The sequence below is a fragment of the Homalodisca vitripennis genome, chromosome 1 (assembly GCF_021130785.1).
Source record: "Homalodisca vitripennis isolate AUS2020 chromosome 1, UT_GWSS_2.1, whole genome shotgun sequence".
NCBI lineage: Eukaryota > Metazoa > Arthropoda > Insecta > Hemiptera > Cicadellidae > Homalodisca > Homalodisca vitripennis.
The window spans coordinates 81778252-82354967 of record NC_060207.1 but is presented as its reverse complement, the minus strand read 5'-3'; the positions used below and the strand labels follow the sequence as shown (position 1 = coordinate 82354967).

Sequence of the window (576716 nt, the reverse complement as noted above, 5' to 3'; positions counted from 1 at the left end):
GTTAGAGTTATAACTAAGAAATAATATGGAATCACCTAAATCCAATACAGGAAATGTATTTAAAATAATGGTATTGAATTTAAGAAACTGGAAGTCAAGTTCAAGTTCAAATCTGAAATGTATAGCTTTGGCATATAGCACATTATTTTAAAGCTCCATTTGGCAGAGGCTTTATAATGAGATGTTCAAAACTGTTTATCGTTTCAAAATGGCAGACCAAAACATAGCAAAATGAGGGTTTTATTCAAAACCCGGTGTGTTTTAACAAATTTATAAATAAAATAGTAAATTCTTAATCTGAAATGAATACCCTTTACAATGACATGTTGCTCGAATATATATATACTTACATTTACCCAGCCCCATTATTTATTTTGAAAAAGTTAAAATGGACCTAACTTGTGTTTATAGTTTTTCAAAAAGACACAATTTTCCAAATATGTTACATGAAAACTATAGCAACATGAAAACACTAAATTAGTTTCTCAGGAAATAGAACCTTTCAGTGGCGCTACTATTCTACAAAAAAATAATAAACTTTATGGTCAACAGAGCCGTAAATCTTTTTAAACTTTTACAAATTATTTTAGTTTTTCTTTTATTATTTATTTCCAAATAAAGAATGTCCAGTTATGTTTTATGCACGAAAATGAAAGTTTAAATGTCATCTTTTCATTCATGTATGCTACATTGAGGTGCATCGTAATGTGAAACATCAAATCATGACAAAGTAAAATAGAACAAAATCATAGGAAATCTAAAAGCTGGCACTTCATTTTTTTAGTTCTCACTAAAAAAAACCGACAGACAGACACTTGGTTCGAATGAGAAGACCCCTTTTTAATCATGTTTGAAATGAGAAACAGTATAATGAAATGTTCAATTTTTTTAATAATGCCATTTTTATGTATTTAAAACCCTCCAACTGTTGTTTATCAAAATTTTGATAAACATAACCCTTAGCGGATTGTTGTTCGTCAAAATTTTGATAAACAAACATTCCCTTGCATAATCACTCATAACAGTATATTCCGGCAACGTATCGATTCGATTCATGCACCATTGGATTCGGGGAAAAAAGCCTAAGGAATAATATAGTTTTATTCCTCTTTATATTGTAGTTGCAACGTACCAAGTTCGTAGTTTGGAACGTAAAAGATGTGACCGCCATGTTGTCGATGCCGTCTGAGTTGTTGATGTGACGAGTCGTGTTTATTAGTAAGTTTTAGTAGGTTTATTTGTGTTTTAGTGTTGTGTTTAGTGTGTGGTGAATTGTTAAATATTGCAGTAGTGCAAATAAATATATTTTAGAATAAATAAATTTCTCGAAAATTTTTTCGCAAAATTTTTGAGTAATGACAAAATGAAACTTTTTTTCGACTCTTCAAAAAAAAGTTATGGAATTTATTTTACTACTGCTGTATAGTTTACTTCATTCTGAGTAATAAAATATGCAATATAACATGTATAGAAGTAAAACTGTATTAGTAAAACTTGTATTAGCAAACTCTTACATATACACCCTATTTTCACAATTTATGCGCATCGCTGCTTTTTGTTATATAGTGTTATTATAGTTTCATAAATTTTGTATAATGCTTATGTGTTTCTGAAACTAGAATAAATTTGACACACAATGGTACTCTCACTTTTATAGTTTTCTTACTATAACTTGGTTTGCTAGGTATGGTCCCCCCCCAATAAAAAAAAAAAAATGTAAATTTTAAATTTCATGGAAAACAAATTTTAGTAAACATTTTTTTAAGGCCAAATTTAAATACTAATATTATTATATGTTTAATTCTGAACACAAAAATATATACTTCTATATATATTACTTTTAATTTATATTTTTAATAAATTTTTTAAAAAACCCTTGCACGAGGCTCGAAAACATGCCGCCACTACAGGAAAAAATGACTGCCAGTTGGAGGGTTAATATTTATTTGTGGGGGGGCAAAGTCATGGTTTTATAAAATTATTCAATAAATTCAACTAAGCAAGTGGAGTTACAGGGTTTTTAGCACTTTATTTCAGTAAACAAACAAATTAGTAACATTTACTCCTTTATCGTAATCTACCCTAAATGAATAACGAGATGTATAATTTAAATTTGTACAGATCATCATTAAATGTTACAAATAGTTATTTTAGACTGAATATAAAATTTACAATGACGGAAAAATATTGATAGATAACCTTCTATGTAACATATTGTGTCATGCTTTCCATCATATGTTTCATGTTTATAAAATTGTTATAATGTTAAAACAGAATCGTAACAGTGCTAGAATTATTATCAAATGTGGTGTTAGAAATATTTCAATGATACTAATATTATAATAGTATTATTTGAAATTAGTTTACACAAATGTAACTTAAACTAATTGTTTAATTATCAGACAATTGTGTGACAGGTTTCGATGTGGTGGAAATAACAACACAATTACTCACTGAATACTGTTGTAAATCATTTGTAAACTTCAAATCAAATGTTCAAATTGGTAGCCATTGCTTTTCAAGCTAAATTAACCTATTTTCAATTTCGTGCCTAACCTTTCTAAAAGTTTCTCTGGTTAAGCGTCTGCACTCAGCAGTGATCCTGTTTTTCATGTTTTGGACACCAGTGGGATGTGTTTTAAAAACTACTGATTTCAAGTGACCCCACAAAAACGTCTAAGGGTGTTTTAAGTCTGGAGACCTTTGCCGACCACTCAATTGATCGTCTTCTACCGATCCAGTGATCCGGGTAGAGTGCATCTAACCATTGTCGCACAGTAAGAGCATAATGTGGAGGAGCTCCATCTTTTTGAAAATAAAGGTATGTTTTATAGTAGTAGTACAGTAGTTTGTAGACTAATATAATTTTTGTGTATGAAATTACATTATTGGCTGCTGATAGCAAACGGCTTGGCCGATTTCATTTTTTTTCTACCAAAATACAGCATTATTTATATGAGCTTCAATTTGAGGTGTCACAAGGTATTAGTTGCCATTTCCAACTTTTGACTTTGGGTATGTGGGGGGCATGAGGGTGAGCACTCCCATTTTTAAAATACTTTTTTGTTTCCCAATTAGTACTATACACTCCGGTTTACAGAATTTATACTTGGGCTATAACACGAGTTTGAAGTTTTCAAATTAACACCCTGTATTTACACCACATCTAAACCTGTCACACAATTGTTTGATAATTAAACAATTAGTTTAAGTTACACGCATAAACTAATTTTAAATAATACTATTATAATATTAATATAATTTAAATATTTCTAACCCCAAATTTTTAGATAGTAATGTGTTTTTAAAAACTACTGATTTCAAGTGACCCCACAAGCACTGTTCCTTCAGATTCTATTTTAACATTATTTTATATAAATAAAATCTTATATTATAAACACGAAACATACGATAAGAAAATTTAGAAAGCATGACACAATTCGTTGCACAGAAGGTTATATATCAATATTTTTTCGTCATTGTAAATTTTAAATTCAGTCAGTTATTTGTAACATTCAATGATGATCTGTACATATTATAATATCATATTATATATCTCGTTATTAAGTTTTGGTAGATTACATTAAAGGTGTAAATGTTACTAATTTGTTTGTTTACTGAAATAAAGTCCTAGAAACCATGGAACTGCTTAGTTGACTTGATTGAATAATTTTATCATTTAAGTCTGTTCAACACACAAGGCTACAGTGGTTTTGTTTTATGATGGCAAAGCATAATATCAACTACAGAAATAGATTGATAATGTTGTGCCAAACTACTGTCACAATACACATATGATATACATTTTGTAGTTCTAAATCCTATCTTTGGGACCAAGTCAGTCCTGCCAGTGGGCGGTCACTTGATACATAATACTTCTTGTGAAGGAAAAAGGATTTCCAGACATTTTACATCGTTCAGTGATACAAAAAATCAGTAACACTACGTTTCGAGATCTTTGCAGATCTGATCTCTTCTTCAGGTAAATAACTAACCTAACACATAATTACAAACTAGGGTTAAAATTAACAAGTCAAACCAGGGCGTTATTACATGCGTAAGACAGGAATGACATGACCAAGAAAATATGTTGAAAAGAATTTATAGTCATTTTAATTTACTCCGGTCTTACTATTTTTTTCCAAAGCTGATTTTGCTTCTCTCCCGAGAAAATATATATCTCTGAGAAGCCTACTTTTGTCAATCAACAACTTAGATAGGTTTCATAACTCTCTTTAAATTTATAGTAAACGTTAAACTACATTGTCTCTACCAAGACGAACCATCCTGATCAAGAAAATATATATCACAGATCAGAAAAGCCTACTTCTGTCAAAAGAGAAATAATATGAGTTTTGTATGAGTCTTTAAGTTTATAGCAAAAGTTTTTTTTTTCTTTTAGAATATTTAAATCTGGAATTAGTAGATTAATTCAAAAGAACAATCCAGCGAAATTGCATCTAGCATAGTTCTGGTCAATTGCTTCAAAGATAATTTGGACTTTAGAGTCAAATTCTAACCTTCTTATGTTTTAGGACATTTTATAAGGTAGATTAGAACTTACCTAATCTCTGAAATCTAAAACTGAAAAATTATGGGTTCTCTTTAGACAATTTACTTACTATAAGTATAACATGAGATGCCCCAGGGCATTGCTGGACGACCTGTTCAGTTAAAAAGTACATGTTCATGTAAAATTTCAGTACAGTCTGTTGAGTAGTTTACGCGTGAAATAAAAGCAAACAAACAAAGGCTCTTTTACAATTATTAGGATTAAGATAGGATTATTTTTAAACCAAACAATTTTTTAAATCTCAAACTACAGTATTAAACCTCAATTTAGTATTCACATACCAGCTTCATGTCTGCGATTTCGTGTGCTGTTTTAAACCCTCCTTAAATGTCAAGGTCTAAAAGGGTAAGTAAATACTTCCAAAAAAGACTCCAAACTATCTAATGTATATACTCCAACTATTTCCTCATTTTCATGAACCCTAACTGAGATTGAAACATGCCAAACCTTTTAAAACTGAGTTGGCTTTATCTTCTGAGTTATTTTTTCTGTTGGCGTTTAAATAAAGGAATGAGTTAACACAGTACGACGCATCAAAGCTTTAACTTCTTTTACAAATATTTAAAAACATTTTGATGCTTAATTTTGTTGTCAAGAAAATATGGAAGGTCATTTATTTCAATAATGGATATAATAAAATTATTCTATAATGCTATAAGAATAAAACTTATGAAGTCTAGAAAGAGTCTTAGAAAAAAACGCGTCTTAATTTTATAACACATTACAATGACAGAATAAAATTACGAAGAATCAGACAGACCGCGGGGAAACGTGCATCCCCGCGACACGAAGACCCACTCCACAGCGCTGGAGGATCAGATCTCTGGTGAAAATTCGCAATCATGTTCCAAATTGAAGGGTTCCCGATTGAATTTAGCCGATCGTCAATTAATTGTAAATTAATTCTTGCGGGGTGGCTAGGTCCAGGTGGTTCAAAGATATATGGGTTGACACCGTATCATTACTGTTAATTGAGCGCAGGACTATCCGTCAGAGAGGTCCGCCTAATCTTCCTGCATCCGTCAGTCGAACACCTTACAAACGAGCAGCTCCCGCGGACCCGCCCTAATTTGATTTAAGATATGATATTTTCATTAAACGGACACATCAAGTTTAATTATTCCTCGTCCTCGCAGATTGGACGGAAGTGTCGGTCATGCTTTGAGCTACCGCCGCGCCACCCTCCGCCTACACAGTCTTCACAGTCCAGCTCGCTCAATGCACATACTGATGGATAGCGCTTTTAAATCTCAATGTAGAGTGGATTTTTTACTGAAAACAGGAAAGCTTTATGGATTTTTTTTAATCAATCTTATTAAATTAAGCTTATTGATCTTTAAGCTTACTATTATTATCAATCTTAAAGATTAATATAAGTTAGATGATAAGTACTGTAAGTGCATACATTATACTAACATTTGGAACCAATAAATATGTTTTATAAGACTTTGTAAAATCACGTCGTTGTCTGCCTGTAAGTCTAATAACTCTTGACAGAAGGGTGCTTGAGACTCGAACTTTGGTACATTGGCCTTATTCAAAGAGAAAATTATGTTTATTTTTTGGTGGAAAGGTCAAAGGGCGGCAAAACTGCTAAAAATTCCGTAAATAATTCAGTGAAGGTTACGTTCTGTCAGTAATGTACCTTTGATACTCCACTGTATCGGTTTATTTTATTACGATGCACCCATTAATATGTGTCTCGCAGTTTGAATTAATTTTCATTAAAGTTTTGATAGATAATTAGATATTTGTGTACGAGTGGTTCACAGAAAGAGTTAGCCGTTTGAAGCTTCCATCCTCTTCCTATCCAATTGCTATTACTCAAAACCGTATTCCAGCACCAAGAAAGAATCTTGGTCTAATTTGAAATTTTAAGCAAACAAACAAAGTTCTTACAGCATAATTTTGTATAATATCAGAACGTATCATTCACATCTCGGTTGGCTATGGAAGTTCTTTAGTAATGGAAATAATAAGTATCTAAAGTTCCAGTTATTACGCAAGGATCATTAAGTTTACCCATGTACATTATCCCCTTTATTGCCCTATTAAAGGGAGCAGAACGGGTAAATAGCGATTGTAATAACGTTATTTATACCCCACAGGGCCTCCAAAATCTCTGGCCATGCTTTGAAGATCTCTCAAATGTACCGTGGCTGTTTTCCAAATGTCTGTCATTACGTGGTATTAGTTAAAGAGACAGGTAAAAGAAACACATATAAATTATCGGTTTGTCAAAATCAAAGAGCGTATAAACTGACGAGCTGCAGAAGAGCTCAATCTGGCTGCCGACAGCCTCTTCGTCAAGTCAGCAAGCTCCTCATCTCCAGCGACACGACTTACATCCAAAGTACCTGTTTAGAACTGCCCACGTACACTGGTACCTCACATTGATGTACTTCTACCACTCTTGGTACTACCCAACGTTCCTCACTGTACCACGTGTACTAAAAACATCATTTATGTCTTCTTTACTATACATTCCTTAACTAAACAATTTCATTTACTGCCTCCCTTACAGAAACAAGATATGATTCTGTTTTTGACAAGGATACATATTGTTACTCAATGAAATGCCAAAATTAGTTCTCATTGTCCATTCTCTGAACATGATAACACAGCAGACAACACATGTCCAGTTTTGTATTACAATGTTTATCAGACGGACTACAGCATCTCGGAAGGAACACTAAGTGAGATTCATCATTTTCCAAGATCTGGTACTACAGGCATACCAATTGTATTCAAAAAAGCTATTTTATGTTTTAAAACGACTGCCCATGAATGTACCTTACTTGAATCATATATCGTCAGGAGGGTTCACTTCTGGATAGTTAGATTTCTATCAATAATTATAATAATAATAACCTATATTGCTAAATCCAATTAACAATAGCATTGCATACATCAACAGAGTAAAATAAGGAAATACATAAACAACATAAACCGGTACAAATCCTGTTCTATATCAGAACCAGGGTGTTTAATGGTTGATATAACGATTTCACAATTTCAAGAATTTTCATCCTAGCAGCTTATCATGAACTCATCAACAGAGTAAAACGCCTTTGACATCAACAGTTATTTCAAACAATCTTTGAATTTTTTTGGTGATTGAGTTGTATGAAATCATCATTGAGCCTATTTATTAGTCTGACACTACCTTGAGACGGCGAACGTTCAAAAGCGTCGTTCTTTGTTGTTTGATTCTAATGTTGTCCCTGGGTCTTGTTCTGTACTTATGCATATCCCTCCTCTGTACCAACTCATATATGTTTTGACAGAACAGGACAACCTCGAGAGTGTAGAGGTAGGGTAAAGTCAGTCATCCAAGCTCTCTTAAGGCTTATTTGCACTACTCTATGGAATACAATTTAGTATAATTCTGAAATAGGTTTTTGAAATTTAATAACTCTTTCAAGTTTGTATTTAGAACTACTAGTCCATAATTTTAAGCTATAAAACAGATGTGGTTGTATCATACCGTAATAGACCGTTTATATGATTTACATAGTTTTAAAGTTGTGTACAGTACAAAAATTATTTGAATTTCCTCTATAAAATATCTAAACTGGAATAGACAGCTTTTAGACAATGGTTTTCATCATGTATACACATTGTATTTTAACGAGAATGATTTCCTGGTTGTCATTTAGAAAAATATTGTTTCAACCGTACATTTCCTGTTATACTGTTTTTCACTATTAAATTTTTAATAGACCAATCTGTATAAATACTTCCAGCATTTTTTCCTTAGCGAACTATTTTATCATGGAGCGTGAAAAAATAGCACAAGACCATATCATTTTACAGTTCGGCTTCTGGATTTTAGAAACAAATTTTTATAAAAATAACACATTTGTACTATGTGACATAAAAAGTTATGGTAACAAACAAAAAGTGCAATGTAATACTACCGGTGATAACATTAACTATCAAATACTGTTGAGTTGTTTGTCATATACTGTATTCGTTATAAAAATACCTAATATACATTTCTCTAATCTTCAATAAATTGAAAGTAACGTAAACGTCTACTATATTCTCTTACGATAGAAGAAAGAATCGCGTAGGGTGAGTGTTGGATACCATTAAGAGGCAGTGCATTATGGTGGCCCAATCGGTTTTTTTGTTAGGATGATTTTTGTATTTTTTATATAGTATTTCTTTAAAATAACAAAAACCCAAAACAAGGGATAAAAACTTTTTATCGCTCCGCGAGGAACTACAGACATTTAAAGTAGGAAATATTGTAATCAGGGGTGAAGATTTGTTTTAATGAAATTTTTACTGGTGCATGAAATCAATGATGGAACTGTTTGTATTCATTTGCTTCGGTTTACGACCACAAAGAAGTTTGTGTTTTCAATTTAATATAATTTATGATAGTGTCACATTTTGCTAATGATTCTTGTATATTTATTTGGACCAGAAGTCTTCCCTCGTAGGTATATGTATGTGATAATAAGAACACATTTATTATTCACTAAAACATATTCTATTGGACGGTCTTACTTCAGAAAAGAATTTTTAAGGGATGTTTATGGGGATGTGAAGACAACCATGATAACTACGCCAATACGCCTGTCTTTTAATAGGGCAGAAAGTGCTAAAAAGTGCCTTAAACAATCAATTTTGTCACTTTTGCTGCAGTTCACTTTATTTCTCAAAAAATTATTTTATACCTTAATAATTATTTAGGAAGCTTTTAGTGTGGAATATTCCATATATTTAGATCCCATGTATGGAATGTTAGACCTGATCTAACATCCTCACAGAGATAGGTTTTGACTGTGATTCTCAAAAAACTTAAGACTTCTTGAAATACTACTCATACCTTCTCGAACCTTTTGAAAATTTACTGTACAAAACAATGACAACTCTTTTGCCGCTTTGAACTTCCAGTCTAATTTGAAACGAAGAAACAAGTCAATAATCATTCCAAGAACATTACGTACCACCTACTGTGTCACATAAAACCCCAATTACAAAAGCGCGGGATGAGATACAGATCTCAAATTAATGTGATTCAGCTTTTTATCGACCAGAAGTACGGATCATCAGAGAGTCGAATACGGTTTCAATGAAAAATTAAATAGTGTTTTTGACCAAACCAAATATGCCGTATCTGATGAGAAAGTTGTAATGCGTGGTCGAGTAGCGACGAACTCCCCAGTGGGGAACGGACAAAGAAGTCCACTGGATCTATCAGTCATCGTGGTGCAATTTATGGAGAGGTGGCTCGTTTAAAATTCGGCACACGGCATCCATCGGGCGGCGCTTCTAGTCCCTAAAATCATGGGCTTCGGGCGCATTGTCTCTGGTTGATTAAAGCCGTTACCGAGTGTTCCACATATCGCTGCCACCCAGTAGACTTCGCCGGTCACACTCCCGCCAATCTGCACAAATCACCGGAATGTCCAGCACCGACTTTTTAACGGATCATAACCGATAAAGAGATCGCTTTTTGTCGCATTGTATTTTGATTTATCCGCGTACAAAAACCGGAATGTCCTGCCACTGTGTTTTTACAAAAGGTCAAACCGGACCTGGAAGAGGATTCTTCGATTCGTGATCGTTGTATAAGAGTGTGCCTGATGCACTTTGTTTTACGAGTTTTTCTTGTGTTATAAAAAGCTCGTCGATGATAAAAGGCATGTCCGAATCACAAGTAGCTTCGTGAGCCAATTTTTGCAGACGTTGCTCCTAACGCCAAAGCATCGCCGCAAAGCTTTGTAAGAATAAAACATTTGGGGTCAACATAGATAACTTTGAATTAGCGAGTTTTATTAGTAAAGTAATTAAGTCTTTTCCTTGGTGTCAGGGACAGAGAGAATATGCTTACCCAGTTCGATTTAGAATGTCAAAATACAAACGCCAAATATAAATTATTTCCGATCCAGTTTTAGAAGTTAGGAAGCAAAATGTGTATCACGTCTAGAAACGGTACGGAGCTTACTCTCAATTTTTATAAGTATTGAATTATAATAACATATTTTCCTTTGTATATTCTATCTGAATCATTTAACTTACATAAATCACGCAGAGCACTACTTCAATCACACATCAACAGTTACACATCATTAAATCATTTATCCTTGAAACCAGGCTCAAAATATCTTACGAATTCAATTACAATTCAAATTATAATTCTTACAATTCAAAACAATAAAATTACAAGTTTGATCTTAGGTATTGAAACAAGTAGGTAGAGGTTGAACAACATTAAGGTAGAGGTTGAAGTTTTAAGTAGGGTTAGATTCAAGATATAAAATCTTCGCTACACCACTTATTGTACTTAAATTGTTAATGATGTTCTTTTTTTTTTTTCAAAACAATCAGGGGACAAAATTGGGTCATTCGATAAGAACTTCATAGTTTCTTAAAAAAAAAAACAATCTTTACATTTCGTGAAGTGACGTTACAGTTAGTGAAATTCATGTTGCAACTAATGGCAGAAACTGCTCGAGGGAGGAGAAAACAGTGTGGCCATCCTCTGTTTAGCTGCCACGGTTATCAGAGTAGTTTCTAGGGAGTGGCGAGTGTCTGGGTTTTGAACTCATGAAGTAATGGACAACGATTTGAAAATTATCTGCAGGAAACTTGAAGCAAATAAGTTGAATCTACCCGCCTTGAAATCGTTTATTTGAGCCAACTTGAAGCAAGACAATGCTTGTGACCATCACTGGAAAGTTCGATAGCTCTGTTCAGAGAGTTGAGTTCAGAATATCTTTATAATCAAACCCTTTCTTTTACTAACTCTCTTTGTCTCTAGTCTCCACGCGTGAACATACACATACTTAGATGGTAACATTGATTTTTTGTACAAAGTATGTCAATGTGAATGCGTTTCTTCTTAATAGCCACCCTATTAAAATATGCATACGGGAGGACAGTGTAATCGGCGCATGCCATAAACGTTTAGTTTCTTGGAATGAATTAAAAAATTGTGGAAATGGTTATTTTATAATTCATTACTATTGGTATATTGTTATCCCGTTGTTAAACTAGATAGTTTATTCGTGTTAACATTTTATCTATTAGTTCATTTATTACTCTTGTCACAATCTCGAGAACGAATTGATTTATCTACATACTCGTATATAGACTTTAGATTTTGCACTTTAAAGCTTCGTTTTCATATTAAGTTCAAAGATGGTCATGTCATTCCATGGGATTTAGCTGATCGTTAGTAAATATTTTCACATTCTTCTCATGTGTAACCGTGATGGAAACGAGGACATCGCAGAATAAATATATATATTTTTTTAATGAATACAATCATATGACATTTGTATATTTAATATAGTAACGTACACGGGTATAGACTTGAAATTTTACGTACAACCTCATTGAAACCTAATACGAGATACATGGTGTGGTATAATCTCACCTTTATATACAGTATTAGCGTCATATATCACTTTCATTCTACTAATAGCTAAACCGCTGGGAAACAAATTGCTAAGTTGCTCTAAAATAGGCATGACTAGCTTCTGTGTCTTTTCGTTTGTTTTCTTGTTTGTTTTTTTAGCGTAGAGCTCCTATTGGACAAGTTGCAACAAGCGTCACGTGACACGATGACTATGTTGTGTCTGAATTTTATTAAACTGTGAGATGCCACAGGAGGGTATGATGATGTAAACAAGGATAAAGATTGTCGTTTGCCTGATCGGGTCTGAATAAAAGGTGATAGTTTTAAGACTTTAAGTCAAGTGTTTAATTAAGTTCCCATATTGAGGATTTCATACACCACGGAAGTGGCCAAGTATCAGAAGAACCTTGATTGTCATTGATACAGATTCCGTTTCAAAAGAACTTGTAGTGGTGAAATTCGGTCTAAGACGATTCAGTCTTCAATTCTCGGCCCCTTCGGAAATCATGACTGGAGTTCTTAGAGTTAATTATATTGAATTTCTTTTGTTCTCTAAGCTGAAGAAATCTTGACTTTGCTTAACCTTAAAGGGTCCTATATGGATTCCAGTAGAGATAGGATAGTCAGCATGAGGGACTTTGACCAGTGGCTATGAATGATCCCATACACGTAATATAGGGAGGAAGGATAGTGGACTCTATCTCAACCATACCTACTAGAAAATAGGAATACTCTATTCCAGCCTTTACCAACCGTCAAGGCGGTTAGGGTAGGATTCTCTCTCAATTTTAGGCTTGCTGAAGGCTAATGTACAGCTATAATATAATGAAGATTGAAATAGCTGTACATAAAATAACCGAAAATAATAACATTCCTGAAAAAATATTTATTTTCCAAAAACCAATCTTCACTCATCGTAAATGGTGAAAAAGGATACACGGTGTCTTATTTCACTAGGATAAGTCGGGGCTAAGAAGCTCTTCTCTGACCTTAACCTGGGGACCAATGGTCTAAAGGTACTTTCGACCATCGTAAATCGTAGATCACCTTTTGTTTTTTTATTAAAGTCATTTTGCTAAAGACTCGATCTCCTGGTGCCACTAAAAGGAAGTGTACATCCTAGAGCTTGAGTCAAACACAAAATCTCTTTTTGAAATCTAGTTCAGCTTAGTGACAGCAGAATTGATTCCTCCCTTTCCTTCAAACCTCAACAAGGAACTTTTCAACATTATAAAATAGATATTCACTTATAGTAAACAATGCTTTATGAAATCGTTTCGGTATATCATTTCAATTCGTTATAAAAATTTGTTATAGAGTCTCGGTCAACTTATGTAGGAGGAGAAATCATGGGAAAAGATACAAAGCCTATCGGCCAGATCTAAATTTTACTTTGATAATAAATCAAGAGTGCTTACTTACCTAAAACGCCTTTACTTTGAATCGAGATTAGTTTGAATTTGAAATGTGTTCTTCTCTTGGTCGAAGAACATTTTTTTCTCTCTTTTACTTGTTTGCATTGAGGTTCATACCTTACTATTACAATACTAAAAATAACAGGACAGACCAGCCATTTATAATGTTTTCAACGTCAGGAATTGTAGCTTTGTGGTATTTTGTTATTTTGTCAAGAAATTTAAACCAGATTTGAAGTGAGAAAGATGAACTCAAATAATTTAAGCCATTGGTATGGTAGATTTCGTATTGGCTAATCTCTGGTGGAATATTAAGTTATTCTTGTATTTTGTATGAGGCTTCAAATGTTTTAAGACATTTCTTAGTAGTAGGGCGTATAGCATCGACTCTTGCACTGTATCTCATGTTCAAATAGAATGTAAAGATAGATTAACTGTTTCTTGCAAACGAGATGGGCCGACACTGAAGAGCTTATACAATTTTGTACGTTTCCAAAGTATGACTTCCCTCTTATTTTAGTTTCAAGAGCACCTACTCTACAAAGATTGAATGAATGAGATTCGCTCAATAAGGTGCACAGAAGGCACCTTATTGAGCGTAAAATGGTGCCTAAGGCACCAAGTTGATGTAAAATGTTTAGATTTTACACCTTTCAATGATACACATATTATATGTATTAACTTATACTTGGCCTCTCCATCAATGCAAATCTAACAGTTACAATTCTCCACCATCGCAGTTTCTTAGTACAATTGTGATTTTTTCTGCAATCGCCTGACCTGTCTTTTTGTCATAATCACACAGCTGAAAGAGTCTTTAACTTACACCCCAGGTTTCGTCTTTCTTTGCAATATATCTTTAATGAAAACAAAAGTCTGTAATATGAGGACCCTTTAACCTCATTGAGTATGATGGTATCACGTATTTTTTCCCCCACAACCTATAAATTCATTTTTTGGTTTGCCAAGACAGATAGTGTACTGGCATACTTTTGCCGTCAACCCTTAGCCTGGCTCTAGATGATATCGAACTTTAGTATTGTATTGTATACTTTGTATTGTATATTTATATCAAGCTTTAAGGTTGATATAAAAAGCTCACATTTATAACGAGGTCCATAATAGAATGGCCTCCCTGAAAGGAAGATTTCTCTCAGTCTAAAATAAAACCACTGTTCTAAGAAATTGTCTTCCATGTAGGTTCTTCCAATTTAATAGATTTCTGCAATGCAAATCAATAGCATTACTCTGACCTTTTAAAGTGCTCAGGAGATCTTTCCATTTTATGTAATTTGAAATGTGGCTTGTACTGAACTCATAATATTTTTACTTTTTCCAATATTCACAGTGACAAATTTATAGTGGTGGCTATTTTAGTCTCAAAATGATAATATGGAAGGCAAAATTGTTGTCCCAGCGGAGTCAGCGGTGTCTATTGACCGTCACAGAGAACGTTACAGGAGTTTAAGGTCCTAATTTAAATCAAACTTACTTTGTAAGTACCTCTGCTAAAGAATTTCAGCAATACTAATAAAATAAAAGAATGTAGTAATACTAACATTTTTACGTTGAGGAAGCCCATGGAACTTTAACACTTTTCTTAGGTTCAATGGGGCTCCTGTGGGGCTCCCTTTTGGCGACCCTGTTTTAAACTAGACCTAGCGATTACGTCATCTCTTTACACCAATATCTCCACATTTGCGGTTAATGATGAGCAACTCCTGGACTTCATTGGGTTGCCTATATGTAACAGTGACAATACCGTTTATTACCCAGTGAAGTTATACTGACAGATACAAACAAGCTAGAAGAGAACTCTGAAACAGTACGTCTATCATGCATGTGAAAGGTAAGCGAATTTAAAGGGTCATAATTAATAGGTAACAGCACAGTTCCACCATGATTTCTCTCCTCAATATGTATTACTCATGCATACTTGTTTTTGTTACAGGTATAATTTTGAACAAATTATTCGGTACAATCAACACCACTATAACATTAATAAAACCATGACTATTTATTGTTATTTTTATTTTTGTGACAAATATTCTTATTCTGTGGTGAGTTTATGAGTAGCGGTTTTACATTAGTGCGAAATCATTCACGTAGACTCCATTTTGTTTGTGGAATGGTCTAGGAATGTCCGGTACTTGGTAGTGTGAAGATATTCCATCTATTTCCATCCATGAAGAACTTCCATCTCTCTGTTGTTTTAGCTCAACATACTGCGACTTTCTTACGTTTCTGTTGAGTATTGGATAAATGTAACATACCAGTAAAGGTTGGTTAGATCAATAAATTGCACTGTTGTAGAATTTTACGTCCCGGTTTTTTTACATGGACAATGTGACTTATAATTAACTGGTGAACAGATTAAAAGAAAAAAGTTAAGTAATATTTTTACTTCATTACTTTTTGAAGAAAATTAAGAAAAATGCAGTTTATATTATATATGTTATATTTGGCATTAATCGAATAATAGACCTTTGGTTATCAAATATCTATTATATTATCTATGGTAATTATTTTAGCTAGATCAAGCTTATGTTATACTTTGCACTGGTAGAACTAAATATCATTTTACTGGCTGCTTAATGTATATATTAATTTTATATATATATATATATATATATATATATATATATATATATATATATATGTTTAAGGGTCCCCTTCATTTTTTCAAGTTAATCAATAGAAAAGTGAGTTATTTTATAAATCTTAGATTTCAATTTTGAAGAACTCCTTAATCTAAATAGAAAGTTTCTTTATTAATCTAGACTTGCATGAAGCCTTCTAGACAATTACGAAGGTCAGAACGAAGACATGGATATTCAACTATTATAACATTCACATAGGTATATGTAAAATACAAGCTGTAACCAAGAAATTATCATAATAGTACAGGAAACAGACCAATTGTGTCTTAATGTAATTGTAGTGTCAATTCAGAACGTTTTTGTGAGAGCGGACCGCCAAGAATTATCAGATAATGGGGTAATTATATGTTAGGGCACCATGACTGCTTCTTGTTTTTTACGGCAACGCTTGGTCCTATTGACGTCTCGGTTCCATTCTCCTACTGTGAATAGTCAATAAAACATTACATAGGAATTGTGTAGTGAATATCAAAAAATTAAAATTCTAATGAACCATGGCAGGTTGTTTTCTTGATCGTTTAGCGATGTATTCTGGTTCGTGAAAAAAATCGTTTCACACCTTACTAAATCATTCCTGCGACCACCAACTGCTGGTTCATCAACTACTGAAATGTCTCTTTCACCAGCAATAAAACTGTTTAACAAGCCATAACTCCTGATAATGACCAGGCAATCAGGAGAGTCTGGTAATTTGCCAAACGCCAGGGGGGCAACTTTTTAGTGCAGTAACGGAAAGTCGTAATCAATATCTTTCGGTTTTAGTGTCGGAAAATGTATAAAAGCGGGTTATATTTTGAGATGATAATTCATCACGATGTGTACAATCGAGCCGATCGAGGCAGTGATTACATCTGTCGTGGATGTGTGCCGTGGCCGCGGGCTCTGGAATGAACCACTATGTTATTACCGATACCCATTAAGATTTCCCTCTTGACACTAAGATGGACGCGGTGGTATCTGTAATCGGGCTGGTTTTTTGGTCAGAAAGCGCCCAAAAGGCGGGAGTGGGAGAGGCGATTAACATTCCGGACCGGCTTCGGCTCCAAGATGCTGTTCGAATGTGGAGCGAGTCGAGTGGACGAGTGCGGAGTCCCCCAAGTCGCCTTTCTGGAGCCGCTGCTCTTACTGCAGTAAGTACCCCCTCCACTAGCTAATCCTCTGTCTATAACGTAGTCTCCGTGCCCGTGACGGACCAGTGATTGTTTATGCAACAATTTCCCGCGGCCACTTGCAGTTTATGCCTCAATTTATCCTTTAATTCATTTATCGTGGGGCATAACTCCAGTCGTGTTCGACGAGTTTCCCCATTACCGGCATACACCTTCTTGGTTTAGGTATTAACCGAGTAATACCCGACCGTCTAGAATTATTTTAGTTTTAGGAATAACATTATACAAAATGTTAGTTTTTACTTAGCCTTTGTTAATATATTTACCACCGACTCTAAGTACATAAAGCTGCGAGTCCCGCATAACAGAGCTGCCATAACATTATTTTAAAGTACTGAGAATGAGACATATAAAGAACGTAGACAATAGCTGGTGCGGGGAAAATATTAAACTACTTTGCGTTGGTGTAATATGTTGGTTTTGTAAACCAAGATACGCGTTGTTTTAGGCGATATTACACGCCACGTTTTATAACAAATGGCGTTCACCGTAAACTTCTCCTTGGAAACTTTGAATAAATTATCAAGACCTGCTAAACTTGTATGGTATGGTATACGATCCTTTTATACTCCGTGTAAACGTAATAATGCATAATAAATCAAATAATTATGTTATATACGTATTTATAGCTTTCATATATAAAAAATATACTTTCCAAATTTCTACATTAACAATTTAAACAATCATAAGGTTTTTTTAATATAATGGTAAGGATAAGGCCATACAATGTGCAATGGTTCTATCAGTGTTATAATTCTTTTTACTTTCGTGTTATGATTAAACGTATAACCAAATACAAATAAAGATTACTCAAATTTGGCCACAACATTCATATTTTGAAGCATTACTGTATATAAATGCTTTTGTGAAATTCATTGTAATTGTGAAGTGTTAATTGAAAAATTATAATTGACGCAAGTACTGAACATATTTAAAGTTTTTAAGTAAATGTAACTTTATTTATTAACCCAACTGAATTCTAAATTTTAAATCATATATGGAGTTAACATATAGTGTACTTGTACGAAAATGAAATACCACATTTTAATAACGGCATTGTATGTAAAGTCAAAATACTAAGTGAGATGATGATGTAAAAATATAAGGAAGTAACCCTACTATTTTTGTGTAAGTTCTGCTTGAACTTTCACAATCTAGTTTTGGAATTCATGTAATCAAATATAAATGGCATACAAAATATGTTACGGTTTATTTTGGATGTAAATTTTACCTTATTAAAATACTGTTATAAAATAATGTAACTTTTTAGTGTCCAATAAAATTACTGTAATTTCCCTTCTGATCCCAGTATTAATTAAATATACGTACACAATGGCATGGTCATTTAATTGTGGTTACTGTACAATCATACTAGTTTAATCTTACTTGCAGATTTTGGTACTTTGTTTACAATAAAGCCGTACAAGTGTAATACCCTAAAGTTTTAATACTATATATTAGACGTTCTGGTACGTTTAAATGCCAGTTATCTACTACTTCAAATACTTACTAATTCTACCACTAACTGGTTGGGAAAATTTCCAGAAATTAGTTCAAAATACAGTAAACCCATATGATTTTGTTGGGTAAACTGTTTATTGCATTCCTCTTACGGGAAAAGGGAATATCATTTAGTATTACATAATACTTTTTTAATTTCAATAAACATTAAATCGCAAAAAGTACTTGCTCCGCCGGGAGTCGAACCCGGATCTCTCACTTGCAGGGTGAATGTGCTACCATTACACCACAGAGCGCTTACTTTTTCCGATTCAATTATTTTGTATTTGGCCGTATCTGTCACATATGCGTTTAAATAAGCAAACTAACATATGATCGGAAGACCAAATACCTGTCAAACGACTTTTATTTACATTAAATTGTATAAATGGCAATAGCCTTATTTAATTTCAATAAACATTGAATCGCAAAAAGTAATCGGCAAGTGAGAGATCCGGGTTCGACTCCCGGCGGAGCAAGTACTTTTTGCGATTCAATGTTTATTGAAATTAAATAAGGCTATTGCCATTTATATAATATTTTTTTATTAATATATATTCGTAAAACATTTTTACAAATTGGTTTCCTTTGTTTCAATATTGTAAAATCATTTTAAAAGAACCTTAATTACATTTTTCAGGAATATAAGTATGTATAATTTTAAAATACTTAAAATAAGTTTCATTATTTTGTGCTTAGTTTTAAAATGCTACATATATGAGTGGGAAGCACGTGTTAAAGAACATTTCTTTATCCCAATGGAAATTTAAACATAGAAGTCTACATATAAGAATGGATTTTAAAAAGGCAGTGTGATAAGTAGGCATTAAAAATCAAATATTTAATTTATAACATATTTCGTCGTTTGGTTGAGTTTATTAAAAGCAACTATATATTACATTTCACAACTGTGGTAACTTTCCTCCATTGTTAAATAAATATCGTTCCGAAATCTATGTCCAGTAAGGTGATGGTGTATTGCACTTTCACGTATTTCTGGAAAGAAAGTATAAACAATAAGGTATTAATGGGGCCTGATATTGATGTCCTATAAATAAATCGATATCGTTGAATAAAGTAATTGCACGGCACAATGAAAGAGTATAAAGTTTAATGGTATACTGGCGGGCGAGCACCGGGTATGTAGGCCGTGTGAGTGCGGTGTGTGGAGCACGGCACAGAGTTTAGAGGTCCCAGACACGCAGACAGAACTGAACCTAACGCGCTTAACTATCGTGTATTATGTTGACAGGCCTATCTTTATGGTGGAAACACGACCTTGTTAAAACGGCCGAATAAGTTTTCGTAATTTATTTCACTTACATGTCGATGAAAATCGCTAGTTGGTATCAGCCGATGATTGGAATAGATAAGTTGTTTGAGTTTAACCGTTATATTTGTCCATATTTGTGTATCGTTAACGGATGTAGTAATGATTGGTTCTTAAAATAATCCATCACAACGTCCACCACGATTCTATTCAGGATATTTGTTTTCTTATAATATCTTTGAAACTTGTCTTGTTAATTTAAGACACTTACGAATCCACTAACTTACAGTTATATATTTATAAGTGTTTGCTTTGAACCTAATACTTTTTGGGTGAAGATAGGCACTGAAATACAACTTTCATTGGAATGTCAGATCAAAAACTGTTTAACTAAATTCAAACTAAACTTAAGGCAAGTTTCACATTTAAATCTAAAACTCAATACATGTACTACAATTATATAAATTTGCTTGCTTAAGGGTTATTTTAAACGAGTCGAGATGTGTACTATTAATATAAGCTTTATGGCTGAATAAAGAACAGGATTCAACAAAATTTCCTGTGCACAAATTTCTTGAATGTTTTGTTCAATCTAAAGCACATCTATGGCAATGTTCCACAGTAATATTTATTTTTTCAACCACCTGTAACTGGCAAATCAGACCGTGTTAGTTAATCAACAAAAGATCGTGTTTTATGGTAAAGCCGTACCAAATGAACTAAAAGAATTGAAATATTCAATTTATATAGTTTTAATTAATTCTGTTATTGGTTAAACTATTTTAGACAAGTTTATTTAGATTAGAGGGGCTAGTTTTACCTTAGCACAACGGGGTAAACCCATTGTAATCCTTTTTGCCTCTCTTTAAAGATAAGAAGCCATATGTTAGAGTCAATCGAATATTTAAAGGGTTCTTTTAATATGTAGTTACTGTTTCAACAAACGAACAAGACTCCAGCTAATATATTTCCTAAAACGAAGGCCAGGAATGTGCATAGTGGGGGCTTGCTATTAGTTATTCATATACTTAAAACTTTACTATCTCAAAAACAAATATTAATTTCAAATATAAATTTTAAATATTAAATCAAAAGACATAATTTATTAACTCCTTCACTATGCAAGACCTTCTGGGTAGAGTATATTTCATTCATAGTTTATAAGCGACCTTTGTTTATTACATGTATGGACACTGAACTATCAGGTTCCTGAAAACCTTTGAGTGTACACCTCCGAGGGAAACCCAACCTCTAGCGGCTTCTAGTCACAGGAAACACTTTCTACGTAGATACCTCCAGCATTAAGCATAATAGACCACTACTGTAACCTTCAACTCACTGGAACTCTAGGATCCTCCACTATAGCTTCCAAATGTAGCTCCTGTTTCTTGCTCAAAGCTTCTAATCTTTAGTTTATCTCCACCTTACGGGTCTCTTGCATCTCCCAGGCTATAAGAGTTTCCGATAGGTGGTTTCCGATAAGTTCATGATCTCTGGAATCATCCGGAAAATAGGAGTTTTGGTCTCTTGGACCTCACAGCTTCTTAAAATTCCCATCATCTTACAGCTTTCACCTTCAACAAGCTTTCGGAGGATAAGACCTCCCTATCTACAAGAGCTCAAGTCTTTAAAAGCTGACTGCTTTTTTTGTGTGGGATTAAGAGGTTCTCAAAATCATTGACTTTCTACCCATCTACCGACTGTAGCAAGATTTCAATGGGCTTATACATCTTAAACAGTACTACTGCTAGGTTTTTAATACCATTGGACATAGTAGTTATCATAAATATAACAAGAAAGAAACTCATTGTGGTACGCAATACTATTTCGTAATGTTTGAATTATATCCTTAATGTATCAAGGATTAGGTACATCCTGTTGACTGACAACCACTAAATACGTACGTATTTATTTTTGTATCATATGTATCAACTTACAGCGAAATTCTTCTCTAGGTGCAGTTTGTACTCTCTAATAACTAACTATATTAAAACTATTTCGATTTTGATACAAGTGTTCGAGTATAATACATGTTCACTGTAGTCTTTGTTAAAAAAACAAAAAAAATCACTAATCGCCGGATATAGGTACCACTTTTACTTAATTCTTTCTGGTCATTATTAAATAATAAAGAAATCCTTTTCGACAACCATTAACATAAAAATATATAATGAAACTGTATTAATAATGATGGAATAGGATTGAAATGGTATTAATTGGACTGAAAATATAAGCATTAATAACACTACTAAAATGTAATTAAACCACACCCATTTTAGACCTAACGTTTCCAAAGTCAGTTTGAGTTTGAGGATTGTGTATCTGCGTTGGTGCGTCATACCAACCGTACATGCTGTGACAAAGCAAATTACATTATATTCACTGCAATGCAAAACTTCTCTCTCTAGTTACAGAGTAAATTCTCCTAGTGATTCTTAATTCTACAGGACTCAAAGACTTCAAGTGCACCAAATGTTGTTATTTGTTATTACCGTATCTGGTCATTTATTCTTTAAATCCATTATTTCCTTCTTACGACACCATTGGACGTCAGTTTAGTTTAGAGAAACGTAATCCATTATCAATTGATCTGTCTTTTTTGAAGAAAATGGTTCTGTTAATGATTATAAACAGTTTTATCTTGCATGATTTCAAACTATTTTTTCCGCTCTTTGCTATTACGATAGGAAAAGGATTTTTTTATTTTGTGCTATAACTTTAAAAAATGTGTTTTTTCTCCTTGCTGGAGTTACTCTCTTTCGTCTTGTTAAATAATTATTGGCTTGGAAATATTTTATATCCATGTTTATCCTTTAAGACTCCATTAGATGTTTACTCGAGTTTTTGAATCCAGTAGTAATAGCACAGTATCATCTACGTGAATTTGTATGGAGGTGGATCAATACTTTAACATCAGCACTTTTACAAGTTATTCAGTAAAAGCACTGATAAAAATCATAAATAGAAAGAGGTCAAATACCAATCCTTGCGTAACATCTCTTTTAAATAATGGAGGTTTATAAATTGTCTTTAGATCTGGTTTTTATACTCCTATTAGTCTACTCAAATGCAACAAAAAGAGCGGTTTCTGAAATTTGGTTCACTTCAAAACTTGGTCAACTATTTTCAAACTGAGTCAAACTGTAAATTGTTATGGTTTACCTCATAATGTTACTTTTCCCTTTGAAGGTAATTAATTAATATTATTAATTGGCCATTAACCGTTTATATTTGTGCGAAGTTATCGTAAAACTTAATAGCCCTATCTAATATCCCACTGTTCCCTACAATCGTATACTTCTTCTTTAGTTATGGTCATTCACTGTTTTAGTCTCAATTAACCTACCGTGATTAACTATATGTAACAAAATTATAAACATCGTATCTCCACAATATCGATTTGAAACGCACTTAACTAATTTGGAAAAAAGATAATTTCAAATCATAGGGTTTATAAAGACTGTACTTATGTCCCTCGTTTTAAAATCAGCAATCCTACGAATAACGGGGTTTGTTGCGTTCATTAGTTGATGTGGGTTTCAAAAATTCCAGTTCACCATTCAATTTCATATATCTAATTAAATTTAATCATTAACTTTCAAAAATAAATTTAATTTGATATTTTAAGGTACCAAAAAAGTGGGGTTCTTTAAATAATATTTTATCGTCGGCACAACAGGGAATATTGGGGTGACTGTTGTGTACCGAAAGAATTGAAACTATTGCCGGTAACAACTGCACCGCTAGTTACTAGCGAGTACACTAGGTAGCAGCACGTACCGGCAGCGCTAACAGCAATTTGTCCCGGTTTATGGCCTTCAACATGTGTTCTGCTACAATCCCGCCAATCGTTAACCTATAAAACAGCTGATACTGTACATTGTACAACCTAACCTAACACTTCTTGTAGTTTACAGCCGATATACCAATTCCAGTTCAACTATGCCGAGTGCCACTAAAGAAGTCCTTTGAGTAATACTTAGCCAATAGCAGAGTAGCACATGGTTGCCACATCGAACAGTTGGTGACTATTGTCAAAATATCGCAACAATTAATTTGGACACAATATATTTCAGAATACGAGGGCTTGAGTGCTGGATTCAGCTAAAGTCAAGCAGTGGTTTGTCTGTACATTGGGGTCAGAATGTTGCTATCGTTATATCATATTCGATAATAATAAACTTTAAATATTTATAAATTCAATTCAACATGTTACGCTAACGACTACAATCTAAATTCTCCGGTTTGCATAGCGTTAAAGCATTTATTACTAACTCAAGTCCAATATTGAGATATTTTAATTGTGTTTATTTATTTATTTATCAACGGTAATACACCATTTTACAGATAAGGATATCAAGATGACAATACAAATTATAGAAAAACAATACAAAGGTATCAACAAAGAACAAAACAATAAAATATTGCAAGCACGTCAACCAACAACAAGCTAAATCAATAAACAAACTTAATAAACTAAAACAACAATTCAATAACCAAGCAATCTTTTTTTTTTTTTTTTTTTTTTTTTTTTTTTTTTTTTTTTTTTTTTGTCAACCAACAATAAGCTAATTCAATAGGCAAACTAATAAACTAAATCAACAATTCAATAAATAGAGGTAATACGAGGAAAGCAGTATAAATAATAACAATAACAGTTTAACAATAATAGCAATAGCTAACATAACAATGACAAGAAACAACGATAACATACATAAACATAAAACAATAAGTAAGCTCGAGATATAATATATTTATTTATATAGGAGAACTCCATTCCGGAAAACAAACATTCACCGGGGAACCCGACTCTGGAAGACTCCTCTGATCACAGATTGGCTGTTATCACAACCAGCCTTAAAGCTTGTTAGCTACCTTTAAACCAGCTACCACGCGGTGTAAACCAGAAAAATTACATGATAGTTATGAGAACGGTCTTGTGAGTCTTAGATCTTGGAGACAACACTAAAGTGTAGTGAAGATTGATTGTTTGCCAATTTCCTTGAGTTTTTACAGCATATCATGAAGTTAGGTTATTTCGTTAAAATCGCTACCGTACCTTAACGATTAAATTATAAATCACTTATTTGTACTTTATTGAGACAAGCTTAAGAGTTGCGGGTACATAAGAGATTTTAAAATAACTATTTCTATTATTAGGCCTATATTTGATACATTATGTTCCTTGTTGATAATTAGGCCTATCCTTAAAAATTACATTATAATATTATTTTATGTATAGTAAAGTAAAAAATAAGGGGATATTGAGTAATTAAAAATGTTGTAATGGTATTTTCTATGTATGTTATGATATCACTTCATAACAGTTACAGTGTATTCCGTCCTCATCATCGTGGTAATATATGAAAGAAGTCATACTCTTTGTCAGTGGTAGTTACATACTTATTCCTCTTTGTTATGCAAACACGTGTAATCAGAAACTATCTGTTGCTCAACATCAATAATTTTACATGGTTTTTATATTTTATGTTTACATTTACCATAGGCTGTCTCAAAATATTTATTAATGATATTCAAAATGTTTTAAAGGTGACAATCGCGTACTGTTCTCAATGACTTCTGTCAAACTGCCAAATATAAGAATGTTGTTTGGCCACTTATGATCAATTAAAATAACAAACATATTTGTTAGTGTATGTGTCTGGGTGGACACTCAGGCCTCATATTCTACTAAGACTTGATAATTATTGACATTGCCTCAGAACTAGGACACAACTTGGCAACACCGCGTGATGTTATTGGTTAGTTGAAGACACGTCACCGATAGGCTTGTCATTCAATGGACTTCTTTGCTGGCGCTTTCTGTACTCTACATAATGTAAATGATTCTGGCTGTTTTACGTCTTTGCTGTCACCACATTTCCATGTTTGGTAATCGGGTGAAAATACCAGAATTTTCTGTAAAACTTAAATATTGCGCCCCCATTCCCCACATCATTTTACACCTCCTCGTGACTTATGGCAGTGTTACACTTTTAAACCGTGAGTACATTATGCCTGAACATTAGATACAGGAATGCATAAACAAAGATATTTGCAGAATATAATCACTGTTGTAAATACATTGAACATTTGAGATATTTAAAGTAATTAAAACATTTAAAGAATGTAATCGGTATGTAAACAAGTACAGAACGTATCCGAATCCATGCATGGAATATGTACAGTAAGGTTTCGAACTGTAGGGGAGTCCTATCAATATTTTAAGGAAAACTACACTATGACCAATTCGTATTTCCTTATTATAGTTATCCTTGTCTCCCATCCCCTCCTGAGGTCGTTATGCAAGGAACTCTCGGCTGCGGAATTATAACTCTGAAAGAATATTATTTTAGAACTCAGTTTAAATACATTCATGACCTGATTTTAAAATTTAAATTCGAAAAGAAACGTCATCCAAGAATTTCTATTTCATTAGGTTAGGTTTCATGACATGAAAAGGTTATTGAGTTATAGTGTTTCTCAAAACTGTGAGAAAATTATTAAAAGTCATAAAATGGATGTTTTAAAAAGTGTTTTGTGAACAATGATTCAAAAATAAATAAAAAAAACCTTTTGATTATTTTCTTACCATAGTAAAGAATGTTGTGGTTTGGTTATACATAGCTTTTGTGTTGTTATGTTATTGAATTTCGCACATATTTATGTTAATTCAAATAAACTAAACTTAAAACACTAAATTTTGATAAAACCTTTGACTATGTATCTATTCAAAAATAATAATAATCAGTTAAATAAAAAAACCTTATGAACTTTGACTGAAAGATATAAAGAGAAAACGCTTATTTTCATACTTAATAGTAACATTTGAATCGCGTGTGGAAAAGTTTGAAAAACCCTTGTGATTTGCTTTTGAGTATGCAAATAAAATATATTTACTACTTAATGTAGGGTAACTGTGGTTCTATTTTATCTTTGGTTATTACCTTTATTTTGATTGATAACTGTAAGCTGTGGCATCTCCGTACGGGTGTTAGCTCATAATACGTTTATATAGAAAGTGCATATACTCCGCCTAGTCATGTAACTGTCGATGAATTCTAAGAAAGACATTTATTATTCTGGACTATAAAACTCACCCTTTGTAACTTTAATTAAAGAAGTATAACGTCATGTACTCAACTGTGTGCGTGAACAAAATCATCAACAATTTGAGGTAATTTTACGACATTTTATTACTGATTAAATATGGAATCACACTATAATTGTGGAGTGAAATGAGGTTTAGTGTGATAAAGGAAAGTCCATTCTTAGGGAAAGACGAGTTTATTGGTCTGAGGGTTAGTTTGAGTCCAGGGAAAGTTGGCCCTGAACTTGTTAGTGTAGATAGAAGAGGTAGGGATAGCCTATTATTATGATGATAAGTGAGGGTTCGTCTGAGAGAGAAACGAAGAGTGGGCGAGAGGTTGATACAAATATACAAATATAATGCACAAAACTCAATGGATGATAATGTAATATTCTAAAAAAGTGTATTAATTATTTTCTTTGCAATTTACTTACTTATAAAATGATTTACTTTTTATGAACTTCTAACGAATATCATTAGCGCCTCACGTTTGCTATACTGATTCCACTACACAATTCATCCAAGGAAATCGTACAACCTCTCTTTACTAGGACGAGGTCCCTTCCCTTTGAGATGGAAAAATAATTGAGACCGTTCCAGAAGTGGAGTGCAGTTCTGTGTAGTGGGAGCCGTGTTCTTGTTCCAGTTTTGTTAACACTCCAGAACTACATTTGTCGGCTATTGTTGGCAGAAACCTCTGTAAGTGTGTTTTGTTGTAACACGGCTGTTACGCTCGCGGCAGGGTCCGTGTCGTTGCCGCCTCGAGGCTCAATCAATCGCGTATCCATTCCGGCGTTCCCCGTCCCGATCGCGTATCTTACAGTTCATTCTGCTCTCTTTACAAGCCTCAGATTTCGGTTATTTATAAGCTATGATATTTGGAAGGTCAGTCGAATTATGAATTTCGAACTGCGAATTTTGATAACGCAAATAAAAAAGTGACGTTTACACCATTGTATTTAACAAATTTTACAGTGACATATGGTTTAGTTAAAATAGGTTTTATTAATATATATCAAAGTAAAATTAGTTTCAAGGTTCGTTTAAGATTATTTTAATGTTTGTATTTTAATTAGTTTAAGTAAATGATAAATTAAACATGAACATCTTCAATGATAGCCCAGAAAAACTAAAAATAACCAGAGTGGAAAGTTTACATGGAATTCGGCTTCCATGCACTGTCAAGGTGTTGGTTGCACCCTCCAGTGCTCATCGTTAGCTGGAGGAGCTGTTTCTAGCAACTCCTCGGCGCAAAATTCGTACATATTAGTGCTATATCGATGCTACTAAAAATGATTTATTCTGCTAACTTAATGTTTATACTTCACTTCATTTACTCTTATATTTATATTACAATGTGATTAATTTCAATGCATTGTCAATTGTGCCAGTAAAATTAGGAACACACAATACGTGTAAACTAAACACATAATTCCAAACACATTAAAATCAAATCAAATCATTTCTTTATTGCTTTTTAGACAATATATAACATTGTATAGCAGTCGTCATATATTCAAACAGCAAATACTCTACACACTCACCACACAGTCAGACTTACATTTCACTCACTCACACTAATTCACACTATCTTTGGATCCAGATTTTAAATTTTGGGTAATTTAAGATATTTTTAGATATCCCAGCGACTCATCATAAACTCCTCTAGCGAATAAAATGCTTTTGACACCAACAGGCATTTGAGACGAGTTTTGAATTGGATTTGATTAGTTGCATTTTTTTACACTTTCAGGGAGCTTGTTGATTAAGCCGACGCCAACCTGATGCGGTAAATGCTGAGATACCGCCAGTCTATGACTATGGACTCTAAAGTTGTCCCTGGCTCTAGTCCTCATACTGATGAAAGTCCCTGCCCCGGACTAAAGTGCACTTCGATTGACAGTACAGGATCACATGAAACATATAGAGACAGGGCAATGTCAGCAAACCCAGCTCCCTAAAAGAGTCCCTACACGACTCTCTGTAATTCAATTTTGCAATAATTCTAATTGCCTTTTTTTTGAAGCCTGAAAACGCGTTCCATCTTGTGTTTGGCACAGCCCCCCCACAGTCTCAAGCCATACGCAAAGTGCGGATATATGAGGACCGAAATATGCCGTCATTAAGACTTCAGGGGAACAGTATTTAGCTAGGCTTCGCAAGGCAAATATGCCAGAAGTAATTCTAGCACATATATTGTTAACGTGGTCGTCCCAGGTCAGACCTTGATCAATGTACATCCCCAGGAATTTCGTGGATCCAGTTTCCTCTAAAAGGACATCGTCCACAAATACAGCAGGTTTGCCTTGCAAATTCCCTTGGTCTTAGGCAGAAATTGATGACATTTGATTTTGATTGGTTTTGTTTTCAATTCCTGTCAGTAAAATACTGAATGCATGAAGTCAGTTCCACAAATGACGTGATTTCCAAATCTTGTGTAGTTTTTCCCTTTGAAGCAAAGAGTCGTGTCGTCGGCATACTGAATCAGATCACCATGCTGGGATCACTGAGTTAAGTCTACAGACGTAAACTAAAAAAAGAATAGGCCCAAGAATAGAACCCTGAGGGACACTCAGGGAGATGACATTCGAAATCTTGCACGCATTGATCTCGATTCTTAAGATAAGAAGCAAGCCACGCGTTTTGGCAGACCCCGAACGCCACATTTTTTGTATCTGGTGCAACAGTGTTTCATGATGCACACAGTCAAATGCTTTTGGATAGGTCAAGAAATATGCTGAGACACTTGTTCTCGCCTTTCCAAGCCATCAACAACATTGTTCAAAAGACTGTTTACAGCGTCAACTGTTGATCTTTTTTTCCTGAAGCCAAATTGATCAGGATTTAGAATTTCATTGCTTTCTAGAAAGCTTTCAAGTCTTTCACAGAAAACCTTTTCAAAAATTTTGCTGAATACTGGAAGAATTGAAATTGGACGATAATTGCTGGTTTTGCAAGGATCGTCTTTTTTTAAAATCGGTATAACTTTAGCTGTTTTCAGTAGACATGGAAAAGTTGCAGATTCAAATGAAAAATTTAATCAATTTTGTGAGTGGCCTCAAAATGTACCTAAAGCAACGTTTGAGTAACCAAACTGACATCCCGTTAGCGTCACACAACGATTTCTTTGAATGTAACCCCTGTATACGACACGAGCTAACTCCTCCACACACACAGGGGCCAGAGCCATGGATGCAACCGGTTCCCTAACACCAATTTCATGATATCGAGGTTCTGAAATTGACGAATCAGTTGACGCCACAGAAGAAAAAATAATTATTAAACTCGTTGGCAACCTGCAACTGATCATCAATTACGCGTTCATTAATTTTTGATTGATATAGACTCAAGGTTTCGGTCCAAGTTTGATTTTTGTGCCGATTCATTGATTATTTTCCATGCAGTTTTTAGAAAAGTTTTCACAATTTCTCAGGGCTCTATTAACGTCATGAGCTTTAGCAGCTTGAATGACTTTTCTATAGACCCTTCGATATGATCTGTAAAATGTTTTAAAAATTTTCGTTTTGTGTTTGGACAAATATTGAGTGAAAAAAATTTGAGTTTATCTCTGGAAATGAGAATCCCTTTAGTTAACCAGGAATTATTTTTGGGTTTGAAATTGTTTTTGATTTTTTTAAAAGGACACGAAACGTCTAAATAATAAATGAAACGGTCATTGAAAGCTTGATACATGTCATTGACATTCTCAAAGCTGTTCAAAAAGCTCCAGGTTTCGTTTTTTAATAAATTGTTCAAATTGGAAATGTTTTGAAAATTGAAAGCTCTTTTAATTTTAAAAGATGATTTTTGAGTTTTTATTTTACATCCATGTATCACAAACCTCCTGCGCAAAGTGATCGGAGACAGCCGTATTCAAAACAGAGAGACCGTGACGTTAGGAATGTTTGTAATGACGTTGTCGATGGCAGTACTCGTCATAGCAGTCACTCGTGTTGGGGAGTTCACGGACCAATTTAGATTAAATGAGCTTAAAACATCCCGCAGCCGCTTGGGTCAGGGGGTCGGTGGGATCCAAAACGTTGATATTTTAGATCGCCAATTGTATAAATTTCGATGAGTTTAAGAAAAGACAATTTATAAGATTTTCGAGGTTTGTAAAAAAAGATTCGGCACATCCATTGGGTGATCTATACAACCCTACGATTGATATTTTTCCAAGAGTGTTAGATATGATCTTAACACCACTTGGCCTCAAAGTTTAGATCGGTAATGTGATTAATTTTGAAATTTTCAAACTTAAATAAACCATTATTACAGAAAAAGGACGATGTTAATGAAAATGAAAATGAAATTAGACGCGTGGTTAGCGTCTCAGCTTTTTATCCCGGAGACAAGGGTTCGAATCCCTGTACGGGCATGACATTTTCCTAATTATCTGACCTACCCTGGAATAACGTGACACACAACTTCGGGCCTGAGCTTCGGTTCATCTATACAAGAAAATAAAAATAGCAAAAAATACAATACTAGTTAAACCGTCAGAAATGTAAGTACGTAAAGGTGGTACTTACAATTAACAGATTATGGTGCAGACAATCAAACACTTGCTTGATGATATCTTGCTTGCCTAGTGATGCTTTCGGTGTAATACACGACAATAGCAATAACCGGAAAAGGAAACTCCTTGGCATAGCATAGCCATTTGTAATATTAATTATGTCTGTCAAACACTTTACTGCAACTAAACTATTATGAAAGTCTTCCTATAACCTATAAAACCTATAATTTTATATTACATAAGTTATTACAATCCTAATCGGTAACATTGTTGGAATGCAGACAGTTATGCATGTTAAGATATGGCTTGGAACAGAATTAGGCTGACTTATCCAATAATCAATATAGAAACGTGTATCTCCCTACACGGCAGAGTAAAATTTCGAATCTGTAATTGATAGTTTTTATAAGGATAACAGCCATACTATACAGTCAAAATCAGGATAGTAGAAATCTCTACTAATTTGAATAAATTAGTTTTAAAGTACTTACGTTTAACTTTAGTCTTAACTCCATCTTTGCCAGTGGTTGCATCATACTTGTGAGTGATAGAGTTGCTTTCATAAACGAAAATAAAATAGCTTAACATTTTAGTGTGGATGAAAGTGACATCCACATATTGTCACGCTAAATAAGCCACAGATATGAATTGCAGGCTACTACTTTTAATAGCATCCGTTGTTTATAGAATATTATTTATTTCGAATAATTCGTATCCGTAGATTTTAAATATATTTACATTATAACTGGTACTGCTTTAATAGAATAACTGTAATGCTAGTATCCGGTAGTAGTATATGTTTATTAATCGATGGCCATTTTTAACTTATACTTGGGTCATTTATATTATTATTATTATTTTATTTATCAATACTGATTGTTATTTTAAATCTAAAATATTTTTGTTACTATACTCTTGACATCTATCAGCATTATAAGCTTCTTTACTGAACCCGACGCCTTCAAATTGTGTCGTTATCTGCCGGACTGTTTGTCTGTCCATGTTACTCTTGATAGAAAAATCCTTCAAACTTGTACCTATCTTCCTGTCAGTTCAAGGAAGAACTGTATTGATTTTGGGTCAAAATGTAAAAATTAAAAGTTAAATATAAAACTCTAACACAAACAAATTGTAAACAATATGTACAATTATTATTACATTTTATCATGTGATATAATAGCACATGTGATGAAGCTTATTTAGTTGCTATAACGTTTTTCGTTACCGAGTCCTTCGATACTACTTTGAACAGATCAATTAATTCTTCTTTTTATTACATGTTCGGTGGCATTATTTTGTAATATAATATTAACACACTGTTAAAGTTCCTCCTTTCCACTCCCACCGGACATTTTATTCCATATTTTGAAATAAATTTGAAAACCGTTCAGCTTGTTCTATAGGTATGAAAGTGAGTGCGTTTGTCTCAATAAGGTTCCAGTCCAACATTTATATGTGTGTGTGTGTGTGTGTTAATATTGATAAATTGTTTTCTTTTCTCTAAATAAAAACTTTTTTATGTCATAACAGAACGTACGAAATTACAATCCAAAGTTATATCATGACATTTTCATAATTAGTTACGAGAATTTTTATAATCACGTAAGAAATATTTTTGTACGTTTTTTAATAACAGATAGATCATTTTACATATTGCTATTTAATATGAGTAAAACACCAAGTATTCATTGTAGTATTTTAAAAGAGAATTCGCTTTATATTATCAGAAAATAACTCTATTTATCTATTAATTTCGGTTGAATAGAGACAACTGAACACCTCTTGTGTTGATTGTCACACCAACCCCCTATCTATTTAACATTAACAGATAAATTGCTAATAAAGGCAGTGAACGGCTGACACAATACGCGCATTGTAGTGGTGGTCGACATTGTGGGGAACCGCGTGTGCGTTCATGTACAACACCGGGTAACATAACATGCGGGTAGCCATAAATGTGTTCTACAACTTCTCGGACACATATGTAAGTAGTCTATTGTATTGTACAAGTAGCGACGAGCTACTAGCATTCTCCGTCTATAAATCTTCTAAGGGCGACTACGTCAGAGTGGTTTCGTCAACTGGTGACTTTAAAAGTACGAGGTCAAAAACACTTACATTTCTGAGCTAAAATAACCTATTAAAATATTAAGCAATTTCTCTTTAATTTTTTGTTAAAGTTGAAAAGTGTATACAATTTTAAAATCAAGATTATCATTGTAGATTTTCAGGAGTAAAACTGCAAAGCCATTAATGCAGAATTATTTGATTGGATTCTACGATGTTATAAAAATATTTTTGAAATTATATGAATAAATAGATATATATTAATAACGTAAGAACATAAAGATTGCAACGGTCTATCTACGATTTTTTCTCGAATATAAACAACATCAAAACAACAAAGATTGTTGTCACATGACTACGTCGAAAAGCTCATTCATATCGAATGTTAAGTTCATCACATTATTGCGTATCTAGATTACATTTAATTCTTTAGTCTAGGTGTGTCTGATGTTGAAACAGTGCAAAGCTTCTTCTTGTTTGAACCTCTTTAGCCGGATATTAACTCCAGACTCCAGGAGTCAAGTCTGTGACAGCATCAGATTTAAGATGCAGTAAGTAGAAGGTGAAATTAATGGAGCCGAACTCAACATTTTCAGAGGTTATTAAGTTGTAAAACATTAATTAATTGTATAATGTTAAAGTCAATATTGTGTATTGTATAATTTTAAATACTTTTTTACTCTTTTGTACGAAGTTAAACTGCGAGCCATTAATGCAAAATATTATGTGATTTTGTGCATTCCTCTTACTGAAATAACCTAAAACTAAGGACGAAAATTGAAAACAGTTTTTTCTGGGATAATTTCACTTTATAAGTACCGAAATCTCGACGATTAACAACTCCTGCAGTTATGACTGTCATCTTATTTCTTCTACGTACCAAATTCTTCACATTATTGTCCATAAGCACTTTATTTTGATTTCTGTGTCAACGAATGAATACGCTTCTTATTAAGAATAAGAATTCCAGGTTCTACGCTACACGCTATATGTTCGTGGACGAAGAAGACATGGTTTAATAACCAAATTCAAAATAATATCTCTGTCAACTTGAGACATGTCTCCAAATAACTGCTTATATAGCATCTCAGGGACATTTTGTTATTTTCAGAACCAACTTAATCCAAAATATTATTTCCTTAAATACGAAATATTCTCCTCTCGACCAAAAATCTCCAAATTATGATAATTCCTCCTGTACGTGTAAGTTAATGTTAATCGCGTTAATGGCGCATCACCGTCAGCCATCTAGAATAGCCGTGTCCTTAACATCAATAGACTTTATTGCCGACCTAATGAAGTCATTTAATGAATATTTAGCGAGCCCAAGGTGTTATTAGGAAGAATAAAACTCCGGCGGGACATAAATCCTCGCCCGTGCTACGTCTACATCCATCCCCGCGGACAAATTAACTATTACCTCACTCCGTGTTATACATTTTAATTATTTTTTAATTATTCTTCGATTTCTCGCCACGATATGTCGCTTTATGACCCCTTAATTGTAGCACCCTATGCCTCATGTAGCATGGCAAATGGCGCGAACGGTTTATTCTCCTATAAATTGTTTCCTGTACCGATTTCGACACTTCCTTTTATCCAAGATTATGCTGCTTTTATGTTTTAAGCATTCTTGATGAGTTCATGTAAAGTAATAATTTGTTAATTTTTTCAATTTGAAACATTAAAATTTTCTGATCCTCCTTATGTTTTATGTATGATTTTGTTCGTAACTGAACACCATTCTTATACTTGTGTGCACGAGAGGTACAACTGAACTAAGTATCTCAACACAGAGACGTTTGATGACATTTCCACGATGTTTTGGCTAGGATCAGTTATTATACGGTTATACAGTTAGATTCAATAGTTAAATATATATGGAGAACGTTTAGAAGCATGTGTATTCGTTCGTTAGTCCTGGATTTGTGTTTGTTTAAAACAAAAGCGCAGAGAAGGATATAGGAGATAAGTTACTTGAGGAAAACTAACACTCATTAATAAAGAATATAAAACAAATATTATGGTTTACTGTATTGATTACATGATTACACTTCAGTGATAACAGGATAACAATATTTCGGAAATTTGCCATCGTCTTATGCTACAAAATAGCATCCTAAATTTCAAGGTTTGGAATCTATTTTCTTCTTTAAGTGCAAAAAATTATAAAGTTGTATACAGTTAAACAAGTAAAACAGTTTTTTATAGAAGTATGAGGTGAACAAAGACAAAGTTCATAAATCATTTTAACTATTATTATATGCATCAACTGTGTCCTTACTTGGCATTGTATATTTGCCAGCGTTCAAAGATTTCGTGGAAACGTTACTGACTTTAGTACCACAGATATTTTAATATGTAAATGTGTCTTTCCCAAAGAACGACAAAGCCATGAATTTCATCTTATTTGAGGCAAGAATTTTGTTTACTAACAAACCAGGCTGACGATGAAACAGGCCACCCTGTTCCTTATATAATTGCAAAACAGCCGACTCAATTCCAGCAACTAATTCGAGAACTGTTACTGATTTTTGCTAAAGAATAAAATAGATTACAATCCTCGAAACGTAGTGTTTTATTTTTAAATAACAACAAAGCAAGCCGTGGTATCTGTTATACTGTCTTATTAATAAGCGTTACTTTTCTTTAAGTTACAACTTCCTTTATCCTTCCCTACGCCTTTTTTTCAAAAAAACAAATCGAGGACTAACAAAGTAATACACATGCTTATAAACGGTTTCCTAATATATTATCAATTATACTTTCAAATTATCCAACTTAAAAAAGTGACTTTAAACAAAGAATATATTGTAAGCACGGTTATTATATATTCGAGTTCGTATGATCGTGTTCGTAACTTAATATTAAGATATACAATTCTATTATTGCTCCGATCATTATCTAAATGCTTCACATCATAATCATAATCACATAAACAATTCAAATTTCAAGTCTCTTGCAGCATTAATTTCATCATTACTACCGTACGGCTCATAAAAGATACAATTTTAATTAATTTCGCCAAATTTTAATGCTATAATGAACGTAATTACAGCTCAAGCCAAACACAATTTGGACAGATTACAAACTAGGTAAGATGTTATTAGATGTTACTGCAGCACTGACAAGGAATCTACAGTACTGTATGGGTGGTTTATCTGATTAATGAATTAATGAAGATAATTTGTGTTTACTTACAAGAACTTCAGACCATGAAGTAGGCAGGAGTGTGGCTATAATGGTCCACCTCACGAGCTACCAGTACGAGGCCTACGACCTCTAAATAACTCGTAAGCGGTCTTTAGAAATTGTTAAAGACAATAAAGCGATTTCTTTTTTTTCAAACCAAATTGAACTGGTCTTGTTCCGATTTTACCATGTAAGAGCAAATGCAGTTTGAACTATTAGTGGAATTTGTGTAAAAATGTGAGGATAAATTCAGTTAACAAAATAATTTAATGAATCTGCCCGTAATTAAGGGACATTCAAATGTTGGTTATTGCTTTAATGTAATGTGTTAACGAAGCTACACAATATAAGGCAGAATACAAAGCATTTACTTTTTCAGGATAGTTGCGAATGTGCAATCTCATTAAGACTGCAAAATTCAAGGAACAAGAGGCATAACAAATTTGTAACATTATAACTCTTCATAAAACACCAAACCGTTTACATGTTTAGGCCGATACTATTACTTACTAACAAACATTATTATGGCATCCGGTTTTAAGAGAGATGTTTATAAACTAACTAGCTGTTACCCGCAGCTTCGCACACAATCTTTAGAAAAGTCTTTATATTACTTATTAAAAGCAATTATGCGCGATTAGCCGCGGGTAACAGCTAGTTTCGTCAATACATTCATAGTATTTTATAATGAACACTCTTGATTTTCAATAAAATACCAATTACAAACCAGATACCCAGTTACCCACGGCTTCGCACGCAATTTCCTGCAGAAAAATTGGGACAATAGGAGGCATATTTCTTTTGAACGTCCTTATTACCCTTCTGAATAAATAGTCACTGAAAGATACTCCAAGCTCATGAACTATTTAAGATTTAAATTTTAAAAACAGTCTCAATATGCACTTGTGAAATAACTGGAATTTTTCTCTAATATTCTATGATTCTTGTACACAATTGAACTATATTAGCCCAGCGTGGACAGGAGTCAAAAGTCGAATTCATTTGCACAAATACGAATGTAATAAATGATGGCGCTCAATGTAATTTTTGAAACGAAAATAGGCATATATTAGGTACATATTATTACAGTCTAATGATTATGAACTCCAGATGTTAAACGAAATTGCGTATGGTTTTTATTTTATTGAAACAAAATTTGCTGATCTCTTAAGCTTACTCTATGCTTTCAAACTATAAGTGTAAAGAAATTTAAAATAATAATTAAATTATAAAAAACATATATTTCTTTGGTCGCATGATATATGTTTTACAAAGAACAGCTGATTAAATTTGAAAAAGCTCTTTCACTTAATAACATATGTTTGCAGCAATGCATTTCTTACAGGTATTTCTGTAACTTTTTAGAGACCAGTGGGGCGGAATCCTGAATCGGGAACGGGATAAAAAAAAAGCTGTTTAGCTGTTTTATTAAAATATTTGATTTGAGAAACAAAATAATTTCTATTTAAAACATATGTTTTTAACAATGTAACATTGTTTATAATAATTTAAATAAACATTACAAGCAGCTATTTTTCCATTGCTCATTAAGTGCGTGTGTTGATCTGTACTTTAATACAAGTTAGTGCGAGTGCCGTTGAAGTTAATTTTTGATAGCTAATAATATCTTATTCATGATGGCAGGTAATATGAATATTATGTACACTAATGGTGAAATGGCAGACATGCATTTAATGTACGGTCTTGCACATTGCAACAGTCGTCAGGCTAGACGACTCTATCAGGAACATTTTCCTCATAGACAGTTACCGACTCATAAAATGTTTTTTCTTCCATTCATAGAAGGCTAAGCGAGACGGGAACCTTTAAATCTGGAAAAGTTGGTAGATCAGGACGGCCACGTACAACGTGTACAGCTGAATTGGAGGAGGGCGTGTTGGGACGAAATAGAAAATCATCCTGGAAGAAGTACTAGAGAACTAGCCTTGGATTTCGGTGTTAGTAATTCAATTGTCTGGAAGATTTTACACGAGCAGCAGTTTGCATTCTTATCGCTATCAAAGGGTCCAGGCTCTTTTGCCTCGAGATTACTTTCCTCGTGTTCAGCTATGCCAATGGCTTATCCAAAAGGTGCAGAAAATCCACATTTTTTAAATTACATTATCTTTACTGATGAAGCAAAATTGTTCAAGAATGGCTATTCTTAACACCCACAATACTCACATGTGGGCAATTGAAAATCCACGTGCTATTTCAGAGAACCGTCACCAATATCAGTTTTCTATAAACGTATGGGCTGCTATTCTGGGTGATAAAATTTTTAATTAGTTTTTTACCTGATACGCTCAATGGTGAAAATTATTTACATTTCTTGACGACTAATCTGAATGAGTTACTCGAAGATGTGCCACTATACACACGCAACAACATGTGGTTCATGCAGGAATGGAGCTCCAGCTCATTACACATTACAAGTAAGAGAATTTTTAAATGAAGCATATCCAAACAGATGAATTGGTCGAGGAGCCCCAGTAGCATGGCCTGCAAGGTCACCTGACCTCAATCCTCTAGACTTTTTCTTATGTGGGGACATTTAAAGACGCTTGTCTACGACTCGCCTGTGGATACCATATAAGAGTTGCGAATAAGGATTGTTTAACGGGATTCAAAGGATACGTGAGACACCTGGGATCTTCGAAAAGAGTTCGGCAGTCTATGAGAAAGACGGCTGGATGCTTGTATTTTGAATGAGGGGAAACATTTTGAACATCTACTGTGACGTGGTATAGTTTTTTTTAGGACAAGTGTAACTTTTTTGTTGAATGATAATTCAGATAACTTTTTTTATGTATGATAATGTATGATTGTTAAAAAATATTTACTTGATAAAAAATAATAGTAACTCATTAATTTGTTTTAATAAAACAGCTGTTTTAATTTCAATATTACATTTGTAGAGAGCTTAACAGATTTTGTCTATTTTTCATGCGTTTTTGTATGTAATTAAGGATTATTTTTTTAAAGTTTGCGTTTGTCTATTATAGACTTATTTTATTACATCTTTCTCTTCGAAATTAAATTTTCTACAAGTACCGTGAAAAAATATTTTGTGTTTATTGTACATTTAACATAGTAAATCTGCTTCAAACCTAAATGTAACTTGTTTTTTTTCGGGGGACCAAGTTTTCGCGTATTTCGTCACATATCTTAAAAATTACTACTGTAGCTACAGGTTCTGGAAACGGTTTTATTCAATTTTTCAGTTCATTTACATAATGTATACGCTAAATTGTACATCTTAATTAACAGCCAACAAATACCCGTAGGGCTTCGTTGCAGCAGGGGAACTGAAATTCAGACGAAATCTTTCAACCCAGTATAACTTAGTAACTAAGCATTTTCGGACCTATGTTAATTAGACCTTTTTTTCTTATTTTGATGTGAGGAATCACGCCCTGACTTATGGGCACCTTTTTTTTCAGAACACCCTATATAGATGTAAAAAATTGTCTTCATCTCCCCGAGAAAGAACCCATAACACTTTGGTTAAAGAGGTTACGTGCCTCTAGGATCATGTGAATGTTGTATTAGGAACACATTAAATTAATAAAACGGAGAAGAAATATCAAAAATGAGTATCTAGAAAATATGTCAATGTACGTCTCTTTGGAAGTTTTCCCAATAATTATTTCTCATCTTCAACTTTAAAATAGAAAAAATTCTGCTTATATGACATACATCAATACGCTTCGTACTAAAACACAAGGAATGCCAGCTCGAATCTCGTGAATTTAACAACTTTCTCCGCCAGTTAACGCCATAAATTTACTGAAGAAATTGAATTATGCAGAATAAGGCGAGGGTTAAAAAAGTGTAAAAGCTGAAAGACTAACATTGCAAATACAAATCCTCCATATTCATCGGATGTCCATACAGTTTGGCTGGAGAAGGTCTTTACAACTTCAGGATGAACTTTTTCCTGAAACTGTCCGTCATTTAAGGGAAAATGCCACGTTAATTAGTAGACACAAAAACTCAAAGAGTTTGACAATACGTTTTAATTGCCTAACCTGCTGGTGGTCTTCAACCAATTCACCAATTAACGAGTTAACGTTTCTTTTGTGTCTTTTTTAATGTACAGAATTATTTACACAATTATCCCTAATACTGAAGGATAAGGCATAGTTTTATAGAGAGTGTATACAGCAGATTTTTTAGTTAATAAACATTGTGTTAGTTGTACTTCAGACCTGTATAACACCACGATGATTAGGAGTGCAACTGGTTTATACAATAAGTTACATTACAACATTGTTTTATTGCAAATCGTGCATGGTGGTAACTGTGTTTTTAAAGTGTAATTGTCATGGTTTGATTGATAGGCCCACATCTATTTTCCAAAATACTTACCCTTATTAGGGTTTTACAGCGTTTCATAGAACCAACGCCAATATTTTAATAGCCCGTAACAACACTTTAACCAAATTATTCTACTGGTAAAATAATATATCACACCTATTATAGGACATCCCTGTACCTTTTACTAAGTTCCTATAGTCATATAACAGTCTCAATAACCAATCTTACGTCTTAAAACTTTTTGACGCCTGAAGAAGAGAATAGATCGCAATCCTTGAAACGTTGTGTTCTATTCTTGTAACATATAACTATGGCAAATGTCAAAAATCGTGTTATGATTTTAATAATACCAAGACTACCTTTCGCTATTCAGAGTGCGTCAATGTATTGCTAATCAAATAGCCTACTTAGAAATAGACCTTGAGTTTATTCGGGGTCGTCAATGAAGAAATGTTAAATAAGCTGAGCAAATAAAATCTACCTAAAATGAAACTGGCGGGCTTCTTCGGAAATACCCAGACAAAGTATAATCTTTAGAAATATAATAGAACTCTAATCCTAAACACGTTCAAGATATATTAACCAAACAAACAATTGATTTAAAGAGATCTAAGCGAACGATAATTTTATTTCCAAACTTAATGTTTAATTTATTACACTAGCACATTCGCCACGACTAGACCTATGGTCCTTAGAGAAATTCGTGTGGGCCGTAAGGCTGGCTGAACATAACCCTATCACCCATTTCTAAATCAGCATACTTGTTTAGCTGAGTGTCAAAATCGTATGGAAGTGGACGAATATTACATTTATCATTATACGTATAATATTGACTGAAAATATTCGTATAGTGTAATATTCTTCAAAAATGATTCGAGGAAGAGAGTCCCACCCCTTGTGTCTTGCCCTGAGTATCGGATATAGGGGCACGACTCCATCGAGTCTCGTGTAACGACCTAGGACTCGTACTGACAGATGTCGTCGTTTTTCCACAGATGTGGAAACCTCAGGATGCGGGAAGCGGGCGACCCTTAGTTTTGTCCGGTTATTCTACAACCAATTACCTGTTTTTATCCAGTTATTTGAGTTAGAAACCTATAATTCATACTAAATAATTAAATAATAGGCCTGTTATAAATATTGAAACAAGTTGGATACTAACGTTGAGCGTTCACTCAGAATAATGTGTTGTAATTGAATTAATAAAGGTTAATTTATAAAATGAGCACTTACTATTACTGTTAATATAATATCCTTATATAGGACACCTTCAAAGGTATTTTTGTATTATTTAATTGATTCGTCCAATTTTAAATACTGTACCTACCCTATGCCTACACTATTAATGTAAGCTTAACATTTACTAAACAAATGACTACCTCTGTCCGCAGGGGTTTATTGCATGGTAACATGACCTTTATGCTTTTATAATGGGTAAAATGAGAAGGCTTATCATGACTTACAGTATATTGGCATGTTTGTAGTGTATTGCTTTAACGATAATTTGCCTTGGACATGTTAAAGTCATATTAATTTTACGTTGACTGTATCTAAAAGTTTTGAAACAAGCTTAATGTGTAGAGATAGAGATTGCAAAGTAAAATTATAGATTTATTCACAATTTGGTATATTTTATTGGCAGTCAATGAGCTGTGGCGATGATATGATATAGATTTTAAGGCAAGAGTTTGTGAATTTGGAAACTCAAAAACAGATCCACGACTTATTAGAGGATTCGTTTTACTTACAATTCAAATATTTCAGTTATACGCAATATTCTTATTCTACTGATATGGAAGAAAAGGATTGTTATATATATATATATATATATATATATATATATATATATATATGTGTGTGTGTGTGTGTGTGTGTGTGTGTGTGTGTGTGTGTGTAAATTTAAAATAACAAAATATTCCTAGGAATGATACTGACCAAAATTCCAGTACTATGGTCAGTTTGAAAGAAATCTATGAATAGAGTTGTAAAGTAACATAGTTCAGAATTTCTCAGTTTATTGGTCAACATGCTTCACTCCTTGACGTCTGCACCAATAGTTACAATCATAATTAATCATACTACAATATATATATATATATATATATATATATATATATATATATATATATATATATATATAAACGTATGACCACACTTTGTTTCATCTTATCAAGGAAGATTCCAATTTGTATGCTTATAAATTAATTATGAAACTTAAAATTCCCGAAATATAATGTGCAATATCTTTCATAAGTGTTGCATTAGAATAGAATCAAAGCCTTAAGATCGTTTATTTATCAATTGCTTTAGCTGACTCAACACATCAGCTACACTTGTAGGATCAGTGTAAAATGAATGAACTGTTGAAGTGTGTGTGAGTATAAGAGGCTTGCTTGGTACCCGTGTGACTGTGTGGTGGATTGACCTTGATTGTCAGCGCTCGTATCAGCTGACTGCACTACCATCAAATGTTTGTTTCCTCAACAAGACTTCCGTCAGATAACCTCACTTTTCCTATTACGGTATTTGTGTTCCTTCCTAGAAGATTGTTAATTATCTTCCACTGTTGAGCATTGATACCATTATATTCAGCAAACTAAAGTGAATAAAATTGGTTTTCCAAGCCACGGTAATATGAGGAAAACGTTAAGAAGGTTCAGTCAAATAACGCTAATATGAGAAAAACTTAAACAATGTGCGGTTAAATGAGGGCCTTTTTAAGAAATGCATAGAAAATAATAAGTATACTCTGAAAAAGACGAAAATGACAAGAGTACATTAGTAAAATTACTGAAACGAATACTACGTGGTGTACAAATATCAGGAATGTGTATTCAAACAACAAGAATAATAATTTTTTGAATTCCAAAAATGAACACACTAAGGGCATCATTGACAACTTTAGGAATGTCTGCTGAGGAAGGTGTGTAACGTCATTCAGCATCTTGAAGTTAGGTTATTATACGTCGGGCACCAATATTTCACCAGAGCAGCTCCTCATACTCATCGTACTTGTGTAGTACATGGGGATGACAGTAGGGAGGGGGCAGAGCCCAGGCACTGACCGCTTCATCCCACACCTGCCAGGGTACACGATTCCTTTCCCTCCCAAATTGGATAATTCACGCGGTCCTGCGATAAATACATGTTGACAGAAAGGGTATCATTAGTAGTGACGTGATAGTGACGGACTATACCGGCTGTTACCACTGCACCCCTCCCCTACCCCCAACATCAACCATGAGCTTAGACCAGCTAGTAAACATTACATAGTTAACGTTTATACACGTGAAGTCCCCAGTTGAGGAGAATCGTCTATTGATCTAACCGCTCATGACGTAACTGGTTTGAAATATACGACCTGCAAGACGGTTTTCCCAAGGGTCATGAGAGTTCAGAACACCATTCAGGATAATGACATAAAGGTCTTTGATTTTACAAGAGAAATATACTCGTACATCGCACCCATTATGAGGCTGAAACACCGCGAGTTAATAACAGTTATGTAAGGAGTTTCGTAGATCATGCTAAAAAGTTTGCTAGAGGTTTTATCCCATTTGCACTTTAAGTATCTACCTCAGTTTGCAAAAATATAAGTGATCTCCAACCCGCGAAATCCCTCCGATAATTTAGTAAGAATCTTCTGAAGGCACATGAAAAGCGACTCGAAACAGAGCATCAACGTCTGCACAGGTAGATGTTTTGCTGAGAGAAGCTTTTAATTAGTTGTGAAGGTCTTTTGTCATTTTCATCTTAGATCAAACACGAACAATAAGCTAATCTAATCCATCAAACATATGATTGTTTAGCTACATAACATCAATCACACAGATGATGTTTAGCTAAATAAAACATCCATCACACATATTATTGTTTACCTACATAACAAATCCAATTTTGAAGAGCTTTTTTTGAATTCAAGAAACTTAGTTCCTATGGAAGAAGCAACCTGAAAGTTATGAGAAATTGTTAAACAATCATGTGTTTAACAATTACTGTATAACTTTTAAGGGGAGATGTACGCCTATATTGTAAAAAAAAAATCAATATTTTTTTTTTTTTATATTTTTATCTTAAAGTATAGATTTTTCTGAGTTTCAGTGATATATAATACATATATATTTGGGTTATATTTATATGCTAAAAAAAAAATTATAAACATGCTAGTCGGCGCACGGATCCGTGGTCAGACGTATCGAAAACGTTCTGAACGATAGGATATTGTTTTGAGCATTTTAATATACATAACTTGCACTTTTTAATATTACTCTTTTTCTTTTTACTCTTTGGTTTAGTTTACTTCTTATATTTGTTGGCTTTGGGTAGCTTGTTAGTTGTTTGTAACCTTTAGTGTGTTTTGTCAGCTGGTATTTGTTTTGTTTAGTGTTTGTTTACATTTGAAATAGATCTCAGTTATTGATACCATTTGTGTTTTAGAATAACAAATATGCCTCGATCAACTAAGATAACAAAGAAAAAACATTTCCGGGGTAATCAGTATGCTCGGATATCGTCAGGTAATGTAAATAGTTCAGCTGCAGTTAGTGAATTACGTGAAAGTGTTGGAAGTGCCTCGTCCTACTCCTTTTTTCTGCCTCAAGAAGGAAAATATAGTACCGGTATATTACCAAACACTTTAGACACAGTTGGTCACAATAATGTAATTGTAAGTATGAATATTTTGTGTCAAGCTTTGGTTCATGCTACTGTGTGTAAATATTGTAAAGTAGAAAAATTCTTTGAGCTTGAAAGAAGACGAAGCTGCAAGAGAAGGCCTAGCTTGCAAACTATTTGTTGAATGTAGTAACTGTAATAATAAGTATTATTTTTTGGTCATCAGAAAAAAACTAATGGCTTTTATGACGTGAACGTCAGATCAGTATATGGTCTGAGATCAATAGGGAAAGGATCAATATCCGGAAAACCACTTTTCGGTATCCTTGATTTACCTAACCCTCCTAAGAGATTTGAACGCTACAATCCTTTGTTTATTAGGTCAGTAGAGAAAGTAGCAACACAATCAATGATTGATGCTACAGAAGAGGCAGTGGCATTGAATGAGTCTGAAGATGGTAGTGTGAGCAGAGACATAAGTGTTGGTTTAGACGGTACATGGCAAAGACGTGGGTTTTCGTCTTTGAACGGTGTAGTGTCGGTTTCAAGTTTTGACTGTAGTAAAATTTTAGATACAGAAGTACTTACCAAATACTGCCATACATGCAAATCAATCAAAAACCCAAAACCTCATTTTTGTGATAAGAATTTTGACGGGTCAAGTGGAGCTATGGAAGTTGCAGGAGCTAAGGCTGTGTTTGCTCGTTCAGAAATGACTAGAAAAGTAAGATACAAATATTACCTGGGAGATGGTGATTCCAAAGGGTTTCAAAACAGTAGTAAATTCTGAACCATATGGCCCAAATTTTCATATTGAAAAACTGGAATGTGTTGGGCACGTTCAGAAAAGAATGGGGGGGTCGACTTAGAAAGTTACGGAGAGAAATGAAGGGGAAAGTATTGAGAGTGATGGATTGAAAATTGGTGGAAAGAAAGGAAGATTGACTGATGCAGCTATAGACTCCCTCCAAAATTATTATGGCCTAGCAATAAGAAGAAATACAGACAATTTAGAGAAGATGAAAAAAGATATATGGGCCATATACTTTCACAAATTGGTCAACTGACGAGAATCCACAACATAATCTCTGCGATGACTCGTGGTGTAAATATAAGAAATGCATAAAAGAAAATGAAACTTATGAGCATAAAAATTCATTAGATAAAGCTGTGATGGATGCATCAAACCAACTTTCCAAGCATTGGCTTCACCAGACCTGCTTAAAAAATGTCTCCATGGTCAAACACAGAATTGTAAACGAAAGTTTTAATTCTGTGTTGTGGAGCGTATACCTAAATTAAATTTTGTAGGCCTGCAAACACTAAGATTTGGTGTTTTTGACAGTATTATTACTTTTAATGAAGGAAGTCAAGGCAGAAATATATAGAATATATAGAGAATATATATATAGAAAGACCAGAATATATAGGCAGAATTATAAAGTGGATATTATATCAGTAATTGGTAATCATCCATTAATACATTAATAACACTGTAGGATTGGAAGGAAATTTGAAAAACAGTACAGGACATTGTCAAAAGGACTATGCATCCTGTTTTTGAAGCTCTACATAGATGGTGAAATGTGTAAAAATCATGTCATAAAGGTCTTGGAAATTGCAATTTTAAGACAAAAACAGCCAAACATCGTAATTAATAATGGTCCTGTAACATATTTTGTTAAATATTAAGTGATTGTGTAATAAATATAAAAATGTATAGGTATTATATTTTCTGGATGTATTTGTTATAAGTATACATTTGACCCAAAAGGAGATTAACCTCGTCAGTGATATGACAAAGGCTAAAAAGTCGAAGGCATCATCTAGCTTTTGTTGCTCTACGTAGTGTTCAAACTTCAAATAAAACAGTATTAGTTGAGAAACAGAGTATAAAATGTGATTTTCTCAAACCGTTGCTCGAACCGTTTAAAAAACTTCTGCTCATCGGCGATAATGCCAGTTTAAGTTGATCCTTATGACTGAGGGTTAATTTTCCACTAGATTAGGCCTGTTTGATCAAGGGACCCAATCATTTGAAATTTAGCAGCGTAAAGAAAGAGTTTATCGAGGGCCAACGTTCTCCCTTCTTTCTCATTAACAGAATAAATTGGCTTAGAGGAATACACATTTCAGACACAGCGCAACGCCGGGTTTTCTTTCGAAACTAACTCCTGTTGTTTATGCTTATTGAACACATTTTAATAGATTATTGCTTATCAATTGGAGAATATTTTACTGTAGAAAATGTCCCACGCAATGTTAATTTATAATTTGTGTGAATTGATTAATATCTATTGGTCTTTTTTACGAGTATCTGTTATGCATCTTCATATAATAATTAGTATCATGGAATTTCCAGCCTCAAACTAAGTTTGAAAGTAGATTTGTGTTAATATAATTTTGGAGTTAAAATTTAAGAAGGCTGGATTTTTAAATACATATATTTTACTATCTTCGTATAACCTTAGGAATTACAACATTGCTTCTAAAAAAATAACAATGATAAATTTTATTTATTGACCCTTGACGGTGATCAATAAATAAAAAATGTATCGATCACCTTTTGTATTTCCTGCCCTTCACTACTACACGCTTACCTTGATGTTATGCCTATATGAATACGATATTAAAGTAGTCAAACCGGAAATCATATTTATTTAAACATTTTAAAATTCCACTAACTAAATTGACGTTCTCAAAATAATAAAACCATATTAATTTAGAACAGCACGTACTTTTTATGTGTGATAAACAAAAGTCTGCTTACTTTACGGTCGTAGTTGATATTACTTTTTACAACAATTTTGCTTTTAAAATCGTAAATTTGTTATATTCAATGTTTAAAATGCTATTTTGTAACTCCCTTGCTTTTTAAAGGTCATTATTCAGAGTGTCCCAGAACTATCTACCGTCCTCTACCAATACATGAGATTATTCCTAGAACTTGCGAAAACTCAATAATAACCCTATATTATGACCACAGTTCAACAATGTAATGTTATAATCAGCTGATTAGTGCAGGTAACATTAAAACGGTTGATTGTTATGACTCACAAAAAATTAAAGCATATTGACAGTGTCGATATAATTTATTTGTCGGCTTTCAGAAACGATTTGTAATTCAATTGCATAAACTAAACTGTAATAACTGCGATTGTTCATCATATGCTTTTTTAAAGATATTTACGCATACAGACTTTAAGAAGTCATCATTTTGAAAATAGATGGAATATTATTATTTTCTATAATTAGGCATTTACTTTACAAAGGTATGTATCAAATTTTTAAATTATTACAACATGCCATTCTCAAATAAAAATAGTGAAGTGAAAAAAGGTAAATAGGTGTTGTTCGGATAATTATTGATATTTCGAAAGTTTTTAATATGATTTTTTTGTTTACCCTATCTGTAGTGCAGGAAATAATACCTGCAAAAGTTGGTAGAGAGCTCTGGGACACCCTGTGTGTTTTATAATATATGAAAAATAGACTAACATTTTTTAAATAATTCTTGTGTTATAGGTATCTGATGAAGATTTATTCACGCAATGGCAGCACACCAGATCTTCAATTCATTAATGAAGATCATCAACATGCCGCTATGCCGCCATCCTGTTCTAACAAGTGACCTTATAAAAGCCTTATGTCAAGGATTTGAGGTAACATATAATTTATTAGCATGATTGTTAATTTACGTTCACGTCAAAATATTCAAGGATGTTTGCGAAGATAGAATTTCGCTCTAATTTTATTTTCACAGACCAGTACAAGAAAATTATATATACTTTAAAAAGAATTCTATAAATAAATAACATTACAGACCTTACCACTTGGCCTTATTTTAATCATTGTATTTTAAATAAACTACGTTTGAACCTTTTACATAATTCTAATATATGAGGAGCTAAAGGATTCCTGAACGACACATTTTCAGGAGGGATAGGCTACCGGTACACAAAAATTGTAGTTGGAAACCTATAGTTCAAACTAATATCTACCATAACATAAAATGTGAAATGGAATGATCCCGATCGATATATTTAATAAAACTATGTTTATTGGATATTTCTGAGGGTCGCCATCATTGTTTGGACTTTTACTAAATATCCCTTTTTCTCCTTGAAAGTGATTAGTTATTAGTTTACGAAATAATTTCAAACGTTTAATTAATGACATAAGTAGTGATTCGTCACTGGTCCGAAATCTACACATTTTGTAACCATTTGTAATCCAGATTTTTAATTAGAATATTCAGCAAGAATTGTGATTAAGTGTAAAATTAACTTTTAAACACACAACCTTAAAATACCCAGAATCTCTTAAACATTTTGTAATTAGACTGCACATGGCTTCAGATTCGAAAAATATAGCGCTAACATGTTAGAAGTGGATTTTCAAAACAAGGTGTAATGTTCCTCAATTCAATATTTAGTTTCTTTTGGAAAATGTAATTTGAAGAGGTGAAGTTTTTCCGTAAAGCAGAGCTCTGAGAAACAAATTTCATACTCAACATCCTCTTGTCTCAACATTGCTCCGAGGAAGTAACATCTACGATTACATCAAGCATTCCAGTTTAAACCACGAATCAATAACGAATAGGAATGTCGTAAATTACAGTAGCTGTTGTCGTACCATCTCACCGATGTCGTCGCAATCACGCAAGCCAGATCTGCACGGTACATGGACGTCCGGTAACTCGACGCTATCAGTTTACCGCATCTGCCCGCCACTAGGCGACCGGAAACCCCCGGTTTTTCTCATATTTGTAAACTCGGTGTAGGACACCACCGGAGAATAATTAGGTGGGGCAGCATAATCGAGCAGGCACAGCAACATGGCGGACCTCAAACATGGTTGACACCCGATCTTATCTCCTAATAACGTGTTCCAGCCCGGCGAACATTTCTGTGCCAACGGACTACCCCCGGAAGACTACAGTGTGTCTGCTATAGGAACGAATTCACTCGCTCGAAAACTACAAAATTTGTGAAATAAATTTTTCGAAAATGTCATACTTTACAATTAGCTTAATTGGTTCCTATTTGTGCCCCCCGTAATGAGAGAGTCCCGATAAACCTCGGATTCCAGAGACCTGGTTCCATCCTTCCCCAGATAAGGTGTAGGTTTGATAAGAAGGCGTCGCGTGCGCCACGCTATGGGCGGGGTCTGGACTCGGCGATTGTTGTACCCAAGGGGCCGCCGCGCCGGCACGGTGTGGGCCTCGCTACTGTACGGCACGGCGCGGTGACGGTGAATTGTCACAAAGTAATTATTGTTTGCTCTTTAACTGGTCAGATCTGATTTCATGTTTTATACCTAACAGCAAGGATTCTTTCTTTTTATATAGTAGGTTTTGTGTAAAAGTTGGAATTATTTCAATATTATTTGATTGTTTATTTAATGTTTGTAAATGTCAAATGTATGTTATAATACAATAAACGGACATTTTTATTTGGATTTTTTCGTCCTTCTAGACTGTTTACTTGATGTTATCAGTATATTAGGTAATGAATTACAAATCTATTGGTTAAAATTGTATTTGCCTTCTTTTAAAAAACTCGAATTTCTTCTAGATCCATCTGAACAATTCCAGTCTCAGAATTCTATTGAAAAAAATATTTTTTAAATAAAAAGCTAAATTATTAATCATCAAACTTAGTTTAAATATTTTTAGGGGTCTAAACTATTACGTTTTAATGTTTGGTTCCCAAAATAATAAAATTTTGATATTTTCTTAGATAAATTGTTCTTATAATAAGTCTTTTGAGTAATTAAGTTGGGAACTAAATGCGAGATAAAGAAACCAATGTAATATGCCACATGGGTTTTAAGGAAATTAGAAATAATTTAAAGACGATATAGGCTACAGTATTTTATTTAGTTAATTATATAACTACACATCGTTCAGTGAAACAAGAAATCAGTAACACTACGTTTCGAGATCTGCAATCTGATCTCTTCTGCAGGTAAAGAACTAACCTAATACATAATTACAAACTAGATTAAAATAAGCAAATCTTACCAAAGCGTTGTGGCACGCCTAGGTCAGGAATCACATTGTGAATCACACACATGTGGCCACATATAAGGGTAATATTTATAATATGGTTTTAGGCTCCACTCAATGTTTCCAATGTATTTGTTGGGAAAGCAGCACTCTTTACCTGGAGATTACCTTGTCTGAGAAATCTCCAGTATGATATACCGTAGGCTAGAGAGGACACTTGATAACTCTGTTTCATCAAAACATGAGCTTTCGCAAATGCAACATACGTAGTTCAACATCTCAAACCATAAATGCAACACTTAATATTAACTATTGTACAAATACGACACACGTGACTATTTAATTTTTTATTATTTTGAACATTAATTTCCAAATTGAACGTCCACAACTTGTACAACATTAAACCTTTTATTTTTCATTACAGATATAAAAATTAGTTTTAATGTTAGAGCTAACGCCTAGGATCGAGAAATATGTAAAATAGTTTATTTATTATTTAGTTATTGTGTATTATTAGCCTGCAATACGATATATTTCATCAGAAAGTCCAGCAATAAACTGAAAAAAAACATATTTATCATTCAATACTGAAGAATTATTGTTCCAATAAATTCAAACGAGTGCAAAGGATGTTTGCTTGAAAATATTTTTAATTTTTATTTAAAAGATCCACTCTGTGTTTTAAAATGCATTATTTATTCATTATAACTAAATAGAATAATAATTTTAAAGAATGTCTAATAAAACAATCTTTATCGACATTCTTTCTTATGCGATTGTCAAAACAAACTTTTCCGAAAACATCCAGAGACATGTAAATATTGCAAGAAAACAAAATCGATGGACTCCGACTCAACAACCACGACAGCTTCTATAACTTGTCAAATAAATCTGGTGTTGTTTATAGTTACAAGCGATTCTGTCAAAACTTTGGCGGAACACAATTTCCCCGAGTGGTCCAACGCCGCTTGCCGGACTTCCGCCGCGCCCGAGTGACTCATCACACGGCCCGTCTCCTACAAGTTCACGTGTTTACTAAGTCCTCTTTCAAGAAATCCTTTTTTGATGTCCTTAAATCGCTAGTAGTGATCAGTGGTGCCTCTACACCGAAAATCTCACCGTTGTAAAGTATGTTAAGATCGTGCAATGGATGTCTGATTTTGGTGATGTTTTTTAACTATGGTTCATATTAAATAAAAAAACATTTTTCCTAAACAATACAAGCGATTCTGTCAAAACTTTGGCGGAACACAATTTCCCCGAGTGGCCCACCGCCGCTTGCCGGACTTCCTTTAAATCTTTTTTTAAATTCCATGATTTTGTTGGGATTAAAAGTAGTACGTATCTTATAATAAGGCCCACAGAAAAACTGTTGAATACAAGAGTATGAAATATTTATAGTATCTATATGAAAGATGACAGAAGGTTACATGCGTAATCATATAGTAAATAATTACCGTAGGTTGTAGTTTATTAAAACAATAATTTACTTAAATTTCATTTCTACATTATTTTTATTAAAGAAAAAACGTATAAATTATTAAAACATGTATTCTAAAAAATGCCTTATATAAAACGTGGAAAAATGCGTTTTTTCCAGTTATTTTCCTTGGGCCTGGTTACATATTTACTACGCCTTAAGTTCTATAGGAGTGGTAAAAACGTTTAAAATATTTTTCTGTTTCCAGTGAAGTATTACAGAGAATTGAGTCAGAAATTTAAAAAATATTAGTCCAACCAAATTATGATTCCGTCACATTTATGTGTGTTCCTGAGTCTTCTCTCCTGTTCTATTCCTGTTCCATTTGTTAAGAATATTTGTCAGAAGGCATATACAGTATATAATTGTATACTGTATATATGTGTATTACTAATATTACACTACCGTAGTTATTCATCAGAGGATAAGTGATTAATGTGACCAATGACGATAAACCGATACAAGAGAGTGTCAGAAAGTGCGTGCTGCCCTTTCAGCTTTTGATCCCAAAATCAATAGAATTGTTTCTTGGCCCAAGAGGAACCTATGTACCAAATTTCAGGTCTCTAGTACCTTTCTGTCAAGAGTTATCGTTCAGACGGACATACAACGACATGAGTTTAAGGACGATCTGTCGGAATATTGATAAAAATAGGGAAATTGTCGCATTTAGAATTTTATCCTGTAGGCAGCAATTCACGATTGCATATGCCAGGTTCTCTAGTTTTAATTTGTACTCAAAACTTCCAAAAGCTGTGTCTCTAACAGGAAGTGATGGTACAGTGAAGGATGTCCGTCACACGAGAGAGCAGAGCATCGATATGCGCTGGCGACGTCCCTCAGGAGCAGGGAACAGGCAAATAGGACATTATGGGTAGACGCGCACTTAGGCTGCATTAACATGTCAAGGAAAGAAGGAATAATACTCGTGCTCTCCTGGGAGCTCCACGCCAACCCCTTCTTACTGCCAGCCCGGCCTCGTGCTGTCATGTAGGGGAAACAGAAACATTACCGAACGTACATTCGAGATTGTAATAAACAGAGTTCACGACATGTATATAAAACATTAACGAATTGGGGAGAAAACAAAAATATGTGAAACTCTCGACATTTTGTTCGAATTCGCAGTATTTAAAGAAATTCCAACTATCTGGCAGTTTATGAAGTTACTAGAACTCTTTATAAATATTTATTACAACTTTCTGTGAAGGTTCATTTAGAATCGGTACCGTCAAGATTTCAAAATCTACACCATTATAATATATAATGATACTGTTTAATGCAATGAACATTCTATGTAATATACGATATTAAAATAATACTTATTTATCCACACCAAATGAATAGAAAATACTTACAGATTAGTGTTAATATCAACTTCAGCGATTCTTAACTATAGTTACAGTGACTTAAAAGCAACGTCTATTTCTAAAAGAACAGTTAAATTTCCGAGTTAGCAATTTAGTCACTTGTCAGTAGAATTTAGGTAGCTATCGACAGAGCTCTAATAAATATAAAAATAGTCAATCTCCTATTAGACTATACGCTCCAAGATTTGCTTGTTAGGCTGAACGAAGATTCAGTTTTCAATCACACCTTTCCCTTAGAACCAATCCATAAAATCACTATCAAATATAATAAATAACCTTTTACTAACAAAGCTTTCAGAAAAATGTTGTTGTTGCCTTTTCTCTGGGGCTCTGCCTTTTCGACTTTAAAGTGTTCAGCACCATGTTTACGGCAACAGCGATTGAATATCCATATCAAATTTGGATAAGATTGGTCCAATAATATAAGGCTCTGATAACTCGCTTGGTTCACCGTATCCATCCCACTACTTTACCCACATTGGACATATTTTACCTTGGGATCGATCCGTACAGTAATTAGTTAAAAAAAACGTGTTTCCTGACATTTAATTTTGCCTTCTCTCTCAATATATCATAACGTCAGTGACATTTATAAACCCATAATTGGATGCACACACCTGGAACTAATAGTATAAGCACAATTTGGTATCTTCTTATTTCAACACCCTCATTCTAATTGTTATGTTTAGCACAAAAATTGCACAGTATTTCACAGGCAACAGAACACGATACAAATTAAAAATGTAAGATAAGGTTAGGGCATAAGTGACTAAAAGAGAATTTGTATTCAACTTATGCATGTGATGGTGTACAGACTATGTTTGTCGTTCACGACAAAACAACTAATTAACTCAGAGCTCGAGTACGTAAAGGTACTCCAATTGTAAAGCATTAACAGGAAATACTTCCTTAAAAGCACAGCCAGCAGGTTGTTGTGACCTAAGAGGTATTTTGAGAATTATTTTACTTCGTACTGCGATTCTTAAGAGAATACGACGCCGCATGTCAAATTAAATTGGAAGAAACAAGTCTCTCGTGTAACCTTAATTATTATAACCGTCGTACAGCAAAACAGAATTGTAATTTAATCTGCCAAAGTAAAGTAATCCCCGTGGTGAAAACCGCTCTTAAGTAACCTCAAAAAGGAGGAGCGAGTGTGTAACGCGGAATTTCAAAGGGTTTAAGTTCTCGTCGGTCGGATCGAGCGGGTGGGGCGGGAGTTGTTTACATGACGGGGTTAAGAACGCGCTACAAGATGAACAAGTGAACACGGTCCCGGTTTCTCAAGTAGCAAAAATTACACATCATTGTTATATTTTAACAAGGTTTCCGCCCCCGGCGGTAGCGGTACAAGAGGCTTCTTGAAGGGAAACATCCGCCCCAGGCCTCCCCCGTACACGCGGAGTCGGCTCTAATTATTCCTGCTACCTTAAGAACGCCGTGTTGTAATGCGGACAGATAGACAGACGACCGGACGGTTTGTACAGTTCTCTCTCTGAGAGGTCAGTGACGATCCCCGAGGCTGTCGATCTATTATACCCTTTGTCAACAGCAAAGGGAGCTCGGGTTTGTGAATAAAACACGTCTCAACTTGGATCCCGGTTTTTGTCCGCAGAAAACAACACAAAGCTGTATCGAGGACGAATCATTCGTCCTTTTCTCCTTGTCGATCCCGAGTACCTTTGTTTTATCCGGAACTTTTTTCTAATCGCGTGTAAAGCTGGTGGTTTTGCTTCCTTTATTCCTCAGGATAAAATGTATAAATAATTCAGAATATTTTTTGCTATGCTCAAACAGCTTTTATACATTTGAATGAATAAATAATTTTATTTTGACATACGAAAACATGTCTAAAATAACTAAGTAGTTGGAAATTTAAATTGTTAGACTATGTTTGAAAAGTATTTCTTTAAATATTAAAATATACGAAGCCCTTAAACCAGCATATATTTTTTACTATCAACGTTTTACAAACAAATACAATTCCCATATAAAAAAATTTATTTTGATAGATTTGTATCCGTGGTTTAGGACAAAACAAAATATAGAATCTAGTACAAATTTCAATAACTTATATTGTTGTCAATCTAGTGTTTTTGCTGAAGATACAGAGTGGCCTGTAAATCCAATATTCATTGTGCAGCCATACAGAAAAAGGCATCCCAGATAACATCTTTTAATTATTAATAATTAACAATTACCATTGCAATAAGTGCCCAAATTACCACAGATTTATAATAACTGGCATGTAATGATAATAATAAACTACGGTATAATAAGTGTAATTGATAACAACTAAGTTAAGAACTTTCTACTATCGCATTTCAAAACACTGTATTTTGTCATGGGGTTTTAGGTAATTACATTTAAACAGTGACATATTTTTCAACTCTCATTTAATCATTAAATGGATTCAAAATACACAAATGAAATGTATATTTTAGTCCGTATGCAATATTGTAAGCAGGAGACACGACGGCTTATAACAAGAGTACAACAAGCTGTGAAATATACACATCCTTATTTTAATTTGGATTCTGCTTTGGACAGTTTTGTCTATACTCCGTGTATGGCCCTCTATCTTTTTTACTTTTAAATGTTTTTGTGATAAAAACATTTACGTTTGGTGAATGTTTTTTGGGCCTAAATTAACATTGTTTGCGGAATAATTGTCCACCTATCTAAGAGGGGAACGCGGAGCGACCTAAAATAAGAAGAAGAAGGGTTAAAATTAATGATTTCTATGTCAAACATATTTAAAATGGCAATATATTTGAGTGCACTTCAAAAATATGGTCAAACATTTTACTCCACTAATTATGAACAAATTTGTGTTCAAAGAATTCGAAGACCAGCATAGTTCTTTTAGATTTTGGACCTATTTTAACCATCCAAAAATTAAACTAGAGAAAATATTTTTATTTCAGTAACATAATTTAAACACCCCTATTTAGCTCCTGCCCTGTATTTGATAATAGTGTAGCATAAATACAGTTGAGAACTGTAGGTATTTTGTGTTATCTTGAAATGCGTCCAAAGAACAAACGTTGAATATAGTATGTACATGAAATATTATTGCACGTTAATATATTTTTATATTCATATGAAAAACGATTTACTTATTGTTAATTATTTACAATTTACATATAAAACATTCATGTTAAGTTACAATTCATATAAAATTTTATTTCCGTCAGCCATAATCCGTTAAAAATATACATACGGTAAAAAGTTAATGTTATTCCTTCAGCTTAGAAGCAAAATGACTAGTTTTATCTATCGTTTTAAATTATTAGTGAATCTGCAAGTTTTAAAAGTATATGAACTAAACCAAACACTGTTTTTAACACTGTATCCAAAGCACTGATCCATTACCACTCATACGATTCACATCCTTCCTACCAGTTCCACATCCCCAACCATTCCTGAGGTAACCATCTACGAATCTTAAGATGAATCTAATCTCTACACCTCATCCCGTCTCGCTTGAACACTTCCGGAAATTTAGGATCACCAAAAGGCATTACATCGCACCCTTACCTGGACCATAGCTGCTGTATTAGTTAAGATTTTTCAAGGATTTGAGGAATACATTTGTCTACGTTGTGTAATTAGTTGTTATTGGCCTAACGTCAGACAGACAGATTCACATAATATATACGAAAGCCTGTCAGTTAGGTAAACGGGATGGACAGCGGTGGGTTATATCTAAAACATTTCAATGCAAGATTCATTTTTAAGATGTTTTTCTACTTTTATAATACCAACTAAACTGAACTACCAAATTCATTGTTTGTACGATCTTGTTACTAATACTTGTGGTGTAGACGTGCCTGGCTCACGTAGTTCCCGCAGATCTGGTAGTCTTCTTGTTAGACCCAATCGAGTTCACAATGTTGTCTCCGTGAACGACAAAAAACGTTAGGACCAAAGTGATAAGGAAGTATTCACTCTGAGACAACCGGTTTCCGAACCTATAGAGACGGTTCACAACGAACGAAAAGACATTTTAGCCCTTGATTCAGAGACAGTGGGATTATGTAGCTTGCAAACAATTTAACGCTTCTCTGCCCACTCTTTGTTTGGTTGTCAATCATTAACACACAGCCCTTCTGTTCTTCTGCAGCCCACATCAGATTTACGGCGTCCGTTGCCAGCGGTGAACAACCACTCTTCTGTGGAAGTCCAGAAAATATCCAGATAAATGATGTCATCTCGCATGAAACAATTGTTTGCGATCACCGAGTATTCTGTGACAGACACAGAAAGTTATGGGAACAACAGATTAGAGTGCGGTTCGACGGCTAAGTCTAGTATCACCTACATGATGTCACAATATTACTAGACAAGTTAATTAACTCGAATATTCAAAAGGTAAACAATTTTAGTACTATTATCACCCACTCCCAGCAACCACGGAAAAAATAGAAACAGAAGTGTTAATGGAACCATGCTATGCGATTGTCAGTCCTAGTATCACGTTCATGAACACAAACGGAACACTAGCGAACTCTGCTGACTGGCCCTAGTTTCAGTGGGACGTCTAGGTTTGGATTGTCTTTGGCACGTGGAAACAACCGTGGCACTGTACTTACAAGGAAGAAAACTCAAATGTCGAGGTTTTAATTTATAATATAGTACATTAACTCCAGATCACAATGTAAACCGAGTATTAAAAAGGGTAATTAGTCAGTTCGGGTAAGGTGGCCGAAACATTGTAATGTGCTGCGTGATTTATCACCAAGAGAATGTTTTGTGGGCGCAAAAATGGCGCGGTAAAAGTGATCAACAAAGATGTAAGACAATCTATCATGGCGCTGTTTTACCCGGCAAAAACGTTAGGCAAAGTTGTCCCCCGCTTTTTGTTGCACAATGCTTATAAGGGCATGCAAAAAGCGTCACTGCGACATCCATTAAAAGTAAACCGAGTCGTCCATAATTAATGGGGTAATGGATGATCTATCAATCATGTCATTAACAGACTAAGGGTCGCCCGATCCCTCCCTCCTGCCATCCCTCGGCCGCCGCCCGTCTCGCACTTTTAACAATATCCTCTATTGTCACCAACTTTTCTCCACTCTGGGATTTTAACTGCATGTTTATTCTCTCGCTTCCCTTGAGCTTTATGTAATGACTTGTGTTATTATTAAAACAAATCCGTAAGGTCTCTGATGTAATTTTGGTTTTAAGTGTATTCTGCCGTTCAGATGTGAACATATACTGTTACTGTAGACTGTAATTATTTGAATATTATTATACGTTTTATTCATAGAAACGCCAATTTAAAGGAGACCTCAATTACTGTTACTCAAACGGAAGTTAAAGATTCAGTAGGCCATAATTTAATATAATATGTAAATGTCTACAAAGTTATACCAATATATAATATGTGATAATTGCATGTAAACAAACAGAAAAATAAGAATCCTTTGTGAAATCTGTCAGGCTACACCTGATTTAAGCGTTCTTCAGGTGAGTTCAATTTGTGCAAAATATTTTTTGGATATTATGTATTTTTACCGAGCCTTCTAATTTCTTTTATGAATTCCAACTGTAAATGCATAATTTATTTTAAGGCACTCATCAAACTGCAAATAAAATTCTCAAACTATGTTAAAATACCATTCTAATGAAGTTATGGAAATACGTAGTCTATCAGCGTAAGAAGAACGTTCTATAAAGTTTTCTTTCCGTAATGTTATGTAACGAAGGAACACTGTCGGAAGTCTTCAAGAAATAAAATATCTCTTTAACAGATTCCTCTGTATACTCCGTGGTAAACTACTTTCCTATGTGACGTGCTAGTTGGGATAATTGACTTGCTCACCTTTCCTCGGATACATGGCGTCGTGCTGTTCCTTAACTCATTAGAAAGGGCCTTTAATTTTATTAAACACCTTTAGTGTCAAAAGGAATAGTAAAAACTCTCTTCGGCACCTTTGCTCTGTCCAAAAGTGTCCCTAATTGAATAACAAAAACCTCAACAAACTGGACGATCGCCGGGTGGTATGGAGGGCAGGTGGCAGCGGCAGTCTTGGCAGTAATCCACCGGTGCAGCTGACGGTGCGGGAGTGCTCACCGGTAGCACCGGTCACCGGGCAATTAACCGGTGCGGGATTAATGAGAGGCTGATAACACTGATAAGGTGCGTGTGGAGCAATTAACACGTGGAGTGGTGCCATTCATTCAGCCTCCAGCGGCCACCAATGAAGGCGAGCTACTGCCAGCGCTCCGGCAAAAAAAGTCCCAAGTCTCGCTTGTCTTGTAAATAAAATTGTGTACTTTCCTAATTTGGTAACTTTTGGCAAGCCTTTTCTCTCTGGAGACATTAATCTTCAAAACCATTAATTATTCAACAAGGAACAAGATACGTCACTTTTTGGAATTGTAATTTCAAAATAATTCTAATCTTGGAATATCGTGGTCTTAAGTGGTACTTTCCTGAGCCAATTTAACCTTAACTACCTAACAATCGTTCATTTCATCCAAATTTATTTCATGTGAATTTCTACCTATAAAATATATGGTTTGTCTGTTAGATTTGGAAGTAGTTTTCTACACGCAAAAACTATTGGTATATCAACAATATCCGAAAATTAACAATCATGGTGTTTAATTGCCTCTTACATTTTTTTATATTTTTTTGATAGGACTAATCCTTCAATACTGCAGAAATCTGGCACAAAACCTGCACGTTTTCCAAAGTAAACTTCATCCACAAACTTCCTTTCAGGCTTCCTTCCTGTTTACCTTTAGAGACTCGGGTATTGTTAAGGTTTGAATGACATTTGAATTTCTATCACTGACGCAGCACACACTCCGTCATCCTGGGGTGATGTTCAGGTTCCAGATATTCCAAGGAAGCCTTTTGTCCGCTCGATATTCGAAACAATAATTTCCAAAAGGTATTGAAATATCTGAATGTAACTCGGTGTACCTCAGCGTGGTATTTCGGGCAAGAAGCCACTCCGGAATCCAGCCGGGAGCAACTGTCTTTTGGAACAAGATTATTGTGGGACTTCGATGACTACAGTAACCCACAACAAAGAAAGGAATTGCAGCTAATAGCCATTCAGCTGCTGAATTACAGCCTAATTAAAACAATTCTACTCTCTCTTTCTCTCTCTTCCCATCTTCCTCGGCATTGTTCGCCGCGACGTGACGCCACACGGAGTTGCAGTGCAACTGGAGCCTTTTAATTAGCGTTGTATCAAAAATCAGTGGTTTGACATTTCTATAGGCGGTGTCTGCGGCTTTGTCTGTCGGGACGGGCCTGGCCAGGGTAGTCGAGAACTAGTCGGCAGGTGCTGGGCAGCTGCCGGGGTCGTCACTTCATCAGTCAAACTACGTCAAAACAAATCCTCCAGCTCACGCCTCAAAGTCCTTCCTAACTTCCTTTCACCTCTTCTGTTTACAGACATACAGACAATGGGGTCTGAAATTTGGGTCAATCCAAAAGGGTTGTAGCAGATTATCGTAATCTCTTACAACCTTTATAGTATAAGTTGATCCACGGATCTTTCTAAACCAACGAAATTCGACGATAAAGACGTTCTTTTAGTATTCACATACGAACTTTTTATTTCTGGGTGGTTATGAAGTAGGCTGAACAATTATTTGAAGAAAGTTGATAAATCAATCTATACAGGGTGTATTAGACCTTTGCCACTACGTATATCGGTCAAGCGAATTGAAAAATAAACTTTGTCTAACCGTAACCCCATACTTTTATCCCCATAGCAATTAGAAATTGTATATCTTTCATATTCATATTGAAACACTTTACAAAATGGGAATAAAAGAATTTTACTCGAGAAATGTTAGAAGTGAGGTGTCACTTGAGCATCTTGTTGCTCAACTCTTTCTTTCCTCATATTTCTCTAATTTTTTTAAGATTCTAAAGAATCCTTTTATATGTTAATATTGTTGGTATTCGAGTACCTTCCGCTTTTTTTCAGTGATGGAATATAAATAATGCTTTAGTCATTTGAAACAAATTACTTACTACAAAAATCGAATTGAAACTAATTTTCTAACGATTTAGTAACGTGTTAACAGCGCCACGACTTGGGCATTCACGTCTACATTTCATCGAAATAACTATAAATATGAATTGCAAAACATAGAAAAAAGGCATTCAATAGATCTGCATGAGCAATCATAAACTTTAATGCTGTAAGGTCAAATTAATTAAGTGCGTCAATATTGTATTTCTTTTCAATTTTTCTTTGCCTTATCTCTAGCCAACCCGTGTCCTGGTTTGTTCCTTTCCAGTGTTTTTCCTTACCTGCGCTCCTGATATTGTAGGCATACCTACCCACCCTTATTGCACCCCCTATTTTATTGCCTGTGCCTACCCTTAAAATGTCATTCTGCTTATTAAGGGATTACAACTTGTATAAAGCTTGCATTTCCATCTGGATCCAATCTTATCACAATTTAATGAACTAATCATAGTGCCAAAGTACAATTTAAATTACTAAACAAATTGCTCTTTTACTTTTTCGCAACTAAAGAGAATAACGTGCTCATTTTCAATTAATACAAAAATATCAATCCCGTTTTTTTTTTCAAAATTTGGTCATTTAAATTTTAAACAAGTAACTTAGGTATCTGTTTTGAAACTGTGAATAGTTAAATTACTTTTTTTTAAACCACAACTATCTTTAATGACCTCAATTACAATAGAATGTCGGTAACTTCCAGCCACAAAATGGCGGGAGTGCCGACAGATGTTTATTCACACGGGTAAATAAAAGTAAATCGTATTTTGTATCGCAACAAAAACAAAAGTTTGTCGCCAGTTCCAGTTGTCAGCTGCTTGGCCAAGTGAGAGAACAAGCTTCTCAATCCGATAGGAACACTCTGGGCTCTCTTTGTTTTGTCTCTTGTCTCACGAATTTTCTGTCGATCATAATATGAGTATTGGCAGACTTCTCTGCTTAAAATCGTTCTGTTGTCTGTATAGTTCCAAAGGAATTTAAAATAAAGCTTGTGAATTTATTCAGTCTTGGTACTCTAATAGAGTTGAAGCTTTAATTGGAATGATGGATGATAAATTACAATTAATAAATAATTATACAAGTTTCAGAATTCTCACTAAATAGCTTCCAATTGCCATTTACTAATAGACAGAATAGCCCAAATACAAATGGAGCCAGTGGAAAAAATTAACGACTGTGTTTTCAGCTGAAAGGTGTGTATTGGATGCAACTATTAAAATTCAGTTTTATTTAAAGATATGGGCTCTATCAAAATATTTGAAACATGGTATTTTGCAGCATTTCAACGTGAACGTTGCAAATTTTAGGAGAAACGTTTTCAGGTGTCTCTCTTTAGTAGAAAACATGTTTTACTTGTATTTTTTTATCAGGATACGCTACATTGTATTCATAAAATTTGATAAGATCAAACAAGTTTGTATGATACATTATTAGAAACAAAAATACAAACTAAGCAAAAGTGTAATCATTATTTAGTTGTTTTGAGTAGTACCTATCAACGGTTGAATGAACATAAAAATGTGTATATGTCCATAGTAGTTTGCATATCAATAACAACTGTTAAACACAATATTAGATTTAAAATGCTATAGACTACATACAACATTTTTTAACCTCTGTATTAATGTTTGTTACGTTTCATTTAATTAGATTTTACATTTGAATAGCACCTAATTTAACAACATAAAAATGTAGTGTTAAATTTGCTCCATTCAGTAGGACAAATTTTTGTTTAAAATGTATATTGCAAAGAGGATTCAGTCTGTATGATTTCTGTCGTATATTTAAAACCTATAATTTTTATTTGGACGCGATCAAAATAGTAATATTCACATCAGCAACACAGCGTCTGTCATTGTAATTTATGACAAATGTTTGTTCACAATGTTATGAACAAAGTAGTGACATAATATAACACACTGAATGGACAGAGAGATGGGCGAGTCCTGCGCCTGTACCTCTCAGATATTATTCTGCACTTCCAGGTTTGATTCAGTAAGCTGAGCTCGAATCTGCAGAGACCCAGGCGTGGCGTGACGCTGCGCGCACCTCATGCCTCCTCTAATGATACAGGCCTCCCATAAATCGAAACAATTTGCCCCGAGCTCCTGTAAGTGGTGCTTACGGATGTTTTATATTCGGTGAACGTCCATATAAATAGCTCGGCAAGCGTTAAAGGTGAAGCCTGTTACAAGTATGTCGCCGTAAATTTCGCAAATGGCTTTATAAATGGTTCTCAATTTCAATTTACCCCGGAATATTCCCTACATTCTGTACACATAAATGAGTAGGTTAACACAGTACGTTATGCCCCCCGCACGTTTCCGCGCTTAGCGCCTGAAGTATTGCCTCATACCTTCGCTCCTAAGCTTTGATACAGCGCAGCGCAGCGCCCGACGTGTTCAGTGTTGCTGTCTGTACTCGTGCGACCGCCCTTTCCACTCCACACAAGCTTTCTCCTACAAACTAATGCTTTCCATTCCATAATAATCACGGTTTGAACTATGATGGGTAACAAGTTTAAAATTCAGGAAGGTGATGCTCCAACATAAAATAATTGTCATTCCTGCATATTAAAAGTTTAACTATAACTATTTTTCCATGTGAAGCTAATGCTCTTTTAATTACATCTGTAATTAAAATTTTATATAATACCTTAGAGAATAGAAATAAATCCGAGTCATATCCGGTGTAACTAACGATTCTAGTGGCATCAAGTCGTAGTTACCTTTCATAACCTATGAAGACTGACTATAATGCGACCTTTCTTCTGCTAGACGAACCTACTCGGCCGAGACTAGAAAGTGATCCGGCCTAGAGCACTGTTTGCTGTACGTTCCAATGTGTTATATCTTATCAGCTTCATCTTGTATTCTCTCTCTGAATTCTTTAAGGTCTCAAACTCAGGTTTCTTATTTCTTATATCAATCTATGTAAAATCATTAGCCTTTGTATAAACTTAGACCTATGTTCCAGTATCACAATGACTGCGATGGACCCAGCTTACTGTTATTCCGGTTGTCTTCAGGTTGGTACATGGCTAGAGTCGCAGTGAAGGTGGTATACTACTAGTTGTAATGCAGAGTTAGGCCTACATGTTTGTGAATATTTACTTTTATCTCTTTGAACTCCAATGTTATATTAATAGACGTCCAAATTTTCCCCCTAAAACGCCAGTGACCTATTTTTAAGATTTATAAAAATCATTCGTTTTCAAGAAAAAAAATCACACTTTTTTTTAAATAAGACTTGGTTTGTAGTGCTCGTTGGGCAGTTATATTTATAATGTCGTTTTTCTCCTCTTATAAGCCTCAGCTTAGCTGTGTCGGCTTCGATGTACAATCGTTTATTTTTTAAGTACACACACACTGTTTCGTGTCCCTCCCCGGGATTTGAACCCGTGATCTCTCAGTTAGAGAGCCGAGACTATAACCATTAGTCTACGGAGGAGGACCAAATCGTTCTTATGGTTATACATTTTTTGACTGAGCATTAGGGACGCTCATCACTTAAAAAGCAGGAAACGTTTCATTTTTATCTGCTTTATACCTCGAGAACGATCTGGCATTCGACTTTATATGAAGCTTCATTTTGATATAAGCAACATCGAGTTCGATGATGGTGCATTTCAGTCTATGGTATTTGGCTGAGTATTTGCAAATATTTTTACATTGGCCTTATGAGTAACAATGAGGGCAACGAGAAAATTGCAGAATGTATAAGTTGGTAATACAATCACATGACATTGTAATATGTGCCACATGCAGCCTAACTATCCGAAAAATATCTCCAAAAATGTTTAACTGGCAAAATTCCTTTTTTGTCAGTCAAAGGAAATACAAATTTATGTTTTTTGTTGTGGGTTTCTACATGTCCATCTGTCTGTTCCGAGCACATGAATAACTTGAATGTATGAAATTACTTGAAATGTTGGATGCAACCTCAACGGAGCCCGTAACGCTTGTAATGTACACCTATTTACACTTTAGTTATAGGCTCTATTAAACATCAACCCATTTATGAAATATATATTTATTGTGTTCTTATCGTAAAATTCACACAGCATTAAACAATTGCTTAAAAGTTTTAAGTTCTTTTGGCTTTTAAAATATTTAAATAACTCAAATATAAGTTTATACATTGTATAATCGTACGCTTTCTGAACATAAGCATGAAAAATTACAACTATATACTTCGCGCTTCTTAAGAGGGCGTCCGCCCAAATGTATGTATCTTTTGTTTAAATTGCGTGCAACCATTAATTATGAATGAAAAGTCATCATGTAGCTAAATGTACAACCTTTAAGGAAAACTCAATTAATATTTTTCGTTTTAGAAGAAAATGTAGTTCAGTGGTATTGAGTACCATTGACCTGAGACAGAGCCATTGAACTCCCTGTTAAGTAAAACTTGTTGATTAAATTTAAAACCTGCTACTGGAGACAATGGTATGTCGAATTTCTTCCGTGGGGTGGGAGACCAAATAAATTATTCAATTTAGCCAAAGAAGGCTTGCGAAGGGTTGTCGCTGGTGGTGTAATACCAGGAGTGGTGGAGGGTTGGTGGTAGCCAAGGGCGGCAGAGCAAAGGACAAAAGTAATCTGTTAATTGGGAGTCTGGGCAGGGCCGTCCGTCCGTCTGTCTGTGGCGCGTCGGAGCAGAAAATTAAAAAGCTGACAGGGCTGCAGGACTTGTGGGCCACTGATAACAGGATTGTAAGGACACCGACACAGGACACGTCGTGTATTGTTGCTGCTCTCCCCTCCTGCTTGTACCGTACACGGGGTGACGGAAAATAACACAATGTCACTCAAGAAATGTTTTTAATTTGACAGGGAAACTTGTATTGTAACTCTCGAAAGTTAGTTATGTACTACCGATACAAGGGCAAGATTGAAACGGTTAAACAACTATAATTAATTTTGTCAAATCTTCTTTTCTTACTGTATATATAATTATTCAAATTACGTAAATTTTGTGTATACCTTACCAAGTAACTTTTTAGCAGTTAAATCTACATATTGAATTATAATGTATTTAAAATAATATATTATCTCAATTTTACAACCATTCTAAGATTTTAAATGAGTTATTTTAAATCTAGATTTGAATTAAAATACTTGTGCGATTTCGATTCATTCTCCTGATTCTTTACTTCCTATATTTTAAAATGTTTAGTTATTAGTCCAAACACGCGGATGCATAATATAAACCCAATGAACAGAAGGACCCGAGAGAACGATGAGCAATCCAGCAAAGTACCAATGTGTCACATGTGTTGGTAACCTACTGAAAAATATCATATGATTGTATTTAATTTGTTTATTCCGCATTTTATCGTAGTCTTCATCGTTTCCACAAGGCCAACGTAACAATGTTTGAATTTTATGTTTTCCCCAATAACTTTGACTTCTTCACCCCAATATCAATTTCTCTTTGGAATAAAAAGAACTTACTGTAGGCACACAGTTTCAAATCTCTAGGAACTTTCTGTCACGGACGAACAGCTGACAACGACACCATTTTAAGAAGCACCTGTCGGAACCTTAAATACTTAAGCTTGTTTCAACGAAAGTCTGAATATTGTGGATAGCACGTAATTAAATTAAATGTAACAAGTTAATTTTTTAACAACATTTTATTTTCTATCTTAAATATAAAGACATTTTCGTAATTACAATATCCTAATAATACTGTTTAGGGTGAACAAGAGTGCTTGTTAGATACGACTCGTCATGTACTGTACACCGTGCGTGTTATCCATGCAAATGAACATGTGCGCGATAGTATAACAATAATTACTAGCACCGTATCAGCAGCCGGACAGGGTAGTAGATTGTAATGTACTCGTAGCACTGTAATAGGGGCAGACAATTGTAATAAAGTGTAACTACGACACAGATCACTGATATTACACACAACGACGGGTCGTCCTGTTGGTTTTCCTGACCGGCCTACATGATTATGTCTACCGCGCGCCGTGGCCACCAATTCACAGGATGATTATCAAATTATCGGTCCTCAGACTAACAGTGGCCGGTAGACCCCGTGTACTTGTACCCCTCGGGCACTCGTCTCGTTAACATGCAATAATATGGAAATAGTATTATGTAAGTACAAGATAAAAGAAGTGCGTTAGGACTCAGCTGTAGTGAAACTTCTCTGAGCTTCAGCCGATAACAACTTCAAACTCTTATACGCATCTATTTTTAGTATTGGAACTAGGGAGAATGTCTCGTTTCAAATATACAATTAACATGCATCAAAACTCTTTATTATTTTTCTTGTAAATCGTATATTTTTTAATATTTGAGCAACTTAGTTCAAAAATTATAAAATGATCTTTCTGAATAACTATAAAAATTATTGAAAACCCAAAAATTATCTTGATACGTATTAATTATATTTCTAAAATAAGACATCTACTACAATTGGGATAAATATAAGATCGTAAAACTATTGGAGTTTAACACTGTTTTTATGATGCTAAAATCAGGATTTCCACCAGTACAGCCAGCTATGAAATAATCTTTTATATACAGATTCAAACTTAAAAAAAATTGTTTGAGTGACAAATAAAACCAAACATTTCATAGACACGTCGTTGACAGTAAAATACTCAATTCAAAGAACACTAATCATAAGTAGGCCTACTTACAAATCTCACATTTATCTGAACTTTTTATAGTTTTTCTAATTTAAAAACCGATCTTTGAAGCGAGGGTCTTTATCCACATTTTTTTAATATTTGAAAACGTATTGAAATATGTAATCTCTGCGTTGAATCCGAATTAGAACTGAATCTCCAGACATCTATTTTAAAGAAGAGGATATCGCTAATATTGTTTTCACTCAAATGCTTTCATCATAAATTATTCTTATTGCAGTTCTTGTAATAATGAGTAATACCACGAGCAACAATGCGATATCCATCATTTGTATGCTTACACTCTACCCTAACGCTGACAGGCGATGTATCTATTCAATGATATGATATTGATGTTTTATTATCAATTCATGTCGCGGGCGGGGGGGGGAGGGCTCTAAACTTTTTTATCCATCCGTTTTAGTATTTTAAATTTGCATCGATCACAAACACCCCTTCTTCTAGTTAACCCTAGTTAATCGCCTTTTGTGATTGGAATTTTGAAATTTAAAGTTAAATTTAGCAATTTCTTATAATCAGTCTAGAAAACTGTTGTGCGATAAGGAAAAATTACTTTTTACTGTATCTATATGAAAATGAGAGAAGGGAAAATGAACATGGTTTGTCTGTAGAAAAAAACGTAATTTTAATGAGTATTTGTTTTTGACAATGGAAGGATTGTGAAGGAAACAGGATTTTCCTGAAATTTGCCATCGTTTAGTGATACAAACTTTTCAGTGATAGAATGTGTATCACTGAACGAAGGCAAGTGTCCGGAAAAAATCCTGTTTCCTTCACAAGTCTAGTACATACTGCAAAACATGAAACTTTCTTACATTATATTGTATTAAATACATATTATTTCCTTAACTTATTAACCATTAAAATATGTCCTTTACGGAAACTATAATTCATACCCATGCTGTAAATTGCAGCAGATTTTATGTAGGTTTGGTTACATAATTGCTCAAATGTCCTACTTTAAATACCTATTATTCCTCTAAGAGTGATCGAAACTCTTTCAAAACGTTCAGACAAATCTTAAAGGACTGCCATTTGGATATAACAAATATCCTAATCAAAAACATATCGCACATTTTAAAACCTATATACGAGTATAGCTCAGACCACATAGTCACAACGTGGGAGGGAAAACAAAAAACATGTCCTCTAGTCTAGAAAGTCTTCAAATCCGATTAATTAAAACAGATCAAAGTTTCGAAAAACCTAATCAGCTCTGGTGGCAATCAATTAATCTTGATCAATGCTTGACAGACTTATTCTAATGGTTTTATCTATTTTGCTAATGTTACGTCTACACAATATCTCGTTAAAACATTAAGTTTTGATCAAACTTTTAATATTTGTTTGCATATTTTTGAGGAAGTGGTACATAATATTGTTAACTCTCTGAATAGTGTCGCCAAAGAATAACCTATATTAGTCTAGGGTTAATATAGTTATATTCAATAATTCTCAAACATTAAAACCTAAAAATACAATATTATGTTATATTAATAACTAAAAATGTTTTGTTAATTAAGCAAACATCACGCAATTATTTAACAAGATCATTTATTTTTTTTATATAAAATACTGTAGCCTACATTAGATATAACTAATTCTATATTAACTTATATACCCGACATATTTAATTGTGTAACATATTTATCTCAAGAAACTGTGTAATTTATGCCTCCAAAGCAATATTAAATGTTGAACATTTTAATATATTTGATATGCAGAGCAAATCTCTATCCTCGTGTTAAAATAACAAATAAAATCTTATTTGACACTTAAAGATAGATTACGAAAGGATTAAAATTTCACAATAGCGAATTTATTAATTTAGGTCAACACATAATATAAAAGTAGGCGAACATATTAAATTGACGTACACATTTTTAATTTGGAGTTTGAATACTGTGGTGCACGATCTAAAATAACGCAAGATAAAAATAACGAAAATGTAAAAATAAGTTACATATGGTTACATACACATATTAATAACAAACCTTAACAGGAATGTAATTTACGAACAGTTGAACTGAGAAGAAGAAAATGTTGGGAATAAAATTAATTTTATTTCATTAACAAGATTTAAAGTGCATGTTCGAAACTTTTAATTCTGTAGAAGTTGTAGTAAAAAGTCCAAAATAAGTGAATTATACATTGGAAAGACTTCTACTCGAAGATATCTACAACAGTAATGAGTTCTGGTGGGTAACATTCGATTGCTGAGCATTTTCTAAACCTCTAAATCCTCCTCGCCCCAAATCCTCGACGATGGAAGACCTCTCTGTCACCTGGCTGCAGACAGATCTCCTGCCGGACCAGAACTTGTTAATGGCTCAGAGACAATCGCATCAATCTCCTCTCTCATTATTCCCGCTTCACATTTCAGCGTTATCAGATTCAATTTCCTTTCTTCACCAACTCCAGATTCTCATTTACACTCTCGTCCCCGATTTATTCACTCCGATGAATTACATTCAATTTATCCGCTCGCCTTCCAGAACCCGTCTATGAATGTTTCAATTATCCCTGTTTCTTCGCTTGTTTATTGTTTTCCTCCTGACAGGCCAGCGTCAGTTCGTACATCTGTTCGCAGATTTGCCGACTCGCAAACCTCTATATATGTTCGGAGATCGCTTTGTTGAGTTAATTTGTTTATTTATAAAATATTACTTTAGTGTTTGTCCAATATTCTAGTACACAAATTGTCATGTTGTCATATTACGCTGGAAGCTGAGGTACTAATAAGTTAATTTAGATTAATAGTACAAATTCATGTTTTAGAATGAAATTTTGAACGGGTCTAATACATAGAAAAGTGTTCTACTATTATGTGTATTTAAATTCATTGAGTACAAAAACACTATCATTGTCATATCTATATAAACTCTTAGGGCATATAGTACAGGAGCCACAACCAATTTGCATTAAATAACTGCTAGTTTTTCGCGTAATCAATACTTGAATCTTCTCCCAGAAAGAAATCGAGCGTTTTGACGGGAGGTGGTATCAGAGTGTATCAAAAGGGCTAAAAATATATAATATAACAAGATTTTTTTCAGCTCACATTTTTAAGCTTGACATTCTTTAAAGTTATAACCAGCTATAAGTAAATAAAATTAGGATATCGATATTTAATCGTATGAATATCGAATAATTGACTGAAAAATAAGAATTTTTCATTGCCTTAAATTGTTTTTTGAAGCTTGGTATCAAGCTGAAATTTAAGGCCCAAAAATCAATTACCTATTTATATTTTTTTACTTTTTCGATACGTTTGAACTATTTCTTTTACCGTTTACATTAAAGGACTGTTAAGTACCGCTTTCAATTATTATTGGCAATTCATTTATGTTATATCTAATTTGTGCCGAATATGTATTGTGCATATTTATTTTATTAGTAGTTATATACTTATATCTACTAGTATTATACTTACATTTGCAACCTCATTCATAAAGCTTGTCTCCGTATTCTTTGTGTAACTGTTAAAAATAATTCTACGTGATAAAGAAGTAACGCGGCCAGTGAGGACGAGAGGGGACTTGGACCCCGTGAGCTATCGGCCAACAAGCAGGGCCGCTTCGGCAAATTATTGTTAAGTACCAGTATTTTATCAGCAGGCCCGCGCGGACTTATTAACTACAGGAAACCGCCCTAGAAAAAACCTGATTTGTGTTCGTTCCATACATTTCCATAATTATGACAAACAAACATAGCTGGATAATTACGCCAACGACACGACGTTATATCACCCAATCTGGGAGACTCGGACCCCCATCCTGTTAGGTGCCATTTTGTTTTAATTACTGGGTGATAAAAAGTGATAATTTGGAGAACGGACAGTTCCAAAATCTCCAGCATCTTGATTACAAATTAACTGACAACAATATTTTATTTCTTAAACTTCTACATTTCCTACTTGAGCTGCCAGTTATCCTTACGCCTCACCGATCCTGTCACTGTCTATAGTCAATTGTACATCGCTCGCTTCCACATGCCCCTACAGCATTAATCCGCAGGTGAGACACAGTTAATCAAGCCATAATAAGCCGTCATCAGAAACGGAATAAAGCAGTATTAAACTAGAGACCTCAAAACACCAATACTTTAGGCTAATTTGTATCAGGTGTAATCAGTATGAATAATCCATGTCAATTATTCCTGAAGGTAAATTTAAGGAATTTCGAGGAGCAGACCTCTTTTAGTATGATACGACCCAACATGATGGCAGGGCCATCTTGCCTACCGCCTCCCGAGCACAAAGAAAATTATAAAACGTTGAAGTTTGATGTGTTTCTTTTCAAATTGAGCCTAGTGACTGGTAGAAATCTCAAAGATTCAAAAGTTCGAATGTAACATTGGCTGTTGTCTGAAATTTAAGCTTAGTGTGAAACATCAACACGGTTACAGTTGACACGCCATTTTCATGTTGATACAAACTGTCCAAAGTAATTATCGAAAATAGCCAACATGCAAGTGGAATGCCTGGATCTCCACACAGGCTTTAATGAGAGCCTCGTAAGATCTTATTCTCTTCAAGTTTTCGGATTTATAACAATATTTCAATCCAAGCAAGCCTGTTTCAATACCATCATTCACCTCTTAGACCACATTCCAAACTCTAGGAAGCTTTTCTAATAATCTTAGCTTAGTGATATAACTTTGGACTCGTTTGACGGACCAAACATTTTAGAAGTTGGCCCAACGTTCTAAAGAACGTTTTAGAAGACCCTCCCTAGTAGGGAACTGGTTTTACTTAACTATGTCTGCACATGTTTTTTATGCATCTATTGGATATTGGAACTAGGCTTCAGCAGTAGATCACTTTTGCGATTATGGAGCAGCCAGGACTCCATCTATGATGATGAATCATTATGAATAAGTTTCCATTGCGATCTTTTCGTGAAAGAATAACATGATTTAATTTTAGTTCTTAGCCTTACGTATAAGCCTTACGTCTTAGCCTTATCATAACAACAAAACAACGCTTATTCAATTAAATTCTCAAAATACTCCGACCTTGTTGTGAAGAGCCATTTTCATTTAACAGATCCATTTTCATCTGCTCATACATATCGGCTTATACACGTGATAAGAGCCCCTCCTTAACACACCTGTATAAAGTGATATGTATTACTAGTAGTTTCGGTTTAAGTTCTGTTAAGAGACAATGCCATTTCACAATTTATAGAGGTGAATTAGCCTAATAGCAAGAATTATTTTATGTAAGCTTAATTTTGGCTGTATTTGAGTGAACCTTAAATATTAGAATTTAATATTAGAATTTAATTCTATACATAAACATGCACTAGTATTATTGTGTAGCTGATATTACATAATGTGATATCTAGACTACTTGCATCATATAAACTTCTCTAATCCATGTAGTCTACCTTGGAATTGATCTAGACCCAATTATTCTAGCTAAATAATCGTGTAAGAAATTAATTTAGTCCTTACGCGATCGGTGCAACTACTTCGCCTTATACTCGGTAACACGGCGCGTCAAAACTTTGTTACCACAATTACATTCTTGACATATTCTTGAAGTTCTTGTATGCAGAGGTTAATAAGAGTAATCATAAAAATAACCAAGAAACATTCAACAATGAAGGCAACGTGTATTGTTGGCAATTTATGCTTTAAACCTGTTGATGACTTGGATATGGCTTTTCACATCAAGGCCGAAATATTAAAAAAAATACATTAATTATGGTAACAATGTTTTGACACGGTGTGAAAATAGAGACGAAAATGGCAGTCATGTATGAAATTAGATAAATCTGTAATTGTCTTAAGGATACCCTGAACCACTTGTAACGACAATGTTAACTTTCTGTCACATTACGTTGTAACCAAAGCACTTAGAGCCCTATTTTTAAATTTTAATTTTCAGTTATTATTTAGTTCCGAGTAAAATATTGCAATATAAAGGTGAAAACAATAATGTTTATATTTTCTAAACTGCATACAAAAAAAAACTAAAATATTTTTTATATAATATGTTTATTAATAAATGTTTATGAGACTCATCCAGAACCTCATATTAACTACCTAAAACTATGTAAAATTTGGGGCTTCTAGCATTTATAGTTTCTGAGAAATTTGACATCATACGCTAAAAAAAAACTCCGGGAAATAGCAAAAAACCGAAAACAACTCTTAAACACTGAAAGTAACTTACAGTTAGTGTTCTCCAAGAAGACATGATGGGTTGTCTGGTTTCTCTCCTTCCTCATACAGGTCTTAAAGTCTTCCCATTTTGTTCTTAAAGTACGTAGCTGCCTTTTCGGCTTTCCAAATACGCTCACAGTCTAATCGAAGTATGGGGTGTCCTACTTTGAACCCTAAACATTCTAAAACTGCATTTATTAGAGTAGCCTTCATTAAAAGATAAAATAGCATCCTATACCCCAAACTGCAACGTAGGTTAGGAAAAAATGTCTTTTTGGGACTGGAGAATAAATAACTTTATTCAGGCTCTCGTTATGGTTCTGTGACTTTCCTTTTAGGCATTTACTTAGAAGTTCAGGATTAGCAGGACTTCTTCTGAAAATGGGTTTTATTTTCAGTATGACCATGTTCTAGATAGAAGTATCTTTGTAGTCATATGATTTCTTTTCTATTATATAAAATGGCTCTGTTGCACTTACACCACGTCGAATTATCTTTAGGGCACAACTGATGCATGGGGTCTTTGTAATTCGACAATACGTGTTAATAAGTGGGCTAAAACGCCTTTTTCATGTCAGATAAGCTGTGAGTATTCCTTCGAATTGCCAAACCATAGAGGATTATGTACAGCAGTGTTTATCAATCGTTACCATTTCTTCAATTTTGGCTGCTCTTACAATACTACAAATTCGGATACATTTTTATAAATTGTACATTCGTGGGTAGTTGAAACACTTCTATATTTCTTTGTAAAATCATTCAATCATACAATTTCTTCATTTATCAACTTTATAAAAAATCAGAAATTCGAAGACCTAAACTTTGTGGTAGCTTTGCACAAACGCTGGTACGTCATAGGTTTTTTTGAAAGAGAGAGAAACTGTCTATCAATAGTAACAACTATTGTCAGATAACGATCAGTAGTAACGCATGTAGCAATAAATACAGCAGACTTTTTTAATGACCGGTAGCAAAAAGCTACCAACAACTTGTTCTACCACTTACTGACTAGAAACGTTTTCTCGGTAGTAAGATACGCTGTTGAAACATTTAAGTACAGGTTGTATAAAATAAATCCATCAAGTTTAAGAAAAGTACATGAATATTTAATATTTTGTACAAATTTAACTTCACGTTTTTATATCATTGCCGTAGTGTTAATTTATTGATACAAAGTTCGATTTATTCACTGAGTTTTGATAAATTATTTGAAATTGCACGAAGGTTTGTCATTAAAATTCTTCCTCTATCTTATTTAAATGTTTAGGATTCTCTAACGATGGTGCAGTAAAGCACAAAATATTTAGAATCCCGTCAAAATGGAACAATAGTTTACACTCACTAACTAATTTACAATAATAATACTGCTACTGTATATTATCGTTGCTTTAGATCCTAAAAACTTACTGAGCACCTTACATGACGTTTGGGTTCATATAAGTTGCAAATCTATAACCATAACTTTAAATACAGATTTTAATATTTTTCTTCTTCATCTTACGTATTTTTACTTTGTACAACTCGATCGTTTTACAAAGTTTTTTCCAAATATTGTCATGACCAAATAGACACAATAACCATATTTACTGGTCGAAGAGAGCTAAAATTGCCACAAGACCACTGACCACTGACACGTATACAATACAATGTGTACAATAAACTGTACTGACATATATGTAGTACATTGTACACTTTTTTATAATTTAGTAGATAAACTTTTTGTTTATCTTAAGTGAAAACCTCTGATTCTTGCGACCCACTTGCGGCACAATTGTGGTAGCATCTGTTAATCAAATTTACCTGTCTTAGCCACGGAGCCAGATTTCCGCGATCTGTGTCTGTACGTATTAATCTTAGACTTTTATTAATTAACTAAGTTAAATATTAGTTAGTAAGCCAAGAACTTCTTGTTAATATTAAAATTAACGTATTATAAAGTAAATGATATAAGTAATTAAGTTATTACCTTCTTTTTTATTGTTAAAACCAATAATGAAATTGCACGTGCTTTAACCCTCTTCGTGAAACGGTTTTTATTTTACTAATTAATGTCTCGGATTAAAGCTAATTAGTTTGGGGTTGTTTTAGGCGGGCTCGTGATCAAGGATTTTATGGTGAACATTCGTGGCCTCATGACTTCATGCTATGGTCTTCCTTATTTTGAGACGCCAACAAGTATTTTTATTAAGAAAACTGGGAATGTTGAGTTATTAGTTATTAGTAAACAAAGTTTTCAGGGCGTAGGACTTTGAAGGGTATGCACGTATGTAAAGTCAGTCAGCTATATTAGTTCCAGACATTATGTCAGCACACAACAGAGTATTATGATTATTATCAGCTCTGAAGGTTAAGATTTATTTATTAGTGTACACCCTCTGTTCTTTGGTATAAGACTTTGTGTCTCGTAAGGATATATTGTATTTTAAACCACACGTTTGGTCAACCTGTCTTATAAATCAAGAACTAATAGTGAATAATAAATGTCAATCATGGTGTGAGAGTCCACGTTAAAAGCCAGTTTCACAATTTGATCATCGCGCGCTTTCATATTGAGTCCCCTTCCTTGGCGTAAGGTCCTAGTATACGTAATGTAATAGATTGTTTTGTTAGTGGGTAATTGTCTTTGAATGTACGTTTATTCATCCTTGGCCAACTAATTTACCAGTTTAAATTTGTGTTAGCTGGATAAAAATATAAGTCAACAAGAATAAACTTTTATTCAAATAAAGTTACTAAACGTAATATTGACACTTTATCAAGTATACGCGATCGCGAATAAATAGCAAGTGAATTAACAACACGTGTTGTTATCTTTGATAAATTTACTATCGGGGTATGTAATACTTAATCAAAATTAATGCATTTATGCACGTGAATTAAGTTTATAATCAATACACCGGTCAGGAATGAAATAAGAAGGTTATACATTATTTATACCTTACATCTGATGAGTTTCATCTGAGACGACAATCAAACAAAGCAATCATCAACATACAGGCTATTAACGTAATGAAACCATTGTTTAGCGAGGAAATAAATAAGAGCAGGTAGCTTTTAATTCAAATCATCTTGAGAACTGAATAATATTAATAATTGCTGCTACAGGTTATGTAAAACATCTAGAATCGTTTCCCTGGACAAACTTAGCTTGGAGTATAGTCGCTTTTATACATTATGGTGTAGAAATGCAAATTCATTTAAATATCATAATATATTTTCGCACATAGTTATTAAGAACCTGGATAGCTCCTTCGTCAAATCGTGTCATTGTCTGTTAACTTATTGTCTGTCCGTGTGATAACTGTTGATAGAAGAATCCTAAAGCCTTTAAAACTTGGTACACATGTTCCTTTTGGCCTAAGGAAGATTCGGCGATAAAATGTCAAATTTTAAGGTAAAAATAAAATTCTGTTATTTTAACTTTGAGCTTATTAGTAACCATGATTGCAGCGAGAAATTCTGAGAATAAACTAATATGTAAAAAATTGGGATAGTTGCATGACAATTTCCAGCGCATTTTACATTTTCCAGTAGTTTACCATACTAAACATATTACTTTATTGGATAATTACTGACAAGTCCTTCAATACTCCATGTAATGGGCTATTCTCATATCTACCACTTCAGATTTAGGAATGAGAATGCTGTAAGGATAGCAGCGAATTAAAGTAATGAACAAGTTAAAGAGGGTTACAGTGCAATACTTAAGGTAATGATTCGAATAATTTCCATACATTTCTGCATAAACAATCTCCTGGATATTCTATAGCGATCTTTTAGTTCAGCTCAAAATAGTAGAGTCAGCGTTATTTTTGTAACTAACCGTTAAAGGTAGATTAACTTCCTCAAAGGATACGACAAGAGAATTCTGTTTCAGAAAAATTACCTGAACTTGTAACAGAAGCCCGTTTAGTTGTCAAAAACGTTGCGTTTCCAGTCAGCTCGAGTGAGTTGGAAAAGTAAATTAACAATTTTGTGAAACACGAGTCTCAAGACGGTACCAGGTCTCCAATTTGGAGGACGACACTTGCGTGTGGCGACCGAGCTCGCGGTGGAGACATCAGCGAGAGTTTGAGGTCTCATGACGGGGCAACGCTGGAAAATGGCGATACAAAAAGTCAATAGTAGCGAGCGGGGACAATCTTATTAACCAGCCCTCCTTACTAACTTCATGGATTAAAACACGGAATAAAAGTTGACTCTGTTCGCGAAATTGCACAGAGTAAGCCGTTTTCTTTGTACTCGTTCCCCTATCTTATGTCGACAGACACAACAAACCAATTTACTCGACTGCACAACTTTGTTCAGCTTATATTACATATATTGAGACAGCCTGCTTTGCGCTCCCTGGGTTGATGATTTTCTTGCCTTTATGTTGGCGTTACTGCACTTTTATCCCGTCTGCAACACATTTTAATTAGAAAGGAAAAGTTTACCTTTAATTCTTGCAAATACTAAATACAGCCGTATGACACCTCTTAATATAGAAAGAGTAAACAAGTTTTTAGGACTTCATGTGAAATTCGAGGCGTTTAAAGTAGGAATTTAGTCAATTTTGTAATCTGATCCAAATGAAACCTGCTGAAGATACAATTTGAAATTCGTACATTGTGTAAATGAATGATAGCTTCAGAGATTGAATTGCTTTATCCATTTATAACTAAAGGAAACTGTAGTATATACATGCACCTGAATCATGGGTGTAAAAATAGATTAAATACTCGTATATCGACTGTCTGAATCCCCCTCTAAACCCCTCGCAAATATTTTTCGACAGATACATCTCAACATCTGTTACAATAAACAAACATAATCAGTGTTATTTAAACAAATATACACGTTCTTGATTTGATTGATTTGTTTTGCATACAATACGGTACGTAAATGAAGCATAGCAGGAACAGCTGGTGGTCAGCGACGATATGACAACACATCAAATGTCATTGAACTATTTATAGTAACTATTTCATGTAAATAACTCGCAGGTTAAAACAGCAAATGCTATAATGTTATATACGGAATCATCAAGAATAACTTTATATATATATATATATATATATATATATATATATATATATATATATATATACATATATGTATATATATTATATTATATATAATATTCGCTTTTATAATTTGTAAAAATTTTCTGTACTCAACATTAATAAGATGTTTCGGGCTTCTTTATTGGCCAGCATATGCCTTAAAAAAAGGATAAGAATTATGATAAAAACCACATTTTTCATATGTGTTTCAAAATTAATTTATTTAAAAATGTTTATAAGACCTTTTCTTAATGGTTATACGAGGGTAATAAAAGGTACCATAGTATTTCAATTTTAATTAATTTTTGATAATGTCAAATATATTTTAATAGAGTCTGACTTCAGGCACAGAGTAATAAGGTATATATACCTTATTACTCTGTGCTTCAGGTTTCTAAAAAGAAAAAATGAGTTATTAATTAGTTACTTTAAACATTTTAATATTTAAAATAAATAATTAACATCATTATTAGTAAATTATTCAGTTAAATATATTTATACACAACGTGTTGTAATGAGGATTTTCTATTATCTTGTATTTCGAATATGCGCGTTACAAATTCCAATTTATATAATAAGGTCTAGTATCATGAAATGCATGGAAACTGAATAAATTTAGTTACAAAGTGAAGGGTAAGGCAAGTAATTTAACCAAACTACCCAAAATGGAAACTTGTTATTATTTAGTGAGAAGTAAACGTCAGCGTGGTTATATGAAAATAAAACACCCAATAAGTCAGACAGACATAAAATTGTGAATTCCAACTTGAATGAACAAAGATAAGGAGGCCTTTAGAGGATAAAGAGACATAATTCTGCGGTGAAACGCCTTGTTTATTTAAGCCAGACATCCCCAAGCCTACACCATTTCACGCTCTTCAATTCTTGGGGAATAATCTTTCACATTTCCTTCCCTAACCGCTGCTTTGGTGGCGAATTTAAAAAGGCGCAATGGAAAATAAGAAAGCTACAAGGAAATGAAAGGGTCTTCGGGAGGGTGCGTTTGAGTGAGTGCGGAAAGATTTTTATGGGGCGTTGAAACGGTTATAAATTAACTAGGTCCCGATAATGGACAAGGAGGGTATGGGCTTGATGATGAATTAAGTGTTTTTACAGGGGGGTTTGGCGCGGGAAAATCTGCAACAGATCTCACATTGTTTTTGGACTACTGGTTTGAGCGGATTAGTGAATCCTAATCCAAATACAGATTGCCTCATCTCTCCACACTTCCCATAGTAGTGTAAATTGTTGTTTCATTTGTTTATCAACGGTTTTTATTAAATGTTTGTTTTGAAACTATTTTCTAACAAATATTCGTCATATACTTGCAACATACACGAGCTATAGATAATTAATAGAAATCGTTTACGGATAATAATGTATTTAGAAGTAGGATTTCATTGCTATAACTGTACAAATATAAAAATCACAAGTACTGACGTTCAGTTATTTAATATTTCATTAATTATAACAAATTAAACAAAATGAGCTGAAATTGGGATGATCAAAGTTTTAAGTTCTAAAATATCGTGTTTTAGTTATTTCAGTCCTTACTTTGTAAGTTTATATTATCTTGAATTAACTTACTTATTCAGCAAGTAAGTATTTGTAAGGTAAGAAACGCCAATCACAATAATATTAAATAACTTTCGTAAACCTCTATTCACTGTTACTGGATTTGCCTTTTCATTGTTCCAAACGACAATACATGTTTGATCCACAGGTAACAACGAAATTGTCGCACAAGGCTCCGAGGCGGCTGCCAGAGACTCGCGGACCTCAGGAGGAATGTCCGCCAGAATGTGCGCGGAATGTCTGCGGAATGCCGTGGAATGTCGTCAGCAACAGAGGACACGAAGACATTCGTACCTAATCACGTCTAAGAGGAGGTAATTAATTGGAAACAGACGTACAAGAATTCTTATTCCAGGAGAGCAGGGTATTCACGATTATCTGTGTGTTTACTTAGCGGATTGTCTGACTTGGAAGGAAAATCTCGATTCTAGAACTGTGGGTAAACGGCAAGCTGTACTGTAAAACCACCGTAACTGGCTCCCGTCCGAGTCGTCAAAAAGGATTCCACTCCAGAGTAACCAGTTGCATACACCGCTAAACTTAGTGATAATAAAACCCTTGGAATGAAACCAAAGAGCTACCAAGTACCTCTTGATAGGTACAAAGATACTCTAGATCTTTATATCTCCCATATTAAGTTAAGTACAGTCAACATCGGGATCATGTACTCGCTCTACACCTTTTCCAATTTAGGAAACCATGGCTGTATGTTTAAGTGGGTTCTTTATACGCCAATAGTACGAGTATTCTAATCCAGACTGTGTAAACCATTGCGAATTTGCATTTGCCTCTCTCGAACCTGTGACCTTTCGGTTAGAGAGCCACCACGTCATCCCTCCGCTATGTTGGTAATTTTCCATAAATAGCAGGATTCGCCATGTACACTTTTTATACGACCAAGACACAAATGAAGTAGGTTTTTTCACTCCAGCGTGTAGCCATACTTATAATTAGGCATTACTCAGGTTTGTGCTTTAAAAAATTACTAGAAAAAGTTAGTTTATGTAAAAAACAGAATTTCTTGTTTTACCAGGAGAAGTTAGAACTAAGATGTCCTCTCTAACACAACCCGGAGACAATCAGTCTGTGGAATTGACTGTGCCTATGATAAAACAGGTTTTAGTTTATAGATGTTTTAATCAATATGTTGAAGTGACGCTTGCAATGCGTCTTAATTTTGTTCATTGTTTTACTGCAATAAAGAATTACTATTATTACCAACAGCTTAAAGGTGACCCGAGCCACCATTCCTGTAGTTTAATTGGCTCTGAACAAGTAGGTCAACGTTTTTTAGTCGCAGTGTAGTAGACACACGCATATGAATATGTTACATAATAATGCATAACAAATTAATAATGATTTGAATTGAAACACTTCAAATATCATCTTTTTTTAAACTTTATGAAAACGGTTCATTACTTTGATTATTACAAATAACCGATTCATCGTAATACTGTTTTCCAAACAATACACAATTAGACATTTATAAAATTATTATTTAATTTACATGTAAACTGTAAAGTTGGAAGCTGGAATTAAGAGCCGGCTGTAGTTAAACGACCTTGATCCCTTCCTCTCCACACGAACCTTTAAAAACTACACGCCTTTCACACACAGATCACAGAATTATGGGAGATGTATCATTTTAAAGATACGATATAATACGAACTAACTTATTAAAACGTATTTTAGGTAAAGTGCATACTCTTTTATTATTTACAATACAGAAAGGATTTTTTATGCACTATAAAAAAAACCGAAAAACTAAAAAACGATTGAATGCGTATAAATTATATTTTAAATATCAGACATCCTAATAATATTATATATGCCAAAGTGCATTGTTTGTTTGCTTTGTTTTCACTTGTAAACTACTCAACCGACCGAACTTGGAGATTCCTAGGTTCCCTAGGATGAACATAGACCTATTTTTATTTCGTAAACCCTTCTACGCCACACCCCGCTGGTCTTTAAGGCGACAGAATATGCGATCTTGGTTTCTAAAATTGTGTAATAATAATTGAATGAGCCTGTTAAATGTAATTTTTATACTTATAGTGAGTAAATTACCTAAAGAGTAGATGTGTTGTTAAGAATTTAGACTTCAGCTATTAGGTAGGTACTAATCTACCTTATAAAATGTCCTAAAGCATGAGAAGGTTACAATTTAACTCCGAATACTCGCTTTAAAGCAGTCGAAAAGATCTGTGTTTGATGAAATTTTGCTGGACAGTTCTTTTGACGTATATACCAATTCCAGCTCTAAGTTTTCTAAAATATTAACAAACTTTTACTATAAATTTAAAGACTGATAAAAAACCCAACTTAGTTCCAATTTGACATAGGTTGGCTTATCTGATCTGTGATATACATTTACTTAACACAAAAAATCAACAAAAATGAACAAGACATACAAAGAACGAAGTAAATTACAAAGGCCTTAAATACAACTGTTTGGCGTATTTTCATAATCAGGCAACAACATGGCCATAATTATAAACTGTTTCACATATTTTATTTTGGCAACAAGGTAAATTCATCATTGGCGTCGGAAACTAACACTGGTCATTAATGTGCAATGCCTACTAAATTGTGTGCTTTTGCACTTTTGTGCGGGTAACTTTTCCTGTACATTTAAGGACCTATCTAAGTTGTCTTTTGACAAAAGTAGGTTTCACAGAATGTATATATATTTTCTAGATTGGGAAAAAGGCAACACCAGTTTTAGAGCCAAAAATACTAAGACCGGAGTAAATTAATATTAACTGTTTAGCATATTTTCTTGATTGTGAGAAGAAGGCAAACTCAACATTGGTTTCGGAAATATAATTGTCTTGAATCAGAACTGCTCATACAGGTGCAAAACCTATGAAATTGCGTGCGAAACCGCGGGTAACTGTTGATCTCTCATGGAGTGTTCTATAACGTTAAGTGTATAAATTTTAGCATTGTTCTTATTGGATTAAAAACAAGATTGTCGTTAGTATGTAAGACATGAATGAAAATATTCTTTGTTCTTTATTGGCCGATTACTTTCATAACGAGGGGGCTCTATTATATTCGCTAGCTCTACTATATTCGTAAGTTTGTTGTAAGAGACAAACCGTGGTTTAACATTTTCATGTATTTATGCATTTTCCTTTTCTATAATTGACACAGAACTTCAATAAATTATTTGTATTTGTAAATACAAGTTGACTTACCTCCCCAGATGATGGATTGCCACAGGATGTAATATTCCTGGCGGGACTGTCGTTAATGAATTCCCAGTCTGTGCTGTCATCCGTTTATGGTATATTGAGAACAAATCAAACAAGATGTTTTCACCGTCTTGTCTTTTTGTTGTCAAATTTGTTGTCCTCCCGCAGTATCCGCATATATCCCGGATCGTCTCCGGTCTACTTTCAATTGAGTTTCGACTCAGCCGGTAATCTCGGACAAAAAGCCATCCCACTTCTTGTCTGTCTCTGTCAGGTCGGACAAGTTATAAATAATGTCTGTCAGAACGTCTCCGGCGCGACGTTTTCATGCGATTTCTCCTCGGTCGATTTATTGATCGTATTCAGTTCGGACAACGGTGACACACTGTTACTTCCTGCGGTCACATGCGTTTTCCACAGACTTCAGTCTAACCCATACTTCACTCACGATGAATCGATCGTATTCAGTTCGGACAACGGCGACACACTGTTACTTCCTGCGGTCACATGCGTTTTCCACAGACTTCAGTCTAACCCATACTTCACTCACGATGACAGCTTGTTATTTATTTGGTGAAATAAGATGGTGGAATTATTATATACATGTTATCTTAGTGATATAAATACTTTGTTTTAGTAGCTCTCTGAATGCGATTATGGACACCGAGTGATGTCGCAAACAGTTGGCATGAAACTTTTTTATAGGATTAGAAGGATTACATTAGTAAAATAGAATAATATTTTTATAGTTCGCACTGATAACTGAAATTTAAATTGGAGTTTATATTTAGTCGTATATTCGACTAGCTGAGACTATCCCTCAATACACCTTGATTCGATAAATTCAAGAGTTAATCAAATTTGGATTTAGGTCTTTCTTACAGTTTATTTGATAAGTATGACCTCAATCTAACTTACTTCTGTACACTGTGGTTGATTTTCCACTGTTTCCGAGATATTTTGAAATAAGACTTTCAAAAGATTAAATTCCCCTTCCCTCGCAAATAAACCATAGTCAAACGTTTAGGTATATTTTATTTTTATCTGAAACATAATTTATAACACGATATGTAAGTTAAATTTTTATTGGGTGTTTCGCTTTTTATGGGAATTAGTTTGACGTCTCACGTCCAAGTTCTTAAATCACAAAAGTGGGTAATGTATGATTTTTTAGGCATCTCCATGTTTAGATCTAACATCATGTACTTGTGATAATTACCATTCTTCCTTCATGGTAACTGAACAATGAGTTCAGTCAGGTCACTGTGAAATGTCTTTTGCTTACACCTTACCGACACACCCCAAATATAGGAAAAGTTGAGGTTTATTAATATTAACAGGATAGTAAAACACATCATTTTGAAGTGCTAAAAGTAAAAAAACCGTGAAAATTAGAAGTCTAGGATAACTCTATCCAACATAATGACCAATCGGAGAGAACTACTACCTGACTACCTGCCAACTCGCGGCTTTATCACGAACTCTTCAATCGAATAGAATACCTCTGACACTATCAGATATTTTATCCGAGATTTTAATGATTGTTTTTTATTTATTGCTCGTTAGGTATTCAGGCAGCTTATAATCAATGTGACACCGACCTAGGGCGGCAAACGTTTGAAAGCTCTCGTTTGCGCTGCTTTACATGCAAGTTGTCCCTCCTTCTAGTTTCCTACTGTTGGACTGGTTCTTTCTCAAAGCGCACTGTGATTGGCAATATAAAGTCACCTTCAACATACGAATAAAGGCATGCCAGAGTCAGTAATCCCTACTCTGTAAAAACACTTCTACACGACTCTACAAGAAATTATTCTAATAGCTCTTTTTTCGTGTAAACTGGTTGGATGGATTATTCATATGCTTTGATAAGCTAATGTCTTAATCCATATGATGTAGGGTGTATTTAGGCGTATAGCAGACTTGGGTACAAATAGATTTCACACTACTGAAAGATTTCTTTAGTAATCGTTTTGGCAAGGTTCCTTAGGAGCAAATGAATCGTTTGGATGTAGATTTTTAACGTGAACGTCCTGAAACGTAGGCGGTTTTTAGGATAGCTTGAAATAATAAAAAATCAGTTTCTTCCATTAGATTATCATCCTTGATAATCTTGAGAATAGTAGTTTAAGGCTTTTTTGTTTAGCTCATTGACCTACTCCATTCAGAATCAGTAAATTTGTGAATTTTTTGTCATTGACTATAAAGAGGCTAAGACGGGTACCTGTGGATATTTGTTATCCTGCTAACTTTCTATTGCTAATATTCACTTGCTGATATAATATGTCTTGGAGGTAAGATAACAACCATTCATGTGACACACCACTAATTTCTAACAGTTTCTTGATGCACCCAGATGAATAGTTGGATGGGTTAAGAAAAATATAAGAAGCATACGATATTTGGCATATTTATGTGTTTTTGCGTTTTCTAATTCCAAATTTTTCCAAACAAAAATACAATGTCTCTCCAGGAAAGTAATAAGCCTCTCTTGAATGGCTTTTTCGCTGAGAAAAGACAAATATTGAATGTTAATTACTCATTTTGTGGGGGTCATACGTTTTATACATTTCAACTTGCCATCTATCTCAAAAATCTTTCGATACTATGAACTTGATTGATTTGTGTCAAAATAAGTTTGAAGCATTATTGAACAGCTATATTGACATCCGCCTGCATCACAAGTCCTCATTAAGTGATTTAACACCCCTATCAACCCCCTCCTCACTAAAAGAACTTTCTAAAAAGAAGTGGTGTCCTTTGAAAATGAATTCTGATGAAGGTACAAAAGAAGAGCATTGTTTAAGTGGTGTTAAACTTATTCCATCTTGTAAGTACCCCTAAATGAGTATATTGTTTCTAATTAAATCTACTAAAGAACCATTACCAGATCCTTTAACAACGGTTGGTTATTTTCAAGCTCTTTTTAAATATTACTACAAGTACTTTTAGCTTCGTTAGACTTTTGTACTTCATGACCTTTTTCTAATTGTTTATATTTGTTTTCAAAATGTTTCACCTTAGAATTTCAAAATTACTCATTTGTTGAATCTTTCACTCAAGATTTTAACAAGACACTATAACTCGTGTTATCAAATTATTTTTTAGACAGGCATATTTTATTGGGCGCTAGAGAATCCTATCACTCGTGGAGCTGGACAGATTTTATTTCTGTCTGCCTGTATGTTTGTCTGGACGATATTTCGAAAATGAACTGATCTGTAAGCTTAAAACTTTCCACGGAGCTTTAAATATCAAAAATGAATTCGATGATGGCTGATAATGGTTGAGTTCGATTGATGTCACTTCACGGGATTTAGCTGAACGTTATTAAATAATTTTACATTGGTTTTATGAGTAACCACGATGGCAACGAGAAAATGGTAGAATCAATAAATGTGTAAACAAGTTGAGTACAAGCATATGAGATTTTAAAATTTGACATAATTATCAAATGTAGATTATTTATAAAGTAAACAATTTTTAAAAATACAGAGTAAAAGTCAATTATGAAAGTTGATGACAAAAGCTGATGTCAGCGCACTCTTGTGCTGTACCACCCTAACTATCTTACCGGAACTTTTATTATTTAAACACTGCTATGAAACCTGACTCAATTACCTAAAATGTGAATGTATCATGTGACGAAATATCTTGAAAAAAATACATCTGCAGGCTTAAATCTTGCGTGAACCTTTATTTCTGCATAGTAAGAAATAAGTTCTATTATAGTGCCTCGAGTCACATTAGTTAAAATCAACATCACTTACAGTTTGGATATACTCGTATTAGTTATGAGGGCGAAACGAGGCCGAAGTTAATTGATAGGCCCACATTCAGGCGCCAGAGCTGAGATCGACGTTGAGATATAATTATGTAAAAAACGACGTGGAGGCAATACTAACGCACCTCTTCTGTCAACATGGAATTAAATCGACATGGAGGCCCCTACACCTGAGTAAGTTATATACGGGTAATTTGGATAACCTAAATAACAATCAACAACGTGTTTTGTGGGACAGGTGTGTGTGTATTAATGGCGTTCTGCTGGGACTGAAACATTGTTATGCTAATAATGTGTGGGACATTGAACTGTTTTAGTTGTTCAAGTAATACTAAACTGTTTCAGAATTAGTATAAATCTTAGACCTCTGCCCTCAGATTGCCACTATTGATAGACTATCTGTACGATTTCAGGTCTGAATGCTGATCGATGTTTAGAAAGTCACCAAGGATGTATTATCAGCCTGGCCGGTAACAGTGGCGTAGTCTGTGATCAGACTACTATGACGCCAGGTGCATGGATCCTCTCACAAGGTACTGTTTCCCATGACAGTTACGTGTGTCTATGTAAACCGTATAGTCTTTGTAGTACTGACAATTTTATCCAATATTGCTTAGAGGAATTTCACAAACTCTACAACCTGTGCCAATCTACTCGTAGTTACGACGACGCGACGTACGCAAGTGGGACTTCTGTACTCGCAATAACCCCTGGATGGCATAGATTATTAGGAATGTGCCGATAAATGGGAGTTTTTGGGTTGTGAGTGCAGTTTGGAATCAGAAAAGTGTAGTCATATCATTCGGAACCCTGCATTAAACTATAATAACAGTGGCTTTTATTGTTCAATTTCAGTTTTATGAACACTTTATCGATTTTAACAAGTAAGAAAATCAAACAATCAATACTTGTTATACTTACCGTTCATTCATTTTTCTCACTGAATACGTACTGCGTGTTACAACTTTGAACTATCGCTATTAGAAGTAGACAGTTTTATTTGTTAATAGTTAAACATATAAATCTCACTGATTTAACAGGTGAATATGTAAAAATTTACTTGACATATACAGTTTCTGCTCGGTAAATTTGCTAAAAGAATCTACATTTTTCACATTTAAGAAGTTATTGATGGTTTTATATATATATATATATATATATATATATATATATATATATATATATATATATATATATATATATATATATTCAAAATTGTCAAATTGAGGAGACAACTTAAAATCTGTTTTGTTTGCTATTATTGCTTCATTTGTTTTTAGAATGGCAGAGGAGTTATTTGGTTGTGAAATTAAACATTTTCTCAATACTTGTATAAAAAAAATTAAATCTACCATTTTTGTAAAATTTATATTGTGTATTTAGTGAGGTATGTATAATATCCTTAATGTATGTATTTTATGTCGTATATTTTATGGCAGAATAATTACAATTATAGTTAGTGACAAAATTACAGGGATTTAAAGTAAATTTGTATGTTTAAAGTAGCTTTAATCCCAATTAACAGTTACATTGATAAAAATACCTAGAAAATATATTTAAAACTGAATATTTATAAAGAGCTTAAAAATACAAATCGAATACAAAAGTAAACACTGTAGTTTAATTTCTACTAGTAATGTGTGTGTGTGTGTGTGTGTGTGTGTGTGTGTGTGTGTGTGAGCGCGCGCGCGCGCGCGCTTATTCCTTTTCTTTCAGACCTCAACTGTAAATTTGAAATACACCCTGGCTACCTTATAGGCTTTTGGCGTCACACAAACATTTAAAATAAATTATTCTGATTTAAATTCTTATTACGTTCTTCTATAGTCACTTTACATTCTCCACAGATTTGAGACTCAAAATTGTATATAAGAAATGTACAAGAACCATACATTGATTAGTATAAATAACTAATTATTTTATCCGAGCTAAAACAAGTCTATCAAAATTAAAATCGTTAAATAGTTAGTTTCTAATTTTATTTAGTTACTATGGATTAAATTAACCACAATTATAACAATTTAAAAAAAAGCTGACTATTGTAAACAATTTGAAAGTGAAAAATTGAATTAGTCCATTCACATCGAATACCGTTATCTAATAGCCAAATCAAGTTGAAATAATTTTGTAATCATACAATTGTGTTATAGATTTTTTTTTTAATTGATAAAGATAATAGTTATAGATAATCTACTATAATTATATGTAACCAAAATACAACACTAGGTTTTAATGGAATCTTTAATCTTCTTCAGGTGTCAAAAACTCTTATGCAGTCGCTGTCTCACCTTCCCTGATCCTCGCAACATACATTGTGTAACTGTGTAGAGCTCTGGGTTCCGTGTTGTGACTGTTAGTGTTCATTCTCACAATCTGAATGTAGAGGTATGTCCTTGGATTTGTTGCCGTACATGTTTGATTATCAAGTTTGACTCTTGTTGGTGAGTTCTTTGCTAGACATGTAGTATTTAATTATTTCTGCATGCTTAACTTTACGTCTTAAGGTACAGCTGAATAAGAGGATAGATTTCAATCCTCGAAACGTGGTTTTCTATTTTTATAACATATACCGTTGCTAAATGTTCGAAATCCGGTTTTTTTTTTCAAATAATCTGTAGGCAATATCTAACTTTAAATAGTAGTTTTAAACTTGCTACGGTGTGTGCTTGCAAAGATGCTGACTTGATGATAAAATTAGCATTCTGGCTTCCGATTTGTAATGTAACTATAACCGCAGTGTGTAGGCTGATAGGGGCCAGTGAAACTTTTACTCTTCATCCCTTAGTGAAACAAACATCTCCTGGCTTTAAACAAACTAAGAATAGCTTTAATGATCTAATGAACGTAGAAACATTTACAACTGTTTAGTACGAAATAACTCAACGATAAAACTCAAAATATGTATCTTTCCTTGATATAAGTGAATTATGAGAAACATAAAACATAAGCTCCTTCAATCCTGGCTGAAAGAATGTAGTTAGGCAAAGACAAACCCTTTACCATCAAAATAATAACAGCATTTTAGGTACACTTCATAGAAATTTGTTCATTGCAATCGAGAATGATTTATATTTTTCTCTCCCAAAACTGGAAACCGCCACAATTTGAACTTGGCTTTGCAATATAACGCAAATTCGTTAACACTATGACGTATTTGTGACGTATTTTGAATAAATCCAGACCAAACTTGTTACATAGATAGTATTTGCAGATAGCTTGGATGGGTTCGTTAGTTAATCTTAACCAATAAATTGTTTAAGACGGTGGAAATTATACAAAGTTTTGAGTAGCGTACAAAGTGGAAATAATGGTACAAGACTTAACTGCAATAATTTCTAACCGATTCAGGCCAAATTTGGGTACTCAGACGGTATTTATACATTGCTTGAATAAGTTTTCTATCTCGACTTAACCAATAAAGGATTCGAGATGAAGGCCTTCATATTTACGCAACATTTTTATTTCACAATACAAGTTAAATGTAGTTGTCAAACAAACTCCATGCAACTAGTATTCCCACTTATTGTTTGATAACGTTTAAGGTTTCATGGTGGCAATTCAAAAGTTTTATAAGTATGAAAAAATGTTAAGTTGTTATAAGGGAAGTTTCCAAGGATAATTATGAATTGATTGTACTTAATCATGTCCATGTTTTACAAATAAATGTATGTCCTTTTATATACTTAGGTCTTGTTAAATATGATAATGAAAGATTTTGAAATATTTAAAATTTTGTTCTTCTTCTATCATTTCAGAATACTTGATTTATACATTAGGTGTAAGTATAGACACCAAGAATAAAAACTAACATTTGAAAGTGATTTCAAAATATAGCCCCTTGAAATGTTTCCAAGTACCATTGTTTATGGGACATTCTTACAATTATTGTCAACTTACTATGAAATGCACCTAAAGTTATGAATGGTTCTGACAATTCATTTCTTGGTCCTCTCTATTTTAGATTTATTTCTGAGATAATGTTGTTATAAATTAATCTAATGAACCCGACGTCCTAAATATTACATATAGACAATTTGTTCAGGATTCTTCAAACTTAACTTTTGTAATAGCCTAGTTGTTATTGTATAATTTTGAATTATATAAACATATGCTTAAATTGACCGTTTTCCACTATATTTATAAGAACCCTCACGAGGCGAAGAAATTTATTACATTTAGGTCTGAATAAATTGTGATACACAGAACTACGGTAAGTGTTTTAAAAATTTAATAATATAAGTAATTACAGCTAAAATAGAGGTTTTCTTTTATTTTTAATGCAGTTTAATATATTTGAAATTCACTTGGTTATTGTAATGAAGGTTTAATTCGTTTCCCAATTTTAGAATTAATATAATTATTCCACTCTACCAATGGGTACGTATTTAATTGGTTATAGTATAATCATTGAATATATTATGTTTATTTTTGTTGAAAAGCTTGCAAAGCTAAACTAATAACTAATTGCTAAAGCAATAGTTTGATGAATTTTTTTCAATATTACCTTTAATCTTTTAATGTACGAATCTTGAGCGACTAAAATGCGATGAAGAGAGCATTTACATATTTGTACGCTCGGTACATCTCTCCTTCATGATATTGGGTCTGTATCCACTGTTATATTCAGAAATATTACATTTCACCACCTTTAAATTTGAAGACTGGAGGTTTTGCTTGAATTTATTATTGCTTTAAGTAGAATCGGGGATGGCTAAGAAGTATGATTTTAATAGGAAAATAAATGGTTATGAAAGAAACATCATTTACCCCATTAATTCCCCAACTCCCGCACAACGATGTGCAGGTAGAACATTTCATCCTACACAGCTCTCGCATCACTGATGGTCATTCTGTAATTCCTAGTAAGGTTCATCGTTGCCACGAATACTTCTTACCATGATCCACTACTCAGAGTTCATGTAAGGCCCAAGCTTACAAGAACTCCACACTCTGAGATAGCTAGGTGTTTAGCCTGGAATGAGGCCACTCAACACAGGTACTTAACGTTTTAGTTCACTTAGAACAAGTAGCTGAGGAAATTCTTCATTGCACTTAGCGCTTGCTTGCAGAGTGATAGGACTTTCATGAATGGGTTAGATTGGTGGTAGAGGCCTCCTCCTATCGAGATCTCATGAGGAGGGATAGCGGGCTCTATATCCTAGTCATAACTCCGTAATTGAAGGGAAGGCTATCGCTCCAGCCTCCTACAGTCAAAGCGGGTAGAGGAAGATAATCTTTCATGTCTAGACTAGCAACAGGCTATAACACTATGGGAGCTCCACTCACTCCAACGGTCATCCTTGCAGTATACTAAACCTATCGTTCCACCCTGTTACACCAATACATGTACATTTGCGTAGTGATGTACCGCTCTTGGACATCCATAAGGTTGCCCAGATGAAAGTGACATGTCGCGTTTTGCTGTACACAGTGTAGGTTCAATTGGAAGGAATAATCAGCCAGAAGTGAACCCTGCTGGGGAAGACACGGTACTTAACTTACTATCTGAGTGTGAATGACAGACAGGTAATTAATACCCAATCTGTTCTATCCATAACGGGTTTATGATGTCTATCGTTAGTGTAGATATGTTGCAACTGTACCACTGTCCAAGCCGTATCCACCGTATCGCATCGAGAGCATTACGATACGGTTTGTACAAATGGCAGGAAAGGGTTCCGACATAATTGGTCTAACTGTGACTGAAGGCGTGAAAGAGATCGCCGCCAAAGCAGGACAACACAAACAAGCTTTGTGGTAAAAGCTTTTCCTTGATTAGCGTGGTTCGCTGAGTAAACAGGAATAAGGAGGTGGAGAAAAAGAAGAAGGCGTAGCCAGTACGACGTCGAGTGCGTGTTAACATTGTAGCACTATCATCGAAGGCAGTCACTAAGTCAGCTGACAGAGCGTGACGCCACCATGACGTCACGGTCACGTGACTCCCAGCCAATCAGCTGGCCGCAACTACGCCGCCATGTTTGTATCGCATTACACGCGCCAAATTGTCCTGCTACCGTGCTAATTGGTTAGGTTAGTCCGGTCTTGCAGAACTAATTGAGACTAAAACCGGTAGCTCATTACACTAACCGAGGGCCATTATTTTGATTGGAACATCGTATTAGTTGGCTTCCGTATGTTGGGAGTAGTGTGTAATTTCCGGTACATCAACTTAATGTCGGTTGTTAAGAATAGTGTTCTATGAGAAAGCGATGAATAAGTGCCATGAAGGATTTCTGGAATTAGAAAAGATCATGACGCAGGAGACGCATGGCGGGTAGGTTACTAACCTATCTTGAAAGTGGGTAGGTATCTTGAAAGACTGTGTGTATCATGCGACACTGTTGCACCAGTTGTGAACATGTGGTATTCGGAGTTTGGCGCATGATTAACTCTCATCGTATCTTACATACAAATAGCATGTGTGCAGATTGTGAATGCAATATCAGGCACAGTGAAAGTGCTCCAAGGTGTCCCTAAGGGATAATTACTAGGGCCAGTACTTTTCCACAGTTATGTCAACAGGTTGAATACTTCAATCCAGAATGGAAAGATGATTCAATATACTGACGACACGACTCTCTGTATTAGATCAAAAACAAAACACGATCTTGAAATGAAGTCGTTCATTGGTATTCAAACATTGAGCATTTCTCAAGAATACATTTGAAAACAAACCGTACAAAACCAAACGTATGAGTTTCTGCCTTACGCAACTGGAGCAAGAGTATATTACACGCCTGTTATAGTGGATGTGAATCTCTTGCTTGGAAGAAGCTGAATCCACCAAGTTTCTTGGTTTATGCTTTGATCAAGGGTTGACATGAGACTCTCATATCGAAACTTTCTTCTCAAACGTTACTTCCGGGATTTATGTCCTGTACAAACTTGCAAATATGTTTTCTATGGATGTATTGAAAACGGTCTATTATTGTTTGATACACCTATATTTATCTTACTGTTTTTATTATGGGGTAGCTGTTCTAAATACAAATTTGAAAGTGTATTTAGAGCACAAAAGAAAGCTGTCAGAATTCTTTTAAAATGAATTCTTGAGAGTCGTGCAAAGATGTCTTAAAAGAGCTTGAAGTGTTAACGCCCTGTCTATAATCTCGAGGTCAATTCTGAATTGTCAGTTCAAATTGCGAATTGATCCAAGGCAGGTACATCCACCAGTACGAGACGAGAGGCAGGGTCAACTTCAGAAATGAACGACAGCGTTTTAACACTTGCAAATTAGCGTGAGACTGATCAATAAGTGTTCTGAGAATATAAAACATATAAATAACCTCAAACAATTAAAACCTTGATTGAAACCCCTACTGGTGTCAAAGGAGTGTTACTCCGTTGAAGAGTTCAATATGGGCTGCAGGGAGGAAAATATTTAAATATTATAATTTATAGTGAAAGTGAAATTCCAGTTCTGATATCGAAAGCGATGCCCAAAGCCTTATTATTTGAGTTGTAATATTAGTATTATAGTTATATTTATAGTAGTATTGACGCAGGCTATACAATTGTATGATTGTTTACGCAATATGTGATATTATTATCATTATAAAATATCTTTGCTTACAGTATTGAAAATAGTTTAATAATATTAATTAGTCTCCGCAAGGCGGGCGTACATGTTATAAAGGTGAGCTACAAATACGGCTAATTTGCTCTTATTGTGCAAACATTTTCTGCAAGTTACTTGCAAATAGAGCAAATCGGTGTCTCAGAGTGCAGCTTTATTTATAAAATTCGCATTCATTCTACAGACTTGAGTGATACCTGTTAATGGCTAGACTCATTTATAACCCAAGACATAAAATGGTACGAAAAGGTAAAGTGTGTCTAAAGTATCGTAGCTCGAAATATTCCGATTTGTCTCAAAAAGTAATTGAAATTCGGTCAGTGTAGGTGAATATTGTGCGGGTGCCATGCCTTGAAATTTACATTTTAGTGGAATCCTAGAATAGCTTATAGATTTTGTTTTTGATTAATCGTCGACAAAACTGGCGGCAATTGGATAATATATATATATATATATATATATAGTCTTATTGGAATTTACAAACACGTTCCACATTTCACAGTTAATGGTAACATCATTGCAAGTGTATTTGACATTCGGAACTCTTTTCAATGAAGTGGGAGAAGTGTATTTTAAACATAAAAAGAACCGTATCAAAGTAAAATCTAAATGTTAAACATACTGCCAACTTCCCAGTATTTTACAGTTCTGCGGCTTATCGGCTCCATCAGAATTTTAAGTCTCTCAATTTAATTAGCACTGAAATGTTTCACTCCGGACTAGCTGGCGCTGGCGGTCAGTTTACGAACTGGGAACTCAGTTTTACCGCCTGTGATGAAGGCTGCGGGCCATAGCTGCCAATCACATGCAAATGTCTTGACGAGATATCATCCACCTGTCTAACGTCTCCGAGACTGTCCCCGCGGCCTCTCCCCAACAAATTAACATGCTCATCGCGTCATGGCTATTCTACCCAAATTTCTTATTCAAGAACCGGAACCACAAAAAACTGGTTTGTTGCCTCTAAATGTTGTCGGTATGCAGTATCCGTGACTAATTATTGATATAATGGATGAAGTTGGGTAAAACTGCCCTACTTTTTCCTTGGGAGACGATTGAGAGATAATTATTTACTGGCCAATAAAAATTGTACTCGTAGTCACTGCTATTTATCATAATTATTATTAAACCAGCAATAATTTTCAAATGATCTTTTTCACCATACGTATTTATGCTGCTTTTGTAAGGGATTAATTTTTAGTCTTGAACGTTCTGAACACTTCATCCTCATTTCCAACAAACATATCTTTTTAAACGACGACGGCCTCGAGGTTATCATATGCACTCCCTTCTACACTCAATCGTCAAGGTAAATTTTCTTAGTTACCCGTCCGACGACCCTTATACCTTCATACCCGATATCAGTAGACGACCCTCGTAAAGAGGAGCTTCTCCCTTTACTATTTCCAATCACCGTCCATCAGTTTTCAACAGGCTGTTCACAATTCAAGCTTTCCGTTTGTGGAATTCGCTCTATGACTATTAGAGGTACTAAGAACCGTGTTTCACTCGGTCAAGGACTTGTGCGGGCAGTGTAGGGGTGGTTGGTGGCGCCTGCTCAGTGGTGTGCTGCGGTTGACCAAAATAGTTGAGTTAGTGGGTTTGTACATTATTGCGTAGTGTATAATTAGTGTTAGTGTATCAATTTTATTTATGAACTGAATATATTTAAGTGTTTAAAATATTTCATATTATGTTAACGATGATTCAGTATAGCTTGGTTTAAAAAGTGTTCCCGTCTGTTTAGTATGTTCTGTAATTCGAAAGGTTGAAAGTTTCTTCATATTATTTTGAGGTTATATAGAAGAATGCGCCGAAAATCATAAGAGTTCAGGAATTGATAACCCGTTTGCATTATATCGGAAACACACAATCCAGTTTTTCCTTATATCAATAGAGAAAATTCTCACATGAAAGAAATCGATCGTCAACCGCTCTAGTTTTGGAGTAAATCGAAATGGGAGGGTATTAAAATGGTTAAAAACATGAAATTGCGTTTTCGTCCAACCATATTTTTACGTTCTTAAATCAGCGTCGGCCATCCTGGACCTTAATGAGGAGACTATCAGTCTCTTTACCCATTCGATTACAAATGTTAATTTTCCAAATTTGTGAAATGAAACAAGTCAACAGTGTTATGTGTATTGAACTATTTAGCGTACTTAAACCTAATTTTACTAAAATATTATACACATCAATTCAGCAAGCAGGAGGAGGAAACAAAAATGTTTTAATATTATAAAACACTGCAGATTTTTACTAATTTTCTCATGTCCTTTGGAATAAAACATATGGTTGGTTGCAGTATTTTTTGGTTAGGCAGTTGACTGGCAGTCATCTTGATTTTAGAACACATAAACAATTGCATAAAGTTTTTACGCCCATATTTTAGTCAAAGAATTATAGATGCCTAATTTTTAAAATATAATAAAAACACATCTAATGATTTTAGGGGTTTCAAAATTTTTATTGATTATAAAGAAATCAATCTCAAACTTGCTGCATTTTTTTTTTTGTTTAAATGTTAAGAAACTATACTTGTTATAAGAAAAAAAAAACAGTGTTTGGGTGCGTATTTATGAAAGAGATACCTTTCATGATTCTAAGACCGAAAATAAGGGTGTAAAAATGTAAGAGGGTGTGTAATGTGAAAATGGGCGTAAGGCTAAGTTTAACACTGTTCTTAAGCGGTAAAACTGAAGGTGGTTTTTTACACAAGACGAATGAAACCGTTCTAATGGCAGAGCTAGAAACTCCACTTTGATGATAATAGACCGCTAGCGACGGGCAACTCCAGCACCGCACGTTGGAACCTGTTGACAAGAGCGCCAACATATGACCAGTATATTTCCATTATCCGGGAACACTGGGCGATAAGGCGTTCCTCGAGTATTTATCATCACTTAGAGACGATTTACAATACAAACAGTACACCCATAATCACCTGTGGCATCCCCTACATAAATCCACATTTACAAGGACTATCGCAGATATCGTAGATATGCGAGATAACTCGCACAATGCGGGCTCGGAACGAGTTAATCAGGCGATCAGCGTTGATAACGCGTGGCTCTCGCATTCTCCGATATCTGCTTTGTTGACCAGCTGATAAGAGGTCGGCGGTCCAGGACATATCCATTACACGATAGCATCGCCGAGGAGTCATACATATACATGCGTGGCGTGCATTGTCCGAGCCGTAGGCGTCAGTGAATAGGAAGTCGTAACCTTTGTCAGCCCTAACTAACGCAGTGACACAGCCGTGTTTCTCTGAAATACAATAATCAACGGTTTTCAGTGCCAAAGTATGTGTACCAGTACCCTGACCAATCCCAACAAAATTGGAGGTCGGGCATTCGAAAAAATAATAGAAAACAAACATGGGAGTCTTTCCTCACCCGTATTTCAAAATAATTCATACAATATAACTTTATGAAGGCTAAGCTCAACACGAGTTTGTGTGCGAAAGTGGTTGTGTGGTTTAAACTCTTTGGTAAAAATTACGATTCAATACACGATTCTCTTGAATAAGACGAGTACACTTAGTTTTACTAGGATACCAGTCGATATGTTTGCTGAGATCGTTCAGGATGAAATGAATCACGCTCAATAATTAACATAGTATGAGGATAAAATTTAGATGGCAAGACAGCGGCCTATATCCAAAGTTGCCGCAGAATGCGTGGTGCTGGTCATAGTATCATGATGCTAGTTGTTATGTTGCTGCCACTTAGAAGAGATGTATGGTCTAATCAAGTGGTGATGATCACTTGTTGCCTCGCAGATTGTAATAAAGATGTATGAGTGTAATAGTTTACAAGCAGCAAATGTGACCAAATATTGAGATGCCCAGTGTTTGACGGTAGTTTTTTCTCATGAGTAAATTGTTCTAACCAGAGCCATCTTCTTGTCGCGCACGATCACTTGGGGAGGATATGAGTGTCTCATACAATAAGATTTGTAGTCAAAGTTATCGAATGTTTTATCTTATTCAATTTGATGCGATGTTTATATATTCCTACTAAAAATAAAAAAAGAGTAATACTACAAAATACCCAAAAATAAACGTTTACCTTTATACTACATTTCTTGTATATGTCACAAGTAGCCTACTCCAGGATCTGTGCATGATCAAAAGTTCTATCCTCCCATCACATATTTAAGTAGTGGGCATTGCGGAAACCAATGCTCTCCTCGTTTTTTTTTTTTTTTTTTTTACTTTATATCATTTTCCTCCATCGTTCCGCTACTATTAGAAATGTCATAAAAAGTTTATAGATCCTGTTCGACATTATATAAATATATAAGAGCGGGAGAGAGAGAGAAAAAAATATGGACTACATTATCAAATCCATTACAACGATCAAACTAAATTGTATTTTTTACAAAATTATGGATTAAGAAATTGTATTACACCTATCAAAAGCATAACAAGCAAACGTTGGAATGAATTCTTTTCCCATGGAGACCCTTTTCTTTGATGAAGAATACTTCCTTGACGGCCTCTGCACAGAAGGGAGGGAGAGATTCGGCCGGTTGGAAGACCGACCGCTCGCCTTCTCTCCTCCAAACTCAAATACAACTTTCTGGTTGAATGAGTTACCGTACATGACTACTGTACTTTCAGAACTCTGATATAATGTAGATGTTTTAAACATCATCCTGTTATTTCATAAAAGAATGAATATAAAAAGAATAGTTTTAATTTACAATTTCCGACAGACAGTTCATTTATTTGCGCCCAGCGGCTGCTAAAAGTAATGAAACAAATTGGTTAAAGCCGAATCAAAGACAACAAACCAACTCCGTCTGTTTGTCTCCTCCAATCACAGAAAAGTAAACCCTCCAACTCTGATTTTAATAAATCAAAATAATAACCGACTCGAAAATAAACAGCGAAAGCTGGAGTCGGGCATTTTATTAATGAGTTAGCGATGTCAAACAGAAGGCTAAAGTTTAGTTCGGAGGGAATCCACCAGATTGAGTCAGCGTTTTGAAAAATATGCAGATAGAATAGGAGACAGAAAGGCTAATTATGTTGATTTAATGCAAAGAAAAGCGTCTTCTTTCGTCCGTTATTATTCTTTCCATCACTAATTAGGGCCGTCTTTGTCTTCGCCCCCCCCTCACCATCACCACCACCGGGGACTTGTCAAGATGGCGGAATATTTTAGCTTGATTAAAATCCTTTAATTATTGTTATTATTGTAGCGGAATACAATGCAGCCAAGTGCTCTAATGGAATACAATATTACACCCGACTCAATTATCAGCGCCTTGGAATTAAAACGGATTCTGCTAATTTGATTATAATTCGTTAATTGAAATCGCAGCAGCTCGTCCGGACAGTGATAACAGTGTCTTAATTAGTTCGCCTCCCGAGTATTTATAAACCGAACACTCCCATGCCGGGGATTATTGGATTTCAAATTTTACTTCCTTTTCTTAAGAGGGGCGTCCCTTTCGCGACGTAATATCTAATTTTGTAGCAGACAACTTCAAGCAATAATTTCTAAAGTACAAATTTTAAAACACCATCCTTTTAAGATTTGAAATAGTAAAATAAAATCAAAAGCTTTCGAGGATGCCCATCAGACATGTTTAAGTTTATTTTTGGTATTTTTAAATATTACTCTTTTTAAATGTTTATTAGAAATAGCAAAAGCTTTCTTTATCGGTAATCCTTATGTTGAGTCGCATCAAATAAAATAAGATAAAATATTATATACCTTTTACAACAAATCTTATATTGTGTCCGTATACATAATAGTCAAATCATAGTTGTTGAAGTTTGAATTAAATATCTTTTGAATAATCATTATACGACTACATTTTGAGCTAAAATAAGTTTCACCTTCTTAATACGGAATATTATTGTTTTATTACATATTAAAATATAATACTACACTATTTAGTTGAATACTCACCATATCTTACTTAACCAAGGTTAAACTATTTTGCATGTAGTTTTGTAAACACAGTAGTTGTTAATGCACTTTATGCCAAGAAATTTAAAAGAAATAAACAAAATAAATAAATAAGTTCCCAAACTTCTAGTTGATTTATAGAGATATCCCAATACCTATTGCTTTATTAGTCTAACAGTAATTACAAAAATAATATTTTTATCGCGTTAGTTTCGTTTTTGTGTTCTTTTAAAGTGCAAAATTGTTTAAAGTTACCTATAAGTTTTAATTTTACTTTCTTAATTGGATATTTAATGGATTTGATTTGTATTTCTGTCATTACACTATAAAAGTAATTCTGTAAACTTTGTTGTTTATAACTAGAGATTACAGCTCTACACCAGAAATTCTGATCAAATTTGTGATCATAATCTTGCATGTTTCATGTTTGTAACTGTATGTATAGATGTAAGTAATGTTACGTTGTGATCTGACCAAATGGCAGTTTGAAAGAAGTCCATTCACTAAATGTGTCTTTGTATTCCTGAATATCGTAGATATCTCTCACGCCCTCTCGTATAGTGCTTGTTGAGTGTTGTTGATAAACTATTTTCGTGATTTTCACTGAATATTTTAGTATTATAGTATTCTTGATATATTCTGCATGAGTCACGGGTATCCTGTAGATACGTTGACGCAATGTTGAATTATATTTTTAATTTATTGTTGATGATTGACAATATTACAAATCAGAACATTCGTTTCGAAGTTTGAAATTTCCGACACTTCTTTAGGTGTCATTCACTACTGACTGGTCTCACCTCAGCTTCTATGTTCAGTTCGTTTGTGTAGTGACAAGGTTTGCGATTAGTGTAACAATTCTGGACCATCAGGTACAACTTGTTCTGTTGTTAAATATCAATACGACGAGTTCATCGCCACATATTAATTAGTTTTTAAAGTTCGGTGTGTGCCTTAAGGTTTTTTAACAGCTGATGAAAAGGATAGGTTCCAATCCAAGAAATATCTACTGACCGTGCTTCAAATATGCTCGTGTACATGTGGATATTAAGTACAGAAACAATTAAAATGGGAACGATGGAAGAAATATCTACTGACCGTGCGTCAAATATGCTCGTGTACATGTGGATATTAAGTACAGAAACAATTACAATGGGATCGATGGAAGAAATATCTACTGACCGTGCGTCAAACATGCTCGTGTACATGTGGATATTAAGTACAGAAACAATTACAATGGGAACGATGGAAGAAGAATCTACAGACCGTGCCTGTAATCCCCGTCCAGTCCAGCTACTTGAGGGGATTGTATCGGACCAAATCCCCGGAAGGGAAGGGGAGCGATGCCGACTCATCACTACATAAGCCACACATAAAACTGCGATTGTCAAAACCGGCCATGTCCCTGCCTCCCGACTCCTGACATCTGCTCCGCTGTTCTTTCACAGATTCTATCTTTCTCTTCATCACTCACTGATTTGGCCATGGAGTTTTGCGTGTTTTATAACTGATTTTAGGATATACATAATGTATATGAGTGAGGTAGTATGACCTCAGAACAACTTTCCCAAAATTTATTAATTTTTTTAATAAGTCTGACATTGGCGTATAAAACCTATTTGTAAGTCCTTCATGATCAGTAGCGTACACTTTGGATCGCTTTCCATACCTTAATGGGCAACACTCTGACCGCCACTATTTTGTTTGATTTTCTTTGGAACAAACCAAGCAAGTAAGTTATTTTATTGAGTAACTAAAACGAGTAGTAGAATTATGAACTAGAACCTCGTGTTTCCGGTAAGGTAGAGAGGGTGACACAACACGAGAGTGCGTTTTAATCAAACGTTCTTTGTATTCTTTACTCTATGGCAATTTGTTTTAAAGTGTTACATACAACGCCATTAAGAAAGCATATGCTCATTGGCTGTCTTGTAAAATATCTGTTAGTAACGCAAAGCTGCATTGCTTGCAAAATTAAATTCTTGAAATATTTCGCCCTCGCGGAAAGCCATCTTCAGTCAATAGATGTTAAACCGGAACTGTTTCGATGCGGCGTGAACCGGAAAACTCAGATATTAGTCATGACATCTAAGGCTAAGAACTGACTAGCAGAATATGTATACTTATAAACAGAACCACAACACATACTATGATGAAAGTATGATGATACTATGAGGAAAATTAGAAATAATCGAGAAATGAAATGCTACTTCATCAAAGAAGGTAGCATTAAAATAAATGTTAAATTGTATTAACAATTGTTCGACACACTTTTACGTAAAAAAATGCAATCTAAATCATATATGAACACTTAGCGTTTAAAAATATTTGATTAATATTTCTTTCATTGATTTTATACAATATTATATTTGGTATGAGTTCAAAAACAAAATAACTACTGTACGATTATTTTTATATTTTGCAGTCTACATTATTTATTTTAAAAGTATTACAATTAAGAAGCATTTTCATAATCTGGGGATTATGCTTTACTTCTCATTTACAAAATATTATAAGCCAAATAACCAACTAACTAGCCTTTCCATCGTATTTTCGATTGCTCTTCAACTAATGTAGAACATGCTTTTTATCTCGAAACAGTTTTTAAAATGAATAGACTTACAGTAGGAATTGATTAGGAGTGTTCAGTGTACTTGTAACAAACTAGTCGTCGTCGCCAGTCGCAACTCTCAACCAAGTTCTCTGTGTAAAGCAAGTGTATAATTTATTGCCGAGATCCGAGAACGAAGCGCGGAACAAAACATGATTAAAAAGTTGGACAACGGAGTTTGTAACAAATCCGAGGAGTCGTTTAACAAAACAATTGTAGTCAGCTGATGTTGAGACGCCTGCAGACTTAACTTGTTCTTATCAAGCGACTCGGAGCTGAGCAGTGAAGTGCTCACTCTCAACATTGAGTTAACAACATAATCATCTTATCACCTGCTTCTGGAATAATCCTACAGAGCGTCATTCCGAGACGAGTCAAATGCGATCTTACATTCATAGCAATTTCTCGCATTTATATAAGATCATTATACGATTTAAGATTCAAGTATTATGCCACTATGTGAGTCTTTTCTGGCCACTTATCTCCCTGCAAGTCTTAGGATAATGTATAAATATTTTAAATAAAATTGGATTTATTTAACAAAATTACATTTTCCGATCTAGTAACTATGACATGAATGTAAATAGACTTTTACTGTCGAATATATCAATCAATCAATCAATCAATGTTTGTTACAGAGAAATGATTTTCAGGTATAGCAAACGTCAAATATAGTCTCACCTCATCAGGATCACAGTCAAACGTACAATTCAACAGTCATGCATCTTCCATTTACTGCAAATATTCCACCTATAACGCCGAATGGCAACCTCCTGATGGAGTAATCTCCCATTAAAATACCAAAAACTCGGTAACATAAAATGCTTGTTGTATTAAAAGGCGTTTCAAACCAGTTTTGAGCACTCTTTAATCTTTAGCTTGTTAATGTGAACAACTGCCTGTTAGGGAATGAATAGGTTTAACAATATTATTTTTATAATAACATTAGTGTTCATCACAGTTTCAAGTTTCCTGTTCATACCGTGTTAAAATATTATTTAAAAAATTTAAATATTTCGCCGTCGCTGTGGCGATGTATCTTTGTCAATGTTAAATCGAAACTGCCAATAATAATATCCCCTAATACAAGTGATTTGAGGGGGCGAACTGTATCTTGATTGGCTTAAGTTTAACCAATCAACTATCAATATGAAAGAAAACTATTAACATGGCATATTTAATGCAGGCCACTAGCGTTTTGATAATTTTAAGCTATATTTTTTGTGAAAGCTACTTTCTTTCTTAATTATTTCGATGATTTGTTTTTTATCCTGCTATTATTGAAGTTACATACTAATTAAGTCACTAATAATTAAAGACCTTACACATCAGTTTTCAATTGAATGATATAATATTGAATCAAATATTGTATATTTATTGTATTATACAGTTAAAATGGAAAAAGGTTTTTGTTCCAACGCTTACAATGTTTTAATACATGATCGAAATACGGTTAATACAGTTTACATTCCTAATCGGAACACAAGAAATTTAGTACATACAAATTAACGGTCGCTACTGTTTACAATATACATTTTTAAGAGATAGCCACATTATTAAAATGTTATTCTTTTTACTTTTAATGTACCTCCTGTTTTAAATTCATTGCTTCCTTGACTAAATCCGTTAATCCATAAAGAACACAACTTGCTAATCAGAACTAACATAAATAGACCAATTTTGATTGTTTTGAATTTCATATATAATAATACTCATATAATATAATATAATATATTTCATATAATATAATAATAATATATAATATTTACTTATCAATCCTCATCAATTCGTCATGAATTTGGTAATTATGACTTCTTAATCTTATTTTAATCTATTTAGATAGAATTCAGTAGTTTAAACCATTATGCTGCATGCCACCACCATTAATAAGCCTCTTTAGCAAATTTATACAATGTGCGTAAAAATATTTAAATTCCATTTCTTCGATCATGAAATGTAGTTACTTTTGATATTGGGATGTAATGAAACATCATCAGAGAGTTTATACCAAATGAACTCTTTTTGGGTTTGAAAGAACAGGCTAAAGCAAAACTCCGCCTCAAACTGTATGAAGATTGACTCTTTCGTTGAAAACGGTGACTTTCAATATTTTTATCTTGTTGGCTGATTATAACTACTTCAGTTTCTCTAAAATAACTAATAGTTGTAACTTGATAGTTTCTCTGGTTATAGCTAATATTTACGTGACTGGTGGTTGGTTTAAAATCTATGCAGGTAAAAAATATAACCTGAGTAAAAATATCATGTAACATTTATAACCCTTTCGATGTCCTTCTGTCTCGACCCCGTCAAAATAGTAACCGAGGTAGTAACAAAAGGTAATAACCGAGTTCTGTTAAAGTTTTTAATTATTATTATGTGTTGTATTATAATTTTTATTTTTTTCTCGTGTTGTAATAGAAACAGTTAATTTTTACTCAGCCTATAATGCCTATAATGATTTTGTAATTGAGTTTCTTCGTATACGTACTTATATATTTTATTGTAAATTATTATTATTAACTTGTATTGTCAATATAGCTGTTTTGGGATAATATTCCTGTAGATATTGTACAAAATTAAATAAAAACTAGTGCGGTGACGGTCGATTTCTTTCCCAGAGGAAAGTCCTCTAATATCTTTCCCTGCAAAAACTAGGTTGTGTGTTGGTAAATACAAACTGGTTCTCGGCTGCTGGATTATATTTGCAGCAGCCAACTGATAAGGATGCGTGCGTCAGCGAAGGGGCGTTTAAACCCGACAGACTCATCATGGTAAGCAATTTACCTGTTACCTGAACATTTCTAATGTTCCACTATTTTAAATCATACTATACACATACATAACAGATAAACCGCTGTACTCGTGGTCGAGTATGACTAAAGGAAGACAACAAGGGAAACGTGAAGAAGCCCATTCATCACGCCCGAGTGTGAATTAATTTAACTCTGGAGAAGAAGACTCGACAATACAGTTGTCAGCAGCTGTGTAATCAATCCGAGCACAGCTCACGGAACGGCGTCAAATTGACTGGATGGATCTTGTTCGGTGAAATATGGAGGAAAACTTAAACATCTGCAGAGAGGGAATAAGTTTTTAATAAAGCCAGTCAGTCTACGCGAGAGGCGCGGTGCTGCGGCGGATTAATATTAATGGACTGAAGAGTTCCGAAGGAACCGCTCTCCCCGGATTACTTATACATGCAAATTAGGACAGAGTTTTCATTTTTCTCGCACACGTCGGGTTGACTCCGCAACACTTCGCGACAACCTGTCAACACTGCGCGAGACATTCATCGGTGAGGCGGAACTTGGGGGGGGGGGGGTAGGGGCTGTCACTGTCATGTGTGAGGGGTAACCCCCTGCTTGTGTACCGTAGTGTGGGTTCTATTGTGTAGAACTGAATATAGCCCAGCCAGATTTGTGTTTCCAAGTCAAACTTTGTTTTTAGTGGACACCTCTCTCTCTCTCTCTCTCTCTCTCTCTCTCTCTCTCTCTCTCTCTCTCTCTCTCTCTCTCTCTCTCTCTCTCTCTCTCTCTCTCTCTCTCTCTCTCTCTCTCTCTCTCTCCATATATCAATTAAATTTGTACTGGTGGAATTTGTGCTCGAAATAAACCAGTATTACTGTGACTGACACAGATGACATGAGAAACTCAAGCTATCGTTTTATTTAGTATGAGTAGAGCTATAATCTGCCAGAGCTTTTCACTCCTTTTAACTCGATTACAAGGAGTGTGTATGTCTGTGTGTTTTTCAATTATGGGTTAACTCGTTGTACATTGGCTCGGAGTGTTGGCATGAATGTTTTTTTTAGAACGGTCGAATACTCAAATAATCCATATTTTTGTTCATTACAATTTACATGCATATGTTTCAACAACTTTAACATAGTACTGTTCAAAATACATTAATCTGTTTGTCTAAAATAGCCTCCGTTTTTAATGGTTCAAGGTGGTTTAATCGACTAACGTTATATTTTCTAGTTTTGACACTTTTTAGTTACAACCATTTAAAACCCCCTATAAGAATATATGCAAATAGACAAATCATGGTAATTCCACAAGCATTGGTAAGCATTTAAAGCAGTATTTTGTGATGAGGCGCGAAGAAAAATTGCATAGGATAAGGTAAAATCTTTCCTGGATGTATAAGAAAGATGGTTTTAAAGAGAGTGACACTTCCTTGGATCTATTTTAATAAATTTATTGTTTGATTAAAAAGATGTAATGTAAATAATTGAATTTATTTTTAAAATTTAATTTCCTCAGAACGTTTCTAAAATGTCATTATCTTAATTAATTCATAGTTCATATTGTAAACTACAACCTATAACTTATCCAAATCTACGTACGTTTATTGGGCCTTATTGAAAATTTATATAGATAATTATTATGACAATCATATGAATGCAATACGTACTATATAAATATATGTAGTATTTAGACAAGAAGTAAATGAAGTTTATATATATATATATATAATATAATTTCATTTACTTCTTTTCTAAGGTAAGTTGCATAGTTCATTATAGTTTGCCTTTTTATCCCGTTAAAGAATATATATTAACTTGCAACTGACAAGTTACTTTGGTCAAAAACAGTTATATCCGTTTAAATTCACTTCCGGCACAATTGGTTTACGGTTTATAATTGATATTGGCCTGACCAAGAAAATATGAATATACGTATATTGGTTTTCAACACATACTTGAGTAAAAAAGCGTTACTAACAGCCCTTTAACGTACTTCTGGTCTAAGACATAGTGCCATTTAATTAGTCATTCTATACATTTTATTAATATAATTTAACTGATCATATTATTAGTAGTGTTTAATGAAATATCCTACATTTTGAAACTGTAACTCATCATCATCATCATCAGACGTTTCCGTTATCACGGGTCGTCGTACACAGCCTCCTCCACTTTTGTCTATCATTCCAGGTCTCCTCTTCCTCCACCTGTATTTTCTGTAGTCCCCTTCTCTCTATGTCTTTCCACACTTGGTCCTCCCATCTTCCTCTCGGTCTTCCTCTTGGTCTTCTTCCTCCTTCCTCCTTCTCCAGTGCTATTCTAGGCATTCTATTATCTCCCATCCTCTTCACATGCCCCATCCACTGTATTCTTCTTCCTTCCATTGTCTCTTGCAGTGAAACTACCTTCAATCTTTCTCTGGTTATTTCGTTCCTTATTCTATCTCTTCTTGTAGTCTTCTCTATCCCTCTTAAAAATCTCATTTCTGCAGCTTGCAATCTGCTTAAATCATTTTTAGCCCACGTCCACGTCTCTGCTCCATATAATAAAATTGGTTGGAAATAAGATTTATACATCAATACTTTTGATTCTTTCCCAATGTTCCAACTCCACACAATCTTCTTCACCATATTGAAAAACTTTCCACTCTTCCATATTCTGTTTCCTATCTCTTCTCTTATTGTGCCCCTAACTGTTATGATACTTCCTAAATAACAGAATTCCTTCACCTTTTCAAGTCTTTTTCCTTCAACTAACACGTCTTTGTTATTTCCTTCCCTTCTCTCTATTTTCATTACTTTACATTTTTGTATGTTCATCTCTAAACCATATTTCTTCGCCACTTTTGCCCATTTGTTCAACTCTCGTTCTAACTCTTCTTCCCTATTTTCCCATATCATTATGTCATCCGCATATGCTATTGTCTTAAGTTCTTCTGCTCCTCTGTTTCCTTGTACTTCTGTAAACTGTAACTAACGTAGGAAATTAATTTTTAATCAACTTTCACTAAACTTTAGTGTAGTATCGAACATCTCAAGCTCACATGACCGTTGCCATGACTACCATTTCATTTAAGGTAACTAACTCAATTAAAATATATGAAAATTTTGTTTGAGTTAGTAATACTTTAACGCTGTGTAAGCCGGGAAACTTTAATGATAGTTGTTGGCGTAACACATTTCATTAAATTTATAAATATACAACGTTCTTTATTATTGAGCAAGATATAATTATTGCAACACAATGCCCAATGTGCAGAACAAAACAGCTTGATTGAACTTAGCTAAGTTGAGCACTGAGGCCTTATATTCTGATAGGTATTGTGTCAAATATTGTTTTTAACATATTTTTAAAGTAGACACCAGCTGTTTGATGTGGTAACCATGTACTACTCTACAGTTGCCTATTAGCCTATTAGGTCAAAGGGCTTCTTTGGTGGCACTTGATACAATAACTATTTATATGTTCAGGATGTACAAGCTGTTAAACCTCTCGGCACGTAACTAAACCTACTACGCACTAACAAATACGCATAAATGTTTTAAAATTAATAGAGATCTATATAAAATAAATCACCGGTCTGTGCAGCCTACCTATGGCCGCCTTGTCACGATCATTGTCATTTAACTTGTGGTTGTGGAGCGAACCAATCAAGTGGTCAAGGACACGGCCCCATTGATTGCAGTCAGTGATAGTGTTATCTATTATCTGTTTTGCCGTGTTGTTGCGATCGGTTTTTACTCGCATTTTTTAGTTTTGTAGTTGCAGAGGAGGCTGATATCCATAATAAACGTCACATTACGTCGTTAAAGTAGTCATTCTGGCAATTTTTCTAATAAGGCTCGAGAAAAATGACTGAATTTTCAAGAATGTAATGTTTATATCTGCCTTTTAAATCAATTGTCGCTTGAGAAAATCGCATATTTGACTGAAATAAGACCAAAGGCGATGACGATTTTAATGAATTTAAATTAAGAAAATTTACAAGATTTTTAATAAAATATAAATTAAGGAAATTGCATCTTTTGTATAATATAAAATTTGGAGTAAAGTTCATATTTTTAGTTTCGGTAGTTTTAATCCATGAATCTGATTACAAAGTTGACTAAAACGGCTAGTTAATAAAAAAAAATACAATTACACGTGCAGTGATAAAACTCGGTGTTTATTGTCCTGTCGAAAAGAAAGACCTTTTTGTAAGATTTAAAATTTATAGCATTTATTACATATAACTTTATATAAGAAAACCTTATTGGCTAAATTCTATTCCTTGCCAAGAAGAAACTTACGTTATATGGCCTATTTTCGTTTCACGTTGACATATGTAATAATGGGTTGAACCGAAGATTTTTGGTTTTTATTTCATGTTTCATGATTACATTGCATATTTCACTTGGTTAATTACCACGCTTAGTTCTTGGTATTATTAAATGTGCGATAAAATGTTTGAGGCCAAAGTTGTGTTGATGTTTATGTATAGTGTAATTGCTAAAATCCGTTTTCTATATATTTTAATTCTAGGTATATATCAATCTTTTTCATTTGTATTGAAGACAAAATTTCTGGTCTTCATCTGTTTCATACCAATATTTAAGGCTGTTGTTGATATGTTATTACGATTGAAACCATCAAAGAGACTTGCCGTTATTTTACATTTATTATAACAAACACGTTATTTACCTCGATATGATATGTGTTTATTTTTTGTTGTGTCGTTCTCTGTTTAGAATACATTTTATGTAGTTTTAGAAATACCTCGGCAAGAAGTTCTGACAAAAGTCCGCTATTAGATAAAACGTCTTTTTGTTGTGTTTTTCCATTCAAATCAAAAGTTTTAGTCGAGTACCAATTTCCAAGAAAGATTTCATTTATTGTGCTTTTACGTAGTTCATGGATATTGCTTCTAAGATTCCTTATGAGTAACATGCCTAATTAAATATGTTAGGCGTTTAATATGTTTTAATTAAACCATATCTGAATGATGTTATTGAATTACAGCTTAATATTTCTGTATGTGAGTGCCAACGTGCAACAATAGCTGGCCCCAATAACCCAGTCCGACGAACTATATTAAAGGTTAACTTTTAAATATAAACTTTGATGACAACTTCACAATTTTGTATGTGTGAGAAATGACGTGATTTTTCATGCGCTACAAGGAATATTCTGTTCAATGTCACAGAGTTCTGTGTCATTAGATTAGTATTTGACAGTTTCCTCATTATATGTCTTACTTTCTCCTTCACAGTGTAAGTCCTTCGCAGATCTTTTTTTTCCTTCATAGAATGTCCTCATCCAGATATTATATTAATCAAATCAGGTCTAATAAATAATATTTTGTACTTCTGGAACGCCCAGTCGTATCAGTTATTGGTTTTTCATTGTATTTTTTTGTAGGTACAATTTCAACTACAAAATGTATTTGTTTCTCAACGGACGTCACGTCAGAATTTTGACGTATCCATCTATTTTCATTTGTTCCCAGTATTAGAGATTCGTCTTTGTTTTCTTCCATCATTTGGCAATCATCATTTATTTCTTCCGGTAATAAAACACCTTTATATGCGGATTATAATTATCGCCTGTTACAGGACGCATTCGAATACAAGAAACTACGTAAAAATCAGAGAGCGTTTTCAAAACTCGGTTTGCTGTTGACATATGTAATAATGGGTTGAACCGAAGATTTTTGGTTTTTATTTTTGGTTAATGATCGAGTGTTATTAATCACTCGATCATTGACTGATTGGTAAGCTTTAAAAGGAAATGAAGCTATGATAACTAGATGGATACTTCTTGAGCTTACTAATACAGCTACGTTTCACTGCTGCAGTCTTGTAAAGAAAACATTGATAAGTATTCCTGTCGTTCTGTTACCCTTGTAGTTAAAAACTTTACAACTCAACGAATGCGGAAGTAAGCAATACTTCTAGTGTAACTACGTTAGTGACAGCAAGTAGGAGGTTTGTAAGGCAGTGATGTGATCGGAGCGATGTTGAGGTTATGTCCGCCATAAACACGATGTAGTTACACGCAGTGCCGTTTACTGCCGACACTAGCGCTCCTCGTGCTGCACCCTGCTAATTAACACCGTGTTCCCGTCAACCTGCCAGCCCGGCTGACATGATACCTTACCTGACCTGACAACAACTTACTCAACAACTGCTACTTATAGTAGTACTGTAATGAATATGTTGGAGGGAGGGATCGATCCGATCTGACCCGGCACGGGTCGGATGTGTTAAACGCCCCTGATTAGTACCGCGTCTAATTTTAGGTTAAAGTTTTTTCCTTCATGATATTCTCTGTTGAGGTTAGACTATGCTTTTCGTAAATACAGTTATCTAGCATGAACAAGTATTAATCTTATAATTTCGACAAAAAAAAAGAAATAAAAACTTCGGGAGAGCTCAAGCCCGAACTTCTCGGGCATAAAAATGTTATGTTCATTTCTGATTTCATGAAATATTGGTTAAGGTTTTCAACCTCGAATGATGTGCTATTTCACACAAGAACAAAAATGTGGCATTTGTAGACATCCAGTGCGTGCCTGACTATTCACCAATGTCTGCTGCATACACCATGACTCATGATGGTACGTTTTGTTCGCGCGCTTGTTGAATTCACAAGCACCGTAAAGATTAGGTAAGTGCCCATTAATGAAACACAACAGTTGGTTATCAGTTAGGGCATACTATCGCAATCGTAGGTAATCACCAAGATTACCACAAAAACCATAATTATCTAAAATATGTGTACAAAAATTCATCGATTTTATTACCGGTATAGATAAAGTCGCAGACAGAATCTAGAATGCAATTTAAATAAATATTAAATACTGACTCATTTCTGACTTGTGAAAAGGTAATATTTATGAATTTGAATAGGGCATCCCTGTTGTCTCATAATGTTATTGAATTGTTGTTCTAAGTTCGCCATGTCATTGAAATGAGTTGAACTGGGTGAGAGCTGGAGAAGCTGTTCTTTGATGTTCTTCAAGAAGTTAACATAGACTCCAAGTTATGAAAATAACTATATGGGTGATGTTATACAAAATATGGAGATGAGAGATAATTGGTCGTAGAGACTTAATTTGCCTACAAATTAAGGGTTCAGGTCAGTAAACTATCCCGCCTCATCTTTGTACACGATCACTGCGAGATCAGCGCTAATAGGCTGTTATTCAAATCATTCTTAAGCTGACCTTACATCATTTTTGTTCAACATTTATTGTTTCTCCCTTCGTTAATTTTCCTAGTTTTTATAAAAACACTTATGGAAAAGAAAGACAAAGGAACATTCTATACCTTATTCTTGTAACAATCATTTAAATAATGTCTTAATATGTAAGAGATATTGGAGTGGATGCAACAAGTTTATTTGCATGAACGGTACACACCGTAGGTAAACTATTCAGTATATCCATTTATAGCCTGGATTTTTTTAATTACCCACTGTGCGTTACAAAATATACGTGTAAAATAACAACTTTGTAAACTATCTTAGAAAAATTGTGATTTTTTCTAAATTGTAGTTGTTGAGAGCACTAACGATTGATATAATATCACCATCACATAATTGTGAAACTTAAATTAGAAGTATGAAATAATTAAATCTATATCTGCATGCAAATTTTCTTTTAAAACGAGATTTAATTTTTATTATTTACAAAGATAGAAAATAATACATAGAAACACTTTTCGAGGAGAAAGAATACCAATTCTAATATCATGAAGGAAAAGGGATTAACATAAAAAGAAGTCTACAAACCTAACGAAGGCCTTTAGAATTCCCCTAGTGGTGTATAAAAGGTGAAATACAATGTCTAGCATGTAAAGGGAAATTGTTATTGCCCCTGTTTATTATAAAATAAGCAATATAACCTTAAATACGTATATTATAAAGTTTTTAAATCTACCGAATGCAAACATTGAAAATGTAATTGAAATTTCATAGACCAATTTTTAATGTTTCAGGTTCATCTTCTGAGTTTTGGAACGGTTGAGCAAATCGAATGAAAACCACTTCTGAGATTAATGGTCATTATAAAGCATCGTGTTAACTGCATTGCTCAATGCGGTGATACCACGATCAATTGTGGAGAGAAGAAATCTTCAGAGAAAACCATGTCATTTTCTTTGTAGAAAATTGTATCTGGAATGTTTAATTAAATGAATTAACTTAATTCCCTACCTTTTAAACAAATCTTACAATTGCGTGTATTTTATGTGTAACTGTCGTTAATAAGGATTACTTCAGTTTGAAGAAATAGTACAACATATAAAAACAAAATCTTTGGGAGATGTCACCTCTAAGAACGTACAGAGTGAAGGAAGCTGTAAGCAATAATAATAAAACAAATATATAGACCTAGATTTATCGTTATGACCCAAACCCACCTAAATTCCTGTTAGTGTGAAATAGTAGCTAAGAACATTTGCCGCCCTTGCAGTATCGTCACATAACCCTAAATTTAGAGCAGAGACAGCTAGGCCGGAACCGCACTAACTGGCCGGGTGGGCTCTGTTATTGAATCAGATGAGAGGTCGACGCAGTGATCGCCGATCGAAGGGTGAGTGCCCCGCGGCCAGTTCCGTTTCCGCAACCGCAGAATCAACACGCGGGCAAATGCATTTCCGGCAAGTAATGGCGTACGTCCGCCTGGTTTACACATTTTATCTGCTCCTTCCTTGTCCTTGGCGAGCCGTATATATAGCCCAGTGACAACTAGAATAAATTGACTCTCGTGGTCGTTGTAAAACCGGAAATGATTCAGTTTTTACAAAACCTTTATTGAATTTGGGGTTAGTACTTTTATTGTCCGATTTAGTGCACTTATTGTCAATAGTACATCGAGGGATGAGATCAGAGCCGCAGCTAGATGGTGGCAAAAATACAGAAGATCGAGTCGTTGTGTCACAACTGTTTGTTTACCCGTATTTTTCTGTCATCACATGAATCGCTTTACACGAGGATCTAAAACTATAAATACCTGAGTTTGAACGTTAACCACAGGCTAAGTAATAGAACTACAATAACGATAGTCATATTGAAAGGTACCTACCTTGTTTATTTCAACGTTTAGACGTATAAAAACCTATCACAGGACGTCGTGAGCCACTTAAAACAGTGACGGACGCCCAACTCACATTTTATGTCTCACGAAAACAAAAGTCTGTCCATACGCATATTAACCATATATTAACGCATATTAGGTTTGGCATATTAACCAAACCTTACCTTAGTTGCGTGGTCTATGTTTGTTTGTGTTTCGTGTCACATGTTCCTTTCAAAATGTTGTAAGTTATTGATGAACTGGTATATGTGGATATGTGGACAAACCTTTGGTTATGGTAGAGGCAAGGCTATACGACATTACTAGTAAAGATCATCACAACCAGGATGAAACAAATCCAACTACAAAAAATACCTGTTAAATAAGTCAACTTGGAAAATAAATCAAATTATATATATATATATATTATATAATTTTGTTATATATGTTAGTTTGCTTATTTAAACACATATGTGACAGATAAGGCCAAATACAAAATAATTGAATCGGAAAAAGTAAGCGCTCTGTGGTGTAATGGTAGCACATTCACCCGACAAGTGAGAGATCCGGGTTCGACTCCCGGCGGAGCAAGTACTTTTTGCGATTCAATGTTTATTGAAATTAAATAAGGCTATTGCCATTTATACTATTTAACGTAAATAAAAGTCGTTTGACAGGTATTTGGTCTTCCGATCATATGTTAGTTTGCTTATTTAAACACATATGTGACAGATAAGGCCAAATACAAAATAATTGAATCGGAAAAAGTAAGCGCTCTGTGGTGTAATGGTAGCACATTCACCCGGCAAGTGAGAGATCCGGGTTCGACTCCCGGCGGAGCAAGTACTTTTTGCGTTTCAATGTTTATTGAAATTATATATATTATATATATACCGGGTGTCCCAAAAGTCCCATCCCCCTTCTAACTTTTGAATGGAATTAAACAAACCAATATCCTTTGGGGGGTAGTTATATAATGACAAATGATGATTTTTGTGCTACATGAGAACTTAGCCCCTCAACCCAAAATGGGGGGTTGGGGTGTCAAGTCAAAATTTTTAAATGCAAACCCCCATCAAATGACACTTCATTTTAAAGGTCTTTATAAAAGAAGAACAATGCCACAGACTAGAGGTCTCTATCTCAATCCAGTACGAAACAACGGCTTGTCGCTTATTATATTGCAATTTCAATTCACTAGTAAAGTTCCTAGATACCGCTCATGACTTCACTGCCAGAATCACTGTATGCTGAGTTCGAGTCACTACCCAGGGATAAGACAAATGAGTTCACAAGATGTTGCCTACTTTGATAAGATATGTGTCCTCGACCTTCTTAACATGTGTACATTTGTTTACCCAATCAAGAATTCCCATGCTGGACATTTTCTCTTCTACAATTTTCTCAACTTGGGAAAAAATTACAGTTTATGTTTCTGAAGGCAACATGACCTTTAATGTCAACCTATATCAACTCGAAAGGATTAAGTTCGGGATGATAGAGGGTAGTCTTAGAACAGTATCTCCCTTTTGATATGGGAACACAGATTTTTTTTTATTTGACTAGTGAGACCAGGATTGGATTTTAAGGTGGGTGAAAAGAATGTACGTTTCGTGTACATAGATAATACATCAGCATTTATCTCGAAAACGCTTAATTCTGCAGAATTAATCTAATTTTGATTAATTTTAGTTTAAGAAAATAAGCAATTCTTCTCTCACATATTTCTGATTTTTCAATAAAAACATTTCTATCATTTTGTGTTTAACCCTCACTTATATTCAAAATCTTTTAAAACTACTTTTCTTCCTCAAAAGAACTTTCAAGCAGTTAATTTAAACATGGATCATGGGAAAAGCCAAAATGAAGGGCTCTAAGGGAAAGCCCAATGTTCTTGGAAAAGACGCCCTCTCTCCCACCCACTCATCAGATGGCCAGCCAGCCCTTGTGCACAGATCGTTTGGCCCATCTGTACCTTGTGGAGGTGGGGGGCACATGGTAACTAATATAACCACCAGTAAGCAGAGACTTCTATTTCCTATCCCATTTCTATTATAAGCTGTCAGAAATTATCTCAATATAACACTGGGGGGGGGGGGTCCCTGCTTTTAATGAATTTATTGCACTGTGCCAGAATACGTCTTTATTGGAAAGCCTGTCTCTAGAATATTTCTCCTGTACACCTCCCGAGTTCCACTAAGTTTCAGTTGACCTTAAACATTTGAGTTAACATATGGATGTTCAATAGTCATTTAGTGAGATTTCCCCACCCGTTCATGTTATAGTGTAACGTTTTTGTTTGTGGACTGGTTTCCATGGCTTGCTATTTTAAGTTAACAAGAAATTAAAATAATAAGAAACTCGTATTAGAAATTTAATTAAAGAATGAAAGTGCAGGAGAAGTTTTTGACGTTGAGGAATATTAAAGACACGAGAGAATTCCACCTGTGCGTTTTTTGCGTTACTAATCATAACATAGAATGACATGGCAAGTTAATTTACTTTATTTCATAATTTTACTTTCTTTAATAACTACATTAGATGTATGAATGCATAAACCATAGTGTAATACTCGTAGTAGTTTATTTTACTACTCAATAAACCTTTATTTTTAAAAAGCACGAAACAAAAACTGAAAGAGTGAGATCCCCAATGCACGTACCAAACGTTACTACTTATTATTACACATGTTACAGAGTGTAACCTTGCATATTTAAGAAAACCGTAAAACTTTTAGACCATGTTATACAGTTTTGAGACGAGGTATCAATTAAAGTTTTGTAAACCTTAGGCTATTAGATGATTGTTAAAAAAGATTTTGTAAAACTTCAAATTCAACCAGGGAGGATATAAAAAACCTATGAAGTGTGAAAGTACCAAATTCTTGTTCAATGCTGTCAGTGGAGACTTGCAACCTTGATTATGCATAAGCATTGAGCTCAATATTTCCTAAAAGACAGAGCTGTAACCAAGACAGGCACTAATGAACCAAGCACAACCAAAGTTAAAAAGTCAAACCTTAATTTCAATAAATTACAGAAATATTTTCCCCTGTATAGAAACTATTGCACAAGCATACATTGCACCTGTTAATTTGTGAAAATTAGTCAACCTACTGCTAGAGTTTGTCAACCGACTCACCAAATATGCTCAAGTCCCATTGTCTTTCTGTTTATTATTGATTCTAAACAAATTTTTCTACATTGTTACCACATATAAATAATATCCTCATTTGAGTCCATATTACTTTTTTCACAGAAGGTTACAAATACTACATCCAAAGTTTTATTCCGTTTCAATAGTTCTTTTTATTCACTTAGAAAACTAATTACTTCAATAATTTTACAATTCCTCACTATATTCTGAGTTTTTGTTTAATGAATTATATTTTTCATAATGCAAGATCAGCATTAGAAGAATTACTTTTACTATTTTCCTGATAGCAACAGTTTGAATTCATTTAACACCTTGTCTATTTATCTTGAGCAAAGTTTAATTTATATTAATAAAATCTAATTTACTGTTCCATATTTAAATGAAAATATTAAATACCAACTGAGTATACATATTATGATATATACAACCAATCTACACATTTATATTTTTAAAGTGAATATCTGAATACTGTATTTTTAAAGTACATACCTCTTTGCTTCAAGTTGTTTACACAGAAGTCACATTTTTCTGCTTATAATAATTATCCTGCTACAAGCATTCTTCACTTATTGGTTTCTCCTCCTTAGATATAATAGTCAATGCTCAAACTTTTCCAAGTCCCTCACAAATGTTTCATGTTTATTGTCAATACAAGAACATAATATTTACCATGAGTTTGAAGCAAGATACAACCTGCACCGATATCGATAGTTTGCAGGGTTGTGCAAGGCTGCAAAAGTTACTAGCAAAGAATCCCATCTCGCCGCTTGGTAGTCTCAAGGACGATCAAGGTGTTTACATTACTGAACCGGAAGGAGTTCTAAAAGTTATGATGGGAACACACTTCCCGGACTGTATTGTTCATGAGGGTAATCAACCACCCGACAGTGAGGGGAGACATGCGGGCCGTGCCACCCATTTGCAGTGGAGTCTGGCGCACCGTATTGTGACCTTCAAGAAGGACTGAATGGGCGATCAACTCCTTCAGTCCTTACAAAGCTCCTGGGGGTGAGACCGGTTTGCTTGCAGCGGGGGTTGGATATTCTCCTTCCCCAGCTGTGCAGACTGTTCAGAGCCTCCGTGGCTCTCAGGTACATCCCACTATCCTGGAGAGTGTCCAGAGTGGTGTTCATACCGAAGCAGGGGAGGGCGGGCATGGATCGGCCGAAGTCTTTCAGGCCGATATGCCTGTCCTCCTTCCTTCTCAAAACCATGGAGAAAATGGTTGCCAGGTTTGTTTGGGAGGGGGCTCTTTTGGAGCAACCTCTACATCCTAACCAGCATGCCTACACTCCAGGAAGGTCATGCGACTCGGCCCTGCATCAATTGGTATGCAGGATTGAGAGGACGCTGGCGGCGAAAGAGGTGGCCATAGGAGTCTTTTTGGACATTGAAGGAGCCTTTGACAATACAGCCACTCAGGCGATTATCAATGCGGTCTCAAGACGTGGTGTTGATGGTCAGGTGTGTGACTGGATAGGGGCCTTGCTCACGGACAGGGTTGTTGTTACAACCCTCATGGGAGCAAGTGTTAGTGCGAAGACTACGAGGGGCTGTCCGCAAGGCGGCGTCCTCTCTAGTCTTCTGTGGAACCTGGTTGTGGATGACCTGCTAAATTCTTTGAATAGCAGCGGTGTCTTTGCACAAGGGTACGCAGATGATATTGTGATTCTTGTGAGTGGCAAGTTCAACACAACAATCACGGAACTGACCAATGATGCTCTGAACATGGTGGGAAATTGGTGCGATGAGGTTGGCCTCACTGTCAACCCCACCAAGGCTGCTGTGGTTGCCTTTACCAGGAGGCGACAGATGGAGGGCATTGGTCCCTTTCTATTCAAAGGCTCTCCTGTTGAGCTGAAGTCTGAGGTCAAGTACCTGGGCGTGATCCTAGATAGGGTTCTAAACTGGGGACCTCATCTAGAAAGGGTCATTGCCAGGGGGAAATGGTCTCTAATGCAATACAGACGTGTGATAGGTGGGCCCTGGGGACTGAAGCCAAGGCTCTTGTACTGGCTTTATGTTTCCATGGTCAGACCAGCACTAATGTACGGAGCTGTCGTCTGGTGGCCAAAAACGGAGGCCTAGACAGTGGTAGCTCGTCTGGCGGGTATCCAAAGGATGGCCTGCCTTGCTATCACTAGGGCTTTTCCTAGTGCGCCAGGCGCAGCTCTGGACTGTTGTCTTAACCTCGCCCCTCTGGACATTGTCATTCGGGCTATGGCCAGGAGGAGTGCCTACTGTCTTAGCAGATGGGACTCTGGTCGGGCTGCAGCGGTGGTAACTGCAGAATTGGCACCCTGATACAGGAGGATGCTCTGCACATGATCTCTGATCAGATGCCACAAAAGTTTTCCTTTGACAAACCCTTTAGTATTATTGTACCCTCTAGGGATGATTGGTCAGAGGGAAGGAAACCTCTTCTACCAGCGGAGCTCAAATGGTTCACAGACGGCTCTAGAACAAAAAGCGGCACAGGCGCTGGAATTCTGGGAGTGAGACCATGTAGGGAGCTGGTGTATCCGACAGTCTTTCAAGCGGAGGTCGCAGCTATTATGGAATGTGCTCGTGAGAATCTTCGTCTGCGATATAGGAGCAAGACGATTAATATTTTCACGGAGAGTCAGGCAGCGCTGACGGCGCTGGGACTCTTGCGTGATCAAATCCAAACTGGTTTGGGGTTGCTATCAGGCCGTTTCCTCCCTTGCCAGAATCAACAATGTAACCCTTTGTTGGGTTCCTGGTCATGAGGGGATTCTTGGGAATGAAAGAGCTGATGCCCTGGCCAACCAGGGCTCAGCGACAATTATGACGGGCCCTCAACCGTTCTGCGGTGTTCCAAGGTGTGAATCCTCTAGGGTTGTCTTGAAATGGATTCGCGCGGAGCAAGAGAGAAGGTGGAGGTTGCATCCGGGTTTGAGAATGAGTAGAATGGTATTACAGTCACCTTCCTCCAGGGTGGCTTCGGACCTTCTCTCATTAAACAGATCAATGTCTTCTCAGGTTATTGGTCTCATTACGGGGCATGGTCACCTCAGGAAGCATCTTCACAGAGTCGGCATCCGTCAGGAGGATCCGCTCTGTAGAAGGTGTAATGAGCAGGAGTAAACTGCTGAGCACCTGCTCTTTGATTGCCCCGCAATAGCAAGAGAGCGGTATGCCATCTTTGGTAGTTTGGACAGGGGTGGTGAATTTTCCCAGGAGGACTTGATAGGTTGTTTTCGGCGGTTTGTGGAACTGCTGGAATTGTAGACTGGTGGGCCTCATGGTGTGTTTCCGGGGTGCACAAAAAGGCCTTGAGGCTTAAGTGCGTAGCAGTAGGCCGCTCCAAGGGGGAAAAAAAAGATACAACATTTAGAAACTTAACATTCCATGGCAAGAAATAATCTGGTGTTTCCCATATGGGTATATAACTATATAGTAGTAACTATATAGTTACTACTAGGCTATAAGGTACCAGTGACAATTAGATACATTTCAAAATACTTCTCCTGATTTACCTAAAGCAGATAACTTAACAAAACAAAAGTTGTTGTGAAGCAAAAAAATAAGGAGAATATTAAGTACTAGCGGGCCCGGCGCGCTTTGCTGCGCATTTCAATAATTTTTTGCAAAAGTTGCCCGCGGCTTCGCACGCAATTTCCCGTTGAAAACAGTACACTATATTCACTTATTCTTTTTCTATCACATTCTAAACATTGCTGAGATAATTGATAGTCGTTCCATCGTGAGCCTCTTGGGCGTATTATGAAGGTATGTACCATATTCCTGCCTCTATCTAGCTGTTACCCACGGCTTCGCACGCAAATCTTAAGAACCGAAGTCCTTATATTACTTAGTAAATTTTTTTTTTACTATAATAAATTTTAGATTAAATTAGTTATATCTCCGATGCCACGATTGAGCTTGCTTTGTTGTCTCGATCGAGAGAATATGTACACACGGAGTTTTGAGAACCATACTTCTGTCAAAAAAAACAACTAAGGTTGATTTTATAACATTCTTTATATTTGTAGCCAACGTAAGATAGTAATTATGATATCTGCATTACTCTTCTGATCAAGCATGAGCATGGTTTATATTAAATAAATATTGCAGTTAAAGGTGAATTTTTACGTCAAATTTGAATTGTATTATCTGGATAGTAAAAGTCTATGTTTAACAGTGATTGCAAAAACAGTTTAAACAAAATTTGTCGTTTCTCTTAAGCTTACTCTATGCTTTAAAACTATAAGTGTAATATATGTTTACAAAGAACAGCTGATTAAAAATTTGAAAAGACGTTAACATATGTTTGCTGCAATGCATTTCTTATGGGTATTTCTGTAACCAGTGGGGCGGAATCCTGAATCGGGAAAGGGATGGGCATAGCTTATAAACCTTCTCCGTGGAAAAATACATACACGTACAAATTTTCATCATGATCGGTCCAATAGTTCACGATTCCATAAAGGACAAACATACAAACATTCATTTTTATATATATAGATGTAAAAAAGAAATCCAACTGTCAAATTTATGATTTCATAATGTTACAATTGTGAATAAACTGAATATAAAATAATCTCACCATTACATGTAATAATATTTTTGTTCAATGTTTTTGAAAATGGATAACTACTGGATTCTCTAACCAACTATTTAATGGTTAAAAGGAATAAAAATAATGTTATGTATTAGATGAAAACTAATATCAGTGTATAGACTTGAAATGAAGAAGGATTACTCGGAACTAAACTCAAGGCAATCAAGGGTTACTGCACTCTCTTCACCTGCAAAGCACTGTGGTACCTCAACAACACCAAGGAAAACTGAAGACCTGTATTTTAGCCTTCCATTAATAAACTGTTAGTAAGTAACTATCAAACTTGATGGTTGGTACAAAACATAAAAATATTAATGCATTAAAAACTTCAACTTTATTGGTGTCAACAATAACACAAATGCTATATTAAAAAATAAGTATTTACACAAAAATTACAACATTCATTGTTGGCTCATTCTTACAACTTTACTACTTTTGACTGACTTAAATTCTCATATATTCAATATATATTAATATATTATTGTTGGTGGTAAGAAAAGGGTGGGGGAAATTGTTAAGTTTTGCTAAAGTTATGTTAAATGATTTATAAAAATAGAAACCATAATGACAATGACCATTATAATTTTAGTTTTGTCTAACAAGAAATTGGACTTGAAATATATCCTAACATAGCATTAAATCTATAACAAATGATTCCAGCATATATTTAATTACAGAGTAAGTTTTATCACACATTTCAAACAAAAATTTACATCATTTATGACATTTATCTCTCTTAGGTTTCAGTGTTATTCATACATACTACAGAAGATTCAAATCAGTCTTCGAAATTTTAAAATCATACCTGATTATATGACTATTTATGTGATATATAAATAAAACGTGTACGTGTTCATAGCTTGTCAATGTAATAAACATCATCAATTAATCAAAGTGAATTCCAGAATTTTTATTATAATGCAGATTAATTGAGTTCAACGATTACACTTTTTTTAAAGGCACATACTTAGTCATAAAGATCTGGTTAATGAATTGTTAATGAATATTCCAAATACAGTACTTACAATTTAGTGACTTACACTATACATTAAAGAAAACTGTATAACCTTACAAACATTGATAGTAAAAGAATCATAATTAATAAATATATTACAAATAAACTTAAAACTATGAGTTTTATATCTAAATGAAGTTGGTTGAAAATAAATAGTCAACTTTAAAATAACAGGAAATGATTCTAGCTGCTGGGAACAGTAGAGGTGTGTGTGACAACCCATTCGTGAGTGATAACTTTAGCAATGGGCAGCCGTTTCTGTGAGTCAACTACAAGAAGCTGGAACAGATATAATTTTATTTCAAATAAATTATAAAACAAACAGCTTTTAAGGTTTTTGAAAGTATTCAATGAAAAGAAATACATTCCATTTTTATTATATGTGAGATTGTCTACAAAGTACCTGCCCTGCAGATTCATCTCGTAGTTGGAGGAAGTGATTGTCCCAAACAAGTACTTACAGTGAAAGGGAACTCTTCCCACCACGCAGTGTCAGCATTCCATGCAGTATGCTGTCTCATTTTTCTGCATATGTTAAATGTTGTGTTCCACCAGGACAGAACATTTATATCAAAGAATTTGCATCAAGATAATACTCTGACTGCAGCGAGTGCCTTATGGCACAGAATATGATTGAGGTAGCCAAGATTACTCAGTATAAACAGTGAAGGTGTTAAGATGGCCGCTTTTTATGAATGGTTCATGTTCTGGCAACCCTGACATCATACAAATATCCAAATGTGTTTATTCAGAAATAAAGAAAATGTATCACTCCACTGATTCAAAACTAGACAAAGAACTAGGAATAAAAAGAAATTTGAAAAATTAAATTATTAGTCAAGACACAGTGCAATGAAAATGGCCTCAACTGTGGTAAAGTTGTGACCAAATTCTTTACCATGACTACAAATGGCCAACTAAATGTCCAACCAATTTAACATTCCTCAATTAAACATGACATAAAACAACTTTTTAACCTCGTTATAGTAATGTAAAAGGTCCTTGTAAATTTAGTTTAATTTTTACAAAAACCCTTCTAAAAGAAACAAGATTTGCACATTTGCAACAAAATGCATACAATGAACAACAATAATCACGTCACACTAGTCCATGTTTTGCCAAAACTTAATAAATTGCAAGTAGACATGTAATCACAATGGTAAAGACCATAAAGAAAAAACATATCAACATTACGACTCGCAAAATTGCTTCTTCGCATAATTCTTGGATTAAACTTTTTCCAGAACTGCCTTGAAATACACAAACTTCACTTTTATTATTAAAGCTACTTTACTTTAGTTCAACTAGTATAAGGAGTAGCATAAATAAACCCATAATAAGCTAAGAGCTTATACTAAAATGTAAATTATAGTTGAAGTTGTCAGTACCAGTGAAGCAACAAATGATATTATGACAAATGTTGTCTTACTTCAACTTACATAACATCAACTTCAGATATAGGTTTCAAGATTCAAAATGGTACATAATACATGTTGAATGTGTGGGAGATGAGAAGAAAAGAATTACAGCAAATAGATCCATATCAATCTAGCTGAAACAAGATGGAACTTAATTCAGGAGGTTGTAAGAACTATCCGATGGCAACGTTTCCCCTGAAACTTGTTTGCATGTTCATACATGTTCTGCTCAACGAAAAATGATATTAATTTTAAACAATAATTCATATACCTGTATCCAAATTTAGCTGTTTAAACCAAAATTTTTGTATATCAATTTTGGAACACAAGGGAATAATTTTTTAGAATTTATAGAAAAACACAAAAGAATTGGAAAGAATAGGTTGAATTTAAGGTTTTTATGATTACAGAAAGCATAAAGCCAGGTTTTAACATAAGAGTGTTGATAAAGTAAGAAGAGCAGGCAATATTGTAGCGGCCAAATGTTTCTTTCTATCCAATATTTCAGTTCATTTAAAAAAATTGCAATTTTTTTTAAATTACACACAACACAAATAAAATGAACTAAATGTGTTGCTAGGAAGGTTGGAGCAATAATGTCTAGGAATGCAACTCGCACCTAACTGTAGCCCAAACATCAGCTTACAGACCTTGTTGGGGCCTTGTACGAAAGACCTTATTCAATAGTGTATGGAGAATCATTGACCAAACATTTGTGCATCCCAACTTAAAGCAAACCGGTTCTGTCAGAACAGAGGTTCGGCCAACTTGATACAGTTTATGCATCATCACACACTATCAAAACCCTTCAGCCCAAAACTGTCTACCATTCTACCAAGATGAAAGAAACAACAAACCAAGTTAAATAATATCCTACTTTGTAGATTTTAATATACCCTTCTTTTCTACCAATTCTCAAAAATAAATCCTCACTCTTCCAAAATCAATCCCCAAAACATTTGAGTTAATTGAGTTAGCTATTAAACCAAGAATTACTAAGTAATGAACTTAAAAATTGAAATAATATATATTCGTACATCTTGACTGACAGCTTTGATATATTTGTCAAAAAATGATACACCTTTATACATAAATGTTCTGTTGATTGTCGTGTTACCTTGCTTATGAGGTCCCTCGCAAGCCCTGAGACATAGGGTGGAAAGGTGTACAGGGCTCTCTGGATGCGGTAATAAGTGTCGTCATAGGTGGCAGCCTCAAATGGCGGTTTGCCTGTGATGAGTTCAAAACACAGCACTCCTAAACTCCAAATGTCCACTGTTGCATCGTGAGGGTGACCTGACACCATTTCCGGGGGCAGGTAGTCAAGGGTACCACAAAGAGTGTCTCTTCTACAACACAATAATAGTTATTAAGTCTAGCTTATATACTCAAATTCTAAAATAATTATTTAAAATATTATTTTAGATATGATCCTCCAAACGAAACGAGCACAAGATGCTAATGTCAAGAACTGCAATTGGTCCAAAGGTAGTAATACCTCCCAAAGCCCACGAGCAAGCTCAAACAGAACAAAAGTGCTGGTAGTGAGGGTTCTTCTAGCCATGTGGGCAGGATTGGTAAAATATAGAAGCAGCAGTGTCAAACTGCTCAGTATAGTGGTGAAAAGTTGTTTACTGATTCCAATAATTATATCTAAAGACCTACACAAATTTATTTAAAAGAAAAATGTTGTAAATTTTATCATCTAAAAATGTAATTATGCAAACTTAAAAATTTGGTCCAGAATAAAATGTTGCATTTAGCAATAAAGAACAGAACATAATATGAAATTTCCTGGTTGGAAAAGCAAAAAGACCACAAGCTCTCTGAAACAAAAAGAGCACAAACAATAGTTTTGACTTACATGTTTTATATATATACTTAAGCGTAATACATAGGTGTTAAAGAAATAGATTTCTGAAGTTCCTGTCTATGACTAGGGTCAATATAGTTGTTAACTTCCACCAAATAGGAGATACAGATAAGCAAATGTTTAGGCAAAACTGGCCTACATTCAGACCACAGGAACAGAAGCTATTACATGTTCAGTCTCACAAAAAACTTGAGTACACAAACAGATTATCAACAAGATTCTCAAGTTCCAGTGTTAATTGTACTCCATTTATTAGAGTTCATATGAGAGAAATTATTAGGTTTTCCCTAATCAATCAAATTTCCAAACTTTTCCAAGTCAATAAAAAGTGCTCTGTAAAAGTCAATAAAATACATCTGTGCTCTGTTTAACCAAAGTCTAGATTAAAGTATACCAATTAAATTACTGACTACACAACACTGACCATTCCACCTTCAATGAGTCCTTGGTCAAACTGATAATTTTCTTATTTTACAAGCCATCAATAACACACCACTTGCATTTATTATTAAAGACACTCAACACCACCACATATTTTTGGAGTACGTTGTGATTTTGGTGTTACTCATGTATTATACTTATCTATACAAACTTGTAAATCCCTTGTAATAAAATGTGTTGAGATGCTTTTAAAAGGAAACTAAAAAAATATGGCAGACCTGGAGGAGGGAGCGTGGACTGACCAGCCGAAGTCAGCTATCTTCAGCTCTCCCTTGCCACCCAGCAACAGATTCTCTGGCTTGATGTCTCTATGTATGACGTTCTTAGCGTGGCAATAGTGCAATGCATTCGCTAACTGGAGAACTAATGATGCAGCCCTGGAACAAATTCAAGAGTACCAAAAATGAATATTTTTATGAAATCTGAGACTATCAACAATCACTCAACACCAACTGTCTCAAAAAGTGAGTTCAGCAACAACAGTGCCATTTACCCACTATCTCATCGATATTTTAATTATGATTCATAAGTTATGGTCAAATCCAGAATTTTTAAACCTCACAACTGTTTTGAATCTATAAAAATCAATTTGGATTTTAAAATTTCAAATTCTAGTAATTTTTTTATATAGAATCTTTACTAAACCAATGTCTTCCATTCTTAATATATGCAGACATTACAGTGTGTGCCCTACCACTGGGAAAACCCGAGACTGAAAGGCAGACAAACTGCGTCCTCTGTTCTACATTTAGAAATAACTATTGTATTTATTGACATTCACACTAGAATGCATCTGGACGCTCTTAGTTAGGTTTGGTACTTCAATAATACAATAACATCTTGTAGAATGAGCTTAGGTGTTCTGTTACATTACATTTGTTATTTGTAAAGAAACATTTTTGCAAAAGCAATACCTATCATTGCTACCAAACTAGATTTTTTTATTACTTAAACTTACCATCCACCAAACTTCAAAAAGTTTTAAAGAGCCATAGTTATGTTCAAATTAAGACGTTTAATGCCTTACCTTCATATATGAAAGAACTACAACTGTCAAGAAAAGATTAACTAAATTTTTAATTATAACTGTACATTATTCTGTATGCAAGTAGGTAATATCATTTAAATTGTTTTACATTATCTTATATTAGCTGATGTTATTTATTAAACCGAAATGACAACACTTATTGCTTTCGTATATTAATGGTTAATAAATGATTTCATTAATTTTATTTAAGTTTTATTTGTAAACAGCAGTTAGTTGTGTGTTTTGTAAAGTTCAAAGCTTGAAAAAATGTGAATAAAATATTTTGGTTTCCTATTTATTAGCTCATATTTATTTATATAAGAAATGTATAAACAATGTATATTATAATAATATTCTTAGAATAGCATTTCAGATCCGCACATATTCTGTCACTGCCGCTCCATTGTCACTGCAAATTCAAGCAGCTTCAGCTGCCAGGTGTCACACTCGCAATGAGCTAACCCTTCGAAGACACCCGATAACAAAAAAAGCAATCCAAGAATACCCCTCTATGTTAAAGGGCTTTGCAGAGGTTCAATGAAATAGCCCTATTTTAGAACTAAATCATATCCTTTACCTTACATTTTTCATATGGTAGGTTATAAAATGGGCTTCTATAATTTATGTCTTTTATCAGCAACAGTATGGACATGTACGTATTACTTATAAAACATATTCTAAACTTAAAACTTTTTAATATCAATATATGCCCCTGAGCAATGACAAAAATATTTAGATGCAAACATACATAGGCCCTACTATATTTTGCAGAGGAAATTTATACAACTACAAAAATAGCCAAACCAACAAAAATTAACAACCATCTGTTGTAAAACAACGATTATTCAATAATTTGATTATCTATGTACACTTTTTATACACAAAGTAAAACAAAAATATGCTCTAGTAATCAGTTACTTGTGTATTGCTGATCTGTTGTCATCAGCGAATAAACACCGCAGACTCGAAGTAATGCATAAACACAAATAAATATGGAAATTACTTAATATTATTTACATAACTACAACAATTTATTAAATGAATTATTAGTATATAGTTTTTCCAAACTCAAAGTATGAAAATAACATGTAGTAGCAATCAGTAATTTATACTGTCATGTATTTATCTGTTGTCAGCAAATAGACACACTAGATTCACAACAATACATATACATAAACATAAAAAATACAAACTTTAAGCAAAACTACTATTAAAAAATTACTAGCATTTGCTAATTAAGTTATCTACCTACAGAGTTGTCATACATAAAGTACATAAAAATAAAAAAATCACATTTTAGCGATCAGTAATTTACATACGGTAATCAGCTGAATCCGTGAAAATATGTTAGTGATCACTAATTTGTATAATGCTGATCAAACGATAATTGCAAATCTCTGCAAATTCGAATATTAAAATTCATCCAGAAATAATTAAGAAACAAATTTATTTGTGAATTATTATTTTATAAAGAAAATTAAATACTAAGTTTTAACAACTAGAAAACAAGTTATAATACCAACACATCTAGAGAAAAAATTACAAATAATTTTATTCCAATTTGCATTACTTATAGTGCATGAAATATTTGACAATTGTGTAAACTCCATTTCTCAATAAGCTTTTACATAAAATGTAAATAAAATCAGAATGTCATAAGAAATGTCTGATTATAAAAATGTAATATAGTATTCTAATCTATAAATATATCCAGGTGTTAAACTTCAGTTAAATAATAATTTTTTACCTTAAAACCTTAACTTTTCTAAAAAAACTTTATACTATGCAATTAGTGATTTTTAAGTTTTTCATCATTTAACACATCAAGCAAATTAAAAATATATTTAATTTTGCCACATTAAATAGTCTAAAACACCTTATCAGCATAACAAATTCAGTTCAAAAATTTGTTATTTGGATTTTGTTTTAAAATGCAAATAAAATCACGGTTTCCTCAATAATTTACTAATACTTTTTCTATAACTATCTCTTAGTACAGGACTGACTCATAATCATTACTTGGCTCAGTTCAAGAGTATTCTTATATTAGTGGGGTGGAGGGAAAGAGCAGGCTTAACTTCGATGTTAAGAAGAAACCTTAGAGAAAGAGAAGATGATAAAAAAACAATTACTTCATTCTATTTTATGTCTACATGTGTTTATTCTTCCTCCGGATTACAAATATTCAAATTTGGATAAGCTAAGAATTCCTGTTGTAAGCTGTCTCTGGATAGTTCTTGTACTTCTAAGATGATACTGTAATTTAATTTGAGCTAAAAGCTAAATTATATACACACTATTAAATAACAAGCAGAAAAAGTAAAAGAAAGATAAGATATCTTTGTTATAACTAACAATGTTACCTGGGTTCTGTAAATCTCTTTTCAGGCTGTGACTGCAGTTCTTTGTACAATTCTCCCTTTGGCGCATATTCCAGGATCATGTAAACCCGGGTCTCATCGTGGAAATATCCGTACAGTTTAAGGATGTTTGGATGCCTGTAAACATGGTCATTTTCACTGCACTTTTTAACAATTTTTACTTCAGTGTGTTTACAGTGTTGTATTTCCTTTTGTGATTTTCCCAGGAAAAATACAGTTTCTATTGAAAATTACATAATCCATACATTTTCAGCTAAACATTAACGCTTATCTACAAAATTTGTAATTTAGGTATCTCTGTGCAAAGTTAAGGCTGAGTGCAATCTTTCTCAACTCAATCTTTGAGGTAACTCGAAGTGAAGAGACAACCAACTAGAATGTTCTCTACAGGCTGAGAAAGACTACAGTGAAATCTAAAATTTCTAATTATGTGTTCAATATGTGTACTTTTATGTGTTCTTTCAATCAGTGAACCCTAGAAGATAGTTTTCAATGTAAATCTGCTGATTTTCCTATCAACTAGGGACAATCCCTGACTTTCAGCCCAATTAATTCAAACCTAACTAAACAGATAGTTAGTTCTGCTGTGATAAAAAAATGTTCAAACAGAACAGTTGATTACCTTTAAAAGGCTCTTTCAGTTAATAATATTTGTTTTTCGTAATGCAATTTAGAGACAAAGATGGGATTTTCCATAACTTTAGTGGGTGTAGCCCAAAGGAATATTCAAAATAAAAATAGGCTTATTTGTTAACCAAGGACCCCAAAAATTTCCATGTAAGATATTACAGTATAATCGAACCAGTCGTTTTTACGTGATTGAATAATATATAAACAAACACATAGACAGACACCATTAGATTTATATAATAGTATAGATATGTGATAAGTAAAGTTGATTGTGACTTTGTTAACTTCAGTGCTGAAGATTATCAATTGTCTTAGACAGGACTGTTAAGTGCCACAACTGCTTTAATATAGCTTGAGACAGTGAATTATATTTAATAGAGATTTGATCCATCAATGTCTTTATCCAGCTCACAGGCAACATTATAAACAGGCTTACTAAAAGTAAACTCCTTAAAAATTTTGAGATTTCTAAAAGCTGACTTCAGTTAAAGTTGAATAAAAGAAACTTGGATTTAATACTGACAATCCTAGAAAGCATAAAGTTATTCACTTCTCCAACCCGAACAGCTTTATGAATAACTTACACAACGACTAAGTGGTAATCAGTTTCAAATTATAATCAATTGAATAAGTGTTCTCACCTTAAATGTGATTGTATTTCAATTTCTCGCCTCAGTTGATGTTCCACTCCAGCTTTCTGGATCTGAGACTTGAACAATACTTTTAAAGCTACTATGAATTTAGATTGTTTCTCTCTTGCTAGGTAGACATTTCCAAACTTTCCTTTTCCTAGGGCTCTACCAATATCAAAGTCTGGCAAAGTCCACTTCCTTCTGTAAAAAATAAACAAATTATTATTTGTAAAACTTCTAAAGACACAATGAAATACTAGTGCCAGTTATGCTCAAGAATGAGATTTGAATGTGATTTGTATTGATTAAATACTAAATGCTAATACAAATTTATTTAATCCACACTTTTGTGTGTATCCAGCAGAACTCCACTTATCCAAAATCTGTTTTATCTTAATCAATTTTATTAGACAATAGACAAATATTTATTGTACAATACGTTTTCTGGTATCACAATGTAATAAAAACTGGTACATAGTCAATGATTAAAAACTACATAACTAAACTTATTCTAAAACATTACTTTCATACTTATAAAAAATAACTTTTGACACATTGATCTATAAAACATAAAAAAACATTGATTAAATCTAAGGCTAAACCCATTGTAGATATTTTTAAAGATATATTTTTACTATTCGTTATCATCATAAACTATCTTCAAAGAATTCATTTATACTATAATATGTTTTTTGACAAAGTACTTCTTTTAATTTTTTTGTAAATGTAGATAAGGGAAGTTTTTTATATGCCTGTGGAATATTATTATATAATTTCAAACCTAGATAAAGAGGACTAGTTTCAAATTTTTTTAGTTTATGTGCCGGATATTGAAACAAATTACAATTTCTTGTGTGATATCTATGATTAAATTTGTATTTTTCAAATTGATCAGGATTCTTATGTACTAATTTAAGCATTTCCAAAATGTATATACATGGCAAAGTAAGGATGTTACATTTTTAAATAACGGTTTACATGTTGTTCTTGAGTTGCAATGACCTATTGTTCTAATAATTGACTTTTGACTAATAATGAGTTTTTTCACATCTGAGCAGTTACCCCACAAAGTAATTCCATAACTCAACATCGAGTATACATGGGCATAATATACAGTTAAACCAACTTCCAAAGATGTTATTCGAACTAGTATACTCAAAGCATATCTGGTTGAATTAAGTTTCTTATTTAACATATTGATATGGTCAGAAAAATGTAATTTAGTGTCTAAATGTATGCCTAAAAATTTTACTACGTGTGTATTATTACTAAACCCTTTACAAAAATTATCATTTCTTAATTTAAAGCGTAATGTATTAGTCTTGTCTCGATTTAACAACAGACCGTGAGTAAGGAAAATTTTGTGAAGTTTGTCAATGACATCTTTGGTGTCAAGTTCTAAGTCACTCAACATTTTCCGTCTAATTAGAGCAGTTGTATCATCTGCATATAAAAAGAGGGTACAAACTTCTTTAGGGAGGTAATTTGGCAGATCATTGACATAGATAATGAATAACAATGGGCCTAATATTGACCCTTGGGGTACACTATGTTTTACATCTGCCCAATTAGAATAATATTTTCCTGATTTATTAGTAATAACTGTCCTCTGTTTACGGTTAAATAAATAAGAATGTAATAGTGTAAGAGCTGTGCCTTTGACACCCATTCTTCTTAACTTTGTCAGCAAAAGTGTGTGGTTTACACAATCAAAAGCCTTAGATCAGTCACAGAAAACTCCTGCAGTGTAACTTGACTCATCCAAGGCTTCAATGGTACTGTTTACGAAAGAGCTGCTTGTGTACTAGAATTTTTTCTAAAGCCATACTGCTCTTTACATAATTTGTTATTAGATTCTAAAAAGTCTGCTATGGATAATTTTTTCATAAATTTTTGAAATCGAACTTAGAAGAGAAATTGGTCTATAACTGTTTATTTCACTACGTGAACCCTTTTTATGTATTGGGTGAATTTCTGATAACTTCAATAGTTCAGGAAAAATTCCTTCACATAAGGACTTATTTATAAGTCCACTTAGAACATCAGAGATTGTATCAACAGACCATCTAAGTATCTTATTAGGGATCTCATCCCATCCACTTGAACTACTGTTGCTCAGATTTAAAATTATATTTTTGACCTCAGTTTTGTTAGTGGGTGAAATAACTTGCAACTCAATGTCATTTTGTTCACATGTAAGATAATGAAGGGAGTAATGTGACAGGAACTTTTGGAACTTTTAATATCTCTACTATATTTGTATATTGATTGTTGAAAAGTTTAGCTACAGATATCGGGTCATCTATCTCCTTATCATTAATCTTTAATTTAATGTCATTTTTAGTGATTTTATTAAGACCTAGTTCATCTTTAATTACATTCCACATTGCCTTAGTTTTGTTTTTAGAATCTATTATATAAGAACTATTACACGATTTCTTCGCTTCCACAACAACCTTATTGAACATTTTTTTTTTATTTTTTGACATAACTTAGAAATAAAGGATCTGTACAGTACTTTGATTGAATATGAAGCCTTCTTTTATGTTCAGAGGATTTTATGATTCCCTGAGTAATCCATTTCTTTGGTTTTCTCCTTTGCTTGGAAGAGATAGCATTGGCAGGAAAAATTTCATCAAGAGACAGCTTGATTATAGATCTTTTATAACTCTAATCAACAGACTTGTCAAGAATAAAGTATTCCATATAACAGGATAGTCTATCCACAAATAAGGGAACTTTTTTTATTGGAAATAATTGTTTTTAAAGATGTAAGAGTTATTTTTATTTCTGATATTTTTGCCTTTAGGCAGCTGAACAAGTAAAGCATTATGATCAGACAAACCTAGGTCAATATTTATATAGACGTTTTGTACATAATTAACACTTGTTAAAATATTGTCAATACATGTTTTAGAGGTCTTAGTAGTTCTTGAAGGTTGCCTTACATTTAGTGAGAAACCTGAACTAATGATTAGGTTCTCAAAGTACTTGACGGTAGAGTCATCCACCAACACATTTATATTGAAATCTGCTGCAATAATTACTTGTTTTTTTAGAGTTTCCTTTTGTAAACAATTTAAAAGGGCCCTGAATTTAATTAAAAACAATTTAGTGACGCAAATTCCAGGGATTCTATATATAGAAACTACTAGTAGATTTAAACATTCTATTTCTACAAACGATCCTTCAAAACATAGTTCTTCATTAAAAATATTTAAATCATTCCTTACTTTTATAAGAGGGAAAGATTCATGGACGAGAATGCAAGAACCACCCCTTGATGCATTTAAAAAAAAACCATCCGCTAATCTAAAGTTGGGTATTTTGTTTAAAACACATTTATTTTCCTCATCAACATTATGCTCATTCAAGCAAATAATTTGGATTAAATTGAAACTTTTAATTATTATTTCCAAACTTTCAAACTTACTTTTAATACTTTGAATGTTACAATGCAGTAAAAATCCGTCCTTTGACTGTGTTAGTACTTTGTGAATATTTTTGTCTAAGTTAAAAAGGTTGTTGCGGAATTGATTCAGTTTTTGAAACATTAATTTTACGACAACTATTTACAGGAGTAGAAAAACCAAGAAATACTGATCCATCCCTATCACTATTGGTACTATTACAAGGAGATAATACAGAAATGTTACAATCTTCATCATAACTATCATTTACACAGTAAGCTGTTGAGAGATCTAGTGCTTCAACAACACTTGGACCATTAATCCCTAACCCATTTGAGAGCAAAGACTGACTTTCAACACTGACACTGGACACTTGGGGTAATTGTAAAGTTAAATCATCTTGAGTTGAACTGCCATCTGCTGCTGTCTCCTCCATTTGAACTCTTCTAAAGTTTTTAGCTATAGGTAGTGGAGGAAATTCACTCATCTGTTCAAAGTCCTGAGCATTATTTTCCGAACTAAAACTACCAATATTGAATTGTGAGTAGCTCATACCATTACGTAGTATTTTTGTAGATCTTTCATCATGAGTAATAATGATAACTGAAGCTTTGGTGTTGCGTTGAAATCTTACAATGTTTTCAGCAAAACCCTCAGTAGGAATCATATCTCGGACACATCCCATCGGTGTGCATATGAGTACTTTAAACTTTCTTGCCTTGAAGTCATCTGTCAGCTGTATAAAGGCCTCATTATAAGCAGTTTTTGATGGTTTACTGTAGTAATTAGGCTTAGTTACAAGACCATGAACAGTAGCCCTGTCCACAGAAGCCTGGTATGTCAAGTTTTCACGGAGTAGGTCCGAAGAACACGGTCTACCAAAATGATTTCTGAACAAGACAGCAACTCCAGCACTCATGTTTTTATCATTATTAAAGTCTCTGGATATACAGTGAGAAAAAGCGTGAAACTCGTTATGTTTTAAATTGGTAATAACATAGTCCATATTCCCCTCAACAATATTGATACAGTTTTGAGAATGACCTATAAGCCTATCAAAGTTTAAAGGTTGCATCCTACATTTTTCATGTTTGGAATTTGTAGTCGTAATCTTTTCTAAATTTCCAGATTTGTTCCTAGACTGCCACCAGGAAAGAGCATTTAAAATTACATAAGCTAATTTTGATTTACCTCTGTTGTTTAAGTGGAGGCCGTGAGCGGTATAATGAAACCTCTTGAAACCACTCAAATTAATTAGGAAGACATCATCCAGCCTGTTTGTTAACTCAGTAATGTAGCTATTGACAAGTCTCAAATCATTGTTTTCTACACTGCTTAAACCTTTGTCATATCTAATTGGAACTGTAGTAATAAAGACAGGCCTGGGCTTACTAAGATGATGGAGTTTTAATTCCAAATTAGAATAAATATTCTGAAAATTTCCATTTAGACTATCATTACTTCCTCCTAAGAGGATGACTGAACTAGTATCATCCCATAAAGAAGCAGAGTCAGCCACTTGAGTCAGAGTAGTGTTAGCTCGCACATACCCAAAGCAGTTCACTTTGCCATTACTTAGCTCCTCCAATTTTGATGACAAAAGTGAACCTTGACTATCTGAACAAAGGTTCACTTTCATTTTAAACTGAAATTTAAATGTTGTGCCCTTCATACCAGTTTTACTTTTCCCACTGTAAGATTTATCAGTACCAATATAATTTTTCTTAATATGGTTCTTAATGCAATGATTTTTATCATATGATTCATTTTCTTTTGTACAAATTTCTGAGAGTCTATCTAAAATGCTGTACTTATTTGCAGTAACAGTCTGTGAGGTTGTATTATCCTGCATCAAAGAACACCGATGGTTAAAGCGTCCCTGCCCACTTTTCCTTTTCAGCACTGACCACTTCTCCATACCAGAAATAAGACTTAAAGAATCTTCAAATTCCTGTTGACACTTTGTATTTTTTGCAGCTGATACTTGCATGTAATCTTGCATGTCTCATGTGATGGCTGTCTTTCATGAATCTTTATTTTCTCTTTGGACTGGTTTGTTTCAAGATCTCCTTTGCCAGATATGTTAAATATTAGTTCTTTAGCAATTTCTTCTTTCAACTCCTTGTATTGTTTATTATATGTTAAGTACGTCATAATAGCACGCTTCCGAATTATATCTGAATCCCTGACTTCAAGATCACCAAAGCATGCCTCAACATCAAAGGTCTCATATTCTGTCTGAGCCGATATTCCCCTCACCAACCACTCCACAAAAATAAGCAAATATATATACCACATTCAATGCCATTTCTCTGCTGTACAGAGTTCACTACATTGAAAGAACATGGTCCCAATGAGCACATATAAGGCTCCAGCTTTGTGAATACAACTTGAGCATAACTCAGATCATAATTCTTGATTGAATCAATATAATAAAATGTTTCATCTGCCCTGCTATAAAACAGTAAGCTCCAATGAGAACCATTGACCTCCATTCCTCCTTTAGAATCGTTAATTTGAATGAAAATGTAAGATTTACTAATCATTTCAGGTTCCAAAAAAACAGTCAATATCGTTAGTACACTTAATACCTTAGCTTATATTTGAATTCATGTAATAGACATTTTTCATTACATTGCTTTGAAGCAGGAAATCGAAGTACAATGAAATTGTGTCATCTAGAATCCATTCATTTGCCAAGAGTATATTGCATAAATTAAAATTTACATCATTTTCATGTAGGCCTATGTTGTAGTTTTTGTTATTAACATTTTTGTTAGGATTATTTAGTTGTTGTTCAAATTGTGTTATTTGCAGTTTTAGGGCAGTTTCCAAGGACTTAAAGTTATTTATTTCACTCGAAAAATTGATTTTTTCTTTGTCTGCAATTTCTTTTAGTTAATCAATCCTGTTGTTAAGAATACAATTTTCCTTCCTTAATTGGCTTACTTCACTGTTTAAAGTAGTTATACTGTCATTGAGTTCATTGATTGTATTATTTTTATGTTTAACATCTTCAATATAACTTGATAAATCCTAAGTTTATGCCTTAATAATGTCCTTGTGTTTTTTACATCCATCTCAACATCTGCCTCTAGACAGACAGACAGTTCAAGCTCCTCTAACCGCAGTGATTTTTCTTTTTGTAAGGCCTTTTCGATGTCAGTACATTTAGTTTCTAATTCTTCATTCTGTGCTTTTAATAAATTATTTGTTATTACTGTGTCATTGTATTCTTCAAGAATGTTAGTAGTCACTTGCAAAATATTTATAAAGTCATTAGATCCGTATCTGTCAATCAACTGCCCATACATCTATGCAACTCACAAGCATGCTCAGCCACTTTTTCCTCCAGCTGACTGTTTACCAAATCATTCTTATCGTCAATGAAAAGCTCCATCTCACAATTTAAGTGGTTTTCATTGGGGTATTCAACTATGGATTGTTCAATTTCCTGCAGTGCTTTATTAAATTTAAAATTTTTTGTTTTGGGTTTACCATACAGCTTTATTTTTTAAATAAAAACAAAAGTCAGATGATTTTAGTTTTGCCGACTCATGAGTGCCATAAAATTCAACATTGTAAAACGTATTTTTATCTTCGTCTACAATGTCTGTGATTCTAGCAGGCCAAGGTGGAAACCCCTTTACTTTTGCAAATACCCTGTCTCCAGCAGCAAAAGCGATTCCATCATCATTTTTCATTTTTAATGTGAATTTCAGTGGATTTTTTTTATTATTACAAAAAAGAATTAAATAAAGCACTCCAAGTTTGAAATATGCATTAAAAATGGCTTTATATATATATATATATATATATATATATATATATATATTGTATTTATTTCTTTTTGTTTATTTAATTTTTTTATTTATAACTTATGCAAAAAGTTATTGCTCTCTCTGAGGATTGAACCGGGGATCCCAGTAACAGCAAATATGCACTCAACCTGTTCATCTGTCACACTGATGATATGAGATAAGAAATGAGATTGTTCTTGAGCTCAACCTTGTCTGTTCATGTATATAGTGTCAGCTTGTACTCCCACAATGAAATTTACTAAATTATTGTTGTAAACTTTCAAAAAATAATGGATCCAGTAAGATCACTTTTTTACAAAACAGTTATGTGGAGTTGTGGATAATATTTTGAATAGCAACATTCAAAAGACTCAGTATAATGTAAGTAGGCCTATGTTTCCACTCACTTAGTTTAAAACAGTTTATTTTTAAATATGTGGCACTTTGAGAACTTACTATCTCATTGTATGTGATTGAGTTTTTAAAGGAAGGGAAAGTTAAATCTTATGCATAATTAAATATTATTAAAAATTAATTACTTCAGAGTCTATGTTTGTTTATATTTAGGTTAAGACTACTCCTTTGTACTCCTTTGTAATTTTATCTAAATATTTTATAATTAAATTGTGAAAAACTGTTATTTAACCACTGAGTCTTCTCAGTATTGCCTTAATGAAATCATAATAATAAAACTATGGTCACCACTTTCAACAATCCATTTAAAAACATCCAAAAAACAGCACCAACACACTTTTGTACATCTCCACCTTGTCCATTCAAAAGAATTTTCTTCTCATCAGTGTTTTCACCATCCATTTTTGAACAGAAATAGTTTTTTTCATTTATTTTTTAAGATTACATTTTAAAGGGTAATTTATAAATAGCTTATTTTTTATAACTAAACTAAAACTCATTAATAGGATAACAGCCATAGTTTAGAACTTTGTTACATTGATTTGTTTTCTGATCGTAACCAAATTTTTTAAGAAATCCATAACGTTACAGCCATATTATCCAAGCCAGTTCCTACTGGCTGCCTTCTGAAGAATTACTGGAGATTTCCACGTCAAATACAATAATATAAATTAAAATGCAGTTAATTCACAATAAATATTGGGTCATAAATTGTAAAAACTTCAAAACAATAAGAACAGTAAAAAAATGTTTAAAACTCAATGCGACATTTTAAGACTCCATCGACATAGTTTTTCAAATTGTTGTTTGATGAAAAATGTTCTGTTGTTTTTTTCCCAAAATAATTCAACATACAATTTTTAATATTAATGTTAAAACTACTTAACAACTGTTGACTAACTTGGAATCTGATGTTAAGCCCATCCGTTTGTCTGACTCCGCTTGGTCAGTGGGAGGGTTGGGTTCACTGGGCTGAGGCTCAGTCACTGCCGGCTGCTCCTGGCTCGGCTGCGGAGCCTGGCTGACAGTAGGTTGTGGAGGTTTGGTGATCGGCTGTGGAGGTCGGAACACTGGTCTAGGATGGATGGTGCCAGCTGCTGGTTTGGCCGCCCCAGACACACCATTGCCAGTTTTCTGTTGGCTTCCGTTTTGAGTCGCTTGACTGGATTTGATTGGCATATTTGGTTTGGATCTAAACAATCACAAATAAAGTCTATTTTACTATAAATTTCCATTCAATTTAATTTTACACTAGGTTACACAGCAATAGAACATAACATTTAATATGAATTGAGGTTAAATTCTTATATTACATTGTTTAATTTTCTATCAAAGTTCATACCAATATCCTCAGATTAGATGAGTTAGTATATGTTTTTCAGAATATATGGGTGTAATCCATTGTCCTTGAAGTAGCATCTGAACTTACAGAACAGATATTAACAACAATAATACCTTTATCAGGTATGAGCTGTATGCAATCATTTACAGAAACATTTTTTTGTAAATAAATCATTAAACTGACCACAAAATAAGAACAAACAATATTTCTTTCTGTATTTCTGGAAATTAATAAAACTACTTTATTTGGCAGGCCAATTGCACCATTGGTAAAATAAATTATATATTTGGGGATTTTTTCAGCTTGATGAGCCTGAAGTTTGAACTAAACTAAAGTTTTGATGCACATTTTTATTTTATTTTCTATATCCATTATATTGGATTTAGGTACATAAAATATGTTTATTAGGTGAACTATAAGATATGCTTTATGTCTAGGTTTGTTAGTGTTAATAGAAATATATCATTTACTCCTATTACACTAAGAGGATTCAGAAATGATGTATTTATTGTTAGAGTAAATGTTTTAACATATCTTAAATGATTCATTGAATTTAAATTGAAGAAGTGGAATTCTTTTAGAAAGTTTACCCAGATTTTGAACCTTCTCCACCACAGGTAACACCTGGTACACATTGGAATAATTATTTGCTGTTCACAGTATAATAATTGCACGAGACCCAGAATGTTTACACAATCATCAATATCTGTCACGTAACAACAAAAATTCATTAACTGACTATGACAGTACTTACAATTTGCTCGCAGTCAGACTTGGCTTGGCGGCAGGGTTAGTGATAACTCTGTTTCTCTGACTGAGCACTCCTCGCCCAGCCACCTGAGTGGTACTACTTGAGGTTGTGGAGGTCGACTGAGACACAGAATGTGATGTTGGAACTAAGTCAGGTTTGACACTGTGCGTTGAAGGTTTGAATCCAACTGGCCTCGAGATAACATCTGGTTTGTTTCCTACAAACATTCAGACAATCCGGATAACATCTACTAACTTTAAATCGTTTCAGACAAAAACAATTAAAACTAAGTTATCGGGAGGAATGAGGAGCACAGTTAAGCTTCACTGCATGTTACGATAATGAGAAATGATTTTGTTATATTCAGAGTATTTTACTAGAAATAAAGGAGGTGGAACTTTCTGTAACCTCTAAGATACATCCCAGCAGAAAGGGGGATCGGGGTGATCTCAACTTTTATAATATGAGATCTAAAAACAATAAACACAACATTGTAAAAGTAATGGGACTTTAGTAAGTACAAGTTATCATTCTTCAAATATGAAAAATGCATGCAGTGGCAATTCAAACATGGTTAAACCAGTTTTACTTAACATTTTCCACATAAATATTCAGTCTATAAGGACTAAGACAGATGAACTTGAATCATTAATTTTAAACATGAATATTTATATCCAGATGTTATCTGCAAATTCAAACAATATAACTGCAAATTCAACACAAGTTATCTTTGATAAAATGGAATGCGAATTAAATGCCCTGAGTAAGAACAGACCAGTCTGTATCACAACAATTCCTCCTAGATATGATGTCCAGCCAGACCATATGATACATTACAACATAGCTCTGGCAAACAACTATATTAGGGAACTAGTTCTTAGAATGAACAACGTTAGTCTTATCGATCTCGACTCTTTTCAGAGATTTCACTTCTCCCGAAAAGGCATTCATTTAAATCACAGTGGAAAGAAGAAACTTGCATCAATGATTGTTGACTATATTCTGAAATTAAATACACAACCAAACAATAGTATAACAACATACAGAATCCCAAATAAATTGTAATACCATCAATGTTACTGAAACACCTATGAGAGATGTTATTAAACGCTTTCGATATGACAAAACTGTCGGATTCGCACACACAGCATTTCCGGGGGGACTTGGATGACCCTCGTCACATGTCAGCTGGTGTGGCTGTCGTCTTCAAACAGGAATTTGGCCAGCCTAAACTATCACAATTGCGTAAACACGCCATCTGGCTCTACAAGATAATGCAAACAGTGCAACAGTGTATAGTCTTATAACTAAGGATAAATATTATGGCAAACCAAGTAAACAGGACTATGACACTGCTTTTTCTGACCTGTCTCAAAATTTTAAAAGGAGGGATCTGAAGCACTTGATATGCTCCCCAATGGGCTGCGTACGTGATAGGGGTCAGTTTGACACTCTTTCTAGACAATGTTAATAAAATTTCAACAATGCACAGGAGCCACTGTTACCATTGTCTCATATTTTCAAAAATCATTTCGATCACTAAGGAATGGTTTTATCTCATGAAGATTTTAACAGGGAACTGAAGAACCTTATTGAGGAGAAAACAAAGACTGCTCCCACCTTACCAGCTCTTAACCACCCATCAGAAATCATCAATCTTGAGTCACATCAACCAGCAGCAGTGAGGTCTCCAGTGAGTTTGGTGACGCTATCCAGGAATCAGCAAGAATCACAGGATCGGGCTAGTGATGTGTTTGTGGCACCGGGCGACCTCACATTTTCTGAGGCGCTAAAGCAGAGTAATGGTGTTTGTGGTGAATCATTAAATCAGGCAGTACCTGCCTCAGTTTTGCTCTTTGAATGCTACACCTCAAAAAAAAACTGTCTTCCTCCTGTGCACAGGAGCGTCACCTAGGTAGTAGTTACAATTTAAATTATGTTTCAGACAGTACTTACAATAATCCATGTACTGTCATTAAAGATAAGCCATGTGACTTTGGAAGCTTTGTAAGCAATAGCACATTTGGGTTGTTCCATCAAAATATTAGAGGATTACAATCATCCTTAGAATCTTTAGAAATTACGTTGAGTGAAATAAACCCTAATATAGTGATTTTAACTGAGCATAAAATGACCAAGATGATGCTTCAAAGGTTAAATATTAATGGTTATGTCTTAAACTCTAGCTATGCAAGAGAAAGCTGCAGAGGAGGAGGTGTAGTAATTTTATCCAAAACAAGTGTGATTTGGAAAGAAATTAAAATTCCAGACATTGGATATTTATTGAAGGATGAAATATTTGAATGTTGCATGGTTGAAATAAAAAAATATTTTTCTCGAAAAAACAGTCTAAATTATTAGTGGTGGCTTGTACAGAAATCCCATAACAAAAAATGAACCAGAATTCTTAAAAAGTATGGAAGTTTTATTGGAACATGTAGACAAAAAGATATAAGCACATTTTAATAGCGGGGGATATAAACATTGATATGATGGGACAATCCAACAGTGCATTGAAACTGAACAACTTGTTAGTTTCTAATGGAATGTGCTCTTTAGTAAAATTTCCAACTAGAATTACGGAGTCATCAGCCACAACTATAGACAACATTTTCACCAACATTAATATGAATTTTATCAAACTAATTGGAATTAATACTCAACTCTCAGACCATGATGGGCAGTTCTTAGCATTATTACATACCCCTATTAAACATAAAAAGTAAAATTACTGTTCATCCCAATGAATCCATTCAAATGTATACTAGAAAGTTCTCAGATTTGAACACACATTCATTTTTGTATTCATTGCAACAAGAATCATGGACAGACTTATATTTAGCTCCTGTTACTTCAAAATATGATGTTTTTCATAGTATTTTATTGTTCTACTTTAACCTCCATTTTCCTAAAACCTTAAGTCGAAAACAGTTGAATAAAAATATGTGGTTAACAGATGAGCTCAGATTAGAAAAGCTAGTAATTATTGAATTAAGTAGCCTAGCTAGAGAACTTCAAAGCCCACTTGTTTATAGTGAGGTAAAATCAAGAAACAAATTATTTAAGACAAATATTCTGCATCAAAAGAAACAATATCTTAATAGTCAGTTGGAAAAGTCTGTGAATGTTAATGCCACTGTCTGGAGGATGATTAATAGGGAAGTTGGTGTAAACAACAATAGTAATAAAAATATAGAGCTTAAGGTTAGAAATCAACTTTGTACAGACCCTGGTAACTTAAGCGAATTTTATAAACAGATATTTCTCAGATCTAGTAGATAAATCTATACTGCCTAATTTGTCAAGCTCCACAGGACCTTCAGTTCAACAACAACCTATTTTGTAATTTTTCTAGATTTAGACTAGAGCCAGTCACAGAAGAAGATATAGAGAAAATTATGATCAGTCTAAAAAAACAAGCTTAGTGCTGGATTATGACGACATTCCTGTTGTTCTCATTAAGAAAGCCAGGAAATCGCTAATAAAACCTATCACTCACTTAATAAATTCTTCTTTTATTTCAGGAATATTTCCAGAAAAATTGAAAATTGCAAAGATTAAACCTCTATTTAAAAAAGGGAACAGAACCCACGTAGAAAATTATCGTCCCATTGCTTTGCTTCCATCAATCTCCAAAAATCTTTGAACGTGCTTTTTACAATCAATTTAAAATTTATTTGGAAAAAAACAATATAATTAACAGCAATCAACATGGTTTCCAAAAGGGAAAATCTGTTTTAAAACCGCAGCCACAGAATTTCTTGAATCAGTTATTGACTCCATAGATAATCATGAAAAGGTAATTGGAGTTTTTCATGGATCTGAGCAAAGCTTTTGATTCAATTTCTCATGTTTTGTTGTTGTCCTAAATTAAAACAAATTGGCGTAGAAGGTAAAGCTTTTGAATGGTTAAACTCATATCTGAATAATAGAAAAACAATTTGTCGAATTGGAATATTTCTCCCACAACAAAGGGACAATGTATAAACAACTTTACAAATCCTCGATTTCCAGATGTGAAGCATGGGTTCCTCAAGGTTCCATACTGGGACCTTTACTTTTCATTTGTTATATCAATGATGTACCTAAAAATCAGGCAACCTGGAAAACTTTGTTTTTATATGCCGACGACGCAAACCTAAAAATTTCTGCACCTTCAATAAAGGGAGTGGAGGAGTCATCCAGCACTAACTTATCACTTTTGGCTCAATTTTTTGAAGCAAATCAATTACTTTTGAATGTTGATAAGACAAAACTTTATAGTATTTTAACCACAAACAAATGAAAAAAATAATCAAGCCAACAGTAAACAATAAATAAAGATAGCCATATTTTCCAAGTAGGCAAATTCAAAATTTTTAGGATTATCGATTGACGAGAACCCTGGACTGGAGCTCTCACATTGAAAGTGTTCTTGCAAGGGCAGCTTCAGGCGTCTATGCTTTAAATAGATTAAGAAATTTTTGTGATGTCAAAACTCTAAGAACAGTCTATTTTTCTTATATTCATTCCGTTATTTCCTTTGGATTTCAATATATGGTGCCACAACAGTTAGAAATTTAGACTCAATTTTAAAAATCCAAAAGAGAGCAGTAAGATCAATTTTTAAACTTAAACCAGGCACATCGTCAAAAGAACATTTTTGTTTCATTAGGTATAATGACCGTGTATGGTATGTATATTTATGAAACAATATTATCGGTAAAGCTCAGATTTTCCAATTTGCCACAGCTTGGTACACTTCACCAATACAATACCAGGCATCAAAATGACCTTGCCATTCCCACACATCATTTAGAATTTTTTCCGCAAAAAAACCTCAATATATGGGCACAATATTTTATAATAAATTACCTCAATATTTAAAGTCAGAAAATGTTTTAATCAACTTTCAAATCAAAAATTAAAATATTTTCTCATTGACAAGGCTCTTTATAGTTTTAACGAATTTTAAATACAGAACATGTCAAATTATATAGTTAATAATAATACTTTAGATGTACAATGCTATTGATGACACCATTCAGTGTACAATGTTGTGCCAATGAATAAAGAAATTTTTGATTTGATTTGATCTCTATAAATGAACATTGGTTAATGGAAGCAGAAATTCGTCTCTTTATACCAAGTGGGTATAAATTTGCAAGTTTTGTTTATGTAGAACCATGTTTGGACACGGTGGTGTCTATTTTTGTTAAGTTGAATTTTCTCTTTAATTTTAATGTTCTGGACTTTTTTTGCACAGAAAAACTTTTTGGGGTAACTGCAACAGACATTCCAAAGTTAAATACAATTATAGTTTCAGTTTACTGCACACCAGATACCTGTTCCAATGTATTTTCAGACACAATGATTGATCTTACTATATATTTCCTTAAATTACCTAAGTGAAGTGCTCGAAAAATTTTTATCTGTGGAGACTTAGATATCAATATATTAGAGAGTGAAAAATAAAACATAACAATATTTTTTAAATTCTATGAGATCAATTGACTTCATTTGTTTACATGACAAGCCTACAAGAAGGCCTACTTGCATTGATAACATATTAAATAATATGTGAGACATGCGTACACTTGTTGAAGTAGTAAAATCCCTTCTCTTGGATCATGTGTGAACTAAAAGTGTGAATTCTTATAAAATTTAAACATTGATTATGATTTATCTACTATTATTAGTGACCTGTGATGGATTTGTTTGATAGTAAAAAAAATAGCAATGCCAGCTGTTTTAACCTGTTTTTATTGAACGATTGATGGTGATAACTGAGTATACTTCTTTATTAGACAATAATGATTGTGTGAATGAAACCTTCTCTTATAGGCTACTGAATGATGGCTGTTAAGTTAATCAGGTTCAACAAGCTACATACTATTTTATTAGTATAGTAACTGATAATTTTAATGAGTTTGGTCCAATATTAACTAAATTTAGAAACCATAATGATCAACATGTATTAATTAATAAATTTAATCCTTTCCTTGGTCATGTAAGAATTTTAGTTCTACTGCTTTATGATAAACCCAGAGAAGACATTACATATAAATTAAAGTATAATACACTAAAAACTTATTATAAACAGCAAATAAAATTAGCTAAATTTCAAGCCAATGAAAAATTTATGATGGAGGCTAATAACAAAATGTAAAGCAGCCTGGAGTATCATAAACTGTGAATGTGGTCGCAAAAGTAAACCTCCTAAAGAAGTTCCTCTGTCACCAGAAACACTAATAAATATTTTGTAAATATATGGAGTAATAACTTAAATTTAAGCAAAAGTGATATAAATACTATTTAAATCAAATAAAACCTAATTTAAGTCATATAGATGTGTTTACTTTCCGTTATGTAGATGCATCCCCCCACATGAGGTTTTTTAAAGTATTTTATACAGTTAAGTAATTCTTAGTCTGAAGATATTTACAGCATATCCAACTATGTAATTAAGTTTTTAACTGATGTACTTCAGGTCCCTCTAGCCTATCTGTTTAATAAAATGTGTAATGAGGGCATCTGTCCTAACTGTCTGAACACTTTTGTAGTTGTGCTTATCCATAAAAAGGGTGATGACATGTTAAACCAAAAGCACTTATTTTAAATGTAAACCTAAATAAAATTAAATGTCTGCTAATAACTTTTACACCAGATAATGAGATAAAAATGCAAACACGGATCTTGCATTTCTGTGTGAAGTTGCTGATGGTATAATTGAATGCTTTGATTGGTGTAAGTAATTAGGAATAACAATTATCATTTTTGAAAGATTTTCAAATGCAAAGGAGGTCAAGCCATACCTTATTTTAAACCTCTCATATTCACCAATCATTTTGAAGAACATTTAAATTTATTTTGCTTCTTGTATACAGAGTGATTCAAAATGTTAAAGTTGAACAGTTTCACTGTTTTATTACTGTTAACCTCGTTAACAATTTTTACCAAATCCAAAATTGTATTTCAGGTTGCCAAAGAAGTAATCTTTCTAAAAAAATGTTACAGTTTGTACTTTTTAGGACACTTAAAAATTTTTTAAAAATAGTTCAAATGTAGGATATTTCAAACTCACAAAACCTAAACAATTCAAATAGCAAGGTATGACTTTCATTACACCTATCTATAGCTTTCTCAAAAAATAAAATTGTTTGTATGTTAAGTTTGGATTTATCTTGGATGGTTGAGAAATGCTAATTTTTACAACGTTTTGTTGTATTTAGTACACCATGTTAGTTCTCCTACCTTTGCCTTAAGGTATTCTAAATGTCTACCACTAGTTTTTAGAATATTTTCTATATTATAAGAGGTACTGTAAACTAAAAGTGTGAATTCTTATAAAATTTAAACATTGATTATGATTTATCTACTATTATTAGTGACCTGTGATGGATTTGTTTGATAGTAAAAAAAATAGCAATGCCAGCTGTTTTAACCTGTTTTTATTGAACCGAAACATGTGATTATACATTCAGTTACTTTCTACCGGTGTTTGAGAAGCAAATCTTCAATAATTACTAAACCTTTTTGAACAAGTTTTGGATAAATGATAGGAGATAATAATAATATCTTTAACAGCATACCATACCGCCACGGGCCACCTCTAAGTGCAGTGACTTACTAAGAACTGGGCACACTTTTGCTCCATGGAATCAACTCCTGCTTGTGGTGGGGTCAAACTTGACCCCAGGCGACAATATACTATATACACGAAGAGCAGAACTCAGCGCGTCTCAGTCACTGACATTACACAGACATACGTCAAGCCATGACTGCACTCTCGTGAGAAAGATAAACTAAAGGACTACCTTGGTTGTATTATAGAAGTCGAATACCTTAGGGAGTTTGTCATCAAGATTTATCATGATAGATTTTTCATGGAGCCTTAAGAAAATCATGACTACGGATCTGTTATACTATGCTGTATAAGAAAATAAAATTTTGTTAGAGTTGAAAGCAAATTGAGAAGATAAACTGTCTTGTTCTTATAAGATAGAAATGTTTCCGGAATTTCCAGTTTGTGTTTCTTTAGTGTTCCAATATTATAGGTGGAGCCATTTTGGTCAAGGTCATCCACAAGTTATATTGATGAAAAATAGTTATCCCTTATGACTTTGCAATTTGATTGAACTATCAGCTCATAAGATGATTCAGGTTGACCTTTTTCGCACTCATCTTCAATGCAAAAATCACTGTCGTCGATTTTTGATCACGTGGCCACCTTCACATAACATGACAGGACATCAGAAATTTTTGAAATGACTTCGATGTAAGAAATATCATCCAGCTTACGATAAATTTCATTGTATCTTAGTTCTGCTATGATATTAAGTACAGGACAATCCACACACTTCAAAAAACTTATACATAAATACAAATTTCACACACACACACACAAAAGGCTACACAACTGCCTGGGGTAGGGTCAAACTTTATATATATATATATATATATATATATATATATATATATATACCATATACCCCAGGTGACAATACACCATATACACGAATAGCGCAGGAAGTAACAAAGAGCAGAACTCAGCGTGTCTTGGTTACTGACATTACACAGACATGTCAAGCCATGACTGCACCCTAGCTGTTGAAAGATAACTACAGACATGTGAGACAGGTATAGACCCCAACAAGGCTGTCAAGGGTTAATCCTTTAAGTGCCATGGCATAAATGGTAAAAACCTTGTAAATTGCTAGCGACAATCTGTATTTAGATGATATTTAATCAAGTATACATGATATATCTGAGTAACCATATAACTGCATTCAATGTATTGATTAATGCCCTTTTTTATTTTTTTCCCTCATAAGTCTTTGGAATGATAATTAACTATGATATACAAGGCATAAGAGTTCTGTATTAATTGATCATAATAGGTTAACCAAAATACAAAATAGTCACTCATTATCAGTTCATAAGTATGATCAAAAAGGTTTTCTAAGAAATATTATTTATGGCTTTTGGACAATCCTTTCTATTCGCTGGAAGAATTTGTTTGCATGAAATCTATAACATTCTAGATAATTTAAAAATTATACTCTTTTTGATCAACTAATGAGACTTTCTATACATTAATCCATACATCATTAAACATATTTTCATTTTCTTGTTTTATAACCAGCATGTTAGCATTCTAATTTATGTGTTAACATAAGGATGGACGTGGCTGTCACTAGGCTCCATTTTATGACTTTGTCAATGATCCTTGTGATTTTTATGACAAGAAAAATGATTTTGATTTGAATCGATTTTGATGTTACAGTCTTTTAGACGATTAATTAGTGAGATGCAAATTACACGTTTAGCTAGCAGCATTGTTTACTTCTCCCTGTAACAGTGATTTGATGTACCAACAAATCATAAAGCAGTATACATTTATCAGTGTAATAATATCAATATTGTTATTTTGATGTATCTTAGGCATCAAGTTTTTGTTTGTTTTATTGTTTCCAGTACTGCTGCCCAGTGTTTTTGTGCTTTTTTTGACAATCTAATGTTGGCATAATTTATTGTGGAAAAATATAATATTATATATGAATTTTGTTTATAATTTCATGGCCTTTCACATGGTATTGCTAAATAAATCTTACAAAATAGTACGTTGATGGATAATTTTGAATCAAACTCAAAAGTTTCTAAATATTTTAAACATTTTGTACTAACACATATTAAAAATATATTGTATTTTATTACTGCCAGAAAATGTTTCTTAACCTATATCCTTCATTTATTGCAATAAAACATAGATTATAAAAATCTGTCAACAATTTTTTCCAATAAGCTTGCAAATATATAAAAATAAGGCTGCCAATAAAGAGAGGGTAACATAACGAAATAGCTATGCCACTCAAAGTTTTGATATATATATATATATATATATATATAGTTTCCCGTAACTCTCTGGAGAAAAATATAACACACTATTTCTCAGATCAAGACAAACACATTTCACCATATGAACATGGGTCTTTGGTGCTTACTTTCAAAACTGTCTGTCTATTGTGTTTTTTTTTATAAAATATTAATATCTAAAAAACCAGTCATTTAAATCATACCGGATTTGGGTCAAATATTTATAGTAAAAAGGCCAATTACTGCAAAAGTAATTATGATTATCTTTAATAATTTGAAAATGACGTCTATTAAAACTGTTAAACTTTGAATATCTTAAAAACCAACAATTTTACTTTTATCAACCACAAAATATTAAAGTGTTATATAATGCTCAAAAAATAAAAATACCCTCATTTTAGATATTCAATTTAGTTTTCTATCCCACTAATATTATAAAGGCGAAAGTTTTAATGTTTGGATATTTGGAGATTTGTCCTCGAATCACACTGAAACTGCTATACGGACTGTGCTGAAATTTGGAACAGGTATAGCTTTTGGCCTGAATTAACATTTAGAGTGCTTTTTACCACCCATAACACATTCATTTCACCAAATAAAGTTGAATTCAAATTGAAAAATTAGTTTGTTTACATTCCAATGTTATGATAAGAACGAAACGTATTTTAACAGCTGTTGACAGCTATAGTTCGACAAACTTTCTGAAATATCTGTTTACATTTGAATTTTATCAATAATAAGTAAACAGTGCTTGATTGGTAGTGTAATGCAGATAGTAAATAAAACATTAACACATAAATTTTACTCCAAATTGCGCCAGTGATGAATTAAAATCATCTAATGCATTAAATACTGTTATAAAACTAACCTTAATGAACAAAGTTATGAATGTTTTCACATAAGTTACTTTAAACTGGCGGGCTTCCTTGACATTATGATATTACATTTTAACAATGGCTAATGGAAAAAACAGAGAAATGAATACTAACATGCCTCAATGATTCATTCTTTCTCTGGCTACAGTCCCAAAAACAAGTGTAACGCAAAATTTTAATAACGATTATTTTGGAAAGTTGCAAAACCTTAATAAGAATTTCCCTCTTATACAGAAAGTTTTTTTTTTTTTAAAGGAGAGGCCGATCCCCTTTTAAGCCTTATTCTGTCTGCCCTCATGGGCCACTGGCCTGTGCGAGGATCTTATCAAACAGAATAAGGGGGAGTGCCGATACAGTACAAGGTCAATGGTACTGATAAAAAGTGCAATGGTCACAGACAGGATTTGAACCTGCGTTATCTCTAACTCAGACCTAAAGTCCAACGACTTAGACCGCTAGGCCATCGGCACTCCCCATAAAAAGTAAATAGTAAGTAGGTAGGACTCTCCCCTAGGTCGTAATAGGCTTTTCAGTCCTAATTATGTGTGCATTTTCTTCATCAGGACAAGGTAAACTCAACTATGTCAATACGATTTTGACCAAAGTAGATTTCTGAGAACTAGATAATCGAACGTATATAAAATTTGATCGAGGCAATATGGCAAGCTAAACTGTGACATAATAGGTAAGTGAATTTATTTAACCGAAGTAGGCATCTCGGTCCTACGTAAGTGTATATATATATATATATATATATATATATATATATAATTTTAATAAACATTGAATCGCAAAAAGTACTTGCTCCACCGGGACTCGAACCTGGATCTCTCACTTGCCGGGTGTATATAAGGCTATTGCCATTTATACAATTTAATGTATATATATATATATATATATATATATATATATATATATATATATATATATATATATATACAGGGTGGTTATAAATTATTGGAATCAACTTAAAAACATGGAAATTGTTTTATTAAATAGCAAATTTAAAACAGTTTTATTACCAATGAAGGACAAAAAGATTACTGCTATTCATACTTTTACAAGGAAACTAAACTAATTCCACGTGCTCTCCGAGGTTTGCACGCAAAGTTTGTAGTCTAAATTCAACCTCACACCATGTGTTTCTGAGCATTGCTGGAGTTATGCTTCCAATAACCTCTCGAACTCTATTCTTGAGTTCCTCAATATCTTTAACTTTTTTGGCGAAGACTCTGTCCTTGACATAGCCCCACAAAAAAAAGTCTAAGGGTGTAATGTCTGGGGAACGTGGAGGCCAAGGAATTGGACCATCCCGTCCAATCCAACGACCAGGAAACGTGTCATTTAGGTAGTCACGTACTATCTTACCCCAGTGTGGAGGGGCACCATCTTGCTGCCAGTAAACAGTTGGTTGTCTATGCTCAATTTGCGGTATTGCAAAAAGTTCAAGCATGTCGAGGTATACCTCTTTAGTGACTGTCGGTTCTGCGAAGAAAAAGGGTCCTATCACTTCATCTATAGCCAATGCATACCAAACGTTTATTTTAGGGAGCCTGTCTCTTTCTTGTTCTCGAACATTATGAGGATTTTCAGTACCCCAAATCCTACAATTGTGTCTATTCACCTTACCAGAAACATGAAAGATTGCTTCATCAGAAAAAATTACTTTTTTCAAGAAATTGCTTTCTCCAATGTTTATTGTTTATTCTTCGAGGTCAAGTAATCTAACAGTAAAATCGTAGCGTCGAGGTTTATCGTTAGGTTTTAGTTCATGTAATAACTGAATTTTGTATGGATGGAGCTTAAGGTGTTTGTGCAAAATTTTTAAGACTGTTGATCGAGGTAATCCTAATTCCAAACTTGCACGCCGAGTAGACTTACCAGGGCTCCTCGTAAACAATTCTCTTACTTGATCAACAATAGCTTCAGAAACTGGAGGTCTACCAGCACCTTTTCTATGTTGGACACTTCCCGTCTGTTCAAACTGCCTATACCAGCGTTTTATAGAATTGTTACTCGGAGGATTGCGGCCATACTCTAAACGAAACCTTCTTTGAACAGTTATTACAGATCTGTTTTCATGAAACCAAAGAACACACCTTGCTTTTTCTTGCACACTAGCCATTTTGATACTGAGGTTAGTTTAGCGTTTGTTTAGTCAACTGTAATTAACAGCTGGTGTGGAAAGATCCATTGTTGACCAGCTGACTATGTCACAACACAAGTCATTAAGAAGAATCATACCTTACACCCACAGTTTAAGTGACATTTTTACTTTCTTTTTATAACTACTTTTTATAATTATTGTAATGTGTACAATTATTAATTTTCAGTCAGTATATAAAACTGTTTTAAATTTACAATTTAATAAAACAATTCCCATGTTTTTAAGTTGATTCGTTATTTATTTATTCAATATTAAAATGTGTACAATAATTTATAACCACCCTGTATATTTCTTCTTCATCATAACAACAAGGCAAACTCTGCTATAGTACTGGAAATATCTTAGACCTGAAATATATGACAAGGACTGGAAATATACGCTTTTTGACCGAAGTAAGTTTCTGAGACCTGTGTGATCTGAGATTTGTGTTTTCTTGATCGGGATGACAAGGCAGATTCAGCTGTGACATTATGTATATAATTAATTAGATCCAGAAATGCTCCTACACGTGCCAAACATGATATAATAATTAAGTTAAACTCTGATACTATTTACCACGAACTTAAATAATATTTACCTGATATATGCCTACTTACGTTTTAAAATTTGTATAGGACTCCCATCATATTACATCATAATTGCTTTTACTAAGTGATATAAGGACTTTGGTTCTAAGATTGCGTGTGAAGTCGCAGGTAACAGCTAGTGTATTCATAAAGCCAGTTAGTTAAACACTTTCACTGCCGACAACGTAATTTGACGTCGCGCAAGGAGTTCTATAGACTGCCGACAACGTCATTTGACGGCGCCGACTTTTACAGTAATAAAAACTCATTTAAACGACTATGAAATTCGGCATTGATAGTCATTCGCTAATTCGATGTTTTTGTTTCTTACTCTATGTATTATAATCTATGAAATGTTGTTGGCAGTCATCTGTAACATCGGAAAAAAAGTGGTTTGTTTACCGCTTCGCGTCGGGCGTCGGCTATTTGTTGTCGTTCTGCTACCGTAGTTCGTCGTCTGCGTCGTTATTGTTTTGCTTGCTATTACGTTTGTTTATGATTGTTTTGTGAGTAAATACAATGAATCGTAACAGTATTGAAGACAATCAAGTTCTAGAAGAGTTACTCAGATGTTCAAGTGACAGTGAAAGTGATGATTTATTCCAAGATGACACAGATAATGATCCCGATTTTACTACTGATGGACTTCTTGGAGATGCAAGTAAGTTTGTTGACATTGTATTTTTACTCAAATAACAAATATAAGCAAATTAGTAATAAAAACATTTATTCTTGTGTTTTGTAAATAATTGGTTTATTACAGAATTTTACAGTTTATTGTTTATTTTATTTTATTTATTTTTTATTTTTTATTTTTTATTATTCAAGACTTTCCACACTAAAAAAAAATATTTCAGCATAAGTAAATTTTAATTGTAAACATGTGTAGCTATAGTGTTAGTAATGACAATTCTAAATACAGAAAAAAAATAATAAAAAATATATTATGCTACAGACTAGTACATGGTGATGTTTTTTGGTCAACTTTTTATTTTTTACAAAAAACGTTATGTTTTTAAGTTTTCAACCAAGACTTTCTGTTTGAAAATATTTATGCATGAGCATCTGTGTAGAAAGAGGAAGAACTTAGCTTTAAAAAAATGTAAGTCCTATGGTTTTCTTATAATTAGTTAAAAAATTATATATATTTAAAAATCGTTAAAAATGGGCGGCAGTGTAAGAAAGTTGTCAAAATTAGGAGGCGGCAGTGAAAGTGTTAACACAGTCACTTAATTCATTAATAATTACTAATATATTATTTTTTTAATAAATTGTATAATTGGTTAGTAAGAATTCATTTTATTCTGATGATTAACTCTTAGACAGCTTTACTACTTATTACTGAAAATGTGTAAAAAAGTTCAAAAGTAAATAAATAAATGTTGTTCTTTAGTTACATATAATTATGATAAATTTCTGCTTACTCTAATTTTTTATTTGCAGATCTTACAGTTATAACAGAAATAATTTGAAGATAGGTTCCAATTGGTTCAAGGAAAAACCATATTGATCTGGGGGTTAGAAGGTTAAAGGGCAGTCCACCCGTCTGTGATTATCATTATCACCAGGTCCTTCGATTCTCTGTTATATTGTTTTATTGCAGTCAGTAATTATTGTAAAATTATAGTCAAAAATACTGATTTTAAACCAGGATTCTGTTTTTGTTAAATAATATTTAAAAGTAGAGATGTATATAAAAGTAACAAACCGTTTTATAAAATATTTTAATAATAAATTACCCTATGAAACCTTACTTTTGGGTAGAAAAATAGGTAAAACAGACTGTGTTTTAATTGGAGAAAGTGTTTAAATGATTAAAACTGAAAATTTGTTATTTAAAAAAAAGTTGAAATGAAGTAAATACAACATTTGATTTAAATGTACATAGCACAATTTCATTCAGACTATGTATTCAGCCTATACTTTATGCCGATCAGTTATTAAGACAACTAAATCCATGATTTTAGTGTGATTGCTATCCTACCATTTTACTGTAGGTTTTATTTTACAATTGTTAAAGGGAACAAGGGATAGCAGGGATAAGGAAGGTCAGATTATCTTATTTCCATTGGTATTTAATAAGCTACTTTCGTTTGTTTAAGTTTAAATGTTAGTTATAACATTCTTTAAATCATGAATTGAATAAGGTACAAGTTATGACAATGCATAAACTTGTATATTGAAATAAAAAGTTCTAGTGCTTACTGGATTATATAAGATAGTTATTTATATTAATATAGTAAAAATGAAAAAAATGTACAACTGGCAAACAACTAAAGTAGGAATTTTAAATAGATTGTGCAGTTATAATATAAAGGACCTACTAACACAGAAATAAAATATTTTCAATCTCTACCAGGAATAATTATTGAACAAAAACTGTGGGTTATCTTTTTTCTTTGGTACCATTTATTATCATGAGCTGGGATTAAATTGTTGTTTTTCCTTGTCGCTGTGCAAGATTGTTTAAAAAGATGATATCAATTTCAGAATGTTTATTTCTAAAAGCATGTGATAAGCCCCTGTTGATGGTGCCATAGTGCTGGTTGAAAAGGTTATAATCATTTGTTAAGATTGTTTTCCAAAACGGGACATTATTACAGCCTAATACAGTTTAAAATTTAATTTATGTTAGAAAGTTATAAATGGACAAAACAAATATTAAAGTTTGTAAAAATATAAAATTAAAAACATCACACTGAATAGTGAGTTTTTATGATTCTGCGACATGTTAGACAGCGTTCTATACTAAAAAATTGTGCAGTTAAAAACATAAATAACATTTTGAAAATCTTGCTAAACTCAATTTTCCAATTACTTACCAATTGTGCTAATTAAATGCATATACATAACTTAAAATAGTCCAACTTTCCTGAGTCAATTCTTTCATTTTAATAGTCTTTCCAAGAAGAAATCAACTAAGAGTTTCAAAACAGCATAACTTTACAGTACATGGAAATTAATATATTACTAATAATTTGTTTCTTACTCATTTTTGGATTATTTGTACTAAATGTAAGAAATACTTTTTGATGTATTGAAAAAATAAACAAAATCTTAATCTCAGCATGGTTTAATTTGCATCCTATATTTCATTTTTTTAATGGCTCAAAAAGTGCTGATGCCAATTTTGTAAGAGATTGCCTTAGTTGGCTACAATATATTAAGCGACCGCCATGACAATCGAATCAGCAACACAAATTATCAATTACATACATCTAAACTATTGTATTCAAAAATATTCTGAAAATTACAGTTATTTACTATTAATCATTGCCAGAGTTTTATAACATGTATTAAATAACAATGTCGTTTAAAATTGATTAAATCAAAGTAAAATCATTTGTGTGGTAACCAACGTAAAACTGGCCATAGATTCCATCCATAAAAAGAACGAGTACCAGGAACTAGTTCCTAACTGAATCCTAACCTAGTTCAACTCACACCTTACAAAATATATATACATATAAGATTTTAAATGAACAAACACTACTTTTATAATAATCTCCATTTATAGTGGCCATTTTCAGTACTATAATCATTTAACAAGGCAAGTTCTGAGAAACCCTACTAATGGTCCCGTACCTCAAAAACGTACGAACCAATTTTGATAAAACTTTCTATACACATTCACTACATGATCTACTACACTAAAATATAAGCCTCATTCTTAGGCCGCACCTTTTTTCGGAGCCACACCGATTTTAAAGGCTAAGTGCTGGCAAAAACAATCTATATGAAAGTCCGTACCTCAAAAACGTACGAGCCAAATTTTATAAAACTTTCTATACATATGTTTTTCCAGAATGTGACACGTAAAATCGATATATCTCCGAAAATAGGTGCAGCTTAAGAATGAGGCATGTGTTGGAGTACAGTAGACCAAGTACTGAATGTATTTACAAATTTTTATCAAAATTAGCTCGTACGTTTTTGAGGTACGGCTATCCATAGATTTTGTTTTTCAGTGTTTGATACATAAAATCGTTAAATCTCCGAAAATAGGCGAGGCCTAAGAATGAGGGTAGTAATATAATACAGTAGACCATGTATTCAAAGTAATGTATTAAATATATTCTATAGATCTTTTGTATTTGTTCTTTTTATTTTTAAATTATAAAATTTATTAAGTTTTATTAACTGAACTGGTTCAGGATCTAAGTTAGTTGTAGTTCAGGAACTAGGTCAGGAGTAGTTCATGAACCAGGTTAGGATTCGTGTCAGAGGATTAGTTCTTTTTATGGATGGAATCTATGGGCAGTTTCACACTGCTTTTTTTCTCTCTTAGGACAAGAAGCTTATAAATTGCACTTAGTCCTATAAGAACCTTTGCGCTGGTTCCGGAGTGATAGGATATTCAGGATGGGTTAAAGTTAGGGAGTAGGGGCCGCCTCCTACTGAGATCCATGAGGAAGAATTAGGGCACTACATCTCAAAGTCATCCCAGAAGAAGGGGAGGCCAGCTCTGAACCAGCCTCTCCAGTCAAAGTAGGCAGGGGGTGGCACACCCTTGTTGAGGTTAACAAGAGCCTCTGAGGTAAGAGAACAAACCCCACCAACTCCAATAGTCATCTTCCACAGTAGACTAGACCTATCGAATTGCCCATGAACCCCAGAATCTCAAGTTAGTGATGTGCCGCTACTGGACATCCATAAGGTTGCCCAGATTGAAGTGGCACATCGGTTTTTGCTGTGCCCAGTGGTGGGTTCAACTGGTAGGTATAAACCAGCCAGAAGTGATCCCTGCTGGGTATTCACACTGCTTGTGTGGTATTCGAGTAACGGCCATAAGTACAATTACAATGAACATAGTTATTTGTGTCACAAGCTATCGGACACGTTAAGCTTATCATTCATAATAGTAACATAAGAAAGTTGTACACTGCTTTGTTTGTTACATTTAATAAATACACACTAGATAGTTTTTTAATTAGTCATTAAATTATTACTTTTCTAGATATAATAGCGTAGCTGCTGAACTATAGTATAGTATATACCTAATTTGAAATCAGTTCAAAATGTATGATGTAATTCGGTTCAACATTTTTATTTTGTATTCTTTAGTAGTTTAGATAATTACAAATATTAATAATTCAATTACCATGTTGACCGCTTATTATACTGAAACCCCTAACATTGGCTATTCTTTATAGTAGTCTAGCTAAAATAGTGAAAAAATCTACATGAGTTACCTCTGGTGATTCCAGATGATATTGATTTGGTAACTGGCTTCAGATTGAGTGATCTACGCATCTGAGTTGGTTGATGGTCTTGGACCCCAGATACTCCAAAATTAGCAACAGATCTCCGTGGAACTGTTGAAGTCATACTGGACGATCTGGACCTTTGCGCCAAGTTTTCTTTGCCAGAGGATGCCATCTTATAATTAGAAACCTGCAAATCAAGTTTTCAATTATTTTTGTTGTATCTAACTTAATTACTATTTTTCAAAATGGACATGATTTCCTCCTCTTTTATTGCAAAGCACATGGTTTTTAAGTCTACTGAGCTCTCAAAAACGTGAAATTAAGCCCTGGAAATTTACAGATTTCTGCACTCTTACAAAACACAGTCCTTTTTGAAGAAACTTATTAAAGTTCCTGAAGATGGTAAAATGGTTCTTAACTATAGCACAGGACAGTCAAAAAGACAATGTTCTCCAGATTTGTTCATTGCATAGCCTACAGAATGTATTAGTCCTAGAGTTATATGACTACTTTGTTATATGATTTCTCCGATATCCATGCTGTTAGATTAGGCCCACTATTCAAAATGAACATCTTTACCTATGAAAATGACATGCAACACTATGGAAATATAGCTTGAATTAGTAGACCTACTTATCCATAAGCCTGGCACCATTCTTCATCTTATAAGAAAAATAAATATGAACTAGGAATACCTTTCGTAAAGAATTAATCAATTAAACTTGAGAACAAAAGAAAAATTCCTTGTGGCTGACAAATGTCCTCCTTAAAAGATTACTGAAATTACCAGTAAAGCTATGTAAGAAAATTAAAAATATTCAGTTTCGTAATTTTACCACCACTAAAAACAGAGATTACATATTTTAAAGAGGCGAAATTAACTCACGTAAAACTGAGTTTTGTCTAAGCAGCCAAAATCAACCAGACTATTAATTTAACAACACTGTCTAGCTGTAGACTGACAAATAATTTTAAAACCTTAGTAAAACCGTCATAAACTTGTTAAACAATTATAAATATGGCACACGATCATAAATAAAAATTATTATCACTAAATTATTAAACTTTTTACTATTTACTCATGAAACGACTTGAACTTAAAAAGGCGGCCGTTACTTCAAGTTTGAGGTTTAGATTTTGAAAACCTCTATGTTGTACGTCCATGACAATTCTTCTGAGCCAATGGAATTTCACATGTTCTCAGCCTTTACGATAGTGTGTCATAACTCAGAATTTCGTAAATACGTTTCAGTGTTATTTCCATTGATGCTCTTTATTTTTCTGAACAAATTATAAAATTATTCATGAAAATACAACATTACTTTAGTTTATTGTAAAATAAATAAATATTTTGATTACTTATTTTGAGATTTTTTTGGTACTTTGGGATTATACCGACCACACCCAGACATGAATCGTTATTTCACATTTCGTTTCTACTGATTACTAGATTAGCGTAGAACAATATTTCGTCAATATAAAACAGGAATTGTCTTATCGCAAACCCCTCCCCATCCTCAGACAGAGGTCAAAGTCGAGCGTCTAGTAGATAACGTGATTGCAGAGTCTCGCCGCCCGTTCAGCTGGTGCATCGCTTTGTTGTACTTCCGTGTTTTACCTCTACATTTCTCCAAACACAAAAATTCAACAAAAAACAAACATTTACCAAACTAAACTCTTTATTAAAAAAAACACTAAAAACTTGTTTTTATTCTTGATCACATTCCGCCACCCAAAATGCGAGTGCCTCCGGCCATCAGCGCGGGCTTTGGCAGCACCTTCGGTGCTGCCCCCGCGCTGATGTCGACGAAAGAAAAACATCCCTCGAGATAGTACCTATCAGTAAAATATCAAATTCTAGAGGGGCTAATCAGAAATATAAATTGAATTGTAATGGAAAGGCAATTATGTACCGTGCAAATCACGTGATGCCGCGCGGTCTGCCGTAATCAGGATTCTCGAGAAAGATAAGATAACAGCGACAACAATAACGATCACAATACCTGGAAATGCTTGTAAGTTTGTAATTTTGTAATTGAAGAGTTGTTTTTTCGTTCTATCATGTTTGTTTCTATAAATTTCTATTTTTGTGTTCTTCATACTAGTGTGGTCGGTATAATCCCAAAGTACCATTTTTTTTACTTAAAACGGATATATAACATTGCCCATTATACAATCTTATTTAGATGACTATACAACAATACATTTTAACATTATATTAAAATATAATTTCATATTTAGGGACAATGATTAATAAAAACAAATTACAAACATTTAATACAGGTAAAAGACTGAAAAAGATCTATACTTATGAAGCATAATGGCCAGGAACACAACAAAAAATATAATACAATAATATACCTACGCTAAACATGTAATGGAGCATCACCTTTGACTCCCAAAGGCCAAATTCATTAATTTAAATTTTATTATATTTTTACATTTTTCTAAATTTACTAAACCGTTCCTTAATATTAATAAATAACATATCTAACATAAGAATTTGTTTACCTGTCAAAACTGAGTAAATACTTATTCGGATGTTAAAAGGTACTTGATTTTGCTTCCTAAAAGAAAACTATGTACACTCTGTCCCTATCTACTTCTTGTAATTACGTGACATAAATAGGTTTAAATTAGGTTACAATATTAGCCTCATACAAATATCTGCAAGGAAATTGGCATCAAGAAATGGAGTTGTTAAGGATTTATGGGTGTTTTAGTCTGGTTTTGGCTTTACATAACACATTGATTTCATATATAAGAAAACCAACAAAACTCTGAGATTCATAACTAGAACCACAAGCAAGAGGAATGATGAATCTGGTATCCCTGACATGATTGCACCCTAGTCAGACAATCATTGGAGTACGGCAGTCAGGATTGGTTACCCTACACTGTTTGTGCTGTAGACAAAATTGAGGCAGTTCAAAGAAGGTTCATCAGGCTTCTGAGTGTTCGACTAGGATTTCCATATCTCGAAGTTCTATTCACGACTTGGAACTGGACGTCAATTGCTTCCCATGAGCCAAAGAAGAAGCATAGTGGATATCATGTTTCTCTACAAATTACAAATTACGACCTCTCAGTCGTCGCTATTTACCTACATCCCATGACTACAATAATCCTTTTGCAATGATTCTTCGCTCTGGTAACCAACTGACTAGGGGGACAGACTTCTTCTCTTATAGCATCATGAGCATCCGGAGTCTGGCTGCTATCTTGGCTCAAGCCTGCTGAATCATACTAACTACAACTTGTAGTTATGTAGTAATTATAAGTCAATTAAAAAGTGATAAAACGAGTTTTAAAAGTTTGAAACAGTGTACGTTCTTAGTTGTAATGAAATTAGCACAAAATTTATTTTTTTAATAAATTATAACTTATTATTAATCAAACTAACAAGCGATACTTGTAAATTAATACAATTATCTTAATACACTTCTTTTGAGGTAAGAACGATGAGAGTCATTGGTTTTTTGGGAAAGAATGATGAGAGTCAAGCGAAGAAGTGTCGTTATCATAATAATTTTTTGTGCATATTTGATACTAAACTAATATGTTTTACAGAGTTTGATTATACTAATACTAAATACTATTTCATCAATTAGTTTGTTTCTGTGCTGTTTTTTTTTTTTTTTTTAATCCTTGATAATTTTATTAACTTTTTTGAAGATGCTCTTCTATTATCTGGAAAGACACAAAATTACAGTAGATATCTCCTTAGCAATGACATGGAATTTTCTGTTTCATAATATTCCAATAACATATTAGACGTTGGGAAAAATGAAAGATACAAATAAAATTCCACAACTTACCCAACAGTTACATCTCCATCGTCATCTGTGTTGTTTCCATCTTTAAATGTAAGTCCCTAGTAAAAAAGTTGTGCCTCTCGAGGTAAGAACTTCTTGAGATCTTGTAGGTCATTAAACTTAGCTTTTGATATTTGGATTGCCTTATTGTACAAAGGATATGGAAGAAGATTAAGGCCACGCTTCATCTCAATCACATCTTTTTGGTTTTCTAAAAGCCTTTGTTTCTTCTGTGTCTTAGTGGACTTCCGAGTCATACTGTAGGTCATGAATGTTACATTGCATGAGCCTCGCACCTGAATCATTGTAGGCTTCATAATGTCAATTTCCATTTCCCTAACAGGACGTGACTGAAAGGGACACTTTTGTTGGAAATTCAATCCGTCAAAGAAATTTGTCCACCCCATAAAAAGGGATTGGTCACATTTTACAACAATGAAAGATGTAGGTTTTACCCTAGCATTTGCAATCACGCTGATCCAGTCGTCCGGGACCTCGCTGTAAGATTTCGTGTGGACTAGGGCCATGTTTCGGTCACACTCCATGTACGAGTGACCTCGAATAGGAAATAACACTTTTAGGCTATCAAGTTTACCAATCACGTGAACAACAAAGTAAGCAAAACGGAATAGAGTGAAATTTTTATTTTGTCCTGCACAAGAATCACAGAAAATAGTTAGATGTTGTGGATTCAAGAAGTTACAAATGAAATCGTACAGCATGGATGTTACTTCATCGGAGCCTTTTTTACCTACCGTCTCATTATATGTATAGAATATGCTTTCCTGGGTTGATAAGACATGGATGTTAAAAAGATAATAAGAAAGCTGGCGCTTATAATAAATGTCGTTTGTTAAAATATTGGGAACACTCAGATTTTTTTGAAAATCCATACAAATGGCTTCTACTTCAATGCTTTTTTGAGCTGCTTTCCTAGCAGTTCTTTTTCTTTCATAAAATGTATCAGCTTTTCTGAGGTGAACTTCATGGTCAATATTAAGTTTTTTCAGTTGTTCTTGGAGGTTGTTGCTATCAACACTGTTATTGCGGATTTGGAGCTCAAGGTCACGAACACGAGCTTTAAATTGGTCACAACAACTACAAGTCTCGCTCCTTGGGTAGCCAAAACCAATATTATACTTGGTATTAAAAATGTTCCTGTACGAATCATACGACACAGGGAAGTTAGGGTAGGCCTCCTTATACAGATCATGTAGTTTTTTAATATCTAGTGTATCGGGTAAATAAATATTTTTTGAGTCCTGTCTACTATAATGAGACCTGCGACCTTTAAGAGACTGTATATGCTCATGAACCTTATGTATAGTATCTTCGTTAAGTTTATGGGGACGATTGTTGTGGCTTCCACGAGCATCTTTGGTGATTTCCCCATTATTCATAAGCTTAGACTGAAGCGTCTTACTCTCCTTGGTGTTATACCGCGAAGTGAAATGAATGCTTTATAGCACACAGGTATTTCGACCAGATTGTCATTTTTCAAAAGCCTAACTTTGTAACTGTGAGAGTAGGAATGGCTTGCAGGTTCATCTGTTCTAGGTCTTCGTTGTTTAATTAAACAACTAGAAATCAACCCACCCAAGTACAAATTCTGCTCATTGTAATCAGTCATTGCATTGAACTTATTTATTATCGGTTTTCTATCATTAATATCCACAGTCTCAAAACATTTTAACCTAGAGCAGTGACAGCTTGGGCCTACCTAATGACTTTGTGTCAATAGTTTTTTCTTGACATCAGATAATCTGCCTAACTTGGGTTTCTTCTTTGGTGTTGGATCAACTTCCCCCACTGACTCCATACTTGCAAAAACTCAAAATAACTGAGAAATCAATAAAAACTAACCATTAACACAAATCACATTGACTAGTTAAATCATAGACAGCACACCATCAACATCAGTATAACCTCAAAAGAAAGAGCGGGAAACAGCTGTGGCTATCTCCAACACAACAAACATCCAATTGTTGACTCTCATCGTCTTTCCCTTTGACCCGACTGACTCTCATCGTTTTTCCCCCGAGGTGTTCTACTGAAAAAAACTTACTGCTTTATTCTACAAGAAAACGTCAAAACCCGAATTTTACTAATTTATTGACTCTCATCGTTTTTTTCGATGACCCTTCATATATATATATATATATATATATATATATATATATATATATATATATATATATATATATATATATATATATATAATTTGTATAAATGGCAATAGCCTTATTTAATTTCAATAAACATTGAATCGCAAAAAGTACTTGTACCGGAACTCGAACCCGAATCTCGCACTGTGTATTTGACATTAGAGGTAAGTATTGACAATACTTACATTACTGGTAAGTATTTTTTTATTTACCATTAAGTAAAAAAATACTACTCAAAACTATATTTAAGCTTAGCCTCATTGAAGAGATTGAGCAAAAATCGATTTTTGTTACAAAAGATTTAGTTTGATACAAGTTGTTGTGCCCAAGTAAATCTTATTCCTTTAAAATATGCTCCATACTTGCAGTATGTTTTGGTTATTAGAATCATCGAATGAGCTAGAAGTTTGAGTAAACGAGGGTGGTCTTAATTGCACAGTACTTCACTCATTTAATACAAATCAGATTCGTATACATATACTCTTTATTCTCTTTGATATTGTACAAACGTAACACCTGAGTAGGCCGATTGAACAAGCAAAAGTATGTCTGTACTCTGTGTCCGTAGACTGAGTGATTGTAGTGATTGTATTGTTATTGTTTTAAATTTTTACTGCTTTTGAAAATCCGTAAAGTGTAGAGCACAGGGTAAGCGGACCCGTTTTTTATATCGCTTATTACAACCATCGATACTTTATATATCGAATAACATAACTATTAACCCATATCAACATAATAATAAATACTAAATTAAAGTCACAGGTTTCCAATTATAAATTTAAATAGTTTAAACAATTACGTAAAGTCATAAGTGATAATAAACTACAACCATTAATCAAACGAAGAATTAAGACAAATGACAGGAACAATGTCATTTAAATAATAAAGGAAACGTAACAACAAAACTAACATCTTTATACCGAGAAAGATACTTCTAAATGTAAACAGTCTGTTTTTATAAAAAAGGTTACTTATAGAACAAATTGCTTTTAGAATATGAAAATGTTTGCAATGATGTAAATGATGTAGTTATTGTTCAAACTAATTACTATTGTTTGATTATATTGATGTTTATAATAATTAAATATCGTTTGATCATTTCGATATAAAAAACCGGGTCCGCCTATCGAATCTACCAAACTTTTTTTTTAAGTTTTTTTAACGTTTAGGCTTTAATATCTCTCAAACTCTCAGTCTCAACACACTCATGACTCAACACTCAACAGTGCCAAGTGTTTGTAGTTGTAGTAAAGGAGTGCTGGATAAGGGATTTCTTTGGGGTATATGATGTGCAAGAAGGCTAATATTAGTTTGTGACGATTCTATCAGTTTTTCACTTAATTTTTATGTATGTTATATAGTATTTTATGTTATAATTATAAATGGTAGAGGAATGTAAGGAGAAAAATTATTATCATTTGGAAATGTAACAAAAATATACCTCACAACATAACCTCAAAACCAAAACTAACCTCTTGCCATTGTTAATGTTTTTGGGGGTTTCTTTATACTTTAACCCTATAACTGGTGGTCATTTCTTAGGTAGGGTACGATAAGCGGACCCGGTTTTTTATATCGAAGAATGTAATCATCGATACCTAATATTCGCATCTCAAATCCTAGACTGTCAATCGATATAAAAATATCTATAGTACTCAATAACAATCTTATGTTTTAAATAAAATATGAATTTAATATTTACAGTGATCAAACTAATTATTATAACCAAAATAAGGAAAACTGAAGACGACCATATTTGCTCCTCTCACAGTTACAGTTGTTTCTTTCCCACAAATTCCACATAGTGGGTTTTTTCGGTATGAGTCCAACATGTTGAAGTCTCGACAAATATGTCTTATCATCTTTCAAAGCAATGTCGTGTAGTTTTCTAAAATTGACTGCCATTTTTAATAATCAAATGTTACTTAGGAAAATTAAATTTAATTGTATTACAATACAAGTATTATTTAAAAGTGTTTACAGCTGTTGATATAGATTATTTAAGTTAATTGTTCAAAATAATTCATCAGTATTGATTGATTATATCGTTGGTTATGATTAACTAATATCGTTTGCTAATTTCGATATAAACAACCGGGTCCGCTTATCGTACCCTACCTCATTTCTTCCTATAGTGTCGGCCTGTTTTTGAACTTCATGCAAGGTTTAAAAAAATGTTGCAATATATATATATATATATATTTTGGTACTTTGGGATTATACCGACCACACCCAGACATGAATAGTTATTTGACATTTTGCTTCTACTGATTACTAGATTAGCGTAGAACAATATTTCGTCAATATAAAACAGGAATTGTCTTATCGCAAACCCCTCCCCACCCTCAGACAGAGGTCAAAGTCGAGCGGTCTAGTAGATAACGTGATTGCAGATTCTCGCAGCCCATTCAGCTGGTACGTCGCTTTGTTGTACTTCCGTGTTTTACCTGTACATTTCTCCAAACACAAAAAATCAACAAAAACAAACATTACCAAACTAAAACTAAACTCTTTATTGAAAAAACACTCAAAACTTGTTTTTATTCTTGATCACACTCCGCCACCCAAAATGCGAGTGCCTCCGGCCATCAGCGCGGGCTTCGGCTGCCCCGCGCTGATGTCGACGAAAGAAAAACATCCCTCGAGATAGTACCTATCAGTAAAATATCAAATTCTAGAGGGGCTGATCAGAAATATAAATTGAATTGTAATGGAAAGGCAATTATGTACTGTGCAAATGATGTGATGCAGCGCCCTGCCCTAATCGGGATTCTCGAGAAAGATAAGATAACAGCGACAACAATACCAATCACAATACCTGGGAATGCTTGTAATTTTGTAATTAAACAATTGTTTTTTCGTTCTATCATGTTTGTTTCTATAAATTTATATTTTTGTGTTCTTCATACTGGTGTGGTCGGTATAATCCCAAAGTACCTATATTTTTTTTTCCTCGGAATTAAACAAAGAATAATATTTGCATTTAAAGGAGGTCATAAAAATATTCTATTTTACATTTGGGTAGAGTACGATCACCTGGACCTGGTTTTTTATATTGAAACTATCAAAGGATAGCTATGTAATTATTATACCTATTGATATAATCAACCAATAGTAATTAATTAGAAAAATAACTACAGCATCTGCACCACACATTTTCATATTCTAAACAGAATTGGTTCTGTACATAACTTCTTTTAAATCAAGTAATATAGTTTTAGAAAATACACAAAATAACACTAAAATATTATTTACTGTGCCTTTCTTTCTGTCAAGATGTTTGTTATGTTGTTAAGTTATTTTTATTATTCAAATGACATTTTCCTGATCATCTGTCTTTTTTGTTTGTTTTATAATTGGTTGTGTGTTCTTTTATTATTTATGGCATTACGTGTTGTTTAACCTATTTCTTCAATTTGAAACATGTGATTTTAGTTTAATATTTTATATACGTTGATAACGATTGATGGTTCTGTTATTCAATATATAAAGTATCACTGATTTCAATAAGCGATGTAAAAACTGGGTCCGCTTATTGTACTCTACCCCTATTTTCTTGTTGCTGTATAGTCCATATTCTTTAGAGTAAGAAAATATGCATATAACATAAATTCATGTACAATTGTATTAGCAGAACTTGTAATACCAAACTCTTGTATATAGACCTTTTTTGGGTAGGGTACGATAAGCAGAACCTGGTTTTTCATATCGATATTGGCAAACAATATTAGTTAATTATAACTATCAATAACCCCAACCGATACCAATTTTTGAACAATAACTAACTTGTATAAACTTGAAAACTTTTATATATAATAAATGTATTGTCTCTTATAGACAATAACAGACAGTCGAAAGCTCATGAAGAACCTTGAAATGAAGTTTGAAAAGTGGGATATCAGCCGACCTGCTTGCAAATATTCTCTGTGAGTATTTGTAACGAAGAGAAGTATGGTTTTCTAGAGAGGATGTTTTCATCAACTTCCTTAAAGCGGCATTGCTATTTAGGAAATAACATATAAATAGTTATGCTTATTTTGTAGTTTTTGTTATAAATGTTTGTTATATTGATATTATTTATGAGTATTTCCTATTTCCAGTTCTAATTGTTTGATAATTATAGCTTCCTTTTTATTTGTGAGATTTTCACAACATGTATTATATTAAGTATTTTAATTTCAAACATGATTATTATTATGAATAGGTTATAGATATGTTCATATGATTGATAGACTCCTATGCGATATACGAATATTAAGTATAGATAATTATAGTAATGGATACTGTACTCTACCAAGAAATAAATTCCGTAACTCATGTTTTTAAAAGTATACAAAAGTTACTTTTTGTCATTATTCAAAAATTTTACAACAAATTTTCATCTAGCAAAGTATTGGATACAGTAGACGCCCTCTTAATCGGCCTCAGGTCAACCGGTCGCCACTTTAACCGGCCACAAAGCAAACAATCAGTCATCGACGGTCACAACTCGAACGGCTATTTTGGGACAGTTTAGATAATGCCTGTTCAGTTGAGCAGGTGGTTCCGAACGTGATACATACAGTTAGTTGACAGTTTTAAGTTGTGCAGTTTAGTGTTGTGTTGTAGTGTTTTTAGGTGTGCAGTTTTTATTAAATGAACTAACAGTTTATAACGACTTGGATTGTAGACATTAATATTCCAGAGTATTAATATTTAAATTATCAATGAGACATCCAAGACGATATAAAATATTTTTTGATTAGTAAGCTCCGAGTGAATATTCAGTACAATTTATTACTAAATTGTTAACTATTAAATATTAACTGGTTTGTCTAAAATAAAAATCACAGTTCTAAATTAAAATAATGGATTTATTTTACACTGGCAAATTAATAAGTTCAAAGTTTCAGAATTTTTATCACTCTATTTTCCACAAAGAATTGACAAACCGTTTAGTAAATTTAAAAGGTCGTTTGGCAAGAAATAAAAATATTAATCAAATATATCAAACTAAAAATCAGAGCACTCTTCTAATATAAAATAATAAAGTTTTCAAATAAAAATCAAATACCACTTGAAAGTAACTAAAATTAAAAAGTTCACTCAAAATTCAAAATAATAAATCAAACTTCTCTTTCCACTAATTGTACGTTAACTTTCAAGTCTTTGCAAATTAGATACAACTCTCTCAAACAATAATTAATGTTCAATTAATTTCCAATTAATAATTCACAATAAAACAGTTCCAATTAAATATTAATAAATTACTAAATTACCAAATCTCAATTAAAGTTCAATTTTAATTCACCTTTCTTGCAAGTATGAACCAAATGTAACTTGTATGATTCTATTGTGCTCTATTGTTCATCGAGAATCAGTTATTCAGAATGCTCTGAATTTCTATGAATTTTTTCCTATAAAAAAGACAACAAAATTAATTTAATATCAGATCTGGTAGAATATTTCAATAAAACGTACAATAAATTTGGTGCTTACCTCAAAATCCCTTGCAGAAAAAATTTTAGAAACACTGTGCACAGTAATCAACTGAATTCACGAAAATTACCAAAAGAAGGGCAAAAATTATGAGCTGGCGCTTATATACTTCCCCCTTCCAACCAATTCTGATGGACATCCGCGGTGTTCTCTCATTGGTCCAGCTGTATCAAATTAGGAGAACAATAGCCGTAACAAGACAAGTTCTGATCAATTCAAGGCAGTGAACCGCCTTCCTAACAATTTAAAACTACCAATACTAACTTGCCAAAGGATTACATATTCGTTTTTACCCTAACTTCTCACAATCTAATTTAAAATTAAATCCCAATATTTCATTCCCAAAATATTCATTTTATTTAAGTTTTAATTTTAAAAAATAAACCAATGTAGATTTAAAAACGCTACACAGTTTTAATGATTAAATACTTTTATTTAGTTTAAAAAATAAGTGAAAGAAAATGCAAAGGAAATGTTTTAACTGTAAAAGAAAAACTCGATGCGATCCTGCGAATTGACAAAGGCAAATCAATGAAAAAGATATGTGACGGACTTAACGTCAGGAAAAGCACTGTCAATGATTGGCGACGTAATCGCAAATCCTTACAGGATTTTTTCACTAGTGTCGAAACAGAAAAGGTGTTAACGAATCGACGAACATTAAAAAAACCAACAAATGAGATGGTTGACGATGTGTTATGGCTTTGGTTTATGCAGGAGCGGCGAAGAGGAACTCCGATAACTGGACCACTTTACAAAAAAAGGCAATGTTTTTTCATTTGAAACTAGAAAAACAAAATAACACAGAGTTTTCAGCCTGTGGTGGATGGTTAGGAAAATGGAAGAAGCGACATGGAGTAAATTTTGTAAACATTTATGGGGAAAAGATGTCCGCAGATATCGTTGCAGCAAACTAGTTTGTAATCAAACTAGAAAAGATAATAGACGAAGAAAATCTTTCACCAGAACAGGTTTACAACGTTGACGAGAGTGGTCTAAACTTTAAACGTCTACCAAAAAAAACATTTTCTCTTGGGAATGAAAGTCCAGCTCCTGGATTTAAACTTAACAAAGAACGGGTTACACTCGTCATATGCACAAATGCTGCAGGATCACACAAGCTCCCACTTTTGGTCATTGGGAAATCCCAGAAACCACGAGTGTTTAAAAATGTAAATGTTTCATCGCTTCCTGTGTTTTATCGTGCCCAGAAGGCAGCATGGATGGATGCCACAATCTTTAAAGACTGGTTCGTAAATGAGTTTGTTCCAAAAGTAAAAAAATATTCAAAGGAACGTAAGTTACCTGAAAAGGCCATTCTAATCTTAGAAAATTCCGGCACACACCCACCTGATCTTGAATGTGAAGAAGCGCCTAGTATAAAATTGGTTATCCTTACAGTGAATGTCACAAGTCTCATTCAACCTATGGACCAAGGAGTCATAGAATGCTTAAAGAGACATTATCGGCGCAAACTGCTTTCAGAACTTTTGGGGAAGATGGACTCGGGAATGGAACTTATATCAGCTGTTAAGCACTTAAATATTAAGGATGTTATCTACATGGTCGCAAAGGCGTATGAAGAAATGCCTGGAACAACGTTCATTAAATATTGGTGAAAAGCCTGGTCAGACATAGAAAACATGGTTGCTGAACCCAGCTGAAGATGAAAATGAACAGCCCATTTTAATAGTTGAAGAAGATAACAACACAGCTCTACTTAACGACTTATGAACATTGAGTTCTAGTGATGATCATCTTGAAGAGGTAAATGAATGGGTGACAGGTAATGACGACCTTGAAAAAGATTTTTTTAGTCACGATCAAATCGTAGAAAAAGTCGTTGAGGAGGCAAGTGAACAAGGCATTCCAGAGGACTCAGACGAAGACTATCAAGCAGAAAAAAGTCAGTCACGAAGAGGGGAAAAAAGCACTTCAGTTGGCCGTAATGTATATTGAACAGCAAGACCTGTCGACAGCTGTAGATGTGATGTTCATAAAAAAGTGGAGAGACTATGTCTTCATAAAGACGATGGAGAAGAAAACACAAAAGAAAATAACAGATTCCTTTTAGTATTTACCAGATATTTAATGTACTGTTCTGTTTCTGTGTCTAAAATTACCATACTTCGGAAACAAAATTTTACTTTTATATTTTTCTTATACAATGTATTACTCTATTGTTATTACTATGTATTCTATATGCCACTGTTTTCTTAAAATATTAAAAGTAATTATGTTTTCAGTAAAATAACCTTTGAATTGAATACATATTTGTTTTTTTTTACCGGTACAGTATTACTTAGTACCCCGCTTTCCGGCCGGGGGTTCGGTCCTGTAATGGCCGGTTAAGAGGGCTTCCACGGTACTTTTAAAAGTTTGTACTACATCAAAATTTATGGTTTATAATTGATAGGAAACGTTTTAGCTTTAGAAAACCATAAACTCTATATATACAAGGTCTGTACAAAAAGTATCTGACCGCCGACCAGTAGGCCACGTCGTAACCGACCGGCTCGAACTGGTTATTGGAGGGGAGGGGCGAGCCTACTCCTTCCCATACTAGGCATTGAATACGATCCGGTCACTCAGTGAGTCGCAGCGCTCTGTTCCGTACAGTACTGCTGTGTGTGTGCGTCGCATTTCAATATGACTGAACGTGTTGAGCAGCACATTTGCATTAAATTTTGCCAAAAACTTGGCCATTCAGCATCAGAGACGATTACTATGATACGGAAAGTTTATGACGTGTCTATGGGCGATATACAAATAAGAGTGGTTTAGGCAGTTTAAAAATGGCCGCATATCAGTGGAGAGTGATGACTGATCTGGCAGGCCTTCAACGGCCAGAAACGCTGAAAATGTTGGACGTGTTCGTGCAGCAAGTAATGAAAACCGTCGATTGACTGTCCGAGAGCTGGAAGAAGATTTAGGAATACCAAAATCGTCAGTTTGTAACATTTTACACGAAGATTTACAAATGAACCGTGTTTTGGCAAAATTTGTTCCTCGGCTGCTGACAGAAGACCAAAAGAACTGTCGACTTGAAATCGCACAGGACAATCTGGATTTGATAAAAAGTGACCCAGAGCTATTTAAAAAAATTATTACTGGTGATGAGTCATGGGTTTAAGGCTACGACCCTGAAACAAAGACTCAATCTTCACAGTGGAAAACTCGTGAAGAGCAACGGCCGAAACAAGCAAGACAAAGTCGAAGCAATGTCAAGACAATGCTGACAGTTCTTTTTTTTACCAGGACGGCGTTGTTCATCACGAATATGCTCCAAGAGGCCAGACAGTGAATAAGGAGTATTATCTTGAGGTCCTAAGGCGGCTACGAGATGCAGTGCGAAAGAATCAACCTGAACTGTGGACAAGCCGTGACTGGATCCCTGCACCACGACAATGTGCCAACTCATTTCTCAAATCTTATTCAGTGTTTTTTGGTCAAACACAACATCAACCAACTACGACAGCCTCCCTACAGTCCTGACAAAGCTCCTTGTGACTTCTGGCTATTTTCGAAATTAAAAATTCCTTTGGAAGGAAAAAGATTTGACGATGTTGAACAAATAAAACAAAATGCGACGAAGGACCTGTTAACCATTCCACAAAATGAATTTAAGGAGTGTTTCCGGAAGTGGGAGGAGTATTGGAATAAGGTAGTGGCTTGTGGAGGGGAGTACTTTGAAGGGGACCAGATTGCCGTTGCTGCTGAGTAACGTCAGTTCATGCCAGACATCAAGGTCGGATAGTTTTTGGACACACCTTGTGTATATATATATATATATATATATAATTTTAAATAAACATTGAATCGCAAAAAGTACTTGCTCCGCCGGGAGCAAGTACTTTTTGCGATTCAATGTTTATTTAAAATTAAATAAGGCTATTGCCATTTATACAATTTAATGTATATATATATATATATATATATATATATATATATATATATGTATATATATGAAATAATACCAAATTTACAGAACAAAATACCATAATGTGCACTAGTTACAACAAATTCAAATCCACAACATTAATAATGTTACTAATTACCTAATCTTTACTTACATCAGATTGAACATTGCTGAATTAGACTGAATAATAATATAATCGTGAATAATTTAAAGTTAAAAACAAGAACAAACTATGTGAAATGAATAATAGCCAAACAAACTCCAATAACCTACTCAGGGCCAATAATTTATATGATTTCAGTAAAAAGATATTTCTTTATTCTAAAACATATTTATTTGCACTATTACAATACCCAAGAACACACTACACATTTAATACGACACTAAAACATAAATAAAATTACTAAACTAATACATGGCTCAGTACAGACGTAAAAGTTAACAACACCAGCAAAACAGCGTTCATAACAAACAGCTGATGTTTTCATTTATGTTTGGAATTATCAACTTGTTACATCACAACTGTAATAACAAAGAGGGTAAAAATTTAGTTTTCATTAGCATTTTTCCTTCCGAATCCAATGGTACATGAATGAAATTGGTACGTTACTGCATAATTGAACCCATAGCCTCTCTGTTAGAGAGCTGCAGCCTTACCCCTTTGCCATAGTGAATGTCAATTACAGTAAAAGTGCTCTATTACAAAAGTTTAATCATTAATTTCTAAACACAGTGTTAAAGACAACCCTATTATATACGAAAATGGGAGGATATTTTCATGAAATTATTAATTTTATTGGTTCATCTCAACAGCTCATTATAAACTCTTCAATTGAGTAGAACGCCATAGAAACTAAAAGTTTTCTTAACCTCTTCATGCATGACGATGTCTAAATCATTTGACATCACTAAATAAATAAATATATATAAAATGTAAGATGTACTCCAAACTGTCTCTATCTCATGTAGTTCACTCAAGGGTTCATAGGTACTAGCAAAAGCCACCCTACAGCACAATGGAAGCAACAGTTTGTTTTCCCTCCATTTTTATTCAGTCCAGCATTGTTGTTATTAGTGAGAGGTTATTTTGGCAGTTTCATAATATTTTCCTGATTAATGAGGAATTTTTATCAGTTAAGAAAAATTATTTTCTGTTTTTAGGTATTATATACTAACATATTTACTAAACATATTTTTGAAATTGCTAATATAATAAAAATTAGCCACAAATTATTGATGAGTATAGTTTCACTTATTTTTTTTCTTCTTCGTAGGTGTAAGAAAACATGGATACTTCTGTTTTGGATGATAGTGATATTGCTAAATACTTGGGATTACATAGTGAGAATATTATTCCATCTGGGTCAGAGGATGAGGAGTGTAGTTTATCAGGTGATGAACTATTTGAAGTTGATGTTGCCCAACAGAAATTTCAAAAGTTATTGAAATACCAGAATAAATTTGCACAGATTTTCAAAATTTTTAGTCAATACAGGAAAACCAAAGAAGTTATAACGATCACTCGCCCTCATGCTATATCCGAGTACAACACCTTCATGGGAGGAGTTGACATGGCGGACAGAATGATAGCACATTACCCTCATGGCATCAAGTCTAAGAAGTGGTACCTTAGAGTATTTTTTCACCTCTTAAATGTGTCCCTAGTGAATGCCTGGTTGTGCTACACGAAATCGGTTGATGGAAAAATGGACTTGTTGTCTTTCAAATCATCTGTAACCAATACCCTCATTGCGAAAGGGTTATATGACACGAAGAAGAGATGAAGGCCTTCATCAATGTCTCCTAACAACACTCCAACTCTTAAAAAAAAAGAAACCAGTAAACATAATTCCGGAACTGAGATACGACAAAGTTGACCACTGGCCATCGAAAGTCGAAAACGTCAGGGAGCAGCGATGCCGTTTTGAACACTGCAAGAAAAAAAACCAGATTCCAGTGTAAAACATTTGTGGTTTACATGTATGTCCACACTGTATGGAAGCTTTCCATAGTAAATAGGATGTTCTTATATGGATATTTCAATAAATAAATTGATTTTAGTTTTGAAATTTAATTTTTTTTAAATAAACATTTTTTTAAATTTACAAAATGTGACAATATTTAATGTTAAGAGATTAAATACATTTTTATACATTTATAACTTAAACATAGTACTTATTTAATGCACATGTACCAGAAAATAAAACAAATTATAAAAAAGGTAACATTCATTTTTGTTTCCTTATTGCATGGTGGTTGTCATATGACGTCAGGTCCGCCATTTTTTAACTAAGACGCAAAAAAATTTGAAAAAATTATTTTTGTTATTAAACAAGCCTATTTAACAAGAAAAGCAAGTAAAAAATTTTTCTTTAATTATTTAATAATTCATGCATGAAGAGGTTAACTGAGTTTAGAATTTATTTGTTTTAAAGTCTTCAGGGAGCCAATTGATTATACAGTATTTACACCAACTTGGGAAGGCAAATGTTCAAAATCTGCTGCTCTCTGTTGTTGAATGCACAAGTTATCAATCCCTCTATACTGTAACGATGTTCTCACTTCTGGGCTACGGTGAAGATTATGTTCCAAAAACTATGTTAATTTATTTTATGTTTTGTATGTCCAACTTTTTTTAACTTTGGTTGATCCACTGAATATCCAAGAATATTGGGCTGTTAATAAACATCTTTAACTTACATAACCAAAAACTAAATAGTTGCCAAAATTAGAGTTAAGATTTTAATATGCAGATACTTGATGCAGGAGTTTGCATTTTTGGAAAATATTTGGAAAAACATATTGAGATGAAAAGGCATAAACGGTAAGGATTATTATGTACAAATTTTACTATCTATGTATTTGTTTCTAGGTTATAATTGCGTCAGTCAGTGTAATTAACTATCACTATGAAAGATCTTAAAAAATCAAGCTACTCTCAAGATACCAGAAAAATCCGCAAAATACTAAATGAGGAGGTAAGGAATTATTTTTAATGCTCACATACAAATATAAACCCATATATTATCTGGCTGCACTCAGTGAATGATGATGTTAAAAATGACCATTAGATAGTTTTGTAACAAGTTATTCCAGAAGAATTTCTGGCTTTTTGTTTTGCCCATGGTTACATGCAGGGTGATCCAAATTCCTGCCTCTCAAAGTTAAAGTATCTGTATTTATATATTTCTGATAATATTTTGAAAATTGCAGAGAGGACTGACTTTTTGGTATTCAGGACTTTGGGGACCAAAATGTTATCATGTAGTACCATGAATAGATTGCATGAAATTTATACTATTAAAACCAAAATATACAAATTAAAAAAAATCTAGCTTCTATACACAGATTTGCAGGAGAGCCAGACAAAACTGTATATGTCAACCTCAAAGAACTCTCTTATTGAATAAACAAGGTTTAACTTTGCAAGGTGAGCCTTTTTGTATTTGAAAGGTGCATTACTTTATGGTAGTAGTGAGAGCACAACAGATACCACAACTTTTGTATTTAATAATTAATAACAAACGTGTAATACCAAATTTGGAGTTTATACTTGAAGGATGTTTAAGGTTCAAAATCACTTCCAATTACATAATGCATCACTACTTACCATAATATAAAAGATGAGGGAATTTAACAGCATGAATGAATGTTGTCTAAATATGATTCAAGGGTTTCTACTTCGAATTTCTTTTTTATAACTGGCTTGAAACCAAAGGTTTGGTTGCATTCAACAAAGGAATGTCCTCACACACGGAAAACATCATTGAATAATTTTAAGATGAAAGATATAGACATGCCATGATCAAAATCTTAACGTGTATTCATTTTTATTTTGGCATCCAGCTACATCAGATAGGACTATTTACTATTTGTGTAGCATTGGAAAAGTTTTCTTTACTTTTCAGAAAACAATCATACAGGAAATTCACTACAGAGTCAGACCCTTTCTTTCCCTGGCCTTCCAAAACTATGTAGTAGTATTATGAATCACCATTTTGTAGGCTACGTGTATGTTGAAAACGTACAACCAAAGATGATAGTTGTAGAATTGTTTGGTTATGTTTAGTTTGGGTAAAAGGCAGGTTCTGGTAATAATCAAACTCAAGACCAACTAGTATTTTATCATGTTCTTTTACATTTCTTTATGTACTCTTTTTGAAAGTATTCTGTTTCTAAATTTTCTTTTTATACACATTGTGCCACAAAAGGCATTTATCTTGAGGATTAATGGTCAATATTTCATTACACTCTGTATAAAATTTACAAAAGTCTGTTTTTACTTGGGATACAGTAAAGTTTGTACTGAATGAACTTTAAAGTTTGAATTGCTAAGTTATTTGTTTTGGATCACTGTGAATATTTTTCTGAGATTTGAAATACTGTTGGTAAAGAATTACGGCAAACATCAGTGATCATTACGTCAGCCTTAAAAATGTAATTCCAAGAGTTTACTTCTCGGGTTCAAGAATTTTATTACAACCTAGGCTATAAGTTTTGGCTATGCTAGTGCAATTGCCTATGATTGTATCTTGAGTAGTTATAATTATAGCATAAATAATGTCAAAGTTACATCTTTGGATGGTACACTTTTAAAGCAGTTCTGTAAACAATCCAGAATATTGTGATTGATTTCCATTCAATCACAATATCCAGTCTATCTAGTAAACGCACAATTGAATGTTGAACATACTGTTTTTGTTGTTGAACAATATTTAAAAAAAATTATTACTTTATTACAGTGCATTGACTTTTCTGCCAACATTTCAATGTTGCATATGATAAACCAATTCCTGATTACACTATTTTATTAGGTGATAGGATCAGTTGTGTAGGAAATAAGAAAATAACAAAAATTATAAGTAACAACATAAACAAATTTTGTAATGGTTTATGTTTTACAAGGTAGGAATACGCCACTCTATGAGTCACATAACAAGATTTGCTAAGGTAGCCTTTTGGTCATTCACCATCATAGAACTCATTCTCGTCTATTTAGAAATGAAGTTTCATGCACAATTAAAAGCCTGCAGATGATCTTTAGTGAGATATTTTGCAATACGATACATTCACATTTTTGTTCATTGGGTTAGGTTTTATAGCAGTATTTAAATAATAAAAGTTTCGGTAATTAGGGAAGGTACTATAACGTAAGAGAGCTCTGAAATCATATCTTGTAACTAACATTGACTTTTACTTGAGTTTTTCTTTTTTCTCTCTCTGCTATTTTAAACTATTCTTTACGTGGAAGAAGAATGTTATTACTGCTTATAGCCAATGTAATTAACCGTGAACAATATTATGTTTAAATCTGTCAAAATGTGGGGTCATTAAAATAATGTATAGTTAAATACTATTCCAAATCTCTATGATTGTAGATTTAATGTGAATGTACACAAATGATTACAGTAATTTATAGAATTAATTGGTGTTACAGGCAAGACTGGGTATCAGTGCTGACAGTGACTCAGAAAATGAAGAGGTTGACTTGAGTAAGGAACTGCACCCTCTCAGCCATTACTTAAACAACAGAGAGGAGATGATTGAGCAGATGTTTTCAATCATTAAGGGAGCTAAACTGAAGAAAATGTTGCCTCCTATACTGAAGGTAAACTGTTTTCATAAAAAAAGGAATATCTGAACGGCAATGTACTACCTGATGGGTTAGTGACAAAACTACTAGAAGTGTAAAAATATAAGCAGCTGATAAAAATCAGGGTTGAGGCAACAGTATTTCAGCTCATACAACTGTTACATTAATTCAGTTTGTACTAACTGCTTTAAAACATTTCAAATTCAAGCTTAAAGTAGTGATGGGAAAATTGAATACCGGTACTTAGCACTTTGACTAGTAATCCTGCAACCAATTCGGGAGCGCCCTATGTGTCGCCTGCAGTAATCCCGTTAGCTGTGTGGGAAGCGCTGTGATGCTAAACAGTTTTCATAATGTTTCATAATGAATAATCTCTCGCTTGAATGCGAATGCGATCAAGCGGAATAAATAAGAAACAGTTTCAAGTAGTTTTTTTTGTTCCCACAAGATTGCAGTTGTTCTTTTATTTCTTTCTTTCAGACTCAATTGACTGTATTCAGACTATATGACAGTATTTAATCAGTTGTTCCAAGTAATCAGCTGATTCTATTTCTGTTTGTGTAGTTAATCCAGGTTGTAACCTCACTTCTACATTACCTGTTGCCCTGATTGTAAATTTTTTGTTGTGTTTACTGTGAGTAAATAAACATGGCTGTTTGTGTAATTACTGATTATGTAAAATGGCGCAATAAAGACCTACAGATGAATTTTTGGCTAAGATGCTGCCCTGAGACTTACTGCTCAGCATTTTGCCACCACTATCCCTGCTACAGATATGAAGGACAAGCCGAAGAGAGCATGCCACTTGTGCAGATAGACCAGCGTCAGTGAGCAGCGGTACCGGGGTTGCAACGTTCTGCTTTGTGTGTTTGACTGTTTTCGGGATTTTCATACCATCAAAGATTTCTGAGGAGTCTTGTGTACTGTTACTATTGTACCTAACCTGTGTGTTTATAATAAAATGCTTGTATTTTATTTGATTTTCATATTTTGTAAATATAATAACTTCTGTGCATAATTAGATTAATTTCTGTATAAATACTAAAAAAGATTCTAAAACGTTTAATTGAATGTATTTCATAACACATCTACTGCAGTAAATCCAAATCATATAAAAAAAAATAGAAAGAACTTTTTAGGGCACTCTAACTGAGAAAAAAACCCACCAGTCAAAGGGTTAAAAGAATTGATTATGTTGTATTCAAAAGCATCCTTGTATTCAAATACTTTATCTGCATTGACTATGTCTAGACTTGTCTTATCTCCTTCCCATAATCCATTGTTTCCTGGTTAATTGGAATTGCCCTGCCAAAAAGGTGGGAAAATCCTTTGCCTTTTTGTGCCTCCTTCAAACATGTCTTCATATCCCACCTCTTTAACCCTAGAACTGGCGGTCATTTCATCCTGTAGTGTCGGGCTGTTTTGGAGCTTCGCGCAAGGTTTTTTTAAAAAAATTATTAAAAATATAAAATAAAAGCAATATAAATAAGAGTATATATTTTTGTGTTCAGAATTAAACGTAGAATTGCACTATATTGTAAAATTAACCATCAAAAATTTTCTAATAAACACTTTTTTTAATCAAATATAAAATTTACGAAAAATATTTCTTAAATTTGGGGGGGACCATACCTAGCAAATGAAGTTATAGTGAGAAATATTTATAAGTGAGATAGCCATTCTGTGTCAAATTTTATCTAGTTTCAGAAAAACATAAACATTATACACATTTATGAAAGCATCATAAAGCTATAGAACAAAAAGCAGCGATGCGTATAAATTCTGAAAATCGGGTGTACACGTAAGACTTTGGTAAAACAAGTTTTGCTAATACATTTATCTATGAATACATGTTATTTTGCATATTTTATTACTTAGAATAAAATAGAATATAAGGTAGTAATGAAATAATTACCATAAATTATTTTTTGAAAAGTAAAAAAAGTTAAATTTTGCCATTATTCAAAAATTTTGCGAAAAATTTTCATTCAGCAAAATATAAAATAGTTTTCTAAAGCTTGTACTATATCAAAATTTATAAATTTATGGTTTATAAGTAATAGGAAATATTATGTAGTTAGAAAACTATAAATATAACTAAAGATATTGAAAAAATATAGAATAACCCAAACAGTTATTATATATAACCAAAGAAATTACAGGAAATATATATTTTATTGTGAAAACTATCTATTTACCAAAAATAAATAGTTACTTCAGAGTTAAAAGAGTGCTATAAATAACGTTTAGTAAGTGAAAACAATAACAAACTATGTGAAATGAATTTTAGCCAAGTCATTTTGCCATAGCCTACACAAAGCCGGTAATTTCTCAAACATATTTCAGTAAATAGAAATTGATTTATTCTAAAATATATATGTTTACACTACTACGACATCAAACAACACACTACACATTAAATACGACACTAAAACACGTGTAAAACTATTAAAACTTACAAATATCCACAGCTCGGCACGAAAGTGATACAGAACGGCAGCAGCGGCAATATGGCGGTCACAACAAACGGCGTCGCGTTTTCTTTTACGTTCAAAATAACAAGCTTGCTACGTCATAACCATAATACAAAGAGGAATAAAACTCATCTGTTCCTTAGCATTTTTCTTCCCGAATCCAATGGTGCATGAATTATATCGATACGTTACCGGAGTATATTATAAAAAATAATTATACGAGGGAATGTTTGATCGACAAAATATTGACGGTTAACACCACAAAAGCGGCATTAACCGACATAATTATGTCGATTAACAGTTCTAGGGTTAATAAAGGCATTTTTCATAAACTTAATAAAAAATATATTTGTTTACTCACTACTTTTGTCCCGTCTGAAAGATTGTTTTCTACTGCAGATTTCATCACCAATTATCGTAGAAATAGATTGAAGCAAAAAAACCTCAATCATATTTTGTTTTTATAGAAGAACATGAAATAAAAATTCATTTTTTCTTTATTTTTTGCAGATGTATTTATTAATTAAATATTTGGACAATTATACATTAGGTCAAGTTTGAAAAATTTTAATTACTTATTGCAAATGATGAATCTCCCCTTTATTATTCTTTTCATAGTCTAGATGACTATGAAAAGAATATTAGATATTATATATATATATATAAAAAAAATCATCTAAAACCCTCCAATGAATACTTGTATATGAATACAACTCTTGAATATTTTATTCGAATACTGTTAGTCCAAACGAATGAATATGTGAATACCCGGGCTATATTCCAATGCCATTCGATTCTCCCAACACTAGCTGAAAGCTGTAGTACAGTTAACAATGTCGTAATTTTTTCCATTGAAATTATTAAGCAAATTGTCAAATTTATACGCTGAATCAAAAATCAAGAATTTTATTCTCAATGTATACAACCAAAAAAGTCAAAAGAATACAAATTCTTAAAAAAAGTGCCGTTGAAATATAATGTTGATTAAAAATATATTAAACTTTTATGAATAATTAATTATAAACTATGATTTGAAAAGAGTAAAATAAGTACAATGACATGTAGAATATAGCTCAACTGGATACAAAATAATGCAATAAATGAACACATAATCATAACACATTAATTAACCTTATAAGTACTGACCATATTCACCTGTATTGAGTGCTACACGTTTTTTAGGAGTTCTACAATCATATGTTGAAAGTAAATAATCTTTATATGTATATTTCTTGTGTTCGTGTGTATGTGACTGAACTCCTCCTAAACGACTGGACCGATTTTGATGAACTTTTGTGTGTGTTTTCAATGGAATTCGAGAATGGTTTAATTTTTCATTTGTAAGTAGTTGTTGATTTTGGAGTGTTTTACATTGGATCCGGCAGACTGCACTACAACATGTAATGCAAAGTGAACTGATTTTTAACAGCTGTTAACACTTTCGGCTGAAGTTCATCAAAAAGGCAGAGACATTTGTTTACATTTAAAATTTAGAAAGTTATTATTGTAAAGTGCTTGATCAGTAGTGTAGTGCAGATTGCATAGAAAAAGTTATTACCTAATTTTAAATTTAGATTGCACCAATGATCAATAAACTATCTAAAAAAAGACTATTAAACGCTGGTATAAAAACCACCTCATTTTACAAAGCCGTGAATGTTTGCACATAAGGTAATCGAATTTGGTTAGATCAGAGGTAAATGAAAAGATCCAAAAGAAGACGCTTTATGATAGAAATTGGTTTTCGTTGATAAATTTTATTGATCGGAGCACAAGGCAAACTCCACAATAATACTGGAAATATCTTAGTCAAAAAATTAATTTTAACAGACCGAACTTGATTCTTTATAACCAAATTAGTTTATCGAGATTCATCCATATATATAATTGTACTGAATAACTTACCAACACCTAGCAAAAACCACGAAAGATTGAGGCAGGAAATTTGGTACATACCTTCATATTGCGCCCAAGAGGCTCACAAAGAAACAACTATCAATTATCTCAGGAGTGTTTAGAATGTGATAAAAAAAGAATACGTGAATATAGTATATTGTTTTTCAACAGGAAATTGTGTGCGAAGCCATGGGCAACTGCTAGTAAATCCATAAAAATTAACAAAGTGCAACATATTATATATCATTTTTCTAGTGAAAGCTACAGAATAAGAAAATAATAATTACAATTATTTACTGTTGTTGTTAAAAAGTTATTAACTGGTACTTTTAGAAAATATTTTTTGTTGACTTATTTCACATTTTGCACAGTTTAGCACTTTACCAAACTCACTCAAATAAAAATCCAACATATGTATAATAAACACAGTTTATAATAAATACAAACATATATACAACTTGCACATTTTCCAGAATAGTCACTTTGAATGATATAAATTCACTTTCAATTATTTTGCTTCTCTAAAATTAAAAAAAAAGAAATTACCTAAAAACAATGTTTCTCTTAAATTTCATGGTTTGTGTACAAATTACTAAATAAGTCTGAAAGAATGCTATGAGAGCAAACACCTCTGTAGAGTAATTACCTCCTCTGTAAAAATCCATGTTTGGTTTCTTTCTTTATGGCCTACTAAAGAAACATGTACTGTTAAGTGATTAATATAATATGAAGTTTATAGCATAGTTTTGAAAATTATAAATTGAAAACGTCCTTGCCATATTTGAGGGAATTTATTATTAAGTAGTTTTTTGTCACCAATATAGAAGTGATAAATATGTGTTCACCAGTTTAAGAGTTCAAAAACAAAGTATGTAATAGTTTTTAACTTCATGATACCCATATTAACTCTAGTTTCAAATACATTAAAATCTCATATTTATTTCACCCAGATCTGATTTAAATGCATGCAAAATGCTAAAAAATGTAACATCTGTAGTCATGGACATACTGCTTTTTTCCACTTTCACATGCTGAAAATGTTTGATTTGTTTGTCTATATTTACACTCAAAAACAACACTTTTATTTATACTTCTTCATAGTATGATATTTCTTGAAACAATAACCTGGGTGCAAACTCCTTGATTCACTGTCACTACTATCAAGAGGATTTTCATCAAATATTTGCATCTTCATTGCTAAATTTACTGTCACTGTCACTATGAAACAAAACATCTTTGATGGCATTGTCTGACACATGAGAACTGATTCCATTTTAGCAGCCGACTCAGCTGAAGCAGCAGACTTTGTTAACAAAGAGTGAAATAAAATGTCGAGTCACAACAATCATGACGTTATACAACTAAAAATACCTACAGTTGCAAGAAAAAGAAGCTGTGTATGTATTCTAGTGGTAAAATAACAAACCACATCGGAAATCAGATAAATACAAGTACAGTAGAGTCCCGCCGATCCGAACCCCGCCAATCCGAAAATCCGCCTAATCCGAACACGGCTAGGAGAAAATATAAAATTGCTAAAAAGGCAGGAAAATAAATTAAAACCAGTTATTATAGTAAAACGTAAGTTTTATTTCTCAAAGCATTTACTTACTGACATATAGAAACTGAAATTACATTTGAAACGTTAGATGATACATACATGTACGGAATTTATACTGTTAATAAATGAAAACATAGTACTGTACTGTACTGTATTTATAATGTACAAACCCCTAACGCAAGGCTTAGCAAATAATTTGTACTTTAACTTGGACACAATAAGGGATAAAAACGTAAAACAAAACACTGCAAAACCCAACACTTTCTTAAGACCTAAAGTCAGTGATCTTCTTTTGACGCAACACACTAAAACGACTGGACGATGCAATGTTTCGCCAACGCCGAATGAACATTACGTCATTGGGAGTAGCAGCGGCATGTTGCTCGACGTAGCGTAGAGCGAGGTCAAAGGCACTTGCAGCTGCGCTGTGTGGAACAATATCGGTAGTTTGGGCGTCTCCCTCATCCTCACTGCTAACATGAGTCATCAGCTGGGACTCACCTTGCACCTGTGCCACGATGTCTTCGTCTGTGTACTCCTCGAAGCCTTTGTCATCTACAGCCGTCCACTCATCAACACACTCCTTCTCTACATTTTCGCATCGCGGTATTTTTTTTTACAAGAGGAAGAAGTTCGCATTCATTTACCGGTGGAACAACCTCTTCAACAAACTGCAGATCAGGCCAAAGATTTGTCCAAGATTTTCTGCAGAGCTCCTACGCTTGTGTTCTCCCAAGCCTCTGCCACCCAGAAAATTACATCTTTGATCGTGATTTTCTTAAGCTTTTGGAGAATTGTGAGGTCTTCATTTTTCCCTCAAGCAGGCTTCGGAGCAGCTTTTTTCCGATAATTTTGCTTCAACGCTTGTAGAACTCCTTGGTCCCATTGGTTGTATGATCGAAGTAACGTTCGGTGGTAGAAAAATGGCTTTTATATCACCAATAACCAGCTCTAAGTCATCCGGATGGGACGGAGCATTATCTATGAGTAACAACGCTCTATCAGGCAGTCCATTTTTCTTCATTGTAGGCTCTCACGTTGGGCACAAATTGTTTCTCAAACCATTCTTGAAACAAAGCACGATCCATCCAAGCTTTCTTTTGGTTTTTATAGTAAACCGGCAGAGCGTTCATATTCATGTTTTTAAAACATCGAGGTTTTTTGGATTTAACCGATAACCATCAAAGGTATCTTTATTGGTGGCGGAAGCGTTGCTGCATGCTAATAACGGTTAGTCGTTGCTTATCCATTTTAAATCCTGGAGCGGACTTTTCTTCTCTTGAAGCTAGGCTCTTTGTTGGCAACGCTTTGAAATTTAGCCCCGTTTCATCAGCGTTGTACACTTGCTGGGGGTGAGTAGGAGATGTAATTTCTTTGAACTCCTGAAGATACTCTGGCGGCTGCGTTGCTGTCTGCAGACATCTTTTCGCCAGTTACAGTCAGTTGCCTGATACCGTGCCTTTTTTTCCACCGATCTAAAAAACCGCAACTAGCCGAAAATGACGGATCGTCTCCCATAAGGATGTTTAGTAGAAGCGCCTTTTCTTTAATAAGAGGGCCGGTAATGGGAATGCCTTTTTGTCTCTCTTGAGAAAACCACAAGTAAAGTGCTTCATCGAGTTTGTCATACGATGACACAGTAGTAGTTTGAGACGTTTTTTCTAGAGTGTTTTCACTTGTAACAGAGCAAAATTGTTCGATTTTTTTGCCCGCTTCTTTTTCCAGTCACTGATCGTACGCTTTACCGACACCAAATTCAATTGAAAGTTGAGTAGTACTTTCACCATTGTCTAGTCTTTTGAGAACTTCGAGTTTTTCTTTTAACGTACACGAGTTTGTGTTTACGTTTACTAGCCATAATGATATCGGATATACGCACAGAGCAGAGCAAAGAACAAACAAAACTGCAAACCACAAACACAGAATACACAGTAAGAGCACGTGCTGCGCGTATGGAAGATTGCACTAAACTGTCGTCTCGCCACTCGTCCACCCGGGGTGGGTGGTGGAGGGGGATAGGGGTGAGGTAGTGGCAGTCCAATAGTTTTTGCGCGAGCCACACTGTTTTCAAGGTCACCGACCAACTCGCCCCGCCCCACCACAGACAGGTGGCTTCTACTAGATTCATTACGCACAAACAATGGCACTCAGTTTCGACCCACGCGATGTTACCGTACAAAGACAGGAAGCTGTAATATTATTAATTACGTTTAATACGTACTTACTATTGTTTATTGCATTTGATTATTGTATGCATTTAATTGTTTTAAAACCACGTAAATTGCACTTGAAAGTTTGATAAATGGTACTAATTTAACAAAAATCCGCCTAGTCCGAATTTCCCGTCAATCCGAACAAGGTTCGGGTCCCAATTAGTTCGGATTGGCGGGACTCTACTGTATGTATTTCTTGTTGTCAGACTCAGCCCACCATAGGATCAGAACGATGAATTGGCAATGTCAGATCTCATCCAACAAAAGATTGGAAAGGGTTAATGGGTGTCAAGGTTCAGTCTTTCAAACATGGATGTAATTGACATAAATTTTAATCCAAAGTATGTTTGGCTAGAATAATAAACAGTCAAATGATAGTAAAAATGTTTGGTCATTCATAATTTATGTATATTAGAGTTTAAAAACTGTCTCAACAATGGATGGTACAAAAAGTGTATGGCCTAGCTAGATGGAGAGATACACTCTCTTTAGAGTGTCATAAAGTCCTTGCGATAATTTAATGCAAATCTTAACACTTTCATGAGTACATCTAATTACTAATAAGTAGTATTGATGTTCCAGTACGTTATTTTATAATATGTATAAAAATATTAGCCATGTTTAAAAATATAATTCATTTAATATTTCTATGAATAAGGTTTTTATATTTTTCCTGTAGTTAAATTTCAGTATTTAATTTTTGCACAAACATAATTACCAGAAAAGCTGCATTCACCAAAATCTGTTTACTTTTGCATTTAAAATAAATTAGGATTGAGTACAACAGGGTGTGAAATGTCACAGGAAGTTTTCTGCTAGCAGTAGCTCTTGTACTCTGTGGAAGGAGGCAGTAACCAGCTGATGTGTATGCGCAGCTGGTGTCTATGTAAAAACTATCTGCTGATTCTAACCTTCAATGACCAAAAGCTTCTCTCCTTGTCAAGTTTATCAATAAGTACCAGTGTAAAATATCCACATTCAGTTACTATTGTTCACAATAGTCACTTTGTTCATACACGTTTACTTAACAACAATAGTAGCGATGTTTCAGAATGGCAGTACTCTTCAGCGTATTGCTATTTATCTTTGTGTGATGTTTAAGTCATTAAAACATTTTATACAAATCACTATTTTGAGATATATCAAAGTAATGGTTTTGAGACATTGTAAAAAGGATAAGTTAGAGCTTGTAACTAACTGTTTTGTTAATGATCAATGTTTTCAGGACTTACCATTGGATGAGCTAAAAGCAGACTGTTTGATACATCTACTTGGCATGTCAACAAAAAGGATCTTAGCAACACTGGAAGGTACCCAGTTAATATCACTTTTAATTCTTTAGCTATATAATGTATTAATTAATTGAACTGTTTTCAATTTATTGATTTGCAATATTGTTAATAAATTGTAAAATATCCCTTTTTGGAAGAAACATAGAATCCAGTTGTGGCTTAGATCTCAAAATACCAAACTGAAGATTGTTATTATATTTTAAGAGTAATTTGGACAAAACTGATGGTATGATGGTCTCATCAATCCTTTTAGGACCAAAAATACATGTTTCAATGATATTTTTTTATTTGTGATAAAGAAATGTGGTATTTTAAATGGCCGAAGCCTAAAAAGTGTATTTCATTACATTTTCATTAAAACACAATTTATTCAAGTAAATTTTAATTTTTAAATGATTTTTTAAGCATTTTATTAAGGAACCCTATTATTTGTAATTACAATATAATCTGCTACAAAATTTTTAAAAATCAATAGAATTGAGTGAACTTTCTTAAAAATGTAAAGAAAATGTATAATAGGTCATGATTTACGTCTATATAATGTGCTATGATCTGCAATGTTGTCCCAAATAAAACACTTAGTACTTACACTATGAACATTATACAATGTAACGTACAGCAAAGTAATGGCACTACAAGGAAACAGGAGTAAACTGAATGTCAAGTGAACAATAAGAGTGATCACATAGTCACTGGTGATGGAACATAGATTTCTTATGTCAATTTCAAACAAAAAACAAATAAGTGGGGTCAAAAACTGTAAAAGTTAAATGTATTTTTTTATTTATTAATGAAACTTACTTTCCGATCAACCCCGTACATCATATGAGAAGTGACTACAAGGAATGACTTTTGACATTATATTATTTATTTATCACATACCAGGTAAAAATGTATATCAATCAAATTACAGAACAATACAAAGTATTAGAAAGACAAACAATAGATCACACACTGTCTTTTCACACAGTTTGTGTGGGCAATTGATAAACAAGTAAAAACTCCATCATCTTGAAACATTGCCTAAGATTAGAATCTATATAAGCATAGATAGTGGTTGGTTACAGCTTTATTAGGAATTATGTTTCTAAACATAGTAGTTACTTGAAATTGAACATGTTAATTCTCAAAATATATCCAAGAACAAACATTGTTGTAAATAACATGATATTTTTAAACTACTCATTGGCTTAGTAACATCATAATGTCTGATAATTTAAATATCTGGTATTACTTATAATTCGTACATTAAAAGTGTACGTTAGTTTTAGATATATTAAATTTTCTATCTGGGAAAATTTATAATTTGAGTTAATAAACTAGCATGTTTTGTAAACACTATTTTTATGTTCATAGGGAGAGAAATCAACTCATCGTCTGATTCAGAAACACATTCAGACAATTCAACAACTCCAAGTAAGTATGTTTTATCCTCAAGTACTACTGTATTCTTTTTTATACTCATGTTTGGAAGATACAAATCTAATTCACAAGGATGTTTCTTATTAGTCATATTTGAATTGGTTCTCACCACACTATATCAATTAAAAATTGATCAAAATATTCTATTGAAGTATAGTATGCTAGGGTGAATTGTTTTTCAATGTACTTTTATGCGAATTTCTAACATCTGTCAAGACTAGTTTGTTCATGAAAGTAAAATTTTCGCCTTAAAAGATTATATTTTCTATGTTCACCATCTGTAGCATTAAATACATGTAACTACCATTTTTACTGTTTTGAGGCTTTCCTATACTTGATATATTTCTCAAGAAAGATATTATTTATGGATGTACTAATTTTATTAATTGATTGATGGTACAAAAATTAATTTAATTTGATATAATACATATAACATATTCATGTTAGTCAAAACTAAAAATTCTTTTCAAATGGATTGCCTATGGAAAAAATTTGATATTTTGATCGGCTTTACCCCTTAATATTTAATATATTTCTGTTTTAAACAGCTGTGGTTAAACATTAATCACTCAACAAGGGTTTCCTATACTCAAAACCTTCTTGAATGTTATGTTAGAACTTGATGTTTTAAAGTAGTATTATACGAGGGCCATCCGGAAAGTAGTACCCGTTTGTGAAATAAAGACACAGAAGTAAATATTAACAAATATAAACATTTTTATTGAAAAGAGCATACCTTAAACTACTTCTTTGAATAATGCAGATGGTCTTTGACAATTTCATGAACAATTGTTCGAGAAACATTAGGGAAATGTTCACAGATGTCATCAATTGTGACGTGCCGATCGTTCCTCACGAATTCGTCTACTGACCTCAGCAGTTGATCTGTAATGACAGATGGTCTCCCTGAACGCTCATCGTCGTGTGTGTTCCCCCTCCCCAAGTTGAAATTACGACACCAGCACCGAACAGATGAATCTTCCATCACATTGTCTCCATACACTTCCTTTAATTGGCGATGAATATCACAAGGTCGAACGTTTCTAGCGTTGAGAAATTTTATTACAGCCCTCACTTCACAACTGGCAGCGTTTTCAATTTTTTTTAAACATTATGAACTGCCACAGAAACAACACAGGTAATGCTAGCGTCACGGAACTTGTAACAGTTCTCTGTTACAAGTTACAATATCGCTTCAGTGGCAGACAAGCCACTGAAGCAATCTGACCTTGACCGGCGGCTACTCGCGTCGTCAGCGCCTTACGTGGCAGAAACGGGTACTACTTTCCGGATGGCCCTCGTACATTCTATGAAATAATTAAAAGTCATTTAGTATTTTAAAATACAATCTATCAATCAAAACAACTTCCTTAAATATGCGTAGTTAATGTAGATTCAGTGGTGTCACAATTTATTATCTGAAGTAAAAGTTGGTGTATAAGTAATACCAAACACAAATTGTTGCTTACTTTATCTGATCATTGGATATATCTCCAAGATTTGAATACTTTTTAGTATTAAAGAATGCAAGTTTTTTAACTTTTTATTTAATTTTAAGTTTTTCATTTTGCTATTGATTTTCCACACAGCTTATTGTTTTGTCATTTACTATTATCTACCGGTTAATTCTGCCCATATATCTACATTAAATACTTTTGAATTTATAAGTTTCTTAAATAATTTGATCCAGGTGTACTAAACATTTAAAAAAATCACTATAATACAACTCTCTAAATACTGATAACGAATGTTAAAGTTCTTATTTGGAAAATTAACTATGAGAAAGAAATAAATAAATGTGTATCTTAAAGAAAGTAATACATCTAATTTTTCTTGTTGTTTTTCTTGTTGTACAGTCAAACCAAAAATAATCCTTTTAAAAATACTGTTTTCAAATTTGAACAAGGAACAAAACCAAAGATGTTGAAAACAAAATATGAAAAAGCCTTTCTCGTGCTCAGTCTGACCTAAAGACAAAATACACATATTAATATTTAAAATATATCTTATTATATTGTAACAAATTATAAATAATAATAACATTTACTATTAACAAAAATTTTAACTTTATTTTAGAAAAATACAGGGCCTTCAAAGCAGACATGTCATTTGCGATGTTAAACTTTTTTACAGTTCTCTTTTACTCCAATCCAATATTTTTAATTGCCTCCATAATATCTTTCCGTAAGAGTTTTCCATAACATCTTTCAGCCTGGGTTTCCATTCTCCAATCCAATCCAAGATGAATTTCTCATCAACACAAAAGTGAGGAAAACTGCTAAATTTTTGTGTTCCACTTACCAGAGTGTTGAGTACAAATTTATCCCTGCAAAGGTTTTCTCGTATGCAGTGCCAAATTGTGTTGCATGTTGGCCAACGGAATGTACATTAATGATTTGATGTAATCAGGCAAGTTAATAAAATATAATTTAATATGAGTATTGATTATAAGATGGTAAATAAACAAACCATGTGCACTCATTTCACCATGGATTTTATAATAATCTTTCACATTGATACTGCAAATGTAACATGGAGTTTAGTAGTGTTGTTTCAATACGTGGCAGTATTAGTTCCTGTACTGGCACACATTTTCAGGCCTTAATAAGCATTTTGTAAAGCATATATACATGTACCACTGGAAATTCAACTAATATATGAGCTGTTATAACTGTATAGTTAATGGGACTTATCATATAAATAAAACAGTGTTTAGAAATTATCCTTAATTTAAAAACAATGTTACTTTGTTTCAGATAAAAAATTTAAAATGGCAGTAAAACCAATTGTGATGTAAGTATAATTTTTTTACTGAACTGTAAATATAAAATCTATTGAAAAGTTATCTTGGTTTATAATCATAAACTGGTTGTGTCATAAATGTTACTATGGATCCCATGCCTTATAATGCTACGTTCCCCACGTTCGTGTGCCATTCTGCTAAGTTCCAGGTCCCAAGTTGGCTGTGCGATTTTGTTGCGTTCCAGGCCCCCGTTTGTTGTCCCAATTTTCTCACAATCGGTACTCAAAGTGTGCTGCCCCTCATTGGTTATGCGACTTGCTTCGTGTTGGCTAACTCATATTATTCCAAGTTGATATTTAAATAACCATCAAACTTCAATGTCTGTGGTGTTGTTGAAAGTGTAGTTTGTAATAATGAAAGTAGGCTACACGTTACATATATCACTAGCACTGGGTTTATATTATCTCAGGTTTTTTAAGTAGGTTGAATAATGGTTCAACCTTAATATTACTCTATTGAAAGTTCTGATCAATATGATTGTTTATATCATAATAAAGTTCACAAAATATTCACTGTTCTTATCAATCACTTTGAATCAAATAAGTTTTGAAAGTAATATTCTTTAATTTAAAGCTAATTATCTTACTTACCACATTTCTTTGTAGATGGGATACTCAATGAAAGACAAAGCAAATGACTTTGACGTCAATTTATTTTATATTATACTGTCTAATTCTATTCACTTTGCTTTGATTTTTGTTCACTAACACAACATCCCATCCCTAATTACAACTTCAATGCACTATTGTACAGTTTCAAATTTCATCTATACGAACGAATAGACGTCCTTACTGCTTCAAGTCCAGACAGAGAAGAAGGATTCTCCTTATAAAACTACGCATACCGGTTCACACAATGTTCATTCCCTCTCCCGTTCAAATCAGTGTCTTCACGATTGAATATAATTTGATTCTTTTCTTATAATTGTCGAAATTTATCACGTTCACTATAATTGATCAATTTAAATCTTTCTATTTTCTTTTATTATTTTTCTAAAGCTTTTTTATTTAAATTTTTAGCAACATGTGCTTTCTGACGTCATCAATACGCAAGTCATTTTATCCCACAATTGGCTTTTCTGCGTAATTTTATTTAGTACTTTTGTAAAACACAAATTTTGGTTATATATAACTCATTTTAATTAATTAAATTTGTTCCCGTATAAAGTTTAATATATTTCTCCGTTATTAATTAAATAAATCTCAATTCCGACAACATGTGATTCACTGACGTCACAGTCTGCCAATTCCCCGCAAATATTCAAATGTCGTAATTTGACCTGTCACAATAACTGCACCAACATCTGACTGAATGTCAGTGATTTATGGCCAGACAGGAGGTTGACGTAATAATATTGCATTATTAAAGGAAACAGGATTTCTGGACATTTGCCATCGTTCAGTGACACCTACATACTCAGCAGGGACTTCATCTCAATACGAAGGGGAAAAGATGGATTGCTGGACTCTTAGCAAAGAAAATTGTGGAACTGACAACCAAGAAGACAACTACTGAGGAGGCTCTGAACTTGAGCATCAGTGGAGATCAGCCCCCTCCCCCCGGCACTGAGCCCTCTTCAGGAAACGACCTCAACACCCTCGAGGCAACGGACCCATAACTTTCTCAACAGGACAAGACAACAGACCCTTCAGTATACTCCACTTAAACATCCAATCAATCAGGAATAAGCTTGATTCACTAGATTTATTCTTAGATAATACTAGCTATGATATTTTGACTATTTGTGAACATTGGCTTTGTGAAGAAGAGATATCTCTGTACACTCCCCGTGGGTATAGATTGGCTGATAGTTACTGTAGGAAACATTTGTTAAGAGGAGGCAGTGTAATATTTATCAGACAGGAAACTGAATGTAAAATTTTAGATGTAACAATGTTTGCTTATGACTTTGGTTTTGAAATAACAGCAGTATTTTTGCCTGAATTAAATCTTTTAATTGCCTCTTTATACAGAACACCTGACACTAATGTAAATTGCTTTCTGATTTCATTAGAGCTATTTTTATTACATGTTAATAAAAAATACGGTGATAAAAAAATTATACTTTCAGCAGATTTCAATATAGATATTGGTAAAATAACCTCAGAATCACAGTCTTTCCTGAATTTGTTGAGATCATTTAATTTATATTGCTTGAATCACAACCCAACTAGGGGAGATGCAGTACTAGATAATATTGTTACAAATATTAACAAAGATAATACAGAATATCGGGTTATTGAACCACATTTGTCAGATCATGCAGCTGTGTTTGCAAAGCTGTATGGTCTATTTCTTGCAAATAAAGTTAGGCCTCATAATCCAAGCAATTTATATAAAAAATATTAGAGATTTAACCCCTACAACTATTTTAAACTTTAAAGACATGTTAGTTTTAAGAGACTGGAGGCAACTATATTGTATATCCGATGTAGAAGAGGGTAGTGAATATTTTATTTCTGTTTTGACAAATTCTTATAACAAATGCTGTAGAATTAAACAGGTTAAATTAAAAAATCCTAACAGGCCAAGAATTAAATGGCTTACACCAGAACTGAAAAAAATGAAAGAATTCATCATTTTACTTTATGACAGGTACAAGAACAGTAAGGGTACAATAAATGAAAGTAAACATAAAGAAGCATATACTAATGCAAAAAGAATTTACAAAAACAAAATAACTTTAGGAAAAAAACATGCCAATGAAAACTTTATTGCCAATGCTTCAAATAAATGTAAAGCCGCCTGGAATATAGTTAAAGCTCAATCAAATAATGGCAATGGTAGTAACAGCTCTAGTCAAGTTATTGTTATTGATTCTGAAACGTTTAATGATTATTTTGTTAATTTAGTAGGTAAGTTAGGTTTAAGTAGTTCTAATAGAAATGTAACTGAGAATCAAGCCATTGATTATGTAAATACATATGTCACAAATTGTTCTGAGGATGGAAAACATTTTAAATGGAAACCAATTAGACAAGTTGATATTTTAAAAAGTGTGCAAAATCTAAGTACATCTCGTAGTGAAGACTACTATGGGTTTTCAAACTTTATTGTTAAAGAAATTATTGAAATAATCTTAGAGCCCCTACATTTTCTTTTTAATAGGGTATTAGAGAAAGGTGTATATCCCAGTTCTTTTAAGATAGCTAAAGTTACTCCAATATTTAAAAAAGGAGACAAAAATGACCCATCAAGCTATCGACCAATATCTCTGGTTCCCATTTTTAGTAAATTATTGGAGTCTTGTATTAAGCAACAGTTAAGCGGCTATTTCACTGAAAATAGCCTCTTTTGTAATGAACAGTTTCGTTTCATACCGGGGCGAAATACAGTAAAAGCAGTAGAAAAACTTGTGGAACAAGTTATTTTTAATTTTGAGAACAAATTAATATCATCTGCTACTTTAATTGACTTGACAAAAGCTTTTGACTGTATCTCGCACAATTTATTAGTAAAAAAGCTGTTTGCATATGGAATACAGAATAAAGAACTTGATTTATTAGCATCTTACCTTAACGATAGAAAACAAATGGTGGTCCAGGGCCAAGAAAAATCAAGTTTTAAAAGTGTGAATGCAGGAGTCCCCCAAGGATCTGTCCTTGGACCATTTTTATTCATCATATCAATGAATGACATAGCTTTTAATTTACCTTGCCCATCAGTTTTATACGCTGATGATACTATACTTTTGAGCTGGAATAAAAGTTTGGATACACTGCTTGAGGACGAAACACAAGCCATAGAAACTGCATTAGAATGGTTTGAAGCAAACAACCTTGTTGTAAATAGTAACAAAACAGAAAAAAATATTTTTTCCTTGACTCACTATATTTATAAAGATGTAAAGCCTGTAAAACTGTTGGGACTTCACCTAGATAGTAGATTGAGCTGGGACCAACACATTCAAGAGTTATGCAAAAAATTATCTAGAGTCACATTTCTTTTACGTAAGCTTTTGAATTCTGTGACAACGAATATGCTAATTACTACCTATTATGCCTTTTTCCATTCTCATCTTAGATATGGCATTACACTATGGGGTAATAGCTGTGGTTCTCAAAAGGTTTTCATATGGCAAAAGAGAGCCCTAAGGGTAATAAAAAATGTCCCAGAAAGAGAGTCCTGTGAGCCTCTTTTTAAAGAACTACAGATAATGACTCTACCTAGCCTATACATTTACTGTTGCTTGGTTGATGTTAAAGAAAATCTACAAACACTCAGGGTTAGACAAGAAGTTCACAGATATCCTACTAGGAAAAACCATATGATAAAAATGTTACCAATAAAATTAGAAAAAACTAGAAGTAGTCACTGTATTATGAAATTAAAGATGTTCAATAAACTGCCTCAAGAGGCATGGCATGTAACATTAAAAAGATTTAAGGCAGTTTTAGAACATTGGCTCAAAGATAAAGCGTTTTACTCTGTACAAAGTTATTTGGCCTGTGATATTAGTACCTTAAGATTTTAAAATTAGTGTAGTACCCCCTGTTTATTTATTTAATTGTTAATAATTTATCTATTACAATTTATCCTTTTGTAAATTTTTTTGTTATATCGTTGTTAAATTTTTAAATTTTAGCTAAATTAGAGCTAAGCCTGGTTGATGAAAGAATGTAATAATTGTTACCTGTAACATTGACTAAGCCCGCTAGACAAGTTTGTTAATGTACACAATATATAATAGTGGGATTTAAGCTTTAGCATAGAATTACTTTGTCGATTGCATATTTTATGTTTAAAGACAATAAACTTTCTCATTTCTCACAATAAATAACACTTACTGATTGTATTGTATCACTGAACGATGGCAAATGTCCAGAAATAAAATCCTATTTCCTTCACAATCCTCCTATCGTTAAAAACAAACTTCAAACAAAGAATTGCAATATTGATATAATTTCAGTAGTATCTGGTGCAAATACAATGTGATTTGATACATATGTATAAATGATGAACATTTTATTTGATATTTAAAAAACCGTAACATGTAAAACTGATAACAGTCTATTACTGAAGGATAATGGACCATTCTGAAACTCACAATGCATCATCGCAATGAAAGGAGCTTGACAACTACTTATCTACTATATAATTGTGGTTGATCTGATTACTGTGATTATGATATTAAACGTTTCATAACAATATTAATATGACACAAGTACAAAATCTCAGATCAATATATAATATGCAAATACAAGAAGCATTTCTCTGAAAGCAGTTAATCAAGTGACATAAACCTCTGCAGATCAGAAAGTTTAAAACTTTAATGAAGTCAAATTAACTATATTAACTCTTCAATCGTTAGTTTTGATATGTCTTAAACATTAACACATTTAATTTACATAAATCAGTACATGAATTGAGTACAAAGGTCAGAACTGCAATAAGTTTCATGTGGTGATCCTGAAAAAAGGAAGAGTCTATTTCTGAATCAATTTAAAATGCAAAAGAATTGTGAATTGCTAATAACATAATACCTCTAAAAGTTATAGATCCAACAATCTGTACTAACATAACTGTAAAGAAGAAGAACTAAAACTCATAACACTTATTTGACATTAGAATTAAGAAAATTTTGGGATTAAAATTTTAAAATCAATGTGCCCACTTCTAAAAATTTGAAATATTTGATATGAAGAAAATATTAAAATTATACACTTTTTGGGAATAAAAGTGTAACTCATATATTATAACTATAATGAATGTAATAAAAATACAACTTATAGAATATTTTACTGATTTAATTTAATTTCAAACATCCAAGTTTGACTATTATAATATTTTATGAATTGACTTATGGACGTAACTTTTGTTTGCAGAAAACAAGAAGGATGTTCGGACATCTCCGATAACTCAGAGGAAGTGGTGCTTGTAGACCCTGATTGTGAGATGGTCAGTAGTTCAGCAAACAAGCATAAAAATACTTCTGGAGGTGAGATTTAGTTTTGTGGAGTTCTTCAACATGTACTGAATATTACAGACTTGTATGAATTTATGATTATCGTAGGAATATGAGTTTATGATTAATTCTGTGCTAAATCACGCCCAGTTGAAAACAAACTGTTGATTAGCCAGTGGATCTTAGACAATAAAACAAAGGCATGTATAGCAAAACTGGCAATACTATCACAGCAAAACTACATGGAATCAGGCACGTGACTCTGTACTTAGTATCAATGTAGTGTATTAAGGGTTTAAATATTTACATGTTAATTTCATCATATATTAAGCTTTTGCAGATCTTCTCTAATAGATATTTTACATTTTGACAGATGTAAATTGACATGATATCCACTCTTGTTCACTTTTCTAATGTAACTTATTAAGAGTGAGGTCAACGTTTCGAAATAATCAGTTTAATTAGAAAAATAAATTGTTTTAGTCCTTTATAGTTTGTTTCAAACAATTAACTATATTGAATGGGAAAAAATGTATTAAATATTTTCCTTTATTATTTTAATATGAAACTTATTAATTTGATACTTTATTTATTTACCACCCAAGAAAACCCTAGTTTACTCTTCTTTGGCATAAATTGAATTTTGTAATTTAGTAGAGATAATTTTGTTTAGCTCCTTCTTTTCTCCTCCTTTTATGCCTTATTCTGCCCGTCCTCATGGGCCACTGGCCTGTGCGAGAATCTTATCAAAAAAAGTGCAACAGTCACAGACAGGATTCGAACCTGCGCTAAAATTGTTTATTGTAATATACAATTACAAACTAAAAATGGAAATAAAATTGGTCTCCGGATCCCAAAATTGCCATTAATACTGTAATGTGAGAGCGTGCTGACTCAAGTACATGAAAGATGTACTGTAAGATATACATGGTAAACACACTTTAACACTTCACAAGACATTTGAAAATTATTTTTGTTACTTTTTAAGATGTGAGTCTAAACCTTGGTTATTCTGTTTACTGCAAAAAAATTGAGTAAACTGTTTTCAGTATAGGCTACTATAAAAATATCATTCTAGTTATAAAGTATTATAATTTGTAATATAGGGGAGTTTTGTGCGTAGGCATATATTGGGCAAGAACTCAATAAATATTTCAAAGTGTGTACAATTTTTCTTCTTTTTATTCAATCATAATCATAATAATTTTGAAGTACAAGTGTCTTTTTTTTTCAAGGATAGCAAAATCGCAGGAGTGTTAATATTATGCTGATCATTAATTGTCATTTCACAATGTGAGTCTAATTCTGTGAGTGGCAAAGTAATGTCCCACCTAAAATGTTCAATTGGTAACTTAAATGAATAAATAAAAACTGAAGTAAGGAGGCAGTGTCTAGAAATATAAATGCAGGCAGTGTGGCAATGTTAGTCATGTACTCATATCAGTGTTCTGAACAATACAATAGAATCATTTTAGATACTAACAACGGTACTAAAACCAAACTAGATAGTGTAATTTTATCAAGTAGAATATTTTTATGTCGAGTCTATGCATTCTAAATTTTTAATGTTACAGTATAAACTACTCTGATTTAATTTTTTCAGGTAAATCGAAAAAACGGCACAAAATAAAGCACAAGAAGAAGATTGTTAAGGATGGAAATAAAAAGCCAGAAAAGATTCTTGTCATTAAAGAAACATCTGGTCCTAAACAAACAGTCCAAGTAGTAGAAAATAACAGTTCACTGGAAAGTAGCTCTGATGAAGAACATTATGAAGAGCCTGTTGTAGAAGCTGGAGGTAAGAATCTTCTGGAGATATTGGAGCTTGAGATGAGAGCTAGAGCCATCCGAGCTCTGCTTCAAAACAGTAACAATCCTGAAGAAGATGAGAGCGAAAACTTAGATCACCCAAACCAAAACACAACAAATCAGGTAGATAAACAAACAAAGTCATCGCAGGAGAACAAAAAAAGCTTAGGTGAAAAAATTACTCCAGTGAGAAATTTTAGAAAGAAGAAGCGTAAAAATGATGATGTAATTGTAATTACTCCAAAACTTGTTACTATAGACCTAACTGATGAAAATGATCCAAATTATTTTAGAAACAAGACAGTTACCGAGCCACCAAACAAGTCTCCCAAGATTGACTGTAACAATGAAGAAAGTGGTGATTTGTCTGAAGCAAAGACTGTTCCTGAAAGTGATAGTTGCATTAATGAACAAAGTGTAACAAGTGAATCAGTTCCTCAGAGTTATGTACCAAAGGAAAACGATGTACAGAATAATTCAGAATCTCAACAGAAAGCAGACCAGTCAAAGAATAGCTGGACTCAAAGGTGGTTGGAGAGTGAGGAAGTGAAGAAAGTTGTTTCCACAAGTAAGATATGTGGAAATATTCGTAAAAGAATTAAAAGTGCTAAGTTGGCCAAAAAGAATCAAGAAAACTCACATAAAATGTCAACAGAAATTCAGGGGAGTGTCAATGAATATCAGTTACTTTCCAAGACAAGTAAAGAGGCCGACTCGAATGTAGGTGATGGTAACAGTTCTGAAGCCAGTACTTTTCTACCATCTGGTGAAGGAGACCAAGAAATTGTAGGGAAAGACTCAACATTGCCATCAGTTGAACAAGTGCAAGACATTACTTCTACAAAAAATGAAACTTCTTCAGACAAAAAAATTATTTGTACAGAAAAAGACATAACGCAGACAGAAATTAATGATACAAAATCCAAATCATCCACACACCATAATAACATTTTATCTGAAAACTTTGAAACTAATTTGTTGCACGTAGCTAAGACCGATTCATTGGAAACTGATCAAAGCGTTGAAATGAACTCAAAATTAGAAGGTAGTTCTCATACTGTTAATTTGCTGTCTGAAGTTAAACAATCAAATCCTGATGATGTAAGTATTAAAATTGCAATCGATGATGTACAATCAGAAAAAGATGTTAATACAGTAACAGCAGCTAAAATAAGTGAGAGTATAAACACTTGTAAATACATACTGTTACCTGATACTGAATCAAAAGAAAACAGCTTGGAGATAAAAGAATTAGATTCTGAAGTAGAAAGTAGTATTAAAGCCTTACACCAAAATCAAAGTCAAGATTCAGGTACAGAACATGATATAAGCCATTCAAAACCCATATTATGTGAACCCAATTTACATTTAGAAGATAATCATGATAGAAATACAATAACAACCCAAGATAAAGTAAAAAGCACAAGTGTGTATATGTCTGACCTAGCTATAGCAGAAAAGAGGATGTCTTCATGTATTAGTCCAACTCAAGAAAATGAACCTGAGACTTTAGAAATAAATATTACTGATGAAGATCGAGAAATAGATGGTATTGATGATAAGTTGGAAATAGAGGATTCAAATATAACAAACAAACAAAACATTGAAATAATAGAAATTAATTAGGTGTATCAGTAGTGTTTCTATATTAATTAAATAGAGAAACCTTTGAATACAAACTTTAACATTCTGTTATCAAAATGTTTGAGAATAATTGAAGAAAATCAGTTTGGCTGATAGATATTTTCTTAGCAGCCATAATGGTTAAAATTGGAACATATCATGTAGATTCTAATATTATGTGTAGTGTCATCTTAATATTTTCAGTCATTGATGAAAACAAAACAGTTTATTTATTACTTTAATTTGTAATGTCAGATTATAATGTATGTTAACTAATTATGTAAGTTATAAACTATTAATATAGAGCTGATTTATAGATACTGAAAATAATTAGTTCAAAACCATTGCAATTTGTTGTTTTGAAACTAATAAATACAGTTAGTGTACTGGGTTACCAGCAGATTGCATATAAATAAGTACATATACTAATAAATAAATTGACAGTGATAACATTCATTAAAAAAACAATTAAACTTCCCAATTCTATTATTGTAATGGGCCACCATTGTGATCTTAGAAAACATATAATATCTGACAGCAAACTTTAAATGAGGAATCTTTCCTTTGTTTTTAGAGGCATTTAAAAATACGTGTCTCAATCTTTTAGAAACTTTTCCGAAATGGCGGTTAACTTTGTTTTTTCTTGTATTTCTACAACTACTACTCTGTATATTACCATTATTTTTTATATAAAAATTAATTTAAAATTGTTTGCCCTTTTTTATATGTTCATTAATAACGAAGGTATGAGAGCTCAGTGTTGAGATTTCTTATAGAGTTTAACAATGAGAAAATGTTTTTTTTTAAGCATCCATTTCAATGCTCTACACTCTAAATTAATTATCAAAGCTCGTTTTATTACATTGTAATGTTAAAGATGAATTGATTATGGTCATAATTATTAAAACAAAAGTTAATTAGTAAAAAAGTATTGAAACGAATTAAAATATATTTAAACTCAATAATGATATTAAAAAAAATATCCATCCCAAAAACTATTTCAAAAGCTAATTGTTAAAGTAATCTTTTTTTAATTTTTTTAAAGCATTGTTTAGGACAGTAAAGTATTATATAGCTTTAAAGACATCGCTACATCAATGTTCATGGTTTTTTTGGTCTGTAACTGATTAAACGATTATTCCTACCATAAGTATTGTATTGAAATGAATTGATCAATTTACTATACATTTTTGATTACTTGATCCAGATCTTATAAATATGGATTAATAATAATAGTCAATATCTTCAATAAATGAGTAAAAGGATTTTTATAATGGGCATTATTTTCAGAAATTTAAATTGTTCTTATTGTTTTCTTTTGTAACAATAAGATGTCTTGAATGATGAAATAAAACTAGAATAACCATTAAATTCATATACTTGTTTTCTATATTTTCTTTACATTATTCTCTTAGTTTTAGATGAAGTGATGTAATTTAAATTGTTGTGACATTATTTATATTATCTTAAAGTTTATCAATACTTTGTTTATACTTGTTTATCTGATATTGTCTTTCAAGCTATTTATTTCAGTAAGTATGTTTTTTATCAAAAAGATATTGATATTAATTTATTGTATAAAGTATTGATAAAAGTTATTTATCATTCTAGTTTTTCTGGTTTGTTTGTTTATTTTGTTGGTGTAAATAAAGCATAATTAATTTATTAAACTGTTAGCATGGTTTTATAAATCCTCTGCATTATGAATGAAAAATATTAAACAGTAAGTAAGAGTGTAAAAATATATTTAAGAGGATGACTTAATAGTGTACATATAAAGTCTACCACTATGGTTTAGACCAATTTTGACACTCGTACTTATCATTGTTAAAGCATTATTATAACTTTTGCTATATAAAAAAGATTTATATTTCATCATTATCGGTAAAATAATTGCTCCAAAGGTTTATTAGTGCAAACATTAGTATACTTACTTTCCTGTTGTGATATCACATAGCATACACTGTTTTAAATTGCTTTTCGCTGTTAAAGTACAATGCAAAACAAAATCTGTAAATATTGTCCATTTGTCCCAAGTAATATGCATTTTGTTGGGATTCTTACTGTACATTTTTCCTCTACTGATTTTCATTAGCCACAAACCTACCTTCTCCTTCTATTTTGATGTTATTGTTTGTTCTTCCTCTTGGAATCTTTAAAATTTAATGCAATTTAAAACACTTGCATAAGTTTTACAAACGGAAACAATACAAAACTAAATCTCCTTAAAGGAGTTAATTGATAACGTAATTTTACCATGTTTTATTCTTATAATTTAAAAAATGTTACTTTAACTTAAAGTACTGCACTGTTTCTTAACATTTTCTTAACTCTTGTAAACACCACATCACAGTTCATTTTTGTCAGCTAGATGGTGACTGTGTCATCGTCATAAAGCTTTTATATTGATGTTGTAATGTTATCACCTTTTAACTTGCTATTTCTGGATTATTATATCATAATACAATAACTCCATGTCCGAAATTCCATGTAGTTTCAGAATATCACTATCTATTTTCTTTAATGTTTTTGAGATAATTGAAAAAACCCAAACTAATGTAACCAATTGAAATGTAATTATATATTTTTTTAACGCAGTAAAATGCTTTTCAAGTTTTTGCTGCATCTCTGTAAAGTATGTAAGTAGGGTAAACAAATATTACATCAATATTGCATGCTAACATTATTCAGTTTCCATGGAGTCTGTTGGTTTTTAGAATAGTTTAAAATGATTCCAATGCATTTCTTACAGAAATTTTTAGGAGGTTTTGCAGTCACCGTAGCATTAATTCTATTTATATATCAGCTATTTAGAACTGTAATTTTTATTGAACCAGAGAAACTGTATTTTTATTTAAGTTTAATATACTACAAATTAAACCAGTTTAAAATAAAATATTTTAATCAAGCAGCATTTTACAAACACTATTATAAAGTGTATTCATAAGCTCTTTATTCGAAAAATGTATTCCTCTTCAAAATTAGTTTGTCTTGCATAAAACAATTGTACTTACAATATTTAATTTAGATGTATTTAATATTTTATCTGAGAGAAAGAATTGAAACTAAGAACGTGTTTGTACCAAAGATTCGCTAAACTTTCTATAAGAACCTTATTTTTATAGATTTAAATGCTTAGATCTAAGAAAATACCATTGAATGCTTTTGGGCTAATATTACTTGATTTATTTCTTTACATTGAAGAGAGCATCTGATATACTTTTTCGTCACAACAAACATGTCTTATCTACTATTCTTTGACAAATTATCTTTTATGGATAAGTATTAACAAACTGTTCTTTTATTTCTTTGATCAGTATTTTATTACTTTCTTTCTGTTTTGTTTTTATTCTTCAGAAACTAAGCTTCCCATTGTTTTCATATTTATAAAAAAATTAAATATTTAATAAGGGTATTGCGTATAATATTATTAAAACAGGTGTTACGAATAAATCACGTTTTCTCAATGAAGGGGTACATGCAGAGGCAGAGATATCATCTACCAACTGCTGTACTGTTACTTGGACATTTGCAACTTGAGCTTATAATAATAAACCCATCCCATTAAAGTCAATATGTATATTTCTCTGTAGGGCACAAACATCAGTTCTCTAATATTACTTTTCTTCATTTCAAACTTAAATCTGTGAATCCCCTGTAGATTACATTGCCAAAAATTATAAAGCGAATCTATAAACCTTAAAATACATGTATTTATAGTTACGTGTACTATTGTACCAGTGCTTGGGTTTATCTTTCTTTCACTTTATGAGTTTCAATTCTTCAAAAAGTTCACTCTGTGTTTCTGTTAAATTGAGCTTAAAGCGATTCAATCAGTTTTTTGTTGGGATATTGTTTTTAATTTCCTTGGCCTTTAAAATAATTACCCTTTAAGACAGAAAAAGTAGAGAACACTTTTTTTTATCACTCCATGAGAAATGTAAGGTAATTTTAAAGCAGAGAATTTAAGTCATTGTGTAATCAGGTTCAAAGAAAAACGGCTGAAGATAAAAATGTGGAATTTTTTATGGTATGTACATGAGATATAGCGTCAAGGAGTATATTTTTTGTAATTATTTATGACAGGAAATTTATATTTTTTAATAGAATGAAATTTGGAAAAATGTTTATTAATAAAATTGTTAGGAAATTAATTTTTTCTATAATTAATTATCTTTCATGTATATACTGTAAAAAATTCATATCCTTATCTTCTTCTCTTTAGGCCTGATTATAAGATATATCACCATGACGTAATGGCAGGATAGTAAGTTGGGGGAGATGAAGAATGAATTAAATTAAACAAATTTATATGGCTAATTACTTATTTGCTCAATGCAAACCCTTTATGACAATAACTGTGAATTGTTCTGTGAAATGACAATAAGTAATTAAAATAAATTGTTCTTCTAACGGTAATAAAGTAAACTACTTGGCTTGATTAGCCCTAAAGAACTAGGTGATGAATATATATATATATATATATATATATATATATATATATATACAGACACACACACATACAATTATTACCAATAATTTTACCCAATTAGAAATGAGTCACGTGTAGAACTTCAGGAGAATTTAGTTTTAGAAATTACTCATTATTAACTATCATCCCGGGCTAATATCACCTGCAATGTATACAATTCTGAAAGATAAAACACTGTGACTAATAAGAATAATTCCCCTGATTCCGAATTTAGAAAGAATCATAAAGGAGAACGTCCCTTAGACTTTATCATCTTCGAGGCTGACTGCATAGTTACTTGTTGGTTACACAGCTTGGCCAAACTATATCACTCCTCACCAGGTTGCACCACAAATATGGACATTTTATCACATTTAATATTTTTCAATTTTATTATTCTTCTATTTAGGTATGATCAACAATTTTCTCTGTCTTTAAAAAAGGTATATAATATAAAACATATATTATTGTAGCCAAAGCTGACTGCTTCTTTCATGTGTTTTAAATTGCATTTTAGACAACTTAAAAATAACAATTTACTTCATATATAACAGTTATGACATTTTCACAAACTATAATACCTATAATAGAAAAATAAACTATTTTTGCCATTACTTTTGAGAATATTTTTGACCAAATACATCTTTTTAACAACAGCAAAGCTGTTTGGGATAAGACCTTTATTACGAAAAGTAATGTTACTGGGCATCATTGTGGAACAATATTTTCCTAAATATACAGTGTGAGTTAAAAGTATGGATACAATCTGTTCAGTTTTTGATGGATAAAGATGGAGGGTTGGAACTCAGGATACATTTCTAGGAAATAGGGGTTAACTTTTAAACTTTTTTGTTAGTTACAACTTTGCCCATTTCTTCAAAATGGGATTTGGTGAGGGGCTCAAAATTTTTAAATGTAAAGACCAGGGCCAAATTTAGTATTTTGGCACCCATAGGCCCAATAATTTTTCCACCCCCTAATCTGGTTAAAGTTAATTTCCTAAAAACCTTTTTCTTAGAAAATTATATTATACCAGACATTAATTGCTTAAACACCACTCCACAATGGAATTTTATCATTGCAAGATTTTTGAGGAATTTACTTGGTTCTGGCTTAACAAAATTCCGTTTATGTATTAACACAAGATTGGTTAATAACTTTGGTTTTGTTCAGATTAGTCATTTGGGCAAATAAATAAAAAAACTCTGTAATACGTTATAGAATATGTTTAATTGCAGAAACACAGCTTACATAAAGTATTTTGATAATGTGACACAAAAACTGTTTTTAAAGTAAAACTATATATTTTGTATGTACAAATAGTAAATTGTACTAGTATAAAAAATGACATTTTTCCGTTTGATTATATAAGATTTTATCTAAAATAATACAAACAAGTATGTAAAAGCTATGAAAATGAAAAATGGAAAAAATCATACTTACAACATAAATTGAAATTAAGGAAAATGTGTAACCTTTATTGACTCACATGAAGTGTATTTATAAGTTTAGACGAATACTAGTGCAAATAGAAGAAGGAAATAGTTCCCATTATTTTAATCATATAAGCACTCCTGCACATTCTTTTTTTTTAAGGACCTTTCTTCTTCTTTTTGCCGGGCGAATATATCTATGATGTCATCATATTGAATCTTCTGAGTCAGCCTCCCCTCGATGTTCAGCAGTGTCAGTGATGAAAGTTTATCGTGACCAGTTGTTGACCATAGGTAATTTTTTACACAACGGAGAGTGGAGAAAGATTTGTCTCCCGTGCAGTTAGTAGCAAGAGCACATAAAACCATTCTCAGGGCAATTTCAATGGTAGGATACATATCTAAAGCACCAAAAGCTTGCATATCTCAATCAGGGGGATACTGGTTTTGCTCTATTTAGTGTTTTGCACCAAAAAATGGTTTTAAATGTAGACACTCTTCAACTACGGCTGGTTCAAGATCTTCAGAGTACACATTCAATAATTCTTCCGCTTTCTTTTTGTGATTTCTGAAGGTGTCAGTCCTTTTAATACCTCTAAAAATCCGAACCTTTTATGGAACTCCATTTACAACTCTGCATGCATCATGACAGGCATACCATCGTGTCTTCGATAGATTTTGTAGCTGTAAAGGGCAATACTCCTTTCCACCTATGTTGTTAAGATACTAAAGAAATTGTAAATCTCCTGCAGCAGACCAAAAAATTAAACTGCTTCCGCACACGATTCCGCAGCACAAGAGCCTACTAAATTAAAAGAATGTGCCACACATGGTACATATTTTGCCAGAGGGTTTAACTCATTAATACAAGCCTGAACGCTGGAATAAATGCCAAACATATTCGTAGGTTTGTCATACGCCTGACCCCTACAATTTGAAATGTCCAAATTAAGTTTGTTAAACAATTCAAGGACTGTGGAAATAATTTGCTCAGATTTATGTCCGACATTTGGGGCAAAACAAATAAACCTTTCTATCGTCATGCCATCCTTGTCAACATATCTTACAATGACTGTTAGCTAATCAACATGTGAAACGTCCGGTGTTGAATCCAATACAAATTCAAAGTGTGTCGTGAACCTTTTTTCATAATAGTGTTTTTTATCTTTTCAGCCATAAGAGAAATAAATTCCTCGTAAGTTGTTTTAGACAGATGAGGTACTTCTCGAACCTTTGTTACCATATTTCGTTAAATATTCTGCCATAAAAGGATCAAATTCCACAAGAAACTGCAAGTCTAAGAAAATGTACACTATCAAATCTACCTAAATCTTCATTCGCTTCACGTAATGCGAGCCCTTGAACTGTCATGTACCTGACGGGCGCTACAACTCGTTTAAGAACCGCCAGTACTGAATTTAAAATTTGGATTCTTCAATAAAGTGAACATTTACATTTCTCTTCCCACTGAATCTAAGTTTAAGTTTTGTCAAACTATTTCTATGGTATGCACTGTTCTCATGCTCATCATCACAGCAATTTGCATTTTTCTAGTCATTGAAAATGTGTGCAGAGAACACAAAACACACACCAGGTGGAAGGAGAATAAACAAGCTATGATCTATTTTTTTTTTACACTGTTCTTCAATTTTTTTTCAAATAATGTCTTTGACAGGTAACGCAATTTGTCTGGATACTGCCTTTTGGATTTATGAAAGTCTAGGTTACTATTTTGAAACGCACAGTTGATGCAGACATAGTCTGTAAGATCTTCACTAATGTTCCATAATGCAGAGTCATTGGCATTGCTAAAATTAACTACAACTACAGTGCTTATTGTGTTTTCTTCTTCCACTTCTGATTCAACTAAGATAAGATCATCGAGCACGGGATCAATTTCACAGATAACTTAATTTGCCGATGTTTCTGCAGAAAACCATGCCAATGTAGCATTTTCATCTACACATATATAAATGAGGTGACTTTTGGAATTTTCTTAGCAAGTGTTTTTCTTTCTCTTCTTTTTCCTCAAATATTTTTCTGAATCTTGCACCACTTAACACTTGACTTGCTACACTAACAATAATAATTGTCGCAATAAAAATACTTTGAGCTGGTGGCACGCAAAACGAAATACGTCACAACACAACTATTCTCAGCTGGTGGGTGGTGACATGGCGTCAGTAACAAGACGCCAGCTGATTTATTGTGAGGTGAGGGTGGTAACAGTGTCTTGAAAATAACATTGGCATGTGCTCCAAATTACTCCGAGCAGTAGCGCAGCGCTGAGCCAGCGTAGTGGCAGTGGCAATACAATGTGTACCACTAGACGACATCCCTACAGCTAGTTCTCCCGTGTTTTTTTATCAATGTAATGAAGTTGATGCATAATGTTTAAAAATAGTGTAACTTTACCAACAATTACTTGTTCCAATGAACTTCAAAATCAAAATGATTTATTAGCCTCACTTTTTTAATCAATTAAAAAAATATGTTAAGTTATGGCTATTTATTTTTATTTCTACATATTTTTTCTTCTCTCGGCCATGCACCCTTGGAGCATGCGTCCATAGGCCCGGGCTTATTGGAAAATCTGGCCCTGGTAAAGACCCATCGTTTAACAATATTTTCTCAAATATACAGTGTGAGTTAAAAGTGTGGATACACTCTATTTAGTTTTTGATGGATAAAGATGGAGGGATGGAACTCGGGACACCTGTCTAGGAAATAAAAGTGAAATTTTTAGTCACTGTTACAACTTTGGCCCATTTCCCCAAAATAGACTTTTTGGGAGGTAGTTTAAAATTTTTAAAAGTAAAGTTACAGTAGCACTAGTAATTACAATTACGTTAAGCAATAAAACAGCTAACACTTACTAACCTGTGTTTTTTATATCATATGTTCAAACCGCTGTCTTAGGTCAGTTTGACAATTTCCAAGCCTGTTGTAGAAACTTAAAATGGCATGCAGTATGGATTCACGTGAGATTTTTTAAATTTCTGCTACTATTCTGTCCCTACCATCATTAATGCACTGGGGTTTCGTTTTATAGATGTTATTTTAATGTCACCCAACGCAAAGTAGTCAAGCGGAGATAGATCTAGCAATCTTGGTAGACACTCGATACTTCCTCTTCTGCTTAACCAGCGATTTGTAAAATTATTCTTAAATATTTGCGAACATGCAGGCCATGGTGGTGCTAGTGTGGAGGTGCTCCATTCTGATGAACCAAACTTTATTACAGTTGTTGGTGCTACTAGGGATAGCTGGATAACCCTGATTTTGTAAACATTTCCTGGTATACCTCCACATTAAGGTTTCCATCAATAAAAAAGGGCCAAACAAACTGATCCCTCACAATGCCAAGCCAACATTTATTTTTCAGGGTGCTGGGTATGTTGCTCTCTCATCCAATGACATCAGCCCAATAACGAGCATTGTGTCTGTTAACATTACAATTTAACAGGAAAGTTGCATCACCTGAGAAAGCAATGTTGTTTAATCTAATTGTATTATTATTATCATCATCATCAATGTTCTGCACCATTATTTCACAAAATAATACTCGACGATCAAAATCGTCCTCACTTAGCTAATGAACTAAATTAATTTTGTACGCTTTATAACCACTGTCATGGAAAACTTTATAATCTGATGTTTAAGGTATACCTAATATTTGAGAAACATATTTTGTCGAGGCATGAGGTTCTTCTACAACAGATGGTAAAATGTCAAATGATAATTCTTCGTTTGTAGCCAATTTTGCTCATCCAGGTTTGGGACGGTCTTTTAACAATGCTTGTTTCCTGGAAACGGATTGTTTTTTTGAACTCCTGATTTAGATACAGGGTTTCGATTGGGATATGTTATTAAATAAATTCCTTACTGCATAATGAGATCTCACCCAGTCTCCGTAGCCTAGAATCATCAGGATCATAATACGCTCTTGTTTACTTAAACACTCCATTTCAATATAAAGTATCACAAAACACGTCTTAACTTTGTTAATTCCAACCAGAAACTGAACATGATACTGGTCTTCCTCAAAACTGATAAGATAAGGGAGGTCTGCCCTGCAGCAGGTAATAACTGTAAAACAGATGTGAGTTTGTAAGGAAAGTGGTTGTCTATTGAAGTTATTTACCTTCTAAATGTGGATGTTCATGTTTTGCCTCAATTATTTTTTTTATTATTTTAATGAGCTGCCATTTTGTACTGAGTTGAGATAGAAAGCTCTAGTTTCTACTTTCCTTTTTCTTTTATAAAGACCTTTAAAATGAGGTGTCACTTAATGGGTCTTTACATTTAACATTGAAGAAATTGGCCATCCCAAACAGTTCTCATGAGACACATTAAAAGAATTGATCATCCCAAACAATTCTAAAGATGTGTCTACCTCTAGATGGTATCAATAATCTAGAGGTCCTGGGGACTTGTTCTGGAGTGGAAAATTTGGTGTGGAGTTAATCAAAAACAATAATAAAAGTACATAATCTGTATTTTACTCATTTAAAAATATATATAGTGCACTATATATGTAAAACAGTATTATATAATATACTCAGTTTGTAAAAAATGTATTACAATCATTTTTTTCAGTCATTCCACCAGTACTAGTTTATAACATTTCATTGTTTAATAACAGTGTATAGGCCTCTGTTTGTATAATCCAAGAACTAATCTGATTTACCCAGTTTTCCAACTTCAAATAAATATGCTGCCATCATTTTTGTCTGAAAGAAAAGAAACATAATTATTAACAACATATATTTTTAATAGCAAAAAATACTTTATCACACACAAATTATGAATGAAAATTACAAACAAAAATTATGAAGCCTAAACATAATATAATACCAAATATTTGTAAATTTTCCTTGTTTAAATTTTAAATAATTTATTTTTAGTGACATTAAAGTGATTTTGAATAGTTTCCTCTCAAAATAGTCAATAAAATATATGTATGAAGATTGTTAGGAGCAAACCATAATTCAAAAGGTTTTTAAAATTGACGGATAACTGGATTTTGACGGACATTTGACATGGTTACATGTTGCAAGAAACAGAAAAAATACATCTTAAAGCCTGCAATTCAACCTCTTCCTTATACGGATGAGTAATTCAATATTACCAACAAAGTAAAGTAGACAAATCATACAATATAATGACGATAAAAAATGGTGACTTTTGTGGCCAGGTGCAAAATATTCTGCTAGATGAATTACAACATATTTTATGCATGATCTATAGTTTTTTACTGACGAACCATGAAAGTCAGATTTAGTGGGCAGGTTGTCCATGTCTGATTGGTGAAACACAGTAGTAAAGTTTCATTGAGAATGCCCTCAAGCACCTCCTTGGTGAATCAAGAAAATCATGTTTTGAAAGAGAGGCTCTGGCACATTAGCCAAATAGTGAGCTTTGCCTTTATACTGATAATGCAAACCTAGTGATGTCGTCAAAATCTCTAGAAGAATTAGAAATTCATACAATTATCGAATTGGAAAATATTTGACAAACCACAATTTACTATTAAATTTAAAAAAGATAGACTTTATAACATTTAAAACGTCCAAAAACAGAATGTTTAAAGGACCAAACAATAGTTCGTGATTCTTTCCATATTGAAAAGAAAAATGTTCTAGCGTTAAAATAGATCATTATCTAAATAGGCACGGACATGTTCATGAGCTCTTAATTCAAATAAATTCCAGTATCTATGAACTAAGGAGAATGAGTTATTAATGTGACCTAAAAACTTCATTCTATTGTTTCTTTTTGCATTGCCTTGTCTGGTTCAACCAAAGAAATAAATATGGATAATATTTTAAAACAACAAAAAAGGCAATATGGATAATGCCAAAGCTAAAACATGATGATTCAGCTAAAGAACAATTTAAATATTTAAAACTTTTTACAGTTTATACTCAATATGTATTTGAATCAATCCTTACAGCGAAAAACCAAAAATTTAACTTAAACTTTAACACACCTACAACACTAGACCAAAATACAGAGTTATCCCAGATCATAGGCTTAAGTTTTTGAAAAAAAAACTTACAAAAATGGGAAATACATTTTAAAAATTATATACCACAAAACATTAAAACAGAAAATTGCCTAAAGTTCAAAAAATTCTCAAAGATTATTTATTTAACAAAACACTTTACTCTACTGAGGAACTATCTATCTGTCTCTAATTTTAAATTGTATATTATAAAGATTGAAAATATTAATTTCAATTGTAATTCTTTTTAGTTTAGTAGTGCAAAGAAATTTGACGCTATTTAATGTATACATATGTACATAAAAATGAATAAAGAATTTGAATTTAATATAGGACAGACTCTCTATAATCTCTGACTGATGAATCACACAAGTGATATGTTTTAGCCAATCTCTGTAGCACCTGCCTGGAAAATCAAGACAGTAAATGTTTTTAGGCAGGTCCTCTAGACAAAGAATTACTATGACACTGGGATTAATTGCTGTCTAGCATGGTATACAAATAATCATAATTAATTGACATATCACATGAGTAAATTTTATTGAGCAATCCCACTAGTCCCTTCCTGAATTATAATGACAGTACGTTTTTATGAGCATGTCCTCTAGATTCTAACTGAGATATTACAACAGTGAAATTTTTGGGGCAAGCTGTCTACCACTTATTTGGTTAATCTAGTTGTGAAAGTTTTACTGGGCAGGCTCCAACTGGCCAAACACGATAAATATATTGGGAAGGCCCTCTATTGCCTGACTTGGCGAATCAGGACAGCCCAATAGTTTGAATGAACAATGAATCTACCTGGCAAATCAAGAGAGTCAAATTTTATTCCACTAGCCCTCAATTAAATTATTAGTTAATTGGTTCTTAATTATACAGCAATTTACTAAGATTCCACATCATATAATATGTATACATCAGTACTTTGATCTAGACATTATCATATTAATAAGAAGCACTAATACTAAATATGGTGTAATCAAATACTTACTAATGTACCACTGGAAAATGTGTACAACTTTATACAAGAACAATTACTGCCACTATTTTTGTTGTTAAAATTAATCCAGTCCATGGCATATGCCAATAAAAAATTTCTTATCTACAATCTATTGCATTGGTACATACTACAGCATGGAAATTAAATCCCTAGAATAAATTGATAAAATCATAGGCGTTGTACAAATATGCAAGTGTTCCAGAACTCTACCCATATTTTCAGGTATTATTCCTGGACCAAAGACAAAATAAAATTTCATATCCAAACTTTAGAAAACTCAATAATTACCTGAATAGCCGCCATTTTGTTTTTTTTATTTAACTATTTTTAATTTCGGCTTCTTGTAATAAGTTGAAATTTGGTATATAGCTTTATAATTTAAAGCAATAGACCACCATTTTGAAAATAAAGCTTCGCAAAAATTGAACTTTTTCTGTTTGTAGGCCTTAAGGTTATAAAGCTATTTTGGTTTTAAGGTTATATTTTGGTTTGTCTTTGGTCCAGGAATAATACCTGAAAATATTGGTAGAGAGTTGTATAATTGTAGTTTAACCTCACCCCTTCAATATAGTTGCGAATATCAATCTTCTCGTTCTGTGAATGTGCTCCATCGTCACAAGCTCCCATTGGTAATAGCAAGACACTCTTGCCAGTTATATCCTAGAACCAGAACAAGTCACATTGTAATAACTATAGTTTAACCTCATACCTTAAATATAATTGTGAATATCAATCTTGCCATCCTAGAACCAGAACATGTCATATTATAATAACGGATTTTATTTTTAATGACAAGTAAGTCCGTACTAAAGAGTAGGCTAAGAGACCTAGCAGTTTTTCTGTGACCTTACTTCTATAGTACGTTAGCAGATACTAATATCACACCTTCATTCAGTTATTCGGGACATTGCCGAAGAAAGAATTACTAAGATCCTCAGAGTTCTTTGGTAAGAAGCTTAAGAAAATTACATCAAGTTACAACACTCTCTAAAGAAAACACTTCCAAGACCTCGGTTAACAACTCAATGTGTTTTGACATAGAACCAACATGCGTCATCAGTCCGGCATGTGGTTTATCTTGTGGGAAATTCTTGAATGATTTTGACTATGTAAGCATTTTAAACAAAAACAAAAAGATTCCTGCTTCTATGGTTTTCTTATTCTAACAGTTTTCTTTTGTTGAGTATTAAGGTGATACGTTATCCCAAACCTGTAATAAGTTTTAAAATGGCAGCTTGAGGCAGTGAAATTGGCTGTTACATGGACAATGTTTTTTTGTTGTTTGACAGTAATAAATAATTAAACTTTCAAAAGTATTTATTAATAAAAATACTACTACAAATTCATTAAGAACCTAATTAAAATTATTTGAGAAAAAAATTATAATGATTAATTATAAAGGTTAATGAACTGAAACAATGAGGATCACTGCTCCAAATGTTTGCAATAGCACTTTTAGAAAACCTAATCCAATATAAAAAATTGAAGTTTAGGAATCAGGTTGTAAGTCTCCAAATAAAAGACCAGCTTAACTCATTGGCTATCAATGACATATATTGCCCGTCATCAGTTAGCAACAGCGTAATTACCGATGAGCACTGCCCTTCACGCTAAGTTTGTAATTTTAGAATTGAATAACATTACTGATATTGATTATTTTGACATTTGACTATACTATTATATCATAATGGCATTTATCTGATAAAATATAACATGTTTTTAAAGCGATTTTAAAGCTGGTTGACTTTCTTGAAATCAATGTATTTTTACCTTGCTTTTTTTTCTATTCACTGCCGTCTGAAATGGTTTTAAGGCAAGATCGTGATCTTTTCTGGAAGATTTAGTAACTTTGTGGAGAATATACTCAATGAAAGTAAAAATGAAGTGAGTGAAGGTAACTTTGATGACAAAAGTTTTAGTGAAATTAGCAGTGAAAGTGATGATGAAGAAATTCAAGAAAATGATGAGACAAAGCCTAAGCTTAAAACTTGGTAGTGACCAAGACAAGCAAATGATCCACATAATTTTATTTTTAGTGGTATTTCTGTTATAAATCCAATTGTTGCAAGGTAACTAACTGTATACTTAAAACATAAGATAAAAAAATGTAACACACTATATGGCAGTTTAATACTTTTAATTGACCCTAATCACCCACACAACGGTTTCCATTGCAAAATGAAATATTAATTCAGTAGCTGACGGTATAAATATTTTAACCTTAATTGGTAGTCAATGGGCATCAACTGAAGAGACGAAATGCCTCCTCAATATCACTGAAACATGTTGAACAAGAAAATTCTCTGTTCATAACTGATGTAAATCTAATGTTACTGAGAATATAGTAGCAAAATTGTTAGGGTATTCAGTGTTTATATTCCTTGTACATATCTGTACGTTCTAAAATTTAACTTTCAAAATGTTAATAATTTATACATTTGGTTAGGTTTTTTTTATTGTGTCCACAACAATAAATAGGGGGTAGTAGGATTCAATGATTCTCCAATGAGGAGGGAAGAAATGTGGAATACTGTGAGTATTATTATTCAGTATCAAAACGCCCATGGTCTATGGATCAACCAATGAGTTATTTTAAACCATAATCCCTGTACTAGCTCCAGCAATGATACTTTGTCCAAAGCATGGCTGTTATCAGAAAATATAAATTTCTCCTTCATCCAAGATAGTTTCAATTTTTACAGATGTGATAGGAAATAAGATGGCAACTGAACTAATGGCTGTTTGTTTCCTTGCTATTACTCTTCTCCTTCAATTTATCTCAATGTTTACAATACTTTTTGAAACGCTGTTAATAAATATTGACAGTATAAAATATAACAACTCAATTATGGGTGACTTTAAAGGAAAAAACTATATATTGTATACAAACCTTTTAAAAATAACTCTTCAGGTTATAATAAATTTCAAACACCTTTAATTAAAAAATGATAAACTATAATAATAGATTTTTTCAGGTCAATTACGATTGTGAAAATTAATCCTTTAAAAATGGAAATAAAGAGAAGTATCAATTATCACCCTATCAGTCCTCTACCAACAATATAGAACTAGAGAGAGTGAGGGACGGGTGGTGGGGGATGTAAGCAGAACCTTACCTTACTTAATTACTATATTGAACCCTGGACATTGATCTCAGTAACAGATGTCATTGTTATCTCTTGGATAATAAAAACCAGAGTGGAACTGCTAAATTTAAATTATAAACCTTGGATGAAGGAGTCTGTTTTACTTGATTATAAAACAATTAATCTAGCATAATATTTACTCAGTATAAAATTTTTGTTCAAAAAATCAATATATGGCACCTAATCACAAACTAAACATTAATATTAAAACTAAATTTAAGATTAATATTTAAAATAAAATACAAGTATTATACCTAGAAGTGGCACAAAAACGTATGGTAGTGGCAGTGTTTTAGGGTACTCAGTAATGTATTTTTCAATATTATCTACAACCAATGTTCCAAATGTAACATATTATACAGGGTGGAGCGCGGTAATTTGCTGATTTGGAAATGAAATAAAAAAATTATGAACCTTAGAAAAAATTATTTTTTTATTTTAATTATATTGAACAGTAAGGGAATTTTTTAATGGTTACATGGTTTTAAATAATGTATCTGGCAAATGTCGACCTTCGGCATCCACACACTGCTGCATACGTTTTCTGAAGTTTTCATTAACTCTAACAAGCATGTCGACTGGTATTCTGCCAATTTCAGCTTCAATATTGTTCCTTAGGTCTTCCAAGGTGTTGGGACGGTTGATATACAACGTCGACTTCAGGTAACTCCAAAGGAAAAAATCGCATGGGGCTAAGTCTAGTGAGCGGCCAGTTCACATCACCCCTCAAAGAGATAAGCCGTCCAGGAAACATTTGCCTCAAACAATTCATGGTAACCCTCGCTGTGTGTGCAGTGGCACCATCCTGTTGGAACCATGTATCCTCTAATTGCATTGCCTCAAGAGCCGGCTGAAAAAAATCCTGTATCATAGTCAAGTACCGTTTGGAGTTCACAGTTATGGCACGACGGTTATCCTGAAAAAAGTAAGGGCCAATGATGCCTACTCGTGATATGGCGCACCACACAGTGATGCGGTCTGAATGCAGGGGTGGTGGACTTCTCTGGGGTTTGTTTCAATCCAGTAGCGCATGTTTTGCTTGTTGACACACCCACTGAGGTGAAAATGTGCCTCATCAGAAAAGAACACAATTGCGTCACGCGGTATAGTTGCAAGCATGTCTTCACAAGAAGTACGCCTTGTCAAATAGTCCCGTGCTGACAATTGATGGACCACGCACTTTTTATACGGGTGAAATCTCAGTTCATCATGAATCCGGTGAAGAGAACGTCTTGAAATGCCAAGAGCAAGTGATTGCTTCCGAGCAGAGCGTTTTGGAGATTGCAGTACTGCTGCTCTAACTCTATTGATGTTTTCCGGTGTTGTACTCCTTCTCTGAGGTCCCCTTCGTACACATGACAATTCCCTGCTGTTCTGAATGCAGTTACCCAATTTACAATTGATTGCCGACCAGGAACACGTCCGAGTGGGGGAACAGCGAATCGTAAACGAAAAGCACGCTGCACTGCAATGATCGAGTGGGCATTTGAAAAATACGCTTCAACACAAAACAACCTCTCCTCTCGTGTCCACTGCATGATGGCAACTGGAACGCGGAGGAATACAAATCTCCCATCAGCCACTATAAGCCACGCCCACTCTCCCCTCTCTTCAACCAACAGTGCCACCACAGCCTGCAGTGCAAAAAAGCAAATTACCGCGCTCCACCCTATACATTATTTTTTCTCACAAAAGAACAGAGAAGCTGCTTTGTTTTTGTTTTTTTTTTTTTTACTTTCTACATAATTGTTTTAATGCTTCACAAAATAAGTGAATTTTTTTTATTCACCCCCAAATTTTGTTTTATACCTTACTTGGGGTATAAAAAGATCCAAAATATAATTTTTCCCCAAATGTCATGCTACTGTATTTTTTAGAAAAAGAATAGTTTATATGACTTAAATACTATACAGGGTGTAACAAAACCCTCTACAAAAACTTTAGGATATTGTTCCAAGGACCAAAGGAGCTAACAACTAAATGCAACCAATGGTCTCTCTCTTGTCATTTACCATCTTTCTGCCTCTATGTGTTTTTTTTAGTTTTTATTTTATAAACCAGTAAGGATGTAAAACTGAAATTTGGTACAATTACTTTTCTTTCAGTCTCAAATTAAGAAAAAATTAATGTTATGTTATCATATCACAATTCAAGATGGCAGATGACTGAAAGTTTGATAGTATTGATACATTTTAATAGTTTATGATGTTTTTGTCCCGTAGACACTGCTTGTTATCTACACTGGATGAACAAAGTGGCAGTGGTTTTGGCTGGGCAGCTGTGGAAGGCAGAGGGGAGTGTCGGAGGCAATGGAGTTATCAGTATCAGACGAGAGCCGGTCATTGTGTGGCGCAGTGAAAATAGCAAGTCACAGTCATGTCGCGAGCTGATGCGTGGTATAGCTTTGCCTTCATTACAGCTCTCTGATGGAAGGAAACATATAAAAACGAAAAACAGTGATTTTGTGGGCGCAAAAACTGGCAGAAAACTCTTGGTCGCATATAAAGTTTCTGGCTTATCCGTTGATGCGGGTATTCACCGCAGGAAAACGTTACAAGCGTTTCACTGTAAATTCATAAACAAACTGACCTCTTCAAAAACAGTTGATTAATACTGACCTGCAAGGTGAGTGTGATGGGTATGGATCCTCCTTCCCTAGTCAGGTCAGGCTCCACGTTGTAGGCGTGCTTGATGGCTTTCTTGGCAGCCTCATAGTGGGGATGGTTGGGGTCAGACATCCACGGATTTCCTCCGTGCATGTGCGTCACCTGTGTACATTTTCTGCTATCACTTTCTGGCACACTTTAGTTATCATTAAACTAATGTCAATAAGTTATATGTTTAAACAAATAGAAATACGTTATGTCTCATAGACACCCAGTGCGGTAAACATTTTTTTTGTTTCCCATACTTAACAGCAAGGATTGTCTGACATAAGTTGAGACAATATGATATTTGATTTAAAATTTACTCTATACATGAGTACTGCCTAATAAAATTTGTCAAAAGAATTAAATTTAGAAAGTGTGTAATTCTGAACCAATGAAGGCAAGGAAAAACCACAAGATATGTAATTTTATTCCTACAAGGATATGATAAATTGTTTGATACATGGTCACTAAAACAAACCAAGAGGGGCTTTCATAGTGCATAATTCTTCCACTAAGAATGTGTAATGCAACTCATTGTCAGTACAATCTTGTCCATCATTGTTGAAATAACATGCAACTGTAAAATGTTGATTTCTGAGTAAAAATGCTAGTTTTAATGTTGAAAATAACTTAAACATTCAAGTGTGGAAGTGGTTTACTCATTTAAAAAATTGGTCAGGTTCATTGATGAAAATGGACAATCATCAACTGCCCCAACAGACAAAAGTGTTGAGCAAAACTTGAGAACTTACTCTGACAGACAATTGACAGACATTTGGAAGTTCTTAGATTTTGCAGTACTCTCCAAAAAGCTCAGTTATGACAGACAGAGGAAAATTGATCCACTATGAAAATGCTCTGCACATACGTCCAAACAAGACTTTACCAGCAACAAAAGCTTCATGTTTACTTCAATGCAACATTCTTAAATGGATTCAATTACACAATTTTACACAGGCAGTAAGATAATCACAGGAATGCTGATAATTTTTCTAGATCACCTTTGGTTGGCAGATGTGAAAATATGAAGAAACCCTTATAAATAAACAGACTATAAATGCTATTTCAACAAGAACAATTACTCATGAAGTTATTGTATGATTTACAAGTGAAGATTCTATCAAAACTAAAAAGAGATTTGGAAACTGGAAAAGAACAAAGCACCAAGTTTAATCTTATCAAGAGAGCAGTTTTTCGTGGCAAAGAATAGTCATTACTTCAAAGTTGCAAGCTGAAATTCTCTCTGAATTACATATTAATCATCCTGGAATTGTAAAAATGAAGGGCCTTGCTCTGAGATATTGTTATTAGAAAAATATTGACAGGGACATTGAGCATAAAGTAAGAAGTTGAGAAGCATGTTGTGCAATTCAAAACAATCTAAATAAGGTGCCTTTACATGTGAGGGACCAGGCAGACAAGAACTGGTAGCAGCACGTTCATCTGGACTATACAGGTCCATACAAGGAACATCACCTTATGATTTTTGTAGACGCCAAATCAAAGTGGCCAGAAGTCAGAAATACGAACTCCTCTCCATCTTCAACACAATGAGAATGCTCGGTGAAATATTTTAACACAATGGCCTGCTCGAAATACTCGGCAGTGATGGTGCCACAATTTTTACTTCATCCGAATTCAGAGGACAACTCGTGGAAGAACTCTATCAGAATTTTTTTTGGGCGTAATAATGTTCGAAAAGTACTCAACTTACTAAGAGCACAAATTTCTGATAGATACAAAGCAGTTCAACCCTACTTAACAAATTCATTAGGCGTGAGAGAATGGGTGTAGGCACGAAATTATTCTCCCTCAGGTTCTTGGCTCTATGACATAGTTGTAGAAAAACTGGGCAAACTCCATTATATTGCCATTGACAGAGGTTACACTATAAAAAGACACATAAACCAATTGTGGAAATGTAACGTGGAATATCAGAAACCGAATTTAGACTCATCCATTAACCCTACTAGGAGTTATCCAATTTCTTTACACCTCCAACCATCTATTCCTAAAACTACAGAAACCACAAGAAATGTTATCGCTATGTTTGAATGAACAATATACAATACATAATATCTAATAGGGCCTATTTTTAAGGTGACAACATTAATGTAGGCGAATAAGTAATTTTTTTTTATATGTCAATGAAAAATACAAAACAATAAACAACTTTTAATTCTTATATTTCTGCCATGCACAGAATTTTAATACTTTTAGGATATGAAGTTTAGTTCTAGTTCACCTTCCTATTAGTGCAGCATCTGGAATCTACACTACATTCACATTAAATCAACCATTTGCATATTTAGCATAATATAAAAATGTTACAAAAAGTATCAAAGGCCTAAATAAAATATAAAAATGTTAAATTACTATATGTTTTAAGGTTTTATGCATGATGGTGGATATTGTAAGCTATACAATCACACTTAAGCTAATTTACATGACCCAAAACATTTATTTGAAATACATCTGTTATGGATAGTTTGATTTACTGGAACACACAAGTAATATATTTATTACTGTTCTTATTTATTTTCGAGATTTTATAAATGTAGTAGAAACTATATTTTTACTTCTAATGGAAAAGTTCTGTTTCTTAAATATAGAATCAAGGAAGCAATATATTTTGTTTTTAAAGTCTGATGTGATTATTAAGAAGTCAAAATAAGAAGATTTTTGTAACAATATTTTAAAAATTTTGGTAACAAACACTCTTAGCACATTTAATGGGAACTGGAATCTGAGGGTTTTATAACCAAATTTGGTGTACCATGTCAGAGAAATGGACTCAATCAGTGTACGGTGTAAGAGAAATTGGACTCATTTAGTATACCATGTTGGAGAAATGGACTCTGCATGTTTTCAGGGGATATCACTGTGTAAATAAGGGGATATCTTAATTGTTTCTAATAATATAAAAATCTCTTACTTTATATTTTAACCATGGTGCCAATAGTAAACTATGGTAATTACATTTTATAGTATTTTGGTTGAATGTTCAATTTATATTGGTAATTAAAATAAAACAAAATATTCTTTACATGCCAGTATACTATCTTAACTAAATTAATAAAATAACTTGTTCAGACACAAACATGTTTTAACTTTTCTGTAGCTCCAGTGTGGCAATCTGCAGATAAAGTAATTATTACATTTACACACCTTGAAGTTGTTGGCACTTTTTCGTTCTTCCCACTTCTTGTTCAGATAGTCAATAACGCATGCCTCAACTTTCTTGAGATCCTGGTTAGGCACAAGTCGTAGTGAGAACTTGCCTATGACCTTCTTGGGTATAACAGACTTGGCTCCTGGTTCTGAATAGGCTCCCTCTATGCCATGGATGGATAAACTGGGGTGACGCCAACGGCTCATCAGAATTGCTGCCTGGATTAACAACAAGCTTACTGAGTTTTCAATATTTAAAAATATGTATTAACAACTCGTCCTTTTCACTGCTTGGATAAGAAATACAAATTTGTCACATATGATTTGACATTTAAACAATCAGAAGGTGTACATACCAAAAGAAATAAAACAAGATTTAAAGAACATTTTGCACACATGGAAGAAGTAGAAAATCTGCTTTTGCCAAACATTTCAAAAATTTTGGAAGTAAATTTTCTAATAAAAATATAAAAATAATAAAAAATTTACAAATAGCTTAAATGTTGGGTTACACTCTACATCAATAAAACCCAAGAAAACATTGTGAATTATGAAGATGGTACTACTGCAAACTATTCTACTGTCTTCTCAACATTAAAATTTTATTCCACCTGATTATTTAATATAGCCTACTTCCAAATCCTTTTACTTAAACCATATATTAATTGTAAAAACATACCCTTGTCCAAAATATAGAAGTTTTATTGATAAATGAATGATAACTATTAGTTACACTTAAATCCATCATAATATCACTGTCTGTATTAGAGAAATTCATCTTATTTTATAAAAACATAAAATATAAAACATAACTATGTGGTTATTTAACATAATAACCTTTTCAGCATTATGTAGAAGCTGGTTACATCCGATTTCTTCCTGGAAGTCTTTACTCTCAAAATCTATATGTTTGTATGTTTCTTTCTCAGCGTCTGTGACTGGAGCTACGTCCTTGTAAATTCCTGTTATAAGAATTTTGCCGTTCACATCAACTAGAGTGTTGAGAATATATATCAGATCACTCATGGCTTCAGTCCTAGGACAAACACGATCAGTTTAACAGAATTGAATAAGTTGTTTTGCAGAAGAAATGTTATTATAAAATATACAAATAAATTCAAATCAATTCTGTTTTATTACAAAAAATTGTACCGTTTTTAAATGGTAAAGTAAACTATGGGCATAATTTTGTTTTGCTTTACTGCAATTACTCTTGGAAAATAGGCTTCCAGAGGTAATGTGCAAATTGAGTGATTTCTTCTTGTTTGCATCCAGGCTTTTGGTGGTTGTGGGACCACGGCCCTTGGCTGTCCAAGGGATCGGGGTGAGCGTGCTGAGCGATATTTATCTGTAACACGAGTTGGAACTTGCTTGGCGATACTACACTTCTAGGGCCAGTCTGACTTAAAGAAAGTACCAAGTACCAAGAGCTGAGGCGACCGCGAGCGCGACTGGATAGTACTGAGTTAGTGAACTACTGATTATGATTGCTAACTTGTATATTGGTTCTCACCTTTTGATTTTTTATGTGCCCCAATTATTTAATGTGAATTAGCTAAATTAAAGTTATAGTTTGTCCATTTAAAAATAAAATGTAATATTGTCTTTTGTAATTTGATGTTTTTGTCCACAGGTGCTCTCAAAGGAACTTTTTTGAAATATACGAGGGCGGTTCAGAAAGTAAGTTTCTTTGGTTAATAAAAAAATGCAGAATATACTTACAGATTTTTTATTACACACATTTTAAAGAGCAACTCTTACACTATTTTTCAACATAATTACCAAAATTATTTAAACACTTATCATATCTGGTTACGAGCTTCTCAATACCCGCCGCGTAGAAGTCTGCCGCCTGTGCACGTAACCAGCCGCTAACGGAGTTTATCAGTTCTTCGTCGTCTATAAAGCGCTGAGATCCCAGCTATTTCTTCATATTGGGAAAAAGGTGAAAATCGCTGGGCGCCAAATCTGGACTGTAGGGAGGATGTTCAAAGATGTCCCAGCCAAAACTGTTCAAAAGGTCCTGAGTTCGGGCAGCTGTATGCGGCCGCGCATTGTCATGCAGGAGAACAATGCCCGAAGTCAACATTCTCCACCTACGATTCTGTATAGCCCTTCTCAGTTTTTTGAGAGTGTCAGAATAGACTGCAGCGTTTATGGTTGTCCCTCTTTCCATGAATTCCACTAGAATAATCCCTTTTTTTGTACCAAAACACTGTTGCCATAAGTTTTCTTGTCGAAAATTTTTGGGTGACATTTCACGGGTTTTCTTGGCGATGACGTGTGACCCCATTCCATCGATTGCCTCTTTTGTTCGGTATTCACATAGGAGACCCATGTCTCGTCACCTGTCACAATCTGACTAAGGAATTCTTCACCTTCTTCATGGTAGCGCGAAAGAAAGGTTAAAGCAGATCCCATTCTCTTCTTTTTGTGCTCATCAGTCAAAAGTTTAGGGACCCAACGAGCACAAAATTTGTGAAAACCAAGTCTCTGTGTCACTATCTCATACACTAGAGTTCTTGAGATGTTAGGAAAAACTCAGAAAGTTCTGTAATCGTGAATCTGTGATTTTCCCTAATCTTATGGTCAATGCTCGCAACAAGGTCGTCAATAATAACAGATGGTCGGCCAGATCGCTTTTCATCATGGACATTTGTGCGTCCATCATTAAACAATTGGCACCATTTTCTCACGGCAGTGTAACTCATGTTTTTCTCCATATACCGAACACAACTCACGATGAATTTCCACTGGTGGCATTTGTTTTGCCCACATGAATCGGATAACCGAACGTACTTCACAGTAGGCGGGAGACTCGATAATGGTGGCCATTTTGAAAGCAAGGTTGCAGCACAACAAATAACGTCACGACCTTCACAGCGGCACTGCCAGACGCACACTGAACGGAGCCACACAGCGCTACTCGGATCATGCCGCTACCCCCACCCGTTCGCCAACTAGCCGACAAGAAACTTACTTTCTGAACCGCCCTCGTATATTATATATATATTCACTCAGTAAAGTGCCAATTTATAAATATATTATTGCAACAAAGAAGAAACTTAATAACAAAAACTGTGTGAAAGGTATTTTGATTTGTTTTGAGTAAATTAATTGCAAGTGACATTTAATTTCTATTTATTTATTTCATTAAAAGTTCTTATTGAGAAATGTTAACATTTTTAATTTTATTTTACTTTAATAAAGTCCTTTATTTTAAAATCGAGTGAAGTTTTGTTTTATTTTATTAGTGAGTAATAAAATCTAAGAATATAATTTCATACTCAAGCTTTAGGTATAAAATAAATAACATGGATAAGTTTTAATATCACGAAACTGTTCTTATACAAGAGTATCCAATCAAGAGACTATTATCCAAAATTCTCTTTTGATTGATTGGTGATACTTGAAAGAGTTTGTTCCACAAAAGGGCATTTATCCTGTAACATTTCTGTCAAAATGAAACTATATCTTCTATTGAGATTGTAAACCTCAAGTATAGAATTTTAGTCTGAAATACCGGAAATAATTATTTTACACAGTAATACTTCAAAAGTTACGCTTAAAATAATCCCTTAACCCTTCAACGCACTATTTAATTTGAACTGAACACCCCCTAAGTGGTCCACTTAATTTCTTGTTTTTCACAGTTTTGTGACAACATTACCTATACATACATTAAATGATTTTCTGTTAAGCCTATACTTGTAAAAGTGATTGTATTGCTAAAATATAAGTATACCCATACAAACATGTACAAAATACCTTTACAACATTTTTTAAGACATGTTTACTGGAAGTTATTTGCTGTACTTATATTAGAAATTTGCAACTGTGTGATATGTCTTGAAGCAGTCCTCTAGGCATAGGCCAGCCTCACATTGGGGACACCAGTAGATTGTGTCCCTTCTTCTGCCATGTTTGTAGCAAACCACACATCTCCTTTGAGGCTTTGCTTTTTTCCCAGTTGGTGGAATCTTTTCAATAAAATGTAATTCAGTTAGGCGCGTTGGTGGAGGCTCAGTGGATGGTCTGCCTTGAACTGTTCTTGGTACCTCTTGTTGAAATCTTTCCAAAATTTCTTTTACTAGGCCTAATCTAAATGTTAAGTGATCAATATTGTTGTGTTTTGACTTCCAAATGATGTATGAGTTCAGAATTGTAATGTTTAGCATACGCTTGAAGACTTTCATGTACCATTTAGTACCTCTTTTCCTTTCCAGTAGATAGTTCTCTAGCATTTGAACTCTAAGGTCCACACCCCCCATATTCTTATTATATTCTACTACAATACTACAATACCAAACAAATAAACAGCTAAACTAAAACAATAACATCGTCACGCCAGCAGACAAAGTCGTTTTACAGTAAAATTGCGTAGTTAGAAACAGATGACAGTAAGCGCCAACTTGATCAATGTTTTTCGTCTACTATAAACTACATAGGTATCAATACACCGATAGTTCATTTCATCTTCTTTCCAACGATGTATAACTCGAATGTATTACACCGAAAATAACTGAAATATATTCGTTATAAGATCGGACTGCGCGATGCGTACAGCGTACGCCGCGGTGCGTCGAAGGGTTAATAACTTTTATAAATTGCAAAAAACCAATATAAGAAACCTTACTATTAAAAGAAACGTACTTCAATATAAGAAACGTACTGGTAGTGCAACGACTGCAGTTACAGATAATTTATGTCCCAAACAAACATAAGTAATGCAGTTCGAGTTTACACAAATTACCACACACATCCTAAAATAAAACAACTACCACAAAAACTGTCTGTCCTAAAAAAATAACATTTCATGATATAACATGGCTATGGTGGGAAGGATTCAATGTGAGTGTAGAGTTTAACTTCAGTTCACCTTCCACTTAGTATAGCATCTGAAATCTGAGACGAGTGAGCGAGTTCGTCATAGCTCACATCTCTCTCACCCCACTGGCCAACGTGTGGGAGAAATAAACTTCAGACGGACATGATTTCAGATTCCACGAGTCAAGTCTGTAACGGCATCAGATTTCTGACACTAAATATATATGCTAATAAAACAATATACAAACTATGAACTTTGCGAGCGAAGCTACGACGAACCCGCTCACACTATTTTAATAGAATCAATGATCTTGGCAAAACTGTGACACCTGGGCCATTGTATCAGCTTTTGAATTTGCAATGTCACATTTTCTAGTGGTGGAATAGTTATTTTTTTTACTTTTCAGTAAGTTAAGATCTAAATTAAATATTTACATTGCAGAATGTTTAATGTTTAATTGTTTCTAAAATAAAACGGTGCTTACTGTGTACACTTTAAAATTATATTTGATTGTTTATCTGTAACTAAAAAAAAAATCACAAATAATATCCAGTGCATTAGTTTAGTTTTGAAGTTTCAAATAGAACACACTTTTTTGTATTACAAAAATTTCACAGAAAACGGTTCCAGTGCACTATTTAAAGTTTCCATAATTATGCAGTGCCTTCAAAAAGTAAACCACAATTTCGATACTGCATTTGCTATAAATAACTAACGCTCTTCTTATCACAATTCCACATCCAGCTTTTATGATATCCAGCTTACCCCGTTGTCACACTAGGTCGATTATGATAAGTTATACTACATATCAAAGAACATCATAAAAACAACAATAATGCATGATAAATTTATTTGTTGACAGTATTTTTTTAGTAGAACATCTATTATAAGTTAAATGCTGTTAAAGGGGTCAAGCCATTTCATTTTAATCATTAAATGGTCCCAATCTGAGTATTTCACATGCTAAGCATCAATGCAAACAGACAATCTGTTACATTTCAAAATCATGACTATTTAAAGTTTGGGTTTACCCTGAAAACCGGTAATGATAACTTCAAATGGATAGATTTTAATGGAATTACAACTACACTCACCTCAAAAAAGCAATAATTCCTTTTTTAACTAATATTTGTAACTCATTAAAGATGTTACATAACAAATAATTTTTTTAATATGTTCTGTACTATATACATAAGACCGATCCGAAAATTAAGGTTAGAAGGCACTGAGCTCTTACAGGGATTTTTCACATGGAATGTTAATGCCACTTCTGTGTAACAAGAAGCTTGTGGAAGCAAACGAGCAGTTAATAAGCGTTGTGGTGAAGATTAGAGACAAAAACTTTTTTCCTGTTGAGTTCAAATGTTCATTGTAATGACAATGTTTAGGCCACAGTGCCAAGTCTTTTATGACATGATTTTTACCCTTTTATTAAGGCCTTAAAAAACTATTTAATTATTAAACAACTGCATACAATATTAAATTACTTAAATCTGAAAAATGATTATGAGTTATAAATTCTTAAGTTATACTCACAGAGTCCCACCATAAAGGCCACTGTGCAAGTCTTTCTTGGCACATTCCACCTCGACGGCAAAGAAGCTCATGCCTCTAAGGCCGTAGGTTATACAAGGTTTCTCGGTTCCCAACCAGTAGTTGTCAGATATACAAAGATAATCCACTCCTTTCAGGAAGGTATCTTTCTTTTCCATCAGCAAATCTTCCAGCCCAAGACTTCCTGACTCTTCCATGCCTTCAAACACAAACTGAAAAAAATTCATTTTTTAAGTCTAAATTTAATAATTTATTTATTTTTTTTAATGTTTGTAGTGGTTCACTATGTCTACAGATTACTGGACCTCAAAGCTGAATGCAAACTAACAAAAGTCTTTGATGAAACCATAAAAATTTACCTTTTTTTCTAAAGTAATGATTAGACAAAACTCCATTAGCATAAATGATGGTACCTGAATGAAGTTTCCTTTTTGTGATACTTCTTGAAACAACAAATTATTGTCAATACTCTATTTTTACAAGAATACTCATACATCACCTTCATTGTCATCAAGAAGAAGCCATTCACCTAATCACAACTTTCATTCTCTTAAAGACTTAATTTAAAACTTTTCCTAACTATCTGATTTCTTGGATGAAATTCTTTAAGCACCCATTTTCTATATGTCACAGGAAGAGATGAGAGTTTTTAATTTTTAATTATACTCCTCATACATTTTTGGAGAGTGCTAGAACCTTTAAACATCAATTACATTGAGGCTTCTTTTAAGCTCAAACTATAAAATTAACTCCTCTCTCTTGTTGTGAATAAATTTGAGTTTATTTCTAGGTTATACGTTTAATTATTTTGTTAGCCTATTGTGTGGTAAGGAAAGGCTGAACTTTGCTGAAACATAGCTTGTGCAATGCCTTAATCCAAAACATGTATCCAAATAGTCAATGATTACCTTAATTTACATTATCATAGATTTAAGTATTACTTAAATCTTAAAGGCCTTACAAAAAGAAAAATCACTGCGGTTAGAGGAGCTTGAACTGTCTGTCTGTCTAGAAGCAGATGTTGAGGTGGATGTAAAAAAACACAAGGACATTATTAAGGCATTAACTCGGGATTTATCAAGTTATATTGAAGATGTTAAACATAAAAATAATACAATCAATGAGCTCAATGAAAGTATAACTATTTTAAACAGTGAAGTAAGTCAATTAAGGAAGGAAAACTGTATTCTTAACAACAGGATTGATCAACTAAAAGAAATTGCAGACAAAGAAAAAATCAATTTTTCAAGCGAAATAAATAATTTTAAGTCCTTGGAAACTGCCCTAAAACTGCAAATAACACAATTTGAACAACAATTGAATAATTCTAACAAAAATTTTAATAACAAAAACTACAACCTAGGCCTACATGAAAATGATGTAAATTTTAATTTATGCAATACACTCTTGGCGAATGAATGGATTCTAGATGACTCAATTTCATTGTACTTCGATTTCCTGCTTCAAAGCAATGTAATGAAAAATGTCTATTTCATGAGCCCAAATATAAGCCAAGGTATTAAGTGTACTAATGATATTGACTGTTTTTTGGAACCTGAAATGATTAGTAAATCTTACATTTTCATTCCAATTAACGATTCTAAAGGAGCAATGGAGGTCAATGGTTCCCATTGGAGCTTACTGTTTTATAGCAGGGCAGATGAAGCATTTTATTATATTGATTCAATCAAGAATTATAATCTGAGTCATGCTCAAGTTGTATTCACAAAGCTGGAGCCTTATATGTGCTCATCGGGACCATGTTCTTTCAATGTAGTGAACTCTCCACAGCAGAGAAATGGCATTGAATGTGGTATATATTTGCTTATTTTTGTGGAATGGTTGGTGAGGGGAATATCGGCTCGGACAGAATATGAGACCTTTGATGTTGAGGCATACTTTGTTGATCTTGAAGTCAGGGATTCAGATATAATTCGGAAGCGTGCTATTATGACGTACTTAACATATAATAAACAATACAAGGAGTTGAAAGAAGAAATTGCTAAAGAACTAATTTTTAACATATCTGGCAAAGGAGATCTTGAAACAAACCAGTCCAAAGAGAAAATAAATATTCATGAAAGACAGCCATCACATGAGACATGCAAGATTACTGAGGAACAAGTATCTGCTGCAAAAAATACAAAGTGTCAACAAGAATTTGAAGATTCTTTAAGTTTTATTTCTGGTATGGAGAAGTGGTCAGTGGTGAAAAGGAAAAGTATGCAGGGACGCTTTAACCATCGGTGTTCTTTGATGCAAGATAAGACAACCTCACAGACTGTTACTGCAAATAAGTACAGCATTTTAGATAGACTCTCAGAAATTTGTAAAAAAGAAAATGAATCATATGATAAAAATCATTGCATTAAGAACCATATTAAGAAAAATAATATTGGTACTGATAAATCTTACAGTGGGAAAAGTAAAACTGGTATGAAGAGCACAACATTTAAATTTAAGTTTAAAATGAAAGTGAACCTTTGTTCAGATAGTCAAGGTTCACTTTTGTCATCAAAATTGGAGGAGCTAAGTAATGGCAAAGTGAACTGCTTTGGGTATGTGCGAGCTAACACTACTCTGACTCAAGTGGCTGACTCTGCTTCTTTATGGGATGATACTAGTTCAGTCATCCTCTTAGGAGGAAGTAATGATAGTCTAAATGGAAATTTTCAGAATATTTATTCTAATTTGGAATTAAAACTCCATCATCTTAGTAAGCCCAGGCCTGTCTTTATTACTACAGTTCCAATTAGATATGACAAAGGTTTAAGCAGTGCAGAAAACAATGATTTGAGACTTGTCAATAGCTACATTACGGAGTTAACAAACAGGCTGGATGATGTCTTCCTAATTAATTTGAATGGTTTCAAGAGGTTTCATTATACCGCTCACGGCCTCCACTTAAACAACAGAGGTAAATCCAAATTAGCTTATGTAATTTTAAATGCTCTTTCCTGGTGGCAGTCTAGGAACAAATCTGGAAATTTAGAAAAGATTACGACTACAAATTCCAAACCGGAAAATCATGCTCAGGACTTTGAACAGATGAGTGAATTTCCTCGACTACCTACAGCTCAAAACTTTAGGAGAGTTCAAATGGAGGAGACAGCAGCAGATGGCAGTTCAACTCAAGATGATTTAACTTTACAATTACCCCAAGTGTCCAGTATCAGTGTTGAAAGTCAGTCTTTGCTCTCAAATGGGTTAGGGATTAATGGTCCAAGTGTTGTTGAAGCACTAGATCTCTCAACAGCTTACTGTGTAAATGATAGTTATGATGAAGATTGTAACATTTCTGTATTATCTCCTTGTAATAGTACCAATAGTGATAGTGATGGATCAGTATTTCTTGGTTTTTCTACTCCTGTAAATAGTTGTCGTAAAATTAATGTTTCAAAAAACTGAATCAATTCCGCAACAACCATTTTAACTTAGACAAAAATATTCACAAAGTACTAACACAGTCAAAGGACGGATTTTTACTGCATTGTAACATTCAAAGTATTAAAAGTAAGTTTGAAATTTTGGAAATAATAATTAAAAGTTTCAATGCAATCAAAATTATTTGCTTGAATGAGCATAGTGTTGATGAGGAAAATAAATGTGTTTTAAACAAAATACCCAACTTTAGATTAGCGGATGGTTTTTTTAGAAATGCATCAAGGGGTGGTTCTTGCATTCTCGTCCATGAATCTTTCTCTCTTATAAAAGTAAGGAATGATTTAAATATTTTTAATGAAGAACTATGTTTTGAAGGATCGTTTGTAGAAATAGAATGTTTAAATCTACTAGTGGTTTCTATATATAGAATCCCTGGGAGTTGCATCACTAAATTGTTTTTAATTAAATTCAGGGCCCTTTTAAATTGTTTACAAAAGGAAACTCTAAAAAAACAAGTAATTATTGCAGCAGATTTCAATATAAATGTGTTGGTGGATGACTCTACCGTCAAGTACTTTGAGAACCTAATCATTAGTTCAGGTTTCTCACTAAATGTAAGGCAACCTACAAGAATTACTAAGACCTCTAAAACATGTATTGACAATATTTTAACAAGTGTTAACTATGTACACAACGTCTATATAAATATTGACCTAGGTTTGTCTGATCATAATGCTTTACTTGTTCAGCTGCCTAAAGGCAAAAATATAAAAAATAAAAATAACTCTTATATCTTAAAAAAACGATTATTTCCAATAAAAAAAGTTCCCTTATTTGTGGACAGACTATCCTGTTATATTGAATACTTTATTCTTGACAAGTCTGTTGATGAGAGTTATAAAAGATTTTTATCTATAATCAAGCTGTCTCTTGATGAAATTTTTCCTGTCAATGCTATCTCTTCCAAGCAAAGGAGAAAACCAAAGAAATGGATTACTCAGGGAATCATAAAATCCTCTGAAAATAAAAGAAGGCTTCATATTCAATCAAAGTACTGTACAGATCCTTTATTTCTAAGTTATGTCAAAAAATATAAAAAAGTGTTCAATAAGGTTGTTGTGGAAGCGAAGAAATCGTGTAATAGTTCTTATATAATAGATTCTAAAAACAAAACTAAGGCAATGTGGAATGTAATTAAAGATGAACTAGGTCTTAATAAAATCAGTAAAAATGACATTAAATTAAAGATTAATGATAAAGAGATAGATGACCCGATATATGTAGCTAAACTTTTCAACAATCAATATACAAATATAGTAGAGATATTAAAAGTTCCAAAAGTTCCTGTCACATTACCCCCTTCACATTATCTTACATGTGAACAAAATGACATTGAGTTGCAAGTTTTTTCACCCACTAACAAAACTGAGGTCAAAAATATAATTTTAAATCTGAGCAACAGTAGTTCAAGTGGATGGGATGAGATCCCTAATAAGATACTTAAATGGTCTGTTGATACAATCTCTGATGTACTAAGTGGACTTATAAATAAGTCCTTATGTGAAGGAATTTTTCCTGAACTATTGAAGTTATCAGAAATTCACCCAATACACAAAAAGGGTTCACGTAGTGAAATAAACAATTATAGACCAATTTCTCTTCTAAGTTCGATTTCAAAAATTTATGAAAAAATTATCCATAGCAGACTTTTTGACTTTTTAGAATCTAATAACAAATTATGTAAAGAGCAGTATGGCTTTAGAAAAAATTCTAGTACACAAGCAGCTCTTTCGTAAACAGTACCATTGAAGCCTTGGATGAGTCAAGTTACACTGCAGGAGTTTTCTGTGACTGATCTAAGGCTTTTGATTGTGTAAACCACACACTTTTGCTGACAAAGTTAAGAAGAATGGGTGTCAAAGGCACAGCTCTTACACTATTATATTCTTATTTATTTAACCGTAAACAGAGGACAGTTATTACTAATAAATCAGGAAAATATTATTCTAATTGGGCAGATGTAAAACATGGTGTACCCCAAGGGTCAATATTAGGCCCATTGTTATTCATTATCTATGTCAATGACCTGCCAAATTACCTTCCTAAAGAAGTTTGTAGCCTCTTTTTATATGCAGATGATACAACTGCTTTAATTAGACGGAAAATGTTAAGTGACTTAGAACTTTACACCAAAGATGTCATTGACAAACTTCACAAAATTTTCCTTACTCACGGTCTGTTGTTAAATCGAGACAAGACTAATACATTACGCTTTAAATTAAGAAATGATAATTTTTGTAAAGGGTTTAGTAATAATACACACGTAGTAAAATTTTTAGGCATACATTTAGACACTAAATTAAATTTTTCCAACCATATCAATATGTTAAATAAGAAACTTAACTCAACCAGATATGCTTTGAGTATACTAGTTCGAATAACATCTTTGGAAGTTGGTTTAGCTGTATATTATGCCCATGTATACTCGATGTTGAGTTATGGAATTACTTTGTGGGGTAACTGCTCAGATGTGCAAAAACTCTTTATTAGTCAAAAGTCAATTATTAGAACAATAGGTCATTGCAACTCAAGAACAACATGTAAACCGTTATTTAAAAAATTTAACATCCTTACTTTGCCATGTATATACATTTTTGAAATGCTTAAATTAGTACATAAGAATCCTGATCAATTTGAAAAATACAAATTTAATCATAGATACCACACAAGAAATTGTAATTTGTTTCAATATCCGGCACATAAACTAAAGAAATTTGAAACTAGTCCTCTTTATCTAGGTTTGAAATTATATAATAATATTCCACAGGCATATAAAAAACTTCCCTTATCTACATTTACTAAAAAATTAAAAGAAGTACTTTGTCAAAAAACATATTATAGTATAAATGAATTCTTTGAAGATGGTTTATGATGATAACGAATAGTAAAAATATATCTTCAAAAGATCTACAATAGGTTTAGCCTTAGATTTAATCAATGTTTCTTTTTTATGTTTTATAGATCAATGTGTCAAAAGTTATTTTTTATAAGTATGAAAATAATGTTTTAGAATAAGTTTAGTTATGTAGTTTTTAATCATTGACTATGTACCAGTTTTTATTACATTGTGATACCAGAAAACGTATTGTACAATAAATATTTGTCTATTGTCTATTGACTTTTGTAGACTATCGATGTACATTAACATCTTCACATTGAAAACAAGGAACTATTACAAAATTTGATTATGATCATCACTTTCTTAAAAGTGTTCTCAGGCATTTTTGTTTGTTTTGTGTGTTTTCAAATTCAGGAATATAGTTTTAGTTCTTTAAATCATACCTCATGTTTTCAATTCAAGAAAAAAACACTCAAATACATTTCCGGAGGTGATCTCTGACTACATTAAGGAAAAGAAAATGAACTTTTAAACCACACTCTTTAGCCTAACTCAGTGACCCTGAGCTCTCAATTTTTTGGGATGTTAGTTAAAACAGTTTCAGTAGTCCCAAATAATAATTAGCTCTATTATGACTACAAAAAAGAGTTTGAGACTTCATCACTACTTTCATATTGTTTCAAATAAATTATTGCAAAACAACTAACCCATCTTATTTGTTACAAGTTATTACAAATTATCTAACTTGCATAAATTAAGTTTTAATAATCATTTTGTAACTAATTAAAAATGTTGGTTGAACACTACAATCTGTGTTTGTAGACTCAGTGATTTATCTTAAGCTAATAAACATAAGAGCACTCAACATTTTATCTCTTGAGATAAAAGTAATTAACTGATAAGTAAACAATGTAAAGTCAACGAACTATGGCATATTGGACAAACATGTTCTATATATTTAAATTTGAAAGTAGTCTTGTTCAAACAGAAAAAATTCCAAAGTTCAAAAGTCTTCAGATTGACTAATTCATAGAAAGAACTGTTTAGGGTCAGAATCTGACCTTGATGTTGACTGGAATGTCTTGGTTAGTTGCCTGGTAAGCCTCGATAGCGTGTAGCCAGCCCAGCACTGGACCCTTGTCATCTGAACTACCCCGACCGTACAGTCGGCCATCCTTCTCCACAAGCCGGAATGGATCGGTATTCCATCCATCCTCCTTCGCTGCAGGCTGCACATCCAGATGACCGTATAGACACAGTGTTGGCTTGGCCGGGTCCTTGCCAAGCTCTCCCAGCAAAACAGGTGGCAAAGGGATCTTCTGTCCGTCCATCATGGTCTGTGACATGATACAATCTCAACTGGGATATATTTGCAATAGAATTGTAATCTTTAAATTTGTATCTGTTTTACAAGAGAACTGTCAAAATCCTTGCCTGAGTTCCATGTTCTCATTACTGAGTTCAACTGATTTTTACAATAGATAATTGATTGAAATAACCTAGTGACTGAGGAACAAATGGGTTTAAAGGAACTCAATGACCTGTTCATTAATGGATACTTACCTTAATATTGCAATTGCTGGTAGCCATGAGAGCATATCAAATTAATCAAGTTGAAAATTATTGATGTCTAAAACCTCTATTAAGGTAAGTCCATGGACATTGCACATTGTTTCAGAAGCATGGATAGTCTTTCCTTAAGTTTTAATATCTAGGGAATTTTAATGTATGTCTTCATAACACAAGAGAGCCAGATATTTTTATAGTGTTTCACATCATCTAAAAGGTTAAGTAATGTAACTGTTTAGATGATGTAATGTCTGAGCTTATAAAACATCTTTAGGAGATAAAGTAGCAATAATGTAACTTAAGTTAGATTGGTTCATTATTACTGAACTAAAATTTGCTTTTTTTATTCATATTCAACAAAGAATACAAATACACAATACAAATTTATGAGATCGAGTCTTGTAAAGGATACATTCAGGTACGATATCAGGTACATTGTAGGGAGGTTTAGCAGCAACATATTATGTGTTAATAATAATTTAACAAACTATTTTATAATTTGTCTATTTTTTATAAATGGAAACTCCAACAATATTCCAAATGTTATATTCAACAGTAGCACTATTTTCATTGCAACAGAATAACACAATCTCTGCATGTAAACCTGTGTCTTACTTGACTAATCAATTTTGATAAGCTTATCTTTAAGCCATGAATCATCAGTGATAACATAAACTATCTCACTGCTGAAATGATTCATGGAGTTAGAACATCTGCCAGTCTACTGGGTGTAGTAATTTCTACAATTAATTTCATATACTTTTCAAATACACAAACTCTGAAACCATAACACTACTTAACTTATTATAAGTTAAATATTTCTTGGTTAACTTTTAATTAACTGTGTTAACACTTTTATTTAATCTTAATGTTTTCACAATGAACTAAGCATGATGGAAAGCTTTATGGTTATGACTTTTTTTAATCACTCATAGTATATGTATATATTGTGGAGAAAGTACTATTATATGAATATTTTATATATATATATATATATATATATATATATATATATATCATATTGCTGGTTCAAACCCTTCAAAGCTATGTAAAATATAAATGGCATACATAATTTTATTAAAAATTTTCCAATGTAAATTATTATTTATCTAGATATTTTCATTCCAAAAATCAAATATACGTGTTTTTAACTTATGTTTCTCCGTGATAAGAGTAGCTGAGACTACCGCTGCAATCTTGATATCTGCTCTGTGAACACACCCAGCCACAGTAGCATACTGGCCTTGTTGCCTCTGTTTCATATAGTGTAATTGTTTAGAATTTGCACTTTAATCACCATAAAAAGTACAGAAGAATCATAGAGCATATTTTAAATGATCATAGAACACCAAGCATAAGTAAGAATGCCATACTGGACCTGGATACATAGGCTACTGATTCATAGAATGTGCAGAATAAGAAATAGCCCCACTCCTACTCGTGACATGTCAAAAGAGTTCCTTTTTTTGAAGCCCTTGAAGTATTTAACCCTTTGACTGTTCAGAACAACAAATTTTTTCCCAAAATTGTTTAGGTTTTTAACATGTGTGATACCCACAATTTAAGTTGTTTTATACATCATTATACTTCCTTGAAATTGGTATTTTTCTTCAGCTAATAAAATGACTTTCGGAGAAAATAAAACTTCAAACGTATTAACAAAGTATAAATTTTGTTATGTTTATTTACACTTCTAAATTTTTGTTTGCAATTAATTGTAAAACATGTTTATCTAAAGAGTAAATACAAGATCATGAAAATTTCAAGTAATTTGGAGAAACACAATAAACTCACTCCATTGCTGTAGCAACTGAGTACACCATCCAAATCGCTGTGATGTTTTTACTGAATACTGTATGAAAACTAAAGTAGAGTACAAAGCGTTACTTTTATTGTAAAGAGAATTTAATTCTTTAACAATTGGTATATAAACATACTAGTTAAAAACATTATGTTACAAAAAATTAATTTAGCAAAAGTATATAGTTGTGGAACAAATTTCAGAAAAAAGACACAATAATATACCATTAAAAACCAGCCAAAGGGTTCATGTTTAACCACTTAACACATTGAATTTGGACTATGTCAATTACAACTGTGTCACAAAAGGCAATTGGTGTTAAAAGCCGTAGCAGCCCTACTTCAAATTCATTGCTTCAGTGTGAGCTTGTCATTGCTGTTGGAGGTTATGTTGCTTGCCGTCTGTTGTGCCGATTCAGGTGGAAAATTAGCCGTGTTTTGTAAATAAACTCCTTATTTTCAACAAGTGAACTTTTTGATTTTAATTTATTAGTAAGTATTAAGATAAAATTAAATGAAAAATGTCTTTATTTATAGAGGCGAAGTTAGGACTAAAAATTCCTCTCTTCCACTTAACCTCTAAACACAAATAAAGAAAATAAAATGAAATCATTTCTATTACAACATTGTAACGGGCATGTAAAACTAAATTATTTTTAATAATTAATTACGATACAACATAAAAGTTTAGAATTAAAAATTTAGTATACTGATTGAACTCTAACAAATATATCTTTAATACAATAAGTAACTAATAGAATTATGACATCCTTATCAGCTTTCATTCTCCGTTCACTCTGCTTACATGCAGTTACCCAAGTGCGACCACAAGAACCACCAACCGTCACTCCCACCAAGTCCACAGCAGAAAACCCCTAACTTCAGTCCTAAAGCGATCACGCTTGTCAATAATTCTAATATTATCTGGGAGAGCGTTCAACAGTCAACAAGCGGAAACAGGGAAAGATTGATTATATAAGGCTGTCCAATAAATTGGAACTGATAGTAAAGATTCATCCCTACGAGTTCTACAAGCACTTATATGAGTCATAAAACAAAATTGTGGGCAAAATAACTTGGACAACTATTATGGATTATTGCGTACAACAGACCAAATAATTGAAGATCTCTAAGTTCTTTGTATTTTAATAGGGATAATTGTTCAAAATAAGGAGATACATGATCATCACGTCTTAGGTTGAAAATGAACTGAATACAATAATTGTGTGCACACTGAATTTTATTAGAAAGCTCAACAGTTATGTCACAGTAATTGAAGTGAGGCAAAACTAGATTCTTCACCAGCATCACTCTTATATCCAACGGCAAGCAATGAGCAAAGCGCTTGAGACCATGTGTACAAGCAAAAACCCCATTACAAATTAACAACACCCCCATCCTAAGTTTTTGTTGATAATTATTCCCAGATTTTTTACTTTTTCATTGTAAACTAATTCCTTGTTGTTCAGTAGCAATTTTAGAACAGTATTTTTGTCGATTTTATTAATAAGCCTTTGATAGCCTATTAAAATAAAGTTAGTTTTAATTTCATTTAGTATTCCATGTCTTCAAGTCCAGTTAGCTATTCAATATCAGAATTCATTAGTTGTACACAAGTATCTATCTCATTAGGCAAAAAGTGGCTGTAAATTTGTAAATTGTCAGTGTACAAATGTAACTTTGAGTGTTGGATGTTAGTAGTTATGTCATCAATATAGAATGAAAAAAGAAGTGGTCCAAGTACAGAACCCTGGAGCACCCTTTGTTGGTCCTGACACCACCGCTGCCTTTCAGTGAGATACGACCCCACCTACATGACACAACCATCAGAGAAACCATACTTCTTCAATCTGATCAGCAAAAGAGGGTGAAACACGCAGTCAAAGGCCTTGGAAAAATCAAATAAAGTCAAAATTGCAGCCATGAATCATTAAATAAAATTTTATATCTGACCTTCAGGTATAAGCAAACCAGACATGTTTACAACGATATCTCTTAGTAATGATGATTGATAATATATTTTTGTATATTAAATGACAGTTCTTTTATATATATATACATTCTACACATTAAATTATAAATACATTTACTTATATAGGTTATACTGTCAACACTGGAAACAATAAAACAAAGAAAAGGTCGTTGCTATGGAAACATCTAAGTATCAATCTTGGTATTATTACACTAATAAATGTTAATTGTACACTGCTTTATGATTTACAACAAAACACAATTACAGAACAAAATAAACAGTGCTACTAGCCAAACATGTAATGACGAATTCATCGGCTGACAGACACATCATCATAGTTAAGTATCATTCTAAAGACTTACGAGGAATAAAGAAAAACGGGCACTAATAAATACTTCAAAACATATTGAATGCAGCTATATTATTACTCTGATACTTCAACTGTGTATTATATGGAATATCACTTAAATACGGACTGCCATGCCAACATTTCAGATCGTTGAGTCTCTCTCAATCCTTGACACCCTTATTTTGTGTCATGTCTTGTTGCTTGCTGGGTATGAACTAATATTGATTTTTCCCTCAACCTCTTGCCTTCTCTGTTATGTACAAGATGTTATATGCAGTGTGCCTGTTTGTGCAGTTGTACGTTTCTTACTTCTTATTACCGCCCTAGACTGGTACTAGGTACATGCTTGAATTTTTTATAGTTTCTGTAATGAGTCTTAAAATTAAAACATACGCAGCAAGCCTACCTGTACTCCCACATCACACAGTTGGACAGTGGCTCCCAAACCTCTTAGCTGATTCTCAGCCCATTTCACCATGGTGACAACATCTGGCCGATGTTCTACGACTCCCGACACTGACGGAATGCTAACAGCCTCCTTCAGATTTTCTATGAACTTTCGCTTATTCTTCTCAATATATCTGTGGACAAATCAATTAAATACAACATGGTAAAACCCATAACATTTATATTATGACTACTACCAATTGCTACAATGAACTGTATGGTATCTTTATTTTCATCTATATCTAATATTTTTGAAATATACTGCATTAGTGTGGTGACCAAAAGTATAACAAAAAACAGCTGCCAAGAGACTACAGTCTTTAAAGTCTAGCTTGCATAGGCATCACAGGAGTGATGAGCTCCTGTCCAACCCTAGCAATTGAAGCGGCCCTGGGATACACTCCTCTGGGGCAGGAGGTGATGAGGACAGCTTTAAGCGCAATGAAGCTTCTAGGTACAAAGGTAACAAAATACTATCTCCTCCTCAGGTTACATAAAAATAACCCAGGAATTTCCTGAGGCTGAAATTGTGTCAAAAGCAATGTTTAAGAAATACTCCTTTGAAAAATCATATATATAAAAGAGGGCTATTCGGAAAGTTGATTACGTTTTGCGCTGTGGCCGCTAGGGGCGGGACTAGCACGGCCATCTTGGTGTCATGACGTCCCACCGCTCATTGGCTATCCAGCCATGCTAGCGGGAAGTTCATGTTGTAACGCATCTAGCCACAGTGCCTGTTTGAAATGTCTGCCGCAATTGAAAATCCCGCCAACTGTGAGGTGCACGCAGTAATTAGGTTTTTGACTGCCAAAAACTGTAAGCCTATAGAAATCTATCGGCAGTTGTGTGAAGTTTATGGGAACAACATTATCACTGAAGGTAGAGTGCGACAATGGGTCATTAAGTTTAAAAATGGCCGAACAAATGTTCATGACGAAGAGCGAAGTGGAAGACCCAGCATAGTGACTGACGAACTTGTTGAGAAAGTTGACGCAAAGGTCCGAGAAAATTGACGGTTAACCATAACAGAACTCTCGCTTAGTTTCCAGAAAATTTCATGAACTTTGTTATACGAAATCGTCACTGATAAGCTTGGCTTCCAAAAGTTTTGTGCAAGATGGGTACCAAAAATCCTGACCGATGTCCACAAAAACCAGCGCGTGGCTGCAGCGTTAACAATTTTGGATGCTTACGACAAAGAGGGTGAATCACTACTCGATCGCATCGTAACTGGCAATGAAACATGGATAAAACATGTTAACTGCGAGACCAAATTGCAGTCAATGGAGTGGGGACACACAAGTTCCCCTCACAAACCAAAGAAATGTTTGCAAACGATGTCGGCAAGAAAGGTTTTGGCGACCGTTTTTTGGGACAAGAAAGGTGTAATTCTTGTTGATTTCCTGGAGCGAGGCACTACAATCAACTCAGAAAGGTATTGCCAAACGTTAAACAACCTCAGAAGAGCGATCCAAAACAAGCGTAGGGGAAAGTTGAGCTCGAAAATTCTGTTGACTCACGATAATGCTCGACCTCACATGGCAAATTGCACACATGAAGTTCTCGAATCATTCCAGTGGGAGTTGTTTTCTCATCCACCATACAGCCCGGATCTTGTACCAAGTGACTACTACTTGTTCCCAACAATGAAGAAGTGGCTGGCAACGCAGCGCTTTGACGACGACGCAGAGCAGCAACAAGAAGTGACAAACTGGTTGAAGACACAGGCAGCAGAATTTTATGAGGAAGGCATTGTCAAGCTCATCCATCGATATGATAAGTGCCTAAATTTGAATGGCGACTATGTTGAAAAGTAGTATTTAAGTGTGGCTTTAAAATGTATATAATAAAAAATTTTTCCTATACTTTGTTAATTTTTAATTCCAAAACGTAATCTACTTTCCGAATAGCCCTCGTATATATATATATATATAGTCTCTATTGAAGAAGGTAGAAATGGAATAAAAAGGAGGCCTACCCTACAAAAGGAGTCCTGAAGTTTTACACAGATGGTTCACGCCTTGACTCTAGAGCGGGATTTGGAATATACGGACCAGGAGTTAATCTAGCAGTGCCCCTGGAAAAACATGCCACGGTCTTCCAAGCAGATATCATAGCAATGTGCTAGAAGACTTATACAAATGAGAACAAAACGAGCAAAATACTTGATACTTTCTGATAGCCAGACTGCACTGAAGGCACTTGATACCTGTTCATTTTATTCGAAAGCAGTCTGGGAATGCAAGAATGCTTTGATAGAACTGGGTAAGAAAAATAGAATAACACTCGGTTGGGTGCCGGGCCATGAGGGCATTCATGGAAATGAAAAAGCAGATACCCTCGCGAAAAAGGAAGTGGAGTACATTATGGTGGGGCCTTATGCTAAAGGGTGGGCATCTCTCCTAAATCAGAGTAAGGAGGATATAGAAATAATATTAGGGATGCAAATGTTACTTGAGTATGTGTTCTTCTGTTCAGAAATCATCTTTCATATTCACATTTAGCTGCATGACTATTTCGATTGGCAAAACCATAGACAAAAACAAAATATGAGTACTCTTGATTTGAAAATGTAAATGGCATCTTGTCGTTAAAAACATGAATAAAGTACAAATAATACAGTAATACCCATTCACTGCCCAAACCAAAGATGATGGAAAAGTTATTGCAACAGCTGAATTGTTGGACAGCTGTACAGTAATAACTTGTATTCAGTCAGGTATTGTTGCAGCGGTGTTGCCAACCCTCAATTTTCAATCAACTAAAAGCATTTAAAATGACACTGTATTTTTAAAATCTTGTTTCTCAACCTACCATTTTTTATACTGTAAATGTTTTGTAACTATTTACTTGACTAAAAAAAATCATTAAGTGTTTTGTTTTTTATAAAGAACATTAATTTAATGAACAGATATTGCATTTTCTGTCTTATTTTTTGTATGTGTTGATTTAATCAAACAATATCTTTTAGACTTTGCTTATTTTACATTATTCTCTTTGGAATTAAATTCTCTAAAAGTTTTGGTTAAAACATTTGCATGTTTATTACCCAATGAAGTTAATGTACTTCAAATCTAAACAAAGCACGTTTTTTTAGACCAAATTTTGCAGATTTTGTCTGATATTTCAGAAATGGGTGGTCACGCAATTCTGGGACGTATTTTATTCAATTTTTCAGTTCATTATACATAAAATCCAATAAATTTAATAACTATCTTTACACCATAAAAACATTAGTTTTACTTTATTTTCATCCTAGAAAATCCTACAGAATCTTTCGCTAGCCATAGCTCGCTAACAAAGCGTTTCCAGACATATTATGTTAATATGAACTTTTTCACTATTTTGATGAGAGGAAACCAACTGAGAAATTTGTCATGTTACTTGTGGCACACCCTGTAAAACTACATTATACCAAGTAAATTTAAACTCTCCCATTATCACAATTATTTTACCATTGGATTGTAAAGACAAATAAGTTTCAACAATATAATTAGTCACATGTTTTTGAAAAAAGTGCCCTCCTTACCAGTTGTCTGAAAACAGTTGAATTCATTGTGTGGATAGACTAGTTTGCATATAAAATACATTCTATATAATCAAACAATACATCTATACTAAATATATAATATATATATATATATATATGACAGAGACTTAAGTATTCTTCTTAACCCTAGAACTGGCGGTCATTTCATCCTGTAGTGTCGGGCTGTTTTGGAGCTTCGCGCAAGGTTTTTTTTAAAAAAAATTATTAAAAATATAAAATAAAAGCAATATAAATAAGAGTATATATTTTTGTGTTCAGAATGAAACGTAAAATTGCACTATATTGTAAAATTAACCATCAAAAATTTTCTAATAAACACTTTTTTTAATCAAATATAAAATTTACAAAAAATATTTCTTAAATTTGGGGGGGACCATACCTAGCAAATGAAGTTATAGTGAGAAATATTTATAAGTGAGATAGCCATTCTGTGTCAAATTTTATCTAGTTTCAGAAAAACATAAACATTATACACATTTATGAAAGCATCATAAAGCTATAGAACAAAAAGCAGCGATGCGTATAAATTCTGAAAATCGGGTGTACACGTAAGACTTTGGTAAAACAAGTTTTTCAAATACATTTATCTATGAATACATGTTATTTTACATATTTTATTACTTAGAATAAAATAGAATATACAGTAGTAATGACATAATTACCATAAATTATTTTTTGAAAAGTAAAAAAGTTAAATTTTGCCATTATTCAAAAATTTTGCGAAAAATTTCATTCAGCAAAATATAAAATAGTTTCTAAAGCTTGTACTATATCAAAATTTATAAATTTATGGTTTATAAGTAATAGGAAAATATTATGTAGTTAGAAAACTATAAATATACGGTAACTAAAGATATTAAAAAAATAGAGAATAACCCAAACAGTTATTATATATATAACCAAAGAAATTACAGGAAATATATATTTTATTGTGAAAACTATCTATTTACCAAAAAATAAATAGTTACTTCAGAGCTAAAAGAGTGCTATAAATAACGTTTAGTAAGTGAAAACAATAACAAACTATGTGAAATGAATTTTAGCCAAGTCATTTTGCCATAGCCTACACAAAGCCGGTAATTTCTCAAACATATTTCAGTAAATAGAAATTGATTTATTCTAAAATATATATGTTTACACTACTACGACATCAAACAACACACTACACATTAAATACGACACTAAAACACGCGTAAAACTATTAAAACTTACAAATATCCACAGCTCGGCACGAAAGTGATACAGAACGGCAGCGGCAATATGGCGGTCACAACAAACGGCGTCGCGTTTTCTTTTACGTTCAAAATAACAAGCTTGCTACGTCATAACCATAATACAAAGAGGAATAAAACTCATCTGTTCCTTAGCATTTTTCTTCCCGAATCCAATGGTGCATGAATTATATCGATACGTTACCAGAGTATATTATAAAAAGTAATTATAGGAGGGAATGTTTGATCGACAAAATTTTGACGGTTAACACCACAAAAGCGGCATTAACCGACATAATTATGTCGATTAACAGTTCTAGGGTTAAAACATGCTCTCTGTATCTCCTTTGCTATTTACCTAATATTTAAATATCACTCACTTTACCTACTTACCCAAATAAGTCATGAAGTGGCTTAGGAAGAGACATTATCTTGATATTGTAATCGTTTCTGGAACACAGTGCTCTTAATTAATACTATGATTAAAAACACAGTAGTTTGTCTACATTACTATACAGCTGTATATAATGAACCAAACATATTTATTTATATGTAGACTAATGTGCAGAAAGGCTTAACCCTTTTGGGACTCATTAAAAAGTGTTTATTTTGTTATCTGATTGTATTTAAATGTTCAGTTAAAGTACAGCACTGTATTTTTTTAAACTAAAACTTTTTATTATGAAAAACAATAAGGTAATAGATGATTGTTTAAGATTTTGCTTTCTATGTAGAGTAAAACTAGGTATAAAACAATTTTTTTTGTAATCAGCACACTATCACATCATTGTATTACTACTTTATAATTTAATACTCAAAACAAATATTTTATTGTAGTTTATAAACCAAAATTTCAAGTAGGCCTAACATGTATATTTAAAAGCTGTTGGTGCACAAATCATATTTTTTATTAAATATTTGTATCTTAAATTAGTTCTTTTGTTTTGTAATATTATTTCTACTCCAATAAACTTTAAAAATAACATTTATACAAATTGCTGAAAAATTAGGGATATTTTAAGTTAGATCTGAACAGGTAGTTGTAGCAAATCGGTCTCTTAAACACTGGATGTTAAATCATCATTTAGTAAATCACTAATGTTATTAATTTGTAATCCACTTGTACTTGCAACCATCAGAAAAATAAATAGTACTAAATGAATAACGCGCACATTATTTCAACACTATAACCCAGCAACTCAATCTTAAGTAATAAAAGTTGTGAATTTTTACATGAAAATGAGGCCTGAAACTGATTGCATTGTTTAATTGCACTTTACTCTCATACTTACAATAGATTAAAAACTAAAACAAACTTGTAAACTATCCTAGAATGTCAAAACAAAGAAAGCAGTTTGTTGGTTAGCAAAGCTATAATGTAATGTAAAACTCATCAAGGGTAGGGTACGATAAGCAGACCTGGTTTTTTATATCGAAGAATGTAATCATCGATACCTAATATTCGCATCTCAAATCCTAGACTATCAATCGATATAAAGTATCTACTATAGTTCTCATTAACAATCATATGTTTTAAATTAAAATATGAATCTAATATTTACAGTGATCAAACAAATTATTATAACCAAAATTAGGAAAACTGAAGACGACCATATTTGCTCCTCTCACAGTTACAGTTGTTTCTTTCCCACAAATTTCACATAATGGGTTTTTCCGCACGAGTCCAACACGTTGAAGTCATGAAAAACATGTCTTATCATCTTCCAAAGCTATGTTGTGTAGTTTTTTAAAATTGACTGTCATTTTTAATAATCAAATAATGTTACTTGATTATAGTAAATATTACTTTTAATAATAAACACTTTACTTATATAAAATTGAAATATTACATTAAGAGTATTATTTGAAAGTGTTTACAGCTATTGATATAGATTATTTAATTAATCGTTAAAGATAATTAATCAGTATCGATTGATTATATCAATGGTTATGATTCAGTAATATCGTTTGCCAATTTCGATATAAAAAACCGGGTCCGCTTATCGTACCATACCCCTCATCAATATCAACAATAGTGGGAAAGATTCATTTTATTGTACTGTTAAAAACTAAATTTAATTGTAAGTAATTAAATGTTTATAGCAAGTTTCAAAAAAGTTAGGACTAAGTTAATGCGTTTAATAATTAATCAAAATTATAATTTACAGTATTTAAACAATTTTACCTCAAAATTAAACACACTTTTGTTTGAAAAATAAAATTTCAAATCGATATGTGTACGAACCAAGCCTAACACTGAAGAAACACTGACAAAGCTAATAAGTGAGAACCGATTTTATACACAAGAGTCAACACAGTACATAATAATTAGTACATACCCAAACGTAAGAAAACAAAACAATTACTACAATTGATCGAATATTTCACCGAAACGAATATTAACGAGTCACAAATTCTGTTTAACTGACAACCAATTTGACACCTTCAAGTTAACCTTAAATTTGTGATATAGACAATGGCGAATGGACAAGCCGAATCCAACTCTCATCCAACAACAAACAGTGTAAAATGTACAGTGGGAGGACTTTGACTGATAACCTACAACACAGTACTTAAACATATGGAGTTTTGTTTACAAGCACTCTTAGAGGAAGTTTCCGTCCCATAGAGGAATTGTACTAATAGGCGGCAATTATTCCAGGCTGCATTACATCATCAGCTACAATTTTATTCCCAACAAATAACTCCAATCAACTTCCTATTGATTAAAATATTGTCCAAGCAATAATTGTAGTTAACATTTTTTAAAGTATTAAGTATATAATTATCGGAATATCAACATTAGTGTGATTATCAGCAGTATTTATTAACATCCTTTACAACTGATGAAATAATTTTAAAATGTTAACTAACTGCCAGATAGTTGTGTTAGAATATAATAAAATGATGTGATTTTAGTAACAGTATATTTTATTTTGGTGTATTAGTTAAATTATTATCATTACTATAGTAATAACTGGGTAATGAGTAATCGAACATGTCTATAGTTACAATTGTGGTATTACAATTGAATGGTCAAAGTTCAAAGTAGACCAACCCCTAAAATCCAAGTTTTCAGATATTTATGAGTACAAAAATCATTAATTTAGTTAGAAACCATTCACATTGATCAAATTTGCTCTGTCATCTTTTTTCACGTCTTATAATTTTGGTGGTGATACTATATTTTGTTATTGCAGTGTTTCACTGCAAAATTGAATCTGAATAAAAACGTTAGTAGATGCGAATTTTTTATATTTATGAAAAACTGTTGCTAGAAGTTGGTTCATAAATAATTTTTCTTTGAAAGGCAGTGAATAACCTCGAAATAGAAAATGTTTGGGTTGCATTTTGGCTATTCAGTTCAGATCAGTATTTCGTATTTCAAAACACAGCATAAATGTTTACCACGGAATTCCTCTCTGTGTCTTCTAGCTTTCCCTTCCAAGACACGTTTTCCTCAGTTCTTATCTCATTTCTCTCTGCTGGAAGATTCCTCTGTACAAACTTAGCTTTAAATATGTCCCTCTTATCTTCAAATTTAGAAATATTCATTTTTATGTCACTGTAGAGATTTCAAAATAAATTGTTACTATTTTTTATTATTAAATTTCTTTTCAAAAAGTAATTCCTCAAAACAGTCATATTTGTTTACTATACATACACTTCACCAATGCTAAGGTGAACTTGAGATTTGTTTTTGTAATATTACGAGTAGTCTTAAGGCACATAAAAATTAAAATACTAAAGTTATTTAACCATGAAGAAAAAGTTGAATTTACTGAATTTGTATTATACACGGTGATTTGTACGAGAAAGTAAACATTTCCAATGCAGTGTTATGTACAATAATGTAAAACAATAAACCAGATATATTATTGTTATACTTTTAAACGTTAATGCTAAGAAATTTGTAACTATTATGTTTTTACTTTATAAGTAGATAAATGTTTTGGTACAGGATTTTACACGGTAATATTAAATCTATAGAATCAACATTATAAGTGTTCATTACAAATTCTTTCTTATCACATTGTATACCTTTATTCATAGTCAAAATCATAATAATTTATTTATTATTACATGAGTTCAGAGGCGAATTTAGAACCACGTCGTCACCTTATTGTCACTGTGCAGACTGTACAGCGATATCTCCTATTGCCTTCCACGAACCAAGATCCCAAAACTACCTGACGATATATAGACAATCAAAGGCATAATATAACAAACAAATAAATAAAATCATACAGGCATCTCTTCTATTTAGTGCCTTCTGCTGCCGTCGTCAGGTACTGTTCGCGTCTGTCTAGTATCCGACCCCTATGTCCCTTCTGTGAATTAACATCAAATTTTTGGTGAATTTGTTTAAATTATTATGATATTTAAGTAATACAATAAAGTGAAGAATGGCTCAAAGACTTCTTTTGTCAGCTCAAAAGCTTAAACTTCTAACGTATGGAGGACAACAACATAGAACAATTGATAGAATTGATGTAAGTTTCGGTGTAATGTTTCAATTTAGGTTATGTAATTTAATTTTTCTATGCATATAGGTAAAAATATGTAATAAGGTTGAATAAGAAAGATACAAATATTAAGTGATATCTATGATGAATTTCAGTAGGCCTATTATTTTGTTATTATTTGTTTTAATAGTACAAGATGTTTCTTGAAGGTTTAAAAAATGAATGATGCAATACAATGCAAGTGGAGATGGACTAGGTCTACGACAAGCAGGAATGCCAAAATACTATATTCACTAATTTCAAAACGTGAATTAAAAAAAATCAAGAGTTTATTATTGCTATTTAATAAAAAAAGTCACTGGGAAATGTTTGGATGTAAAACTAGTCTACATATAAGTAATATTAATTGTAGACTTCATAAATTATTATCTATGTAAGTAAGGATTTTTTCAGAAATAAACTCATGAACCTTCTTGTACTATACCCTACTATTTTAAAGAAATTTCAGTACTTGTTTACAAGACCCACTTCGCATTTTTGTTGTTGATTTTTGGAATGAACCCATTTTATTATGTAGTACATGATAATCATGTACAAAAATTCTTGTAAATGATAAAAGAAAACCCATTTTATCATGTACAAGAATTTTTTAATATGCCTGACATTGATGTTAATTTTTAAGTCTATATGTTATGTTTCTTTTAAAGTTTTATTGCTACATGTTGTGTTTTTAAAGTAGTCTAGTAATTGTATTTTATACGAAAAGGTTTTTAATCATAACTTAGGCTGTGACGATGTCTATTGCACTGTTTCTTGTGTTAAATGACAAATAAATTTTCTGATTTCTGAATGTTAAGTGCTTAATAGCCTACATGACAAGGAAAGCAATATTAATTAAATAAAAGCAAGGAAAAGCCTAAAAAAACAATCCCGTCCTCAAGGGAGAAAATTCCTTTTGGATAGAGTGGTAAGCTTTACATTATGACAATTGTCTCTTGAGTAAGAGGGTTAGAACTCAAGTTGAGTAGTAAGCAGACTAATAGGATGGTAAACCCTTTGGTAGGGCGGTTGGTTCTCAGGTAGGGAGTTAGGCCTATGAGTAGGCGTGACAGTCAAGTAATTAGGGTAGGTAGCTTTATTCTACTCATCATCATGGGCTACTGACCTGCACAAGGATTTTATCAACAGATAAGGAGGAGAGCATGGTTGTTAATGGATAAGGCTAGGATTGCTCTAAGTGCTCATTCAGTGTCTCAGATGATGGATAATCTTTTTATGAATCAATTGGAGTACACTTCAACTGGCACTAGATCTGTAACTTTTGGATCCATCAATAGGAGACAGACATTCTAGACTGGACCAGTACTGGATTTTCGTTCTGTATATAGTATAATAAATACAGTTCCAACTCCTTAAAAATAAAATAAAGGTACTTTGGGATTATACCGACCACACCAGTATGAAGAACACAAAAATAGAAATTTATAGAAACAAACATGATAGAACGAAAAAACAACTCTTTAATATTACAAAATTACAAACTTACAAGCATTTCCAGGTATTGTGATCGGTATTGTTGTCTCTGTTATCTTATCTTTCTCGAGAATTCTGAATACGGCAGGCCGCGCGGCATCACATGATTTGCACGGTAGGCTACATAATTGCCTTTCCATTACAATTCAATTTATATTTCTGATCAGCCCCTCTAGAATTTGATATTTTACTGATAGGTACTATCTCGAGGGATGTTTTTCTTTCGTCGACATCAGCGCGGGGCAGCACCTTTGGTGCTGCCCCGCGCTGATGGCCAGAGGCACTCGCATTTTGGGTGGCGGAATGTGATCAAGAATAAAAACAAGTTTTGAGTGTTTTTTCAATAAAGAGTTTAGTTTTAGTTTGGTAATGTTTGTTTTCGTTGAATTTTTGTGTTTGGAGAAATGTAGAGGTAAAACACGGAGGTACAACAAAGCGACACACCAGCTGACCGGGCGGCGAGAGTCTGCAATCACATTATCTACTAGACGCTCGACTTTGACCTCTGTCTGAGGATGGGAGGGGTTTGCGATAAGACAATTCCTGTTTTATACTGACGAAATATTCTTCTACGCTAATCTAGTAATCAGTAGAAGCAAAATGTCAAATAACGATTCATGTCTGGGTGTGGTTGGTATAATCCCAAAGTACCAAAATAAATGTTGCAACAAATCCAAATATAAGTTTAGTTAATATACAATTGTGGAATTAATCTATATAATTACTAATACATTCATTAATATTTGCAAGTTCAATTATTTTAAAAAGTTGAATTCATTTACTGAATATTAATCAAAAATAATATTATTGACCTAGGATAAATGTTAATAATTTGTAACTTTGAAATCCATCAATGGGTGCCAGTATATAATAGAATCTAAGATGGTGTACTTGCTCCTTAAAATAATAATAATAATATTGTGTATTTTCATCATTGTTTTTGCTTGTCATTTCAGTTAAGAAGGAGCTTAATGCTTATTCAGGAAACAACAAGCTCTCCGTTTCTCAAGTCAGTTTTACGTCAATTCCGCCTCTACTGTCAGAAACCTCCAAAGGGATTTGAAAAGTATTTCAAACCCGGAGGAGCTCCTAAAAAAGAAACTCCATCTAAGGGAGAAGCTGGAAGTAAAGAAGCAAAACAGGATGCACCTCCTCCATCACGACCATCAGCAGGTCAATCTCCTTCATCCAAGCCAGGACCATCTAAGCCCCAAGACCAGTGGTCTTTTGGAGTGTTCGGAGGATCCAGGTATTTCTAATTTGATGAAAAGCAAACAGTGATCTGCCATTTTGTACTGGGTTAAGAGAGAGAAATCTAGTTTCCACTGTTCTTCGTTTATGAAGGCCTTTCAAATGAACTTGAATGGGAAAATTTTGAGCCACTCCCCCCAAAATCCCATTTTGGGGAAACGGGCAAAGTTATAACAATGACTAAAATGTTCACTTTTATTTCCTAGAAAGATGCCCCGAGTTCCATCCCTCCATCAAAAACTAAACAGAGTGTATCCGTACTTTTAACTCAAACTATACTTTTTTTTCATGTTGGCCTATACTTGTATTAAAGATGGGAACATTACCTTTTCTTAATATTAAATTTCAAAATATATACAGCTAATTTCCAATAAGTTGAACTTTTTTCTTTTTTTTTTAATTATGTCCCGAACAAAGATAATATAATAACAGATATGTTGTTGCACAAGCCTAGTGGAGTCTGCTCCACTCTACAATATATGAGGACTATCCATAAAGTAGATTACGTTTTGATATAAACAAAAAACAAAGTACAAGAAAAAATTTGTATTGTATACATTTGAAAGTGACACTTTCAACATATTTATTTAGTGATTATTTTTCACATAATAACCATGCAAATTTAGGTACTTATCATAGCGATAAACTAGTTTAGAAATTCCAGCATTATAAAATTCTGTCACCTGAAACTCCACCCAGGTAGTCACACCCTCCCACAGTTCCATGTTGTCATCAAAGAGCGCCTATATTCTGCGTAAAAATTTTGTGTAACAAACTCCTTGAAATTTGAGGAAAACTAAATGAGAGTTCTCTTATTGTGAATTGCGGTCTTTTTATATTCTCATCAATGCTTGGCCGTGCACTTTGCTCATCATCATACACATTAGTTAGGCCATTTATAAACCTAATGCAACACTGACACACTCCACCTTCAGTAATTACAAAATTTCCATAAACTTCATAGATTTGGCGATAAATCTCAATTGTTTTATTGTGCTTAGCCAACAAAAACCATATTACCAACCGCACTTCACAACTCGCGGGATTTTCAATTGTGTCACACATTTAAAAGGAGTGGCAATAACTTCTCACTAGCACGGCTGGATAGCCACTGAACGGAGAAATACTATGACATCAAAATGGCCGTGATAGTCCCTAGCGGCTACAGATCAAAACGTAATCTACTTTCTGGATAGCCATTGAATGATAAGATTGAACCTAGATGACAGAGTAAGCAGTATGGAAGATGAAAAGGTTGATGTATCATGTGTTTTGTGTCCCCAGGGGTGGTCCTGGAAGCGGTAAACAGTTTGGTGAGGGAGGAGAGAGAGAGAAGTGGGTGCTGTTTGGTGCCCTGGGTATAGCTGCAGTTGTAGGCACACTGGCATACTATGAGATGGGTTATACGGAAATTGGCTGGAAGGAATTTGTCAACAAGTATGTTGTTTTTATCATGATTTATTTATAAACAACTTTTAGTACTTGGATTATTATTCAAGTCTTGATGCAGATCAATAACAAATAGTTATTGATATACATAATGTGCTGTAGCAGAAGTGAAGCGTTTTATATAAATAATGTTTTTTACATAAATTAACATAATTCTGGGTCTGTTATATATTTAGTTAATCCATGTGTAGATTAATTGCTACACTAAAAGCAACAAGTGTTTAATACCTAGGCATTACCTATTTTATTTCTTATATTTTGAAAAAAATAAACTGTTTTGATTTGAAGAAAATCACAAAATGTCTTATTTGTTACATCTCGTTTTATATGCATCATTACGTAAAGGAAGCATAGTTTTGATCGCATGTCCCATAGAAAGGATCGCATGTCCTGTATTATTCTACATTGAGTCTTTTTTAACTTAATTAAATTTAGGTTCTCATTCACCCACTTCTTTTATAAGTCATTTCAGGGCTTTGATCTTTTTCCTTCTATGGGACATTGTGACTGATACAGATTACCAAATGGATGAGGATTTATTCTGTTTAACAATAGAAAATATGTCAGTTAAGGTGAAGTTCAATTACTCTATTGTGATAATTGGAAAGCTGATTTAATGGAATCCAAATTTCCCTATTAAACTTATTTATAATTCCCTAATTATGTTGTATTTTTATATTATTTGTGAAAAAACAAAATTTGCACTGCCTTAATGTTTTTAGTTGTGGTTTAAATAGTGGTTATTTTGATTTTCTACCTGAACAACTTTAAAGCAGAGTAAAAAAAAACTATTGTTTTTGTGTCTTTCATGTTATTTGTAAAGCTACTGGAATATGGAGATTGTGTTGGCATGTTACTGGAATCAGGCCTGTTTGTTGTACTACCTTGCAAGCTATTAGTTGCTGTTTCAAAATTAAAGTGTAATTGAAATTTTTTGTGTGGTAGAGTATAAAATAGTGCAGCTCTTACAGGTAGAACAGTGTATAAATAATTGCATAAGGTTTTGACATTGGCAGACAACAATCCACTGTTGTGATAAAACTGTTCCATAGAAATGCAATAACTTAGGAAAGATCATTTTATTTTCTAATTGGTATTTGTGTATTGCTCTAGTTATTTGTCCCGTGGAATCGTAGAGAAGCTGGAGGTAGTCAACAAGAAGTGGGTCCGCATTAGGCTGACACCCGGCAATAATGCAAATGGAGCTGTAAGTAAACATTATTAGTGTGTAGTGAACCAAGGTTTCAATTTCATAAGCCCTTGGATGTAATAAAAGTTAGTTTTAAAACCATGTTTATAGGCTTAGGGGAGGGCTCTAGCCCAGAAAGGTTAAACAATAATAATATAGTACCAGTAATAATCGTGTAAGTGTAGCACTGAAAAAGTTTGATATAATGTCACAATAAACTGATTATCTGTCATTACTAATGGCTTCCTCGGATGAGGTATTTAGTTGGGCTGTTATAGATCTGGAAGTTCGGTCCATAATCAAAAAATGACCAGTTGTTATTTTATGGATGTAAAACCTGAAATAAACGACTATAGACTTGGTGACTCACTCTATATTATTGCATAGTGCAGCTCCAGAGGGCTTCTTGAGAATGTAATTCAATGCAAGCGAATTCTCAGTGAATGAACACAGATACATTGAAAATATTGATCTGTTATGTAGAATATTTTGTCATTCATTCTTAAGATAATGTCATTTTTAAGCAACAGGGCAGTCAAAAATTGGTGAAAACTGATGGTGTAGTTTATGGCTGGCCTCTTAGCTGTAAATATTGTTTTCAGTAAACAGTACACAATAGTACAAGTGTTTCATACACTATATACTGCATTCTTTGACAGAGTTATTGTTCTTTCAGAGTGTCTTGTGGTTCAACATTGGAAGTGTGGATTCGTTTGAGCGAAACCTGGAAAACGCACAGATGGAAATGAACATTGAGCCACCCAACTATGTACCGGTGATTTATAAAACTGAAATAGAAGCGGCAAGTCTCTCTGGATTACTACCAACACTATTAATTATAGGTAGAGTAATGATTGACTAATATTATGCTCAATGATTATTCAAAAAAGAAATTAGAAGAAATTCAAAAATTAGAAGCCGAAAAAATAAAATGTTAATTTATTACGGAAGGCTACTAATTTAAGTTGTAATTATGTTATAATTAAATTACCAAAATAACCACCGAATACTGACAAATGGTGGTTATTTGCTTTTTCCAAGTTGTTATCTTATTATGTAATATAAATGAAAAAGATGGAAATAAATATATTCTATTCTATATTGGCTGAGCTTAAGCGAAGCCTATTACTCGTGAGACTTAAACATTTTTCATTTCTGTCTGTCTGCACAATACCTTGAAAATAAACTGACCTATATAGACTATATTAGGAACACTGAGTTCGATGATGGTAGATTTCACTCCCTTCAATGTGACTGAGCATTAACAAATTTGTTTACATTGGTCTTATGGGTAACCTATCCATGATGACAATGAGAAAATAGTAAAATAAATAAATTTGTAAAAAATCTGAATACAATCATATGAAATTTTAACAAGTGACGTATTAAGATGTGTAAGTAATTCAAACAGTAAAAGAAAAATAGAGTGAAAGTCAATGTTAAAAAGTTGGTGACTAGTTATGATTCAGAGCTCTCTAGCGTTATAGTACCTTCCCTATTTACTTTGATGAATATTTTTACATTGGTGTTATGGGTAACCATGATGGAAACAAGATAATAGCTGAATTAATAAATTTTTAAACAAACTGTATACAATCATATGAGATTTTAATAAGTGACACTTATTCATAGAGTAAAGAGCAAATATAATATAACACTGAGCCAAATTCCACGGTTGGACATGTACCATCACAGAACTCATTCTTGTCTATGTCTAGAATAGAAATTTCATGCAAAATTCTGAGTGTACAGATGAAATCTTTCTCAAGTTACCTTGCCAAAATTTTATATTTTTGTTCAGTAAGTTAGGTTTTGTAACAGTGTTCAAATAAAAGTTCTGGTAAGCAAGTGAGGGCAATAAAACGTAAGAATGCACTGAAGTCAGATATTGTCACCAACTTCTAATATTGACTGCAGTCCATTATATTTGCTCTTTACTCTATGAATAAGTGTCACTTGTTAAAATATGATATGATTGTACACAGTTTGTTTACAAATTTATTAATTCAGCTATTATCTTGTTTCCATCATGATTGCCCGTAACACCAATATAAAGTTTCATGAACAATGTAAAACCTGCAGATGATTTTTATTAAGATATCTTGTCACATTTTTCACATACATTCACATTTTTATTCATTGATTTAAGTTCATAGCAGCATTTAACCCTTTCCACTCGTATGTCGGACGTTGTCCGACATTGCTATTTTGCCGTTCCGCTCGTATGTCGGACGCCATCCGACATTGCAGTGACGTCAGCTTTACTTTATTTTTAGCCGGCCTACGATGTTTCCGATTGGTGCTGCGATCGCACGGTATTCTCAGGAACTAATAAATTACAGCTGAACTACAATTGGTCGGCTGCTGATTTATTTTACTTTGTCATTGTAGTCACGTTTCCTAACCAATTTTCAGACGCGTTCGCATTAGTGACTCGATATGTCGTTACCAAGTACATCTTTTCTTTCTGATTCAGAAGTTATTGCTGAATTACTTAATTAAGGCAAGGATAATCAAATAAACATATAAAAGCCAACAGTTATCTGTCAGTATAACAAATATATGGGTGGCGTGGACCAAGCAGACCACTATATTGCTTCCTACAAATTTCCCCGTAAATCTCTGAAGTAGTGGAGAAAGCTATTTTTCTGGATGTTGGAAGTGGCAATAGTAAATAGCTTTCTCTTGTTCAACACGAATAAACAAAACCATGGAGAAAAAACAATTCAACACAGGAATTTCAGAGAAATCCTTAACACTGAACTTGTAGGCCATGTCCGTAACCCTATGAGTTTGAAGCGGGGTCGTCCTTCATCAGTAGAAAAAGAAGAAAGGCTAAACAAACAACCTCACTTTCTTGCAGCTCATCCAACAAAAAAAACTAAAGACTGTGCTGTTTGTAGCAATAGAAAGGTGCCAGGAGGAAGAAAGGAAGCACTTTACTATTGTAAAACCTGTTCAAAAAATCCTGGTCTTCATCCTGCAGAGTGTTTTGAACGATACCATACCATGCTAAAATATAAAACTTATTAGTGTAAGTATCAAATTTTATATCTCTATAACATAAATTAGAAATAAAATAAAATTATTATACAATATAATAATGTATATACTTTATTGACTTCCAGTTTGCTAAAAATGGGTTTTTACTGAAAATATGCTAAAATAAATACGAGCTGAGGGGACAGACTAGTGAAAAAAATCCGAGTGGAAAGGGTTAAATAATAAAAGTTCTGGTTAAGTAGAGAGAGTACAACAGTCCAAGAGTATGCTGAAATCATATTTTCTTCTGCTAACTTATAACATTGACTTTCACTCTATCATTTTTCTTTTTTTCTGTGTGAATAATCTAAATGTGTTAACACGTCACTTGTTAAAATTTTATATGATTGTACTCAGCTTGTTTATAAATTTATATATTCTATTTTCTTGTTGCCATCATGGTTACCCGTAAGACCTATGTAAAAATAATTGCTAATGCTCAGCCAAATCCCATGGAGTGACATGCCTCAGTATATTACGTAGTGTTACTATGTAATATGTAAATGAAGCTCCATGCAAAATTTCAAGTGTATAGGTCACTTCGTTTTTGAGATACCATTTGGACAGATAGACAGAAATAATATTCTTTCCCAGCCCAACAAGTGATAAGGCTTCACTAATGCTCAACCACTTAATTGTTTAATTTTTACAATAAAAAAAGATTCATTACAGGTTTTGTATTCACAGTATTTTTTCGTTGCAGGGTTTGTGATCTACATGATGAGGCGATCAGCCGAGATGATGGGTGGGCGGGGACGAAAGGGAGGGGGACTGTTTGGAGGTGTCATGGAATCAACCGCCAAGCTGATTAATTCTAATGACATAGGAGTCAGATTCAAGTAAACACTTTTTAATGCAGTCTTTAAGTTGAAGAAGTTAGTAATAGATTTTATTAACCTCAGAGACAAAAGTGGAGTATGAAATTAAAAGTTTAGGCTGCCTAGTGTCAATAAAAATTCACAACAGATTATATCATTATATGACTATCTCAATTACGCCAATGAAGTATTACACTTAATTAACCCTTTGTACGCTGAAAGCAAGTTGTATAAAATTGATCTAATGCTCAATATAAAAAAAAGTAATAATTTAAATTTTTTTCAAAGTTATATATTTTTTTAGGTTTATTGGTCTTGCAACTGATGAGAACACATGATAGTTTTTGTATTGCTTTTATTTTATTTACATATGAGTACATATACATGTAAATATACACACAGTATATAAAGTCCAATAAACTTTTCTGAAAGTAGCAAAAGTTAGTACAACAGTAATTCATATTATTTATACAAAATTAGTAGATAATGAATGGAACCAATCCATGACAAATATAGAATATATAAAGAACACAAAATGGTACAAAAATAAAAAAGGCACACTAATATTGGACTTGTGTGTGGTAAATCTCAAAACACTCATCTGTGTGTAGGGCAGGCTTGGCCTCACATGTTTTACATATATATATATATATATATAGTTTATCACATTATCGATATGGATAACCTTGCACAATAGACAGCTAAAGCAGTACAGCAGGTTATAAATAATAAATAACAGTACATAGCGGCCGCCGGCAGCTGACTGTCACGCGCGAGTATTTCCGCTTAGAGCGTACAGCTTGCTCACTGGCGATGGCGCGGACTGACAAAGCAAACAAAAGCTTCCGTTGTGATTGGTCCCAATTGTTTTGATGAGTCACGCTTCACATTGCGTCATATTAGAACACCAAATATTCACTCTCAAGCATTCTGGCGGCAATTTGTAGAACTAACGTAAATATATTGTGTTGTCACGGGATTCCGCGATCTATTCCGCTTAGAACGTTTCGAGTTATATTTATTCAGCGGAATATTCTGCTTACAGCGTACGAAGGGTTAAATCCTAGAACTGACATGGACTTCAGTTGACTTGAACAACAACAGCGGGTATCTTAAATGAGCTAATTGCATATAAAAAGACATCAAATCAGGATGGCTGTGTGGTCTAATGCGCTACTCTCGGATGTGGGACTTAGCCTTGGAGTCACGGGTTCAATTCCCGTGGCTGACGTTACAGATTTTTGCAGTCTGGTGTACACTTATGAGAGTCACTTGTCTGTGGTAAAGCCGATGGGACATCCCACCTTAAATTATTGGTGGTTGGCTTGGGTGGAATTTGGAATTTACAGGATTAGTGTTTTTCTTATACACGATGGAGCAGAGGAAATTCATGTATTTTTAACCTCTAGTACACGGTGACAAGAGGGGGTGTTGATCTTGAATGAATGTTGGCAGACTGCCCATACAATACAGTTTCTGTCGCTATGGAGCGTAGAGCGTGTGTTTGAAATATTGTAGCGTTTAGAAGTACTAGATCTATGATGAAAAGAAACCATCTGGTCTTCTCCATTCAATTCGTTCTCCGGAAAATGTAGACCGAGTGAGAACAGCAGTTCTTGTTAGTCCGAAACTATCGGCTAGACGGCAGGCTGTAGCACTGGATATGTCACGTCATTAGCTTCACCGCATATTACAAGTTTCATCTGTACAAGATAATGATCGCTCAGCAGCTTAATGAAGATTTTGTGTAGCGCAGAGAGTTTTGTCACGTAATGGACAACATTTTTACAGAAGGTGCAGATGAAGCACGCTTTCATCTAGACAGTTATGTCAGTGTTCAAAGTTGTTAGTTTTATGTGCCAGAGAACCCACATGAATTACACCAAAGACCTCTCCACAACTTAAAAGTAACATTGTGGTGCTACATTTCAAAGATGGAAATGGTTGGAAACCGGGTTTTCTTTTTCTCCTTCAAAGACTAAATGTATTACTTTTTCTCGACTGAGGAACGTCGCTGATCCAACTCTTAGGATAAATAGAATAATAATCCCAGCGAGTCGCTGTGTGAAATTCCTGGGGTTGTGGTTTGATTACAGACTGACGTGGGTTCCGCACATTAAAGAACTTAAGGCGAAATGCCTAAAGAGACTTAACGAGATGAGAGCTTTAAGCGGAACGAAGTGGGGTGCAGATAGAAAATGCATACTTCAGTTTTACAAGGCATATATTCGATCTTGTATTGATTATGGATCCCAGGTTTATTCTTCTGCCAAGCCAACAGCCCTTAAAATGTTGGACTCAATCCATCACTCTGCTATCAGATTGGCTACTGGAGCTTTTCGTTCCAGCCCCGTTGTCAGTCTGTTAGCTGAGAGTGGTGAGCCATCCCTATCTTTCAGACGTGTTCAATTGGCTATGAACTATTTTTTTAGTTTAAAATCAACACCAGAAAATCCGGCCTTTGAGGTAGTCCTAGACACATCGCTTGCTCCCTTGTACCACAATAAGCCTAATGCCCCCGCACCCTTTGGCATTAGAATCCTGTTACATCTCGCAGAAGTGGACATGAGAGCGATTGATGTTGAAGTATGTCACGAGATGGATAGGCCACCATGGACAGTCAGAACTCCCAATGTAATACTGTCGTTATTACAGTTGGACAAGCAAGACGCATCACTGTTGTCTACAAGCGCCTGTAGAGAAATTTTGTCATCCTGTTCACCCTGCGATGTCATCTACACGGATGGCTCAAAGAGTGAGGCAGGTTGTGCCTTTGTTACTTCCAATAGAGAGTACAAATTCTGCCTTACTCCTGAATCTTCAATATACACAGCAGAACTAACTGCTATCTTGAAATCATTAAATATTGTATGTCCAAGAACAAATAGGGTGGTAGTGTGCTCGGACTCGTTAAGCGGTCTGCTGGCTATCAAGGACATGTACTCCAAACCTGTCCTGGTTCGTAAGATCCGCTACGCTTTGAGCAAGATGATGTCGCGGGGTATTGCAAATACGTTACTACGGGTACTTGGACATACTGGAATACCTGGTAACGAGATCGCAGATAGGGCAGCAAAGGAGGCAATCTCTCTGACTCCATGTACTAGGTGATCAATCGCGTCCGATCTAAAGCCGATTGTAAAATCACGACTCCAACATCAGTGGAATATATCGTGGGATCAAGTGGCCAATAACAAACTTCGGCAGATTAAATACACAGTAAAGCCTTGGTCAACTGCTTACCGCACTAACCGTACAGAGGAAGTTGTACTGTGTCGACTCCGTATCGGACACACTCGCCTCTCTCACGGTTTCCTAATGAGTCGTGATGATCCACCGCAGTGTGCGGAGTGTAACATGGCGTTAAACGTCAGCCACGTGTTGATAGATTGCCGCCTCTACGCCGGGCAGAGGAGAGCACATCGTTTGCCAGGCCGGTTTAGATGAGTTGCTTGGTGACAAAGAAGATTTTTTAACAAAGCTCTTTGGTTTTCTGGAGAGCACCAAATTAATGTCCAGAATATGAGTCCTATAGTACCTGATTAGTTTTAGTAAACATTTTAACCGCTAGTTTTAGGCAAGGGTGAGCCCTTTTACAGTTCACCCCTGAGTTGTTATTTAGTTTTAAGGCCTAAGTGCCTAGCACCGAAATTTAAAAGTGCAATCTTTTAAATTTCGTTAGGAAAATTTCTGTGTTTTAATCAAGGGTATACCCCTTTACAGTTAAAAATTTCTGTGAGGTGAGAGACACCACTATCTTAATATGTAGGTGTCACGTAAGGAGATGGGCATTTTTGTCCTTCTATTTATTTGTTATTAGTGAGAGTGAGTCCCTTTACAACCTTACCTTCACTAACTTACCTGGTTTTAGCATTAGATTTTGTTATATTTATTATTGTTATTATTTATCTGACATATTTTAACTATCGGGCCCCTTTACAGACTCTCGGCTATTTTTGTTATTTAGTTTTAGTCCTCTGTTTACTGCTGTTGTTTTTCTTATTGTCTCAATGTGATAATGTTATTTGACACAGCGATCCACTGTCTATCCCTTGCACTGATAACGTGACACCATATTTTAAAGTGTAGGTGTCTGTTAACCCTACGAGCATTGATAACCTCCGTGTTTTATGCCCTTATAAATAATAATTAAAAAAAAAATAAAGGAAATGGTTGGACCCTATTTTTTGAAGAGGATGGAACTGCAGTTACTGTGACATCAGTTCGCTACGTTGAAATGTTAAACAACTTTCTTCGTCCAGATCTTGAAAGACATCAAGTGAACATGAGAGAAATATGGTTTCAGCAGGATGGTGCCACAGCTCACGCTGCGAGAGCATCCATGCAAGTGGTTTGACAAATGTTCCCAGGAAATGTTATTTCGAGATGTGGTGATGTTTACTGGCCTCCTTGCTCACCTGATTTGTCGATATGCGACTTCTTTTTGTGGGGATATTTAAATTCAAAAGTATACATGAACAAGCCTCACACAATCGATGACCTGAAAAATTTCATTCATCTGGAAATTGAAGCCGTGCCAAATGAAATGTTGGAGAGAATGCTTAACTTTCGGGAGAGAATCAAAATTAATATCCAACAAGAAGGATGTCATCTCCAAGACATTATTTTTCAAAACTTATTAAAGTATGTATATTTCAAAACTGCATTAAAACATCTATCACTTAATTCTTGTTTTTATTATTTCTATTAAACCGTGCCCCAGTCATTCAATAGTGAAAAAATGTTTCCTCTGCTCCACCCTGTGTAAGTTTAACAGACCTAAAACACCCATCTTGCATGTTTTGTCTTTACTATTGAATAAAACCACTTGATTTATATGTATTTTTTCTATTCTATAAGGCATTTATTATTGAATCATGACCATAATACCCGTCAATGGTTAAAAACTATGTATTTCACAATAACACTCAAATTGTAATATACTGATGTCCATACTTACAGGGGAGAAAAAATGTATTGTAAATGATGATTTTTCCAGTTCCAGGGCTAATTAGTTTATTTTAACTCTTCAAAGAATTGCGACGTACGTGGTACGTTAACGTTATTCCCATGAGCTCGCACCGCGACGTACGCGGTACGTTTTGTGACATTCGATCGTTCGTTCAGCAAATAACCGGTTATTTTTAGACTAATATATTCTAAATGCATACTCGTTTTAAAGCTACTGAGTTAAAATATCGAATGTTTAAGTTATATATTGATTTATTGTTATCGATTCCGTTTAGCAAAACAATCGATAGTGGGTCAGCTGATGACAAACAGTCACTGCGCAGTTCGAGTGCCGCCGGCTAAAATAGTCGTCCTGAGTGGTTTGTTTACATCATGTATTGTTGTTTTCTATTGTTGTTTTGAAACCTGCACAAAAATATGAGTGGAGTGGACTTGAGGGACCAAATGCTGGAAAGTTATTTGATGGAAAGGAAACAGGGCACAAAATGGTATCTGAAAGTGTTCAAACAATTACTAAATATAACAATTCTAAATTCCTATGTAATCTGGAAGGCCAAACATCCAAACACAGACCATCTCTCTTTTAGATTAGGTTTGATCAAAGAAATTATCGAAAAATATCAACCTGGTGTTCCTAAACAAGTACATGGTAGGCCATCAACCGAGCCACCTCCGTCTCGTCTTACAGAAAGGCATTTCATTGAAAGATTCCTGCTACTGGGAAAAAATCCAATCCTCAAAGAAGATGTGTGGTGTGTAATAAACATGGAAGGAGGAGAGACACAGTGTATTGGTGTCCAAATTGTGAGGCAGGCCTATGCCTTGAAGAATGCTTCAAGGTTTACCACACTACCACTAACTTTTAGTGTAAAGTAACCATGTTTTGTTATATCTCGGTCAGGATAAATAATTTAATTTATTTATTTTATCACTAAATAGGTTTTTTCTGTTCATAGTTAATGTAAAAAATTATATAAAATATCCCTATAAGAGTATTTTATAATTTTTATTGTCCTTATAGTAAAAAGAGTCAAAATAAAGGAAAACGGGTAAAAAAGTGGTGCAGACTGGGTTGGACTGGACTTTAAAAAAAAATGCGTTGAGGGGTTAAAACATATTTTATTAGTATTAACATTTTATTATTTCACTCATTCAATATATTTTCTCATAGGCTTCAATGGAAATATTTATTGCAGTCTTTCTGTATCTGCATTTTTACCCTAAGGAGATAATATTTCAATTTACAGAGATGTAGCTGGCTGTGAGGAAGCAAAAGTTGAAATCATGGAGTTTGTGAACTTCTTGAAAAATCCTCAACAGTATATTGATTTGGGAGCGAAGATCCCCAAAGGGGCAATGTTAACAGGTAAGATATGTCAAATTTATTGATTGTTCAGTTGGTTCTATACATAACCTTTGTTCCTGCAGTAATTTGATACTCTCCAAGATGAATAGGATTTTTTAGTGTTTTCAAACTATATCTGGCTTCTATTTTATCATTGAAATAGTGATTTCTAACCACCCCTTTTACATATAAAGTAGCTACGACAGAGAGGGGTGATTCAATGTGAATGTTGATTTTAGCTCTATTTCACCTTCAGCTCAGTGCGGCTCAACATTTGCATTGAATCAATCCTTTCCACCATAGCTACCGTTATATATAGAAAATTGTTGCTCACTGTGGATTGTGGCTAAAACATAGTGCACTCAATTGTGCACCTATGCACACTGTGGAAACACCTCTTCATCTAGATTATACTGGTTGTGACTGCAGGGAAACCAGACAGAGCTCATTTGCGGTGTAGATGTCTCTGGTGTTGAAACAATTCAAAGAGTTAATTTTTTAATGTCCTATAGGAAATAAGGAATCAAAGTTGCTTAAGCTTTAAAAAAGTGAAATACACAAGAAATATTAAAACTTGAATAGTACTATGTTGGTTCCAAATAATGTGTAAAACAAAGAGTTTAATGTTAATTATGAAGTATGTTGTAGGACCCCCAGGCACAGGCAAGACGCTGCTAGCCAAGGCCACTGCAGGAGAAGCCAATGTCCCTTTCATCACTGTCTCAGGTTCTGAATTCCTCGAGATGTTCGTGGGTGTGGGACCATCCAGGGTGAGTTTTACATATACAGATGACATTAGTCTCATTTGATCAAATCTAAAAAAATATATGCAATGTAAGGTTTGAATTTAACTTAATCCAATTCTTTGTTGGATTTGTTTTACTTAAACATCTGTCTAATGTGGTTATTTCTTTTTGTTGAAACAAAAGTGACTATAATTATACAACTTGTTACATACAAGTATATAATTGTTTTGTTTTATAAACTTTTCGAGAGTAAAAACAGATATTTGAAGGCTTGCTCTATGTTCTATGTAGGATTATGAACTGCTTGGCTTGAATAAGCAAATGTGTTTTACATTCATGTTTGTATTGTTGACTTGGTTGGTTGTACTGAGTGCTTACAGACAATAAATATTCATTAGCCATTACAGTTAGGTCCCAGCTTTTGTTGGTTTTGATGAACTTTCCCCAGTAATTCATGTAATTGATTCAACACAGTGTCACTCATTTAATTGCAGTATATTTCCTCTGTATTGTATGTTATTATCTTGAAATTAATACTTTGTTTTCTTATCGTTAATTATATATTATTTCTTATATTATCGGATATTATGAGTCATATCAAACGTTTTGTTTGGATTTTTTTTACTTATTACCAGTTAATAAAATTGCTTTAACCCTTTGAGTCCATCGGGCAAGCCAACAGTACTAACTCTCTGGCTTAAATGTTTCAACAAAATAGTAGTTTTTAGGATTATAATGATATAACTATTATAATAAAATAACACTTGCTTCTTACCACTTACACTTTCACTAAAGTTTCATAAATTCAAAAGTGAATCTTTAGAGAGATATTCTACTATATCCTTATAGAAAACAATGTTACATATTTCTTTATAAACAATTAACAGCTAATGAAAGCTTCTAACATTGAATGATTACAGAGTGACCAAGGAGATAAAAAAACATAATTGCACTACAAAAATGTCCAGTTCTTAATGAACAGTTTCAAATCCAAAACAAAATTCCATACGCTTGGTGAACCTACGCTGTGTTTACCAATCACTTTCGACAGGACACACCAGCTTGCCAACAGGACACTAGCAAGTCGATCAATGTACATGGTGCTATAACTCAAGAAGTTATATGTAAGCCAGTAAAGTTATTATTTTTATTGGTAATTTTGAAAAAAATTCTACTTTTTGTACATCATCATTGGAGTACTCGAAAAGTATGAAATTTACAAGAATACTATTTAAACATTTTTTGGATGCCTACTAATTATATCTTTAAAATGTGACATTTCCCATAACTCCACAATCAAAAATAATTGTGTAAAATAGTTTGAGGTTTCAGATTGTTCTTATGGGGTAATACCCTCATTTTGCTGCAGCCGGCTGTTAATTTGAAGAAGATTCTTATGAAAAATGATCAGTATTAACGAGTTCACTGTGTTATTATTTTCAAGAACATTAATATGTCTCCTTAAATAATAATGGTTCTTGCCTTTTGCCTGTAAATTGTGGAGTGTCCCAGGAGTCCTATATGCAGATGTTACCACCGTCATCAAACACAAAAGATTAGCAGTTAAACATTGGAATTAGCAAATTCAATCAAAATTTTGTCCAAAATTGATTGACTGCTTAATGAATTGGTTTTGAATGAATAAAACACTACCACAGTTCTTTTTGGAATTAAAGAGAAATCTGGTCCAGTTGATATTCCAAAATTTGTAGAATTCACCTTAGATCCCATGCTTAACTGGTCACCGCATATAGTTGGCCTCAAAGAAATGCTGAGGCGCAGTATTTATGCTCTGAAGCGTCTGGTGAGTTGGATCAGGATGGCCTCCGTCGAGCTTACTGTAGCCAGTTCCAATCTCATATGATGTAAGGGTTGGTAGCATGGGGTAATTCTGTCTATGCACAGGATTATTTCTTGTTCAGGAAAAAGTGATTCGTACTATAGCTCGAGTTAGCAAGTTTAAACAGTAGAAATTTATTTAAGAGATCTTGGATTACTAACCTTGTTTTTATTGTATATTCTCCAATGTTTGATTTATATACGGAAAACTGGAGACAGGGTTCAAAAAAGAGATGAGATCCATAAATATGAAACTAGATTTAAGCATTTTTTGACATGCTTCAAACTAGACTCCACAAGAGTGATAAGTGCCCTTTGATTATGTCTAGTAAATGCCTTAATACAATTTCTGCAGCTGTAGAGATAAGACGGCTGAACAATGCAAGTTTTAAGATAAGAGTTGAGGAATTTCTGTTAAAAAATGTATTTTACAATATCCAGGAGTTCATGAATAGAAAGTGGACAATCTTAGACTTTTAAGATATATAATAATTTAAAGTTATTGTTGAAATATTTTAAGACTTGCCTATGTATTTTTGAATGAAATATTTATGTGGCTAATAAATGATTATGATTCTGTTCTTTGAAACCTCTTTCAAACATTTACCTCAAAGGTACTTGGACACTTTCTTAGTCATTATATTTTAAACTTTGTAAAATAACACCAATCCTAACCTTACCAAAGTCTAATTTATTTAATAACCTAACTTTAGTTCAATGATTTCCCTCCAAAAGGAAAAGAAGAAGTTTTATTGCAGAACTGATCCTTCAAAATGGTGTGATATCTCAGGATTGTATAATTATGTGTATCCAAATCTTAAGAAAGGCGAGAATATGTTAAATATTAAAAGTAATCCTAGTTTTGATGAATCAAGTTTTTAAATTTTGAAAATAAACTAAAAATCAAAACAAATAAATAAAATTTATGGCAAAATAAATGTTATTGTTCAATGCTAAGAAAAAAATGACGGAACCATCAATGACAAATAACTAGAAACTTTAACTCAACTAGTAATTCACTCACTGCTATACTTCTAGATTTTATCAGTTTCGTAGACTTCCAAAGAGTGGTAGCCTACTGAAAGTAAAAAAAATATTATTGGAGAAAGCTTCAACTGAAAACTAGTATCCAGTAGCTCGTGACCCAGTAATTTAGTGTGAACCCACAGACAGCCCCAACTCCCAATAGTCCAATGTCTTCAAAGCTGCCTGGCTATCTGTGAAAATGCTAAAAGTCTTACTCCTATACCACAAACGAAGATTCTCATGAGCTCATTCCCTAATGGCTGTGACTTCTGCCTGAAAACTGTGTGATAAGGACTGATAGGGACCACCAGATCCATGCATGGTTTCAATCTCACAGATCCAGCGCCTGTGCCACTTTTTGTTTTAGAACCGTCCATAACTTAATAAAAGTATGCTTGTTTAAACAATTGGATATGAGTATATTTTATATTAGTTGCAAAGGAATGTTGTGTAATAACCTTGTATTCTCTCATTTGTCTGTTCATGGATGTTGATTCAATATGTCATAATATTTGCATCGTTCTTAACCAGATACATATTTAGTTTGAGTTTGAATCTTATAACTAGCATTCATGCAGTGCGTGTATTTTTCATGTTATTTTTACACAGCTATCGTGAAAAAAGTCACCTATACCTGTTTGTCATCTAACGCAAAAACGAGATGAATCACGAAATATTATAAATAAAATAACAATAACAGACCACCTGACCATGGATTGTCATTGCATATATGTCACAGTTTAATTTGAAATTAAAAATGGTGAAGATATTCAAAAATCTTCGTTCTAGTTAATGTAAGAAATTCAACTAAAAATAAATAAGAACAGAACAAAATTAAATTAAATTCAAATCTTTAATTGCTGTATACAATATACATTATATGTAAAAAATTAAGCATTTAATATAACATTTTGCAATCAAACCACAGTGTCACATTCACACATACAAATTTTACACTCATTCACTCCAGTCACTTGCCAATTTACACCATTACGTTAATAACAATAAACTGGATCAATGAGGAAATAGGTATGAAACCAAACTTTCATATACATTTATCCGTAATTCTTTGTAAACAAGATAAAAATCTGTGTTGGCAATTAAGATAAACATAGAGGGGGAGAAGCAGAAATGCCAGATTGTAATACTGTACTAGTTGGTTGAAATTTTTAATTCAAATAGTGTCTTCTTTGTGTGTTTGTTTCTTTATTTTATATGATTCTCATGTTTTTATTATTTTTTAAACATATCAAGCCACCATGAGGAACACAGTGATCTACTTCTTCGTAATTGACTATCGACTTAAATAATAAATATCAGTAAATTTAATGTACCCATATTAGGTACATAACTTGCATTTACAATCTGATGATTAGTAAGCAAATTTCCTAAATTTATTCATTATTGTTTTCAGGTAAGGGATATGTTTGCAATGGCACGGAAACATGCTCCTTGTATCTTATTTATCGATGAAATTGATGCTGTTGGAAGAAAGAGAGGTGGTCGCAGTTTTGGGGGACATTCGGAGCAGGAAAACACATTAAACCAGTTGCTGGTCGAGATGGATGGTGAGTTTCCTTGTACCTTTTTAGCCATACTTTTAACATTCCCCAAAAATAAATATCTGTGTGGGCTGATTACTTAACAAGCTGAGTAAGAGGAAAAATCAATACAGAATAGGTCATACAGTGCTGATAAAATGTGTTCCGGTTTTTAACTTCTTGATCTAAGAAAAAAATATGAATTTATGCTATTTTAATCCCAGACCCATGTCCTACACCTTAGATCGTGCTATAACCGACTTTCTGAACTGTGTTTTCTGTTATTTTTTGTTGTTTAAAATATAACCATTAATGAATGTGTTCTCTCACCACAACTTTTATATTTCATTTCTTTTTCAAAAAGATATCAATGTCTACAGATCACATTGTTTTCATCCATTCATTCATATTGTGGAACATAACAGTTATGAGAACTATGTTATCAGTTGATTGTAGCAGACACCTTACAGCACAGAATCAGATTGAGAGTGTTTGGTCTCAATCAGTGTAGAGCCACGTAAAGGTGTTAAATCTTTGAGTATCGTTAAGAAATCTTCACTAGCGTAACTTTCTATCATACACACTAATTAATTTGTATAGCAAAACTATTAAACTAATAATGAGAATTTTGTTTATACTTACTTTACTATAAAATCTTTTAATACTGAGTTCTTTTTGCATGATGTTCTGATAGTTATTTATGTAAATAAAACTTTAATTATGAATACAGAACATTACAACATTTAAAACAGATTTAAACTTAATTTTAAAATAGTTTAAGTTTTTCATGATCCAAAAAATGTTAATTTGGTAACAAATATTTCCAAACATAGTATAAAAATTACTACTACTGTAATTATGTATTGAAAAAATTTGGGTTAACAGAATTTTTAATATATATATATAGTAAAGGTTCTATATATATATATATATATATATATATATATAAAATATATAAAATTATATATTATATTATAGTAATTATGAGCAATTGGCAAATAAAAGTTTTGACAATTCTTCCTCATCTTATTTCTGGTATATCCTGGCCAGGTGAGTGAAAAGATAAAGCTTACATTACAATTATTATGCATACATTCTATATATATGCATATATATACATAGGATGTATGCATAATAATTTTATATATTTATCTTTTCACTCACCTGGTCAGGATATACCAGAAATAAGATGAGGAAGAATTGTCAAAACTTTTATTTGCCAATTGCTCATAATTACTATAATTTAAAATTAATTTACATTCTACATAATCAGGTTTTAACACAACCACAAATGTGGTGGTGCTTGCGGCCACCAACAGAGTAGATATTCTGGATAAGGCGTTGATGCGGCCGGGCCGCTTTGACCGTCAGATATTCGTTCCTGCACCGGACATCAAGGGCCGGGCATCCATCTTCAAGGTCCACCTGTCACCCCTCAAGACTGACTTGGACCGAGATGACCTTGCCCGCAAGATGGCTGCTCTCACACCTGGTTTTACAGGTAGGCTCCATTCATTTGGTTCTCTTTCTGTCCTCATAGATTACATGCCTATGTGAGTATTTAACGAGCAGAATTATAATCGAAGCACCCAAGTTTCATGTTCACAGTCTCAATTACCAACTTGTCAAAATTAAAATGTACGAATAAATAAAACACTGACAAAGACTTTTAACATGAAGACAATATTTGGTGGTAATTTTTTTTTTCCTTCCTGAGGGAAAAGGACAGTTTGTCCCCGCGCATAGTCCTTAAAGGACCTTTGCGTCTCGCTTACTTTAATTTTGTGCCCTCAAAGTCAGAGGCTTTTGCAAAAACCAATCAGATTTAAGGGCTCCTGTTCTACAATCTAACCAAATGTGCTCCGCTGACTCCTCCTCCTCTCCACAGAGTCTACATTCGTTACTCTGGCTAAGGCCTACCTTCATAAGGTGCTTCCTTAGAGGGCCATGTCCTGTCAACATTCCTAATATCAGTCTTTATCCTCCTTATTCTGGTCCAGGAGAGCTGTCCACCCTTTAACGTAAGGAGAGATAAACAATTTGGATAGTCTTAATCCTGAGGCTCTACTCCAATTATTGTGTCTTGCTCTTTTCCCAATCTTTGACCAGAGCTTTAATGTTGGAGAAGGCTATCCCACAACCTGGCTCAGGCCCCACCATTGTGGATTCTGCTCCCTTTTTGGTGAGGATGTCTGCTTTTTCAATCCCATGAATACCTTCATGACCCAACCCAGCCGAATGTTACTCTGTTATTCATTGCCAGCTCTGCTAGAGCATTCTTGCATTCCCAGACAGCTTTAGAATCAAACGAACAGGTATCAAGTGCCTTCAGTGCAGCCTGATTATCAGAAAGTATTAGGTATGATAATCCTTTTGTCCTCATTTGTATGAGCCTTCTGGAACATGAGTCTATTGCCATGACCCCCGCCTGAAAAACCATGGCGTGTCTTTCTAGGGGCACAGCCATGTCAACTCCAGGTCCGTGTATTCCGTATCTGCCCTAGAGTCAAGGCGTGAACCATCGGTGTAAAACTTCAGGACTCCTTTTGTAGGGTAGGCCTCCTTTTTAATCCATTTCTCCCTACTTCCGATAGAGACCATATATGGTTTGTCAAAGGAGTATTTCTTAACCATTGTGTCTGACACTTTTGTTAGCATTTCAGCCTCAGGAAATTTTTGTAATATTTACATGTGGCCTTCTAAGGAGGTAGCATTTATTAACTTTGTTCCTAGAAGCTTCATTGCACTTATAGCGGCTGTTGTTTGTTCTACTTTCGGCCACCACACTAAGGCAGCATATGTGATCATTGGTTTTATTATGGTTTTGTAAATCCAATATATCATTTTGGGTTTAAGTCCCCATTTAAATCCAAAAAAGTCTCTTACAGGTCCCAAGGGCCATTGTTGCATTTGGTGGTAATGCTAAAATTACTAAAATTTAACTTTTGATAAAGTAATAAAAGAATTTAATTTATTTAATTTTTACAAACTGATTCCACTTAAACCTGAGTGTTGTGTAGAGAAGACGGTTGGGGTCGGGCCAATAGTGGTGCAGTGCGCTGTTGCCATATCACCTCACACCTTGCAAAGCGCTCTCATTATAGTGACTTTAATGTTAGATACTTTATCCAAAGGAATATGAAGTTCTTTTTTCAAATTCCAATAAGCATAAGTAAGTAATACTGAAGTCTAATATTATTTACGTGATATCGAATACAGTATGCTGTCATTAATTTGGTTTATATTATATAATTCTATAATATTTTAAGGAGTATTTGTTGGTAAATTTATTTTAATTTAGGTTGTTTTTACATTTTTTTTTAGTTTTGTACTAAATGTACAGAAGACACCCTTCCTTAATTTTATGACCGCTTGAAAATAATAAATCATTATTTTTAACTATTTTGGCAAAGGATGTAAATTTTTATATTGGATGAAGAAAATGATTAATACAACAATGCATATTGCCTAATAAATTATTTATTTTCAGTTGTGGACAATTTATTTCATAAGTTTCTTGAAATAAACTCGGACTCAGCTAATGCATGATTAAAAATACATTATATTAAGGGTTATCTCAAAGCTGCTGTTGTAGTATATTGATACCCTCTATGGTTAAAATTGTGGGCAAAGAATTCTGAATCTATGATGTATTTGTTACATTCTAAGAAATTACTGTCACTACCACTGTCAATTGAGTTTTTAACTTTTTTTTTGCATGGCTATGTGCTGTCCCTTCTTCTCGTAATCAGTCTCTTTTATATTGTATGGTGTATCTTAACATTGTGCAGGAATGTAATTTGTTTAATATTTAGTAATTTTACTATCCAGAAAACATTTTGTCTCATTTTTCTCTAAATGCCAAAAAATGTACAAAGTTTTGTATGCTTTTGTTACATATATATTCACAGTAGACTACAACCTACAAAATATGATATACCGAAGTATTTTTTATCTTATGCCAAACTTGTGCTTTTATTATTTATTTTAAAAAGTAAGTACAAAAAGTAGACAAAATATAATATAAAGAATGCTTAGCTATTAAGTTTTGTAATATGAATTAAAATATAATGTTTAATAGTATTCAAAGGCTTTAAGGCATCATTGGTGTACACATATGAGCATTTTATTTTAATGTTGTTCACATAACAGTCTATTGACTAGTCAGTCAATAAAAGATGAAAATATTACAGAAAGGAAATAAGTCCAAGTTTTATATAAAAACACAGACGCAGAGTGGTCAATTAATTACCTTCATCTTTGGTCTAGATGTGGTACTCTTCCACGTCGCCTTTTTTGATTGTGAAACGAAAGATACGACAATAGATGGCAGCCGGGTAGCACTATTTCTGCCTTAAAGTCTATGGGCAAATTATATATCCGAACGCAGGAACTCCTCATTTATGACATCTGCAAGTCTGTGAAGTATAATATATGTGTGATGTGATCTCTTTTTGTGCAACAGAAATACTGTATATTAAAATATTATTTTTCTTTGTGTGCTGCTTTAGATTCACCAACTCAGCTTGCAGTACATTCACCTCCCCCTTCAGAGACTGATTCTCTCCCTTCAATGCCAATGACAATATCTCTGCATGCTTCATTACATTTATTTTCTTTTTTACAACATGTAACTTACTATTTAAGTTACTGATCTTTGTTGTAACCTTCTTGAGATCGCTCTGGAGTTGAGTCAGTTTTTCCCACGACTAATCCCATTTCTCACTCAATTTCTTCCTAAAATCAGATACCTCACCCCGGAAGTCAGTGGTGACTTGCAACACAATTGACTGTCCGCCCTCGCCTGCTCTGCTACTGGTAGACAGCGTCTCAAATGCACAAACCTCACACTTCCAATTTTTACAGGTTTGCCTTCTATCCTTGTTCACCAGTTAAACACTCTGTACAGTTAAACACCTTCTCTGCTAATTACAAAGTCCAGTCGAACATTTACCTTGAACATTTGTTCGATTTCGCACTTGTATATAAAAGACACTTATTTTATAAATCCAATTAATGTTATCCAATTAATACATCAATACACTTTGGAATGGGTTGTTTATGAATTAATAAAACTCAAAAAGTTGACACGATATGAACACGAAACGGCACACTGGAAAAGCAAAACACGGCTCGGACTTCTGATAAGCAGTCCTCTCCCGTCGGCTGTCTTATAAGAACTGAAAGCACTAGGCTTGATCACAGGCTTCTTATTTATATAGCTTCTGATTCTCCTACGAGGGCTGTTTTTTAAGTAAGGGCCGTTTTTTTTTTATAAATAAACAACAATTATTTTTTTCAAAATACATTTATTTTCAGAATCTACATACTTTTTTTATTTTTCTACATAGTTGCCTTGTTTGTTAAGGCACTTATCATATCTTAAAACTAAGTTTTGAAATCCCTCTTCAAAGAAATTTGCCGCCTGCTCTGACAACGAGGAGTTCACGGCCGTCTGGACTTCTTCGTCGTCATTGTAGCGCTTCCCGCCAAGATGATTTTTCAAGTACCGAAAAAGGTGGAAATCGCTCGGAGCAAGGTCGGGGCTGTACGGCGGATGATTCAAAACTTCCCAGCCAAAAGAGTCGATCATTTCCTGTGTCCGAGCAGCGATGTGAGGCCTTGCATTGTCGTGGAGGAGCAGAATTCCCTTTGTCAGCATGCCGCGTCTTTTGTTCTGAATGGCGCTTCGGAGACTGGCCAGGGTTGCGCAGTAGGCTTCTGAGTTAATCGTCATTCCTCGCGGCATAAAGTCCACTAGCAAAACACCGCACCTGTCCCAGAACACCGGTGCCATAACTTTGCGCCGCGACAGCGTTTGCTTGGCTTTGACTTTGACTGGAGATGTTATGTGCCGCCATTCCATAGACTGTTGCTTTGATTCAGGAGTGATATGGGATACCCATGTTTCATCTCCTGTGACAATTCGACTCAACATGTCGTCTCCTTCCTCGTCGTAGTGGGTCAAGAAAGTCAAAGAACTGCTTAATCTCTTTTTTTTGTGATCCCTAGTGAGGAGTTTGGGTACCCATCTTGAGCACAATTTTTTAAAGTTTAGGTTTTCTGACACAATTTTGTACAGTACTGACCTGGACACTTGAGGAAATTCCATAGAGAGAGTGGTTATTGTGAACCGTCGGTCCTCATGAATTTTTGCGACAACTGCAGTAACCAAATCTCCCGTGATCACAGATGGCCGGCCTGAGCGATCTTCATCGTGGACATTTTCGCGGCCATCTTTAAATTCTCTGACCAATTTCCGCACTTTACCTTCACTCATTGCCTTGGCACCATACACCTCACAAAGCTGACGGTGAATGTCAGCAGCCGACATGTTTCTTGCAGTCAAAAATCGTATCACTGACCGAATGTCACACGCGGCGGGTGATTCGATAATCTTAAACATTTTAAAGATCCACAGTAATGCATACAGGTTAGCTACAGAGCTGCAACTGACATGAAGTTGTTCGCTAGGAATGCCGGGAGGCGGGGCGCACGCTCGTTACGGCAGGAACGCGAACTACTACCGTGTACGGGAGAACGGCCCTTACTTAAAAAACAGCCCTCGTATTTTATTAGAGTGCTGATAAAACACTTCAGTGGGTGTGTGCACAGTTTAGCAACACAGCATATTTCTAGTTGGCTGAGGCTAAGTGCAGGCTAAATGGGCCACTCCCTCAACTGTCTTTCCTCCTGCTCTCGGGTTTAGAATCATCTCCAGAATATTAAGTTAAATCAATTCCAGGGTTCATTTTAAACAACACTTCACCAAACAGAAGCAACAAGAATTGTTTGCTATTGTGGCTGCCTGCTATTGAGTTACAAAACGCTCAGATTTGCAATGGTAGTCCTGCCTCTCCTTTATTTATACTCAAACATTTTTCAAGAATCCAAACTCTGTTTATTTATTTTTAAAACATTAGAATCAGTATTATTACTTCATCAAGTGGCTCCATTAGTGTGTATTGTTTGTTGTAACATCAGTTATGGACTGGTAGTGAACGTGTTAAGTGATCAGTTGCTATACTTTTTCTAACAAAAGTAGAAATCCACAAGCTACTAAAATGTTTTTTTAGGTGCTGACATTGCGAATGTGTGCAATGAGGCAGCTCTGATTGCTGCAAGAGACCTGAAGTCATCTATAACGATGAAGCACTTCGAGCAGGCTATCGAGCGGGTAGTGGCCGGGATGGAGAAGAAGACCAATGTGTTGCAGCCAGAGGAGAAGAAGACAGTTGCATACCATGAGGCTGGACACGCAGTTGCTGGTTGGTTCCTGCAATATGCTGACCCATTGCTCAAGGTAAGAACAATTGATCTTAACTGTACAAAATTAATAGCCATATAACCAACCACTGTAACATGAGTTCAGATGTAGTTTTAAACTGTTGTTTTTAATAATCTGTTAATTTAAGAAAATAAAGTTTAAATTAAAAGTAAGGGATTTCTAAATATTGTTAGTAGACTAATACTTATACAGTTAAGTAGAATTAGAAACATTGTATTTAAATGATAACTACTGAAAATAAACTGAATCATGGTAATAATTCCTTTAATAATTCCTATCCAAATTGGATAGATCTATTGTCCAAACATCATGAAAAAGAAAATTATTAGGTAACTATAAAAAGGTTATAAGTGGCCACCCTGTAGAAGTGCAGAAACAAGACGTTATAATATACAAACACACATAAAAAATATCAAGTTCAAGTCAAATATTATTTACAAACCCACGATTTTCCATTTAAATTACATACCCATGATTTTCCAAAAAATTATGATAGTAAAATGTAAACTCCAGTGCTGTAAAAATCCCAGTATATCAGAAGTTGTTTTCCTAACCAAAAGTTAAGTAATATCAAACAGTGAACCATTGTTTAATGAAAAGTTTTGAAAAATTGTTTCTCAAAAAGTACAAAAAATACATTTTAAGTCAATAAGTGCGCTGATTGAATGAATAATTCAATAGAAATTTTCAGAACATGCAAAAGACATAAGTGTTATATGTATATTTTTGAATTTACGTATATCAAATTGAAGGAAGAGTGAAACTGAATATCCATTTTCTTGCAATCAAAAATGGTGGTCGGATAGTTAATTTTTTTGGCAGTTTTTTTATTAATAAAGTGTGCCTTAGAAGTATTATGTGATGAAATGTTCTTGGTTGAACTTTCTGATTCAAATTATATAAATTTACAAAATGTACTTTTTAAATATTTTTTATTATAAAAATTATAATTAAATATTTTAAGTTAGTGGTAATTTAATTTTTATGAATGGGTACTAAATTAAGAAAATGATGAAACAAACAAACCATTAATTTATTGTTATTGGTATTGTCAGTATGATAGTAAATCCAAAAGGTTGTGTATGATTTGACCAGGTGTCCATAATACCAAGAGGCAAGGGGCTCGGCTACGCCCAGTACTTGCCTAAGGAGCAGTATCTGTATACCAAGGAACAGCTGTTTGACCGGATGTGCATGACCTTAGGTGGCAGAGTCTCAGAGGAGTTGTTCTTCAAGCGGATTACAACTGGCGCTCAGGATGATCTAAAGAAAGTCACACAGAGTGCGTACGCTCAGGTGGGTTTGATTTCAACATCTTCATGGAATAGCTAAACTGTGTATCTTTATACTAAACTGTGGGGCTCAGCTTGATCTAAAGAAAGTCACCCAGAGTGGGTACGCTCAGGTGGGTTTGATTTCAACATCTCCATGGAATAGCTAAACTGTCTATCTTTATACCAAACTGTGGGGTTCAGCTTGATCTAAAGAAAGTCACCCAGAGTGCGTACGCTCAGGTGGGTTTGATTTCAACATCTCCATGAAATAGCTAAACTGTCTATCTTTATACCAAACTGTGGGGTTCAGCTTGATCTAAAGAAAGTCACCCAGAGTGCGTACGCTCAGGTGGGTTTGATTTCAACATCTCCATGAAATAGCTAAACTGTCTATCTTTATACCAAACTGTGGGGTTCAGCTTGATCTAAAGAAAGTCACCCAGAGTGTGTACGCTCAGGTGGGTTTGATTTCAACATCTCCATGAAATAGCTAAACTGTCTATCTTTATACCAAACTGTGGGGTTCAGCTTGATCTAAAGAAAGTCACCCAGAGTGTGTACGCTCAGGTGGGTTTGATTTCAACATCTCCATGGAATAGCTAAACTGTGTATCTTTATACCAAACTGTGGGGTTCAGCTTGATCTAAAGAAAGTCACCCAGATAGTGTATGTTCAGTTGATTTTGATTTCAACATCTCCATAGCATACTTCAACTGTTGTGTGGTGTAAGGAAAGGAGACAAACTGATCCAGTTGTTTTTAATAGATTTCATTTACATATCAAATTTTATTTGATCTTAAGTTAATTGTTTTAAGTTGAATTATGTACAATTAATTGGTTTTTAAATTTTGTATATCAATCAAAATTTATCTTAAGGTAAAAGATTTAATTGAGGCGGATCACTGTGACACGATTCATATAAAATTGCTCATTATGAGTTGCTGTGTTCGGATTCGTCAGAAATTAAAATATCTTCAAAGACTTTTTTTAGTTTTCCGCTTTAATATGATTTACATGATTTAAAGTTTGTTGAAATGTTCTCTCATTTTGTATATCTTATAACTTCAAGAACAGCATTTAAGTTAAGTTAAAGCTTTACTAAAAACTTCCTTAAGTAAAGTTTAATATCGTGTATATAATATCATTCTTGGATACGTCAGTAAACAATTATAAAATTCACCTCTAAAAAGTAATTGGAATATCTTATTTATGAATGACTTTAATGTAAACATTTAAATAGAGCAAAAATCAAATAAATAAATAATGCTTGTATATTTATTTAAATCTCACCCGGCAAGTGAGAGATCCGGGTTCGACTCCCGGCAGAGCAACCCAGCGGAGTTTTTGTGATTCAATGTTCATTGAAATTAATTAAGGCTATTGCCATTTATACAGTTTAATAAAAGTCGTTTGACAGGTATTTGGTCTTCCGATCATATGTTAGTTTGCTTATTTAAACGCATATGTGACAGATACGGCCAAATACAAAATAATTGAATCGGAAAAAGTAAGCGCTCTGTGGTGTAATGGTAGCACATTCACCCGGCAAGTGAGAGATCCGGGTTCGACTCCCGGCGGAGCAAGTACTTTTTGTGATTCAATGTTTATTGAAATTATATATATATATAATTTCATAGAGTCATTACAAGTCATTTCACACAACTACATGTTTTATTTAATTATAAATATTTTTAGACACTATAACATGACTGTGTTGATTTTTATTTATCCTACAGTGGTCCATTGCAATATTATTTTGGTTTATAGTATCATAGTTGTGCATGCATATTACTTGTTATAACAAGAGATGCAATATTTTGTAGTAAATGTGATACTGAACCAAAAACATAAAGATTAATAACGGTTTGTAATTCAAGCATAATAAAAGTGGTTTACAGTTGTCAAGAGGTTGTGCTTTAGATGTTACCTGATGGCTTTATTTTTCAAAGTAAGGATATCATTAATTGTAATACTATTATCCTCTATCACTAGTCTATTAAAGAGACTATAAATTTTATGCTGACTAAAAAAGCATAGTGTGCAGATTTTACATAGTTTTAACTTTCAGGCACACAATTCATTATATATATATATTATATATATATATATATATATTATATATATATATATATATATATCACAGTAAAAATATTTCTCTAGACAATCTTTTTGAAAATCATTTAATTTGGGAAGTCTGTGGAAAATTACTATCAATAAATATTCCTAGAATTGTAACACAAGAACTGAAATTATTTGATATTTTGTGGGTATTTGTCTTAAGGTTAACAGAATTTTTTAAATTTTATTTTTATTTAACAAAAATATACTTTTGAAGTAAACCATACTGGAGTGTACATATGTGACTGCTATACAAAGAACATAGTAGTTTGCTACCCAACATGTCCCGTAACAGGCTTCACTCAATTCTACAGTCCATTTTATTATTCTCTAAATGTCCAGCATACAGACAAAAAACAGGAAATCAGAAAGGAAAGAAATTTTTATAGCCTTGAGGCTGACAGCGTAAAAAATCTGCCAGAATACGAGTAACAGATTTGAATGATACTGAGTTGAACCCCATGGTTAGATATATATTTTCATTAAACTAATTCTTGTTTATGAAGAAATGAAGTTTCATGTAAAATTTAAAGTTTACAGATGAAATTGCGTTAGGGATATCATACGAATAGTTAGGATATGTAAAGGCTCAATCATATACCCATTATCAAATACGATGTTGCTTATGTAGAAATTACATTACATGGAAATTTACAAGTCCATAGCACAATTCATTCTTGAGATATCCAGTGGAAAACAGATACACAGGTAGATAGAGAGATAGAAGAGGAAGTTTACCCAAACACTTGGGGATAGCTAAGTAATATATACAAAATTTCAAGTACTGCTGAATTAATACTTAGGTAATGTTCAGCCAAATTCCATGGAGGGACATGCACCATCATCGAGTCGAATACTATCTTGTCTATTTACAAAAACTCATACAGTATTGTACGACACTTACAGAATGTAAAACACATTTTACCAACCAATCCACCAAATATCACATTTTAAAATATAAAATTCATGTAATTGTACTAAAGTCTGTACACAACTTTGTTTATTCTATAAATATCTCATTGCCATCATGTTTACCCATAAGACCAGTGTAAAAATGTTTTCTAATGTTAAGCCAAATCTCATGGAATCACCTCGATGTTCCTTGTATAGATATGAAATCTCATGCAAAATTTCAAGTCTACAGGTTTGTTTCTTTCCTAGATGCCGCACGAACAGACAGACAGAAATGACATTTCTCTATCCCCTCTAGCGATAGCCTTTTCTAACGTTCAGCCAATAATTACCTATTCAGTAAAATTCTGTATCACTAAAAAAAATAAAAAAATGATCGTTTTGTAGGAGTGTTTGACTGCAATGAGTTCTGTGTCCAGGTGGTTCACTTCGGCATGAATGAAAAGGTGGGGAACGTAAGTTTTGACATGCCACAGCCAGGTGAGATGGTACTGGAGAAGCCTTACTCTGAGAGCACTGCACAGCTGATAGACCAAGAAGTTCGGGTGCTCATAGATCGAGCGCACAAGCACACAACGGATCTCCTCACACAGCATAAGGATGACGTAGCCAAGGTAATAATTTGCTTATACTTGTAACAATTTCATGATTGTGACAGAGATGGATGACTTGAACTTACAGTTAATCCTAAGATGAGTACAACTTATTGAAACTTGCCTTGAAAATTCCTATTAATTATTCAGTTTTAAATGTTCTCATTTGTGAATCATTGATGGATAACTCTACAGTTAAATACTTAAACCCTTTCATAGCCAACGCCCATTTTAACCAGATGTCTATAAAAAAAATTTAGAAAATTCAAAATACAGTCTAATATTTGCAACATTGTTATATTAATAGGCCTAAATGTTAAATGGTTGCATTTAAGAGTTTATATTTGTATACAATATGTGTATATAATTTGTTTATGAATTACAACCTCATCATAGAATATTGCAACTAGATATTTTTCATACAATAGTCTAAAAAGTGTATTTTTTATGATAGTTCAGTTAATTTTTGGAGTTAAATGCCTTAATATGTGTGGGTGAGAACTATTTTCACAGTATCTAATGTATGAGACATTTTTTATATATGCACAATAAAACAAGTTCTTAATTAGATAAAACTATATTTATAAGAAAGAATAAAAATAATCATCTGTTTTAGTCCGAAATGAACAAAGTAAAACATTAGATCTGTATAACAAGTAAGCTGTAAAAAAGTAAATTTTAGCTTAGCTCCTCTTGATACATCATATTGCACCATCACCTAGAAAATGTCTGGCACTGAAAGAGTTAAGAACTTAGTTATTAGCTAAGATTTACATGAAATGTAAGAAAACCAACAAGAAATTCTTGTACCTCTTGTATTGACAATATGAGTGCAATCTGCTAAATAAGGAATTGGCTTTATCTGATGACTAAGTCCTGTGCCTTATTAGAGCCACCTAAAGTAAAAAAAAATTAACTTGGAAAGAACTAACAGTTACTCACAGCTTTGCCCGTGATTTTTATTGAATAAAATATACATGTCATAAGCGTATCCCTTATAATGTCATAATAAATGCTCCTGAAAATGATTGATTGTCACTAGAAGGTATTCCAATCTTGTGGACAATTTCAGAATAATTAAATGTAAGTTTAAAGAGAACAGTTTGTGTCCGGCCCTGAAGCCGTAGAGTGAAACAATTTTTATGAGTAATAATGAAATAAAAAAATTTCTATGCAGTATTTTAAGGTATTTGAATTAATAGCTCCAATAATTTCAATAAGCCTTGAAATAATATAGGCCAAAATGGTTAAATACTAAGTTTTTAATAATCTTAGTGGAACCACTTATCATATAATATGATGGAGCTCTATAATCGTTTTGAAACGGAAGTAATATATATTTATGGTACGTATTATTTCAGTTTTCATTGCTAAGAGGTTCACAAGGTAAAAAAGAAATTCCACTAGCTCTTATTTCAGGTTTTAATGTGTGAAGAAGCATTTGTAGTTAGAGTGAATTATATTACACAAACGCCTAGTAGAATTTGCCTTGTTTCCACGATCAAGAATAATGTGCACATATTCGGTCTGAAAAACCTACTGTAGTTAAAAAGTGGTTTTTTTTTTTTTTGGCCCTTCTCATGGTGTAAGATAATTTTGGTGCCATAGTAGTTTTTGCAGTTTCCCTGATAGTAAATATATATTAATTTGGTTTGAAAAATCTACTTCGGCCACAAAGCGACAAATTCCAGCCTATATAATTTACTTCCGGCTTAAGGTACTTTGGATTTAGTTTTTCTAAGTCATGAGGCATACATGTGCCAAATTTAAACTTTCTAGGATATCAGAAGGGTAGAGAATTAGTGAGTGAGGGCTTTGCCTTTTACATATAGAGATTATTAATTTAAAAACAAATAATCAATACAGTGAAACAAAAAAAATTGCGCTATTTCTCCTTCGTGTTCTATATCAAAAGATTTTTAAATGATTGTTTTTTCAGAGACTTTAGAATTCTTTGATTCGAACAGGAGATTATACAAAAAGAAGTTTAGTTTTAGAAAACTTGCATATTTTATATATAAGTTTCACCACACAAATGTTTCTTCTTTATTTTTCAACAAACAGATTTTTGGGCTTGTTGTGGTCACAAAAAAATGTGTTTAGGTTTTTCATAATTTAGAATGGTAAATTTAAATTTTTTTTTCAGATAACAGGAAATAATAAAATAACTAAAGCCAGTTGGATGAGTATAAATGATACTTGAGAAACATATTAAATAATACAGAAATGAAACATCTTGCAAAAATGTTTACGAAAAAGAAAGGAGTAAAAATGTTTTGCCACATTAATGCTAAACATAAATAAAAATGCTATATAATATATATATATATATATATATATATATATATATATATATATATATATATAAAACAAAGATTATTATTTCATAACATTTGCTAAATTAAATGATATTTTTCAGGTTGCCGAAAGGTTATTGAAAAAAGAGATATTAAGTCGAGATGACATGATCGAACTACTTGGTCCGAGGCCATTCCCAGAAAAATCTACTTACGAGGAGTTTGTCGAAGGTACCGGGTCATTCGAGGAAGACACCACATTACCGGAGGGACTAAAGGACTGGAATAAAGAAAAAGAACCAAAGAGTAATGAAACTAAACCCAAACCAGCCACAACTTAAAGTTGCATTTTAAGCTAGATTAGTTTCAGACTGTAACGTGCCTACACATTAGTTACCTGTCTCTGTACATATTTTGTTGTGTAATAAATTATATTCATCAGAAATTACAACTTTTTTTATTAAGTTAACTTATTTTGATTTTGTCTTTTTACGAAAATGATTGTATTTCAAATCAATTTTTTTCTAGCAATAAGTGGTGATTGATGTCCTGACTTGTTCTGCTGTAAATTTATTTGTACATAAAAAATAAAGTGTGAAAAAATGTAGCTTATATCATTTATGCCAGTATTAATAACTAAAAAGAAAACTGATTAGTGTTGAAAAAGCAGTTTTGTTACAGACATAGGTTTATATAAAATACATTTCTTTTTACAGTTTTACGTATTATTTTGCTACCCAAAACAACAGTGTTGACTTTAATACATCGCTTTTGAATAAATAAATAATAAGTAATAAATTATCAACAAGTTATGATGGCACACAACATGCCACTCAGCAGTGTTTTTATAATATCTTGTAGACACAATATTTACTAGATTAGGCAATGAGTACGATCAACAATATTCTCAATCAGGCACATTTCTGACAGGGGGCATACCACAAACTTGCTAAATTAATATAGGACCTCATTAACTCAAACCTTGATAACTAAAAATTTTCAGTATCTCAAACTTTTTAAGTCCCTTTGAAATCCTTACAGCACTCAATGCTATATATAAAGATCTTTATAAATAAGAAATGTTAAATATTTAAACTCAATTTTTAATGAGCTATAATACATCAAACGTCTTATTACTCAATGTTTCCTACATGGAGCCTCTTTAAGTCGAAGGTCTTTTTATGCTTTGGTTTCAAACCAGTTAGCATATGCATACACTATGCAGTTCTGTACAATGTCGTGTTGTAAAGTAAACTACCTGTCCAATCTGAAAATGTCAAAGTCTAGTTTCTACTAGAGAAAAAAACTTCTAAACCACAATCTCTTGATCAAGGTATGATAAAAAACTTCAAAATGAAGTACTGAAGAGAGTTGGTTTGAGCCCTGGATGGTGTCAAAAGCCTGGAACAACGCCACTGCTACCACCATCCAAAACTGATATAGAAGCAGAATCATCAACTCCATAATCAGTGAAACTCTTGTTGATTGGACTGAAGCAGTGAAGGCCCTAAATGTTGAGGCATCGGAATTTGAAGACTTCATAGACGATGACAATGTTTCCATTTGCGGGGAGCTGACTTACACGGACATCATCGTATCAGTTTCAGAGATGTTCACACTTCACTCTTCAGATAAGGACAGGAGTAGGGCACAGAGCCTACTCATCCAGACCCTATTATTAAGGAAATGTTAATTTGTATTTGAGTTTAAAACATAATGTTAATATACAGTTACATGTTTGATTATTTTTATCAGTTCCAAACAAGAATATTTTTATCACAATAAATATCTCTGTCACTAGCCTATTACTATGAAACTGCTGTTTTGTGATAACGAGTTTACAGATTTGAAATATACTGTAGCTACGGTTTCATGGGAAAGTAGCCGCTTTTTGTACATATAAACAATATTTATGAACACATTGAATAGTCATGTCTATATCTCAATAGGTGTTTGGTCTTGGAGAAAATTTACACATATACAAAAGCTACATGTTTTTTTAGGCAGCATATATTACAGCTGATAAAATTTTCAACATTCTTTGCTGTCATAGTGTTTTTTATAACTTTCACCATTAGATGACATATAGGCTCTCGTAAGTAAATTTAAATCTCACAACAAATTTATTGCCATACTTCTGTCTCTAATAGCTCAGAAACATTGGTCAAAAGGGGAGTTGTAGAAAATTGTTTATTATTTTACATGAATTCGATCAAAAATGTTTGAGTTTTGAAGATTGAGTGAAAGACCAATTCTAACCTATAGCTGCTCACTGTGGATGAGATTTCTCTCTGCAAGTGAATGTGGTAATACAATTGACTTTCAATCGGCCAACCAATTTATTTATTGTAACATACAGAGTAAATATCACTGTAAACCATAATACTGTATATAATAAAATATTGATCTTTTGAATACAGCCCAAAAACACAAATTAAGTAAGAAATATCATGTTTTTTAAGAATATGCAGAGGTTAAGGAAATGGCTATTGGTTTAGAATATAATTATTTTCACTTTAAACAAAGTGTATAGTATGCATATTTCTATTAATCATACAGTTTATGTATGATAAATATATTGAAGTACAAGATTTTATAGTTTTTCAAATCTCAATATGCATGAAATTTGAATAAAGTGTACTTATCTTTGGTGTTTATCTGCAAAATACGATATAAATGGTGCCAAATTACTGATAGAGGCTATATATGTTGACTGACAGTTTATTCTTTATTACTGAAGATCATGGTAGCCTACTTTCCGATTAAATGGACACTACGCAATCAGAGTACACTGCCACTGTTCTTGGTCCTTTCTTGTTTGTGCTTTTTACAAATGACTTTCCCAGTTTTATTAAAAATGACAACATAGAGGCAACAATGTATGCAGATGACACTACATTAATTATCAAAAGTAACAATTCACAAGACCTGGTCACAAACATTACCTCAACTACTGACAAAGCACTTCAATATTGCCTCCAAAACGATTTAGCTATCAACCCTAAAAAGACGATACATATAAATTTTAGTCGCAGACAAGATGACATACCCGACATTCCTAACATCTCTACTGACCAACAAGCAAGACTGCTAGGATTAACAATAGATGCAGATCTCTCATGGACTAGTCATGTGGATTTACTGAGTAAAAAGCTAAGCTCAGGAATCTATGTTATTAGAAGAGTGAAGTGGATAGGAGGTTTTGCTGCAGCTAAAGCAGCATACCACGCTCTAGTAGAATCCCACATCCGCTATGGGATAACTCTGTGGGGAGGGACATCTGAACAGAATCTAAACAGAATTCTTGTCCTCCAGAAAAAAGCAGTAAAGGCACTAGCTGACTTAAGCCCAACAGAGAGCTGTAGAGAAGCCTATAAATCGTTGAAGATCCTAACGGTCACAGCCATGTACATACATGCAGTGGTTGTGCATGGGGACCAACTGGGACTCCCTAGGAGTAAGGATATACACTCCTACAACACAAGAAGAGCTTTGGACTACCACCTTCCCTTGCACCATACCACCAAGTACACAAAAAAGCCATCTTATGCGGGGCAGAGATTCTACAACTCGCTGCCAGATTTCTTGAAAAGCCTAAGAGGGAAAGATCTTCACAGACAACTACAAAGCTGGCTGTTAGAGCAACCAATATATACAACTCAAGAATTTTTTGATTTGATTTGATCTGTAAAGCAAGAAACCTCAAGATCATAAACTTTGTAAAATTGACGCCATTACATTTCCTTGTGATTTTGTAAATAAAGAGATTCTGATTTCTGAATATACTATAAATATTGTAGAATATGTATTTTCCTTGCCTTAAAATAGTTATTAAGACTAAAGAAGTTATGTCTGGTACACTCTAAGTAGGTCCCACGCTGCGGTAACATGCACATACAAACCTGTCAGTATGACTCGTTAGTACTTGCTCTTACTGCAGTTTAGTTTGTAATATTTTTAGTTCTCTCAAACGTGATTAGATCCTCTAGACTTTTTAATATTTTACTGATCATATCTCAAAATAAATGTTCTGTTTGTTGCTATTGCAGGGGGAGGCTCGCACTGATGGCCAGAGGCATTATTGTCAGACTGTTCAACTACTAATTCAACAACTTTATTTGTATTCGTAAAACATGTGTAAAAGTATTATTTTCTAGGGTTTATTTTCTTTAAAAATTAGGAAAGATAGAAGAGCCTATAAAGCTGAACAGAGCTTGTCAACATAGTTACAATCATGCCCTGGTGTAAGAGGACCAAGGACTTTCTACATGCTTGGAATTTCTTACTGTAATGATATTGAACAACTATATTAGTTTAGTGGACATTTTTTAACTTAAGAAGAGTGCGAATATCTGTAACCTATCTATTTCACTTGGAATCCCAGGTTGAGAGTATAAGCAAATTAACGACATTCCAACAATAAGCACAAAAGAAGAAATGTAATGTTTAGTTTAACATTGCTGAGTATGTTCATGTGTCAAGAGGCAACTGCTCATGTGTTAACAGAGTTACCAATAGCTCAGGGATCACAGCAAATGTCACAGTGTGGCTTTATGTGATGATGGTTGGATTGTGAATAAAAGCAGTTCAATATTTTTCGACAAAAAGCCTGTTACACTCTGTAGAAAATGAAGTGACCCAATGGTTACTGATATTGGAGTGTTGAGGGCAATCCTTTAGTGCATGATCTCATCATCTTAGGGCATGAGTCATAAATGAGTTTTGGCTAAATAAACTAGTTATGCAATTTTCTAAAGTTTATGGGGCCAAGCCTATTTTGGATGATTAAAATTTTAAAGTAGGTGAACCACTGTTAAAAACTTGCTTTGGGTTTTAAATAAATTTATACCAATAAAGACAGAATTACAAACATAAATGTAATTCTAATAATGGATTCTTATACTTTGGAAAACAGAACTACAGATAATCGCATTCTGGACAATTGTGTTCCTAGAATTTATCATCTGCTAAGGATAATGTTGACTTGATCATTTCAGGTTGATCAAATAAAACAATCACCAAAGCTGTATAAAGCAATTTGTTAATCTGTCTCATGTGGAGCTGAGTGGATTGACAAGGGTTCAGTGTTGTCGGTACAAATTTCCATTTTATGATTACTTTCCCTTTGTATTTATATCTTTACTCCTCTTAGTCTCCATTTATGTTCCTGCCAATTCAAACATGTTTGCTAAATTTTCAGTGATGCAGATGTCAGTTGTAATGTTTAAAAATGTGTATATATACAAAGTTAGTTACCCCTAGCGGACCCAAGTAACCTTGAACATTTAACTGGCTAGTACTGTGAACAACATGGTGTTTTCATATGTGCTATCAATCTCTTTTTTTTAGTAAACATCAAGAAATATAACAAAGTAGTTTGATATATCAGAATGTGGCCATCTATGCTAGTATAGCAAAGTCTAATATATGCCAATACCATGAAAGATTAATATCTAAATAATGTAAATTGCTGCAAAATCAGAAAATTCTTAAAAAATACATTTTGATATTAAAAACTTTTGTGGAGAAATGTAAAGGGTTGATTAACAACAATATTTATAGATAAAGAGCACCTTGGGCTGTCTGTTTATTTACAACATATAATACAACAATAACTATCATCATATACAAATATAGATTAACACATACATTAACAACAGGATTTATTCTCACCATTACATGTAAAAACGCAAACATCGATTTAGATTTCACTAACAGCTTGGACTCAATAAACATACAAGGAGCATTTATAATAATGACTATTTTGTTCTTATTTTTAAGTTGCTTTAGTCTTAAGATTGGTGATCACAATTTAAAAATAAACTAACACCGACATTTTAGTTAACATGATGTATATACTGTTCTTTTTATTCATATAATCGAGTATTTAAAAGTGTGTAACATGTCTTTAAATTACAAATTTAATTTTCACTTAAATTGTGTAGCATTTAAATTAATTTACACTTTTCGAGACGTGACAAGATTCACCTACTGTATGCATCTAAATTTTAATACAACTGAAATACAATTTTACTCTAAGAATTTGTTTGCAAAAATTAAAATAACAGCAATGATTCAAGTATATTTGATGAATCAGACTAACCATCTTTAACATTTGATGCAGTAATCAACTGGCAAAGTGCAAGAGGTCATCTGACAACTACATTCAATCTTTCAACATGAACTCAACTCGACTTCATGCGAAGATACTTCAATGCTACATTTTAAACAGATTTATTAACATAACCACTCTAGTGTAACAAATTGAACTCTGAGGAATTTAAAAACTAGAGCAATGGAATTAGTTTTGAGATGGGAGTAAATAATATAATTTCTTTAACTAATTATTAATTTTTTATACTGCACAAAAGGCAACAAATCTATTGTACAATATGAACGTTTTTACTAGAAGAATTTGCTATAGGTTATATTTTACAAATAAAATGACAATGAGTACAGTAAAATATTCATCTTGCATATTACAATGTCTTGTCAAAATTTTATAATGATTGAAAAGTTCAAAAAATGTCATACTGCTTCCAGTAATTCCTTATTTAACAATTAACATAACTAGAATTTCGTTCAATACAGATAATGATTTTTTAATCCCATAAGTATATTTTAAAATAAAACAAATGTGAAATATATATATTTAACTTCAACTACGGTATGGATAGCATAGAGGTGAGAATTACACAATTTCATTTTGTTTGAGCTTAAATCTACAAGAGGAGATACAGTACCATGTTAGCAAATACTAGGAATATTATTGCATAACTGTTTTGCTGTGAGCAACAATAAGTTTCATTCTTACAGATTAAATACAGTTTACTAATTATTATGTGAATTGTTGATCTGTGTATAAAATTCACAATGACGAACAGTAATCTACCACAAACTAAAAATACTGTTACTTACTGACTACAGCAGATTCAAAAGTTACAGGATGGTGGTTGTCTCACAAAGTGAATATTGCACAGTGATGACTATTGTTTAACATTACAATTCTACGTTTTATATCCTTTGACAAGTGTCGGTCGAGCTGACCGCTTGTAAAGCAATGAAAACCAGTCATTTACAGAACATAAGCAACATTAACAAGGTAACGTTGGAGCCACTGCGGAGGTGATGACTAGCGACCGTGACAGACCAGTGTTGCCAACTTCACCTGGGCTCGTCTAGGGTCTCCCGCAGGGCTGCCAACTGCTCCTCACCCAGCTGGATCTTGTCAGTAATTTCCCGCGAGTCCACTAGCAGTTTAGCCTTCATGTTGATGAAGTGGTCGTAGTCCGCATACTCCTCTGCTGACAAGTACTTGTACAACGTGGCGGATACAGCTTCACTCCTGCGGTCGATATTACGCTTCAGCTCTTTCGCTTCTTCCAATTGTGTTCGAAGCTTATCTCTCTTCCCCTCTAGAGTTTTCTAAAAACAAAATAAAAATATAAAGGACTATGTTTTTTTTAATATAACAAAAATATTAAAAAATTTCAGAATTAGATTTCCTCTATCAAAACTAACTATAAAAGTAGTATATCATTCAATTTATCCCAAGAATCCAAGTTTATTTTTCTTTTGCTCATGGGTTAATTTACCCTATTAGAACGGTGTTAAACCTCAAACACTGTTACATCTTATTTTTTATTGTAGAATTATGGGAGATGGCTCATTTTAAAAGCATGATGCAAATGCATTCAACAACTTTTTAGTTTTTCTAGTTAAGTTTTTATTTTTTGTGTTTAAAAAGAAACATAAAAGATATTCCTTTTATGTTTATTGCATTTTCTAAATTATCAATTAATATATCAAAATAATTAAACAGTGTTCAGATGCATGTTAATCATATCTTTAAAATAAGTCATTTCCCATTTTTCTATGGATAAAAATAAGGTATAAAAGTGCTTTAAGACAGTGTAATAGTGTTCTTATGAGCTAAAATCAAGATAGCCGCCAGTACGGCCACTTAAGATCCTCAAAGTGTCTTACTGTATTTTTCATTAGCCTTGATGGTAGCTGACATTTCATCTTACGTAAGAATACAGTAAATTCATAATTAAGCCTTCCAGCAAGAAAACTGACAGGAGAGGAAATTTAATTATGTTGCTGGACAGGTTTCATAATTTTACAATATGTAGTCTAGATTGCATTAGTTTCCAAATCATTATACATTACAATTTTATTACTGTCATTATACATTACAATTTTATTACTGTTGATTTGACGGTTGGAGTACCCTCGAATATATTGTACATGTCACTCCCAATGGAAGATAAAAAATGGCCAAGTTACAGTTTATTTCAATACGATATGTAAAATTTAGTTAGTGGTATTAATTTTTATAAATGTGGAAACTAGTGAGGAACTTTTTAAAATATTTAGTCAGACTAAATCTGTAAGCAAGAAAGTTATTAAAAGAAAGATAAACTGAACAGTTAATGTTTTAGTTCAAACTTACTTGGTGCAGAGGTACAGTGTTACAGTATTTGCAAATAAATTTACAACCTTCGTTGTAAAGGAGTTATAATTGTTAATGAAGATTGTAAAACTCAATGTATTATAAAATTAGTTTTGGTTTAAATTTACATTTGCTTTGAGTTTATATTTGCAGAAACCACTTTACAATCCCTCAGTTCACCCACTACTGTTCTTTGTGCCCAAGTCCAACAATGGAAACATTGTAGTATTTTCTAGTTTTAAAGAAATACAATGATGTCATAAATGTTGAATAAGATTAATTTTGGTGCATTGAATTATGGGTATTAAATTATTGTCCTGTACAAAGTTATCAACTTGATTGGAATGTAGTGAAAACTAAATGAACGTATGTACTGTAGAAATTTATTAGAACAAGCACTACAAAAGAATGAAGACCATATTGGTATGTTACATCGTTTTTATACACCCTTAAGCACATTATCTTAATTACATTAATCACATTATTTTATAAGGAAAAATTTGAAACTAAATTTTAAAAAAATGTGTCTTCAAGATATAGATAAAATCTCTGAAGGGGACATACTACGTATAATTAACTCACCCGATCGATGTGATCGTCCGGTAGGTTGAGGAGAGCATTCTCTGCTCGTGCCAGACGTCCGGAAAGGCCCAGCAGTAGACTTGTGATGTGGCCCACCTCCTTGACATGGAGACGGAACTTGGAGACCTCATGGGGCCTGGCGAGTGCTGATACTCGTTCACCAACTCCTTGGCCGAGGGCTTCATTCACTCGACCTTCCTCCTCCACTGCCACCGCTTCTGCTCTCAGCACACTTAACTTGCGTGACAGCCGGCTCACTAGCTCCTCCTGGAAACAAGAAATACAAGTCACAAAAACATGTTAAGAAATGACTAGTTTCCAAAATATTAATCATAATGTTTTACTTTTTTTTATCTTAATATTTTAGGATTATGAAAATATTCTTATTAATCAATTTAAAAGAAAATAATATCTGTCTTTGGAAAAGTTAGGTTATGTCTGTTCCTACATGTTAAACACGAAAACAATTATTGTAAGGGACTTCGTTCAATATGTTAACAAATCTATTGTTAATTATATTTTGAACAAAATAATAGAGAATAACAAAAATAATTATGTATTTTGTAAGTGTTTACTATGGAGTACCCTATTTAAGATCTGATATACTATTAAATAAATCATTTAAAGCGAGCCTGACCCTCTTTATATCAAATATAGAAATTTGACAAACCTTTTTCTGGTGTAAATTTGTGTTCCCAGGCAGCGGAGGCTGCTGGTTCTGGCTGAGCAGCAACCGAGCCTTGCACTCAGACGTTGTAAAGTAGGCAGAATCTGACGGTAACCTGTCACTCTCTCTCTCTTTCCCCTTCTCTCTCTCCTTCTCTTCCTCTTTACTGTCAGAACAATACAAGTGCCTATGTTTACCAAGTCTATCTGTCAATATGTCAGAACAATACAAGTGCCTATGTTTACCAAGTCTATCTGTCAATGGAACCTAAAATATTGCTATATCATGCTACAGGTTTCAAACTTAGCCTTTTTGACTATCTATTTAAAAAAAAAAAAAAAAAAATGGGAACAGAGAATTCAATTCATTTAGTAAAAAATCTGTTGACAGTTTAAAAATGTAAATTTACAATAGTGTCCATGTTTACATGAAAAATAGTGTTAAAAAAATGCTTACTTAACAGGCTTTTGGTCTTTCAGAAAGTTCACAACGCATTAGCAATGTCATATGATTAGTCTCCACTGTACTTTAATAATGGTAGACACATTATAATGTGTCGAGCTAATGTGCGATAGCTAGGTTATGTTTCACATTTAACAGTCAATCTAAAAATAATATGCGTTTAATAAATTACAGCATTGTACTGGAAAATTTAAATTTTAGACATTGTACATTAGAACCAGCAGACGTTGACTTTTTTAAGTACAAAAGAACATTACTTTACTTAAATGAAAAATCAACCAATACAAATAAGATAAATTTCCATGTAATTTGGAAATTTCACCATTAGTAAATAGGAGACTGTATCACATATTAGTGACATTGAATTGTGATGAAATCTAATTTCTTCTTCGATGGTTAATGTGTTACATGTATCATATTGCAGGGTTCATGTTTGAGACTTTTTAAATGTATTGAATTCAGAATAAGATATTAATATGAACAGTGAAGCCAATTCATTAGTTCCAACTATAGGCTTAAATGGTTGGTGTCATGATTACCTTTTAAGTTTTCCTGGTTGTACCATTAACACAATAGTTATTTTAAGATATTTTGGCCTTGGTATGTAGTTATTTCCAATCAAAATTTTAAACCAATAATGTCCTCAGAGGGGCAGAAATATATTAAGAATTTAATTGTGTTAATAATATTTCAACGTATTGTGAAACTTAGATCATATTCGCAATAATTTTCTTTATAATAATATTTATAGTTATTGTTCTTGTTGAGCTGTTAAAATGCCTTTTGTAAAACCTGTGTACTCTCTTTTGTTCTTCAGTTATTTCTCGTGTTATATAATTTATTTTAAGTAACAACATTTATACCTAATGGTAGGAGTTGGGGTGGGTGGGAGTGAGACAGTGGTCTGTGTAGTGCTAGCGACCGATGTCCGCATCCGAGGCGCCAGGTCCAACCGGAACAGTCCACTTACATAGTCTGTGGATCGCTTCACCTCTGGTCCAGGAGCTACAATCAAATATAACATTCACGAATATTACACAAACACATTACACTATAATTCTATTTTTGAAAAATCATTGGTCAAAAGTTTTGGAAGAAATATATATGTAACGATTCTGTAAATTTTACATTTCTATTACATACATTACATCTCTCAAAAATTTGTACATCTACCTGATGGCAAATCTCAACCACTTCCATCCTTCTCTCATTACTAAACCAGTTTTCAGTTTTTTAATACAGAGACATTGATTAGTTTTTAGAAAAATTACCAGCCTTTTCATTGTTTTCTTAGTAAACGGAGTTTATTGCCAAACTAGGAGTTTTAAAACTATAAAATTACCATGAGCTATAGTAGTATTTTGAAATAAAGGAGTTTAACAGCAACAGGTTTTCAAAACATATTAGTTACACGTCAGTCATGTATTGTTTCAACGTCAAAACTATCAAATAAGCAAGTAATAAACAAAATTCTACATTTCATTTAGAGTTTTCTGAGACAGCAAGTTTCTAATAACATTTATAGAACATTATTTGCTTGGTGTTAAATTTGTATAATCAAAGTGACACTACTATTCAATACTTGTTACGATTTCTGGTATTCAATCTTACAAATACATAGTATAGGAGGAAGTACTGCAATGGTTTAAACAGTGTAAAGTGATATTAGTGGCTATAACCAAACTGACTATCCTTTTGTGTATAGACTCACTGTTTGTTACTAAACAGTGGATCAGGAAAACGCTCAAGTGAGATGGATAGGGAGATAGACAATAACAGTAATTCTGAATATATTTTCTAGAGAATCTTCAGGTGTTTATATAATGACAATAATCTGTTTTTCTCCCTTCTTAAAGATGATCTGTTCATTATAAGACTACGAATAAAAACAGTGGATTTACATAGCTAAATTATTTGGTGTTTTTATCCTCAAAGTGATCAAAGTAGTTTTGGTTATTTTAAAAATAATTATATAAAAATAAAATAAAGTTTAATTTTTACTAATACTTTTTATAAACTATGTAGGCTATATTTCTAGAGATTTTGATGCATAAAACAATGTTATAACTAATATTACCAAAGTGACGTTTCTGAATGCCTGCAGAACATCTATGTATTGTCTTTTTTGCAATAAAAAAATTTTGTCAGATGTTTTGTCTGTGTATTGCCCTTTTTTGAGGTAATATACATTTGTTGTACTATCAAGAAATAATATTAACAATTTTGTTTCTCATAGGATTAAAATAAAATATTGTTTTAGATAAATAATAATTTATTTATGAAAAGAGTTTTTGCTTGTGTTTAGAACAGTTTAGTCTGAAGTCTGAAAATATAAAAGATGAACTATAACTATTATTATTTGTTATATTTGTTTTAAATATCGTGTAATTAAAATAACATTTTGTTGAATCAATTGATAGTTCTCCCCTCCCACAACCTACAACCCGCAGTGGCGGGAGCAGCTTACCTATTCCCCCTCTCCCCCAAGGCTTTGAACAGCTCTGTTTGTGAGAAAATTTAAAAGTTAACTTTTTAATTTGTATATTATTGGTATTTTTATACATTGTAATACAACTTTATGTTTTTAAAGAGTAAATAAATCTTGCATGATATTATAACTAGATAAACTTCAATCTGATTCCATGTGATGGGAGAATTAAAAAGAACTTGAGTAATCTTGTTTGTGTATATTTTGTTCACAGGAAATAAATTTTCGATTGACTTTGTGATTTGGAAGCTCGGGAACTTCACGGGTTTATGGCATTCTCAATCTATCTATAAGTTAAAAGTTTATAATGAATTATATAGTGTGAGTTAAAAGTAACTCTGTTGAGTTTTTTATGAAAATAGATGGAGGTATGGAACTTTGAACACCTTCCTAGAAAATAGAAGTGAACTTTTTAGTCACTGTTACAACTTTGCCCATCTCCCCAAAATGGGATTTTGGAGTGGCGGCTCAACATTTTTAAATGTAAAAAACCCATTAAGTGACTCCTCATTTCAAAGGCTTTGATAAAAGAAGAACCACAGTGGAAACTAGAGCTATCTATCTCAATCCAGTAAAAAAATTTGAAAAAAGTTGCAACAGTGACTAAAAAGTTCACTTTTATTTCCTAGAAAGGCATCCCAGGTTCTATCCCTCCATCTTTTTCCATAAAAAAACTAGACAGAGTGTCTCCAAACTTTTAACTCACAATGTATATATTAAATAATAACAGTAAAAAGATAAGGTATTATACAACTCGGTTTTGTAGTTATTAATTTAATAATTGTGTACACCTTACTTAAACAATGGGAGTTGTATGTATGGGAAATTTATAATACACTAGCTGTTTCCCGCGGCTTCGCACACTTTTCCCCGTGTAAGAGTACTTTTGGTTCAAGTGAATCATTATTTCCAACGCCGATGTAAAGCTTGTTGCCACGATTAAGAAAATCTGTCAAAGTGTATATTTATAGCCATTGTACACGCTCATGTACTTCATTATAAAGTGATCTAACACTCAAGCTTTAAGTTCAACCAAAAATTCAGCCTTCAAATAGTGTTTGGCTTTTTAATATACGTAACTGTCTAGTGATTGCAGTTTAAAATGTGCAGGCGCTTTAATAACTTTTATATTTTGACTGTCGCCTGGTGGCGAGTTACATCAATGGGTATAGCATATAAACCTTTTCCGTGGAAAAATACATATACATACAAATTTTCATAATGATCGGTCAAATAGTTCACGATTCCATAAAGGACAAACACACAAACATTCATTTTTATATATGTAGATGTATCATGTTACCCATCCAACTCTAGATATAAAACTATGTCTAGAGAAAACTAAGTGTTTAATTAGACTATTTAATAGTCAAACATAAATATATTATGGAAAGTGGAGGTCAGTAAGTAAGCTAAATTTTAATAACCACATAGCAGATAACACAATTCTTCAGTTCTACAAGTTTTTGTAAAAACAAACCATACACAACTACAATTATTAACTTTCAAACAACATTAGATCTGCAATAATTTAAAAAAATCAGACAAATCAAATGTAATGTTTGTAAAATATGGATTTAACTACCACAACTTAAATAAGGCACACTATTAAATTTCTGACATCCTACCTTTTGTTCCTGATAATAAGGATGCATGCATAGCACGTATAAAAATCAAATCATTGCAAATATACCTGCTCATGGCAGACATAATGGTTGATTGTGTAAGTAGCTATTTTCCATAATTTTGGTCATTAAGACTGAGTATTAACTTTGAGTATTAAATTCAGATGTTTATTTTACATTTTACATTGCTACATTAGTTAGGTAAACTGTGAAAATAGTGAGTGTAATGAAAAAATAAATATTGAAGTATTTTACTTGGACTAAAACAATAATTTGCAATAAATTCAAAATTACAGGGGTCTGTCAAATACCTACCATTCACTAAGGAATTCTGCCACCAAGTATTGCACTTTATTTGTAAGGTAGATTTTAGGAAATTTTAAATTTTGATAGAATATATTCACTTTTTATTTTAAAAGGAGGGCAAAATATAACCTCAAACCTGAGTGATATACTTCTTGTTCAAACAGTGAAAGGTAGTGAATTAGATAAGAGAGAGAATTTTAGTGTAACCGATAATGATTTTCTTTAGTCTGAAAAATAATTGGAAAATATTATCTCAGGAGATACAAGGTTTCAAGCTCACAGGCACGTAGTTAGACAGTCTAACTAAAATGCAGAATAAGGAATTATCTTGGACTACAAAAACACTAGAAATACATCACCTAAAATAGCACATCCTCCTAATTCCAATGCAAAAAGTAATTTAGAAAACAACAAGGGGGGAAATGCACATAGTGTATCCATGCAAGTACCAAAAAGGCAACTGGGCGAACATTTCTCTCCAACCTAAACAGAGAATTAATGCGAATAGGAGGCTTGAAGCATTCCAAGATTCTCCATCTTCAGCAATGCCATCTGCAGTTTTTATGTAAAGGTAGTAAAAACTGTTGAAGAATTTTTTTACAAAATATATCGAACACTATAGTACCGTACAATTAATACAGGTTAAAACTGTTTAGGAAAAACGGTATTCTAAGGATCCTGAAAAAGCAGTCAATTCAAGAGCCATCTGCACATGACAAATACTAACAAACTAGGAAAGTTGGTCCAATACAGATTAAAAAACAGGCCTCTTTTGACAAGAACCCTCATGTAAATACTACCATAAGCCACAACACTGACAAGCGGATTAACAAACAAATATGGATAGACCACACAAAAACTCTCCAGATAAAAACAATACTTTTTAGGACATGTAAAAAACTAGAAAAAAATTGAAATAACAATTAATAACGAAGTTCTGAGTAACCCTTGTCTGAGAAACCTTTGGAGATCTTCCATCAAAATATAGACCATCTAAGCATCAAGGTTGAGAGGCATCATCTCACCAACTCAATGTCAGATTTCTTACTCCTTATTGAGCATGCATGGGCTTGATGTAAAATTTGAACCTCTTAAATTAGACTTTAACAATCAACTTCAATAGAAGTCACCATAAAAAGAGGGTGACACTATATTCACTCACAAAGTCCATAAAAACAAAGCTCAGGAAGTTTCTTGTGAAACTCACTTGTAAAATGGCAGCAGTGAAAATACTATCTGTTGGAATGTATTTATATATTTTGGGTGTATACTGCTTACCAAGAGCCCCATTAGGAGAAGCTAGAAATCTTCTGTCATGAAGCTGAAAGAATTTCCCTTAGGCAGTGGTATTATCTGTATTTTGGGGATACCAATGTACAATGGCCTTCAATATTCAGGGGAATTCCTAAATCTCAGCGAGACATTAGCCATCATTGACATTCAAGGACTTAATTGATCAGCTACCATAATCACTGGAAATACCTCCTCCTCAATTGATAAAGTGTGTAGGAGATCAAGATTTAGTAAAAGTTTATGTATTGTATACATGGGTATACAATATACCCCCATCCCTTGATCACACCGCCAACTGTGCACACTCAAAATACCATAATTTATTAAACAGCAAAATATTGTCTACTAGAGAAGGTTTAGTAATGAAAACTTACTCTGGCTCAAACTGCTACTTGTAAGGCTAGCTTGGGAGGAAATACTCCAGCAGTGGGTGCTGAAGAGGCCTACTCAATTTCAAAAAAAAGGTGATACAAAGATAAATATCATTGGTTTCAACCTTTTTTAAGTTGGTGGAAAAAATTATACTGAGCTCACTTTGAACTGTTTGCAAATTTACAACTTGCACATTGAAGGTTAATATGAGTTCCTGCTTGGTAGGTCCACCATCATAGGATTAGTGGAAATGTAGACTTCATGTTTGATGAAATTGGTACAGGAAATACCAACACAAATTCATATTTAGATCTTAGTGAGGTGTTCAATAGCCTTGATCATGATCTTATCGTAGTAAAACTTGAAAACGTTAGAACCATAATTACCGCACTTGGTTGAATCGTAAGTTACCTCAAAGACCAGACACAAACTGTCGAAATCGGTCTATATGGGAAAATCAGTGAAAATGCCATGCCTTGTTAGAATACTACCATCATACTTTAGAGTGGATCATCGTGCCAAAATATACAACACATTTTTTAATGCAAAAGTGAATAATATGAGCTATTACAAGAATCTATCCTAGAGAAAGCTGCAGAGAAATATTTTGAAACCTACAGATCTTCATGGTTTTTTCTCTATATATATGCTCTATGCCTCTCAACAAAACTTGACTAGCGGATATCCACGATCACCAAACAAGCTTTGCCAGGGGCTTCAACATCCCTACCCACCGAACTGCACTCTACACAAGTAAGCAATCCTATGCCGGTGCCAGGTTTATCAATCTTCTTCTTGCAAGCACTATTAGTATTCCAACAAAAGCTTTTGGGAGTTAGCTCTCAAACTGGTTCTTGTAGGATCCAATCTACAGTATGGAGGAGTTCTTTGAGTGAACCTGTGTACTCAGAAAAAATGAGAGTTTATTGTAAAAATAACTACTTCATTAATTTTTTTGACAACATTCTTTCTTCAAGAATAAAGCACTCTGTATTATATATTCTGTATTGAAATATGTGTATTAATGGTAAAAATAAAATTTTATAATTAAAAAAAATATTAATACAAAACTGCAATTAATGTAAATGAAATATAGTTCTTACAATTCTTTTTTGAATTTTGAAGACGTATTTAGAATCAAGTGGAATTTTCCCATAATGCCATCCTTATAGCATTGTCAGCAATATCCTGTGGCTGGACAAGAGTGAAGGGATGGTAAAACAGTTCTGACTTTTTCTGCCAATTAACTCACTCTGCTTTAAGTGATTGAATCAATGGTTTGTTTTGTATTTGATGCTCAGTTCAACACCTGTACCATAAATGTTATAATATATGCTAATTTCCAGGTTGTCGAGATGTTAGTCATTTGTAGATTATTCAATTGTAAGATAAGTTATGGTATCCATTTAAAATCATCACTTTCAATATAATGTTCAATCTTAAATTTATAAAATGAACAATATACATTTTCAGATTGTTTTGTTTATGCTTTTGCATATCCAGACTTAAAACAATACTCAGTATAAAGTACTGTAATTGAAACTATGTAATATGATAAAGAAAGATAAGAAAAATGCAAAGTAGATTAGAAAATAATCATTTCTAAAAATAATGTAGTACCTTTATTTTCCATTCAGGTTTTCCTAATACATATTAGATATTGTCACCAGTTTATAGGAATTTTCAGCATTGCCTATTCAAAGTGTTATTATTATACCAGGAATAACCACAACACAACAACAACAATTCATACAGATGATTGTTTTGTTGTAATTGGTCACTATGTTTTGAGGTCATAAAAATAGTTTTATTTTATAAACTTACTTATTTATTGTAGTTTATTCATTCTTTTGCAATGTATTAAGTATTCTCAGTTTTTATTTCTTTGTTTGTGTGTTCACTACATCGATTATGTATTGTCTTAGTAAGTGAGGACCCCAAGGCACAAGCTCGGCACCTATTTGACTCGGCTTATTCCTCGGAGTAGGACCACATCCCTTAAGGACCCTGCTCCACGACCCTCCCTAGGCACTTCACTCATCTAGACTTGCCGTCTATCCTCCAACTCCACTGACACGTATATCTTCTTCATTGTTCATCTATTTGTTAGAGACTTCACTCCATTAAAAACACTTCAGCACTGTATCATTCTCCCCCAGCACTAAAATGTATGATGTAATACACTGATGCTTTACTCTCTAGCAGTCAATAGGACATTTGTTTCAGAAGCTGCTCTGAGGGGACCCACCCCGTCTTCCACGGTTCAGTTCATTCAACAACAACAATTGACACATGGACAATCTGACTATTAGCATATTTATATTACAGGTGTTGAACTGAGCATCAAACACAAAACAAACTGTATGATTCAATCACTTAATGCAGACTAAGTTAATTGGTATAAAAATCAGATATGTTTTACCACCCCTTCAATCTTGATTCAGCTACATCAAAATGTTGTTGATAATGTCTACTCAGAGTTGAGCATTAAACCGCCAGTTGTTGGTGGTGGACATCTAACTTTCATTTCCTCATTAAAGCAAGTACAATTTAAGAAACTAGGTCAAATCGGTTATAATTATTTAGGGAAATGCTGAGAAGATGCTCATACAATATTATATACATAATGGAAATAGACTTTTCATCTGTTGCGATTAAAGATAACAATGATAATTATCTTAAAGTGAAATTGTTTATTTTATTAATGGCTTAATTATGTCCTCATTGATGAATCAAACATCACAGAAAATTATAACAATTTGTATCAATGTAAGATGAAGGTTTAGCAAGGTGCTATGCTGCCATTTCAACATCACTTGTGATAAAAAGATTGTGAGATTTTCTGGTGAGAAACAGATACAAAGCTTGTTTGTAAGTCTAATTAAATAAACTGTACTACTGAACTAAAATAACATAAATATAATAAGCTTCATATTATGAAAATATTATAAAATGAAGTGAAGGCTATAAAATGTATGAGCTATCTGATTTAGTACTTGTAGTTTACAAACTGTTAGTGAAAGTCTATAACAGCACACAACATTAAAATTCAAAGGTAAAAAATATAAAACTTGATTGAATTTGCGACCTCGTGTCGTCGCGACCGGAAGGGGGGACCTTCCAGAGGAATAATCCGTGGATCCGCCACTAGATTCCCTCTATCCAAAACCTAACCAGCTTTGATGAATAAAGATTAACTAATAATTTGGATATAGTTCCGAAAGGTTCCCTAACAATAATTATATCAAGTCCCAGGCCACGTACACTCACTTTACCCGTCCGCTTCACCCGATCGCTGCACGACTGTCTCACAACCTCCGGTCCCTGCCTGCTAACCTAGCAGGAACCATCCTACCAGAACCTGTCCGGAAGAATTCCGGATGGTAGGAGGCTCCTATTGTTTGAGCTAAGGGCTAGAGGTCGGCGCAGCTGGCAATAGCGTTCGCGGCTACAGAAGGATTACGCGCGCCAAATTCAAATCTGTAGCGGCACTCGCCGCAAATTTAATCTCATGCAAGACATGTTTTACTATTTATATTACAATGACACTCATACTCAAGCATTGAGAGTAAAGGCCAATCAGCTCTATTGCAATATCAACCTTTTATGGCTGTTGTTTACAGATACATTTAAATAAAATTTCCATTCATAAAAAAATGTTTTTCCAAACATTGTGTAAATTTCACTCAATAAAACAAAACAAACACAGGGATGTGGCTGTGATCGAGACAACCAATGCACACTCTGAGAAAGTTATTAAAAAAATAAGCTCAAGTTAAACTGCCAAATTGAACTTACAAATAAATAAATAGTCCTTCCGGCTCAGTCAGAAGAAGTTGGTAGATTTTGTACAGCTTAAATATTATGAATTTATTCTCATGGGATTTACATGTACTCAATATCTACAAAAGCATTCAAGAAACAAAAATGCTTATAGCAAAATGTTTAGGAATTGTTGTAAGCATTCCAAAACATTTCTCTAGTTTCATAAATAATTAAGGTTTAATTTTTTGTTAAGTTTGAACGGTTGCTATAACAGATAAAAATGGTGTACCAAGCTGGCCAAAGAACTTGGCTGAGATATCTATAAGATCATCTTTTATACAAAGCGTAAACTTCTTTCAGCATTCCTATAGGCAGTTCTTGATGAAAAAAAAATTCAGAAGCCATTCAAGATACAAAACATTGTTAATTACAAAAGGTTTAATAAATGTTATAAGCATTCCAGAACATTTTTTGTAAATAAACTTTGAGCGAGGGATGGTTTTAGACTCTGAAAGTTTTGTTCAGTGAAGTTATGCAGAAATTTTTGGTAAGTGTTATGGATTCTTATCCAAAACTTAATTTGTAGAGGTTGAAATAATTTCAGTGAGGGCAGGACTTGAACTACTGTATTTTTTAAATCTACACCTCAGATTATACGAGGAAATGACATCCTTGATCAAATGCAAAATTATGAACTTTGAAACCAGTGTCAGCCTTTGGTACGAATTGTGGGCATTAACAGCCCCATAATAAAATTAATTTTTTTTTTCAAAACTAGACATTTACACTATATACCCTTGTGAATCCAAAATTTTACTTTTACAACTGGAACTACTAGCCTCTATTTAGTAAACAAACAAAAAACACTTGTACTTGCTAGTTATGCTGGGAAAAAAAACAGTTTCCTATTTGAAGTATCAGTTATAGGATTGGTACAAGAATATAACAGTCCCTCTAGCAAAAACCCAATTATCAAACTTGGCAACACCAACTTGGATAGTAATAAGAGATATGAAGTAGTAGTGTTTCATAAACTAAGTATTTTATTAATTCTTGTTTACTATAGCTTTACTGTTGTTTTATAATTAACTGGATCCATTTAAACATTGATAAAACATGATTTAGTACGATACACTAAGTAGCCACTCTGTGTTATTACAATGGCTAAAGTTAACTACTATGTATCATACTAAAAGTAAGTAATCGTGTTTGTGTTTATGTTGGTAAGTAAATATAAATTTTATACCTGTTACTTTTTTTTTTAAAGCTGCAATAAATATGGAAATTACTAACCTAGGATGCCTTGAAGTCGGTGAGATGGACTCAGTTGGCTGGCCAAGTCCCGGGATAGCTGATCACACTCAATCTCCTCGTGCAACTGATGCCTGATAGGGGGTGGAGAGGGGGCAGGGGAGGTGGCAGGAGGTGGGGAGGGCAGAGGAGTGGTCACTACGTCGGTCTGGCAAGCAGTGTCAGTGGTTGGAGCATTTACGCGCAGCGTAACCTCCGTCCTCTGGACAAGCCGCAGCGGCTCCTCTACAGTTCTATCCTCTTCTGCACTCACACTCACAAGACTCTCACTCGCGCTTATCAGCTCCTCTGTTGAAGTCGATGTAGCGGACATCGCGCTTGGTGATTGCGGTGGCTTTAGTCTCTCACTGTCACATTCCACTTCCTTGGGTTCACACGCCTTTGCCACCTCTTCAATCACTTCCCTTGGAGTTGCCTTGATTGGGTCTGACTGTGTCCTTGGAGTCCTCGTAGGCCTCTTTGTTGGTGACAGCAGGGACAAAGAATAGTTCCTAGGCAACGTCTTTGACGTTTCTATGTTATCACAAGATGAAATTGTTGAACTCGCGAGGTTCTCTTGACTAGGACTTTTGCTTCCTTCAGAATATGATTGTTTGTCATCGAGACCAGAATCTTGACTTGCCGACTTTTCCTTCATCGGTTCTGAAACATGAAAAAATGTATGACAAACTTGCCATGACTATTGATAAAAACTGTTGTAAATGGATTAATTTGTGATAACATTCATGGCGTTTACAAACTGAGTGGGCAGGTATGTAACGACTCTTACATCTCTCCATCTACCTAATCTGAACAATATTGTGCAGTTATTTCTCCTTTCTGTAGCTTTTTCTTACAACTGCAGTCAGGAGATCCAATCCCTTCGCAATATGCCTGCGAGCATGCCAAAACCTGTAATTGGCATCGGTTCAATATGATGCCAATAGATGTCATCCACAGTGAACGTGTTAATTGAGACAACTTAACTTATTTTTAAAACTAAACTTGCACAAGTCAACTAGAATGAAAAATATAAGAGTCAATTACTGATTAAAATTGAAACACAAGCTAAGAGAGTACCTTGATATAGGGCAAACGAGAGTGGAACATAGAATGTGGATGCATGAAGACTGACAGGTCTATGGCGCACAGCATTCTTCCTAATCAATTTAGGATGAAACTTGAGGGTTAGGTGAGACATTTCCTACACACTCACGCAAGCTATCCAGAACTGTATGACTAAGTGGCAAGAGAGAAGCAGGTGTGTTTGTTCACTGATATCTTATCTAAGCCGTCAATATAACTGACTAAGGTCTTGGTAAACAACTTCAATTAATAATTATTTCTGTTAATATACATGACAATAGAAATATGCATAATAGTAAACATTGTAACTATTGGAAAGGAGGATTTATACTTAACAATATACATAGATGTGATACTTGTTAGAAGTTAGAATATATAACTGGAACAAAGCCTCTGTGATAAGGCAAACCAATGAAGAACATCAAGGGGAGTATAGCCAGTATTGCCAGATTGCTTATTGAAGGTGTTAAAAAATTGAATGGAATATTCTAAGGAATTACAAAAAACAGTAAATAGAGTAACTGCTTCTTTAAAAAAATGTGATAGCTCATATATTTTTGCAGATTTTTCTCGTTTCATGGTTTTCTTGATTTGGTCAAAATAAAATAAATAAATTTAAACTCTATCAACATTATCAGTTTAATTTATTTATATAATTAGCATTTTTCACTTTGTAAATGTTTGCAGAAATAACATAAACAAAAGTTGTTGAAAGATGTTCTCATTAATGTCAAAATGAGGAAAATAAATTAATAATAAATAATAAACAAATACATTTAATATTTGAAATATTTTTATGTTGCTGTGTCTTCTGTAATCAAGATGCTATGGAACATTGAACACTGAAACATACCCTTAGTTGACAATTAACCCCACAAATTATGAAAATTTAGACCTGCAACTGAAATTATTGAATTTAATCCAGGAATAGTTTGGTCTTTTCTTACTTTTTACTAATAATTCTACATACTTTTTAACTGTATATGATAAGGTATATTTCAACAATTTTTGTTTATGATAAGGTATATTTCAACAATTTTTGTTTATGTTATTTCTGCAAACATTTGCAAAGTGAAAAATGCTAATTATATAAATAAATTAAACTGATAATGTTTAGATAATGATATAGTGATAATGTTGATAGAGTTTAGTATAAGTTATAAATACATATCATATTTATTTACTAATTAATTACTCTAGTTTTCTATGTCTAGCAAATAAAACTGGACATTTACAGGCCCATAGACACAAGTGGACATTGACAACAAGAGTCTCTTCCTTGTTGACTTGCACCAGCAAAGTATTCAACTCTGTAGCAGTAGCATCCATCCCTGTTTGGAGGCTAAGGCAGCTGATGCACAAGATTTTTAAAAGAAATATTTAAAACTTAAATATAGTGTTGAGGTTAATATCATAATTAATTGGTAAAAACATATGTGTTGGTTTCTTGTTAAGTTTTATTTTTCGTATTTTTCGCACTTAAGTGAGATGAAATGCTTCTAAAAACATAATGTAAAATCTACTGACGTAGAAGAAAAATTATCTGACGTGAGTTTTTTCTAATAGTAGTCAATATTATAGTCAGTAAGAGGAACAAGTGCCATGTATACTTGCCTGAAGGAAATTAGCCAACCCTATCAAACTGGATTCAAAGAAGATTTAATCCTTTTAAGTGCCACAGTCCGATAAATTGAATCACCCTATATCTTCAAAAAACGCCACAATCTGATGTGTCAAATCGCTTGCTTTTATTTTTATTTTTGTACTTAAGGCTGCTCAAATAACGTGATATTACATCAATCGATTTACAAGGAAACGGGCTACATGGAGGAAATATTTTGTCACTTTGGATTTTCGTATCTTTGGATGGCAGCCTTGTAAGTTTTGCTTTTGGTCTATGCCTAGATGTCCTAACTCCGGTTGGTTGGTGTTTGTATAGCAATCAGGTTATTTATTTTGTCTGTTGTTAGTGCATTATAAGGTTATATTATGATTTTTCTAGTATTTTAGTTCATGTTTACGTATCTTATTTATCATAGTTAAAGTTATTTCTGTGTAAAATATGAGTAAGTGTAATAGCAAACAATCTCCAGTGAGTGAGAATGCACTTGTACAAGAACTTTCGGCAAATGAAGATAATAAGATTTTGGCACCGGTGTATTTGTTGATAAAGGTGCACTAAGTGATAGTTTTGTAAACGATATTGTATCTTTCGATGATGAACATAATTCAGATAATGATGATGATCTGTTTGGGGGCGACAACAGTGATGCTGGCCCGGATTATGACCCAGGAACAGCTGATGAAACTGTGAAAACATTGATCGGCATATACCAAGTATTTCTGGGCAGCAACAAAAACAACCTCAAGGTAGGTCAAGAATTAACCCTGACCTGCATAACATAGGTCAAGTTGATGACTCAGATGAGACTGAGCTAAACATCATTTAGCTAACTGTAGAAGAAGGAAATGATGTAGACTACAATCGCAAATTTATATTCAATAAAATGCCAGGACCTAAACATTGAACCCATGATAATAGTAAGAATTTAGATTATTTTTATATGTATTTCACTATAAATTTACTAAATTATTTTGTCAGTATAACAAACTTTTATGCAAATGAGTACATAAAAAACCACCCAAACTTCTCTTCAGGAGCAAGATCTTGGAGTTGGACTCCTGTGACTCTAAAGGAAATAGAGGGTTTCATTAACACTATTATGAATATGGGAATCATAAAAAAGCCTACTATTTACAGTTACTGGTCAACATTAAATAAGCTAGCTACAACTTGGTTCTATAAAATATTTAGCTGTAATAGATTTGAGTCTATCCTCCAATTTTTCCACATTACCAACATCAGGACACTTGCTAAGCCTAGTACTTCAGGATATGACCCATGTGCAAAATTTTTACCACTGGTTGATCATGTTTTTAGAAGGGTATTTACAAGGCACTACATTCCTCACAGGGAAATATCAATTGATGAGAACCTTATTGGGACAAAGAACCACACACGGTTAATCAAATATCTGCCCAACATGCATCATCACAAGTGGGGAACTAAGCTGTGCATGTTGTGTGACAGTGTCATGAAATATTGTCTAGAATTGTCCTATTATAAAGAGAAAAATTATGACAACTCTGCAACAGAACATGATTGGCATACAATGTAGTTGTAAGCTTACAATTCACTTTCATAACTGGAGCCATAAGAAAAAATAGGAAAGGAGTTCACGCACGAAAGAAAAATTTCAAGTAGGTAAAAATTGTATCTAAGACATGAGGAAAAACTTGTGCTTAAATACAGAGAAAAGGCTAGTCAGAAAAATCCTGTTGTTCTTCCAACCAAACATTGTGCCCCATCTGTGAAAAAGTGTCAAAAAAGAAACAATGATACAGAAATGAAATATGTACCAGAAGTTATTGACTCATAATAAATATATGGGAGGCATTGACTATTCACACCAGATGCTTTACGTTTATCTTGAGAGGAGAATGGTAAAGTATTGGGAAAAAGTTGTTTTCAATGTTTTACGTAGGATGATTTTAAACTTATATATTATAAACAAGAAAAAATATAAGAAATATACTGGAAAATAATACAGGAAAAGATATGAACAGGTTAGAGTTTAATCCTCAAATTATAAAAGCCTCAAAGAAGAGTGGCTGGCTGAAAATTTTCAGGAGGGGGTGATGATGCTAGAGCCCATCCACTGAATTTTAACCTCTTAAGTCTACCAGAAACAGAGAGGTTCTGTTGTTTGTGTGTATACCCCTGAAAGTAAAGCTACTGGGAGAAAAGGAACAAATCCAGAACCATTTGTTTGCACTGGGAGGAGGTCCTCACAAATGTTTAAAATAAGTGGTAATCTTAAAAATAATCTTGCAAATGGCATAAATAATTATGAACATCTCCTCTACATAGTGAGAATATGTCAATCAATTTATTTCATTCTCCTGTATTCAATCTGTGACATTTTTAAGAATATTATGACATTGAACAAAATTTCAATTTTGGACTGACTTTATAAAACCCATAATATCTGCTGAATATTTCAAGGTAAGACCTTAAAATTTGGTAAGCATATTAGAAAGTAAGTTAGGAATAAATGGAAGTTATTCTAGTGAGGCTCATACTTTTTTTGAAATATGTTTGTGTCCATCAAAGTTAAAAAATCAAAAGTTTTAATACTTTATTATTTATTTTATTTGTAAGAAATTTATGTTGTTTTAATTATAAGGGAATGTAAATTTCTTATGTAATTACTAATTAATAATTACTTAAGTATTAATTTAAATACAATTTATTAACTTAAAAACAAAATAAACTTATTGAAATTATCTCTAAAAATAAAAAGTCATAATGGTTAATGTAAAACTTTGCATTTTGGCTAAAATATGCCTTGGCGTTTTTTGCCATACTAACCAAATCAATGGCAAGGGGTTAAAATCAAATAAATGATTATAATAGTAGATGTATATTACAAAGTAGAAAGTCAATTTTAATACACATTATAACTAACCATTAAAATGACTGCCATACACTCCTTAGCTCACTAAAAACAAGAGATGATAGTTTCCAGGACGAACTGCGTGGTACCAATTTCAAATTAATGAATCCACTGATTTTACCTATATTAATGACTACTGATTCAGATCCACAAATATTTAATTGCAATAATTGTCCAATTGTTTTAATTGCAATTTAGCTTATTTCCAACAACTTAAATAAGGGATGATGTACAACATTTTTATGGAAGATCAAATATAATTTTTTATCAACGAAGGTGATAGTAGTGTAAGTTATGCACATATTCCACTGTATAACACAAAAGAAAACAATATTATAATAAAAGATATTTTGAATTACAATCAGAGACAAAGTGGCTTGATTAAAGGAAAATCCATTGATATGGTCCCAGCGTAAGAGTTAACCAAGCAAAACAATCACAATACCTCATAATTTTTATTTAACAAATATATTTATACATTTTTATGTTAATATTACATTTTAGTTCTTATCTATCATACAAAACTGATACAATGAAGTATCAGATAACCATAATAAAAGAGTTATCGCAGAGACAGATGGACTGCCTTTTACCTCTAGACCCTTAAATCAAGAGAGTTCTTCTTTGGGTCGAGAGGAACCTATGTACCAAATTTTAAGTTTCTATGATCTTTCTATCAAAAGTTATTGAACATACAACAAACAATAACATGATTTAAGAACTTGTCGGGTCTTTAATAAGGTATGCTATTGCTTCTATACAGTATGTTGTATAGTATAAGAATACTATCAACTTATTCTGATTGATGGTAGGTAATAGAAATTGCTATTGTCTGTCTATAATTTCTACTCTCAAATTTTTAGTACAGTATTTCAATGATAGATACCGCAGAAACCCCTGTAACATTATCAAATTACTTTAAAATATTGTATAGAGGTAAGTTAATAGAATTTAGAAAAATTGTTAAGTAACGCTACTTTAGAAATAGATTTGTGTCAAATTATATTCCCATTTAGTAAGCAAGAATATTATTAACAATTAATGAATTATCTAATAAGATGAATTGAAATAAGTCCAGTACTGTGGGCATAGGCAGACTTGCTCTGAACCAGAATTCTAATCTCTATAATGCAGTAATTTTGTCACTTCCAGGCATTGTGGTTACCTGAAGACTGAATTATATGTGCTCCCGAGGGCGACATGGTTCTCTTGTAGCTGCCCTCGAAGTTGGGGAGGCCGCGCTCACGTTCACGTGGCTCCCGGCGGTATGATGCGAGGTACGATGCCTTCGACTGGCTCCTGAAACACACAAAATACATTATAAATGGTCTGTTAGGTTTAGTCAAAAATATCTTCTAAAACAGTGATAAATAAATCCAGATGAGCAAAATATGTGTATGATTACATTAGTTTAGTGTATAAAACATAAAACATGAGACAATTTTAGAATAGGACTGGGAATAAAACAACGTAATTCCTAGTTAGCTGGTTAATTTAGTTAGCTTGTTCTATAAGTATAAAAGATTAAATTAAATTATTACAAAACGTAAACATTCGGTAAGGAACTCGAATTTAAACTAGCTTTAATAATTTTTGAGTTGGGTAGTCTAAAAGTATGTATGCAATGCTAGTTAGTGAAATTTTTACACACAGTAAATTTGAAAAGTGTGCAATTTGCTACACAAATCTATTTAACCACATTTATTCAATTCTTTACCGAAATATGTACATTCATATGTACCTTTCCACCCACAAAAAGAAATTCTTAAATAAAAAAAAGTACAAGGCCTCTTCTGTGTTTTGGGGCAAAGCTCCACTTACGTTCCAAATTTCGCAAGTTTTCACTTGTCAATAAGTAGTTATAAATAAATGTGCAACAGTTTATCGCAAGGCCTTATAATAATCTTAGTTAAACGTGAAACCCTTCTATTAGATAAAACTGAGATCGAAGTTGACGACCTCGCGGCTGGTGCAACTGACACTGACCAATGCGAAAGAAATCCCACCACACCGGCCACACCGGACTTTGCATCTGTAAAAAACCGAGCAGCTCTGTCTCGGTGTGGTGATCTCGGATTTCTTGTAATAGCCTATTCAGATTTGTTGGGGCAATAAATCCTAACGCTCAAAGTACACCAAAAAATAGACCAGGCAATTAAAGAACCCGGATGTCTTCAATAGCAGTCATGAGTCGAAAGTTACTTCTTCCTTCATTCAGATCAGGTCAAATACGAATCTCAACTATTGGAATATAACCAGCTCTCTTCAATAGAACGGTTTCCAGCTCAGCGCAATTGCAATGCCTTTGTGCCCTGTGCCCGGCGCACGTGGTTAAGTTCTTTCCGCGTCCGCTTTCCTCCAGCCAGGATCGCGCGCAGTCGGGGTCACTTTGGTCGAATAATCGCGTAAACTACCTCATGTCGGGTTCAAGAGAGCAGTGTAAGTGTACGGCGAGGCGGGTTCGTTACTTTCTAGCTCCATTGGCGGCCCGCGGAGCGGAGGTGAAACCACGTCGACTCTGAGCGATCGCATGCAGCGCATTACAATGGGCTGCAGCAGTCCCGACCGTTTCGACCGACCAGACGATATTTATGGTGTGGTAAACATAAGCATGCGAGACCAATGTAAAATTCGCCTGGACCCACAATGGATGTGTGCATCACCGATTCGACGTGATCCATCGTCACTTTGATTGCCGATGCCACTTTTGGGCAAAAAGGTTGACATTGTGACCAGAAAGAGGTATTCTGCGCTAAGGATATCATTCTTAATAGAGTACAACATTCTTGCAGTCTGGTTATTCGGAGCTATCGGAGGCATCAAGCATGATGTTTGAGGTATGTCCGTTACTGAAGGAAGGGTCGTTTAAAGGGAGCAGGGATGATAAGGTGAGAGTCATTTCGGAATGACTATAATAAAGTTGAGTGTAAGTCTTGTCAGTTAATTTCTCAATATCAGTGTAACAATAATTCGGTAGTCCGGATTCCATACTAAAGTAAAGGTCACTTTATCTTCATCATTCCTGGGTTATTAATCTTTCAAATAGTCAGTCGATTGCAATTGCAAAACAAGAATAAATTACCCGTATATTACATATCAACAATTATTGTAAGCACCTTTAGTTTCATCAAACCCATCATTTAATTATACCATACACGTATCACTTATAATCCGTATCGTACATAGTCTCATAACTCAAAATGTAAATGTAACATTAAAAAGTGTAACAATGACTAATATTCTACTTAATATAAAATCAATTTAAAGAATTGCAAGTTTTAAAAATATAGCAAAACTAGTGGGCCATCACGAGGCTCTTCGTTCCATGACCCACTGTACTTAAATCTGTTCCCTTACATCAGTGATCAATGCATGTTTTACGCAATCGACAACCACGAACACGGAGGTACAGCCATCGATGGTTAAACCTGCAATTACGCGCTGACAATCGCACAAATCACGACTGAGTTATGCAAATAATGCTGACTTAAAACAAACAGTCGCTTGTTCAAAACAACTTAATTACAGCATACACGTGATACAAAGCCGTGAAATCGTAGTACAATATTTGCGACTTTTGAATAATGTAAACGACTAAATAAAATCTGACCTCCAAAATTCGACAGGCCGTGAACCTACGCCCACACCCTGCGTCCAGTAATCCTTGAGCCCTCTTGGACCTAGACCTCTCTCTCTAAGCCGACCTTGGGATACTGAAGGAATGTATTTATAGCTGGTCTGGATTGTGCTCTCTGCGACCGGTCCATCATACTCAGGGACAGCTTTGCGCTCGCAAAGAATATCAGAGTCATTGGGTTAATTATTCGAATTGCTTCTGCAGAATGAAAATTTATATTACTAAACTACAAGTATTAGCATACATTTTTATTATGTCTCTAGGAAGTAATCACGGGCTTCAGAGTGTTATGATCGTTGTTTTCAAATTAAAATTTAGGATTTCGTAAGTTCTAAATGTTTTGCTAACTCTGCCCAAACAAAGCGAACCTAAAAACAACAACGAGCATTTGGTGAATGCAAACAGTTGGGCGGCAGTACAATAAGGTCTTGCGCTTGTGTATTGCTAATTCTGTCCTGGCCATGAATGATGACATGCATGGCCTGCTTTTACATCGTATAGACCTTTGGAATAAATTATCAGACTAAAAACATAAATCTCAAAGAAATTCTAAAAATTTTCAGTAGCAGGAGTGGGGTATGAGAGAGAATTCAGAGGTACTTTATATTACACCGAAAATAAGCATCTTATTTGACGATATCATTAATAGTGGCATTATGAACAAACAAATAAGATCTTCCCAGAGTTTGAGGATCTCTATTCTCTAGACGAAGGAAAGCAGCTTATGGTTCGCAAGCATTGGCTCCGGTGGTAGGAGTTACCTCACATCGAATTACCAGTCCTAGTGTACTGTACATTACTGTAGTCTACCACCGAAATAACCCTGGAGCTGCAGGCAATTTACTGTTGGATGTTAGGACTGTGAACAAAGGAGATAACGCGAACCTTCCGTGCTCGTCCAGATTGACCTTGGCGCTACAAAGGAATTGCATGGTGGCGCCATGTACATGCTAAATAGATAATTTGAGCATAGAGGAAAACAGCTATTACATAAAATTACGATTATATAATGGAGTAATAGATAAGCTTATCATAGTCTTTAGTGCAGCTGAAAATAGGATAGACTAATAGGCATATAATTATTGACAATGATAATGAATTTACAAGTAACTCTGATTTTATAAGGGAGTAATGGATCTTTTATGGTAATCCTTTTTTCGGTTTAAAGGAAAAGATATACTGTCAATGGTTTACAAAAGAATAATAGAGCACTTAAGATTTTAGTTTCTAATCCTAAAGCAAACATTTTGTGTTCATTACGTCTTGCATTTATGCCTTTTTTTATCATGCGTAACAAAATTCTAGTCTTCCTCAGGCATCCATGCCTTTTACCACCTATAAAAATTGTCGTCCAAAAATTTTAAAAGTTGCTTACTATGCCCTCGTCCATTCTCACTGTGCGTACAGAGTGAGATTGTGGAGAAGTTGTGAAAAAAGCAAAATTGTCCGTGCCTTTAGACTTTATAGAGAGTTCAAGGGAAACTTTTGAGGCGTTAGGATTGCTGACGTGAATGTGGTGATCATGAACTACATATCAAGGTGCACCTTGATAGGTGGCGGGAATGTTCACCAATATTACACTAGAGGCAGAAGTAACTTCAGGAATTGTAAAAACAGTTCAGAGTGACGTTGTCTCAACATCTATCGCAACAATTTGGTGTCAAGGTTAATCACCACACTCCTTGAAGGTATAAGAATCTGCAACAACCTACAACAATTTAAAACTCCTCTTAAACGCCTTTTGGTGCCCAAAGCGTTTTACTCTGTTGAAGAGTTCATGATGAGCCGCTGGCATGTGTGGTCTACGCTAACGCTGGATCTGAACTCGTAAGTGCAAGCGTGAGTGATTGTTTATGATGGGTTGACAAACATCTAAAAACTAACTACACAATATAACTTAAATTGTTAAAAAATTCGATAAATAACAATCTATTGTATAGAGACAACTAACAATTACATTGCATGAGTCAACAGAGTAAATTAAGGAAACGGATAATTTAAATTGTTTTGTCAACATAAAAACGTACATAAATTCTTCTCCTATGCTGACATAGGAGATTGCTACGTGTTGATAAGTTATTCAGTACAATTACTTTATATAGATGAATGTCGATAATGTGTTCTGAAACCGATGGGTTCCATGTTGCTTTGTTTTAAAATATTCAAGAATTTTCACCCCAGCGGCTCATATGAACTCATCAACACAGTAAAGCGCATTTTTCACCAGGACATGTTTCAGACGAACTTTGATACCTCTGGGTCATTGAGTTTTTCGATATCAGGGAGCCTATTGATTATTCTGACACTAACTTTGGACGCCAAGCGTTCAATAGCTGTCCGTTCGTGTTCGATTCGATAGTTGTCCCTGCCTCTTGTACTGTACAGATGGACATTCCTGACCTGTACCAACTCACATTTGTTTCGACAGAACAGGATGACCGAGATTATAGAGGTAGAGTTAAGTCAGTAATCCAAGCTCCCAGAAGGCCTCATTATACGATTCTCTAGTGTCACATTTTCAAAAGAACTCTGACAGTTTTTTTTTAGTTTTAAAACCCTCCAACTGGCGGTCATTTTTTCCTGTAGTGGCGGCCTGTTTTCGAGCCTCGTGCAAGGGTTAAAAAAAAATTTATTAAAAATATAAATTAAAAGTAATATATATAGAAGTATATATTTTTGTGTTCAGAATTAAACATATAATAATATTAGTATTTAAATTTGGCCTTAAAAAAATGTTTACTAAAAATTTTTTCCCATGAAATCCAAAATTTACATTTTTTTTTTTTAATTTGGGGGGGACCATACCTAGTAAACCAAGATATAGTAAGAAAACTATAAAAGTGAGATTACCATTTTGTGTCAAATTTATTCTAGTTTCAGAAACACATAAGCATTATACAAATTTATGAAACTATAATAACACTATATAACAAAAAGCAGCGATGCGCATAAATTGTGAAAATAGGGTGTATATATAAGAGTTTGCTAATAAAAGTTTTGCTAATACAGTTTTACTTCAATACATGTTATATTGCATATTTTATTACTCAGAATGAAGTAAACTATACAGCAGTAGTAAAATAAATTCCTTAACTTTTTTTTTGAAGACTCGAAAAAAGTTTCATTTTGTCATTACTCAAAACTTTTGCGAAAAATTTTCGAGAAATTTATTTATTCTAAAATATATTTATTTGGACTACTGCAATATTTAACAATTCACCACACACTAAACACAACACTAAAACACAAATAAACCTACTAAAACTTACTAATAAACACGACTCGATACATCAACAACACTCAGACGGCATCGACAACATGGCGGTCACAATGAATTGCATCATCTTCTTTTACGTTCCAAACTACGAACTTGGTACGTTTGCAACTACAATACAAAGAGGAATAAAACTATAGTATTCCTTAGGCTTTTTTCCCGAATCCAATGGTGCATGAATCGAATCGATACGTTGCCGGAATATACTGTAATGAGTGATTATGCAAGGGAATGTTTGTTTATCAAAATTTTGACGAACAACAATCCACAAGGGGTTATGTTTATCAAAATTTTGATGATGAACAACAGTTGGAGGGTTAAAAACTCTTTCAAGTTTATATTTGGAACAGGTGTCCCATTATCTTATGATGTAATATGGTATTTTTAAAGTGGAATTATTCTCGTGCATCAGGTACCCATTTTATAGTGTTCATGATTAAAAGGACCAGAAATTAAGCAAAAGTGTGAGTACAGCAATTCTTATTTCTGATTTTGTACTTTTAGTTCAAATTAATTATATTTCCAACAAAACATTTGAGTTTGCTATTTTTCTACGAGAAACAATATAAATATACCTATGTATAATTTTGTAACGAGGTGGGATTCAAAACAGTATAGCTTCTCATTTGTATCGATATATATTTACTAACAGTTTCCCGCGGCTTCGCACGCAATTTCTTGTTGAATAACAGTACACTATATTCACGTATTCTTTTTCTGTCACATTCTTAAACACTCCTGAGATAATTGATAGTCGTTCCTGCGTGAGCCTCTTGGGCGCATTATGAAGGTATGAACCATATTTCCTGCATCTGTCTTTCGTGGTTTTTGCTACGTGTTGATAAGTTATTCAGTACAATTACTTTATATAGATGAATGTCGATAAACTAATTTGGTTATAAAGAATCAAATTAGGTTTGTTAAAATTAAATTTCTATCTAAGACATTTCCAGTATTATTGTGGAGTTTGCATTGTGCTCCGATCAAGAAAAGGTATCAATGAAAACCAATTTCGATCATAAAGCGTCTTCTTTCGGCTCTTTTCATTTACATTCGATCTAACCAAATTCGATTACCTTATGTACAAACTTTCACTGCTTTGTACAATGAGGTGGTTTTTATAACAGCGTTCAATAGTATTTCCATTGCATTATAGTTTATTAAATTTAAAATTAGGTAATAATCTCGTCTATGCAATCTGCATTACATTACTAATCAAGCAATTTACAATAATAATTTTCTTGTTGATGAACAATTGTCTCTTTGATGAACTTCAGCTGAAAGTATTAACAGCTGTTAAGTATCAGTTCATTTTGTATTACGTGTCGCAGCGCAGTCTGCCGGATCGAAGGTAAAACATCCTAAAATCAACAACTACTTAGAAATTAAAAATTAATTAATAAAACATTTTCCAGTGGACCAAATTGTGAATCTAAACCATTCTCGAATTCCATTGAAAACACACAAAAATTCATCAAAATCGGTCCAGTCGTTTAGGAGGAGTTCAGGCACATACACACGAAAACAAGATATATATATATATATATATATATATATATATATATAAATTTATATATTTTTAAAAACGAGGATATCCTGAGAAGCTATTGAATGAAAAGCTACAGCTCAATGAAAGTAAACTTAATAATAATTATGTCAAAAAGAAATATTATGATGAGCCTAAATTAATAACACAATATCATCCTGGTCTTTACAAAATTAACAACATTTTTAAAGTAGCTTACAAAATTCTTCAAAATTCTCCACTGACAGACTCATTTCTAAAAAGTATTCCACGTATTGTTTTTAAAAGACCTCCTATCTTAAAGGACATTATATCGAAACCAAAATTACCAGCTGATTCTGATGTGGAAAATAAATTTTAAAGGAGCACATCCATGTAATAAATCAAGATGCATGGTGTGCAATCAAATACAAGAGTCATCAAAATTCGAAAGTAGTTCAACATACCAAATTCAGTGTAAAAAATGTCCTAAAGACTACATTGGCTCTACAACAAATAATTTAAGAATAAGAATGACAGGTCACCGTTATGATTTTAAGCATAATGATGAATCAAAACCATTAGTCATTCATAGTAAATTACACAAAGAAACTTTTGAAAATGTATATACAGTAAAAACCAATACGATCAATAAAAAATAATTCAAGTACATCAAAATTAAGAAATTTAGAACAAGCATGTCAAATTGTCACAAAATCTAAATTTCCCTATGGATTAAATCTTCGATAAATTTTAATCATCTGAACACTCATTACATCTTTACACCCACAGTTTGAACATATGTTTATCATTTCAAGAATATTATGCTTATTAATTTATTTATCTGTTTACATGTATGTTTTTAATTATTTTATGTGTTTTTGTTATGTTGTTTTGACCTGAAGAAGCGTAATGCGAAATATAGTCAATTAATATTAATATGTTGGCCTTTTTCTACATATATATATATATATATATATATATATATATATATATATATATATATATAAAAGATATATTGCTATGAAAATTAACTAAAATCAAGATCAATAATACTAACACATTTCAATACTTACATTATGACAGTTGCCATCCTTATGTAAAGATAAAACATGATACATTAAAGTTCTTGCTTCCCAACCCATGTTCGCTATATCATACTATTTCCTCGGTCAGTGGAGAATAGTATGATAGAATTATATCAGTATTTATATACCTAATCAGTATCATCATATACCTCATCAGAGATAAATGGATGCGATGTCACCTGACGATTTCCGTCATAAAAATTGCATTTAGTGTCTCGTGTATTATTTTGTGACCCAGAATAAATAACTAGGTCTACCTTGTTACAACGATGTTGAAATAAGAAGTGTTATTACTTTTGTAATACTGTCACTATATACATAATATGTAAATAAATTGAAAATATTGGTTAAAATAATTAAACCTGTGGTCGTGTTGATAATACAATGTTTACACATCACAGGTGAATGCACATGCATGCAGGTGAACTGGCCCTTTGAATTCACATTACACAACTTTAGAGACCAAAATGGGATGTTGTTGCAGCTTTAAAGACCAATGGGCGTATCCCGGAAGGATTTACGAAATAAGAATAGGTAGGTCTATGTTCATCCTAGGGATCCTAGGAGTGTCCATCTAAAATTTCTGTACAATCTGTTGAATAGTTTAAACGTGGAAGCAAAAAAAAAAATAAAAATAAAGCTATTTCGTATTGATTAATATTAGGATTTATTATTATATTTTTGGAGTTACATCAGTCTCCCCTTTCTTCTTAATTTATCTCTTTCTTGCCTTCTTCTATTTTGCATTATTTCATTTCTTTTGCGTCTGTAGACTGCAACGCAAGGCGACCATAACTTTTGACATTAATTCAGAAGACGTAAAAATAGGTTCACAAAAATATATGCACAACAGATGTTTCCGCATGAAAATGCACAACGCAACTCACCCCGGCAGTAATGTAGTAACATAATGGAATTATGTAACGTTTAATTAACGAACGCTTGGAGGAAATAATGCACGCTTGTCGTGCAAGCCAATGTTCCCGATTCACCTGCCAATGTTTCCAACCTGCAGGTATCATTAAACAGATTTGTTGCGTCATATAATAAGTCACGAGTGTTGACATCTGGAGCATGTCGTCGTGTGGTGTGGCTGGTCTGAGAGGCCTTGACATGAACGCTGCATATATTTCCCCCTCCAGATACAAAGTGAGGTTAGGTTAGGTTTACTGGCTCTGGAAGCAACAGCTGACTGCAACTTTCACTCGCTGAGATCAGCTCAACGTTATCTGGCGACGTAATCTGGGAGGCCGCGCCGCGCAGACCAGTAGCAGCTACTTCCTACATACTTGATCCTCAGATGATCTTAATCCGGATAACTGTACAACTCACTGCCTGGAGTGTTTTGATTTGAAAGCGACTGTTTGTTTTTTTAATTATTGGATGTCGATTAGTAAATACTCAATTACTTAAATACTTCCCAACCGCACGATAAATCATTGCACCAGCTATTTCTTAAAATGATTAACAATAACATTCCAAATATCGATAAAAATAGGGCCATCAATACATTCTGAGTTTACTTTATTTTGGACTATGTAAAAATAAATTAATTTAACATCAAACATAACTTTGTAGATTATCCCATTAAATTGTTGCATGTACGCTTAAAACGTAGAATTACTTATTAACATATAGATGGTTAGAACATTTATTATTTTTAATAGGTACCAGAACGAAAAAGGACAATTTCTTCTAATAAAACATTGTATAATTTTTGTGACTAATATTATACCATTAAAGTATATAAATTAATCATATGATCAAAGTAATAGAGAAAATCAGATTTAACACGAAGACACGTTTTCATAAAAAAGTATTATAGTTAAATTTAAAGATTTTTATTAATTGAAACAAACGATTTATTACTTTTTATAGTTTTTTAATTAGATTACAATATGTACACAACCTTACTTTTACTAGTTGTACACGATAACTAGTAAAAAGCCAATGACGGAACGTTCTGGTAACGTCTATACAATATACAGGGTGAGTTTTTTAAAGTGATCCAATAGCTAACTTTTTAATTACACGACTTAGCACCACACTTTAAATTTGGAACTTGCTCAATTTTAAGTTTCACTCAGGGATACACTTTCAAATTTTTTGAAGATGGCCGCCATTTTCCAATATGGCGGTCAACTTTAAATTCTCTTATGGAACACCCTGTATTTTATGTTGTTTTTTAGATTCTACTCAACAAAATAATACATTTTTTGCTTTTGAGAGTTTTTCAATATCTCTAATGGTTCAGGAGCTACGTGGACTGGAAGTTTTCATAATTTTGGCCAATATGGCGGCCAACTTTAAAATATTTTATGGAACACCCTGTATTTTATGTTGTTTTTATATTCTACACTACAAAATAAGACATTTTTGCATTTTAGAGTTTTATCTATATCTCTAATGGTTCAGGAGCTACGTGGACTGCAAGTTTTTATCATCAGTCCGAAAAAATCCGAAAACTTGCAGTCCACGTAGCTCCTGAACCATTAGAGATATAGAAAAACTCTAAAATGCAAAAATGTCTTATTTTGTAGTGTAGAATATAAAAAACAACATAAAATACAGGGTGTTCCATAAAATATTTTAAAGTTGGCCGCCATATTGGCAAAAATTATGAAAACTTCCAGTCCACGTAGCTCCTAAACCATTAGAGATATTGAAAAACTCTCAAAAGCAAAAATGTATTATTTTGTTGTGTAGAATCTAAAAAACAATATAAAATACAGGGTGTTCCATAAGAGATTTTAAAGTTGACCGCCATATTGGAAAATGGCGGCCATCTTCAAAAAATTTGAAAGTGTATCCCTGAGTGAAACTTAAAATTGAGCAAGTTCCAAATTTAAAGTGTGGTGCTAAGTCGTGTAATTAAAAAGTTAGCTATTGGATCACTTTAAAAAAACTCACCCTGTATATTAAATGAGCTTTTACCTTGGTTATAATTTATGAGTCTTATAAGCTGTATTATGCAGTGGCCCAAATAAATTATAAGCATGCTACAAAATCAAAGACTCAGTACATTTCGCAGCCAAATATGTAGGCCTGTCGGAGGTGGCAAGATTCCAGCCATTGTTCTGGAAGGTCAGCGACAAGGCGAAGAGCTGAATACTCAATTGTACCAAGTACTTGCAGCTGGTCGGGCTTGGCTTAGATGTGCCTAGTCCTTAGCCCAGTTGCATGGGCTGTGTCAAGAGCCCGGACTTAGGCGCTGCGTAGAACATACTTGTAAGAACGTTACACAATGTAGTCTATAGTTCCCTATTTACCACACAAGTAAGTCGTCTAATTAGAGTCTACCTTGAAAAACAGGCATGGAATTCTCATTGCAATGCACTTTACAATTCACTTTACAACTAATGGCGCAGTGTAGTGGGTAAGCGGTTATCGCAAGATAACCGGATCAAGCAACGTCGAGCGTGGCTGCTGCTTGGATGGGTGACCGCTGAGCGATCCTGTCCTTGCAATCAGCTCGCATACCCGACCATTGTGGTGGTTCGGAAGTCACCTTTAAGCCGTTGGTCCCCAGATTAAGTGTTATATAGAGCTTCTTAGCCCTAACTTCTCATAGTAAAATAAGACATCTCATTTTTTCACATGAGAATGTCACAACTGGAAAGTTAATTACCGCCTCAGAAAATGTATGTGTACAATTTTAACGATCATAAGTTATTCAGTGATTGTCTAACATTGCGTTATACACATTCAGCATATAATAGCCTTACGCGATGCCTCTATGCATAACTGTCATCTTCTTACCTGTACACAGTTTTCTTGATATGATAAGGTGCTATATCATATCACATAAACACTATGGTATGAGATATCAAAAAGAAATTAGGAGAGAAATTCAATATATATTACCCATCGTAATTAGCCTAAATCGATTAAGATAAAACCTTACGACAACTTAAATATGTATAAGAATTTGTATTTCACAATCCAAACTTTATTTGCCAATTAATTAGGTTCCAGGCAAATCAAGCCTTTGAAAAATTACACTAGAGCCATTCTGATTCTTTAAGATGCTTTAATATTTTTTCTATTTCTGAACGCTGCTAGCTGAAGGAAGAACTACAATGGCGCAAACACAGACAATGATGCACCTAGGAATTGGCAACGGTCGAGAGCTGAATAGTTGCCAAACAGTGGAATTTCCAGAATTGAAACTAGCACGACTTCAATCATGAGGGGTTACGTAAGAGACTCACCGGCAGAAGATCGCGTCAATCCAGGAGCTGTCATCCATGTTGAAGCACATGACACCCGGTCTCGCCTGTCTTGACGGGCGGTGACAGACTGGAAACCTCGTGAGGGCGGCGGCGGCGTCGCAGGGCTTCCACGCCAGGAAACCGTACAACTCGCCCTCAGCTCGGTCGACCACAGCATTTAGTCGGGGTTTATGCAGAGATTATGTTGCTTTTAATAGACCAAGAATAGTAAAATAGTAATACCCGCAGTTAATTCTGTGTGGAGAATACTCTTGTCTTGTTTGAAATTGGAAGCCGGATTTGTCTACTTATTCGTGTTCCTAACTCGATGTTTCAGCAACCAAACGTGTAATATGTTTACCATGGGCGCGCATCCAAATGAATCCATATTTGACGAATGGAGATAGACTTAAAAACAATTAAAACAGGTATTGCACTTATAATAGGTAAATATAAATTTTGGAACCTTTAATGTGTGATACACTATGTAAGAGTTAAATCACAGTGGTGAACAGCCTGTCAATATAAGCGACTCTTCTACACCTGTATAGAATCATGTATTTTAAAATGTTTATAGTTCATATCATATTTAAAATATTGTATCGCATATTTGCAACATACGGACTCTTATTGTATATTAGTACTTGGATAACTCAATGATATTAGATAATGTTCAATATTCATTCACCCATAGAGGAAGATGACGAAATTGCAAATTATGAAATAACTAACAAAACAAGTGAATCATTCCAAGTGAACGCCGATTAGGCCGTAAGTGACTGACGTGGTGCTCTATTGATATCTTAGTCAATTACCCGTAAAAACTCGTCGTAAACCTCTCTTATAAGACGATAGAGTAAGTTTATAGCACACCTGGAACCAGATTAATCTAGCGTTCATAATTAGGTGTATGAAGTTAAACACCCAAGAATAAACTTGGAGTGCACAAATGCAACTCGCGGGTTAATTGTGGGGCATTTTTCACATCGGAAAAATAGTGATCGGTTCTTCACAATAATTTCGGGTTCATGATCAACAATAGTCTCTAGCCTTTTGATGTGGCCAGATTACCTGACGACGATAATAAAAAAAATAGCACCGGGGGTAAAAAAAATATCGGTTATCACTTTGAGCATGGAACCCCAATACACAGTTGAACTAATGACACCTAAACGACCACTAGGTAGTCTTAACTTTACGGATGTTGCTTCAGTGTTTGTTTGAAACAAAAATAACATTTCTAAAAGCGTCGCAATGACCTGAACCCAACCTTTATCTTTAACTACAACCGTAAAAATCCAATAGCCAATGGCTATCTTCAGATGAGTCACTCAACAATGTCCTTCATCTTTGAAGTTCAAGGTTTGATTATGTGTATCAAATTTACACAATTGACACGGTTGCCAATTTTCTTTAGTTGTTGCAAAGCAGTAGAGCGCGTCACAAGTTGCTTATGGAGAGGTTGAACATTGATTTTACTAAGTTACAAATAAAGCATGCCAAAAACTCGGCATTTCTAAAGGTTAAAAAAATCAAAGTATAGTATATTGCAACACTAGCATAGACTTAATCTTTACGACTCACTCTTTTTTCGCTCGACTTGTTCTTAGAACACGGATCTGACTTGAAATATAAAAGGATTCAATTAATTTTATTAGATCTTAAGAGAATATAATTAAACTCAGAAATCAAGTAAAGTTAATTAGCGAACAGTAAGGACTGGCGAATCGTGTAAGTCCAAGTCGGGGAGAGAGAGAGAGATGGAGGGAGGCTCGGTCTGCAAGACAGGTTCACTCTCTCTGAGAGGAAAGTGCACTATAAACCGTCCGAGGAATGTCACCCGACTTGATCTGCCTTAGCGAGCACTTGATCATACGTGCACTTGCCTGGACTTGCAGCTGACCACGAATGTGACCTGAGAACACACTCGGCCACTCCTCGTGGACTATATGCTTCAATAACCCATTCACCGACTTCAAATCGACGTAGAAATCGGTTTCTTTCTTCGAAGATTTCACACTCAAATAGAAGAATCAACGGCCGAGGAAAACAGTGTCCACAGGAAAGACATCAAAGAGATGTTAATACCATCTTGGGATTCTTTTAAGCGCTCCTCGAAGGTTAGAATACCGAATACTGTGCTTCTAAAATAAACAAAAGAGGAGGCGAACCGTGCAATGCACAGCGAGGCGCGAAATGGTTCTCGGGCCACTTGGTTTCTAGGGCGCTGCCCCCGGTAGCGCAGCGGTGGGGTTTCTCAATGTCCTTAAAGGACGAACATAAAAAGGAAGAAGAATGTAACTAATCATAATGTTCTTATCAACATAAACATTACAATTATTATGTGTGACTCAATAGGCAAATAATTCATATCACTGATAAGAAAGAGATCACAAATCATCGCGTTTTTGTATAAACACTAATGGACACCACTGGCATGTCTGTTTGTGAGCCAAACCTACCTCATAACGCCCCGTAATGGGTATTACGGCTTTCAACACTGCAAAATTTGTTTCATACTTGCAGATGTAAACAACTCTAAGTAGGATATTAATTTCTATCCTGTATTTGTTACTAAATTTCACTAATCTAAAATTACTCGGTTAATATTTCTTCGAATACAATTAGAGTTAATTCTAAGGTTAAATCCATTTTTGTTATAGATACACAGGATGTATTTGCGACATTGTGATAAATTTCAGGAGGTGATTTCTTATATCACAATACATGAAAACAGTCCCTATAAACTTAAGTGCTTCGGGTTTCCTACTTCTTTAATAATAGTAAATCATTAATGTTTTTAACAATAGCCTTATTACGTTTTGTACTTTGACCGTCACATACGGAGGTTTTGGTGGGCATGGAAATATATATATATATATATATATATATATATATATATATATATATATATGTTATGATGAGGTAAAACACTAGTCTGTGTCCATTGCCCATGTGGGTCAGATCCTAAGATAAACCACAGTTTCCCAGATCTATTCCATCAGTCCATCTGAACAGAGAAAGTTAACACAACTTTGATTGTTACGGACCTACACTTAGAGCTTCAGACAAGAACAATAATGAGTTTCGTGAACGTGAAACCGACCAAGGAAAATGTCCATAAAACAAGTCACTTTCCAAGTGCACGACGCGACACGAGTAGACTCGACGACGGATGATAAATCTAACAAAACAGTAATCACCGCCTACCGATTCGTGCTCATTAAGACGATCTGGTCCGATCAACAAAACGAGTTATTTTTAGACACGAGAAAATTACGACCGGTTTAATGTCTGGGCCGAACTAGCGAGTGGCAAGAGGCGCCCGGAGATGTTGGTGCCTGCGACACGACCGACGCGCGGTGCGCAGAACAACTTTCGCTGGGACCGAGACATGTAAACTAGCGGGCAGAGAAACCCACCTCGCCCTCGCTATTGTCAAGTCGAATGTCAATGGAACTTGGCTCATCTCGCCGTACTACTGTAGATGACGGATGACGTCTGAATATCGCTTGTAGATGTGGCCGATAGGGCGGAGGAGGCGCTGGATCGTCGCCATTTATAGGGGTTTGAGTTATCACCACGTATTTCATCACGACATTTCTGTTTTCTCATTACTTTCTAATGTAAACTACAGCTGCAAGGCTGGAGTTCCGTTCTAAGACTTCTTTCGGCTGTCTGCAATAAGGCCGAATGTACGTGTGAGTAAGTGGTAAATCCAGTAGAGTTGAATGTGTATGAAGCTATAAAAAGTTCCAACACAATTACCCAAGTTGCCCAAGGGTCGTGGTGTTAGCGGTTCTATTTGTAGTACACTAGGACCAGCGCTCAGCTGTACACTATAACGGTGTCCGTACACGTGTAATGCAAGTTGTTGATGACCTCTAATGTTTTGTTGTTCCACACAAACTCCAGCTCCTCCAAAATAATGACTCATCACAGTACAGCTATTACAAAGTAGAACACAGTAGTGTCAACAGGTTTCTGCGGTTTTCTTGGAGACCGCAACCTCCGCGGCTTCCAAGACTGGAGTTGAAGGCTATATGACACCTACACTCTATAATTTCATTTCTGAATTTTACAGTTTCATGATAAATTTTAAGATTGATACGTGGATTGAAAAGAGGATTTCTTTACTCCCATCTTTTCCAATACATAATAACACAAAATGAAAGAAAAAATGTAACGTCATGTTCTTTTCCTAACATCAGTTTTTCGTATACGTTCTTGATCCTTGTAATGTAAGGAGCTTGGTCTCGATCTTACGTACTTTTATCTAAGTTGGCTCGTTCTTTTGGAAGGAACATTAACTAATAACCAAATCAGAAACCCAGAGCATATAGTCTGTCAATAATTTATATGTTTGTGAAAGTACGTTAATTTCTTTCTTTTAGTATAAAATTCAAAACTGAAAATGATTGGCACACAGTCTGTAAATAAAAAATACGTCTTGGGTAAAAAAGATTTTCTTGGTCTTCCTTAATTCGGAAGCCAGCGCCTTCCTTCAGGTCAGTGTCAAAATGGATCAAGGTGCGACCTCGGTCAAGAGACTTGGTGATGTCAATAGTAGGGTAACTGGGGCGACTGGAACAAGTGGACCGGAAGTCAGTTTCATTGTAGAGCTGTGACTGGGACTGGAGACAAAGATGTCCGAGGCGATAGAGCGATGAGTCCGGCTTCCGTTGGCTGCGAAATGGTGAAGGAGGCGATGAAATATTGATAGATTCTGGCCTTCTACCATATCTTGTTAACTGTCAAGTATGAGGAACTATGACCATGAAAGTGCTGTCCATCTAGATGTAATTTTATTATCTATCACATTGTACGGATCCCTCTGATCATGAAAGTGTTATCTATCACACTGTGAGCAACTTGTCCGAAAGGGTTATCAAATTACATGGTGCAGTTGTGAAAAGATTACTTAACCTAACCGCGTTTTTAAATTATTGTGTCGGTGTATGAGTCTGCTGCTCCTTATTCACTGAAATGGTGTGGTTTTATCAGACTGTGGTTTTCGTAGCAAGAGGAACTTACCAACAAAATTTGGAGAACACTTTTTGGATTATTTCCACTTGAAGGTACTTACGCGTAAACTAAAAAAAGCTTTATTAATTTAGAATTCAAGCGTTTTTGATAGTATTATTATTATATGTCAGACAATGTCGTATACAGGGGCAGGACTGGATCTTCCCTAACCGCCGAAGAATAAAATCTACTGACAAGAGATATTTTACTAAAAGTAGGATTATATTTCACACATTTTAAATTTTAAAATAAAAAATACAGTGGTTACTAAATGACAGATTTACATTAAGTGGTTCCGCCCAGCCCCTAACATCAGGAGAAAATACGTGAAATAGTACCGATCGGTTTACCGGCGGAAAACCAGCGCTGGGTTATGATACTCTTATCTGAGCAGTCTTAATTGCTTATGAATTTAACTATTCAGTCAATACATTATTTATTGTTATTATAAACCCTTTCGATTCGTCGATTGTGCGTGCTGTACCATGGGAGTACTCAAGATCACTCAGTATAGACCAGTAGTAAAGGAGTTAACTATATGAACTATTTTAACCGTTAAAATACAGTAGTTTAATTAGAACACAATGTAGGGTGCACGTGTTGAAGTAGGATTAGTGATAACTTTAATCTGTTGAAAATGGTGCCTGATTGTTTTTTTATTCTTGGATGATATGTTACTCTATAAATTAGTATTACGTCTCCAGGAACAAGGTTTTGTTTCTTTCCAGTAGAGAACCGCCACTAATAATTTACACAAGAGTATAGAAATGAAGTGTGTTGTCTGAACAAGTATTTTTCTAACTAATATTTACGGGAAGATGCTGACAAAGCGAAATGGAGTATATTACGCAAGGGTAAATGGACACAGACCTCTGAGAGGTTTTACGTTCACCTCAAGCAGACGCCTCCCTAGTGAGGTAAGCGATTCCCAATGGACTGATGTTTACCATTTTCAATACAAAATGTCAAGTCACAAAGTGACAGGATGTATATTACAATCTGCTTTTGACCCTATCGATTTCTAAAAGTGTATTCCTACTAATTTAATGTAATAATCAATTAATAAAATATCTAGTAGTTCTAGAATGTTCTGTCTGTAATTCTATACAAACTACATCAAGAAATTATAACAATTATATTTCTGAAAAAGATACCCTCTCGAACATGCAACTCAGAGAAGTCCGAGTGCGGAGTTAGCAGATTTCTTGTCTAGGAAGGTCGTCACAGCCCGGACGCGGAGCGGCACAACCGTGGCGGCTTTCCCATCGCAACATCGAAACTAATCGGAAGCAATAACAGTTTAATAGCTCCCCAAATAAAGTGGCTGGTCACCATCGTTCAACGGCAGCTCTAAATCGATACTTTCTAAGGTCGAGGAAGTAACCGAGTTATTACTAAAGGGACGGCGCGGAAGTTATCCACGAGACGAACGTTCGGGATGTTCTTACCGCGACGGTCGACTCCAGCAATGACGCATTAAAGGACCAGGAATATTTAATAACATTTAGCATCTAAAATTACAAAATAAAAAGAGTAGATACCAGAACGTTCCTTTGAGATGGTACCACCTTTCTTGTAGGTATCATTAATCATCTCTTGTAGGTAGCGTAGAACCACTCTTGTACATTAGAACCAGCCTTTTTACTACAAAAGAGTTAAAAGGTTGACGAGGTATGCTGAGACGAGGAGAAGCACTAGTAAAATATGGAGAGTTATCCATTTACTTGCATTATATATTTACATCATTTAAATAGACTATCTATTTAGGATATATATACACGCCGATATATCCTATATTTATTTTAGTAATTTAGAACTAAATTAAGTTCGTCAATATGCATTTTTTTCATAAGAGTAGGGATCAAAATATTAATGAACACGTCAATTGCCGATGTCTTAGACACATATTATATGACACATATTTAATAATTTTATAAACAGAACTTCCACTATAAACACAACGCAATTACATTGTAGGCTGTAACTAGGTCACCTGCAGACGCTTTACAAAAAAAGCAAACAAGTTTGCCTTCAGTGGCAGCCAGTAGATAGTTGGACGTCAAAGCATTGAACACGACACGTCCTTATTCACGGGAACTTATATATACCGTGTATATAAACCGTGGCCTGTGCAGACAGCCAGCACTGGGCATTGATCCTTAGTGCACGGGTAGAGCATTGCAGCGAGGCATAGGTGTAAGCGTTCAAGGGAACTGATCCACTTTCCCGTTACACAAGAAGACCGAATATAAGGGGTATAATCATTACGACAGATGTAAATGTAGGCTCTAAACAATGTGTTGCCTCAAAGTACTGATTAAGGTATTAGTCGTTTGGTTAAGGGTAGTGTGGGATCTCAGGAGGAGGGGGAATGTGTTACCTTAAAACCTGTAGAAAAACTAGTATAGTAATCCGCCACAATTGTAAAAGGGATTTTACTCGCAGTAAATAATATATTTTTCAAGCTAAACCATGTGCAATCATCGATAAAAATATTCGTTGTTAAAACCAGCAAGATAAGATAAATGAATACGTTGGTAGTTTATATCGGGCGATTGCTGAAACTTGTAAATAACGACATAAGATAAACAATATAGTTCGATAAAATTATCAGTGAAGTTGTAGCATATCTAAACTTTTCGGCCAATTATCATTTCAGACCCGATAACGGACCGCGGTATCGAATCTAGGCTAATCAAAGTAATTAGTAGCCATTTCGGTGGTCGGTCGGCGAGGGCGGGCGCCACAACGCGCGCTGGCGCGAGGGCAGGCCCAGATCCAGAAAGGTTGCCGTGGAGCAATACTTGTGCAACGGATCAACAACTATTGTGCGCGAACGGGACGGCAAACGGCGAACGCGGACCCGTTCCTATCGATTGCGATTGCCTGCCTTCCCTTCGCTTTATCTCTTCCTCCACCGCCCACTATTTGTGCTGCATCAGAAACTCCCAAGTCGCAGTTTCGGAATCAATAGACATTGCGTAACCTGAATGTCTCTAATTGGAGCATTGTTTTGGTCGGGTGTGTTGTCGACTGCACGCGAAACTGGGTTAGTGTTAACCGGTTTCTAACAGGGCGGCTGGACTTTAGGACCTGAGATTATCGATTATTGAAACTATATTTCTCTACTGGTCGTAAAAATACAATATTACATTTAGTCTAAAGCTAACAATAGTCACTCCGCTACTTCCCATAATTAGAGTTCAGTAGTAAAACAACTCTTTCAATAACATTTGAAAGGACTGATAGAAAGAGCTGTGTCAAATTATACATGCTACGATTTTTTGACCATGGTCTTTAAATCGGGCAATTATTTATTATAACGCTACGCAAAGCAGGTAATTTGAATTCTAGAGGCAAGAAACGATAAAACTCGACACATTTAAATCTTCCAGGCTTGGGTATTACTGTAAGGGCGATCGTTAAAGATCATTTTGAAATCAATTAATAATAATTAACGTAATCCGATTCCCCCCCCCCCGTACAATAGGCAGAGTAATAGTATGAAGTGAATAGGTAAGTAATAGGTTTACGTTTTCACACCACTGTGAACACTTGCATTAAAGTCTCCACTGAAGGAAGAATAAGATCTTGTTGCTTTGTTTACATAATACAATGTTTTGCATCACAGGAGAGAGTTTTTTGTTGAGTTGTGTAAGGCATTTTGGGCCTTGCTATTTAAACTCCGTGTGTAACAAATCTGTGACCAATCGCTTTGACCAAGAGATTCAATTAAAATTGTATACACGTAGCCTAAATTGTTTTCAAATTGAATATACTGGTTAAACACAATTTAGTCATAGATTTCAATGACACACAGAAAGAGAACAGTAAGGCAGAGATATATTGATTATAACACAACCTATTCTCTCATTAGAAACAATAACGAATTCACTTAATATCGATTACGCTACAAATAAGCGTGTAGAACACAATCCTAAAAATGTTAAGACGTCTTTGAAATATTTGTTAATACTTATTTATCACAAGAGTTCAAAATCCTGAATCTCAGAGTGGACTTTGGGTAGAGACTAAGGCTGTAAGGTGCAAGGCGACTGACACATTAAAAGTAAGACAGCACATGGTTAGAACCTGTATAAAATACTTTTATAAGTAGGCCTACTGTTTGATAAAATCTTCGTACAGAATTCTGGTCCATAATGAAGAGTTCAATTAGGAGCAAAGGAGCCTGGAATCTTCTAAAAAAAAGGCTATGAGTAAAGTAACTTTCCTGTTTGGAGAATCGAATAGGATGAATTTGAACTTTCTTTCAAAATAATAAAACCATCGTAATAGTGTATTATCAAGGCTAAAATTGCAAATTATTTCTTTTATCAAGCAATTTTTTTAGGTGAACCAGACGTCAAGTTTCTATATCAAGTCAAAACTATAATTTAGAATTTCAAGACGTTTACTCCTCCTCACGACACTCTTGAAACACCAACAGAATGACAAGGAACAAGAGGTGGTGCACATAGAGCTCGGAACACGCGCTCCTGTGACACGCAGTCGGGTTGTTAACCCGACAGAACCACCTGCCCTCCTGCTGCCTGCACCTCCCGTTACCACTTCCTGTCTGTGATAACGCAGGATATGGCCATGCAAATTCCCTCTATAATGCCTCGGTCTTTATCGGCTCGCGGGTGCCTGAACAAGACTCATTAGCCTATTAGTTAACAAGCGCGTTGCTGTTTTAATTAGGCTGACACGTTGACTTCGAATTGTTGATGGGAACAACAAACCGTATGTACAGGAGGTTAAAGAACCAATCGCGATGTTGAGTCAGCTTCAACGAGCCTTACAGAGGGCACCGAGAGCTGCAATCTTGTTAATGTAATGTAAATGTTTGATTTTAGAATAAGCGGAGCTGAGTGTGAACAATGAGTATTGTGGATAGTCGGGTTTTGATATGACGCTCTGTTAATTTTTTCGTCCATAAATCCACCAGTAATAAGGTCTAGGGACACGCAAAAGCCTTGCTTTGTTTCATCCTCAGCCCCTGCTGCACTGTCATTGTCCGAGTACTGCGCGTGCTCAGCCGACCAAAAGTCATGTAGACGTCTCCTGGCCCACTCTCATCTCACTTTTAAATGCGAACAAATGAGCTGACAAATAGAAAGTGTCCCGCTGAGGCACATGTAAGGCCAGTCAATAGACATGAATATGTATACGGGGGAAAGGGCAGAGTGCGGAGCTCTGTCTGTGTTGTGTGTGTCGTGCCTGCAGGAACTGTAACAGGACTTGTGTAACCACGAGTGATCTGCGAACCACACACCAGGATGAACCAACCGTTCCGCTACGAATAACAATCCTCCATCATTATTACACTAATTAAAAATTAGAAGTATGTAGTTTTCAAGGGTTAACAGGATGTTACAAATTCTGATTTTGTTCAAGTTTTTATAGATATTTCTTTAATTCAGATAAATACGGAAAAGAATATATTTCTCAGATTAATAACAGAAATAATGTAAGATTCAACGAACAAAAATAATCCACTTTGTTTACTAATGCATTATTATTTTATATAATTTTAGACACCTAAATGATTTTAACGGATTAGGCCTACTTACATTACATATTCAAGTTTTCTCAATGACGACTAAGAAATTTAACGGTTTCTTTAATCTAATTGTATATTTGATAATCAGTCATTCAGCGACTCCAAGAATAACGAGGTGTGGTTGTTAACCGACCATAAAATCAATTATAAATTATAATGCAACCATAACATAAAAATACATCACACCTACCCAAAGGAACTAACTACCTTCAGCGCTAGCTTCGAGAGAACGACACTACGCCATCGCATCGGTAGTCTAGTCTGGATTGCGTGACATTACGCAACGCGTGATGCTCCGCTCCACTCGAGACAAAGAGGTGTCCATCAGATCTGATCGGAGCTTTCACTCCACTCGCGGATATCGTTCTGAGTCTGGCGCAACCGGGTCACTGCAGCCGACACAATAAACACGGAGAGTAAGCTGGGGGCGATAAGACGACTTGTCCCGGCACCTGCTCCATTAAGCGTCGCCTTATCAGATCTGGCCATCTCAGTAGGTCGGGGTAAGACGATATTCGCCCTCATGCAAATACGATGACCCAATTCCTTGCCAGTTCTTGGAAGGAACAAAGTAATCCATATGTAGAGTCCAGTACACTTAAGAATTAGTAGATACAAGAAAAATCAACGTTCCTTTAATTACATAAATGTTTGAAGTACCAACGTGATTATATAATAAACGTAAAAGGGGTCACTGCTCTTTTAAATGCGCTTTTCTCAATTTACCTAAACTGCAGAACTGTACGAGCAGAGTTAGAACAACATTCGGTACAGTGGCCCAGGAGGTGGTTAGTAGTTATTAAACATGCTTAGATCACAGAGAGACATTGGGTTTCAAGCTCACTCGCAAGAGTTAAAAGATCAATAATCACTTCTGATACCAATCATCAAGTTTTAGTGATTTTGCCATCGGACATAACAACAGTATTCTATGAGGCGTGCTCCTCGTGTTTTCATGGAACCTTCTCCCCAATAGCTCCTACTGACCCTCACACCACAGAACCTGCAGTAGCTATTCGCGGTATTCAGTCAAGGCCGAGATGACTACGTACTCTTATTTTCACTGTAGCATTATGAAGTCAATACGTTTTGAATGGCATTCTCCTTTCTTTGCATAACACCGCCTCGGGGAAATCGCGACCTTGATGAGCCAAACACCATGGGGCTGAGGTCAAATATCTCCTGGGGGTCTTACTATTTTTTGCACGTTAATCTATTTTTACTCTTCGTTTTTTATGCTCCACGATACCTTGGGCGTCAATAGGCATGAGAAACCATACCTTTACTTGGGAAGAACTCGTCAACAGCTACGTACATAAACTGTATGCGCGGTTTCATATCTTTCCTGTCAGCATGATGTTTCTGAGCCGAAAATAATTGTGTTAACTGTTATGAAAAACAAAAGAAGATTTATAGCGTATTTGTGATATTTAAAATTCACCACATTTCAGATATTTAATCCAAATTAACTTACTTTGTACTGTAAAGATCTGGTTAAAATGAATGCCCAAGATTACTACAGATAAAACATGTTCCAATTGTCCAATTTAAACACGAATTCTAAGCGTGGATTCGTAGTACAATTGTACGTATTCACGAATATTTGAGAGTGTTCATAGCTTGATCCTGCCCAGATACTACTAATGCTCGGCAATCACAAGCCCCGCGGTGCCGCGGTCTACTATGGGAAAGATCAGCGGTACAGAACAGGGGCAATCTTGATTTTCACACAGATCGCGAGCTCAACAAAACGTGAGATTGAAGCCCAAACTAGATAGTTCCGTTGTGCACGGTTGCGAGCGACTGAGCGTCGAGTCAGCGGCAACGGCAGGTCAAGAAGACAGGAGACAATAGCGTGATGTGGGATGTCATGTCACCAGTCACCGTGCGGGGCGGCTGGATGCTCCAGTTGCGGTGGGGTCACGAGCTGCAGCACTCGGATAGCGGCTAGCTGCTGCCCGCCTCTGTGGAGACGTGAACAACTATAGAATTACAGCGAGTGTCCAGCAGCTAGCTGCTCTCTGGAGCGAGAAACGACCCATTGCTGGAACCCGTGAAGGTCACCTACCGAAGTCCATGCATGACTTCAAAAAACACTACGTTGTTACTTAACAAACTATCCTTGTAATTAATTATCTTAAGGCATAGTTTAAGCAACGAGTTTCCACTTCGACTTTACAGCACTATCGCAATGTTAAATCTAGACTAGATTATCTCTATTAAAGTAGATAAGTGGAATGTGAAGTGCAAGACGTCAATACAATGTTGTAAAATGTATGGTATATCAATCAAAGCCTAATCCTATCATGTCTTTTTACTGCAAGCAGACTGTTTGTCTCCCATTTAGCTTCCCTGTTGAGACCGGGGAAGAGGTGCAATGTACCAATGTACAGTCTACGAGATACTGTACATGATAGTATATAGTACGAGATCAGATTTAAAAAGTCCTACATTTTCGAGCCAGAATATACGAGTACTTTCCGGATTGTTGCTCAAATGTGAACTTTACAAAATTGTTCGTTCTTAAAACAAAAGCAGGTTTGTATAATTGCAAAACTTCAAACAGAGAGCATTACATATTTTGATACTGTTGACACTAACCTTCTTCTATATTATAGAGAATTCTCTTTCGAGAGGGAGAACTATTGAACTGGATGGCACTGGGAGGTAGGTAGCCACATAAACGTTTTCCTTCATAGACAGGAGTTCAATTCGGCAACAGATTACCAGGTTAGGTTCGACGTGCCCCGATGCTTAAGGCATTTTAAACGCGACTGAAAAACGACGATAATTGCGAAAGCATTTTACAGTTCAGACGAGTTTAATGTACATCATCGGGAGTCTCACTGAGTGCAAGACTGGAACAATTTTAAAGTTTGAGATGAGTGAATGTGGTAATTGTATGTTAGAATGGGATTTAGATGGAAGGATGAATGGACAATTTTGTATTTATAAACACAGTATTAGTACATGACGATTGTTATGCAAAGTACGATTGTTAATACAACAAAACATTTATAGTCTAAGAGCCAGCGACGCCCAGGCATTCGTTATTTCATAAAAGTTGACAACTTGTCAGTATACAAGTACTATACAAACGTACCTTGAGTATTGAGCCTGCGGTCGCGGTGGTTTCGGCAGGTAACGGGGTAGTAAAGGTGAGTGAAAATCACAGTTTAAATTCGTAATAGTGTAAAGCTCAGTTTTTTATACATTTCAAACATTAAACAACGATAGAAAGCTGCATGTGCGATGCCGGACACCTTAGTACAGTTCCAACCCCCTGCCAGGTACCCCTAAAGTACAATTAATAAAAATAGTACTTTCGTCATATTATAAAATCTTAAATTTATATATGTTATTAGGGGAACTATAAAAAGATGTTTTCTCAGTTCCCAGACACTTTCTATGGTTCCTTCATGCAGCCAGGCACCTCAAAAGTTACTGTAGGTGCGAGCGCGAGAGATATACATACAAGCGGGTGCGGAGTGAGATAGTACGTAATGTCTACGGCGATCTTTTACTGCGCATCAGCTGTCTTACACTCCGAACGTTTGTTTGAATACATAGTAGTGTGAACGGTTATGCGTATAATGTGTATTATTATTTTAAAAATTTATTGTTTTTAAAATCGTTGCTGCATTTGTGAAAAGTACTATCATGGAAGTAGAAGGAGCTCAATTACGTTGCTTTGTATGTGACAAGAGTGACGGAAAAATAGATCTATTTTCCTAAGAAAACATTAAAAAAGTGTCACAGTGTTTTGAAAGCTCGAAAAAAACATTAGCCTCAAATATTCTAATGTTATTTTGCCGACAGAATATACGGATGGAGGATATCACCGTGCATGCCACAAAACATTCACCGGGCTTAAATAAGCAATATTTTTAATCCGAACCAATCAGTTCTAAAAACCAATCACTAGTGTAGTTATTGAACAACCTTCTACCTCGACAGAGCAACTCAAACTCTCCAGTTACACTTTTGGAACCTGTTAATAACTACACAACCAGCTTTGATACCTGATTCGGAGGCAGTAGCAGGCACTAGTGGTCAAGAAGGCCTGACTCTTAATGAAGCAGACATTAGTCACGAACATCATGCAACTGAAGAAGATAATATTTCAATGAGAAGTGGTGTAGCGTAAATGACTCTACAGATGTTTGTATATTTTGTACAAAAAAAAAAGAAAAAAAAGTCAGGTCGAAAATGCTTCCTTCATGCTGCTGAAACAAAAAAAAAAATTACGTCTACTGTTTTTACTTTCTATTGAGGATTTGGAGGAATTACCAGGAATTATTTAAAAAACTCGAAAATTATTCTGCTCCGAAAATATACTACCACGCAGATTGTCGAGTAGCATTTAACAATGATGTAGTACTGAAAAAACATCATCTAGTAAAAACCCATGGCATTTCCACCGGGAATTTCATAAAGCAGTATTTGATGACATTAGCAACGTAATCGAAGAAGACGTAATCAAAAAAGGGCGCTGTTTTCTATTAACACATTTACATCAGCTATATATGGATTCCTTAGAAAAGCTCTTGCAAGAAAATTCACTTGACATGAACGTAGCTTTCACAGCACACCACCTTGAAGAAAAATTTTTGAAAATTCATTCCAAAACTGTAAAGTTTTTTACTATTCGTAAAAAAAAGTAATGGCTTCGAAAATACTTGCAAAGTATAGACGAGACAATACTTGAAAGCTTACAGACAGAGAATATTTTACAAAAAACTGCATTAATTTTGAGAAAAGTTATTCTGGGAATAGACAAAAAAATACTCTCTAAAAATATTACAGCACAGCATTTTAATCGCAGGAGAAGTATCTATACCGCAACCTTTATTGGGAACACACTACTATGTATTCAAACAAACGTTCGGAGTGTAAGACAGCTGATGCGCAGTAAAAGATCGCCGTAGACATTACGTACTATCTCACTCGCACCCGCTTGTAGCCTATGTATATCTCTCGCGCTCGCACCTAGAGTAACTTTTGAGGTGCCTGGCTGCATGAAGGAACCATAGAAAGTGTCTGGGAACTGAGAAAACATCTTTTTATAGTTCCCCTAATAACATATATAAATTTCAGGTTTTATAATATGACGAAAGAACTATTTTTATTAATCGTACTTTAGGGGTGCCTGGCAGGGGGTTGGAACTGTACTAACTTAAGTGTCCGGCATCGCACATGCAGCTTTCTATCGTTGTTTAATGTTGAAATGTATAAAAACTGAGCTTTACACTATTACGAATTTAAACTGTGATTTCACTCACCTTTACTACCTGTTACCTGCCGAAGCCACCGCGACCCAGGCTCCATACTCGAGGTACGTTTATACCTGTATAGTACTCGTATACTGACAAGTTGTCAGCTTTTATGAAATAACGAATGCCTGGGCGTCGCGGGCTCTTGCTCTATTATTCTTATTGCTCAATCAAATATAAAAATCTATCAACACTGGTCTTTCTGTAACAACAACAACACTGATATAAAACATATTATTAAAAAAATGCTGTTGTATTTTAGCATATTCACGATGTTTATAGACACGACGCATATTGCTGACAGGCCGTGTAGATGGAAGTGACGTGCCAATACGTGTTCATGTCATGCCCCAACATGTGAATGGGCAACAATGGTTTGTCACGGACAGTTCCAACCCACTTTCAATGCCCTCTTACACGATTAACTACCGTCCCCACAACATTGGGCGGGGTGTAAATAATTAAACTGGGTTGAGTAGAATCGTCCAAGAAGGGAAAGGAAAGTCTACCTCACACACATACCCGGGGATTAGAGCACATACAGGCAATAGTATATATGTAGTCACTTATGTCTACAGTATCCTGAACTGTGGTAGATGTGATGAACATCACAGAGTAAAAAATTTCTCTTTTTGCTGTTTTAGAGATTATGGAATGCCTTGATTTCAATCATAAATTTGTGGACGTGCAAATATTGATATGTCTGTTTAAAGCCAAACATATATTTCAATTTTAAGACAAGAAATTATTAAAACAGGAATTAAAGTTACATTACCATTGTTGTTTCTAATAGATTGATATTTTTGTAGGTTACCTTAGTGAATCGTAGTAAAACTGTATTCTATATAAGCCTACATGAAGTGAACCCATAAAAATTATATATGGCGCGGTATTGATGCATTCCGTTCAAGTTACAAGAAAAAAAATAGTCGCTCCAACCTCTTAAAGTGACCATATGAAACTTCAAAGAAGTTCTTTTGACCCTTATAATAACTTAAATGTCATTTACCTATTTCTATAACAAAGGTAAATCTGCTATTATATTCTTATAAGTAGCCTACGTGAAAGTGACACCATTTCCAATCTAAATTGAAAGTTTTTCTGATAATAACTAAATAGAAATATGCCAGTTCATTCTAAGATATTTTTACTTTCAGTTACTGTTTACATCGCACTTTCAAGAAATAATTAAAATACACTACATAACAGTCCTAATTCTTTACCAAATTTGTCATTAGAGCACCGACTAATTTGGCAGTTTTGCACGGTTTTGCTAAACAAACACAACAGTACATTTGCAAGCGCTAACAGCTTCGCTATTGGTGACAAACGGACGGCTAATTAATGACAGCTGACGTTGGAAATTAACAGCTGTTTCACTCACTAAGTCAGGTCAGGTTAGCTTTACTATGAGGCAGACAGACACAAGTGGAACTAACTAACTATCAATACAGACTGACTGGACAAGACTTTTTATGAGCTCACAGGGAGTCGTGTGCTCAACACAGCCTACGTGTTTAACGAACCAATCTTCCTGTTCCGCTCGCTTTTTCCGTGCGCCGACCTTGGAGTGAGTTTAGTGGCCGTATCAATGAATTTAAATAGTCCACTAGAAGAAAGGTAGTGCACTTTACCAAGTGTAAGTGTAACCACACTCCTCACTCGCTCTAGTGATAAACACACTCCAACACACACTAGTTATAAATGGATAAGGTTTTAAAAACTATTAACAAAACATTTACAAGAGCACTTAAATTTACCTTTAAGTAAAGAAATATATCTGCTTTCTACATCCAGCATAACCAAAATTACTCACTTATTCCATCCATACAAACTCTTATGAAAGAGATTTCGTTTACTAATAGTCAAGTAATTTATTCTTTCACTAAATGAAATGAGAACTAACTATTCAAAACGTATTTAATTTGGAATCTTTCAATAGGTTGAGACCCTTCATTGCATTGCTTTTTCAAGAAACCACAGACCTTTTTGTTGGCGGTTTTTCAATGACTAACTTTTTGATACTTTATACTTAGACGATTCGGTGTAGATGTTTCCCATAACATATATAATAGTACAATTTGAGACACTCCTACTAATGTAAAGACTAACATAACCTCAGCCTATTGTTGCTTGGGTTAGATTGTGTAAGTTAAAATGTGGGTGGCGAGTTCTGCACAAAAGCACCAAAATTTGATGTGGCCTACAACACGTCTCGTCTCCACTACATCTAAGGTGTCTGCGGAATGCCAATGAAGTCAACAATGCAGGCGACTCCCGCCGACACGACTAAACGTCAGCGTCAGGTCGAAGAACCCGTATGCGACGCGAATACGAAATGCTCTCTCGATTTCCCCGCCAGGAGAAACGGCCCGCTGCCTCGTACAACCAAGTGTTTACGATGTGAGAAGGGAATTAATTCAGTGCAAATAAAACAACAGCACGTGTTTGGTGATAATAAGGGAAAGAAGGAAGACGCTGCGAGGTCTGGCTGTAACGCTTGGGCAACCGGTCGGGGAAACTGCGGTGCATAACACGATACGGAACCCGGGGTGGTATGGAGCGAACACAACATTACACGATTAGATATACTGACGTAAACATTGCATTTACAGCTGACGCAAATAACTGCGTCCGCCACCACAGCCACTGGTGCCAACTGCACAGAACACAAATACCGAACGACCGCGGCATTTTATTTACGTACGGCCACCCCGCGCCTCGCAGGATGTTACTTTAGAATGTTGTAAAAACGGAACGCGTTCCTATGTTGTGACCAGATAACCTCTCTTGACGATCTTACACAGTGCCGTATAAACATTGCCTTCGACACAGAGATAATAATAGTGCACAGTACCGTAATGGACACCACAATGTACAAGTTGTCTGCATACGTTATAATTAGGTCAAAACTGGTTAAGTTGTAAAATTTGTAAATTTCAAATAATTAAGGAATTATTAAAAAAAATACAAATAATCTAAATTCTCTCTCTCGAGAGAGAGAGAACAATGGAAAGTAGGCTTGACTTAAGAATTCACAATTAATTGGCAGTAATGAAACAAAATTGTCAAAAAGTATTGTGCAACACATTCCTGAACATTAAAATTGTGGGCGTGGACTGGGTTCGTTACGGGTTTGCCCTAAAACGTTCCACTACTGCTCTATGCGGCTGGTCGAAAATGGCTGTTAAACCTGTCAACATAAACAAGGGTGCAGGAGTCAATAGAAAATCAAATGACTTCCATCGGATTTGTTTTGGAATTGTCCATTTGGATTGCACTATTATTAAGTCACTTGTATCAACTATACATCGCGACTAACTGAGCAAGCTTCACTACATGAACATGGTGGCAATCGAAGATTTTAACATATCTACTGATATCATTGTCAAAAATATAAATCCACCATAAACTATTAATTGAATCCCGTACTCTACTGGCATGTTCTAAACGAACTAACTCAGTATGACGCTAAATTGTTTTGGGTTTTGGTTAATGCTGCACCAATATATGAAGTCTTGAAAAGGTGTCCATGTAATCTTTTGGAAGTGTAATGAAGGAATTCGTTGATGGAATGGATTGCCTTGGTCATTGCACTACTGATAATTAGCGCTCAGTCATATCTCAACCAGTGACAAAGCTTCACTCTCATCCTCTTTGCTTATTCACCAAAATATTTCGGCGTCATTAATGTTTTCCCACTTCATGAGTAACAAACCTGAACAGATGTTGCCATAATCATCTACCTATTACCAGAGAGATACTATTGGACATGTTCAGGTTCACCAACAGCCAGTGGTGCGTGTCACAGCCCATCGCACATGCAAATGCTGCAGACAATAGAGGCAAAGAAGTGAGGCCGGAGCCAGTCAGTGTGGATAATCATTGTAGTCAGTGCCAACACAAATTGGGCGTTTCTGGACACCTTTCCAGCCAGGCGTGTTCCAGACGTAGGCCCGACTCTACCACGTTGCACCTAGCTAGGCGTCTAAACGTCCCTAATTCAAGGGACCAATCTCTATATCCCTATATATTTTTTATGCTCAGTTGTAAATACAAAGTGCAACTTATACAAATAAAAATATAAAGTGGGCGACGGTTTGAATCCATGTTATTAAAACGATGTCCCGAATTAACCAGTTGAATCAAAATAAATAATCATAATACCGTATATTTTATTGCCAGAGGGCACGCACTCCCCCCTCCCCCCGATATTATTTATTTGTGTTATTTATGATCTGCCAGCCATGCATCCTACTTCCACCTTACAAATTCCACAGCTACACTAGCGAATTCTGTCGACTATTCCTTGTAACTAACCTTAATGAAAAGGCTATTTTCGGTTTATCTTTGGATCAAACTTTCTTTATATATGGCCACCTGGACTAATAGATCGTCCTCTGCCTTAAAATAATTTTTAAATTGTATATTGGAGGTGTTAAGTTTTATAAATTGTATTACAAATATATTTAATATTTTTATAACATGTTCATTCTCATTATCGTACAAACTTATTGTATTGTAATGACATTATATTACTTAGCATTACTGTAGCACTAACACAGTATTCTTTCTATTGCATAAAGATTGAAATTAACATAATTATTTTAAAAAGGTGTCATTAGATACCACGAGGCGAATTTTTTAAGGCTTTGCATTTTCTAAAAATGTCATAGTGCTAGAATATATAAAAAAATGCTTTTTTACTTTTATATAACTGGTCATACTAGTAGTAAAAGTAGAGAGACATGATAAAAATGTCATATTTGCAAATCAATGATTGGAAAATAAATCGTTTATTAAAGTAATAGCAAGTGAAAGAATTTATAAAACGCATTAAGTTTTTATGAATCGAGACATGTCATGAAGATTTTATGTAATCTTGTTGGAAATCGTAAGATCATAAACAAAATAGTTTCTCATGTTATCTTTCTAATGCCGCTTAATGTTGTCACTCATTACATCGCCTATCATTACAACAAAATTAATAATTAAATGAAGGAAACCCCTGTTCGCAACTCCCTCTCCGGAATAGCAAAGTATGATACTGAAAGATTAATTGGGAATTTTTAATTCGAAGTTTCTAAACTACCAATTTCAAAAGAATAATATTGAAAGAAGAGCAATGTTTTGATTTCGATCTAAAATTTACTAAGATACCTTTATTAGATTTGTTTATTACAAATTAACCAAATTAGTAAATAATAATTGACAAATATTAATAATTACCAGTAACTTTTCGCCAATAGTAGAATACTTCAGGAATGTATAATACGAAAAACCTTTTCTCTTTTTTGAAGATTGCAGCAAAAAGAAACCAAATATGAGTGCAACCTAATTAGTTATTAACTGTTGTCATAGATTTTCCATTCGAATGTAAAGTACTACTGTACATAGTTCGTTAGCCTTTTAATGTACAGATTACTAAATGTTTCGCTTGTAAAATCACTCTCATGATTTCAAGGTAGGAACTTCCCAAGTTGTGCAATGCGTCTTAGGTGCGAGGTGACGTGATTTCAAATAGATTTTTATCAAATCTAATTTCAGATATGATGGCTGCTACTGGTATCGCTTTTAGATTATTTGGTCGCTGAGTTGCCAATAACGGAAACTGTGACACGATGAAAATGGCATGATGGTAATGTATATTTAATGACATATAATTATTACGTAATCCAGCATGAAAGCATAGATCATTTAAATAAACACTAATTATGAGTAAATAGTCTAAACTCATCTTAGGAATACTAGCTAATGAAGATGAGAAAAGTAATTAAGAAACAAAAAGAGTTTATATAGCACATTTTTATGAAAAGGTTAAATTTGATCAGAAAAAATAGATTTGTTATAAAGTGGATAGCAGAACTACACGAAATACAACGTATTGTATTTAACCCTGCCAGACAAACTAACCACAGTTGATACAGATTTAATCTCAGTACCAAGATTCATTATTTCCACTTCCAACATAGAAGCACGTCGTGTAGGAGTTAGATTCAGCAAACCTCCCAAAACCTTGTTAAAGTTTATGTTGAGGAGACCGTGTACAATAAGATAATAAAGTTAATAAAATGTGGTTGTGCAGTTACGTTCAGAAATAACAAAACACAAATAACCAGGAACATAAAACAACAGAGTGCGTAATGCAAATGTGCGCTTTCGTCGTCTATCTGTGTCTAGAGTGGAGCTCTTGGTATTTGTCAATGACCTAAGAATACCATAGTATTCTTTGTTCGCTGGCATTTAAGAACTTCAAATGTACGTCCAATAGCGTAGACTCAAAAGTTTTGGATGAGATAAAAATGCAGACACATTTCAAGGTTGTACAACACCATCTGGGAACAGTAAAGTTCGTACTTATTTCGGATCTTTATTGTGTTTTCCAGACGTAGCCCAAGCAGTTCGATAACGTGCATAAGAACTTTGCGCAGATATGTGAGTTCAACATTTTATAATAGCACAGTTTTTTGTTATTTTCTTACGTGCTACAGTAAAGGATTAGCATCGCTTTCAACATTGTCTTCACTCACCGCATGCTAGCCGTCAATCATATCTACGAGCGCTGGTTAAAATTCCTAGCAACTTTAATACAGATGAAGAAATGAACAGCTGTACTATTTAATCTCAAAGATGGAATCACTAATTTCTGATATTAATAACAAATCGCTTTCGTAGTTAAAGAGATTTACTGCTTCTCTAAGGCGAAGTTCAGTTAATGGGGAGTAAGCACGCTGCACCGCGAGGAAGGACCTTGCAGTAAATATCGCTTCCACCAGCACAGAACAGGACCGCGGCGGCCAAGGATAGTCGGACGACCTCTCAATCATGCGGGATTCTGATATGACATGCGGGCTGTACAAATATACCTTGGGTCACTACTTCATCAATGTTGTATAACGTCTGAAACAATTTTTGAACCAAATGTATGTGGGATTAGATACTATAATCGCACTATAAGTATGCACAGTACGTAAAAACAATTCTTCGTCCATCATTTTTCAAGCATAGAACAGTTCTTCATTCTTACAAACTAAATCGTTTCATTTAAACAAAAACATCAGGTTTCCGCAGTTTATCATTTTTTTTTTAACACAATACGACAACATGTAGAGATGTGTCATGTGCTTCCGCCAAAATTGTGCTAGGACTCAGCTATAAAGGAACAAACACAAGATAAGTATTCATGCAGATCCAACAACTAAAGAGAAGAGCCAACATTAAGGTTCAAAAATATATAATGACGACATACTGGAGATTTCTATGTCAATCCAGCACAAAATTGGCAGCTTATTGAAATTAATTGAGGCAAAACATAAATATCCACGTTCAGAAGGTACATAACCAATAGAAACTTTCCTTATAAACTCGAACCCGTTTTACAGTTATTACCTGTTGCAGGGCAGGCCTCCCTTATTTAATTTATTTTTGAGGAAGTCCAGTACCTGGTTAGAATTAACAAAGTTAAGACGTCTTTTTATTATACTTTGCGTTGAAATGGAGTGTTTAAGTGAACAAGAGCGTATTATGATCCCGATGATGCGAGGGTACGGACCGAGTGAGATCTTATGATGAAGTAAGGAATTTATTTAATGATACTTATTCCAATCGAAACCCGATATCTAAATCAGGAGTTCAAAAACAATCCAACGTTGTTTATCCACGACAGTGGTTACAAAGCGTACAAAATCGTTTAGTTCATGAACTAAGTGAGAACGATTTTGAACGTCGAGTAGAATTTTGTGAAATAATGATGCAGAACATTGATAACAATACAATTCTATTAAACAACATTGCTTTGTTAGATTAAGCAACTTTTATGTTAAAAGTTTACGTTAACAGAGACACAATGATCGTTATTGGGCTGATGTTAACCCTCATTGGATGGGAGAGCAACATACCCAGCACTCTGAAAAATTAAACTTTTGGTTTAGATTTGTGAGGGATCAGTTGGATCAGCCCTTTTTGATTAATGGAAACTTTAATGTCGAGGTTTCCCAGGAATGTTAAAAATCAGGTTCATCCAGCTATCCAAGTAGCAACAAACAACTGTAATGAAGTTTGGTTCCAGCAGGAAACCATGTGTGGGTCACCACACTATAGCCTGCATGTCCGTGAGTTTTTAAACAATATTTTTCCAAATCGTTGGTTAGGCAGAAGAAGAAGTATCCAGTGGCCACCAAGATCGCCAGATCTATCTCCAATTGACTACATACAGCGTGCCGTTTCAAGTTTATACAACATGCTTGACATTGTAAAACTGTCCTGCGTCAGTAGTTTAAACATCTGATATAAAAAATACAAGTTAGTAAATTTTAGCCGTTTTATTTAACGTAATTGTAATTACTAGTGCTACTGTTGTTACTTTAAATTTACAAATTTAAAATTACAAACTACCCCCAAAAAGCCCATTTGGGGAAACGGTTCGCTTCTGTTTTCTAGAGGGGTGTCCTGAGTTTAATTTTTCATCTTTGTCCATTGGAGGTTGAGTAGGATCTATCCATGCGTCCTTAATTTCAATGAGCTGTCATTTTGTACTGGGTTGAGATAGAGAGCTCTAGTTTCCATTGTTCTTCTTTCAACAAAACCTTTCAAATGGGTCTTTACATGTAAAGATTTTGAGCCGCCCCCTCCCTAAATCCTATTTTAGAGAAATGGGCAAAGTTGTAACTATATATAAATAATACATGTATGTACGCATGTAAATATATATATATATATATATATATATATATATATATATATTTGACACGGTAACTATTCTAATAGCTAAAAAATGAATACAAATTGTAAACAAATTCAATATTTAATTCAAAAAGTCTCAGCGACCCCCACTAATCCATCTGATACATCTCAACATGTTATTAATATAATAAATTAGATTTGAAGGGTTATATATAATGAACTTTACATAATAAATGCCAGCAGCTCATGTGAATAAATAAATAATAGCAAAAATAAATGTATTAGGGCCTATCAATACAGGAGAGTAACATTTTGTTTATGTAAGTGACATTCATAATTTGATGAAGAATTTCTTCAAAACAATACTGAACAATGCACGTATATTGTGTTAACAATTTTAGAACATCAGAAGCAAAACTACATTCAACATTGCCTAAATGAAAAATATTCAAGAACTAAAACACTCAACCTTGCCTAATTGAGATTTGTAGTTTAAAAATGTATTTCACTTTTCTAAATGACATTTTCTTTAAAACTACTTGGGGAAAAGTACTTTTTTATTTCAAATGGAAATATTTCTTAGAAATGTCTTCAGTAAGAAAACGCCACTAGGATTTACTGGGTAGACAGACAATCAAGTTTCAGGGAATGCTTCTAGGAAACGTCGACAGGTTCGAACCTGTCTATTGTGTGTCGTTTCAACTTGTGAGATCTTTCACTAAACTTGTGTTTTTGTAAACTTGTCTATAGAAGATCCCGAAACCTCATTGTACAAATCGGTATACATAAATAAAACGTTTATAAATGTATGTTGTAAAATAAATAACACATAAAAATGAGTATATGTATGAAATAAGTTATGAAGTAAAAACTAATCTAATATTTTAAAAACGAGTAGCCAATTCGAATTGTATTGACAATTTCGACAAGAATCTCGTACTAAGAATAAATAAAATGTAGAGTATTCATAGGTACAACAAGTACACCAAAACCATAAATTGTAAATGTTAATACATTTGTAAATAAACATACATTTTATTATGAATTAGGTTAGATTTTTTATCAACCGCCAAAGAGAAAGTTTTAAGCCCATAAAGAGTCTCATAGCAACATTTTAATAACCGAAAAGAAATATTAATGTAATACTGAACACTGTCAAGGACAAAAGTAAATGGATGTAATTGCAGAGAAGGCATAAATAAAACTCTCATTCTGATTTTATAGATGTGCTTACAATCAAATACTTCTCGTAAAATAAAATCGAATCATAAACGTTCCTACCTTCGGATTCGAAACTTATTCCCACTGCCGAACACCATGATGGAACTGAACATGACACCTATACAAAACAAGGAGGAAACACTGTTCACATGTCGTGTGGAACACCGGACGCTACAACCATCTGCACGGCTAGCTACGGTACAACTAACCTAACCTCCCTCAGCAGAGTGCAGTACAGTCGCAGCCGGTGAGTGACAGTACACAATGTGCCTGCTCCCCCCTCAATATTCCACCTGAGTGGAGCGGACTGTACCTGGTCGCTGTCAACGTCGTACTCGTCACGGTCCTCATCCCGAAATCCGAGCAAGGTCGAAGTGCGAAAAACTTTAATAACTAATTTACCCATTAATACATTTCAAGAGAAATAACATACAGTGTTTATACTGTATAGCTGAATAAAGCGATTAGAAAAGAATATATTTTGTACCCTATTTTAGGATTTAAGAATAAGAATTTATAGTATAACAAAAATATACACAATGGATGTTATACGCAATAACAGTTTCAACTACCAGAACAGATTTGTTTCAGTTTAACATCTCTTGATATTTTGATATTTTTTTCCAGCATTATTGGGTTTCCACAGCGAAACCATAATTTTGAAGTTATAATAATTGTGTTAGTCGTGCTTTCACGCGGCGTTTAACGAAAAACGCAACAAAGATAATATCGAAGATATTTTTAACTGTAGGAAAAGAAGATATAGTAGAATTTTCTATTTTAGAAAAAACTTTGAACGAACAAAAGATTTTTTAATTAATACAAATACAGTATAAGCAATACATACAATGTATGCGCTGCCAAAGTACCAATATGGATATAATTAATACAAGATATGAATTGCATGAATTAATCAAAGTGTTGGAAGTTAACGTGGGATGTCAGAACTGAGAAGTGAATGGAAGTTGACATGAATAGAATATAACAATAGCGAGTAATTAGAATCAATAGCCGTACATACTACAATAATAGCTACGCCATACATCCTATTTCATGGGTGAATATCCCATTATTTTGATAAGGTACGATATAAGAAACTGCTGTCAAACATTTGATACGGCTTCATTATCACCGTAAAACATTTTTATTGATTTATAAACTTATATTTCTGTTGTCACATACCTAAACTAAGATATGTGAGAAGCTAATGTAGCGAACTGAGTTCAACTCTTAAATTGCCAAGTTTAGTTACCCAAAGGGGCCCTCCTCCTCTCCATCCAACTGTAGTTTTTCCAAAATGAATTCTCCACACACTTGCAACACTTTTATAATCATATTCTAATGTGTAATAATAAATGTACCCATAATAAGTTGGTTGTCAGTGAAATATTGACAATTGATTCAATAAACCTCTCCTTTTGTAACTATTCTATTTATTTCACACTTGCAGACCCGAGACAAATTTTAAATATACACAACTCATGTAGAGAAGGACTCTACGTGTTCACTATTAAGAAATATAATAACTTGTTATTTGCAACAAAGTAGAGTAAACATATATTTTATGCATTTACTTGAATCCATTTTCAAACTTTATACGAAAAATGTACTTAACTCTATTAAATATGAAAGGGAAATTTCAGAATACAAAAACTACAACGAAAAAGTGAATCATTCGTTCACCACAATTCCTCTAGCCTTATTATATCTCCTGTATGGTCTACTTTTTTAACATTTCCTTTTTGGCTTTACCTTCTAATGGATCACCCCATACATTATTTATTCTATGATGAATATTTTTAATACTTCTTATACAGCCAAGTCTCAAAATGTTTCTTTGCAATTTTTTCTCCATCAGTCACTCATAAAATAGTCTGAGCTACTTGTACAACAACCCTTATAATATTCACTTTACGATCGAACCCTCACAATACTGATTTTATACTCTAAATAATCAATGATATATCTCTCTTTCTATGATAAACCTTCACAGTAATACCTCTATTATATCTAACACGCCCACAAGACTCACTCTCATCACGATCTTATCAACCTTCACAACAGTTTTCTCTATATTCGATCCTTAAGATACTCCGTATAATATGATCAACCCTCACAACGTTAGCGCTACAGTTAACTCTGTCAGTTTTTTTCTTTACGGTCATATTTAACAGTACTATACTGCTCTTGTTATAAACCTTCATAATACTACACTTAACCCTCACAATAGTAAATAAACCGTTTTAAGGTGTATAGAAGTATCCGACAAAACGTATGAATAGGACGAATGATCTAACGCATAAACAGACAGACAGACGGACTGACTTGCATTTGACCTGTTGACCCCAAAATCAATAGAGTTCTTCCCTGTTCCAAGGCTCTAGGAACTTTTTATCAAGAGTTATACCACAGACGCGACGGACAGGCAGTCAGACAAACGGATTCCGAATTCAAAATCAACAGGTTTCTTCCTTGGATCAAGAGGAAGATCTATACCAAGTTCCAAGTCTCTAGGATCGTTCTAACAAAAGTTACGGCCAGAGGACCAACACTATTTCAAAAAGTCTATGTCGGGTCCCCAACAATGATGAAATATTACTTCATTGGTGCTTGTTTATTTGCTATCGAAATCCTCTGAATCAGTGCATTTACTTGCATGTTTTGATAATAAAATAGGTTGATAGTTTATCTACAATAATGAAACAAGAGCGTATACACGGAAAGATGATAAGCCTATAATCCATTGTTTTCAATAACAAGCTCGCGTCACACTATCACGAGCGAGAAGAGAGTGTACACAGGTGACCTCATTCCCAGGTTCAATAATTAAAAACAACCATCTGTCCACCTGCATGCACTTGACTCGCTCTTCTCCCGCCATGGCGCGGCGCGTCCATCGCCACAACAATCAAGATCGACGTGAATGAATAAACACAATGTATCTAGCGTAGAACGCTGGTACTGTAATAAACGGGTCTTCTTTGTTCGTAGACATTGTGAAAGTTGTGGGAAAATGTATTCCACCGAAAGTTTAAGTAGTTGGGCGACGAAGAAAAGTAATTTAATGTCACTGATAATGTGTCATTGATAATATATACATACGATTAATTGTACAATATACACGGTTTTAGAAACGTTTACTTCTTTCTGGCTTCAAATCCCACGAAATCATTAAGCTTACTACTTTTAGAAATGTTAATTGTTATATACACAGTGTGTTGTATCAAAATTACAAATATTATAGCAAAGAAGGGGAGGTTGGACAAATAGTCAAGTCCAGAGTCAAGGATACGAGGGGTGAGTAGTTAGAACTAACAGGATTTAGAGAAGTTGCAATGATTTGTAAAAAAGATAAAAAATAAAATTATAATGACGATTTAATCCTAACCAGGAGAACAAACAACACTTGAAGAAACGTGCCAAGTGCTAAAAATAAACAAGATCGAGATGTCGTAGCTATGATACAGCAAAAATAACCAACCTAAACTGCGATGTTTAAAACTGAACTCTTCTCTTCTAGTTTCAGAATGAATCTTTTTTTATTGCAGTGCCTATATGGCAACATTTTACCAAGTACCAAGGGCATTATTACATATTAATACTTATCGAAAATTTAAATTGAGACTACCACCGACTAGTACTATGGAATATTGACAGTTGGACGTATAGTAACGTAAAATATTTTTGTAACAGTGGAGTATATAGTGTACAAAGCATATGTGACAACTAAGAAGATGTGCAAAAAACATAACGAAATACACTATAGCTTAAAAAGGTTTTTTTCCATCACATAAAACAGAAAATTGTTACAAAGATTTATTTAAAACATGAATGGCACAGCAAATCTATTTTATTTTTGTGTACTGGCCAAAACTGAAGTTTACAGTAAAACTACTAAAATTAAAACTATGTAAAAGATTGTTAAAAAGTAAAAGGTAATATTTTACCTTCCTACATAACATTAACAAACAGGTCAGATCTTCGTGTTTTAACAATTTTATATCACATAAGATTGGTAAGGTCTTGTCACATACAGGTTTTAACGTTGACTCCTCTGTTATAAACGGGAGTAAATGGGGTTCAGAATAATTTCTTTCTATCGAAAAGAAAGATTGTTTTTAGCACCTAATAAGTCTAAGCACAAATACAGTAGAGTTAAAATATAATATATAAAACCCCACAAGATTGAGTCAAAACTACTGAAGATATCTAAAATAATGCAATCTATTTCATAATACAGTGCGCCAGTGGGCGTCCGGGATATGACATGTTAGCAGCAGAAGGCCCGCAGAGTTGGCATGTGAACGCGAGACAGTTAGGACCTGATAGGACGGTACGGTCCTCCCATTACATAGCGGGACCCTGGCGTCTCTCTGAGCCCGGCCCGAGGCTTCCGGTACACCACGGCAACACTAGGTACAGCGCTCCGGGACGTGACAACCAATTTGGACAGATGGCCACTCGGTTCGACTGTCACGGGCTTTGTGGACAGACGCCGCCGCCGCCAACATCTTTGTTGCTAGTCGATTACCCCGCCTTCTCTGGGCTGGACTATCGGTCTCCGATCTGGGTGCATTCGACATAAGCTTCTTCGCGAGTAATTTGAAATAACACCAAGAAAGGTGCGAGCAGGACTTTCCAAGTTGGTGAACAGGTCTCGACTAAAACCCGACAGACTGATGGTGTGGTCCTTTAACTGATTTCTATTTAATTTCTATTCTATATAAGCCCGGACAATGAGGATTATTATTTGTTTGAGGCTACAAGGTATTGGTTTTGATGTTCACAATATATTCTTGATGGCATTGAACAGGTGTCCACACATTTTACAGGTGTCAAGGCATTGATGGGAAAAAAAGAATTTGGAATTTTATTGGAAGTTGAATTTCAGCGAACTATCAGTATAGCAGAGGCCGAATCTTTCACTGTTTGAACTCCATGTGACGTTTCAGTATTCCGTTGGGTTTGTGTTGGGGTTAATCAGTAAACCATACTAAGAATCAGCCATTCTTAGCTAGTCATATTTACTCATTACACTTTTTAAATGCATGCGCATTCTGCCATTCAAATTCTTAATATTTTAAATACGTAAATCTAGGCCTATCTGACTTTCAAGCTGCAAATTAATAATTTGAAGATATGTGAACCACCACAACTTGTGGGATAGTATGTGGGAGACTTGTGCAAGGAAAATATCGTTTGGCAGTCACAGCTCATCGTTGCTTGGTATCGGTTATCTACAACGAATGGTGTACCTCAGTAAAGGAAGGCTCTTCGGTCAATAATATTGACAGGAGATTAAACACTAGGGGCTTCACTAACAAGAATGTTATACGAGTATACAGGATAACCTGACTCTTCAAGCGGAGATCAGGTTAAACATTCTTAAAATTATTAAATTACGAAGAAATAATACTTTAACCGTTTACTGGATAGACGTGTAGAATGAATTAATTGAAGTCTTATTACTATTAAGAATGTTTCTTTGGAAGAACCTTCTTAATCGAAATCTCAGAAATGTTATTACAGTTTACATGCTACGTTTTTGAACTGACGGTTAAATATCTTATGTCTGGTCTTTTAGTGAAGTGAAGAAATGTTTGAAGCACGTGACTTTCACACAAGATGTCCCGTTTGCCCTCCACTGCCACCACAAATGGAAGGCACGTAACCGTAAACACCGTAACAAGATACGTACTGAAAATATTGTGCGACTTTTTATCGTGAGTTCTAAAAAGGTATCGTGTGAAAGAGGCATCAAGGACTTGCAATACAAATTGCTGATGTATTGGTCTGAGAGCATTTCCCAACTAGGGATGATATCCCTGCCCGGTTTGCGGGCCAACTCCGGTTCGTTGTGCTTGCCAATAACACGTTCTTCGTTTATTGGTATTATCGCTGTACTGATTTATTCTTCGACTTTCGGCCCAGTAGTTTATGATCGATTATGCTGCATAATAAAGTTGGACAGTCGAAAATCTACAGGTATGTAGGCTACGAATTTATTCGTATTCTGGGCTGTGAGGCACACATTTTGTATTTTCATAATCAAAATTTGTAATTGTATTGACATTCCTCAAAAAGTTCTTCTTGTTTGAATCCCAATCATAGTGTAATAATTTTCAAAAATATTAATATGATAATGCGTTTTTATATTGACTAAATATTCGACATTTTCGAAATTCATAACATGTACGGATTTAGGAAATGTATGTGTTTATACATTTCATTATTGAAATACTTACTCTGTTTCACAGTTCTGGTATAACAATATCTCGTTTGTTAGCCACGATGTGCAACATATTTGGAGTAGAAGTCCAAAATTCAAAAAAATGTTACCCGTTTTCTTTTTTACGTCTGTATACAAGCCGAGTTTGGCGATTGGCTCAGTTTTACCTAAGTGGGCACACTAGGTCTGAACAATCAGCTAGGATAAGTTTTCTACATACATTACATACGAGTATAAAATATCACATATGCACAAAAACAAGCTTGTAAACTAAACTTTGCTACTTTTTAGTGATTTAATTATCATACCCATGTATAAGTTAAACAAACTATACGATTCCAGCTTCTCCGAAAGTACTTCACGTTTGTCGGTAAGTGACAATGTCTAATAATATAAATAATAGAAGACTAAAAATGACTCTGGTGTTGAATTAAAGCTTGTTTATGTCCAAATATGAACAAGAACAAACAACAAACAACAATCATATGTCTCACAATGTGTCATATCTTTCGATTCAGGACCAGAAACTGAATATAATCAAGAAGAAAATCAGCCATCATGATGTTCGTTATGTTCAAATTTTTCGAATCCAACTATAACTTATTTAACATGTCAAATTATTACGCGATTATACCAGTCTTTTGACGTTCAAGAGGATGTGGTTTTACAATTTAGACCAACTTCTCACTCCTGATCCTGCAATCCTACGTAGACTACTCTGGGGTGTTTATAACCTCCGACCCTAACGACTGGTTCATTGTTATAACTCAATTCCTGAACATATCCGCCCTTTTCGAATTGAAAAGACATCGCCACAGAATAAAGACAACCTTCAGGCGGCCACGCGTGGTGCGTCACCGTCACCTGATCCAGGGCTTTACTGCGCATGTGCCACATGCCTGTCTCCCTCAGCACCTGGTGCCTAAACGCCACCCTCTCTCTCGCCCATTTCCGTATCCGGGAGAAATGTCTAACTGGCTCTTTTCTTCTCTACAGTACCCACACCTTCGTCCGCCGTAAAACAACCTCTGCACATCAGTGGCGCATCCACAAATCTTCTCTGTGGGGTGTCCGGAACATCGTAGAGTCGGAGGTATGGAGATCAGTAGGGGGTTCGGGGGCTTTCCCCCGGGAAATGTTTGAAATATTTGGTCCTAAAATTGTTATTTGATAGTACTTTTAAACTAATAAAAGGGGCAATTGGTGCAAAGTGGACGGCAGCGTGAATAAAGTGTACAGTTAGACCGCTTTACCTACTCTCGGATCTAAAGTAGGTATACTCGTAGATATCAAAGTTTGAAATTCGACCACAAACTAAGTAATAGGAATATAAACAGGAGTTATATTAAAATGTAGCGTGTTTATTTCTGCGTTTCTACACATAAAAATGTTTACTAACAATAACTTCCAGTTTTTATATCGATAACAAAGAGAAAACTAGGTACCTGTTTTTAGCGCTTTTCAACCAAACTATTCATATATAAACTTGAAGAAAAGGGAAGGAATAAACTCATCAATACCACAGTAGAAATAGGAAACACCTGGTGGTAATTACCTGGTAAGTGTTTTACCGGGTGGAAGTCATAATTACTAATGTCTTCCTTACATTTTATTTTTTGTTTTCCAAACAAAAGGTTGTTTATAATGATATGGATAAACACTTCTTAGTGTATAGAACCACAATAAAAAATCAAAGCGTTTATAATATTTTTGTTTCAAATGTGTTTGTTAATTTTAAATATACAATTAATTGTGGAACAATTAAATCTACATTTATTCATTTGTGCATGCTTTATGTTGTGGAAACAGAATCCTGTAGTTTGTTAGACTTATCAATTAGTCTTCTGTAAAACATTATGTGCAGTACTGCTTGGGTAGTTGCAAATTTCTGGTTGTAGGCTACTTGGACCTCATAAGAAAAATAGATCATGTCACAGAGTTAGTCAATATCCACATGCTATCCAGGTCAATCTTTTTGTTCCAGAAATAAGACATCAATAATAGAAATTTTAATCTGTTTAATCCCTGTCATCAGAACTAAAACTATCATAATCAAGTATCCTTGAATCTCAAACACAATGAAATTGCTAGGCATGAATCAGAAGTATTACAAGCTCTTTCATTTAGTTTTAGTTATCTATAGTATTATGCCTAATTTAGATTGTCAGCATCATGATCTTTTCAATCAAGAAAAATAAAATAGTCTTTATTGAAAAATACCTAAAATCATATTTGATGTGAAGCATCTTTTAGAGTATGCCAGATATCAGTCTGTGTGACTGAAAGGAAAACTTGTATGGAAACGTTTTGTTTTCTCAGACATATTTATCGGAACTCAAGAACAGATCTTTTATTCTTATACATGTGTAGCAGGGGTGCACTGACGGGGTGCGGGGGGCAAACTAGACCTGCCCCCCCAAGAGCATTTTATTTCAAAATAATCAATCGCCTAATATTCTTTTTCCACTAAAAATAACATTTATTCTGGAACTTTGAAATCAATTGTAATCAAATATATCAATTCAAGCTTTATAACTATTTTAATTTATGAAATACACAGCACTGCACATAAAATTTAATTTAGTCCAAAACTCTAAACATTTCACCGTCACGCAGCAACTACGAACGTGAGGTTAGTTCTTACTATTTCTTGTGGCTTCTACCTGTACCGGTACTTTGAGTATCCAAGTGCAAAATGTATTCATGAAAATTACTAAATGTACTGATTGAAAATTATACATTACAGAGTACTCTTAATTTTCCAGTTACTGTTAAAAGGACTGTTTAAAGTACTACTAAACGAGTCTGAGTACTTTGTACCAGGAACGGAGGTAAACGTGTTAAGTATTTGTATTGTAAAAGAAATCTGTACCGGGTACTTTCGGTTTGGTGTAACTTGTACTCTCAGGTGATTAACTAGTACAAAGTATCTTTTGTAGTAGTCCAGGTATGATCAATTGTTACAGTAGTGAGTATGTTGCAAAGCTCTGAGCAGTTGTGTACTGTGTTAGTTTGTCCGCTACGAGACAACACCGCTCTGGGCAGTCTGACGATTTACGCGTCAAAACAAACAGTTGTCTCCAAACTCAATATGAAAACAAACAGCTCAAAATCAAATGTTAATAAATTTTTACCTTTGGTAACAACAAGATTAAGAGTTTCTTCCCATGATAATGGTGGATGATGTTCTCTTTGAACAACCTTGCAAACCTTTTTCTAATGATGTATTAAAAATGGCCTACTCTAATCTGATACGTCCACATTTTTCTTAAGGCTTGAGGTTGTGGTCAGCTGTTCCATAAAAAACTACTGTATTTCGAACATAGTTTACAATCTTGATTAAAACACCTTCTGGTGTCAAAGATTTTAGTCCGTTGAAAAGCTCATATTGTGTCAATGGGATGAAAATTATTGGAAAATAAAAACCCCAGTTTTGTTATACAATTGCATAGTTATATTAATGCAGAATTTATTTTATTATGAATAAACCTGACCCATGCAGGTAATTTTGTAATTGTTGATGCAATAAAGATTATTATTATTACTATGTTTCTCTGAACAGAATATACACTGTAGCAGTTTATATTTCTAAACAATAGTAATTACTATTTATGAAAATCTGCATAGCCAGAGAGATAAATTGATCAATCCATACTTGCAATACTGTTTGATGAAATTGCTCATGTCATTTTGGAGAAAGATATCATCAGAGCCGTCCCCAGTATTTCATGCGCCCGGGGCAAATCATGCCTTGGGGGCCCCCACATAAAAATTACATTTCGTCAGTACAGCCATACCAAGTGATAAGGAATTTTTGGAAATTGTTATATGTAAATAAATACTCCAGTTTTCTGTGTGTAACAAAATACCAAATATATTATATAAGTACATTTAAACATGTTTTAGAATAGATAATAGAATATTGAATAGACCTATATACGTAGATATAAAGAAATTATTACTTTGGCTCTTTGGCATACAATACTTTTGTGGAACTTTAGGGCTATTAATAGTAGTAACAGATATAAACGCAATACATAACTATTTCAATCTTAATGTCATAACTATTATTTACCTTTGACAGAGATACTTTTATTTTTTTAAAGAAATCTTCCCGGCCTTTGCACTAGCAAACTTCTTGATAACGTCTTCTAACTTCAGCCTTTTACATTCTTCATTTTCAATAGACAGCATGGCAAGGGATGACAGTCTCTCCTGAGACATTGAAGAACGCAAGTAGGTTTTTATTAATTTAAGCTTACTAAAGCTTCTTTCACAACTGGCAACAAATATGTTAATAGTTAGAAGGATTCGAAGTGCAATCCATAAGTTTGTGTATTGGTCCTTTCTGTCTGTCTTCTTAATCACTTTTAAAACTTGTAATGGGGTTGCCTTAGCTAGGCTTACTTCATTCACAATAGTTTTGACATGAAGGAGTTCCTGATAAAGTTCTTTTCCGCTTATGTCAGAGGTTTGCCCAAACGATAGGTGTTTTTGTAAATTTTCACAATATTCCTTCAAATCTTCTGCGTGAGGGAGTTGTTTAAGGTCCTATAAGAACCCCCATTTCAAGTTGTGGTTTGAAAACTGAATCAACCTTTCTTTTAGGGAAGCCTGCATAATGTCCAATAGTGCGTAGAAAACTTTTAAATTCTTCTTCTGGGGTTGCTTTGTAGTCACTTTTACTTTCATAATCAAAAAGCTTATTTTTTGTTCTTTGGCGTTTGTAGGGTCATTGACAGTTTCACTCAGTTCTACAAGAGCGTCAAGGACGTCTTTGTACTGGTATCGAACGGCAGATACAGAACTTATTCGAGCCTCCCATCTTGTTTCACAAACCTTTTTCAAAGTTAAACCTTTAACATGGTCACTGACAACGCACCAACGTTTTGGAGATGATGCGAAAATAGTGTAAATCCTTTGAAGGATTCCAAAAAGTAGAGTAGACTTGACGGATGATCTGGCTCCAGCTGCAACAACCAAGTTGAGGCTGTGGCATCCGCAGGGTGTAAATACAGCTAAAGGATATTCTGAGGATATTCGTGATTGGACCCCTTTTTTTAGCTCCTGCCATGTTTGCGCCATTGTCGTGCCCTTGCCCGCGGCAGTTACTCATGTCCAAACCACATAACTCTACCTCTTCTGTTAACAATTGAGTCAATGCTTCCCCTGTTGACTCCTCAGTAATCGTGTAGCCTATAAAACTTTCTTCAATAAAAATTTCACCATCGATCTCCTCTTCTTCGTGAACATAGCGAATGGTGAGAGATGTTTGTTCCTTATGACTTACGTCTGGCGTACAATCCAACATAACTGAGAAGTACCGTGACAGCTTTATTTTCTCGATTATATTGTTTTTCACCTCCTTTGCCAGACAGTTTATCAACTCATTTTGAATATTGACACTTAACATTTGAACTCGATATTCACTCTCTTCAATGCATCTTAAATGTTCCATCATAACCGGATCAAACTCTCCTAGTAATTGGATAAGGCCAAGGAAGTTTCCGTTATTTTTTGTAAAAAGTTTTGTTGAGTTTCCACGAAAAGCCAAGTTGTGTTCTGCTAAGTAAATAATAATAGCAATAATTCTTCTTAGTATGTTTTGCCATCTCTCGGCTTCTTTTTGTATTTGGCCCATGAGCTCAGTATCAATTGCTGCATTTTGGTTGATTCTACGTTCAGCTTCAATCCATTGCTGGGTAAACTTAAAATGCTCAGATGACGTTTCGTGAGATGAAGCTCGCTCATGAAATTTTTTCCAATTATTGAATCCTTGCTTTTTGCCAAAACTTGAGTGTGGATTATTGTCAAATAAACGACATGGAAAGCAGAACACTGCATCAGAAGAGCAAGAATAAACTAACCGCCGCCTTTTCACTTTCTCACCATTTTCTGCGTGGCGATATTGAAAATCATTTGAAAAATGACGCTTTTCACTGTTTAGTGGATAGTCATCATTACTTTTTTTAAATGACGGAGCACCCCTTGTTATGATTTCATCTCTCTCTCTGACAGTTAAATTTTCAGGCCAAGTTGACGGGTCATTTGAACAATTTTTATTTTGGTAGTTTAACATTTCAACAGTTCCCTTCTTAAGCTTGTCACTGGTTTCCTCCTTCAGTATTTCAGCAGTCTCCTCTACCTCAGTTAAAATTAGGTCTTGTTCACATTCATGGTCGAAGTCCTGGGTATTTGAAGTAGCGAGTAAAGATGAAGTAGGTTGTTGGGTAGTGCCCTCAGCTATTGTGAAGAATTTTGTCAACTTGGGTACTTTACGTAAAAGAGCATTGTGAGCTAATTCACTGTCTAATTTTCGTCTCTGAGCACCTGATAGTCTTTTTAGACATTTTAATAAAATAATCTGAAATAAAATGAAACTTCTTCAAAAAATTATGCTTGTTTACTTAAAATGAAATTAAAAAATAATGTTTAAATCTGTTGGTCTACATGTTGCGTAGTTTTTATGCCTACGCTACGACATGCAAGCTAGAGTGCACATAGTACCTTGGTTGAAACAACATTTACATAATTATTACCAATACATATGACAACCAACACATATTTAACTACCACATGTCTGTAGCTTTTGTATATGTAGGTACTAATACAATACGAAGCTCACCTCTCACGTACACATTCGCTTAATTTCACAGCTCTAAGTCTCTACAAACACTAAACACACGAGAGTAGTTAGCAACCTAACCTATTCGGTGTAGACGCAATGACAGTGACAGTTGGAGTTGCGAGTGCGGTGTTGCCAAATGGTCTAAGTTGTTTTTTCCGCGCAGTGTTGCCAAACTTAACTTACTAAAAATAAACAATATTTTTAAGTATATGGTTCAAACTAAGTTCTTTTTAACAAATATTAAGGCACCGGATTGGGGGTTTGTATACATAGTAGAATATCGTTGAAATTTTGTTTTACAAATTTAATATTGACTATGAGTAAGGCACCTCCTAGCCGCGGCGCGGCGCCCCCTTGGCCGCAGCGCCCGGGGCGACCGCCCCGTTCGCCCCCCCCTTCGGACGGCCCTGGATATCATGAATAGAGCTTGTTTGTTCATTATTTGTTCTTAAAATCTAATAAAACTGACATTACATCATCTTAACCATGAACAATATTATTTATTTAATAATTAAAATTGCCATTGCTATTAGTTTTTGGTTGTTACCACACATTTTTATGAAACACTTACTTGATTGTTTCTTGTCAAAAATGATACATTAAATGGAAATGCCCTAACATTCAAATTCCCTAAATAGTTTGATGTATATATATATTTTTTGGAGTGATCAGCAAACATACATAAAACTCTTCCAAAATAATATCATTAAAGTGGCTACTATACGCAAATTTCTTCAAAATCTGCTTATTAATGACAGCGCAATTAAAATGTTCATCTAATCTCATGGGATACATAATGCCTCAATTTAATATTTTGTTACCCCATATCATATTCTTTAGGAAAATACCATAATAATTTTAGGATTGGCACAGAAACACAAAATAATATCATATATAATATATTGTTCAGCAAATCATCAATCGTTAATATACATGCATAAAATATTCTGAATCTTTAAATATGTTTATAACAAGATAAATTAATAATATACAATAAGAATCAACAATTTATTAGTGACCAATCAGGTAAAAATTGAATAAATTTATTGATTAAAATCATAACAGTTTACACTTATAAAACTCTTGAAATTGACTTACTGGAAAAAACACTAGGAAACAAGACAAAGTTGCACTTATCTACAGGGCTCTACTCAGCTTTGGTGGGTACCAGGATACGTCAGGGTTTCATTATATCTGGGTCCTATTACACTACTTCATCACCCCCCTCCCCCCAACACACTTGCCATCCCTCCAGTCAACCACCACCACCACACAGATATGCAGGACACAGAGCAATGAATACATTGAACAAAAAATTCATTGAACGTGATCGTAGTGATTTTAAAATTATTAGTCACAGTTTCTTTAAAATTGAAATAAATGACATTAAAAATTCGGCCAATAATAGCACTACAGTTGTTATATTGAGCTATCTCATCCGTTTATACGGTCCATCAAATAGACGTGTGGCGGGGCCCAGGTAAAATTGTCAAAAAAAAAAAAAAAAAACGGTCTGAGTATGAGCCTATTTATCCAGTGATGTACCTGTTGGGGTGAGAGTTATGAGGAGGATATAACCTTTCTAAAGATCCTTAAAGTTAAAAGAATAGCAGCAATCCAAATTGTTTGAAGTACAGAAATTATATGTTTTAACTTTAATTAGGTCTATCTAGTTTACTTATACAGTATATAGATTTATTCAGATTCATTCCATATATTCGGTGTGGTTTGTTCTTCACTCAGATCCAGCCCCCAAAGCCAAGTTCTTGTTAAGCCACTGGACTTATCATTCGTTGATATACAAAGGTTTGCTACACTTCTTTTTGAAGCACCAATGAGTGGATGAGATACAAGATTCTGCTGAAATCCTTATTTTTGGGGTTTCACCAGACACTAACATTTGAGTGAAACATTAGAGAGAGAATAGTCATATAACAATCTAATGATTACGTTGTGTGCAAGGATCATTTTTAAAGTAAGAAGCAATTGAGTATTGAATATGTACAAGTTGTCACATGACACCTGTTTAAGATTAGCCACTGTTGGCCAGAATACACTGTGCTACCTTTATGTTTCACAATTGACAATGTTGGTTGGGTAATTATACTGCTTTGTTTGTCAGCATGTCAATCAATTTCCTGCTGTGTATTCTGTTATTCGGATTTTAAATGCAAAAATATTGATTCTGATCAAATTCACCAGCAGCTTGTTAAATTTATTGTACGGATCTAATGAGTGATGGAAATATGGGTATTTTAAGCTTTTTAGTGAACTTTATTATCATATGGGTTTTAAATTTGTAAATAAAGACTTGACTCTAAAATTTGTTGAAGAAATTCAATAAAACAAACTCTTTACTACTGACAAGCTTCAACATAAATTTTAAGATCAGTAGTTTATCAAATTGTTACTTACAAACTTCACTGCAAAATACAGAAAAATACAAAACAAAGTGTTTGACACATTCTTTGTAATTTTTAGAGTGCTAGAACAAGGATGGTAAAAGAGTTTTTGAGTTACACTACTACCAGTGATGAAATGTGGATTGTGTACAACATTCTAGAGACTAATTAAATATCAAGCCAGTGAGTGGCATAAATAAAACTCCATTACAAAACCACAAAAATTCAAGAATGAAATTTATCACTGAAAATCATAGCCACAGTGTATTTGTGCTGGGAAGCCATTCTTTTTATAAGAATTTCAAAACATAAAAATAAACGTAGTAACGAAATGTGGAGCCTTGTTAAAGATTAGGTGCATCATTCAAAACCGCCAATGGGGACTGTTCTTTAAAGTACTGTTCTGCTTCATGATAACAGTCTACCTCACATAAAAACAAGAAATAATAAAACGCACAATTTTTATTGGGAACTAGCTGGTACCCACGCTGTCGAATGCAATATACAAAATCGAAGTCCTCATACTACTTAGTAAAAACGCTTACGATGTAATATGATGCAATGCTATGAAATTTTTCATATGTTATTAGGCATACATCAAGTAAATACATTTTATTAATCATGGTTAAGAGGATCAGAGTATTACCTAAATTCTATATCATGTTTTACATGTGTAGGAGCATTTCTGGTTAAGTAATTATATTTCTGTCGCCATAGTGAAGTCTGCCTGGTTGCCCTAGTCAAGAAATTATAAATACAAGGGCTATCCAGAAAGTAACAGACGTTATTGAATGGTGCGGCAGTGGGTGGGGCTACAGCCACCATCTTAGTGTCAAAGCACTCTAGTATTCAGTAAGCATTGAACTGTAGTGGCACGCTGTTTGTATCTCTTTTAATTTTCTCACTGTGATTAATTAAAATGTCTGCTGCAATTGAAAATCCCACCACTTTTGAAGTGAGTGATAAGGTTTTTGTTTTTGCAAAAAACTATAAACCAATTGAAATCTATGGCCAACTGTGTGAAGTTTATGGAAATGGAATAATGAGTGAAAGCAAAGCAAGGCAGTGGTGTATTGACTTTAAAAATGGCCACACCAATATTTATGACGATTGTGGTAGCGGTTGGCCTAGCCTAGTGGCTGAAAATTTGATGTTGAAAATCAATGACAAAGTTCATGAAAATTGCTGTTTCACAATGACAGAACTCTCGGAACATTTCCTACAAATTTCAAGAAGTTACCAGCATAGGGGAAAATTGAGTTCAAAAGTTTAGTTTTCCACGTCAATGCACGGTCCCATACAGCCAGTTGTACACGACAAGTTTTGAGTCGACTACCACCTCTTTCCAGCGATGAAGACCTGGCTCGCAATGCAGTGCTTTGATAGTGACACTGAACTTCACGCAGGCCTTAATCAGTGGTTAAGCTCTCAGGTGGCAGATTTGTACAAAGCTGGAATCGAAAAACTTGTGTCATGTGTAAATGTCTCAATTTGAACAGGGATTATGTTGAAAAAAAGCCTAAGAGTGTAGCTTTTAATGGTAGATTTAAATGTATACAACAAAATGTTCTTATGGATTTAACCAAAAATTTGGGTTACTTTTTAAATTTCAAAACATCTGTTATTTTCTGGATAGCCCTCGTATATACGTCTCGGAAACCTAATTCAATTAAGAAGTGATAACTCTGGTTTCTGTTATATACTTCCGATCTAAGATATTTCCAGTGCCATAGAGTTTGTCTTGTCTCAATGAAGAAAAAAAAAATATATATATATACAGGTGCAGGACCTTTGAAATTGTGTGCGAAGCCACGGGTAACTGCTAGTGTGTGTGTATATATATTGTATGTATGTGTATTTATATATATATATATATATATACACACACACTAGCAGTTACCCGTGGCTTCGCACACAATTTCAAAGGTCCTGCACCTGTATGAGCACTTCTTGTTCAGGTGAAATATATTTGCTACGCTAATGTTTTAACTTTGCCTTCTTCCCACGATCAAGAAAATATGTTACAAAGTGTATATTTATAGTAATTGTAAGGTTAGTATTTTTTTTGTTCCATTGCTGATTTTACCTCTTTTCTGATCAAGAAATATTTTGCCTTGTGAGTTTGCCTTGTTGCCACGATCACGAAAATACGTCAAAACATTTATATTTATGGCCATTCTAATTTGCATTATTAGAGAGTAACATTGTCTTTTAGATCTGATATTTATTATTAAAAAAAAAATACAATAATTTTATTAACCAATGACATTACGCATTTTATAAACTGAAAAATGTTTTTAATATTTTAGACTATTCAGAGCTGGAGTTAGTTACTGTTTCAAAAGTGCAGTCTAGTGAACATTCATCTGGCACAGTTCTTGCCGACTGCATCAAAGGGAGTCAAATTCTGACCATCTTATGTTTTGGGGCATTTTGTAAGATAGATGAGAACTAACTAACTGATGAAATCTAAAACAGTGTTAAAAATATTTGTACTCACTACTCACTATAAATGTAAACAAAATGAAAATTATAAACAATGTTTACAAAGAACAAACGATTACATTATAAGTTCTATTTTAATTAATATTTCACAACTTCAGAGACCAAGGTATTTCATCTCTACTTTGAAGACCAGTGAGGTGTAGCAAGGAGGGTTTTTGGAAATAAGAATATACATTCTAGGGACACGAAGAATATCCATGTCAAATATCAGCATAATCGGTTTATATATTTAAAGATAGACTGAGAAGCCTAATTGAGTTAAACATGTTTACTTTTGCCCATTTAAATCCAATTATTGCCCCATCATAAAACTATATATGCATTTATCTCTTGGACAACTACTTCACTCAAAAAGTGTCTACTTCCAGCTCTTGTAATTTATTTTCAGTCAAAGACATTTCCAGTGCCATAGTTAAGTTTGTCTTGTTATCCTGGTTATGAAACTATATACATCCAAGATTGAAAAGCCAATTATTATCAATAGGAAAATACTCCTATCTATTTCTGGAATAAGGGGAAAATCCTTATAAAGTTTATGCAAAATTTCAAAATAATCTTAAAAAAAAGTTTTTACATTAAAGAAGTCATGTTTTTGTATCGTAGTCTGGGAAGAATAATGACTGAGGTATGTTGTTCCTCATTCATAGTTTTACCTTAAGCCACTGTTAAAATGCCTTCACAATGGAATACTTTATGTGAAAAAGTTCACAGATTTGTTCATTAAGGTTGGTTTTGTAACAGTTTTTAAATAGTATTTGCAATGCATTATATGTTTTTAATTTGTCACTGTCACAATCTGGAGTAAAAGATAGATATTAACTTTGTCTCTGCTATCTGTATTGCACTGTACACTTAACATTTTAAATATGTAAAAGATGTCAACAGCTATTTAATATCACTTACTTACCATTTTTTTTAATTCCAAAATATTCTAGGCAAATTTTACATATATCTCTTCATAATACAAGCCTTTATTGGATTTCAATAAATAATTTATAAAAAGAATTAGCCAAATTGGTTCAGCCATTCTCAAGATTAGCACTTGGCATACAATTTTGCAATTAATTTTTGTTTATAAGATTACTGGACCATCCAATACAGTGTTGACTGTACCACCACCAGAAGGAAACTGTATGTTGAGAGAAACTGTTACCAACTGGTGTAATGGTAAGATGGTTTTAATTTTTAATTTTAATAATAGCTTTATTGCCTTAGACAATTGTATTGTATGGCATGCGCTAATCGATTAAAATATATAAGAATATGAGTAAAATTAACAAATAAGTATCTTCAAAAATATAAAATTCAATTGTATAGCAGTTATAATTGTAAACCAAGAATGTATAAGTTTGCAAGGTAAAAAGCTAAAGTGGTACACGTAAAAGCACCCCTTACCCCAACAGAATTGATTAATCCTCATGATCGGCGAATTTACCAGTGGTTATTTGTGTTCCATTATTGTAGTGTATGGAGTCATAACTTTCTGCTGTATCACTAATACTTTTTAATGTCTAGGTAGCAAATTGTCAAAGTTTTGAGCCATTCTGTGTCTATTCCATAACAAATGTGTTAGCTCATGTGGAAACTTATTGATGCGTCTGTCAAGTACTTGTTCTAAATGTGCAAATTTGGTAATTGTAATTCAAAACAAAATGCAGCTAATCATGGTATATAATGAATATTTCTGGGTCTTTCCATGAAGTTTAACTGTGGCTAAAGATTCTACTAATTGTGAAAAGACTTGTATTCTAGCAGTCACTGACATTTCTGTGTCTACATATAATCTGAAATAGAGTCATAATTGATAGCAGTTAGCTAAGTACAGTAACTTTAAATGCTCATAAAAGAAGAGTTGGTAGGTATTGCAAGGAGGAAGGAGAAGGAATATTCTTTCAGGATATTTTCTCAAAGAGCTATTTTTTAAATATCAAACTGAAAAGAAAATATCTTACAAACAAATATTTCTTTCATTTGACATAACTGCAACAGTTCCAACATTACTATCCGTAACCACTGTATTACAACTTGAGGGACTACATGAAAATGTTTTTAGATTTGGAGTAATATTACTGTATTGACCGCACATTTAATACTGATAGCATCCAACAAAGTCATGCTGGAAGGCACACAGCATGCATTATATACAACTTTCTAATTTACAAAGAAAATGTAAAAAGAGAAAGAAAAACTCACAGTTGTAGACTTGTAGGAGGACACTGGGCTGGAAGGCAGTGAGGCAGGTGCTTTGCGAGGATCGATTCACTTGAAGGAGATGGATTACTCGTGTGATCAGGTTCATATCTTGATGGCATCATTTTACTTGACGTCAGTGATGTCTTCGGTGACAAATGTTGCTGCATTTTCAGCGGTGGGGATAACTTTCCATTTGAGACAGCCATGGAGTCTATTGGTTTCTTAGAACTTATCAGAAGTTTCTGAGCTGTTGAGTACCTCAAAGATTTCCTTTCAGAACTTGACTGGAAAGGTGATTTGCTGACTGATTTTTCTTCACCAGGTTGTGAGGAATGCAAGTCTCTTCGCACACTCGCAGATCGGATAAACTGATTTTGCAGTTGGCGGAATGTTGGATTTCCAGCATCCAAAGCTCTTAGAGGATTCATTAACGCTCCCGAGGGCTTTAACTGCAAGGAACTAAGTTTTTTATCAACAGGAGTTTGAGGGCCTGGTTTATTGAAAGCTTGGTTATGATTTTCAAGATATGTAAGCTTGCTTTCTAATGATGCCGGTTGAATATCTTCATAGTTTTTCAAACTCAATTCAGATTTCGCTGGAAAGAGGGTTTCAATACTTCTCCTATCCAGATTTATTCTGGGCCCAACAGGAATTTGATCATCTTTAATACTAAAGTCTTCTTTTAAATTACTGTTTTTAAAATAGCTCTCTAAACTTTTCTGGCGCTGGTATAAAGCTCTATTTTTACTGATATTTGATAAGTGACTGTCTTCTCGAACTTTTCTCTCAAAATGCCTGTCCAGGTCTTTCTCTTTATCCCGAATGGTCATAAAAGAAGCTCTACATGACTCTCGAACTTTGGAGCATCTTCTCAGCTCTGGCTGATTCTCGTACTGAGGTTCTGGTTTTGACCGATCGGAGACGTAAGATTTTGGACTCTCTGGACTGATGGATGAGTTAATATTAGAACTTCCCAGATAAGATTTGTTAAGGTATTGAAACTTGGGATCTTGAGATCTTGAATATGGTGAGATCAATGGCAGCTGATCCTCCGGTGGCGGTGGGGGCAAGGGTTCATCCGAGACTATAACTTCGTCCTCGACAACAGGTGGTGGGGAGGGTGGGGGCAAGTCGGGGCTAGACATCCGGGGCACAGGGTATGCAGCTCTCAAGTGAGGTTTCTTGGGTGGTCTAGCAGGAACCCAGTCATCAATGGAGATGGCTGGTCCCATGATAAACGGCCCAGACACAGCAGCTGACAGTGAGCCACAACTGGAACTGCAACAACACACATACTTAATGATGACTACTTTAAACATTTGTTTGTTTAGTGGTAAAACATGGAATAGGATGGACGTGTTAGTCTCAACTTTTGGTTTATCCCCAGGAGTGCACAAAAATCTGTAAGTTAAGCGGTTAGACAATAAAGTAAAAAAATAAAGATTTATTTAACTTATTTTATTTTTAAATGTTGTAGCAGAAATTTAAATTGATAAGAAACCTCAAAATCATTGAGTACACATAAAAAATATTGTAGCACTGGTATAAAAAATAGTAAAAGTTATTTTACATTGATTTTCAGATTTGAATTACTCAAATTGGCTTTTATAATTATCTCATTTTAGTGTCAATTTTGAAAAGTTTGACAGTATATAGAATAATTTGTCTATGCATAAAGTTTCTGAGGTTGCATGAACTTTTGAAAGAAATTTGTATATTTACCTCTGATTTTATCACGAGACAAAATTTAATTATTTTTCACATGAGTTTATTAAGTGTTACACAGGGAATATTTTCAAACTCCATATAACAAAATAGACTGGATCCATTCTTCTGTCAAAAGGTAATGGTAACTAAATCAGTTTCCATAAAAGAAAATTGATTGTTTTTTATAATTTTAATCGGCACCCTGATGCAGATCTATATCTAAAATAGAAATAAAAATGTGTTAGGGCTTTACTAATTAATTTTTGGATTGAAACAGGGAAAGAATGTTAAAGAGAATTTTCTAGTATAGTCTATTTGCAATTTAAATACAGGAACAAACTTAATAATAAAAATTTTAAGGTTACTTAACATAGTTGGAATGTAATATCCAACTGTGTGAGAAATAGATTCAGCATTGTAAATTAATTTTAAATAAGCTAACATACAGTTGATGCAGACAGCAATTGAGTGTGTACTTAAGAACTCAAATGAAGAAAATTTTGCTATGAAAAAGTTCAATTATTACATACACTTCATAAGATATTTTAAAGTAGTAATCAATATAAATGAACACCTCAGAAGTCCCTTGTCACACTCATGCTTGAATGTAAACTTGAGATATTGCATAGTTGGTCTACAAATATTATTCCCCTCTCTAATTCTCTTAATATACATTACACCATAAACATACCTATGCTGGTGTCGAACAGGCAAGTTTTCATTTTCTCCTGGTGTTGGAGCTTCTTTACTGACTTGCTGACTTAACTTTTGCTGAAACAGAAGATTAGAATAGAAAACAAAATTTTCCTTTTGTAAGCAAATTATTATTATGTTTGAGAGATACATGATCAATGAATGTGATTATAGAGGTGTTATGAAAAAACCGCACTGTGGAAAAAGCGCACAGTTAACCCTTTTGGACAAAAGGATCTATATGAGTGCTTTTTCTGTATAGTCATTATAGACTTCAACTCGTTTATGTATACTGTGTTGATAAAATACACCTTAAAATATTCTTAAAGAAAAAAGAACAAAATTTAATTAGTAGAATTTAAGATTAACAATAACATTTTAAAATAATTATTAGTCTCCAAACACAAAACCAATTCTAACAACATTTTTATAACATCAACTTATTAAGATAAAACTGTACAAGACTAGTTTTGGTGTGCTGATTAGGAAGCTCACCTCTCTTCTCCCATAATCTGAAGCCGAGGATGACCGTCTGCTGGCAGCATTAGATGAGGTGGTGGGAGGTGGTTTAGGTCTGGGAGGAGGCTGAGGAGGACTTAGTTGTGGCTCCGACTTCCACGCCGAGTGATGTCTCTCATAGAATGACAAGAGAGCTTTCTTCTGTATGGCCTTGAGGGAAGCATGGTCTGTGACACGTGAGGGGTCTTGAGAGGGGTGGGAGTGAGGATGGGGATGACGGTGGGAGGGGTCGTAAGATGGTGGATAGGGTGGGCGGGGCTGCTGAGGTGCGGCTTGCTGTCGCTCCAACTCACATATCCGCTCAGCTACACTCATGGCAGGAGGGGACCTGGGAACAAAAAACAACTAAATATATAAGGTGTTGACAATACATTACATTCTACTGCAATACTATTAATACCACTTTTCAACTATGTTTATCTTACAACTAAACATATTTAATTTTAATTTAATATTTTTCTGAGTTAATATCAGTTTACTGGATATAGTTCTACACAGAGAAGCCAAAATATTCCAAGAAGAGTTGTGTAAGCAATATTTCACTGTGATGTGATCCAAAATAAATAAATATTTAATTTCTAACATTTACATTCATGTTTACAAATAAATGAAAAAACTTAGGAAATCAGTGACCAAAAACAAGTAGCTGGTCAGTGTAACAGATACACAATACACAAATAAACAGTTTATAGCTTGCTCTCACATAAAAAAAACTAAAAGTTCAACAGACTGCTCTCCACGACGTCTGCACAAGACTACAGAAAACTACAACCAAAATAAATACATATAGCCGACGTTTATACAATATAGAGTGACTAGTTACTAATTAGACAATGCAAAGAACAAAAAAATAATAAAACAAGCTTTGAAAAAATACAAATATACAATCTTATGTACTAAAATCATAAATAATTTTACAAAAAATGTATAAACTAATATATTGAAATAATGGAAAATTAAATTAATGTATTACATAAAATTACATACAAATATCAGAAAAATCACATACGTACACTTACATGCATACTATAGAACATCCACACTCCAAAATATACATTCACACGTACACACTACTATGAAAAAAATTATGTAATAATGATGTAAACAATATAATAGGTGGTTGCATAAAACTTAAATTAATACACTCGTTAAAAAAGCTATATCAGGTTTTGTAAATAGCCAGGATTTTAGTAAGGAGCAGAATTGTTTTAAGTTATTACTCGATTTGATTTCATCAGTCATTTGATTAAATAATTTTGGGCCTACGTATTGAATGGACTGTCTATAGAGTTCTTTATTAACTTTAGGTACCCTGAAGATTCTACTTTCACTAATTCTAGTTTTATACATCAAACCACTTGTACCTAAATTTCCGCTTCTAGTATAAAATATTCTCAAAACTTTGATGTTACTTACATTTTATGATTGTAAGTGAATTATGATTTAAATTATGAGTACTAATTTCTAGAAATCAATCTAAAAATGTTTTGTTAAAATATAAAGGATGATTATGGATGAAGTTTGTGAGAGATATATTGTTATGAGTGAGTGCTAGAACTATGAAAGGGCCCCATCGTCCCTCCCCTCCATCCAACTATTATTATTATTATTCTTTCTAAAATTATTCCCTAAGATCGCATTTGCACACTTCTGTAGTTATCATGTTCTAATGTGTAACAATAAATGTATCTGTAATAAGTTAGGTTGCCAATAAAATATTGGCTGTAGATAATTCAATAAAGTTTTTTTGGTCCAACCTTTACGATACTGCCTAAATATCTACATCCACGATAGTTTCTCTAAACTCAATCCTTAAGATACTCTGTATATGATCAACCCTCACAATAGTAAGATTAAAGTCAACCCTCAGAATTTTTCCTCTATGGTCATACTTCACAGTACTATACTGCTCCTATAATAAACCCTGATATAACCATCAAAATAGTAAATAAATCGTGCTTCGAATCATCATACAGCTCACTTCGCTCCTGATTGCCATACACCTCACTTCACTCCTGATTGTCTTACAGCTCGCTTTGCTCCTGATTGTCATACAGCTCGCTTCACTCCTCCTGATTGTCTAACAGCTCACTTTGCTCCTGATTGCCATACACCTCACTTCACTCCTGATTGTCTTACAGCTCGCTTTGCTCCTGATTGTCATACAGCTCACTTTGCTCCTGATTGTCATACAGCTCGCTTCACTCCTGATTGTCAAACAGCTCACTTTGCTCCTGATTGTCATACAACTCACTTTGCTCCAGATCGTCACCCTGAACACTTCGCTCAGATGTCACAGAGTCCTCAGTCAGAGACTAAGGGACCACCAGTACATTTTGTTGTGTACATTTAACTTGATACTTTACTCCATTACAATTGTTTCAAGTATTAGCAAGTTTAATGCCTAAACAAACCAAGAAATGGTTGAGTATGTTTAGCGCCAGAACAACCTTCACTCATAGTAAAATAATATACAACCAAAATCTTACCAAACTCTGGTTGTCTGGTAGGTCTACCTGCATAAAAATACTAATAAAGCTTAAACTGAAGATTCGTTGGTAAGTCTTGTTGATGACTCTTAAGCTCAAAATTACTGTAATCAAGCTTATTGCATAAAAATTTGATGACAAGTGGTAAGCATATTAAATTTATAATTGTCCTTCCATTTGGATCTAAGAAATCTGGGAACATGCAAAAAGTATGTTTTCTTGGTTGGTTGTTGCAACGAGAAGCTTGGTTATAAGATTTGAAAGGCAGTTGTCCAATTCAGAGCTTTTAAACAAGAGCCTAAAAGTATATAAAAAGAGTATTATTGCTACTTGGTACCTTTCAACGAATCAAACAAAACAAATTAGTAAATTTATTTAAGAAAACAGATCTTTGAACACAATAATAATTCTGCTAACCACACAATTGCTGAAAGAATCGCTTCTGAAGTCAAAAAAATAAATAATTAAGAATGTGTTTTAAGAAAAGTGCAATGTCCACTTAATGACAATCATAACGATTTAGAACAGCCTAATTTATTTCTAAAACCAACAGGCCTTGCTCCAACCGCTTTAGCCTTTTAAAATACAAAATTTAAACTTTTAGGTCTCGGATTACATTCTAAAGAAACTGTAATGAAAATAATATGTCATGAATCTGACAAAATTAGAGAACACATTATAGAAGTCACTGATAAGTTATTACTTTGATAGATGAATCAACAAGTCTTGGAAGCAAATGCATGTTTTGACATTTAAAAGTATGAGTATGTTTGAAGGGCACAACAATAGATTTTACAATTAATAAATTTATGGTAACATTTCCTTGTACATCATCTGTACATAAGTAGGTAGACACAGAATTCACTTGTTAGTGCAAAACCATGCAAGTAAATCAATAATAAAGGAAAACTGCAACATCACATATCCTTGCAGATTTAAACATTGCAGGTCAAGAAAGTTTTTCCAACAAAGTTCTAAGTTAAAGGAAAACTATGAATTAGATTCATACTGATTATATCGGATTTGATTGTTAACGTTTATACAAATAATCCCTTTTTCGTTGTTTTGAAGATTGATACTAAGTGCTCTGGAAACAAAACGCAAATTTTATTCCTTTTTATGCTCATTATTTAGCAAACCGCATGTACTATTGGGTGATTGTCGTCCTCTGCTTGTGAGGTAGCCAAGGCCTATAATACTTAAGGTTTACTCCATTTAAGTATTAGAGTAGCGTAAAATGACATTTTATTTTATTTTCTTCCCCGAGACCTCCACCCGCCAAATGCCCCTCCCCCCTCCCTCTGGAAGAAATTTCTGGCTGCGCCCCTACCGCAAGGTAAGCTAATATTATGTTCATACTTTGTAGGAAATTAACCATTCCACCAAAATAACTTCATCCCATATGTTGACAAGTTATTGGAAAATATCATATTTCAACCTTCTAGATATACTCTGTTCACTAATTTGTTTACTCTGTGTTTTTCTCAATGCCAACATGGTTACCTGTAAGACCAATGTAATCAGTCATGTTCTGACAATCAGAAATCAAGACTCCCAACAGACCAATATTTACCATTTTCAATATGGTAAGATGGGGATGTACAGTTCGAGGACTTTAGCTGCACGCGTAACCTTGAGTGTATGGTGACAGGCGGGAGGGGTGGCGGGGTACCATTATGTGCTGCGTCCCGAAAACATTTCTTGTGACTCTAGGGTAAAACCCTCCTTTCAGGAATCGTATTGGCCCAAATAACTCATCAAACTCACTACAATCAGTCTGTTTTGTGACAGTGCTGATTAAGGTGGAATTAAATAATAAAAGAATACCAAATAATAGCAATAATGGGACTTATCCTTGTTTTTCAGTTGTTATAGTGTTGTTTAACATGTTTTTGTAAATAACGTATTTGTCAATACTAATCTGCAAATCGAAATCATGAGTCTAAAGTCGTTAAAGAGATTGTTGCGCCTTCATCTCAGCGGCTAGCACGTAAACGCAACCCGCAATACAGATAGCGTTTATTTGTTGAAAGGGTAGTATTTGGGCCCTACGAGCACAGCTAAATTCCTTCAACTGTACAGGTAGTAGAGCTAAAGTTTCATACCAAATTTAAACCTTCCAGGTCAACAAATATAACACTTACAGTGCATACAGACAGACAGAAATTGGATTTCGTTCATCAGCAATTGGTGGGAGAGACTTCTAACAAATAATTCCTATCAAATGTATAGCTTCTACAAGAAATATGTATAAAAAAAATTACCATATAAGTTTTTATCCCTTCTTTGTATGGATCTTCCATCATATTATTATGTTTAAAACATTTGCTCCCAGAGCTTATACAAGCTGACTAGGTTGTTATTTGTTAATTAAACACTGATTTTATTTAGCAAATTTGTTCTGCTCTCAGCAATGCCCCAACTAAAAAACTTAATGCTAACATTAGTGTTCCTCCTAACCTGGGTGAGTGCTGCTCACAAGGCTGGACGGTGTAGGTGCTGACGGGGAACAGTTTACGCTGATTATTGATCTGATTGTGTCGCACCAGCTGGCTCAGGTAAAGCACACTCTCACTATGATGGCGCTGGGGTGTCTGGACCTTGGCCGAGTGAGCGATGAGTGGTGTCGTTCCTGTGCTTGATACATCGCTCATCGAGCCATGCCACTTGAGCGTCTCACTCGACGAACCTGAGCTACTTGACTCATGTCCCTCCACCCGTGCTGCCTCGCTCTCCCTGCGTAACCTGTGGGAGGATATAGTTACTTTACATGAATATAAACAGATGATGATGAGAATAAATATTTTATATTCGAGATATCAATTCAATTAAAAAATAATGGAATGTGTAATTTTCATTTTAAAAGTGAACTGTTGAAGCTAAAAAGGATCTTATTTTGCAAGGTCATGTTAGAACTAAGAAATCTTCTCAAACACACCCCTAAGGTGACTTTTGAAAAACCACCAATGGCTGTGAGGTGGCCATTGCTTTGGGCCATGATTGCAAAAACAGTTTCGCTCAATATTCACCTATCCAACTAGCATTCACACTAATGTTGCTAAGCCCCTTTGTCTTAAAGATATTAGAGTACTTTAAGAGTAGAGACCAAGTCATTGATACTGGGTTTTAGTGTGCTCAGAAACAAATTATGCAACAAATATTGAAAGTTGTGTTTTTCACTGTTTAGAGAACACTATAAAATTTTCGTATTTTGCATTGACACCAATATGACTGGTGTAACATGTTAATATATTGTCATTAAAGTTCATAATACATGCTATGCAAGTAATAGAGTATACAACGAACTTGCAAACATAGGTCTTATCTATCAGAAATATTTTAAATTGATCAGCCTGGTAATAAAAATTATAGGAAGGTACTTGAAATTGTCTGTTTATATAAAAAAACAATTTTTACATTCCTGGGTGCTAATGGAGAGAGGGTTGAGGGTTGGTAAGTCGAACTATGAATCAATGTTATATACCTGTCGAGAAAGGGAGTGGTAGTGGTCGAGTCTGTGCTAGAGACGTAGCTGTGGTAGCCCTCTGACTGAGCGTAGGACGCCTGTGTCTGATGGACAGTGCGCAGTGAAGCCTCATCATAAGCGCGACTGTATTGCTCCAGCTCCTCTTGCGTCAGCTGACTCTCCAACTGACATAAGAGAAAAATATAAGTGAAATTAACTTTGTTATTAAGGTGAATTAATATGGTTTTGAAATCTCCAGCAGGTTTCAGTAGTTTATCTATCTGAGGGGAATTGTTGTAATGTACTTACTTTAATGTCTAAAAGTAAAAATAATCCTTGAGCACTACATTCAAAAATCATATGAAATTTGGATTACTTAGAGCCCTTCCTCCCCAATTCAATATAAGGCAATGAAGAAGTTTATTATGGGCATATTCATTCTTCCCATAAAAGTCTTATTATTTTCTTAACTTTGTTCTCTCTTTGCTGAAACTTTTCAGGTCCACAAAGCATTCAATGCGTTTCAGTAAGATTTGAATAACTGCACAAGTTTTTAGCAAGTCCCTTTAAAAGTTCGGCTTTAGAATTCAGCTGATACACGTAAAATTGTTTAAAGAAGTTTGACCTCTTCATAACTACTTAGGAATAGAAATCTTATGAACTTTTTCAAAATAATGTATGATAAATCATCCTACAAATAAAACTTTGTGAATATAGAAATTATGCAGGGTTAGGTTACTCAGAATAAACTGTTCTGCATTCCTTGAAAGTCTTGTACAGCCAGCCAGCTTACCAACACTTGAGGCACTTTGGAAATTGGATAGTTAGGTTTGGATAAGCCAATTAACTAGTAATAGACAATGTTCACATCACCAACTATGTTTCCAGAAAGATTTCATCACAGGCAAAGAGGAGCTCATCTGGGTACCGTGATGCTCTCTAAATTCAAACGTGCTGTTCAGAATTTAGTCGTGCTGGCAGGACTATCCTGCCAGAGTAATGACTTTAAATAGCATAAAGCCTTCCAAATGATTAGTTAAAATCGAAACTGCCTTAAAATTTGTAGATAACAATCCTCCTATAAACGTTTCCAAGCCTTTTGGGTATTTACACTCAACCAAGACAATAAAGTAAACCTATCATCATAGAGTACCTAAGTCACACTATTTTGGGTGTGTTAGGTAAGAACCAAGGATAAGAATCAATTGATTTGACATCTTTCTATTATACCCTGTGTTTGTCACAAAGGCAGGATCTCACTGGAAATGTGCATCTAATATAATTATAACCCATGTAAAAATAGAATTTACCATGAATGTTTTTTACGTTATGTTTTAATATCTGTTTGCTAAAGATGGATCTTTACAGTTAAAATAAAATAAATCTTTATGATAATCTTCAAATTAAAATATAAGAAGATTTAAATTGTGTTAGCAATGTTTTGATGCTGTACAAACCAGAAGATTTTAAACGTTCTTTGGTTAATCTGTAGGATGAAATTTGAATAACCATCAGTTTATATCAAGACCAATCTTGAATTGAATTGAGTTAAACATTTAATCTAATTTTTCATTGAAGTGTAGTTGACTAATCATACAAATAATCTAATTTTCACACAGTTCAATTTGTAAGTCTAATTTATATCTTCTGAGAACATTTTTAGTTTTTAATATTATGTAGTTTGAAGTTTTTTCAGTTCACTGAGAATTTTAATTCTTATTTCTTGTCTAAAAATTGAGTTTTTGTCTAAAACCAAAAATCTATAAAGGGCAATGATTTTCATTAACACAACTATGGATAAAATATGTACAAAGGGAAGACAGCATAAAAAGATCTTATACAAATTTCTTATAGATTATTACTCTATTTCTGAAAGGACATTATTATTTAAAAACTAGCTATTAGTCATGGCTTCACACCCAATTTTGAAACTCAGAGTCGTTATAATACTTAGTAAAACGCTTATGATGGAATATGATGACATCCTATAAACCTTCTCAAACTTAAATAGGCATATGTCAGGTATATTATTTAAGTGTTCATGGTTAAGAGCACTAGTGTTTAACTTGACTCCTATATCATGTTTTGCAAACGTAGGAGCATTTCTGGTTCAAATGAATTATATTTTCAACATCACAGCTGAGTCTGCCTTGTTACCCTTATCAAGAAAATACAAATACACACAACTTGGAAACCTACTTCAGTCAAAAAGCGTTTATTTCTAGTTCTTGTCATATAATTCCAGTCTAAAATATTTCCAGTGCAATAGTAGAGTTTGCCTTGATATCTCGAGGAAGAAAAAATATATACAAACATAGGACTGAGAACCTTACTTCGGTTAAAAGGTGCCTTCTTCCAGCTATGACAATCACTTACAATGTCACAGCTGAGCTTACTTAATTGCTCTGATCACAAAATTATATACGTATGTAGCTCTCAGAAATCTACTTTGTTCAAAAAGTTTACTACCGGCTCTTGTAATCTCCTTTGGGTAAAGTATTTCCAGTGTCATAGTTGAGTTGGCCTTTTTTATCCAATGAAGAAAATATAGCCTACATACTTACATATGTAGAACTGAGAAGCCTATTGAGGCTTAGGACAAAATCTTAACTACTTTCTATTTAATTCTGGCGTAAGGAGGAAATTCTTTTTAAGTTCATAGAACATTCGAAATTAATGTTTATATGATTTTGGTGTTATAAAAATATTGTTGTTTTTTTCGGACTGCAATATGGAAAAGAATGAATCATTGAGGCATGTTAGTATTCATTTCCGTTTTTCCATAAGCCATGCTGTTAACTGGTAAAATGTCATAATAAACATGTCTAGGATGCCAATTGGAGTACCTTATGAGAAAACATTCATAACTTTTTTCATTAAGGTTGGTTTTATAAAAGTGTTTAAATAATAGTGTTTACGATGCATTAGATGTTTTCAATTTGTAACTAGCACAATCTAAAGAAAAATTTAGATATTAACTTTTTACTTACGATCTGCATTACACTACTGATCAAGCCACTATAAACTTAATATTTAACAACATTTAAATGTAAACAGGTGTTTCAACCAATTGGTCGAACTTTAGCTGAAAGTGTCAGTTAATAATGCAAATTATAAAACAAAATACTACAATATTTCTAAATTCCAAAGTATTAAAGATAACTTTTAAAATCTTTTTTATTTTATAAACCTTCCTCAGATTTTATATTTACTAAATATTACTAAAAGTAATATAAAATTTTATATTACTCAGAATATTTTACTAAAAGAATTAGCGTAATTGGTTGAGCCATTATCAAGATTAGCGCTTTGCAACATATTTTACGATTCATTTTTATTTATAAGATTTTGAACTGAATGAGATTTGTAGCCTTGTCTTGTATTCAAATTAAATAACAAACCTCTAGATGGAAGTGTGCAAAAAACTAGAACTGAACCACTTAGATTAGTCAGATTGTAACTTATTTTCTCGTTGTGACGGGCCCTCCAGGCTTATTTATTTGGAATATTTTGCTTCAGATAGTTATGAATGCAAATTTGACATTCAGAGCTGTTAGTCTGATTGCACCAAGGACTTTCAAAACTATAATTTGCAAGTTTTGATCATTCTTGTCGCAATTTGCAAACTGATTTTGCTTATTTGTTCTCCCTGGCCTGTAGCCAAAGGAGATAATTTTTCCCTTTCATAAAGTGACTGTGTTACTATGATTATGAAGAACAAATGATTTAATGTGTCAATATGTTCACAATTTAGGTCTTCAAATTAAATTTGATATTTGATGAGTGAAAAAAGTATTTCAACTTGAATCCACAGTACATTTTTACTCGATTCACACCATTTACTTTTAGTGATTAACACATTCGCTGCAGAAACATTATGTTAAAGAGAACCCAAAAAACCAAAAAATAAAAATTCATAAAAATTTACTATATGTGTTCTAAAGATCAGAATATGGTCCCATTTTGAAGTTAAAGTGGTCTTTCTGTTGATACCGGATGTTTTGGTTTGTTAACCACCGGCGTGTAACCCGCATAGTTTGACATTTCCAGTCACGCTCCACTGCCATGTTCACAGTCACAGTTTTGTTGTTTCTTATTAAAAACCACCTTTTTCAATGTTTAACGTTTATTTTACCATTTATTACAAATACTACATATTAACATTTTTATTTACATATTTACAACTCCCCTCAACCACCCATATCTCAGCAAAATTTACCATGATTGGAAACACTTTCCAACACACATACCAGGTTGGCCAGGGCAGGTCTCACAGTAGTATGGTGTATTTACCCTTTTCCCATCTTTCCAGTATATGCAACATATTTTCCTTTTTAGCCGGTTTCTGTTGTCTCGATTGGTGTTTTTCATAATCTTATGCGCAGTTTGATATGGTCTCTTTTGTGCTGGAGATTTTACCAGTTCTACTTTGCGGCAGCACTTACGATCTAATGAATTCTGATTATTGTGTAAACACTTTATACCGTTATTATATATGTTTCCAAAACCCTTGAAAAATCGTGTTTGAATTTTACAAGTTACCTGTAAACCCAAAAATTCCCAAAAACTAAAACTAATGTAACCCTATATGAATACAGACTTGAACAACTATGCGGGAAGTCCCAATTGACTTAAACCGATAGCTAAGCAACAATGAGGCTTATAGCTTGCAATTGCATTGTTATCCACTGGCGTGTAACTCGCTATTTGACAAACATCACTGTTACACACCTGTGTGTAACCCGCAGCGAATGTGTTAAGTTAAGTAGATTTTAATTTTCCTTCTGAGCAGTATTCAAGTAAACCAATTTTTATAAATGTTTCATTATGATTACATTCATAATCCTGAATGAATCCTGATCAAAATCAACATTGATGTCTTACAAGTAAATGAGAAGTTCACTGTGGAGGTTAATCATCAGATTTAATGAGTGAAGTCCCAGAGCTATAAACAGATTTCTACACAACTGTCCCGGATGTGTGAATTTTAACCAAAGCTTACATGAATATTATAAGAACATGTAGGTCTATAGATTTTTATCGAACTTTGTTACAAAGATTGGGGGCTTGTAAAGACCAGGTGATTCTTGCACTAGAATCTTAAAGTCCTTTCGAGGGCTTGGGAACTCCATCTAAAGCTTTTAGAAAACAAGCAGTTCTAGAGGCCTTGTGAAGCCCAGAGCCAATATTCCTAGACACTAGTTAGGTCCAGTGACTATGACCATTCAGAAACCACAGGCTTGAAAAGCCCCTATAAAGGTAGACAGAGGAAACTCTTAGAGGCCAGATTGACTAATCAAACTAAAATATGTTCTCAATTATACCAAGACTGAGGGCCATCTTTTACCAACACCATATGCTTTCAAATGCTATGGATCCAGGAGATGGATGTTATAAAAGGTTTGGTTACATTATATAACAGAGGATATTATTTGTAAAGGCTTAGTGGATCAGATTGCCTTACTGTGCTTCAAAGACAATTTGGCACAGTGACTAGAGATTTCCAGACTAAGGATGCCTCAGAGGTCAGCTAGGTAGTTCCACAATTTAAAGGCTCCTAACAAACAATTGTTTGGTCACCAGCCCATCCATGTCCAGTGATGTCCAGTGTTGTATTGCAAGAAAAACATAAAGAACTATTCTTATTCATTAACTCCAAAATTGTGTAATACTACAATCACAACTAAAAATGTCTGGTGTATTTATAGTTGTTATTTATGAAGAAAGCGAGAAATGAATATGGATAGCTCTTTAATTCAAGAAAAAGAAAAAATAGTAAATACCTATAATAAAATTAGGATATACAAATTTCTGATTATACATTTTGCGATAACATTAATAATCATAGCTTGGACATGACTTAAAAAACAACACTCAGTTAGATTACATACCATGAACAAACATTTCAGCCAAAGGGAAAGAGAATGGAATCTAAATTTGTGTCTTTCACTCAGTGATTCATATAGTAGTAATTAGGCCGTTAATTAAATAAATTCAGTATGTAAATTAATGAATATTTATTTTTATATAAATATTATAAAAATAATGTTCCTTAAGATCTAGTACAATTTATTTTCTACTTGGATACTCTTTGTGATAATACTCAGGACAAAAATAATAATATAAAATGCAGAGAAATATTCAAGTAAGGTATATAAGGTATAAGGTTAATTATTGAAAATTAAGAACAATTCCTTAACATGTGTGACTCTGCAATCTGTAAGATACAGAAATATTACATCCTCCAAATATCATAAAGAAATGTTATTTGTTAGTTGAAAATATTTTACTCGTATACGTTTCCATAATCCTTATGCAAAGTCTAGGATTTGTTAAGGCAATCGCTAGATTTATTAGATAATATTTTAGTGATGTATGATTTAATAACAATACGTTTTTCACGCCTACGTGCAGAATGGGACAATAGTTCCAGCATTTTATAAATTGTTTAGCTTGAGATTCCGAATGTCACTATGTTTCCCTTTGAATTCAGGGTTACAATTATGTCCTGTTAAATTATACTACCTAGATTCAGAAATGACCAGCAGATTTCAATAGTAGAAACAAGGCAAAAGCAGTAGTAGGTTTGGTGCTTTCACTGAGCGACACTGCTGGTGGGATTAGTCTAAAAGTAAAATTTCAATAAACAGATGCAACGGAGTATGGAAGGACCAAAAAAACATAACCAAAGTTATAACAACCAATCCAAAACCATACCTTCACACACACACACATCTATTATGTCATAGGATAAAATATGATTGTACTATGTTTACAAATATGTTTATTCTACAATTTTTTCATTTATGTTAGAATTTTATTTTATTTTTTAATTATGACTTTTTTTATTCCAACATCAATAAAGTTGCATGAGGAATCTATGTTCCAAGTTACAAGTCTCTGACCTTTTTATGAAGAACTATCAAATGGAGGTAGACCCATACTCAGACCGGTTTATTCAGACAATTTTACCTGGGCTCCGCCACAAGTCTATTGAAGGAACCATGTCAATAGACAATAAATAGTTGGTGGTGGCGGGATATGATGGGGTCTGGCCGAATATCTTTTCCGAAGTCAGCCAAAGCTGAGCCCTGGATGGAGGACAGATGGGCAGACAACATGAGTTTAAGATGGCTCTATTAGGTCCTTAAATTGCCATCATTATTTGTTACAAAATGTCCAAAATCCTGTTATCCTTCAATCTTTTCATCACCAATAACAAACTTTAAACAAAGGTCCTTAAAAATAACCATATTTAAAAGGTTGCATATTTAACCAATAGAAGCTTTTTAACTTTTGCTATCTCCTGCTGCATTTGGGATTCATGATTGCCATCTGCTATTTGAATGGTACAATCTTTGTCCCTGTAAAGATTCCTTTGAATTTCCCATATTTCACACTAACATCAACAACATGGTAACAAGATGTGAGAGGGTGTACCTGGGTGTAAGTGGGATCTTGGTAGGAACGAGTGTACTCCTCCAGATCTGCCTGAGTGAGGCCTACATCTCGCTCTGGGGGCGATGGCACATTGTACTCCCGAGTTCCGTCACAGTCCGGCCGCGGCAAGTACGTCTCTGGCCCAATCTTCTCACACCTCTCCATCACAGTTCGCAGCTGAAACAATCCACCAAAAGTAAACAAACTGGATAAATTTGAATAAAAAAACAAGTACTCAATATTTGTATTGACAAATAGCATTTGTTTTACTTTCTGATCTTCCTGCTGATATATTCTATACAATTGAATATATAACTTCTAAGTATTCAGTGCTACATGTTCCATGTTAAATCCTCTTGGTAGTCACTACAAATGCGTAAGCTAAATTTATAAAGGGTAAGTGCTTCTGGTGTAGTGAACAAGAGAAAGGTTAAAAAACACATTTTTATCACCTTTAGCTTCAGTAACAAAACAGGTTCTTAGCATTATGTGACCATATCATGGAAGATCATTGTGGTTTTTAAGTGACCCACACTTTTTATAAAACTTTTAGGAGATTAATCATCAAAGAGCAATTTGATCAATATGTGTTACTGTTCTTATCAGAGATGATTAATTCAATTCAATGCAGTTACAATCACACCAGAATAGAAGTCATCAATGGAATTTTAAACAATAAAGAACTGTGTATATTTATTTATTAGCTCGTATCTAGGAAAGAAGAAGCTCTAGCTATTATTAATTTCGCTATTTATTAGGGAAAATAGTTAAATTAAAAACAACTAAAATCATAACAATTATAATGTATTTTTTATTTTTTAAATTATTTTTAAAATTAGGCATGAATTATTCAGCCTGTTTGCATTGTGTTACAACTACTTGTGGAGATCTATACTTATTATTTTATAATGTTTGGATATAAACAAATGAGAACACAAAAAACCTTAAAAATAAATTAACTGAGGAAAGTAAAAATATTAAAATATAGCCTATTACATAAACTATAAAACATACGTGGAATGTAATAGTAAACATCTCTGGAGAAGAGGTTTCCCAAAACTAGACAAGACCAGTGAAGACCTAGTAAGAGAGCTTCTTATCACAATCTAGGTGAAGCAATGTTTGTGGATGATAGTATAGCAACAGTCTCCTGCCCTACATGTCCTGTACATGTTATTTTACGTATTCTTTCCTTATGGTCTCCATGTTGTATGTAGAAAACAATTAAATATAAAGGTTAATCACAGTACTTATTAGGAGCTATTAATACATTTTAGTCTTATTCAAACACTCGTACCAAGTATCATTAATTTGTAACATTGACAAATTCCAGTACATATTTCAGGTGTATATTAAAAATGTCACAGAAATGTGAATTGTTAAAGAATGGGAGAGTGCCATGAAGCAATACTATTGAATAAGATTGTTAAAATAAATAATGTCTATCTTAGAGTGTTTTTCGACTTAAAGTGGCCTTTCAAAATAACCTGTCATATGATAGATTTATGTAACTGTACTAGGCTAAATAATATGTACTTTCTGTGTTACTAACTAAATAATTGACCAAATTCTTATATTAGTTATGCATAAACTATTTATCCTTTAATGTTTATTTTGGCTTATTTTTATTGTATAAAAAATTGTGAATTTAAAATCTCCTTGAGGCAAACCCAATCCCCAACACATACCCATTCTTAATATCCTGTCACTTTAGAAGCCGTGCAGAAGACCTTATTGGTTTAAGTGCAAAACAGTTTTCTTTAGTTTCTATTTTTTATGAATAAAATCACTGCTTCCATACTAGTAAGTGCAGATAGATTGAATGAGAGGAAAATTGTTATATTTGTCCTGCATATTAAGCGTTAGATTTCAGTACATGTAATTAATATTATGTTTTGTTGCATGTTGAGTGTTCGGCTTCTATGCATTCATAGCCAATTATAGGTCATTTCTTACCATCCACTTTTTTTTAACGAATTTGACAATTATTGTTATATCTAAAACTATACACTTTTTTAGAATATTAGTATGAATTTGATAAATTGCAGGAGAAATAATTTTACTTTTTTAAAATATGTTGGCATAGAAAGCAGGACTGGCCCCCCTACTAGTGCTTCCCTGTTTGGTCCAGTTCACTTACCGTATTCGTTTTGGAGGCCATCTAAGGTTGACCTGACAAAATTATCCATGCTCTTAAGCCAGATTACTTAACCGATCATAATTAATATTATGTTATGGTCATCAATCATTCAAGCCATATAGTTGATCAAAACCCTGGTCTAGATGAAGTAGAATATAGTTTTGAAGGCCTTGTTAGTTTGTGATAATCTCAGTATTCTGTATAAATACTTAGTTTCACTTTTTGAGACTGTAAAAGTCAATTTGAGAAATGTTTGTATTAAATTTATTTTTCACAATATTGAAATGCCTGGCAGGCATTTTATATCATCCAACATGACTGTGTATAACATACCCACCAGAGTTTTATTTACAAAACATATATATTTACATTGTTCATTGATTGTAAATGTTACAGAAAAGCTAATTACAAACACTTACTGTGAAAAAATATAAACACATATTACTCATTTAATATTTAATCAACATACACATCTATCCTGTGGAATCCGTGTTTACGGAACCACAAAGAAAGAACGTAATTGACAACCTCAAACTTCCAAATAAAGCAATTGGATTAATATTGAACTTAAAATTTAATGAATCAGGGAAAATATATTTTAAATAATGTTTTAAACAATTTTGTTCAGTGTACTTTACACAATCAATAATAAATGTAATAATAAATCAATGCGGGAACAAGGGCAATAACAAATAGCTATAACACTAGGAAAACTAACTATTGTCGATCCATATCACAGATAAGAACTTCTTTTAAGAAGGCTATATAGACAGGTATACAAGTTTTAGAATTTTCATACCATAAGTATAATGTTTAATACATTAAAAGTTAAAGCGTGTAAAATAAGGTTAAGACAAGAGTAATTAGTTACTGTGATTTGATTAGATCACAACAATACTTTGTATTGCTTAGATTACAACAATTCTAAATTAATAAATGAAATAAGTCTAATTGTTTATTTTAGCCCTACAAACACCAGCCAGTTTGCACAGAATATGTGATAGATTTATATGGATTTGCAGGTCTGAGGAATAAATTTGTTTAAAAATAATATTATTTACATAACTGTATGTTGTTGTATATCAATTTCTTCAGTATTAGATGATGAATAATAATAAATAAATATCTTAACTGATATTGAGCTGTTTTATTTTATAACAAAAACCTAAAAAAAACTAAGAAAACATAAACATTATGTTGTGTTATGCCCTTTGAAGTCAATACTAAAATTGTGTTTCCATTGCAACCAACAACTAATTTATATTCCAAATTTTGTATACTTAAAAAAATATAGTTCTATATACATTAGTGTTTGGAAACAAAATTTCTAATCTTATTATTAAAAATTTGTATACTTAAAATAGTCATACATGTGTACCCCTAGTGTGTTTAAATATAGTTTTTTTACACCCACAAAATGAAATATTTTTATATTTTAATACTTCATCTGTAGTTAACCATACTATTACAAAGTATTTACTTTTTAGTTGGTTTTGTTAATTTCTTGACATTGACAAAGGCTTATGCTCACAATGCTGCAAAAAAAATGTTAAATCATCGGCCGAACTCCAATTATTTCTACAGAGTAACAAATCAAAGTGGGTGTCTTCAGCAACATAGATTATACAAAAAATGTGTTTTATTCAACAGCTGGTGAAATAAATAAGTAAAACACATCTTCAACTGGGGCGTCAAGTGGCAATCGGGAAACGACAGACACCTGGGGCTTTGATGGTATTCGTAGGGTTAAAAACTAGGCTAGTTTTAATTATAACTGTGATATAATTTAAAATTCTTATTACGTAATAACACCATTTGTTGTACAAAGCTGTGTGCAAATAATGAATATATTAATGGGATTTGATTGAAGATACTTTGTTTTAATGATAACATTATCTAAATTCATCTGCAAATTTGTATTGATTTCCTTGAGAACAAATCTCATGTGATCTCTCTGTTAATGAGTCACAGATTTACGCCTAGCCTACAGTAAAGGTAAACTTTTTGAGGAAGATTTTCATTGTCCAACTTATTAAAACAGTATATGTATGATAACATTTTACATTTTACACACTATGGTTTGATATAAACAAAGCTGTAAACTAGGACAAGATTCACTAGAATCATTAATGTGAATGAGCAGATTGTGTCAGTTAAACCAGAGGACTGTCCATGGACATGTGTGTTAGTTCAGAGTATTGTTTAGAGAGAAGAGCAAGACGGTTCTGTGACCTCTCACAGGTAATCTGAGTGGGTCACTCTAATGGGAGAGCTTTCTTCTGCTGATTATAGACTACTATGCTTTGTTATTTGACTAATTTTTGGCTGATGCCTGTGATGGCATGACTGACACAGATAATCATAACGTATCCCTGTGTGTTGTCAAAACAATGGATTCAGAGATGTCCCCAAAACCCCTTACCTCTCTCCAAAATCATTACAGCAACTCCTTCTAGTGGTACACAAATAGTGTGTTGTGAAAAGCAAATCCAGATATTTAACCTACTAATGGTTGTTTGTAAATCTTCTCTTGTTAGGATTATCTTAATTAACTTCGAAGTCAACAAGAACAAAAACATGTTGTGGTTTCCTTTCTCTGCCTAGACAGAAGTGCTGGTGAACTGTCACACTAGTTGACCTTACTCTAATCAGAGATAGTGCCTCCAAGCTAACGAGTCACTCCAAACGAGGCGGTGAAGGCCCCCCGTACATTCACTGCAGTTAGGCCAAAGGATCTGGCCTTGGCTCCAACCACTGATTAACTCGCGTATAACAGATCATCGGCTGTATTGAGGGTGACCTTGCCGTTGATTACTTGTTTCATCGCCTCATATACTGTATGGCACAAAAGATCTGTCAATCCGTTCTGTCCTGCCTCAATTCAAACGGAGGTGTCCAGTATCGCGCCAAGGACAGGAGATTTAATGCTGTGTAGAAGAAGCAATAAAGCACCACATGTGGGCGAGTGTGTTCCTCAAGGTCACTGCAGCAAGCCAGTGTCCATCTGCCCACATTTGACCTTCACATGGCCTCAGAGCTACGAGTCCAGAAGTTTAGTCTGAGTCACTTGCTGATCTATAAATCTCCCATGCAACTCATGCTGCTTCGAATTTGTGATTTTCAAGGTCTCTGTAGCAAGCCAATGTTTATTTGCTCATATGTGACATTCCTATATCCTACGCATGTCCTGAGATCTTGCAATTGTCAGTCTGACCTCCTATTGATCTATAATTCTCACAAGCAATCTTTGTCGCTTCAGATTTATTTCCCTAAAGTAACTACTAGAATATACTCCTACTAATTACTAGAGGCCTTGAATGCTACAAGTCAGTTAAAGCAGCTTCACCTTCAAAACACAATGTGTAATAAGGTTTTTATTTACAGGGAAAACTAGTAGCAATAGCTCTGTAAATAGTAAAATCAAGTAAATAGATAAAAAGGCACATTTAATTAGAGAAATTAATCTCTCATAAAAATTAATAAATTTTACAATTGCAAAGTTGACTTCCCTTAAGAAAAAAAAACTTGTTTTAGGCAAAAAAATTACTAAATGTTTCTTATTTACAAACGATTCTGATTCATAAATTACAGAATGTAGGGGTTTTTAATTTTAGAACCTATATGGTAAATTAAGTATTCCATGCGTCTAATCTTTTAGTTTTACTAGTGACTTATCCAAGATGTGATTTTGGAGAGAGATGCAAATCCATCATCTCATATTTCATGGTGGAGGAGATAGCGATTTCTTCTTTTTTTTAAATAACATGTGTTAAAGTCATTGTATGTTTTAGAAAATGTAGACTAAAACTGTGAGAAGTACAATTCATGTAACAGTTTCTTCCACGTCTTTATTAAGGTATGCTCCTAACTAGGTACTGAAAACTTTGAATGCATTCTAGGTTGATCAAATGTTTGGTACCTTCAGTCGATTATTTCATTCTAATTTGTGACAGCAATCATACAAATCCAAACTTGGTTTTGCTACATTCCATTGTTTTACTTGCTTCTCATATCATATTGTATCTCTATATCATAGACTAGAATGTCTTTAAAGTTACAATTTAAAATTCTAATGATAAGAATGGATAGACTGAGTATTCCAAACTTCATGAAGAAATCATAGCACTAGTTTAAATTTTAAAATGATTCCTTACGGAGAGTCGGATGGTGAAAATCGCAAAAAACTTCTATATATTTTTCCCTGGCTTATCTGAATACACATGCTTGGTGCTAAAAAGCACTTTTGTACAAAAAAGAAATACACATGAATTAGGTTTCTATAAAGCCATAGTTTCACACAACCAAGGAAACATTATAAAATGTTAAATTCTGAAGAAAATTGGAATATGTCCTGGGAAGTACTGCATTGAGTCTATGTAGAAAGCTGATGTGACTAGAATCCTGAAAGCGGATAAAGCAGTAGAAGAAATTGAAAAAATGCAGAAAAAAACAAACATTATCTAAAAGGAAACTTAAGATTCATTATGAAGAGCAAGAGAACCTGGAGAACCCACCATATAGTCCAGGAATGTACTAAGGTAGGTTTTAACTTTTAAAATTATATACAGTAGAACCTCTCATATCCGACCTTCGCACATCCGACTCCACCTGATATCCAACCTAGTGGCCGGCGGTCTGTCTCTATATATCTCTATATATATGTACCTGAACAAGTCTACAATGTAGATGAAACAGGCCTAAATTACAAAAACCATTCTTGCTGCTAAAAATTAGCCTGTGTTAGGACAAAGCTTGCTAAATACAGACTCACAATTACAAATTGTAGCAATGCCACAGGAAGCCACGAATTGGCGTTGTTCGTCAAAGAGAAATCTAAGAAGCCAAGTGTGGTTTAAAAGCTAAACATGGTAACACTTGCAGTTTTCTCTCTTAATCAATCGTCTGCTTGGATGGATAGTCATTTGTTTAAGGAGTGGTTTTTTGACAAATTTGTCCCCTCAGTAAAAAACCATTCAAAGTCTAAAAACTTACCTGCTCGTACCGTGCTTATTTTGTACTTAGATAATGCTCCCAGTCACCCCCTGAATCTGAACTAAAGAAAGAAAACATCAAGGCTTCATTTTTATTGCCCAACGTTACACCTTTAATATAGCCTACGGGTCAGGGCGTCATTGAGTGGCTAAAGAGAAGATGCAGAAGACAATATGTCAGCTCTCTCAAGGAAAAAACAGAAGAAGAATCTAACATTTTTGAAGAAGTGAAAAGTTTAAATTAAAAGATGCCATATATAGTTGCTGCAGCTTGGGATGACATTAAACAAATCACCCTTCAGAAAGCTTGGAAAAAGATTTGGCCACCATTGAAACAAGAAGAATCTGAGAATGATCATGAGCCAGTTTTGACAGAAGCAGATGTTGAGACAGACAAAACAGAAACATTACAAAATCTACAAGTGTTTCAGCACTATCTTCAGATGACAGATGTAGAAGAGTGGCTTGTTGAAGGTGATGTTTAGGAAATTACAGCCAATGAAGATCTCAGCGATGACCAAATCATTGCTATTGTGCAGAACAAAACCGAGGAAGAAGAAATTGACTCAGATGAAGAGGAAATCACAAGTGACAATGTAGTGAGTCATTCTGCTGCTGAAGACGCTTTCGATGTTGAGCTGAAAACAGCAGTTGCATCCAAATGCAACCCCAATGGATGTATTGTGGGCAAAAAAATGGGGGGAAATTTCTGCAAGGTCAATAATGACAAAATTGAAACAGAAATCCATTACTGAATTCTTTAATATATACTGTACACACGCTTAGATTTTATTCACGTTTTCATTTAATTCAAAAACTGTAAATATTTCAAATGTATTCAGCAACATACAAATGCGGGTATTTAGAAGTACAATAAAGTTGTTTGCTTATTGCTCCTCACAATATCCGACCTTTTAACCGTTCCGACCTTGACTCGGTTCCGTCATGGTCGGATATGAGAGGTTCTACTGTATGTATATTACAAAAATTTCGGTTTCTGAAAGTTTTGTTTTTTACAATCAATGTACCTTTTCTCAAGAACCACTCAAGATATCAAGGTAATTCTTTTTCAGAAAATTAGGCTTAATATTTTAAGCATAGGAAATCCGAAAATAAAGAAAAATAACAGTAATAAATTTTGTTTCAAATTTTTACCTAAAAATATAACTTGATAATTTTTAAACACTCAAACTTTAAAATAAAATATAAACCAACATTTAATTTTTTTATACTTTGTAAGAAAAGTTACATCAACCTCGTTAAATTTAACATGAGTGAGATAGGATCATTCAACTCCCCTTAAAATGAGTTTTCTTGTTGAATCTAAGAAGTTTATATTTGGAAAAGCTGGCCCAAACTGTGATAGCTACCCTTATCTTCTGAGACAAATATTTAAATTTATTAATACAATCACTCAGTCCTAATATATTCAAGTTCCTTTTAACATGTTTTTCTTTTATTTATTTGTATTTTTTATTTCTTGCAAGTGTAAATAAATGTACGTCAAATTGTACAGTACACGTAACATGTTTTTTATTGACACAGTTTTATGTGCAGATTAATTAAAGTAGTATATTCTGAGAGACAACTCATCAAACTAATCACAGGACCTCTTCAAGAAGATGTCATATTGAAGGTGAATAAAAAAATAATAAAAAGTAAACACATGGTCACTATAGAAATGGTTATAGTTACTTTTACTCATAAAACTAAACCAACTTTCTATTTTTACAGGATTGAAATCTGTCTGATCATGAGAAAGTGTAACATGCAGGAAGTTGGATTTATTCTATATTCCAAACTATCCTTTCTGACCACTGTGTTTTTTTGAACTCTAGAAGGAACCAGACCACAATCTAAGTCTATGTGAATTGCTTACATTCCAATGATACAAACACTTATCCAGTGTATCATCCATTAGATGTATATCCAATAGATCACTGGTCTGAAGCACCTTTGTCCGGACCATGGACTAGGACAGTGTAACAAAATGTGGCAGAGGAAACCGTTTTCTTGTGTGGCCTGTACGTTTCAAGAGCTGGTTGGAATAAATTTATGTGTAAAATGTGCCCAATCACATTTTAGAATTTCGTACAGTGTTACTTGTTTTTCTACAGTTGTATAAGGTTAAAAAGTATTAAGAGGAAATATAGGACTAAAAATTCTGGGGTATACCTATTGTTTGATAGGCCCATTTGTTTATTCTTACTGACAGGTATGGAATGACAGGGTATGGCAGTAATAAGATGTTCTATTCTTAACAGGTTGGATTTTATAAATATTAGATGTTTTTAAGGAAAATGTAAATGGTATAAGATTGTGTGACTGATACACTCAGATTGTTTTCAGACCTCATTTGTTACATATTGCATACTTGAGCAACAAGGCTGTTCCCAAGTTCTATAACTAGTGGATCCAGAAGGATGTAACTAATGGAAGAATTGTGTGAATGGAAGCATAACTTTTTCACTAGATGTTTTAGTCATGAGTCTATAAAAACTATGCTCTGACACCTTGTCAACAGAAACTGACTACATGGGTACTGGTGGCATTGGCTATTGAATTGAGTGTGTGGGAAAGACTTTGCAAATTGAAATGATGTGGTTAAGTTTAACTTTGGTATATTTAAGAGGAAATTTGGTAAATTAACGTATTTTTGGAAAAATTTTGGAAGATTATCAAAAGACAACAAAAAAAGAGTTGTAAAATGTTAATGGTTTTACAGCCGACCTGTTGGCTAAAGGAGGGGTTGATCCGTTTGTTAAAAGGCCGGCTGATCACTGGTGGTTCCTCCTTGGGGTAGTGTGTCTGCTCCGTCCACGACTTGGAGCGGCAGGAGCCTCCGGCCTGGGGGCGGGACGGCACAGCAGCCGGCCACGAGGGGAACTTCTCATGTCCCGGGCCGTAGCGGACTGCCTTGAGGCTGGAGGCGTCCCGTACAGGGGCAGGTGGCGGGGAGCTACGGAGTCCACCACTGCCTCCCTACACATAACAAAATATACTGCGTTGCTAAAATATGCCATTAATCATTCTGATTTTTTTTATATGCCTATAACTAACTATAGTTATCCTAACTATAGTATATTTATTTAAAGTTAATGTCTTACCTTTCATTAACTTTAGTGTACTATCTTGTGACACAATTATAACATAAAATACTCATTACATATCTTGAAAAGTCCAACTCATGTTTCATTCAAAAACTGCTACTGTCATCCAAGTAAGTATTCCCTAATTGAAGCTTTAAGCTCCTGGATCTGTCATAAACAAAACTTAGTAACTTAAGACAAGTATTATGAAGATTTCATTAGTAATCGCCAACCTTAGCAAGCCTAATATCTTGCTGCTTTCCAGATATGGATTTCAATGAGGCCTTTATAAACTAAATATCTAATCAGTGAGGGCTCATCTTAGACATAGGGTGATGTGATCAAACCAGAGGTAAATTTATAAAATTACAAGTTGGATAATGGATCCTCTCTAATCAATGCATAATTAAAAGACTCATTAATTAATAATCTTTGATCACAACAACAGCAGCTTCTATATTTTTTAAAACAAGTTGTAATTACCATTATCTGATTAACTAGACTGTAGGAGTTAGTGATGGTTATAGATAAGACACTTGATACCTGCTACTTTTCTTGGCTTGTTGGAAGGGAGGTCATTCCTGATAACAGAGGCATTATCACAATGAAAAGACAGTCCTACCACCTTCATAGATGATCACTTTTTTTTAAATATAACTTTGGTGCAAAAATTATACTACTACTGAAGTACAACAGTTATGTTTTTCGACTCGTCGGCACCGTGATTACGTATTATTTATATTGTTATGTTTGTAATGCATTGTTCCTCTATGCCCTGTTTCCTAATGCCCCTCCTCGCCACAACTTCAATGGTGTATAGCCCACTACAAAATAGTGATGTGGTTTGTAAGACTTCTGTGTTTTACAAAATTGTTAAAAAGCTTCAAAATTCATAATTTTTAATACAATTACCAACCATTTTCCTGGGGTGGGGCCGGACCCCTTTTTTTGTTGGAATTATTCATTTCCTACACAATAATGCACCAGGCCTGAATTCACATTTAACAGTGACAGTCTAGTCTAGATAAAGATATGTCTGAGGTTAATGATGAAGATTGGAGGAATTTCTAATTTCATAGCCCAGTCCAGTTTACAATCAGTGATACAACACAATCAGTAACACTATGTTTCAAGCTCTGCAATCTGATCTCTTCCTCAGGTAAATGCATAACTACAATCTAGGTTAAAGTTAACAAAACATATCAGAGTGTTGTTACCTGCATAAGTCAGGAACCATAACAGCATAGCTGTAGTCATTAACCTGAGGAAGAGATCAGATTGCAGATCTATTAACATAGTGTTACTGATTGTATTGTATCACTGAACGATATTAAATATCCGGAAAAATTCTGTTTCCTTCAAAATCCTTCCATTGTCAAAAACAAAGAATCAAGAAGGTCATTATCATCATCCTATTCATAATGGAAAATTTCCACAGCCACCCTGAGGTCAGTTCATTAATTTTTGAGATCACTTGAAAACAAACCCTTTTAATATTAAATGTATGTACTGGATGTTTGCAATACAGTTCTTTAAAACATTACTCATCTTCTATGAATTCATGGAGTTTTAGAGGTGTAAAATAAACTCAATGTTCTAAATCAACTATTTGGGTTTAAACAGGTTAATGAAATCTTGGCCTAAAATATTGTTTCAGTTCTTCAAGCTTTAATACCAGTAGAGATTTTCTTTCATTTTTACTACTCCTCTTCTGAAAATTTTGTTATTCTAATGACTTATGAAACTTTGCATAGCATAATGATATTGATATTAAGCTACATCTTTAGTGAACTTTTTGCTATTTTACAACTAGAACGTCAAGGAATTTTAACAAGTATGGTCCCATAATGGTTTACCAATAAATATAAATTTGGATCAGGGTATAAAAATAAGAAAATTAAACACAACACTTGTCTGAAAATGTATTTCCATACGTCTGCCTGTGCTTTGTATAAAAAGATATTTTTGTTTAAATAATGGTTGAAATTAGGCATTGAAATTTGGCTCACATATTGTTATTATCCTTCATTATAATCATGAGAAGTAATATTATTTTGCCATTTACAGATTAAAAATGGTAAGTTTTCAATTTTCAAATACCAAATTTTATAAAACATTAAAGTTTTTGTACTAATAAACAACAATTTAATAAACAATGTAATCAAAATACAAATTATACAAAAAAATATTTAAAACATATCAAGGAATAACTGAGATTTTAACTTTTTTTTCTAAATAATCTTATTGATGCACTGATTTATTCAAGAAAGTTTAGATTTGTTGGCATTCAATATAATTCAGTGTCAAATAGTTATAATAAATATTGATAGCAATACCTGTCATAAATGCAATAATTAGCATACGTTTTTGTTTTAGACTTATGTTTCGTCCAACAACAATACTTATTTCTAAATAACGTTACTGGTATTATATTTTGTAAAAAAAAACCAAGTTAGATAAGACTTTTTGAGATAAGAGTAGAAAAGCTTTTTTCTTACAATTGTAATGACACATATTTTATAAAAATATGTATGGACAGATATATAGAAAACAAAGCCTTTTCAGGTATGGTCCATTTATTCTACCTTATTTAGATGACCTGAACCAATAAATGGTCTAAAATAATGGTTACCTTTAAAGGATCACTCTGTAGGTATATTAAGGCGTTTTTATAACTATTTGAGATCTTGGAGATATTTTTTTAAACATTGTTATGAACTATCAGAATTTTGTTTTTGGATGTTAGATAGGTAAGATGTTGGAATTCCACTTTTAACATTAACAGCTGGATACTATATTCGTCCAAGCGGTTGGTATAGATATGTATGAAGATCCCAGAATCTGATGTCAATAGCTAGTATAGGTAGATAGTTTCAATAGTTCCATATTTTTATATGTACAGCCAAAACCATATTGATGGTTCAAAAGTAGATTAAAATGGAGATTTAACATGTGATTGCTATACAGGTTTAGAATTTTTGCGTTTAGTCAAAAATTACTCAAATTAATGATATAACTATTTACTTATTTGGGTAGAAATCATTTAGTTCATTTAGCAGGAAAGATATATAATTGAGTGGATTTATATATCTTTACATATCCAGATACTTTACATATCTTTATATATCCAGTACAATAAGAGGATTTATATTATAAATGCATTGGAAAGCTATCAAGAGGTGCTCTAATTGCAGATCTGGATCTGCAAAAATGCGAACAAGATGTCCCTGTGAAATGTTACTCAATCAGTATAAGGGTTATTAACATAGTATGAATATGCAATGGGGATAGGAAACACTAGCGTTGCTGCAATTGAACTCATAACTGTAATTTTCTTGTTATATGTCAAAGGCCAATGTAGAAAGTAAATTAACTGTGAAATGAAATATTGCACTCCATGAGCACTTCAAGAAAAATATTAAATTCTTTGTGAAAACAAAAGTTTTGTTCTGTTTAGTAGTTTGAATTTCTTATTGACAACAATATACATGATTTTTCTAAAACCTTGTTACCAAACTTGTCTAAATATTTTTTTCAAGACAGACTGGTCTCATTTTTACCTTAATCTGACTATCCTTATGGATCGCTGTTTTGTGCAAGTATCAAATGGAGTAAAGGGAGGGAATCGATATAATACAAGATCGTCAGTACATAAAAAAGGGCGGCTATCTGAAGAATGAATTTGAATGTATAAATTCAATGCTAAGTCCAAGGAATTATTTCAAACCGTGCTGCATCATGTATGTATTTTTAGAGATAATGTACTCTTTCATATCCTGCAAACTTAAGTATATATTTAATATTTAATAAAAAGTACCTACCTAATTAGACTTTGACATATATTGCGCATATAGACAATTTAGGTCAAAAGTGTTAGATCACCGATTGGATTTGAAGCTGATGTATGTCTACGTCTGACAGTAAGACCAGAGTTTGAGATATTAACCTGCATCCATTGTAGGTCTGTTATATAGATAAAAATCTAATCTTTTTGTTCTATAATTAAAATTTTGTTATATAATTAAAAAAAATATATATCTTTTGTAATTAGCACATTGCAAAAATCGATCAGTTATTGTACACTATTTGATCGAAAAGTACCTAATAAAATATCTTCATTTAGTGCTAAAGGTTACACCAGCACATGATTGCAAAATCAAACCTCTTTTTCCCATCTGGGTAGTTACATCAGCAATGCCTCGCTGAGCATTTGATGTTTAGAGGATGATACACACATTCAAACTAATGTACAAAAAAATGATTCAGCATAGTCAATAAATGAAGCATAATGGTGTCTAAAACACATAATATTGTTCATTTTATGAAAGAATTCTTTAAACATCACAGCTTATTTTTATGGCCGTAACTGAACTCTTGCTTACTAGATCGGATACTATTATTACTAGATACTAGAGGATACTAGAGTATCCTAGAAACTCCCACTTTTGGACCATTTACCTGCATAGCTTCTGTTTAAAAATATATAATGTATTTGTTTAATAAATTTAGAGTAGATCTTAAGTCCAAAATAGTGCTACAAATAATCTTTGGAAAAACTGTTTGTAGAACAAAATTACTATTTTCATGTTTCACAAATACAGGCCTAGAAATTGGATTTATAGGTTTAGATACATTCTGTAAATCAACATTATGGTTATTGCATTTTAAAATATTAGATAGTTAAGGTTTAAGTTTTGTTCTTGAGTAATCAAGTTAGTTTTACTCAAGCAAGAAATGAAATGTTGTAATGAAAAATAAAACCCAGTTTAATAAAGGGTTTTAATCATCTAAAAAAAACCAGAGAAAATTAATACAGTTTGAGAATACAGAATAATAAAATAAGTTTTTACAAAACATATGTGATGTAAACATATGATAGTTTGTATTAAGTAATTATTCACCATATTCACCCCTCCTTGATAGTCTTCTAGGTATTATAGAAGACTTCTATTTCTTGTAGTTAGTCTTAAAGGCAGGTAGTCAGAATTATGAATTTGTTTGATGAGGGGAGTCAGTGTTTTGTGGCGGAGTGTATGAATTACTTGGTTTACATAAATGAGGATGTGGTGCAAGACGATCACGATCCAGCGGAGAGCTACATGTCACATCCAACATAGATATACCACGATTTGATATACGTGATTCTTCAGAGATATTACTGTCTGGTTGGTCCACTACCAAAACAGATTGATCTGTGTTATCTTTGAAGATTACAGCTGCATTGTCTCCTTTCGGAGCCAGCTGTTTCAGTGAAACTGTCTTCTCATCTCCGTTATTGAGACGTATGGTTGCATAAATTGGGATTTACATCTATTAGTTCAATCTCGTCTACCAGCGGATCATACTTGCTCTGTCTTATATTTTTCTTCAAGAACACTTTTTCATATTTAAGTAACCAGGTTGTTAAAGATTGTCTGTTTGAAGATTTTCTGGAATGAATAAACACTCGTTAATGAGGTGTCACCTTTGTAGCAGTGCATAGTAAAGACCTAATAGAATGTAAAGAATCATTTAAGACATTCTCACTCATGGTGCTAAAAACAGAACATTTCTATACTTGAGAGGCAACATGATCCATGCTAGATGGATGATAAGCATCTAAAAGAGTAAAGCAGTTGATAGTTTGAGAATAGTGTATCACCATTCCCCTCCATGGTTTTTATTAATAGTAATAAGAGTTTGAGCTCGCCATGGTGATAGACTTTTCTTCTATTACTTCATCTGCTAATAGTTTTTCAACTTCATTGTCAATGAATATGTTATCATTTACTGAATTTCTACAAGACTTAGTAACAATCAGTCGTACATTTTCAGTCAGGTTACTGAATAAAGGAGGAGGTTCAACTCGAGTATGAGGTAGAGAACAGACAATAAGTGGAGCTTCCACCCAAATAAAGTTGAATTTGAGAATAATGTTTCAGTAAATCATGACCCACTATGAGATGAGCAGAAAGATCTTTTAATACTGCAATTTCTGCTCTTGTGTATGAATGCTCAAGGAGTTTTACATTTATAATAAAGTAACCAACAATTTGTGAACTAAGTGAAGCAGATGCCATTGAAACCTTACCAGATCCAGGGAAAAGTCTGATGTTACGCTGAGAAACAAACGAATCACTTAAAAAACTCTCTGAGCTTCCAGTATCTATGCCTCCGCTTCGTATTTGCCAATGGTTACTTTAACAACAGCATGTTTTAAGCATGAAGGAGGAGCTGCTTTAATAGTAGCAACAACAATTAGTTGTAACAGCATTAGAAGTTTTAATGTTGCTTTTCCTTAAGTCTTGACCTACAGACCTTAGAGTAATGTCCCCATTTAGAACAAATGTTACATATCGCGTCTTTAGCAGGACAGTTTATGTACGGATGCCCACTGTATGCACAAAAGTAACATTTAGCAGAAGGAAAAGCTGAAAGCTGAGAGTCTTGTCAGGAGGAACATTCATGGGTATAGAAGCATTTAAAACACCTTCAACTTTAGAATAAAATGCTGATTGATTATGAGCTTCTAAATAGCAATAGCCTGATTAGAAGCTTATTCCAGTGTTAAGTATTATTTTCTAATAGCCGCTGTCAAATTGTTGAAGACAAAGTCCACTTAGAAAACCATCCCAAATAAATTTATTTTTATGATCTTTAACAGTAGCTGCTAAAAATTTACAGTTTTTGCTCAGTACCTACTTTTAAAGTCAACACGTATTCACTGATGGACTCACCTGATCGTTGTTTACGTGAAGCTAGCTGATACCTTGCAAATATTTCACTTGTAGGTTTGATGAATATACTATTCAGGCCAACTGCTGCCTCGTATGTTGTGGACTCAGATATGAGCTCAAAGATTGGTTGTGAATGATTGATAATGAGGTTGAGTTTATTCTCAGATGTAATGCTTTCTTCCTTTCATGAGATTCTGTCCTCAAATGTCTGAAATGTTCTTAACCAGTATTTCCAAAGTTTAGAGCAAGAGGGTGAACTTGGGTCAGTATCAAATTTGTCAGATCTTAAAAAACTATCCACGTCAATTAGAATTATAATAAAATAGGAAACATACTAATATATGAGATGATTAATTGATAATGAAAGATAAAACACGGTTAATAAAGTAAGAGTATAAAGGGGTTTAATCATCTCAAAACAAACCATAGAAAATGATGAATATAGTTAAACAATACAGAATAATAAAATAAGTTTTGACAAAACACATGAGATGTAGACATATTGTAGTTTTTATTAATTAATTATTCATCACACATGTTATATAATTTTCTTTCAAAATGTATGCTAGCACAATTAAAATCACAAATTAACAATAAAAATCCTAAAACTTGTACAAAGTACTGACAAAAATATACAGTGTGTTTCAAAATGGGGTACGAGGAATAAAACATATTCTAGAAAATACATAGGGCCTGAGAGAAAACCATTTTCTGACATATTTTTTATTGAGTTATTTCCATATTTTGTTATGAATCACTCTGTATAAGGAAGCTAACTTTGAAATACACATAATCCAATACGTAAATATGTGACATCAATGTTGAGAAAGTTACTAAATATGAACCTTAACTAGACTCATGATATTGTATCCAATGTAATCTCTAAATATCCACAAAGCGCTTAAATAGCTTTTTTTCTTTAAAATATAATAAATTATAATTAAAAGTAAGATTTTAGTGTTATACATATATTTTGTTAACTGTTAACAAAGTAAATTTAGATTCTAGTTTTGGTCTGCTTACAAATCTAGACATGTTTAATACCTTAAACAAAATAAGCCATAAATCTGATCAATTAGTAATCAATATCTCAGGCTGAAGATAAAAAATAAAATACCTGCTAACTTTTTCATGGTTTCACTTTCTTCTTTGTTGGAATTATTTTCTTTCTTAACTGTGTCTACTATTCTTGTTATTATCCCTAGATAACAGTATGGAATTCTTGTGATACTGATTTGTCGAATTCGAATGCACGTTTTATTTCGTACTACTCATATATTCTGCCATGGCTGATTGTTTGATTCCTGGGGTCTATTGTGCGACTAATGTGTTCACAAACTCTTATAGACACAAAAAGTGTTCTCTCATGTTAACTGTGCCACAACTACAGGGAATTATGACTCTAGGCGTACATAGTGGGATTTGTTAAAGTTTTAAGCCCTCATGGTGATGTCTAGATATCTTAAGAGTTTAACTGTGTTACAAATGTTTGGAATGGTATAAACAGGAAAACGTAGATGAAATTAATGACACCAGACGGAACAATAGGCTAGTATTTGAAAAATGCTATACTATTATAATACAGGATAATATGGGAAACCATATAAATTACTAAGAAAGAAAAGAACTTCAACAAAAAGTTAACAGCCTGGGATAAAACGGATTGGATTTATCAATTTTGATCACTGATTAGTCATATTGATAGGCCATTAGTTCAGCTTTAACTAATCATGGTAAAGCTTCACCCCTTTCACTAACCTTCTGATGGCCATTGACTATTAGTCCTGTCAGTTTTGGTTCGATATTTGTTGACTAAACATTACTCTCCACACTGAGACAGAAATATCTCAAGATTTTAACTTATTCTCATTTTTTGGAGATGTATGAAACCGGGAAATGTAGATGATAGTTACTTATTATATTCGTTCATCTCATATTCACCTATAAACAACAATAATAATATTGTTATGAGTGCTGGCCTAGTTGAATTATACCCATGGCGAATGGCACAACAATGTCCCTAAAGGCAGAATGTACCTGAGGGTGGGCTGAGTGCAGCAGTGAGGAAAGAATGGAGGAAGAATGACTCTTGACAGGCGGCGGTGGTGCAGGACCCGGCTCCCTCATTGCCGCATCTTGGATAGTCTTGGGCACCATGGCTTGTGATCTTGTCGGCGAGCCATCGGGGCCACGGGCATTTCTGGAACACCCAATCAATCTACGTATGAACTTGTACATACAAACTTGAAAATTACAATTTCTTGCCTAGTCTAATTTTTTAAGGTAGGTTGGGTCATTTTCAGTCTTGTATTTTGCAGTGCAGGATTTATGTAACAAAAATCTTCAAACGTCAGAAAATCAAATATTGATCATCTAAAATTTACACAAAACGTTTTATACAAAGATTATTGGAGTCTGACTGTTATACGAAGTGCTCCAAGACAAAGCTGAGATTTTAGGACGAAATTGTTAATTCGCGTACTTTAAATGTACAATTGTGCAATCCATTCCTGAAACTGTGTTCATTAATCTTTCCAATACAATACCACAACATTTCTCACATGAAATTCGTAATTGTATTGTTCTTGCGTTCAAAACGTTCAACGGTCAGGTATTCCATAATTTTGTCTTCAGAGTTCATAATAAAACATAATTTTTCAACACCTGCTGATTATTACTCATATATAATCAACATTCCTATGAACATTGACTGAAACTGTACAATTTGAAGTAGAACACATTGCAATTTCATCTTCTGTATTCAAGATCTCACAAATGTGAGTGTAACACTCCTCAAACAAAATGTAGGTCTGCCTTTATATCTTGGGAGTCAGTTAAACAATAAAACAAGTATGGTATTTTGGAAAATAATCAATAGAATAAAAATTAATTCTATTAAATAACAAGTAAAAATATTTATCTTAGAGAAGGGGACAAAGTTAAGTATGTCTGAGTCATCAAACATGTGGGTAATAATAAATGGCTCTAGGAGGAACCTTGAGGTCTCCAATGATCCGTGAACTGGTGACTCAGACGCTGAAGTGCAAGTAAGTATTATCGCACGTACTATGTAGGGAAGTCAAAACATGACTCGAGTGGAGACGCGGTGCATACCTCACCGCACCGAACACGCGAGCTGGCTGGTGTGATGACTCGGTATCGGTGATGATTCGAGCGTTACGCCAGCTTTCACCGGCCGATCTGAAGGCAGCGAGCGCACGTTCTGTTGCACAACTCTTCTATTTACAAGCGACCGCTTGACGACTCTTATTACGGCTGTCGGGCACGCAGTGTCAGTGTTACGGCAGGCGGTCAGACGGAACTGCGGGGGACTAAGAGTTGGATCGTCCGCGTTCAGGTCTCTCCTCTGGTTCCATGTGATCGTCCAACAGACGTTCCGACTCAATAAGAAGACCGAATGATTGTTAGGTTAATGGTAAAAAAGCGCTATCATTGATAGCCATTCGGGAATAAGTGATCGTTGGATTTGTTACAGAAAATAACATTAAAAACGTGACTATGGAAAGAGTTAGAAGAAATGTCTCTTGTCGATAACATATGAATAGTACCCAAGTCAGAAATAAACACATCTCGTGTAGATGGCCAAACGCACGGTCAAACTAAGTTTGAGTAGACAAAATCAAGGAAAGTTTTCAAAATATTCAATAAAAACATACTTGTACATTAAATTGAATCTTAAATTAAATCTGCTACGCTAAAATGACTTTTAGTTCCTAGAAAGAGTAGGTTGGTTAAGAACTTTTGTATCAGGCAGTAATCTAGATGAGTATCTACGTGTTTCACAATTTTATATAGTGAAAATAATCTTAAAAATTACAGTCTTGAAGACATTTTTTCTTCCAGTAACTCAAAAGAAGCTGTGTTAACAACATGAATACAGTCTTAAAAATAACTGTCCAGGGAAAAACGTTTCCTCAATAAGTCAACACGGTAAAATTAAAAGGCTTTAGTTTTATATTAACTTTGTGATTTAACACTGTTACATTTATTTATTAATAAATGTAACAGTTAAATCACAACTATTGATAACAATGATGACTAAACATGATCACAAAACAGAGTTTATCACACTGATTGTGTTAGTTAATTAATGTATTTCAAGAAGAGAGAGAGGGAGACTACCAATACACGCATAACAAGTGAGATATAAGTTGTTTGGAGGGCGATTCCCGGCTTATGTGACCGTAATCGCTAGATGTAAGGCAAGCGCTGCTGCACGAACGAGCTGTTTGGGATGTATCTGGCCCAGTGGGATGAACGATGTGGGTCGGTGAGAGAGGTCTCACGACGTCTCGAGCCCGAGTCTCGCGGAGAGTGAAGCGACAAGCGAGCCACAGGCTGCGAGCTCCGTTGTTTGTTGTTTGTGCAGCGTGACCGATCGCTTCGGCTCGCGGCGACCTCATTCATACGGAAACGGAATTGCTGGATCTGGAAGTATTGTATACATAGCAGAGGTTGTTGACTTTCCCGAGCAAATAAACAACGGATACCTCATTTTTATTTGGAATCAAAGCTTGTTCAGATAGAGCAGTGTTTTGGCGAATAGCATAGAAAGGTCAATCACATTGTCTAAGCAAGCGATTTCGTGAGCTTAGCATTTGTAGTGCACGGATCAGATATGGGTACAGTGCGACCAACTTCCAAGTGGAACTTCAACAATTCACATAAACTGTTCTTTACTGGCCCTCACAATGTAAATATACTAATGAATGTCCAAAATGAAGAAGATAGAAACTCTAGGAATATTATCTAAGAATTACCTAGAATCCTGAACTAAACCTTAATTTTTAATAGGTACTTTAACATTTTTTTTATAAAGCTCATTGTTTTTCGCTTGAATGAAGTCTCTTAATCAATCAGTTACCGCGAATGAGAAGTTTTGTTTATTTGAAGGAATTTGAGCTAGAAATTCTATTCCATTTCCAGGAAGAAATAATGCAAGACATGGATCACTGGTAAAGGGTACGCTCGAGTTCAGTGATATCTATGGTGAATGGAAGTCTTAGGCCCTTACAATTTAGAGGATGAAACCCGTTTATATTTAAAATTGAGCGTTTTCATTCCCCTCAATAGTTAGACCATGCTGGTATCTCAAGCCTTTGACCCGGCGACTCAGAGATATGTCACTTCTATAAAGTCAGACAATATCTTTTACATAATATTTGTCATACTTCAATGATCCGGTTTACCGTTTCCAGGATTGTTCGAATAAACATGCCTAATTATGCTAGGAAATAAATCTTTCCAGGCGATGAAGGGGATGTTTCAAATTGCGCTTAATCAAATGCGTAATATAATATCACTGGAGTATTATTTTAGTTTTATTTTTTATTATCTGTAAACCTATGTAGACCAATGCATTTTAATAAAATAGGTAGTGGTGTAGCATACATGGTAAGAAAGTGGTTTTAATAATTTTGTATGTGTAAAAAAATTATTGTGTTTTCAATTGTACGAAAACAAAATATTTGTGAAACGTTGGTGTTAAACTTCAAATTTTAACAAATGCCTTTTCTCAACGCGAGCCATCTATGTGGTTAGTTATCCATAGAGGTTTTAACTTGTGATGAGAGGCGACGGCTAACGCAAAAGGATGAGCCACTACGACACGGCGGCTTACCAGATCGTCCGCCAAGGGAGGCTCTTTTTTATTTTTCGGCCCCACAAGTTTTCGGGTCTCTATTGTTATAACAATAGATAAAAGAAATAACAACCTGTAGGTGCACAGTCAAGGAATTCTAACCCCCTAATCGACGCTCCCTCCCAAAATGTACCCTTCGCATTTCTGTAGATCCTATAGAATTGAGTGCCTTAACTGCCAAAAAACTTTAACTTCAAAGATAAGCGTAATGCATTTCTGGATTAGGCAGAGATTTGCGTCCAGGAATATACCAAGCGAATGTGGACTCTCGAGGAGTTGCCTTTGATGGCGAAGATGGAGGAGGCGATTGCTACACAGGAAGGTGTTCTCTTTCTCAATAAGCGTCTTATCGAGATCGTTCGCGGGGAACTTTTTATGCGATAAAGAATATCCGACGTATGCTCGTTATCGAGCAACGCTGGCTGTAGTGGTCGCTGAGGTGGATGTCACACAAGAAAAATAAAGATGCATATCTCTGCTCGTTCGTCATCTGACGGCTTTGGAAATCCTATCAATGCACACAGCTGTACCCCGGATGTCCTGCACACATCATCTCCATCATCGTCGCCTGAACGGATGGCTTCGTACAATGATCCTCGCTCTAGCATTGTCTGTTACTAGTAGAAGAACTTACTCTTGGTTGGCACACAAGTTTGTTGTGTCAATTACGTAGAAATACGTGGATTATCGTTATCAAGGGAGGGGTGAAAAATTGAATGCAGCGCACTTCACACCAGTGTAACCTATATAACTATAACGTCTTTATAGGACGCTAGCTTTTCGCTAAAACTCTCAATGTCCTGTAAATACAAGTTTGAACGCACTTCAGACTGTGGGAGGCTCCGCGTTGGCCCACAGCATCCTGGTCCAAGACAGAACTTTTAAATTTCAATTCTTAAATTGAGTTCAGTTCTTAAACCGAGTTTCTTAATTTGCATGGTTGCGGTTTTAACCATATAAATTAATAAAAAAAGTGCATTATCTAGTGACAAACGTATATACATTTTCAGGTGGTAGAACATGTTCTCTGTTTCTAGGGCACTATCCTAGGCATATACAAACACTCGTATGAGTGTGTATATGCGCGTTTATTTTGTAAAATAATAAATTACATACTGTTTTCCAATTCTGAGCTACCTACGCATTTTTTAATTTTGACTAGGTCTTCGCAAAGTAAGCTTAAAAGCTATATTGTACTTAACAGACTGACATGACATGACATTGATAATGGAATCTTTTGAACTGCCTTATGTGAGATCCGTGCTCCGTCCATAACTGTTAAACAGTAATCCCAGTCAACATAACACACTAAAAACTCCTTTATTGTTAAGCTTTCTATGAAGATGATTGTAGGTTAAGCTAAAATATTCAAGCTTCGTAGAAAATCAACCATCTCACCGAAGTAACTTCATCACTCATGTTGATAAGTAATTGGAAAATGTCATATAATTATTTAATAATGCATTAATTAATATACTTTGTTTAACTTACTAATTTATTTATTATGTTTATCCTGTTGCCAACAACTCCAATACAATCAGTGTCACCGTTTGACAGACAAAAATTACGAAATGTACCATTTTGTAATACAGGTGTAGAAGTAGTAAAGGTACAGTTTCACACCAAATTAAAACCCTCCAAGTACAACATACAGAAATAGAATTTCGTCATCAGCTACTGGAGAAGCTTCGCCCAACGCTCATCTATTGATGTTAGGTTTCTTTGAAATTACATCAGGTCTTTTTGTTAGTAGCCGTCCATGAAATCCAAAGCCTTTACCTCATATTTTGCTTAAGCATTTCAGTTTTAAATATATATAAATTACTTTATCAGACTTTGCCATTTGATTGTTTGGTCATAAAAAGTAAGAAAAAGTGAAATGGAGGTGAACTCAACATTGGTATTGAATCTATCCTTCCACAATAACTATGTTATGTGTATAAAACTCGGTTGCTCCAACGTGGTTTGGGATCGTGTCTGAAACATTGTAGTACACTCAACTGTGGTTCTAATGAGACGATGAGAACACCTCTTCATCTAGATTACATATCTTGTAGTCTAGGTGTCTCTGATGTCAAAACGATGCAGAATTTGTTTTAATCTTTTTCGTTGCCTGGTATGATATTTGTTTAGAGACTTCTTATCAAAACAAGTTTTTAATTAGACTATTAGAAATTTTGCAAAGTTTACCTTTATTATATTTCAAGGTATAATTCCTCTCCTCCCCCCCCCCATAGAAACAGAAATAGACAGACAGACTATAAACTAAGCAAGATCGGGCTACTATTTATATGTTATTGCTTACTTATTCTGACCTGACAAATCAAATTATAAAGTTTGATAGAGTAATATATAAAGGCCCTATATATATATATATATATGTATAATGTATGTTCTTATACACGAAATCGTATTTTTAACCCTGTTTGTAAATATTTTTGATAATTTACTTACGTTTAGTTACTATTTTTCGCAAGTATTGTGTAAATCTGGTCTTTGACCGGGGATTTTTGCATAAAGGCCCAAAAAGTGTCGTAAGAATGAATGAAAAAATATATAGAAACATTATTATGAAAGAACGCGAAACAATCCGGTTATTCGTGTGTTATAGCAAAATGCGTTGTTGTATTTGTTGTAGTTTAGATTACATTGGCTGCGACTTAACAATGATATGACACTGTAACTCACAGAAATATACGATCCACTCGGCCGCTTGACACTAGCGCCGCTTGGTGTCACATCTAAACACATTCACAGTCAGTTATAAACTCGTGTTCGTTATCAGTTAATAATATGGGCCGTAATGCAGTTCTTCGCAGTTGTAAAGAATTACGAACAATAAAAGAAATATGTAATTTGTATTCTTTATTAGGCTCTTTTAGAATAACATGTTTGACTATAAATGAATAAGTAAAAATTAACAAATGGAAGTTGGATTCATTCATGTTATACAGGTGTCCCACACTATTACTAGGTCTTTTATATAAGGGAAACTGAGCTAGAATTTATATGAGCTAGAACCATACATTTCAAACCCTATCGGCTATTTAATAGTAGAATGAATCGTTTATGTAACAGACTGTTCCTGAAATAGAGGGTCACTGGTTCGAATCTCGAAAAATGGTCCGTGTTACAGCTGAAATTAAAGGTATTAACAAATTGAGCAACTTCTACATTTAATGTTTATTAATATTTCCAACCGTTTTTAAATGGCTATCAAAAACTATTTCAATGTTCCATTTAAAAAAATAAACCAGAAATGAAACTGAAAGACATTGGAATTAGGAAATTACTTCAAATAATATCAAAACATCAACAGTAAAAATCATTCTTATGCTTAAACGATCGGGGTTTATCACTAACATCTAGGCTACGTTTTCCGGTTAACACGTTTGCTTAGACAACTATATTCTTGAAATATTTCTGCCTCTATTGAGGAGCGTTATTTTCAGTCAGTTTAGTTTTAACATTCACACTTATGTGCCGAAGCTTCATTTGGAAACAATGGTGACGTATAGCTATTTCTATTTTATCTCAAAAATTACAATACAAATTAAACTAAAAGGCTTTGCAATTCGGAATTTATTTTCCGATAATGTTAAAAAGTCAACAATAACATTGACATTGAAAATTAATCGATAAAATAACATTATGACAATGTCCACGTCTAAGTACTCGTATAATAGGAACAAGAGTTTTATTTTATCCAAGCCAGATTTAAAAATATATTTTCCTCAACCTACGTAAAAATAGAAAAGTCATTATACTGTTTTCGGTAAGGAGGCTATATCAAATATAAAATATGATTAAAATTAATTATTTTATTTAGGAAAATTATTAAGATACAATTGTATAATAGTTCCTATAGATAAATTTGAATTATTTTTTAATTTTTAATCATAATATCCGCGAGTAGACGTTATGTATTATTATTACATAATACTTTTGATTTATCATTACAAATTTAATTAAGGCTTGATATATTATTAATTTGACTTACTACTTCATACATCGACATATAATAAGTATTACGTTGCTGTTAATCTATACGGGGAGAAACTAGACAAACAAGAACGGCTTTGTCTGGTATACTTCACAACGTCAGAGTGATGTAACTATTTAAAGGATTCTCGTGTAGAGGATTCTCCAAAATTTACCAATTAAATCGGACTTTCTGTTTTCTGAACCAGAAAATAAATGCATTGTCGTTTGGTACTCTCCAAAATATTATATTTTGTTTACCTTTGTATTGCTTTGTGGTATGTTAAGAAATGATTAAATTATTATACCTGTTTTGTGTGGTATAGCCAGAAACATTATACTTTATTATGGCAGATTTGTCATCTATTGTACCCAATCATATTAAACTTTGTAATGCTAGGGTTGCCGTTGGTATTCCCAGAAGCATTACATTTGGATATGACTGTGCTGTTGTACAATATGTTCAGGAACTTTGTTACGCCGTTTTGCGTATTTGTGCTCAGAAACACTATTATTATAAAGTCATTATTAAATTTATACCATCAGATGAATTTGCACATCATCAGACTCTACAAATTAACAGAGGAAAACAAAGGAGAACTTAAAATCATAAAAAATTTAACTACGTTAAAAATTTTGTTAGAAAATTTAATTTATAGGTGCATGCATCATTGAATTACAGCTACTGCGAAGATTTGCCACCTCGATTCCCAGATAGGAAGATAAGGGGATGGTTTTACAGAGCCTAGTGATGCCGCGGCGACGCAACTCCAACAAGGATGTACCTAGGAGTTTCCAATCAGGTAGTTGGAGGTCAAGGTCAAAGAATTTTCAATAAAATTTGCTGATCTTGGAATACAACTTTTGCATTCGTCACCTTGCGATAAAAGCTTTTTCCGGTAAGGCCACCAAAACAGGTAATATGTGAGAAAGCAGCAGGCCTTGATTTGCGACTTCCTCATGTATGACACGGGAGTTTATTGGCGCCATGAAACTCACAGTGGTCTACCTACACCATTAGACGTAGGCCGGGTTGATAACGCGCCCTAGGCTCGGACTTGGGCGTACCGGAGCCAAGGTGAACCGCTCCTGCATCCTGCATACAGGACGCACCCAGTCTGCGCCAAAATGTGCTGCCAACATCGTAAAACAAATACAGCTCGAATAACGTACTATAACAACGATGACGTATTATAACATTTAAAGTGGTAACCTAAAATTGTTGTGATCTTATTAGGAAAGCCTGAGCTTGTTAAAAAAATCACGTTCCTTTTGTTTAAAAATATCATTGATTCGTATTCGTGCCTAGCACCGATTTATTGGAACAAATATTAATAGTAAATCTCCATTTATTTTAAAATTATCAGACTTGAGTTAAAACACAAACGTGCAAATCTGCATTTAAGAAGCCCTTAGTATTTTGAACCCGTTGATGAAGAGTTACTACAATCAATTGCTTTCAGTTTCAATAAACATTCAACAAAATTATGGTAAATATAAGACAAGTTAGCGCCGCAAGAAAAATAATCTCTCTTCTCAGATATTAAAGTTAACCCGCTAGAAGTTATATCAACACTGGGAATCAGTTCCGTTTTAATAGTGTCATTAATTTATAGTACTACAGATAGTTGTGGGGCATTTTGTAGAAGTTCCAAAGCAAGTATAATGGAGTTTCATTTAATCTTCATACAAAAACTAAACATTTTATAAAATACAATCTAATCCACATATAAACAGTTCACATTAAACTTTAGGTTCCTTACTAATATACATCGACTCTACATATTATTCATCTCATATTTAACTATGATTTAACGTCGCGGCCTATTATATTAAAGCATAATAAATAAAATACCAAATCAATTCAAACTATTACACACAATAAAGCGTGTTCATTAGTTTATAATATTAGAGTTTACCATCTGAACCAGAGCACGCAAGTGTGTTGGTTGTTAAACCAGTCCACTTATGTGTGCCCAAAACGACAACATTAACCCCGGAATAACTGTAAATTACTTGTTAGTCGAAGAGTGTTTAAACCGCGCACGCGCACGCAACCAGGAGATCGTAAAAACGATCTGAATATGATAGCGCTGGTTTATGCAGGTTCATAATTACATATAAAGCTCACCCATCCAACAGGAAATGTTTGGGCCGGGTGAAGATGTTGATCGTAATAACGAACATCTCAAAATGAAATGTCAGCCGAGTTTAATTAGGGATGAAACATTTTCAGGTCGTAACTGTGACCATTTTAGTTTAATGAGCCTCCTGACCGTTAGTCTGATGATAGATCATCGGACCGAAGTCAGAAACCGCCGATGAGTCCCCATTACAGTAGGTGGCAGATGAAGAAGTCCCCATTAGGTCTAGTTGGCATGAGCGTTCACGAGTGCGTGCGCGCGTGCGTGCGTGTGTAATGTTGCAACATCACGTCGTGTCAATGAGTGTGTAATAGAAGCATAATATGACGTCACGAGAAGACTGCAGATACGTTTTTGATTTGTCGAGCTCCAGTAAACACCATTGTGAAGGAGACTCAAGGTGAGGCAATACTATGTTGCTTAAGTCGGCGCTGGTAAAGAGAAAAGAACAGAGAGCACTCACATCAGCTCTGACACATCACCGAGATGACTGAGTAGTAGGTCGAGGCGCGAGATCGTTCGTGATTGTGTAGATCAGGAAGAAAACAACGGCTGCGTAATTGCTGATTACATGTTAGTTTAATGTTAATCTGGTAAAAGAACGAAATTTCGTTAGATTGGCTTCTATGTGATTTTGATCAAACGGATCCCGAAGACTAAAAGGAGCTCCACTTTTTGAAATTAATTTTTTCATTGGACATTGTATTTAACAGCTTCGGATAACCCATCTATGGGTGGTTTCTGACTTTAATTACTCGCGATTCTAGTAAGTGCTGAGACTAGAGCACCACACTGAGCAAAAGCCCATTTTTGAGAAAACCAGACTGTAAACGAAGTGATTTATGAAAGCTAGAATCAAAGATTCTTATGCCAAGCAAAGCTTCAAGCCCAAGCTTTATATATTAGTCATACAAATGACATCAAATCCAAATTCAAACCTATGTGGATTTTGATTTCACTTTTTATGGAAAGGAGGAGACATTTGCTGGTCAATAAGTTTTACTTATCTGAGTGTACTGTTGGTTATGTGCTGCTAAATCTAGTACACTTTTGTCTTAAAGATGGTACCAGATAGATAACACTGTTCTTATAACATTAGATTGATTCTGTTGTAAGTTTAAACTAAAAGGGAGTGCTATGCGTAGTCAGTGTGTTGGGATTTCACAGGAAACGATTACTAGAACTTCATTTCTTTGAAACCTGCAGTAATCTTGCAAAATCTTTTCGAAAAAGTCCAAATTTTCCGCCGATCATAGTATGTTATACTTACAAAGCCACACAAAACTAGTTAATACCTGGAAACCCATCCAACGCTTACAGTCACCATTTTTGCGAAAAAGCCGTCACATAAACAAGTCCTCTCGAAGATAGCAGAGGAGACACCCAACACCGTACTGTCACGCAGGCGGAGGCGTTGATGTCAGCGAAGAATGATACCAGTCGGAGGCGAAGACGCGGTCACCATAAAATACACGGAGACGAGACATCGCGTATGCCGTCAGAGTCGGACCACCCATCTGTGACCTCCGCAGGTCAAATTATGTCCCTTGGCAACAAATTATCCCGGACAGGCGACAGGGTAGCGGCCTGCCCAGTAGCAGTCTGCCGCTGCTAAATTACACGCTCACCAAATGGCCATTACGCCATTCATTGCTCCGCAGATTGAAAAGCGTATTTAGGGAAGGATCCGGTATTAAGTCATAAAGCGAGGCTATTTACTAGGCACGCACGGTGGCACCCCAGCCAATAGCTGCCGAGTTCCACATTATGGCTAGGGGTATAGAGCACGTGACTGTACGTCAAGAACTTGTGAGTCCACAAATCCTTCGTTTTTTAATCTAGTAAACAAAACGTATTGGTTGACGACTGCCCGAATGGCATATCAGCAAGACATATCTCAGATATGATCCTGAATTATGGATATAATCTCCAACCGAACTCATTCTGAAGATACACAAGCCGTAAGAACTTTTTACCATTGAGATATTATCGTTACTGTGTCTGTACCGGAGGTAGCACATTATACCGTTGGTACTCAGAATTAAAAAACCATTACTACCTATCCTATCCCGTACAGAGTATTACGATACTACACCGGATATAAAGAAAGTAACGCTTCTATTATTCTATTTGCCGTCAAAAAATCAAATTTAATCAAAACTGTACATAAATGAGGAATATTTCTAAATGAACATTTATCTAGCTGCAAGACTTCACTAATCAAATTGTTAGGTAAAGTATAAGAGTGATACAGTTTGTATTTTCGTAAAATCTTGTACAGACAGTTCGTAGTTGATCGGCAGACTTGGCAAAGGTTGGTTGTTTGCAAGGACAGGATCGCTCAGGGGTCGCCCGTCCAAGAAGTAGTAAAGTTCGACGTCATCTCATCTTGCGATAACCTTTGTATTCACCACACTGCACCACTTGGCAAAATTACAAACGAAAAGGACATAAATCAAAGAAATGAGGTAGTGGAATCATATAAAATACAGCAATGACATGAGGAGATGAATATTAATGGTGCGCTGAGAGGCTGTCAACCAGCAGGTGAGGGTCAAGTGACGGCCGGACGAGGTGGGCGAACCGAGCGTCTTCCTCTCTCCGATCCATGGATGTAGGTGAATTTAGGGGAGATTATTACTTTTCTAAAAAATCTGCAGGAAAAATATGAAATTCATCTAATTTGACATCCCATAGAGTATAAAACCCCACTTTCTATTTTTCAAGTACATAGTAAATGCAACCAATGGGTTAAATCGAACTAGTCTCCAGGTTGCTCCAGATCAAGAGGGTTATCGAGCCCTCTCTATCCCTCTCCCTCCCTCTCTCCGCCTCCCCCTCACAACCCTCCCCCTCTCTCGCTCTTTCTCTCTCATCTTGGATCTCTCTCTCTAGATCTCTGGATAGGAAAGGTATGTGGACGTGGAGATAAATGAGTCATTTAAATCAAACACAGTTTTGGTAGAAATCCGTAAATAGATGAGCAGTTAATCACCTGGAGGGAGCCAGTTACATACGGTGATGTCATCAGTAAAGATGGCGGCCCTAACCAGTGCTCGTGTCTGGGCCTAAACTTCCACGGTATTCCAAAAACAAAAAAGGTCCTCTGATCACGAAATTCCACGGATTCAAAGGACGACATTTGGTGATTTATCAACGGACGGGCGAGGAGATATTCCAAGAATGAAGCATTGAAAATAAACATTTTTTTATAGGCTTACTTGTGGTCTCTGTAGGCTGTTATGAATCAAGGCAATTTGTGAAATAATGTGTGAAATATACTATTTTAGATGCTTGGAGTCTAATAACCGATGTCAACGATATCTTGGGGTAAATGATCTGTGCAGTCTTGTTACATTTAAATGGAAAGGCCTGATGAGCGGGCCCGATTATGTGAATCGTGAAAATTAAAAGCAATATTTTAGAAGTGTGTAAAAATAAAATCAGATAGGCTATTAATTTAAATTTTACGTTTATCGTTCGGTACACGTTTAATAAAACTTGAATATTTTATGACACACGTCACCCAAAAGGGTTTCCCAGAGGCAACAACTAATGCATATTACTAGAAAGTAAATGTACTAGTTATGACATGTTATTTACAAAATGGATTTGGAAGGGGCAAGCATGAATGCTCATTAGTACAAGAATGTTATGATGCAAGAGACATGTGATGAGAAACAAAAACAGTTTTCACAATAAAAGCCATGTAATCATTTTTTAAGTGTTGGTTCACATTTTCTTCCATACCCTTTTAATATATCGTATAATAACCGTGTTCAAAAAGAGGAGATTGATCTATACCTATAGCCATGAAATATGATATGGTAGAATTGCCTCCACAACTTCTCACAAACCTATATCATAGATACAGATATCCTTTATAGCACAAGTAACATCACATACAGATACAGAGGATCATGAGTAAAGAGGAAATTAGAGATTTATAATTTTGAAAGTTATTCACAGCATTCAGCTGCGACGCAAAGTTTAAATTAGGAACAAAGACTCCGTTAACATTAACGAGTATCGCATCTCCTATAGCGAAATTCTGTTATAATTATGTGAAATTATATATATATTTATTGTAATAAATTAATAGCGGCAAATATGTAGTACAGTATTAGAGTTAAACCATTTTCCATCGTTTTGTCTATTTTACAATGTTGAGTTTGTATTATAAAGACAACATTAAAAAGATCTGTTCGAGTACGATATTGGCGGATTTAGAAATTTTCTGCATATAAATGGCAATTTGAAGATCGTAGCAAGTTGGTTACATTTTGTATTACAAGTGATAAACAACGTGCCAAACTCTAATCCCTGTGATACTCCAATGCATATAGGACATAGCATTAACCTATTATATCTTCATCAAATATGCGCTGTACCTTATAACTTAAATAATGTCTATAATAACGTTATATCTATAAAATATATTAGATTTTCATATAATCTGTAACTATTTAGTTTTGGAAAATAGTTGAAGATCTACACAGAAAATGTTCACCAAAATCAAGTACTGTAATACTAGGGTTGATAACTTTCTACAATCCACTGCTACGCTGATGTCGTTCATAATAAAACTCAAAGCAATAACCACGCTGTGGCTTGGTTTAAAACAAGTTTGGAAGACTTTTAGAATATAATTCATGAGGAGCCATTATGAGGTAGACAAAGTTTTGAACACAATATAAAAGCATATTATGTTGTAATCAATCACTGAGACGATTTTGGATTTTTTGCAGGGAAATCCGTTGATATACGCAAAAGAAGCATACACCACTATCCTTAATGCGATTTGGCCCCACTCTATTATAATAAATTAAGCAGTAATTTCTTTCAGTCAGATCGAGGTTAGAAATAGCGCAAATGAAATAAACATACCAAATCATCTAATATAAATAAGTTATGCAGATTTTTATGTGGTGTAATATGTTATACTGGGAGAACATATATATTATTATAAATAATAATAAAAATGGCAGCACTGAGACATAATAACACTGTATATTTAATAATATTCCACGTGTATAATAGGGTATTCCCTAACATTGTAAGGCAACGTGGGTTGCTTCCAGCACATTAAAGAAAAAGATCAGTTCAATGTATCTTTCATCAGGTCTTTAACGCTCTTAATAGTTCTCACTTTTAAAAAGGGTCAACTTAATAAGAAAAAGAAACGCCATAAGTCATTCGAAAACGATGTAGACAGTTGAAATTGGCGAGGCCGGCGCGGCGCGGCGCGGCGTCTAGATGCAGATGTACGATAAACGTAACGGCCGGCTGAGACTGGAGGTCATCAACGTCCAGCAGAGGGCGAAGGCGAGTACGGGGACTGGAGACCACATTCTTGTCCAGATCATCCCGCAGCAGGTTTGGTCCAGCGCAGCGACACGCCTCCACCCATTCCCGAATTAGGAATTTTGGGTCGTTTCCCGATAGTGGATTACAATTTACAAAGGTGTCGCAACTGCAGAGGTGCGGCTTCCTACGACTTCCAGCTCTTTTGTTGGCCTAAATTTAGACCCGCCCCGGGCTCTCATTTTGTGTCTCGCTCTTCCCACAATGTTTATATATTCCCCATACATAGCCTAATGAGAGTAAATAATTAGAACAGCGTTAGGAATAGTATAAGTTTTACAAAAATATACAGTATAGAGGAAGTAAGCGCAGGATGGATAAATTTAATTTTTAATTTACATGAGTAAAAAGAAACAATTATTTAACAGCAACTTGGGCTGTGGGGTTCTTACGAGCATTGCTGAATACACTTATAACAATTTTAAGTAATATAAGTTTTGGAATCGTCCCACTGTAATTTTTAGACAATAGTCAGCATTGATTAACCGAACAGGTATACAAAAGATTTGAACCGCACAATCTAAATTTGTACGGAGTGTTCAAACAACTAAAGATCAACAACAATACGAGAATCAGGCCTTTTTTAATGAGATACAAAGTTTAACTCTTGAAATAAATCTTAACTTACTTTAAGTTTTACGTGAATAATAAACAAAGATTTTATGCTCAATCCGCTGATTTATGAATGTTTCAAGTAAACATAACGGCAACACTTACCGCAAACGGAACGAGATACTTACAATCTTAAGTAACTCTTTTTGTATATTTTAACAAATGTTGTATTAAATTAACCGGTTAGAAAAATAATCGTAGATCCAAACTGAAGAATTCATTCATAAATCCATTCCATCCATCCTCTCCAACCGAACGAATTTTATTTAAAGGTTAACCAACTTTAAATAACAATTTGTTTGATTTATAACAAGAAAATTACACTACAGGCAAGATTATCATTACTGTTATTAAACAAAACAATGTTTTAAATGCAGAGATTGAACGAGCAATTGATAAGTTCAATATCAAAGTAAACAGCAAAAGAACGGAAGTTTTTTTCAACATGAAAGCAATAATTACGGCATGTTCTTCAGCGATCAGTTATCATAAACCAGTTATCGCCTTGTCATTAAAAAAAGTACTAAACCTTTGTAACAAGCGCGACTCATCAAGGTCGTGTCGTGAACTGTTCAGTTTGTGAGAGAAAATCCCAGGCGCATTCCAGCAAAACCAATAGCAATCAACGAAATACGGTTACCGGCTAACTAGGCGGCGCGGCGCGGCGGTGAGGAAAGACCGGTAGCGATTACAGCGGGAGATCTGCTAATTGTGTGGTACACCACTAAAACAGTTCCTGCGTCTCAACGTCATGCCGCAACTCATTTACAGAGTTAATAATTGTCACGTGGAACTATGTTAATAAAATAGGTAGACAACTGACAATGCGTGGGAGTGCCGTCGTAAAAGATTGCGAATTCCTTCAAAAAATGTTTCGGTAACGTAACCTCTCAAGGCTCTGCTAAACAAAGAAAACGAAGAACCCTTAAAAGTTCTAAAAGCATAGCACGACAAAAAATCCCTGGCACAAGCTAAGCAATTCGTTTATAAGGTAAGGCCCTGTTTTTGTCGGGAGACCTGTTGGACGGGATTGGCAGCATTGCTGCCTTCATCATCACACTATAAAATCATGAATCATCGTCTATTCATGCGTGAAGGAAAGAGCCACGAGTGTGTGACTTGTTCCGTTTGTGTTTTTATTACCGAGTCAAGTAGATACAGGCTTTCTAACGGTAGAATGAAAACAGTGAACCTACAGATGATCTTAAAACTAGTAATGTTTTCAAATGCATTCTTGGTTTTTGGGAATAGAAAAACGTTATACGATGAGATTAATAATGATATCTGCACTAAACTAGTGTCTTAGTGTTAGTTATATAGTTAGATAGAAAAATCATGCGGACTCAAAAGGAAGAATCAATGTTGATCGTCTCTCTGTTGTAGCCTACTCTTCGTACAAATCAGAAGCGTCTACCAAACCTTGTTAATATATTCCTTCTCCATCATCTTCACGCCTTATTGAGCATTTTTCCTTGCAAACGAGAGCAAAAATTAAAATAATCTATATTAATACTTCACTTGTTGGTATATTACAACAAAGGCGAAGAATTACACCAAAAAGCGAAAGAATAATATTGTGAGTTATAATGAATGATCAATGTGTCATTGAAATGTTAAATTTCAAAATATTCAAATCCTCAATTAGGCGTCATTGTTGTGCAAACATGATGATCAAAATCTACATTATTATTCATCAACTCTTGACATAGTTTACGTGCGATTAAGAAGAAACATAGAAATAAAAAAAAAATTATTTTTATGTTAAGTTCAATGTCATCAATAGGGGTCAAAACCCTCAATCATCATGTTTCATTTAGGTTCAATTGTTGCTATATTATAAAAGCTCACAACTATTAATCTTTTTTACTCTTTGTGTACTTTACTTAGGGACGGACTATGTTGAGAGCTGGATCAATCTATTAAATTCTACGAACACAATAAATAGTAATCTTTAACTTGCATCATAATCAGCCATTCAACAATTTTTACGTACACTATCCTGGACTTTGTAGTTTGTACATTGGTAACAAGAGTTGCCAGGCTGGACATAATAAAGTAACTATATTAAATAAACATAAAACTTACGATAAATTTCAAGTCTCGACACCCTTGCTCTGATCCTGCAAGAAAAACAAAATCTTAGATTGACTGATTTCTTAATATTAGAATAATAAGAGTAACTCCAACTTCATCATTGCCACCACCCCAAAATGACGTGCCAGGGAGAGGGGAGACATTATAGTAGACAATATTAAATGTAACCTAATGGTGATATAGTCCTGGTGCTAAAATATCCATAAGAGAGAGATGAGCTGCTGGGAGGACTCACACAAAGACAGCTCAGATCACGTCTCATAGACAATATTAAATGTAACCTAATGGTGGAATAGTTCCGGTACTAAAATATCTATGAGAGAGAAGAACTGCAAGGAGGACTCTCACAAAGACAGCCCAGATCACGTCTCATAGACAATATTAAATTTAACCTAATGGTGGAATAGTTCCGGTACTACAGTATCTATGAGAGAGAAGAACTGCAGGGAGGACTCTCACAAAGACAGCCCAGATCACGTCTTCTAGACAATATTAAATGTAACCTAATGAATATATTGTCCTGGTACTAAAATATCTATGAGATAGAAGAGCTGCTGGGGAGACTCTCACAAGACAGCCCAAATCAAGTCTCATCTCATCTCATAGCAATTTCATCACGAAATGGCCGCATTTATCAACCCGGTGACTCAACGGAGCACGGCATTCCCTCCCGGGCGGCTAATGGTCTGACATATACCCGAACAATGGCCGACCGATATTGCACAAGATCTTATTGCTGCGAACTTATAAAAGTCGAAGCTATTACAAAAAATCCTTGTATGCGACCATGACCTTAGTAAGACGGTAGCCGTGGCGGGCGGTGGACACGGAAGCGCGGCAAACGGCACGAGGCGGCGCGCGAGCGGCGTTGCCGTCAGGGCGGCGGGCGGTGTTGCCGCAGTACCCGTCTCACCGGTCCTACAAGCTGCGAGTGTTGCACATGCCCGCCACTCGGACTCTGGCTCTGGACTTGACCCGGTAATGACAATGTGCCCGTGTAAGGTGAGACAAGTGCTTAATACATCACTCACAACAAGGGGTACTGTTAGCGCTATCTGACCTGCTTTTACAATTTGTTTTTATTGTTCTCATCGTTACTTCAAAATTGGGAAAATTATTTAATTATAAGAAGTACACCAATTGATAACATTTACAACAAGCAACTTTATTACTGATGTAAACCATTCGGTACATCTCGCTACAAGTTATTACCTTAACGTCAAAACATACTTTTAATATAAGACTTAATTTGACGTATATTAAAGTTTCTGGATCCTTAAATAACTGTCATGTCAGTTATCGCTAGAGATGACAAGCAGCAAATTGTCAATTATACACGAATGTCTAAGTCGACACTGCCAGCAAAAAACAGTGTTGGGTACATTCGAAATTATAGAAGTGAAATAGATGAAGGATAGGTTCATCAGAATGACATTAATTATTCTCTTTCACAATTCACCCTAATCCCAAACGACGAACTTACTTCTGGACGTATCTGCAAAGTCGTCATGCATACCTACTCCTTTCACTAACTCAACCACATAAGGCTTATGGATTTCTCATGCTCAGAATATTCCACGTCCAACAAGCATCATATAAAGCCGCAGTCACAAGTGTCGTATATTTAATACACTTTAAAATTCAAATCCTGACCGAAATATGGCGGACAACTAGCACAGCAATGAATGTCTAAGTAAATGACGACAGAAACTTTTAAATCACATGTGCTTACTTTTATTGAGGGAGCAAAAAGAACTTGAATGACATTATTTCAATATTGGAACCACGAGAAAAAGAATTAAGGCATCCCAGATCTCCATTACACAGCTATAACGTATAATAAAAAAGTGGGTCCCATGTTGTTCAAGTTCACAACATACAACAACTATGAGTGAATCTGACACAATTTTGACAAAAAAACGAAACAAAACAAAAAAGATAGAACGCTAAGTATATGAAAATGAAATAACACAAGATAACAAGATTTAATATCAGAGACATTTTTAATAAAACATTAACGCCAATCATTATATTAACCTACAGTATTCACTAGGCTCAGTAGCGTAGATCAGGTGGAGGTATCTAATGACTAATGGGTTCAAATTTTGCTGCTGAGCTGAACTGGGATTTATACCAATGAAAAACGCCCAGCTAATTAAATACCTTCAGAAATGCAAAATGTGGATAAAGTGAGATTGTAGAAAAGGACTGAGTCTGATGCCTTCATGTTCTTAATTTCTGCGATTAATGGAGTAGTTATTATTTATAATTCAATGGATCAATTGATTTCGATTTTATACTAAGATTAAGTTCCTTTGACTAAACAAACTCTAATGTCACATAAAAGAATTCTTATCTCTCCGGTAGTTTATATGAGCAATTAGGCCAAATCACAGAAAATTATTGTGATTGGCCTCAATAAAACTTTAATAAAATCAAATTATTACAACGAATTAAGAACTATTGGCATCAGTTAAGCTCTATACGACATGTCTATAATTTTCTAACTACAAAGGAAAACATTAAAAATAACAGAATATAAGAGATTCATAAACTTAAACAAACCAATTGATGCAATAAGGTGACACAGACTGAAGGCACAATATTTAATGTTTCAGATGGAGATTATATTCTGTAATTTTGAAGTGAAGAACCTGGAACAAGTGTAAGTCGGAAACGACTGGATGGTGTGAGAAAGCAAACGCACGGAGGTGCACGTGAGTGTTCGCCAGTAATCGAATAATGCTTAAGAAGACATTGTATAAGTGTCTCGACTTACAGCTCAGCCTAACACCCTTCAAGTTTTGCCAATGATCTGAGGTTCTATTGTTGAACCGTCATCACTTCCGGCTAGGTCAAGATGATTAACATGATGACCACTCATCTCCTGGAGACATCAGCTGTATTGAAACGTCACTAAATAGACGAGAATACATATACGTACTTCATGTGTTCGTGATTTTCTGTCTCCGCATAGCCTAGTGGTCAATGCAGATATCTAACCGAGGGACCACAGGCTAGATCCCCGCGGTAAACCAATGTTTAGTGTTAAGGATGAGAAACAGATAAGTTTGTGAGGGGATTTCGTACACTCTTAATGCATCACGTCGGCCCAGGCTGCGTTATTTTTTTGATAATCCCTGGAAGAATGTTAAAGCTAGCAGTACACAATAGTCCAAACGTTATATAGAAGATCCGAGCATAGTTTGTTGTGACAGAGGAACTTTATAGCGTGACAAGAGATAATGAAATATTTCCTGTAAAATGACGGTAAAATATTGGTTACTATTTTTTGCCGACGTAGCAGATCTACCGGTGCCTCAGAGACGTGATATCCTTCCTGTAGAATTCGGTAACGAGAGGAAGTGATCCCTCTATCGTATTCCCCTCGACCTAGTAACGTTCCCTTAGCAGTGGAATGCAGTTTCTTTTTATTCCGTCCTCTTCTTGGTTCTGGTTGTTTTCATGACAATAATTTTATTAGTATTATACTTATTATTCCTAAGTTAGACTCAGTTCAGCCAGCCGACGTTGAACGCATCAGTATCACGTCAGTAGCAGTCGGACATGTCTATAGGGTATTGGCTCTTTTGGAAAGTGGACGTAATCGATTTGCCTCAGCGCTGATTGAAGTACTGCTGCGTTGAAGTGATCACTGTCACAAATAGTCGCAGTTGCGTCAGCTTCACACGTTGCATCTATAAATGTTGCAAAGGCATTTGACAGCGCAAGTTACTTTGTTACTGTCAATGTGTTGTCTAAGTTAGAGGAGAACGAATAAAGTAGTGACTTTAAATCGCGGGTTTATTATGTGAGCCGAGACGTTACACTTTTTGGATTTTGCTGACTATATTTTTAGTTCACGAAATCAAGGGAGTCTTCAGATAAGTCAGGACAATGTGATGCAGTTGTTGTTGGAGCAGGGGCTGGCCTTTAATCCTAAATGCAATGTTTTATAATAATTAAGAATTGCCCGTAAATATAAGAATAGAACACCAATTACAGTTACTACGTGCACATTAAGAAAAGTTAGTTTATTCACTAGATGTCCGATTCCGGCAAATGGTGTTATATCTACGTGAACTTCAAGACCAGGTCGAGACCAAAAAATAATAGTGGGAACATTAACTTGTATATTATAGTTAGGATAGTTGATATAGTTCAATAGTTTTGTCAGTGCTTCATTCTAGCAAGACTAAGGTTGCCCAAAAGATGACTACTGACTTTTCTATCTACTGTGCGAGAGGATAGAATAGATATCTATCTATTCCCTGGTTTCCACCATCCCTTATTTGATGCTTCGCAAGGTGCAAACCTTGTACAAATCACTTGAATATATATATAAGGTTGCTGTATATTGATGTAATTACCGTCAAAAATATTTGAGTTAGTAGCCATCATCATAAAACTTACGTTTGCATCTGATACAACCTGATACCGAGCTTTAAAATAACAAACGCAGCGATCTGTGACACTATAATCTTTCTTACTTCACGTCTGAAGACTATACTACTTGGAAAAACCAAACGGATATAACATACACCCTTCTAACCTAAAGACCAGTCTGCTTTTACCTCCGAAGATTGCACTAATTGGCAACACTGCAGTGTTTTACCATACACCCGTCTACATTAAAGATCATTCTGATTTTACCTATGCAGATTACACTGCTTGACAACAATGCAAAGATACCAATAATATAACTCTATATATTTCCCCTCAGAAATGTTTTATATCCTTCACTGGTGGCCTTTATAGTAGGACTCAGACGTAAACAGAGAAAGTCTCTACTATAGTCTTAGGTAAGGCGTAATAGCATCATAAAACAGTTAAATCATAATTCAATAACTCGGTTTATAATCATCATCACATTTTATGGTCACTCGGTAGCTAAATATCCTTGACTAAATTAGGAAAGTAATGTTCCACAAGTACAGTTAGATGATGACGTCACGTGACGTTCCAGCCCAGTAGTCCACCGTTCCTAGAGTTGATGCGGTATCATTACCATTAGCCATGGGTTTTTGTCTGATATCGTGGACCATCACCGGTTTAAATAAACACCTCACATTTTCTACGCCTTTTTTCCGACACTCCAGAGCAAGATGAGTCGCTTGTACACGGAAGGTTGATGCATTAAAAGTTGTTTTGAGTCATATTGTGCTCACGCACTCGTCACGCCCATCGGGATATCCGCAGTGAACCGCTCAGATCTACACCCAAGAACGTGATAAAGACACATTTGAGTTGGTTTTCAATACCAAAAATATCTCAGTGAAGACTTTCGAAAATAACTGTCATAAAAACTGAGTAAACATAAAAATGGCGAAAAAGTAAAACACATAATTTGTTTGTAGTTGTCACAATAGCTACTTATACACAAAATTCTCCAATCATCTAAAATGCAAACTACATTTACAAAATAAAAACAAATATTTTCTAATAAGACAAAATTAATAAAGCAGCCACAGTTATGGTCATGCCTAGGACTGTTAAGTTTACAATTTTTGTAAGTTTGTATTTGCAAACTATAACATGTGCGAATTTAGAATAATTTGTGGTTTATAATAAGTTTGGAAACAAATATTATATTTTTTATTGTAATAAATGTATAAAGGAGCAGTCACAATTATATTAACATGAAATTATCTTTAGTAGAAAGAACCTCTCGCCAAAGAATATTGTACTTTCCCTAACACCTCACTTGTACAGGTATATTCTTAACTATCATTTCTTTAGCATGCCTGATAATCTAGCATAATCTGAAAAATAACAGCATAATCTACCATATTTTAGTTGAATGCTTGTTTATTACAGGAAATTACTCTTTTTGTAGTTTGAAGATTCAACAAAGGTTTATATACGTAAAGGAATAGGATTATTAACCGGTGTGTGTGTGTGTGTGTGTGTGTGTGTGTGTGTGTGTGTGTGTGTGTGTGTGTGTGTGTGTGTCTTTATTTATTTAAAAAATTACAAAGTACAGTACAGTACAAATGTTGCCAAGTTGCTGTAAAGAACGTGTGGCAAAAAGTATTGTTGGCACAATTCTTAATAGCTTAAAATGTCTCTGGTCTTGTGTGGAGGCTATGTGTGCTATACTATATTTCAATAACATTTGCAAATCAAACAAAACAAACAATTATAAATAATTTAACAAAACTGGAACAATAATAACAGATAAAGAATAACTGAGTGACAATAACAAAGCAATAACAAGGAAATCAATAACAAAATGTGTGAATAACAAGAAAAGTCAACAATAACAGGATAAATACAACAGCAACAAGATAAATGCAACAACGACAAGATTAATACAATGCTTAAATAAAATTATTATATAAAATAACAATAATTTACTTTCGATTACTACCTATCCAAAAAATAATCGCGCGCGCGCGCGCGCGCGTGTGTGTGTGTGTGTATAATCACATTTTTAATTTCTATTATGCTTGGAAACGCACGTATAATCCAAACAAAGGGTTGTTTACAATTTTTTTAAATTAACGATAAATTCTTAAAATTTACTATTTTGTGTTAGATTCAAATAAATAATTAGGTTATATCCTTCCTTATTAACAAGAATTGTTTTCTCCAACGTGCAAGAACAGGGTGGCTGCTTGCTCAGGATCTCTGAATTAACTAAGAGGTAAAATTTAAACTTCCTTCTAATTCAGACATTAAAAGTAAACATTCAAAACATAAATTTTCTTTATTAATGCAACATTTAAGATTTTACCAAATATAAATACATAAAGAGAACATTTCTGATTAAATTCCTTTATTTCACTACGGATGCACATATACCCTAGACTATGTTCTGAGGCTTATTCTGGCGGATAATGGGAAGACGTGGTGCATCAGGTCCGCTATCACCTATCATGTCCAGGAGCTTTCACCACCCAATGCTAGGCGTGTACAACAGTCCAGAGTAATGCTGTAGCGGTGGCGAAATCCCTCACTTTCACGATTGCTCTTTGTCCTCATCCAGCTCCAGGACTGGGACTTGGCATCCATCCAGCCTGGAGAAAAGTATTACTGATAACTTGTTCTTTTTTAGACCTAGCAGGGACTAGAATGGCATTACTACATTCTCAAGTAAAGTATTATTGAAATTTTTGCTCCGCTGTCCTCTAGTTCTTGAGTGGGGTATCCGACTATTTTTCTCTAGCTGCAAAATGTGTTATTCAATTTATCAACACTTTCACTGTGTTGTCGAGAAGCCAAAAGAACTAGATTACTAGTAACTTTATTTCTTTGTTTTCAAACTCAATGACGGAATGTCCAATCTGACATCCAACATATCCCGTTACCCATCCCCAAGGATATAATAATACCCGTTCAATTGTGAATGTTCCCAAACTACCGACGGCACTATCTTCTGGGCATCTTCTTTTCCAGGCATCTCAACACCCTCCACTGCCGTCTAACTGAACTCTCAGGTCCTAAATCGCTTACTATAACAGTTGAAAAATACTCCCCGGTGCATAAAATAGCACATTTCTGCTATTGCAACCTTCATGGCCGCGGGTTAACACATACCCTAAGCCATAAAACTACAAAAACCACTCTTTATTTTCTATCTTCCAGGTCAAAAATTAATTACTACCTCACCACACACCAACCACCTTTAGATTCCCGTCAACTAACGCCCTAACAACCCGAGATTTCAGGGACTCGGCGCAGCTTACCTTACAGCTATCTGCGATGTCGAATCTTATGCCATATTGAGCTACCTGCCACCACAAACTCTTTGCCATCCGCAGGCACCTTCGACCATACTCACCTCCCTCCCAACCGAGGCGGCTGCCAGCCAGAGGCTCCTACCATCCTCCCAGCTGCCATAAACATAAACTCTACATCATCCTTGGCCGAAAAGAGTATCGATAGCCCTACACCAGCCTCAGTGCAAACTGGAATATCACGGCCAAACCAAAACCTGACTTGACTTCAGCTTGGAGGAATGGATGACCACCAAATAGTTTACTTTATCTTCTAGCTGCAGGGAGGATATCTGACAAGGCATCGCTCTAGTCTGGAGAAATACCTTCCCAGCAACTGTCTCTTCGTTCCACAACTCCAGAACAGACTATCCATATGGCACTGCTTTAACCTGTAGAAAAGGATTACCAAGAATTATGATTATCATTATCCTTCAATTATTGACCTGGTATTAGGAAAATTATTGCCAGTCAACCTGCGTTTTCATGTTTCCTAAAGAAGTTAAATTTGCAATTCCGGTATGCTGAATAGAGATAGACATACAATGTACAGCCTCTTAACAATCTTTCTTCGTTATATATATCTTCTCATTAAGTGTTCAACAAAAAATGCTAATTAAGACTGTTTGTATGCTTATATCACTCGTTTTAGGGTGTTAAGATAGTTGGCACAGAACAGATAAGGATTCCTTACCACATAGTAAACTCTACCCGATGGCGCACATAAATACAATGTGTGATAAGCTTATCACTGGCAATAAGTAGCCTATATAATTTTTTATTACACAAAAAATAATGTTTCCTATGCCAAAATGTATTTTATTCATGAAGTAATTCCCGTAATCTCTTAAAAACTTACAACACTGAAACTGGGTTTTGTTTATTAAACTTTGCGTAATTAAGTACAATTATTTTAAAAGATAAAAATAACATATAATCGATTAATCCCGTAATATTGGCCAGTGCACGTAACTTTTAATGAATCGTAAAATGATACTATTGGTCCCGTATCTAAGAACACCCCCATGAGATATGCTGATTTTGGGTGTGACACTGAATTTTCCAATTGATTTGGTTAACTTTTCGAAATAAAGCAGCTTGTAAAACATGTATTTAAAGTAACTGGATTACATTAGGATTTCGATAACAACAACCCAGAGTTTCGCTGGGGTGGATATATTGACGGAAAGTACATAGGCCTGACGTGATGGCACGCAAGGTCAAGGTGAAACTAGGGGACATTGTAATTCCATTGATTGAAGAGCCGTGAGTTGACGTAGGCCAGATTTATACAGCCAAGGCCGCTACCCCGGGAAGCCCTTCAGGGTTGCATTCCGAGCCTGGCGTAACTAACACTGTCGATTTACTCATCAACATTACTCTACTAAGTAGATTTTTCAAAACAATGATTGAAGATGAATGCATCTATGAGATAAAGGAGATTCAGAAAATAGGATTACAGGTTGAAACATAACGTATGAATCTAACAAATCTGGTGAAGAGAGTGATCTAACAGTCATTGAATTTTTTATTGTAAAATCTAAGTGAATTGTGTTATTTAGACTTACATGGCGGATGAAATAGGATATTTTTGTTGTTTCCATCGTCAAAACAAACTTCAAACAAAGATATAGGATAATTAGTTTTAAAGATGAACTGTTGTAATTTTGTTGAACTGTCAACAAAATAAATTCTAAATAAAAGTTTATAGTACAAACTGTTGTACTATAAACTTTTTTTAGAATAAAAAATTGAAATCCTATTTACTAATGGGAACAAATTAAGAATTCTTACCACATCTTCCACATGGGAGGATCTAAATCAGGAGGATATAAATTTTGACTATTTTGTGAGTTATAAATCTAGTTTTCAATACAGATTGTGTTCTCATGGAAGTCCATGTTGTTCTGAAGGTAGAGCGCCTCAAATGGCTGAATAAGAATTTCAGCACCAATTACCAGCTCCGAAGTAATCCGTTAATAAATCTGGATGCAAGATCTTCCTTTGCAAGAGTCCCGCATGGCGAGAACAGGAATGCAGGATACAAATCATCAGTCCCCAAATTAAGAAGCACTACGTTTATAACATTGTTATTTCTGTAGTTTGTCGGCCCCATTCTCCACCAAGCTCGGTTACAAGCTAATTTGCTGCAGCCCCAAGCTGACTGAAGGCACTTTTGGTCGCGTGCATGGTGAAGGGTTTTGGCTTACTTAACGTTATTAAGTAATGTTCACAATTAGCAGAGTCACGCCACGTTCTGCCTCGGGCCGTGGTCGCCGTCTCGGACATTCACTGCTGTTTGTTCCTCTGGCTCGCCAATTACTCTAGTTTACTTTCCGTTTCAATTTCAGTAATGAGGCCACTGTCGAACTTGCAGGCCATTGTCGCAAGGTTGGTAACACTGTTTATGGCTTAACACAGCCCGTCGTCATTGGGAGAATTGTAATGCATATACAATCACATTCTTGTCATGTTTTGTTCCCATAGTGTTGCACAATTCTTGAACCACAAAATATCTGGCAAACATAATTACATCTCAGACAATGATTCGTATATGTTATTGATCACAGTTACATTTGAATTTAGATTTGTTAAAATAGCAGAGGACGGTATTTGAAAATATCTTAAATCGAAATAAAAAGATTGTTTTAATTTGTAACTGTACATTCATGTTTAAAAAACATCAAATTGTTATTAGTCCTACCCATTCACTCCCATTCATATCCAAATATTAGTTGACTCCAAATATGCTGTAGTGTAATCATCATTCCAATTCATAAATAACCCAGCGGTTTCCAATAAACTCCTCAACAGTTTGCGTTTTGACTGCATTTTGAAAGTTTTTGGATTGTTTAATATTTTGATTGCATCAGGAAACCCGTTGAGATTGACTCTAACTTGAGAATAGGCGCTCAAAATGCGGATGTTTCTCTGCTGCTGGACGCTAAAGTTGTTCTCTTCTCGTTTGTCGCGGATGTTTCTACTCTGGATCTACTCACACTAAAAGCTGCAGTAGGCTGCTACTTCTAGTATGTAAAGGCAAAATAAGTCAACAGACCAAGTTCCCTGAACGTAACCCTGCACGACTCTCTGCCTTGTAATCTTGAAATTATTTAAATAGCTCCTTTTTGTATTCTATAGACTCCCTCGAATCTTATTTAGAGGTACCGGTACTGTCCCATAACCGTATTCAATAAAATAAGTGTACTTAGGCCAAATAAGTACTAAAGGGTAGTCCTAGAAAGGATTACAGTAACACAAAATACCTAACCAAATCTTAGAACAAACGCAGTCGACATGATCGTTACACGTCATACTCAAGTTGATGTATTTCCCCCAAAACCGGGTAGAATAAAATTCTCGAGTACGGTCAGTTATCGTCTATCACTACTATTGGTATATATTCACTCTCGATATGTCGAAAACGATATGTAGTTTATATAATGACTCAGTGAGGTGGCTCGTGGTTGTATGCCTTCTTCTTGCACTCTTTCATTCCTAACATGTAGGAACGATGTCAAACACTGAAGAGGAAGACTACGAGCTCACGTGTTTCATAGCATATAACAGTTTCTCGTGGTGGACACAGTCGAAAGCTCTGGAGAAATCAAGAAATATAGCAAGAGCCTGCTACGTTCCCCATAACTGATTCCTCCAAGGCAGTTATTGCAAGGAATGTCGATTTATTTTGTCGGAACAAGAATGATTGTTCAGAGATTTCACTCAAAATTGGCAGTACTTATAAAGGGTGATACTTCCCCGCGAAGCAGGTATGTACTGAGTGATTCCGAAATATACGCTACATTTGAACAACCACATAGACTTCTCATTGACATCACATGACATTTTGAATGTAGTCTCCGTATAGCATCCGCCTCCTCGCTCACAGGAGTCAGCACCATGGACGCCGTTGGCGCCCTGAGCGGCTCCGAGTGTAGTGTAGATTGTATCACCTAAAGGAAAGATCCTCTTCAATTGGTGATAAGAACAGATTAAACTTGTTGGCTACTTCAAGAGGATCTCTGAGTAATGTTTCACCAACCTTTAATTTATTTTTTCTATGTATTCAGTTTTTTAATTGATAATATTTCACGGCGTTTTCTTTTATTCGCTTACATTGCTGTTTTGGTATTATAACGATATCATTTGAGTGTTTCTCTTGACACAAGAATGCCAAGAGTAACCCAGGTAGCCTTCTTTTCCCTTCATCTTTGTCTTCGCAAAAGAGCAGCTACAATCAAAATGGAACGTCAAACGTTCATCGAAAACCCGAAACATCCCATCCACGCCAACAACGCCCGCGTTCAGAAAAGAAAAATCTTCAGCTTGAAGTTTTCCATTGAAATTTGCAATATTTAATGGTTTAACACCTCTTTTCATTTTTTCTACTGGAGAATCCAGGTTCCTTCACGCGCAAAATGGCAAAAAATGGTTGTATTGAGCATAAAAACTGCAACGTCTGGATATTTATATCCTAATTATTTTGTCAACGCTAAATTATCTTTATAAACTTCAAAGCTGGTGTGTTTCTATAAAGTTGTACATGTTATTTAAAAATGTAGAACTAAATTAAATTTAAAAGAATATGTTTATCAATATAAAATAGAAACCAACGCTAGGCTAATTCGAAAATCGGTTAAGAATAAGTGTTGTTGATTATTCTGCCAAACTCTTGAATACTTTCAATCTCAAAATCGCTGTATTTATCATATCGCCCAGAGATAAATAATACCACCCTGTAGAAAGAGAACTGAATACTAGTCTCAAGGACCTCAAAAGCAGGAATTTGTAAGAATCGAGGAAAAATATTCAAGCAAACCTGATTGTTTAGTAATAATAATTTTTGTGAGTAGCTCTTTTGAAAGTGAAAAATGTAGTCTTTTAATTAATAAAGTTGTAATTAGTAATAACTAGCATTGTTATAATTAGTTATTATTAAATAAATTTGTTTACAAATATGTACTCTAATTGAAATTTTAAGCATTGATATTTTGTAATTGTTACTAAATATCATCAACAATGACAAACATAGGGTTAATAATGCATTTCAAAACAATCCATGAAATCCACAGCAAAAACAACCGCTTTTTTGATCGACTTCCAGCTTTTAAATAAGGTTAGTTTCGTTTACTTTTTATTAATGTTTAAAACCAATATAATATGTTTTATAAAATTAATTATTGACATGTAAAATTTCAATTTTGGAAAGCACAAGTTTGAAACAATTGAAAATAATATTACTTTACAGTGTATCAATTCATCGATTTAATAAATCAGTTACGTTTGGATTTGGTCACTTCAGTAGTTTATTAGGCAATAATAAACATGATACGAAGATAGTCTGAATTGTATTATTAAAATTTTAAGTTCCGTTTACACAGAGGAACAATCCCCTAAGAACAACCATTCCGAAACACCTTGCAGGCCTTGAATCTTGAAACATGGCGTAAATCTTGATGATTTGTTCACTCTGCCTGCTCAAAAAAGAGCACTCAGCTATTACCAAATATTGGTTGAATGAATACGATGCCTTACCAGCCATATGCTGCCATTGCTTGCGAATTTTGTCATGGATGCGAGTAATACATTTCTTTACCCATAACCTCTTTCTACTACGGTACGTCATCTAAAACGGACAGCCTTAGTACAAGATTTCCAGTAATTGGATTCTATCGACTCCTGACCGTTGCCTTAATGAAAGTAGGCGGCAGGATCCACGCGGTAGGCTGGCCAGCAGGAACAGGAGATTCTGGACCTGGACCAGTTTTGTACAAGGTCAGCTCTAACACAGCCCGCACGCGCCCCCCGTCTTTCAGACAATACTTGCCGATCGTTGCAGTCAACAGTATGCGTTAAAATTCCTCAACTTTCCCGTCAGAAATATTATCTTCCTCGATGACCTTTCGCTGTCCCCTTCTACAATGTCCCCTTGTCTTTTTCTGCGCGGGAGTCGCTTTCCATCCGTTTCACCCATGGTCCGAAACATTATCCGAGAGGAGAAATCTTAATCATGATAAAGGTTCAAGTTCCTTCTGTATATTTACTTGTTTGGCTTTTCGCTGGCTAAGACTGCGCATAATTAGTAGAAAACTACCTACTAAGAATTAATGATCACGGAATGAATACTCCGTTATTCACGTTACGCATGTCTGTGTGGTTGTTCAAGGGGTGCTTCAAATACCTCTTGACTCCAATCACCCGACTGATCAATCTCTCATTTGCTCAAGACATCTTCCCGTTGGCATTGGAGATTGCCTAAGTCATTCCAATTTTCATAACGGACGATCCTTGCATTCCAAGCAACTATCGTCCATTTTCTATCCTGCCAGTTTTAACAAAATTTTCTAAAAAGCTTTTCTCAAACAATTTGATAAATTTGTTGATCGTTACGAAGTTCTATGTCCCGAACAATTTGGGTTCAGGAAAAAACAAGAAGACAATCGATACAGTAACGAATCTCATTCACAATGTTGTCGAGGGCGTAGAGAGCAGGTGCTAAGCATATTCCTCGACCTCTCTAAAGCTTTTTATTGTGTGCATGCGACATTGTTGCACCAGCTGTGGACAAGATGTATTGGGGGTCTGCCGTACGATTGGATCTCGTCTTATTTTAAAGATAGAGAGCAGTGCTTGCGGATTGCGAATGCCTTGTCAGGCAAAGTCAAAATGCTTTACGGTGTACCACAGGGCCAGTCCTATTTTTAATTTACGTCACAGATTGAACTCATTGATCCAGAACGGAAAAGTGATTCAATATGCTGACGATACAACTCTCAGCATTATATCAAAGTCAAAAAACGAATTTGAAGTGGAGTCGTTCATTGAATTGAATTCATGTCAAACATTTCTCTAGAATCAATTTGAACACAAATAATCAAAATCAAACGTGATACATTTTTGTCTTCAACAACAACCAGAGCAAGAACTTCGACCCGCGGTGATGATGGATTGATGTCCTTCTGGAAGAAGCAGACTCCATTAAGTTCCTTAGAATGTACTTTGATCGAGGGTTGACATGGGACAATCACATTGAAAACGTTTGCTCTAAGGTTGCTTCGAGAATTTATGTTCTGCAATCTTGCACAATTTTATTCAGCGGATGTCTTAAAAGTGTCCTATTTCGGTCTCATACATCCACATTTGACATAGGGCTTGAGATTATGGGAAAGCTGTCAGAATTGTCTCAAAATTAAACCTCAGAGAGTTGTGTAAAGATGCCTTTAGGGAGATTGAATTTTGTGACCCTGTCCTGTCTCTATATTTTCGAGGTTGCCCTTTACTGCCGACTTAAATGAGAGCTGGTCCCGGACAGGGATTTCCACCAATACGGGACTATAGGCAGCGATAACTTTCGAGTCGAACAGCACAGAACGGCAGCTTTCAAACACTTGTCATCACAAGTTGGAGTAGGATTAATCAATAGGCACCCTGAGGACAACAAACAACTCAATAAAACAAAACAAAAATCAAAACTTGACTAAAACATGTTCTTATGTCAAAGGCGTTTTACTCGACTCATGAGTTCATGATGAGCCGCTGGGATGAACATTTTAAAAATTAACAGCGACCACGAGACCCCCGGTTCTGATGCATACAAGAATTGTATTGCATTGTATGTATTTACCTTAACGAACATCATTTATCTGATGTTGTTATGTATTTTGTACAGTTACGTTAATGCATGCCATGCAATATTATAATTGTTTCACGCAATAAAGAATATTATTATTAGTCAGAATGAGTTGAAGAGATCGGTATTCTGGAGAGAAAGTAGCCAGAACCCGCTATCAGTGTTCCCAAGTAAGAAATGTATAACATAAAAATCTATACCAAACCATACACTAGCGATAAAAAATGTAATAACGGTTTAAAATAGCTTTACTTACAAATATCAAACTAAACATATTAGTTTAACTGGTGAAAATCCCAACGTTCTACATATATGATAACCATTACAATCATTTGTAACAATCATTACAAATCATTACAATCATTAGCCAATGGCACAGTGTAGTGGGTACGGCGGTTATCGCAAGATAATCAGATCAAGCAACGTCGAGCGTGGCTGCTGCTTGGATAGGTGACCGCTGAGCGATCCTGTCCTTGCAAGCGGCCCGCCTGCCCGGCCATTGGTGGTGGTTCAGAAGTCACCTATAAGCCGTTCGTTGGTCCCCAGGTTGTGTCAGAGAGGGATTCTTAGCCCTAACTTCGCCTGGTAAAATAAGACATTCTTTACTTTTTTTTTTTATTTGTCCGTTGCATATCATATATATATATATATATATATATATATATATATATATATATATATATATATATATATATATATATATATACAGGGTGTATATTATGTCTGGAAACACCCAAATATATTTTTAATAATTTAAATATAAATTTGAAAACCTCTTACAATCGTGATAGAGATTGGGGCATCTACTTTTTGGAACAATGTTTTGTTATGTCACACCAAACGGGGGACGTCCTGCCGAGGGTATCGTGAATATTCTTAATGGAAGCCTATACCTTGTGATACATAATTTTAAAGGTAATAGCTTACTGAATTGAATGCCACAAACCGCATCTCAAAGGAATTATTTTATCAGAAAATAGAGCATTTTTTAGTATTGAAAAATTTACTGATGTTCAACAATGTAATTTTAACATGGTTCTTGCCACAAAATGTGTTACACTAATTTTTTAGCATTTTTTAAATGTTCAATTAAAATAAAATAAACAATTTATTTTTTAAGCTGGTTTCATTAGTACAAATTTACCAGTTTTTATTACAATGAATAAAACTTATGAGTCACTTTCTCTGATTACTTATGAATCTGTACTTGGTGTTTTCCAGTCAGCAGGAAGGTTTAAAGAGACAAAGGTCACTAGCCTATGAGAAACATTATTGTGTTATTAATCATCTGGTCTACAGGTTTCAGTTTGTTGAGCATGGAGCTTTCACTAGACAGGTCTAAGCTTGGGAATTACAAATGGACAAAGGTCATATCATTCCTGTCGAGTTAATCAGTGTCTCTGAAGCATTGCTGTCAACAAGTTATCTAATTACAGTAGTTCAGTTTTTATTTGGCATTTTAATGGAGAAATTGTCTGAAAGAGAACGAATTACTCTGTTGATGATGCGAGGATATGGCGGATGTCAAAGATCTTATCGGGAAGTTTGTAATTTGTTTAATGACACTTTCCCAGAAAGGAATCCCATAAGTGTTTCAACAATATCAAAAACTATTGAGCGTTTTGAAAATTACAGGGAGTGTACGTAATCGGCCAAAGTCGGGTTAGGATACAATCTGCAACAGATGAAGAACATGCACTAGATGTTTTGCAAACATTTATTGAAGACCCACATACATCGCTCAGAAAAGCTGCACAGCAACATGATATGCACCCTATGTCTGTGAGTAAGATTTTGAAAATTAATAAATACAAACCATTTAAAGTTCATTTAGTCCAACAGTTAAGTGAGGATGATTACGACAGAAGAGTTTGAGTTTTGTGAACTTGTGATGCGCAAATGTGATGACAATAGAGATTTTCTGACCAACATACTATTTTCTGATGAGGCAAACTTTTTTCCTAAATGGCAATGTTAACAGGCACATTGGATTACTGAGTCCCATTCACAGCAACCACAAAAACTGAACGTATGGTGTGGAATTTTAGGTAACAAAATTGTTGGACCCTTTTTCATCAATGGAAATTTAAATGCCGAACTTTACTACAATATGCTCCAAAATGAAATAATCCCAGCTATTCAAATTGCATCAGGAGAATACTTTGATAATGTATGGTTTCAGCAGGATGGTGCTCCCACCCCATTATGGGGAGACAGGTAAGAGAGTATTTGGATTTAAGGTTTCCTCATAAATGGATTGGCCGAAGAGGAGAAATCGAATGGCCTCCAAGATCTCCGGATTTGTCACCAATCGTCACCAATCGATTATTTCCTATGGGGGTCATTTAAAAATCCAATGTTTATAGAAGAAAGCCTCATAATTTGGAAGACCTAAGAAACAGGATTATAGAGGAGATTACTTTGATAACTGAAGAAAATGTTAGGCAAACTCTGTCGAATCATTTTACACAAGATTGGCTCATTGTCAAACCGTAGAAGGAACACAGTTCGAACAATTGCTTTGACACCAAATGCAGGTAAAACGTTTGTTGTAAGACTTTTCTAACAGCATACATTATTTTTTATTTGTAATAAGAAATCAATAACATAAAGTATTTCCATAATTGTACTGTAATAAAAACTGGCAAATTTGTCCCTTGAGATGCGGTTTGTGGCATTCAATTCAGTAAGCTATTACCTTTAAAATTATGTATCACAAGGTATAGGCTTCCATTTAAGAATATTCACGATACCCTCGGCAGGACGTCCCCTGTTGGTGTGACATAACAAAACATTGTTCCAAAAAGTAGATGCCCAATCTCTATCACGATTGTAAGAGGTTTCAAATTTATATTTAAATTATTAAAGGATATATTTGGGTGTTTCCAGACATAATATACACCCTGTATATATATATATATATATATATATATATATATATATATATATATATATATATATACAGTAAAATGAAAAGAACTTCAATTTTTACACATATTTACACATGGTAATCATAGAAAATATTTTGAATATAAAAGTGAATTATTACTTTATAGAGCACACAAAAAATAATTTTACAAGTAGATGGCTATCAGATTAAACGTAAAAAGATTTTGGTGGGAGAGACTTTTAGTTTTGAAGGAAGTCTCACTCACAACAGATAGGTTCGTAAGGATTTGTATCATAATGTTATTACTTTTATAACTGTTTCCTATAAAAATTGTATAAAAATGACATAGTATATATATATTACTTCATACTCAAATAATACAGCATACAAATATATACAACTTGACTTGTCTCGAACATCACAGGTCACACAATCTTTTAGATGACGTCCAGAATCATCAATTAAAATTTAAAGGATTATTGGTCACTAATGAAAGCGCAGAGCTTCACTGTTAAGTGGAACCCACTCGTAAAAGTTATTGAACTACTCTGATAATGTTCTATCTCTGACAGGTTATGAGAATTTATTTTTAAAACACTTTTTGTTCATTTATAAGAAGATGACTATGTCAGGAAAGATGCATGAATATTAGAAGACTTTTGATACAAACTACTTGATATATTCGCCTTGGATTCGATATAAAGTTTATTCCTATTAAGATGAAAGCTTTTTTGCTTTAGTGGTTTCTTTTCAGAGAAGTGTTTTCTATGTCGACCGGAAGAAACTTCAACGACTCCGATGGATCCACCGTGAAGTTCGACATTGTCTCTAAACCGTAATCACATGTAATCACCGCAATATGTCCGCCCGTACGAGGAGCAGACTTTCCAAAGTCAAGGTTCAAGGCACCACGACGCGTCGCGACATTACCGGGTCGTCCTCTCCGGAATGCCGGACTCAGGCCGGGGAATGTTGGACTTGGACTGATGAGGATGCGGAATGCTGAGTGTGAAATGTTCCTGTTCTGCCCAGGAATGATTACACGGTCGTTGTCTGTGCGTAAATACCATTTGCTTCACTTCAAGGGCGGTCTGAGTGAACTGCGTCAGTAGGAGTTGCTGTCGTCAAGGTAGATGAATACCGCATTACAAAAAAAACCCGATAGTAATTTTTGATAAAATGTGAAAATACTTATAGTAAGATAATTATTCCCCTGAGGGATTGAGTCTTTTGTTTCAGTTCACTTAGACCGCCCTTGAAGTGAAGCAAATGATATTTACGCCCCTTTCTTGTTTGATCGAAATCTCAAAGTAAAGTCCTCCTAAAATTTAAAAATCAGAAATAAAACTAAACTCCAGTCCTGAATTAAAAGTGTTGCGAATTGATTAAATTCTTCCTGTAGTCATAAAAACGTAGATACTGTATTATATGATACCTATTGACCACATCTCCGTCAGAATCAAAATGTTGGAAATATGTTAAAGAACTTATATTTTCGTCTACTTGTCATTGGTTTTGCTTCAACAGATCTTTACGCGGTATAACCCTTCAAACATTCAAGTTTTCCTTCTACCTAACCAAGCATTCATGAAAATCACGTAAAATCTTTTTTCTTATATAATACTGATTCCACTGTCCATATTTTTTGTTTCATCAATTATATATATTTACAAAGAATTATGAGAGTTTAGACTATGTCGGTGAACATTTGAACGTGCAGTACTAGAAGCAATCATTAATTCAACTCCATAAAAGAATATCAAACTTTCACAACCAAGTTATTCTTGGTATAATTTAAAAATGTGACATGATTCTTTTAAAATAAATTATTAATATGCATCCAATAGCTATTAATATTATCTGTATTTTTGTCGATTATTCAGAAGAAATCGGTAATAATTTCATTGCTTACAAGTAAAAAATAAGCTTTATAAGAAGAATTAATACGCATATTATAATATTCTCCTCTAATTATTTAACCAAAATAAACTATTTAAGTATTTGAGGTTTTTCATTGTTATTAAGAAGTATAACAAAAGGTTGTTACAATGCAAATATAACTTCTCTTAAAGGTTGTTCTATGACGCTAATCGTATTAAAATGTAATAAAATCTTAGAGTATCTAATCCTAGGATGTTTATAAGAAAACCGAGAGAGTAACCCTGTAAATGTGTTTGTGGAATTGTAAAGGCTTTACCTGAAAACATTGAAACATGACAGAACTGGGTGAATGCTAACGATGCAAGAGCCAACCAACATCTTACATTTCATCAGAACATCAAGAGCTTCGTAAAACAGTAAAATGACCTGTTTTGTTATCCCCAAGGTCGTTCTCGGCTTATCAGCTGATCGTCCTAACAGACGTTGGGATCTATGACAGCAAAATAAAAAAAAAAAAAAACATTTTTGATTAACGGCTGTTTCTAAACGAGCAAACATATTATAATAAATATGACAGTGTCGTGGTGGGATATTTATAGCGATATTGAATTTGAAATAATACTGTAGATTTTCTAATAATATTATACAGTCATAACTAAATGTTACAATAAAAACTTAACTTTCAAGGATTAGAATTTGTATAAAAAAAGCACCACGCTTGGAGTAGCATGCACGAAAATCACAAACATTTGTTCTATACTTCTCAAGTCGTGTAGTGTTGTAAAGATAAAAAATCTTCGACTTTTACAAGGTAAAATGTCAGGGCCTTTGATGTTCATAATTTATGTCACTGATTTATGAGTTTAGAACACAATTTAATTGTTTTGGTCTTACCTTTGATTATGTATCCGTCTGTGAGAACATATTATTGTACCCACAACTGATATCCTTTGTCATTTGAAACGTTTTAGTTCTGCGCTGTCTAGCGGAAAACGAAAGAAACAGTGATTATAAATATATTGCAGAAAACTATTAAATAACTATTATACTGAGTAAACTTTGAAATGATACAAAAATACTCAACATTTTAAGTTTAATTAATAAAATTATGTAATACTTAGTATATAAAAATGTATTAAAACAATAAAGTAACTATCTATGCTTTATTGAAACAAAATCTGCCCCACAATCCCCATATTAATAGAAAATCAAAGGTCTTACTGATGACATTCCTTTGGGATTATTAGAGATACATACGGTATACTTAACGACAAAGTAATTTGTCATTGGTTATTATAATTTCTTGTAAAAGGTCAGCAAATTCATATTTAAAAGAAATAATTTTTTTATATAGCAAAATTATGTAACTGCACTTGTTATAATGAAAATCTGGAGCTTATGGACAGTATCAAATATGTTTATTTGACTAGCTATTATTACGAGCAGTTTTGCACGCAATTTTCGATGGATAACGTGGAGGTCATGGTTATGTTCGCATTTAATACAGCACACCTGGGACGCATTTAATCAATTAGTAATAAACAGTGGAATACATTCCAAATCTTAGTCCACATGAGAGTAATTGGAATTTAAGGTTAAATGACTAATTAGTGTTCGAGGCTCCGAAATTGGAGATTAAATCAGTTTCATAAGAACCAATAAATAACTCGGAAATATTTCTGTCCAATATTTCATGATATTTCGTTGAATCAAAGATTTTAGGCCAATAGGGAAGGGGTAATGTAGCTTTCTTGGTAAGAAAATATGGCGGTGCGCTATCATGATTTTGAAACAATTAAAGTAAAATATTCTTTCAGTGTTCCTGGAAAAAAAATCAACACAATCGCACCTAGTATTATTTGCGTTTCAGAAACAAAAGAATCTAAACCATCACATCTGCAGTATATATGATTGGATTAAATAGCTAAAATAAATATCTGCCTCCTTCGCGGGACATCCAGTTCACTGACCTTATATACTACTAGGCTTGTAGCCTAGGTTGTAGCTCTTGGAGAGTATTAATGTCTGTAAGCCTGGTACAATACAAGTCTTTGTTCGGTATATTATCCTATTTGGTTCACTCTAGGAATTATATTAATTTGTATATACTTAATCAGTACATTATCCCTCATCGCTGCAAAACGAACTCGCTGTTCCCTCGATATGTTTCTCCACCATGAATAATTGCACCTCTTGACTGCTGCATTACTTTGAGGTTTCATATGAGTCTTATTGTTGCCGGTCCTACAGCTACGATATGTTTTATTCCTTCAGATTTTGCAAATATTTTGTGTTACAATGTCAAGTATAGAGTACTAGACGTGCATATTTTCACAATTTGTTCATTAAATTAGTTTCTATACTAATATACTAATATAACAATAATACAATAATATAGTTTGTACATGTACCATGTATAAGATGTTTATTGTACTTAATTCTAACTTATATTTTTAATCGTCGTTTGCAGTGCACTACTACCCCTCGAAGCGCTTGCAATATCCGTTCTCTTGAGAACTGAGGAACAACATACAGGGTGATGTTTTTAACGTTGATTGTGTTGGCATCTGTTACACCATAGGCCTGACAATAAACTTCAAACGGGAGACCGTTCTTACTTTTTGGTCTACTTGTTACTTTTGATAAATCTGTTTTAAAAGCTTTGAATTACAAAAATCTACTTCTTTCGCTGAAAATAGATCCGTTCAAGTTCTTTGTTACATAAATCATCTGGTTTGTTTTTAAACTAACATGTAATTTTTATACCTTGATTCTAAGACTGGATGAACGGAATACAGCCTCTCAGCTCACAAACAGGTAAATCTTTTAATAATCCATAATACAAGTGTTAACATTGTTTTTCGAGTACAAATTGATTAATAAAATACGATTTAAAAAATACAAACACAAACCACGTTAAAACCAATCTGTATACGATTTACAAAGTTTTAAACAATTCAATGTTCTTCCCATAAAAACTTATTTTAGATTATTACGGACATTACAAAAGTAGTAATCTTAATCAAGCCATTCTCGAGTTATACGTATACCAATGTATACATTTTTATTTTATTTATATAGACCATTGAACATTCTAAAAATGGAAAGAACGTGTTAATACCTCATTACATATTACAAGATGTCGATAGAAACATATATTACCTGCTACCTGCATATTTACACACACACACACACACACACACACACACACACACACACACACACACACACACACACACACACACACACACACACACACACACACACACACACACACACACACACACACACACACACACACACACGCACGCGCACGCACACACGCACACGCACACACGCACGCACACACACGCACACACACACGCACACACACGCACGCGCGCGCACGCACACACACACACACTCCAGTGATGTTGATTGAGTTTGGTATGATTCAATCACGAAATATAATATAGTGCCTAGAACCCTTAGAATCCTCTAAAGTGGCATTTACCCTACACTTAAACCATGCTACCAATAAGAATAATAGTTAACAATGGCGGCCAAGAAGTGTAAAAGGTACGACAGTATTGAACCTCTGTTTCATGATATGAACAATCTAAACTCTAATCTAATATTCTTTACAGTAAGTAGCCTATAATTATTTTGAACGCTACATTGTTAATTTCAAAATACGAGACACTGATAGGCTCAGGTGGTTAGATGTGAGGTTAGGGTATCACAACGGCATAAATCATCTACAAAACAGGTTAGCGCTAGGTCGATACTAAAAACATTCGATCTCGATTCCGATACCGATACTTCAACTGTCTCAGTACCAATTCTTGTATTATTTGTAATTAAGAATATAATACACTAACTGATTTTGTTTTGTTGCCGTTAAAGTAAATCTGGCCTATAGGATTAACCAACAAATCTTTCCAAACAACACAACTCCAGTACAGAAAACTGAAGTTTAAAAACAGTTTAAGGATTAAGGATATCACATAATAATTTACTGGAAAAAATAAATTCAACATTTTCTTAGTATGTGCGCCTTGGCTATCCCACACTCAGTCGCAGCCACATTTAAACTGTAATTCAATTTAACCATAACATAATGGAGTTTTTTTTAAGACAACAAAAGCTAGTCAACAGGAATGATAGGTAACCTTGATGATCTCAGTTATTAAAACTGGCTATTGCACGATACTTGACCGAAATTCCACAACTTCAAATATATAATTTCTATGAAATACACCTAAAATTAATACTTTCAAAATCAAGCTGAACTGAAATTATATGAGAAAATGTTTATAAGTCAAGGCTACATGACTAACACATACGCCAGCTGAAGGATTATTTACAACCCTTTTCCTGTGAACCAAAGGTTACTTGGCCTGTTATCAGATGATTCGGTACAGTGACCTATAACTTAATTGATCTACACCAAAACTATCAGTTTAAGGTCAAACATGATTATATGATGCAAGGTAATATATCACAGAAACGAATTCATATTTCCGATGGTGAAATGTAAACTACTAAATTATGGTAATATTAGTGCAAGGGGCGAGAAAGGCTCATTACATCTATTGGTTTTATTACTGTAGAGGAAAACAAAAATACATTATATTATTTTTAATATTAAAATTTGCGCATTGTTAAATGAAAATTCATCCTTTTTTCATTACAGCCACCAAATCCTATTTTCTTCCATACTGTATTACTCCTTTTTAATGCCTCTCAGCACCCCAAAACTTGATCACATATATATCTGGCGATCTCAAATTCATCTGTCTTGTTTCTCCCCACCCTCATCATCAACTCCTCTCCCTTCAATACCTATCCTTGCTCTCTAAAAAAATCAACAAAAAATTAAAAACATAGATCTATTTTACATTTTAAATTTGACAGGGATTTTGTATGCATTTCCAAAACAAATCATGTCCTGTAAATTATTGTAGTAGCGAAATAATTGTAATGCATCACTTTGTGTTGATCTCATATGTAAAATTTACAAATAACACTATGTTAGTTTCATTATTAATATTGCTGGGAATCTATTTATAAGATTTCAGTCATTATTTAAGGCATATGTGAAGTTAAGCTGCGGATAACTTGTATTGCTCTCTGGGGTACGTCCTATTGGTCTATATAATAGCAAAAACCCATCTTAGTCTCTTAAGTTACGAAATATTAATTAAAAGATCCTGTTAAATGTAATCAACTGTTTGTGTTGATTTTGACAGCACAACCATATATTTAATTCATTTAACCAATATAATAATAATTATGTTTCATAATAATTATTATATTGTGAATGTTGATATGCAAGGGCATTACTATAGTCCGAAAAACAAGACTATAAATGACTACTGAAATAATGCATAAAATTCCTAACGATTTCCTCCTTATACCCGGCCTAGATGATTTTGATCGTAGAAGATTTCTCCGGCCAAAGTATGTATGCACTTTTTCTTCATCGTGACAGGAAGTTAAATTCAACTATAGCTTTGAATATATGTTAGACCGAACGAAGATCGCTAGAGACGTAAGTAGATCATTTTTTAAAACAGAAATAGGTTTCTCAGTCTTACGTGTTTACATATGTTCTATTTATTAGGACACCATGGCGTATTCTACTAAGGCACTTGAAATATCTTAAACCGGAAGTCAGCGCTTTTTGATAGGTGCAGAATTCTTAAATTTACACACACTCACACGCCCTAAGTAAAATTTTTGAATATCTACCATAAGATAAACCTGTTTAAGTGTTGATTGTAATATTCGTATTTGCTAGACAAACCCTGTAAAATTACGCATATTCTATTATTATAATAAGGCCTATTATATTATATATCCTATGTATCATATTACCTATGATTACGATAAACATTTTTGTTGAATTTTCCTTGGCCTTCACCGGATGAGAAGAGTCACTAAATACTCCAAAAAATACTTCATAGGTCCAGTATGCATTGACAAACATTAACTTTCCCAACGAGAGACAAGAAGAGAATAAACCGTCTAAAACAGTACCTTACATTGTGACTCTTTAAAACTGTGAACCAGCGGCATTTCTTAAAGGGTAAACCTTTTGATGTCGGATTTGCGAATTTAATACAAGAGAAAAAAATGAACTACCGCTTATTAGGCAGTGTTTAAAAAAAGTGGTTACTCAAGTTTTAATATAATTCCTCTGTAAAATAGTAATTTAAAAACAAAATTGCGTTTTTTAAGGAAAACCCGATTCCCTTTTAAGTCTTTGTACTTCAAATTAACACAGCCGGTTTAAATTTTTAGGTACTCTGTAATTAGTTTATATACAATAAATAGTAACAATTAATTAGATGAATAGTATAAATGTAGAGGAATAAATTATATGATTTTTGACTAATTGCATTTATAAATGTCCTTATGCGAAATGTTAGAGGTTTTCAGATTGTTCCAGTCTCAAAGTCTTTCAGGTTCTGTAGATCTTGGTATTGTTCTTTACAAAATGGAAGAAGATCTGCTAACCATTGTTCACTGAACAAAACCAATACACAGTACAGCAGAACAGTACGAGGTAATCACGGCTTGTAACCAACAATGAAATGGCCATCCCAGCTGCCATCAGTACAACAATCATAAAATCAACTAACAGTTGTTATCAAGTCATTACCCTGGATGGGAATTTTTCCTTGCAAGTTATCAGTCTGTTAACCACAATGTTTAGCCGTTATTTAAGTCTATTTGTGCCAACGTAATGTGCTGTTAAACTGGAAATCTTAACAAATGGAGTCGTCATGCTATTCCTGAGAACAATCCATTTTATGTAATCGTTTCACATTCGAAACTTTCAAATTAATGTGTATTTATCACCGTAGAATCTAATTTGTATGTAATACATATAGCCTGTTTGCTATGGCCGCAGAGAATAAAACAAAGGCTGCTAGCATTGCAAAAGGAAGTAGAAGCCCAATCATTTATCTACGACGCAGAGGAGGATTCCTCTCAGCTCTGATGTCTGTTACTGATAGAAAAAGTCAACAAACAAGACGACCTGTTATCGGCAAACCAAACAAGCTGATAACAAAACCTGCACAAAACCACGCGGCAAACTCAACAGTATTCTGATGCAAGTCTCCTCTTAGCCATCATCTTCCTAACAGTTGTTAGTGAGCATGATTTTGTTGCCTAATATTTTGATTTTTATGATGATCTGTTTCTAGAATGTTCTATGTATACTTGTTATTACTGAAGACTTAATGAACCGGGAAGTAAAACGATTGTTACGTGTATTCGGTCGTAATTTGGTATAGCTGTTACTGACATTTAGGTTTCAAAGCTAAAATATTTAAACTACTTATTGCGCGGAAGTTGCTCCATATTTTACCTTAGTTGGGTCACAATGATACAGTTTATATCTTGTTGGCACAATATTTTGTAATGGATTATCTTCAAAAACAATGGTAAGCTTCAATCTGCGATGAAATTTATGACCTAAATTAAGAAATACAAATCGCTAGTGTAACATTTCAGAATCTACGTTAGTTCTGGAAATGTTGACCATGGTATTTTCTCAACGTTCTTTTCTATTATTCTATTCGATTTTTAAGACCACCACAAGAGCGGTAAACCGGTGGCGAATCGGTAATTGTCAGCGGTCAGGCGGTCCTTTGATTCTGCCGACCTTTTACAGGGTCTGTGTAAATCCTGGGGTGGGTGGCCAGTTACTCGACCACTCAAGGTCACGTCTGCACCAGCCACTTAGCGGCGTTCTGAAAGAGCAGGAAAACAATGTGTCTTCGATGACAAGTCCTTGACAGAAGACTAGTTTGGCTTCGTTCGCGACCCCGGAGCAGCGACGCGGCTGTCAAGTATCCGCTTTGAACATCGCTATCCTCTCTCACATATTAATTTCAGATATGACCATGTTTGTCTAAAATTACAGAATACATAGAGGTACGTCGCAGTTTATAATTAAGCGTCCGTACGTTGCTGAACAGGTTCAATTAGGAAACATATGTTACTTCTGCATTCAAACATGAGCCCCCGCAGAGTGAACAGAGAGAATTGTGGTACAGTACAGCTACCGTTTACCGAGCCATTGTTATATCCTTTGTTGTGGACTATGGAACTAGCTTGTTATCGCCCGACTCGGGCAAGAACTAGCCTCCTCGGAAGATCACTTAGTGTTCATTAAATGTCCAATAAAAGAGCGGGAGGTAATCATTGTGTCGACGGAAGTGAGTCGAGTTTCCTGTGGATATTCTCAACTAATTACAGTAGCGGATAATGGCGGGGATTGAGCACTACACCACTGGTATCCCTGAGGATCCACTGCAACTGAAGATGGTGGCACTTGAAGTATTACCCTGGGGCACTATGGACCCCAACACACCTATGCGCTCTCCCACACACATTCGCAGCCCAATGGTCAGGCTACTTTCTGATTCTTCAATGTATTTCCGATGTTCATCTACATTAAGTTCATTACATAAGTGAGATTCATACCAATATAAAGAAAACACGGTCTACTTAAGAAATAATACAGCTGACATTTAAATGTATAATATTTATATTGGCATTATCATTCCAATATTTACATATTTTATATATATATATATATATATATATATATATATATATATATATATAAAACCCTGGACAAGTAGTAAGGGTTGTGGTAGCCAGCTGCGGGAGGGTGTGTTAGAGGTATGGTGTACAATGTTTCAGAAGCGCAGTTCTACGACAAAGTATAGCAAATTTTGAAAAGAGATAGGCTTTTTCATAGGCCTAACAATGTTTTGACTGCGATACTTGCGTGTTTTGTGGACTGAATTTCCCTAATACTCGTGACAGGTATTAAGAGATTAAATTTCTAGTTATACCAAAAGTTGACATCTAATACCCACTTCATTAGTGTACCATGTTTCTATGAATGAGATATTCACATATCTTATTGAGACAAAGTAAATTAAAATGTTATTTTGTGGATCAGTGATGCTGACACAATCACTCAATGGACATGACGTATTATTTTTGGTTTGTTTTCACTTACACTGCTTCATGGAAGTAAGCTAAAACAACCAGGAGGCTATCTTAACTCAGTACAAAACTGAAAGTAATTGCAAGATTGAATCGCAACCTTGCAGGCCACAAAGGCGCTACTGTAGCCGAAGGAACATTGTAGACAGCAAATTCTAAACGGAGCAAATAGACAAGGTGGACAGACAATGGTTGCAATGCAAGGCAAGGTGCAGTCAGAGTCGTCTTATTGCAATCAGCCGCGGAGACGCGGGCTGCTTAAAATGCGCATATTGTTATGTATATATCGAGTGGAGTGGCGACGGACCGGAGGAGGCCGTGGCTGTGACCCGGTGGCCTGACCTTGGGATGCCAGCTGTTGGTCACGTGGTCCTTGCCCGCTCACTTCTTCTTCTCTTCCAGCCCCACTCCGCTCTTGTCTGCACTTTTTAATAAAGCCTCGCTACTGATACTTGTTTATGAAACAGCGCCGTAATAATTAACGGCCGAACTGGAGTTGCGGGCCACGTCCCGCGTCGCATTCCTTCTCGTCTGAGAGTTCGCGTCCGCGTCGCCCCTAACCAAACCTCAGACCGATCAAGCGGCATCTCTCCTGGCCGCGGCAGATTGTTGTTGTTACCACAAAGAGAATGATTGATTTTTAGAGCAGATATGTTGTATGCTCATCTTTGATTAAAATCAGTGAAATTTATAGATGTAACTACTATCTAAAATTTAATATTTTGGGAGGCGAGGGCTAATACAATGCGTACAAACACAACGTAACTTACAGAAATCTCACTGCGACTGTCCGACTGTCCCTAGCGCGAACCGACGGCCAGCACTAGTACTATTATTAACTGGACCTGGCACAACACTGGCGTATTCTGTCTGACACAACACTAGCTAGTCCCATTCACTAATCTCCGCGACACGTCTGAATTTGAACTGTCTTTGGCCTAGAGTGTTGTAAAATAGACACATTTTCATTAAGATCTAAAACGATCGTTAGTCATGCTTTGTCTTTAGTTTTGTTGTATTTTTTCTTCATACAGCTTAGCGTATCTACTTCAGACCTCAATCTACACGGCGTGGTTTCTAAAATGATTTCAGTGTTTTCTAACTGTTACAAAATATGAGTATCATACAAATTTATGTACTGTAGATTGTGATTTGCGTCACGAATATACAGACTGTCCCACCTCATGAATGCTTCTTGTGGTTCTCCAAATAGTTCCTGGTGGAATGTCTACCTGTACACGTTTCAACACTTCTCATAGTATAAGTACCCACTTCAGGATGTAGTTCGATGATAGATGCGCTCCGTCGTATACTCTATCTACGAAAACTCAACCTGACTTGCATTAAAAATCTACTCCCTGGAAACCATACATCACACTGGGCTCTTAACTTCGTGATACTAATTTCATTGGGTTACAATTCAAGAACAAAAGTGGTATATCAAAATTGGAATAATGAAATATGGAATAGTGGTGGAACAAATTAGAGGCACGATAACAAGTACAATATAGTGAGTATAACTCATACAAAAAGATCATGATATATGCAGTTATATTTAAAATACGTATGTAACGATTAAGGGCTTGTGAAACAACATGGAATATCTTCCGATGGCGATTATTTATCTTATGAGCGCAATGACATTTGGAAAAGATATGCATATGAAGTCACTGTAATTCAGCAGGAAAATGGGAATCCGGGGGTTCCTAAAACAGATAGCACAGGGTTCCTACTTATACGGTTAAATAAATAATAATTCCACTGTGAAAAAGTCCGTATACATTACATGACCAACAACAAAAATGTGGTAAGGTATACCCTAAACTAATATATATATATATATATATATATATATATATATATATATAATCAGATATATAAATCATACACACATATAAAGTTTACTTATAATAACTGCACAAAATCTTAGTTAGTCTATGATAGTCGATTATTTGTAGTTTCATTCTAATCATCTAATCGTAGTTTTAAAGAGCGGTTAGAACCTCAGGCATCATTGCTTCCACGTCTCGGGTGACCTAGTTCCAACTTGACAGGCAATTATATTAATCCATTATTCAAATCTGTACGGAACTACCATTCATGTAAATGTTGACTTTCTTTCCAGTTTTCGTATTACAATGATGGAATGTTAGGAACATCGTGGACGTGGTGCTGTAGCGGTTTTGATGCAATTATCAATTGTATGTTTTTCGATTCATAGAACAGAAATAAGTCAAACATATGTTCTGATCTGAACATGGATCGGAGATATTAAAAAAATAAAATAAAATAAATACAATTTCAAATTGGTAAGTCCCTTATACTTTGATAAAATATATGTCTAGGCTATCGAATAAATGAGAAGACAATGATTTAATAAAACAATTCATTATTGTTACAAGTTTTATATGCCTCTCTTGAATACTTTCTACTTTTCTCCAGATATCGTCACCAAACTATAACCATATATTGAAGAAAAGGCTCTGTATCAAAAGAGATCAAGAGATCAATTATTAGTTGCTTCTACTCAGGTAGGGAGTACTTGGCCTGATTTTCTATTTAATACGTTATTTTTTTGTTAGTTGTGAGATGTGTTTAATTATTATGTTAAGATAATGTTATGTTTTTTTAATAAATTTATTTAATGATGATTTCATTTTACTATATTTGACAATTATAGTACTGTACATTTATTGTACAAAATGTTTATTATTGCAATTGTAAATGAGTAAACGCCTCTTTTTCTCATTGGCTAACTTTTTCGCCCGCTATTATGAACTGAAACATTTATTAACATTTTTCATAAATATAAATATATTTTACTAAACTGTGGCATATAATATAAGACTACCTATTTAAGCTGAATTCTTTACCATAGATAGTTTTTGTGCATATACTTTCATTTTCAAAAGATTACAAATAAACTTAGCTACACATTCCAATAGACTAATTTTCATGCAACCTTTACGAATAATAAAGTTATTTTAAATAAATTTTACAAACGAAAATGCATGATATATTTTTATTTTGTAATAATGATATATTTATAACTCATGTTTCTTACAAATTGAATTTTGAAGTATACAGTCGATACGATCTTGAATGATATAAGGAAAATTAGTTAATTGTCATAACAGTATACTTATGATTGTTTTCTGTAGTAGTTAATTTTATATTATGCCTATCCAATGTCTAAACAATACGTTTGCTGGTATACACACACGTGAAATAATTTTTTAAATATGGTGGTAACAATAATTTGTAAAAATAAACGATATAATCTACTACTGTTATTATTTTTTAATTTTTCATATCGAATAAAGAAGAACGAAATATGTTCATCTTAAAAACAGGTAGAAGTTTGTGGCCCAACACCACATTTACATTTGGAAGTGCTAATTCCTATCATGGTTGGTCCAAAATGGAGGTCAAAATTGGTGACTACGTGAAAATAAAATATTTACCACCCACCAACGACCAGGAGCCAGTATCGTGTATAAGGAATTGTATAACAAATGAGGGGAGGGTGGGGATAATTTAAAAGCCACTGTTGGCGTATGTTTCTTCTTTATAAACCCTTTCCTTTTTAAGTACAATAATTGATTGTGAGCCTAAATTACCCGTACTTTCTTTCCAAAACATCACGAATATCTCACATTACAACAATATCTATCTTTAGTAATTTAAAAGATATTCGAAAACGGACTACGTGCCCTCAAATTTGGTATAACGATTGGATTTGGCTGTGCCTTATTCTTTTAAAGAAATCACAAATCAACTGGCCATGTACAATGTAAAAAACATGTAACTGTGGCTTCAGAGAAAAGTGAAGGTTTTCGTAATTAACGCAATTAACTACCGAAGGCAGGATGAAGTAAAAGCGTACATCAGCAATTTAAATATTCCCTTTCGGCCGATCGCATAACAAGGGTTTACACTTTAAATAAACTTTAGTGAAAAGAGAAGTGAAGTATGATTAGGCTTAACAGCGCAAGGTGAAACTATCTAAACTCATCCTTGATGGATCCCTGTATCCCGTTCCTATAAAATACAACGAAAACAAATCACTACACCTACAACAGCTAGAACGGAATAAGGAATAATTTAGAAATCGAACCAACAACTTATGTGTGCGACAGATCTCAGCGTGTTGATCTCAATGTAATACCACACTTGCCAAGGACAAGAGATATCCCGTGTGCTATTGTCCTTAAAAACAGGAATGATAGACCGCACACCGCCGGGTACATGACAGGACAATGTCCTGGTTTCTACAAAGGAATGTCCTTCTGGCTGATCCCCAATAATGATCGGACATGCCTCACGGTGACAACCCTTTCAAAGGCATGTTTCCTGATTTGTTGGGTCATAACAATGAACAGACGGATTGTTCTTTCTTAATTAAAACTATTTCAAAAGACCTGCGACAAGATGACTAGATTCGTAGGCCAAGAAACTTTGGTACACTTTGGAGCGCACAAATATTTCATTTTGGCGCACTTCTAGACTTCAAGGAGGGGCAGGAAGTCCTTACTCATAAATCTTGCGTTGGACTCTCCAATATATTACACAATATTGTAACCAGAAAATTGTTTAGCATTGCAGATTTTAATCTTTACGTGACTAGGGATTTTCTTATAAGATTTTGGACCGTAACTGTTAAATCTAAACAAATGCATGGTTTAAAAATCACGGGATGGACCTTATGTATGAGCATTTTAAATTTTGATATAGTCTTCAGTATTTTACACCAAGAATTTACACGTACAAGTTTACATTAAGTTATCATATTATAAAACTTAATAATTTACTTCATGTCTTATATTGTTGAAATATAATACTTACTTATAAAATGGTTTGTCCCATTTTTATATTTGATGATGGTAACTGGTATTAACAGAAATTGAATGGCTAACACGACAAAATTGAAGGTGGTATACACGACCATATTTCTATAAAATATTATAGAAATTGTATACTTCTTGTAGAAATCTGAAGCTCCAGCCCAGAACATTTTCCATATAACTTTAGGTTAGACATAAATGATTATATTTGTTATTACAAAAATATAATTCTCGAACGTGATTCAAACATGATACACTAAACACTGAGCTTCCAGAAAAACATTATAAACATTTAAAATTATAGTTTTAGAAAGTTCAACTTATAAAAAAAATCTTGTTTATATTTATAATTGACAATTACAACTGTAGTAACGATCTTCAATTAACAATTTATAGCCGGAATATTATTCGTTGCATCGATACAAGGTAGAGTACGCCACACCGCATATCGCGTAACGGGCTTCGCCGAGGCGCAACGCTAGATTTTGTATAGGTTATTTCATTATTGACAGATAGAACGACAAACAACCATAAGGAAAACTTGTTGATATCCTCCGGCAAACAAAATAGAAATTGTATCAGCCTACTGAGTGATATACTTCAACGATGCTCAGCCCATTCCAGGATTGGACAGACATCCATCATACGAGTAAATTCATTCTTGTATATGAATTCTGAATGTCAAGTGTTTTTTCTTCTATTCCCATATTTAATTGTTTGTTTCGGAGGATTAAGTTTTGTCTGATACAGGTGAAATTGTTCATGTGAAATAATCCAATGAGAGAGGTAGTGTAAATGAACTTTAATCGCCACTAGAGTTTTAAAAGAAAACAAAAACTTGGTGTTTTGCAATTGTGACGGAATTGGACTTAATTTGTACTTTTACATGTGAAATACTCTAATTAGAAAGTTTTAGTTAACTTCACTCTTGTTTATCCAGTTGAAGTATTGTTTTTTTTTAATTTCTTGAAAAAAAAAAAAAAACAGAACTGAGTCATTAATATTTAGCCTAGCCTAGCCACTTTTGGCAGAATATATATGGATAAAAAATACAGTGGAAATTAGGTTCAGTATATTTTGGTTCGTGTTTATTTTTTCTCTCTATTTATCAATGGTGTCAATTACACGAAATGTTCAGTTATCTTTGAGAAATATTGCTTCTTACTTATGGCTGGGGGTTGTAAAATGGGTTTTAATAACATAAACGGTTGTAATAACATAAAACTCCTATTAGGTTGTCACATAGAAAGAATATTACATTTAAAAAAACATGCTACCCAAAAATACATCACATAACGTACTTAAGTTTTTCTCTAAGGCTTCTAATGTGACGAAAGTCAATGTGAAAGGATCACAGTGTTCCCCCTAGGTACTGGGAATGAGTTGAGCATACTCGTATATCCGCATGTGTGGTCAGCTCCCCACTAGTGTTGACAGATGATTCAGGAGTGTCGCAGTCTCAGCCGTGGGATTACCTCCAAACTGACGTCAACACAACCGCCAAGCCAAACTAAATGGGCCCGGTTAACCCATCACGTCATAGCCTTCTTGACGTGTCAGTCAGTGCATGACCTCCCTCCCCCCTCCCACTTGGCATGTCACTGTCACTCGAACATTTGCTCTTCGCTCTCCAGCACGCCTCGCCTTGTATCGTATCGCCACTCGCCTGCAAGATCAAGAGGTGCCTTTTGAGGTTAGGCCAACAGCTGTTCAGGCTGTCAGCCACGCGCCATTTTATCATCTCCTCCGCAGATTAGCTCTCTGTATAAGGTTAGGTTATGTCAGTTCGTTAACTGACAGCATTAGTGGATAGGATATTAGGTATAATAAATAGGATTGTGGTTAAAATTGTCCACCATTTCGCAATAAAAAAACTATTCAGCGCGGAGTTTGGAGAACGACAATCGCATTTGAACTGTGAAACCGAAGTAAGGAAACCAACAATATAATCCATCATCTAAAACAAATACAGTGTTATGATTTTTGTGGAAGAAATTATTGAACATAAAAGTCTTTTCCGTTTGTTTTTAATACGTTGCGTGTGAAAGATATAATTGATTCCCCAACAAAAGTCACAAGTGCTTATAGCCACTGCCACTGTGAATCATAAATGAAAAAGGTATCGTAATTTTATTTTGGAAAAGAACCCTGAGGAAAGAATGAGTTTATTTCTTACTTTTACAATTCTCATCATATTTCGATTCCTTCACAGCTACTTTCCAAAGCAATGATTAAACAAAATACAGGTCTTGAAAAGTCTACTAAAACTAACTACATCGGGCATAAACCTTTACATCATCACAATATTTACTCATCAAATAAAAATTTACTCTAAGTAGAAAAAACTTGCTCATCCGCCATCTGTTCAGTGGCAAATGGGTAAGTAGCTGTTAGTGAGAGAGTGGTGCTAAGTCAGTAAGTGGTGTTTTCTCAAGGTAATAACAGTTATTGGCTAGCGTAACGTTCATCCTCAGCAAGACGGAGCAAGGCGGCCAAACATGGGTGGAAGGAGGCACTAACAGTATTTTCTTGTGTCGTTGTTCCGTTGCGGACACTGTATAACCGCTCGTTACAGTTTGAATTATGAGCAACACTATTTCAATTGGATGGCACGCTGAATTGATAGTTCGGTTTTCAAGACGTAAATCATCTTGCCACGCGCAGCTCTTTCTACATCGTCACGTAGAAGAAGATTAGTACATTCTTTTTACAAATAATTACACATTGGTTTCTATACATGTTAACAATGCTTTCAAACGTTGAAGTCTCACAATCACAAAACACAACATTTTTAACTTGGCCTTTTTCAACTTTTATGTTGACATTAAATTGTACATTAATTAGGCTAAATGTAATAGCCGAATGCGTACCGAACAGTCTATTAATATTCCAAAAGCACCAAAACTAAGATTACACGTATAAAGTTATACTGTAGCTGATTTCATCAAGTATTCAATCTAAGAGAACGACATCCTCCATTAAGACCTCGTTTTGTATTGAAGATAACGACACCAGTGTAAAGGACTTATTTACTTTTCATTTTAAAATAAAAGTGATCTTCGTGTCTTTTATGAGTATCTTAAACAACGCTAAAGTTTTCTAAGGACCTTTCCATTATTCTTCCATGCAATGACCAGTCTTGCTACACCCCCGCTGGCCAGAATCAAGAAAGTGACCCAGAAGTGTCGGTGGTTACGTAACTGTCGATTATTATGTAAACGACCCACAGATCCATCTCCACTCCACCGCTCCGGTCCGGTCCCTCCAGCCTCCACATTGTTGGCTCAGAGAAAGCAGCGCCAGCGTCCATCCCTCCTACTCTACAGTACACCCCGACCAGACAAAGAGAGGATCAGTGCCGTAACTACTGATGTGGTATAGTGGAGGGACCCCCCCCTCGTCCAGCACCAAAATAAGAACGTTTTATGGTACGCCCCAACAAAGCGAGCCCTCTGGGCTCTTTATCTATTTGTACGGTCTTGCAGAGGTTAACACTTCACTATCTCTGACAAGAAAGGCTGTTACGGAGTTCACGGTCTGACGGGTAAATAATGGTCCACACCACGGAAAGGTCAGCCCACTCAAGTTGCGTAATGTGGTTTTAAAACAAAACACATTTCATCGGCCAATACTGGAACTAAAAAGTTAATGGAAAATTACTATTTCCATATTATATTGAGAAAATATACACTCATAAATTTAAATATATCTTATTGTATCTCATGAATTAAAAACACAACTTTATATTTGAAACTGTTTTACTCCATTATCTTCATTCACAGAATCTTACCTCTAATTTGAGGTTTCTGGAATAAATGAATAATACGAATTCAAATCAGTTCGATTCTTTGGTAAAGCATGAATATTGTGTCAATAATAAAGCATTTTGACGAAAACTCACTATTTGTATTGAATAATCGAGAACCTCAAAAACGTCTGTGGACACAAAAAAGTTAATTGTTTAAAAGGAAACTTTTAGATGGCCTTAGGTGAAATTTGCCTAAATCAATAGATGACAAAATTTAAAAGACTAAAATGCATATAGATACGGAAAATATTTTAGAGGGGTCGTTATTTGAATGTAAAGCATATGCGATCATATAGGATTGAAATGTTTAATCTTATTTTTAAATTTGCAAATAAAGTAAAACATATCTTTCTAAATAAGTTGCTTAGCTGGCTAGTTCGACCACCGTAGCATATTCGTGCTACCCATTGAAATATTCTCGTTTTCTACACTTTTCAAATTAGCGATGAAGAATTTCAGATTTTGAGAACTTGAAATAGAAAAGACAAATAAGTTGATTTTGAATAGCAATTTACTCTGTTTTGGTCGAAACTTTACTGTTTAAAACAATGTTTTGTTATCATTTTCAACCGCTTGCTAATACATGATGTTGACGAGTGAACATTTCAATCATAATACGTCTATGACATTTTCGGTTGTTGTCTGTATTTGACAGTTACTGAAATTCTATAGTTTCCTCACTGTATTTGGACTAATAGTAGGTTTCCATTTGAAACTACTTCTTGACAGTAGAATATGATGATAAATGATCTGAATGAAATGTCAAATCAGAGTTGTGTTCTTCCCCCGCACCGCTATCGACAAGATAACAGACGCATTGTTGTGATAAAGGCCGTACCGGAACACAGCGTTGCACTTGTAGTCATTATGCGCATATCGCGTCGCGTCGCACTGATCTGAGATTGCGCAAGAGAGAGTGAGCGAATACGGCACGGTAATGTATTATGGCTGTGTAAGGTAGCGAGGTGGGAGTGGTGTAGTCACCCTGGGTGTGTCCCCGCCTACACCCCACACTCACCATAACCATCAGTCGCGAGCCCTTGGTCCTGTACTCTCCACACAGCAGCAATCGAGGTGTTTAGGCGTCCCCACACACAGTGAGGACCACTCGTGTTGTCTGAACATATGAATGAAGACTGGATAAGCAGTAACACACCACCAATAGGAAGAGATCGAGTGATACGGACAACCGCTATAATTTACCTCTTTGGACCCACCAAACTAGGATTTGGTAGACTCTTTAAAAGACAATTGACCGCTGCAGCTGTATGTTTCTATGGTCATCTCTGCCCTGAATATGGTAGATGGGAGCAATTGTTGACTGGTTACAAGATCGGTTACAAGTAATATGAATTCATGCGATGAATCATCGAGGATGAGTCCAGGTAAGAGGAGGACGAATGCTGATAGTGAAGAAATTAAGTTGGCTAAAAATGTTGACTACAAAGCTCGCCATCTATTAGGGTTTTACCACGATTTGCCTTATTGCATAATAGAGGATAGGACCAAGAAGACTGTGTATCCATAATTTTACAGTCACAACCTGGATTTATCATAGGTACAACGTATTCAGTTACGAATTTTGGGAAGGTGGTAATTTTAATGTTTGCACTTGCACTATTGTAAGAAATTGTTATAAAGCCTATCCTAACGTGTCATCTTATTTAATTGTTTAAAGTATAATGCTGGTTTGGTGAACATTATTGGTGAAAATGTGAGGCGTAAATGTGATCAATATGCAAGAAGTACCGATAAAACCTAGTCAGTAGCAGACAAACTCAGTTTCAACGTCCGATCACTTTGATAATTGTCATTCTGCATGTGCGGAAGTCTAACGACGCAGGAATGCCATTCAGCAAGGTGAGTGTAGATTATTTGCACTGATTTATTATTAATTGATAATCTTCCTATAAATTGTCACTTTTACATTTTAGGGTCTAGGCTACCGAGACAAAACGAGGCATCGCACAAGACATTTGGTGCAAACGGAAAACTGATTTTCAATTCTGCGCCTAATTTCGGATATCTGAAAAAAGTAATGATTTGAAACAACGTTTTAACTACGAGTACATGACTCAAAAAATGTATAGCCCCATACATTTGAATCACTATAATTTGGTACAAATATGGTTCAATACTTTTAACGTTATCGTAATTTCCTCTAAAGATAATTTATATGAAGACAAACTAACACTTGAAACAGTTTTTGATTACTCAGTAAGAATTTAGAGGAACTTAAAGTAGTACATTTTGGCAAATTCATAATGAAGCCCAGAAAAAACTTGTTGCAATTTTTACGTGTATTGTCATGTCCTGGAGTGTTTTTATATGATTTTTGACTTAAGGATGGATTACATTTTTAATGAACCTTGATTGAAGAAGACTTTTTTGTCTTCAATTCTGTTCAACAAAATAATGTCTTGTCTTCAATAGACCTTTGACTATAAATTTTGTATAAACAATTAATCCAATCAAACTATGGTTGCATCACTTTAACACGCTTTACATAAAAAAGTCAAACAGAATCGAAGCCTGCGGCCGGTACATGCGGCGATTACGTCAGAGATATTTGCTATAGCAGGTCAATGTCCGCCGGTCAACTGGTTGGCGCGTCAGCGTTCTTTTTTGCAATAAATATACGAGTAACTATTGATTGTTACATCCGACGAGTGTAGTTCGTACACTACAATTTATAGATGGATTTACATTAGTGATAAATATTAATAATGGTAAATATTTTTACTGCATTCGTGTGGGTAAAGAAACCGTTTAAAAACTGTTGAGTTTTCTACGGAACTCTTTGTGAGTCTCTGTCACTGTTCACTCGCGGGTTTACAGCGTTACAGTACAAGATCCCTTTGTTTACAATTGAAAAAAATAATGCACTGTAAATATATAACGTATATATATATATATATATATATATATATATATATATATATATATATATATATATATATAATTTCAATAAACATTGAATCACAAAAAGTACTTGCTCCGCCGGGAGTCGAACCCGGATCTCTCACTTGCCGGGTGAATGTGCTACCATTACACCACAGAGTGCTTACTTTTTCCGATTCAATTATTTTGTATTTGGCCGTATCTGTCACATATGCGTTTAAATAAGCAAACTAACATATGATCGGAAGACCAAATACCTGTCAAACGACGTTTATTTACATTCAATTGTATAAATGGCAATAGCCCTATTTAATTTCAATAAACATTGAATCACAAAAAGTACTTGCTCCGCCGGGAGTCGAACCCGGATCTCTCACTTGCCGGGTGAATGTGCTACCATTACACCACAGAGTGCTTACTTTTTCCGATTCAATTATTTTGTATTTGGCCGTATCTGTCACATATGCGTTTAAATAAGCAAACTAACATATGATCGGAAGACCAAATACCTGTCAAACGACGTTTATTTACATTCAATTGTATAAATGGCAATAGCCCTATTTAATTTCAATAAACATTGAATCACAAAAAGTACTTGCTCCGCCGGGAGTCGAACTAACAAACGCTAAACAAAGAATAACGTTAATATATATATATATATATATATATATATATATATATATATATATATATATATATATATTTAATAATATATATAAAATATATATATATATATATATTAACGTTATTCTTTGTTTAGCGTTTGTTATTGACGTTGTATGATATAGATTATTTGAAAGGATAATAGAACTTCGGACATTTTCCATCGTTATATTTTTGCCATTAGAGCTTTACACTTTTGGATACATAAAGATGGAACGTGTTAACGTTGGAGCTCAAGTTTATTATAACGCGACTTCCATATTGGTAAGATAAATATTTATTAGTTTTGTTACTATATATAAAATATTTAAGACAGTTTAAAATGTTATCAAGGAAATTTAGGCAAGGTTTGATATAAATGCGTACTAAATCCATATAGGCTAATATGAGTGGCAGTCTGCACAATGTTTTAAACATCTTCAGTAGTAGGTTTTATAATTTGTTATTCTGAGAACTAACTTGTGCTTTTACACATTACTCGCAGTACACGTCGGGTTATGAGTTGTGTACTAACGATATACTAGTAAATTAGTGATATACAATTGTACTAATTGGCTGAGCATTTGCCTCTAATGCCAATTGCTGCTGATTACAAAATTGTACACATCGGTCCATTAAGAGTTACGATTTCTGTCGATCAAAAATTAACTGTTTAGATTGATCATACATTGAAAAAAACAGAATAAATAAATAATTACAAATATAAAATAAATAGTAAATATTACTGTTTACAGTATGTACCAACACATTCGTTGAAGATACTCTCTTGGATTGGAAGTTTTAATACAATTCTTAAACATTTAACAATGGCTTATCTGCAGTGCCATTTTCATAGCAAGCTTAACGGTAGGCCTAATAGGTAGGTGTTTTACTGATTTTTGTTGACTGGAATTATTAATGAAAAGTGGTATTGACGGATCATGGATCCGTATGGTAGTTTGGAAGTTCTTTTTAACTCATGTTCTTGTCTGTCTAGAAATTTTGATCATAACTATAATATGCCGTTTTATACTTCACATAATGAACTCTCATACACATTTATAACTGCATATCGAACATTGCTTGGCTATCTTTCAAGCTACAGCTATTCCAACATAATTTGTTATAAAAAAACCCAATTTTACGACAAAAATTAAAAAATTAAAAATAATTTTTACATACAACATTCATCAATTTAAATAAAGAAGGAATCGTAAATTTTTCTAAATTATGGCAGGACATTCTTAGGCAACGTGAATGGTATTTGATAAGTTTTAAATGTACAAAAAATTACAATATATATATGTATTGAAAAATATTAAATAACACCAATTTTGAATAACAGCAATCTGGGCAATTTATGTATCACGTATATTACGAGTTTATATTACGAGATATTTAATCCATTGAAAATCGATGCTGTACTAGTCAGAATTAAAAAAATATATCTTGTAGAGTTACTAGATAATATCCATTTCGCTTATAAGAACCCTACGGGGCTAATTCAATATTATACAAAATGGTGTACATATAACACCAGTTGGTACTTCTAGGACTTTAGCGTTATTACGCGTAAAATAAGACTATATCAGCTGACGAGTCAACATTGTTGAGTTCTTAACCTCAAAATGAAGTTGATGGCAAGCCTAAATTGGTCGAACAACGTACTGGAATTTGCTTTTTGGGTTGTTAACCTCAAAATCAAGTTTGGTGGAGAGCCTACATTGGTCGAGCGACGTACTGGAATTCGCTTTTTCGCTGGAAGATACATGTTAATTGTGAGTAATAAAAGCCAATACTACTCAAATACTGTTACCATAAGGCGATGCCAGAATACATGCAGCGAGAATAAATTCTGCGGATCTTTGAGAAGACTCGTGATTCTCCGGCGAGATCATGCACCACCTCATCCTACTCAGCTTACGCAAGAAATCGTAGAAACGCGAACTACTGCTTCCCCTGATTTGTCACCAACTGATATTATCTTCTTTGGTTCACTGAAGATGTTACGTGATTAGAAGTTCCAATTAAAGACATACGACAATCGATTTGTGGGGAATAAGCTTCTTTTCACATGTTTGATGCAGTATTGAGGCAATTTCCTTATAGCAGTTTATCTTTTTAAGTATTAAACGCTCCACTTGTATTAAATTATATTTTTTCAAAAACAAAATTAGAGATTTTCTTGATACTGCCTTTGTTGTAGTCCCAAGATACACTATAAGAATATATTGCACCCGCAAAAGATCCCAATTTATGCAGCACAACATTGCTCTAACTCCAGATATCGTATTTCTCTGATGACCGCAGTTACATCGTTTAGTATCAGCCAGTAAAGGCAACGCCAAGCGAGTGGGCTGCGGTTCGTACTCCATAAGCGGCGGCGGCCGGCGACACTCGACACCCAACTGCGACCACAGGACATCCGGCTGGGCACGGGTTTCGGAAACCCTTCCGAGCCAGGAAAAGGAAGCTTGACAGAAATCCAATAAGTTTTCCTAATGATGTCACCTTCATTCTCTGAGACATTTGAGTACTTTATGTTTGTATACAAGCATAATTTGAGGAAATATAAAACATAATTAACCAAACATAAAGTTGGTAAATTAATGATATGGTTTTTATAAAGTGATTTACAATGTAAAATCAAGACATTATAATGTTGTACGACTACTTAAAAAATGTACTATAAAAACAATAAATATTTAATCGCTTACACACACATTGGTCGTGTTGTAAAGGATGGCATCATCTATTCACATTGTTACGTGACAATCGATGGTATCGAAAACAGAATTTGTCCATGTGACTGGACAGTTATTCTTGTGTAGTAACATTTCCGTGACCTAGAAATGTACTGAAATTACTTAAAAGTAAGTTCTAGATAAATTAATAAATTCATCAAGTAACAAACAACTTGTACGTTTGCTGTTAAACAGACACGCAGAACCAACTCAGCACATGCCCTTGATTAGGCCAACGATACAGTTCAATGGTTGCTTTGCACATTAAATCTCGGTTGACAAGACAATTAATAACGGTTCACCAAACAGCTGATACGGTCATCCATCACGTGTCTCCTACACGATGAGCAGGAGAGGACTCCAGGGTTTGTTGGAATTGGAAGCGATCGTGAAATTTATTCCGAATAAGGAAACTCGAATTGGTTTTACGTTCATCATCTTAAAAATAAATAGTGTATTAATGATTACTTAAGTGCACTTTTATGACCATGTATACGGTTTTCAAATGATGAAATAAATTTAATACATATTTCATTAGCATAATAAATAAGAAGTTATAATTGAAATTCGTAATTGTTTGAAGGGCTTAGTACTGGTGAAATAAGAAGCTTGGTTTATAGAAAATAAAATTTAATTAGTAGTAGTAAATATCAGAGTGTTTACAAATTAAACAGTTAATTTTAAGTGATAATAATAATATTTAAGCAATTACACGGCCACATACAACATTGAAACATAGCAAAAAACAAATTTAGCAGTATGGACATGCACGGATGCGGCAATATCATAAACCATAATATACATGAGAATAAAAACAATAAATTAGAATAGTTACAAAAAACAACTATTGTCAAAATTTTTGTTTACATGACTGAGAGTACGAACTAACCATAGCAACCTCAGATAACTGTAACCTGCAATTCACCACATTTAATGGTTGTACTATAACCCTTAACAAGTACTATCATTTTTTTACTGTGTAGGGAGACCCTCAGGTGGCCGCAGAGTATAGAACCCAGTAGTGAAGCCTCTAAACAATGTTTAATTTAAATTAAGTTAAAGTCTAAAATAGTTTAATTGTTGCAGTTAAACTACAACAATTTTGTTCCTAGCTACATGTATTACAATTTGGACTTTATATATTTCAAACTCGCTTCACTCCCTGGTTATACTTTGAATCCACTACCCTGAGTTAAAAAAGTTAAACTGATAGACTTGAAAACTGGAGGTAATGGTGAGACGATCAGTGAGTCTAGTATTCAACTGTCGTTACCTTCAAAGGGTTTGACTTAAATTGAAGGGTGGAATTGTAAATGACATTACTGAGGATACGGCCAGAGAGTCTTAGTATGCTTCATACCCGTAAAGTAAGTCATGTCTAAACATACGCAGTTCTAGTAAGAAGTTTAAACCTTTATTCTTATTTCCATGAATGTCACACTGATTCTAACCCACAAAAAGTATTTTGTTTATACAACAGTAAGTTCCTGCCAGCTTTACAAGTTGCAACCGTAACCGATCCCTGGTGATTAATGAGCGGAAATGTCCCAGCTGGCCAGAGCCTCGTCTTTATGTTACGGGAGTAAAAAGATTCCAGGGTACGTCAGGGTGGAAGGCGTGGGTTATAAATCCATTCTCGTGACAGGGTTCGTTTGTCACCTTGTGGAAGTCTCGATACACCAGACAGTTCAGCGCAACAGGTAGCGTTCCGATCGTCAATTACTTCAGGATCCGGTCTCCTTCGAGAAACAGAATCGGTTGTAAATCGTCCCGTCCATCGTAAACCCCTTTGGCCGATGTAAATCACAAGAGGTCTGGGAGGTTGGAAAATAAAAAATGTAAATCATCAGAACTTTCAATTATAAACTGTTACTTTTCGAACTTGCCAGTATATTCTACTTTAGAGTACGCTCATTTATCTCTTGTGATCTTGAGATAGGTTCATTTGCCGTTTACAAGAGAATTGTTAGGTTACTAAGATATGGATTTGATTGGATATGTGACAAGTGAGGACATATATGACCATACAAGGGTGGCAGACATGCGACTTCTTAGAGTTATGATCTGAGTGACAATTGCTGACACCTCAGGAATGTATGGCGGCTGACAAAGAGCGGTTCTTCACCGATAAGAGGCATCCAATTTTGTTAAGGAAATATCATAGTAATACCCGTCAACATTTGAAATAAATGAATACATTACGAAATATTTAAAAAATATCCAGTAATATATACCTTAAACTATTTATGAACATCATTAGTTTTGCAGATTGAATTATCATCATCAGTGAATGAACTCCACTCTCCACCAGCCGGTCCCTAACTCTCGGACTGGCCCTTACTATTCTACTTAACTGCAATAATTCTTCGTAGACCCATCCCAAAAGTCCGAAACTGCCAATGTCCTTAATTATTGTCAGGACACCAGTTTACCTGTATTAAATAGACGGGTTTACTCTCTATTTCATATAAAGAATTCACTCCTTGTTTATTCAGATGGATTAATTCCAGATGCCTTCAAATAAGACCACACGATAGGATTACGTTCGAGTAGAGTAATCCGTGACATGATCAATTACAGCGGTTCTAGATTACGTTCGTGTAGAGTAATCCGTGACATGATCAATTACAGCGGTTCTAGATTACGTTGTGTATTTGACTGCAAAACTTGCTCTGATTTAATTTGAGTTTACTTCAGGCGGATCAAGTGTTCATTATCTTGATTGTTTATATTTTTATTAAGATTCATGTACTCCCACTCATCGTGCACAACCGGCTCCTCAATTTGTATTGAATTTGTAATGTTGTACCTCGTATAAGGATATCGGGCTGTGGGAATTTATGTCAACCTAATGGACTCGTAAACTATCTCCAAAAATACATTTTACGAATTGTTCTTGTTTAAACCACTAGAGGGTTCCCATTGCTTACTTTTATCGTGTTGATTTTGTGTTTAATTATTTTACTGTCCCCTTAGAACCTGAAAAATAAAAAGGCGCGTTAAATCAAGGTGCAAATTTTTAATAGACAAAGAGTTGTCACTGTTTTATGATCACAGTACGTCAGAGCATAGAACTTTGTTACACTACGTCCAGAAAACCGTGGCTCCTGAAGGGCAGGCCCTTTACACACACATACACATGCCCAGCTGGCCGTCACAACCATACCGAATGCCTTTTAACCTTTTGACTCCCAAACCAATACAGTTCTTACCAGGTCTAAGAGGAACATATTATGTACCATGATTCAAGTCTCTAGGACTTTTCTATGAAGAATTGTCGCACAGGCGGAAGGACGCACAGGCAACGACACGATTTATAAAGACCTGCCGGATTCTTAATAAGGAAATTGAGTATAAATGCGGCGCAAGTTTATCTTTGGTAAAGTAGCATAATGGCGGTTTTAATGTAGACCTGTCTTTGCATTTAAAAGCTAGATTTAATATTTTACGTCTATATCATATTCATTTTGGACTCATTGTCTTAATTTTGGACTTATTGACTTCATTTTGTTAAAAAGTGAAAACAGATAATTAAATTGGGAATACATTCGATTATTTGTAGAGTAGTCTCGACCGTGCGTGTGAGTGTGCGTGTGAGAGCGGAGAGCGGTTGGGTCGGCGAAGTTCCGTAATCCTGCGATGGACGCGGTTCTTCCCATAGAGTATAGGGCCGAGCTAAGTCGCCGTTCATTTTGGTTGAAACGTCTGGCGAAAGATACCTGAGGTACATCCTAGGACAGTACTGTACCTATTACGACACAGGTTAAAGGTCAGAGTCCTGGTCTGTCCTGGTGTCCGCGCCAGTCACAATGCAGCTCGTGAAAGTAATGGCTCACCTGGAACGATCTATCTCGGGTCTGGAGGTCTGGGGTCCCGCTTTCCTGCTCAGACCTCACCCACAGACCACACCTCCACCGTCTCAGATCAAGTACTGGTGTACTTTTAATGAATTACTAGCCGAGGTATTCATTATTCAAATGATAAGGAGTGTTCTGGCTGCAGCTGTGATGACGACTCCACTGTTTGGTAGTTACCTCAGCAGTTTGGAAATTATCAACTAGCTCGCCCTCCGGAAATGTCAATGTACACTTTCATTACTAACGGGAGAAAACACTTCAGTACCGAAAGATTACATCTTCCACTGAATCGGTAAATTCAAAAGAGTACCTAGTTGAAGTGGGATATTATGTACAAAGACCCTATTAAATCGAAAATTACTGTACACTGTAGCAAGGAACAATGTGCTAGAAAAGATGTAAAGAAATAAATGGGACCAAGAGGAACTGAATATAAAATTAAGAGGTAACGGTAAAGTCAACAACAATTATCTAAAGTTTTGGTAATGAAATAAATAAATAAAATTAAACATGCAGGATTAAAGTATTCATATACATACAATAAGATAATATGGACAAACAATTTCTTTATGAATTTAACTTCTGAGGTTCCAGTCAAACAATGTCGACCGTAGTTGCTGCTTGGATTGGTTACTGTTGAGCGATCAACTCCTTGCTAGCAGACCGCTTGCCTTGCCATTCATGGGGAGTGGTTCGAAAGCCACAGAGGGCTCCTCTGTCTCTGTGGCCTAACTTGTCTACTGGACCCTCGCTACCTAGGACTGGTGTCGTTTTAAAGCAAAACACGAGTTTTTCTTGTGACATTCATTATATGAAAACCATGTCACTAATAAACTACATTGAAATGTTACTTTTTTAACATTGTTATTAATTTATAATGTAATTTCATTGTCATATTGCTATACAAAATTAACTGTATTGTTACACACTTTAAACAGACTACCTCTTTTATTGATTGGTACAGTTCAATTATTTGTATGTACTTTTCAAATATTTGATCAAGTTTCGAAAATTATGTTGAGTAAAAAAAGTTAGTTCATCTAGTGGAGGACTAGTAGGTGAGTCATTAAGGAAATAACTACGGGCGGCTAAAAGTTTTGGGAAATGGCCCGGCTAGCCCGTGGGTCCGGGAGACAGGTTACGTAATACAGATTACAGTCATAACTTCTCCTGGTGAAATAAGACAACCTATACCTTTACTTCTGCTAATGGTTTTACAATAGTTAACACAGCTTATGTTCCTTATCTTTAACCAATATGTACAATCGACATAGCCAATCAACGAAGGTCGGAGGTCTCGAGTTTCTTATAAAGCTAAAGATTTACTTAAGGGCGATAAAAGTCCCATAATTACAGAAATATGATACGAGTTCACTGATAAACCTACAATCCGTGATAATGTTCATGATCGTGAGCTGTAGAGAGTAACTTCTGCAATTTGATGAACCGTGCCTCTAAACTGTTATCAGCTGAGGAGATGCAGCAGCACACCCGAGGCAAGCCAATGGTCGAGACTGCTCCAGATATAATGAATGATTCAGTTTGTGGAAAGTGGTGCGAGCGAGCGGCCACAAGTAGTGCACCAGGATGGCCCTTGAGAAATGGATCTTTCTCTTGCGTGTCTTTAAGTCATGATAATCGTGCTCGCTTGTCTGCAATCTCCTGGCGTTCCCTCGTCCTCCCGCACTCCACTCTTCCTCTTTCCCTTCCTCTCTCCGCCGATTAAGCTTTACCTTTCGCCTTCCCTTCTGTCGGCCGTTTCTTCATAACTGTTTCGCGCTGGACTGATTCGATTTCACAAGAAGTCGAGCCGGTCTTCGCTATCGTTACTAATGGCCGTGTCAGCAGTTCTGATGGAGGAGGAGATGCTGTTTACTTCTTTTATTTCTACATCTCTTTTATATAACCGCTTGTTTACCACAGTTCGTATATTTCGAGATAGTTGATTGGTGTTCATAGTGTTCACTAATGTCTCTAGCAGTAGCAATTGAAATGGTCTGAATATGTGATGTTTAGGTCTTACATAAGAAGGCGCGCATCTAAACTTGTAACAAAGAACTATCACTTTAAAGAGATATGATTGATACTTATTTATTCTGTGAGTAACATTTTTTATCCATATTCTCCAAATCACCACCAAATTTGTACTAGGTGAATAGAAATTCTTTCCTATTTATAGTGGGACATTTAGGCATTGTGCAATATGTTCATGAAACAGAACACTTACATTAGTTCATTCATTAAGAATTTTTTATTCTATATTTAATTTTGTGGTATTTTAATTTACTGCAATACACATCGTACTTCAAATACAATACATTTACTACTAATACACATTGTTTTCATGAAATTTAGACTTCTAAGTGATGTTAATAGTTTATATGGAATGTAGTAGTATTCGAAAATTAATGTTACTTTCGACAAGAGCAAAAGTATACTCACTACTACTTTTTTTTTAAATGTTATGAACTTCCAGAAATGTTATTCCTTGACTAGACAATTAAAATAAAAAACAGTAACTGCAGATCCTTTCACATTTCATCCATAGTATTATTGCTCGATACATCGAAGAATGGGTATGTTTCAATCGTCACTGAAAGAATCCCAGGCATTAAATTGTTATTTGGTTTATTTAAACCAAATAACAATTTAAAAACTACATGAAGCAATAAAAATTTGTCACAAGGAATAATTCTGTTGAATCTGACTTTTCATCAATCACTACACAATGAAAGTAATCCATAACTTTAGCGAGTGCCGTAATTGACTCATACGGGAACCGAACGTGAGCTGAAGAAGTACTCTACCTGTGCGCCTAATGGTGGACGGTCGACTCGGGGAACCGAACGTGAGCTGAAGAAGTACTCTACCTGTGCGCCTAATGGTGGACGGTCGACTCGGGGAACCGAACGTGAGCTGAAGAAGTACTCTACCTGTGCGCCTAATGGTGGACGGTCGACTCGGGGAACCGAACGTGAGCTGAAGAAGTACTCTACCTGTGCGCCTAATGGTGGACGGTCGACTCGGGGAACCGAACGTGAGCTGAAGAAGTACTCTACCTGTGCGCCTAATGGTGGACGGTCGACTCGGGGAACCGAACGTGAGCTGAAGAAGTACTCTACCTGTGCGCCTAATGGTGGACGGTCGACTCGGGGAACCGAACGTGAGCTGAAGAAGTACTCTACCTGTGCGCCTAATGGTGTACGGTCGACTCGGGGAACCGAACGTGAGCTGAAGAAGTACTCTACCTGTGCGCCTAATGGTGTACGGTCGACTCGGGGAACCGAACGTGAGCTGAAGAAGTACTCTACCTGTGCGCCTAATGGTGCACGGTCGGCTCGAGCTGCTCAAGCCAGGTCTAAGCCAGAACATGCCATCAGCACCTTTACGACAGCCATTACTCAACTAACGGTGGTGTGCAGATGAGATGCGTGATTGTTGAATACCGATTGGCCCATTACGGCCGATGCTAACTACATATTGTTAGCGCCCGCACTCGCACGAGCCGCTACACCTTGTGTGAACGAACTCTAATAAGCATACCTTTTGTTTCGAGTGCGAAACACTCATAGATGGGAAACCTTGTGACCTTCATTCCTTGACAATGGGCAAGCCACAGACGTCGGCCACACGACGCGGAGCCAAGTCCTCGCGGGTATCACGTCCTCTTCTCTCGGCCCCTTCGATCTCTGTGGGAAACGTTCCTTCTGCGTTTCCTCAAACATTACTTTAAGTTTCTAGAAGGAAAAGTTATTCCTTCTACCTCCGACAAAATATTGTATTCTCCACCACGTCTCATAAAAATGAATACATACGAGTATTTATTAACATAACTACAAATGTATGTGGTAAGCGTGATTGCACCACTAGCAAAAGCATTCTTCCCAAGTTGCTGTGCAACGTATCTAAAAATTCTCTTTAGAAGAGTAGCAAAAGAGTATTGTTATGACTAGTACAACATTTCTATAAAACTCAATATGTTGAAAGACAAAATAGTTTCTTGAACCATTAAAGGTTATGTTATAAATCAGTGTTATTTAATTTAGATAGTGATACAGAATATAGGACTAAATGTGGAGACTGTTAACTAACGTTGTAGTTTAGAGTATAGTAACCATGTATGTTTGTGTCATGGGTCTAAAGTTCCTTGTTACCTTTAAGAACGATTTCAAACTTTGTCGTAATTTTCTTTTAGGTTGATCTTCCAATTGCATGGGAATGAACATAGAAAAGAAAAAAGTAGAAAATATCATAGTGTCCGCGATCCGTCGGGTTGGCCATACTACCACTGAAGGAACTTGAGGCTAGCCCAGGGCAAATTCTGAATACCCTGTTGCTAACAGTAAGACATCAAGTTTTGCATTGTCTTTGCAAATGATGACTAAGGCTATTCTAAACACATAATTATCTCGGATTTGCATCAAAACCAAATTTGTGTTTTTAAAGTGTCAATTTGTCATTCAATTTCCTTGGTACATCACTCGCTTCTCGGCCTATGATCCAATAACCTGTTACTTCTGGAACATGACTTAAAAGTTCTGATTGTATAAAAATATTGGATGCAGCTCAATGAAAGCTTTCACTTAACTCATATCATCCGAAAAGTGAACAAGGTCTCCGGCGATGAGCCGGATGTGTTAACATAAATCCAGAATAACAAAGGGAGCCATACTTCAGTTTTATTGGTAATGATGACTTGTTAGATATTCATCAATTGTAATCTGTTTTCTGGGTACGAGTTTAGCCTTGTAAAAGGAACTCTCAACATAACGAATGACTAAGGCTTTTTAAGAAAAGTATTATGGTCCATACGATCGAAAGTCTTAAAAAATGTATAAGGAAAAACAGAGCGCAAACCTTGGTATACTTATGAGAATTACAATATTTTGCAACAGCAAAAATTTAGATTCTTGATCCAAAACCATATTGAGTACGACGTCATTGTCAGGAAATAAGAAATGGACGATATGGAAAACTTCTTTGAGTTTTCTTTAAGGAGAGACCTGTCCCATTTTGAGTCTAATTATGCTTTGGAAGTCCACAGATTTTGAAAAATCTATAAACAGACAAAAGTTTCTCGATAAAAGGACTGTATGTTCACGTCGTAAAACTATCGGGGCCATTTCCTACCTACTTCTTAAAGGGTGGACATTGGGTCCACGGTCCCGGCGTGGGACTACTGTCGAACCCACATGTTTCTTTTGACGAGGGGTTGATAAGGGATCTCTAATTATCTAGGTTTCTAAGATTTTTAATTACAGTTGGACTTTGATTAGGAATATAATATTTACTGCAGCGCTATCGCAATCTATAGCACTAAAAATTAATAAAATATAAATGGTGTAATATAAATACCATATTTTATAATATATAATATACCATATTATATAATATATATTATATTATATTTATAATAATATAAATATTTAATTTATTTTAACGCTTTTATTGTCTTGGTCTACTTAGATTATTAATAACTCACAATTATACACATTTATCAAATTTGTAGTTTACAATACTGTTAAGTAACAATATCGGGCGGAAAAGTATATTCTCTCCCGAATTGTACTAGACTTCTAAGACGAATATCAACTTTAATTAAAGGTAATAATAGTGTTATTATACAGTTAAACTTTAACGCATAAATTATAATTTATTGTGCATTTATAAATAAAATACAGGAGTTTTTAATATGAGAGTTTTCATAACTTTTTGAACAATTGTTTGTACTGCAGGTTTATCTATTTTAATGAACTTACGGATAGTCTTTTTTAAATGATTATAAAATTGCCCTAATTGTACTATATTTTATTACAAACAGAATCTGTAATATGACTCTTTGAGAGACATTTTAGTATTCATATACACTTGTACCAGTATTATATAATCTAAGCAATATTTTGTAGATAGATAAGTTTCGTCTACTTTTGGTTTATAGCCCAAGCGCCATTATTTAAGGTAATTTTATACAAATATAAAAGTGATATATTAGATATGAAAAATGGTTGTTTACATTCTTGACTATGGCAATAAAATAATAAACTATCAATTAGAGTTAACGTGTAAGTCTACTTGCATATACAGCATTATATGAACATGATGGAGCAAGATAAGGAATAATCAATACAAACTTATTGTAGATGCATATGATTCATCAGTAATACTTTGATAGTAATATAATGTCGATTAAAATGTTTTTAAATTAATTACAATAAAGTATTCTACTTTATATGTGATGAGTTAAGTTGCTTTCAGTAAACTATTTTTAATATAATATACTAAATTAGCAGCACGCTTTACAAATGTAATGGAACCAACACTAGAACGAGTTCAGGTAGAAAACACAAAACCATGACCAGGTCAGTTTTGAAAATTAGGATCGGTAGTACACGGTTGTCGTCTTGGACTAACTGACCTCCCCTGCAGAAACGAGACGTCAGCCACCCTCGTCAAAATTAGGTGTGGACCTACAGTACAGTCCTAAAATTAACTTTCTCACGCCCCTCCAACTACTACCCTACTGAATCCATTAAAGGTAGTGATCACATTGGTTGCTAATTTGTTATATTTATAACAAAATATCTCATAAGATTATGAAGAACAAATAGAATAGATTTTACTCATACTTGGCAGTTTGAAATGGGGTGATAGTTCTCAGAGATGTTTTCTCTTTAAAGTTAGGTTTATCATTGCTGATTAAACAACACCCATCAGTAAGAACATACAAAACAAAATTCACAAATAAATCTACTCGTAATTAGTATATCAAATCACAAACTAATCAAGTGAAATATAGTAAGTTAGTATTTATAAATGAGACCTTACCCTGTGTTTGGTTAGTGGTTAGTAGAGACCCACAGACATAAAGAAGGTCACAAGTAGGATCCTTGAGGTATTCCACAGTCACGTCCAGGGTGTACCTGTACAGAATACAACAATCAGGTAACGCAACAGCTGCGCGACCACGCACATAGTAATGACGTGATTTCACTCTTACTTGCTGTAATTGATCCACGGCTTACATGAGAATGTCTCAGTTATGTTTTCATGTACTATCTAACCATTACAAAATTGTACAAACCTTTAATGTTATAATAGTCAATACAGCAGTTAAAATAGAATGTTTGGGGAGGATGGGATGACAGAGTTCGGATTTTAAATGCTATTATACCGGTTTTAAATAGTTGTCAATACTTCAATATCGATTGTGTACAGAAACCTGCCTAAACTTATCCATACTAACAAAAAACATTAACCACTTACAGACTGATATTTTGTAGCTTGAATTTTATTTTTTTCGTACGCTGTAGATATTCAATAGAGATGGATCTTACAAATGAAAGTATTCTACTGACAAGTTAACTTGTCAAGTCAATTTTCGATATACAACTTACAAAAGGTCTTATATGGCTTTCTTGGCACAATAAAAAATAATTATGTAGGAAATCACTAAAAATATAGGGTTACAGTTTCAAATATGCATATTGATAATAAACTCATGGTTAAAAAGGTGAGTAACAGCATTTTTAATGTTGTGAATATACACAAATACGTTAATCTTGGCCTTTTAAAAGAAGATAAAACTGGACTATAAAACTGATATACTAAATTAAAAGGTCTAAAACCGTAAAAAGGGTAACTTATAATCTCATTTACTTATAAATTATCCAAAACCACCTAATTCGTATATTTTAATACCCATGATGCTGTAATTTCGCATAATAGATTATTCCATTATCAAGGTAAGGCGGGTTTAAAAAGAAAATTGTTTCTAAAGCTGATTTTTTGCTATTTAATTGATGACAGAAAGTTATTTGATTACATCTTAAGGCCGCTTCTGACAGAATAACTGTAAAAAGCATCTTCATAAACTTTACTTCCATTACCATATATTCTATTAGTAAGTCCTGACTTCACTGAATCCTCCCTTTGGGTTTTTACAATGAAAGTGGCAGTAGCTTCAAAATTACATTTCATTACGTAATTGGGTTTTCCTTGCATTTCAAATGATTTGCCTTGAATACCACGCGGCCTAATAGAATGAAATGTTGCATGGTTACTTTGCATGTATTCTGCTTATTATTATTATTATTATTGTCTTATGTTAAGATACGTAATAAATGCCAAATGTTTTGCTATTGATTGATTTAAAGTTAACTTTAATAATAAAGATTTAAAGTTTTATATTTTGTATATTTTCCCACCGGATAAAAACTAAAACCAGATCCACTTGTATAACTAATCTCAGCGTGTTCCGGCGGCCAGGCCTAGTACTACCGATGGCAGGAATTATTGTTAGTATACTGTAAGACTATAATACGGGACATGTCATTTGCAAGCCTGGCAGTTTAGCTTTATTATTTACTTGAATGTAAAGGGTTCTCAATTAGTAATTTTAATACTAGTAGTATTACCAGATTTATACTAATGAGACATTTAAACAATATATCTCAGGCCCAAGTGCGTTAAACAACAGTTTATCTGCCACAATCCAGGCTTGCAATGATAGATCTCATACTACAGTAGATTCTCTTGACTGGTCCTGGTTCCTAACCGCACTGAGTCAGAGATTTTGGTTGTCTTTGATTCCCAAAGAAGGATTTCTCCACGCTACATTAAAAGTACTTTCTTTATTATTTACAACTATTTAAAGACCTTGCGGTGATTTAAACTATTACCTGCTAACGCTGAACAATTTAGTAGTAGTTTCAAAGTCCTATTGGTTTGGTAATCAAAATGAGAAGTTTAAAAACATTACAAAACTATCATTATGGTCCATGTAAATCTTATAGGTCCTCACATAACAACCTATATAGTAGTCCGCGACTTTATCCCCTTATTGACTTACTTATTTCAATATGTGACACCGATTTTTCAAATTAAGAACGTAGAGTGATCTTGAGTCACAAAATTCCGCTAAGACATAGTTTAAAATTTTACGTACTTTCTTTAGCTGTCAAACGTTACGGAAAAGTGCACACAGTTTCATGACAGATTTCGGCGCGTTGGTGAGTTTCACAACATAAAAGTTAGCATTAGGATCCTATTCGATCTGCATATTTTTTAACATGGTAATACATGGTTTTGCCGCTTTTATGACAAGTAATGTATTTGGACTCTAATTCAGTCATTAAATTTTGATGAGAAGTGTATCTATGACTAGGTAGTAAGGGGAGTTCCTACTATAAGTGGTCTGTACACCAAAAAAGGCCAAGTATCCCGTTAACCGGTCTTGTCCCGAAAAGTAAGTCTTGGCAAAGAACGTCGTGCCTCTTTTATTGGAGTCTGGAGTCTGAATGTCTCAGAGCTCTGAGTTGGTCTCACGGCCCGGCTGACTACATGAGTCACCAATAAGTGTATCCAGGAGATCTTTATCAATTTTACCTAGTTGGAAAGATCGTCAAAACCCGGGAGCTGCAAGTTAGTCGACCCTCTTGAATTGGAGTCTGAATGTCTCAGAGCACTGAGTTTCTCTCAAGTTCCGGCTGACTAAAGGGATCAGCACTAGGTGTATCCAGGAGGTATCACTTATCTCTAGTTGGAAAGACCGTCAGAACCCGGTAACTGTAAGGTAGTCGACCTCGAATTCCCATTTGTAAATGTATTGAAGTAAATATTGTGAATATAAGCGCTCTTCCTATCATGCTTTTCCTCTTCTATTGTAATATATTATTCCAGCTGTATACAATATTTCTTATCGCGAAGAAGAAACACTGAATTTCTTTCTATCCTGAGGAAATTCTGTTCGTTTACATTTAACGGCCTGATAAAGATGTTCAGGGACAAATAGAGGTGGAAATAAGTATAATAGAGTGAAAGTATACTCTGTAGTCTTGTTATTATAAAATAAGGATGACAAACCCTTATAGATGGTCATAATTTTATAGTCCAGTGACCAGAATAAAACTGAGGAGCTACCAATACAGTTAAAAGGTGCTCCGAACTAAGCATGTATTGGTTTGATTGTTAGGCTAGTTAACAGAACTTTCTGTTAATTCCCACGTTGGTAGATGTCCGATTGACTTCCTCTATATGGTCACACCAGACGTCTCGTCTGTGGTATAAGTGTTTATTTTAACTGCGAGTGATACGCGAATGTATATTAACACCACGATGATGATGTAATCAAACCTGGTATCCTTAAATGTCACAAAGTAACCTCACGTTGTGAAACACGTGTCTGGTAACGTATACATTGTTGTTTAGGAGGCCACTTTAAAGGGAAAACTCTTGAAACTCGATTTAACACCCATAGCGTATTACTATTTCCCCAATTGGATTATTGGAACATCGGTACATATATAAGACAAGTCGGAAAACGTAACTGGCAACACACAATATAAACACAGCCGTGGCAGTGCTTTTAATCAGAACTTCCCTCTTGCTTACATATTAGTTCACGACTACTGAACGCATGGCTGTTTAGTGGACTATTTTTTGCTTACATGCCAGTTCACACACTATAGACGCCTATTAACAAACAGTCTAGTTCTGTGAAACGCTTGGCTATCTGTTTAGTGGACGCATTTTTTGTCGACTCGTCATCTGAGGGAAAGGTGTCGCCTGCAGAGCCGTGGTGTGGTCACCCGGACCTCAGTGCACCGTCAGTTGTAGTGTCCTTATTAGGGCTGCATTCCACCCTTCTCCTCTTTCATATTTAGGCATTCGTCTGGAAAAGGGGAGATCATATTTGGTAATGTCAACTTACCTACCAGCCCGTGCGGTCGTTTTCTCAAACCAACTAGAAATCGAATTACTGTTCATAACTAGTGACCTTCGGAAAATTTAATCAAGAAGACATTTTACTTGGCGGACATTTGTTTAAATCTGTCTGAGATAGTGTGAACATTTACTGACTATGAACACTTACCGTAGGAAGTTTTACTGCGTTTTTTAATGGGGAAAAATCGAAAATAAAACAGTTACGAAATAACTGCATGCAGAATAATCTAATAAAATAATAACGATTAACATTATGCGGTAAAACATTTGTATTTCATAAAAAGCCCAATTTTTATTTAACTATCTCATTAATTTGAACACTAATTCATAAAAAATAATTTGCATACCAATTAGCGAGTAGACAAAGATGCTTTACCATTATACACAAACAAATAAAATATCATTTCGCCAGATGACATTATCCTTGTTTTGTCTGATTGAAAGAACGAAATGATTTACATTTATGACAGCCGGACTTGTCACTCGTAACAGCGAGATATGTCACTTGTTAACAGTCATACCTGTCACTCATGACACTCACACTTGTTACTCATGAATAACACTTGCAACTCGTTACAGAAAAACTTGCCACTCGTAACATTTACTCCACAATCACTCATGAGTAGCACATGTAACTCATGACAGCCAGACTTGTCAGTCGTAACAGGGAGATATGACATTTGTTAACAGTCATACCTGTCACACATACGGAAGATATAACTCATGGCATCCAGACTTGTCAGTCGTAACAGGGAGATATGACATTTGTTAACAGTCATACCTGTCACACATGCGGAAGATATAACTCATGGCATCCAGACTTGTCAGTCGTAACAGGGAGATATGACATTTGTTAACAGTCATACCTGTCACTCATGCGGAAGATGTAACTCATGACAGCCAGACTTGTCAGTCGTAACAGGGAGATATGACATTTGTTAACAGTCATACCTGTCACTCATGCGGAAGATGTAACTCATGACAGCCAGACTTGTCAGTCGTAACAGGGAGATATGACATTTGTTAACAGTCATACCTGTCACTCATGCGGAAGATGTAACTCATGACAGCCAGACTTGTCAGTCGTAACAGGGAGATATGACACTTTTTAACAGTCATACCTGTCACTCATGCGGAAGATGTAACTCATGACAGCCATACTTGTCAGTCGTAACAGCCAAATTCGTTACTCATGGACCTTAGACATAGCTGTAGAAGTATATTCATAACATGGACGTTATGTTTAATTTTCTCTAAAGTCTTTCTTTGAAACAGCAACAATAACACTTGCTATACCAAATAAGTAATGTTATATATTAATTATTATCTCTACTACAAACTGCTAAACCTTACACAAAATATTTATACATATATATATTTAACTCATAGTGGACTCCCAAATAAACGCTTCAGATTCTAAGACTTATAATTGTCAGTGTACCAAAGAACAAGGCTCGAGTGAGGTCTGAAACCACTGACACCGGTTGAGTAATTACTACAATTATGACGGAGTATTATTTCGTAATTGCCTGATTGAGGGGGAGGTGACATTGACGGAAGGTCCTTTCTCTTTTAATGTCTAAATATATCCTTGAAAACAAAGAAAGGGGGAAAACTGATGACTGGATTGTTATTTTCCCTCTAGTAACTTAAAATCCGGGTTTCAATAGTTTTTGCGGAGAAAGAATAATTGATCTAATGTCTGACACCTCCTTTATCTATAAATATGGAATGAATAAAATGAAATCAGTTTAAAAATGATTTACCCTTTTTGGTTAAGAGAAATTCACTTTATTACAGTTACAATGTTAAAATGACATATTCACAGTTAAAAGCTCATTTCTTTGAGGTGACAGTTTTATCACTTCATATTACACAAAATAACTGGAAGATACCAAAAGAAAAGTATTTTCTTTCTAAATGTAACCTGTGTCTGTCTTAACAGTCTTATCTTCCATATCATGGCAGTATAGCCAATCGGACATCTAGTGATATTTTTATATAATTCTCCAAAAAGAAGGTTCCTTAATCTTGGAAGATAAACATGAGGAATACTACAATTTATTGATTCTCATTATAATTATTCGTTAGGAACTTCAATTCGAACAACTAAATTCCTCTTTACAACTGTTTAGCCAATTCAAAGTAGAGATTAATTTGCTCAACAAATGAAATGTTAAATTTTAAGAGCAACAGATGTCGATCATAAACTGTCTGCGGAGCTATCAAGAGGTGCGGAAGGGAGAACTGACGATGGCCTCCAGGTGAACGCCCAGGCCGATATGAACAAAGACATCCATTGTTTACAGATCTCCACTGTGGAAGTGGAAGTAACAACAGAATCGGTTCGTCTCAAGCGGAAATGACGTCGAAGTAGAGGAACTGAATGCGCATGCGCAACAGTGTGGGTGAGGGCGCAGGCGCAGTCGTTGTCTCCGCTTGGCTCTGCAATGATTCGAAAATAATGATCAGGCGAGGGTCGGAGGGAGGGGAGGGAGGGATCGGTAACCTCTGAAGGTCGAAGCGCAGCGCGGCCGCACAAAAACAAGATGAACCGTAAAAAGAGTCGTACAGTCGCACCTGCGGCGCGGCGGTCAGGCGGATGAGGACGAGCAGAACCCGCCTGTTCAGCTCCTGCTGATGCGAGCAAGATCAGAAAATCAGCTGTTGTTCTGTGGCGTATGGTTATTAACACTTGCTGCCCTTAAAGTTTTGATTAAATCCATCATATTAATCTTCCGCGGGAGTAGGAGGTACAGAACTGTACTGTAAAAATAAAATTTGGTCACCTACGTCGAAAATGCCACGCTCATTGTAAGTAGGCAACCATATTAGCAGAATAGAATTCAGTGAAATAATTCCATCTTTTAACGTAACACCGTTTTTCAAAATTTTATTATTTGTAGGCTGTACGTAAGTAATAATGGAAACAAAATCAACTTTTCTAAAAATTTTATTTCGAAAACAACTATTTGAATTTAAGAAACTTCTGAAAAAGAACGTAAAACGACAAAACAATGAATAAATAAATACAAAAATTTCTCACTATTTCGTTTATATTTTATTGACTAATGTTAGAATTAAACTTTCTTAGGCTCATGCGGCCGTTGTCATAACTAACAAGTATTCCAGTTCACACCAAGACAAATCATTGCTAACACAATTAAATAATTGAAATAATTCCACCTCTCTGTGAAGATTCACCTGAAGACAACATATCGTCGGTGTTATGTAAAAAGGGCGAATCAACCAAAAAGGCATTTTTCAGGAGAGCGTTTTTTAAACATTTGAACCTATAAAAAAATTATTTAATAGCATTCTACACTTGTGTAATATTAAATTCAAATAAAAAATATATTTTTCTTAGTATTTGCAAAGTTTCAATTAAATAAGCTACATTTTTAAATTTATAAAAAATATTTTTTTAGCATCATGTAGGCTTATTCGCCCTTCTTACATACTTTAAATCTGAATAAAACCAAGTTGGGTATTTGCCATTTTATAATATAATACAATTAATTATAGTTTTTATTGAGACTATGAATGGAATTTAATATTACGTAGTAGTACAAGGTGAAAATGGTTTAAAAATGAGAACAAGTAAAACCTTTTATTAGATTTTAAAAAGTACAAATTTATTGAGCCATACAATTACACCATTACGAAAAAATATTTTAGTGTCTTAACATTTACAACATAGACTAAAAGGAAAATGTTAAGGAAGCACTTATTTTTTCTTTTTTTTGTCCCTCCGGCTGGTGGTTTTCACTTCTTTAGGAAGTTCTTCAAAAAAACTTGTGGTGGTGTACAGGAACTACTCTTGATTTACAGAGATCCATTAGGTCTTTAAATTTTAGCTCCGATATTGGTAGACGGGTTTGTAGGCCTTAGGAAGGTTTTCTAATTTCAAAAGATGTGGCCTACCAACACTTTTCATTATTATCTCATGAAAAAGCTCATCATTGTATTCGTACTTAAAAAAAATTGAACCTGGTTTACTTTTCAAATACCTGAATCCATTTTATTTTCCTCCACTGTACAACTTTACCAGATACAGTTTTATATCTTTGGGTATCTTTTTTTGTGCTTGCCAATTCAGTCCAGTCAATAAAAGCCTCATGATTAAAAATACACAACTTTGTAAGTTTTCCGGTTGTCTTTCTTGCAGTCTGGCAAATAATACCCCATTCAGAAGGCACATTAACCTGTATGTTTTTTGAAGCCTTTCTATGGTAGAGTGCATCGCATCACCCTCTTGTTGTGAATGGCCTGGGTTCAATAAAACACATGATCTATAACTTGACAACTCGTTAGTCGCACAGCATGCAAAAAGTGCAGTAGAAAAATACTGGTTTAGGTTTTGACCACCACAACTATCACTTAAGAAAAAGAATTCTTCTATGTTTGGGTGGTCTTTAATATAATTAAAGATACAGGTTCCTATCTCTGTTGAGCCTCTGTTTCCTTCAGTCTCATCCCACAAGTTGCATGTTCCTTCTTTGGATGTAAGATCAAATACTGTTAAATTATACACGGCCAGTTTTCTTTTTATAAAAAATAGAAGACACTTGGCCTTTAGGACACTCAAGAACTGCCTGAAGATCAAAATTTAGCAACAGTTTTTCTCCCATTACTATCTTTACACTCATTGATTTTTTTCTTTTTTTATTTCACGAACTCTCTCTTTGTTTTTCAAATGTTTATTATGTTGGTCTTTCTCAGTTTCTTTCTCTTCAACAGACAATGATTCGTAACGATTGCAGATGTTGCACTGGTCTTTTTTTAGGTTTTATGAAACCTAAGATTACCATACGAGTAAAAGTAAACTTTGTACTGTGATTTTGACACAGGCTTTATCAGTGACTTCATAGTTTCTAAGTTAGAGTTTTCATTTTCAACCGTTATTGCTAAGTTATCCTCTTTACATTTTTCCTCATAAAGAGTATACAATTTTTCAATATTTAATTGAGATGATTAAATAAAGCTTATTGCTCGATTTCCTACAGTAGTGTGATTCCACTGTAGGAAATGAGAGGATGTGCTTACGAGCATGTTCTTCAATCCATGCAGGAATTTTGTTGTCAGATGATTGTTTACCCCTCCCATCTACTGACACAATCCCAACATCATTTCTTTTTTTTCTAGACTGACTCTTACAAACTTTTCAGTTATTGAAAAAACTGGGAAAAAGAATTTGCGACAAACACGTACACGCTCGGTATCCTTTTCTAACTAGTAGTGGCTAGGCTGCGTTTTTTTCGAGAAATAATATTTACTCGACGTCTTTTCAGGCTCTGCTTCGACTACATGGCTTGCTACATACTGTCGTTTGTCTGTCTTGATTCTTGTCATCCTCGCCCATTTTCCAAAATGCTAAGAAAAATTCATCCTTTTCGTTTTCAGAAAATTTGGTACTACATTTTAGAGGGGGCAGTTGGTGCATGAAAAAATTGGTTTTTCTTTCTTTTTTATCACGTTTCCCTTCACACTTACGTACGATTTTCCTGCAACCCTTAAACATTTTCTTTCTTGACGCTTTTTTCATAGTAGTCGCCTTGTTCATTATTCATGTTCGCCTATAACATTCATCAATGAAGTTTAATGTTGATGCAGAGAGGTTAAGTATGCCTGTTTCATTAGTATCTGTTCGATGGTTTGACAACTCTTCCATATTATTAAACGAAGTTGATGGCGAGGGCTGTACAGGCTGCAAGTTGTAAAATTCTTTAGTACTTTCATTATTTAAAATATTTGTATCCGCTTCAAGCATTTATTTCTGGATTGTTTACTTCCAAAGCCAATTGTTCATTTTGCTCAATTGCATGGTTTTACTCCGTTGAACAAAATTATCTGGCATTATGTTTCTTTAAGCCGCGCCAAAATCTTTTGTGCTCGTGAGTAAAACATTCTGGGCCTGAAATAAAAAAAACCTGATTAGGGTGCTGCGACCATTTATTACATTTCAAAGGCAAATATCCTCCTTGGCTAATACGAGCATCAGTAATGTGAATACTGTTTGTTTCACGAGAAAGATTTCACACGTCGTTGAAGCAACAAGAAAAAAACAAACCACTCTTGTATCAGTGCAAGACATATATTGATGATCAATACACAAGGATTGCAAGATATTCTGGCAAGAAATACTTCAATAATTAGCCCGTGATTGTATTTTAGTTATTATATAAGATCAGAGGAAAATACAATAGGTCTTAACCTAAAAACTAACAAACCTAGGCTTCTTTTTAATAACTTGATCATTTCTACTTAATGATAAGCTAACACAACTTTTAAGTGTACTCACCTAAATAGTCTTAAGTTGCATCACTACAATTCACAAGTAAATATAATTGAAACACAATTAAAATCTTTTCAGTATTAAACCACTGTACAGTTTCAGACTGCAGGTGTCCGCTCAGGAAACATTTTTTTTTATTAGCAACATTCTGTTTCAGTTTCAGTGGTGCCAATCTTATTTGTAACACAAACACAAATTGTGTTATTTAATAGAGTAGAACAAACTAATTAATATATATAATGTATTATACTATTATAACGTTTTATGGCATTATATCGTTATTAATACAATAGTAATTAATTAATAATATTGTAATAATGTGTAAAGAAGACTACTTGGTTCATTCTCCTCTTTAACACTTATTATTCGCACTTTTGACGTGACAGTTGGCTGTTTACGGTAAGTAAAAAGGGCGAATAGAACTATTCGCCTTTTTAACACAACTAATATTATATTCGCCCTTTTGTCATTTGCTGTTTCCAAGGGAACGAACTATTCTACAGATATGCCGTTTTTACATATCGATAGATCTTAATACCAGGAAGCCAATCGGCAAAAACATGAAAAAACACACTTTTGGTGAATTCGCCCTTTTTACATAACACCGACGATATGTTAAAATCAAATTTCCAATTATACGCATCCTTATATAGAGGCAAGTTGAAAGGTAAGTTGAATACCAATATGACCATCAGTAATCCATATCATTGGCTGCCAGCTCTTAGACAATATTTAACACTATCTTCTTTCTGTATAAACACATCCGGCTTCTTAGCAAACCTAAATGGGACGCACATGTGAAGTAAAAGAAAACTGAAGAAAAATAATATCTACTAAATGATGGTTGTACAATCAGTTTTTTAAACAGATGGTTGTTTTTATTTTAGTCAGTCATTTAAGACAACTTGCCCGAATATTGAAAAATATACATTTTTATCACCCCAAGAGGAATTATAGGCATTTAAATTAAGAGCATAATCTTGTAATGAAAGCCACATAAAAACGGCCGAATAAAAACACATGTTTGTAGAGTATTTAAACACAAAATCTCAAACTCATTTGTTGATTAATTGTGGCATCTTAGTTGTTTTAATGGAAAAATTGAAAAACGTGTTAATAAAATTAATTTAACAAAATTTAAGAATATAATGAAAAATCTCTAACTTATTTACATTCAAAAACGTAAACCAATATTTAAAACTTTTATTGTTGTGAGACCTTTCGATAGCAATCTTCGTCAGACACATCACAAAAGTACACGCTCCATCTTCAACATTTCAACAAAAATCTCTTTATTCTACAAAGTGAATCTTTACACATTCTTTATCTGTAATCATAATTATTCCAACGACAGTTAAAAGTAAATTATCTTTTATTCAGATAAGTATGAAAGAAGGATTTATAAGCTACTTTTCAACCGCACAAAATTTTATTATTTTATAACATTTCTTAAAAATATTGGTAAATTACTCTAAAATTTGTCAGATTTGTCACGTCAAATAAAAATCGAAAATTTAAGTAAAAAAATTCAACTGATATATAATTCGATATATTTTAAGACTTTTAAGAAAGATATTTATAAGCTTCGATATCTAGAAAAGTTGCTTCTTAAATAAATATTAAATAATTCACAAGCATATTTTTTTATAATTTACCTACTAAATCTGTATAATCTGTTATTGAAAAAATCATAACATTACCGCAAAACGATCCTGTATTTTAAATTTAAAAAAATATTTATTTTTGTTCGTTTTTGGTACCATTTTTATCACCAATATTTGTAGTTAAATTATGATTATATATAATAACAACTAATCAATAAATGAGTTGAAGATATTTGGGATAAATTCGGTTTATTTTACAATAAAAAACATTTAATGTTCTGTTTGATTTTGTAGATTCATGTATTGCATTTTAGACAGAAATTTTAATTAATTTTTGTATGTACCTAAAAGTGTCCAGGAACTTCATATTTCTATTTACTCACGGAGCTATTGTGCTTCAGGGAGTGATTATATATGTTTCATTGGTTTATGACTGAAGGAAAGTACAGTTTTATAATTAAATAAATTTTAGAAAATGACATAGAATACTGCTTACAAAAAATTACATTTTTATAGGTAAAAAAACACGCAATTCGCATTCATCTAGTCATTTTTATATACATCCTTTAAACTTCCTTATCTTCGCCTGTTTTACTTTGGACCTAATTATAAAACGTCCAAAAATAATATCACTTTAAAAGTGTTTTCTTCCTTAAAAATAGTTATTTTAAAAAGCTGTGGCTATAATGGGGTTTAAAACTAAAAAATCCCAATCGTAAACTAATTGGACCACAAAGTTTTAATATGTATGTACAAAGTTTTAGACCATATTTTTCAAAAACTCTATACATTTAGTACATAATATTAAAAAAAGGAAGAAACTCAAACTTCCATCTCGAATGATGATATATGAATTAATGGGACCCCCTTCCACCAAAGAACCCCAAATATCTTTCTGGAACCAGTATAAAAACCGGAAACCTCCAGAATGATCAAACATTTCGCAATTCTTAGATTTATGGAGTTTGTCTGTCGCTTCACTTTTATGAAAATATCTATACAAGTTGGCTATATAATACATGTCGATTAGCGCTCCACAATAGATGTTAATAACCTATTAAAGTCAGGGGCGACATACATTGTTTAGGATTGTAAGACCCTTTATGTGTATATTGTAACACGGAACAGCGTGTAGAATAGAGTCAACATGTGTTATTTATAAACCGCCATCATCATTTAAACCTTCGTCCACCCACACACTAGCTTTCTCCTTCGCTGTAATTAGTTAATACCAACAAATCATTACTTAATTACAAAGAGATAATTAAATATCATCTGTTCTGTCTAACTATCATTACATGAGCCAGAAATACATACTGCTAGAATTATATGGATGGAAAGTACTACTACGGTACAGGATAATAAGGTAGTGCAATCCGTTTCCGATTGTATAATTTTGTTTGAATTTGTTAAACGAAATTCTGATCATAGCCCTTTAAAGTATCTTTACTGAAGATGGGAAAAATAGAAAATTTATTACAGCATTCTATGAAGAGTTGTAGGCATTTGAAACAGAATTTAGAAGTATCCCATTATCAGGTCCAAAGAAAAGCTATTGAAGCGAGGATTTGAAATTTTCACAATAATATAAATGGAGGGAATGGCATGCTTGTTATTTACTAAAGAAGTCCGCTTACCTCAAAAAATTGTGATAAGAAAGGCATTTTCTTAAATTGTTTTTAATTTAAAAAACATAATTTGCTATTATACAATATTTAATAGGCCCCTATAACAAATTATAAATTAACAAAACACATTTCATTACCTAAATTGTGATCTTGAATAGTTTACCGTTAGTTAAGAATTCGCCTTGTCAATGTTTTATATTTGCTTGAAGGAACTCGTAATCGAATAATTTATAAAGAAATTGTTTTTAAAAAGATATTTTTATTGAAACACAAATTCTTAGTAAAAAGTAACAATGTTTAAATAAACAGAAGGTGAACGTTAGCTAAATAAATTTTGAGATTTCGAAGTTAGTATAGTTGTAATACATCTCTCACGTAAGCGTACTTTTATGCATATTTTACAAAATAAAAACTTATATACCAAAATTTTTAATTTTTTGAGTTGTGTAAAACGTTTGCACAAAGTTAGAGTTGACACTTTCGGTATATTTAGAGTAAAATGTTTTAAAATAAACTTTTAAAATTAGGAGGATAAAATAAATATATTTTGAGAAAAGTTAGAAATTTCTTTATTGACTTCAAACCTTTAAATCACCCCCCTATCTAACTATTGGTGACTTCAACAAACAAGCATGGCACGTTCTGACTATCCGGCAAAAAATTTTTATGCTCGACGTTTTGAACCGATATAGACTTAAAAGAGTCTGGAATGGAATGCTGAATCCAACAATCGATGTATAAAACTACCCAACACTGCAACTTTAGGTCAAAATATAAATAATGACAAAACATTCCTGAGATTACTTCAGTCATTTCTATGTATAAAAAATGCATTACAATTTTACTGGTTTTAGAGGCTTTGAAGAATCTGCGTTCAGTGGAAACATCCTTCGCATACATGAAATCATAGCGTTTCCCGTTTAGTATCAATTGCAGTAGGACAGAGGAAATAATTAGAGAAGTTATCCTGCTATCGAGTCAAAAGATGAAAACTATGAATTTGTCTTCAAGCCAGTGGAAATTTCAGGACTTAGGTGGAGAACTGAAATCCAACATTCAATACTAACACGAGGAGCATAGTTCAATGAGTTTTTAAATATGATGTATTGGAGGAAATGACTTTTGATAAAAATTGAAAAACCTTGAGGAAAAACCTTAAAATGTATTGGATTAATTAACAGTATCAGAACCAGAATGACGACCATCTATTTACATTCCTGGATGAATCACCAGATCACAATTTTGTCCTGCAGCCCAAGTGATGTGGAGGAGACGGCGATTACAGTGCCAGTTGGTGCCAGAACCATGGCAGTTGAGCCTTACAAGGTACGGGTTGGCGGAGAGTGGGAGGGCACTCCCACAGACCTTCGGGTAATGTCGGGTAACAGTTGTGCCGTATAATGCAACCTGGCCGTACATAACTCTAGACCTACAAACACCCCCTCTATACCAGCAGGCTGCTGGTTTCAAGGCTAGCAGCACCAATGCTTAGTCATACTGTTGCAAATAGGCCTGAAACTCTTTGTAGATCTCATTGTACTGTACTATGACATTAAAAAAAACTCTTACATGTCAGTTTCAGTCTAACAATGATCTCGAGACTTTAAGGAAACAGATGGAAAATGTACTGAGATGACTTTGGAGAGAAAATGAAAGCATTTTGAAAGTTGATTATTCCGTTCTTCGTGTAACTCAAATTTATATCTGCAGATCGTCCAAGGTCAGGAATGGGTCTGGGCCGACGACCTACCTGCATGACGGTCTGGGCTTGTATTTACTACCGGAAGGAGGCAGTTAATTACACCTGTTTTTTCCTTAGAATGGTCTAACAGTTGTTGCTGGAGCATCGTTTGGGGTCCAGGATACGTTTATGGGGTAAATACTTACCTGCACATTCTTTCGTAAATTATTGGGCATTCCTTTGTTATATTTTGATGTAGAAGTAAATTTGACATTACCTTTGCTAATTGTCATTTAAAGAATTAGAATCTGTAATTAAATTAACAAATTTAGAATGATTAAAATGCAGAGCAAATTTTTACTAATTTAACTTTTTGATTATTTATAAGTATAATATTTATTTTATTTTTGCACGCTTTATTGTACAAAACGTAAAATATTTAACAATCTATTGCTTGCATTTTCCATTAGTACTGTACCCACTTGCTAACTATTACATTTCTTCATTGGAACTACTTCTGTCAGTTTTTGAATTTTCTCACAAAAACAAATTTGAGTACACAATTCCTCCATGCCTTCATCTTGTTCTTAATTCCATAATTATTATTTCTTTTACTAATGGACAGACAAATAAATGTTGAAAGATTCTCCATTTTCATTACGTCAGTGGTTTGCAAATTGTCTCTAAGACTCTCCACTCTTCCTGCAAGACCTGATTACCAATTAATCCCCTGTTAGCGTGTAATCGTGCACCATGTTAGATTAAATCCTCCGGATCCTCTCTTGGGCCGGATGTGAAGGAAGGAAAGACGTCCATTGCCCTGTTCCGCACGCCGCGCCGCGCCGACTCTCTCACGGTACAAGGCCACCGCCTACACTGACTGACTACAGACTGTTCACCTTCAGCGTTTTCTTATGCCCTTGGATGAAAAGAGGTCTTCATGGAACTTTTTCCCAAGCCGTTCAACAAATAAAAAGCCTGATGTACATTTTTTAAAGCTGTGTTAACGTATAGCCTATATCATCATATTTTATTATGTCTGTATCAACTGTGCTGCAAACTTATTCCTATATGTTTAGACCTTAAAGCTATAGTTATAGTTCAGAAGTCTTATAGGTCTAAGGTGTACAGATAGCTAAAGAACTCTTTATAGTTTACTACTAGAACTCTTCGGAAACGCCGACTTTTCCGGTCTAGATTTGAGAACACACACACACACACATATATATATATATATATATATATATATATATATATATATATATATATATATATATATATACCATTATAATCACTTTCTCCTTGTTGATAGTTTTTATTGCAATAACTTTAGATAACAATGATACTTTAGTTCAATAGAATCGACCATTGGTTATTTGGATCACATCGTCTCATAATTCAGACAATAAAGCATTCTAGATGAGACATAATACCTCAGAATAAAAGCTAAGTCAAAGATGACTAAGGTCTATAAAAGTATAAGATGCTCTATTTAGATCAAGGAACGGAAAGGTCTGAAGTGGAAAAGGTCGATTCACTTCACGCGAATGTGTGAGATGCAGTTTAAGTTATGTTGAAGGCAATTTCGCGGACTTTTCCGTGTCGAAGGCGTCTTTTGTGAGAGGAGTTCATTTGGCGAGTAACTCTTACTCTAATTGTCCATTGCCTGGATGTCCTCGCACGTCTCAAACTGTCCAGACTCCAGTCACATGTAGGCTATCCAGGACTGGAGCTGGAGCACTGGAGACCCACAATGCCCACGTCCGCCTGGAGAACAATGCCTCCCGATGCAGCTGCACAAAGACCGTGTGCTCGTGCTCGACACGTTTCGCTAGCTGTCACTTTCCTGCCTCACTTCTAGGAACGCTTAACATATTTCGGCCCGCAATTCAACAGCCCTCAACAATGGTCAGCGCTGTCTAATCGGTTCAGTTAGAAGTGTTGTGCTCTGAGAATGACGAATTTAGATCCCTTTCACTTCGACTCGGCTACTCGCGTCGCAAACTTGTGGACCACGTACGGATGTACGAATTGATCATGTTGTTCCTAGCTTAGAATCTAGTACAAATTTCAAAGGAATATGTGCCCAGGAATATTTCTTAACTGACATTATAATGTAGTTACATATATAGAATAAATGTCTAAAATTATTGAAATACAATAGGCATAGACAATAATGATCTATATTTATTAAGTTTGTTTTATTTTGCCAGATCTGCACCAAACAAAAAAGCAGGTTACCAGTTAAAGTACGCTCTGACATCCTGTCGAGATACCCCTGAATTAGCATCTCTTCGCTTCTGACTTCATTTTGACAACACGAAAGGGGGTTCGAAATCAGCGTAATGGCCGTGTTTATGTTGAAAAACATCCCCCCTTGAATAGGGAGGGGGGCACTTATTCAGCCCCTTGACCATGTCCATCTGCTGATTAAGGGGTGTCCCTTATATCTATGGCGTTTTAAATGAGCGCATAGACCTTGATCGTGCGATGAATAAGCACCCCCCACTGGATATAACAATAAATTGCATATTCTAATGTATTAATGGTTATGTTTATTGTATTTTTAAGATGTGTTTCTCCAGATAATTAAATACCCAATGAAATATGCTCAGGATAAACTAGGCACTATCCATTCAATTAAAATTTAGAATGTTAATGGAGGGTTAAAATATAAATGAAAAACAAACTTTTTACTAATATTTGATAATAATATTCAAATAAGGCATATAGTTAATTGTTTTTGTAAAACATCCTGTGTCCTACGATGGATAAATGTTTGATTAAAAAAATGTATAAGGTGATAAAAATGAGAAATTTTACGTCCTAGATCATAATTATTGTTTTTAATTAATGACCATTTTAGACTACTTGAACATTTTGTAAAATATGTATTGTAGTAGTAGGGATATGTAAATGTTGAATTTAGCTCCAGTTCACCTTCCTGTTAGTGCATCGTCTGGAATCTGACGCTGTCACAAACTTGCCTCCTGGACTGGAGTCATGTTCGTCTAATGAGGTCCAAAAAAGTGGCAACGCTCAAAATGAACTCCTTACATCGCTTTGACATCAGAGACACCTAGACTATAAAAGTACGTGGAGCAACCGAGTTTTCTACAAATAACATAGCTATGATGTGGAGGGTTGAATACAAGTAAATGTTGAGTTTATTTCCAGTTCACCTTCCTCTCAGTACAGCGTCTATAATATAATTCAGATAATAAACACATCTACATTTTCTGCAAATCTATCTTGGCGAAATGGGTGTAAAGAAACCACCTTTAGTTTCTCCCCTATAAGAATCATATCAAACTTTATGCACTTTACGCCCTTATTTATAATCCGACATAAGTGCAAAACGAACTCGTTGACCACTCGATGGTATCTCTGCCCCAAAAGAAAATTGTGCCTGGTGTATATTTTAATTATGGTTTTGTTTTGTGAATATCTTCTTACACCGTGTTAGCGCCCGATCCCTTTGTTTTTATTCTTTAAGCTGTTACAGCTATTCTGATTTACAATGTTAAAGGATCCCAATTACGAGTACGTTACGTGCAATATTCACTATTTTGTCGATTAAACTGAACTTATATCAATTTTCAAGTAACGTCTACAATACACAAAATGGTTTGAATTCGCCACTATAATAACATATAGATAATACTACCATCTTTACTGCTTGTAATACTCTCATATCTCTATAAATGCTTAAAATTTCCCGTTTCCCTGAGAAATACGCAATTTATATATATATATATATATATATATATATATATATATATATATATATATATATATATATAAATTGCGTATAAATAAATAAATGCTTAGAATTTCCCGTTTCCCTGAGAAATACGCGATTTATATATATATATATATATATATATATATATATATATATATATATATATATATATATATCCAAATGTTTCTTTCCATAAAAACCTAATCTGGATTATTAACAAATAGCCACTTGGTCCAGCTGTTCTTACCTAAGAAAACACATTTTTTATTTATATGGACAAACTAATATGCTATTGTGCTAATCAGTCACAAAAATATTAGCCAGAAACTATCAGTTTTAGACTGATATTGTTAAATAATTTCAACGTTTCACTAAACAGTTGATTCCAACACTATGTCCAGTGAAATATCAGTAGGGTATACCAACTATCTGTACTTTTTTACTGTACTTATCTGGAATTTTTAAAAGCAGTAAAAAATTTACTTTTTTTTAAATAAAACATGGGTCGTTGGATTTAAAAATTGACTTGAACCCTAAGCCTCATAATTGTAGGTCTTTTTTCATTATACGGTTTAAAACCTAGAAGAAATTTCATGCACATTTAATGAAAAACCATTTCATTATTAGTACTAACTAATGAGAGCATTGAGACCGTTTTAAAACTTGTACCACATACAACATTTTTTTACCTGTGTAAAACAACAGATGGCTATGAAAAGACAGTACGTTTGTTGCTCCCGGTTTGTGCAAGCGTACCTGTAAAGTGGTCGTGTTCGCTTATACACTGACAGATTTCGTTGAAACAGGTACCGTGGAAAATTCGATGAAATTAATCAAATAGCTGGTATCTATTACATTTTTTATAACTATACTTAAATATTTTCAACGGACGCCATATTAATTAAAGAAAATAGTACTATTAGTTTTTAAATTTTTCTCTTATATATTCAAAGAAATGTGCCAAATTTGGTTTCCTTAGCTTAAATATTTCTAGAGATATTAGTCTTTTTTTATTGAAAAATACATAATAGCTGCTAGCGGCTAAACAACACATTTCTCAACCTATCTATTTATAGGGCATTTTTTACTTCAAATAATGAATACAATCACCAACAGAAGTTTTTGACACCCTTTTGTGAACACACTGTATATGCAACGCACGAGTATAGAACCATCGCCATCGATACAGATTATGATGACCGTGCAAGAGAGTGGCTTTGAAGCAGCATGAACAAATATATTTGGATCTCCAATTAAAGTTATAGATCCGGCGAAAAGTACTGTTTAAGTTACCTGTGAGAGTATAATGAGTCGCTCGAGAGAAGGTGTTGCCCAACACGAAAAAGAGGCAGTAATAAATGTTCTCTCCTAATCCGTCACCTCTAGGCGAGAACACGGATCGGGTGATAAGTATTGGATTCTTAGAAAAAGAACCAATTAAACTTTGAAAATATGAAAAGGAAACCATTTTACGAGCAGCTCTGAGAAAGAGAACGAATTCAATTGTTCTCGATTCATTATCATCGCTCAATTACCGAAACCACGTTCCAAGTGGAATGGTGGAATGGCGGCGGACTCACGGAATGGGAACCGCGAAACGCTCTGGTTGTCGGGACCAGGTCTGAAATGTTTGTTTAAATTACTTCTCCTAGGTTTCACCTTCCCTTGAGAAGCCACACAAGGACCTAACGAGAATGGGTTAATCCTTTAGCGCAGATGCTCAGTCACAGTTTAAATTCAATTTAAAACGACACACTTCTTTTCCTTCCACGCGCCATGCTCGCGGTTACTCTGATGTTCCTGCTAAGTAAATGTTCTAACCGAATTGTTATATGTCATTCCCGTTATTAACTGTGGGTTTAACCAAATGGTTTTAAAAAGGCGGTTTCTAGATCAAATAAACCAAACAATTTATTACTTAGCTTATACGACCACTAATTCCTCCTTATTCGTGAATTAACATAAATTTCACAAACACTGTTTGTATTACACAATAAATCATGATTCGTAAAGAGTGGATTTGCGTTGTGAGAATAGTTTACACATTTACATGAGTATTTAGTAGGAATTCAGCAACACTGACTCAAGTGCTGTGGTCAGCAAGTGTAGGTCAGTTAGTCAAGGTTGGTCAGATAGATTGCCTATACACCGATACTATGACAGATTCATTCATTTCTCTTCTGGTATATCTTTACAAGCATCAACATATTACTCTCTCAGAGTTACTTGGAATATCCCGATATAGAATGTGTGCTGCAAACATTATACGGATTTTTAAAGGTAAATGTTTGTAACTGTACTCTATAAGAACAGTATTAAGCCTCAATCACTTACATGCCCTTACTTTCAATTGCAAGATTGTGAGCCTTTTCTTATTTTAAAGTTAATTAAACTCTTTCAAGCAATTTTTATTTTTTACTTGGGTTTTAGAAAAAAATAACAAACATTTTGTATCTTAGTATCTTAGTATAACTAGTCTACCTTGTCTCTAAGTCGCTATATAATATTATTAATGAGGTAACCTCAAGGAAGTTACCCAAAGCAAAAATATTATACGGCGTCAATGCAAACCTGTATACACATTTAAACGTTTATGTAAGCATATCTTGAAACCAACGTTTAAATTAATACAATCTTTCATAAACAAATCCTACAAGCTTCAACACTGAAAAGTTTAAATTTCAGAACAATTGTATTGTACTACCTTTGTAACGAGAAAATTCTCTAAATTGTTTCATCAAACCTGACCTTTAAGTTTAGGTTTTTGGGGCACACATTTGTTCCTAAAATTTTCTGACATAATATTTACCAACATATGTTTAATTCCAATATTGTATCTTTTTGTAATTTTATTTTTACAGTAGACAATGTTTCTGTAAACATGGCTAACTAAGTGTTATAGGAGGGATAGTTTGTTGGGGTGGTGCATTCATTTACAGTTCTGGAACTAAAGGCCAATATTAAATGTCAGTTATCATGAAACCATCTCGAGATAATATGTATCATTACAAAGATAGTACTAATACGTATTTAAAAGCTTTTTAGTTTTTATTGTAAAGTTTGTAGTTTTGAATATTATAACTGTAAATATATATAACACTAACATATATATAACACTATAACAGTTATAACACTAATAACAACATAATCACTAATCATCATATTAGACTACACTAATGATAATTAACTTATTTTTCTCTAACAGTATCGATGATAATCTTAATCATCGATACTGTTAGAGAAAAATAAGTTGTTGTCTCAAACTATTTCACGGAAATAGATAAGAGGTTTTAAAGTTTTTACTAGGAAATATTTGTGATATTAGATTTTAAATGATTAAGTTAAGAAATGAATATTATTGTTAGTAAGAAATAAAACTACTAGTGTAGTAGATATGATAAACCCGAAATTAAAAATTGCAAATAGTTTTTTTAAGTAATGACGCTAATCATTTTTATCAAATAAATTATAACATCTTTTGAAATTTCTAAAAATATTTAAAACAAATATAAACCAATAATAACGTTATGAATGCAATATATGCGTACATGTATGACTACATAAACACACAATACCTGGATAATGGAATAATAAAATTGCATTGTACCGAATCTAATCTAAATTTTGTATTTTACATTTCCATATCTTCCTCTCCATCTAAAGAATAGTTAAGCATGATTCTAAAGAGGGAAGTTCACACAAAAACAATAGTAATAATTATGGGCGTAACCTCCAGATATTTTTGTGTAATGCCAATGGAGATAATCTATTGAGCAGATGACCCACGGTACGTGTAACAGTGGATGTTTTAGTTATTTGTTGAATAACAATTTAGATTTTTCTCTTTCAAATAGTATCGAGTAATTTACTAGGAAAACCTGTAATGACAAATTATTCATGTTTGTTATAAAGACAATTTAAACAACTACTGTCAATTCCACGCTTCATTTCTTTGATACCATAAAACAGATTTAAAAAAGTATTTATCAATTAAAATATAAAACCTTAAATAATATTATGTTTGAATGCATATTTAATGTCAACTAAGTAAAAAAGACCATAGTTTTAGTCGTACATAGAATATTTGACGTGTACAAACATATTTCGCGCCCAACTCTTCAATTTTTGGCGTAGATATGTTTCCTTTTATAGGTAAAGTGTTAGACCATATGTAAAACCTTAACGACAAATTCTATACCCTAAAAATAGACACTTCTATATAAGTCGAGTCTTAAATATTTGCCGGGAAACTTCGTATAAAACCGAGAAGTATAATAAAAGTAATTTTGATTTTTACTTTGAGATACTTAAACTAGTACAAAACCCCTCCAGAAGCTATAGACCCCAATAATGAATTTACCTATGGCTTCATGTACTAATAATGTAATTTAATTAATTACCTGAAGAAACATGATCCATTGTACAGTAGTTTCACGATTAGATTGAACTGCACTAAAAACATTACCCTTCATGCATGTAGGTTATGCAAGTGTTTGAACTGTGAAAACCCTCGACTAGATTATCAGTAGAATTTCCAATGGTTGGAACACCTAGTGAACAATGGCAGTACAATAAAAAGGGCTCAGCACAGATAATTGACTATTTGTCTATCAAAAACTATAATTACATTTTGTCATCTGTAACATTTACAACATCGAATTTTGTCCGGCTATAATTGGTAGAAACACCCCACTGTGGGCCGATAAAAAAACACATATAATGATCGTAGGCTACTTTTATTATCACTGATAAGTTCTGAAAACTACAACAATTCAACAAAGTTTTAATATTGCGGGATTTTACATGTTCACAAGTTCTGTAGAGTTTGTTTAATCGCAGTATCTCAGAAATGTTTGATACTTTTCAAACTCTTCTTTGTTAGACTGTCAAGGCAGTATATCAAGCTTACAGCTAGCTGCACGTAAAATCTTTCTTTCTTTGGACAGTACCGGCAGGGATATTAACAACCTGTTACCAGTTAGATGCCATGAAAATTAATTTATTTCAGAAGTATAATACACGGCTACAAGTCTGAGTTGTTTAACACAAATTTAGACTACACTGTTAGTGTGTTTATAACGCGCCACATCTACGTATATTGGCCATCACCTCGCAAATAGTGAGTCCAGATTTAGACGTGAAAGTGTTCCTTCACAGAGGTGGGTATTTCTGCACCTTCGTAAACAAGTGCGCGTTCCATCCAGGTTAACATACGAATTATAAACAAAAATATATCAAGTGTTTTTAATTTATAGAGGTTTTGTGAAATAATAAAGGACAATGAAGAAATTTTATTAAAAGAAACTGGCCTATAACGATATCGGGGCGTTTATAACATAGATTACGATTGCTTTCACTTATATTTGTAAAAAAGAACAGAGTTAAATCGTTTGACTGTACGCGCTTTCATTTTTCCGTCAAAGAGAGAACAATTCTAAATATTCCAAACAGTTCTATACGAACAATTTTCCACGATTGTTTTAAAAACTAAAATTTGTTGCAAAAATGTACTTCACCAAACCACACAACACGCACACGTCAGTCTAATTAGACAGGGTTTTCAAGCGAACATCAGAATGATACTCTATGGGAATGAAGTTAAAACAAATAGTATTTGTTGTGTATTAAATTCCATCGTAAGTTTATTACAACTACTTTACTTTGCAGTTGTTAAAACACCTAACAATACAAGAGGCTATCAATCCCGCGTACGAATTATGTGTGCAAAGGTTTTGTAAAATTTTTATTTCATCTGTAAAGATCTTACAGTGCTGAGACCCCAACTTCTGTAAAGTCGTGGCATTGTATGGTTTGACTATAAGAGGATTACAATTTGGACATTTCAACATTTATTTATATTTTGACTGATTGCGTTAAATTGTTGGATATTTTAGAGATTGCTAGAGTTGGAGGAAAGACCGATCTCCTTTAAAAGACTCTGACTTAGAGTTCTCACGATGACTTGTAGCTAATGTTTAACAAGAATTGTCAACTTGGTCTGTGTAAGTATACAGTTAGTTCTTGATCAATATGGAAACAAGCAGTGAAATCTTATGAGATTAATCTCCGTAAATGTATAAGTTCAGAGTTAAAACTTATCTAAATAGGACCTCCAAATGTCCCTTATGAATAATGAGGTGAGGTAAAACATCGATCAATATTCAAAATAATTAATCAAGGTCACAGAATTTCATGGTGCATTACATACATTGTATAATCTTCTGCCCAAAACACAAAAATAGTAATAATTGAATGTAATCTAGACAATAATAAATTTCATTCCGAAGTTCACATAGTAGTGGTCAGTAGATGTATAAAATGATAAATAAAAATTCTCATTCACAGTGTTTGGACCACTTCATAGCACCATGTTGTCTTTGACCTCTCTGAACTTTGTGATTGCCGTTCCGCTTCCAGTCTGACTGACATTGGCATTCCCGACAGCTGTGCTGGTGGATGAGGAAATGACGAGCGTGAGCAGAGGCGCACGTCCGAGTCACCCGAGGAATGCGCGTGCGCAAGTCTCTCATTAATTATGCTGGACACCGCCATTACGCAAACGCAATGCTGACACGATAGCGACGCCCAGCGGCAGCGGAAGGAACCTATATGGATGAAATCCATTCTTCCCACGTATACTTGATTTTTAACTCCACATAAGGTTGCATGATGGAAACTACTTTACCACTATTGTTTTACATTCACACGGGGTCACGTATGCACTTGTCTGCCACCACTCAATCCTCATTGTTAAGTTTTATCATACACAATATTCTGTGTTCGGTTAGTGAGGCTTTATGTAATGCAGATTGTGCTACATATTTGGTCTAGTAATTATAACATTTTGCACCTATGCAGGTTTTTACACTGGATAAATAATATAAAGAAATCTTAGTATAACTACCTTGTCTCTAAGTCGATATAGAATATTATTTATGAGGTAACCTCAAGGAAGTTACCCAAAGCAAAAATATTATACGGCGTCAATGCAATACCTGTATAGCCTACTCATTTAAACGTTTATGTAATCACATCTTGACACCAACGTTTAAATTAATACAATCTTCTTTCGTAAACAAATCCTACAAGCTTCAACACTGAAAAGTTTAAATTTCAGAACAATTGTATTGTAATAATTTTGTTATGAAACTTAACAATGGAGGCATGTTGGGAAGGGTTAATTCAATGAGAATATTGAGTTCAGCTCCATTTCGCCTTTTGCTTAGTGCAGCGTCTGAAATCTGACTTGGACCTGTCTGAAGATATCCCAGAAAACTCGACGACGAAGAAGGTTAAAACAAACTTTACAGACATCTGGCCTACAAAATCAAGTGTAGTCTAGATGAAGAGGTGTTCTCATTGTCACAAGTCTGTACAGCGTAACTACTCCCACCCTGGCTCCAAGAATGTTCGCCGAGGCATCCATACTTACTGCACACCAAATGTTTACCGGCGAACAATACAATATTCGCCGACAATGTTTGTCCTGTGTGGACACATTTTTAGGGACGATTTTCGATGTTATATTGTTAAGTTTAGCTTCTGGAAACTCGCTTTATGATCTTTCTCTATTAAAAACCTTCAGCCTTATTGTACCGACAACTATGTAATTTTACAGATTTTCCTTATATCTTCTCAAGATGGAAAAGTTGTAATTCGTAATAATAATATACCGATTTATATAACACTTTTTACATGCAAATAAATCAGTACATATTCTTTGATTTACCAGTGTGTAACAAGAAGATAATTATACGCCGCCGGTTATAGAAGGTTAAAGCGAGGTAAAAGTAATAAAATATGTCACATAAACACAGGGGTTTAAACTAAAGTTGTGTTTAAAAGTCACATACTAACTAGCATACGTTATATATTCATACAAGTTTCCTTACACGGATATACTGATACCAGTACAATACGTTTCGCCGCTTTTCCGGGATATTAATTAACAATTCTCCTTGAAGTTAGTTTTTGCTAGTAGTTTCACTTGTTCAGTTGCTCGTTTTTACATTACTTCTCCAGCAGAACATTTCACACTTCGCATATTGTCCACATTATATACTTTCTCCATAACAAAGCGTAAAGAATCAAGAATCTGTATAAAGCACGGAAGAGTTAATTTTAGAGTCCTTATTACATTAGGATTATAAGTCAAACTTAGTTTTGGAGGTAAAACAAATATTTTTTTTCTGCAAGTTTTAGTAGTGAACCATCAATCTCTTACAGAATAGAGGCAATCCTACAATTTTAACGTAGTCCAAAGCGCGCGTATTCTGGTGTTTATTTTGTTCAGTAGGTTGTAGAAACCCTAACTGCCCTAACACCTCACCAAATGCCATGGCATTGCTACATCATGCATCTTAGAAGGCCGTGTCATAATTAATTAGTCACAGTCAGTTCCAAGAAGTCAGTGGGAATGTACACGTCAGTTAAATCAGGTCGTGGTAAAAATGTACAGTTGTTCCGTAAATGAAACGCCGATGAGACGGTTGGAAACATGAACTAGATACAACAGAATTCAATATACGATGTTGTTTCATGCTTTCAAATACATGCTCATTTAAAAATGAATGACTCGACTTTAAAAGGTCCCAGCATTGTGAATAAAAATTCTTATAATGAAATAAATAACAAATATCCAAAGAATATTACTATTACAGAATTAAAAAAAAAAATTTAAGGTCTAGGTCGTAGTCTATCACGGATTTATATTCGAGTAACTTCTTCACAACTTCACTTTTCAAGGTACAAAATCAAAGAATAATGCATTTTACAATTTCCCCGTGCCTGGGTTTACGAGACTTTATTAGCCAAGTTTAACCAGATTGTACTATTATTACTGTAAACACTAATGAAAGTTGCCACTGGTGGTTTTGGCAATCAAGGTCTCGGTGGGTCGTGCCCATTATAGCTTTGCAAACATGAACTGTTTGTTGATCTTGCATGAAGCAATCATTGAAAGCGAACGTAAAAGCTTAAGTTTATTTAACTGTACCGATCGTGAAGTGGCACACAGTAGGCACAGTTACGAATTATTTTTCCAACACTGAAGTATCTTGAACTGTTTCATCGATTTCAGTTATAGGATGTTTACAAAAGTCAGATCTACACGGGCACTTGCTATATTAAAAGACTTAGCTTAGATATAGAGAAACACTGTTTGGTAAGGAGCTAATTAAAAGGCACAGTTCACGGACAGTTTAATGAAAGTGAGTAGAGGTCTTTTGAGAAAAGTAATTTCTCTGATTATTGGACACGATCGTTATAAAAACTTGCAAACTTTAGGCCTCGTTATTGAAGACCCATAGTGTAGATTACGCTCAGTCTGAGGATACTGCCAAATACATTATTTAAGATCGTGAGAAGCTTGGAATTAGGAAAATGTCCCTTTTAGAATCATTCAGCAAGTTGATGAATTTGATGCCAGAATTAGGTAGAAACTCGTAGATCTCGTTGAAGGTATAGTCAATATCTGCTAACAGCATCTGAGGTGCTCAATAACCTTAGGTTGACATGCTAAAGACTATAAAACCTCTTTCCCCCTTTTTTTAATTTATAGAAACATTTCATTAATAGTCTAATTGTATACAGTCTAATGGCCAAATATATAAAATACAATCGAGTTCAATAAAGGCAATCAAAACTCATAGGAAGAGGGAAAACGTGTTAAACAGTTTAACATAATGTAGACCTGATCATCATTCTTTGTGGTAGTATTATATAACCAGTTAAATTGATCCAACATGGATATTTCGTGGTATTTTTCTCCTTTCTAGAGACACTTTTAGCCAAATTCTTCAAGTGCCTCTGAACTTCTAAATTGGAAGGTCAAAAAGACTACGTCAGATGTGCGTTATGACCTACATCAAGCCACCAAATGGTTGGTTCGCTCGTACAGGCGCGAGAGCCCCAGCAGCTTGCTGCTAGTCGGCAAGAGAACACCTGGTTAATTGGAAGTGGTGGGAACTGTGCATCACATGACAATAGTGAGAACTGAAAGTTCTGCCTGTCTGCGTACCTGCTCCTGCTTCGCCTTCTTGTATTTGCACATCATTACAAGAAAACAAGAGTTGAAGGGTCGGCCAATGTAATAAATGAGATAGGAGGATGATAAGATTTAAGATATAACAAAAGAAACTGTTGTATATATTGATCTAAAATTGTATTATATTTTATCTAAAAGTTTCAATATTGCAACGCAAAACGCCTCTTTGCTGCTGTCGCGTTATCATCGCTTCTTTGGTGCTGTCGCGCCATCGTCGCTTCTTTGATTCTGTCGTGCCATCGTCGCTTCTTTGCTACTGTCGCGCCATCGATCGATGCGTCTTTGCTGCTGTCATGCCATCGTCGCTTCTTTAGTTCTGTCGCGCCGTCATCACTTCTTTGGTGCTGTCACGCCATCATCGCTTTTTCAAATGTTTCTAACTCTATCCGTCGAGTCCCGAAGAATTATAGACCTTTCCCAATAAACACAATCACAACAGTTGGCCTATGCAGCTTGTACTACCTGCCAGTTGTAACTCATTAACTGGTACCATTGCGTACACTATTTACGTTTTATGTTTCAATGTATTGAAATAATGTAATGAAAAGTACATACAATTAATCTGAAAACAGTATTTGCGGACTTTTTATAATAGTTGAATAATTAATATAATGTAATACAATCTAATTTTAAATGTCAAAGTTTCTATTTCAAAATTATATCATATTTGGAATCATGTTTGTTTATTGTTGTATGGCAATTGCATGTACAATAAAATAAACTTAACTAAATAAGAATGATTAAAACGTATCATTGCACATCAAAACATAGTCAGTAACTGATAGGCCAACCAAGCTATGGAGCTAAGAGTGAGCGTGTGTAAGTTTTTGGGGCAGTGAAAGGCCGTAATCACTCAAAGTCTAATGTTTTTAAACACAGTAGGCTTATAGATGCTTTTTCTTGGCAAGAAACTCTCAAAGTCTCCGACAGACGAACAGAGTCCCGACATCGAACTCCCCGAAGGGTCGACCCTCGTTAGGCCACGTACTGGAGCACAATCAATCTAGCCAATAATAACCCTTGATTCCATAATCCAAAATCATTTTTGTTCATCCCAAAAGTATTTAAACGAAGTTGGATGTTCTCCATAGCAACTATATTAGAATATTACGTGATTTTAAGCATCCCTTTGTTTTTAAATACTTTTTTAAACTTCTAAGATTCAGTAGTACCTCAAAGACTTACAACAATATAATAATCATACGATGGTATTTTCAAGATCTAAAATGAAACGATAAGGTGACAAAATAATTTAAATTCTGAAAATAAAATGTCACGTACAAGAAAGACTGTTTTGCAAAAATGTTCCGGAGAAAATAATTGTGGAATTATAATTAAGTTAACACGTCTTTGAGAGAAGCGATAACCATTGACGAATCTATAACGACAAGAAGACGTCATATCAACATCTGAAAGAACAATGAGAAGTATTCTCCAGGCCTAAAACAGGTCCTCGCTGCCCGAGACACCGACACCGGATCCTGATCGAGGAAGGAATCCAAGAGCAGCACACAGCACCTGCACCCGACCATCTGCCGTTACCTCTTCTGCCCCACTTCCGCGACCACAACTTCCAATGTTCCTCTTTGTTTAGCCGCCAGTAAATGGACCGAGTAGTATGAGGTGCTACATTAGCGATCGTTGCTGCAAGAATCCGCAGGCCCGTGTTCCCCACCAAGAACTTAACTTCGCGTCGGCGGCGTTGCGTTGCGTTGGTCACAGCATCCATTGTCGGTGGCATTTCAACTGGCACGGGTCATAATAGTCTCGCCACGCAAACGTTTCGTTCCTTGCTGTTACTCTCCCACAGCCGACTTCGTCACTCATCTCACTCGCGTTGTGCTTCTTTAACAAATTCTTGACACTTTAAAAATAAACGATCGATTGAAGTAAAAGGAACTGTGTTCTTCAATTACACTTAATATCATTAAATGGGCTTCAAAACAGGTTGGTTCAAGGAATTCTGTTCCAATATTACCAAAAAATGAATGTTATACTATGTGAAAATGTTCTAAACAAAACCTATTATGTATTCTGTACACTTTCAAGACGCTTATCTTTAATTATTTTAATGATACACTTCAACCAAAAGCTAAATTTTCTACTTGCATTTGAGTCACCCATACATGTCCTTACAGTATGGTACAGTGTATATTGTACAATACTATTTGTAATAAGGAATGGCAGTCTGATAGCTCATACAACGGCCATTCTTCGGATGTCCTTACTTTTATTTGGTGAGCTGGTCTTACAGTCTACTCTGCTCCAAATATCAAGATGTTATAGGAAGACTGCCAAAATGAATGGCCTAAATAAATTCCAATACAGCATATTAACTGAGCTTTGATTCCATTTTAAAGTGAAATATTGAGATAGGTATTGATCCCACTGTATATAACGTTATAGTAATCAGTGGATGAATATAATTGTAATGATGTTAATATTGATTTCTGACAGTATTGACAGTACTTAACACGTTTATCGACTAAACATTGATTTATAATATCTAAGATAGTTCTCCTTTGAGGGTTTCAAAGTATCTTTTGTCCAAACCATAACAATGATCCTAACGGGTTATAAATCGTTACGTTGTACACGTTACAACATCTTCTTCTGTATCTAAATTTTTCAGCTTCCAATATAGAATTTTTAAACCTGATCACAAGCAGTTGCTCATTTTACAATCAAGCTAAACTTTTACAGATGAAGCATTTTGTTCGAGGAACCTTTAGTAAAATCACTTTTGTAAATTTATGGAATACCACTAGAGTCTATTTCCTCAAGATCCCTATTTCTATTTTAACGCTAATTGTCAAACCTAAGGGCTCATAGTTCCGCATCCAAAGTTTTTACGGCTTAAGCCATTTATAAACCATTTTGAGCCATCTTAATTTGATATCGTTATTCCTGTTTATCAGGTTATAACTCAGAAGTCAAGACGCAGTTTTGAGAAAATTCTGTCCGATCGGAAGGACATTTAATTTTGTCAATTGTGTTAATTTCTCAGTCACATTTACAAATGAGTCCCTTAGTGGCCAATCCTCAGTCAGACGCCTCTCTTCGTTCACGCTCATCTACATAATGTTGGCAAAAGTGACCTTTAGTTTGGTTGGCGCCTCTTCCTGCATTCAATAACTTTGAAATTTAAATTCAAGTATTAATGCATTTGATGCACAGTTACTCAGAGGACGGATGATATGTAAGTTTGTGAATATTCTCAACATATAGTTAAAAAAAACTACTCAATAAATCACACCATATGAGTTGAACCCATTAAAGCTAGGTCCACCGAGATGGCAGTCTGGATGAACAATGACGGGGAAATACTGACATTTGTTAACAGCACACGACAAACCTAATTCGCAGACGAGGAAGGTGAATGAATTGGGTAGGACTCCCTCAGTGTCAAATTCTGACTAAGCCTAGACCTGTGAGAGTCATGACTAATCCTCCGTTTCAATGGGCATGGACAAAAAGGGAAATAGTCAATGTGCGCCAGGGGTTACGTTTCGACTCTACGACTTGACTTCGTCTCTCGACAGTTATTATTTATGTATGTATGTATGTACGTATAACTAATAAATTTCAACGAGTGAAATCTTCTTTCTTTCGAAGTGGTATAACTGAAGCCAAAGTTACGCCCAGATCTACCACGTTCGCGCCTTTTCTTCTTAAGTGAACGGATGTAATTTCCATACAAAACGAATATAACTAGTTACTGTAAAACACTTGAAAATGTAATAGTTTGTTTTCTACGAAAGCATGCCTTTATTAACGTATTTATTTTTGTCGAATTTGGTTTAAAGACATCTTGGCTCAGAATTCCCGTATAACTTTTAATGCACACATAGTAAAACCTATCCAACTTTATAATAAAAATATTTATTGGGTCAACAATTACAAGATTGCATGCATGCGTCAGGTAACATTCATCATTATATACAATTTGCATTGATATAGGTATGCAATTGTGTAATAGAACTGGGGTTTTAATTTTTTTTTTTTTTAATAGTTTTCAGTAATTTTCATCCCGGTGACTCAACATAAACCCTTCAACGAAGTAAAACGCCTTTGACACCGGGAAGTGTTTTAATCGAGGTTTGAATTGTTTAGAATCACTGAGATGTTTAATTCTCTCAGGCAGTTTGTTTATTAGATTCACGCCAACTTGGCACGGCAAGTGTTCAAATGCCGTCGTTCTATGTTGTACAATCCGTAGGTTCCCACTGCCTCTAGTTTCGTAGTAGAACGTCACTGCCTTGGACCAACTCACATTTGAGTCGACAGTATAGAAAGACGTCGAGAAAATAGAGACAGGGTAAAGTTAACAATCAAGCTCCAAGAAGGAATCTATCCACGACTCTCTAAAGTTTAATTTATAAAGAATTCTGACAGCTTTATTTTGAGCTCTAAATACTCTTTCGAGGTGCTATTTAAAACACCTGCCCTAAAATCTCTAGCCGTAAAACAAATGTGGATGTATTAGGCCAAAGTAGGTAATTTTTAATGCATAGAACAAAATTTTGCAAGGTTACGCAAACATAAATGTCAGTAGTAACCTTGGAGCAGATGCTGTCAATATGAACATCCTCGATGACATATATGGAAAATTGGATGCAAATAAGAGAAAAAAAGAAAATAAAAATTGATTCTGATTTCCACGATACCATTATTCACCTAACTCCTAGACGTTGCACGCTTGGCAGAATTTCTGACTCCATACAGCTCTAAAAATGTTCTCCACTACAATTCATAATATAGTTGCCTTGAAGAAATCTAGCTGCCCAAAATCCCAAAGAACTCAAAAGATTAGGAACCAACCTTCATCAAAGCCATCGCGCTTGATAACAAGACACTACATTATCATCACTAGTCGTCTGCATATCTGGCCAACTTCGTAACGTGTGAAAACAATGAATATGCAGGTCGCCATCACCTTTGTTATTGATTCTATCCAGAGTCCATGGCATGGTGAGCCCTCATTAGTACATGTACCAAATTCCAACTAGCATGTGAAAATCTTGGTCCATACGAATGATAGTCTCCAACACATGGCAAGTTATTTTCTATGTTCACAACAATTAATTACAACCTTTGACTTAAGCATTCTTATGAGTGTCTGATTGTCCAAACTCTCCTTCAGTTTTAGGTGCTTTGATAAGAAACCTCAACTGTTTCTTACTCCTGTCTGGGCGAATCCTAATGATGATTATTTTAATCAGCCTATTAGCCAAGACTGAGATTTAAACTTATTCATTCCAGATTTCGTATCAAGCTATTTCACGACGGAAAGATGATGATATTATTGTCAATAATACTTACCTTGGTGCCACACTCTGCAGGAATGTTGGCAAGAAGATGAGACGACCCTATGCGTCTCTAGGGAACGACTAGTAATCTTTTGGCTCACTCGCTACTTAACAGAACAAATGTTGAGATAATAATCGCCTGGAATGACACGCTGACTACCATTACTTTGATCAAGAAATTTTCTTGCCTCAAATTTCACAACCTGAATCGGCCAAAGTGAACAAGAGCATACATTGAGTGCTGAAAAATACTACAAATAATTGTGAGATAAGAAAAGAAAATCTATTCATCCTTAAACATTGGAGCGTTCCATCCCAAGATTTATTGACTTGCACGCGCCACTCACGGCAACTATGCAGAGAATAAATTCATCCTGGCTTGAAACCCCATAAATAACGCACATCGGGTACGAGGCGTATATCGTACAGGAACGAATAAATTATCCGATCCTGAGAAGCAAATGTATAGAACATGATATAAATTACTTTTATACATTTCCCTATAAACGTGGCGTTAGCTGCGCCTCCGACAGAACCGACCGTCGATAGGTAACGGACCGTTATGTAAGCCAGCATTCCCATCTGGACCGGCCTTCGCCCGTCCGTCCTCCGCCCGCCACCGCCACCGCGGCGAGCCGGCCTGGGCCGCTTTCTCACTGGCCTACTGGAATTTCGATACCCGATACATACATTTTCTTTTGTGAAACCAGTAGCACACTGTGGCCCACCATTTCTGAGTTATTAGTTCGTTAACACTGAGGAATCTTCCAACACCTCCATAAATCCTAACTCAAACGAACAGCTATTACAGTCTCATGCTTATTACGAATTTCGTAGTTTTTTATTAATTTTTGATCACGATGAAACAATGTTTGCATAGGGAATAGAATTCTTTCGAACATTTGCGACTAAATTTGCCAATCCCAATATGGAAAGAAAGTTTATACGATGTTAAAAAGATGCACTCACATGAAATTGTTTATTTGAGAAAATGCTCCAGGTGTAGATTATTTTGTAATATGATAAAAAGAACTTTTACGAAGCAATCATTAATAGTTTTAGTTTTTTATTAATAATATACTATTAAACTGTGTAGAATGTGACATGATGGGGGACAATCCTTAAACTTTTGACATTGTAGTGATATTGTAAGGGCATTTGTAATACGATTTGGAGGAATACATTCTGGGAGTTTCGCTGTCAGTACAGGAGCAGTTCTTAAGGATCCATTGAGGGAATTATACTTCCGTTATTTAAATATGATACTGAACTGTTTCGTATAACTTTATGTTGATAATGAAATCTGTTAATTCATTGGAGTAACACAGACTATTGTAATGAACAAATCGATTCTACCGTAGAGTGGACCAAAATAAGCTTACAAGCCTTTCAGCGATACGGTGGTATTTACTGATACTCGAAAGATTAGCTCTTTTAGGGGATTGGGAGTAATGCCACCAAGGGAAAGTAAGTCAAGCAGGATCTTGGTGTCCTCGTAGATTCAAAGCTAGTCTTCTCTAGACACTCACTATCTGTCTAGAGTTAGGGGTGATTGCTTTGATGCATATCAAACTTGCAGGTAGATCTCGATGTAGACCATTTTAAAATATAATACTACTGTTATGATCAAGGTACATGACCTATAAAAGTATTTTAGCCTGCCACGCATTAAACCAGTATATAACAAAAGCCAGGGAGGAGTCTCAGTCCACCTCTGCGTACGACAGCGCAGAAAAAGCCCTAGGAACATACATTTGTAGCAGCAGCCGTCGTAACTTTTGTGTAATATATTTTATTAATATTATTTAATAATTTTGTGTAAAAGTAATATGTGTGCGCACAGAGAGCTTATGATATCCTAACATCTCAACGTTACTTCACTAAGCTGAAACCCTTAATAAAAAGAAGAGGGGTTTAATTCATATAAAATCTTCAAAGAATTGCTGGGATTTCAAAGGATTCTTCGTTACCCAAACCAAATACAAATGAATAGTTCTACCATCATTATTCGATCCTCTAACTCCATACCGCAGTAACGCCATTCACTCACAAGCCGACGAAACTGAAGAGTAAGCGCACTTTCTATCGATTCATGTGGGAAAATACATAGTAAGGTAAGTTCCACAACGAGACAAAAGCATCAACGACACTGCATCGACTTGCCTCATACCAAAACCAACAAAATAAAAACCACGACCTCTCTCCAGCCACTTCAAACACCGTTGCTCAGAGACACATCCGTACGCTCACAGCCCCTACCACACTTAATTCTGTCGTTAAATATGGTAAACATGAACATATTGTCAAAAGTCTAAGCGAAACAGCGTGAAGCTGACAATTTCTTTCGAGAAAATAACACTTGAAACTTGGAACATTCTCAACTCAGTCATCAAAAACAAGCCGAGTCACTTCCTCAAGTCCTGACGGCATTGACGAAAATCTCATTGCTATTTCTCATCTTGACTAAAAACGATGTGATGCTGAAAAGATTGAAAGTTCCATCCGATTGAACAGAGTTGGAAGTTAGTAACGGAACTTTCTACAAACTGTAACTGTCACGATGTCGTCTAGATTACTGTTGGATAACTAACTAAATGGATACTACCGTAACAGTGTAACCAGTTATCTGGGAACATAGCTCCATCCCCAGTAAACATGAATGATGTTTTTATACTACAACCATTACTCATCAATGCGAAATATTGTTTGGCACTTTCTTGGAGATGTGACCGTCCAAAATAGGCCCTTTCTAGCTTTGCCTCTGAAAATGTCAGCACCTTTATCTTACAAAGCCTAATAGTATCCACTGTCTTGCGTTTAAACGTTGTAATTTTAATTCCACCCATTTCACTTCAAACGTAAAATTAAAACAGCTATAGCATAGTGGACTACTAATGAGTTGAAAAACTTTGAAGCGATTCATGAAAAATGTTGACTTTCCAAACAAATATTCAGTAAAATTCATTCAGTAAAATGTAATACCTAATTTCTTATAAAGAACAAAGGACCTGGGCACCCGTTGTGTCAACCTGTTTGATTGTAAACATTTGGTAAACTTTTTGGTGCGGTAGTTATGCAAACTGTTGGCAAACATTAGTTATTAGGTACAGTGGACTTGAAAAAGTATATCGCCACACTGTGACATTTGTGAAATCAACAACCTAGTACTTGTTTAAACGAGTATTTTCTTTCAAGTCAAAAATACGATTACTACTAAAATAAATAGTATCATATTGAATGTTATATTGCATTCACAAACCAAAACTCATTTCCATAACTGACTGATTAATCCCATCACAATTATCGGCCAAATAAGTCGGCCATGTGGGAGTATCTCACCACGCCAGCCCCGCAGGTCAGCTGACAGACATCTGACACGACAGCAACTGACGCTTGTCAGCTGTCAGCATTCAATTACACTATAGTGTCAAGTTACTGACTCATCGCTGTGCTATATTTTGTATAGTTTTATTACACGATTCGCTTTGCTGTTTCCATTCATTTTATTCGACAAATAATCCACTGTCTACTAATAATTGTACCATATAAAGTTTTATACAAAATTTGGTACCGCAGTTCTTTTGACATAGCTTTGATTACAAAATCCGATATGATAAAAGGAATTCATTATTATTATTATTAGACTTACCGTACGTTGTCGGTGTCATAAGCATCTTACATATTTCCGACCTCGCTGTGGAGAACCAATTACACTCAAGAGAAGTTAACAAGAGTTTCAGTTATCTATCTTAAACTTTTATACGCGTTAACAATGTTTTAACAATGGAAAACGTAAAGATATTTTTTAAGTGTTCCGGATCACACAGCATCAAAAAATTAATAACGCAATTAAAATCTCAAAGTATTCCTGCCGCGCTATTAAGCCATCTTCAGTTAACAGATGCTAACCAAAACTGGTAAAAAATCTTAATCTTTTACCGATATCATGTAAAATCATTTTAACCAAATAAAATATTGTCCATATTTACTATATATATATATATATATATATATATATATATATATATATATATATATATATATATATATATATATATATAGTATGTAATGAACAAATTTTCAAATACATTTTTATGGGAATAAGAATTGTTTGGAAAATTTGTTTGATTTAACACTACGATTAAATTTTAATCAAAACAAACGGTATCAAGAATTTAACTTTTTGCGTAACCATGAATGTGTAAATATTAAAATGGTTTTATTTATCTCAAAAGTGATATTAAGTTTCCAGCAGCTTGTGTATGATTTAGGTTTTAATATAGCCCAAAAATCGACAAATGTTATAAACAGTAAGTAATTTTGTTATTCTGATTCAAGAGCAACTAGCTGCCTCTACTTTACTGCCGAGGTCGTAGGGAAAGTACACTGACTACCTGACGCGTTTTTTCAATGTTATAAACTGAAATGTTTTTAAATACACTTAAAAAGAAATAACAAGCATATTATATAATATCTTCAACTATTTTGATAACTGACATTGATTTAGTAATGCACCATACTACTTGATATCAAAATGCCACCAAAACGCAGTAGTTGTATATTTCTGATTGCAAGGTGTTTATAACAGACAAAATATATGTTCAATATAAACTCAATAATATTCATGACGTGACACAACAATAACAACACGGCTCGTATAACTGCAGTGCGCAACAGAAGTACGGCGCCACTTCTCCAATTTCATTTCCATGAACTCCACTGCAGACATATTCCAAGAGCTGTGTCAATTCAAACAGAAGGTTGTGACCTCGACGCTGTCACTGTCGAGCCCCTCGACTTTATCAAGGCAAGTGTTTGAGGAACGTGAGTGCAGCGAGTCCGTGAGGAGACCATATTCGCGCCAGAGCGGGACGAGAGTGAGCACGGCCATAACGGTGCGCACTACCTGAATATTGTGTCTGCCGTCCTTGTTTGGCACCCGAAACCAAACAACCAAAACCAAACTACTAGTCGACTAGCTATGTTGACTGAGACTCAACTTGGCAACCCAGATAGAAGTCTGAAGAAAGGTAAAACTACGCCAAAGTAATCCAGATTGATTGGGAGTCGTAGTGAGAAAAACAAAATATCAAAGTAAAATAGTTAGATATTCCGAGAAAAACACATTAGCTCATTTTAAATTGTTGGTCGATCGTGTTGAAGTGAAGTTTTCAAAACGTAAATAAAAATCAAAATTATCCTCAGGATGAGATTTTAAGAAACGGTTTTGTGCTACATGCCTTCATATACTTGGTGGATTAGTTTTAGAAGAAGTATGTTTTAGCACAGATAATAGTAGCTTTTACAAAGTAGTCACGTACACCTGAAAAGTATGAAACCTTTCCCTAATGAAGCATTGCGCTATTTGGTAACTTCAATCCAACATTTTTTCGTGGAGATCCTGATCTGAACTATCTGGTCTCTCGATTCAGGATTTCTTGCAAACCATCGTTCTAGACCTCCGTATAGTTTCCAAAGTCTTTTTAGGGTTAAGGAGCGTTGTTGGATGGTCCATTAGTGCGATTTGCCACACAACAGTATATGTAACCGAATTGCGTAACTATACTTTTAGTTCAAAGGGACCATGAAAGAGACATCAACATCATGAAATGCCTGAAAGTTCAAGTCATAGTAGTGTTCTTTTACATAGGAGTAAAAAAAACTGTACAACGAAAAGAGCTGTATGCGATTGGTAACTTTGAACAACTTTCAACGCTTATACAAGTCTTTCTCTAAATGTGATAAACAAGAAGAAATATTTTTTTAAATATGAAACTTATATTGAAACTAATGAAGAAATGTAGAATACACGCATCTACAGTAATAAAGTACACGGACATCTGATAACGTATTATGAAAGAAAGCGTACAACACGCGCGTGCTGTCTGAACGGTAACGGATCCCATCGTAGCTTAATTGGAAAGGTGGATCAACGAAGTGAATCACTTTCTCCATAATCCTCTCGACACCGAACAGATTTGAATGTAGACGGTGTAAAACCAAAGAATGGAATATAACTTTCTTCTGGTAAACTGGGCCACTGTCTTTATCCTGTTTCTTAAGAAAGAACGTGTATGATCGAATTCGGCTAGCATTAATTCCACATGAAAACTTACAGAGCATCTAATGAATAAGGTAGAGATTGATTGGGGCGCCCGTTGGTCGCAGCGACCGAGTGAGGTAGCCAGTAGCTCCGCCTCATAAAGGCGATGCCACAATAAGACGCCTGCTTGTCATTAATTGTTGTATCAGCCATACTAATTAAGCGACCCACGCCGTATAATAGAAGCTCTCTCGTCAAGTCTCCTCTTTGCTTCGCTCTGCTCCTTCTTTCTGTCATTGTTTGAGACGCGCCCCGGAACGCGCTCATCGGATTGGATGTGTCGGAGGTTTCTGAGTTACGAAAGAACCTGTTGTATAGGCAATCGTGAATATACCGAAGCACTTTTTCCTCCTTACTAATTAAAGGTCTCTTCAACGAAAATATTTCCTATATATATATTTCAAGTTTTGTAGGAATCTTCTTTTACAAACCCTTATAAAATATTCATCATTTACAACACTGTAGACATCTCGGTAGGCTTTAGGTGTGGACTTCTTCAACGGTTTAACTTTCACGGTGACATTTCATGAACAATATTATGATATTATTATTATTTTCATATTGCGTAAATAATTTATGACATGCATTTGAACATTATTACAGTTGACAAGTATTTTGTGCTTCAATTTAGAGAAAAAAACGTCCTTCATCAAATGTCAAAGATTTCGTCAGAGTAGTAAACAATAATCTAGTTTGTAACCACCACTTTGTAACGAAATAAATTAAAATGTTGACCAGCGCTTACTGCGTACATACATTCCAAAAGTTACACAGTGGATTTAACTAAGTTCACACAAAGTACTATTTTAATCCTCAAGAGTTCAAGGCTCAATTTGTACCTTCGGAGTGGAAGCCGTTTACCATTTCAATAGGCGGTCAGAGGATTGGAATGTGGCGGAGAAAATGGTTGTAACTAATGGTTGGTGCTGCGGGTGGAGACGATCGACTTGGCGGGGCCAGCCGGATGTGAATCTGTCCATTCTCTTTCGTTTAATGTCGGGGAACACTTCAAAACATTCAGTGACTTCTCAAAATTGTCTGATAACAGTTATTCTAGACTATGCAATAAACAATTTCTTGCCGAAGCAGAGCTTATACCATTATTTACAAACAAATACATTTCATACAAATACAAAAACAATTCATTACGCTGAAAATAATTAATGTAGCTTAAATTTGACACGTCATCTTACTAGACAACATTTTGAAGCTTTTCCGCGTTCCTAAAATAATTTGGGGGAATATTTTACATTCTAAGACTTTAGTTGGTACCACAACTTTTCTTTCATAACGTAAATGTTCAGATCTAAAATAAAATTCCATTATTTTGAAACTCCCTTCAAGTATGTTTGGTAATAAACTCTTTTAAAAATATTACGTACATTTTAACACCAATAGCCTTAAATTTGTAATTTACCAAAATATACAACATTTATAAGATTTCAGGAGGCAATATGTTTAATTTGATATTCTGGACTGCGGTGGGTTAGGATTAACGTTTGAAATTGGCAAATTCTTCTGTATTTGCCCCCGATATAACATTACATTTTGGGATTATCCTAAAGAAAATTAATTGTATGTAGGTTCGTTTATAAAACTACATACGATTTAGTATTTCAAGTTTGGTACAATTTACGTTATTTTAATGTCGTTAAAAATACCTCTATTGTTCTTTCATGAGACGTATTATAACCCATGGCCACCTTAACGTTCCCCTAAAATAACGTGTTGGCAAAGTTTGAATTTTCTCATTACTCAATACTGTCAATTAATGGCCAGTCAGTAAAATTTTCCAGTTGAATATTTATGTGTAAGTAAATTAACGTGATTGGACATAGTTATTGCTATTTACGAAATTTATAGGAAGACAGAAACAGACAGGAAGCACAACAAATAGAAAACGTGAATCTGTATGTATTTGCCACACGATATATTTTGTAACGGGTAAACAAACAAGCATTAAGGATTTAGTCTCGATATGATTAAGCTCTGCTGAAATAGAACTTCACAAAATATTTTACAGATTCGGTATCACAAATTTTACTTCTCATAATCTAACAAGCATTAAGGATTTAGTCTCGATATGATTAAGCTCTGCTGAAATAGAACTTCACAAACTTCACAAAATATTTTACAGATTCGGTATCACAAATTTTACTTCTCATAATCTAACAAGCATTAAGGATTTAGTCTCGATATGATTAAGCTCTGCTGAAATAGAACTTCACAAAATATTTTACAGATTCGGTATCACAAATTTTACTTCTCATAATCTAACAAGCATTAAGGATTTAGTCTCGATATGATTAAGCTCTGCTGAAATAGAACTTCACAAAATATTTTACAGATTCGGTATCACAAATTTTACTTCTCATAATCTAACAAGCATTAAGGATTTAGTCTCGATATGATTAAGCTCTGCTGAAATAGAACTTCACAAAATATTTTACAGATTCGGTATCACAAATTTTACTTCTCATAATCTAACAAGCATTAAGGATTTAGTCTCGATATGATTAAGCTCTGCTGAAATAGAACTTCACAAAATATTTTACAGATTCGGTATCACAAATTTTACTTCTCATAATCTAACAAGCATTAAGGATTTAGTCTCGATATGATTAAGCTCTGCTGAAATAGAACTTCACAAAATATTTTACAGATTCGGTATCACAAATTTTACTTCTCATAATCTAACAAGCATTAAGGATTTAGTCTCGATATGATTAAGCTCTGCTGAAATAGAACTTCACAAAATATTTTACAGATTCGGTATCACAAATTTTACTTCTCATAATCTAACAAGCATTAAGGATTTAGTCTCGATATGATTAAGCTCTGCTGAAATAGAACTTCACAAAATATTTTACAGATTCGGTATCACAAATTTTACTTCTCATAATCTAACAAGCATTAAGGATTTAGTCTCGATATGATTAAGCTCTGCTGAAATAGAACTTCACAAAATATTTTACAGATTCGGTATCACAAATTTTACTTCTCATAATCTAACAAGCATTAAGGATTTAGTCTCGATATGATTAAGCTCTGCTGAAATAGAACTTCACAAAATATTTTACAGATTCGGTATCACAAATTTTACTTCTCATAATCTAACAAGGTACCAAGATAGCTTCAGTGCTTTCTCCTGAACAAGCCTACAGACACAGTGCCGTACTACTTTCGAAAATAACTGTAATTTTTCACTTCCACAACACAAATCCTACTGGGAGTTATTGAAACCATACGCGTGCCAAAGGAAGAACGGTGTTGTGTCCAGCTGGAATGTTGATCCTTCTTATCCCCCACACCGTTGCATCGGTCCTCCGTCATATACATGACTCATGGTAATCTGACAGACCAATAAGATTATGATTTGTGACCTACGGATGCTCAAGAATGTGCTCTTCACTTAACTATAATCAACTCCGGCGTCAGTTGACCCAACATCCGGGCCTCCGGTACACAAGTTCGGCCTCCAGGCGCCCGCGCTCGAGGACTGACACTTGACAGATGTTCCTCGGGGGCGGAGTTGTGCCGGGACACGCATGCGTCCCTCCTGACAATCTCCAGGCTCACGTTATGCTCGTGGGAATTTTACTTTGTCCACTTTTTAAACGTACCCTTTCAATATTCAATGCCCAAGAAGCTCTTGGCCTTCAGAGCCGGCTCTAATGTCACGACCTTAGTTTCCCCTTATACACAATTATAAACCCCGTGCACTTTTATGCCCTTAGTTTTGATCGCAGTGTTATGGAAAATGTTTCACTTTAGTGATGTAATTAATACGCGCCCAAACATTTTCAGCCTTTAGTGTATATTTTTCTAATCTTTAAATGAAATGTTGAGATTGTTTGTGTGACCTTTACAAATGTCTAAAAAGAGTCTGGACGTGTATTAAATTATGACATTAAAATTAGCATCTACCACAATGCTACAACTAAAAATAAGGTAGCAGAAGTTCACCAAGTTTAACATTGTTCTTACGGAGATACAATCATGACGGCCGCCAGTATAACGGCTCTTAAGATAATAAGAACAAATAAGTAGAATAGTCCTCATAGTCCTCCAAAATTATAAACATTCCTTACAGTATCAACAAATCAGACCTTAAGGGGAATAATGTTATCAGACACAGCAATTTCATAATCAACATATAAAATGTATACTTTATATAATTGCTGTAAGATAAATTTAGACCGATTCATTGATCTAAAAACAGTGAATTCATCTGATTTATGATTAGAATAATAATTTAATCAGACTTTATATAGCAACATGATAATCACAACATTCGCACTTCTATCATACAAAAACTTATATGTATGATGGAAATGTACATATTTACTTAAACATTGAAATTACAATACACATCAAACTACCTAGTGTACCAATTGTTGAACCCCGTAGCAATGTATTGTAGACATAAGGATACAGGAGTATATACAATATCTTACACCGAGTGTGGTCCTCAGGCTATTAAGTAAATATTAATCATTTCGTTTCCAAGTTATTATAGGGCTCCATTACAGTATAATAGTAGCTCACAAAAAATGGCTAATGAGTCGTATTTCATGTCCCCATCCCACTTGCCATAATAAATTTTTAAAAACTATTGAACTCATAGAAGCTATTAAATTCAAGAAACAACGTGGAACGTTTTACGAACTTAGAATGATCTAATTTGTCTTTATGGAAAATGTTTCACTTCAAGATGTCAGAACTCCAACGAAATCTGGATTTAATTCAAAGTATCCAGTTATTTTATACAGGATGAGAATATCTTCCAATTATCACTTATCTACTAAGTTCAAATATGCCAGACTATATCATCAGGTATGTCACTTAAAACTGGCATGCACCTGTTATTTCACATGGAACTCCCATCAAAGCTATTGATGATAGTTCAGATGAATAGGTTATTGACATATAATCTGTGATATATATTATATATATATAAATACACACACGTCTGCCAAAATGTTCGAAGATTGAACACAATATGTACTATGGATAATTTTTTAACATCAGTGGGAAAACATTCAAATTACATTTTCTGAATTTATGCACTGAATATGCAATTACCAATCCATGTTTCAGTCTCATTCAAGTCATTTAATTAAAAAAATACTAGGTTTTGCTCGGTTATTTTTTTTAATTTTAAACACTCGTACGTTCAATTAAATTATTTATCCTGAACTATTTCAATTGCATTAAGTTATTCTATACATTTTCAATCTGCCCTGCTAACAATGATACTCTTTGGGACATCACAGCAATACTGAACTTAATTATCGCCAAATCTTTCTTTAGCACTGAATCATGCAATATTCCTGTGCCTCCATGTTACTCGTGCTCAGCGGAAGCCATAGGAAGCTTATCGAATCGCTGATATCCAACTTTTCAATCAATTATAATACTACAGTAATGCGTGGCTTTGTCATTTCCATTGTATTTTAAACTCGCGAAGTTCTAATCTATTGGCATCATATAATGTGGAAGAGATCTTTAGAATCTGTTTTATCGGTACTAAAAACTCTTAAAAAATAATAAAAAAAAACAGCTAAATAAAAATATTGTAGACTGCATTAACCACGCGGCAGTTTCTTATTTACTTTTTGAAGCCGGTGCTTTGACAAATTATGGATGAGTTAAAACGTAAAGCATTTACTATTTAATATGTGGAAATGTCCAATCCATACCTTTCCTTGAGATATCCAAGCTGCCAGTTGACACAAGGTCTAGCACTACACACACTGACACCTACTGACACACACACGCGCAGCTAACTAACACCCTCATCAGGCGAAGGCTCGACCAAGACTGACCTGCCAACTTGGGCCGTGCGGCCGCTGCAGCGCCACCGTACAACGACGATGATGGAGGGGGAGGGTTCTTCTTTTTAAATGTTTTGTTTGCAAATTCAAAGAGGAATGTTTCACTGGGTCGGTCCGCCTGACCATCACCGTGGCTGTTGTCCGCTCAAGAATCGCAAACAAACATTCCTTCGGCCCGCGAGCAGGAAAGGCGGAGAGAACCAGATGTTGTTCCGTCTAGCTTAGTTTCAGAAGGAAAAAATTATGTCCAGTCATTATAATATATTTAAAGGTTATCTATCACACTGAAATATATATTAATGAGACAAACAAACTCAAAGTCACGAAACTGTACACTTTCCGAAATTTGGCGAAATCGGTAATCCCCTGAATTAAAGTCTCCTGGACAGGATTCAGCAGGATATTTGTACATTCTCTTGACTCCAGCCGCTAATCATTGAATAAAGCGTCAATATAACTACAATATTTATGTGGTATTCTTAGTATCAGTTGCTAATATTTTAAAGGGTTGTACTAAAACTTAAATTCGTATTAGGTTTATAATATTATTAAAGTAATAGGATGTTAGTTATCTGAAGAGAGTAAAAATTAATTCTGTAAACTTTAATAATATCGGTTTGTAATAGTTTCTTAACTACTATTAGAACTTAAATGACTGTGCAAACTTTCAATATTACGAATATGTAGTAAAACTTACAACAACAACAATTTGTTTCTCTTATATTCCGTTTTAAAATATGGAAAATTTGCCAAAGCGGGTTTTTACACGGATGCCCGCTGCCCGTATTTGTCTTACTGATATTTTATTTTATATTATGTATTTATATATTACTTTTGAATTGTATTTTTTTTTTGTTTTAACCTGCATTGGGTTTTTGTTGTAAGTAAACAGAGATGGGACTCTGAAGATATCCAACCGCCTGAAAACTTTTAAGAACAATTTAATTATCACTACATATGATACACAATGGCCCTCTTCAAGCCGTATAAAATTACAGAATACACTAAATATATGTAGTGTATAGAGTATATTAAACTGGAATATGCTTTAGGATATTTTAAAGGATGTTGGTTAATAAAAATGCGTGTATCCATTTTTATTTTTTGGATACATAAAGTCTGTATTTCATTTTTTGAAATAAAATTCAGAGAGCTACAGTGAACTATTAGAAGAGTGTCATGAGTTCACAACTGTATAAACCACAATACTAAAATTAAGAAAATGAATGGATTATCTGGTTTCCGACAAAATTGGTATTATTAACGAGTAATGTTTTAGTTACGCAATGTAGACTAATCATTTTTGTTTTATTCCTGTCCCAAAGAAAGACCGACTAGTATTGATGTCAAAGCAGTTGAACATACGAGTAATTTATGAACAGGGATTTGATCCATTTATATTAGATCGAAAATCCAGCATTAGTAGTGGTCCCAAAAACGTCATCACACTATAATTAGTATATGATTATTGATTTATAGACCTACTTTATCATGCCGAAACCGTTAAACGAAATTTACAATTTGAATTTGACTTGTCCAAAACAAATTTCGGTGTTGCATTGTAACTTTTTCTTCAACAAATATTTTACATTAATTACGTAAGTAGAGGACTAGAGTGGCGGCAGTTTTATTACGTCCCGAAAGAAATCTATGTTTTACTCAAGAAAAATAAATAAAAAAAAGTTATTTACACGCTTTTTCTGATATCGTTAAATACGGAAACGTCCTTATGATTATTTTTAAACATTTAACGAAATTCTGATTGAGAAAGGTCGCAAATGTTGTTTAAATGTACACTGAGTTTGACAAACATTAAAATACTTTAGTTTTATATGACTGTTACTGCAGAAATATTATAAGTTTCAAACAGACCTATTTATGTGGAGTTTGGTATCAAGTTTATGTCAGTTTGGAACGGTATGATCTAAATGTAGGTACATATTTTACCTCGAAAATCCATTTTAAAAGGTCACTAACAGATTTGTGGTGTCTTATGCTTCTAATTTCACAACACCAACAACTTGCTTTTGTACCACCGAAACATGTACTCTTAGAAGATTATTAAAATATTCATGGTTATCTATTTTAATCACCGGAAAGAGATCAATATGTCTGTAATTGTCTGGTAATTCTTCGATTAATTCATAAACTAGTATAAGATTGAAGTAATACCTAATAAGAAATCATAAAATAAAAATAAATGTATAGATCAGAGTTTAATAGTTACAATTTTTCATCTTTCCTCCCCTTCCTTGACAATAAAGTGGTTGTAAAATTGCTTATATCAAGTCCAATACCTTTAATGGTAAAGCTACCAGCTTTGTGAACTCTGTGATTCAGAAACGTCTGGTGCACAACGTGAGGTGGCCCTTACAACCACTTTATCGAAAATAAATTGGTTGCCATCACAATTTTATGTTCAGACCCTACTAAGCTTTAGAATTTAAAGCTCTATTAAACAGTAGACAATATATAAAAGAAATATAAAATTTTTAGTTTTTCAGGACATCATAACTCATTTATATAATCAAGCGGCATATCTAAATTAAGATTAATTAACTGACTACTTAAAAATTGTATCTTATGACATGTAACTGAAAACCTCCAATGTAATCAGTATTTTTATTTCTCTATATGCTCATAAAAATAGTATTTACTAAACTACAGGCTAGTAGTGATCTACATTTTAATGTTAGCAGCGAAGTGCACAATTAATTTAGAGGTTTTGTGATTTCTGATCAAATCTTCGTCTTGGATGAAAGCATGCAACATCGGGGGGAGAGCCAACAGTGGTTTCCACGAACTCGACCCGTTCTGAAATAGCAGGTAAGAAAATGTCATGACACTTTTATGATCTGGTCGTTTACTCCGTTTAACCAATGTGGCATTCCAGTGTTTAACTCTGAGTCAAGGCATGCATGTCAACACTATTTTTATGACCGAAAACAACTCTAAGGTGTACAAAAGCACACATTACTTACGGGTCTGCTGGTCCTTTCAACATATACTAACTACCTAATGTGGGATCTACTCTAGCCATCAATGCAGAACATACAAAACAGAGGTTTGTTACCTGACGTTGGACATAAGTGTTTAGATTATCTACAGCCACTGAAATCTAAAAATAATATACAGCACTTTTTAAGAACTCAAAATAATATTAGTTTTGATTGGTTTTTATTGTGGAATCTTTTTACAATTAAACTTAATAAATATATTTACCCTTATAGTAAGAACGTAAATTGTAAAACTAATAAGTTACAACTATGCTAAAATAATAAATTTAAAAAATGTTGGTGTTCACAATAATGACTTATTATAGATTTTAATAACCAATACAATTTATTTTTTTGTTCCGTGCTCCACTTATGAAGGCGTAAACCTGAGATAAAGTGGTTTAAATTTGTAACTTATATACTTTACTGTAGTCCTCGTGTTATTTTTAATTTTGAGTGTAAAGGTAGGCCTACCTCTTTCGTCTATATAGTTATAACTGTATATTAGTGTAAAAATAATAAGACAAAATGGCCAGATATATATTTACATTTTTCCCACGTATCGTATATTATCATCATGGTTCATATTTTTGGCATACTCGTATATCACATATTTTCCTGACAATCTTATTCTATACAATCTTTTAAATGGAACCGGCCCCAGAACTACTATCTCAAGAGAAGCCTGCGAAAGTATCATGCCACGACAGCGAAGTGGCTTAGCTACCGCGTGTTTAGTGTGTGGGGATCGCGAGGGAGTATATATTGTGCAGAGCGAGAGCCCAACCAAGGCAGCGAAGAATAAACAAGTTATCTCGCGGAATGCGCAAACAATGCGCTATAAAAATAGTTGCGCTGATTGCGCACCCGACAAGATACCCTCGCTCTTGTAAATTGTCAGACGTGTTTTGTTGATAGCGGCTCAGGTAAGACGCAGTTCTCATCTACATGTACAGGAACCGGCAGGGAAATGACCTTTACCTTCTTAAACCGAAGAGAGTAAGTTTGCCTGGCAATAAAGGCTTAGATAGGTCTAGGTTTGTTCTTGTGATGACATTGAAAGTGCTTTGACGATAAGGAATATCAGTTTTAGTCGTTAAACAAACAGGAAGGGCCGAAGAAATATCTTTGATTTTATGATAAGGGACATCTTTAAATGAAAGACACGCATTTGTGTGGTAGGCTTGTTCATATTATAAGCTTTCCAGATGAAGAAAGCTCTTAATCATAAATAAAAATAATTATTTAGGAGAGCAGCAAATTTCTAGGAAGAGTCGAGTCGAGACTACCTCACGTGTGTAGGAGAAGAATAAATGAACATTTATTCACAAAAATAAAATATTTGAGTTTTTAATTCAAGTAAACCCGGCAGAACAATCCATAACCCTAGACAGGTCAACAAGAATCTCTGGCTATTCTATCTACAATGCTTATCGGCAACTTTGAACTACACTTTGGACCATCCAAATAAACCATAATGTTGTTAGTTTGTATGGCAATTTAGTCATGTAGCCCTCAGTATTAAATATTGTTGTCTCCAAAGTTTAGGATTCTAGAAAGTTTTGTATCACAAGCGTTTAATGCCTGACACCTAGAGGGGAACAAAAAGGGACTTTCTGCCTCTCTCGATTCTCAAATCCTACTGCGATTAATTTCACTGAGTCTTTTCGTCCTTAACCTTTTCAGAACGCTGAACCACTAGCCTGGTTTTTGAACCGTTAGACATCTGGCCCATGTATATAAAGTTTTATGGATAATTTATCCTTTTCGTATATAACAATCTAATTCCTCAGCTTGCTCCACAATCCACGTTATTGTCTTCTCTCCTATATGTGTGTTGAGTCAATGGTGCCTACAATACTCGTGTCTATTCCTAAGTTATCATTATTATAACCAAAATCACCAAATCTTTTTCCCAACTCTCAAAGTACCTATTATTTGTACCATAAACTGTAAAAAGGATTAATATAGATGATGAAACTTGGGGTTTGTGCTTTTTATCTCCAAAGAGCAACATGTATTTTAAATGTCCATGACTGTTTGGATGGCCTCTACTGTGACTCCCCGAAGCGACAGAGATACCAAGAGCCCCTTGCTCTTTATCGAGCAGGTTTTGCCAAGTAACTGTGCATAACGAGATTTCAATGTAGAAATTAATTTGTTTTTTAAATCAGCCTCAAACTAATACTTTATCAGACACTCTCCACTTAAGGTCGGGGCTTTAATATGAATGATACACAAATCTTCACGTTTTTACATAACACATCCATCCAGTTCCTACGTGTCAAATGATAACACGACACTCATGAGATATTTTGCCTCGTTGTGAGAGCCATCTTCAATGCTCTTTCGGCCGTTTCGTTCGAAAGAGCATACACAAACATGTATAATTCTGGTTATCAAAGTAGCAAACTTCCTTTGTCAGTGACTAAACATATCTTCATTCGCTTAATCATTGGGCCTTCGCTCTGGCAATCCTTGATAGAATTTGGCACATTCGAACTTAAGGAACAGTTAGTATATATTTCTAGGTAGAATTCAAAGATATTGCCTAATACTAAAACTAAGATTAAAACAATCTGGATGGGAGAAGGAAAAGATTATTCAACTCAAAGAGTTGTGAAGGGATTAATAAAGTGAATAAATGAAAGTAGTTGAGCGGATTGTGGCGGAGTGTGCTCTAGGGCCGGGACTGAGAACAGGGTGTAGGCGGGTAGGAATGTCGAGTAGATCGGCAGCGGCTATTCCACCAAACAAAGAGCAAGACTAAGACTGTACGACCTTGGCAGTGCGATGACCTTGGGCTAATCGCTCGGTCTGGCCGACAGTCTGCGCTGGCGTCGCGTCGCTGCCTCGTCACATGTCCATTGCTCGGAGCTCGCCTTACTGCATCTGTGAGGTCGATGCCGCTGCGGTCGCCAACGATTGGCAAGGTTTAAAAACACTCAAGAAGATTGTGTAACTTTGAAAAGCTGAGTTACGTAGATCTCCTCTTTAGCTCAATTTGTCCGCCTCCGTGGCAACAACCCATGCGAGGTGTTTATGAAAAAGGAGGGTTGTAAGAACAACAATGGGAGGAATGTGTCGATAATAAGTGATTTAGATATGGATCGGTTTGAAGATTACTTGTACATGGTCTTTGGCCGTCCATCAAAACTAGACTGAGACGTGAATATGAAACTGCAATTATCGCACTTGTAAACAAGTAACTTAATTAATAGTAAACAATATTACTTAATTACTAGTATTGTTATTCGAAGGCTGAGTTAATTATGTTTTGTTCTGTACCTCATTATCGATGGTTAGAAGACATTGTCTTTTTAGTTTCTACACCCGACTGCAAAATTATTGAATTCCTGTGTCTCTGAGCATTCAAGTCTCCTACCATTCATTTTGTCGAGATTTACCTCCGGACCAATTGGCATACGCCGGACTTCCTTTAGTGTTATCTAAATGATGTGCACGGGGATTGCGATGTTCCATAAAAATTTTTTTGTTTTATTCTAGACAATAACTAATAAAGAAATCTGTAAAAACGAATAAACATTAGAAAGGATAACTTTTGCTCCATCCGTGATTGCGTAACTCCTTTGATGGCGCTCATTATCAACACATACACAACATAAGATTAATAATTAATTGCTGGATAAACAAACTTTCTAAACTTGCACTTCGATATTGACTTTAAATGGTATTCTTAAGTCAATGGCTTGGCAAAAAAAACGCAGCTCACTGTTTCTTCTGATTCCTTTGTAATGTTGCTTCCCAAAAGATTCTTATAAATATTTTTAAATATTCGATTCCCGATATATTTAAATTGCACAATATGGCGGGTGGAGACGATGTCTCTGTCTGTCCCGGCTGTAATGTTAGCGTTAAGGATAGTGACGGAATCCTTCAGTCTGGAAGTTTTTGTAAACACTGGTATCATAACATTTGTGTTGATATTTCAGCCACAGAATACGACATGATAAGTGTATTAAGTGAAAAAGTGGATGGTTCTGTGTGCCGTGAGGACTGAAGATAGATAGCATGGTTTAAAAACACTGTACTGTGGTGGATTTCATTGATATCAATGAAACTGTGAAAAAACTATTTAAGTTAACAAAAACACTAAATAGAGATGTCGCCGATATTGTTCATAAATGTCACAAATTATCATCTGAAAATTGTAGGTTAAGGGATGAGATGGCTACCTTCAAACAGGAGGTTATGAAAATATATTGTCATCAAAGACAAACAACCACACTGTCAATAATAGTGCAGTCATTGAAGCATTATTGCTCCGATTTTTTTTACTGTGAACCGAATTGCATACAATTTTGGAATTAGGTTCATCTTACTCTTAACTTCAAAAATGAAAATGATTTGAACTCCGCAACCACCCTGGGGGTGGTTGCCACCCCTTCTCGGGGGTGATTTTTTTGTTTTCAAAATAACCTCGGATATCCATAGAAGGCCTAATTTTAACCAAAAAATCATCTATAAAGTTTTTCGAAAAGTCCAATACTTGTACAAGTAATTGGCAATTGAAAACTCGAAATTTTTTCACGTTTTTCATCGGTTTTTTGCAAATATCTCCAAAAATATACGTTTTATCGATAATTTTATAAAAAACAAATTGTAGCAGGTAAAAAATGAACAATTTTGTTTTTTTATAAAGCATTCTAAGTGCAATATTAAGCTAGATATTAAAGATCAAAGCCGTTTTTTATTTTGTCTTAATCGATGTGGTCAATGCCATCTAGCGGCGAGCAGATGCATTTTAGGCATTCTAATAAAAAAGGGTTTTGTAGTGCTTGAAATAAGCTTTAAAATGAGCACAATTAAAAGTCTTTTGCCCGTGAAATAAGTAAGCTGTATTGCAAATAAGAGGAGCATCTAATTTTTTTTTTTTCTTTTAAATCAATGGGTTTCATAAAGTGCCATTTCCACCAAAATTAAAATTAATCGTATTCCGCCTAGAATTAACTTTATTATGAAGAGTTTAATAGATTGTATCAGTTTAGCTGCTTCAGGACACATATTTTTCAAAAAGTCACGTTTAAAAAAAAATTCAAATAAAAAAAAACCACCTTTTTCATAATATCTCAAAAATGACGACAGATACGTATAAAAGTATAGGAATGAAAAATTTAGGTATTTTTCTGAAAAACAATTTGGTTTTTTTGTTTTTTCTGTCAAACAAAAATTGACTGAGATATGATTGTTTAAAGAGCGCGTGGCAGCGCAATCACAGCCTCTCTTAGCCCTTTAACCCTTCACCGTTTGAGAAATATTTTTTTTACTATATATTGCAATGAAGGATATTGTAGCTCTCTTAATTACCTTTACAATGGTCTTTAATAAATTGTGATAGCATGAAAATTGTAGGAGTTATGGTCCAAAAACTTATCATATTTTTTCTACTTAGTAACTGAAAATTTCGGTGTGTGAATATTTGGAGCAATGTGAAAGTACGTAGTAAAATAGAGACCCAAAATTATTGTAATGTGTGTATACATATATATATATATATATATATATATATATATATATACATAATATGGCTCATAATTAAATATGTAATCATATATATTTACTATTTTAATTTAGGGGTAGTTTTAAGGGTAGAAAAACTTAAGAATATGATGATAATCATATTCGAGAGTGTGGAATAATATCCTTTTCATTTTATCAAAAAAAGTTTAACAATTTTTTATCAAGGGGTAGTTTTCAAGGGTTGAAAGGGGGTTAAAAATTTTATAATTATTATAGAGAATATAAAATATTACTTACTCTATACTTTATGTCATACCAAAGTATTATTTTGTGATTTTTTTAATTTAGGGTTTGTTTGCAAGGGTTGTAAGATTTTTAAGGGGTTGAAAATTATTTTAATATGAGGTAATTGTGTTATAAAACACTTTACAATTTCACCACTTACTATTAGACATGTTTTCTAGCGATAAAATGGCTCAATGTCAATTTTTCCATTAAGGGGTTGTTTACACCCCTTAAAAATAATAGGCGGAGTTCAGATCATTTTCACTTTTGAAGTTAAAGGTAAGATGAGCCTAGTTCCAAAATTTCATGCAAATCGGTTCACAGTAAAAAAATTCGGAGGTAAGACCGTATTTTTCGCTTCAATGACTGCACTATAACGAGATAAGTGAAAGTGAACATGCAAACAGTGTTTCGGGAAATATTTCATTGAAAGGTTTAATAGCCAAGTTTCCAACCCAACTGATGACAACCCCAATATGGGCAAGTGTCAGATTGGGTATTTTCGAACAAGTAAATAAGGCTAGAAAACATAGCAACAAGGAACGGGTTGTCATTAATTCCAAAATGTAATGGGCTCGGGTTAGTTATAAAAAGGCGTGATTTTGATAATAGACCATCAAATTATAGTTTACATGACAGACCTAGGACATTAGTTCAGAACACAACTTCAAATGTGGAAAGGAAAGGCCTAGTCTACCAGAACTTTCAAAATCGTCAAACAGTGAGGTACAGAATCGTACATCGTACAGGGAGGTATTAAAAACTAGTAAAAATAGGGTTATCCACGGCACAAAAGAGGTAAGTGAAAATACCTTACTTAAACCGGCTAAACGTTTGTTGTGGTAGTTTATATTTAGACTGGAACCAAACGTTGCTCCGAACTCAATTATTAATTATCTGAATAGTATCTGAAATGCTCCCCTTTATACAGTGTGAAAAATTAAGAATAGATTCTATAATTATGGTTCCTTAAAGGTAGTGTTACTATTACAATTTGGCGCAGAATTGATGCACTATAACCTATGCTCTCAGGGCTGTATAGTTACTAAATATCGATCTCCTAGAATGGGAAGTACTAATGAAAGAAATAACTCTTTTTTGTACAGAACCATCAAATAAAAAAATAACCTAGGCCCTATAAACATGTTATAAATAAAGGATTTACATTAAATATTTTTGCTTGAAATATTTAATTCCTAAAAAACAAACTGCATCAATTAGATACCATTTTGACTCTAAAACAAATAGTTATTTGTCCTAATGAACACTGATTGGCCCTGCAAGGATGAAATGGAACTCTATATTCCAGAAGGCGTTGTATTGGCGGGGTTTTCCTGCAAAGATTCTCCTTATAGTGGTTCCTCAATTATGGTGAAAAAGACCTTATTTTTAACTGTATTGATATATGCATATTCTGTAAAATATATGTCTTTGAAGCATCTGCTATTAGGTTAAGTGTTATAAATGTAATAATTCTTTGTCACCATAGATTATTTTTTTAAACAATTTATGGAGAGCCTAGAAAAGTTATTTTTTATCACAATTCAAAATTTTAGACATAAGTACCTGGTTTTTGCAGGTGATCTAAATAAAAAATCAAGAATCTTTATTTCCAAAGTATATTACAATCATTTGTTCACACAAAAATTACATCAAAAAAGTAGATAAAAGTACAATGGATAGGCACCTCTGAGCTATTAGCTGAGTTTAGATTGCCATCAATTAATTTAAGGCAGATGGGCCTGGCAGCTCCTCTTTCAGAGTAAAATATACATAATTAGAGTAATGAATAAACCATACCAATATTTAAAACAAAGCACACAATTAAGTTGTATTTCATAATGAAATGCAATAAATTACATTACCACAACAAATACAAAATAATTAAATTACTACATAAATTCACATACATGTACATACACACACACATACATACATACACACATACACATACACACATACAGATACATATATACACATACACACATACATACAAATACACACATATAAACATACATTTACAAACACATACATTACTGAAACATATAACACACATACAAATACACTACAAAGATACTTAGACACAATAGATAAAGATGTAACCATTACACACTCATACAATAAAACAAGTTTAAGAAAATATCTAATTTAAGATTTCAAACTTCGTATGAATGTACCCAATGTTTTCGACGAGGACACAGCGAAAGGTAATTTGTTATAGAACTTCGGAGCTATGAATGCATAAAAACGTTTGTAAACTTCTAATTTAGGAAAAGGGATAGTTACTCGATTTAAAATTTCTAACCTTATCGAGTGAACATTTACATTTCCCAGTGTGTGGCCGCCTCTTGAGAAACATATACTTAGTACCCTATAAATGTACACATATCTAAGCGGAAGTATTCCAAGCTGAATATCAAGAGGAAAAGAAGTATCACGCCGATTAGCTCTGACAATAACCCTAATGATCTTGTTTTGATTTATAATAATAGGTCGAATAATAGAATAATAGGCCCCTCCTCAACATGAAATACCATATTGCAACTTAGAGTTAATTATAGAATAGTAAATAGTTTTGAAGACAGATATTAGACATAAATACTGAAGAAAATAAAACTTCCTCAACGAATTGTTTAAATAGTTTTTCACATTCAAAATGTGTTCCCTCCAACTACACCTTTCATCGAGAATAACCCCCAGATACTTTATTTGTTCCACCCTCTCAATTTTAACGCAACCCTTACATGAATTTTTCCCGAAAATTAAGCATTGCTTGCATTTAAAAAAGATATCTTGTTGTCTTTTCTACTTCTTAGAGAAAAATTCATAAACTTCGTCTTTACGCTCAAGACCATCCTATTTCTAGCAAACAACATTTTCAATTTGTCAAGGTCTTCTTGCATTACGCTATACACTATTAGACTATTTATAGTGGAATAGCAAAGGGCAGTGTCATCTGCAAAACAAGTTAAGGAACCCGATAAATTTCCATAACACAAGCTATTAATATAGACTAAAAATAGTATTGGGCCCAAAACAGACCCTTGTGGCACTCCAAATTTAATCGGGAGAATTGAACTGACGGAGTCCAGAAATTTTACACTTTGAGATCGGTTTGTTAGATAGCTCTTAAACCATTCATAAGGGATACCTCCAACTCCAGCTACCCAAAGATAGTCTAGTAAAATTTTGTGATCCACGGCATCAAATGCCCAATTTTACCGAAAGTATTACGCAATGATAGTAAGATGAATTACGTTAGTAATTTTTCTAACGCACTCTCCATAATGCCTTGGCACCTATACAGAACAACATAAATTGGTTATCTGCATTAATAACCCAAGAATGGAGACATTAGTATGTGCCATTGATAATAAATCTCGTAGACCTCGGGCGTATAGACCTTTACTAGTGTCAAACAGTTCTTAAACGTCTTATCCGACCAAACACGATATAACTTTACACCTACAATCCTCTACCAATACAAGCTTATATGTATTACTGGCAATTTCGGTTTAACATATTTTGACAGAAGATGGCTTTTTACGGCGTGGTCGAAATATTTCTAGAGTTTAAATGTGTTAACCATGTTTTCACGTAGTATCTAGATGATAATATTTTTTCACTGTCAAATAATTTAAACTTCCAGCTAGAAGGTGTCTGAGACTATCAAATTTGTGGAATGTAGACACATTACGTCAGGATTTGTTCACATTTACAAGAACGTGATAAAGTACTCGTATAATTGCCTTGTAACGTGACAACTGTTGCATAATGTTTAAGTACTAGCCATACCATGCATAGTTGAGTCGAGGTGACTAATCTGCGCGGTGTCCACGATCCATGCATGATGTGTCAAGATGCAGCGCGGCGCAGGAATTATTTAACTGAGCTCACGTATTAGAAGTGAGACCTAGCGACAGTATAATCTATAAATAACGGGTTAATAGAGTCTGGATTCTCTTCTAACAATAAACTGATTATATAAACAAATAACTTTGTATATTGGTAACTGTAAATATACTTTGGCGATGTTGTAACCGTGATGTTTCGTTCCGTGCATAAATTCATTTATGGGAGAGGGTGGGAGGGAGGGAGGGAGGGGAGAGAGAGAGAGAGAGAGAGAGAGAGAGAGAGAGAGTATGTAATTGACATCTGAACAAGGTAGATGTAATCCCTTAAGACGTTGTTTGTTTTATTCAACACTTTACTACTCACATCCGCAATTCTGTGGAACTTTCAGGATGAGTAGTAATGTTTCTCAAGAAACTGTAGCTACTGCTATGCAGTTCGTTATTAGTGAACCAAGAGGTCGTTCTAAAAAATCATTTCGTCTGTTTGTGCGATAACTCTTAGTCCTAGAGACGGGAAACTCGTTACTAATCGTCCGAAAAAGAACTCTATTTGTTTTGCGGTCAAAAGGGCAGGAGAGTTACAAGCAACTCTGTGAAGACTTGTAACTTTGTATATAGTATCTCTCGGTATACCATATGCATATATGCTAATTATTTTATTCATTAAAAGAAAACATTTCGCTCTATCGACCATCAGTATTCATTAACCAGAGAAAACGTCGCTCTTTTTACAAAGCCCTTCTTTACGTCCTGTCGGGTCCTTCGATACTCCGTTGTATCGGTTTATTTTGTAATAATTCAGCTATATAGTGAAATATCTTTTAAATTTACATAAAAAATATGAGTTTTAGTTGCAACATGGCTCTAACTTGTAGAATCCTACACGTACCTGCCGTCACCCAGAACTCTCCACTTTCCATTGTGGTACTAGCACAATGGCCCGAGATGTAATTACATTCAGGCGACAATACAGCCTACACCGAGTCGGGTTGAGGCAGATCGAGGAACGGACCAGACGAGAGGTAAACATTAACATTGTGTCATCCTCTGGTCTGTTTGAAGGGTCCTAGGCTCTCGAGGGTTTCGAGGGTCCTTGAACACTCAGACTCTGGAGACATTCAACTGCTGGAATGAATGTACCGTTACAGACTCGACGTCTTAGCGTTTAGAAACATAACAGAACCAAGAATGAAGAATGTCATTCATAATAATTATTCCTCTCAGCCAAAGAAAGAAATCACAAAATGTTCTGTCCGCACGCGATTCTTGCATTTTAAGTCCTAGTTGTCTTTTGTAGTTTATACTGATTAAACTTTATAAATTGTATACCTTACTCTTAATCAGATAAGTATAACAAATTAAAGCGAAATCAATAGTCGATTTTTCACATTTTTAGATAAAAAACAAGGACGTAGCCAGCGAGGAGTCCAAGGGGTTCGGATCCCACCTACATTTTCAATTACTTTTTCAGTAAACGATTATTATTATTTAAATAATTAAGTGTTACTGACACGTACTGCTGAAAGCTCGTTCTCAACAAAGAAATGGGTCAAAAACTTTTTAAGGAACAAAGTGGGGCCTTAGTCTATGTCCACTACTGGAAAATAACAGTTGTCTGGACCCCAACCCCGAATTTTTTTCCTGGCTACCTTCTTGAGAAAAACTCAAAATATTTTACTATTTTACATTGACTGTTGGTCCATTTTGGTTTGTACAACATTGTCTATGAATATTAAATATTCAAACTACTTTAGTGTATTTGAATTGGTGAGAAGATTATTCTAACAAATCTACTATCTATTAAGAGGTACCATTCGAATAGTAACAATATATCTTCATGAATTCCAAACAAGTGTATCACAGGTCGCTTCAGTGGTTGGCAACATATCAACCAACCATATACAAACTAAAATACTAAAAATATCAAATATATACTAATAGGTATGTTTTCTGTATGGACTACAGTACTGCAATTCAAGATAGAAAGTAAACAGAAACCATCATGGGTGTCTGCAATATTTGCATTTACAGCAGTGACAATACTTATTAAAGTACTTAGACGAATATTTCATTAAAATTTATCGATTTAGGTTTAAAGTAAATAATTGATATATTAGTTTGTATAACCCATCACAGCCCAGATTATCAATGAAAATGACTGTTCTTTGTGTAAGAGTCGAACGTAAAACTGGGACAGTGTGGCTACACTAGGCTGTTACGGGTTAAACAATTGATATACTAGATAGCAGATTATTAGACAGCCCAGATTATTACTGAGAGTGACTGTGTAAGAGTCGAACGTAAAACTGGGACAGTATGGCTACACTAGGCTGTTACGGGTTAAACAATTGATATACTAGATAGCAGATTATTAGACAGCCCAGATTATTACTGAGAGTGACTGTGTAAGAGTCGAACGTAAAACTGGGACAGTATGGCTACACTAGGCTGTTACGGGTTAAACAATTGATATACTAGATAGCAGATTATTAGACAGCCCAGATTATTACTGAGAGTGACTGTGTAAGAGTCGAACGTAAAACTGGGACAGTATGGCTACACTAGGCTGTTACGGGTTAAACAATTGATATACTAGATAGCAGATTATTAGACAGCCCAGATTATTACTGAGAGTGACTGTGTAAGAGTCGAACGTAAAACTGGGACAGTATGGCTACACTAGGCTGTTACGGGTTAAACAATTGATATACTAGATAGCAGATTATTAGACAGCCCAGATTATTACTGAGAGTGACTGTGTAAGAGTCGAACGTAAAACTGGGACAGTATGGCTACACTAGGCTGTTACGGGTTAAACAATTGATATACTAGATAGCAGATTATTAGACAGCCCAGATTATTACTGAGAGTGACTATTACGTGTGTAAGTGTTGTACAGTAACACTAACAATAAGAGCAGTACAGTCATGTCTTGATTTGAAAATAAATTATTAAATACTATTACTTAAGTAATTAATTTATTTTTAATAGTATGTTTTTAGTAATAAATATTATACATAATTAATGCCGCATTTGTATCTTAATGCTGCTTGTCACAAACCTCAAATTAAATATTTCATAACGTCTTACTCTTTTGAGGGGCCGAAGTATCATACCAATTTCGTATCATATACATATTTACCGCTTTTCAATTAGCAAATCCTCCTTCAGATTTGGAACTTTCTATATTATCCTGTAAATGACGAAAACAGCGAATATTACAATGCTTGTTGAAAATGCCTAATTAAAGGCAGATGTCAAAATTACTATATCGGCAACTGTTCGAACACTATCTTTCATCGCAATTGTGTCAAATAATGCAATGTAAACTTGTGGAGATAGTTCGACTCTCAGATATTTATTTCTGATTACACACTGAATTGCGATTCGAAACCACCTAGATTCGAAGAATAATATATTTTTAATTAGCTATAAACTTTATACTCACAATACATCTTGTAATAACAATCCAGAACTCCCCAAATACCAAACGTATTGGGAACTATTTAGGTTCCGGCCTTATCAACTGACTTTGTCACAACAGGTCCTTGAGTCGCGGTGACGAGATTACTCTCTTGCCTAATAAACCCTCTATATTGTACCGTATCGTGTTCTGTGATATGGATTATTCACTGACACTTGAATAAACCTTGCTTTAAAAAACTAAGCATGATTGTAAAATCTGAAACAGCCAACTGTTGGAAATGTCACCTAAAATTGTAAGGTAGAAGTACGTCACACAAAGTGCCGTGACAGTCTATACTGAGGCTGAATGAAACAGATCTATAGCTCTTTTTATTATCGAGATCTCCTGCGGACAGAGAGACAGACAGACAATGATGCAGTAAAAAGGTTTGACACGAAAATAATTACGCGTCTTAGAATTCTTTCAAAGTCTACATACGAAATATTTCTCGACATATCTCACCAGATAATACAAAGGCAATTTTGTTCTTTAAATTTGGTCTCATATCAATGTTTAAATGATAAATGTCTAAACGTACAGCCATTATAACATGATATATGTGTTGGGATAGTTAGGCTACATATTTTAATATATCACATGTTTAAATTTGATATGGATGTATTAAGTTTGGTAACAAATTTATTCACTCTGATATTTTCTCGTTGCCCTCATGGTTACCCATACGATTAATGTAAAAATTCACTAACACTCAGTCAAATCCGAGAGAGTGACATGTACGTCCGTCTAACTCGGTGTCTTCATCTGAACATGAAGCTGTGTGCACAATTTCAAGTCTATGGGTCAGTTTTCGAGATATCCTGCGGACAGACAGACAGAAATGAATTCTTTCCAGACCCAAAAATGGTTAGGCTCAACCAAAACTATTTACAGAAGTTTAAACACTTATCAGATAAGGCGTTCATCTTCAGCCTTATCTGTGTTACTGCGTATTTCTAATATTTATTTTTAGGGTCCACAAACGTTCATATTGTTAGTGCAAGAAGCTGAAACTTCAATTTACTTTAGACGAACTGCATAGATCGTATCTTGATTGGTAGCGACATGGTGACGCTGATTGACAAAAGAACTTCAACCAAAGGTCTTTGCCGTTTCAGTTCCATACTTTTTAATAAAAGTATGTTTATGATTACACCGTAAAAGTTTTCGACAGCTCATTTAATGCTTTGGCAGGAAGTTTCATACATTGAGGTTAAAGAATGATAACATATTGCGATCGACATACAGGTACATTAAAATTACACAGTCGATTGTAGCCTAAACTTGTATATTACAGTAGTATAAACGTGCATCCTGTTTAAATTAGTTTGTTTTACCAATATCATGTCTTCGCGGTACACATAATATTTTAAAGTTTGCACACTAAGACTCAAATAATTAAAAAAAAAAAAAAAACTGTTAAGATTGTAATTGAAAGGTATTTTCTTATATTTTCAGACAGTGTCTGAATAAATACATATATATATATATATATATATATATATATATATATATATATATATATATGTATATGCTTTTGATTATTTTCTTTTTATTTATTATGTTTCTTGTTCTCTTGATATTTATATTATGCTTCCTGAAGATGTGGGTATCAAATCCCACGAAATATATAGAAGCTTTATATCTTTGTTTTTCATTTAAATAAGTGAAATACTATATACACATACAAATATATAATTTATATTTCTCGAAAGTATTTGCTCCGCAGGACTAGAGCCCGGATTCTGACTTGCTGGGCGAGTATGTTATCACTAATCAAGGAGCCCTTTTTGTGATCAATTGTTTTTTACTTGACACTTTCTGTTACACATGAGATTAAATAACTACACTAACATGACCGAAAAACCAAATACCTGCCAAGCGACTCTTAAATGTAAGAGTTAAGAGTCGTTTGATAGGTGTTTTGTGTATTATATGCTATAAAGCTTTTATGTTAATGCCATATAACAAGTATGAATTAGTAAATAAATACGATTTAAAAGTATTTGAAAGTTTATTAACAAGCAAAATGTTGTTTTAATACCGTTTTTGTGCTTAAGTCCTTTAATGTTGACTATTTGTATTTTAAGTATATTCCTTTTCAGCCTTTCCCCCTTACTCAGACGCAAACTACAAGACTACACCTACAATGTGTAAATGTTAATTGTAGTGTAGTGTTTTATGTAGTTACGTTTGCGATATTTGTATATGAACAATGTACAAATCCGTTGGTTACATTTTAGGCGTTCATATGTATAGTTTCTTTTGGAAATCTTCCTATCATTGTATCGCTTCTTTGTGGTCTCCAGCTTTTTACTTTATCACATCTTGTTTGGTTTGTATTGAATGTCTTGTAGTTCCTCACTTTAATGCTTTCTTTTTTTAATATTTCCATATTCGTGTTTGACAGAGAAGTGTCGGACTTTGCAGAAGTAGAATTTCCCTCAAGCTTTTGATTAGGCACGTTCATTTTCAAAGGAAACTCAGCTAAATATCTATGTTTTTCAGTTGGTTGCTGATTTTGTTTCGTGTAAATATTTAAAGCATGCTTGGCATTTAAGTTTCGCTCTGATTGATACATTATCGTCTTTTGTACATTTCGATTAATTTTACTGCTAATTAGATTTTTATAACCACTACTACTTACTTTACTGCCCAGTTTTCTTATTTCATCGTTTGTCAATGAGAATCGTTTTGATTCTTCTAGAAGGATAGGCTTAATAGTATAATGCAACTGATCTCGTGGTGAGTTTTGTACAGGTTTCTTAAGATTTGGAGCGATTATTCCTCTAGTGTTGGTTTGATTGTTTTCTTGAGTTTCCTTATAACCTTTGATTGGTTCAAAGTTCTTTAGAGCATTCCTTGAAAGAGATTTATTACTATTATCAGTTATAATGATTTTTTTATTCACATCAGAACCTTTACTGAGATTTATGCTACGTTTATTCATATCATAATCAACCATTTTGTTCAAATACTCATATTCCTCTTTCTTTGGTTTTGATAACGACATTTCAAGTTGTTTATTTTTAAGTGTGCGGTAGGGAATATCTACAGATTTCTTATTAACAGGTTTCAATAATGTGTCCAGAATATGGCTTGATTGTGACGTGATTATTCTTGGACTAGTTTTATTTATCATTTGATCACTCGATTTCGCTTTTAACTTGTTTTCGTTCATAAAATTCGATTTATCGATTGGTTGAATATTTTCTGTTGACATTTTATCATGAAGAGAAGATATGGTATTATTCGTATTAACAGTGCCTTTAAATGCATCATTCTTTTCTTCTTTGGGCTGTGAAGGTTTGATAGTTATCTTTTCCAAATTATTGGTCTTAAAATTATCTATATTACGTTTAAATTCACCCCTTTTGATCAATATTTTTTTATTAATCGACGTGCCAGTGATATTCAAAGGTATTCTTCCAGTTGAGGTTTTTTCATCGATATTTGTTCTCCGCTCTTTGCACGCTTCGCTTTTAAGTGTGGCTATAAAGTCATTAGTATTATTGTCATTTGAATTTATTTTAATTTTAGTTGAAATTTCTGAACTTGAATGGCTGTTTGCTGCTGTACTAGTATTTATTATCTTTTCATCATTTCTAAGCAATGTTGTTTTGTAAGTGGCACCGTCTTCTTTTTTATCAAACTTCATTCTTGTTTCTGAATCATTTGGTCTATTTTTCTCTGGGGATAAGAATATCTTTTTGTTATTTGTTGTTTCTTCAAGTAAGTATTTACTTCCGTTTTGGTAACTTTGGTTGATAGGAATCTGTTCCATGTTCTTATGGGCATTTCCTCTACTGATACCAGGCTTAACAGTATTAACTGATTGCTCGATCTCGGAAATGTTTGATTTAATACTAGTTCTTTTCCTAGCTTGTATTTTTCCGATTTGTTGTGTCTTTCTTGTTGTTATTTCTTCTGCAATGTCATCTGCTGTCCAATCGTTTAATCTCGCAATTTTTGATTTCCATTTCAAAGACTTGTTGGAAATATTTTCATCTCGGCCAAGATTTAATTTGAGTAAATCTTTTGAATTTGCTTCGGAATACTCGGAATTATTTATTTTCTTTTTTATGCTGCTATCGCTTTTAGCAGACGTTATTTGTATTTTAGAATTTTTGTTAAATTCGTCACTGAGCGCCTGTGATTTACTTAATAGGCGTTCACTAAACTTCTGTTCAATAGCTGGTAGTTCTTCAGTTTTTCTTTGAATTTGTTGGAGTTTTGTGAAAGATTTATGTCGATGGTTGTACAAATTTCTAGATTGCGGACTTTTTAAGTTATCTTTAACTATGGATGCAGTTGTTTCTGTTCGTTTTCTTCCTAATGAAGGACTAATTTCGCTGGACGATCTTACATTCTTTACTTCAAACCTTTCTTGAGCTGGCACCTTCTTTACTCTTGCACTCTGGACATTTGTTTTGATATTCTGTGATGAATGTTTACTGTTAGTAGATGCAATGTTACATTGTGAATTTGTAAAATTATTATTATTATCATACTGAAAAGATGATTTTGGTATTATTTCTGTTTGAATTTTCCTTCCTCGATTATCTTCTGAATATACCTTGTATTTGTGCTGCCTTTTATACAGAATCTCAATATCACATTGTTTATTCACTGACTGAGATCCATTTAGAGGCAACGAATTATTTTTAGGTCTGAACAAATTAGTATGAGAAATTGTTTTAGTATCGCCATCACCTTTTATCTCTTTCAACTTTATAAGAGCAGGGTCTTGAATGCTTTTAATAGTAATTGGTTTTTTCTTAATTGTTTCATTTTTCTTCAATAAATCCTTATTTTGAATCTTTGTTTTATTGGCTTGGATTTCAATGTTATGTCCTTCCTTTTTTGTATTAGTCAAAGCTTTTGACTTTTTATGGTAATGTTTAGGAATATCATGGTTGTTTTTTATTTGAGAGTTCCTCTTTGAATTAGCAGTAACTATCGTTTTATTTGAAATATTTAAAGTTGATGCATATCTTTTCCATAGATAGTTAAAAGCTAAGTTAGTTTTATTTTCTATTGTAAAATAATTTCTGGTGTGCATTTTGGATGGAATTATTACATCAGTTCGTTGAGCAGTAGGTCGATTATTGTCTTTTACTGAGTTTGTTGAAACCCTTGAATATTTCTCCCTGACTAATTTTGAATTTTTACTCTTTTTCTTCACTATTTGAATGGATCGTAACGAACGTAGGTCTGGTTCGGCAAGATTGTGTATCTGCTTATTTTCACCATACTTTTTTAAAAATACTTTAGGTGATTCGGGTTTTCTGCTGTGAAGTTTACGACCTTTGCTTGAATCCAAGTCAGGTATATTTAAAACATGTTCTGACTTAACGTGTTTAGAGACAAAACTTGTCATATCAATAAAGTTTAAAACGTTAGATGTTTTATCAATAGTGTCTGAATTATCCTTTACAATATTTTTGTTGGCTTTTCCTAACAAATCTGATTTACCTTCTGAAGCAGGTGAATTCTGACGAGAGTTTACCACTATATTTTTCTTACTAGGTGTTAGATGATCATTTAGCTTCCTTTTGGCCACCAACGGTTCCTGGATAAGGGAAGGCATTACTGAATTATGTTTAGTTGTCTCAGGATTATCTACTTGACTCAAACTCTCACAACTCTTTTTAAAAATATTAATTTTCCTGTAGGATGTATCAACTGTATTAGTGTTTTCTAAGTTTTCTGAATATGTTTTATCTTTACCCAGCTTGCAAAGATTTTTTCTTTTAACCTGATCTAATGACTCGTCACTTTTTAATGCAGCTTTTCGGATCATAAATTGTTTTAAATCAGATCGAGTCGATTTCAAAGTATTTGGAGTTTTTATTTCGGGTTTATTGTTATTAATTGATGATGTATTAAATTCCTGGTTATTCTGATAAGGATCCAAGTTATTTTGCATATTTTTTGAGAGATTACTCTTATATATATTTGAATCAGGTTTTTCTAATAAAGTCGAATACAAACTATCATTTTCAGAATGTTTTGTCGTTTTGTTAAGTAATATAGATTTCAAAATGGTACTGTTTCCTTTTAATTTATTTTCATTTAACTTTTCAACACAATTTATATAGTTTTCTTTTTTGTTAAGAGCCACAGGTCCATAAATATCTTCATTTCGAACTTGAAGGTTAAAACTCTTTACCTCATCTGTTTGATTTTGTTGGGATTTCAGTGTAGTTGTGGTTGTTTTGTGTTTTTTGTTGTTACTTAAACCTTCACTTGGACTTATTGAATCCATCAGAATATCTTGTTTATTTATTTTTTGTTTGGTAATTATTGATTTATTTTTCGTAAGTTCATTTTCTTTAGGTTTCTCAATTCCCTTATGCATGTTTTTGTCAATCACATCTCTGTCTTCTTTTTCATTTTTATATTCCGTTATCCCATTCAAGCCCTTCAATCCCAGTTTATTTATGATAACGTTTTGTGTAATTTTATGTTGTAACACCGTTTCATCATTCAATTTCTCCTTTTCGGTAATTACTTTATTCACGTCCATTAAAACTGTTTCATTGTATTGATTGTTCAGTAAATCTCTTTTTAGCACGTGATCTTGTATTGCAGGCGTTTTGCGATGTGTAATAGAACAAGAAGAACTTAAAGATGGGGGTTTCGGCGATTTTACTTTAGTACTGGATTGATCTGATACAATTTGTTTCTTGATACCATTGTTTTCATTTGGAATTATCTCGTTATAAGAAAAAGAGTTTATCTTCTGTTTGCTTCTTCTGAACAATCTATCTGAAATGCTGTCTTTCACTGAATATTTAATTATACCACCTGATATTGGTTGAGGTTTATCTACAATGAATGTTTTATTATTAGCTTTTATTTGAGTTTTCTCTAATTCTTTGTAGTTTCTTTTTATTTCCTTAATCTTTGAATGATTCTTAGACGGGGAATAAATATCTGTAGTGGCTTTATTAACATTAGAGTTGTAACTATGAACATTGTTTGGTGTTTTTGGAGATTTTTTAATTAGTAATTTATTTTTATTTATAGTTACTGGTTTAACTTTAGTATCCGGCGTTTTTGATGGTTCTTTCTTGTGAATTCTTAAACAAGAACTCGTAGAGTGACTGGTATTGATTAATAATGGTATACTTTGTAGAGATTTTAGAGGATTTTTTTCTTTTACATCCATATTTGTATGGTCAATGGTTTCTTGGTTTATTGACTCATTTGAAATGTTACAGCTTGGAATAGTTCCAATATTTGAAAACCCCTTACTTCTATTGGGAACTAATTTATCACCATCAGTACAGTTCTCTTTACAGTTAAAACCTGTTGCGTTTGATAACTTACTATTAACCTGATTAATCTTATGCTGTCCTAAATTCTCTAATTTGTTATACTCTTTGTGATCATGAAAGGTTTGTACAGATGTTTCAACATTATTACCTGTAGTGAATTCTAACGGTATGGATAGAGTTTTGTCATTTGAATTTTCTTCCTTTTGTAAATTCACAGCTTGTTTTGTTTCTAAATATTTTGGGAACTTAGTATGAAACGTCCCAGTTTCTTTAGCCTGAAACGAACCAATATTTTGAGATATGCCTGTTTGCTTTTCTTCTTTTTCGGTTTCTTGTTTTTGCAGATTCTTTTCATAGACCTTGAGTATATGTGATTTTGCTGCCTCTTTAACCAAATCGACTGGCTTTTCAGAATTCAAATGTTTTGAAAGTTTCTTTGGTTTACGTTGATTAATACCTTTAAAGGTTCTTTTAGTTATGTCGCTAGATTGCTTTGATTTTTTGCTGTACTCATCTTCCATTTCTAGGAAGGAAACAGGTGCAGAATGAATATCTTTTGGACGAGAAGCTATTTCTATTCTAGCAATTCCCGCTCGTCGGTCTAAAACCTGTCCTGTCCATCCTAAGGATAACTCCTCAGGAACTAAGGAGTTTTCGCCTTGGCCAGACTCTCTACTGTCAGGTAAAGGAGGTAATTTCCTTGTACTCTTCTTATCCAACACACTGTTGAGTGTAGATTTTAACAGTTCGTATTTTCTTTTGAAGTTTTGAAATTTGCTATATTCAAATGGTTTCATACCTGAAGGAGTCAAATCTAAATTTGGATTTACAAACTTCTTCATTAACGTATCGTATGTTCGTTTTATTTTCATAACCTCTTTAGAATTCTCAACATCATGTCTCTGAAACAACATAAAATACTAATGTTTCACAATAGGAAATTCCATACAATAATTGAAAATATAATATAATTTTGGAAATTTGCCATCGTTATATGTTACAAAATGTATAACAACGTTCGAGGATTAAAATTTATCCCCTTCTAGATCCAACCTGAGGAAGAGGATAGATTTCAATCCTCAACTGGAAGGCATTGTCTTGAACACAATCAAGACAAAATTGAACATTAAACAGTTTACATTAAAATTAATCCACAAAACACCGCGTTATCCTCATGAAAGTTAGGACAGATTAAAATTACAACACATGAAGCAAGCTTATCAAATTATATTGAATACAAAAAAAATCCATGTGGATTATATCTAAGATAATTTTGTTAATAATTTGTATACATTCAAAATGTGTATAAAAACCCCTAGTATCATTTCACCATTTACAAATCAACTCTTCCACAAAGATATAGTTTGAAACATTTAACGTCAGCGGGTATTTGTAAAATGGTATGTAATGTATTTACATTTAGGTTTTCTTGGTTGTTGTGTACTACTTTTTATTTTATTTTGTTATAGTGTGTAATTTGTATTTAAAACTTCCTGAAGATGGGAATATTAAATTCTCCTAAAGATAAAAGTTAAAACAACTGTTTTCCTCTATTTAACCAGTGATTGTTCGTTCTGCGTCTTTTTAGACGGTTTGGCCAATTGAAATAAATATTTGGGGATTGTTTTAGGAAAATGAGACCTACTTTGAGTAGTATAAAAATATATTGATGGCGCCCCAACTCAAAATTTTAAAATGGTGACCCCCACATGTGACAAATTGGTGGAAATGGAATAAAAAAGTCGCTATCTAGCCTATATCGCCGTTCCAAGATTGTGGTCGTTAAGAAGTGGAAATAGAATTTTCAGCTATTTAGTAACGAATATGCACGAAACTTGATTTGTGAGGGGGTTTTAGGATCAAAAATGCGTTTTTCGTTTTTCAGAATAGCGTATGAGACAAGGGAAAAAAGAGAGCAATCCTTGGTCTGCGGTCATTTTTCGACATTTAAACGAAAATCTGTATCAAGGGGTTTTTAGTTCTCAAACAAGAATTTGAAAATGGTTTTCAAGAATACCTACAGGTTTCCAATATGGCGGTGTCGAAATGTCGGAACATGAGCCACACCCATGCCTCCGCAACCACCCAATCTAAGAAGCACATTTTAAGAAAAAACAAGTCTTTTTTGAGAAAAAAAGGCAAGCCGCCATGCGCCGTCGCACCTAGAAAATGTAACGCTTCCTTTATTTGTACAGAAGGTTACGGTCGACGCAATTATTTCATTTGTAATTCGTGGAAATTATCATTAGCATTTCAAACACTCGTCACAAACTAAAATTACATGTAAAAACAATTGCAAGAAAGTATGTAAAAATTAGAAACTATAGGAAACATGAAAAATAATTTCATCCTAACAAAGTTCACAGAAATCGAAAAAGGTATACTTAATCAAAACCAACATTTTACACTCCACTCTAGTTTATATAAATCAATAAAACAGTAAACAGAAGATGAAACCACTAAACATCGAAAATAAACTGTAACTAAACTTGAAATATTGCAAAGGGACACGTTTGTCTTCTGGCAGCTGGACAGCCAACTATCATATTTCTCTCGGAAAGTTCGTAAAGTATCCGGCGTAACATTTTCGATTTCACCAATTATTCTTTGGCATAGCTCAACTTTATCACGCGGAGGGGTTGTGTGCATTACGATCTTGAGATGACCTCATAAAAGAAGTCCAATGGATTAAGGTCAGTTCGTCTTGCTGGCAATTTGACAGATCCACGCCATCCAATCCAGGGAATTCTTGATCCAGACACGCTTGATCATCTCTTGCCTAATGCGGCGCTGGGCCCCATCCTGTTGAAACTAACTGTTAATAATCTTTATGCTGTTTCAGTAACCGCTGTGTAATTGTGAGTAAGACACCATGTCGCTCAGGTACTTCACCAATCGACTGTCGAGGATCTTCGATGAGGTCATTTTTTAAGTCGATTTCCTGGTCCTCAGTTATTACGTTTCTACGACCTGAGTGAGGTTTTTTTACAGATAATGTGATTCGGAATTTCTCGATTAACCTTTCAACATAACTAGTTTAATTGCATTAAATTATATATATATATATATATATATATATATATATATATATATATATATATATATATATACATTAAACTGTATAAATGGCAATAGCCTTATTTAATTTCAATAAATATTGAATCACAAAAAGTACTTGCTCCGCCGGGACTCGAACCCGGATCTCTCACTTGCCGGGTGAATGTGCTACCATTGCACCACAGAGCGCTTACTTTTTCCGATTCAATTATTTTGTATTTGGCCTTATCTGTCACATATGCGTTTAAATAAGCAAACTAACATATGATCGGAAGACCAAATACCTGTCAAACGACTTTTATTTACATTAAACTGTATAAATGGCAATAGCCTTATTTAATTTCAATAAATATTGAATCACAAAAAGTACTTGCTCCGCCGGGACTCGAACCCGGATCTCTCACTTGCCGGGTGAATGTGCTACCATTACACCACAGAGCGCTTACTTTTTCCGATTCAATTATTTTGTATTTGGCCTTATCTGTCACATATGCGTTTAAATAAGCAAACTAACATATGATCGGAAGACCAAATACCTGTCAAACGACTTTTATTTACATTAAACTGTATAAATGGCAATAGCCTTATTTAATTTCAATAAATATTGAATCACAAAAAGTACTTGCTCCGCCGGGACTCGAACCCGGATCTCTCACTTGCCGGGTGAATGTGCTACCATTACACCACAGAGCGCTTACTTTTTCCGATTCAATTATTTTGTATTTGGCCTTATCTGTCACATATGCGTTTAAATAAGCAAACTAACATATGATCGGAAGACCAAATACCTGTCAAACGACTTTTATTTACATTAAACTGTATAAATGGCAATAGCCTTATTTAATTTCAATAAATATTGAATCACAAAAAGTACTTGCTATATATATATATATATATGTGATTCAATATTTATTGAAATTATATATATTAATTAAGCATTAAGTTGATTCAATGAGCGAGCGAGGGGGATCCGCTGTTGACCGACCCTAAATTTATCACCGTCAATCTACCACTGCCCGACTGGCAGTGGGGTTGAACCGCCGTGCCATGGCCGATGTCATTCTTCGACACTACCTATCTCTCCTCTGTCGAGGCACGTTGTGAATCAGTTAAGTTGGAATACTGTCAAATACTTGTTTGCTTCTAATCCTATCACAACTTCCTTGTTTTTATGTGGTAACGTACTCGTGTAGTATGTACTTTTTGTTTAATCCCAATTTGTGACTAAACCCTAAAGTATAATTGTGTATTTGCTATTGTTAAATAATAATTACTCTTAACAAAGAGTAAAAAACACTTGCAGGCGGCTGGACCTGCAAGATCAGGTCCAGCCATGGATACTCGTTCAAATATATGTGACAGAGAACAGCTTGAAGCTATACACTCTATTCTAAACAAACAATATAATGATATGGATACTTCTGTAGGTAACAATATTAAAGAAACATACACGCGCGCGCGTGTGTGTGTATGTTTTATAAAAGTAAATCAAAACAATTCTGATAATTTCTGAACAAAAAGAATCCACTGATCAAAAGAAACTTCACGTGGCTCCTATAAAATATTCTCTGGATAACGTCGGTCCTGTCGAGGTTATTATTCAACACAAAGATAAAAAGCAGATTATCCCCTTTCAAATTGGTAAAATCCTTAAGAACAACCACTATATTTATCATATTAAAAACTCTGGTAAAAATACCACAGTGACTTGCAAATCTTATAAATCAGCAAATAACCTCGTTAAATGTCCAAACCTAAAACAATTTTAAAATGTTCTACCAACCTTAAGAATACATTCTGTTGGAGTATTTTCGTTGAGCGAGAAATTACTGAAACTCAAATTATATCTGAAGCGATAAGTGAAAGTCTCATACTTAAAGCGTTTTGAATCAAACGTACTATTAACAAGGAGTTAATTGACATTTTATTGAAATCATTTTTGGCTCCCAAACCTTTACCTAAAGAAATTACACTTAATCACGTTTTAATGAAATTACAACTCTACAAAATACCATTATAGCTGTTGTCCAACACGACTATGTAGCCAACTCCTCATACAAGAATTCCAGGATATGCCTGAATTGTTCGGAACCTTTTCATGAAGGTGAGAGCAAGTTCTAGAGCAGCAGGTACAATTGAAACGCTTATTCAAGAGAGCTTCTAATGATAGCAGTTCAAAGCAGTATCCGCCAGATACCAAGCAGGTTAGATGCCTGGAAGAACCTGTCTTATAAAGATAACATCATACAATAACGGGGCGCGTTATCAGTATTAAGGCAGCGAGCAGATGCAGAACCCATTGCAACGTGTTTGCCCGAAGCAGGTATTGTTATTCTAGTAGTGTTTGTCTAGTACGACGTCGCGTCACTTACTTAGAGCGATATCACGTGTCGTAGGATTGCGAAGTTTAGTAATTTCACTCTAGTTTTGTTGCTTTATTGAATGAACACACTACTACAAACAGGATGTGTGTGTGTTTTGGTTAAGTAGTTATTTTACATTATTTTGAAGAAAGGCAGATAATATTCTTTGTTGTTCGTTTAACAATGTATTTGCAATATCTACTGAGTTTTTTATCGTCAATTTCGCCTATTACTTTTGTTTAAATTTTCCACACAATCACATGAATCGTGTTGAGAGGTGGTAACTACGGCCGCACCATGTAGAAGACGTGAAACCTGATCACAATCATCACAATACTCTAGTAATTCTATTCGAATATTTCACGTGATAAATGTGCGTGAAGTGAAGTTACTTTCAAATAAGGAAATTTATATCACGCTCCCGAAAAGAGTCGGTCCTAATGTTAGTGATACCATAAACGCACAAATCAATAAAATCAATGGCAGAGTTTTTTGACATTTCAAGGAAAAACAAAATTATCAAAATAATAAAAAATTCCTGAATGTGACACGAACATAAAAAAAACGGAATTCACCTCAACGAGCGGAGCAAATACGTTCTTGTAGCAAAAGTTACGGTGCCAGTTTTACGAAGCCTCCTTGGGAACGTGTAGGTAGGCCTATTCTTGAAAACCGTAAATTTCGTGCTTCTCGACCTGAAAACTCCCTGAGACTGATTTTCACTTATATCCGCAGAAATCGTACCGGAGGACGGAAGATAACTCTTTTTCCCCCTTGTTCGATGCCGCCATCTTGGAAACGAGTAGGTAATTAGTAAAACTGATAATATCATGTACGCATTTCTTGAGCCGACTTTCCCTCCAAACTAACAAAGTTTTTTGCAAATCCGTTTGTAAACAGCTGAAACCCCATTACCAGCAATTTAGCGGCTAGGAACGGTGGTATAATAGCTACTTCCAGTTTGCGGCAAAATGTTTCGGTATCAATTTACAATAACGTGACCATGGAAAGGTATGTTCATTTTTTTTTCCTGAAAACTACAATTTTTCCTGAAAACAATAGTGAAGAAAAAATTCGTCGGCAACGAAAATCAAAGGAGTTACGATTTTTTGAAATCCTCTGAAAACTCTGTTTTTGACAGTACCTCTGGCAATTTTACTGAAATGATGACGTTAATCCTGTCAACGATGCCTGCCCGCTGCGCAGTGCTGCGCACTGCTTGCTCTTTTAGAAAAAAAAATTAACTCGAGCTTGCAAAAGTCGAATCCCAGATCACGTGATGCCCCTGATCCTTAACCCTCCAAGTGTTGTTCGACAAAATTTTGTCGGTTATTTCCCATCCTTAATGCAATAATGCCCGAAAGGCATCAATATAATACAATGATATACTTTCCCCCCAGTTTATATGCACCTGTGATAATAATACTTGGCTATAAATGCCCAACTCATGAAAAAAAGTCCATTTTTCATGGTCACGGTATTGTAAATAAATACCAATGTTTCTTCTTTATTTCCTTGCCACCAATGTGTCACATAGGGGAGTTGCCGTTTGAAAATTTTGAGTTGAGGTGTGTCCCTCCTCAATATATTTTTTGATACGCTAAAATTAGGTCCCATTAACCTACAAAGATTTCCAAATGTTTATTCCAACTGGTCAAATCGTCTAGAAGTGACAGAGATGTCAGTGACTTTTGGATTATTATCACTATTGAGATTCTAAATAAGCAGTGAGTGGTTTTTCTGTATTAAGCGTAGGGTAATACCGACAGTTAACTTAAGTATTTACGATATAATTACTATACATGTAAGTAATAAGCATAATCATTATTATACTTGCAATGTTAATGTATAATTACCACAAATTATTAAAAGATGAGTCTAAAGTGTTCGGATACAGATGTACTCCTGTTAAAGGTGAATAATTTTAAATGGTTTAAACACTTGGAGGAAGTATTCAGACCCTGATTGCCCTTATCGGTTTATTATATGATCTAATTGTGCGAGAGATGTGTATGGCTTGGACGTGCCTACTCATTCTAGCGAAAAGCGGTGAGCAGTGGAGCATTCAGTCAAATGAAAATAACATCTCGTAACTGTATTTTTGGCAGAAACACTGAATCATTACTGTAATTAAATGTCCCTTGCAGAGACATCATGACTTCTGGAACGATGATAGCTTGGGCATACAATTATTATCTTAGCATCCTCCACAGAGTTCAAATTACTGAAAGGCTGTAATAAAGAGCTACGAATTTAAAATTTAAAACTTTTTCTGGAACTGATTTGGCACAATCTTAATCTTTTACATTTCTATTGCAAATCTTGTTTTCGGTATGTTCAGCGTTGTATTTTTCTTAATTTACAATAATTCCTCTATTTAACAAATATATCAAATTACAAATTATGTCTATTGCATCATTAGTATGAAGTATAACACTAGTTCTTATGAGGAAGAAATTTATTTCCGGAAGACAATAATTTAGTTGTCTTAACTAGGTTTATTATAGGTAGGCAGTTACTGTACAGTAGCTTAATATTGTAGTCTATTAGTAGTGCTTCATAAAATTACCTCATTTCCCGCAGGTGCCAGTATCTTCGGATTTATAGATATTTTCCCCTTAGTCACATCAAAACGAGTTCCTCTGGATTTCTTGGCCTCACTCTTATTAATATATTTCTAGAAAAAACATTATTATCAATTATTAATTTTTCCTACTTTTTACTTAGGTTTATTTTGATACACTCGAAACATTCTTAATAAACGAGAAACACTGTATTTTAATTATGAGTAGCACAATTGGTGGGAGTTAAGTTTCAAACTATTTTAATATCTCACTGCTTTGAACAAAATATGTAAGTACATGAGAGATCGTTTTGATAATTTTTCCTTATTTCTCACATTATATTTTGTTAAAAATAAACATTATCGACAATGTAAAGAAAATAATTAAGAAATACAAACAAGATGACTAACTTACAATATTACATGTACTCAGATTCAGTGAGCAATGATTTGTTACAAATACAATCAAAATCATTAGATTGACATTTTGCCTCAAGATAATATAAAAGATATAAAATTTACCCCCTTATACCACTCACCATTGAGAGGTCAGCATCATCAACTATGAATTATCGTACAAGGTCAACATGTTATATCATACATTATAACATGTTATATAACTCCTCACGTAACTCTTGAAGCCCAGCTCTGTCTAGTACAGCATTATTGTGGATTTTCCTTCTTTACGTAGCCCGCAACATATACAGACGTTACGGGAAATATTAGAAGAAAAGACTTGATAGGTTCGGCACTGATACTCAGAGTAGTGACCCATTTTAACTGACACAGTTTTTTTACATAGGATAGTTGCTACGTATGTCACCTTACAGCCCCTGCAGCTCTTGATTTTGCTACCTCCGCAGAATTCATTTAACAAAGGAGTTACACTTGAACTTTAATCGACTTTACAGCGGCCTTTACCAGTGTCGAACAGCGACCTCTGTGTCACGATCCAACCGTAATTGCTGGCTGCTCTACAGAATCCACTGCGGCATCTCTTCAGTTGTTTTAACACAAAAATGATGACATCCGTTAAATATTGAAGGCGTCAAAAGTAAGTAAGCTCAAACTGACAAGATATTACCAAATCGTTAATTAATCAGTAAACATTCTCTGCTCACTTATAAATAAGGGTATTTATTATAATATTATAAGCCATACGTATAGGAATATTTGCTAATACATTTCATACAAATCAAATTTAATTAAAATGTATAATTGTTGCACAATTAACAACAAATAATACGTTACATTCTCTTCTCTTACTGAAATAATGATGCTCTAATTATCACATTATTTTACTGATCCTTTTCTGAGAATCTCACTCAACCTGTACACGAGATGTGTTTCCTCCGAACCTTCCATATCGAACACATAATTACGCTTATTTAACTCTTTTTACATACCTCTCTCCAAAGTCTGTGTAATAATACATCTTGTAGATACTTGAACATGTCTCACGCCTTCAGCTGTAAATAAATATTGAAAAATTAAAACCTTTAAAATTTATGCTGAAATATTGAGTGTGTGTATTCTAAAAATGTATAAAATGCATAATTATTCTCTTTAACAAAACAATTATATGTTGGGAGTAATTATTATTATTGTTACTGTATAAACATAGTAATAATTTATATAATTACGGTAACTTTAAATATTAAATGAGCTGTGTCAAGCATATGTTTAACTTTTTTTTCAAATTGTATTCAAATTATTTTATAAACATATAGGTATAGTACATTTACAATTTAAGTATTATGGATTCACGCGAAATTGTTCAGAATGCATGTACATTCGATTCGCAGTCAGCCGTATTTCAATAAACTCAACATAGTAAGTTCTTATAACAAATTTAAATTCACCTCTAGTTTGTAACTTCTCGGTGGAAACACGACTGGCTTCATCTCCACATCACCGGCATCCAGATAATGTTGGCAGTAAACAGGACATGCCGCAAACTCTATTACCACTATCAATTTATATTAGGAGTAAACAGAATTTGCCACCAGCAATGTTTTACCAGCATCATTGTCTATAGGATAAGAAGCTGAGCAAATCAAAGGCTTTTTCGCAGGTTTCAGAGTAACAGGGAAAGTTTAGGGCTGACTCCTCCCGAGGTCACCATGAGGAGTGGATATCTCATCGATGTCACCTCAGAAGAAGGGGAGGTGAGCTCTGTTCCAGTCTCTACCGCTCACTCTCGCCCGTCAAGTTAGGCCTATCGATTAACCCATTTGTGGTTAGTAATGATGAGCCATTCATGGAGTTGCCCAAATGTAAGTGACAACATCGGTTTAGCTGTACCCAGGGTACATCATGTATAAACCAGACAGAAGTGAATACTCTTGGAGATTCAAAAGATTATTTTGTACTAGGTGTAATTGAGTGTTTAGGTGCTCTTAAGATCAACACTGTTCCTTTCCGTTGCATACCCAATTTATAAATAATCACATTATGTAGCCTATATTAAAGGTTGCAAATTTTAACTTTTCAAAAATCAACCGAAGTACAATTTTTCTTATTGCATTAACAATGTTTTAATATTTTTCCATTTTGCGGTTCATAGTTTTTTTATTATTGTGAGGCATGGACGTAGTTTGTATGTAGAGAATATTCAAAATATCATTAATGGATTACATGTAACTTGTTTGTTTAACAAAATGTCTTAGATATTGCTCACGTTTGGTTCCAAGGACACGCATTTTACTCTGATAAAAATGAATATTACTGTATTTCCCTTACTTTGCCATAAGATTGATTCAAATGCTCACCATAAGTGAAAAACACAATTTTACCAAGTAGGCTAGTTTGAATTAATTTAAGCAACCATAATAATAAACTATAAATTTAAAGCATAGTATTAAAGATCAATTAGTTTGTTTGAGATTTCAGATTAAAGCAATGATCCCTATTGTAATAATTTTCTGTTTTCCTGCATCAATTAATTGTTAAAATGTAGATGACTTTAAGTACCACGGATTTTTACACGAAATATAGCAAACCGTTGTAAGCCTAAAATAATTTAACTACGGAGCAAAAATTAAAAATACTTTTTAACACATTTCGAAAAGTTCTAATATTGTTTTAAGGGGAGAAGACTTAGAGGTTAAAATACGTTTAAATACGAAAAATGTACATTTTATGGTAAATATGTAACCACTTTAATTAATATACAAAAATAAACTTAAACATTTTAAAAATGAATTCAATTTTGGAAAAGGTTTAAAGCCTTATTAGTATAAATAGTATTTTTTTATTGTTTGACACTGTAGAAATTAACTATTTTGGTTACATATGACACACACACACATTCAAAATTTCAAGTCAGTAGCTTACACCAAAGCTGAAATACACGTACATAAAACAAAATAACAAGTTTCTGAAATCCTTTCTGAAGTACTTAAATGTTATTACTGCATCTAATGCTCCACATTTCAGAGTATATGTATTTGTAAATTTCAGAGTACCCTTCAAACACTACTTTGGAAATTTTAGACCAAATTACATTATTTAGACTCTCATTTGGATTTTGTGTCCTTCCATGAACACTTTTTTATAAGATTTCATATTTTGAGGGGTCTCTAGATATTTATTTTATGTGGAGGATTACTGCTTCTGGTACCTACAGAAGTTTTGTGAATGAATTTCACCAGTTGCCTTTGCCCATTGATATTTACAACAAGAATGAAATACATTGAGCAAAGTTCATATTGCGGTTTTTCATCACTTGATAACTTTTTTCGTAGCTTCTAGATTGTGTACATTCCTCTTAATAGCTAAATCGAAGTAAGTTTAAAAATCTGTTATCCTACACTTTCTTGATAAGAGCTTTTCATCTCTTAGTATGATGGCTTTAGAATTAGCTATGAGGTGACGTAGTTTGGAACCCATGATTTTCTGGATGTGGCCAAGGTAAAGCAAAGAAAAACAGAAGTGTTGTTATACTCAATAGGAAGCAATAGTTGAATCAAGGAAAATAGAATAGAGTTCAACAGATGTTCATTAGTACTGTTACAGTACACTATAACTAATCACGGTGTAGCGGTGGTTCATTTGGCCACTTCCAAACTCAGCGTAAGACTTTACAGAAAAACAAATCAAAATCAGTTGGTAATATTTATATTGTGTTATACATCATTGTTTTAGTGAAGAAACAAGGAATTAATTACTGTACAAATATAGAAAAGTATATTTTTAAAGTTTTTGGCGACCTTCTCCCCATAACTGGCACAAAGACAACCTTAAATTAATTTTATAGACAATATAGTTTCTTTTTAAATACTTTTGTCTTATTTTAAAATGAATTAAAGATAACTTAACTCGTTTTGAAACAGTCTTAAACGTGTTTAACTAATTTTCATACCATTGTAGTTCATTCAACATATCACAAAGCTGTAGAATAATATTACAACCTACTTTGAAAGAAGTTTACTATCGGATGCTAAATAGATTTTAAAGTTACCACCACATATTCACATGTTTAAACTCATTTTTATAGCAGATTGTACGAATTTATAATAGTATTACAGGGTATACAATTATTTTGAAAGGAGTTTACGATCAGTCGCTAAATAAATAAAATCGAAATAAAGTCCATGTTGAATTTTAAATGTTCATCACTTCACATCACATACAAAACAGAGTAGTATCTACCTTCAAATCATTTGTATACAATTACTTCACTACTTTTTTCAATTACTGTACATTATAATATTTTACAATCATGTCTCAAGTTATTTCCTAGGGTTTCGTAGGTTTTTGAATTGACCTTTTTTGGTCAATAAAAATCCCGGGAACAAAGGAAGATGTAGAAGCCGCTTGATAACAAGTGTGATTTACAGAATGATATGGTGAGAGAATATACAGTGATCAGATTGTTGTCTCGCTCACCCTCTCCACAGAACAACTTTGTTTCCCATTCCTATAGAGATTGCGCAACGGAAGGGTGAAGGGATAATTCCAACTCCTGTCGGCCTTCACAGCACCATGGGCCTGACGTTATGGTCTTGTGATAATAAATCTTCCACATTACACGCTCTCAATATAAGCAACAATTGAAACATTTAAACTGAGCCTACTGACATGGCTTAACGTCCTAGCGTAATTATTTATAAACTATTATTACAACTATGTTTTATATAACATAAATTTAAGTGACTTTGTTTTGAACATGTATGATTTTATTATTAAACATAAAATTACTTTAATAAAATTAAAGGCAAGAAATAATAATCACGAGAGATAATAAGAAATTGATTAATTCAACGAGAAATAAAAAATATAAAGATACATACAAAGTAACAATATTGGAATCAAATAAAATGTACGCTTGTACTCAATTAAATGGTTATTAAGTCATTGAAATGTATGACATTACAAGAATGTTATACTGTAAAAAGTTGTGTTTGTGTATGTGTCAACCTAATTTACAGTTGAAATATATTACAGTTATATTGAAATAAATAAGTGATTTTTCAAATAAATATTACCAATGCACATAAACAGATTTTACACAAATTTAAAATAAGTTTCACAGTGATGTAGAAACATTTTGTTGAAATAATATCTCAACTCTTTTTAAACTACTGTATTACTATAATTAATTCCTAAGGCATTACTTTAAATGTTTTCCTCACTGCTTGTATTAAAATAACACATAAATAGTTCAACATTATATTATTTTAAACTACTAATCTAGTAAAGTTAAGGTGTTAAAATAATTTGAAATTAAGTTGGGGTTCTATGAAACTGATTTTAAAAAGATTCTGAATCATTAAAATTAATAATGTTACAATAGTATCTCAAAAGTGATTCTAAAATAGTATTAAACTATGTTCTAAAAGTCTCTATGATATTGTAAACATTACAATATTATCAATTATATCATACTGTAAGCAATAATTTGGTATTGCTTTACAGAAGTAACTTTTAAATGGTTTTTATAAATGTTATTAGTGCACACAAATAGATTTTAAATAATTTTAAACTCAGTTTTACAATGATTTAGGAACATTCTTTTAAAATCTTGCCTGAAATCTTTTTGAACTGATTTAAACATAATTTTAAACTCTTTCATTACTAACTTATTTTCAGTTTTGTATTTAAATAACTCGCAATAGTTTTAATATTATTTAAATTTATTCTCTCGATTATTAGGATTATGCTGAAACGCTGCCTTGCATAGAATATAAGGTAGGATTCCATAATATAGAGGAGAAATTCCTTGAGTTATCCTCCCCCATAAACTAGTGGATATCACGGCTCTGAAAGATCACGGTTTCAAATCCCGAGAAGTCTAACACGACATGACCGGAATAACAGCAGTGTGACCACAAACTAGCCAGCACAGCCAATAAGGGCTGAGATATAGAACGAGAGAGAAAGATAACTTCCTCGGGTCAAGTGGGGATCTAGGTTACTCTTCTCTACAAGGAGTAAATGTTTTTGGGTACTTTGGGATTATACCGACCACACCAGTATGAAGAACACAAAAATAGAAATTTATAGAAACAAACATGATAGAACGAAAAAACAACTCTTCAATTACAAAATTACAAACTTACAAGCATTTCCAGGTATTGTGATCGGTATTGTTGTCGCTGTTATCTTATCTTTCTCGAGAATCCTGATTACGGCAGGCCGCGCGGCATCACGTGATTTGCACGGTACATCATTGCCTTTCCATTACAATTCAATTTATATTTCTGATTAGCCCCTCTAGAATTTGATATTTTACTGATAGGTACTATCTCGAGGGATGTTTTTCTTTCGTCGACCTTCGGTGCTGCCCCGCGCTGATGGCCGGAGGCACTCGCATTTTGGGTGGCGGAATGTGATCAAGAATAAAAACAAGTTTTGAGTGTTTTTTTTTAATAAAAAGTTTAGTTTGGTAAATGTTTGTTTTTGTTGAATTTTTGTGTTTGGAGAAATGTAGAGGTAAAACACGGAAGTACAACAAAGCGATGCACCAGCTGAACGGGCGGCGAGACTCTGCAATCACGTTTTCTACTAGACGCTCGACTTTGACCTCTGTCTGAGGATGGGGAGGTGTTTGCGATAAGACAATTCCTGTTTTATATTGACGAAATATTGTTCTACGCTAATCTAGTAATCAGTAGAAACGAAATGTGAAATAACGATTCATGTCTGGGTGTGGTCGGTATAATCCCAAAGTACCTGTTTTTGTATATATTTATTTACAAATAAAATGATACTTTACTTATAAAAGTTATAGCTCAACATCACTTTTTGAATAAAATGATTCCGTAATCTCAAATGTAAAACGCATATTTCACACGAACTTATGCTAATAATAAAAACAATGATATTACTTGCCATTTATGTTAAACTGTATTCTTGTTGTCTTTCTTAAAGACAAATATATCACAAAAATTTTGGAGAGACCATTAATTAGTAAATTACCAATTCATTATAAACGATAATTTGTTTACCAATACATCTGATTCCACGCGAGAGTTAACAATAATCGTCATAATACACGTGTTTTAACACTGGAACCCTTAAATGGCATAGTTTTGTATAAGTAACGTGAATCCATTCAGAAACATATTGTAAAGAAAGTATTATATAAATAATAAATGTAATAATCCATAAGTTTTATAAAATTACTTATAATTTAGCTCCTTCTGTTTATAATTCAACTAGCATAAAAACCGCTAGGCATTAATTAAAAATGCAGATTAAAACTTAAACAGTGAATACATAATATGAGTAAATGATAATAAATAGAATAAACAATGTAATCAATAAATAATGATAGATGAACAGAGTATGAGAACAAAATAACAAAGGTGATTGTTGAGATAGAAATTCTATTCAGTAATAAAGATTAATTCAAGGCACAAAATACTTTTTCCTCAATATGAATGTCCCGAGATTTTTGTCTCGAGCCTCCCTATACTGTCCTAGTTTTCTTCTTTTTAGTCCTTCTTTTTAGTCAACAATTTCAGCAATACTGTTTTCAGATCTTTGAAGTTGGACCATCGTACTTGTTTGCTGTATAGTTAGTGCAGTGGTGTTGCCTGAAGAACTGGATCGGATGGATGATGGAATCCTGAATTGGACTAGATGCATTAAGTCAGGACAGTCAATCTTGCCATTGCTCTGAACCAGGTCAGCAGAGCATTTGTTTGATATTTTAACAACTTGTGTTCTTTGTTTTAGAAATTATATAGGCCACTGGAGAGGCACGACTCAGATACCAATATTATCAAGCAGTGGTCAAAAGCTTTAAGTCGAGAAACACACTTAATGTGAAATCACTACGTTCTAGACCCTCTCTACAACTCCATAGAGGTTGTATGGAAGTTGTACAGAGTGGTCATCCCTTCAGCATGGAAGACTTGTGCAGTACGCAAATGTCACAACTTTCTGCTTCTCTAGCAAATCAAAACCAATTATCTACTAGACGCTCGACTTTGACCTCTGTCTGAGGATGGGGAGGTGTTTGCGATAAGACAATTCCTGTTTTATATTGACGAAATATTGTTCTACGCTAATCTAGTAATCAGTAGAAACGAAATGTGAAATAACGATTCATGTCTGGGTGTGGTCGGTATAATCCCAAAGTACCTGTTTTTGTATATATTTATTTACAAATAAAATGATACTTTACTTATAAAAGTTATAGCTCAACATCACTTTTTGAATAAAATGATTCCGTAATCTCAAATGTAAAACGCATATTTCACACGAACTTATGCTAATAATAAAAACAATGATATTACTTGCCATTTATGTTAAACTGTATTCTTGTTGTCTTTCTTAAAGACAAATATATCACAAAAATTTTGGAGAGACCATTAATTAGTAAATTACCAATTCATTATAAACGATAATTTGTTTACCAATACATCTGATTCCACGCGAGAGTTAACAATAATCGTCATAATACACGTGTTTTAACACTGGAACCCTTAAATGGCATAGTTTTGTATAAGTAACGTGAATCCATTCAGAAACATATTGTAAAGAAAGTATTATATAAATAATAAATGTAATAATCCATAAGTTTTATAAAATTACTTATAATTTAGCTCCTTCTGTTTATAATTCAACTAGCATAAAAACCGCTAGGCATTAATTAAAAATGCAGATTAAAACTTAAACAGTGAATACATAATATGAGTAAATGATAATAAATAGAATAAACAATGTAATCAATAAATAATGATAGATGAACAGAGTATGAGAACAAAATAACAAAGGTGATTGTTGAGATAGAAATTCTATTCAGTAATAAAGATTAATTCAAGGCACAAAATACTTTTTCCTCAATATGAATGTCCCGAGATTTTTGTCTCGAGCCTCCCTATACTGTCCTAGTTTTCTTCTTTTTAGTCCTTCTTTTTAGTCAACAATTTCAGCAATACTGTTTTCAGATCTTTGAAGTTGGACCATCGTACTTGTTTGCTGTATAGTTAGTGCAGTGGTGTTGCCTGAAGAACTGGATCGGATGGATGATGGAATCCTGAATTGGACTAGATGCATTAAGTCAGGACAGTCAATCTTGCCATTGCTCTGAACCAGGTCAGCAGAGCATTTGTTTGATATTTTAACAACTTGTGTTCTTTGTTTTAGAAATTATATAGGCCACTGGAGAGGCACGACTCAGATACCAATATTATCAAGCAGTGGTCAAAAGCTTTAAGTCGAGAAACACACTTAATGTGAAATCACTACGTTCTAGACCCTCTCTACAACTCCATAGAGGTTGTATGGAAGTTGTACAGAGTGGTCATCCCTTCAGCATGGAAGACTTGTGCAGTACGCAAATGTCACAACTTTCTGCTTCTCTAGCAAATCAAAACCAATTGTGAAACAGCAGAATTTTGATGAGACCATCAAATACATCCAGCATTTCAATAGCCTCAATCTAAAAACAAATATTTTTAAATGCAAGTTTTTGAATTTTGCTTTGAGACTAGTAGACAAGAATGGTAGTCCAACTGTCATGGTGGAAGATGGTATAAGTATATTGTTCGAAATTCTTAGGCATGCGCCCACGCAGGTAACTGTCAAACCAGTTGAGAAGAGGTCCTGTGAAGCCATAAGCCTCAAGTTTGCGGATCAAAATGGAGTGGCATACCCTGTCGAAAGCCTTTGAGAAGTCTAGCTCTATTGAGTCCACCTGCTGTCTTTGTTGAGGTTAACAAATTTAATGCCTGTTGTACCACAGCCGTCTTTGAATTTCCACTGAAGCAGACAGTTTTGTGTCATCAGTATACTGCACGAGTTTTCCATGATGAAGTGATGATCCTATGTCATCGACATAGACTAAGAAAAGGATTGGACTAAGAATGGAAGCCTTGAGGGACCCCATACCTCATTTCAATTGGGTTTGAAACTTTTGATCGATGACTTATAAATGAACTAAGCCACGATAAGAGCACGCCTCTAATGCCATGGGATTCCAATTTGTCAATCATTTTGGTGTGGTCTACGCAATCGAATGCTTTAGTAAGGTCGAGAAACACACCAGTTGTGGAATTTCGACGTTCTATTCCCTCCACAACCATGTCGACCAGACTCACGACTGCTTCTATTGTCGACTTGCCCTTTCTAAAACCAAATTGGTCCTTTGAAAGCTGGTTATGTTTATTTAAAAACTGAATGTTGTGATTTTTAAAATTAAAATAAAAATTTTATTCCTACATGTATGATGACTTTTGCTAAGCATTATAAGCTGTTTTTGGCAATAAAAGACTTATTTGATTTAATGATTATAGTACGTAAGTCAGATTTAGACTAATTTAATACTTTATTAAATTTTTAGCGATAAAAGTGACCTGCAGTCTTAAGTTTTAGAGCCAAAACTAGCATGAAACCTTTCCCAGGAGGAAAGATAAGAAGTAAATTTTCAACTAATAATCTTGGCATATAGTAGGTTTGCTATCTTTTACAACTAACAATTGAGGCATCAAAGTAAAGTTAGTACTTCACGACCATGAAAACAATAAACCGATACAACAGAATATCGCAGGATCCGACATAACGTAACAAAAGAGTTTCTAGAGGAATCCCTTGATTAGTGTTTCAAGTTTCTAGAATGGTTCTATAAAGAGTTATCGCACAGACACACATATAGACGGATGGACTGCTCTTTTGATCCCAAAATCAATAGGCTTCTTCTTTGGACCTCGAAGGACCTATTTACAAAGTTTCAAGTTTCTAGAACGTTTTTATCAAGAGTTATCGTACAACCGGACAGATGGAATCGGAATAAACATGTTCCATGAAAACAATAACTATAACTGTTCAACAATTGCAACTGAAGCACACAATCTAATGATATGTATGAAAGACCTCAACATGGATGAAAGAATAAAGTCAAGCTTGCGAGTGACTACAAGGAAGAGGCCATGAACAATAAAATTGGGTGTATACACAGCTATTTTGCCGTAACTTTCAATACGTTGACTCTCCTTCTTCAGGTTGTTTTACGTTTTGTTTAAAGTTAGAAATTTTAGATTGAGAAACCAAGTAAAACATATGGAAAAATTATCCCATAGTAAAGGTTTATTTTATCTGTTGCAGTAATGTAACACCACTACAGTTTTGTTATGGTCATTGGTTTGAACTCAGTTTCTTCAAGTAAACTAGCTGACAAAACTATTTAAAGCTTACTTATTATCAGTGCACCATAAAACAAATAATTTTGAAGAAACAATAAATTATAAAATGCCACCCTCACAGCTTAAAATTAATATAACATACGTTTCATACCTATATTGTTCTTATTGACATAAACTAACTGACACTGGCATGCAGCATAATTTACTTCCCCTAATCATACATGGACCTTCGTTCCCCACAATAAAACCTTGAAATAGGGTTCCAGCAATAACAGAAGTTCCTTAACTACAATCAATTCAAGTTAATAAATTATCAACAAAACAAGTAGATAGCTTAACGCTAAATTTGAACCAGCGTAGAATTTTATTTGTGCAGTCAATTCTGATATTTACACTAACATCATTATTATAAAAATGAAGGAAATTCAGGCTACATATTGTGAGGTTTTGGTCTAAATTAGACTATTTTGATTTTATATCGAAGTATCTCAAACTCGGTTTGAGAGTTGATTGCAATTATTAAATATGTATTTTAAGGGATTTCTTCTCGTTCCTAGGGATGTATACTAGTAACGAATCGATTAAATCTAAATAAAACAACAGTTTTTCAGGAATAATGAAAATACACGAGATTTTATAACATGAAGTTATTTCAGTAAAAAAAAATGTATTTGCCATTAGATCTTGTAGCCTTTTCCATATGTTTTTGACGTGACAATGTCAAATTAGGTTGCGGCTCGGAGTCACTCATGAAAAAGTGTAACGCCCGGTAACGTTACGATGCCCGTCCAGTGGGTCCGCCGCACGGGATAAAGCAGATAACTGTGGGTCCGCCGCACGGGATAAAGCAGATAACTATGTTTATTCGTGAAAATGTGGAGTGCTTAGATTCGTCATTTACAACAACTACAACAATAAAGGTAAATAATTGTACACTGATATTTCATTATCGTAAACTATGATTGATTGATTAATTGTTAGATTGACACAAAAGTTGAGAAACTGAGTTTATAGGTTATGTCATACTATTGACAAATGTTGATAGTGTTAAGTAAATTATTAGTTTAAATCACTCTGCAATCAATCGTAATTCAGTCGATTGAGAAGAAACAGCGCGTATTGCTAGTCAAACATTTAAAATAACAAATTATAACCTCTAACCTGTCATAACAGTGCGACCAAACAAACGAACTAAACCGACCAATCACCACGCGCGGAGTTAGAATTTAACTGTGTTTAGCAAGAATTTCAAATTCCAATTTTAGTAAATGTTTTATTCAACTTTACCATTTACAATAAAAAATTTTAATTAATTTCAAATTATGTACAATGTTTTAGTAAACAAAATATATTTCTATAGTTAAAATTTGTGCAATTCTTATTTTCATTCAATTCCTTGTTCCTATTGTGCAATTTAATAATATTCATATCAATAAATATTCTACCGAGAAAAAGACGTTGTCACGTAAAATCTTCGCCCGTAAAACCGACTTTACAGGCAACCATAATTTTTTTAGCGGCTAGCCTTCTCCTGAATACACTAAGTCAGCTGTCTGGGATCGATTCAGGTTATATACTGGTTTCAATCTACTTACTCTTTAGTAGAAACACTGTGTTATATAAAACATTAACACTGTTGTTGATTATGTATGCCTAAAATAAGTGGATGAATTTATGGACCATTTGAAACTGTATATTTATAATAATCTCTGGAACGTAAGGTCACTAACTATAATTAAAAGATATAGAATTTTAATGTGCCAATAAACATTTTAATTATGTAAA

General features: G+C 34.1%; 6 protein-coding genes and 2 long non-coding RNA genes across 18 annotated transcripts; 4 read left to right on the top strand and 4 right to left on the bottom strand.

Moving 5' to 3' along the window:
• The first annotated feature begins 17071 nt into the window (after window positions 1-17071).
• LOC124365759 lies at window positions 17072-116120 on the top strand. The gene is made up of 6 exons (XR_006922742.1): window positions 17072-17156; window positions 49293-49429; window positions 82237-82402; window positions 89483-89602; window positions 91325-91454; window positions 115912-116120. It is a non-coding gene; the product is annotated as an uncharacterized LOC124365759 (long non-coding RNA).
• An 8926-nt stretch (window positions 116121-125046) lies between these two features.
• LOC124365743 (serine/threonine-protein kinase Aurora-2-like) lies at window positions 125047-163678 on the bottom strand. 2 transcript variants are annotated; one of them, XM_046821737.1, is made up of 9 exons: window positions 163422-163678; window positions 162521-162722; window positions 143869-144082; window positions 142674-142964; window positions 134158-134349; window positions 132869-133003; window positions 129697-129855; window positions 128282-128513; window positions 125047-126025 (listed from the first exon to the last, which is right to left on the bottom strand). In XM_046821737.1, exons 2-9 carry the CDS (start codon window positions 162705-162707, stop codon window positions 125930-125932), a joined length of 1506 nt encoding a protein of 501 aa, XP_046677693.1. In that variant the 5' UTR covers window positions 162708-162722; window positions 163422-163678; the 3' UTR covers window positions 125047-125929. The 2 variants fall into 2 exon arrangements, with proteins under 2 accessions (XP_046677693.1, XP_046677701.1); XM_046821745.1 differs by lacking the exon at window positions 163422-163678 and adding an exon at window positions 163231-163354.
• On the top strand, window positions 141429-160394 carry LOC124365755. The gene is made up of 2 exons (XR_006922741.1): window positions 141429-141739; window positions 158772-160394. It is a non-coding gene; the product is annotated as an uncharacterized LOC124365755 (long non-coding RNA).
• A 6017-nt stretch (window positions 163679-169695) lies between the features above and the next one.
• On the top strand, window positions 169696-208179 carry LOC124365722. 5 transcript variants are annotated; one of them, XM_046821700.1, is made up of 9 exons: window positions 169696-169863; window positions 172353-172441; window positions 180785-180890; window positions 183350-183520; window positions 192875-192959; window positions 194298-194357; window positions 197120-197156; window positions 202992-203104; window positions 204675-208179. In XM_046821700.1, exons 3-9 carry the CDS (start codon window positions 180822-180824, stop codon window positions 206504-206506), a joined length of 2367 nt encoding a protein of 788 aa, XP_046677656.1. In that variant the 5' UTR covers window positions 169696-169863; window positions 172353-172441; window positions 180785-180821; the 3' UTR covers window positions 206507-208179. The 5 variants fall into 5 exon arrangements, with proteins under 5 accessions (XP_046677656.1, XP_046677645.1, XP_046677681.1 ...); XM_046821710.1 differs by having other exon boundaries at window positions 169731-169795; XM_046821689.1 differs by lacking the exon at window positions 172353-172441.
• Window positions 208180-216887: 8708 nt separating this feature from the next.
• LOC124365709 (cytosolic non-specific dipeptidase) lies at window positions 216888-254508 on the bottom strand. 3 transcript variants are annotated; one of them, XM_046821656.1, is made up of 10 exons: window positions 254285-254508; window positions 252339-252395; window positions 247144-247318; window positions 242109-242384; window positions 234747-234976; window positions 229220-229418; window positions 228380-228601; window positions 225179-225328; window positions 219973-220074; window positions 216888-217140 (listed from the first exon to the last, which is right to left on the bottom strand). In XM_046821656.1, the coding sequence occupies exons 2-10, from the start codon at window positions 252371-252373 to the stop codon at window positions 217084-217086; spliced, it is 1446 nt and encodes a 481-aa protein (XP_046677612.1). In that variant the 5' UTR covers window positions 252374-252395; window positions 254285-254508; the 3' UTR covers window positions 216888-217083. The 3 variants fall into 3 exon arrangements, with proteins under 3 accessions (XP_046677612.1, XP_046677620.1, XP_046677629.1); XM_046821664.1 differs by lacking the exon at window positions 254285-254508 and adding an exon at window positions 254131-254275; XM_046821673.1 differs by lacking the exons at window positions 247144-247318; window positions 252339-252395; window positions 254285-254508 and adding an exon at window positions 242611-242971.
• Window positions 254509-256221: 1713 nt separating this feature from the next.
• Window positions 256222-292361, top strand: LOC124365702 (AFG3-like protein 2). Its single transcript, XM_046821642.1, has 14 exons — window positions 256222-256438; window positions 258901-259193; window positions 260480-260632; window positions 261758-261851; window positions 262510-262675; window positions 265579-265714; window positions 271912-272030; window positions 272658-272779; window positions 277035-277188; window positions 278435-278662; window positions 284238-284464; window positions 285545-285745; window positions 289173-289367; window positions 291766-292361. Exons 1-14 carry the CDS (start codon window positions 256352-256354, stop codon window positions 291982-291984), a joined length of 2394 nt encoding a protein of 797 aa, XP_046677598.1. The 5' UTR covers window positions 256222-256351; the 3' UTR covers window positions 291985-292361.
• A 5621-nt stretch (window positions 292362-297982) lies between these two features.
• On the bottom strand, window positions 297983-531985 carry LOC124365657 (protein Shroom). 4 transcript variants are annotated; one of them, XM_046821632.1, is made up of 17 exons: window positions 531858-531985; window positions 485849-485943; window positions 431085-431119; window positions 413274-413436; window positions 404162-404413; window positions 394301-394477; window positions 386879-387045; window positions 385855-386139; window positions 380882-381233; window positions 380385-380464; window positions 377987-379264; window positions 319717-319850; window positions 312952-313611; window positions 302673-302814; window positions 301351-301513; window positions 300681-300947; window positions 297983-299068 (listed from the first exon to the last, which is right to left on the bottom strand). In XM_046821632.1, exons 4-17 carry the CDS (start codon window positions 413391-413393, stop codon window positions 298808-298810), a joined length of 4338 nt encoding a protein of 1445 aa, XP_046677588.1. In that variant the 5' UTR covers window positions 413394-413436; window positions 431085-431119; window positions 485849-485943; window positions 531858-531985; the 3' UTR covers window positions 297983-298807. The 4 variants fall into 4 exon arrangements, with proteins under 4 accessions (XP_046677588.1, XP_046677590.1, XP_046677589.1 ...); XM_046821634.1 differs by lacking the exon at window positions 431085-431119; XM_046821633.1 differs by lacking the exon at window positions 485849-485943 and having other exon boundaries at window positions 531858-531980.
• An 18081-nt stretch (window positions 531986-550066) lies between these two features.
• LOC124365641 (uncharacterized protein MAL13P1.304-like) lies at window positions 550067-570806 on the bottom strand. Its single transcript, XM_046821631.1, has 4 exons — window positions 570673-570806; window positions 564744-564806; window positions 563344-563451; window positions 550067-556256 (listed from the first exon to the last, which is right to left on the bottom strand). Exons 2-4 carry the CDS (start codon window positions 564789-564791, stop codon window positions 550311-550313), a joined length of 6102 nt encoding a protein of 2033 aa, XP_046677587.1. The 5' UTR covers window positions 564792-564806; window positions 570673-570806; the 3' UTR covers window positions 550067-550310.
• Between the last annotated feature and the right edge of the window lie 5910 nt (window positions 570807-576716).

Coding starts and splice junctions, on each gene's coding strand:
- LOC124365743 (XM_046821737.1), bottom strand. CDS start 162,707: ATGGCATCCTCTGGCAAAGAAAACTTGGCGCAAAGGTCCAGATCGTCC. Junction 144,083..162,520: donor ATCATCTGGAATCACCAGAG/GTAACTCATGTA, acceptor GAATGTTTGTAG/GAAACAAACCAGATGTTATC. Junction 133,004..134,157: donor GAAATACAATCACATTTAAG/GTGAGAACACTT, acceptor CCATGTTTACAG/GCATCCAAACATCCTTAAAC.
- LOC124365722 (XM_046821689.1), top strand. CDS start 180,822: ATGAAAGATCTTAAAAAATCAAGCTACTCTCAAGATACCAGAAAAATC. Junction 192,960..194,297: donor GATCTTAGCAACACTGGAAG/GTACCCAGTTAA, acceptor TTATGTTCATAG/GGAGAGAAATCAACTCATCG. Junction 203,105..204,674: donor GCATAAAAATACTTCTGGAG/GTGAGATTTAGT, acceptor TAATTTTTTCAG/GTAAATCGAAAAAACGGCAC.
- LOC124365709 (XM_046821656.1), bottom strand. CDS start 252,373: ATGTCTCTTCCTAAGCCACTTCATGACTTATTTGG. Junction 242,385..247,143: donor TGTGTGATGTGGGAGTACAG/GTAGGCTTGCTG, acceptor ATCATGTCACAG/ACCATGATGGACGGACAGAA. Junction 225,329..228,379: donor AAAGTGCCAACAACTTCAAG/GTGTGTAAATGT, acceptor AAATGTACACAG/GTGACGCACATGCACGGAGG.
- LOC124365702 (XM_046821642.1), top strand. CDS start 256,352: ATGGCTCAAAGACTTCTTTTGTCAGCTCAAAAGCTTAAACTTCTAACG. Junction 272,780..277,034: donor TGGGTGTGGGACCATCCAGG/GTGAGTTTTACA, acceptor TATTGTTTTCAG/GTAAGGGATATGTTTGCAAT. Junction 289,368..291,765: donor ATAAGGATGACGTAGCCAAG/GTAATAATTTGC, acceptor GATATTTTTCAG/GTTGCCGAAAGGTTATTGAA.
- LOC124365657 (XM_046821632.1), bottom strand. CDS start 413,393: ATGGTGCCCAAGACTATCCAAGATGCGGCAATGAGGGAGCCGGGTCCT. Junction 394,478..404,161: donor ACCCCTCCTTTAGCCAACAG/GTCGGCTGTAAA, acceptor GGATTGTTTCAG/CTGCGAACTGTGATGGAGAG. Junction 299,069..300,680: donor CGGACGATCACATCGATCGG/GTGAGTTAATTA, acceptor TTTTGTTTTTAG/AAAACTCTAGAGGGGAAGAG.
- LOC124365641 (XM_046821631.1), bottom strand. CDS start 564,791: ATGTTCAAGTATCTACAAGATGTATTATTACACAGACTTTGGAGAGAG. Junction 563,452..564,743: donor TACACAGACTTTGGAGAGAG/GTATGTAAAAAG, acceptor TGTTTTTTCTAG/AAATATATTAATAAGAGTGA. Junction 556,257..563,343: donor TGGCACCTGCGGGAAATGAG/GTAATTTTATGA, acceptor ATGTTGTTTCAG/AGACATGATGTTGAGAATTC.